This window comes from Mustela putorius, unplaced genomic scaffold, assembly GCF_011764305.1.
Source record: "Mustela putorius furo isolate JIRA1106 unplaced genomic scaffold, ASM1176430v1.1 tig00000487_pilon_pilon_pilon, whole genome shotgun sequence".
Classification (NCBI taxonomy): Eukaryota; Metazoa; Chordata; class Mammalia; order Carnivora; family Mustelidae; genus Mustela; species Mustela putorius.
The window spans coordinates 7,345,478-7,802,462 of record NW_025421399.1 but is presented as its reverse complement, the minus strand read 5'-3'; the positions used below and the strand labels follow the sequence as shown (position 1 = coordinate 7,802,462).

The following is a 456,985-nucleotide window of genomic DNA, read 5'->3' as shown; positions in this document are numbered from 1 at the left end:
AATGCTTGCGAAACTCTGTTCACTACTAAATGTTGTTTAAGGGTTCTGACATTACAAGAATGCATGGGCATTAAAGCACCCCTCTTCGGGGGCCTAGGTCCATCCTTAAGGTTCTGCTCCCCTCCAGACCCTATGACAACTTGTCCCTCTGCACTGCCTTTCCTTCCAGGAACCTGGGGTTGCTGACCAGAGCCCTGCCCCCGGGGAGCACAAAAAAAAAAAAAAAAAAAAAAAAAAAAATCCACCAGGCAATTGTCCCTGCGGACTGAAGGAGTAAAGTGAGGTGTAGACTCATTAAGGGATTGGCCCGGGGTTAGCTTTGAGGGAGGGAACAAGGTAATGAGTCACTCCTAGCCAGCACAGAACTAGGCGTGCTGGGGAGGGACCTCCCTTGAGTCACCCTGCACTTGGGAAACCCGGAGCCTGCAGCCAGGTTCTTAGCTTCCAGCACATGCAGCCACGCAGAACCTGTGCACTAGAGGGAGAGGACTCAGAGGACCCTCTGCTGCTGCCCCCTGAAACATGGGCTGCTCCTCCCATCTAAAGAAGGTTCCAAAGTGTCCTTTTCACAGGGCATCCTAGTTGTTCATTTCCCCGTTCTCCTTGTGCACTGGCGACGCCCTTATATACTTATGTAATGGTTGCTCTGTCCTTACAGGGCATTTTAGGTGTGTGGTCTCAGTTGTCTGTAGTTACCCACTGAATGGCGGGCAGGCTCAAGCGACCAAGAACTAGGCCTCCCCAAGGGTTCTTTAGTACATACGTTTTCTTGCCTCGCAGAGGCCTTGACCCAGAGTTCACACTGTGTAACTGCCGGCCCATTCATCTCCTCCAGGGTGCCTTCTGGTCCATCCTTGTCCAAGACACGACCCGTTGCCTGAACTAGGTGCCCTCCTCACTCTTCTCCCTGCTTCTGCTCTGCCCCCTGCAATCCATTCTCCCTCTGACCAACCCCCTGGCGTGTCTGAAATGTTAATGCTTAACCCCATCAGAGGTGGCCCATTCACAGCTGGAAGAAGATCCAAATCCCTCACTGTGGCCTACACACTCCTGTGTAAGGAGAGGGGGAGGTCCGGCCCCCCTCCCTCCCTCGCCATGATCTAGCACGCTGGCCCTGTCTTCCCCTGCAGCACCCCAAACTTCCTTCCAGTGAGAACCTGGTCGCCCTGCATCTCACAAGCATCATCTTTCCAGCTCCCAGCTCAAGGTCACCTCCTCCAAGAGGACTTTCCTGATCCTCTTAACCAAAAGAGGTCACTCACTGTTCTCTTACCCTCATTAGAAATGATCATGTCTGTCTGTTGTGGGTTCCAACCCCATTAGAGTATAAGCTAAGCTGCCCAAGGACACAGGCCTCATCTGGCTTGTCCCCTCAATGTCTAGACAAGGGCCTGACACATATATAAGATGTTGAATGAATGACAACACATTTTTTTAAAGATTTTTTTTTCTTCTTTAAGTAACCTCTGCCCCCATCATGGGGCTCAAACTCATGACCCCAAGATCCGGAGTCACACCCTACCAACTGAGCCAGTCAGGTACCCCTGAATGAGCAGACATTTATCAGAGCAGGGCAGTGGTGGTGAAAGTGCTGGAGCATGGAATGAGGGGCTGAGGGCCCTGCCTTCCATCTTTTGAGGCCATTCTGACCTCCTAATGGTGCTCCATTGTGATTCTGATCTGATAAACACACTGCCCCACCTTAAGTCCCTAACCACTCCCCCACCCCTTCCTCTGCATCCCTCTTACTGGCCAACCCCTCATTTCAACCCCGAGAGTATCCTTAGAGCTCTCTCCAGCTACACTCCCTTGACCCCCCCCATCTCTCGGTCATAAGGCTTTAAATACCATTTTTACCCTGAAGTAGGACTTTAAACCTACTTCAGATCTCTGCCTCCCCACTTGGATCTCTCAGAAACATCTTACCCGACAAATACGCTCCATCACGGTCTTCCCCAGCTCCATTCTTGGCAAGTCCATCCTAGAAACTACTCAGGCCGCAGTCCCTCCTGTCTTTCAGACTCCCCCATCAATCCATCTGCAAATCCTGCTTTGCCTTCAAAACATATCCTGAATCCTGCCTGGTCTCATCATCACCACCTCGCTGCCACTCTGGTCCACGCCACAGTCATCTTCCTTTTCCTACCTTCCAGTGCATTCTCAGGGAAGCTGCCACACCTGGTCCGGATAAAATGCAAATCAAACCTTTTCTCTCCTGTGCACATGACCCTCTGAGTTCCATGCCTCTCATTCAGAAGAAAAGCCAGAGTCCCACACGATCGGCCTCCTCTCCTTTCTTTGACCTAGTCCCACACCTTTCTCACCCTTGCTCTGCCTTTGCCTGGATGGCCTCCTTTTTGAGCGTTCCCTCCTTCCCTGATACATCCACCTGGCTGATTCCCGCACCTCCTTCAAGGCTTTGCTCACCCCAGGGAGTCCTTTTCTCACTGTCCTACTTCAAATTTCAATATTCCTCGAACACACACTCTCTATTTCTTTCCCCGCTTTTCTTCCATGGCATTCATCACCACCTAATACGATAGGTAATTTGCTTAGTTACTCAGTTTCTTGTCTATTTCTCTCCGTGGGAGGAGTCAGCTTGCTGATCACTGAAGACATAGGTTTCCTGCTGAGAACCACATTTCCCAGCCATGCCCTTGAAGTTGACTGTGGCCTTGTGACTCCATCTTGCAGATGAACTCCGAGCAAAAGGATGACTGTGGAAACCGGCAAGATCAAAAATACATGCATCATGGGGCACCTGGGTGGCTCGGTCAGTTAAGCATCTGACACTTGGTTTCAGCTCCGGTCATGATCTCAGGATCTTGGGATCAAGCCCCGCATCAGGCTCTCTGCTCAGTGGGGAGCCTACTTCTCTCTCTCTACCTACCACTCTGCCTACTTGTGCCTGCGTGCTGTCTTTCTCTCTCGATCAAATAAATAAATAAAATATTTAGGGGCACCTGGGTGTCTCAGTCATTCAGCATCCGCCTTCAGCTCAGGTCATGATCCCAGTGTCTTGGGATAGAGCCCCATATCCGGTTTCTGGGAGCCTGCTCCCTCTCCAGTTCCCCCATGCTTGTGTTCCCTCTCTCACTATCTCTGTCATAAATAAAATATTTTAAAATAAATAAATACATACATACACATACATAAACTATTTTTAAAAAATAAAATAAAAAGGGGCACCTGGGTGACTCAGTCGTTAATCATCTGCCATCTGCTCAGGTCGTGATCCCAGGGTTCTGGGATGGAGCCCCACATCACATCAGGAATTTCTGCTCAGCAGGGAGTCTGCTTCTCCCTCTCCCTCTGCCCTTCCCCTGCTTGTTCTCTTTCTCTCTCTCTCTCTCTCTCTCTCTCAAATAAATAAATACAATGTTTGTAAAAAATTAAGAAAATAAAAAGATTCTCCCTCTGCCCCACCCGTGTCTTGCTCACTCGCACTCTCATACTCTCTCTCTAAAAATAATAATAACAATAAATACACGCATCTGACACTAAGCCGAACAGACACTAGACCTTTATTCCATTAATCCTCTAGCATCCATAGCTGAGCCATACCATCTAGCATGTTAATGACTACACCGTGGTTACTCTAGCCCACTAGCATGCAAGTTCAATGAAGGAAAGCATTTTTATATGTTTCGTTCATTTGTATGTTTATTCCTCATGCCCACAAGAATTAGCATACAGTAAGTACTTAATAAGTACTTGTTGAGTGAATGAATTCCTTTTTCCACAACCCATCATGAAAATTAGCAGATGATTGACAAAGAAAGGACAATAGGAAAGACATTTTAGCTTGTTTTGACTAAAGAAGCAGAAACTGTGGGTTGCGAGAGAACCATTGGCTACAAGGCGTGGATAAAACCACGAGGAGTGGGACGCCTGGGTGGCTCAGTGGGTTGGACGACTGCCTTCGGCTCAGGTCATGATCCTGGAGTTCCGGGATTGAGTCCCACATCAGGCTCCCAGCTCCATGGGGAGTCTGCTTCTCCCTCTGACCTTCTCCTCGCTCATGCTCTCTCTCACTGTCTCTCTCTTAAATAAATAAATAAAATCTTTAAAAAAAAACAAAACAAAAATACCACGAGGAGTTCCCGTTCATTTTGTTCCCTGTTTTCACCTTTTTCTTCTTCTTTTCTTCCTCCTACTTTTCTTTTTTTTTTTTAAAGATTTTATTTATTTTTTTGACAGAGAGAGATCACAAGTAGGCAGAGAGGCAGGCAGAGAGAGAGGAGGAAGCAGGCTCCCTGCTGAGCAGAGAGCCCGATGAGGGACTGGATCCCGGGACCCTGAAATCATGACCTGATGCCGAAGGCAGCAGCTTAACCCACTGAGCCACGCAGGCGCCCTCTTACTCCTACTTTTCCACCCTCATCCATCTCTACTCTCTCCTCTACTCTTCCCAAGTCCTCCCTCATTCTCTCCCTCCCTTTCTCTTTCATGAATGGTCTTTTATTTCTTCCCACAGAATCTGGCAAGAATTTCCTGCCTATTCTGAAACCTTAAAAGTCGTAGAAGAGAGCATAGGCAGTAATGTCTTTGACATCAGCCATAGCAAAACTTTTCTAGATGTGAATTCTTTTTTTTTTTTTTAAGATTTTATTTATTTATTTGACAGAGAGAAATCACAAGTAAGCAGAGAGGCAGGCAGAGAGAGGAGGAAGCAGGCTTCTCGCGGAGCAGAGAGCCTGATGCGGGGCTCGATCCCAGGACCCTGGGATCATGACCTGAGCCGAAGGCAAAGGCTTTAACCCACTGAGCCACCCAGGTGCCCCTAGATGTGAATTCTGATGCAAGGGAAATAGAAGCAAAAATAAACTATCGGGACTATATCAAAATACAAAGCTTCTGCACAGTAATGGAAACAACAAAACTAAAAGACAACTTACTGAACAGGAGATAATACTTTAAATGACATAGCAGATGAAGGGATACTATCTAAAATTTAAAAAGAACTGATAAAACTCAATACCAAAATTAATCCAATTTTAAAATGGCACAAGTGGGGTGCTTCAGTGGCTTGGTCGGTTAAGCATCGGACTCTTGATTTTGGTCATGGTCTCAGGATCGTGGGATCAAGCCCCACTTTGGGCTCCAAGCTTTGCAGGGAGTTTGCTGGAGGTTCTCTCTGCCTCCCTCTGCCCCTCCTCCCACTCTCTCTCTCTCTCTCTCTCTCAAATAAATAAATCTTAAAAAACAAATGGGCAGGGCGCCTGGGTGGCTCAGTGGGTTAAAGCCTCTGCCTTTGACTCAGGTCATGATCTCAGGGTCCTGGGATGGAGTCCCGCATCAGGCTCTCTGCTCAGCGGGGGAGCCTGCTTCCCCCTCTCTCTGCCTGCCTCTCGGCCTATTTGTGATCTCTCCTCTCTCTGTCTAATTAATTAATTAATTAATTTTTTTAAATGGGCAGAAGATAGGAACAGAAGTTTCTCCAAAGAAGACATACAGGTGGCTAAGAAACATGTGAAAAGATGGTCAGCCTCATTCATCATCAGGAAAATGCAAATCGCAACCACAATAAGATATTACTTCACACCTGTGAATGACTAAAAAAAAAACAAAAACCCAAGAAACAAGTGTTGGGGAGGATGTGGGAAAAAAGGAACCCTTGTGTTCTGTTGGTGAGAATGCAAACTGGTACAGCCACTCTGGAGAACAGTATAGAGGTTCCCCCCAAAAATAGTCCTACTGGGTATTTACCCAAAAATTATGAAAACGGGGTTACCTGGGTGGCTCAATTGGTTAAACGTCTGCCTTTGGCTCAGGCCATGATCCCGGGGTCCTGGGATCGAGCCCCGCATCAGACTCCCTGCTCAGGCTTCTCTCTCTGCCTGCCACTCCCCCTGCTTGTGTTCTCTCTCTCTCTGACAAGTAAATAAAAGCTTTAAAGAAAATTAAAAATGGATTCAAAGGGATATGTTTATTGCAGCCTCATTTACAATAGCCAAATTATGAAGCAGCCCAAGCATCTGTCGATAGATAAATGTAGAAAGAAGAGATGATATGTAGATGCAGTGGAATATTATTAGCCATTAAAAAAAAATGAAGTCTTGCCGTTTGCAACCACACGGGTAGAGCTAGAGAGTAGAGTGCTAAGCAAAATAAGTCAGACAAAGACAAATACCTTGTGCATTCAGTCATCTGTGGAATTTAGGAAACAAAACAAAGTAAAAATAGACCAACCAAGAAACAGACTCAACTATAGAGAACACACGGATGGTTACCAGAGGGGAAGTGGGTGGGGAATGTGATGTGGATTAAGAGTCCACTTCTGAGCCCTGCGTGATGTATAGAATTGCCGAATCACTACATTGTACACCTGAAACTTATTTAATATTGTATGTTTAACTATACTGAAGTGAAAATTTAAAACTTAATTCAAAAAAAAATAATAATTTACTGCCTTTTGATTTGACCAGTGAGCACTCAGTTTAGGATGTCTGTCACCCAAAATATACATGTGGGAGGGGCACCTGTGTGGCTCAGTCTGTTAAGCATCCAACTCGATCTGGTCCTGATCTCAGGGTTGGGAGATCAAGCCCCAAGTCGGGCTCCACAGGCACCGCAGAGTCTGCTTAAGATGCTCCCTCTCCCTCTGCCCCTCCCCCCCCCCAAATAAAATGAATCTTTATAAATAAATATGGATGGGCGCCTGGGTGGCTCAGTGGGTTGAGCCGCTGCCTTCGGCTCAGGTCATGATCTCAGGGTCCTGGGATCGAGTCCTACATCGGGCTCTCTGCTCAGCAGGGAGCCTGCTTCCCTCTCTCTCTCTGCCTGCCTCTCCATCTACTTGTGATTTCTCTCTGTCAAATAAATAAATAAAATCTTTAAAAAATTAAATAAATAAATAAATAAATAAATATGGAGAGAGAGAAGTGGGAGGTAACATGGAGTAAAAAAATGACTAGTAAATCCAGGCGCCTGGGTGGCTCATTCGATTGAGCGACTGACTTGATTTCAGCTCAAGTCATGACCTCGGGGTCCTGGGTTTGAGCCCTGTGTCAGGCTCTACAGTCAGCAGAGTCTGCAGAAGGCTTCTCTGTCCCTCCCCTCCCCACCAGCCCCACTCATGCTCTCTCTCTAAAATAAATATATACATCTTTAAAAAAAAAAAAAAGTAAATTCTTGGAATCTTGCTGTCTGCTTCTGCCCTCCATTGAGGACAACCCAAACAAAATGGACAATACATAAAAACATCTACTTGAACACATCTGGAAGGTTGACAAAAGTGGAAAACACCAGGGTAGACAGAAAAAGGAAGTAATTCTGAAATTTAGAGTTGTTGTATGCTACAGCCCTTTCCTTTTGGCAACTCTTTGAGTCAAGGGTATCACCTCAAACCCCTTAGGATAGCTATTATCAAAAAATACACATACAGGGCCCCCTGGGTGGCCCAGTTGGTTAAGCGTCTGTGTCAGCTCACGTCATGATCTCAGGATCCTGGGATAGAGCCCTGAGCCAGGCTCCTTGCTTGGCAGGGAGTCTGCTTCTCCCTCTCCTTCTCTGCCTGCTGCCCCCCACCTTGCTAGTGCTCTCTCTCTCTCTCTGCCAAATAAATAAAGAAAATCCTAAAAATATATATTAAAATATATATATGCATATATGTGTGTGTGTGTGTATATATATATATATATATATATATATATCTCAAGTATAGAAAGAAGGGTTGCATGACTGCCTCAGTCAGTGAAGCATATGACTTTTTTCTTAAGATTTTATTTATTTAGAGAGCAGGGGAGGGGCAGAGCATAGAACCCCATTTGGGCTCAATCTCACAACCCCAAGATCACTACCAGAGCTGAAACCAAAACATGGACACACAACTGATGAGCCACCCAGGTGCCCCGAGCATGTGACTCTTCATCTCTGGGTTGTGAGTTCAAGCCCCACATTGGGCAGAGAAATTACTTTAAAAAAAATCACAAGTGTAGGAGAAAATGTAGAGAAATGAGGAACCATGTGCTTTGCTTTGCTAATGGGAATGTAAAATGGTGCCGCCTCTATGGAAAACACCATAGCAGTTCCTCAAAAAACTAAACAATTATCATATGACCCAGCAATCCCACTACCAGGTATATACCCAAAGCAAAAAGCAAGAACAAAAACAGCTTTTTTGCTCTTACTATCATCTGCAAGTAGGCTCCACACCCAACATGGAGCCCAGTGTTGGGTTTGAACTCAAAACTCTGAGATCAAGACTGAGATGCTTAAATGACTGAACCACCCAAATGCCCCTCAAACAGGTATTTCTACACCCATGTTCACACAAGAATTATTCTCAAGAGCCAAAACAGTGAAGCATTCCAAGTGTCTGTCAACATATGAATGGATAGGGGTGCCTGAGGGGCTCAGTGGGTTAAGCCGCTGCCTTCGGCTCAGATCATGATCTCAGGGTCCTGGGATCGAGCCCCATATTGGGTTTTCTGATCAGTGGAGAGACTGCTCCCCGCCCCCGCCTGCCTCTCTGCCTACTTGTGATCTCTTTCTATCTGTCAAATAAATAAATGAAATCTTAAAAAAAAAAAAAAAAAGTCATCTCTACACCCAATGCGAGGCTCAAACTAACAACCCTGAGATTAAGTGTCACTTTCTCTACCAACTGACGGAGCCACCCAGGTGCCCTAAGACAGGAAATTGTATGTTAGGTATATTTTACCACAATTTTTTAAATAAAAACAAATTTAAGGGGCAACTGATGCTCAGATGGTTAAGCATCTGCCTTTGGCTCAGGTCATGATCCCAGGGTCGTGGGATCGAGTCCTGCACCAGCTCTGCTCAGTAGGGAGTCTTCTTCTCCCTCTCCCCCTAGCTTGTCCTTTCTCTCTCTTTCTCTCTCAAATAAATACATAAAAGCTTTTAAAATAAATAAATAACAAATTTAAAAAGACGAACCATGCAAAAACGTGCCAAAAGAAAGCAGGCTTTATGGCAAAAAGCATTACTAGAAATCTTCATGAGGAACAACGCATAATGATAACATGTTTAATTCACCAAGGAGATATAACAGTTATAGATTTCTGTGAGCCTAATACACATATCATCAAAATATATAAAGCAAAAGCATAGACAGAATTGTGAGAAAATACTACAATTCTAGCAGAAGATACGTGTATGAGCAACTGTTAGAACATACAGATGAAAAGTAGTAAGACATAGATTTGGACAACTGGATAAGCAAACTTCACCTAACAGATACATAGAGGATACTGCACTCACAACTGCAGATCACAAATTCTTTTTAAGTGAACATGGAATGTTTATGAAAATGCCAGGCAATATAGCAAGTCTCAACATATTTCAAATGCTCTAAATCATACAAAGTACATTCTCAGACAATGATGCAATTAAGCTACAAAATGAGAAGAAAAAAGGTAAGTTAAAAAAAAAGGTACAGAGTTGAAAACTATATGTTCCTAAATAACTTGTAGATTTTTTTTTTTTAATCATAATGGGGGTGGGGGCCTGGGTGGCTCAGTGAGTTAAGCCTCTGTCTTTGGCTCAGGTCAGGGGCTGCTCAGTGGGGAGCCTGCTTCCCGCCCTCTCTCTGCCTGCCTCTCTGCCTACTTGTGATTTCACTCTCTGTCAAATAAATAAATAAAATCTTTTTTTTTTTAAAAATCACAATGGGAATTAGAAAATATCTTAAACTGAAATGTTTTTGAACTACTACATCCTGAAATTAAGACATAGTGAAAGCCATGCTAACGTGGAAAGTTATATTTTTTAATGCATGTAATGGAAAATAAGACAAGAATAAGCAGTATTCGTCATGAGAAATTGGAAAAAGAACAGCTAATTAAACACAATGAAAGTGCAAATAAATGAAAACATGGTCAAAAGTTAATTCTTTGGAAAGACTAATAAAATTAATAAACCCCTGGTGAGACTAATTTTAAAAAGCCCAAATAATGTCAAGAAATGTAAAAGGGAACATTTCTACAGATTTTTCAATCATTAAAAGATAATGAGACAATACCATAAGCGGCTTTATGCCAATAAATCTAAAAATTTGATTAAAATAGACAAATTACTTAAAGATACAGTTTACCAAACTGGCACAATAAGAATTCATAAAAGCTGGGGTGCCTGGGTGGCTTAGTAGGTTAAAGCCTCTGCCTTCAGCTCAGATCATGATCCCAGGGTCCTGGGATGGAGCCCCACATCGGGCTCTCTGCTCAGCGTGGAGCCTGCTCCCTCCTCTCTCTCTGCCTACTTGTGATCTCTGTCTGTCAAATAAATAAATAAAATCTTTTTAAAAAATAAATAAAATAAAAGGGAAGAATCCTATGATCACCTTAATAGATGTAATGAATACATTCAACACCTATTATGACTTTTTAAAAATATATGTACTAGCAAAGTAGGAATAGAAAAGAGTTTTCTCAACTTGACCTAAGCTTATACAAAACCTCCCAGTGTAGGTGTACGAAACCTATAAGCATTATACCAAGCAGTGAAATGTTGTAAGAGTTCCCTTTGAATTCGGAACAAGGATGACGGCTTTGACCACTTCTATTTTTTTTTTTTTTAAAGTAAGCTCTACACCCGACGTGGCACTTGAACTCAAAACCCCAAGACCACGGGGTGTGTGTGCTCCATCAACTGAGCCAGCCAGGTGTCTCTGCTTTGACCACTCCTGTCCAGCATCATAATGAAAGACAAAGTCAGGGGCAGGGAGTACTAAAAGAAAAAAGTAAAAGTTGGAAGTCTGAAAAGGAAGAACTATGCTTTTTCACCAGGTAACCTGATTATGTATGTAGAAAAACTCGCAAACACAGAATTAGAATTAATAAGTGAGTTTAGGAAGGTGGCTTATATTAACATTTAATTGCATTTCTACATAATAGTATAGATCATTTAAAGCAATAATCGGGGGCGCCTGGGTGGCTCAGTGGGTTAAGCCGCTGCCTTCGGCTCAGGTCATGATCTCAGGGTCCTGGGATCGAGTCCCGCATCGGGCTCTCTGCTCAGCGGGGAGTCTGCTTCCCTCTCTCTCTCTCTGCCTGCCTCTCCGACTACTTGTGATTTCTCTCTGTCAAATAAATAAATAAAATCTTTAAAAAAAAAAATAAAAATAAAGCAATAATCGGGGGAAGTATATAAAGCTTAAAAAGATATCACGTGGGCCCCTGGGTGACTCAGTTAGTTAAGGGTCTGCCTTCGGCTCAGGTCCTGATCCCAGGGTCCTGGTATCCAGTCCCACATCGGGCTCCCTGCTCAGTGGGGAGCCTGCTTCTCCCTCTCCCTCTGCCCCTACCAACCCATGCTCCCTCTTACACATGCTCTCTCTCTCAAATATATTAACAAATTAAAAAAATTTCTTAATTGGGGCGCCTGGGTGGCTCAGTGGGTTAAGCCACTGCTTTCGGCTCAGGTCATGATCTCAGGGTCCTGGGATCGAGTCCCGCATCGGGCTCTCTGCTCAGCAGGGAGCCTGCTTCCTCCTCTCTCTCTCTCTCTCTGCCTGCCTCTCTGCCTACTTGTGATCTCTCTCTGTCAAATAAATAAATAGGGGCGCCTGGGTGGCTCAGTGGGTTAAGCCGCTGCCTTCGGCACAGGTCATGATCTCAGGGTCATGGGATCGAGTCCCGCATCGGGCTCTCTGCTCAGCAGGGAGCCTGCTTCCTTCTCTCTCTCTCTCTGCCTGCCTCTCAGTGTACTTGTAATTTCTCTCTGTCAAATAAATAAATAAAATCTTTAAAAAATAAATAAATAAATAAATAAAATCTTTTAAAAAAAATTTCTTAATAAACTTTTTAAAAAGACTTTATTTATTTGGCAGAGAGAGACACAGCAATAGAGGGAACACAAGCAGGGGGAGTGGGAGAGGGAGAAGCAGGCTCCCGCTGAGCAGGGAGCCCAATGCTGGGCTCTAACCCAGGACCCTGGGATCATAATCTGAGCCAACGGCAGACGTTTAACGACTCAGCCACCCAGGCGCCCCATAAATAAAATCTTTAAAAATAAGATTAAAAGATACCACTGTGTCATATTATACCAAGTACCTAGGAACAGATCTAATGAAAAACATGCCAGAGCTCTATGTAAAACTAACCATTATTGAAAGAAATAAAGGAAAGCCTAAATAAATTGGAGTACACGATGTGTGGCGGACATGGAAAAGTCACCCAGACGCCCTCAGGAAGGAACTTTCTGCTCAGCCATGCAGATGCGATCCACACAAACCCTCCAGCTTCCAGCTCCTTCAGGATCTGTCTCAGAGGCACAGCTGCCTCGCCTCAGGGCACACACGGGTCCCAGAACAGCACACATCCAGTGACTGAATGAGACAGGAACATAAAAGCGCCATTAAGACCTCACACAGGACACTCCAAAGTCCTTGGGGGCTGAAGGCAACTCCCGGCCGCATTACTGACTGAAGCTTTGTTGGGTTGGTATCGCTCGTCAGAGCCCTTCCTCTGCCTGATTTTGTTGCCTCCCCTTCCTTCCACAAGAATCAATCCCTATAAACATCTCATACCCCATACTCTGACCCTGCCTCTGCTTCCCAAGAATCTGACCCATGACAGCAGACACCCATGGTTTTCGAGGGCAGGCGACAAGACGGATTGGGAACCTGCCGGCGAGGAGGTCCCCATCATGGGTGTGAAGTTGGTGGGTCTCAAGACTGCCCTTGGCACGAGCTGCTGGTTCAGTGGCTCACGGCCTTCATATTGGTACCTGAGGAGAAGTGTGTCCAGGTCGAAGTGAAAGCACTAGCAGGAGGTATCTCAGGCACTTGAGACTTCCAGAGGAGATGGTTGCTAGAGAGAAAACAGATCTGGATGCCGACTCACAAGCATCGTGAAAGTTCCACAAGAAGACGACGACCAGCAGAAGGTAAGAGGCAATGGAAAGCCCGGTGTGGAAACCAGCCCCCTGGGTTGCATGCAAGGAAACTCTCATTGAGGCGTCAAGGCAGAGAAAGCCAAGGACCAAGCCACAGAACATTAAACACACAACAAAGGCCAAGTCTGTTATGTCAAGATACTAGTGGAGATGAAGACATCCAGACAATGGCTCTGAGGATTTCGACCTATGAACCTTCTGTGAACCTTCTGATCCTGCCAAAGTGAACCTTCTGATCCTGTGAACCTTCTGATCCTGCCAAAGTGGCCAGTCATGCCCAACAACCCCCCTGGAAGAGCTAGCACTCCTGCTTGCTGGAACACCACAGTAGAAGCCCCTCTGAAAACCGCGCCTCCTCAGCCATGTTGCGCGTAACTAGCTTACCACAGCCGAGGCCAGCCAGGGACACGCAAAGGGACTGCACCCCACAAGTGGGTGGCAAGACCTCACCAGGAGTCGCTGGCTGCATTCAAGGAGTGCTTGATCAAAGGGACCAGAAATACAAAATTGGGTGAAGAGGAGTCTATTGACTTGAGAGTGCCTCTGCTGAGACACAGGATGGAATGTTCTGGTAAGGATCCAGAACTGCCAAGATAGAAGGTGAAGTGAATTGAAAGGTTGAGGGTAGTAGGAACACTGAAGAGCTACACTCACCAGAAAGGCTCACAAGACGCACTGTCTACCAGGCCTTAAGGAATGTGCAAGTCAGAAGGACACCAGCTCCACCAAGAAGTTCAATGGAGCAGATTGATAGAGAACAAAGAGACAGATTTTTTTTTCTTCATTTTTTAAAAATTTTAATTAAGTCTCATATCGATAGTCACAAATGGCTACCATATCAGACAATTCAGAATCAGAAGATAACCCCCCAAACTCCCTCTACAACCCAAGGATAAGAAGAGCTTCTTCAACAGGACACAAACACAAAAAAACACTAACCAAAAGGAAAACACTGACTTTAGCTAATTAAAATTAAGAATTATGTACACTTTTTTAAATGTGTATTTTTTTTTAAAAGATTTTATTTATTTTTTTGACAGACAGAGATCACAAGTAGTCAGAGAGACAGGTAGAGAGAGAGAAGGAAGCAGGCTCCCTGCTGAGCAGAGAGCCTGATATGGGGCTTGATCAGAGGACCCTGGGATCATGACCTGAGCCGAAGGCAGAGGCTTTAACCCACTGAGTCACCCAGCGCCCCTAAAATGTGTATTTTTTTAAATTTTTTAAAAAGATTTTATTTATTTATTTGACAGAGAGAGATCACAAGTAGGCAGAGAGTCAGGTGGGGGGCAGTGGGGGGGGTGCAGGCCCCCTGCTGAGCAGAGAGCCCAATGTGGGGCTCGATCCCAGCACCTTGGGATCATGACCTGAGCTGAAGAAGGAGGCTTTAACCCACTGAGCCACCCAGGTGCCCCCTAAAATGTGTATTTTTTAAAGATTTTTATTTGTTTGAGAGGTGCCTGGGTGGCTCAGTGGGTTGGGCTGCTGCCTTCCGCTCAGGTAATGGTCTCAGGGTCCTGGGATCAAGCCCCGCATCGGGCTCTCTGCTCGGCAGGGAGCCTGCTTCGCCCTCTCTCTCTGCCTGTCTCTCTGCTTACTTGTGATCTCTCTCTCTTTCTGTCAAATTTAAAAAAAAAAAAAAAAGATTTTATTTGAGAGAAAGAGCATGAGTAGTGGTGGGGTGGGAGGGGGGAGGCAGAGGGAGAAGCAGGCTCCCCGCTGAGCAGGGAACCCCATGTGGGGCTCCATCCCAGGATGACCTGAGCCAAAGGCAGAGGCTTAACTGACTGAGCCACACAGGCATCCCTAGAATTTATGTACATTTAAAGATGTCATTTAAAAAGCACAGAGGCAGGGTGTCTGGGTGGCTCAAAGGGTTAAGCCTCTGCCTTCAGGTCAGGTCATTGTCTTGGTCTTGGGGTCCTGGGATGGAGTCCTGAATCTAGCTCCCTACTCAGCAGGAAGCCTGCTTCTCCTGCCCCCTCTTCCCCCTGCTTGTGTTCCCTCTTTCGTGTTCCCTCTCTTGCTGCCTCTCTCTCTGTCAAATAAATGAATAAAATCTTAAAAAAAAAAAGAGCTAATTTCCAGAATATACAAAAAAACATAGATCAATAAGAAAAACACAAACAACCCAAAAGAAAAGTAAATAAAAGACTTCAACATGCAGTTCACCAAAAAGGATGTTCAAGTGACCAATAAACATGTTTAAAAGTGTTTGGGGGGGCGCCTGGGTGGCTCAGTGGGTTAAGCCTCTGCCTTCGGCTCAGGTCACGATCCCAGGATCCTGGGATGGAGCCCCATATTGGGCTATCTGCTCAGCAGGGAGCCTGCTTCCCTCCTCTCTCTGCCTGCCTCTCTGCCTACTTGTGACCTCTGTCTGTCAAATAAATAAATACAATCTTTAAAAAAAAAGTGTTCAGCCACTGGGTTCCTGGCTGGCTCAGTCGAAAGAGCATGAGACTCTTGATACTGAAGTCGGGAGTTCAAGTCCCAGCATGGGTGTAGAAATTACTAAAAATAAATAAATAAACTTAAAAAAAAACTGTTGGAGAACCTCCACACTCAATACAGAGTCTGCTTTCCCCTCTCCCTCTGCTCTTCATCCTGCTTGTTCTTGATCTCAAATAAATAAAATCTTTTTTAAAAAAGTGTTTTAACCTCATTCTTTTTTTTTTTAAGATTTTATTTATTTATTTGACAGAGAGATTACAAGTAGGCAGAGAGGTAGGCAGAGAGAGAGAGGAGGAAGCAGGCTCCCTGCTGAGCAGAGAGCCCGATGTGGGACTCCATCCCAGGACCCTGAGATCATGACCTGAGCCAAAGGCAGCAGCTTAACCCACTGAGCCACCCAGGCACCCTTAATCTCATTCTCGTCAGGGACATGCAAATGAAAATCGTAATGAGACATCATCACACACCCAGACATATGTCTAAAATCTAAAAAATCGTTAGTGCACACAGCAGTGAGAATGGGGGACAGGCTCTCAGACACAATTGGGTGGGAGTTTAATTGGTATGACCACATTGAAAAATTGACAGTATCTGCTAGAGTTGAATCTAACTCAATAACCCAGCAATCTCACTTCAGGAGTACCCCCCTGCAGAGATAAGTGAACTGGGGTGTCTGGGTGGCTTAGTCGTTAAGCATCTGCCCTGGGGTCAGGTCACAATCCCAGCGTCCTCACTGGGATTGTTCCCCATATCAGGATCCCTGCTCCGTGGGAAGCCTGCTTCTCCCTCTCCCACTTCCCCCACTTGTGTTCCCTCTCTCACTGTCTCTCTCTCTCAAATAAATAAATAAAAATCTTTAAAAAAAAAAAAAAAAAAGAAAAAGAAAAGAAAAGAAAGAAAGACGTGACCTAATGTGTCTTTATTATTAAAGACCATATGTTTTGGGACGCCTGGGTGGCTCAGTTGGTTAAGCAGCTGCCTTCGGCTGGGGTCATGATCCCGGCGTCCTGGGATCAGTCCCACATAGGGCTCCTTGCTCGGCGGGGAGCCTGCTTCTCCCTCTGCTCTGCCTGCCATTCTGTCTGCCTGTGCTCGCACTCTCTCCCTCTCTCTCTCTCTGATAAATAAATAAAATCTTAAAAAAAAAAAAGACCATATGTTTTTATCAAAAGACTTAAGACATATGCAAGAGTGTTCATAGCAGCCTTATTTGTAATAGCCAAAAGTTGGACAAAACCAGTAAGCTGGCTCAGTCAGTAGAAGACGTAACTCTTGATCTTGGGGTTGTAAATTAAAGCCCCACAGTGGGTGTACAGATTATTTAAAAATAAAATCTTGGGGCATCTGGGAGGCTCAGTCGTTAAGTGTCTGCCTTCCACCAAGATCCTGGGATCAAGCCTCACATCCGGGTCCCTGCTCTGCGGGAAGCCTGCTTCTTCCTCTCCCACTTCCCTGCTTGTGTTCCTCTCTCGCTCTGTCAAATAAATAAATAAAATTGAAAAATATAAAATAAAATCTTTAGGAGCGACTGTGTGGCTCAGTACTTTATGTGTCTGCTTTCCGCTCAGGTCGAGATCTCTGGGTCTTGGGTTGAGCCCCAAGTCAGGCTCCCTGCTCAGCAGAGAGCTCTCTTTCTGCTGCTCCCCCCTGCTTGTGCTCTCTCTCTCTCATTCTCTCTCTCTCGAATGAATAAATAGAATCTTGGGGTACCTGCTGGCTCAGTCGGTTAAGCGTCTGCCTTCAGCTCAGGTCATGTAGCAGGGTCCTGGGATAGAGCCCTGCATCACATTGGGCTCCCTGCTCCACGGGGAGTCTGTTTCTCCCTCTCCCTCTTCCCCTACCCCTGCTTCTTCTCGCTCTCTTTCACCCTCTCTGTCTCTCTCTCAAATAAATAAATCTTTGAAAAAATTGTTTTTCTTTTTTTAAGGATCTTATTTATTTATTTGACAGAGATCACAAGTAGGCAGAGAGGCAGGCAGAGAGAGAGAGGGGGAAGCAGCCTCCCTGCTGAGCAGAGAGCCCGATGCGGGATTCCATTCCAAGACTCCGGGATCATGACCTGAGCCAAAGGCAGAGGCTTTAAACCACTGAGCCACCCAGGTGCCCCAATAAATCTTTGAAAAATTAAAAATAAATAAAGCCTGGTGGGTTTTTTTTTTTAAGTTAGGAAAAAATAAAATATTTTAACCAAATATTTGGGGCACCTGGGAGGTTCAGTGGGTTAAACAGCCTACTCTTGGTTTTGGCGTGGGTCCTGATATCTGGGTCATGGATTAAACCCCATGTCAGGATCCGCTCTCAGCTGGGAGTGTGCTTGAGATCCTCTCCCTCGCTCTGCCTGTCCCCCTGCTTGTGTTCTCGCTCGCTCTCTCTCTAAAATAAATAATCTTACAAATAAAGAAACAAATATTTTAAAATGGTTAATCTTATGTCAATTTTATCCTAATTTTTAAATAAGTAAAAAATGTAAAACTCAGTGGACATACTTAACAAACAAGCAAAAGATCGTATTTTTCCTTTGGAATAAAGACAGAACTTTCTAAAAGGAAATAAATAGACTTTTCAAGTTTCTGGCAACCCTTGGCTGGCTCAGTCGGTGCTTGACCTCAGGGTCATGAGTTTGAGCCCCACATTGGGTGGTAAGGATCACTTACACATAAAATCTTAAACAAATAATCAATCAATCAATAAAATTAAAGTTTCTGGCATCCCTAAACCTACCAATTTGCTTTTTTTTTTTTTAAAGGCTGTATAAGGTGATTTTTTTTTAAGTGTGCACTGTGTTGATTTAATATATGTATACATTGTGACATGAATATCATAATCAAGTTAACTAATACTCTACCACCTTACATAGTTACCATTTTTTTTTTGGAAGGGCAATGGTGGTGAGAACACTTAAGATACACTCTGTTAGCAAATTTCTCTTTTTTTTATTTATTTGACAGAGAGAGAGAGATCACAAGTAGGCAGAGAGGCAAGCATAGAGAAGATGGGAAGCAGGCTCCCTGTTGAGCAGAGAGCCCGATGTGGGGCTCGATCCCACGACCCTGAGACCATGACCTGAGCCAAAGGCAGAAGCTTAACCCACTGAGCCACCCAGGTGCCCCGCAAATTTCAAATAACACTTTGTAGTCTTAGTTACTATAGCCACCACGCCATCCATCAGATCCCGGGGGCTTAGTCATCTTAAGAAACTTGCAAAAGTTTATGCCCTTTGACAAATATCTCCCCCCTTCCCCCACCCTGCCTACAGTCCCTGGCAAGCACCATTCCACTCTGGTTCTAGGAGTCTAGCATTTTTTTAAATTCCACATATGAGCGAGCTCACACAGGATCTATCTTTCTGTGTCTGGCTTATTTCACCTACCGTAACGCCCTCCAGGTTCTCCCATGTTGCTTTTGCTTTTCAGTCCTGCTTCCAGCACCTTCCCTTCTCTCTGCCAGTCAGGTATGTTCCATGAGTTAGTGTATGGCTATGCACAGGCTCCTCTGTGGGGCCGCCTTTGCCTTGAGTTCTCTGACCTTTGGCAGGCTCTCCCTGCGGTGAGCCCCGCTTTGCTGAGTCTGCATTTCTGCAGGCAGTCCTCAAACTGATCAGGACAGGAAGCGAGGCTTCCTGGGGTCCTGAATCAGCAGAGCAGGAAGGAAATAAAGGCCACAGAACTGTCAGAGACTAAGAAGACAACTTGAAAGCAGAATCCACACCTCCTAGGACAGGGCAGAAAAGAGTGAACTTTGCTATGCTTGGGTCCCATCATCTGTGGATAGAGGCACAGACTCCAGAGCAAGACCCCAGCAGTGCCATTTCCTATGATCAAATGACACTGGCTGGGCAAGCCCTTAGCCTCTCTCCGCTGTAGTTAACCCATCTGTAAAATGGGAATGATGAAGTAGCCTTTCCCATTGATGGCCGTGAGTATAATAGGCATCTCAATCCATAAGGCTGATTAGAGTAAGTCTGTATGTAACAGGGTTACCTCTTATTACTTTTAAAGGTTTCATTTTCATTCTTTCTTTCTTTCTTTTTTTTAAAGATTTGTTTATTTATTTATTTATTTTGGGGAGGGGGAGAGAGAGAGAGAGAGTCTGTGCCTGAGTTAGCACAATGAGGGGGAGGAACAGAGGGAGAAGCAGGCTCCCCGCTGAGCAGGGAGCCCAATGTGGGACTCAATCCCAGGAGGCTGGGATCATGGCCTGAGATGAAGGCAGACGCTTAACCGACTGAGCCCCCCCCCAGGCGCCCCTCAAAGGTTTCATTTTGAAAGTAGGGAATTCGAAAATACCCATTTATTTTCTTCCTGCCTTCCTCACTCCTGTTCCAGTTAATAATTAATATCAAGTGAGCAAACAAACGAAGCAAACCAGAAAAACCCTGTTGGCCTACTTTTGGCATTTGCGATGGAACCAAGATTCCTTCCATAGGGAAAGGGCACCCGGATACGGTGAGGTCTGAGGACATTTTCATCCGAGCCTGTTGCAACTGGAATTGAGGGTCACAAGCCCAAGTCCCATATTCTAGTAGTTGGATGTTCAGAGTGGAGTCTGTCCTTCAGCTGACATGGCAAGAAATGTACAGTTCAGGGGTACCTGGGGGTGGAGGGAGCTCAGTGGATTAAGCAACTGCCTTCGGCTCAGGTCATGATCTCAGGGTCCTGGGATCGAGCCCCACATAGGCTTTCTGCTCAGTGGGGAGCCTGCTTCTCCCTCTCCCTCTGCCCCCTACTCATGCTCACACACTTTCTGTCTCAAATAAATAAATAAAATATTTAAAAATAGAAAGATAACTGTGGAGGATTTGGGGGTAGGAAAAGAATAAGTGAAACAAGATGGGATCAGGAGGGAGACAAACCATAAGAGACTCTTAATCTCACAAAAGAAACTGAGGGTTGCCGGGGGGGAGGTGGGTAGGGAGAAGGTGGTGGGGTTATGAACATTGGGGAAGATATGTGCTTTGAAGTGTGCAAACCTGGCGATTCACAGACCTATACCCCTGGGGCTAATAATACATTGTATGTTAATAAAAAATAAAAAAATTAGAAAAATTTAAAAATACAAAGATAAAGAAAGAATGTACAGTTCAGGGATGAATCCTTATGGAGCAAGCCTGGTCTTTAGAAGTGTAAGGAGGGCCTGGGAAAAGTGCCCACTCAGAGATGGATGGCTTAGGTCTGGAGAAGCCATGAGACCTTGGACTGATTACTCATTTCCCTGGGCCTTCCTGACTATCAAGTTGAGGTGTTGGAGGGAGGCCTGCCTCCTTCAGTCGGGGGACCATGTGACACTTGATCTCAGGGTTGTGAGTTCAAGCCCCACATGTGGTGTGGAGTTTACTTAAAATTTTTTTAAAAAATTTTTTAATAAGGGGGCGCCTGGGTGGCTCAGTGGGTTAAGCCTCTGCCTCAGGCTCAGGTCATGATCTCAGGGTCCTGGGATCGAACCCCGCATCCGGCTCTCTGCTCAGCAGGGAGCCTACTTCCTCCTCTCTCTCTGCCTGCCTCTCTGCCTACTTGTGATTTCTCTCTCCCTCAAATAAATAAATAAAATCTTTAAAAAAAGGAAAAAAAATGTTAATAAGGGTGTTGGACTAATTGATCTTTAGGTCAAAGAATAAGGATCGCACTCCTCTAATTCCATCACCAAAAAAAAAAAAAAAAAAAAGGAAGGTAGTCATGAGGGTTTTGTCTAAGAACCAGCTGGGAAAAAAATAAATAAAAAGCCCCTCAAGTCCTTTTAAAAAAACAAAACAAAAAACACAGTGTGTTTTAATTATAAGTCAAACTTCGCTTCAAGGGAAAAAAACAACCTTTAGGCTTTTTCTGTTCTACTTAATTGTAATCTTTCTCTCCAGCAGGTAACTCTTCAGAAGAAAGGTCCAAGGTTCCTCAAACTTTTTATCTAAGGCCAGTTATCAAGAGAAGGCTTGCTGGGAGCTGATTTCCCATTTTCACATAAAGCCACTGCAAAGAAAGAAAGCTCCCCATTCAAACATCTTGAGTAAATTTCTTCTGCCATTGCTGATGGCAATGAGTTAATCCAGTACGAGGAGAGTGACAAAGTGCAGAGATTTTTTTTTTTTTTTTTTTTTTTATGGATTCCACATTCATAACCAAGTACTTGGCAACCTGCCCTCTCCTATATTGCGAAACAAAAATGTGTTGCCTTCAGTGTGTTTTTAATAGGCCAAGCAGTTTATTTGATGACAATGCTTGGGTCTGGACTCAGAGACACCAGAACTTTCCCACTGTGTTGTCATTGCTTTGGTTAGTATCTTGCTTTGCTTCTGCCTTTCTAAAGAACCATCTGGGGGACTCAGGAGAGTGAGTTCCTGAGGCCCTTGACCATGACCGAAACCCTTCAAAGGAATTCGCATCCCGCCCTGCAAAATATTTTGCAAAACTTGCAAGAATTCACCAGTTTTAGATTTTGAAATTACTGGCACAGGCACGTGTCTGCAATCGTGAAATTCTCATGAGAGGGATAGAGTAAATTTCTATCAACAAAGCAAACTCCCATCTCTGCAGCACCCCCTCTCTTTTGTTTCCCCCTGCAGCCTTCTGTAGAAATATTTAGACCCAAAGAAAAGGGTCCCTTTCAGCTCTGGGATGGTATAATGTAAACATTTACTATAAATGAAGTGTTCTGTGAACACACTTGCCCATTCCCTCGGAAACTTCAAGAACCTAATTTTACCTCAATGCCTCTTTTTGCTCCATAGGTTGGGTATCATATCCCTTGTGATTCTTCTCACAAGAAAGGAGCTACATCGATATTGGATGTAAGGCAGTTTTTGTTTTTGTTTTTGTTTTTAAGGGAACTTTAAAAATAAAATAAAATAAAATAAAAAAACACTTCTGGACCCAAAATCTTATAACCAGCTTTCATGGTACTCAGCCAGCCTCCAAGGAGCCACAACCATGGAACCTACCATAATATACAGCCCTGGGGCTGAGCAGCCGGGCCACAGGTTGATTTCTCAGTCGTTATTAAAATACCTACTAGCACACAGTTAGATTTCTTTTCGGTGTGGTCTAGTTTTTTTAGTTTTTTTGTTTTTTTGTTTTTTTTCTGATCCTTGTGTCAAGTCTGCTCACCTGATGGTGGTTCACAGCACCAGATAAAGCCACAGCCCCAGAGACCAAGGAGCCAGCCTCAGGCCAACTAGAACAGCTGAACTTTCTCCCTTGTCACTCCTGACGTCTCTCCCTTGCTTGGCGGCTGTCATCCCTTCTCGCCTGCCTCTCCCCTCTTCTTGCCTTCCTTCTCCCCCTTCCTCCCTGTGCGGCTGGAGTCTTACTTATACCACCACTCCTAACCAGAGGTCTGAACTGTCCTCCGTCCTGCTCTCCAGAACATCCTAAGGATTGCTCCCATTTCTTTCTCCTCTTTCCAAACATCTCCTGTCACCCTTTACATGTCCGAGTCCACCCGCTCCCAAATCTAGTGTCCCTAATGCCACCAGGGAGTCCCTAGACGACCCCTTGAGTCTGGGTTGTCGGATATTCCTTACGGATTACTTTCTCCTTGCTTTGGAATGCAGGCTTATCACACGCCCCAATATCCATTCTCCTCCTCCTGAAATTTGGATGGAACATGCAGGCTCAGAGGCCAATTCACAGCCTCTCTTGTGGCTGGAAGTTGCCCTGAACAAAGAGGTGGAACCAGAACGGCTGTGTGGAATGTCTACAAAACATTCCTCAAAGGGTGGCATGGGGCACCCTTCTTTGCTCCTTCCTGGTTCCTACTGACTAGAATATGGATGTGTTTTCTGGAGCCTGAGTAGCCATAGGTTGGATCATGAAGCTGATCACCAAGCATCAGAGCAGTAAGACTGGAGGTTTGGTGGGGGAGGGTCTTTGGTCTCTGTTGCTTGGGGGAGCCTCCATTCTAGCCCTGGACTGATGGCCGAGGGAGAAGCTAAACTTCTATCATATTTAAGTCACTATTATTTTTCAAAGATATGTGTAGCCAAATGTACATTCTAACATATGGGATTTTTTTTTAAGATTTTATTTTTCGGGGCACCTGGGTGGTTCAGTCAGTTAAGCGGCTGCCTTTGGCTCGGGTCATGATCCCAGGGTCCTGGGATCGAGCCCCACATCTGGCTCCCTGCTTGGGGGGAGAGCCTGCTTCTACCTCTCCCTTTGCCTGCCGCTCTGCCTACTTGTGCTCTCCCTCTCTCTCTCTTTGTCAAATAAAACTTAAAAAAAAAAAAAAAAGATTTTATTCTTTCATTTGACAGAGAAAGAGAGAGAGAGAGCAGGAACACAAGCAGGGGGAGTGGGAGAAGGAGAAGCAGGCCTCCCGCCGAGCAGGGAGCCCGATGTGGGGCTCCATTCCAGGACCCTGGGATCATGACCTGAGCCAAAGGCAGACGCTTCATGTCTGGCCACCCAGGCGCCCCTAACATATGGAATTTATAAAGTCATGTTGCATATAAATCAAATGTATGTAGACCCATGCAAAAGGATGGGCCTTGCGGGGAGAACAAATATAAAGGTGAGAAATTCTAATGACTCAAAATTCTTTTCACCAGTTTTCATAGGTTTATCAGATGCCCTCAGTGTCACAAATGAAGTGCAATAATATGGCCTTTATGTCCAGAGTAGAAGATATTTTAACGTTCTGTAACCTTTTTGGGGCAGGGTTTGGGGGTGCATAATTGCAGGCATAGCAACAAATTGCAAGAGTAGTACCAGGAGGGGCCCCCGGCTGGCTCTGTCAGTGGAGCAAGCGACTCTTGAGTTCAAGGTCACGAGTTTATTTATTTATTTTAAGATTTTACTTATTTATTTGACAGAGAAGAGAGCACAAGCAGGGGAAGTGGGAGAGAGAAAAGCATGCTCCCCAAGGAACAGGGAGCCCGACCTGACCGGGATCATGACCTGAGCCAAAGGCACTTAACCAACTGAGCCACCCAGGCACCTCCTGGGGTCATGAGTTTAAGCCCCACATTATAAATAAATAAACAAACAAGTACAAGGAACTATCATACAACCTTCACCCACATTCCTCAAATGTTAACGTTAAAAAAAAAAAAAAGAAGCAGCAGCAGCTAACCTTTTACTACATTCACTTTATCATTCTCTGGATGTCAATTTTTTTCCTGAAATATCCGAGAGTAAGTTACAGACACGCTGTCCCTTTACCAGTAAGTACTTTAAGTTGTATCTCCTAAAAATAGGGCTTACGGGACAACATAACCACAGTAAGATCAAAAGCAAAACATTAACACTTGTGCAACACTATTACGTAACCAATAGACTTTTCTCAGTTTCTACCAGTTGCCCAGGTAAAGTCTTTTATGACAAAAGATAATCCCAAATCCCATGTTGCGTCTGCTGCGTGTCTTTCTATTCCGCTTTAATCTGGAAAAAAATCTGTCCTACCGTGTCTTCCATAGCCTTGACATTTTTGAGGAGTTGGTTATTTTGTGACATGTCCCTCTGGTTGAGAACATCCAATGCTTTTCTATGATTAGGTTCATAGACCTAATGTTCTATTATTCTCAGCACATCACATCAGGAGTCACATGGTAGCAATTGTCCTGTCACCCGTAATGTGAACATGGACCCCTGGTTAGTTTTATGTCCACCGGGTTTCCCCACCACAAAGTTATTATTTTCTCTTTGAAAAATTAATAAATATCTCATGGAAAGATACTTTGGGACTAAATAGACTAAATATCCTGCTAATTCTCCAGCTTTTCCCCACTAAGTTTAGCATCCACTGATGGTTCTTTTTTTTTGATGGTTCTTATATGAATCAGTTATTACTCTGATGGTTGCCCAACAGTAATTTCATAAGTTTTTCTTTTCCAAGAACAATCAAAAAAAAATTTTTTTAATTTTTATTTATTTGCTTTCGAACCCACTTGACTTATGTACAAGAATTGAAATTAAAAAAAAAAAAAAAGAGAGAGAGAGAGAATTGAAATTTAGGGACACCTGGGTGGCTCAGTGGGTTAAAGCCTGGGCCTTCTGCTCAGGTTGTGATCCCAGGGTCCTAGGATAGAGCCCTTCCTCCTGCTCTCTGCTCAGCGGGGAGCCTGCTTCCTCCTATCTCTCTACCTGCCTCTCTGCCTACTTGTGATCTCTGTCTGTCCAATAAACAAATAAAAACTTTTTTAAAAAATAGTTTTACAATCCACATTTTTCTTTCTTTCTTTCTTTCTTTCTTTTTTAAAGGATTTTATTTAATTATTGAACAGACAGAGATCACAAGTAGGCAGAGAGGCAGGCAGAGAGAGAGGGGGAAGCAGGCTCCCTGCTGAGGAGAGAGCGGGATGTGGGGCTCGATCCCAGGACCCTGGGATTGTGACCTGAGCCGAAGGCAGAAGCTTTAACCCACTGAGCCACCCAGGCGCCCCTAAATAAATAAAATCTTTAAAAAAAAAAAAAAAGAAAAAAAAGAAAAGAAAGAATTGAAATTTAGAACATGAAAGCAAAAATCCGGGCAAATAGTGACCGTCTCCACGAACACTGTAAATTAAAATAACTTACCCCGGGGGCAAGACTGCAGGAGAGAACTACAGAAGACTTAGCTAAGATCTCACTTTAAGGAAAGAAAGAAGTGAAAACAAACGAATATATAAAAATAAAAATGAAAGAAAGAACTGGCTGGTAGTCAGTCTCCCTATCCCAAGACCTTCATGGTCCCAGCACCTACCTGGGAGGTCTCCCTCGGCATTGTGCCCAATGGGAAATACACCCACTTCCCATAATTACATCAATTGATACATATTTACATTAGCATTACGTGAGTTGGTTTTCATGGGTTCGTTGGCATTGGCATATTTTGTCAGCATTAGATTTTCAGTAAGTTTTTACAGTTTAAAGCCAATCCTTTTGTTTTAGCTCTCAAATCTTTTTGTAGGTTCTTAGACAGCTCATAGGAGTGAGGGTCAGCCCCTGAACTACCTAATGATTTTTTTTTTAATTTTATTTATTTGTTTGACAGAGATCACAAGTAGGCAGACAGGCAGGCAGAAAGAGAGGAGGAAGCAGGCTCCCCGCAGAGCATAGAGCCCGATGTGGGGCTCAATCCCAGGATCCTGAAATCATGACCTGAGCCGAAGGCAGAGGCTTTAACCCACTGAGCCACCCAGGTGCCCCCCTAATGAATTTTTTAAGCTACAAGAAGTCTTATTTACTTTATCTTAGAGACAAATGTCCTTGAACAGATCAAACTTACTTCTTCAAAAAAAAATATAGTCTTATTGAGATCTACTTTACATACCATGAAATTTACCCATTCAAAGTGTACAATTCGATGATCTTATGGACATGTACAGGGTTGTGCAACCATCAGCACTATCTAATTTTAGAACATTTCATCACTTCAGAAAGAAACCTTGTGCCCACTGAAAGCCCCTCCCCATCCTTCCCCTAATCCCTGGCAACCACATAACTATTTTCGGTCTCTATAGATTTGCCTTTTCTGGACATTTCCTATAAATGGAATCATATAATAATACATGGTCTTGGTGACTAGCTTCTTTCAACTTAGCCTAATGTTTTTGAGGTTTATCCGTATTGTAGCAAGTGACAGCATTTCATTCTTTTTTTTTTTTTTTTTTTAAGATGTTATTTGTTTATTTGACAGAGAGAGACAGCGAGAGAGGGAACACAAGCAGGGGGAGTGGGAGGGGGAGAAGCAGGCTTCTCACCCAGCAGGAACCCGATACAGGGCTCGATCCCAGGACCCTGGGATCATGACCTGAACCAAAGGCAGACGTTTAATGACTGAGCCACCCAGGTGCCCCATTTCATTCATTTTTATTACCGATTAGTATTACAGAGGACGGATAGAACACACTTTCTTTGCCTATTCATCAGTTGCTGGGCAGTTGGGTCATGCCACTCTTTGCCTATTGTGAGCGATCTGCCGTGAACATTTTGTGCAAGTCTCTGTGTGCATATATATTTTTATTTGTCTAGGAATGGAATCGCTGGGTCATGTGCGAACATTTAGAGAAACTGCCAAACTGTTTCCCACAGTGATTGCGCCATTCCTGCCAGCAGTGAATGAGGGTTCCACTTTCTCTATGTCCTTACCCACACTTGTTCTCTATTTTATTCCAGCCATCCTCGTGGGTATAAAGTGGTAGTTCATTGTGGTTTTAATCTGCATCTCCCTAATGACTAATGATGTTGAACATCTTTTCATATGCTTTTGGTCATTTGTGTATCTTCTTTGAGAAAGATTTATTCAAATCCTTTGCCCATTTTTTAAAAAGATTGTATTTATTTATTTGACAAGATCATAAGACAGAGATCACAAGAGAGGCAGGCGGAGAGAGACAGGAGGAAGCAGGCTCCCCACTAAGCAGAAAGTCCGATGTGGGGCTCAATACCAGGACCCTGAGATCATGACTTGAGCCAAAGGCAGAGGCTTAGCCCACTGAGCCACCCAGGCTCAGTTTTTTAAAATATTTTATTTTTGAGTACACTCTACACCCAATGTGGGGCTCAAACTCACAACCTCAAGATCACCAGTCACTTGCTCCACTGACTGAGCCAGCCAAGCCCCCCTGAACTCTTCCTTTTATTGTTTGTACTTTTGGTGTCATAGCTAAGAAGCCATTGCCTCCACAGGATGGTGAAAATTTATTCCTATGTTTTATTCTAAGAGTTTTATCATTTTGCCTTTCACATTTAGGCTTATAATCCAGTTTGAGTTAATGTTTGTGTGGAGTCCTAGATATGAGTTCAACTTAATTCTTGTACATGTAGATATTCAGTTGTCCTGGCAACATTTGTTGAAAAGACAATTCATTCCCCCAAGACTTGTTCAGGCACCTGAATCTTACAGGGGTCGTAAAAGTCAAATCTAATGGCAGGATCTGAACATTAGGACAAAGTGGTTGTTTCCAGGAATGATGTCACTGCTGATGCATTTGAACACCTGTCCTGCAGAGCTTGCAGACAGTAAGCCTGCATCTTGCAGGAAGGGTAGTGGCTTTCCACTTCCCAAGGCGACCACAAAGATTTCTGGGTTTTTTTCCGAGCACCAGTGGTATTCCATTTTTTCTTGGCATTGTGCGTGTTGGTTTCCAGTTCCATCATCACCTCAACAGTAATCATCGTGATGGACTCTAAGAATTACCCACAGAGCAGCGTGGTGTATAACCGTCAGGACCTGGAACCATTAGGTCCAAGCTCAGGGAGCCACCACGGCCACCAGGGACCACCACTGGTTTGTGTATGTGTCTAAGCACCCCGGCATTTCCTGAAGCGATTTTGCAAAAGTCAGGGAGGCTACTGTAACAGGTTGAAAAAGCATGGGTGAAAAAGTGAGAGCTCAGAGCAGCTAAAATTGGGGCACTTATTTAATGATTCCCTACGTACTTTGAGTATGTGTACAGTGTGCAGTGGGGTCCCCGTACACTCTTCCTGGTGAGGCAACCTGTCACGACCTAGGATACAAACAGGGGAGGAAAACAGCTGGATACACCAGGGTCAGGAATTTGAGCAGGAACTTGAGGCCAAAAGAGCATAGATGGGCCAAAGCCAAACCCAGGAGTGAAACAAAGGTATCTATCAGGAGCGAAATGTCGGGATCCAGGAAGGCAGGGCACAACAGGGACATTGAGTGTAGACAAGAGCACAGTAAGAAAGAGACACTTGAGACAGAAACCAAGGATAACATTGTGACAGGGAGTCTCGGTGATCTCGTAGTAGGATATAGAGGAAAACTGGGTGATTTTCCCGCTGACCAGCCTTTTAGAAAACAGCAGAGAGATACTCGGTTCTGCATTCCAGAAAAGTGGGCTCCTGGCACAGCCGGGCTGAAAATTGGTGCTGGCCACAGCTGCTAACACAAGGCACATGTGTGGCAAGTGCCATTACCTCACACCGCACAACGGAAACTTGGAGGGAGCAACTACTGTCATGGGGTAAGACAGATTCTGCTCTCAGGAAGCTAAGAAGACCACTGGCTTAGACTATTTCAGGGGTGAGAGCACCTGGCAGGCTCATTCAACAGAGCATGTGATGCTTGATCATGAGTTCAAGCCCCATGTTGGGTGTAGAGTTTACTTATCTGTTTGTTTGTTTGTTTGTTTGTTTGTTTGTTTGTTTTTAAGATTTTATTTATTTGAGGGCACCTGGGGTGGCTCAGTTAAGCAACTGGCTTCGGCTCAGGTCATGATCAAGTCCCACATCAGGCTCCCTGCTCAGTAGGGAGTCTGTTTCTCCCTTTGACCTCCCCATCTTGTGCTCTCTCTTTCTCTCTCTCTCAAATAAATAAATAAATAAAAGCTTTAAAAAAAGAGTTTAGGGGGGTGCCTGGGTGGCTTAGTGGGTTAAAGCCTCCATCTTTGGCTCAGGTCATGATCCCAGGGTCCTGGGATCGAGCTCCACATCAGGCTCTCTGCTGAGCGAAGACCCTGCTTCCCCTTCTTTCTCTCTGCCTGCCACTGCCTACTTGTGATCTTTGTCTATCAATCAATAAATAAAATCTCTAAAAAAATAAATTAAAATTAATAATAGAAATAAAAAACTATAATAAAATAAAGAATATTTTCAGGGTGGACACAGGTCCTGGGGGTGTGAAATCTCCATTCAGATTAACCACAATGGCAATCAATGTGACCAGCCTTAATTCACAGAAACATGGGGTGCCTGGGTGACTCAGAGGGTTAAGCTTCTGCCTTAGGCTCAGGTTATGGCCTTAAGGTCGTGGGATCAGGCCCTGCATTGGGTTCTCTGCTCAGTGGGGAGCCTGCTTCCTCCTCTCTCTCTGCCTGCCTCTACCTACTTGTGATCTCTCTGTGTCAAATAAATAAATAAAATCTTTCTTTTTTTTTTTTTTAAAGATTTTATTTATTTATTTGACACACACAGAAAGATCACAAATGGGCAGAGAGGCAGGCAGAGGGGTTACAGAAGCAGGCTCCCTGCCAAGCAGAGAGCCCAAAGGGGGGCTCGATCCCGGACCCAGGGATCCCGACCTAAGCCAAAGTCAGAGGCTTTAACCCACTGGACCACCCAAGTGCCCCAATAAAATCTTTCAAAAAAAAAAAAAATTCACAGACATGCCCAAGTCAACACAGCTAATAAAAGAAAGAGCTAGGATTAAAATGTAAGTTTCTTGAGGCACCTAGGTGGCTCAGTGGGTTAAGCCGCTGCCTTCGGCTCAGGTCATGATCTCAGGGTCCTGGGATCGAGTCCCACATCGGGCTCTCTGCTCAGTGGGGAGCCTGCTTCCTTTCCTCTCTCTCTGCCTGCCTCTCTGCCTAATTGTGATCTCTCTCTGTCCAATAAATAAATAAAATCTTAAAAAAATAATAAAATAAAATGTAAGTTTCTTTATCCACATATGGGGCTTTCCTTCTACACCATGGAAGACTCAGAGGGACAGTAGAAGAGAGAATGAGAAGGACTGAAACTTGATTATTCTGTATGAAAGAATGATGAAGAAGAAAGGGAAAAGAGAAGAGTTAGTGTGAGGAGAGGGTCAAGAGGAATGGAAACAATGAGAGAGATGGGGGTACTAGGGAGCGTATTAGTCACGGATCTGCAGAGAGACAAAATCAGTGGATGATACGCAGAGGGGTGTGTGGTCATGTGTATATTATAATATGTAACATACACAGTACAGACACACACACCCCATATACATATTTATAATGAGATTTGTTATAAGAAATTGACTCAAAAAACTTGAGAGGCTGAGAAAACTCAAGATCTGTAATCAGCACGATGGAGATCCCACAGATCCAAGACTACTGCACCAGTCCAAGCTGCAAGTCCTGAGAACCCGACAGCTGATGGTGCAAGCTTTAGTCCCAGCGCAGGAGAGGACCTGTTTCCTGCTCATGCAGTCAGGCCATCCTCTTTCATACTCAGCCTCTTTGTTCTATTCAGATCCTCAACAGATTGGATGAGTCCCACCCACTTTAGGGAGGACAATCTGCTTTACTCAATCTACTAGTTAAAGTGTGACCCTCCTCCAGAAACATTCTCACAGATAGGCCCAGAGTAATGTTTGACCGCACATCTAAGTATCCTGTGGCCAGTCCAACTGACACATAAAACCAACTCTTGGGGGCGCCTGGGTGGCTCAGTGGGTTAAAGCCTCTGCCTGCGGCTCAGGATCCCAGGGTCCTGGGATGAGCCCCACATCAGGCTTTCTCCTCAGCGGGGAGCCTGCTTCCCTTCCTCTCTCCCCTCCTCTCCCTCTGCCTACTTGTGATCTCTGTCTGTCAAATAAATACATAAATCTTAAAAAACAAAAAACAAAAAACCTCTTACCAAGAACAAGGAAATATCAATATATCACTTTCCAGAGGGTCCCAAAGACCCAGGCAACTGGCCACACTCCACATTGAGGACCTTTGTAGGTAGAAAAGAGATTCTCTAAGAGGATGGTACTGCTCCCCATGAGACTTTTGAAATCTGTAGGGAGATTTTTTATTTTCATTATCAGTGGGGAATGGTTGGAAAATCACTTAATGATTGGAAACCAGGGATGGTAGACATCCCGCAATATGCATGGTAACATGGGATTTTCAATTACCCCACTGGATATTCATAGAGGCAAAAATGATCATGTAGGTATTAGTTATGTAGTTCTCTATCTCAGCCTAGAACCTGACTGCTTTACATTATAATCTCAGGGTATCTTACCTTATTTTCATTAAACATAAAGGTTTTGGGGAATCCAGCTGTCTTATAAATTCAGGGACAACAGTGCTTCGTCTTGTACAAGCGTGTTAGTCCATCTGGGCTGCTATAACAAAATACCGTAGGGGTGCCTGGCTGGCTCGGTCAGCAGAGCATGTGATTCTTGATCTCAGAGTTGTGAGTTCAAGGCCCACATTGGGCACAGAGTTTACTTTTAAAAATTACCATAGGGGGGCACCTGGGTGGCTCAGTGGGTTAAAGCCTCTACCTTCGACTCTGGCCAGGGTCCCAGGGTCCTGGGATCGAGCCCCGCATCGGGCTCCCCGCTCAGCAGGGAGCCTGCTTCCTCCTCTCTGCCTACTTGTAACCTGTCTTTCAAACAAATAAATAAAATTAAAAAAAAAAAAATTTACCATAGGGCTCCTGTGTGGCTCAGTGGGTTGAGCCTCTGCCTTGGGCTCAGGTCATGATCTCAGGGTCCTGGGATGGAGCCCCACATGGGGCTCTCTGCTCAGCAGGGAGCCTACTTTCCCACCTCTCACTGCCTGCCTCTCTGCCTACTTGTGATCTCTGTCTGTCAAATAAATAAATAAAATCTTTTAAAAATAAATAAATAAAATAATAAAATAAAAAATTACCATAAACTGAATGGTTTATAAACAACAGAAATTTCTTTCTCACAGTTTTGAAGTCTGGAAGTCCAAGATCAAGACACCTGCGTGGTTGGGTTCTGGTGAAGGCTGTCTCTCAGGTTGCAGACTGTCAGCTTCTCCTTCCTCTTCTCCTAATACCATCGCCTTGGGCATTTGGTCTTCAACGGATTCCAACTTACAACCCCAAGATCAAGAGTTGCATGCTCTACTGACAGAGCCAGCCAAGAGCCGCCATTGGTATTATTTTATTGTAAATTACTTATCATTTAATTCTCCTTTATATTAGGGCTTTATATTGTGGGGTTCTGTTCTGGGAGTTCTGTATGTAAGTATGTTGTTTTATGTATGAATTTCATTTCAGGAGAACAGAAGGCATTACAAAAGATTTGGTTAAAAGGAAGGCACTGGGTCTGATCCAGTTGATAATGACTAAGCCAGAGAAGGATATGGTTCCCAACTACCCACCTTTCCCACTCAGGGGGACTTTGGGTGTGTTCCTAAACCCTTCCCAAAATGGTGCTCGTACCCTAAATAGCACTGAATATGTATTTGGTTTACAGAAGGGCCAGCAAAGTTACCCAGAGCAGGCAAAGGGTAGCTCCTTTGTCTAAGATCCCCTCCAGTTATCAGCAACCCCATCTTCAGGGATCATTAGCAGCAAAGAGCACCCCTACCCCCAAGGGTGAGCACACAACCGGGAAGACCTGCCCAATCACCAGCTCCACAATGAACCGCTAGAGTGCTAGAGTCACCACTAGCACAGCCTGGAGGGGGCTGGGGTCCATGAATGCAAAGAGACTTTGCCCCTCCCCCTTCTCCCTGAGAAGTATCCTTCATTCTTTGGGGCTGCCATTCAGGTTTTCCAAGAGCCACCGCAAGTCCTAGTGTCCACAGTCCTCATGCTGATTCTTACCACTTCTGTCCATTCCTCTTCATCCAATTTCTCACCTATGTAGATTTTCTCTGACATCTTCCCGATCTCTTTCCCCCCAGCCTCATCTTCTTGCCAACCAGGCCGGCCAACTCACCCCTTCAAATCCTGGCTTAGGGTGTGATTTTAAGTTTTAAGTCCAAACTCGCTTCCTACTTCATTCTTTCTCAAGACCCAACACCCGTTCCCCTTTGCACCAGGAGCCAGAGAATGGGCCTGACCCGCCCCTGCCCAGGACCCAGCTTCACTCTTGTTCCTTTGCCCTCTAACTGCTGACTGAAGACGCCCTCCCCCACCCAGCCCTGCCTCCCAAGCTCCTGGCCTGGGCCATAATCCAGGGCTCAATTTGTCAGGAAGAGAAAGGTGGCCAGTGTCCTCACCTTTGCCTTTGCCGAGATCTGAGCCACTGACCTCCACCATCTGTCCCCTAGGTGCTCTTCTCTCAGAGGTGAGGATGGTCTCTCCCACCACCACCATGTTTTTTCTGCCTTTGCAAAGGAAATTAAGAACAACTCCTGTCTATACCCAGTCCTTACTGAAGAAGCCTAAATCAGCTACTCATACTGCCAAGTTCTCCTCACTCTTTCTCTTAGGGCAGTTCTGGGGTTTGTGATGAACCAAGAATTCCTGAGGCTTGCTAGATAATGCAAGATTATACCCGGGATTCATGCAGATTACCCCTCCTTCCTTACACCTCCAACCCCTAATCATGAACACCTAGCCATTTGCTGCATGTGAAGTCAGTTAGAACCCTGAATATAATTCAGTTTCTTTCTTTCTTTTTTTTTTTTTTTTCTCTTTTGGTAATTCAGAAATTGCCTCTGAAGTACTCTGTGATGGGAGTAGAAAATTCTTTTCTTGCAAATCTTCCCCTTTTCTCTCTTCCGGCAGCCCTTGCCCTGAAACCTCCTCCCCTCTCCGAGCCCTCCCCCCCCCCTTCCCCCATCCATCACCCTTCCTCCCAGAAACGCTCAAGCCTCCCTGGACTCCTTCTCTCTCTCTGTGTCTTGCAAATTTCACCAGCCTCCGGTGTCAAAAGATGCTGATGGCCTCTCCTCCTGGACCCAGTCCCTCCTGCCCGTGCGGAGCTGCGGGAGGGCTCCAGGAACTCAGTCCTGGCTGGCTTTCCCAGGGAGACGGGAAGAGCGGGCTCTGGTTTCAAAGATGGGGGCAGATTTCTCTTGGAGCTGCAGCCCGTTTCTCCTTCTGGATTCAAAAGCAAACACCTCTTGCCTTGATGAGGATTAATTTTCTCCCCAAACCTTCTCCTGTCTGGACGACCTAAGAAATTTGTATTCCTTCTATTAACACAGCTTTGGCTGTTTCCAGTGAATTAATCCGTTAAGCCCCAAGCTTCGAGAGCACGCACATTCTGCTAGCCCACAGTTGCATGACAAAGCATCCCACCTCCGCGGACGGTGATTGCAGACAGGCCCAAATTGCTAGGAAGTTTCTCCCTCCTGGCCACAGGTCTGGCGCCTTGGGGCTGTTGGGCAAGATAGAAGTTCAGATTGCCTGGCCTCATTACAATTACAATTGTAACCCAGGCGGCTGCTCACCCCCTCCCCCCACCCCACCCCCACCGTGCCCCACCCCCGCCCCCAGCCACCCGGCTGGGAGAGGCCGCGAGCGAAACCACTGTTTGCAAATTCTTTGAAAACTGAGTCAGCAAATGTCTGACCTAAATAGTAAATCTCTAATAAATAGAACTCCATCGACAAAAACCACACTGATAAAACAACAACGAATCTATATTTCCAGGCTACATGATGTGATTACCTAGGTTAAGCCAGATAACCAAATTTACTCCGCAAATGTTCCTGTGTTGCCTTTGGGATACAGACACACTGTAAACACCCTCTCCTTCCCCTTTCCAGTTCTCTTTCTTTTTTAAAAAAATTTTTAAGTAAGCTTCCCACCCAATGTGGGACTTGAACTCACAACCTTGAGTCCACGCTCTACTCCGGATGCCCCTCCCACGTTCTCACTTTCTTTCTTCTTCTTCTTTTTTTTTTTAAGATTTTATTTATTTATTTGACAGAGAGTGAGAAAGGCAGCACAAGCTGGGGGGCTGGGAGAGGGAGATGCAGGCTCTCGGACAAGCAGGGAACCTGATGCGGGGCTCGATACCAGAACCCTGGGATCCTGACCTGAACTGAAGGCAGTTGCTTAATGACGGAGCCACCCGGGCACCCCCAGGTCCTCAACCGAAATCAGAACCCCTATCATGAAAGCCCATGACTGGCCTTTTGATAGTTTTGGTAAAACTGAGCGAAGTATATCCTAACAGAGATAGTTAATCATGCAGCCTGCTAGGCCATTTTAACTAAAAGAAATCACAACTCTTTATTTTGGGGTTATGAATCCCAGCCCCACCTTAGGTGTAGAGATTACATTTAAAAATTTTTTAAATAGAGAAATCATATGAAACTGTATCTACAAACCCAAAATTTTCAAGGTCATGAAATCTTTCCATTTGGCGATTTCTTCAGCTTATGACATTTAGTAATTGTACTGACTTTTTTTTTTTTTTTAAAGATTTTATTTATTTATTTTTCATAGAGAGAGAAGTGAGAGCAAGCACAGGCAGACAGAGTGGCAGGCAGAGGCAGAGGGAGAAGCAGGCTCCCGCCAAGCAAGGAGCCCGATGTGGGACTCGATCCCAGGACGCTGGGATCATGACCTGAGCCGAAAGCAGCCGCTCAACCAACTGAGCCACCCAGGCGTCCCTGTACTGACGTTTATTTATTTATTTATTCATGCCAGTAATCTCTACACCCAACATGGGGCTCAAACTCAGGACCCCATGATCAAGAGCCGCCCGCTCTACAGACTGAGCCAGCCAGGTACCCCAATCAATTGTATTTTTGTGTCAGGTGTCAGTTAGCTGGTGCCCAATCCTATCCCTGGATGTACAAAATCACCAATAAACATTGGCTTTATCATTAAAAAAAAAAAAAAATTCATTGGAGGGAAATGGTAATCTATAGGGCAATCAGAATTGTGAGTCATGTGGCCTGGATTTATTTGGGGGTTTTTTGGTCTTTGGGTTTTTGTTTTGTTTTGTTTCAGAATCCAATCCCAAACCCAATGTGCAAACAACACATAAAAAGACTGTCTTTAGGGACGCCAATGTGGCTCAGTGGGTTAAAGCCTCTGCATTTGGCTTAGGTCATGATCCCAGGGTCCTGGGTTCAAGCCCCACATTGGGCTCTCTGCTCAGCGGGGAGCCTGTTTCCTTTCCCCCTTTCTCTCTCTGCCTGCCTCTCTGCCTACTTGTGATCTCTGTCAAATAAATAAATAAATAAAATCTTAAAAAAAAAGACTATCTTTAAGGGGTCTCTTGCTTCTTGCTTTTTCCTACAGAAACTACAACCAAAGTCAAAGATGCAAGAAATGGCCCGGAAACCCAGATTCTCCAGGAAAAATAGCTTGGTACACCTGCCTCGATTATAAAATGCCTTATCCACACTTCCCACCAACCCTCATTGCTCCCCTCCACCGACCACAGAACCTTTTAACTAAAAGCCTGGCAAAGAAATTAAACTACATCACAAGAAGTCTGTTCAACAAAACTACAACTGAGTAAAAAAAAAAAAAATTTTTTTTTAAGACTGATTCACTCATTTGTCAGAAATAGAGAATCAGTACAAGCAGGGGGAGCCGCAGGTAGAGGGAGAAGCAGGCTCCCCGCTGAGCAGGGAGTCCAAGGCTAGACTCGATCCCAAGACCCTGGAATCATGACCTGAGCCAAAGGCAAGCACTTAACCCACTGATCCACCCAGGCACCCCAGCTTCACAATTTTAAGTTGGCCATTCTCTTCATTGCCTTTCTAAAGCTCCGGTCTTGGAAAAATCATTTGGCAGTTAGCAGCTGTGAACGTGCATTTTAAGTTTCAAGAGAATACAATACACCCAAGAGATTATTATGATTATTATAAGCAGGATAATTTCCAACATTTGAAGTATATTTCGCAGCCATGGTCTCCAAGATCCAAACCAACCAAAATTAAATAAGTCAGGTAAATGTCAGCCTTCGGCTCAGGTCATGATTCCAGTATCCTGGGATCAAGCCCTGCGTCAGGCTCCCTGCTCAGCGAGGAGCCTGCTTCTCCCTCTGCCTGCTCCTTCCCTTGCTGGTGCTCTCTTTCTCTCTGACCAATTAATAAAATCTTAAAAAAAAAAAAAATTTTTAAGCAAGTCAAAGAAAGACCATGCTGAAGAAGTCATCTTAAAAAAAAAAAAAAAAAAGATTTTATTTTTAGTACTCTCTACCCCCAACATGGGGCTCAAACTTACAACCCCAAGATCAAGAGTCACATGCCTTCCGACTAAGCCAGCCAGGCATGCCAAGAAGTCCTCTTGTAAGCCTAGTGGTTTGCCCCGTGATCTTATGTAACTGAGTTCCCCCCCACCCCGCAGTGTTCATTCAGGTCCAGCCGGCTATGTTGGCCAGTGCACAGACACCTCCTTGCACAGCTCAAAGATGCTCAAAGTCTAGCCTCCGACAGAGAAGGACTCCGTCTAAGAGTTTGGGCTGGGCTGCTATCATCTCAGCAACAGAGTCTGCAACATCTCCAAGAGTTAAGGAGGTTTCTGATCCTCTTCTCATTGATTCCTAATCAGAAAAAGTGGCCCTGCCAAAGGAAGGGAATTTTGAGTCACAAATGCCTGCTGGTATAATTCCTCTCTGACTCAACAATGTAAATTCAGGGGCATTGAGCAGGGAGATGTTTTAGTTTATTTGTGGAAAGTTGAGGGCAGCTGCGCCCCAGCTACTGAGGCATTCACAGGCACAAGGAGAATGGCAAACACCACCAAGATAAACCCTGTGGGATACCAATCGCATTCACTTAGAGGGCATCATTAATGGATCCAGGGGCACAGACTGCTGCATTTGCCTGTTCAAGCCAGGGGTCAGTTTCCCCCCAGTTTGAAATAAAAAGCTATGCTTGGGGCGCCTCAGTGGCTCAGTCATTAAGCGTCTGCCTTTGGCTTAGGTCACAGTCTCAGGGTCCCGGGATCGACTCCCTGCTCAGCGAGAAGCCTGCTTCTCCCTCTCCCACTCCCCCTGCTTGTGCTTCCTCTCTCACTGTCTCTCTCTCTCTGTGTCAAATAAATAAATAAAATCTTTAAAAAAATAAAAAGCTATTCTTAAAAACAAACACACCAACAAACAAAACACCTGTTCTAAATTCCAGAGGTTACCCCGCCTTCGCCAGGGCCTGGGAGATCCAGATGATGGTATTATCTTCCCAGGCCAGTGCCAGGGTAAGGAAAGCAGGAGAAGAAAGGGTTTCATGTGTGGTTTACGTATGAAGTCTTGGGGAAAAGCCATCTACCTCGGTGTTAGCCACTTCTCTCCCAGGACAATTGGATTTGGATTTGGATTTGGATTTGGATTTCTAGGTCTCCAGTGTTTGTCCAGGACCACATATCAGGCAGAGACTTCTTCAGCTGTGAGAAAGATACTCAAGCTTCAACTCTCTGAACTTTGGCTGCCATCTGAGTAGTGGGGAGGACCTGGCATAGTCCTTTCTGAGGAGATTCAAAGGCAGTCTTTGTTCTAAGTGACTCCAGACCAGAGGGTGGGAGAAAATTGGACATGTTAGTTTGATGAGTCACGACCAGATATTTGAGGAAACTGAAAGAATTCAAGTTACAGGTACGTAACAACATCACAAAGGCAATTAGGATTAGAATCTAACATCTACAAAAGCGCCAACGTCAGATTCCTTTCTCAACTACTCTCATTTTTTTTATGAAAGACAGTCAGAGTAGCGGCGCCTGGGGGGCTCCGTGTGTTGTACATCCAGCTCTTATTTATCTTTTTTTAATTAATGATTTTATTTATTTATTTATTTATTTGTCAGAGAGCGGGAGCTGGCACAAGTAGTGGGGAGCAGCAGGCAGAGGAAGAAGAGGAGGCGGGGTCTCTGCTGAGCAAGGAGCCCAAGGCAGGACTCAATCCCAGGACTCTGGGATCATGACCAGAACCAAAGGCAGATACTTAACTGACTGAGCCACCCAGGTGCCACAGCATCCAACTCTTGATTTCGGCTCAGATTACAACCTCAGGGTCCTGGGACTGGTCCCTGAAACCTCGCTCCCATGCCCACCGGCTCAGCAGGGGGTCTGCCTGAAGCTTCCCTCTCCCTTTCCCTCAGACTCTCCCCTCTGCTTGAGTGCACCCTTGCACACTCTCTCTAAAATAAATAAATAAATAAATCCTTTTAAAAATGAGTCTTAAAATAAACAAATAAATAAATAAAGACCGAAGGTAGTCCCAGTAAAACCACTTTGCTTACATTAAACATGACCTGTTTATTTATATAAGGGCAAAAAAAAAAAAAAAGTGATGATTGATCATATAAGCTCTTTTTCTTTTTTAAAGATTTTATTTATTTATTTGACAGAGAGAGAAAGAGATCACAAGTAGGCAGAGCAGCAGGCAGAGGGAGAGGGAGAAAAAAGCAGTCTCTTCGTTGAGCAGGGAGCCTGGGGCAGAACTCGATCCCAGGACCCTGGGATCATGACGGGAGCCAAAGGCTGCTGCTCAACCAACTAAGCCACCCAGGTGCACCCATACAAGCTTTTTTTAACATTGCTTTGCTGAGGGTAGGGGGTTGGGTATAGATTGTTTTGCTGGAACCTTGTAAGCAAGATACCAGGCCAATTTTTCCATGGGTCCTGTAGGAGTCAACCTTAGCTCCTTAAAACTGTCTGGTCCTATCTAAGTCTATACACATCTCTCTCAAATATGACTTATTTTAGTCAAAGCTTCGGTGATATAAACAATATTTCCATTTCCGTCTTATCACAAGGAGATTCTTTTTTGAATTTATGTGAATAATTAATTATATTGTTATGAAAAGAATAGTTTTGTTTTATTTTATTTTTTAATATTTTATTAATTTATTTGACAGAGAGAGAGATCACAAACAGGCAGAGAGAGGGGAGGAAGCAGGCTCCCTGCTGAGCAGAGAGCCCGATGCAGGGCTCAATCCCAGGGTCCAGGATTATGACCTGAGCCGAAGGCAGAGGCTTAACCCACTGAGCCACCCAGGAGCCCCAAAAGAATATTTTAAAAAATATGTATTTAAGAGTTTCTGAATTTGGGGGGTGCCTGGGCGTCTCAGCCATTAAGCATGGCTTAAACCTCAGCCTTCGGCTCAGGTCATGATCGCATGGTCCCGGTATCGAGCCCTGCATGGAGCTCCTTGCTCAGCAGCAAGCCTGCTTCTCCTTCTCCCACTTCCCCTATTTGGGTTCCCTCTCTCCCTGTTTGCTGTGTCTCTCTGTCAAATAAATAAATAAAATCTTTAGGGGAAAAAAAAGAGTTTCTGAATTTCGGGAGCACCCGGGTGGCTCAGTCCGCTGCCGTCTGACACTTGATTTTGGCTGCGGTTGTGATCTCGGAGTTGTGGGATCAAGCCCCGTGTGGGGCTCTGAGAATCTGCTTGAGATTCTGTCTCTTTCTCCCTCTGCCCCTCTTGCTTGTGCTCTCTCTCAATCAAACAAATAAATTAAAAAATTTAAAAAAATTTTTATTTATTTATTTGAGAGAGAGACAGTGAGAGAGAGCATGAGAGGCAAGAAGGTCAGAGGGAGAAGCAGACTCCCCAGGGAGCTGGGAGCCCAATGCGGGACTCGATCCCAAGATTCTGGGACCGTGACCTGAGCCAAAGGCAGTTGCTTAACCAACTGAGCCACCCAGGCGCCCCAAATTAAATTTTTTAAATAAAAAGTCACATGCTCTACCAACTGAGCCAGCCCCGCAGCCCAAAAGTTCATTTACTTTTATGTCAAATACACTTCAGTTAAAAAAAAAAAAAATGAATTCTGGGGCACCTGGGTGGCTCAGTGGGTTAAAGCCTCAGCCTTCAGCTCAGGTCATGATCCCAGAGTCCTGGGATTGAGCCCTGCATCGGGTTCTCTGCTCAGCAGGGGGCCTGCTTCTCTTCCTTTCTCTCTATCTGCCTGCCTCTGCCTACTTATGATCTGTCTGTCAAATAAATAAATAAAATCTTTTAAAAAAATCAACTCATTTACTTAATTAAATTCATTCCAATCTTAACCACACATAAAATTCTTTCTTTTACTATTTTAGTACTTTTAATTAAAAACATTATAATTTTTAACCCTGAGAAGCTTTTAGTTTCTAGTGAAATTTAAGAAGCAAACAATTATGAACTATCTTTTACATTAGCATTCTATGGATTGGCACCCATAAAAATATTTTTTATAATTTCTAGAAATTTATTATTTTTCATAGACAATTTCTTAGCATGCATAAAACATGTTTACTAATAGACCTAAATAGCCTCAGTTTCTCGGTAGAAGGAAATGAAACATAGATAAACCTAGCAATTAATGGTTCAGTATTTTATCTTTTTTGGACATGATCTGGATATTTATGAATTTAACTTGACTCATCATTTCATTTAAACGGACAAAACTTTAAGGTTTCAGGTTACCAAAAAGATTTGGGAAACTATCTTAAAAGTTCACCTAAAAAATTTATAACCCAAAATAAATAAATAAATAAAATGTAACATTAAATTAAATTAAAAAATAAAAAAGGGGCGCCTGGGTGGGTCAGTCCGTTAAGAGTCGGCCTTCGGCTCAGGTCATGATCTCAGAGTCCTGGGAATTGAGCCCCCAGTGCTTGGGATGGGAAACCCGGCTCAGTGGGGAGTCTGCTTCTCCTTCTTCCTCTTCCTCTGTCCCTCCCCACTCCTTAAATGTTTTCTCTCTCTTTCTACTAAATAAATAAATAAATAAATACACTCTTAATCTTACTTCTATTTTATTTACTTGTTCTTAACAATTATATTTATGTCTTTTTTTTTAAATTATTTATTTATTTATTTATTTATTTGTCAGGGAGACTTCACAAGTAGGCAGAGAGGCAGGCAGAGAGAGAGAGAGAGAGGAGGAAGTAGGCTCCCTGCTGAGCAGAAAGCCTGATGCGGGACTCGATCCCAGGACCCTGAGATTATGACCTGAGCCAAAAGCAGAGGCTTAACCCACTGAGCCACCCAGGCGCCCATATTTATGTCTTTTTTTTTTTTTTTTTTTTTAATTTAGCAGAGAGAGAGAGGGGAAGAGAGCGAGGACAGGCAGACAGAATGGCAGGCCAGAGGCAGAGGGAGAAGCAGGCTCCCTGCTGAGCAAGGAGCCCAATTTGGGACTCGATCCCAGGACGCTGGGATCATGACCTGAGCCGAAGGCAGCCGCTTAACCAACTGAGCCACCCAGGCGTCCCTCTTTTATGAAAATTTTATCAAAACAATTAATTTTTCTTACTCCCAAATTTGGTATCAGAGATAGCATGAACTTATTTGATTAATAAACCCATGTAGGATAAAAGTTGCATTACATTATTATATATTGTTATATAATAATATTATATATGTTCTATATTTTATATATGCATTATATTCAATGTTGATAACTCTAAAAAAATGCCTATAGTTAATCAGCCTCCCAAATTAAATTAGATTTAATAATGGATATTGTCCCAGATCATGTGAATCTGAAAAGCATTTGGGTCAGTTTTTATTACATTTTTGAGAATTTTTGTGAATACTCAATTTATATGTGCTTGTTTGTTGAAGCCAATTAAATATACCTCTTTTACAAATTAATGTTAGTAATACCATCCAGAGGGAGCAAATACATGCATACATATATAGATATAGATAAATCTATATGTATTTATATATCATACCGATGGTCAGAAACAGAGATTTCACAGCTTCAGTACACTTAAGCTTTCCCATTAGGCCAAGTTCTAAATGACCTACTGCAATCCCTGCCTTTTTTTTTTTTCTGCTGAGAATGACCTCCCTAAAGCTTTTACTTTAATATTTACACCTCAAAGGCACAGGGAAGAAGGCAAGTTATAAGACTTGTAGTAAGATAGGGGCATCTGGGTGACTCGGTCAGTTAAGCCTTTTCCTTGGGCTCAGGTCCTAATTCCAGAGACCTGGGTTCAAACCCCTCATAGGGTTCTTGTTCAGTGAGGCACCTGCTTCTCCTTATCGCCTTGCCCCTCCCCCTGCATGAGCTTTCTCTCTCTCTCCAATAAATACATAAAATCTTAAAAAAAAAAAAAAAGTCTTGTAGTAAGATAAATAGGGGAAATTTGGGGATTGGTGAAAAATGAATATGTAACCTTTGACCTGTCTCTAGATCTGTATTTTTAGTTTTGCAAAGAAATATAAGTTACGATAGTTGTTCTCAATTCCTTGAAGGGCTAGGGTTGCAACTGAAATGACACGGTAAATTGATTCACCCATAAATCCTTTTACAATGGCTGCAGAAAACTTTCCTTTCTCTCTGGGTTCCTAATTTTATTTTAACTTAAGAGTGCCTAAGAAGAATTTTGTCAGGCTCCTGCAATTCGGCCAATCCCTGACCACAGGACGCCACTGTACTTTTCAGTTGGGAAAACAGTAAATATTCCTGGTGGTATCAAATACCCCCTCAGACTCCAGAGGCGTCTCCGAGGAAGGTGCAGAAGCTATTTTATTTTGCCCTTCTTCCCATCCGCTACACACAAAGGTCTGGAAGAGAGACTCTGGCAAGAATTCTCACCCTTAGCCAGCTTCTGCCAGCTTTCCAGGATCCCATCTGTAGCTCTGGTATTTACCAGAGTTTGGCAAGTGTTTCCACTATTTTTAATTTTAGTTTTCCCTTGCTTGTTTAAGAGAGTAACACAGAAGCTTACCAGAAAATCCTTCAGAGTCCCAGCAGCTTTGGGAGGGGCCTGTAAGTGGGGGCCTTCTTCTAGGGAGGGTCATTAGCGGCAGACTTCTGTTTACAGTCATCTAAGGGCAATTCAGACAGGATTACTGGAATGAGTAGTCACATAAAGGGGGAGCAGGGAAAGTTACCTCAAACTTACTGCCTCTTGGTTTTTAGGTTCCACTCTGTCTTTAATTTCTCATTAGTCTTTTGCAACAAATCTCTCTTATTTTATTTATTTTGGTCTGGGTGGCTCAGATGGTTAAGCGTCTGCCTTTGGCTCAGGTCATGATCTCTAGGTCATTGGATGGAGCCCCATGTCCGGCTCCCAGCTCAGCGGGGCGTCTGCTTCTCCCTCTCTTTCTGCCTCTCCCCCTGCTTGTGCTCGGTCTCTGTATCTCTCTCAAATGAATTAAAAAACAAAACAAAACACTTTAATTTTTTTTAAATTATTTTTTTCAAGATTTTATTGAGAGAACGAGCAGAGAGAGAGAGAGCAGAAGCAGGGGAGCGGCAGGCAGAGGGAGGGGCAGGCTTCCCATTGTGCAAGGAGCCCTGTGCAGGACTCCATCTGAGGACCCTGGGCTTGACACTGGAGCAGAAGACACTTTTTTTTTTTTAAGAGTTTATTTATTTAGGGGCGCCTGGGTGGTTCAGTGGGTTAAGCCTCTGCCTTCAGCTCGGGTCATGATCTCAGGGTCCTGGGATCGAGTCCCGCCTCGGGCTCTCTGCTCAGCGGGGAGCCTGCTTCCTCCTCTCTCTCTGCATGCCTCTCTGCCTACTTGTGATCGCTGTCTGTCAAATAAATAAATAAAATCTTTTAAAAAATTAAAAAAAAAAGAGTTTATTTATTTATTTGACAGACAGCGATCACAAGTAGGCAGAGAGGCAGGCACAGAGAGAGGGGGAATCAGGCCCCCCGCTAAGCAGCCCCACAGTGGGGCTCCATCCCAGGACCCTGATATCATAACCTGAGCCAAAAGCAGAGGCTTAACCTACTGAGCCACCCAGGCACCTTACTTAGGCTTTGCTTTTAAATGCGCTTCTTCACTGATCTTACCCAGTAGGACCATTCCTCATTCTGGAGGCTGTAATTCTAGGTTGTAATTCCCCTGAGGACGGCCGCAGTTTGGGAGGACCCCAGCGGCATAAGAAATTGAGTTCACATTTTCTGTCCAGCTGTATCTAGTCACGGCCACCTACAGGTGACCAAGCCACACTCTCAGGACACAAAACAAGCGTAGTAAGATGTTGTTATCTTTGTGCATACTTAGAGCTTCCGGGGCCAAAGTTCTTGGCCATAAAATAAGAAGGTGTGCCAGAAGGTGGCGTGTTTGACTCTATAGATTTGAAAAATCTTGTTTCTATATTTTTTCAGCTAAGCCTTGGGGTGTCTTGGAGGCAGAATAACACCTACGGGGGATCTGCTCCCGGTTGGGGGATTGGATGACAGTGGTCCTGAAGTTGGCGGGTGACCCAGTGTCAGTCTAACGCACTCCGTCAGCAGCTTACTCTAGCCTGGGAGTCTTTGAGTGATGGGCAAACAGTCTAATAGATTTTAAGTGCTTGACCCATGACCACCAATTTTTGCAGCTTTTTGGCCTCTGAGATCTCCATTAGCAACAGCGTTTATCTACACAAAACAAGACAGACAAACATGTGCACCTTTGGATACCAGCGGCAACCAAAAGGCGTTACTGTGGACAGGCCAAGAGAAGGGTGTGGGCCCTACCAGCAGCTCCCCTAGTCTGGATTTGGTCTGCAGACTCCAGGGGCCCCCAGACGGCTCAGTCTGCTAAGCATCTGCCCTCGGCTCAGGTCATGGAATCAAGCCCCACGCCGGCCTCCCTGCTGGGTAGGCCTCTTCCCTCTGCCTCATGCTCTCTCTTTCTCAAAGAAATAAATAATATCTTTAAAAAAAAAACTCTGGGTGGGGGGCGCCTGCATGACTCAGTGGGTTAAGCCTCTGTCTTAAGCTTAGGTCATGATCTCAGGGTCCTGGGATCGAGCCCCAAGTCGGGCTCTCTGCTTGCCAGGGAGCCTGCCCCCCCCCCCCGCCCCCCACTGCCTGCCTCTCTGCCTACTTGTGATCTCTGTCTGTCAAATAAATCTGTCGACTCCGGTACATAGAGATCGCAGTCTAGAACTGGGGAAAGGACAAAACCACCAACTCCCAGTAAGTGAGAACTGGAGGTTGGAATTCGGAAAAGATCCTGCAAACCACAGGGGAATTTTGCACTGAACCAAGAGTTCTGAATGGAACCATCGGCCAGCTCAAGCTAACATGCTAAGCCCCGGGACTGGAAAGCCAATTAGACTAGGAGCTCAGTGCAAAGAAAGCAGAACTCAGAATGGAGGGGAGCTCACCCACCACCCTCGGAAGGACGAGAAAGGCGGTGAGCTCTGAAGTGCCTGCAGGGTACCTTGTCTGTGTTTCTTACTGTTCCCCAAGTCCTTGGAAGTCTCCCTTTGTTCCCAGTCAATGACACTAAATCTGCTAAATAACAAAAATTCAGTTTAGAATCTTTGAAGATCAAACAGGCAACAATTCTGCAACAATTCAGCAACAATTCAGCAACAATTGCTGAATCCAGGAGTATCCCATCTAGCCCTGGAAGGCAGCTCCCCTGAGTTGCAGAAAAGGAAAGGATTTTTATTTACTTTATTATTTTTTTTAGAGAGTGGGTGCGGAGGGGCAGAGGCAGAAAGAGAATCCTAACTAGGCACCACCACACCCAGCGTGGAGCCCAACACTGGGCTCTATTCCACAGCCCTGAAATCATCACTTACCAGAGTTGAAATCAAGAGTCGGACCCTTAACCGACTGAGTCACCCGAGTGCCACACTCCTCTTTTTTTTTTTTTTTTTTTTCTTTTAAGAGGAAAGGTTTTTAGAGGTGGAGGAGAGGTCAGAAAAGGAAATGCAAAGACTGCATTCTTTCAGGCAAGGTTGCCTTCCTGGGGGAATGGGAGGGGTTCTCAAGTGGATTAGCCCTCGGCTGCTGACCAGGTACTCTGTGTTGACTGTGAAGGGGACATTCCTTGGGGGCTGAAGCTGCAATTAGGTTAGGTATTAAGTCTTGGTTTGCTGATGTGGGGTTGAGCACAGGTGACTCCATTTGGGGACCTTTTTAAAAAGTCGATTGTTTCATTTGCTGAGTTTATACCTTAAGTATTAAGGAAACCTGCATAGTGGATTCCAAATTCACATCACGTTCTCCCCCAACAACAAAACAGTTGGGCCTCATTCTTGCAATGCACTGAACTTTTTCTACAGTCAAGCTGAGACCTAGATATAACAAGGATTCCAGGCTAACGCAGTGGATTCCTGCCTTTTCCCCTGCTTTCCTGCATGCGAGGTGACAATGGCATTCCCATGCTCCCATGCGGGCTTGCTTGCTGCTTCTCCAACAGGCCCAACTGCCCCAGTGCTCCAGCCCAAGCACCTCCCCCCACAGCCTTCCCTGCCGCAGGACTCCCAATTCCAGAGAAGCTAAAAATGCCAAGACTTGCTTCTCACCCTCCTTAGGGCTAGACGACGGGCATGTGACCTGATCCTGGCCAACAGGACCTGTAAGAAAGCTTCTGGGCCAGGTTTCCCCTACTGCAGAGATTCATGGGAGGAAATGCCTTTCTTGGCGTGAGGTCTGCATGTCTGCAATGCCTGGAACTCCTTGACCATCTGTCTGTCGAGCACGAGGAAGGGATGCTGCTAAAAGCTGCGCGTGGCCAAATGGAAAGTTGGAAATTTAGAAAGCTCCCTGGGTCCTCAACGTCATGGTTGACATACTGTCTCTACCCCAGATCCCACCAGTTTGCCTTCGAACCTCCTGTTATGTGAGATAACAATATCTTAATTGGCTAAGCTAGAGGTTCTCAAACTTCTAGCCTCAGGACCCCTTCCAGCTCTTAAAAACTATTGACCACCCCAAAGAGCTTCCTTTATGTGTGCAATGCTTCAAGATTTACTGCCTTGGAAACCGAAAGAGAGAAGTTTAAATATTTGTGTATTAGCTTATTGTCAAACAACAATAATAAACCCATTTCATGTTAATACAAACAACATGGTTTCATGAGAAAACTGTATTTTCAGGGCTCCTGGGTGGTGCAGTCAGTTAGGCGTCCTGCTCTTGGTTTCGGCTTGGGTCATGATCTCATGAACGGACTCAGGGCAGTGGGACTCAGACCCCCACAGGGCTCTGCGCTCAGCCAGAGTCTGCTTAGGATTCCCTCTGCGCACCACCCCCTTTCCCTCTAAAATACAAATAAATCTTTAAAAAATATATATTTAAAAAATTATGTTTTCCACAAAGAAAAAATCAGTAAAAAGAGCAGTAGCTCCACCCTTTCACAAACCTCTTTAATGTCTGAATTAACAAGAGAGAGCTGGATTCTGATACCTGCTTCTGGACCCGATCTGTTGTGATATCACAGACCACATAAGCACTGGCACGCTCCCACTTTGCACTCATGAAATGATGAGGGCAGTCTTGGTGTTATCATGAAAATGCTTCTTTAATTCCACGGACACCGTGAAAGGGTCTTAGAAATTTCCCGGGGTTCTCCAGATCTTTGAGAAAGGGTGCTCTAAGCTCTAAGCCATTCTTAAACTTTTTTTTTTTTTTTTTTTTTTTAAGATTTATTTATATAGGGGCACCTGGGTGGCTCAGTTGGTGAAGCAGCTGCCTTCAGCTCAGGTCATGATCTCAGGGTCCTGGGATCTGATGCCTTGCATCGGGCTCTCTGCTCATCGGGGAGCCTGCTTCTCCGTCTCTCTCTCTCTCTCTCTGCCTGCCTCTCTGCCTACTTGTGATCTCTGTCCATCAAATAAATAATAAAATTAAAAACAAAAAAAAGTTATGTGTGCTTAGTTCCACAGAACTCTACACTTAAAGAGGGTAAAAATGATGAGTTTTATGTTAAGTATATTTTATCATAATACAAGAATCAGTTATTTGTAAACCTTGGTACCTTAGCTATGCTATGGAACAAGTCACCTACAACACATTCACATCTGAGGAAGCAGGGTTTTTCCTAAAACATTGATTATTTTCGGGGCCCCTGGGGGGCTCAGTCCTTTGAGAGTTCTAGTCCTGGTTTGCGCTCAGGGGGTGAGCTCAGCCAGGATTGTAGGATTGAATCCTGGGTCCGTCCTTCGTGAGGACGGACCTGCTTCTTTCTTTCTGCACACCAACCAATAAATAAATAAATAAATAAAAGCTAATTATTTTCATCCACAAAGCTCTGGTCCAGCTGTAGGTTTAATTGCTTTGTAAGAAAATTTTCATTCAATGCCACTTACTTTTCCTTCCCACTGAGTCAGCTGGGGAGGGCTAGATCGTGCTCCTGCACGAAAGCAGCCGAGAAACAGCGCGGGGCTATGCACAGAAGCTGTTTCCTAGTATCGCAGAAATAAAATCACAGGTCGGGACTCTCTCTCTCTCTCTCTCTCACACACACACACACACACACACACACACACACGCAGTATCAGGAAACGCCTGTCTGTTTTGGCTTTGGAAGCAGGGATTTTGGTTTCCTTGGCTTCAGAGCTGTGCTTGGAGCCGGGCCATCCAGGGAAACTGAGCAAGTCCACGGGTCCATCGAACTTGGGCTGAATCCATCAAGGACACAAAAAACAGACTATCCAGCCCTCTCCCCCAAGTGGAGCAGACAAAAGTGTCGTTGATGCCGAGGCTGTGGAAAGCTTCAGAAGGGCCCCGTGGGAGGCAGCTTGGCATGATCAGGCCAGCAGCTCGGCCTGACCCTGGAAGGGAGCACCGGGCTGGGGGAAGAACCAGGGCCCCTGCTTGGCCCCCACCGGCCGACACCCTGTGCTTTCTCAGGGAGCGAAAGAGGGAGGCAGCCGGTCCCTGCAGGCTCCTCCCGGGTCCCTTGCCCTGATGTCTGCAGAATTCTCGCCAAAGGACGCCACCCATGGAAAAATGCTTAGATATAACATTAAATGGAAAAAGCAAGATAAAAGAGATGATGCACATGTAACATATGTGTGAACGTAATCCAAGTAGACATTGTGTCTTTGTTTAAACAAATGTTTAAAGCGTCATTGAAAAACAAGACTGGGGGGGTGCCTGGCTGGCTCAGTGGGAAGGGCACACAACTCTTGACCTTGGGGTTATCAGTTCAAGCCCCATGTGGGGGGGAATATATATATATATATTTTTTTTTTAATTAAAAAAGAAAGCAAGAGAAACAAACAGGAGGAAATACATTACAACCCTATCAGTGATGTTCTCTGGGTGGTTGGAGATACCAAGTAATTGTTTATCTCTCTTTTTCGAGATTTTATTTATTTATTTGAGAATGGGAGAGAGAGAGAGAAAGAGCATGAGTCGGGGGAGGGGCAGCAGGAGAGGGAGAAGCAGATTCCCCTCTGAGCAAGGAGCCCCATGCGGACTCGATCTCTAGACTGAGCTGAAGGCAGACCGTTAACCAACTGAGCCGCCCAGGCGCCCTGTTTATCTCTTATTTACATTTTTCTGTGGTTTTAAATTTTTCTGCAACTAGAGTGTGTTATTTAAATGGCAATAAACACGTTTTGAACTCTACCAACCCAACAGCCCCTGGGCATGGGGGACGGTGTGGGCTGTGGAAAATTGGGTGGGGAACACTCTTGGCAAGATCTGGCAGTGGCAGGGAGCTTGTTCCCCAGGGGGAAGAGTGGAAACGTCTGGAAGGGTAGAGGTAGAGCACACCCCTGGCTTTTTTGCTTTACAGCGTTTCTCAGAGTTAATCCAGTCCTGCAGACCAAGCCACACCATAGCAGACGCGATCGTCCCTGGGGAAGGTAGACCCAACTCCTGGAGCAGAATCAGCTTCTGGCCTCTGCTCCCCCCTCCCCCCTCACCTGACATTCCAGAAACCCTTTCTGCAAAGTGTTCTCCTTTGCACGGTCCTCAGACATCCACGTTCGGACACTTCTGAGAATATGACCGACATGCCTGGCAGGGGCTGGTTGTTTCCCCAGCCCCATGCTCCTTGGGCTTCGATCTAAACCATCCCTCCTGCCTCCTCAGCCATGTTGGGACCACGTTGCTAACACCAGCCGCAGCTGTGGAAAATGACATAGACAGTTTGTCCTTTGGAAACACTTGGCTTGTTCCTTGGAAGGAAAAACTTAGCTCATCCCAAGGAGAAGGAGAGAGCCAGGGATGGTACAGTAATCTCTGGATTCTGCAGAAATCTAGTGCTTGGCCCTCTTTTTTTCTTCTTCTTCTGACTGTCAGTAGATTTTTGCAGAGGCTCTCGTTGCAGAATGGATTTTCTTCACATCCACACCACAGTGACGCTAGATCACAACCTCCCCAGCCTAGCGCAATCAGGCAAGTCGCTTTCTCAGAGTCCACGCGGTATGGTCGGGTGGGCTGGATGGAGCCTTAGAATACAGCCTGGAGAATGTTCCAGTTGCTTTGGGAGATGGTCTAATAGTTAAAAATACCGGGAGGAGACACGGGGACGTCTGGCGCTGGGCGAGCGCTGGAGACGGGCCCTGGCTTGAGAGACGTGTTCGGTGAGGAGGTGAGGAGAGCTCTCGAAAGTTCCTCCGGCCCTGCAGCTGTCGCTAGCTCCAGGTGTAACACACACACACACACACACACACACACACACATCACAGCAGATGGGAAGAGACGGCGTCTGCAGACCACCGTGCTGGGGACTGCCCTCCTGCGAGGGTCTCATAAAGTGTAGCCCTCCCGGGAAGCAATGAAGGAACACAGGAGGAGCGGGACGGGTTTCAGTATTAAAGTGGGTCCTGGATCCTCTGCCCTCCTATCAGGTCAAGGTCCTCTACTCAGCTTCCTGGGCAGTACAAGTGACCCTTTCTCAGTGAGTTCCCTTGGACCAAACTGGACTCTGAGTAGGGTTCCCACTCTCGGGAACCCCCCCACTACGTGAAGGGGCTACACCTCAGGTGGGTGAGGCTGAGAGAGGCATCCCGTTCGCCACCCTGGGGATCAGACAGTCACTGCAGCTGGAGAGTGTGTGTGTGTATCTGCACAGCCGCCCCTTGTCCCCCACCATCCCCGTGCAGTGCAGGGGCAGGAATGGAGTGAGAGCCCCAGCCCTACCCGCCCGCAGCCCAGCACAGCTGACTGCCCCCCTGCCCCCTTCCCCCCCACTCACACCATTAGTACCTTCGAGGTTCTCCCTGGTCTTCCCACCCGGATCTTCAAATGAGACCCCTACCTTCCCTCTCCCCTCCTCACCTCTGTCATCCCAGCAGGGGAGAATATGCAATCTCAAGTGGTCTCTTTAGGTGTCCTTGACATTGAAGAGAACTGAGCCCAGTGAGTCACAGTGTACTGTGAGCTACGCTGTGTCCCCAGTGTCCCTACAACAAAGGCCTAACCTCTAGTCCCTCAGTAAGGAAGCAGATTTGGAGAGGAGCCTTGAAAGAGGTGAGGAGGTTAGAATGGAGCTGTTGGGGGGCAGGGCGGGCTGGTGCAATGCACCTGGTGTCCTTGAAAGAAGACGATGGGTCTCTAAGGGTTGGTGCCAGATCAGGACCATATGGACAGGCAGTGAGAGGGCCACCCTCTACACGCCAAGGACAGAGACCTCAGAGGAAACCAACCTGTCCACACCTGGATCTTGGATTTCCGGCCTCCCACCCCGTCCGTGGTATTTTGTTACCAAAGTCTGAGCAAGGGAATATGGTCCTTGGCAGACCCTGTGGTCTCTGGACTCCGTCTGGGGGAGACACGCACACATTCACACACGGACGGTGTGGTGGTGTTCTCCTCCCCTGGACTGGCCAGGCAGGGGTTTGGAGGTGGAGGTGGAGGTGGAGGGGCTCAGAAAAGACCCATGGAAGGAGCTTCACCACATGAGTTGGGTCCCCTCTGCTTCCTTCCTTAGAGGGAAAGAGCGGGACAACCACCCCGCCCTGTGGGCAACCCCCCCCCCTTGTGGGTGATGGGAAAGAGGGAGAGGACACCTGTCCCTCCTTGTCACCAAGGAAAATCCCCAAGAGCTCAGCCCTTGTGCCTCCCGAAGCCCCCACTCATTCTTGAGGCTGCGGGCAATGGATGGACACCAAGGCCCCGGCAACGCCACGCCCTGATCACCCGGGCCACCGGCTGCCACCAAAAGGAGACAGCATCAGTCTCCTGCTGTCGTTTGAGAGACCCGAGAGTGTGCCCGGCACATGCTCTGCCCTTCCTTGGCGGAGACCAGGAGTGGGAAGGGAGTGGAAGGGGTTTCAGATCTTCCTTGCACCATTTACAACCCCCCTGCCGCCCCCCGCCACCACCCAGCAGCTGAACAGAGCTGCCCCCTAGTGGCCACTAAGGGCCACGCAGGCTTTTCCAGGAAGTAGTGCACTGGAATTAGTTCTTTAAAAAAAAAAAAAAAAAAAAATTAAATTAAATGTTGGAAGGAGCACTTATTTCCCTCTTTTCCCCTGTATCTCTGAGAAAGGGAGGAAGGAGACAGAAAAGGAGAGAAAGGAGCAAGGTGGGAGGGGTGCAGGAAGGATTGAGGGAATTTTTTACGTGTTTAATAAATGTGAGGCAAAGTTGAATATTTCCCTAAAAGCACCATGAGGCCATTTGCTCTTTGCCATCCCAAGCCTGGTTCCTTTTAGCAAACTAGCTCAGAATCCAGCCTAGTAATGGTGCCGAATCTTTCCTGGGGAGAGTTAAATTTATTTAATCCTTACACAACCCTCGGAAGCACCATCATCTCAATCTCTATTATCATCATCATCCCCATACAAATAGGACGACTAAAGTACCCAGAGGGTACGTGACCTACACAGGGGTTACAGAGTTATTGAATAAGGAAGTCTGGAGTCTGGGTTGGTGTTTGGGCTCCAGCAAGAGGATCGAATATTAACCCCTATGCTGAGCCAGACCAGCACCAAGGTCAAGGGTTCTCGGAAAATTCCAGCAGGCTGAACTCATCAAACATTTGGTCTTTTGTGTCTCACGTTCCTCCTCCAAGCTCTGACACTCCAAGCCCCTGAGATATGGAGGGGAGACACAGGATGTTTCTTCCTTCGCACAGTCCTATAAGCTCTTCGGTGACCCTGACCCTCTGAGCAAAAAAAAAATAATAATAATTGTAGGAGTGCTGGCTGGCTCAGTAGGTAGAGCACGTGATTCTTGAGTTTGAGCTAAGGTTGGGTGGAGATATTGCTGAAATGAATTAAAAAATATATATAAAAGTAATGAAAGAAAAGCCAGGGAAATATATCTCTTAATGGGCAAAAAAAAAAAAAAAAAAAAAGGCGCCAATCAGTTCCAAAGATTGCAAACCACCCTCTGACCTCTTTTATCCAAAGTCTTTTAAACAACCTGCTGAAGGGAAAAGATGACAATGCTACCACACACCATTCATTCATTCAACAAATACGTATTTCATATCCAAAAGTATGAGTTTCTATTGGGTTCTAGGCTAGGTTCTATTTTAAATTCCTGGGATGTAGCAGGGAACCAGACAAGAGCTACCATCCTGGGTCAAGGAGTCTAGGAGACAGAGACCATCAGTACTTGCACAAAGGGATAAGGAAAGAGGACAGTAAATGACAAGGTAATTTTAGGAAGTGATAAGCAACTTGGTCAAATAAACCTGGATAATAGGGAGGATCTGAGGACCAGACCCACTTTAACCACTGCACTTTAACCAGATGTCAGGAAAGTCCTCTTGGAGAACTGACACTTGAGCTGAGACCCAAGTAATAAGAAAGAGCCCAAGAAGAGCCAGTCATCAAGGTCTAGAGAAGAGTGTTGGGAAATTAGCATGGAAAGAGAAGGAACCCCAAAAAAGCTCAACATGTTAGTGTGTCAGAAAAGAAGAGGGAAGGGGCGCCTGGGTGGCTCAGTGGGCTAAGCTTCTGCCTTAGGCTCAGGTCATGGTCTCAGGGTCCTGGGATTGAGCCCTGCATCGGGCTCTCTGCTCAGCGGGGAGCCTGCTTCCCCCACCGCCACCCTGCCTACTTCTCTGCCTACTTGAGATCTCTCTCTCTGTGTCAAATAAATAAATACAATCTTTAAAAAAAAGAAAGAAAGAAAGAAAGAAAGAAAGAAAGAAAAGAAGAGGGAAAAGAGAATCCAGATATGTGATCAGAAAGGTCAGCCAGGGGGGCGCCTGGGTGGCTCAGTGGGTTAAGCCACTGCCTTCGGCTCGGGTCATGATCTCAGGGTCCTGGGATCGAGTCCCGCCTCGGGCTCTCTGCTCAGCGGGGAGCCTGCTTCCTCCTCTCTCTGCCTGCCTCTCTGCCTACTTGTGATCTCTCTCTGTCAAATAAATAAATAAAATCTTTAAAAAAAAAAAAAAAAGAAAGAAAGGTCAGCCAGGGACAGATCAGGTAGGGGCTGGTGATCTTTATCCTCACAAGGAATGTTGGTGGAAGATTTTTTTTTTTTTCTTAGCAGGAATGAGATACAATCAGATTTAAGTTTTACAAAAACCAGTCTGGGGGCACCTGGGTGGCTCAGTGGGTTAAAGCCTCTGCTTTCCGCTCAGGTCATGGGATCGAGTCCCGCATCGGGCTCTCTGCTCAGCAGGGAGCCTGCTTCCCTCTCTCTCTCTCTCTGCCTGCCTCTCTGCCTACTTGTGATCTCTGTCTGTCAAATAAATTTAAAAAAATTAAAAAACAAAAAAACAGTCTGGTAGCCTTTGGCGGTAGTCCAGACTTGATACAACAGCGGCTTGGGTCACGTGGTAGCCGTGGAGGTGCTGACAAGTGGCTGGACTGGGGATGAACTAGGAAGACTCAGGACTTGCTAATGGGTAAGAGGAGGGGCGAGAACAAAAGGATGTGATCTGAGTTTTTTGGCCTGAGCTACTGTATGGTGTCCTTTCCTGAAATGTGGAAGAACAGAGGGAAGCAGGTCGACGGCAAAGTCAGTTCTGCTGTGACTCTGTTACATTTCAGTTGCCTTTAAGACATCCGAGTAGATCCAAGTGGATAGTTGGAGTCTGAGGTCCGAGAGGAAAGCAAGGGTAGAAAATACTAAGGTGGAAGTCATCAGCCTAGAGATACATCGAAAGCCATGGGATTGGATGAGATTGTCTGGGGAGAGAACACAGCTGGAAAAGAGAAGGCTGAGGAGAGCCCATGGCCCTCTTCGATGGCCAGGGGGTCTGGAGGCACCGAAGGAGGAACAGCCATCAAGGTAGGGTGCGGTGGCAACTTCATCAGGGCAGCTGAAAGAAGAAAATGTTTCTTTCTTTCTTTCTTTCTTTTTTTTAAAGATTTTATTTATTTATTTGACAGAGAGAGACACAGTAAGAGAGGGAACACAAGCAGGGGGAGTGGGAGGGGAAAAGTAGGCTTCCCACTGAGCAGGGAGCCCCAGTGCTGGGCTCGATCCCATGACTCTGGGATCATGACCTGAGCCAAAAGCAGACCCTTAACGACTGAGCCACGGAGGCCCCACAAGAAACTGTTTCAATAAGGCTGTGGTTAACTGAGCCAAATGCTGCTGAGAGATCATGTACGATGCCAACAGAATATCAGACCTTTGGCTGTGTGACACGATGGTGGGCACTGGTGTCTTCGAAAGGGCCATTTCAGAAGAGGAGAGAGCTGAAAGCTCATTGCCGTGCGCTGACGAGAGAACGCAGACCTGTGAGTAAAGCGGTGGCAAATGTTTCTGTCAGAGTCGCTGCCTTTTCTTGGACTCCTCTATACTCTTACTCCTCTCATACGCAGAAGAGTAAAGAGCAGTTTTGCATTTGTTATATATCGTATCTCACAATCCCAAGAGCTCGGGATCCTATTCCAACGCTGATCACTAGAAAGATTTACAGATGGCTTCATTTAAAGCCAGTATAATCACGTGGGAAATACCAACTGTCTTAGCCTGGATTCCCCAGAAAGCAGAGCCTGAAACGAGAAAGCTTCGGTGCTACTCATGTACTAGGGGATGCAGTTTCAGAGGGCAGGAGCGGGCTGGGGTGGGGGGGTTGGGGGGGGCTGGGGGATGAGGAGAAGTACCACGAGGAAGATGCATTATTAAAGTGACCCCTGCTGAATGTGGCTGAGCGCGTCCTCCTGGGGGACTTGTCCTCTGAGAAGTTATATAACCTGCACTTAGGATAGTCCAGTGGGCAGAAACTGGAAAGAAGCAACCCCCCACCTCCCTTCTCCCCTTGATCAAAGATTTACCCCATGGGATGTTAACCCCCTGCTTTTTTTCAGTGGTGAGAGTTGGGGTTCCGTCAATAGGGAAGCCCTAGAGCAGAAGGAGAGGAGGAGAGTAGGGCAGACCCAAGGCAAGACATGGTGTGGCTGGACCAGCTTGAAATCATTTTTGTCCACGAAGGAGCGATCGCTGCGTTGGTGGCTGGAAACGTGATCGGAAGTGATGCGTGAGAGAAGTCTGAAATGTCACCTGAATAATGATACGAACGGTTACTTTAGAGAATATAATAATCAGAAATGTCAGTAAGACTGTATGTCTTGAGGAGAACTGAACCAAGATGGGTTTTCAAGGGTGTTTACCGCAGCACTGTTTGTGATGGTTGGGGGGAGGTGGTTACTCAAAATCCCAAATGAAAACAGAGGGGAGGGGCGCCTGGGTGGCTCAGTGGGTTCAAGCCTCTGCCTTTGGCTCAGGTCATGATCCCAGGATCCTGGGATCGAGCCCCGCATGGGGCTTTCTCCTTAGCAGGAAGCCTGCTTCCTCCTCTCTCTCTGCCTGCCTCTCTGCCTACTTGTGATCTCTGCCTGTCAAATAAATAAATAAGAACTAAAAAAAAAAAAAAAAAATGAGAGGGGTTCTTGGCTGGCTCAGTCCGTAGAGCCTGTGACTCCTGATCTCTGAGTGAGTTCGAGCCTCACGTTGGGGATAGAGTTTAGTTTAAAATAAAATCTTGGGGCGCCTGGGTGGCTCAGTGGGTTCAAGCCTCTGCCTTTGGCTCGGGTCATGATCCCAGGATCCTGGGATCCAGCCCCACGTCAGGCTCTCTTCTCCACAGGGAGCCTGATTCCTCCTCTATCTCTCTCTGCCTGCCACTTGTGATTTCTCTCTCTCTGTCAAATAAAATCTTTAAAAAAAAAAAAAAATATAAAATAAAATAAAATCTTAGGGCATGTGGTGCTGTCGGTTAAGGGTCCACCTCTTGGTTTCAGCTCAGGTCTGATCTCAGGGTTGTGAGATTGAGTCCCGCATCAGGCCCCGTGTTTGTCTGCTTGGGTTTCTCTCTCCCTCTGCCTCTGCCCCGACCCCCACCCCACGTGCTCATGCACTCTCTCTGTCTGAAAATACGTAAAATCTTAAAAAAGAACAAAAACTGGGAAAACCATTCAAACAATGGGAGCTTGTTAGTAAATTATATTTAACAAAATAAAAATCTATACCTTTATTGAAAGGAGGGATAAGGGGCAACAGGAGAGGGAGAGGGACAAGGGGGCGCCTGGGTGGCTCAGTCTCTTAAGTGTCTGCCTTCAGCTTAGGTTGTGATCTCAGGGTCCTGGGACGGAGCCGCAAGCCTGGCTCCTTGCTCAGGAGAGTCTGAGAGCCTGCTTCTCCCTCTGCCTCTGCTCCTTCTCCCTGCTTGTGCTTTCTCACTCTCTCTGTCTGAAATAAATAAAATAAAGTCTTTTTTTAATAAAAGATTTTATTTACTTATTTGATAGAGAGAGACACAGTGAGAGAGGGAGCACAGGCAGGGGGAATGGGAGGGGGAGAAGCAGGCTTCCCGCTGAGCAGGGAGCCCGATGCAGGACCCAATCCCAAAACCCTGGGATCATGATCTGAGCCAAAGGCAGACGCTTAACGACTGAGCCACCCAGGTGCCCCACTAAAATAAAATCTTAAACAATTTTAATTAAGGGGCACCTTGGGGGTTCAGTGGATTAAGCTTCTGCCTCCTGCTTAGGTCATGATCCCAGGGTCCTGGGATTGAGCCCCGCTTTGGGCTCTCTGCTCAGCGGGAAGCCTGCTTCCCTTTCTCTCTCTCTGCCTGCTTGTGTTCTCTGTCTGTCAAATGAATAAATAAAATCTTTAAAAAAAAAAAAAAAGAAAGAAGGACCAGGAAGAGCCACCAGGAAAGTTGTGGGGAGACAGGGACAAGATGTTCACTATCTCCATATTGGTGAGCGTTTCATGGGTATACACATATGTAAAAACTGATAGAAGTGTAGTGTGCCCTTTAAATATGTGATGTTTGTTGTATGTCCATTATACCTCAATACAACTATTAAAAATAACAGAGGGTGGGGAAAATGGGGAGATGTTGGTCCAAGAGTACAAACATTCAGTTATAAGATGATTAAGTTCTGGGGGTGCCTGGCTGGCTTAGCTGGTGAAGCATGCAACTCTTGATCTCGTGGTTGTGAGTTCAAGGCCCACATGAGGTGTAGAGATTACATTAAAAAAAAAAAAGATGAGGGGCATCTGTGTGGCTCAGTCAGTTGGGCGGCTGCCTTCGGCTCAAGTCACCAACCTAGGTCTTGAGATTGAGGCCCGCGTCGGGCTCCCTGCTCAGGGGAGGCTGCTTCTCCTTCTCCCTGACACTCCACCAGCTTGTACTCACTCTCTTTGTTAAATAAACAAATAAACTCTTTTAAGAAAATAAAATAAAGGGGCGCCTGGGTGGCTCAGTGGGTTAAAGCCTCTGCCTTCGGCTCAAGTCATGATCCCAGGGTCCTGGGATCGAGCCCCACATCGGGCTCTCTGCTCAGCAGGGAGCCTGCTTCCTCCTCTCTCTGCCTGCCTCTCTGCCTACTTGTGATCTCTGTTTGTCAAATAAATAAATAAATAAAATCTAAAAAAAAATACATTTATTAAAAAATTTAAAAAAACAAATAAATTCTAGAGACCTAATATACGGCAAAGGGACTACAGTTAATGATAATGTATCATAAACTTGAAATTTCTCGAGAGAGTACTTACTAAATGTTTTCACTGCAAATCAGAAAGGTAACTGTAAGGTGGTGACTGTATGTTAATTAGCATTTCATAATATATCGAAACATCATGTTGTACACCTTATTTTTTGGTTTAAAGATTTTATTTTATTTCTTTATTTACTTTTTAAAGATTTTATTTACTTATTTGTCAGAGAGAGCACAAGCAGAGGGAAAAGCAGGATCCCCGAGAAGCAGGGAGCCCAACAAGGGGCTTGATCCCAGGACCCTGGGATCATGACCTGAGCTGAAAGCAGAGGCTTAACCGACTGAGCCACCCAGGCATCTTAATTAATTAATTAATTAATGATTTTTTATTAAAAAAATTTTTTTAAGATTATATTTATTTAGGGCACCTGAGTGGCTCAGTGGGTTAAGCTACTGCCTTTGGCTCAGGTCATGTTCTCAGTCCTGGGATCAAGTCCGAATTGGGCTCTCTGCTCAGGGGGGAGCCTGCTTCCCTCTCTCTCTCTGCCTGCCTCTCTGCCTACTTGTGATCTCTCTCTGTCAAATAAATAAATAAAATCTTTAAAAAAATATTTAATTTATTTATTTGACAGACAAAGATCACAAGTAGGCAGAGAGAGAGAGAGAGGAGGAAGCAGTCTGCCTGCCGAGCAGAGAGTCCGATGCGGGGCTGGATCCCAGGACCCTGAGATCATGACCTGAGCCAAAGGCAGAGGCTTTAACCCACTGAGCCACCCAGGCGTCCCTATTTATGATTTTTTTAAAAGTGATCTCGGGGCTCCTGGGTGGCTCAGTGTCTTAAAGCCTCCACTTTCAGCTCAGGTCGTGATCCCAGGGTTCTGGGATCCAGCCCCGCATCGGACTCTCTGCTTAGCAGGGAGCCTGCTTTCTCCTCTCTCTCTCTCTGCCTGCCTCTCTGCCTACTTGTGATCTCTGTCTGCCAAATAAATAAATAAAATATTTTTTAAAAAAATCTTTAAAAAAACAAAAAGTGATCTCTACATGCAACATGGGGCTCAAACTCACAACCACACGATCAGGGTCTGGCTGAGCCAGCCAAACATTCCATCATGTTGGACACTTTAAGTAAAATACAATGTTTATTGGCCACTCAGTCCTCAGTAAAGTTAGGGAGGAGAAAAAGAAAAAAATACTAAAAACTGAAAATTTAAAAACCCGAAAGCAACCATTCAATGAATTGGGGACTGGTTAATAAGTGATGGTTTTTAATATATTAAAAATCCGTGCATCTACTGGAAAACAAGAAGGTAGACCTGTACCAGGAAATCTGGAAACATCCCCAAGATATATGAAAAATATATAAATGAGAAAAAGCAACGTTCAGAGCAGTGTGTCTAGTATAGCTTCTTTTGTGTACATTTTTGGAACGATTAGCAAAGGCAGGTAACATTTTCTCTTCTCTTATACCAGAAGCGGCTTAGGTTTCAGGCAAGGTGTAATCAACCCTCTTCCTCTCTTCTCCTGCCAGCACCGGTCCATGCACATCGGCCTCCCTGAACAAAGTGTTCATTCCTCCGATGAATCCAGGGACAAAGGAGAGAGCATGCCCTTAACTTGTCTTCTCCGTCCACACCACACAGCCCTTTAAGAGAGGGTGATGGGCCCTAGAAACGTAAAGGCTTCCTGGGTGGAAAGAGGGAGAAGTGCCTCTTGTGTGTTTCTGAGTTTCTTCCAGCAGCAGTGGAAACACCCCACGATGAACTCCACCCATGATCTCCATGTTTGTAAATGGCAGAGAGGGTCCTGGCAGGGACACCTGGGTGGCTCAGTGGTTAAACTTCTGCCTTCAACTCAGGTCATGATCCAAGGATCATGGGATCGAGCCCTGAATGGGGCTCCCTGCTCAACGGGAAGCCTGCTTCTCTCTCTCTCCCACTCCCCCCTGCTTGTGTTCCTTCACTGTCTCTGTCAAATAAGTAAAATCTTAAATAAAGAAGAGAGACAGAGAGGGTCCCGGGGACCCAGTTCTCTGTGCCTTGAAATTTAATGTTTAACCATTGACACATTTCTCTGGTTTTTGAGATCCATATCATATTGTTAAAATAAGTTTGTTAGACTCGAATAGCTATTGAATGTCTGCTGACAGATTTGAGCAAACTATCTGCTACTTGAAGTCATTCTAACTATACCCCGTTGTCCGGGAGGACTTGCACGGGACCCAAGTGAATGAGGTACATTCCTGTCTCTGCAAGGAAGTTCTCCTCCTTCCCACGAGATAACTAGCGCGCATTTCCTTTCTGGGTTGTGTGAATTCCCAGGCTGTTTGTGCGTGTTCGCGAAAGGTTTTCTGTTGAGGAAAACATTGACCAGTTATTACGTTCAAGTGCCCTTTCTCTGAAAAGCATTTTCAAACCCCTTGTTAGTCGTGGTCGTTACACTCCAACTTGGCAAAGCTGTGCTACGCCATCTGCAGAGGCAGTGGGCTGAGACGGGCTTTTCCTGCAAGGCGTGAACTGTCAGAACAGCGTCCCTGGAATCCTGGGGTTTGTAACACCATCGTCCAGGTCTGCGGCTCCAAGTGAACTTGTACCAGGAGAACGATGAAGAGCTCCTTTCCTTTCCTTTCCCCTGGCCCACCTGGAAGCCCAGAGCCACTAGTCGCTTTCAGAATTTACGTCTTACAGGGTTTCCCATCCCTTTGGGGCAAGAAAACATCTGGAGCCCGCTCAGGCAAATTTGACCAAGATAAGAAAAGGGCTCTTGGGGCGCATGGGTGGCCCGGTGGGCTAAGCGTCTGCCTTCAGCTCAGGTCATGATCTCGGGGTCGGTCTTGGGATAGTGTCACCAAGTGTGGCTCTTGCTCAGCAGGGCGTCTGCTCCTCCCTCTCCCCCTGTCTCTCCCCCGGACTTGTGCTCTCTCTCTCAAATAAAGAAATAAAAATTTTTTAAAAAGGAAAGAAAAGGGGCACTGGGTGGCTCAGTGGGTTAAAGCCTCTGCCTTCAGCTCGGGTCTCGATCTCAGGGTCCTGGGATCGAGACTCCACCAGGCTCTCTGCTCAGGAAGCCTGTTTCCCTTCCTTTCTCCCCTCCTCTCTCTCTGCCTACTTGTGATCTCTGTCTGTCAAATAAATAAATATAATCTTAAAAACAAAACAAAACAAAAAACAAAAAACAAAAAACAAAAAAAAGGAAAGAAATGAACTCTCTCTCTCTTTGGGGAGAGGACAAAAAACTGTCTCTCCAGGAAGACTTGACTGGATCACCGTCATCTCGGTGAGTTTTCTACAGGCCAGGTCAAGCCTCCAGCCCTATAGGCACAGAAGCTCAGTGTTTCCAGGTCAAAGAGCAGATCATCTTTCAGAGATGGAGGCACATTATTCATCCATAGTATTACAGGTACATAAAACCAGAATGACCATTTACTCCCTACCGAGAAGAAATGTAATAGTCATCCAAGAAAATACACAATCAACCCTCCCTCCTGGTTTGAAGACATATATGATGTCAGAAAACATATTTAAAACTTGGAAATGGGGTGAAAAAACCCTTGGAAATGAGTAAAAGATTTGAGATCACTGGGGTTTCTTTCAGTGCAGTGCTGAGCATGACTTTTTATCGTCGGGGCTATTTAAAAGTTTTGTAGAAGCAGAGATTAATTTACAGACTTTTGTCTGCTAAAGATGCAAGTAATACCCACCTGGCAAAAAATAGCCTCAACACTTTACAGTGTGTGACCCTGTCAGATGTCAACCAATTTTGTATCATTCGTAATTTTATTTTATTTTTTTTGAGAAGGAGAGAGCAGGCATGGGTTGAGGAAGGGCAGAGGGAGAAAGAGAATCTTCTCTCTGGAGCTTGATGAAGGACTGGATCTCACAACCCTGAGATCATGACCTGAGTGAAAATCAAGAATCAGATGCTCCGGGTGCCTGGGTGGCTCAGTGGTTTAAGCCTCTGCCTTCAGCTCAGGTCATGATCTCAGGGTCCTGGGATTGAGCCCCGCATCGGGCTCTCTGCTCAGCAGGGAACCTGCTTCTCCCCTCTCTCTGCCTGCCTCTGTGCCTGCTTGTGATCTCTCTCTATCAAATAAATAAAATCTTAAAAAAAAAAAAAGAAGTTTGCTTATTGGGGCGCCTGGGTGGCTCAGTGTCATAATCCCGAGGTCCTGGAATGGAGCCCTGTCCCTCAACAGGGAGCCTTCTCCCTCTCCCATTCCCTGCTTGTGCTCCCTCTCCCGCTGTGTCTCTGTATGTCGAATAAATAAATAAAATCTTTTCTTAAAAAGATTTTATTTATTTTCTTTTCTTAAAAAGATTTTATTTAGTTGACAGAGAGAGACCACAAGTAAGGGGGGGGGAGGGAGCAGGCTCCCTGCTGAGCAGAGAGCCTGATGCAGGGCTCCATCCCAGGACCCTGAGATCATGACCTGAGCCGAAGGCAGAGGCTTAACCCACTGAGCCACCCAGGCGCCCCTAAATAAATAAAATCTTATTTTAAAAAAGTTCACTTATTGAGAATGGGGTCAGATCAAGGTGAGGCTCTTCTATGATTTATCATTGTTATGATAAATTTATCATTATTATTTATAATAATAAATAATAATTCATCAGTATTATTTTTTTAATTTCTTTTTTTAAAGATTTTATTTATTTGACAGAGAGAGAGAAATCACAAGTAGGCAGAGAGGCAGGCAGAGAGAGAGAGGGGAGGAAGCAGGCTCCCAGCGGAGCAGAGAGTCCGACATGGGGCTCGATCCCAGGATCCTGGGATCACGACCCGACCGAAGGCAGAGGTTTGAACCCACTGAGCCACCCAGGCGCCCCTATTATTATTATTATTATTATTATTATGAGAGAGAGGGAGAAAGAATGGTTCGGGGAGGGGCAGAGGGAGAGGGGAAATCTAGCCGACTCCCTGCTGAGCATGGAGGGATGCAGGGCTTGATCTGTTAAGCCTGAGATCATAGCCGGAGCCCAGATCAAGAGCTGGATGCTTCAACGACTGAGCCACCCAGGTGCCCTGCTCCTTATAGGATTTTAGACCATTTTTGCATGCTGCCTCAATTTCCTGAGAGAAAGGTTCCCAGCAAGGGGATCACAGGGCTTCAGATGCATTTCCTGGGTCCCTTTCCTGGGTTAGGATGGTCTTGACCATAAGCCCAGAGAACACTTGGATTCAGCTTGCTAAGGATCCTTCTCCCCCTCCCATTGGGGCTTCTGGGCTCTCTTCCCCTACCTTTCATGGCTAAGTCTGTGATCAACACATTCTTTCTTCAGTTATGTATCTCAGAGCTAGTCAAGTTAGTTATCTGGTCATTTTTCTTTTTTTTTTTTTTTTTAAAGATTTTATTTATTCATTTGACAGAGAGAGATCACAAGCAGGCAGAGAGGCAGGCAGAGAGAGAGAGGGAAGCAGGTTCCCCGCCGAGCAGAGCGCCCGATGTGGGACTTGATCCCAGGACCCTGAGATCATGACCTGAGCCGAAGGCAGTGGCTTAACCCACTGAGCCACCCAGGTGCCCCTATCTGGTCATTTTTCAAAGTCCATACATTTTGTAACTATATGCAGGGCACAAATTCCAGATGTTGGGAAATTTAGTTGTCAGCTAACAAGCTGCCTGCCAGACACCTACCTTCTGGAAGTCAGATCTGGCGAGTCAGGGAGCCGTTAAGTGTCTGCTTATCCGCTCTGGCCCAGAATGTGCTATTATAATCTAAATCTTAGAGGAAGAACTTATTTCCAAACTCTTACTGTAAGCCCTAAGTACTGACAGCAGGGAGAAAATCACATAATCCTTCTCTTTCAAGATTTGCATTCTAAAAGGTAAAGGAAACCTGGTTTCATAGAATGTTTCCATTAAGTGGGGACATTTTGAATAAAATATCTGCCTTGCATTCCAGACACAATGGAAATCAGTGTGGAAGCATCAGGAAACCAGCTGGTTAGTATTCTGCAGTGAGGCATTTTGCTGTGCGTTCAGCAGCAGAAGACATGATATGCATCTTAAGAAACGTCTTATTTCTTTCCAGCATTATCTTTGCTCTTTCTTGAAGGTTAGCTTTTTCAAAGTTACCTAATTCTTCAAATCCTGAAAACTTTTAAATGAACAGAATGCTAACATCTTGATGAAGTCAAATTAGATTACATCATATCACTTTTTACTTTCATAACCTTTTTATTTTCTGCACTTGCAAGAGAAACTTAGGCATTGAAAAAAAAAAAGTGTTACGAAACCAGAAAGTATTCTTTTGCAGTTCAGGGAAAATTTCCAAAGTCCAAATTAAGATATGAAATTGAACGGGGTACTAAATTTAGAAATATTAAATTCTTGAAGATGATTTTTAGGGCAGAGTTGATGCTCATTACATATTAAATAAGAAGGCTGTGTAGGGCAATACAGAAAAAATAAGAAAAAACAATGTGGCAGAGAGAGAGAGAGAGAGAGGAGGAAGCAGGCTCCCTGCTGAGTAGAGAGCCTGATGCGGGGCTCGATGTGGGGCTCGATCCAAGGACTCTGGGATCATGACCTGAGAAGAAGGCAGAGGCTTTAACCCGCTGAGCCACCCAGGGGCCCCTTATTTGGCTATTTTTTTTTTTTTTTGGCTATTTTTAAAAAAAGATAGGCACCCTGTCCAACATGGGGCTTGAACTCAAGACACTGAGATCAAGAGTCACATGCTCTGACCTAGGTAGGTGCCTCTGTTGAGCTACTTTTGATTCATGCCCAGTAATTCTCTTTTTGTCCCAGTGATACCAAATGTTTAGACTTCCTGGTACTGAAACCTAAAAAGTTCTTAAGGGTTTCAGATAAAGGAGTACTTGCTACGGAGACAAGAGCGCCTTATTTCATGCTAATTGCTCTCCTGAGATATGCATGAGATACAGGCTCCAAACGCCTGAAACTTGCTCTGACAACTCCATCCCAATAAGTTATTCCACGACTCAGGTCTCTCTTGACAGTGGTACAAGAGAGTAAGAACCCTTGCAGAATTTCTTTCCGGTGAGTGGGGTAAGATTTAACATAGTAACAGCTTTGTCAGGAATTGGGCCCTCTCTGGCCGTCTACATCATTCCTTTGTACATGAATATATTTTTGGTTTTAAAAGCTAATGTGGAGGGGCGCCTGGGTAGCTCAGTGGGTTAAGCCTCTGCCTTCGGCTCAGGTCATGATCTCAGGGTCCTGGGATCGAGCCCCGCATCAGGCTCTCTGCTCAGCGGGGAACCTGCTTCCTCCTCTCTCCCTGCCTGCCTCTCTGCCTACTTGTGATCTCTCTCTCTCTCTCTCAAATAAATAAATAAATAATCAAAAAAAAAAAAAAAAAGCTAATGTGCGGGACACCTGGCTCGCTCGGTCAGTGGAGCATGCGTCTCTTGATCTCAAGGTTGTGAGTTCAAGCCCCACACTGGGTGTGGAGTGTACTTTGAAGTAAAAAAATCTTTGGGGTGAGGGGCACCTGAGTTGCTCTGTCGGTGACTCAATTTCATTTCAGGTCGTGATCTCAGGGTCTGGGATCGAGTCCCATGTTGGGTTCTGTGCTAAGTGGGGAATTTGCTTGAGGATTCTCTCTCCCTCTCTCTCTTCCCCCACTCACACACTCTCTCTAAAATAAATAATTTAAAAAGTATATCTAATAAAAATTTTAAAAATGAAAATCTTTGGGGCGCCAAGCTGGCTCAGTCAGAAGAGCATGCGACTCTTGATCCTCATGAGGGTTTGTGAGTTTGAGCTCCACATTATGTGCAGAAATTATTAAAATAAAAACTTCTCAAAAATAAAAGAACATGAGCAATCTGAGTAAAAAGTACTCTGCACAATTGTTAGTTTCCTCTAAATTATTTTAAAACTATTTTATTTATTTGACAGAAAGAGAGTGAGCACAAGCAGAGGGAGCAGCAGGCAGAGGAAGAGGGAGAAGCAAGCTCCCTGATGAGCAGAGAGCCCAATGCAGGGCTGGAGCCTAGGTCCCTGGGACCATGACCCAAGCTGAGGGCAGATGCTCAACCAAGCCACCCAGGCACCCCAGATCTTTTTATTTTGTAAAAGCCAACATACAGTTACTCCTAGAACAACCGAAAACAGGACTTCAGACACTCATGCACCCATATTTATAGCAGCACTAGTCACAAGAAGCAAACGGTGGATACCCAAGTGACCACTGAGAGATGAACAAACGGACTGTGGTATATCCATACACTGGAATGCTATTCAGCCACAGAAGAAACAAAGTTCTGATATATGCTACACGGATGAAGCTTGGAAACATTACGCTAAATGAAATAAGCCAGACACAGGACAAAAATACTGTATAACTCCACTTCTATGAAGTATCTTATGCAGGCAAATTCATAGAAACACAAAGTAGACTAGGAGCTACCAAGAGACTAGGGAAGAGGTAGGGGGATGGTGAATTACTGCCTAATGGTTAACTGAGCTTCTGGTTGGGATAAAATTTTGGAAATAGGGGTGCCAGGTTGGCAGAGTCAGTAAAGGATTTTTTTTTTTTAACTATTTGAAAGAGAGAGAACACATGAGCAGGGAAAGGGTTAGAGAGGGAGAAGCAGGTTCCCCACTGAGCAGAAGCTTGATGCAGGGCTCCATCCCAGGACCCTGCGATCATGACCTGAGCTGAAGACCGAAGCTTAACCAACTGAGCTACTCAGGAGTCCCAAGCATGTGACTCGATTCTGGGGTTGTGAGTTTGAGCCCCATATTGCGTGCAGAACTTACTAAATATATATATATATATATATATTTTTTTTTTTTTTTTAAGAAAACATATTATTTATTTATTTGACAGGCAGAGATTACAAGTAGGCAGAGAGGCAGGCAGAGAGAGAGAGAGAGAGAGGAGGAAGCAGGCTCCCTGCTGAGCAGAGAGCCCAATGTGGGACTCACAGATCCCAGGACGCTGGGATCATGACCTGGGCCGAAGGCAGAGGCTTTAACCCACTAGTCACCCAGGCGCCCCACTAAATATATTTTTTTAATGACTGAAAAAAAGTTTTGGAAATAGTATTAGTAATGGTTGTACATTGTGAATATAATTAATGCCACTGACTTTTACCCTTATAGGTAATATAAAGTTGGACCTGAGGATGAAAACAAAATCCCAGAAAGGTATAGGAAGGATTTTAAAAAAATTGGTTAAGAAACAATTTAACTCAATAAGCATTTACATTTCTACTATGTAACAGAAATGATGGATACCAAGATAAACATAGTTTCCAATCTCATAAAGAAACAGACAGCAAGATGATGAGATTTTTCCCAATCTTCAATTCCTTCAACATGGTAAATATTGAGAGACAGTGCTTTACATCCACTCAGAAAGCAAGAACACTTCTCTACATGTCAGCAAGCAAGATAAAACCAGACCTCGGATCACGAGACCGGAAACAAAGCACACAGAGTCGGTATCTGGCTTACTCCTCACCGTACCGATGTTCGCATCCATGCAGTATTTTCAGCGACATCTGCAACCCCTGCGGACTTGCTAGAAATGAAAATTCGTGGGCCCTACCCCAGACCTCCTGGATCAGAAACTCTGGGGGTAGGACCCAAGCATCTGTTGGAGCGTGCCCTGCTGGTGAGTCTGCCATGGGCTACGTTGGAGAACCATGGCTCACGAGCCAGGAAGGCATAGCCTGTCACTGAATTCAGATCAGAATGAACCCGGGGGAAAAATACCAACCAGCTGGCTTTTGAAACAAACATGCACAATGTTTTCCCACCGCTGAGAAAAGATTTATGGAGAGAGCCTGACTTTGAAAGAATGAAAAACCTATGGCTTTCTGTTTTAAACATCAAGAGAATTGAAAAAAGAAGTGATCTTTACAAGTATGAGTTTATTCTACAGGTTTTTACACACCCACAAATTAGTGCTTTTATTGCAGCTCTATTCAGGAGCCAAAAACAATGTGAATTATGTACTTATATCATACATGTAACATGTAGAAGAGAGAGAAGGAAACAGTATGGATTTTAAAGATTAGTTTTCCAATGATTACTGAGCATATGGAAATTGAAGGTAATTACAAGAAGTAGCTACTGAACTCTAAAATAAAAACATAAATTATATAAAAAATAAAAGGGTAAAAAACATTTAAAAAATGAAAACAAAAAACAGTGGCTTGTCACCTGTTAGTAACCTAATGAAACCGAAAACGAGTCAAGTACTATCTTTTCCCTATTTAAAACAAAGTAGTTCTATGCTTTTCATAACCAGCTAGCTTTAGGTCTGAAATGGAAGCTGGGATTTTGGGTTCTGAACATCTCAAATATTTTACTGCCCTGTGTTAATGGATTCTTCTTTGTAACACTAAGAAATTTAAGTTTGCTTGGAGGCGAAAAAAAACCAGAGCTGGATGAGCAGTTAAACCAAATGGGATTCAGTTACTGGGACAGTTACAAATGGTACCAAATCAGAACACACAAAGAGCTTGGTTTGAGGGCAAGCATGTTAAATAAAGACCAAAGAAGGCCATTTGAGATCTTTACAGCAACCAAGTATTTGGCCAAATAGCCTCGGTCTGGCAAGTGCGAGGGTTATGAGTTAGGGAGTTAATGAGAAGCTAGATTCAAATTAGCTCCAACTTGATTTACAAATTAACAATACAAAATGATTTTATTTTCTATCCTTTTCATTCAGAAGAAAATTTAAACCATATTCCTACTGCTAGTGTGAACTTCTGATGTTCCTTGTCATATTTTTGGTTAGATTTTTAAAGATAAGTGGTAGCAGATGTTTATGTTATTAATGTGACCGATACATTAAATTTCCAAAGAACAGAATTAGACTTAATACTAGGTTATTACTCACAATGACTCAGCATAAATAGCAGAGATCCCACAATTGTCCCCAGCCCTGGCATCACGGAGTAGGACAATTTAATGATCATTAAATGAAAATGAATTATGAAAAATGCTATTTCCAGAATGTCTTTTTCTCCCACTCCCTTCATTTGGATTTTTTAAAAGTAGACCTCATACTTTCTTTGTTTAAACACCATTTTAAATAAGCTTCTAACATTGTTTCATTGTCTCATTCTTCAGTTTTCCTTGAAATAAATCAAAATTTTAAAAACTTCCAAAATTTGCTATTAATTGATTTCAGATGTTTCTTTTGACAGTAAAACTACTTGTTAACCTCTGCCAAAAAAAAAAAAAAAAGTCAATACTATGCCATTTGCTAAGAGGGTGGCTGAGTCTTTTTGGTTGTTGTCATTTTTTGAAACATTTTAGGTTACAATCCAGTGTTCATATACTGGAACTAAAGCTCCTATAAGAAGATAATGAATTTGGAACATTAATAATGTAATTAGACCCTTAAGTGAAAGCCACAAAGAAATCTTATAAAAATGACTGTGTGTATTAAACTGTGTCAACACAATGTCACTTGATTTCGTTCAGCAACTGGTCAAGTCAGGGAAAGGGAATGAAAATAATCAAGCTACTCTGATGGAAATCAGTATGACTCAAGGGGGAAAAAAGTTATGTCTATGTTCTCTTCAGCCTACCAGATCACGCTACATACACTCGGACTAGAGGCTTTCTGCCACAATTTAAAATACAAATTCTTCACAAATCACAACTCTACCCCAAATGTTCTTGTATGTCCTATGTTGTTTTTTAAAATTCTACCAAATAATTGATAGCTTTACAACAGAATTTCTTTTATTTAAAAAATACTTAAATCACTATCCCACAAAATGTTCAGAAACACAGGTAACTATAGAAAGTCAATGTGCATACACTGCTTTTGTTATTATAATTATGGTTGTTAGCTGAATGAGAACAAATAATAGCTAAAAAGTTTTCAAATGACAGAAAAACACACTTGGGTAAGTTATGACACAATTTTTTGAGTACATAGACGATAGAAATGTCTTTTTTTTTTGCACCAATTGCAAATGCAAAATTAATGATAAAATCAGGGAACTGAGAGGTCAAAGGGGGCCTTAAACATATTCACTATCTTGTACATTTTAGACAAAGGAGCTGAGAATAGAAAAACAAAACAAAACAAAAAACAAAAACCCCAACATATACACCAGAACAGTCCTTTTTTTTGACTTCCACTTTCAACTCTTTTCTAAAAGCACTAGGGGCGCTGAGACCCTTATTGTAGATTATGTATCATCTCCTCTTTGGCTATGAGGTGTGTAGTTTTGTTAACTAGAGACATCAGTGAGTTCAGTTTCTGAGACCAGTCATTTAATAAATTATTTGGATCCTTGGGTCTCTGGAAGTTGATAATTCCTGCCAACCTGTCTACTTTAGCAAAGATGGTCTTGTTAACCACTAGATTCGAAAGAAAAGCTTCTGACTCCTGCAAGAGAGAGAGACAACTTTGATTAAGACAGGGTAAATACAGACAATAAATAAAATACAAGGAAAATAGAACTCTTGACTTAAGAATATGCAGAGCTAAAATTCACTCTTCATTGCTAGCAACTGCTGACTTCCTGTAATAATACACTTATTTTATGTGTACGAAGGAACAAAAAGACTCTGAGTCTACTGGGGATCAGGGTGAATTTGAACCCGCCTTCCTGCAAACTCAACACTGCTGGTGCAGCACCAGCCAGCCTGCTGCCGACAGCAGCTTGGTCCACTCTTGGTCTACATGTTTCCCCGTAACCATTATAAAGATAACTTGTTTCCAGAAATGCTGGGTTACAACATATGCTCTGCCACTGGCAACTATGTAGCCAAGGACAAGACACTTCACTTCTAAGGACTCTCAGACCCTTGTCGGGAAATGTGAGGAGGTGATGAGGCAACCGAGGATCACACCTCGGCCTCTAACCTCCGTGATTCTTCTTTTTTAGCTAAACTGAAAAACTCTGGTGACAGAAGTGGCTTCTGGATCACCTCATTTGACCCCCACCTCCATGGTGGCGGACATGTCACCAACAGAAACCCATACGTGAACCCAGCGCTCCTCTAATGTGACCTGGGACCTCTCTCTGCAAGGGAAGCGAAGTCAAGTCTCCCTGACATTTTCTGTGGTTCGTTTCTGGAAGCCCAGACGTATTCATTATGGAAACGTATACCCTGGGCCGCAGAGGAATCGATGTAAAACTACCATACTTAAGTGAAGATTTTAACGGGGACACATAATATTAATGTAACTATAAACTTGATACTTAGGCTATTTTTTGGTATTCAAGATAGCCTGGAGAAACTGCGCCACCTAAACTTAAATAATAAAACAAAATTGATTTTCTCATTCAATTTTTACATGTCCGTTGACACGTATTCAAAATGACTGGCTACAAACAACTCAAACTACTTACGTCAACAGACAGATCAAGAAGCTGAGCCATCCTCTTCATTGTTATCCTTGTGTAATACTTGGCCATTATTCTAATATTCTGGGGAGAGGACAGAGGGCAAGAAGGACACCCAACAGTCATCAGTAAAGCTAAAAACCCACTTGTTTTCATACTCACATAGGTCTATTTTATTTTTCTTATATCCAAATAGGTTTAGTTAAAATGTCCAATTCAGAGCTTTTCTCTATAGCCCACACTGGAATGAAGCCGGTTCTAAACTTCAGTAACAAAGCAAAATTTAGATATTTTGGCTTCTGCAGTTACTTTTAAGTTATTCTGAATACTCTCCACAACTCTTTTTAGAAATATATAGTCAGGAGTGCCTGAGTGGCCCAGTCAGTTTAGCATTTGCCTTGGGCTCAGGTCCTGATGCCAGGGGCCTGGGATGCTGCCCCGCCGGCTCTCTGCTCAGCGGGGAGCCTGCTTCTCCCTCTTTGTCTTCCTCTCTGTCAAATAATAAAATCTTAAAAACACCCACAGAAACATACTAAAAAGTTTTTGCTAAATGCAAAAAAGGCTAAATGCTAGAATACTAAATGCAAGAATCTAAAGTTAAACTTTAATAATTATGACACAAATATTTAAAAGGTTCAGATTCCAAAAATGATTGAGAGCATCTTAAAACACCATATTACCATCATTGTAACTAAAGGTAACCTGAAATTAAATTTCCTAATTTTCACTGGAAATGGTTCCTGTTACTATTCTTTAAAAAAAAAAAAAAAGATTTATTAATTTATTTTAGAGAGAGAGAGTGTGCTGGGGCTAGGGGTCAAGGGAAAGGGAGAGAGAATTCCCACCAGACTCCTTGTTGAGCTTGGAGCCTAAAGGGAGCTCGATTCTACGACCCTGTGATCATGACCTGAGCCAAAATCAAGAGTAGGATGTTTGACCAACTGAGCCACTGCTCCCTCCCTTTATTATTATCTATGTTATTAACAAAACAATGGCATTCACAGAAAAAATGGGGAACAGTGGGGAGAGAAAAGTAACTGATCTTTGAAGAAACGGTCCCTCCTCCTGTCTCTAATAGGGTCCATGGCAACACCAAATTCTTAGGAAGGACAATCATTCTAGACCCCCTTTCCTTCATCCCTAAAATGTAATCAATGATGACCAAATTCTACTGATTTTCCTTCTTAAAATAGTTCCATCCAATCCATTCTTCAATCCCGCAGCTACTACACCTTGCTGAAGCCCACACGGGGCCTTGACTTAGCCTTCTCAGCCCTATTCCTGTCTCTCCCCCAAATCTATTCTCCACACTTACTGCCAGAATGGTCTGTGTAAGATCACTGTCCCCTCAACTCCAAGTTTCCATTACTGCGGTGTATAAACTTTGGTAAGTTCCAGACCCTTCCCGTATCTCTGACTTTCTTCCTCACTGAGCCCCATCTCGAGGCATTTGTTTCCCCTGCTCAGACTATTGCGTCTGCCTACATACCAGGTACTCTTCTTACAAATCTTATCTCTTGTGTCAATTACTGCAGATCTAGCCTGATCTTTCTTTTTTCTTTTTCTTTTTAAAGATTTTAAGTAACCTCCACACCCAACCCAGGGCTTAGACTCACAACCCCGAGATCAAGAGTCCCATGCTCTACCAACTGGGCCAGCCAGGTGCCCCCTTTCAGGTAGAATCAATCAACTCTCCACTTACATTCCACTCCACATGACAACCATTTGTGCCCTGATATCTAGAATACTTTTATTTATAAATGCATCTTTTCCTATAACTTATTTTTTTTCCCTAGACAAGGGACCATGTCTTACTTTCCCACATGTCCCAACAACTTTGTACAGTGTCTGGCAAAGAGAAGGCTCACAATAATGTTTGTTATGTGAATGAATACTGAGATAATTCAATTTACAGTGACACCAAGAATATCAAAGATTAGGTTTAAGACTTGCTACCTGTTCCCAAAACTACCAAGCAAGTATCAAAAAAGAACTTTCACTCACAAGCATCCCCTGCATTCTTCAGAAATTCTTTCTCATTTATAGGCTATAAAAAATTTGGATTTTTAAAAAATATTTTATTTATAAGTAATCTCTATAACCCAATGTGAGGCTCAACCTTAGAACCCCAAGATCAAGAGTCACATGCTTTACTGACTGAGCAAGCTAGGTGTCCCTAAAATTTTGGACACTTGACAGTCCCTTCAAAATAAGCATGCTAGGGCGCCTGGGTGGCTCAGTGGGTTAAGCCGCTGCCTTCGGCTCAGGTCATGATCTCAGGGTCCTGGGATCGAGTCCCGCATCGGGCTCTCTGCTCAGCAGGGAGCCTGCTTCCTCCTCTCTCTCTGCCTTCCTCTCTGCCTACTTGTGATCTCTCTCTGTCGAATAAATAAATAAAATCTTTAAAAAAAAAAAAAAAAAAAAATAAGCATGCTAAAAGACAGGTGTTTTTTTTGTTGTTGTTTTCTCCTGAAAAGCCAAAAATGGGGGAATACGGCAGGGGGAAATAAGAGGGAGGAGATAAATTTGGATATGGTTTTGGAAATACACAATAAACATTCCAACAACAAATTTATATCACTACCACATTGGGCATAGCAAAAATACCCAAAAAACAAAAATCCTAGGGCAAAGACTTAAAGACATAACCTCCAAAAAGCCACATCTGACTATCAAAAACTTGAAAAATAAAAGTTTGTGCTCAAATGTGACAAAGTTTACTTTCAGAATGGCATCTCTACCATGCCAGGTTCTTACATGTTCAACAACTCTGTTCTTCAAGTCTTTCCACCTTCTTTCACCTTCCTCTGTAGAACCAAAAACATCAGTTGCTGGACTCTCAAGAGATCCTTTTCTTAATTCCATTCCGTAGTCTTCAACAAGTGTGGACCAACGCATCAGCTCCATTGTGGTAAAAAGTTTTAAAAGATCCCTGTAAATCGTATAAAACTTAATATTCCAAATCTGTAACAATGTTATTTCATGTACTATAATAGCAAATGTTTAAATACAAATTTTTACTTGTAAAACAAAACGTTAAGTTGATTATTATTTATTTTACCTACTTTCCTACCATTTCTTCCGCAGTAATTCTGAATGGAGCATTCCCCTTTTTAATATCCTGCTCCCTCCTGCAATATATTTGCCAGTCTCTGGACTAAGTAAGGTAAACTTACCAATGAGACAGATAAAGGAAAGACAGCTTTTAATAAATAAAAGCCCACTGTGCACAGGAAGCGCAGGTCTGCTCTATATGGTACACACTACTGAAAGTCACAGAACGCCACACTAGGAAGACTGAATTCTATCAAATGATTAATTAACCAAAAGCTGCTAAAGGGAGCTTGATATTTGATGAATGGCTTATTTCTTTCTTTCTTTCTTTTTTTTAATTTGACAGAGATCACACGCAGGCAGAGAGAGAGGAGGAAGCAGACTCCCCGCTGAGCAGAGAGCCTGATGCGGGGCTCGATCCTGGGACCCTGGGATCATGACCTGAGCCGAAGGCAGAGGCTTTAACCCACTGAGCCACCCAGGCGCCCCTTCTTTCTTTATTTTTAAAGCAGGCTCCACACCCGGCCTGGAGACCAGCCTGAGGCCTGAACTCACAACCCCAAGATGAAGACCTGAGCTGAGACCAAGAGTCAGACACTTAACTGACTGAGCCTCCTAGGCGCCCTTGGTAATTGATTTAGAATGAAGCATGTTATTAGCTCATTAATTCCTAATGCAGTGTGGAAGAAACACTTCACTACTTTATGAACTCTATTTTTATTCACCAATACACTCTCTATCGGCAACCAAATTCAGCAGGTGTACACATAGGTTAACCTATTTTCTTTCAAAATAGTGTTTCTGCTGAGAGGTACTGCACTAGCTAAAAAAGTACTTACTTGTATTTAGGGATTTCTTCTAACTTCTTGTCACCACTTATTCGGTGAACCAAATCGGACTGTTCGTTGTCAAAAGGAGCCAAGATCACATAGAGGACAACACTTTTCAGAGCCTAAAAATGTTGTACAACACAATGGATTATAAATAAGCTTAGAAACAAAGCGGAACCTCTGGCAGGAACCAAAAAATCATGGGAGAATTGTCATATATGTATTCATGTTTCGTATTCTACTCGAAAGTCTTAGGGAATAAGCATCCTGCCAAGCTGCCCTTTACTGTGGCTTCTTGTCATATGTTTCTCCGAAACAATTACAGTGAATCTATGCTAACTTGAATTACTACTTGGTGCCAGATGTATATGGAAAAAATTATTGTAACAAATTAGCAGCACAAACATGGAATATACATTTAAACTATTTGTAACAGTTTTGTGAAATAATTTTCCAAAGTAATGCTAGGTCTTTTACCTATAACCTTTGTTAGCAAGTGACCTGCTATACATACATTATTTTATTTCGTTTTTGTTTTTGTTTTTAAAAAGTCATCTCTACATCCAGCCAACTCATGAGCCCAAGGATCAAGCGTCACCTGCTCTGACTGAGCCAGCCAGGCGCGCCTGATATAATTTTTTTTTTTTTTAAGAAGATTTTTATTTACTTGACAGAGAGAGACATAGCGAGGGAGGGAACACAAGCAGGGGGTGTGGGAGAGGGAGGAGAAGGCTTCCCAATGAGCAGAGAGCCCGATGCGGGGCTCGATCCCAGGACCCCAGGATCATGACCTGAGCTGAAGGCAGACGCTTAACGACTAAGCCATCCAGGCACCCCTAAATTTTATCAAAAAGATTTTATTTATTTACTTGAGAGAGAATGAGAGGGGGGAGGATCAAAGGGAGAAGCAGACTTCCTGCTGAGCAGGGAGTCCGATCTGGGACTCGATCCCGAGACCCCAGGATCATGACCCGAGCCAAAGGCAGTTGCTTAACCAACTGAGCCAACCCAGGCACCCTGCCTTTTTTTCTTTTAAAAGTTTTTTGTGGGGGGTGCCTGGGTGGCTCAGTTAAACATCTGCCTTCAGCTCAGGTCACGGTCCCAGGGTCCCAGGACTGAGTCCGGCATCGGGCTCCCTACTCAGCAGAGAGTCTGCTTCTCCTTCGGCCCCCACCCTCTGCTCATGTTCTCTCTCTCAAATAAATAAATAAAATCTTTAAAAATATATATATAAAAAAAAATTTTTTTTTAAATTTATTTGACAGAGAGAGAGAGAGAGAGAGAGAGTATGAGCAGGGGGAACAGGAGGAGAGGGAGAAGCAGGTTCCTCACTAAGCAAGGAGCCCAAAGCAGGGCTCGACCCCAGGACCACCAAATCATGGCTTGAGATGAAGGCAGATGCTCAACAGACTGAATTGCCCAGGTATCCCTATGTTTTAAAAGATTTTATTTATCTATCTATTTATTTATTCAAAACATGCTTGCGCATGGGTGAGCAGGAGAGTGGGGAGGGGAAGAGGGAAAGAAAGAATCTGATGTGGGGCTTGATCTCACAACCCTGAAATCATGACTTGAGCCAAAATCAAGAGCAGGATGCTTACCCGACTGAGCTACCTAGGTGTCCCCCCCTTTAAACAGTAAGGCCACATTCTTCAAAAGTGGTAATGTAGAATACTGCCACAATTTGTTTGGATCAGTATAGATAAACTGAATTATCAACACACAGAACAGAAAGTAGCACCACATGACTGCATATAATTACTGAAGTTAAAACCATTTCAAAATAAAAAATGCAATTCCTCCTAGTAAGTATCAACCAAGTATAAGAATACGTTCTCACCTGTTGCCACTTTTCGCTTTCTGCCTGTATACAAGGAGTATCATATATGGCTCTGTAGTGCTTACAAATAGACAAATAGGACCCCTCATGCTGATCAAGCTGAATCATTAAATTATAATATTTCAACTTTAATTTCTGGGAAAAAAAAAAAGGTTGATAAAATAAATTGGGGTGTATAGGTTTTTTTCCGAACACTTCTAAAGTAAACTTGCAGTAAGAGACACGCTTACCTCTGTATTTTCTTCCTGAAAAAATTTGGTGTTAATTTTCTTGCTGATGATTTGTGTGCGAATGTAATCCTTCACAGCTAGGCAGAGCCTCATTTGCTCCAAAATAAACTCCACTCTCTCCTTCTTTTCCATTGACCCGTAGGTTTCCACCTAACAAAGTAAGACCCCAAATAAGTTTATACTTGATAATTTCTAAAAATTACATAATTAAATGTATGGAAATATTCACACCTGTCAAACAGTAAGAAGCTTCTCACACACTGAGAGAATGCTGATGATATAAAAAGCTAGTTTCCTCCAAGAATTTACAATTAAAAAAATTATATAGGAAAATGTATTTTTTTTTCTTCTGGTATAAAAAGTTCTGTGAGTTTTAACATACGTATAGACTTGTGTAATCACAATCAAGATACAGAATAGTTCTGTATAGTTCCCAAACTCCCTCATCTGCCCCTTTATAGGCACATACTTCCCCCACTCGGAAGGATCTGTTCTCCATCAGTACAGCTATGTCTTTTCAAGAATATCAAGAACGCCTAGGTGAATATTCAAGGGCACCTGGGTGGCTCAGTGTTAGGTTAAAGCCTCTGCCTTCAGCTCAGGTCATGATCCCAGGGTCCTGGGATCAAGCCCCGCATTGGGCTCTCTGCTCAGCAGGGAGCCAGCTTCCCCCTCTCTCTCTGCCTGCCTCTCTGCCTACCTGTGATCTTTGTCTGTCAAATAAATAAATAAAATCTTGGGAAAAAAAAAAAAGAATATAAAAAACAGAATGCAACCTCTTAGGACTATGTTTTTGTTCATTCAGCACAATGCTTAGAATACTAAGATTCATTTAATTAGTTGTTGTGTATCATCAATAGTTCATTAATTTTTTAAAAAGATTTTATTTATTTATGTGAGAGAGAGAGAGAGAAATAGAGTGAGCACAAGCCAGGCAGAGGGAGAAGGAGAAGCAGACTCCTCACTGAGCAAGGAGCCTGACATGGGGTGCGACTCCAGGACCCTGGGACCATGATATGGGCTGAAGGCAGATGCTTAACCCACTGAGCCACCCAGGAGTCCAAGAAATGATGATTCTAAACACAAAAATAGATGCCACTTCCAGGCTGATGAACAACAAAAAAATTACAGAAAAAAAGAGGTCCTAGACTTTTAAAAATTCAGATAACAACAAGGTTGATATGACTCCTAATGGATGTAGAAGGTAGAGTTACAGTAAATATACAATTACAATATAGAAAATAAAATATGTTGAATACTACGAAAAACATTTTTAATATTTGGCATAGACATACTGCAAGTCAATTTATAAAATGTAGAACAGCAAAGTGGACTGAAGTAAGGCTATTTCATTATTATTATTATTAGATCTGAGAAAGGTTTTTATTTCATGGTTTTCTTTGTAATTTTTTGTTAGGGAAAATAAAAACTGATACGATGAGCCATCAATGTTTCACTTATATGTCTTCACCCACTCTCCATGTGTCAATTACTTTGAAGCAAATTTCAGACAACCTATCATAGATTTCAGTATGTGTCTCTAAAAGATAAACTCTGAAAAAAGTTATCTAAAAATTCCTTATATCACCAAATATCTAATCAATCCCCAATTATCTCTCTCATTTATTTTAATTAAATCAGAATCCAAATAAGGCTTGTACTTTGCAGTTGGTAGATACATTTCTTATGGCTCTTTTTTCCTTGACATTTGTTGACAAAATCAAGCCAATCATCTTATAGTTTCCGAGAGTCTAAATTATGCTGATTGCATCCCTGTGGTATCATTTAAGAGGCTCCTTTGCCCCTAGTATATCCTGTAAACTGGTAGTTAAACCTAGAAGCTTTTTGTAATTGACGTGACTTTTTTTGGGCAAGAATATCTCAGAGGATATTGAATCATGAGGCACACAGTCCTCCTGGTTCAAAACAGAGTCTGAAGGCAAAGCTATGCAGACAGCAGAAAGATCAGTGGTTGCCAGGGTTGGGATGGGGAGGAGGGAGGAATAGGTAGACCACAAAGAATTTTTAGGGCAGTAAAAATTACTTTATATGATACTACACTGATGAACACAGGTTATTATACGTTTGTCAAAATCTGCAGAACACAGGGTGCCTGGGTGGCTCAGTGGGTTAAGCCGCTGCCTTCGGCTTGGGTCATGATCTCAGGATCCTGGGATCGAGCCCCACGTCGGGCTCTCTGCTCAGTGGGGAGCCTGCTTCCCTCTCTCTCTCTCTCTCTGCCTGCCTCTCTGCCTACTTGTGATCTCTGTCAAATAAAAAAAAATAGTAAAACTTAAAAAAAAAAAAAATCTGCAGAACATACAACACCAAGAGTGAACCTTAATGCAAACTATAGGCTTTGGGTGACCATGTGTCAATGTACGTTTATCAACTATAACTAATGTTCCACTCTGGTCGGGGATGTTGGTAGAAGGGAAAGTTGGGCATGTGTGTGGGTATTGTGGGGGGGGGGTGGCATAGGGGAGCATATAGGAACTTTCTGTACTTGCCACTCGACTTTGTTATAAACCTAAAATTGCTCTAAAAAACAAAGTCTTTTAATTCAGAAGAAGAAAAAAAGCCTGAACCCAAACAGAACTAGTATGAATCTGAACTTTACCACTTCTTGGCAATGACTTTAGACACATTACTTAATCCCTTTCAGTTTCAGTTTCCTTAGCAGAAAAATGGGGATAAAAATAGTATTGTGGGGGCACCTGGGTGGCTCAGTGAATTAAAGCCTCTGCCTTCGGCTCAGGTCATGATCCCAGGGTCCTGGGATCGAGCCCCACATTGGGCTCTCTGCTCAGTGGGGAGCCTGCTTCCTCCTCCTTCTGCCTGCTTCTCTGCCTACTTGTGATCTCTGTCTATCAAATAAATAAGTAAAATCTTTAAAAAAAAATTTTTTCAGAAAACTATTAAAAAAAAAAAAGATCTCTTAAAAATTTGTCCTGAAATACGGCAAATTATGAGGCAATTTTTCTTTGCTAAAATAATTTAGCCTAGAAATTGACCATCCATCAAATATTCATTCAGAATAAAGTTAATGATTATTAGCAAATCCCCAAGGCATACACAGTACATGAATTACTAATTTTATTTAAGTTCTAAGAGAATGAAAATTTTCAAATAGCACAAAATCAAGACTAATGCATTGATTCTAACTTTTCTTCAAAACTTTTTTAACAGTTAAATTTAACCAGGACCCTAATTACATAATTTTCAGGTACCCGAATAAACCTCATGCTCCACAGCTTGCTCTTAGTCTTGGTAGTCTTGGTAGTTTTGAATAAGTGATAAGGTGTCAAAATAAGCTACTTCCACAAGAAATACTGCTGACTAAATATAAAGATTCTCACATCCTTACCTGTAACTCCTGTAAAATGGAGGCTGCCTCCTTCACATCACCGTTTTGTTCTTTTATAGTTGCTAATGTTTTTGTCAGCCGAGCACGCTCAATTTCAACATAAATCTACAAATATAAGAAATCTATATTATCAAAATTGCCATGGAAATGTATTAACATTTTAAAGATAGAGTTATTCAAACTAAGCCCAAGAGTATTTAACCCGCAGTTACTGTGCACTTTATCCTCCATGTACAAATACAGCTGTTATTATGTTAATATCATGTTATTAAAAAGGGATCAAAGAAATACAAATGGATTCTGGCAAGACAGTGAAATTTTGAAAATTAAACTTACACTGTGAATATGCTATTCCTTTTTTTTTAAAAGTAAGCTCTACACCCAATATGGGGCGCAAACTCAAACTCCAAGATCAAGAGTCAACTTGCTCTACGAACTGAGCCAGACAGGCTCCCCAGTACTCTTTATTATTTTAAATAGTATTATTTTAAATAGTAGAGTGAAACCTTAGCCATCTCAAGATCAGGCTAGGGTGAAGAATTAGCTTTATCTTTGATTCATTATTACCACATGTAAACTTGGGGTAAGATCACTAATTCCTAGAAAAACCTGGATATATCAAGACTGCCACTATTTAAATATTTTCATTTGGGGGTGCCTGGATGGCTCATTTGGAAGAACATCTGACTCTTGATCTCCAGGTCATTTGTCGAGCCCCATGATGGGTGAAGAGATTACTTAAAAACAAAATCTTTGAAATATATATATAAAAATAAATAAATATATTCATTTGTATATGGGAAGATACCAGAAGGAAATGTACAAAGACAATGGTTCAATCAAGGTGATGATCTATTTTGTGATCTTAAAAAATATATATAATTGAGGAGGGTATGTGCTATGGTGAGTGCTACGAAATGTGTAAGCCTGATGATTCACAGATCTGTACCCCTGGGGCAAATAATATGTTATATGTTAATAAAAATAATAAAAAAAATACATACCTATTGATATAATGTCTATATAACAATCTCTGAAAATAGAAAAGACAGGACTTTCCACTGTGAGTTAAACCAATGGAGAACTTACCTTTCCTTCTGTAACCATTCGTAGAGTATCAATTAATCGAAGTTTGATTGGAAGGTCTGTGATTTCCTCAACATAAGTACAACACTGTTGAACCATTTTTGCAACAGCCTAAAATAATAAAAACTATTCATAAGTAAGAGTCATTCCTTATATAGTTAAAAAGAAAGTATTTCATTGATGGAAGAGCTATGTTCAAATCTGGTCTTCCCAAGCAATCCTAGAAATGGAAATGCCTATCAAAAAAACATATGGAGTGCCTGGCTGGCTTAGTTTGTAGAGCATGCAACTCTTGATCTCAGAGTTATAAGTTCAAGCCCCATGTTGGGTGTAGAGCTTGTGTTTAAAAAATTCATGGGGCACCTGGGTGGCTAAATTCGTTAAGCGACTGCGTTCAGCTCAGGTCGTGATCCCAGGGTCCGGGATCAAGCCCCGCCTTGGGCTCCCTGCTGCAGGAAGTCTTGCTTCTCCCTCTCCCGCTGCTTGTGCTGTCAAATAAATAAAATCTTTAAAAAAAATGTAAAATGCCTCCGATAGGAGGCACCTGGGTGGCTTAGTCAGTTAGTTGACTTCAGCTCAGGTCATGCTCCCAGGGTCCAAGGATAGAGCCCCGCATTGGGCTCCCTGCCGCTCACTGCTCAAAAAGGTTAGGAAAACCTCAGATGAAAGACTCTACCCTCTCCACTACAAACAGTGAACTGATGACACAAAGGGGTATCTGAAGATGTCTATTAGAAGGCTTCCTAGGGGTGCCTGTGTGGCTCAGTGGGTTAAAGCCTCTGCCTTCAGCTCAGGTCATGAGCCTGCCTGCCTCTCCGCCTACTTGTGATATCTCTGTCAAATAAATAAAATCTTAAAAAAAAAAAAAAAAAAGGCGGCTTCCTAGATGGGGTGGGTGCCTGGGCAGTTCAGCTGGTTAGGCATCTGCCTTCGGCTCAATTATGATCTCAGGGTCTTGAGATCGAGCCCTCCATTGGGCTCCTTCTTCACCTCTCCGCTTACGTTCTCTGTCTCTCTCAAATAAATAAGTAAAATCTAAAAAAGACTTCCTAAATAGCTTTTTTTTTTTTTTGAGACCTAGCAAAATGCACAGAAGTAGCTGTAAAATATGAAAGGGGAGAGAAAGAGAAGAGAAAAGCAGAGTTCAACAGTGGGGTGAACACAATGGAGTCACAGCCAACAGATACTGCGACTGAAGAAAAGAATCAGGGGCAGAGCAGAAGGTTAAATAGTTCTACCTCTGGGCAGGGAGAAGAAGCCATGGTCACCCACAGTCCCCTCAATAAAATATGACATTGACGGTCACGTACCCCCACCTCAGGTTCCTCACAGATAATATAAATGGGTTGGACTACATTACCTCTAGTTCTAACATTCTATCACCTAGGTCAGAGGTCAGCAAAACATTTCGGTAAATTTCACTAAGTATTTACATAGTAAATATTTTAAACTCTGTGGGCCATAGGGTCTCTGTGGTAAATATTCACCTCTGCCTTTGTAACTACAAAGCTGCCCATGAGTAACAAATGGGTGGCTCTTTAAAAAACCTAATTTATTACAGGGGGCGCCTGGTGGCTCAGTGGGTTGAGGCATCTGCCTTCGGCTCAGGGCCCTGGGATCAAGCCCAGCATCGGGCTCTCTGCTCAGCAGAGGGCCTGCTTCCTACTCTCTCTCTGCCTGACTCTGCCTTTCTGCCTACTTGTGATCTATGTCTGTCAAATAAATAAATAAAATCTTAAAAAAAAAAAACACACAAAAAAACCTTTATTACAGAGCCAGCAGATGTGACCTGGTCCGTGGCCTATAGTTTGCAACCTCTAATACAGATTCTAAACAGCATTATCAATTATCATAATAATTGAGAATAGTAACTAGGACTCTCTGTCATCAAGGAAATGCATATTTCATTTAAGACAGCAGAAAAATAAACAATACCTTCTGTCAGCTATACATCAACCATGCTTAAAAAAAAAAAAAAAAAAAATCCCATGGTCTATCCTGTGAAGATTTCCTTGAAAAACAATATTCATGTAGCTTGGGTTGAACTTCTAATTATCTGAAAAACTGGCTGTTCAGACACACAGGAGTTCCAGAAAGTGAAGGTTTTATTACAAAATAGAACTCTTTCAATAAGTGCAAGGCTCTGGGACACCTTGTATCTCAAAAAATGACCCCTGTAACACTAATTATAACCATGATTTCTAGAAGGGCATACGACTTAGTAATTCTAAAAGCTGTGCAAAAACTACATTAACAGAAATCAGATGGGGTACAAGAAAAACAAAACAAACAATTATATCAATATTCTAATGATAAGTGAACATCCTGCTGTTCCTGGAAAAAAATACAAGTCATTAGGTAAGTCATGGTTGGAGTGAGGCTTACCCCCTGGGCTCAAGTGACAGACAGTGAATTAGAAACCATTAATTTTAAGCAATCTAGAAAAGGTTATTTTAAGAAAATCATTACTTTCTACGTCTGGTCAAGCAAAAAGAAAAGTTTTAGGTAAAGAGTAATTATGGGAAAAGGAGAGGCACATTTTGAGTCCTTAAGCACTTTCCGGAGATAAGACGACACGTGTCACAGCGAAAAGAAGAGCCCCACTGCAGCTGTGGTCACTCCATCAGCCAGCTGCGAGACTGGCTCAAACTCTCTTCCCTCCAGGAAGCGTCCCTGACAACCTCATCAAAACCCTCTCCCCCTCCTTTCAGGTCTCCTAGTGCCACTCACTGTTCCATGTCATTCATTCTAGACTGCTGTGTGAGTGTGTAACTTTTATTTTTTTTGCGATCTTATTTATTTGAGAGAGAGTGTGCAAGAGAGCAAGCTGGGGGAGGAGCAGAGGGAAAGGGACAAGCAGAGTCAGAGCTGAGTGCAGAGCCTGATGCAGGGCTCCATCCCACGACTCTGAGATCATGACCTGAGCTGAAATCTAGAGTCAGCTGCTCAACCCACTGTGCCGCCCAGGTGCCCCATGTGTCTAACTTTTACAAAACAAATCATCCTGCTAAAGATGTACCAATGTCACTTGTGATTTACATTGTGCACTGAACTAGAGGTTACCTGGCTTACATACAAATGTCTTACATAAAAATGTCAGTTTCTCAATCAGAAAAGCAACAGAGTTTAACAGTCCTTTCTACTAGCTCTGAAATGTTATGGCTCTATTAATAATCCATGTTTTTGGATATGTGCTTTGAATGGCACTAGTACTATAATAAACACATATTTTTGTTTACTTTAACCCAGGGTGCCTCCAGACAAATAAATAAGCAGCCCTTTCCAAACTGTCCTATAGAAAGCAAACCTGTTAGCACTGGGGGGGGTATGTGTTATGGTGAGTGCTGTGAATTGTGTAAGACTGATGAATCACAGAACTGTATGCCTGAAACAAATAATACATTATATGTTAATAAAAAATATAATAAAGTACTTATCTCCTGCAATAGGGGAAAAAAAAAAAGCAAGTATCTTAGCAAATCAGAGGGAGGGGTGGTGCCTGGGTGGCTCAGTTGGTTAAGTGACTGCCTTCAGCTCAGGTCATGATCCTGGAGTCCCGGGATCGAGTCCAGCATCGGGCTCCCAGCTCTGCAGGGAGTTTGCTTCTCCCTCTGACCCTCTCCCCTCTCATGCTCTCTCTCAAGTAAATAAATAAAATCTTAAAAAAAAAAAAGAAAGAAAGAAAGAAAGAAAGAAAATCAGAGGAAGACAATGGTTCATCTACGCCAGTTTCTCAGCTGACTCTATGATAGTCTCTCACACCACAGACTTGAGCAGTAAAAGACACATTTAAATGAATTTCATTCATATATACTAGACTGCCTCAAATCTGTATTAATTTTAGATCTTATTTTTAAGTAGTCTCTACACCCAACGTGGAGCTCAAATTCACAACCCAGAGATTAAGAGTCATGCACTTTACCAACTGAGCCAGCCAGACACCCCTCCATGTTAATTCTTTTTTTCTTTTTTTTTTAAGATTTTATTTATTTATTTGACAGAGAGATCACAAGTAAGCAGAGAGGCAGGCAGAGAGAGAGGGGAAGCAGAGAGCCCGATGTGGGGCTGGATCCCAGGATCCTGAGATCATGATCTGAGCCGAAGGCAGAGGCTTATTAACCCACTGAGCCACCCAGGCGGCCCCCTGCTGCATGTTAATTCTTGACAACAAATTATATGCATGCAAACTTACCTAAAAAACACATACACAATTCATTTTTTGCAAAAAATAATTTATCCCACACTAACACTAAGTTCACTCTAGCAGTAAACTAATTAATAAAACAAGAGACTTCAACAAGAATACCGTATTTCTGTTTTTCCTTCCACTACTACCCTGTTTTACAATGTTAATACCTTTATTTGAAAGCAAAAAACAGGGGCGCCTTGGCTCAGTCAGTTGAGTTTCCGGCTCCTGATTTTGGCTCAGGTCATGATCTCAGGGTTGTGAGACCTGCCAGGCTCTGCTCAGTGGCAAGCCTGTTGAGATTCTTTCTTTTCCTCTCCCACTCCCCACACCACATGCTTGGGCATGTGTGGACAATCTCTCTCAAAAAAATAAATAAAATAATAAACACAAAGACATGGAGCCACATGGAAATAGAACAAAGCTGCACCAACACTCTGCACAATTTGTAAAAATATGCAAATATATAAAAACTAGAAGAAAAACATAAAAACAGCTGACATAAAAATATGGACAGAATTTTTATAAACTGTCTAGAATGTAATGCTGACTTAACAGTAAATTTAAAAGCAGATTCATAGAACGGTTTTCTAAAGTCCTTATTTAAATGCAAATGTAGTCATGAACTCACTTGTTTTAACTGACTCCGTCTTTTTGACAAAAGCATAATATTTTCATTAAGTAAATCCCATTCTTTAGCCTCATAGCACATCTTCACTACTGCAACTAAGATACGGGATGTAGACACCATATCAGAAGCCTGTAAGAATGAAAATATATTGAAATTAATGGAGCACTATTAAGTGAAATTAATGATAACTGAGGTTTTTTACTCTCATCTACTCACAGTGCGGGTCTGTTTCTCCAAAGAGAGAAGGGTTTCAATGACTTCTTGAAGTCTTCCTTCCTAAAACAAAAAATAAAGATGAACAATGAAAACACTACCTCCAACACCAAAACAAATAAACCAGTCTAAAATGAGATGTTTCTGACACAGAAAAGAAACAAAAATTCCATTTTAGTACATGTGCTGCCGAAGCAAGCACCAAAAGTTTCATTGTAGAGGAAAAAGGCCGCCCCTACTACTACTATTGGTTGCTTTTTCTCCTCTTGGTAGTGCTTGCTTTTCCTGTGGACTACCTACCTAAGTCAGGGGTTCTCAAAGTAGGACCTATAAGCTGTTTTTAGTATTTCAAAATGCCCAAGAGAAACTGAATAAAAGAACAATGATTTAACACCTGAAAAAAAGTCAAGTCTTTGTTTTGGATTCTAATTGATCAACTCGGTGTGGTAACCAGATTATCTGGTTCTGAACTGAGAATCTAAGTGACATTCACACATACCTTCGAAGAATAAAAATGGAAAAAATGAATGATTTATGAAATCACCATAACAAACACTTTAAAACATGAAGTCTTGGGGCATCTGGGTGGCTCAGTCATTAAGTGACTATCTTCAGCTCAGGTCATGATTCCAGGGCCCTGGGATAGAGCCCTGCATTGGGCTTCCTGCTCAGCGGGAAAACTGCTTTCCCTCTCCCAATCTCCCTGCTTGTGTTCCTGCTCTGGCTGTCTCTTTCTGTCAAATAAATAAATAAAATCTTAAAAAACCCAAACAAACAAACCATGAAGTTTTGAGGAAAAACAAAAAGGATATTTAGTGGTGAAAAGACAAGAAACCCTGGCTTAATTTTTTAATGCCTTTTTTTTCTGAGGCACATGTCAGGAAACGGGAAAAACAAAATTTAAATGACATAAACCAAATGATAATATATCAGGACTAAAATAAGCTATCCTATTAAGAACCACATATTCTGAGTGGCTCAGCTGAGTGTCTGCCTGTGGCTCCGTCACAGTCTAAGGGTTCTGGGATCGTTCTCTTGCTCTTGGTCCTCTCAAACAAATAAATAAAATCTGAGAAAGAAAGAAAGGAAAAAAAAAAACCTAAAACACAACACATTGTGATAAAAACAAAACCAGCTCCCAACAAAAAAAACAGCAAGTACTTAAGTTACTAATGTTAATAATAGTGAATGAATTAGAAGTGATGAGGGTTTTATTTTGAAATTGCTTTTCTAACTATAAATGAAATTTATTATATTTTTATTTATGTTTTTTTTGTTTGTTTTTAAATTTTTTTTTTTTTATTTTTTAAGATTTTATTTATTTATTTGACAGAGAGAAATCACAAGTAGATGGAGAGGCAGGCAGAGAGAGAGAGAGAGAGAGGGAAGCAGGCTTCCTGCCGAGCAGAGAGCCCGATGCGGGACTCGATCCCAGGACCCTGAGATCATGACCTGAGCCGAAGGCAGCGGCCTAACCCACTGAGCCACCCAGGCGCCCCTATTTATGTTTTTAAAATGATTTTTTTTTCAAGGTGCACCTGGGTGGCTCAGTGGGTTAAAGTCTCTGCCTTTGGCTCAGGTGATGATCTCAGGGTCCTGGGATCAAGCCCCGCATCAGGTGCTCTGCTCAGTGGGGAACCTGCTTCCCCCTTCTCTCTCTCTGCCTGCCTCTCTGCCTACTTGTGATCTCTGTCTGTCAAATAAATAAATAAAATCTTTTTTTTTTAATATTTTAAAAAAAGATTTTATTTATTTATTTGAGAGAGAGAGAGAGAGAGGGCATGAGAGGGGAAAAGGTCAGACAGAGAAGCAGACTCACCGTTGAGCTGGAAGCCCAATGCGGGACTCGATCCAGGGACTCTAGGATCATGACCTGAGCCAAAGGCAGTTGCTTAACCAACTGAGCCACTCAGGCACCCCTAAAAGATTTCATTAAGTAATCTCTATATCCAATGTGGGGATCAAACTCACAACCCCATGATTAAGAGCCATATGTACCACCGAGCCAGCCAGATGCTCTGAAACTTATTTTAATGACATGTATAGATGGTACATGAGTATTACTTTAAAAAAAAAAAAAAAGATTTTGTTTATCTATTTATTTGACAGACAGAGATCACAAGTAGGCAGAGAGGCAGAGAGAGAGGAGGAACCAGGCTCCCTGCTGAGCAGAGAGCCGGATGTGGGGCTCAATCCCAGGACCCTGGGATCATGACCTGAGCTGAAGGCAGAGGCTTTAACCCACTGAGCCACCCAGGTGTCCCTGAGTATTACTCTTATTGATGAGAGAAACAAATAGTTTTTGAATTAAGGACACAAATAGTGTTTGGACTTTTCAAAATACTCTTTCCATATTTTCCATTTCCAAAACTCCATGAATTGTCTATGGAGCACAGAGTATGTACTGTGCAGCCATTATTTGAACTTTAACTCTGAAATCTGTATGACTACTGTAATTAAATCTGAAACATGTATGATTACTAGCACTGTAACAAGGCAAAGTGGGAACATCAGTTCTGCATACTCTCTAGATTCATGTGTATGATAAATGCTGACTAAATGTCCATCAGAGGAAAAAAACAAAGAACAAATCCACAAATTCTTCAAAGTTAAAGACTAATAAATCATAAAAGATCAAAGAATCGGGGTGTCTGGGTGGCTGAGTCATTAAGCGTCTGCCTTTGGCTCGGGTCATGATCCCAGGGTCCTGGGATGGAGCCCCACATCGGGCTCCCTGCTCAGCGGGAAGCCTGCTTCTCCCTCTCCCACCCCCCCTTGCTTGTGTTCCCTCTCTTGCTGTGTCTGTGTCAAATAAATAAAATCTTTAGAAAAAAAAAAATCAAAGAATCTTAGAACTATAAAGACTGCTTCAGATTATTTAATCTGATCATCTCATTTTAGAGTATAAAGACTAAGGACTAAACAGCTCAGCCACAAAACTTATCAGCAGAATCAAAACCCAGGGCTCTTGCCTCCTGGTCCAGTGTTCCCTCCACAACACCAAACCGTAACTAGTTTAAATCACACCTTTGCTTCCATCAAAGTAATTTCCATTCCAGGAAATGGTTACTATCTGGCAACAAATGAAGTGCAAAAATAGTTAAAATGCAAAATACTGTTAATGGTTACCTGTCACTTTTGCAATTACTATTAGTCATGTGACTATAATCGACAAAGTATAGTTTATGGTATTTTAATTCAGAAGTATTTTTTCTGAAGATTTTATTTGAGAGAGAAAGTGAGAGAGATTAGAGTTCGAGAAAGAAACAGAAACAGACTTACTGCTGAGTGGAGGGCCCAATGCGGGCTCAATCCCAGAACCCCAGGATCATGACCTGGGCCAAAGACAAACACTTAACTGACTAAGCCACTCAGGCATACCCAGAGTTTGGGTTTTAAAGAAGGGCCCTCTGCATGTGAAGGAATCACATACCAGTCTAGAGCCCTGGGCTATAAGGTACCAACAAAACATCAGCCATCACCTTCTCAGGAAAGCATTCTTAAATAACTCCCCATAGTCAGTATTTAGCACTTCCTTCTTTTACTCACAAGTCCACTGACTTTCTGCTTTGTAATGACTCCAAACTCTGCTCTATTTTAACACTGTCTTCCTTATCTCATTAGGATGTAAATTCTGTTAAGAGCAGGGACTACACTATACTGTTCCCACTGCAACTCAGTGCTCCGTCCCTGCCAAAGCACATCATGTTGCTTCTGTAGAGATTATGGGACATCCCTTTATCCCTTGCACCAGCTATTAATACGCATGTTGCGCCTCCTAAGTAGCCTATAATTTCCTCCAGGTCTGGACCATATTTGATCGTTCCCCATGCACCAACTTGTACAAAGTATGCACTGAAGATGACCAGAACTATAGATGACATTAATGGCTTAGAATTCCTGATTTTACTGTCACACTAAGTAGGATGTGACAAGTTACATGGCTGGCAACTCAGTGCTAGTTGAGGGACACTACCATCAACTTCTTTAAATACAACTCCCTATTTTCTCATCATGCCACTTTTTTCTCTCATTTTTCCATGTCCAATGCTATGGCTAACCATCTTCCTTTCTCTCATACTTCTTTAAATTCCTCCTCCTTGATCTTGCTTTTCAACTCAGAGGAGTGAGATGGTCAGAGCTATCAAAACCAACTCGTTAGGGGTGCCTGGGTGGCTCAGTGGGTTAAAGTCTCTGCCTTTGGCTTGGGTCGTGATCCCAGGGTCCTGGGATCCGGCTTTCTGCTTAGCAGGGGAGCCTGCTTCCCCCCCTCTCTCTTCCTGCCTCTCTGCATACTTGTGATCTCTGTCAAATAAATAAAATCTTAAAAAAACAAAAAACAACTCATTGGAGCGGTATCTCATTTTGTCTCATTGTGCCTCATTTTCCCCATTAAAATCATCTATGTAAATGAGGTAAATGACTAAAGAGTTTGTTTAACATCAATACATGTTGGGTATCTGTGAGTCCTGTACATTTGTGTCCTTTAACTCTTAAATGGATCCAATCTTTTAATGATCCAATTTTTCGGATCATTAAATCAATGGATTTAATCAACTGGATTTAATGATCCAATCTTTTAATCTTTTGTTAAACAACAAAAATAAGTAAGAAAAAGGCCAAGACCTGAAACTTAATGCCAATCCAATGGTTTCACATGACCTATTTCTTTCTTTCTTTCTTTTTTTTTTAAGATTTTCTTTATTTATTTGACAGATCACAAACAGGCAGAGAGGCAGGCAGAGAGGGTGGGGGAGATGCAGGCTCCCCACTAAGCAGAGAGCTTGACCCAGGACCCTGAGATCATGACCTGAGCCGAAGGCAGAGGGCTAACCCACTGAGCCACCCAGGTGCCCCACCTGACCTATTTCATAAAGGGATCTTTCTGTCCAAGCTGTTAACTGTTTTACACTTCACCTCCTCTTTATTTTTTACATTAACCTTGAGAAGAGGCTGTAGCTAACCAAATGGAAAGACATGAAGGAGAACCAAAGGATATATTCAATTCAAGAATGTAAAATAATCCCCAAATATCCACATACCAAAAAACCATAATCAAGAAGGTGGTCGTGATCCTCCTGTGTATTAAGAACTGCTAAGTACTACACAGTTACAGTTCAGAAAAGGCCTTCTTTAAATTAATACAAGGGTGAAGCACTAACCGTTACCAGGATGAAGCAGTAACCATGAACTAGTTACCATGAACTAGTATCACTCTTATTATACTACCAACCTCAAGTAACAATCACAGAGGCGTCAGAATGTAATGGTTAAAAACACAGGCTCTGGGACGCCTGGGTGGCTCAGTTGGTTGAGCGGCTGCCGTCGACTCGGGTCATGATCCCAGCGTCCTGGGATGGAGTCCCACATCAGGCTCCTTGCTTGGCGGGGAGCCTGCTTCTCCCTCTGCCTCTGCCTGCCACTCTGTCTGCCTGTGCTTGCTCTTGCTTCTCTCTCTATGACAAATAGATAAATAAAATCTTAAAAAAAACCCCAAAAAACCACACAGGCTCTATAGCCAGACTGTTTGGGTCTAAATGTCGTATCTACCACTGTGTTACCTTGGGCAAGACAATTACCCTTTCTGACTCTTAATTTTCTTTTCAGTGAATTGAGCATAATAATAATTCCTGCCCCACAGAGTTGCTGTAAGGATTAAAGCAACACCTATGAAGATATGCCTGGAATATATTATCATCATCACAACAGCTAACATTACATAGAAAGTACACGGCAGGGGTGCCTGGGTGACTCAGTCAGTTAAGCATCTGCCTTCAGGGGCGCCTGGGTGGCTCAGTGGGTTAAGCCGCTGCCTTCGGCTCAGGTCATGATCCCAGGGTCCTGGGATCGAGCCCCGCATCGGGCTCTCTGCTCAGCAGGGAGCCTGCTTCCTCCTCTCTCTCTGCCTGCTTGTGATCTCTGTCAAATAAATAAATAAAATCTTTAAAAAAAAAAAAAAGCATCTGCCTTCAGTTCAGGTTATGATCCCAGGGTCCTCAGATCAAGCCCTGCATCCAGCTTGCTGCTCAGTGGGGAGTCTGCTTCCCTCTCTCCCTCTGCCCCTTGCCCTGCTTGTGTGCATTCTCTCTCCCAAATAAACAAGTATTTTTAAAAAATATATGTACACTGGGGCACCTGGGTGGCTCAGTGGGTTAAAAAAAAATAAAATAAAAAAAAATGTTTTAAGGTAATTAAGTACAAAGGTAAGTCTCGTAAAGAGATTGTAGGATGTAGCATAAAAAACACTACCTGCTGCCAGGAGACCTGAGCCTGATCTGGCTTGGCTGCAGACCTTGGATAAACCACTTAAGCTGCAAGAACCTTAGTTTTCAAACAAGTAAAGTAGAAACAGTAAAATTTTCTTTAGTTTTATTGATAGGCTCAAAGTACAAAACTGAAGAACGTATGCTGAAGTGTTCTACATGGGCCCCTGGGTGGCTCAGTTGGTTAGGCATCTGCCTTCAGCTCAGGTCATGATCCCAGGGTCCTGGGATTGAGCCCCGCCTCGGGCTCTCTGCTCGGGGGAGCCTGCTTCTCCCGCTCCCGCTGCCTGCCACTCTCCCTGCTTGTGAGCCTGCACTCACAAACGCGCTTTCACTCTTTGTCAAATAAATAAATAAATAAAACCTTTTAAAAAAATAAAAGACAAAACAAAGAAACAAATCTTAAAAAAATATATTAAATAGATAGTAAGATAACCATCTAATCCAAAACCTGAAAATTGTGGTTTGCATTCATTAAAAAATAAAAACACTTATACCCTGCCATCCAAGCCCTCCACCTGCCTCCTTCACAAAAATAATCCATAACTGTGCCTTGTTTTGGCTTTAAATGGCTTAAAAAAAAAATCCAATGGCTTTAATTTTACCTAGTTTTGTTGTTTTTTTTTTTTTTAAGATTTTATTTATTTATTTGACAGAGATCACAAGTAGGCAGAGAGGCAGGCAGAGAGAGAGGAGGAAGCAGGCTCCCCGCTGAGCAGAGAGCCCGATGCGGGGCTTGATCCCAGGACCCTGAGATCATGACCTGAGCTGAAGGCAGAGGCTTAACCCACTGAACCACCCAGGCGCCCCTTATCTAGTTTAAGAGGCCCCAACACTCCCTGTTCTAAACGTTTCTGTTACCAATCTAACACCTAAGAAGGCATCTGAGTTTGTAAGTCTTTTCAACCATCCTGAACTAACCACAATGTCTTACATAAATGCCATACATACGATTACTACAACTGTAACAGTGAATTTTTTTTTCCTTACAGGCCGATAAGCTGAGGGCAAGAGCTTTGTCTAATGATAATCTTTACAGTCCCCACCTACCATGTCTAGCACTGACTACAGACAGTAGGCTATCAGAAGAAATCAGTTAAGGCAAGATTTTTTTCTCCCAGGTTTGTTTTAGAAATAGTTATCCTTCTTTAAAGCAAATGGTTTCTTCCTTTGGACACTAGCAATCTATGACTTCCAAAGTGGTGGTTCAGGGGGTGACTTTGGCCTGTACGTATGTTTTGTTTAATCTATGTGGTATTGGCTCAAATGTGTTTTAAAACAGATTTGTGTCCAGTTTAAATATTGAAGCAATTCATATAAAAAACTCCATATTCCTCATTTCTTCCTCAAATTAGAAGAGTTGACAGGCTTGGCCTTCATCCCCAATAGGCAAAGATTAACTGGCCCCCTTTCCCTAGACAGGTGCTCAGAAATTCAGGTTTTCATTACACTTGGCTCACTAGGCAGGAAAGCATGGTGGGAGCACAAGCTCCAAAATCAGTCCGCTTGGTTTGCATCCTGGCCCCACCACTTTACTAGCTGTAAGACCTCGGAGCACGTGACTCAACTTCTCTTAAACTGTTTTCACGTCAGTAAAATAAGAAGAACAGTACCTATCATGTGGGGCTAAGGCGAGCACTCAGAAGAGTGGCACTGTAGAAAGAACTCACTTAATGCCAGTGATTGTTATCTGTCTGGCACTACAGGTGTTTCCCAACCCTTATATACATGATGTTTCTTCACACTAGCTGCCAGTAAGTACAGAGATGAATTTATGGCACCCCTCCAACAAGTGTACTGAAGTTAAGAAATTCAGATGTATCATCTTTCCCTATCCCTGTCTTTTGTAAAGCTCTATTAAATCCTTTATCAGAGGGGCGCCTGGGTGGCTCAGTGGGTTAAAGCCTCTGCCTTTGGCTCGGGTCATGATCCCAGAGTCCTGGGATGGAGCCCCGCATCAGGCTCTCTGCTCAGCGGGGAGCCTGCTTCCTCCTCTCTCTCTGCCTGCCTCTCTGCCTACTTGTGATCTCTGTCTGTCAAATAAATAAAAATCTTTTTAAAAAAATCCTTTATCAGAAAAAAGGGAAGTACTGAAAAGGTTTCTAGGAAACATTACTGTGAAATACTTGATGCTCCTCCTGTCCCTGAATTTATTATTTATTTATTTTTTAAAAGATTTTATTTATTTAACAGAGAGAGATCACAAGTAGGCAGAGAGGCAGAGAGAGAGGAGGAAGCAGGCTCCCTGCTGAGCAAAGAGCCCGATGCGGGGCTCGATCCCAGGACCCTGGGATCATTGACCTGAGCCAAAGGCAGAGGCTTTAACCCACCGAGCCACCCAGGTGCCCCTGTCCCTGAATTTAGTATACTTAAGTACATTTATGCAGTAAGTATCTTAAGGGACAAAAACAACTCTACTAGTACATGCATCCCAGGTGAATAGCAGTAAATATTTGTGGCTGGATTGATCAAGAAATTTAATGAGGTCTGAGCGTAAGGATTCTTGGCAACAGCCCATGATGGGAGTTGATTTAACAACCATCCAAACCCTAGTCAGACAAACCTAGTTTTGAACCCCCCGTGATATTACTAACCATAACATTCCACAAGAATCTCCCCACCTTGGTTTCTCTCTATGTAAAATGATACATAAATTTCCCTGGCACATGGTGGGGGAAATAGGATCAAGTAAAATTTCTGTTCCAGGGGAGATAAGCAGTTGGGCTAAACCACGGTTCATGACCTCCCCTAATGAGGTTATTCTGCACTTCTGTGACTGTCTTTACTTCTGCAGTTCCCGTTCCTGGGACGATTCCTCCCTATCCCAATCTTCTTGAGGGCCCAATAAAACATCAACTTCTCTGTAAAACCTTGCCCTATCCCACCAGTAAGAAAGAACAGCTTCCTTCTCTGTGTTCTAATGGCACGCTTACACCTGTGTGACACTCATCACCCTGCCTGACTCGACTAATTCGTGATGTATACGAACTTCTTAATGGCAGGACTCCTGAGCTAATCACCCTCGTCCTATCATTTTACTACCCCTTCTCCTGGCCAAAAGCCAGGAACATCCCATGATCCATAAAGAACTTAACACAAATTTGATTCAGCAAGAGCATCAGAACTCAACTCTCTCATCTAGCCTGAGCGCTAAAGCGGCCTGAAAGCCTGGGAAACTACTAAAATAAACGTTACAGAGTACCAAGAAAAAGCAAAAAGTACTATGGGGCCCCAACTCCTCCGGGAAGTGGCCATCTCTCCTGGGGAGGGTTTGGGAAGCTGTATGCACTAGCATACTCCCGCTGCGGCGCGGACCTGGGATCTGCTACTCAAGCAGGCCCAACTCGGGCTCGGCAGGCAGTGGGGGACGCGCCCTCCAACCAGCAGGCCCCCTGAGGCCTAAGCAAGCTCCGCGCCGTGACTCAGCCCTTGGCGCCCGCCAACAGCCAGCCGGCCTCCCCTCACCTTGGCCAGCTTCTCGCACTCCGGCAGTCGCTGATCCACCGTGGCGCTGTAGTCCACCTCCATCTTGACGATGCGCCCATCAGCCCGCTCCGAGCCGCCGTCCGCCATGGTCCCTGCCTGAACGTCCCTAGATGTCCCCCTGCTCCGGCCACCACTCGTCATCCACACCGGAAGCCGCCTGCGCACCCGCTCAGGCAGCGCGTCGGGAGCCCGCGCGAAGGACCCCACGAGGCCCCCTGCGCTGGCCGCCAGTCGGGCACTGCCGCGGGCAGCCCTGGGAGGCGGGGTTAGGGGCGGGGTTGGGGCGGGGGCTCACCCTCGCCGCTGCTGCTGCTCACGTCCGGTTTTGTCTCGGTGAGTTTTTGTCCCAGATTTGCGGTGAGGAAAACTAGTGTCACAGAATAGATCGCCCCGTACAGTCTTACATTCCTGCTTTGAAATATTATTTCTCAGAACTGTAGTCAAGTTGCTTAACTTTTGTTGGATCTCACTGTTCTCATCTCTGCATGGGCAGGCTGAAATAAACCCTAAAGAGAGAAGTTCTAAAGTTTCATCTGGTTGAAAGTCTTGGTGGTTTAATCTGTGGCACCTCTCAGACCTCAGAGAGAAGGTATGACAGCCGTTCGGTGATAAAACAAGTATTTTTTGTTTGTTTGTTTATTTTCATTTTTACTATAATCCGCTATGTGAATAAGAAGAGTCTTTAGAAAGACATGTTATTGGCTTTCTCTGTAGGACTCTGGTGAGCATCAAGCGAGATCATGTATATGCGAGGTTATTTCAATTTTTAAGGACCGTCCAAGTTAGCACCATCTGGGTCCGTATTAAAAAGTTTAGGGTGAAGGGGCACCTGGGTGGCTCAGTGGGTTAAAGCCTCTGCCTCTGGCTCAGGGCATGATCTCAGGGTCCCCAGATCGAGCCCCACATCGGGCTCTCTGCTCAGCAGGGAGCCTGCTTCCCCTTCTCTCTCTCTCTGCCTGCCTCTCTGCCTACTTGTGATCTCTGTCAAATAAATAAATAAAATCTTAAAAAAAAAAAAGTTGAGGATGTTTGAAAGTGAGGTCAAACTGTCAGCAGTAGCCTCCCATGCGAATGGGAAATCTTGGAACGGTCTACCTGTTAGTGAATTTAATCAGCACCAGCATCCCTTTCCAAATGCTGAATAGACCTTGTTTTGTGGTGGTGGTGGTGGTTTGTTTTTACTGTCCTGTAATCAAAGTCATGGATGCTATAACCCATCTGCACACATAATTAAAAACAAGAACAAAACATCCTAGCTGTGATGTTGTGATGTGAAGGAGAAGCACTGCAAAATAGCAGAAGAACATGCATGTGAAAATACAAAGGTAAGGAGTGCCTAGCTGGCGCAGTCCAAGGAGCGTGCAACTCTTGATCTCAGGGTAGTGAGTTCCATTCCCACCTCGAGTGTAGAGATTACTTAAGTAAATAAATAAATAAAACTTCAAAATATAAAGGCTAAATTTGTCTACCATAGGAGATAACAAAAAGTAGTCATTTGCTTATACATGTATATAACAACAAAGCAAAATCTGCAATAGGTATGTTTTCATTGGTTCCCCATGCATCATAAGGGCTCACTGTGGGTGGCATGATTTTTCCAAACTGGTGTACAACTTCTTAGTAAAGTTCTGTCTATATGAAAGTACAGTCTTCCATTGTTTCTCACATAGGAGAATTCTTAGAAATTTTTGGTGCTGGGGTGCCTTGGGGGTGCAGTTGTTTGAGTGTCCCACTTTTTATTTATTTATTTGTTTGACAGATAGGGAGGAAGCAGGCTCCCTGCCGAGCAGATGTGGGGCTCGATCCCAGGACCCTGGGACCATGACCTGAGCCAAAGGCAGAGGCTTTAACCCACTGAGCCACCCAGGCGCCCCTGAGCGTCCCACTTTTGATTTCTGTTCCAGTCATGATCTTGGGGTCGTGAGATCCAGCACCAGGTTGGGCTCCATGCTAAGTGGGAAGTCTACTTGAGATTCTCTCCCTCTGCCCCTTCTACACGCCTCTCACACACGTGTGCTTTCTCTCTCAGATAAATGAATCTTTAAAAAAAAATTTTAATGTATATTAAAACATCAGAAAAGAGCTTAGCATATGTGAAATGGAGTTAGAGGGGCACCTGCTTCCTCCTCTCTCTCTGCCTGCCTCTCTGCCTACTTGTGATCTCTGTCTGTCAAATAAATAAATAAAATCTTAAAAAAAAAAAGAAAAAAGAAATGGAGTTAGAGTCTAGGCCTCAGACACATAAATAAGTGTCTGGCAGGATGTGAAAAGTCAGGTGGAATGCGGGACAATATTTTACTGTGCAGGTTTGCTGCATTATTGTTGTCCAGCATCCCAGTTACAGACTGATAACTCCCTTTCCCCCCAATGATTGTGACAATCTGAAATGCCCACAGAAATTTCTAGAACACACGCTAGGAACCAGAACTGCTGAGACACACACTAGGCTAAGATGTTTCCGGGCTCTATATTCAAGTGTGCACTTGCTTTGATAGATACCAGGTTTTTGGAGGTCTACATTTTGGGTGAAGAGTGCAAAAAGACAAAAAGGAACCAAGGTGTAATGGAGTAAATGGATTAGTGGTTTCCAGGACTCAAAAAATAAGAGAGGGTTTAAGAAAGAGGCTAATAGGTAGAAGAAAACTCTGGTTGGCTGTCAACACCAAACTGAAGCCCTTCCTCACTGGGCTTAGAGGTAACAGAAAATGAAAGCACATTGAAATCTAAGGAAAAGCTTGCAAAGGAAAGAAACAAAAAAAGTGAAGTAAAGAAGAATCTCAGTAAAAGTCTGGACAACGGTTATAGAAAATAGATAAGGTACTGTTATGTAGGTAGATTCTTTATAAAATCCTTTATTTAGGGGATTCTGACATTGTAAGCAAGAATTTAGTTTCAGAAGAGAAAATTAGCAAAGAATAAGGAAACTGGGGGCACCTGCCTTCAGCTCCGGTCATGATCCCAGAGTCCTGGAATCGAGCCCCGCATCAAGCTCTCTGCTCATTGGGGAGCCTGCTTCCTCCTCTCTCTCTCTGCCTGCCTCTCTGCCTACTTGTGATCTCTGTCTGACAAATAAATAAATAAAATCTTTTAAAAAAAAAAAAAAGAAGAAGAAGGAATCTGAAAGGTAGAAACGAAACCTTTATAGAAACATAAAGATAGATGGAAGTTAAGAGGGACACACTCTTTGGGTCATCTGGCTGGCTCAGTCCCCAGTCCGCAGTCCTCAGTCGAGGTCCAGAGTTCAAGCCCCATGTTGGGCTGAGAGATATAAAAAATAAAAAAGATTGGGGTCACGAGTTCAAGCCTCACTTGGACAGTAGAGATGACTTAAAAATGAGTAACAATGAAATAAAAGAAGAAAAGATGGACATGCTTTTTAAACTGAATGAATTTTTTTCTTCCTCATTCTTGAAGCCTCCTCCTCCCCTTCCCCTTCATTTGTCTTTCTGTAGAATCCTTTGTTCCAGGAATTCCTTACCAGTATTGACATCCTGCTGACCTCAATGTATACTTAGTAACAGACTCATGGCCAGTGCCAGCGCTGGTCATGAGACCACCTTGAAGACGTGACCTACCCAGCTGGCAGCATGGACCAGATTCCTATCAAAACCGCCCCGATCCTGTATTTTCCTATAAAACCCCTCAGCCTTTATACCCCAGGCAGGCTTGCAGTCTTTGGAGCCATTAGTCGGCTGCAGCCTCCATTGCCAGGCAAAGTAATAAACTCTTCCTTCTGTAAGCCCAAACTCTGTCTTCGAGTTACTGCTCCAGAGCACAGAGGTCTGTTCTCCACAACAGAGAGAAATACTGATTGAAAAAAGATGGTAATGTATATCATGATGCTAATTATTTGAACTCGTGGGTCTCTCTCTATTTTTTTTTTTTTGAAGATTTTATTTATTTGTCAGAGAGAGCGAGCGAGAGCGAGCACAGGCAGACAGAGTGGAAGGCAGAGTCAGACGGAGAAGCAGGCTCCCTGCGGAGCAAGGAGCCCAATATGGGACTCGATCCCAGGACGCTGGGATCATGACCTGAGCCGAAGGCAGCTGCTTAACCAACTGAGCCACCCAGGCGTCCCTATATATTTTTTTAAATATTTTATTTATTTATTTGACAGAGACAGATCACAAGTAGGCAGAGAGGCAGGCAGAGAGAGAGAGGAAGAAGCAGGCTCCCCGCTGAGCAGAGAGCCCAATGTGGGACTCGATCCCAGGACTCTGAGATCATGACCTGAGCCGAAGGCAGAGGCTTTAACCCACTGAGCCACCCAGGTGCCCCCGTGGGTCTCTATATTAAAAACTATGTTTGTTTTCATATTTGGCATGTCCGACATGTTCAACTTATTGACCATGCACACATTGGACCCAAAGTTCCCACCTTTGTGAACATTCGAATGGGGGTTCGGGAGGTGGCAGAAAATAAACTTGTAAATAGGGAGCTGGGGTGATGGGGAGTGGGATGTGATCAGGGAAGGCCGACTAGTGAGCCAAGACCTGCAGTAAATAAGAGGATTTTTTTTTTCCCTATGTAATCTCTACCCCCAGCCTGGGGCTCGAACTCCCAACCCTGAGACCAAGCATGACATGCTTCACAGTCTGAGCAAGACTCCAGGAACGGAGTCTTGCAGATTGGGGAAGAAGATTGCTGGTGGAGGCGAGAGCACGAACCCTAAGGTGAGAGCAATCAGATCACCCCAGCTTGTCTGAAGGCCAGAATGAGTGAGGGCAAGAGTTGCAGGAGATGAAGTTTTGACCGTTATAAAGGCTTGGTTTTTAATCTGAATAAAATAGGAAGCCAGTAGGGGTTTTAGGCAAAGGAGCAGCATGAGCTGACTTACACAGTGGATCATTCTGGCTGCTGTGTGGTGACTAGGTTGAACAGAAGCTGGGAAGTTATTGCAAGAATTTAGGAGGAAAATGATGGGGGCTTGGACGAAGGTACGAGAAAGGGCTAGATCCTGGAGATAACCTGAAGATAGAGCCAAGATCAGATTTGCTATTGACCGTGGGGGTAGAGAGAGGTCAAATATGTCCACAAGATTTTTGGCTGAGTGTCTGGAAAGATGGGGTTGCCACTGACCAAGAAGGAGCAGTTTAGGGATAAGCAAATTGGACAGAACAGGACAGAAAACCAGTTTTGGCTATGTTAAGTTCGAGGGCCCTACTGGGTATCCAGTGACAATACTGAAAAGGCAAATGCATATACAGGCGTCAAATTAAGAGGAGTCCTTTGGGCTAGAGGTTTGAATTTAGGAGTCCTTAACATATTGATTGCATCGAAAGCCAAGAGGCTTACATTACAGAAATGTTCCTGAAATGTGTGTGAAACACTTGTTTTTATAAATGGCTTCTTTTAAAGGCCGTGAGAGGGGCCCTGGCTGGCTGTGGGAGGGGAATTCCACTCTTGATCTTGGAGTCATGAGTTTGAGCCCCAGGGTCAGCGTGCAGATACTTAAATAAATAAAAACGTAAAAAGAAAATAAAGGCAGGGCGTCTCGGTGGCTCAGTAGGGTTAAGCCTCTGCCTTCGGCTCAGGTCATGATCTCAGGATCCTGGGATTGAGCCCCGCATCCGGCTCTCTGCTCAGCAGGGAGTCGGCTTCCTCCTCTCTCTCTCGGCCTGCCTCTCTGCCTGCTTGTGATCTCTCTTCCTGTTAAATAAATAAGTAAAATCTTTAAAAAAAAAAAAAAAAGAAAGAAAGAAAAAAAAGAAAATGAAGGCAATGGGAGAACTTGGTATTTTCAAGTCTGTTGTAAATCATTTACAAAGAAAATTATATGTATTTTATCTTTTGAGTAGATCATGGACTTGTGTTAGAATTATTTCAGATCAGGTACCATTATATCAAGTGAATAAAAAGAATCATGGCGTTCATCTTCTCTTGCTGCTGTCAAAAATAATCATGTACTTAGTGGCTCAAAACTGCAGAGGTTGATTCTCTCCCAATCTGGAGCCCAGAAGTCTGACGTTGGTATTACTGGGCGGAAATCCAGGTATGGCAGGGAGTCTCTAGGGGACAATCCCTTCCTTATCTCTTCCAGCTTCCAGTGCTTGTGAGTGTTCCTTGGTTCATAGCTTCATCAAGCCAATCTCTGCCTTCACGGTCACAATGCTTTCTCCTCTTCTGTGTGTATCAGTCTTCCTTTGCCTTTCTCTTATGTACACTAATGATTGTATTTTGGGCCCATCCAGATAATCCAGATTAATTTTCTCTTTTCAAAGTCCTCAATTTTTTTTTTTTAAGATTTTATTTATTTATTTGACAGAGATCACAAGTAGGCAGAGAAGCAGGCAGAGAGAGAGGAGGAAGCAGGCTCCCTGCTGAGCAGAGAGCCCGAAGCGGGGCTCGATCCCAGGACCCTGGGATCATGACCTGAGCCCAAGGCAGAGGCTTTAGCTCACTGAGCCACCCAGGCACTCCTCAAAGTCTTTAATTTTTTAAAAAAAGATTTTATTTATTCATTTGAGAGAGAGAGAGAGGCAGAGAGAGCACAGGCAGGGGAAGAGGCTGAGGTAGAGGCAGGAGCAGACTTCCCGCTGAGCTGGGTGCCGGACATGGGGCTCAATCCCAGGACCTGGAGACCATGACCGAAGCTGAAGGCAAACGCTTAACCATCTGAGCCACCCAGGTGCCCCTCAAAGTCTTTAACTTCATCATATCATATCTTTGTTTGTTTGTTTTTCTTTCTTTTTATTCTTAAGTAATCTCTATAGTTAACGTGAGGCTTGAACTCACAACCCAAACAAGATCAAGAGTCACGTGCCCTACTGGCCGAGCCAGTTAGGCAACCCCCCCAAAGATCCATTTTCTAATAAGATAACATTTTCAGTTTCTGGGGTTTAGGACCTGATACCTCTGGGGGCCATTAGTTAGCCTAATTACAATCACCTAAGCAATTGTTAAACAGGGTTTTTGATATAAATGACTACATATTCTTTGTGTGTGTGTGTGTGTGTGTGGACCTTAATGATTTTATAGAAAATTAAAGACACACAAATCAGTTCTTCCATTATTAGTACATACTTTTTTTTTTTTAAAGATTTTATTTATTTATTCGAGAAAGCGAGAAAGAGCAGTGGGGAGGAGCAGAAGGAGAGGAAAAGAGGGAGAAGCAGATTCCCTGCTGAGCAGGGAGCCCATCCTGGGACTCAATCCCAAGACCCAGAGATGAAAACCTGAGGGGAAGGCAGCCGCTTAATCAACGAAGCCACCCAGGTGCCCCACTACATAAGCTTACTAGCAAACATAACTCCCTTTTTTCTCTCTGGTAATACTTAAAATAGCCCACAAAAAGTCAAATATCATGCTATCTCTACGGTACAGCATAGCTAAGAAATACTATTTCCCGGGGAACCCAGTGGGCTCAGTCAGGAGGGTATGAGACTCTTGATCTTGGGGTTGTTGCCTTGAGCCCCACATTGGCGGTAGAGATAACTTAAAAATAAAATGTTTTAAAACCCCCCACTATTTCCAGATCTGTGTTATCATTTGTTGATAATAGGTCAAATATGCTTTGGCATTAAGTAGCTATAATCAGTTATCATTGCACAGGTGCCTCCTTTTATTTATTTATTTGTAAATACTTCTGTATTTATTTGTCAGAGAGAGAGAGCACGCACAAACGGGGCAGCAGCTGGGCGGAAGGAGCAGACTCCCTGCTGAGCAGAGAACCCTATGCTGGACTCCATCCCAGGACCCTGGGATCATGACCCTGGCTGAAGGCATATGATTAATTAACTGAGCCACCCAGATGTCCCCCCCCTTTTTTTTAGGTGCCTCCTTTTAAAGGACACTCAGGATCAAGGACAGTGTCTTCTTTCATCACTAAAACTTGTTTCCAGTGAGTATAGGTTACGTATGGTCTCCTAATTTATCTCAGAATATTCTAGTGTTTTGCCAATTTCTATAAAAACAGAAAATACAATAAAACTTTGATAAATTTATTAGTAGCTTATTTGTTTAAAAAAAAAAAGACAAAGCTAGACCTTTGGTCACAGAACTTCCAAGTTTTTTTTCTGTGTGAAGCAATTTATACCACATCATTGTCAATTAATTTTTATTTTATGAGCTCACAAGCAATTATATATTAAAGGCATTCTTTGTATTTAATAGAGTCTTGATAAATGGGTCTACACATAAGAATTGCCTTGGGACTTTCTGTTTGTTGTTGCATTAAGAATGAATATGTCATTTGCTTAGTACCTAACAAGGTCAGACACCCAGGGGTTTAAAACACACACACACACACACACACACACACAGACTTTGCTGGAATTAAATAATATTTAATAAAAGTTAATTTCAAAGGATCACATTTGGTTTTCAAAAAATAACCCTTAAAAGGGGAGCATTGACATGGTCACCCGAAGAAACCTGCAAAAGCTTCCAGTGTCCAAAGCCGGAACAATTTGAGCAACAAAACTAACAGAGTATTGACTTGTTATTCAAAGTGTAATAAATATGTGTGAGTCCAACAGATATAAATAAATAACTGAATGAATAAATAAATGAGGGAGAAGAGGACAATCTCACAGAATTCCGTATTACATATGTAGATACTCTCTCCTCAGGAGGCAGGCTGAATTCCCTTCCCTCGATTGTGGGCTGGACATAATGACCCACTTCCGAAGAAAAGAGAATAGAAAAGTAAAAAAACTTCCTTTGTGAAAAAGTTGGCAGACATGACCTTCACCAAGTGATCAAGGTTACAGTCAAGCCTTCAACAGGGGCTACTTTGGTCATGGAAGGCAGATCATGGGAATGAGAAGGCACATCTTTATATCACTGTGATGTAATAGTTTTATCCTTCTCTCCTTAGACCTAATTTTGATGAGTTGGAAGTCAGTGTCTTCTTGGAGTAACTAAACATTTAGATAAGTAATGAATGTTACAGTAATACAGTGGTTCTCCACTGTAGGAGTTCATCCCTCCCTATGCACCCCCAGATTCGGCAGTGTATGTGTCTGTGTGGGGGGGGGTGCTGATATTTAGTGGGTAGAGACCAGGAATGCTGCTAAACATAGTACAGTGACCACAAGTGAATTATCTGGCACAGAGTGTTAGTAGCTCTGAGACTGAGAACCTGAAACTAATTATATACATACACCTAACAGATGTTTATTGGGTACCTACACTACCCCTATACCAGGATACATTTTCCCGATGATACAGAGAGGACATGGTCTGTCTTCTCTGGAAGCTTAAAATCATGTCTACAATTAGAAAACAGGGGGACTATTTTAGCACCATATACCACATTTTCTAAATAAAGGTCACACTTGCATGCAAACAGGAACCAGAATGAGTAGTCCAGATAAGTGTTCCAGGTTGTCTAGAAAGGTAAAGAGTTGTCTAGAACAGCTCTGTGTAAGAGTTGGGACTTTCGGTGGCCTTTGATAAATCCACAGGCCTTATACACAGTGAGCAGGAAAGAGGAAGATGGAAAGAACTGTAATATTTTAGAGATTCCAGGGATATTCTAGGAATGAAACAGGATCTGAATAGTCACCAAGACTGTTGGTACACGCTTCTTTCAGATGCTACTCACAGAGTGGGTCATAGTTTTTTCACACAAACGGAGAAGAGGTTTCAGTGTGGGGGGATGGGTGCATCATCAGAATCCAGGTGAAACCGATGGATAGAAAAAGCTCCTTAGATGATTGATTTTGAAGGGGACCTCCCCCATCTCGCCTTCTGAGAATCCTTGCCTTCACAGATCGTCACTTATCTGGCGGTATCGGCTGTCACAGACGTGTGTAGGCTAATACTCTTTTCCTTCTGCTCAGATCATTCCTCACTGATAACTACTTTTTCCAAACTTTTTGCCCTTTGCGCCCCACGCCCATTTTTAAAATATGTGGTGATCAGTAGCTGGATTATATCATTGTTAATGGATCATTACTACTCTTCTTTTTTTTTTTTTAAGATTTTATTTATTTATTTGACAGAGAGATCACAAGTAGGCAGAGAGGCAGGCAGAGAGAGAGGAAGGTAAGCAGGCTCCCTGCTGAGCAGAGACCCCCCCGATGTGGGGATGCGGGACTCGATCCCGGGACCCTGAAATCATGACCTGAGCCGAAAGCAGAGGCCTTAACCCACTGAACCACCCAGGCGCCCCCATTACTACTCTTCTTAATGATGAATAGCAGCACCTTCAAAGCTCTTTGGAAGTAGGTATTGGAGATTCCACTGGTTGAAAAGAAACAATTCTTGCCAGACTCTGGCTGAAGGGGGGGGGGGGGACTTCAAACACTTTAAGCCACGCATCCGACCAGTAGATGGCGCACTCTCCCCTTTGTGTGAATGAGTTATGAATGAATAAGCTCTCCCTTTGCCCTCCCCTCCCCCAAGCGTTGTTGTAGTGAAAACCAATCTGTCCTCAAGTCCTTACCGAATCTTTAAAAAATTCATCGTCTTTTCTTTCGGGGCAGTTTAATGCAGACCCTCCCCATCTGTCTTCTATGGTCTTCTAATACTCCTGCTTCTGGTATCCTTCTGTCCTCTCCCTTCCAACACTGCCATCAGAAATCACTTTTCCAAAACAGATTGCTGAAAAAATGGTGTCCTGGGGGAATGGAGCGAGGGAGGCAATGGCGGGAGAAGGGTCAAGGGTAAAGTGGAAACCTTCTCCCGCCAACAGATTGGTCTCACCTGGTTGCAGTGAGGGTGGGGGAGGACAGGTAACCGACTAGCAGGGGAAAGGTACATTCAGAGTCTTGCTCTCCCTGCCAAGGAATTTTGACTGGCTCGGTAGGCCACAGAGAGTGAGTGTGAGGTTCTAAAGGTGGCAGGATTAGAGCTGTGCTTGAACAAGATTAATGTGACCAGGCACGCGGATGGGCTCAGTGAAAAGGAAGTTTAGGCAGCCTCGCAGAGTCAAGAGAGAAGCACATAGAGCCTGATTTGCCATCTGGGAAATGAGGAGAGGTAGTTCCTCAACCACAATAAGAATTTCAGTAAACACAGTTACAGAATCAACCTCGGGAAACATCTAGGAAGCTAGGAATATATCTACAGGGCTCTGCTGTCCTGTGCGTGTGTATGTGTGGCTTAGCCAGTGCATTGCCTAGCTGCCTTTGCGGAGGATCGGGCGCCAGAAAGCGAAACCACTACACTTGTTTTCAAGTAAGAAGTAGGGAAAAAAGGAAAAACAGCTTGAGCTTCTTTCCGTATCACAGGCTTTCAATGTGTTATTATTCACCACTACAGTGTCAGATTTAGATTTTTCCACCTCGAGGAATTCGGTTTAGCTTTAATTAGTTGCTGTGAATATTTCTGAGCCAACTCTGGGAAGCATTTATCTAGAGAATAGTTTTCCCTAAAATATAAGCTGGATATAGGGAGTTGTTTTTCTGTAAGGCTTTGTATCATGTTCACACAGTTATAAATTCTCTCCAGCCATCTGCGTGATTTTCGCCACGGCCCACCAGAGTTCCACTGGTTATTTCTTTATTAATCATAATTTTAAATACTATAATATGGAGACCATCTGGAGCACCATCCAAGCTCCATGAGTAGCTGCAGGGCTGCACCGCACACATATTTTTCTGAGAAAAGATGATGTTTGCAGGTTATTCTGCATAGAGGCAAACGAGGCATTTTTCATCCAGCAACTTTTCAGAAAAACAAGCTTAAAAATACCAGACAAATGAAAAACAGACTTCAGCAGTTACTTGCAGCTTCCTGAGTAACTGAAGAATGTGCCTCTTGTGGTTAAAATGAGGGATCTGTTTAATATGGATGAAGTACCAACACTCCAGGCATTTTCATTGACATTTCACTGTGACTTTTTGAACTTAGGAGTGCGGACAGGAAAACGTCCTTTTACTGCCCCGAGAAGCCTGCGGTCGGACAGCAGAGCAGGCCAGGAGAGCTGGAAAGGCGACCTCCGCCTCACGTTCCCTCTGGTCCGGGGGGGCTTCCTTTTCTTCCACGCTGTGGCACTTCCCAGTTATCCAGGATTCGCTCTCCGAAACCGGTCAGGAAACCAGGCAAGAGTTGGGTCTCAGGCACCCAAAACCCATCGCCTCTCCAGCACTGGGTGTGCTCCCCGGACCAAAGTGAAAACGCTCTGTAAAGACCTTCTCCAAAGGTCAAGAAACAAGGATGCACCTGGAAACCAGAAGCTACGCGGGCGGGGGGGGGGGCGGGCAGAGCACCCTTGGCACCCAGGGAACGTCTAGAGAACAGATTCCGAGGGTAAAGGAGCCAGGGAAGCCCCCTTTCCCGATCCTCGTCGCCAGGGCCGGCCGGGCTCGGCTCCGGGGCAGCCCTGCCGTCTGGCAGGAGCCGGGGAGAGACATGCTGTTTTGTTTAAATCCTCCACATTCTTTGCCATTTCCCCATTGGCCGGATGGGGCTACCCTCCCCACCGCGGCCGCTGCTGATGTCAGCCTCGCTGGCGCTCGCTCCTCCCGCACCCACCTCCCCGGCCCGAGGCACACTGCAGCTCCGCGCGGACTCTCCGGCCCCGGCGCGGTGGCTGCAAACTCGCGGGCACGCACGGCGCGCGGGGAGCCGAGGGACTCGGGGGAGGGGACGTGCGCGGAAGGCGCCAGCTTCCTATCGCCCGCCCCTCGCCGCCGCGAGCTCAGGTTGGAGGAACCCCGGGCCCTAGCCCGACTGAGCCGGGCGGCGGCAGCGGCGGCGGCTTCCTTTTTCTCCCGCTGCGAGCCCTGGAGCGCCTCGGGGACCGGCCCTAAAAAGAGCAGGAAATCTTGTTTACCGCCCGGGGAGAGGAGTCGATCAAGCCTTTGTCTGGAAAGTCAGCATCTCCAGCTCCGGCTGCAATGTGTTCCTGGTGACATTAGCATTGGCAGACCCGCCGGAGAAGGGGGGGGGGGGTCGTCAGGTTCATGTCTGCTTTCGGAGGCGGATCGAGCGGGTGACTTTTGTGCATTCATTTTAATTTTCGGAAATCTCTCTTTTTATCTCCCCGGCCCGCCAGCGGGCATGTCCTGATCCGGCGGCCGCTCCTACCGCCCGGGGCTACCGATCTGAGCGGTTCCCAGCGGGTCTCCCTCCTCCCTCCCTGGTCCCTCCCAGACTTTCCAACACCGCGTTCCGGGAGGACCGAGCTCGGCGAGGAAGAAGGCGGGGGAGCCCCGAACACCAGGACCCGAACCTTGACATGCTCTCCGGCGGAGGGGAGGAAAACAGGAGCTGAGCGCACCGCCGGGGCTGCTTCGCCGGCCGGCTCCGAGCGCAGGGCTCCGGGCGCCCTGCCCTGCGCCTGGGCGGCAGCTTTGTTGGTTTGGGGGGCGCCCCCCCGCTTCCCGCCCCAGGGGCGCGCGGCCGGCAGGACCATGCTGCTGAAGGAATACCGGATCTGCATGCCGCTCACCGTGGACGAGGTAAGCGCCGCGCCGGGCCCGGCCTCGCCCGCTCCCGGCCCCCAGCCTCAGGGCGCCGCATACCCCGCTGCCGCCTCCAGGTCGGCGGGTCCTCTGCGGGCGGCAGGGAAACCCTGCTGGAGCATTACCTCCCAAGCCAGAAGGCTGGAGGGAAGGAAAGAGGGGAGTTGCTGTTTCCACTTGTCACCCCAGCGGGGGAGGGCGGCGTTGGGTGGGGCGGTAGACTCTAGGTGGAGTCTTGGGGGGTCGCCCAGAGCCCTTATTCCTGGGGATCCGGATGCACCAAAGGGAATTGGCGCGCCCCTCCCTCCAATTAATAAAATGAATAAGGCAAACCCAGGCGCCCCAAGCGTGTACTGGTAGCTTGGGGGTGGGGGACAGAGGCACCCCGTCCTGGCTTGGGCCCTGGCTCCGCTCCCGCGTTTTGCTGTAAGGTCTGGGTACGGGAGAAGCCTTTGCCCTCAGGATCTCCAGGCCCCGAGCCCCGCTGGGGGGCACCTCGGAGCCCTAAGGGAGTCCTCCTGGGCCCGGACTTCTCGCGGTCGTCGCCAGCCTGGGCGCCGCTCCCGCCACGCCCGCGCATAGAGGCTCCCAGACCTGGCCTCGACCTTTCGCAAACCGCCTGGCTAGGAAACTTTCTGCGTCTCTTGTTTCTTTAGCGGCGGGGAGCGTGGTCTGCGGGCGAGCCGGGAGCAGCGGGGGCTGCGGCGCGGCCACAGGAGGGCGCTCCAGCACGTGGGTGCGGGCCCGGCGCGGGCTCCGGGTGCTCCCGCTGCAGCGCGGGCGCGGGGTGGGGGGTGGGGGTGAGGGGCGGGGGCTCGTCCTCCACCCGCTGCTCCGGTTCCCCTCTCCAGATCCCCCGAAGCAGCAAGCTCCATCACTCAGGAAATGATGACTCAGTGAGGACTATCCAGGCCCCGGCTTCCCCTTCTTCCCCCTCTCCTCCCTACCTTTTCGGTGCTTTCACAATGGTTTAGCGCCTGTCCAGGGACAGCAAGGAAGCGTGAAGCCAATCAGGGAAATTTGAAACTTACTAGTGTGGTTTAGTGTGCCAAGGAAGCCGGCGAGCCAAACAGTGTTTATGCTTAAATACAGAGCATTTAATCTATCGGGTATGGTATTGAGTCATTACCTTATGGAAGGGGATAGGTGCTTTGGGGGGGGTTATTTAACCGATAAAGTGACTGTGCTCCCCCCGAGGGGGGGGGTTGTCTTACCTGGATCATGTGTTAAGGCAATCCAAGGCAAGATCAGAGTAGTTCCGAGTTGACAAAACATCCATCCCAGGAACACTGACTACGGAAGAGAAAGGTCAACCCCCTCCAGAATGGTCACCTTAGGGTTCCTGCTTGTTCAGCGTTTGAGGAGGTGACGCTGGAGTAGAGTCTTGAAGGATGGATTCCATGTGGATGGCGTTAAGGTTTGGGGGGTGCACCCCGACCATGTGAATCAAGTGGAGGAGGGGCACGCAGCTGTGTAGGGCAGTGGGGGAGGCACATGAGTGACCCCGGTTAACCAGAGTACTTGCGGGAAAGGTTGAGCTCTTCCGACCCTCCCCGGGCAGCGGGCAGCTGAGCCCGAGCTGTTCAGCCTGGAGGTGTGTGCGCTTCGGCTCTCCCCAGTGACTTTATTTGTTGAGAGGAGTTTGGGATCCAGGAGTAATGTTGGTATTGCAGGAAACGCCCCCAAACGGAGATGAGAGTCAAGAAAAGAACGAGTTCTAGAATCTTCTTACTAGGTTCGAAATATTTTGCTTCTCTTTCTCCTAGTTGGTTTTCTTCGCAGACTTTTCCTGAACATTCAGGCACAGGTCTTAAGCAATGTATGTATTTATTTATTTATTTATCTATGCTGCCAAAATACCCACCACTTCAGGGTGAAGTAATCACTTTCGAATGTGCAGGTGGAGGACCCCCGCCCCCCCTTTCTTAATTGGCAAATGAAATCAGGCTCTGCATGTAATAGAATGTATAATTATGATTTAATTAATGTGTAATTCATTTGGACTAAAAGCATGATTCAGTTTCTTTTTTCTTAAGATTTTATTTGTTTTATTTGACAGACAAAGATCACAAGTAAGCAGAGGGGGTTAGGCTCCCCGCTGAGTAGAGAGCTTATGCTGGGCTGGATCCCAGGACCCTGAGATCATGACCCCAGCCGAAGGCAGAGGCTTAACGCACTGAACCACCCAGGTGCTCCCATGATTCAGTTTCTTAAAAAGTTATGTTTTGAAGTTAGTTTTCCACATGGTTAGGGAAGCAGGGGTCAGTTTAGATTGATAGAGGTTCCAAACTGATAGGATTTCAGATTTTCCAAGCCAGGTGATAGGTGAGGAACTTGACCCCGTGCACTAGAGGTTGGATTCCTGGAGTCTGACTGGTAGTAAATCCCCTGTGTCCACCATCCCCCCCCTTAAGCTGTGTCCTGCTGCGCTTAACATTATTTTTTTTAACAGATTTTATTTATTTGAGAGACAGAGTGTTAGAGCAAGCGTACACACGCACACAGATGGAGAGGGAGAAGCAGGCTCCCTACTGAGCAGGGAGCTTGAAGTGAGTCTCTATCCCAGGAACTGTGGGATCATGACCTGAGCCAAAGGCAGATAGACACTTAACCAACTGAGCCACCCAGGCGCCCCTATCCTTAACATTAAAAACTGGGAAGGAACTTGACAGTGTCTTCAAAGAAGACGGTTACCGTCAATTTAGGCAGACTTCTTGGAAACCTCGCTTTTGCTTCAAGGCATTATTTGCTTCGGCTCTGATTCTGTCTACACAGTACTTCAGGAATTTTTTTCTGTCAAACCCCCATGGTTAGTCAGGATTGCCCACATTTTTGAAAATGAAGAGGGTTAGTGAGAGAGCCAACACTGTGTCCATTCTTCTTCCCTGGCCTTATTTTGTTTAACTCCTGGTGGGGGGGAGCGTAAGGAGAACTCATGCACTGTTATCCACATTTTGCAGATGTGTAAACTGAGTCAGAAGGGTTAAGTCATGTGCACCAGGTCACAGAACTAATTAGTAGCCCAGCCACAACCAGAGCCATGGTAAAAACACATTGGTTTTCTTCCTACTGGTCCTTGCCTGTCACTGGTATTATTTAATACAGAAAAAGGAAAAAACCGTTCTGGAAAATAAAGTCAACACTATCAACTTAATGAAAAATCAAAGATCTTTTCAATTGTTGTAGAGGGTACTGGATTCTACTATTTCTCTAGGCCTTATTTTAACTCATAAAATGTTCCCTAGTTCCAGGAAAGAGGAGCAGTGTTGGGGCATAAAGAAAATAAAGCTCAACCACGGTCTAGATCAGTCTAGATCAGAGTGTTGGTGTTCTGTTTTGTTCTGTTTTTTTTTTTTTTTTTAGACAATTTCCGAATGAAGAATTTTAAGAGGTAACATCTCACGGATTAATTTTAATAAAAAACTTCATTGGAACTGTTTCTTCATTTATGTTCAGTGTCCTCTCTGAACTGAATATAGGCCCATTCATTGGGAAGTTCTAAACAGTAAAGGTTCCTGGGGGATGATAGTTGGTTCTAAAGAGACGGTTGTTACCATCTGCATTTGGAACATTTGGACATGTAGGTTTTTTCACTTTAGAATTGGAAGAGCTAGTGGAGGTCTTCTGTAGTTGAGCCATTTCGTTTTGTGAAGGAGACTGTGGTCATGGAAGATCCAGTTCGTTGTCCATCTCAAAGCCAAGGTCAAGGTCTAGGCCAGAGCCTGGGTCTTCTGATTTCTGGTGCAGAGCTGTTTTATATTGTAGGCCAGGCTTTCTCCCACTTTTCCTCCTCTGGGGAGTTTCCTTGCTGGAAGGAAATACTTATCCCTAAGCCCTCTATGCAAAGCCGGGACACTAAGCATCCCAAGTAGTCTCTAGCTGAAGGTGGCTTGGGGACCTTCCATCTACTTAGGGGACATCTGGTCAGCTGACCAGAGGGAAGGCTGGGGGCTCTATCTGAAGCTGCTCCTGTATAACAAGTCTACTGGTTTTCCTTGGATTGTGTATTTATTTGGGGCGGCTTCTTTTGGATGCATGGCTCCAAGATTACCGTGACGTTCAAGGCCGATTTGACCCAAACCTCTCTTTGGTGCTGCCTCTTGGTGCTGCCAGCATCCCAGACCTCACCCACGTTCAGGACTCCGTTCAGGACTCCGAGGAACAGTCTGAAGATGACCCCACCCCATCCAGTCCTTATCAGTAAGATCAGCAGTTTCAAGAGCTAAGCACATCCTAATATTTAGGCAGAAATCCTTTTGTTTTCATTACTTGCTTTGGTGTCTTAACAGTTCCTGTTCTGACTGCATTAACGTTAATGGGCATACTTTTAGGGATTTATTTGCGGTCCTCAGGGATTCGTGGCACAATGAAAAATAGAAACAATTCCCTCCCCTCCAAGAAAAGAAGAGACAGAAAGAAAGGAAAGGAAAGAAAAACAACTTTTTAATACAGAATATTATTTTGTTCTTTGCCCTGGCTGGGAGCCAGTACACTTTATCCTGGCTCCCCTGGGTCCCGGGAGAATTTTCTTGCGCACATTTCTGAGAACAGATTTGGGATTGGGATGGTGCCAACTCTGGAATGACCTAAATGGAGATTCCAGAATGCCCAATAATGCTGCTTATTCCATTTCAAACAATTTTCATGAAATGCGCCTGCAAATATTGGGGCAGAAATTCTTTCGGGTAAGAGAGTTTAAGTTTGATACTGGCATTGCCACTGATTTTTGTACGAAGTGATACTCTCAGATATAAAGAATAAAGGTTCCCTGGGTTAATCTCACATACGTCCCCCAGGGTTCCTCAGGAACATAATTTTGAGAATGTTTTTTAAGAACAAGTACTCTTGGGGTGTCTGGGTGGCTCAGTAGGTTAAGGCCTCTGCCTTCAGCTCAGGTCATGATCCCAGAGTGCTGGGATCGAGTCCTGCATCGGGCTCTCTGCTCAGCCGGAAGTCGGCTTCCCTTCCTTTCTCTCTGCCTGCCTCTCTGCCTACTTGTGATCTCTGTCTGTCAAATAAATAAATAAAATCTTAAAAAAAAAAAAAAAGAAAAGAACAAGTACTCTTTTGACTTTTTTTTTTTCCCCCTGACTCCTAGCCTAGCTGGGAGGGACCGAGGCCAAGGTCATGAGTTTGATTTCTTGGATGATCCTGGTAGCTTCCTTTGCCTGTCCGACAGTCAGAACCACGTTCTTCAAGCCCAGTTATCTTGCACAGTTCCCTTGCTGGTCAGGAGGGCCACGTGGGCGGGTTAATGGGTAAGTGCAAAGCTTTCTCCCCTTAATGGAACGGACAACAGGGAGCAGATGCTGCGCTGGCAGGCCAGTCAGTGAAATTGACTTTGTGTGTGAAGGACACTGCCTACCTCCCCCTCCCCCCAAACCCTAATCCCGTGATTTGGGTGAGAATGTCTGCCAGTGAGGGGAAACAGATTCTGGGCCTTGAAAAAAATGGACGTTATTGTTAATGAAATCTTAGTTAAAAGTGGGTGGTAATTAACTTTTGCTTCTTTAGAGACTGAGTCCCTGAGGCACTTAAAAACCAACTTAAAAACCTTGTGTCTGGTTAAGTGAGTAATACTTCTTTTCAGAAAAGCTCTCATTTCAGGTGAACAGAGAATACTGTTTTTTTGTAAGCAGGTTTTAAAAAATTAATAGTGTTTCATCAGTCCCTTTACAATCTGCTGTACCCCCACCCCTTGCCCCAGAGTGTCAGTTTGGAAAGTGTGTGTATAGGGGGAGGGGTTCACAAAGTTCTTTTTTTTTTTTTTTTACTATAAAAGTGTGCACAGTGACAGGCAGTAAACGTGTTTTTCAGGGGCAGTGATTACTGGAAAAGTACGTCGAGGTTCATTGCTTTAGCCGCCTGAGTGAGGGCACAGGTGCCACTGGTTGGCCTGTGTGGGCTTTGGCCTGCTTTCTGTTGCCTAGAGGTTTATATGGTCAAATAACTCGGGGAAACTTTTTTGGAAACTAGCTAACACTTCTGCCCCTGTTTGGAAAAAAAGACAGGTATAGACATCAGCTGATTTGTACCAAGAAGTCAGGAAGGTGTTTTTTTTTTTTTTTTTAAGATTTTATTTATTTATTTGACAGAGAGAGGTCACAAGTAGGCAGGGAGGCAGGCAGAGAAAGAGGGGGAAGCAGGCTCCCCACTGAGCAGAGAGCCACATCTGGGGCTCCATCCCAGGACCCTGAGACTAGGACCTGAGCCGAAGACAGAGGCTTAACCTTAATACTGAGCCACCCAGGCGCTCCATCAGGAAGTTTTTACATATCTTTTGTAAATTCAGCCTGCTGTAGGAGCAAAAGGAGAATTTCAGATTGTAGATTGCCAACTGCCCCCCCTCCCTGTCTCTTGCTGGCAATTGGGAATTTTATGGTATTCCCAAGTGGAGACTTTTTTTTTTTCCTCCTGGGTAGGCGCCATGGGAGATGAAGTGCAACTATGTTACCGATAGTAAAACTGGAGAACAAATTGTATCTGGAAAATGTCAAGTCCTTTGAAAAAGACATTATCTTGGATGCTTGACTTTTCATACTGTATACACCTCCAACTTAAAAACAATTCATCCTTATAGACAGGGTCTCAGGGCTGCACACCTCTAGTGGGCACTGTTTACCTGGAACCTAAGTGGGAGTAGTACAATGTGAGAGGGTCCTGCAGCTGGCCAAGGGTCTGGGTTAGCCCTCTGAAGCTTCCAGCCGCTGCTGCTGTCATGTGTTAAAACTTGAATGTTTATAGCAAACTTGTGGGTTTATAAGTGGAAATGGCACCTCTTGTGACGTCATTCCTGACCACTCCATCTAAAGTAGTTTTCTTCTATTCTTTATCTCTGCACTTAACTTATTTCCATCGGAGCATTTCTCATAATCTGTACTTACTTGTTTGCTTGCTTGTATGTCATTCATTCCGGTCATTATCTTTTCAACCTATAACCCACGTAGGAAAATACCACATAGTTTAACTTATTTTTCTTTCATACTAAGTCTTTGAGATCCATTGTGTTATTTTCCAGTTGTAGCACATTTCAGTGCCCACTAGAAACTTTGCAGTGCTCAAGGGCCACGGGTGGCTGGTGGCTGCCATACTGGACGGGGCAACTCAGAGGCTTTAACCTGGTCTGGCACATAGTAGATGCTTAATGAATGGTTGGGCGGAAGCTGGTAAAAACAGGAGCATTTCTAGAAAGCTGAGCCCAGTTTCTCCCTTCATACTGTTTGTTTTTTTCACTTAGGTTTTACACTTTTTTTTTTTTTCCACTTAGGTTTTACCTGATATTTTTCAAGCTAGAGATTCTTTTATATTACAAACATCTTCATTTTTTAACAAAAAAGATTTTATTTATTTATTTGACAGAGATCACAAGTAGGCAGAGAGGCAGGCAGAAACAGAGGGGAAGAAACAGGCTCCCCGCTGAGCAGAGAGCCCTTTGCGGGGCTCGATTCCAGAACCCTGAGATCATGACCTGAGCGGAAGGCAGAGGCTTTAACCCACTGAGCCACTCAGTCGCCCCCAAACATCTTCATTTTAAAGTTGCTCAACCATACCCCCTGAGAAGCTCGAGGCCAGTCTTTTGTGGGAGTTAATGTAATCATTCTGCTTTCATCCTAACTTCTGTAGGAATGTATTTGGTTTCTATTACTCTGTAACAAACTATCACAAACTTAGTGGCTTAAAACAATACCCCTTTATTATTTCACAGTCTCTGTAGGCCAGAAGTCTTGGGATGGCTTGGCTGGATGGTGTGGCTGTTCAGGGCCTCTCAAAGTTGAAATCAAGGTGTTAGCTGGCCTGCACTAACTTCTGGAGCTTGGAGTCTCTTCAAAGCTTGTGTGGCTCTTGACTTCAGTTTGTACCCCCTTTCTTGCCAGCCATCAGCTAGGGGCCAGCTCCTAGAGGCTACCTGCTGTTTCCTGCAATGTGACCCTGCCCACGACAGGGCAGTTTGCCCCTACAGGTCCAGTAGAAAAACAGCACCTGCCACTTTGAACTCTCTGACGTGTTATCTTTGACCTTCAGACTCTTTTTCGAAAAGATTGGCCTGATTAGGTCAGGCCCACCCACATTCAAGAGGAAAGAATTACAGATAAACACAGTGTGCCTGCCAGGGAGCTGGAATCTTGGGTGCCTTTTTGCCTTGACAGTTTATCTTGAAGTAATTATTTCTTGTATCGAGGTTAGCATTCAGGGGAGCACGGATGTGTTCAGATCACAAATGTTTGTTGGACTCCCAACTGTGTGCTAGATGTTAGGCCAAGCACTAGGGATGGAGCGGCAAACAAGACAGGCATAATTCCTGCTCTCCTAGCGCTTATAGTCCAGAGGCCACTAGAGAAGTTTCACTGCCATTTTATTTTTTAATTTTTAAATTTTATTTCATTTTCTTTCTTTTTTTTTTTTTTTTAAAGATTTTTATTTATTTATTTGACAGATAGATCACAAGTAGGCAGAGAGGTAGGCAGAGAGAGAGGAGAAAGCAGGGTCCCCACTGAGCAGAGAGCCCCATGCGGGGCTCGATCCCAGGACCCTGGGATCATGACCTGAGCCGAAGGCAGAGGCTTTAACCCACTGAGCCACCCAGGTGCCCCCTTATTTCATTTTCTAAAGATTTTATTTATTCCTTTGAGAGCGAGAGAGAATGAGCCAGGGGAAAGGGCAGAGGCAGAGGGAGAAGCACACCCCCTACTGAGCAGGGAGCCCAATGCAGACTTGATCCCAGGACCCTGAGATCATGACCTGAGCTGAAGGCAGATGCTTAGCTGACTGAGCCACCCAGGTGCCCCTCACTGCCATTTTAAAATAGATGACAGGGGTACCTGGGTGGCTCAATTGGTTAAGCATTCAATTCATGATTTTGGCTCAGGTTGTGACCTCATGGTCATTATATTGAACCCTGCCTCAGGCTCCACACTCAGCACGGAGTCTGCTTTTGAGTTTCTCTCTCTGTCCCCCACCCCTGCCCCATGTACACACTTGCTCCCTCTCTCTCAAATAAATCTTTTAAAAATTTGAGTTGGTACGTAAAATACATCTCAGTAAAACTGTTTAAAATATAGAGGTGGCTGTGGATAAACATGGACATCTATGTTTAGAGACAGAGCCATTGACAGAAAGTGCTGAATTTGAATTATGAGTCCACTGCAAAGTTGTGATCCCCGTCCTCAAGGAGATGGCTCTAGTTGTCCTGATTTTTAGACAGCTTTCCGAAGGAGGTGGTTCTCTTCTGCAGCAGTGTGGGAAGAAAAATCTGCCAGATTTGGATCAGAATGGCCACAATTTAGGTCAGAGCTTGATACTTAGGGGAAAGAAGCAATCACAGCTTGAACAGCTGCCCTGAGGCCCACTGTAGGGTTTCAGGGTACTGGGAGGCCATCACCCCTCCTTCCCACCCCAAGGGGACAGAGGCCGGTGGCCACTGTGAGTGGAAGGAACAGTACCTGGCGACCTTCCTGGCTGTGGCTTCAAGTACATGTTTCTGCTTTCTATGTGCATTGAAGGAGAAATTGTGTTAGCCAGATGAGTCCTAGAAAACACATTCTGGAGGAGATGGTTCTGCATGGGAGTTGAACCTTCTGCCTGATTCATCTCAGACAGATGTCCTGAAGATGTGCCATCATTGGCTTTATTGCAAAGGAGACTGATGGGCTATTTAAACTCTATCCCAGCAGTCTCTGTGTAGGATGGCAAGATTGTACTACACTAGGCTGGGCAGATCTCCCTGGATGACAGACCCAGAGAAGGGAGCCTCACTGCATAGGACACACTGTCTTGGCCACCGGTTTTACCCATGTCACAGGAAGGAGGCTAGGGTCCCCCCACCGCTTTCTGGCAGACTGCCTGAACGGCGTTACCCACTGCTGTTTGTTAATTTAGAAACACGAAAGCTGGCCCTCACCAAGATTTTGATATCAAGTATTACAGTGACTCATTCTTTCATTTCCCTGCCCTCAGACAAAAGGGGCCTGCTCTTAAAATTCCTTTTTGGACTTCAGTGGAAGTCGACTCATAATCTAAACAAGTAGCTAACATAGGTTCTTGATCAAGTTTATCTAATGACTCTTCACTTTTTTTTATGTCTCTCTCTTTTTTTTTCCCCCTCCTTTTAAATTTGAGTAAAGCATGACCTTCTAGATTCCTCTTGTTCCTGAGCAAAGAAAAAAAAGTCACCCTTAAATCCTTTGGATGATATCTGACAATCTTTAGGGTGTTGTTTCTTTCCCAGAATGAATCACCTAAAGAAGTAGGATTGGCCCAACAAATGTAATTTGATGACAGCCTATAATAATGTTGTTTAACTACCTAATCTAAGAAGCTAATCTCCAAAGACTGGTCCCCGCCCCTCCTCTACAGGGCACACACGCACATGTGCATCATTGAAGTCATTATATTTGCTGCATTAAGGCCAGATCCAGGTGTTTCTGAGCACTAATTTGTGTATTTTTGCACCCCAAAATAATCTGTATATTAGAAGAAAACTTTGGGGTGCCTGGCTGGCTTAGTCAGTGGACCGTGCATGTCTTGATCTTGGGGCTGTGAGTTTGAGCTCCATGTTGGGTACAGAGATCACCTAAAGGTAAAAAATAAAAAGAAAATTTACCGAGTGAGGGAGTAAGAAGTCACCACTTGGATATAATTAAGTTGTCGAAAACCTCAAATGCTTTGGCTCTTATTTGCTGGATTGTTTGTATTCTGCACTAGTCTCCCCTATTTTGTACTTGTAGCGATTGTAGTGGGATTTATTTATTCTCTTTTTTAAAGAGTTTATTTATTTATTTGAGAGAGGGAGAGAGTACACAACTAGGGGGAGGAGCAGAGGGAGAGGGAGAAGCCAACTTCCCACTGAGCAGTGAGCCTGATGTGGGGCTCAATCCCTGGACCCTGAGATCATGACCTGAGCCGAAGGCAGATGCTTAAGGGACTGAGCCACCCATGTCCCCCTATATTTTTGTTTGTGGTTTTTTTGGCAGGGGATTTATTTATTGTTAAAATGGCAAAGTTTCACGTATCACTGTGTCTGCCGAAATGTTTCCACCTTGTATGGACAGTTTATAGAGACCGTGCTATCTGCTTATCTGCACCATCTCCATCTTTGTGTTTTACATAAATTGTGGCATTTCCTTGCCCTGCCTCTCCTGATCATAGCATCCCAGAGCTAGGCAGTTACCCTGTGTCACAAGGTCTTGGCTGACTGCGGTCTTGCAATAGCCTTGTTTTTACCTACATAATACAAGAGCCAGCACTATCTGCCTCAGCAGGCCATCCTATGAAACGTGCTGTTTGGAAAGTAAGTGTTTTAAAATGTGGTTTCTGGTTTGGTTTTTAAAAATTCTTTAAAAGATTTTATTTACATGTTAATTTGCAAGAGAGTGCATGCATATATGGCCGGTGGAGGGACAGAGAGAGAGAATTTTCAAGCCGACTTATGCTGAGTGCAGAGTCCATTATGGGGCTTGATCTCTCCACTCTGAGGTAATGACCCGAGCTGAAATTAGGAGTCAGATGCTCAACAGACTGAGACACCCAGGCACCCCTGATTTCTGTTTTTGTAGCTTGGACTGGTAGCAGGTAAATTTCACATGCAAAGGACAGAGAGAAATTACATCTGTGGAGTGCCTTTTGGTTCAGTCCTCAGAACAGTCCTATGAGTTGGATATTATCCCACTTTCTCAGTGTGGATCATCGGTGCTTGCATGGCTGGTCAATGGTAGACCTCCATCCATACCTCCAGCCACACCTCCATCCATACCTCTGTCCATACCTAGGCTGGTCAGACTGCAGAGACCACGCTCTTTGCTCTGCCCTGCTCTGCCTTCTGTTGAATCTGAAAGTTGGAAGGGGATCCAGATCTATCACGTGGCCACACAGATAAATAAAAATCTCCAAGATCAGAGAACTTGTTCAGGGTTATCAAAGCAAATAATTGGGGGAAAGTAGTTCCTCCGTTCCAGTTAAGCTAAGAGAGCGGACCATGAGTTTTATCTTCCATTGAACCATCCATTTCACCCAAGTATTCAACCAAGTGACATTCCTCTGTTTAACTTTGATAAGTGAATCATGTTCCTTTGAAAATAACTTCTGTAGTTCATGCTCTAAAAAGAGAACCACCCCTACACGTTTGAAATTATTCCTTTTAATGGCAGTAAGAACCTTTGGCTTTCATACACATCAGCAGCAGAGGTGTTCGCTGATGAACACCTGGTGACTTTCTCAAAATTAGTATCAGGAATAACAATGGGAACAGACAAGTGACGCCATGTTTTTGGCACATTTAGTTGAAAACTTAAAAGACTCTTCACATGCATGTAAGCAAATTAGAGCATATGAAAATCATCAAAATGTACTATTCAAAGTTGTATGTTTACCCTTCCTGCTGAGTTAGCTGCTCCTTGGAAACTTCTGGCTCCCCTGGACTAGCATTGCCTCCAAAGCAGCTTACCACCCACACTCTTACAATTTACAGCCCACACTCACTATTCCACAATCACAAATATTGTTCTTTTAGAGTCACACCTCACACGGACTAAATAAACATTTTATTTTTTTTATTTTTTATTTTATTTTATTTTTTTTAAGATTTTATTTATTTATTTGACAAACAGATCACAGTAGGCAGAGAGGCAGAGAGAGAGAGAGGGAGAAGCAGGCTCCCTGCTGAGCAGAGATCCTGATGCGGGGCTCGATCCCAGGACCCTGAGAGCATGATCTGAGCTGAAGGCAGAGGCTTTAACCCACTGAGCCACCCAGGTGTCCCCTAAATAAACATTTTAAACTTGATAATTGGGACGCCTGGGTGGCTCAGTTGGTTAAGCGGCTGCCTTCGGCTCAGGTCATGGTCCCAGCGTCCTGGGATCGAGTCCCACATCGGGCTCCTTGCTCCGCAGGGAGCCTGCTTCTCCCTCTGACTCTGCCTGCCACTCTGTCTGCCTGTGCTTCCTGTCTCTCTCTCTGACAAATAAATAAATAAAATCTTTAAAAAAAATAAACTTGATAATTATTTTAAAAATGGAGAAATGGAGTCATCAGGTATTATTTTTTCCCTAAATTAAAAATGATCCTCAAGACACATTTGCCATGATCAGAAATGGTAAAGATAATGAAGAAACCCACCACACCTGCCCTCCTAAGTTTCATGGTGGAGAGTCAGAGATGTTCTGCTGTGTCAGCTCTATTCAGCTACCCAGGTACATACTCTCCTAAATCTTCCTAAAATGAACTGTTTGGGGGAAAAAAAAATGTCCTGTTTGAAGGAGACCACACACGGCTGGATGTGTAGGTTCTGGTCAGGTTTTTAAAGAATAATTTTTAAAAAACTGGTAACACACATGTAACACACATACATGTAACATACATACACACATAACATGCATGTAACACAACATTTGCCATCTCAGCCATTTTTATTATTTATTTATTTATTTTAAAAATATTTTATTTATTTATTTGACAAAGAGAGAGATCACAAGTAGGCAGAGAGGCAGGCAGAGAGAGAGGAGGAAGCAGGCTCCCCGCTGAGCAGAGAGCCCCATGCGGGGCTCGATTCCAGGACCCCGAGATCATGACCTGAGCCGAAGGCAGAGGCTTAACCCACTGAGCCACCCAGGCGCCCCTTAGCCATTTAAAAATATCTAAAAAAGATTTTATTTATTTATTTGACAGAGAGAGAGCACAACAGGGGGAGGAGCAGGCAGAGGCAGAGGGAGAAACAGGATCCTGCTTCCCCCTCAATGTGGGGCTCGATCCCTGGACCCTAGGATCAGGACCTCGGCCAAAGACAGCCATTTAGCTGACTGAGCCACTCAGGCACCCCCATCTTAACCATTTTTAAGTGTCTGTTCAGTGGCATTGAGTACATTCACGTTGAGCAACCATCAACGCCATGAAACCACAGAACTCTCTTTGTCTTGCAAAACTGAAACTCTATACCCATTAAAGAAGAGAAATCCCCGCTGCACCTGCCCGCATCCCTTGGCAACCGCTGGTCCACCTTCTGTCCGTTGGCCTTTACTCCTCCAGGTCTCTGGTCAGTTGTGTTTTGTTTTGAAAGTGTTGCTTTCATTACTTTCTCATTAAACTCCTACACCGTTTCCCAAAACAAACCTAATACAACTTACATTCATGGGATCTAATGAAATAGAATTTTTTCCTGAATTTTGCCTTCTTTTCAAGAAAGGAAAACGACAAAAATGGGCTCATATCTGTGCTTGGGGGGACACTAATGACTCAGTAACGTATGCCTTTGTAGCAACAGATGAAGTACTTGGCAACTCAAACTCAGGAGTACTTCTGTCGTCATTTGACAGAAAAAGTGCATTTAAAAAATAAAGATTTTAGGGGCACCTGGGTGGCTCAGTGGGTTAAAGCCTCTGCCTTCCGCTCGGGTCATGGTCTCAGGGTCCTGGGATCGAGCCCCACATCGGGCTCTCTGCTCAGCCAGGAGCCTGCTTCCTTTTCTTTCTCTCTCTGCCTGCCTCTCTGCCTCCTTGTGATCTCTCTGTCAAATAAATAAATAAAATATTTAAAAAAAATAAAAAATAAAGATTTTATTTATTTATTTATTTATTGTCGGGGAGAGATCACAAGCAGGCAGAGAGTGAGGGAGAAACAGGCTCCCTGCTGAGCAGAGATCCTGATGCGGGGCTCGATCCCAGGACCCTGAGATCATGATCTGAGCCGAAGGCAGAGGCTTAACCCACTGAGCCACCCAGGATCCTGAAAAAGTACATTTTGTTCAGAGTCCTCCCTAAGGCAGAAAAAAAGGACCAGTGCATTTTGGAAGCATTTCAAACAAATGGGATTGGCATGGACAAATGTTCTTCTGTGAAAGCAAAAGATAAAATATTTGATTAATGAGAGTGCTTTATTCCTATACTAGGTAGAAATAGACATTAATTGGATCCTTTCTCTGAAGAAGTGGAGTTATAATGTTGGCTTTTTAAAAATTTTTATAAAATGTTTGATCATGTTTGATGCAGGAGAAAAAATAATTTGTCAGTATGATGGCTTATTGATGAATAAACTTTGTAACATTTTCATTCTTGTCAATTCTCCTAGTGATGTCTTCAGATAGTTTTCAACTGACCAGCCAACAGCTTGGATTTCATTAGATTTTATAGGACGATGGTTTTGTCACTCTCAAGGAGGAGTCAGTTCTATGCTCTCCAGGAAAGCAGTGGGATCTAATAAAATGTTGGTCCTCAATTTCTATCGGGTCTGAGAAGCATGTGCCCCAACACCTTACAGGCATATTTAGCCTCTAATGCACCTGAACTATGAAGCCTCAGAAGACAGCACTCGTTAAATCAGTAATTGGCAATTAAAACATGGTCCTCCATCCAGAACATTCTGCAAGTTTGTCCTGATCTAAAATAACAACAATGCTGATGCTGATGAAAAAAAAAAAAAGTCCAAAAAACCAAAAACGAATATGACCCTTGATATCCCGGCATAGGGGTCATCATTGTGGAGTAGTTCAAGCCTCCATAAAAGCAATGCGGCGGGTGGAAGTGGTTTTCTTCATACTTAGAAAGTGCTATGAAAGTAGACTCTTCTTTTGCTCAATGAGACACAGGCTTAAAGATATGAAATGGAGTTATTTAATCCTCCCTCCTCAAAGTGCAAAGAGTTCGAGAACTAGAATTGCATTTAATCATCGGGGTACAGATTGTATAGTGCCTGCTGGAGACCCAAAACCTGTTCTGGGGAAGGCCATGATGAATGCTGGGTTTTTTTGTTTTGTTTTTTGGTATGATGTTTTTGCGGCATCGTGTCCAAAGTGGGGGGAAAAAAAATAAACCTTTAGAGTCAAGATTTAATAGCTTACCTCTTTTGGATTGTGGTTGATGGAAACTTGGACACAGCTGAGTGTAATTATGTTTTTCAGCGGCGTGACTTACGGTGCCGCAGATGGGGGTGCACTTTGAGATTCCTTGCCAAGATCTGGCTGAAAAGGAGCTTGGTGGTGGTTTAAAAAAAAAAATAGTAATTAGGCTATTAGTTGTCCAAATGGAATAATCCCCTTAAGCCTTTTCAAGAAAAACATTTCCAAAAGGGTCAGGTGTATTTGAAATTAGCCATTATTTACATGGGTGCACTGCCTTTAACCCGGGCTTCCAAAGGTGTTGGTTCTTTTTTTAAAAAGATGTTGGTTATGTGTGTCAGAAATCATCTTATTTATTTATTTTTTTAAGGGGCTCAGTACTTGTTCTCAGATCAAAAGCAGCCAAGACCCTGGTGTCCCAGAAGCCTCCTTGTAGATTCATATATATTTCATTTGCCCTCACGGCTGCTCTCCAGGTTGTTCTGGCCTTCAGACTGGCTCTTCTGTGGATCTGCAGAAGGATCTGCCTGAGGGCCCTCCTGGCCTCTGTTTTGGAGGAGAGCTAAGAACAAAGTAAAAAGAGGCTGGGGGAGCTGGTGGCCAGGGATAATGGACTGTGGTTCAGCGCTGGAGTCCAGGCCTCTGTTGTAGACCCGCGAGCTCAGGATCCACCCCAGGCCAGAAAGTGCAGTAGTTGATGCCAGACTATCCACCCCGATCCTCCCTGTGGCACACCTTTTGGGTGTGTCTCCTCTTTAAGCTGGATGATCAGCTTTCTTTCTGCCTTTGTTGGAGCTTTTTGAATTGCAAATCAGTCACGCCTCACACTGTTCACGTTTTAAGTCCTGATAATTGCTCCCCCTCCCATAGGGATACTGTCCCTGAAAAAGGCGTAATTACTTTCAAACGTGACTTTCCTTTCATTTTTCTCTACCCTTTCATTTATTGAGACACCTTGGCATTTTATCTCCTTGAACCAAAATGCCTAGGTTGCCCTATGTTGGGGTTTCTGGTATAGGGTAGTGCCATGTGGGGAGGAGTATGAACGTGACCTTAGAAGAAGGAGCTGAGTCTTTGCTGTGTGATAGCTATGAACTGATGGAGGAAGACTCATTTTCCGGTGCCTCAGCTTCCCCAACTGTTCGGTGACTCTCTTTAAATGCTTCCGTTAGGGGCTGATCACAGGTTATGGGGAGCTCACTTGGCAAATGTGAGGGGTGATAATTGTCCACCCATCGGTGCTACGTGAACTCTTGGTGATTGTACATTCCCCGAGCTATGCAGAAAATGATACTGTCTTACATTTTATTTTATTTTATTTTATTTCTTAAAATGATTTTATTTATTTATTTCACAGGCAGAGATCACAAGTAAGCAGAGAGGAGAGGGAAGCAGGCTCCCTGCTGAGCAGAGAGCCTGATGCGGGTCTTTATCCCAGGACCTGGGGACCATGACCCGAGCTGAAAACAGAGGCTTTAACCCCCTGAGCCACCCAGGCGCCCCCTGTCTTACATTTTAAATACCTTTATATTAGGAGGACCAGCTTGTACAACAGACATTTTGGAGTCTCCTTTCCAAATGGCCCGTGGGAACGGAATCCTGAGGTATCCACTGGATCTGAGTTTGGCCAGTGGAAATGTTATGTCATAGTTATAGATGCTGTGGGATTTATTTCCAAGTCTGCATGGGGCTATAAATTGCTTCTTAAAATTTTATTCTCCAACACCATGGTGTTTATGTTGCTATGGTGGTATGTCTCTTGCTTGGGTGTCAAGATTGCCGTTGAAAATAGACAGGCCAAAATAACAGCTTAACAGGTGGCTGTGCTTTGTGATGTTGTTTGTAAAGCTATTTTGCAAAGAGGTCCAGTGCAAGTAAATCATACAACTGTGTCCTTTACTATATTTTATATCTTAGCCATGCTATTTTTTTTAACATATTGCTTCCCTTTCTATTTTATATATAGATTTTCCTTCTTTCCAGCAGTGCTATACCAATTTCCTATAGTAACACAAGGAAAAATTTCAGCTTATTTTATTTAGTGGTGGATGTTCTTTCCTTATTTGTGTAATTTGAGCCCTCCTCCTAAAAATAACCCTTCTTTTCTTAATGTGATTCTTTTTATAGCTGGTGTACTCTTTATTTAAATGGGAGACCTCTCTTGAATGTGCCATTTACATACACATATGTATGTATTATGTATTATATCCATGCAAACCAAGTATAGATCTGTTTCCTTGTAGGGTATAATCCGTAGTGAATTTGGAAATTGTTTCTATTGACCTGTCCTTAAGTTTTCACCTGCTATTAAATGATCATTTTCTTTCTTTTGAGATAAATTCGTAAAAAGAACCCTACCATTAAAACAGTTCAGCTTCCTGTCCACTGTAAGAATCTTTCCTAGAATAATCTTACATGGTGATCATCTTGCCTTTTAGCTTAAATACCAGCATGGCAGGATCCTCCGTCTTTTGGGGGGTGACCTGTGATTGTCCACCTCAGTGTTTTAGAAGGTCCTGTCTTATGTTTCGTTGCTGTCTGCCTCCCTGAACTTTTCACGGCTGTTACCCATTTCCCCCCTCTACAGTGACACAAATACCAGCCACTTCCACATGCTGGCTCTCTAAATATTTAAAGAAACCTGTAATGTTGTCCCTTGGTTTTCTCTTCTACTGGCCTAACGTCCATAATTCTTTCAGTGACTCACCTTAGGAAATGGTTTCTGGATTCCTTATCATTCCCATGGTTCTCCTTGGTTACTGCCATTTAAAAAATACTGAACATTGGGGCGCCTGGGTGGCTCAGTGGGTTAAGCCGCTGCCTTCGGCTCAGGTCATGATCTCAGAGTCCTGGGATCGAGTCCCACATCGGGCTCTCTGCTCAGCAGGGAGCCTGCTTCCTCCTCTCTCTCTCTGCCTGCCTCTCTGCCTACTTGTGATCTCTCTCTGTCAAATAAATAAATAAAATCTTAAAAAAAAATACTGAACATCATGGTCTAACTTTCAGTAAAGGGTCCGTCTTGCAGGCCATCCTGTCCCTATCCCAACCACTCACCTCTAGCCTATAAGACAAAAGGCAGGCAAAGACAGTTCTGTGAATAAATAGGCATCGCTCTCTTCTGATAACGTTTTATTTATGGGTACTGACATGTGAATTTCATACAATTTTCACACGTGACATGACATTATTCTAATTTTGATTTATTTCAAGCACTGAAACATGCAAAACCCATCTGTAGCTCGAAGAACATACAGTAACAGGCCTGGGCCGGGTTTGGCCCAAGATGTTGGAGGACAGGCAGCACCTGAGGCTGTGCTGATCCTCTAGCACGAGCCCATGAGCCATTTTCAGAAGCTGCATCAAGCTGCCGGCTGCTTCTGACAAGGTGATCAGTTCCCTTCAATCTCAGTCTCTGTACCGGGTGTGTGTATGAGATCTATAAAAACAAGCAGCCTTATAGCAACAACAGTGATTACCACAGGACTTTGAAATGTAAATGTGATGAATGACATCTGCTGATTTCAAGTTGGACAAAATGTTTCTGATTCTTGCTTCTGTTATTTACCGTGTTCGTGAATTCTCTTAGCTTGGTGACAGATGTAATAAGCATGCCTTTCCGTCTTTATCCCCCAACTTTTTGGTGACACCTGAATCACAAAATAGAGGTCATAACCCCTTAGCCCGGTGGCAGAAACCACAGGCATTTGGGCATAGACATGAAGCCCCCAATTCTATTTTCCTAAGCTTAAGAATGGATCATTCTCTACTTCCTCATTAGTTTTCATTTTTAAAAACGGGTTCTCATTAGATGTTTTGTGAAACTGTTTAACTGAGATCATAATTTAGATGCAGAGGAGAAAATTTAGTAAATGGGGAAGCCAATTTTTTTCTTTTTTTAGTGTATAAACATTTAATTAAAATTATATATTTGTTTATGTGGGCATTTACTTAGCAAGGCTTTGCTTTCACAGGGGAAGGGAAAACACAGTGGGCCAACGTTTGTGGAACATTCTAGTGTGCCAGAGCCATTATGTTAATTATCTCATTTCATCCTCACAGTCATCATCTAAGGTGGATCCTATTATCTTCATTTTACAGATGTGGAAATTGAGGCTCACAGGATTTGTGAAGTCACCGAGAGAGTCAGTGGGAGAGCTGGATTCAAACTCAGGACTCTACCACAAATTCTGTTTCCTCCAATAGCACCATTGCTTTCTATAGCTGGAGAAGTTGACATTTGCTCATTAGCAAGTTAGTTTTATCATTATATAGACCATTAATCCTAAAATGGAAACATATTTCTGAATTATTTCCTGGAATGATACATTTTGCAGTGTATATCCCAGAAACTGTGATACAGCATGAGAATATTGACCTTCTTGGGAAGAGAGTTAAAGATCAAGTTAAAAATCTATTGGCTTTTGCCATTCTTTGGTAAAACTGGAAACATAGATACAATTTTAGATTATCTTAAAGCTATTATAAATCTTAAGGGAAATCTTGATTGTTTTTAGAAAGCTTCTATATTTATCTAGACTGTATCTAGCAACAAGGCACTTTAAGATGTCATTACATGAATATTCAAAAACTAATAGAGCCTAGATAAGAATGCCTGATAATCTAAAGATACCGTTTAAAACAGGGCTTTAAAAATACATTACTTCAAGTGAAAAAGGAAGTCTTGTAAACAAGTTTATTATAATTCACTACGCATTCTAATTCCACTTATCTCCCGAGTCTTCAAAAGCAGATTTATAAAAGGGAGATGAAACAAATTTTCAGAAAAAAACTCTGAAGCCCAGGAAGTAAGATGTACCTAAGTATTTTAATTGTGTGAAATGGATTCCTTCATCATAGCCAGTGCTGGGAGTGACAAAACCTTGGCTGAGATTATTCTATGATGGAGAAATGAGGCTGTGGCTTTCGGAAGCTGGTGGCCACTCATGCTTAGATTATGAGCTCCTCCGCGGGTCAGGATTATCCTTTCTTAACTCCCTGCTGGTCACTTTTCTTTCTTTTCTTTTTTAAAATATTTACTTATTGTTTGAAAGAGAGTGTGTGAGCAAAGTGGGGAGGGGCAGCGGGAGAGGGAGGGAGAAATCCATGCAGACTCTACACTGGGCAGGGAGCCCAATGCAGGGTTTGATCTCATGACCTTGAGATTATAACCTGAGCCAAAACCAAGAGTCAGATGCTTGACTGACTGCACCACCCAGGTGCCCACCTGCCCGTCATTTATGGTGCTTTACACACCATGCTTGCTTAGTGGAGCTTAGCTACCAGCTTATGGTCATTTAAATTCAGATCCAATTTTTTGTGTTGTGATTTGGAAAACAGGAACAAATCAATTTCTCTTTTAAAGTTTTCATTATATATTGAATATTGACTAGGTATGAAGCAACACAGACATGAACCCATTGCCCAGCTTACTAAGTACAATGGTGCAAGTTCGTTGGACAACCTACCTGTTCTCCTTGATCCCATGCTCTCTCTGCACATGGTATCACGGAGGAAGTCATTTTCAACGGCTTGCCATTATTTTCTATTAATTGATTCTTTATTTTGAGCTTTAATTCTTATATCATAAAATTTAATTTTTCATATATATTTATTAATGTATTTGCTGGAGAGCACGAGCCAGAGGGGCAGAGGGAGAAGGAGAGAGAATCCCAAGGAGGCTCCATACCAAGTGTAGAGCCTGATGTCAGGTTTGATCTCAAAACCTTGAGATCATGACCTGAGTCAGATGCTCAATGAACTAAGCCACCAGGTACTCCAAAAATCACTTTTTTTTTTTAATTAAAGATTTTATTTATTTGACACAGAGAGACATCAAAAATAGGCACAGGCAGGCAGAGAGAGAGGGGGGAAGCAGGCTCCCTGCTGAGCAGACATCCCGATGCGAGGCTCTATCCTCGATCCCAGGACGCTGAGATCATGACCTGAGCCGAAGGCAGAGGCTTATTAACACTGAGCCATCTAGGCACCCCTCAAAATTCACTTTTTTTTTTTAAAAGATTTTATTTATTTATTTGAGAGAGAGACAGTGAGAGAGAGCATGAGTGAGGAGAAGGTCAGAGGGAGAAACAGACTCCCCATGGAGCTGGGAGCCCGATGTGGGACTCGATCCCGGGACTCCGGGATCATGACCTGAGCCGAAGGCAGTCGTCCAACCAACTGAGCCACCCAGGCGTCCCAAAATTCACTTTTTAAAAAAGAGTTTATTTATCCGTTTTAGAGCAAGAGAGAGCGTGCATAAGTTAAAGGAAGGGAGGAAGAGGGAGGGAGAGGGAGAGAATCTCAAGCAGACTCCAAGCTGAGCATGGAGCCCATCACGGGACTTAGTCCCACAACCCTGAGATCATACCCAAGCCAGAGCCAAGAGTCGGATTCTTAAATGACTGAGCCACCCAAGAGCCCCCAAATTCACTTTTTTAAAGAAAAGATTTTATTTATTTATTTGACAGAGATCACAAGTAGGCAGAGAGGCAGGCAGAGAAAGAGGGGGAAGCAGGCTCCCTGCTGAGCAGAGAGCCCTATGTAGGGCTTGATCCCAGGACCCTGAGATCATGACCTGAGGCAAAGGCAGACACTTAACTGACTGATCCACCCAGGCGCCTCTACTTTCTTTTTCTTTTTCTTTTCTTTTCAAAGATTTTATGTATTTACTTATTTGAGATGGAGAGAGTCATCAAAATGGGGGGAGGGGCAGAGTGAGAAGGATGGGTTGTGTGTGGAGCTCAATGCAGGGCTTGATCTTGTGACCCTGAGATCATGACCTGAGCCAAAACCAAGAATCAGACTGGCTCAACCTACTGAGCCACCCAGGCACCCCAACATCTACTTTCTATCTTTATGAATGTGTATTTCCTGGGTATTTCATATAAATGGCATCATATAATGTGCAGCCTTCTGTGCCTGGCATCTTTCCCTTAGCATAATGTTCTCCAGGTTTATCCATGTTATAGCATGAATCAGTACTTCATTCCTTTTTATGGCTCAATAATATTTCCTTGTATGGATATACCACATGTTCACATGTTGTTTATCTAGTCATCAGTTGATAGTGTTGTGAATAATGCTGCTATAAACATTCATGCACAGGCTCTTGTTTGAAAACCGATTTTCAGATCTTGCCGATACATACCTCGAGTTGGAATTGTTGGTCATATGGAAATTCTGTTTAACTTATCAAGGAGCCGCCAAACTGTTTCCCACAGTTGATGCACTTTTTACGTTTTCACGAGCAGTTGTATGAGGACTCCCGTTTCTCCACCTCCTCACTAACACTTTTTATTTTCTGTCTTTTTAATTCTAGCCATCCTAGAGGGTGTGAAGTAGTATCTCATTGTGGTTTCGATTTGTATTTCCTTAATGACTAAGGCTCTGCACATCCTTTCACATACTTGCTGGTTATTTGCAAATCTTGGGGAGAAATTTCTATTCAAGTTACTCGTGTCTTTCTATCTTTGGGTGGAAGAGTTCTTTTTTTTTTTTTAAGATTTTATTTATTTATTTGACAGAGAGAGATCACAAGTAGGCAGAGAGTCAGGCAGAGAGAGAGAGGGAAGCAGGTTCCCTGCTGAGTAGAGAGCCCGAAGCGGGGCTGGGTCCCAGGACCCTGAGGCCATGACCTGAGCTGAAGGCAGCGGCTTAACCCATTGAGCCACCCAGGAGCCCCATATTCTGCGTGTTTTAGACCCTTATCAGTTACATGATTTGCAAATCTCTCCTCCCATTCTGCGGGTTGTCTTTTCACTTTCTTGATGTCCTTTGAAGCACAGACATTTTAAATTTTGATGAAGACCAGTGTATCTATTTTTGCTTTGATTGCCTGTGCTTTTTTTTTTTTTTTTTTTTTTTTTTTTTTTTTTTTTTTGGTGTCATGTCTAAGAAACCATTCCTTAATCCAAGGTCACGGAGATTTACACTTAAGTTTTCTTCTAAGAGTTTTATAGTTGAAGTTCTTACATTTAGGTCTTTGGTCCATTTTGAGTTGATATTGTCTATGGCATAAGGTAGTGATCGAAATCCATTCAGTTGCCTGTGGCTTTCCATTTGTCCCGGCACGATTTGTTGAAAGATTGTTTTTTCCTATAGTATTGCCGAGCTGCTCTTTTCTCCTTCAACATTTGACCCTGAAAGTGATGCATATAACCATAGTTCAATCATTTGTATGGGTGTATAGTATCCTTTTTAATTTTTTTTTAAGGTTTTAAAAATTTATTTGACAGAGAGAGAGAGATCATAAGTAGGCAGAGGCAGGCAGGGAGAGCGGGGAGCCTGATGCAGGGCTCCATTCCAGGACCCTGAGATCATGACCTGGGCCAAAGGCAGACACTCAACCATCTGATACACCCAGGCACCCCTATAATATCCTTTTTTTAGTTTAAGTATTTATTTATGTATTTAAGCAATCTCTACACCCAGTGGAGGGCTCAAACTCATGACCCAAAGATCAAGACCCTTAGCCGGCCAGGTACCCATTACGGGCTGTATAGTAACTTTTATGTGAATCTGCCAAAATGTAGTTATCTTTTCTTTGATCCATGCACACTGGGTTGTTCCTAGAATTTTGCTTTTATGAACACTGGTGCTGAGAGCATACTAAGAATTCTTTCTTAGCTACCCATGTGAGAGAGTGTCTAGGGTACGTGCCTAGGAGTATAGAGTTATGGATATGTTTTCCAAGGTGATGGTACTAGTTTATGCTCCTATCAGCATATGGGTAAGAGTTACATTTGGGAAAACTCCCTTTTTTAAACATTCTGTTTGTTTAGTGTCTCTCTGAAAACAAGTCATTACCGGAAGGAACATTGTAGTATTTGCCGGTGAAATCTGCCTTTTACACTTCTGATATTTGATTAGTAAGAATTATTTGGAATCATTGAAAGGTCAAAAACCAGAGAACCCAGTCTGTGATTAGTATCTCTTTAATTTGTAAATATTAGTGTGAGGGGGCGCCTGGGTGGCTCAGTGGGTTAAGCCTCTGCCTTTGGCTCAGGTCATGATCCCAGGGTGCTGGGATGGAACCCTGTATCGGGCTCTCTGCTCAGCGGGGAGCCTGCTTCCCTTCCTCTCTCTCTCTGCCTGCCTCTCTGCCTACTTGTGGTCTCTGTCTGTCAAATGGATAGATAAAATCTTAAAAAAATAAATCAGTGTGAGGCTTAAACAGATCTTGGGGTATCTGAGGTGCTGAAAGTTTTTGCTAATAGCAAACGAGCACCTGTGCCACGTCACGGACGGCCTCCTGTTGCTCCGCTCCCCGGCACGGAATCTGGAGCAAGTTTGATACAGCAGCTGGCAGAATCAGGGTACGGAGGGGTACGAGGATGCTTCCCTTTCTTGTATCCACGTGTTCGTCGTACACAGTGGTTAGGCCGAGACAAAATGGCATCCACGGTGATGAGAGACATGCGTTCTCTTACCCTGTAGTATCATGTGAAATTGTTGACTGTTGACAAAGTTGAACCCATGGTGCTTGGAACCTTGAAGGAGAAGGAAATGCCTCCTTGGGTGGGACACATGCGTGGGAGTCGCCCCTGGGAAGTGCAGCATGCTTGTGCCAGACCACCAGTGTGGCCCAGGCAGGTGGGTGTCAGGAGGGATGGCCGTCAGGAGGTGGCCAGAAGCCTCTGGAAGGCAGGTGGACAGAGCACGTGGGCCTCCTGCATGGCATCATTGGAGGAACATGTGGGCCGGGGCTCCAGCTCAGGGTGGGGCGCAGTGACAGGATGCCAGTTACGAAGCAGGGGTGAGGGTGGGGACAAGGGTGGTTGGCACAATGCTTCCCAGCCCTCGGGGCTCTTGAGTAGGTCGTCAACCCTGTATTAAAGAAACTGGAACTAGAATTGTCCCTAAGGAGGCAACTTGGCTTCAGGAATTAGTTGATGTTATGCCCAGTGCTATAGACGGAACCTTTATGCCCCCACCCCCGCCCCACCCAATTCATATGTTGAAACCCAATCCCCAATGTGGTGGTGCCTTTTTGGAGGTAGGACCTTTGAGATCCCTCATGAATGGGATTCGTGTTTTTATAAAGCAGACCCCAGAGGGCCCGCACTACTCTTCCTCCATGTGAGGACATAGAACATAGCTGTGTATGAACCAGGAAGCAGACCCTCACCAGATGCTGAATCTGCTGGTGCCTTGTTCTTGGACTTTTTAGCCTCCAGAACTGTGAGAAATGAATTTATTACCACCCCCCCCCACTTTTTTTTTTTTTACGTAGTCTCCACACCCATTGTGGGGCTTGAACTCACAGCCCTGAGATCAGGAGTTGCGTGCTCCACCGACTGAGCCAGCCGGCATCCCTTTTCTTTTCTTTCTTTCTTTCTTTCTTTTTTTTTTTTTTAAAGATTTTATTATTTATTTGACAGACAGAGATCACAAGTAGGCAGAGAGGTAGGCAGAGAGAGAGAGGAGGAAGCAGGCTCCCCGTCGGCAGAGAGCCCGATGCGGGGCTCGATCCCAGGACCCTGAGATCATGACCTGGGCCAGAGGCAGAGGCTTTAACCCACTGATCACCCAGGCGCCCTTCCCTTCCCTTTTCTTATATTGTTTCTCATTTGCAGATTTCTTTTTAGTTCTGCCCTATGGTTTCTCCATTACGGTATTTCTCTGTAATTAGTTGGTTACTGGATATAATTTCAGTGTATTTGAGAATATGAGAATGACGGAAGAGAAGTGGAAAGCATAGAAACAGAAGAGATGATAGTGCAGAATTAAATGTACTGTTCCTCTTTCTCAGTATGAAATCAAAACCGGAGGTTAGATCATTCCGAATGAGAGCATTCAGTGTTTTCCAAACTGCTTGTGAGACTGACTTGGTAGTATGACCTGATTTAGTACTCCTGAGGTGAGAATAAAGAATTCAGATTTTTAGCAAACACTTGCCATGACTATAATAACCAAATATGGAAATCAAACGTAAACCATCTTTATATAAAGTCCCAAGGTAGCCCCCAGCTAAAGAATTACTGAATATTTTTAGTGTTCACACACACACACACACACACACACACACACACTTTATAATACTTAACTTTTTTTTTTTTAAGTTATTTAAGCAATCTCTACCCCCAATATGGGGCTTGAACTCACAACCCTGAGATCAGGAGTTGCATACTCTACCAACTGAGCCAACCAGGTGCCCTTAAAATTTTTTTATTCTTGTAGAAATCATGAAAGAATTGTGTGAGGATCCCCATGCACCCTGACTCAGCCTCCCTAGTTGTCAGTCCGTGGTCAGGTATGGCAGTATTTTTGAAAGAGAACAGAAAAGTTACTAGATAGTAAAGGCAAGAATTAAAATCATCTGTGTCTGCTTTACCTATAGCACTTAAAACTGGAAACAGCCAGACATCCATCCACAGGCAAATGTATGAACAAATCGTGGTATGTCCATTCAGTAGAATACCACTCAGCAATAAAAAGACCAAACTATACATATAGCACGGGAGAATTGCAAAATAATTATGCTGCATGAAAAAGTCAGACAAAGAGGAGTATATATTTAAAATTTGCCATCCCCTGGTTTAGACGAAGACATAGACAATAACTAATAGGGTATAAGGGACACCTTATTCAGTCGTTAAGCATCTGCCTTTGGCTCAGGTTGTGATCCCAGGGTCCTGGGATCGAGCCCCGCATTGGGCTCTCTGCTTGGCAGGAAACCTGCTTCTCTCCCACTCCCACGGCTTTTGTTCCCTTTCTCACTATGTCTCTCTCTCTCAAATTAAAAAAAAAAATAAAACAAATCTTAAAAGAATAAAAGGAAATAAGTACAAATAGGGATCATGACAAATCCGGATTAGTGCTGGGGCACCTCGGTGGTACAGCTGGTTAAGCAGCCAACTCTTGGTTTCAGCTCAGTTCATGATCTCAGGGTCGTGAGATTGAGCCCTGCGATGGGCTCCCTGCTGAGCGTGGAGTCTATTTAAGACTCTCAGGGTGCCTAGGTGGGTCAGTCGTTTAAGCTTCTGCCTTAGGCTCAGGTCATGATCCTGGGACCCTGGAATCGAGCCCCACATGGGGCTCCCTGCTTGGTGGGGAGCCTGCTTCCCCCTCTCCCTCTGCTGACCAGTCCCTCTGCTTGTGCTCTTTCCCTGTCAAATAAATAAATAAAATCTTAAACAACAACAACAACAACAACAACCCTCAAACATCTTCCTTTGTCCCTCCTCCCCGTACTCTCTTTCTCTGCAAAATAAACAAATCTTTTTTTTTTTTTTTAAGATTTATTTATTTATTTGACTGAGATCACAAGTAGGCAGAAAGGCAGGCAGGGAGAGAGGAGGAAGCAGGCTCCCCGCTGAGCAGAGAGCCCATGTGGGACTCGATCCCAGGACCCTGGGATCATGACCTGAGCTGAAGACAGAGGCTTTAAACCACTGAGCCACTCAGGTGCCCAATAAACAAATCTTAAGAAAAAAAAATCACGATTAGCACTATGGCAGTAGTAGTAGGGGCAAAGGGACCCTCTTTCTGTAGGGTGCTTCCTATGCGTCATAATCTGCAGTTGAATTGAATTCCATTTCCCAAGTATATTCTATGGTTTTCTGCTTCCCTGTCTTTGCACGCTGTCTCCATCTGTTAGGCTCTTTTGCTGCCTTGCATTACTGTCAAATTCTACCTACTCCTTAGCTCCCACTTAAATGCTACATGCTCAGGGAAAGTTCTGCCATCTCTCCAGTAGTAATTCAGTTCTCTCCTGCCTTTTTTTTTTTTTTTTTTTGGAAGTAAACTCTGCCCCCAATAAGGGGCTCAAACTCATGACCCCAAAATCAAGACTCACATGCTTTACGCCGGGTGTCCCTCTCTTTAGCTTTCTTTAGCTCACGAAACCCCCTGGGTTCCATTAGATGGTAAGATTCCTAATCACAAGACCCAAGTCCCATTCTTCTAATCCCGTGGGTCAGCGCAGCCTCTTATAATATGAGTCTATGTCCATTTAAAGTCCTTTTGGGCAGACTTCTCCTGACCTTAGCCTCTGCCCCTCCCTTGCATCCTGGGCTAATAAAATGTTGGCTGTTACAGTTACAAGGACACGGTTATATAATGTCCTTAATAAATGAAATCTAAAATGGTACATCTTTTTGAACCCAGAAGTTCACCCTGGGTTCAAGCTTTATTCTGTCTGAAGTCTTATAACATTTCCTGAAGTTCACGTTACATTCCTCTTTCTTCTGGATGATTTGCAAGGGGCTTTGGTCGAAAGTGGTCAAGTCCTGCCTGAGATGTGGTCACTCGGCTGTAGTCCCATCTTTCAGAATGAAAACGTTGACTTTTATCATGCTTGCCTGAAAAACACACCTGAATACTTTCTATATTTATTATATGTGTAAAAAGGTACTGTCCCTTTTTTTTTTTTTTTTGCTTTCATTTGCTTGTAGGAAGGCACAGCAATATCAGTGTATCAGTGTTATGTATGGAATAATATGGAAAAAAAGCATTTTTTTTTTTCCCCTCACAGTCCTGGCTCTGACTGGAGTCTTAGGAACACATGTACCAACTCTGAAAATTCACTTAACTTTCCAAATAAGGCTTTGTCCTTTTTTGTACATAAATGTACGCCTCCTTTTCTTCTTCTTTTTTTAAAAGACTTTATTTTTAAGTCATCTCTACACTCCGTGTGGCCGTGAACTCACAACCTCTCAGGGAGTCTCATGCTGTCCTGACGGGAGCCAGCTGGGTGCCCCTGTACCCCCTCTCTGTCGTTCATATGTGATGCTGTTTGATTTACACTGGAGTTTTGCATAATTTCACCCACTGTAAGATTAGCTTACATTGTATAAAAATATACAGATGTCTAAACCTAGGAAAACAAGGTGGTCCTGGGGAGCTGTGGCAGAGGGAGTACATTTCTGCCTGGATTCCTTGCCCCCTTCGCGCACCGCCCCCCCGCCCCCCCCCCCCGCCCCGTCAGGGTTCCTAGGTGCAGGGATGCTGAGGTATCTGGGTGGGGTCCTTGTCATATTTGAGAAATTCCATGTTTCCGGCATCACATTCCTTTCTCACTTAATGTGGCATCTCCATCGCCGTTCAGGGAAAATGTCTATCAGTGATCTAAGCTGCCCTTAACAAGGATGTTGTCCCAACCAGGACCCTCCTGGTTCTGGAGCCCAGTGTGGTATCAGCAACGAAGGCAGAGGCACAGTTAACTTGACATCTCATCTCTTGGTTGCCAGCCTTTCCAGGTCTCCTGAGGCCCACTGTTCCACAAACCTAGAGCTTTTAAAGCCCCAAATCTCTTCCTTTTTTTTCTATAAAATTCTGGATTCCTTTGCTGTGGGTCATATTTATACTTGCATACTTTTTTTTTTATACTTGCATACTTTTAAAATAACTGGTCATCAGCTGTCCTGCTGATAGCCCACCTTTGGGGTCATTACCATTGCAAATATCTCCCTGATATCCTGCAGACGTGGAGTTTTCACCACTTAGTCGCTGAAGCGACACATTGGAGTATCCTTTCCTTGGGAAGTGTATGTCATAAATCTTCTCACGCACAGATGATTTGGGTCTTCAGTCTTCTGGGCACATGACTTCATCATCAGGAGATGATTAGGCAGTAGGGGAAGGTCTGTTTATTGCCTAGCAGACTATACAAAGCCTCCCGAATACCTTTTTTTTTTTTTTAAAGATTTATTTATTTGACAAAGAGGGAGCGAGAGATCACGAGTAGGCAGAGAAGCAGGCAGAGAGAGGGGGAAGCAGGCCCTCCGCTGAGCAGAGAGCCCAATGTGGGGCTCGATCCCAGGACTCTGAGGCCATTACCTGAGCCAAAGGTAAAGGCTTAACCCACTGAGTCACACAGGCGCCCCAGAATACCCATTTTTATTAGAGACTAAATTTCTAACTTGCCTACTTGGTTTGTTTATGGCAGTGCTGCTCTGCTGGTCCTGGGAGAAGACAATTTTACATTTAAATGGGATATTCTAACTTTGCTTAGTAAGTAGTGACCTAAAAATTATAGAGCATGGAGATAGAATTTCAGTGTTTCATGCAAGAAGTCCTATCACAAGAGAATCCCATTTTTCATTCTTTGGCTAGGTAGACAGATGTCTCTACATGGTGCATGAAACACTTTTGCTGGAGGGGGAGGAAACAAGAAATTAGCAACCAAGTATAGGGTCATTTTAGGAATCCTGCTTATTATTAGCATCATCATGATGAAAACAAATGTCCTTGACCACAGGGCTTGGACTCAGGGGATCGCTTGGGTTGTTGTTGAGGATTAGATCAGAGTTACAAAGTAACTAGTTCTTTCTATGCCTGCTGAGCTGGTAAGGGGCAGAGCATCTTCTGGCCCAGATTCAACACTGGATTGCGATTTGGTAAAATTAAGCAGGGATTGTGGCTTGCAACCGCAGAAGAGCTTGTTTAGGGAGAGAACAATTGTGAAAGCAGAAAGAGAGATGGCCATGTGAGGTCGGAAAAAACAGGCAGGTGTAGCAGCCGAGGGGGGAGAATAGGTACATATGGCGGAGAAATGGAAGCCTCAGTTGCATCTCATTGGCACCGATTGTAGAAGTTTCCTATTTCCCCGGGGCCGAACATATATACAGTGCATTTCCTAGGAAGGCGGATTCCTATCCAGCATGCAGCATCTCAGATTGCCGTGCCAGACCCATGGATCTTTTTCTGTGTCCTTGCTTCAAGTTTGTGGGTTCCGTACTCGCTTCAGATCTTAAGAGCTGGCCAGACTTTTCCTACCTGCTGGGACACTTTCTAGTTTTTATCTTAAATATGAGACCAGGAAAATTCTGAGGAAAGGAAGACCCTCTTTTTCCTGAATTACACAGTCAGTTGACTCATGAAACAACAGGAACAAAAAACCCCGTTTTGTTCCAGAATGATCCACGTGTGACTGCCCTTAAGGCACAGAGTTATGAGAGACAAGTCACGCTTTCATTTTGCTTTGTGCTCATGGGCCTGACATCAGTCTGTCTTTGATCCTTGAGGGGGTGGCAGGAAAACAATGCTTTTCAGATTGGAGCTAAAAAAAGGCAGTCTGTAGAAGGGAGTATATTTTATTGATCAATGATTAGTGAGTCTTTTTATGACATGCTTGGTATTAAATATGATTTGAAAACCTTTAGAGGAAGGTTCTTGGGAATTACTAAATCAGGGCCTGTCGGCATGCCCCTGAACACAGACACCTTGGAGCAAAAATCTCTGCGTGCAGCCAAGTTTCTAAATCCCTGGGGGGCGTACAGAGATGAAGCAGTTCAGTTTCCTACTTGTGTTTTTATTTATGTGGCATTTCCTGACATTTCATATATTTTCTCATCCTAGAAGCACTTAAGTGTCTCAGTACTGAGGCTTATTTTCCAGTATTTCTTTAGATCAGACCATTCGTCGTTTACTTGTGTCTGTATGTAGTGGAAAGAAAATCAGGAATGCCTCATGGGGGTCCTAATTCGTAATGAAGCTAGTTAGAGTCTCATCAGCCATGAGAAATATATGATCCACAATGTCCCCTAGGACATACTCGGCTCCAGTTTCTGGTGGGCTCTGTAGGGTCCTTGTGGGGGAGACTTCTGCCCGTCCCTCTCTGACTGCCTCCCACATGGGCTGGGAGAAGGCTTGCTTCATTGTAGCAGGTGGGATGAGAATTGTTAGTTTCCTACCCTGCGTTGGACTCATCCACACAAACAGCCCATATCTAGAATGTATGTCTTTTATCTGGGTGCCAGGGACTTGAAACAGAGGATGGTAACTTCTGGAACCCGTTTATGTTGTTTCAAAACCCTTGTGCATAGTGTGGTGTTGAGAGAGAGGCAGGTTGCTCTGCCACAGAGCCCTCACCCGTATGACTGTCCTTAAATCACTGTGCCTCAGGCCTCGTCTTGCAGGCCTGAGTGAAGTTCTTTTGTTTATTTTTTTCTTTTGTATTTAAATTCTAGGTAGTTTTGTTTGTTGTTGTTGTTTTTAAGATTTTATTTATTTAGTTGATGCAGAGAGAGAGAACAAGCAGGGAGAGAGGGAGGCAGACGAGAGGGAGAAATGGGCTCCTGCTGAGCAGGGAGCCCCAGTCTGGGGCTCTATCCCTGGACCTTAAGATCATGACCTGGGCCAAAGACAGCTGTGTAACCAACTGAGCCACCCAGGTGCCCCTAAATTCTAAGTAGTTAACATACAGTATAATATTGGTTTCAGGAGTAGAATTCAGTGATTCATCACTCACATACAACACCCAGTGCCCATCACAAGTGCCTTCCCCTAAACCTGTAACAGCCCATCCCCCACCTACCTCCCTTCTTTAGCCCTCCATTTGTTCTCTGTTATTAAGTGTCTCTTATGGTCTGCTTCCCTGTCTCTCTTTTTTTCCTCCCCTTCCCATACGTTCACTTGCTTTGTTTCTTAAATTCCAAACGTGAGTGAAATCATATGGTATTTGTCTTTCTCTGATTGACATATTTCCCTTAGCATAATACACTCTAGTTCCATCCACGGGGTTGCAAATGGCAAGAGTTCATCCTTTTTGATGGCTGCGTAATATTCCATTGTAGATATATGCCATATCCTTCTTATCTGTGCGTCAGTCAGTGGACATTTGGGCTTCTTCCATAGTTTGGCTCTTGTCGATAACGCATCCGGGTGCTTGTGCCATTACGAATCTGTGTTTTTTGTGTCCTTATAAATACCTAGTAGTGTGATTGCTGTGTTGTAGGGTAGCTCTACTTTTAACTTTTCGAGGATCCTCCATGCAGTTTTCCAGAGTGGCTGCACCAGTTTGCATTCCCACTGACAGAGTTAAGAGGGGCGAAGTTACTTTCATCTTAAAATGTGGCAAAGATACAGTGTAGTGACTAGGTGATTACTACCATCTAGTAAATATCGAGTTCTGGGAATACAGTGGTGAATGAGCCAGCAAATCCTTCCTTGACGGGGCTCACTGTCTCGTAGGGTCAAGGCAATTATAGAGACCTTCCAGAAATAGTATTGAGAGGCAAATTCCACATGTAGGTGATACATGAGGGTAACAGGAAATGACCTCAGATTGAAGCTAAGATTCACAGTATGAGAGCTGAGCCAAGACTCTGTGAACCCTGAGAACCCAGCAAGTGAGCCGGTAGAATTTGCAGGAAGTATGACTCAATTGTGACTGTAATGAAGAAGGCTTAAGCCAAGTCATCTGAAGAAACGACATGCTAGCATATGCTTCGAAAGAATAAAGGGAGAGACAGAGAAGAACAAAACAGCGTGTTCTCAGGCCTCTCCCAGGAAGAGAGGGGGTCAGAGACCTTTGACATTGTCTAACTACTGTTGTGTAGAGCCGGTAGGGGGGGTTGGGGAGGGTGGTGGGAGGTAGGTACAAAACAGGGCTTTGGAGCCAGACTAAGTCTGAATCCCAATTCTGCCAATTCTTATTAAGTGTTTGACCTTGAGAGGCACCTGGGTGGCTCAGTGAGCTAAAGCCTCTGCCTTCAGCTCAGGTCATGATCCCGGAGTCCTGGGATCGAGCCCCATGTCGGGCTCTCTGCTCTGCAGGGAGCCTGCTTCCTCTCTCTCTGCCTACTTGTGATCTCTGTCTGTCACATAAATAAATAAAATCTAAAAAAAAAAAAAAGTGTTTGACCTTGAACAAATAAGTCACTTTAACTCCCTAAGCTTCAATTTGCTCCTTCTTAAAAGTGGGCTGAAAAGTGGCGGTTGTGTGTATGTACCTAAATGTAATACACATTTAGTAGGTGTTAGCACTGCCATCGGGGTTGGAGCTCAGATTTGACCCCAGCTATGTCTTGGTGCTGTGACTCCCAAGACTTCATCATACTTGCCTTTTTAAAAATTATTATTATGGAAAAAACTATAAGGAAGAGCTGCATTTTAATCGTATTACTGTTCAGTTGCCCACTGTTTTGATAGGTTGAACAAAGTCCATTGATTCTTCATGGAGGAGTGCTTGCTAGAGAGTGTGAGTCAGGCATCTGCATTATTAACTTGTCCAGAAGCTTTTTGTGGCAGATTGATTTAAAAAGCCCCCAACAAAACAGAGGATTTTATTTAATAGAAATATTGTCAAGATGGCACTGAGACGTGGGTTTGGCTTTCAAATCATGTGTTACAAGTCAATTAAAGGTCTTTTCCCCTGACAGATGAGACACATGATATATTGAAAATTCTGTTGTCTCCAGAGTTCTTGCATGGGGGGTGATAGTCACCTGCAGCATCCTTGTGTCCCTGTTCGGCAGGTGTGGCTTTCTCTCTAAGGGTGAGGACAGGCGCTTGGATTACAGAGTAGGGGTAATCTGGTGGCTAGGATTTTCAGCCTACAAGGGTGTGTTGTCTACCTGTGTTTGAGGATGGGTGTGCGCCCAGGGGTGTGTCTGTGGGTTTCCGTCCAAAGGCAAAGGACAAATAGAAGAAAGTTGCTAGAAGAAAGTGGAGAGCTTCAAAAGCGGACTCTGGAGGCACCTGGGTGGCTCAGTGGGTTAAGCCTCTGCCTTCGGTTTAGGTCATGATCTCAGGGTCCTAGGATCGAGCCCCTCATCAGGCTCCCGGCTCAAGTGGAGAGCGTGCTTCTCCATCCCCCTCCCCTGCCTGCCTCTATGCCTACTTGGGGTCTCTCTCTCTCTCTGTCAAATAAATCAGTAAATAAAATCTTAACACACACACACACATACACACACACACACACACACACACACAAAAGCAAACTCTGGATTTGTATCCAGCCTGGAAGGAATATGCAGCCCAGTTCTACCTGCAGAGAGTTGCAATACTTTTTTTTTCCTTTCCTGAAAGATTTTATTTATTTATTTGAGAGAGCACTCAAGCAAGAGAGAACATGAACAGGGTGATGGGCAGAGGCAGAGGGAGAAGAAGATTCCCCAGTGAGCCTGATGCAGGGCTCCATCCAGGAACTCCAGGATCATGACCCGAGCTAAAAAGGCAGACATCCAACCAACTAAGCCAATCAGGCGCCCCTGCGGTGTTGCTTTTTGGGTATCTTTATCTTTGCTTAGATTCCATACTGAAACATCCAGATTGGTGTGTTACAGGAGGGGTTTTGAGTAGATTCCTTGCAACCCTGAAACTCACACTTCTCTGAAATTGGTTTAACACCAATCCAAACTCCACTGGTGTTCCTGTTACATTTTACAGCTATTCACATGTGTCCCTTAATAAATGACCTCTGTAGAGGAAGAAGAATCACCTGTTCGTCATATGGAAGGAGGAAGCCCTCAGAAATAGCCAGAGTTTATCCAAGATATGCCACCCGTTACGGAGGCACGTTGCATCTGCAGAAATCTTTGCTATAGGCAGACTTTCTCTTAAAGGGTCAGCGAGTAACTATTTTTGGCTCCGTAGACCATAACGTGTCTGGGCATAGTCGTTCATCTCTGCTGTTGTACCTCAGAAACAGCCATAGACAGTGGTTTAGTGGAATGAATGACTGTGTTTCAATAAAACTTTATTTAACCAGATATGCCGCTAAGCCTGTAATCCCTGGTGTGCTGACACCTGTGTGGATTATCATAAACTTCCTGGACCCCTGTGAGAATGAAAAACGGAACCTGGGAGTAAGAAGCTCCTTTGAATATAATTGAGAAAGAGAGTTTCCATATTTATGTGTCACAGTGTTTTCTTTTTTTTAATTTAAAGATTTTATTTATTTATTTGTTTATGTGAGAGAGAGAGAGAAAGAGAGAGGGAGAGCAAGCAGCGGGAGGAGCAAAGGGAGCGGGACAAGTAGACCACTGAGTTTAGAGCCCGACCTGGGGCTCTATCCCATAACCCTGAGATCATGACCTGAGCCGAAATGCGGAGTCTGCTGGTTAACTGACTGAGCCACTCAGGACCCCCCATCAGAGTGAGTGTTTTCCAACAAATAATGATTTTTTAATGATTTATTTATTTATTTGACAGACAGAGATCACAAGCAGGCAGAGAGGCAGGCAGAGAGAGAGAGGGGAGGAAGCAGGCTCCCTGCTGAGTAGAGAGCCCGTTGTGGGGCTCCATCCCAGGACCCTGGGATCATGACCTGAGCCAAAGGGAGAGGCTCTAACCCAGTGAGCCACCCAGGTGCCCCATCCAAGAAGTAATTTCATTTTTATATAAGTGGTCCGCATTTATTCCCCAGAAACTGGATCCTTCATGAAAGCTTGGTTACGTGTGTCCTTGTTTGATAAGAAACAAATTAATTGATGGCTGAATTCTTCTTACTCACTTTGAAGTTAATTTTCATACGCCAGCAAGGTTCTCAGTAGCGTATTTCATGCATTTCTCCTCTATAGCAGACGCAAGCGTGAGATCTCCCGCACTCCTTACGTCACCCCAGGTGACTCCTAATCCTGATTGAGTCTCCCATGATTCCCGTGGGAGAAGTTCTCCAGGTTGTCTGGGATGAGACCACACAAGTATGGAGGGCTTCGTGAGGTTGTGAGACCCTGGCAACTCTCTCCCACAATTTATGCTTTCTCAATACTGAAACCTCCACTGACCCCACCGCTCTCACAAGAAGAGCGCAGGCTGGATTTGCCATATTTTCAAAGTCATCCTTCATTGCACATGAACATTGGCTGCACCCCGAGCTTGGCTGTGAACTGATTATTCTCACCAGGACCTGTTAACACAAGTTCCATCACTCCCAAGGCTAAAAATAAACCATATTTAACACTTGGAAACAAAATTCCAGGCGAATATATAATCGGATTTGATTGAATCTTCGTTGAAAATGTTAATGGGAGAATCAGATGCTTACCTCTGAGATAGAAGGTTGCATTTTTTCTGCGAGTGGGTGGATAGAAATCGGTTGCACCTATCTGTTGATGTAATCAGAGATTGATGGATGCCTCAGTGTCTGAAATGACATTAGTTTGTTTGAGGGCATCTCCCCACTCCTCTGCCATGCCATGGAGGGACAGTCTTTTATTTATTTATTTAAAAGAGATTTTATTTATTTATTTGACAGAGAGAGAAACAGAGATCACAAGTAGGCAGAGAGGCAGGCAGAGAGAGAGAGAGGAGGAAGCAGGCTCCCTGCTGAGCAGAGTGCCCGATTCGGGGCTCGATCCCAGGACCCTGAGATCATGACTTGAGCCGAAGGCAGAGGCTTAACCCACTGAGCCACCCAGGTGCCCAAGAACATTATTCTATTTAAATCCTATTGCTACGCTATAGATTGAGGGATATTTAGCATTTGCCTGTCCAGCTTATTCCTGCTACGACAGAGAACCAGACTGCCTGGGAGATTCATATATTAATGATAGTCATTTGTGAGTAATGGGATTATAGATAACTTCTGTTATTTTCCTGTGCTTTACAAATGTTCAATAATGAATATATATCACTCAAGAAAAACCGTGCTGAGGCTTTCGAAATTTGTTTGACCATGACCCACAGGAAGAAGCACATTTTACAGCCTGATCCAGGACAAACCTGCATGTATGTATTTATAAAATTAAAACAAGAGTTTCATAAAATATTAGTTAACCTTTTTGCTACCTGTCCTTACCTCTGATGGTTTTTTCCTCCTTGTCTATTCTCTTCTATCGAAGGCAGAAAAAGAAAGGAGAGGGTGGGGGTCATCGACCAACTAAGATGATTTCATTGAGCTACTGATGGGTAAATTGAAAAATACTGATTATGGTGCAGTGGTGCCAGTCTTTTATTTCATGGGTCAGTAAAATTTCAGAAGAAATTTCGGTGATTGATGTAAGATCATCCACTTACGATGTTGCAGAAAAAGGATATTCTAAGACTTATATCATGATTCTTCCATTAATTTTTCATGTTCGTTTTCATGGGTTGGTGGAAATTTTCATGTCAAAATGTCCTTTCTTTTATGAAAGAACATTTCAACATGAAACGTGGAAAAGGGTACAGTTGAGGGACTTCAGTAGTGAATAAGTTCAGCTTATTCACTGCCCTCGCTTTGTGACAATAGACTGCCCTCGCTTTGTGTTTTTTTTCTCCCCCTCTGGCAATGAACCTGTACAAACTTGGCGATACAATAGCATTTAGGAATCATCAAGGAGCCATCAGTGTTGCCAAAAGAGCATCACTTTGGAACAGTGCAATTTCAGGAACCGGTTCTGAGTCCCAGCGACTTGGGGCACATCCCTCAACTTTTCTGAGTCTCATTCTGCCCATCTGCAAAGGGGACTCCTTTCTTTGGTATAGAGAGAAGATTTATAAAGAGTTTAAGACAGTTTTGGATACAGAAGAGTTGATGAATGTTAACCTCTCAGGATCATTCCCTCCCTCTGCTGCTTTTGTGATATGAAAACTTGGAACGCTGAAAGAAGTCGGTTAACGTGTTTCTTCTGTGTGCTGATGTTCTATCCCATTAAGGATCCTTAACGTGAAAAACACTTGTGTGTCTGTTTCCTGTCCTGTCTTACCCCCAAGTTTCCCCCGCCAGCTTTCACCTCCTGTCAGCCTCTTTCTACAGCAGCATTTGTGACAGCATCACCGCTCACTGACAACACTTTGGTGTTAGGGAACGATTAGAAAAATTCCTTGACAGTACAGTGAGGTTGCAGTTTTTATTTTTATTTTTTAAAATGTATTTTTATTATTTATTTTTTTAGAGATTATTTATTTATTTGAGAGACAGTGATAGAGGGAACACAAGCAGGGGGAGTGGGAGAGGGAGAGCCTCATGCGGGGCTTGATCTTAGGACCCTGGGATCACGAGGCAGAGGCAGATGCTTAACGACTGAGCTACCCAGGCACCCAGGTTGCAGGGTTTTTTTTTTGTTTTTGTTTTTGTTTTTTTCCAGGTTGCAGTTTTTAAACTCCAGTTTTTCAGCTGCGGTTTTGGCTGGTGAGGACTTAGAAGTTGAGCGGAAAACTAAGACTAGAGAAAGGATGTGCTTAAAATAGATGTCATGTGCCCCCTGTTTAATTACATGGTAACTTGTCAAACAGACTGGGTTCTGTGGCCTTGACGGCTGATAGAGGTCTGTCCCCCGCCACAACTCCTTCAGAGCAGGAGCACACAGAGTTCACACATCTCCACATTTTGTGTGCAAGGTCTCAATGCTGATTGTTTATTCTAAAGTCATGCCTTTCTTGATTGTTTATTTCAGCAGCAACACCTTTATTTTTTTTTTTAAGATTTTTTATTCATTCATTTGACTGAGAGAGAGAAATCACAAGTAGGCAGAGCAGCAGTCAGGGTGGGGGGTGGGGAGCAGGTTCCCCGCCAAGCATAGAGCCCGATGTGGGACTCCCAGGACTCTGAGATCATGACCTGAGCCAAAGGCAGAGGCTTAACTTGCTATACCCCAACACCTTTATTTAAAGTCTCCCTTGGTGCCTGAGTGGCTTAGTAAGTTAGACTCTTGGTAAGTTAGACTCTTAGTAAGTTAGACTCTTGGGTTTGGCTTGGTCATGATCTCAGGGCGGTGGGAACGAATCCCACCTTGCGATCTGTGCTCAGTGGGGAGTCTGCTTAGGATTCTCTCTCTCCCTTTCACCCTCCCTTTCTGAAAATAATAAATAAAGAGAGTCTCCTCTCTGGCAGATAGCTTTATCAGGTATTTTCAGTTTTGTCCAGAAACCGACCACACCCACACTGCCTCCTCTTTCTTTCCCCAGTGGATACGCTCTGCAGGAAAGCTCCAACCATCTGAAACTCTCAGGAAATGAGCTGGGTGTTCCTGGTAAGGAAGGTTTACCCAGACCGTGTAAATGTTTCTAGAATGTTTCCTGAAGTCAGAGCTATTGTTTCTTTGGGCTTGCTGTATTCCAGAAACTCTGTTACCGCATTTAGGAACATTATCCTGTTTAACCCTAAGAAAAAAATAAATAACTTCCCTGCTTTGACTTTTTTTTTTTTTTTAAAGATTTTATTTATTTATTTGACAGACCGAGATCACAAGTAGGCAGAGAGGCAGGCAGAGAGAGAGAGAGAGGAGGAAGCAGGCTCCCTGCTGAGCAGAGAGCCCCATGCGGGACTCAATCCCAGGACCCTGGGATCATGACTTGAGCCAAAGGCAGAGGCTTTAACCCACTGAGCCACCCAGGTGTCCCCCTGCTTTGACTTCTTGAGAGATCTTTGTAAATGTCAGCTGTCATAGTGGTTGTGCCTACCAGTATCAGGTGCGTGGGGACTGTTGTTCTCTCGCAGCTTACCGCTGTTTATTAAATGATTATTACTTGCCAGGCACTACTCTCAGCACTAAAGATGTGAAGCAGTGACTAAAACAAGAGAGATCAGGCAATAACATATAAACGTACAAAACATACAAATACAATGTCAGGGAGGGATTAAAAAAAAACAAGCAGAGTCAAGGGACAGAGAGTAGGCATGGGCGGAGGGGCGATGGGAGAAGGTCTTTGACTTTTTCTTTTTAAGATTTTATTTATTTGGGCACCTGGGTGGCTCAGTGGGTTAAGCCGCTGCCTTCGGCTCAGGTCATGATCTCAGGGTCCTGGGATCGAGTCCCGCATCGGGCTCTCTGCTCGGCAGGGAGCCTGCTTCCTTCTCTCTCTCTGCCTGCCTCTCTGTCTACTGTGATCTCTCTCTGTCAAATAAATAAATAAAATCTTAAAAAAAAAGATTTTATTTATTTATTTGACAGAGAGAGAGAACATAAGCTGGGGGAGGGGCAGAGGGAGAGGAAGAAGCAGACTCCTTGCTGAGCACAGAGCCTGATGCAGGACTGGATCCCAGGACCCCCGGATCATGACCTGAACGGAAGGCAGTCACTTAACCAACTGAGCCATCCAGACGCCCGATGAGATGACATTTGAAGAGAGACCCCAGTGAATCACAGAATAGGACTTGCAGATGTGTGGCAAAAGGGCCATTTGCTCCTATGCTAAATAGTTCTCCTTCTTCTGCTTTTTTTAAAAAAAAAAAATTTATTTATTTATTTGATAGAGAGAGAGCCAGGAGCAGAGGGAGGAGCAGAGGGAGAGGGAGAACCAGACTCCCTGCTGAGCAGGGAGCTCGAGGCTCCGGGCTAGGTTCCAGGGCCTTGAGATTAAGACCTGAGCTGAAGACAAGAGGCTCGACTGGCTGAGGCACTCAGGCCTTCCCTCCTTCTGCTTTTGATCCCTTTCTTGTCTTCTCCTTGGCATTACGGTCAGATGTGGGCTTAGTGGAGGCAGACTGAGGGAAGCCAGCTCTAGAAAGGAGAGAGAGCTACAAGGCATCAGCTGGCAAGTGGCATTGCTTAGAACAGAACCCAGCGCTCTGGGAGATGGAGCCGAGCAAGGCAGGGGCCCAGAAGCAGAAGTTCTGTCTGGTTTAAGATCCTTGATGACAGTTTTTTTTTTTTTTAAACGAATTTATTTATTTATTTGACAGAGATCACAAGTCAGCAGAGAGGCGGGCAGAGAGAGAGGAGGAAGCAGGCTCCCTGCTGAGCAGAGACCCCCCCCCTCACCCCCACCCCGTGCGGGGCTTGATCCCAGGACCCTGAGATCATGACCTGAGCCGAAAGCAGAGGCTTAATTCACTGAGCCACCCTGGCACCCCTTCATTACAGTTTTTAAGCAGGCAAGAGCTCAGGGCTTAGGACCAGGCGGGAGCTCGGTGCTCAGGATGAGGCTGCAGGTTGGAAATGAGTTTTGCAGCTGCGGGACTTCATGCTGATACTACAGACTTGGAGTCAGAGTCTAGCGTCCCCTCCCCATGTTTACAGAGGATGAGCAGAAACTCCTTTCCATCTCCGTTGGATGCAGTCTGCTTTCTGCCACACTCACACTCTCTGACCATTTGCACCCCGTTGATTGCCTCCTCTGCCGGAGAGCTCAGCAGCAGAAGGAAGTCCCACCTTCACTCAGGAGGAGTGTCCTTATCCAGCCCGCGCAGGCCTATTATATCATGGGTAGATGCCCCTTGGCAAAGTGCTGTAATCTTTGTTAGGGAAGCAGGCGGAGGTGCAGAGGCCAATAGCACAGGGTCAAGAGTCAGATCTCCTGGTGTGAATCCAGCCTTCCCTTGGGCAAGTTTCCTCCCGATCTTGGTAACTTCATCTGTAAAACAGGAATAATAACAGTACCTACCTGATAGGATTGTTGCAAGATAAAATCCACGGAACAGTTCTGGCCTCAGAAGTGTTAGTACTTTTTATGTTTCTGTGTCCCCTCCCTAAACTGTGACACCCTCAGGGGGCTGATACTCTGTTGCAGGACATGGACTGTAAATTAGCAAACGTGGAAATCAATAAGATGTTTTTAAATGGTATTGCATGCTGTAAAGAAAAATTAAATTAGGGTAACACAGTCAAGAGTGACCTAAGGCGTGTGCATATTTGGGGGTGGGGATGGGGAACATGTGTTATTTCGTTGTATTTTTATTTTTATTTATTTTTAATTAAAAAAAAAGATTTTATGTATTTATTTGACAGAAAGAGAAAGAGCACAAGGAGGGGGAGAGGCAGGCAGAGGGAGAAGAAGAAGCAGGCTCCCAGCTGAGCAGGGAGCCCAGTTGGGGAGGGGGGCTGATCCCAGGACCCCTGAGATTGTGACCTGGACTGGACTGAAGGCGGACACTTAACCAACTGAGCCACCCAGGGGCCCCACATGTGTTATTTTAAACAGGGTGAGTGGAGAAGGCTTTTCGGAGGATTTGACATTTGGACAACAGTCTGATCCGTGGGACAGTCGGGAGGACAGCCGTCCAGACGGAGGGATCAGCGAGTATGGGAATGACCTTGGTGTGTTTGGGCAAGGAAGCGAATAAAGGGAAAGCTGGGGGCACGAGGAGGAGACCAGAAAGTGGGATCGTGGTGGGGGGGGTGCGGGGATGAAGGAACGTTGGGAGGTGCACTTAGGGCAGACAGTGTAGGGCTTTGAAGGGTGCCCAGGAGTTTGGGAAATGTCCTCTTGGAGTGGGAACCACTGAGATTTGTAAGCAGGGGAGTGATACAATTTGCTTGTATTCAATATATAATGTATATATTTAGCTATGTATAATTATATATATATATTCTGTTTTCTGGGTGGAAAGTTGAGCTAAGAGTGGGAGCAGGGGTAAAAGTCAGGGGTGCTAGAGATTCTAGGACTTTCATGGATCCTGAGGTGAAGGGGATTTTCCTGACAGCTTTTTCTGGGAAGATGGGCAATCAGTAGTGGGTTGAATAGTGTCCCTTCAAACTTCACCTCCACCTGGAACTGGAGACTGAGACCTTATTTGGAAATAGGGTCTGTGTAGATATAATTAGTTAAGGACCTTGATGAAATCATCCTGGGTTGAAATCCAATGACTGGTGTCCCTCTCAGAGGAGAGGACACAGAGAGGCACGGAAGATGCCACATGGGAAGACCCAGTCAGAGAGATGGGAGGGTTGTGGCCACACGTGCAGGGACGCCAGAGGCCACCAGAAGCTGGAGGAGGAGAGGGAGCATTTCTTCCCTGGAGCCTTCAGGGAGAACGTGGCCCTGCTGACACCTGGACTGTGGGCTTCTAGCTTCCAGAACTGTGGGAGAGTAAATTTCTGTGGCTTCAAGCCCTGTAGTTAATAGTATTCTGTTAGACTGATACATTTCCTAAGGGTCTTTGGTCTCAGGAGATCTGTACTGGGGTGGGGATGGGGGGTATGGTCTTATCAGGAGCGAGGGCAGACCTCCCTTAAAGTCAGGGAGGGTGGCATTACTTGGAACTTCAAGGAGCCCTGGGAGCCCGAGGAGGCTTCTGGTGAATATGGTGGAATGACTGATTGAATGAATGAATGAATGAATGGGTGAGTAGGCCCGAGACTGAGTGAGACTGGGCCGTTAGATGTGATATCGTAAGTGGCCATCCACAGGGTGTGGGCTCTGCAATTCAGCGCAGGCACCACCCCTTCTGCTGTGTGTCCTCTAAACTCCTGTAGGTTGAGAAGCCAGATGAAGGTCTTTGTGAGAGAATTCGGGTGCAGAGGACAGAGCGACGGCCTAAGTGACTTTCTAATGCATGGTTCCTGTGGGTTTTAGAATCTGGACTTTTAACATCGATTTTCTGAGCCCGGTGGTAATTTCTCCTTCCTCCCTTTTAAATGTTCATTAGCTAGGTCAGCTTAAGGGAACCTGGAGGAGCAATCCGGAAGCGCCCTCCTCTGCCCCAGCAGCCAAGAGCCGTCCTGCCAGGGGCGTGTTGCTCCTGTTCTTTTTTGGGTTACGCTGAAAGTGCTGAAAAGGGGCAGGAAGCTCCAGGCCACAAAAATGTCATTTTATTGTCATCCTGCCCAAGGTCCAGCCCCTCTGCTCCTATACATTCTCTTGGCCTGTCTTACAGAAAATGTATATGGGCTAAGATCAAACCCAATTTTTTTTTTTAAATTAAACTAATGGATTGCATTCTTCTGTGAAACACAGTTCCAAACGGTGATGTCCTGGAAACCTGGCCCTTAGTCTTGGCGATTCGAATTCCTGGCTCTGTCTGGACACACAGTGGGTGCTGAATGAATGCTTCTTTTATTGAAATCAGGGCTGAAATGGCAAACCTGGTTAGGGACGTGTACCTGGATAGAGTCCGTTTCTGTGTCAGTTTCTTTCCTGTGTCTCATTGATGAGCGTCCTAATGTTGATTTAAAAAAAAAAAAAAAAAGTGAAACACCGTATTTAGTGAATTAAAAAAAAAAAAAACCCAAGAACCCACAGAATACAAATCGAAACAGCTGTGTTTGCTGTTGGCGTGGCCATTCCCCTCCTCATCCTGGAGTCTGTCATATAACAGTACCACGTTTGTAGAAACAAAAGTTTAGAAATGAAAAGGATGACTTTTCTCCCTGCAGTTACCAGTGACAACCCACAGCGTCAGCTCAGAGCATTTATTTAATTTTGTGTCTGGTAATGGGGCTAGAAGATAATTTTGTGAAGCAGATGTGTGAAGATCTGATCATGACGGGAGCTCATTTCTTATAAAAAAATAAATGTATTCTCCAGCCTTGGGCAGGGGGCGCGACATTCCTCTTGGGCGCGTGGAGATATTCATGGGCTGCCAAAAAGTTTTTGCAGCCATTTTCCCATTTATCACTTTTTAGCACCTTGCTTGCTGGGAAGTGTCCCGGCCAGAGATGAATAAAAAAGGAGGGTAAAGGAAAAGACAAAAGGCAACAACAATGACAACAACAAACAAAGGAAGCAAAGCAGCAAATTAAAAACTGAAAACAAACACCTCTTCCCCGGAGGCAGGAGGAAAGTGAAAAGTCAAACAGGAAGGAGAACCGAAGCTTCTTTCAGGTGATCATAGGTCACTCGCCGCCAGGAGCAGAGCCAAACCCGGGGCGAGGCCACTGGGACATGCCTCTTGGGCACCAAAAACTCATAAAGAGTATTTACTAATATAAGATGCTTTTAAAAATTCATAATTAGCACAAATACTTCACGATGAGCAAAATGTTAAAAAAGATCCAAGGCAGGATTTCCCTCTGTGCTGGCAAACTCGACCTCATGGACCTCCCTCTAAGCAAAAGTGAGGTCATCAAGAGCTTGAAAGGAAGTTTCTCATTCCTCTAAGCCTGGCTTTGCTCCGGGTTTGAACTCTAGCTTGGGCCAGACCAGCTCTGTGACCTCAGGCAAATGACTTAACCTCTCTGAGCGTTTTCTTGTAAAATGAAGAGAACACACTTTCCATTCACAGGGCTTTTGGGTGATTTAAGAATTCTGCTGGTGCAGCTCTGGGTGCAGAGTAGACTCTCTGCCTTTAAGCCACACTCATTATTATTCACAGAGAATTAAGCTCTCCAGGAGACCCAAGCAGGTACCATCTAAGCGCACAAGCCTTTTACATAGCTGTCAGGGTTAACGCAGCTTTGTTTTCTAGCTCGTATCAGAGGAGAGCCCCGTGCTTGTGCTTTGAACACTCATACATCCGTTCGACTGCTAAGTAACCCATTTCCTGTTTAGTCATAGCTTCTTGCCTGGGCCTCACCACGGGCCCCAAGTTGTCATCTGTGTACCTCCCTTTCAGAGCCACTGAGCCTTCTGAAGCCATCTAGAAGTTGGGTTTCGTAACGGCTTTTGTTTATGAAGGTCTCCCTGGTCATCGTCTGTCTCTCCTGAGCCAATTTCTACACCTGGTGATTCATCTGGGTGACGACACCCCCCCCCCCCATTGTCCCTTGAACTGTCCACAGTCCTGAGCTGGCCTTCGATTCGCTCCACGGAGATGGAGCAAATGTTCTTATCGCGTAAGGCTTGAAGCTAACGGGAGCAGAGTGGAAATCAGGGAAGGAGGCGCCGTGGGAACGCGGTTAATATTTGATACGGAGAGCTGTCAGGCAGCTCACTTATCTCTCCCAGTTGTACGGGGGTGGGGTGGGGGCTGCAGACAAAATTTTGTCAGCCTTTCTTCTAATCTGATTTGGAGCTGCAGGGACTAGAAGCCGAGCCCTTACTTTAATTACTCTCCTTCTTGGTCCCAAGGATTCAACAGGAGGACGGCAGGGGAACGTCGCTCCCATACCTTACTAGACTTCGGGGGTCTTTAGTGATCACTCGTGGTTTGCGTGTGTTCAGTGTTCGTGAGTGTGCCCTGTGCCTCGTTGAGGGAGGCAGTGTGAAGGAGGAACCACACATTTCTGGTTTCAGTCATGTGTGCGGTTGGATTTAAGCTCCTCTTGTCCACTGAATGAGGAATTTTACTGAGTTGGCTGCAGAATGATCCAAGGCGAGGTGAATGGGATTTTTGCCCCTGAAGCATTTAGGCTGTAGTTGGGTAGAATAAATTCTGCTCCCCTGGGCTCACAGTCCTTCCTGTGATTCCACTTCTCTCCTCTGTGCCCTGGAAATGTTGCTTGAGTCTGGCCTTAACTCTTTTCACCCTCTGGGCATTTGCTCTTGCTTGTTAGGGCAGCCCCTCCGCATTTACTGCCCGCTCTGTGGAGAGCCCCTGCTGAGCCACATCCCAGCCCCGGGGGTGGGGGGAGGGCCAAGAAAGCCGAGTGTCCCTCTGTGCACTTATCAAAATATCCTCCCATATTGTGAACTGAGTGGGAAAAGTTAATAAAAGCTCTACAATATTAAAAAAAAAAACCAACCACCCAATATATATAAAGTGGCATGTTGTTCCGTCTGCTCCCCTGTCACTGTCAGCGCTCTTAGGCTCACCCAGTGGAGTGGGGGTGGCGGATGGGGAGGTGGGGGGGGGGGACGTTTTCACGGCCAGTTGCATAATAAGCCAGGGTTGTAAAACAAACAGCAACAGCCTGTCTTTATTTACAATTTAGATTTTTTTTTAAAGATTTTATTTATTTATTAGGGAGAGAGAGCACTGAGCAAGAGCCCAAGAACAGGGGGAGGGAGGAGCAGAGTCCCCTCTGAGCAGGGAGCCCGGTGAGGGGCTTGATCCCTGGACTCTGGGATCAGGACCTGAGCATGACCCGAGCTGAAGGCAAGGCAGATGCTTAACCGACGGAGCCACCCGGGCAACCCTGGATTTTTTTTTTGTAATTGTGGGTTTTTCTTGCATTAATTTCAATATTAAGAAAATATTGCGTTAAAGTAATATTTATCTGGATTGCTGAGCTTTCTGGCACCCCCTCGACTTTGTACCTCCCTCGTTCATCCTAATCCTGGCTCTGGTCTGCTGCGAGAGCCCACTCCCAGCTGGCATATACACAGCTACCCGCTCCCTTCCTAATAGACCAATGGTGATTATGTCACTTGCATGTAGGCTCCTGATTGCCTAAGAGGTGAAATCCAACCCCCTTGGCTTGGCTTCAAGCCCTGTCAACAGCCCGGCCCCCACTTGCCTCCCCAGGGCATCTGCCCCACCTGGCCGGGTTCCTTCCTCACCTAGCCTCTGCAAGACTGCCCCTTTGCCCCTGCCTGAGTGGGGACTCTGCTCCCAAAGGCCTTGACCTAAAATATCCCTACCTGGCTCTTTAGCACACCCCCCCCCCCGTACCATCTCCTGGCTGGACTGCATTTTGGAGGCTCCTCACACCTGCTTCATTGCTGTTTCCCCTACAGAAAACTGCTTCCACTCGGATTCCTATCTCGTCGGTTGCACTCACTTTTCCACTGTGATTTATCTGTTTACCTGTGTCCCCAGTTACACTGCCTGCTCCGTGAGGAGAGCAGCCGTGCTTTCATGTCAAATGAATAATGAATACAATTTTGGATACAGTGAAAAAAGCAGGAACAGCAACTATGAAATAATCCATTAAAAACAAGAGCAGGCAGGGAGGGCACCTGTCTTCAAATACGGAGTCGAATCTTGGCTCTGTCGCTGGTGGGCTTTGTAACGCTGGATATTTTTTGAGTTTTACGGCGGAAACTTGCAAACAGAAGCAAAAAGTAGGGAACCTTGTGATGAAGTCACACGTCCCCACCCCCAGCTCCAACAGTCCTCTGACGGCCAGTCCAGTTTCTTGTACCACCAGCCCTGGATGGCCTTGAAGCTGATCCCAGACAACCTATTTTTCCGCATATAATCGTTTCAGTAAGGACATTAAGCTTTTAATTGATTGCAAAAACTCGATATGAACCATGTGCAAAGAAGAGCTCCCGATGGGTTGGAATCACCCGGGAGGCTTCAGGAAGCAAGTCCTGAAGGATGGATATGGGTTTTGGCAAAGGAGGCTGGTAAGCGGGAAGCTGTGAAGTCATGTGCGCCCCACGTGGTCCGAAGACTGGATTAGCCTACATGGGGCAGGGTGGGGAGTGGTGAGTGGGAAGGAAACCCAGCTGTGGAGCAGAGGGGCTGCCAGGGCGCCCCCACCCACCATTCTCTAGAGGCAGCCTTTTAGAGGGGTGGGGATATGCTGGGAAACTTCGCGTGGGTGGTTCTTTTTAAAAAAATTTTATATTTATTTATTTGTTCATTCATTCATTCATTTTTTTTTCTCAAGATTTTATTTATTTGACAAACAGAGATCACAAGTAGGCAGAGAGGCAGGCAGGCAGAGAGAGAGGGGGAAGCAGGCTCCCCGCTGAGCAAAGGACCCTGGGATTGTGACCTGAGCCTAAGGCAGAGCGTTTAACCCACTGAACCACCCAGGCGCCCCTCATTCTTTTTTTTTTTTTTTTTTAAATAAGTTCTAGGCCCAACTTGGGGCCTGAACCCAGGACCCCAAGATCAAGAGCCCCGCGTTCTACCGGCTGAGCCAGCCAGGTGGCCCTGTTTCTGGTTTATGTTACTTCGGTTTATGTTTTCAGTTATGTTACCTTGAAGGGCTGCCCTCCCCGATGTGACAGGGTGCTGAAGACCGAGGTAGTATTTACGTAGCCCCCTCCAGCTCAGTCTCTGGAAGCACTTTCCTTGTTAACTCATTTCTCCTCTAACAGCGAGAGGTGCTGGCAGGAGCTGCTGCCTGTACCAACCCATCCGGCTTTCGTGGGGGAGAAGTGAGGGCCCTACACTAAGGTGACCTGGCAGCTGCGGATTTTATCCCACTGGGTTTAATCCTTACTATGAATAACAGAGCAAAGCTTTGTTATTCATGGGGGTGGATTTCTGCTGGGGAGAGAATTAGCTGCAGTCTTATTCCGAAGGTGCCTTCTGATGCCTTGAGGTCTTTTGAACTGTGCATAAATAGAGGCCATTGTTGAGGTGTTTGGAACTGTAAGGCTTAAATGGCTCTGGAAGTTCCACTCCGTATCTTTGTTTGGTCCCTCTCCACACCCCACCCCTCCAAAGTAATAGATTTCTCCACATTGCTTTAGGACCTGCCTCTTCAGCACTTTCTAAAACTAGGGCACAGCCAACCCTTTTCCCAGAGCCTTTTCTACCAAGAGAGGGAAGAAACTCCTCTGGGTCCGAGTGGGGGAAAAATAATAATGGAAAGTAAAAGTAGGTGCAAGCTGAGTCAGGATATCACACAGAATTTAGGAATATGGCAAAGAGGATTATGATAAAGAAATAATTTTATTCCTGCTTAAGATCTTTTGAAAACCTAAGGAGAAACCAAAGGACAGTGCGGAGTGAGCTTGTTAATTTATTGCTCCCTGGCATCTCTTAGGACAAGACAAGTAAGACTCTCTAATGGAAGGGCTGATTGTTTATACAAGGCTCAAAGCTTGCACACCCCAACTCCCCAGCACACTGTGCCTTTCTGGGTTCTGGGAACTGCTATCTGAAGCTGACTTTGTCTTTGAAACCACAGAGAGAAGCCCCTTTCTTTGAAGGTGTTGATCTTCTAAAGTTTTTACCTGGAATCTTAGCTAACACATCACCGTTTTGTTGTGGTGGTCGTGGTGGTTGTTTCTTATTATTTTTTTTTCCTTCTACTGAGAATTTTTAAGATCTACTCTCTTAGCGACTTTCAAATACTCAGTATTGTTAACTGGGGTCACCGTGTACCCTACATCCCTAGGACTTAAACTTATGACATTGCTTTGCTTGAAAGGCTTATTATTATTATTTTTTTAAGATTTTATTTATTTATTTGAGAGTGAGAGAGAGTGAGAACAAGTGTTAGAGGGGAGAAGGTCAGAGGGAGAAGCAGACTCCCCGCGAGACTGGGAGCCCGAAGCGGGACTCGATCCCAAGGACTCCAGGATCATGACTGGAGCTGAAGGCAGTCGCCCAACCCACTGAGCCACCTAGGTACCCTTGAAAGGCTTATTGAAAATGATCTGTGGGGGCACCTGGGTGGCTCAGTGGGTTCGCCCTCTGTCTTCGGCTCAGGTCATTGTCTCAGGGTCCTGGGATCCAGCCCTGCATCGGGCTCTCTGCTTAGTAGGGAGCCTGCTTCCACGCAACCCCCCCCCCCACTTCTGTGTCTGCTTATGATCTCTGTCTGTCAAATAAATAAATAAAATCATAAAACAAAAAAAGAAAATGATCTTAATATGGGTGTCCCCCTGCCTTTGGTCCCCGCAGTCGGCTTGTGTCTCTCTGTACGGCTCGCCTGTGCGTCTTCTACCTAGAGTAAAGGTGATTTTCTCATCTGGGACCAGGTATACTCAGAACCGGGTTAGTTCTCCCTGACATAGAGGACAGGGCACAAGGCTTCTTCAGGTCCCAGAAAGCTGCCCTTCGTAGCTGCTTCCCGGGTATTTTATTTGGGTTTCTGCTTTCATCATCTTACCTCTCTTTCTCCCTTCACTGTCGAGAACCACCACCAAGCCTTTCTCCTCTCTCTTTCCTGGCCCTGTGATTCTAGTCCTTCTCAAAGGTCTTTCTCATCATCCGCGGTCAAAATCACCGTGAGGCCACCTTGACTGAACCGCCAGGGCAAGTTCATCCCTGGGACTCCTTATTCTCTGCTCCTTCAAGTGCTCACATTTGTATCTCTTTGCTCTTCCTCCTTGTCCCCTCTGCATTGAGATCCAGGCAATTAAAAGCACTTGGTTGTACTAATTTAATTGGCGCTGACCTGCCGAGGGATGTCTGCAGCGTCTCTTCCGTGTTTGAATTTGGAAAGGGTTGGTGTTTGGAAGAAGTTCAAAGTGACCCCGAGAGTTTGCTGTGGATGGTGTGGATACACACTCCTTTTGAAGCCTGACCGTGGGTACTGTTCATTTAATTTGGAGCCTAACAGCTTATGCATTCTACTTACCCATTGGAAACCTTGCTGAGGACCCAAGATTATTTGTTAAACCGCCCTTGGAATAAGCGTGACACTGTTCGTTAAAGGGAGAAGGACTTTTATAAAAAAGTAATAAGCAGGGGCGCCTGGGTGGCTCAATGGGTTAAAGCCTCTGCCTTCGGCTCAGGTCATGATCTCAGGGTCCTGGGATTGAGCCCCACATCGGGCTTTCTGCTCAGCAGGGAGCCTGCTTCCTCCTCTCCCTCTGCCTGCTTCTCTGCCTACTTGTGATCTCTATCTGTCAAATAAATAAATAAAATCTTTAAAAAAAATGTAATAAGCATACTTCTATATTTTCTTTTTTTTCTTTTTTATTTTTTATTATTATTATTTTTTTTAAAGATTTTATTTATTTATTTGTCATAGAGAGAGAAGCGAGAGCAAGCACAGGTAGACAGAGTGGCAGGCAGAGGCAGAGGGAGAAGCAGGCTCCCCGCCAAGCAAGGAGCCCGATGTGGGACTCGATCCCAGGACGCTGGGATCATGACCTGAGCCGAAGGCAGCCGCTTAACCAACTGAGCCACCCAGGCGTCCCAATATATTTTCTTTTTTTTAAAAGACTTTATTTATTCAGAGAGAGAGAGAGATCATGTTGGGTTTTGGTTGCATGAGATGTCTGCATTATAATCTGGAAATCTTGGAAAACTGAAAGCGAACAACTTTCTCTGTTTGGGGGTGGGGAAAGGGACAATGAATAAGTAATACACAGCTTGTTGCCAAAATAGGCAAATATGAAAGCTAATTCATCTCATTTTCAAAGGTTAATCCTTTGATGTGTGAATCACAATTGGTGCTAAGAGGAAAGGGCTAGAAACAAAACTTTTTGCTAGGTTAGGTTTTGAATATTTTAAGTACTTAACTGTTTATCTTTCTGGCGGAAAGGGTAACACATTAGCCAGTGATTACCAACAATTAAAATAACATGACATCTACAACAACACTTAACACCCAACTGAAATCACACTTCATTTTTGCTTTCATGATGCAGAAGTAAATTTAGAATCAGTTTCATGATTGTTCTGGTATTTTCCAAATTAAGGACTGAGACATTTGGACACTGAGCTGTGTGAATGCTGAATGAATGTGTTTTTACTCTTGTTATTAATTAGATACTTAAGAACTTAACTAATAAAGAAATAGCTACCTAAAAGTGGGTCAGAGGCCGCAGTCTCGTATCCCGACTCCTCAGATGGAATACTGCACAGGGGACTTTTTAAAAATTTGTGGTCAGGGGCACCTGGGTGGCTCAGTCGGTTAAGCGTCTGCCTTCAGCGCAGGTCGTGATTCTTGAGTCCTGGAATTGAGCCCCGCATCGGGCTCCCTGCTCTGCGGGGAGTCTGCTTCTCCCTCTGCCTGCTGCTCCCCCTGCTTGTGCTCTCTCTCCCTCTCAAATAAATAAATATTTTCCTTTCTTTTTTAAAGATCTTTTTTAAAAAATTTCTTTGACAGAGAGAGAATGAGAGGGCACAAGCAGGCACAAGCATACACACATACACACGTGTGCGCGCGCACGCGCACACACACACACACACTCAAAAGAAAGGTAAAATTTACCACTGTAACTTTATTTTTATTATTTTTTTAAAATTTTTTTTAAAGCTTTTATTTATTAATTTGACAGAGAGAAATCACAAGTAGACGGAGAGGCAGCCAGAGAGAGAGAGAGAGATAGGGAAGCAGGCTCCCTGCTGAGCAGAGAACCTGATGCGGGGCTCAATCCCAGGACCCTGAGATCATGACCTGAGCCGAAGGCAGCGGCTTAACCCACTGAGCCACCCAGGTGCCCCGGTAACTTTTTTTAAAGTGTACAGTTCGGTGGTATTAAATACATTCAAAATGTTGTGTAACCACTTGCCACCATGCATTTCGAGAACTTTTTCATTGTCCCAACAAAAACCCTGTCCCCGTTAAACACTAACACCCCCATTCGTCCTCTCCGCATCCCCTGTCAGTCACTCTTCTGCTTTCTGTCTCTATGAATTTGACAGTTTTATTTTAGGTACCGCATATGGGTGGAACCATACAGTGTTTTCCTTTTGTGTCTGGATTATCGCACTGAGCGTCATGCTTCCTAGGTTCCATGTTACAGCGTGTGTCAGCATTTCTTTCCTTAAGGCTGAAGAATTACTCTGTTGTATGTATGTACCTTATTCTCTGCATCCATTCATCAGTTGAGGAATGAACAAGAGACCTTTGTTTATTTACTTACTTATTTAATTTTTAAAAAAGGTTTATTTATTTATTTGAGCAATCTCTACACCCAATATAGGGCTCAAACTTACCACCCCAAGGTCGAGAGTTGTGTACTCTGCCTACCAAGCCAGCCAGGTGCCCTGTCAAGAGGCTTTTTAAAACTCAGAGTTTTGCGGGGTGACCGCGTGGCTCAGTTGGTTAAGCAGCTTCCTTCAGCTCAGGTCATGATCCCCAGGTCCTGGGTTCGAGCCCCGCATGGGGCTCCCTGCTCAGCGGGGAGTCTGCTTAGAAAAGCCACGATTTTTGCTCATCTGATGTACACACACAGATGCAGAAGGTAACTGTGTGAGGTGATATGTTAATCAGCTTTACTGTAGTGATCATTTCAGTATATATACCACGTCCTCATATTGTACACCTTTCGTATATGCAGTTTTTCTTTATTTTCTTTGTTTTTCAATTTTATTTATTTATTTGTCAGAGAAAGAGAGAGAGGGTGAGTGAGAGAGAGCCCGAGCAGCAGGAATGGCATAGGGAGAGGGAGACAGAGAAGCAGACTCCCCGCTGAGCAGCAAGCCCAATGCGGGGCTCCAGCCCAGGACCCCGAGATCATGATCTAAGCCAAAGGCACAGGTTTAACCGACTGAGCCACCCACGCATCTCATATGTGATTTAAAAAAAAAAAAAGTAAAATTGGGGTGGCTGAGTGGCTTAGTCTGTTAAGTGTCTGATTCTTGACTTTGGCTTGGGTCGTGATCTCGGGGTCATGGAATTCGCACCCCCCCCATCACGTGCTGCACTCAGTGTGGAGTCTGCTGGAGGTTCTCTCCCTCTCCCTCCCCCGGCTCTCTCTTTATCTCTCTCTCTCAAATAAATAAAATCTTTAAAGAAATTTTAAAAAATAATGTTTAACATTTTATTTTTCATATGCCCCACTTGGAAGTCTTTCTTCCTTTTAATTCCAATTCTCTTTAGGGGTCATTTCTTGAGCCCCTGCACAATGCTAGGTGTTGAAAACACGGTGGTGAACAGCCTGTAGCTTGCGTTCAGAGAACTTTTTGTCTGTCAAGCTGCACAGACAGGTAAACACCCAAGCAGCAGGCAGAGGGGAGGTGAGAGAGGTTTTACCATCAAAAACGCCTCTGTCTTAAAACAGGAGAGCACAACTTGAACTCAGAGGGCCCTTCAGTAGGCAGGAGGTTGTGGGTATGATATGACCAACTTTTAAGCAATATTATCATACGTCGTACAACACTTAAAATGTCAAAATCTGTTCTGTGCATTATATTCTCATTTGTACCTGCAAAGAATATAATTAACTTGTCTGTGATAGAAGAGAGTGTTGAATTTGGATCTTCTGGCATTGAGTCCACTGTTTTTTTTTTTTTTTTGTCTACGATTCTTAATATCCTGTATGTTTGAAATGTTTTGGCCGCTCTGTGTCCGCTATTGTTGGGCATTGGGAAGGTTCAGGAAGGTAAGTCTCCAGGGTACTGATCTGCATAGGATATTGCTGAAAGCATCGTAGAACTGTTGTGCATTTGGGTGGTTGTGGGTGAGCTGAGGGCATCGTGTGGAATCTCACTCGTGTAGTTCTGATCCTGAAAGAGCAGACTAATGCCCACATTAGCAATATGAGAGTTTCAAAGTCCACTAAAGCATGCACCTCACGTTCTACACACAATATATATTTTTTAAAGAGTTTATTTATTTGAGAGAGAACGAGAGCAAGCATGAGTGGGAAGGAAGGGCAGGGGGAGGGAGAGGAGCAGGTTCCCCGTAAACTGGGAGCCCGGGGTGGGGCTCAGTCCCCCATGATCTCATGGTCCCCCTTGATTCTACCCCCAGATCATGACCTGAGTTGAAGACAGACACCTACGTGACTGAGCCACCCAGGCACCCCAGCACCTGGCCTTTTAGATACCAGATCTGTACCTCTGTTATGTTCTGCCTGTTATGCTCTCCAGAGTTGCGTAGGGCAGAGGGAGAGGGAGAGTCAGACACCACACTGAGCAGGGAGCCTGATGCTGGGCTCGATCCCAGGACCTTGGGATCATGACCTGAGCCAAAGGCAGACGCTTAACCAACGGAACCACCCAGGTGCCCTCCCCCCCAAATAAATAATTAAAAAAATAATAATAAAACAGCTTTATTGTGGTATAATCTGTATCCCATTAACTATGCACCCATAGTCAGTGTCCCAAAGAGTTCTAGTAAGTATATACATTTGTGCAACCATCACTGCAATCCAGTTCTATTACTTTCCGTCATCCCCCAAATTTCCCTTGTGCTTGTTCGTGGTCAGTCCTTGTACTCACCCCAATCCCAGGCAACCAGCAATGAGCTTTCTGACTCTCTAGTTTTGTCTTTTCTAGAAATTTCACATAAAAATCATACAATGGGGGCGCCTGGGTGGCTCAGTGGGTTAAATCCTCTGCCTTCAGCTCAGGTCATGATCCCAGGGTCCTGGGATCAAGCCTTGCATCGGTCTCTCTGCTCAGCAGGGAGCCAGCTTCCCTCACACTCTCTCTCTCTGCCTGCCTCTCTGCCTTCTTCTGATCTGTCAAATAAATAAATAAATAAAATCTTAAAAAAAAGAAAAAGATCATACAATGTATGGTCTTTTGAGACTGGCTCCTTTCATTCAGCTTCCTGTTTTTTGAGGTCTTCCATATTGTTGAGTGGATCAACAGTTGGTTCCTTTCTGATGGCTGAGTTGAGTTCTGTTGTATGGCTACACCACATTTTGTTTACCCAGCTACCGGCTGATGGGTGTGTGGGTAGTTTCAAGAAGGGGCTATTAAGAAAATACTGCTACCATCATTAGTATACAAGTCTCGGTGTGGATACATGTTTCCATTCCTCTGTGCAGATACACAGTAGAATTCTGGGTCAGCTATTAAGTGTATGTTTAACTTTTGAAGAAGCTGCCAGACTGTCTTCCAGAATGGCTGTTGGGTTTTATAGGGTGACCAGCATTGTAGAACGTTTAGGTTTCTCCAACTCTTTGCCAATACTTGATATTATCTGTCCTTTTGCTTATAGCTGTTGTAATGGCTGTGTGGCCGTATCTCACCATAGTTTTGATTTGCATTTCCTGTGGGCTTTTAAAACTGCTTTCTACTGTAGAATGTATGTGTTGTATTGACGTTTATTTCCTAATCTGTGAGCTGATCCATCCACCTAGCCCAGGGCCATTGGGCAGGTACCTGGTAAATACTTAACAGTTGTTGAAGAGGTGAGTGAACAAACTCGTACCTAGTGTGGGTGGCCAATCCTTTGTTATTTTAGGTAACAGAAAACACTGTTAACTCCTGAGATGGTATAAAAGTCAAGTCTCTTCCGCTGAACAAATTTTTTGCCAGTTTCTAAGAAGCAACACCTGGAGTGAACTCAGTTTTTCTTTTTCTTTTTTTCCTTTTCTTTTCTCTCTTCTCTTCTTTTTCTTTTTTCATCCCTTGGTGGGACTTAAAACATATAGACCTAGCAAGAGAAGGAGGAAAGAAACTCAATCTCTAATGGCTAAGAGTTTGTGGAAGAGCTTGGGAAAGAGAACCATTTGGGTCATTGGTTACTCCGAGTTCCAAGAGGGGTGGATTTCCCTCAGTGCTGGGGCTGCCTGCCAATTCTCCACTTTTCTCTCAATTTGAGTGGAGGTCTGCTGACATTTTCTGTAAAGGGTCAGATACTACATATTTTAGGCTTGGTGGGCCAAGAAACAGTACCAAGGATATTGCGTAGGTGCTAATATAATGAGAGACAAAACAAATTTATGTGAATTTTTAATTGATGAAATTAAAAACATAATAATTGGGTACAATTATTTGTAATGCAGATTTACTAATGAGAAGAATAGAATTGTGGCAGGGGAGAATAACATTTTGCTTCATTGGATTCAAAGTTAGAGTTTCCTATCATCATGGTAGAATCGGGGCCTCATTATCCAACAAAGCTTCCCTGAAAACACCATGGTCTTCCAGCCTGAGAACTCATGTGCTGGCTGTGTTAGCTCTGATAGGTCGGAAAACTTCACAGGGGAAGCAGATGAAGAGCATAGTCTCTGCGGTAAGTCTTCTTGGGTTTGAGTGGCAGGACGAAGACTTAATAACTATCAGATCTTTGACTATTTACATACCGATCTAGAAGCTTCTGTTCCCTCATCTATAAAATGAGTCTCAATCGTACCTCCTTCGCAGGGATGTTGTAAAGATTAAATACAGAGATTTAGAAAGATATATTGTATATATTATTCCTCTTTTGATTTTCAGCCATTGAAAAATGTAAAACCATTATTAACTCACAGGCAGGACAAAAAATGTTGGCAGGCTGGATTTGACCTGCAGGACAGTTTATGGACCCCTGCGGTAACGTGTAAACTGGAATTATTGCCACTCATTTTAGAAATAATGATTACTTTTTTCTAATTGCAAAGCACCATATGCTCACTGCAGAAAACATGGAAAAAAAAATGGAAAAGCACAATAAAACAAAAGTCATCCAAAGATGTTATATTGGTAGCATGTCATTGTATATCCCATAGTGTACGTATATCCCATTGTATAGCCCATAGTGTACGTATGTGTGCACACACACACACTCACAGCTTTTTTTTTTTTAAGAGGTGGGGAGGGGCAGAGGGAGAGGGAGACAGCATCTTAAGCAGGCTCCACACCGAGCGTGGAGACAGACATGTGATCATGACCTGAGCCAGAATCAAGAGTCACACACTTGACCAAATGAACCACCCAGGCACCCCTGTACACATGTTTGTTTGTTTTTTTAATAAAAATAAGCTCATACCATGTTTAATGCTTTGTATATCTTTTTCACTTATTAGTGTATAATACTTGCCATTAATATTCTTCTGTAACCTGAATCTTAATGACTACATACTGTTCTGTTATATAGATGCACCAAAATTTACTAAAGTACTTCCTAACTACATTGAAGCTGTTCTGAATTTTTCAGTTAGACATGACAGCTATAAACTAGTATATGTTTGTACACATCTCTGATTAATTCCTTGAGATAAATTACAAGGTTTTAATCACTGGATTAAGGGATATCTACTTTTTTATTTTGTAAGAAGAGCGAGAGCATAAGTGGGGGGAGGGAGAGGGAGAAGCAGACTCTCCACCTAGCAGGGAACCCAATGCAGGGCTTGATCCCAAGTTGAAGGCAGATGCTTAACCAGCTGAGCCACTCAGGTGCCCCAGGATATCCACACTTTTAAAATTTTTATTTATTTTTAAAGGTCTTTTTTTTTTTTTTTTTTAACGATTTTGTTTGTTTATTTGACAGACAGAGATCACAAGTAGGCAGAGAGGCAGGCAGAGAGGCAGGTGGGGGAAGCAGGCTCCCTGCTGAGCAGAGAGGACTTCTGGGATCATGACCCAAGTCGAAGGCAGAGGCTTACTCCAGTGAGCCACCCAGGTGCCCTGATGTCCACATTTTTAAAGCTTTGTTGTGTCTTACAAAGTTGTTTTCTAAGAAAGCTGTCTAGTTTCCATTCTGCCAAGTGGTATGTGGGAACATTGTCATTCACTGTGGTCTTATATTTTTACTTATATTGGGTTTCTGGACTTAAAACATTTTTATTTTTAAAATGATTCAAATAGATAAAAATGAGCAGAAAATAGTGAAACTCCTACCTGTGCAACCACCAGAAAGATTAAATAGACATTAATATTTTGCTGTATCTGATCACATTAGGAAAAACATGTTACAGACTTAAAAATAGTCTATTTTGTCATCCCCTTCTACAGAAGCAGATGGGATCTCATCTCATGGATATCAGTCAATTTCCAAAAGGTTAAGTAATTGTCTAACTGGTAAGAACCAATAAGTGAGCAATCCTTTCTTTCTTCCCCCAGTTTTAAAAAATTTTTAATATTTTATTTGTCAGAGATGGAGAATGAGAGCGAGCACAAGCAGGGGTTGGAGGACATGCAGAGGGAGAAGCAGGAGCAGGGAGCCTGATGTGGGGCTCTAGGACTCTGGGATCATGACCTGAAACCAAGGCAGATGCTTAACCAGCTGAGCAACCCAGGCGTCCCTAAGTGTGCAGTCCTATTGACCATTTTGCTTTAGCCTGTTTTGATGATATTCATATAGTTATTTCAGCCTTTCCCTGACTTTATGGCTACCATTTGGCATATGTTTTCTAATACCATTACTTTTCATATTCCTTTGTTGTTATATTTTAGATGTACTTCTTATAAACACCATCTAACTACATTTTTAAGAAACAATCCAGTCTTGGGGTACCTGGGTGGCTCAGTGGGTTAAAGCCTCTGTCTTTGGCTCAGGTCATGATCCCAGGGTCCTGGGATTGAGCCCCGCATCAGGCTCTCTGCTTAGCAGGGAGCCTGCTTCCTCCTCTCTCTCTGTCTACCTGTGATCTCTACCGGTCAAGTAGATAGGTAAGATCTTTAAAAAAAAAAAAAAAAAAAAAATCCAGTGTTGTGTTTTTTAACCATCAACTTTTGTTTGTTTACATTTATAGTAATTATTGCTATATTTTAGGTTATTTCTCTTTTCCATGCTTTTGCTTTTCTAACACTTTTTCTTTCCTTTTTATTCTCCTTTCCTATCTCTAACTGAATTGAATTTTATCAGTTCCTCTCTTTTCTTTCTCTATTAGTTTTGTTGTCCTTAAATGTTTAGTGTGAACTCACAGCCTGAAATCAGTTCCAATAATGCCTCTGCCTGGTTTCTTTTCTTTTTATTTGGTATACAGTTTCTCCCTCTTTTTGGTATTTTATAGTCTTTGGATCAAGGATTCCTCAGCAGTGAGGCCAAAACTTTCTTAAAGCTATGCTTCATTCTGAATCTCATCCTCTCCAGCACACCTTCTTCCTCTCTCTCCTTTAGAAGTTAGGCCTGCATCATGGTCTGAATGTCCTCCTCACCTACTCCTGTTTTCTCTAACATCCTTCCTTGGCATCTGCTTTTTGGAGGACCCAAATGAATACAATCTCTATTTTTGTCACCTGGATCTAGCATTCAGTGCACATGGACTCTCTGTTTCTGTGTCTCTGTCTTTGACATAGGGACCTTCTCATTGTTTATGTTACCATTGTCCCTATTCTTTCATGTCCCTTTCATGTCTCTGATGCCTGTTGGTAATTTCCTCACACCGGTCTTCTCTTTTACTTAATTCTCTCTTCATTTGTGTCTAATCTGTTATTTCACTTTTCTGCTGACTTTTTAATACCAGCAATTATAATATTCATTTGTAGTTCTATTTGGCTTACTTTAAAATCTGACTGTTGCCTTTTCCATATTTTTTTTTCCTCAGGGGTTTATTTCCTCCTTTATGTTTTTAGTAGTATTAAAAACTCTTTTTAATATTTTAAACATACTTATTTTGTATTCTGTTTCAAATGGTAATTTTATCATCCCTAGTTCCTGGATTTATTTGTTGTGTTTGCTGTTTTCTGTTCATGGTATATTGTCATTTTAAATTTTCTTATAAGAAGATCTTTAGTAGGGACTATTTTTTCCTGTGAGGATCTCATGTGGCCTGATCGTGGGGCTCTTGCAGAACAATATGTATTATTCTAGAGATCCCGGGAGTATCCCCGGCTTAGGATCAACATTTCCGCTAATTTCTTACTTTGGAATTTTTTTGATCACTAAGCTCGAGGCTCAGATACGGGATATCCATTTTTCAGGGGAGAGTTTTGTTTTTTTGTTTTTATTTATTTATTTTTTTTGTCTTTTTCCCATTTAGAGTCCAGGGATGTATGAAATTGTCTTCTTGGACCCCTTTCCTAGGGGAAGTTTTTCTCCTTAATCTTTCCTAAGGAAGCAGCCCTTTGAGGATCCTCCCTCGAGGATGTTAGCTCAGCTCCCACTCTGCCTAATGGCCACTCAAGGTTTTTACCTCCTTTGTCCACTTGGGTTTTAGAATCCAAGTCTATAAGCTACCAAAGCAGCCTTAGGATCAGCTCACATGCTTTTATTTAGTTTTTCCCTTTCCTTTTCAGGTCAGATTTACCTGCATTCCTATGTGTTTATAGTGGGAGATGTGTGTGTGTGTGTGTGTGTCCCCGCCCCCGCCGTGCCTTAGCCTGTCACCATATTGTCGAACCAGAAGTTCTCTTTGCCACATTCATTTCTGTGCTTCACGCCTTCTCCAGGCACTGGTTTCTAAGCAGTGTCATTCGTGAAACCCATAAACTCCCCCACGATCAGAAAGCCCAAGTGTTTAATCCTGTCGAGTCTGTAGATATATCGTACATCCAGAGGGGTTGGGAAAGAAAGAAAACTGCCTTTGTCTTCCACTCCATGGTAACTTCATCAGTAAATCCATCAAACGCCTTAAGATTTTATAGATGGAACTGACACCATTAGAAAAGAATGACGTTGTTTTATTATTGTTATTACTTCTCTTACTGCGCTGGCCCAGTAATGGAGCTCTCTGTTTTCCTCCCTTCTCTCTCCCAGCTTTGCTACCATCCTTCTCAATTTGTCCTTTGTCAACAGGACAGAAGAGAGAGGTAGAAGTGATGTATGGGTATAATCCACTGTGCACTGCTAAAAAGATAAACTTAAATGAAGTGATTTATTACCTGTGGCAGGTATTCTGCACCCGGAATTGTCTGTCAGAGTTAGTACGCATTGATTTTCCATACTTTCGCTGTCAGCCTCCGGCTTGCCATTGTTCATTAGAGGTGAACAAACAGTTTAAGATGGCAGGGTTTGCTCTCAGTCTGGGCACTTGGCTGCAGGGGTTAGCCTATATCTGTATTCTGGGGCTCAGAGCTTTTGCCTTCTCCTGCCTTAAGCCGCGTGTATGAAAAGAGTAAATTCCAGTGGTGTCAGGGATTATACAAATTAGAAGTAAAACATAATCTATACTCCTATTTTGGAAAGGCTTCTAGAATGTTCCTACTTGAGTCAAATAAATAATAGGTTCAGTGGAACAGCACAGGATAAACGTATAGTTGTAGGAGCAGTTCGCAAGTAGGGCTGGTTTGTGTTAGTAGATGACACTGAACTTTTTGTGGGAACTCAAGAAATAGGGAGTCTCCTTTCATTTAAGGGAACCACATGCATATCACACAGGACGTGCTTTCCTGTTTTTCTCCAAACCCATCCTATTGTGTTGGAGAGTGACGAAGCAAAATCTTTCCAGCAACCACTGTTCAGCTTCAGGAGTCGGGTTCAGTGTCACCGATTCTCAGCAATGGCTAGATATTGAAGTGGTTGTCCTTAAAATCGTAGAATTTTGAACTGGCATGGATCTTCGATCTTTCAGTTTACCGTTCTAACTTTATAAACAAGGAATCAGAAACCTGAAAGTATTCAGTAGCTTGTCCATTGTCCCTGAACTAGTTAGTTACACCACCAGGATAACTACCCGTCCCTGGGATTTCTGCCAGCACCCTTCCTGGGAGGGCTGCGCTCCCACTTCTTTCCTGGGTAAAGTTCCGTTCGCTTTTAGAACACACTTCTTGAATGTAAAAACTGTGCTGTTGTAGCTCTCATCTCTGAAGTTCATTTGCTTTCATCAGGAGGAGAGTTCTGGATTTTTTTGGGGTTAGGAGGAGGGGGTTTAGCAGGGGGGTTCTTTTCTTTCTTCTCTCATGTTCCTGATACATAGCAATCTGTAGGTTAAGCTGTAGTGACCTCCTGCCACATAATAGACACTTTTGAAAAACATACTTTGCTGGAAAAAAGACTGTTTTTATACAAATGGGATGGTACAAGGGAAATAATAATTTTTTCTTTTTTAAAGATTTTATTTATTTATTTGACAGACAGAAATCACAAGTAGGCAGAGAGGCAGAGAGAGAGAGGGGGAAGCAGGCTCCCTACTGAGCAGAAAGCCTGATGCTGGCCTCAATCCCAGGACCCTGAGATCATGACCCGAGCCGAAGGCAGAGGCTTTAAACCCCTGAGCCACCCAGGTGCCCTGTAATGACATTTCTTAATTGGCAGATTTCCGGGAAGGAAAAATCCTAGTTCAGTCACTGAATAATTCCATTTGACCCTCTGAGAATTGCAGGAGTTAGGGACACAGATGGACCACCCCCCATCCTGGGCAATTGAAAATCTACATATAACTTCTGACTCCCCCAAAACTTACCTTCTAATAGCCCACTGTTGACAGGAAGCCTTACTGTAAAATACGATCGATTAACACATCTTTTGTATGTATTATATGCATTACATACTGTATTCTTACAGTAGAGTAAGCGAGAGGAAAGAAAATACTATTAAAGTCGTAAGGAAAATACTAATCTGCATGTAAGTGCAGTTGCACAGTTCAAATATCTGTTTTTTTTTTTTAAGTTTTTTTTTTTTTAAGACTTTATTTATTTGACAGAGAGAGATCAGTAGGCATAGAGGCAGGCAGAGAGAGAGAGAGGAGGAAGCAGGCTCCCCGCTGAGCAGAGAGCCCGATGCGGGACTCGATCCCAGGACCCTGAGATCATGACCTGAGCCGAAGGCAGCGGCTTAACCCACTGAGCCACCCAGGTGCCCCATCAAATATCTGTTTTTTGAGGCTCAGTTATATAGACAAATACATAGATTGTGTTTATATATACACACGGGTATATATAGTAATATACTAATGATATTTAGCATTTGTAATTTTAAGAATGATAAGCATCCTGTAATAATTCAGACTTATAAATACTGTTGCAAAGCTAGTAACAGTTTAGAATAGCAGGAGGGAGGTAATACTGGTGGGCAGTAGTTTTCTCTTTGTACCTCTGAATGACAGGTAGAGGGAGTTGAAAGTGTGATTTGTGTTAGTTTTTTCTTTTTCTTTTGTTAAGATTTTTAAATAAAATTTTATTTTTTAGAGGATTTTATTTATTTATTTGACAGAGAGAGAGAGAGGGATCACAAGTAGGTAGAGCAGCAAGGAAAGGGAGAAGGAGAAGCAAGCTCCCTGCTGAGCAGAGAGCCCTAAGCAGGGTTGGATCCCAGAACCCTGGGATCATGACCTGAGCCAAAGGCAGACACTTAATGGATTGAACCATCCTGGTGCCCTAAGATTTGATTTGATTTGATTTGATTTTTTAAAAAGATTTTATTTATTTATTTGACAGATCACAAGTAGGCAGAGAGGCAGTCAGAGAGAGAGAGAGGAGGAGCAAGCAGGCTCCCCGCTGAGCAGAGAGCCCAATGCGGGGCTCTATCCCAGGGCCCTGGGATCATGATCTGAGCCAAAGGCAGAGGCTTTAACCCACTGAGCCACCCAGGTGCCCCTAAGATTTTATTTTTAAGTCATCTGTACACCTGGTGTGGGGCTCAAACCTACAACCCTGAGATCAAGAGTTGTGTGCTCTACTGACTGAGCCAGCCAGGCGCCCCAAGTTTTCTTTTCTCAATATGTATTTGCAATACTGCTAATCAATTTCTTAACTAAATTTGTGACATCTATTTCCATAATATGCATTTGTTTCAACATTGATTCAGTTTCTCCTGAGCCCAAACGATCAGTTCTTACAGATTAAGCAGAATGTTGTGTTCGTGCTGTGATTACTTTTTACCTCACATAGTTCACTGGAGGTCTGAGGAAGCAAAATCAGTTTCCAGAAGTCCCTAACTTAGGGTCAAGAAGCCTCACAGATATTAGGGGAAGCTACCTGGATAGGTATATGGTGGCGAAAATGAAGAGATAACTTATGTGTTCATATAAGCGGAGAAAAAAACTTGTGTAGACCTGTCTTAGGTGCGTTTTCTCCTCCACCCCCCACTCCCCCATGTTCCTTAGTGGTCTGATTATTCATGTGGCCAAGATGTAAAATCTTTTGAGCTTCTAACATAATAGTTATTCATAAAGGCATTTAGGCTGATGGCTTTCTCAGAACGTCCTGCTGTTCAGGATGGATTTCATTTATATTTCAATGAATTTCTAAATGGGGGATAACAGAACATTTTTCCTTTGATTAATTCATTGGGTTTTTAGTCCTCAAGGACTCATATACTGGTGACTCCAAAAGGAAGTCAGTAAAGGGAGAATGGTAAATTGGAATTGGAACTGTGGAACTTGCTCCATAAAAATCTTTGAACGCTGTTCTAAATTCACCATCTGAAATATAACGGACTAGGCAAAGATTTATGAAAGCTAATTTAAAAAGCTAATTTAAAATTGTACCAAAGAAGCACCGTCTTAGGAGGTGTATGACGTTGTTAGGCTGTCTTAGACCACTTTTTTTACAATTATCGGGGTTTTAAGCTTCTTGGCCCAAGAATCAAGTACTCTAACGAGGGTTACTGTCAGTTAGGTCACAGAGGCATGCTTTGCATTCTTGGGCTAGACACTGTGAGTGCGCCCTCTGGGGCTAGGATTTTAAGGTTTTATGTTATCGAATGTACATCTGCCTTAGAGTGGTCTCCAGAGGCCAACTTAAGATGAAGACTTGGGGAAGTCATCCTGAGGTGCCCCAGGAGAGGTGAGAAAGAGCAAGGGAAGGTCACAGAGTGTGTGTAAAGGATGAGATTTCTGACTGATCCAGTGTATAGGAAACAGTCTTCAAAGGCACTAAAGTAAAGATCCAGTATATAGGAACGAGTCTTCAAAGGCCTAGCGCCATTGTGAAATCCTGTTAAGAACCTTGTCGAAGAAGACTCGATGGCTGGCATAACCCATTTTGCCTTCTAAGTGATCAGTGAGATTGGATTCGCCCATGTTGAGTTTTTCCCAGCTCGGATACCAGGTGGCCAAGAACTAGCAAAATCAGCCTTTCATTACAGAATCTGTTTAGGAGATAGGTCATCCCAGGGATGGCAGAGCCCTTTCTCTTGATGTTCTTTCTCCAATCCAAATAAGAAAGAACCTGGAAGTGCTGGTGTTTGGGGCATCACCTGGGCTAAGGTCTAAGTCCTTTCTTTCTGGTTCTCGAGGGAGTGCTGGAGTCCTTGGACTGGACTTTCTCCTCTTGGATCTACCCTATACTCCCAAGACTTCATGGAAGCTTAAGTCCTAGAGTCTTACTGGGGTCAGGTTCCGTAGAAGTCCTGCTATTCCGTGGAGGGGATGGATGACATGGGGGTCAGGTAGGGAGGATGGCGGAACAGATGTGGGAGAGCTGAGGTTCAGCCGGGCTCTTGGGATGCTCAGGAGCATGACTTGCCCTCCAAAGCTAGTCTCTCCCCACCCAGGGGTCAGCCATTGATCAGTTGAGGGCCCCCTTCAGGGCAGGGGTAACCTCCCAGCAGGAGTGGCTTCCATAGGCAAAAGGGACCAGGTTGCGGATAGGGCCCCCTCAGCAGCCAGGACTCACAGCAACCTTCCTCGGTAAACGGGTCCAGGCAGGGACCCTCCAGCATCACCCAGCCAGGAGACCAGGGCCAGGCTTTAACCTTTTTCTTTCTCATCCTCTTTTTAACATAGTTTACCTGTCCCCTGACTGTCCCTCTTCAAAGTGCTCCCTTGCCCTTCAAATTGAGTGTCCTTGGCCCCCTGTCTTGAAAAACTGTACTTGTGGACCCAGTGGAAAGAAAAATCAGTTGCCTATGTCTTCTGCACCTGCAGCTTGAGCTGGGTCCCACTGGGGGTTCGCTGACTTGAGGAGGAGTGGTGGGCCTTGGCTGTGGGTAGGAGAAGATGGATGCTTTACTCATGATCTGTCTTTCTACCTCTCTCTCCCGGAGTCAACTGAACAGGCATCAGAAGGGTGTATTCATTTTCTGCCCCAAACAACCCAGCAACTAATCTACTTTTATTAAAAAATAAGTATTTTCCTCCTAGGAACAGGGTTTTGACCCTATGTTTTGCAAGAGAATACCCTGGCATTCTTGTCCCCAGGACCATTTGAGTCCTTCCTGAAGGAATCAGGAAGCTGTTGTTCCCACTCTAGCTGAAAAGGGCTCCGAGGCATCCAGGAGAATCCCCCCCCCCCCCCGCCCCCTGCCCCGCCCTGTCCCCCAACTCCAGTTTCTTTTCCTGATTGGAGACTGGAAGAGGAAGGTGAGGAATGGAGAGAGAGGTTTCAGTGGTACATTTTTCATCTTCACTCCGACACAGAGTGAGTGGGGTAGGAACTTAATGGATGATGTCATTGAGGCCCTTGAGGTGCTCTGTGACCGAACGGCCGTTTCAAAGTTCTGAATTTTGGAAGCCGATATTTTTCTCTTGCCATACCCGCAAGTCCCTTTAGGGGTCTAATAAGTTTGCTTTGCCTGCACCCAAAACAGATTTGCTCGACGAGTTATGGTCACGATGGATAAACACCAAGCTCTGCATCTTGATGGAAACCTCAAAACCCGCGATGCTTGGGTGGCTCAGTGGGTTAAGCCTCTGCCTTCTGCTCTGGTCATAATCCCAGGGCCCTGGGATTGAGCCCCGCATTGGGCTCTCTGCTCAGTGCGGCCTGCCTCCCCCCGCCCCCCGCCTGCCTCTCTGCCTACTTGTGATCTCTGTCAAATACATAAATAAAATCTTTAAAAAATAGAGAGAAACCTCAAAATCTTTTAAAAAAAAAAAAGAAAAAAAAAGAAGCAAAGCCATCTACCAGCTACACCTGGGTGCATGTTGCTTTTGGGTCTTGTGTCCAAATATCTCCATAACCTTCGAATATAACCCCCTGAAGATGTCAGCCTGACATTCTAGAAAGCTGTCCTTGGGACAAACTCTAGCTATTAGAAGCCATTGGAAGCAGCCCACAATTCCCTTTAATTAAGCTCTACCTCCCCTAGGGAGGGGGATCAAAGAAAGGTTGTCCGGGTACGCTGAAACCACCACAGTTTTAAATTAATACTTTCTGAGAGATGCTTTGACGCACTGCAAGTATCCTGTGTCTCCATCAGGGGCTCTTTCCTACAGCTACAATTACCGTAACATGGTACTAGTGATTTTTTTTTTCTCTCTCTCTCCTTCCTTCCGTGGTTGTTACTTGGAATTCTTCTGTAAGGAAGGTTTGTCCCTTCTCTTCCATTTATTTATTTACTTACCCATCCGGTCATTTGTTTATATCAGTAAGGACTCACGGATATCGATCGCATTCTTTGAGTGAGAGATTCTTTCTTTTTAAAAAAAGATTTTATTTTTAAGCAATCTCGGCATCCATTGTGGGGCTCGAACTCATGGCCCTGAGATAAGTCACATGCTCTACCAACTTGAGTCAGTCACACGCCCAGAAAGATGTTTTTGACATAGGAAAACAGTCTCTCTGAATCAGGCGGAGGGAGGCGGCGAGAGCGTGGACGCTGAGGAAGTCTGGATAGGGGCGATGTTCCCGAGAAGGTCAGTCACCATGAGGTTCAGAGGGGAGGCCTTGATGACAATGAGGGGACACTCTGTTCTCAAAAACAGGGGCCAGGAAAGACGGGGGACGGCCAATTTTGACGTCAGGAGGGAGTTCCCATTAATTAGCTTTTGTCTTCTCAGTCAAGTGGGAAATTGACTTTAGGAATGCAAATTTTCTTGGCCCCCATTCTTGGCTCCCGAGCAGGGTTTCTCCCCTGCACCACTGCTGACAGTTGGACGGTTTGGGGGGGCTGTGCTGTGCACTGTAGCACTGTAGCGTGTTCAGCACCCTCTCTGTCCTCTCCCTGCCAGGTGCCAGCAGCATCCTTCCTTCTTCCCCCAGTGTGACCATCACAATGTCTTCAGTGCCACCAAATGTCCCCTGGATAGCACAGTTGCCCCAGGCTGAGAACCACAGATGTAAAAGAATTTCTGTGTAATTCTGGCAATCCACAGGATTCCTGAGCAGTACCTTTGAATGACTAAGACAAAGCATTCACCTAAACTCCAGCAGAGAGAACTAAGCCGGCTCAGTTTGAACACCGGCCCTGTTGCAGCTGATAAAGGAGGACCCTGTTTTCTGGGGAAGAGCTGACATGCTGAGCCCAGGAGCCCAGTATATCACACGGGGAAGTGGAGTTCTGCTTCTCAGAGGGTCTTTGAAAAGAGTTGCTGTGGTTACGGCTTTGCTTGATGGTGGAAGCTTGTTTGCTTTCTCTGTGGTTTCTCTGTGGGCCGGGAGGAGCAACTTTGTTGTTATGTCACTTGGGGACGCAGAAGTGGTTTCACAGGTGAGTTTCTGAAAGCCCATTTGTTCTAACACCAACCTGACACTTACCTAGCTGGGTGTGTGTTGGTTGCTGGTAAAGTTGTTTCCTAAGGGAGCTGGGGAGGTCAGGGCCTCTTACTCCTTTATGGAATTTTTCGTTATCCAAAGATGCTTGCATTTTGACCTAATTTTTTTCACCTTCAGTAAGTGTTTAGCAAGACACTGCATTTCCAACAGCAAACATGACAGAGGAAGGAACAAAGCCAAGGCTGGGGCTCCAACGACCTTGTGCGACCGCTGATGCCATCTGTTGGCGGCTGGCAGAACTGATGCCCTTTGGAGTTTTGTTTATTGCACAGAAAGTGGAAAGTTGGCTGCAGAGCACTTTCCGTGCACCCTGGAGCTCTGGATTAGAGGGATAGAACCGGAGCGGAAAGGAAGGGAACATGGGTTTGCTTTGTAGGTCCTGCATCGGTCATTCATTGGTGCCAGGAGTCCATATTTGAAAGATTTTTTTAGGAAAGATTTTATTTATTTATTTGACAGAGAGAGAGAGAGAAAGGGAGAGAGCACAAGCAGGAGGAGCAGCAGAGGGAGAGGGAGAAGCAGGCTCCCCACTGAGCAAGGAGCCCATGCGGGGCTCGATCCCAGGACTCTGGGATCAAGACCTGAGCTGAAGGCAGACGATGAACTAACTGAGCCACCCAGGTGCCCATATTGGAAAGAGTTTTAGAAGGACTTTTTTTAAAAAAGCATTTTATTTATTTATTCATTTATGTACTTACTTCTTTTAGAGAGAGAACGCGCAAGAGCATGAGCAGAGGGGAGGGGCTGAGAGAAGGGGAAAGAATCTCAAGCAGACTCCCCACTGAGTGCAGAGCCGGACATGGGGCTTGATCCCATGACCCATAAGATCATGACCTGAACTGAAACCAAGAATCCGACAATTTACTGGCTGAGCTTCCCAGGTGCCCCTTTAGGAGGACTTGAGAGATACTAGCTGGGATCCTGTTGGGACCTAAAATCCACTTAGGAGTCATTTGTCATTTAAGAAAGTTAGAACCCCAAGGCATTGGGCTTGGGGGGGGTGGTTAATAGAACAGCAGGGAGGTCCCTAACTGACTGTTTCTTCTAGAGAGTTAGCGGGCAGCCGGTCGTTGTGGAATTGGATTAGTCAGGGACCCTAATGACTCCTCACTTTAATGAGAGAAGAAGCTAACACATGATCATGTAAAATACTATCCTTTTTTATCTTTCTGCAGTGTGCTTTCTGTGTATTTGTTTCTATATCAGTCCATTTGGGCAGCAACCCCTTTTCTGATATAAAACTGAGATTCTCAGACACTAAGTTTCCTGGGGCCACATCTCTAATTTATAATGAGAGCAGAAGGAGTCCAGCCCGTGGGTTCCCAGCGCTGACCAGACAGAAGAATCACCTGGGAAACTTAAAAAAAATCCCTGAGGTTGGCCCTGCTGCCGTGGACACTTGATTTCATTTCCCTGGAGAAGGTCTGGGGGATGGGTTTTTCCTTTTGGGAACTCCGGGGGGATCTTCGTGCCTTCACCGAACGGCTGCTCCCCAGCGCGTGGCCAGCATTTGGAAGCCTGTGAGAAATGCAGACTCTCAAGCCCCACCCAGGACCTTCAGAGTCAAATCTACACCAGAACAAGATGCCCAGGTGATTCCTGGGCACGGTGGAGGTTGGCAACGCTAAGTGTGCCTCCGAGAGAGGATTGACTGAGCCTCCCGTGGGTGTCTCCCCCGAGGACACCTGTTTTTATTTCATATTTCCCATCCAGAAAGCATTCAAGGTTTGGTTGGCCTCCGTTGAGGGCCCCCACTTCTGCCTGATCTGCGGGTTCCATGCACCTCCCAGACTGTAGCCACAAGAAAACCCGGGGGCTCTCCTGCTATTCCTCCCCGAAGTCTTGCTCAACACGAGTTTTCATAGCAGCCAATGACTGGGTGCGTCATGGTGCTGTCACCAAGTGTCCCAGGGTGGGTTGCCTCCAGCTCCTCCTTGGACAGTGATGGCCTTTCTGCCTGGTGAACCCATGCTAAGTTCACCCTGTGCCGCTCCTGGGCTCTCCCTCTAGCTTGGAAGCTGCTTTTGCAGGGAAAGGAGGGAGGCAGTGCCTCTTTTTACTTTGCTGTTTTTCTGCATGTAAATGTTTGTGTTTGAATACTTGAAAGCACTGAAGACTGGGTGGGGAGGGGCGTCTGGGAGCACCTGACGGTGGTGGACAGGCTTCATCCCGGCCCGACTCTGGGTTTTGGGTGAGGGGCCTCTGGACCAGGCAGCCCTCTGAGTCAGCAAATCCATCTTTTCTTTTTTAGATTTTATTTATTTATTTGACAGACAAAGATCACAAGTAGGCAGAGAGGCAGGCAGAGAGAGAGGGAAGCAGGCTCCCTGCTGAGCAGAGAGTCCTGAAGCAGGGCTCGATCCCAGGACCCTGGGATCATGACCTGAGCCAAAGGCAGAGGCTTTAACCTCCTGAGCCACCCAAGCACCCCCATCCGTTGTCTTTCTAAAAGAGATCTTTTTTAGGTTCTTTTCTTAAACTCCAATGCTATAGGAGAGATCTTTTTCTAAATCTGTAGTTTCATTTTGGGGAGTGCCTGAAAGAGACACTGGAGTCCCTGTTCAGCCTTTTTCGGGAAACTGAGAGCCTTGGTTTCTTTCCGCCCCTCCTCTGTCTTCTTTAACAACAAGCCGTCTTTGATGAAGGGCCATTCGAAGACGGACAGGGCTGTTTCTCTCCTTCTCCCAGCTTCCCCCCAGCTCCTGTACCTCCTCCAACCTTCTTCGCCAGAGGAACAAAACCACCATGACAGACCAAACTTGGAGAAACAAGGGAGGCTTGTCCTTGTCTGTGAAGTCCCTTGAAAGGGTGTCCCTGAATGAGGGTCCAGAGACCTGCGGAGGGTGTCTGTGGCCCTCTTTTTCTGGAAGCTTTGGTGGGGTCCCCATGGACTGATCTGGAGAGACTGAAGTGCTGATTTATGCACAGAAGCCATTCATTGCTCGCCACTCGCCAGAAGACCTTGCTAGTTGCTTGCCATCCCTCTGAATTCAGAACATTTGAAAGGACCCCACACTGGGCTTGGGGCTTTTCTTCCGTCTTCCTCCTCCCCTCCTGTCCCTCTCCCCTCCCTAGTGTTTCTCTTCTGTTGCCCGCAGCAACCCCAGCAGTTGGTACTGGAGTGGAGGGAGCAGGCCAGGTTACCTCGGAGGCAAGCTGTGGTTGCTGAGCAATTCACTGGAGCCACACAAAGGAATAGGTTTCTGTGAAAATCTCCTGGTTCGAGGGCCCCCGCTCCGCCCCACCCCCTGCCAGCAGCTCCCCCCACCTCACCTCCCCTGAGGGGCCTTTTTCTTCTGGTACCTGAGAAGCCAGTGACAGAGCCCCCCTGCCTCCCCCCCCCCCCCCAATCAGACATCTGTTTACCAACAGTGCTTCGTAAAACTCTTTTAACACATTTGCTTTGTGTTCACACGCTTCCTCCCTGGTGTCTTCTGCAGCAGAGACGGTACTGAGTCTCAGGTCGCTCTGATTGAGGCGACAGACAGACCGGGGGGGGGGGGGGGGGGGATTAGCCAAGAGCCACCCATGTGGCTGTGGGGCTGTGAGCTTTTTTCTCTTTTGCTCTTTACCACAAGAAAGCGCGTCGTCAAAAGGAAGTGCCAAAGTCGTCATGGAAATAAGTGATCAGGCCGTGGCAGCCAGATTCATAGAGCCATCCTGAGCTGGAAGGCGGTGGGGAGCTCTCCCATTAATATATTTAAATCCCAGTTTACAAAATAGCACAGGAGGACTTGATAGTTGATACTTACTTACTCTTGTGATTCTTTTGAACCTCCGATGAGTCAACTTTCTTCCCTTCTGAATACCGTGGGACTCCCCCAAACCGAGCAGGTAGAATGCAGAGAGACCAGACCCAAGACGGTGATTTTTCTGAAGGAGAGGGGGGAAAGTATAAATTTGGAAACAGAAGTAGTGCTCACCATTTAGGTCTTGCCTTCTGATTCCTCAGGGTGCCGGTTCCTTTAAATCCCAAGGACCGGTAGGTTCTCTGAGATATTTGTCAATGACAAGTGAGTATGCTTTGAGTAAAGGCATTTTCTTCTGCAGTGTTCATTTCTATTTCAGTGGTTTGCTCCAGTACTTTTCTTTAATTAATACTGTTTATGCTCACTGATGAATAATTCAGAGTCATACAAGCAACAGATGTCAGACGCTTCAAAAATGACTTTCCCTGAATTATTTATTATTTCTAAAAAAGTAACAGGTTTGTTGAACAAGTAATTGGCAACACAGATGTAGATCAAGGTTTGTCAGCGGGAAACCGGGTCGACTACAGCTTTCCCTTTTGATCACCTCGAGTTAGGGGAGTTTGGCTGATATCACTGTGTAGGGGTCGTGGATTCGTCCTGGGTGCCAACTGGGGAGCTGGAACCGTTTTGGTTTCCCAGTTGTCTGTGGATGACAAAACATGAATGGGAATTCATCCAAAACATTCATCCAAAGTTATAATTAATGAATATAGCCTTGCAAATACCTCTCAGACATAACTTAATATAGGTACCCAGAAAGAGGAAACAGCTTTGTTTACAAAGATGTGTTAAGAATAGAGACCTGGGGTGGGGGTGGGGAGAACCTGACAGATAGGTTAAAGTTTATGTATAATAATGTTCTCTGCAATGTTGTTAATACCAGAATTTTTCAATTAATTAATTAATTAAAGATCTTTATTTATCTATCAGAGAGAGCACAAGCAGGGGGAGTGGAGGCAGAGGGAGAAGCAGGCTCCCCACTGAGCAGGGAGCCTGACTTGGAGCTTGATCCCAGGCGCCGGACTGAACCACCCAGGTGCCCTTATGGATTTTATTTCTTCATTTGAGAGAGAGAAAGAGAGAGTGGCTGAGAGAGGCAGAGGGAGAGAGAATCTTAAGCAGATTCCATGCTGAGCAGGGAACCTATGGAGCAGGGAGCCTGATGTGGGGCTTGATCTCACCTTCCTGAGCCAAAACCAAAAGTTGGGCACTTAATCGACTGAGCCACCCAGGCACCCCTAGAAAAATATCAGTATATTAAGTAGAAGATGATATTCAGTGAGAGAGACTATAAACGTATATGGTTTCATTTTTGTAAGAAAACGTGTATCTGGGTTTTTTGTTTTTTTTTTGTTTGTTTGTTTGTTTTTTTTTTTGTTTTTTTTTTTTGTTTTTTTGGTAAATAAAGCAAAGTCTGGAAAGAACCCTAATTGTTAGTAGTTATTTAGGTGTGGTAGGATCCAGGGTGACTTTTTTTCTGATTCTCATCTTTTTTCATTCTTTTGAGTATAATTTGCATGTATTAGTTACAGTGAAAAGCCAAGCTGCTGAGAGATCCCCAATATCTCTCTCATTTAACAGCACGAGGGTAGATATATGTTCCTGGTGGCTCTGTTCCATTTAGATATTGGTAGACCCAGGTTCCTTTCATCCTGCTTCTCTTGTGTGCCTCAGGGCCTTTTCATATCTTCTACCTGGTCAAGGCTAGGTACTATCACAAAGAGGAAGAGGGGGCAGGGAGAGTAGCCAGATCCTTTCAGCTCAGCCCCTTAGCAGGGACATAGTCACATGGCTAACCCCAGCCGGCACCTGCTGTGGGAATGCAGGGATGGCAGGGAACCAGATGTGACCAGCTACAACACTATACGATGGGGAAGGGAAAAATGAATTTTGCTGGATAGCTTTCCATCTCTGCTATGTATATTACCTGTGAAAAATAAAAAATAAGAAATTTTAAAGGGAGTAGAATTTTCATGAGTTATCTTGGGAGGGGCACTTCCTTTAGGAATTAGCCATACAGAGGAGGTATACAATTTGGGTACTGCCTTTAAGGGATTTACAGACTGATAGAGGAACTGGACCAATATCAATTCAAGGTCATATATACAAAGGGCCAAAAAAGTGGCCAGATCAACACAGAGGAATAAATTGGCTAGGATCACGGAACAAAGCTTAGGGGAATTGAAAAGCTGGCTGGTTCTACTTCACTGGGTTACCAGGATTACTTGTATCTTTGGAAGAAGTAAAAATATTTGTGTTTTGTGAATTTTAGGATAGCCTTACCTTCTTCACAATAGGATCAAATTTTGCTATCTTTGGCTCGCATCAGATTTTTCAAGTCTGTAGAGTTTCAGCGAATAAACCCGAAAGACCATCTGGTTTTATATGTAAAACCTCTGAAAGTCAAATGGTAGGTTGGGGTCCATTCTTTAACCCACCCCAAATATGGTCCCTAAACCCCTCTGAAATCCAAATCCCTGTGATTTGGTATTTCTCTGACAGTCTATGAGATACAAGAAAGTAATTGAAGGAAGATAGTAAGAACCATTTTGTGCTTTGGTTGGGAATGAGATGAAGTAGGAGTTGAGGGTGCCATCTTTATTTTTTTTTCTTTTAAAATTTTATTTATTTATTTGAGAGAGAGTTAGTGAGACCATGAGCAGGGGCTAGGGACAGAGAGAGAGGGAGAAGCAGATTCCCTGCTGAGCAGGGAATGGGACACAGGGCTTGATCCCAGGACCCTGAGATCATGACCTGAGCCAAAGGTAGACACTTACCCGACTGAGCCACTCAGGCGCCCTAGGGCGCCATCTTTGATCCCAGCTTCTCCTACCCCTTCTTGGGTGCCTTGCCAGCCCACCATCTACCCACTACATTATGTTATTGCTGTTGTTTTTACGTAAGCTCTACACCCAACATGGGGCTTGAACTCACAACCCCAAGAGTTGCATGATCTACCGACTAAGCTCACGAGATGCCCCTAGAGATAAACTTTTTGATTCATATGAATTATAAGCCCATTTGGGGCAGACATGGGACTTGTGGCCATAGTGTAAGGAAGTCTTCTACAGTCAAACCATCTCTAAAGTATTTCAGGCTTTCTCCTTTTTACACCCTTACTCAGAGCTCTGAGAGTTGGAAATCTCATAGTGACAAGAAAAATAAAATATTTCCTTCTGATTTCAAAGTGGTCAACGAACTGAAAATACCATCTTTTAAAAGAATTCTCTTAGCCTTTTTTGATCAACATTAAGACGAATTGTCTCTCTGGGGACATGATTTCGGTTTAATCATAAGAAATGTTTGGGAGGATGTTTTATGACCTCGTTTTATTGATTTCAAAGACGATGACTCCATCTGTCCATCTATCCACCATCCACCACCCACCCACCCATCCGAGAGCAGAATGGGAGAATGAGAAGTTTTCATTCAGAGAAGTACCAACAGCTTGGATTGGTAGGTAGCCTGACGGGACTTTGTACTTACATTGCGCTTTTTCTTATTTATTTATTTCAAAAAAAGATTTTTTTAAATTTATTTGACAGACAGAGGTCACAAGTAGGCAGAGAGGCAGGCAGAGAGAGAGAGAGGAGGAAGCAGGCTCCCCGTGGAGCAGAGAGCCCAATGCAGGGCTCCATCCCAGGACCCTGGGATTATGACCTGAACCAAAGGCAGAGACTTTAACCCATTGAGCCACCCAGGCGCCCCATATTGTGCTTTTTCTACTTGAAAAGCACATTGATCTTAATTTCCAAAACACAGCTTTGTTTATACCCGAAGAAGAGGAAGTTTTATAATGTAGCTGATGCTGTTGGTTGTCATGGAATAGCCATTCTGTCTTCATCTCTATTAACCTGTTTCTTTACCCTGTTCCCTTGCCTGCTGTGGGCATGATGCCGACCTCGGAAAGTTGTTGTCAGAGTGCCTATGTGATGGATACTTATGCTAGTTCCTACTCTCTCCCTTAGCCTAATTAGATTTCTCTTAGTCCTGAGGTAATTTATAGCCAACTTTTCCCAGATTAAAAACAGAAGCCTCTGTTGAAATGTTTTGTTATTCTAAATTGGGGCCATCCTGACTTTATACCAAAGAATTCATCATTAGTTCAGTTACCACATAAACTGGTATAATTCTCCAGGGGCTGCTGTCATTAGTAATTTACATCTGACCTGGTTCTGGAAAAAAGTATTTAAGGCAGCAGAACCCTAATTTAGGACTTGCTGTTTCTTGCTTTGTCAGTTAGTCTGGACCTTTTTTTTAAAAAAATGTTATTTATGTAAATAATCTCTATCGACCCCTAGCATGCGGCTTGAACTCCCAACCCCGAGATCAAGAGTCATACACTCAAGCGACTGAGCTGGCCAGGCACCCCCAGACCCATAAACATATTGGAACAATTCTGTAAGAAATGAGGCTAAAGATTTTATTTAAAACTTCAGATGTCATCCTAAGTATTGGGATTTCTTTTGACTGTTGGTCATTGTGTCAGTGAAGGTGATTAAAACTAGTCATCCCGTCTTACAAATAGGGAAGTAGAGACTCAGAGAAATGCAGTGACTTACCTAAGGTTGGTAGTGTCCTCACAGGATTCTTACTCCCCAAGCCCTTGGTTAGACTGTGTGTGTGTGTGTGTGTGTGTGTGTGTGTGTGTGTGAGTTTCCTGGTGGGTCATGCTACCGGGAGCATTTGTTGTGGGCACAGCGGGAAAGGTGTGGTGCCCATTGAAAATTGTCTAGATTTTCACCTGGATTTGTGGATTTTGTAATAGGGTATCTGATCGATTGTGTGCTTGGGTATCTGCAATACCCCAGCTGAGGGGCATTTCTCTAGGAGAAGAACGGATGTGCCAAGTCCGTCTGGAACATCAGGAGTTGAAAGACATTGGAACGACGAAAAAAAAAACATTATTAAAGATGACTCTTAAGATGTCAAGAGGGAAAAAAATGACTTCTTAGGTCAGAAAAGCGAAAGCTATCACGCTGTGCGAGCCACGAGCTGAGGGATGGCTTCTCAAGGGCGGCTTAAATGCATTAGATTAGTCTGCCATGTGGATTAAGGGACTGTGGGATTTAATAACTTGTGTATTAAAGAACGGCCCTGCAAATGTTCCACTGTCATAAAAATGTAACCCTCCTAATTGAATTTAGAAGAAATATTAAAATTATTCTTTTGGTGATGCTTCCTAATGTATTAAATAAAATATCAGAAGTCGCAATTGATGAAGCTGAAACTTTGACATGCGAAAGCTGTAATGCACAGAATTCTGTTGCTAGAGGTTACTCTATTTTCTTCTGAAATGTACTAAGGAATTTCTCCCTTTACATAATTTATGGTCACTCTTGCTGTTTCAGCATGCCAGGAAATGTTCTCGGGGTCTTGGCAGTGTTTTGGAATAGAGTATATTATCTTAGTGTTGGGCTGTGTATCATGAACACTCACTGTGTATTGATGTTGGGGTTTCATGGGCTGAATTTTCTCTTATGGGCAAAGGAAGGGACAGGCTGTTAACTTATATATGGTGCTTGGCATACCTTTAAGGAAATAACGGTGGAAGACACCCCTTTCCTCCCTCCTCCTGTGGCAGTATATTGTTTTGCTAACCTTATGTCTGTGTCCAAAGACCTAATGAGAAAATGACTTTGATGTGGGATGGTATCAGTGTGCCCCTGAGATACTGCTGTCCACGAACTTGGTGGACCGGTTCATGGTTCTAGAGTTCCACGGACTCCACAGAACCTTGTGGTTGGAAACTATGAAGCTTGAATGGCAGTTGTGAGCGAAGAGTTCTCCTTTCCATCCAAGGACAGTCAGATGGGGTGAACGCAAGCATAGGGAGGTGTGCATGTGGCCTATGGGGGGGGCGGCGCGTGTAACATTATGAGGACCATAGTTGACTGAATGATTTCTATGCTTTTGGAGCAACGGGTGGTAGTAAGGAGCCAGAAACCCCTCACTCTTCAGGATGTCTTCTAGAGTTCCCCAAAGTGGTGAATTCTATATGAAAGAGTATTGTGGCGTGTTTTCCTAAATACCTATTTGGGGAAAAAAAAAATACATGTGCGTCAGTTCGAACGTAGCACACATGAGTCATACCATTTAAGGTAGATTTCCTTTCGCCTCCATGAACAGGAACCTCTCCCCTCTTCTGCGATGGCTCAAAATTAGAGAAATTTATTTTATTGTGCAAAACGTTATGCCAAAGAAACAAATGAGTGTTTTTCCTAAGTCTATCTGAGCTCAGTAGAAGGGTGTCCAAGGACTTAATCCAACTCCTATTGAATGATTGGCTTCTGGCAGAACTGTTAATTTGCAAACTCTTAAGAAAGGGGAAAGTTGACATTTTTCCAGCTGCCAAACTTTGGGCTTAATGGTGAATCATCAGGACAGACTTTCTCGGCCAAGTGTGAGAGCTGCTCTGGGGCCACTGGTTTATTTCGATGCCTGGCCAGAGCTCAGTCACATGTGCGTGGTGACCGGCCTCTAGGGCTCCCATGATTTCCCCTAGAAAACATCTTCACGTGTCATCCCTTGTGTAGGATCATTGGAGACTGCTGATGGAAAGAGTGATTTAGGACCACTGGCAGAGAGGACCTGCCCTATTTTTCCTTCTGGGTCTGTTTCAGGGCTCTTGTAAAGGAAACCCCTCACTCGCTTGAAAGCTTTGGGTTATTGACCAGGTCTGAGCAGTTACTGGAGGAATTTTCTCCTTGCTGGAGTCTTTCTTTGCCCCTAGAATCCTGAGCAGAAAGGGAGGAAAAGATGGAAGATAAGCCCCTCTTTCAAAATAGGTTTGAGTCAGCCCATCAAAGAGAAAACTTGAGATTTCTCAGCTCATACATAAGTGACATTAGTGCACTTGGGAATTAAGAAAAGACTCTGTATGAAGTTATTTTGGAATTAATCACTGGTTGGCTCAGCCCAGACATGGAGCCCATCGGAATTCACCTCCCGTTGTTTGGAAGCTAGCAGCCTGCTTGTTACATAACATGAAATGCAGGGCCTGCCAGGCGGGCCTCCGGTACCCCAGGGGAGTTGTGAGGCTCTGTAACTCTTACTTGAGTCAGCCAGGCCTTCCAGATAGACTCCAGGGCCTGGGGTTTGTTGGGCACAGACCACTGGCTTCATGGTTTTAACAGATGACACGTCTGCCTTTGGGATTTTGTCCTCCGTAATTGCCATGAACATCAGAGAAAAGTACGTGAAGGACATGCATTGGACTCCTTTTTTTTTTTTTTTAATTTTTGAAATTGTGTTAAAATATACATAACACAGTATGTTACCTTGATTATCTTTAAATGTACAGTTCAGGGGTATTAAGTACATTCATATTATTGTGCTACTGTTGCTACCCTCCATCCTCAGGAATCTCTTCATATTGCCAAACTATAATCCCCCCCCCCTTTTTTTAAAGAGATCGGGGAGAAAGGAAGGGACAGAAGGAGAGGGAGGGTGAATTTTTTTTTTTGAGCAATAAAATTCAGATATTATTTCTATTATTATTATTTTTTAAAGATTTTAAAGATTTAATTTAATTTATTTATTTGACAGACAGAGATCACAAGTAGGCAGAGAGGTAGGCAGAGAGGGGAGGAAGCAAGCTCCCCGCTGAGCTGAGAGCTCGATGCGGGGCTCGATCCTAGGATCATGACCTGAGCCAAAGGCAGAGGCTTAACCCCCTGAGCCACCCAGGCACCCAAAATTCAGATATTATTAATATTTGTCTAATCCAAGATTTTTTAGATTATTAGCATATGTACATTATTTGCTTCAGGGGTACAGGTCTGTGAATCATCATCTTACACAGTTCACAGCCCTCACCATAGCACGTACCCTCCCCAGTGTCCATCACCCCGCCACCCCGTCCCTCCCACATACCTTCCCCAGTGTCCATCACCCCGCCACCCCGTCCCTCCCTCCTCCCTCTTCTCCGGTAACGCTTGGTTTGTTTCCGGAGATTAAGAGGCTCTTATGGTTTGTCTCTCTTTCAGGTTTCTTGTTTCATTTTTTCCCCTCTCTTCCTCTATGATCCTCTGCCTTTTTTCTAAAATTCCAAGTATCAGTGAGCTCATGTGATAATTGTCTTTCTCAGATTGTCTCGTTTCATCCAGCATAATACCCTCTCATTCTATCCACGTCATTGCATATGGCAAGATTTCATTTTTGATGGCTGCATAATATTCCATGGTGTGTGTGTGTGTGTGTGTGTGTGTGTGTGTGTGTGTTACACATACACACCACATCTTCTTTATCCATTCATCTGCTGATAGATCTGGGCTCTTTCCATAGTTTGGCTATTGTGGACATTGCTGCTATAAACATTGGGGTGCGCATGCCCCTTCATATCACTACATTTGTATCTTTGGGGTAAATACCCAGTAGTGCAATTGCTGGGTTGTAGGGAAGCTTTATTTTCAGCTCTATGAGGACCCTCCATGCTGTTTTCCGGAGTGGCTGCACCAGCTTGCATTCCCGCCAACAGTGTAGGAGAGGAGAGAGAGAATCTTCAGGCTTCATGCCCAGCATGGAGCCCAATGTGAGGCTCAGTCTCACAACCCTGAGATCATGACCTGAGCTGAAATTAAGAGTCAGGAACTTAACTGACTGAGCCACCCAGGCGCCCTTCCAAACTAGAATTCTGTACCCATTAAACATTAACTTCTCACTCTCCCTCTTCCCAGACTCCAGCAACCACCACGCTACTTTCTGTCTCCAAGCATTTGACATACTAACTATCTTACATAAGTGGGATCCTGCAGTAATGGTCCTTTGTGACTGGCGTATTGCATTTAGCATCATGTCTTCAAGATTTATCCATGCTGCAGCCTGTGACACCTTTCCTTTTCCAGGCCAAATAATATTCCATTATATAGATAAACAGTATTTTGTTGATCCATTCGCCAGTTGATGGGTGGATGGATTGCTTCCACCTTTTGATTATTGTGAATAATGTTGCTGTAAACATGGGCTGGTACAGATATCTGAGTCCCTGCTTTCCACACTTGGATATGCACCCAGAAGTGAAATTGCTGAATCGTATATAATGGACTCCTTGAAAGAAAGAGAGAGAGAGAGAAAGAAAAAAAAAAAGGAGGAAGGGAGGAAGGAAAGATAGTGACGCTGTGTAACTACCTGAAGAGGACAGGACTTGACCGCTTGCTCTGTTTCCTGCTTTCCTTAACTGGAGCCCACGTGCCTAGGTGGTCAGAGGCTTGTTCGGGAAAGCTGGCCTTGTCCTAGGCTGAGATCGCCAGTGTTGACCTTCTCAGTTTGATCCTGTATCTGATTACCGCGCTAAAGCACCCCGTGACATTAACAAGTAAATGACTGACAACGTGAATTGCAAATAATTCCTCCCGCCTCCTTTTATTTGTCTTTTCTTCCAAAAACTATAGTTTTGGTGTCTGCACATCTGTTTTGGCCTGAATGCCAGTAAGTCTATGGAGTTGTACGTTTGCTGCCCTTTGGAGTCCCCGAGCTGTTACTGACAGCTACACCCCCCCACCTCCCCGCCGCCCCCTTCCAGAGATTCTGATTCCATTGGTTTGAGGCCTGGCCTAGCCATGGGGATTTTGGAAAACCTGCAGGCAAGGCTCCTGTGCACTTAGGGAAATGACTGAACAGAAATGAATGTGCTCCCCCCACCCCTTGGTACCTTCTTCTTCTTCTTCTTTTTTTTTTTTTTTTTAAGATTTTATTTATTTATTTGACAGAGAGAGATCACAAGTAGGCAGAGAGGCAGGCAGAGAGAGAGAGAGAGAGAGAGAGAGAGAGAGGAGGAAACAGGCTCCCTGCTGAGCAGAGAGCCCGACGCGGGACTCGATCCCAGGATCCTGAGATCATGACCTGAGCCGAAGGCAGCGGCTCAACCCACCAAGCCACCCAGGCGCCCGATATCTTCTTTTTTGGTTATTTCTTAAGGACATACTCAGATTTGTAAATCTTGGCCCAAACTTTAAAGACTTGTAATGGACTTTTTTTGCTTTCTTTAAATTAATGAGGCTGCCTGATGTCATTTTAAAACCAAGAATGAGGAGACCTGGATCCTGCTCTTGTGTATGTCATTATCTGACCAGGGATGATGAATGATTTCACTTTGTCCGGATCACAGCCTCTGTGTGTGTCTGTGTGTATGTGTGTGTGTGTGTTCTAATCCTGTCTTCAAAAATTAGAGTATGGATCAGCAAACCTGTTAAAGGATGAAATTAATGATTTAAAAGAAAAAAGTCCCCTCCAACTCTAACATACTCTGCATGAGCAGGTGGGGTTGATGTTCGTGGTTCCATGAATGAGGATTGTGTCTTGTTCCAGTAATAATGAGGAGGAGCATAAAGAACGTTTGCACAGGGCGCCGCTGGGAGATCTGGTGCCCTAGAAGCAGCCTTCGGGGCAGTTCTGATCCATAGATAAAAGGACACAGAATAAAGATCTTGCAGGATATACAGCTAAGAAGAAAACAGGAATGTGGGATGCTGGCCCCATGGAAGAGAGTGCCAGAGACCCCCGTCTCCACGAACATTGTCACCTCCTTGTCCCCATCCTCCTGTTGGCCACGAGCTATTGAAATCCCGTTTCTTCATGGGAATTCTTTCGAAGTTTCTACTCTAGAAAGTCAAATCTGTTTCTCTCCCCCACTCTGAGCCCGTTCGGGGGATATGAAGGGCTCAGGATTTTGCGTGCGATTTCCTCTCCTCTCCGGATGAACACGGCTAATGCAGTTGAGTTACGGTGTCAGGAACTATTAGGATAAAAAAACAGAGAATACAGTTCTCCCCTGGACACCTCTGGGCATGGGATTTTACCTTCACGGTGACTTCTTAGGCCCACGGGAAAGTAGTAGCAGGAGGCTTCTTGCGGGGGTGGGGGGTGGGGGGGGCGGGGCTGGCTCCGTCTCTGGAACTGCCCCCTATGGCCATCAGGATGACGCAGGGAGGCGTGTGAATGCAGCCGGCGGCTCCAGCTGGTGTACTTGACTCTGGGCAGTATGTTCCCAGGAACCCGCAGGACACTGAGGACCGTGAGTGATGTAACCCAGATCTACCAGATATGGGAGCCAGCGTGAGTCACGCTGGACAATTCATTAAGAAACGTTTTCTGGGTCATCTCGGTGAGGAGCACTGGCTCCTTTCCCTGCCATCTGGGGTTGGAGGCACAAGTCCACACACCAGGAATCCCCAAGTTTGCTAACATCTGTCTAAAATTACAGCCTGGTTCTCCGAGCTGACATGGGGCAGAGCCCAGACTCTTGGATGGTCCCTGCCTTGTAATTTGTTAAAGGATGTCATCACTTTGGGCAGTAGAGGGTGGGGACCCTCAATTAATAAAGACATGCATGTGAGTTGCCGTGAGGTTTCTGTACATTTTTTTTTAAAGATTTTATTTATTTATTTGACAGATAGAGATCACAAGTAGGCAGAGAGGCAGGTAGAGAGAGAGGAGGGGGGGAAGCAGGCTCCCTGCTGAACAGAGAGCCCGATGCGGGGCTTGATCCCAGGACCCTGAGATCATGACCTGAGCCGAAGGCAGAGGCTTTAACCCACTGAGCCACCTAGGCACCCCGATTTCTGTACATTTTTTAACATCAGAAGCGGGGGATGGGATATTGTGAAAACATCAAACTCTTTAGGCGTTGTGACCAGTGAAATAAATGCCAGGAAGCATCTTTTTTTTTTTTTTTTTTTTTGCTAGATGTGTGCAAGATGGCTCATGGTAAACAACAGATGTATATCTAAAAGGGTAATAAGCTGACTTTAAAAAAATCCCCTATAGTTAGAAACCTACAACTAGGGCAGTGTCTGTGGGCATCGCTGGCTATAGTTTCAAACCTGGGTAACTATAGTGGGTTGAATAGTGGCCCCCCCAAAACTGTTATCCCTGGAAACCTATAAATATGACCTTATTTGGAAGGAGGTCTTGGACATATCATTAGGGACCTCAAGCTGAGATCATCCTGGATTCAGGTGGTCCCTCAGTCAAATGGCTAGAGTCCTTATAAGAGACAGAAGAGAAGACACAGACATGGAGAAGGCCACATGCAGACCGAGGCAGAGAAGGGGGAGCATCAGCCACAAGGGACAGCTGGAGCCCCCAGTAGCTGGAAAAGGCAAGAAGTAGATTGTCCCCTAGAGCTTTCAGGGGGAAGCTGGCCCTGCAGCAAACTTGATTTCTGACTTCAGGCTTCCAGAATGGGGAGAGGATACATTTCTGTTGTGTGAAGCAATCAGGTTTGTAGTCATTTGATATGGAAACTAAAGTAATAACCCAAAACCCAGATCAAGAAGCAGAACGTTGGGGCGCCTGGGTGGCTCAGTGGGTTAAAGCCTTTGCCTTTGGCTCAGGTCATGATCCCAGGATCCTGGGATCGAGCCCCGCATCGGGCTCTCTGCTCAGCAGGGATCCTGCTGCCCTTCCTCTCTCTCTGCCTGCCTCTCTGCCTACTTGTGATCTCTGTCAAATAAATAAATAAAATCTTAAAAAAAAAAAAAAAAGAAAAGAAAGAGAACGTTACCCAGAAACTGACCTCATGCCTTATCCCCTGCCTTTACGCCACCCCCAGGATAACCACTCTCCGACTTCTCACATCACAGTTTTTATGTTCTTGGAACTTAATTAAATAGAGTCAAATAGTATGTAGCCTTCCGTATCAGGCTTCTTCTGTTCAGCACTGTATTTGTGTCTGTATTGTTGTTGTTGTTGTTTTTTTGCTGTCCAATGTTCCATGATATGAATATGCCACAATTTATTTATTCTTCTCCTTTTGGGGCCATTTGACTCGCTTCCTGTTCGGCGCTATTCCAATCAGTGCTGTTAGGGATCCTGTTCCGTGTGTTTTTTGATGAACATGTGCACATTTTTGTTGGTTGTATTCTCAAGAGTTGAATTGTTGGGTCATAGACTATTTGTGTGTTTGGCTTTGGTAGACACTGCCAAGCAGTTTCTGAATTAGTTTTTAAAATAGTCAATCACATTTGGAATTTTTTCGTTCAATGGAGACTCCCATACTGAAGTTAATAACCAGTATGGTGGATATTGTATAAGAACCAAGTGTTAGGCATGGGCTTTCTTTAATTTAAAGAGGAGCAAGGCCCCCCTCTTTAGATAGGAACTGTGTATTCGCAATGAGGAGTACTCTGTGTCCCAAGAACCCAGTAGAAAACTGGGCAAGTGTTCGAGCACTCCACTTTCTGGGAGTCAGAGAGGCTAGGCTGCTGACTGTGAAATTTTATCTTATTTTTGGATTTTATTTATTTGAGAGAGAGACAGAGAGTGAGAGTGCATGAGTGGGCTGGAGAGGGAGAAGGAGGCTCCGCACCGAGCAGGGAGCCCAATGTGGGGCTTGATCCCAGAACCCTGGGATCCTTGACCTGAGCTGAAGACGTTTAGCCAACTGGGCCACCCAGACACCCCCCCTGCCCCCCCCATGAATTTTAAATATACTTAACCCATCACTGGAAAGAAGAACAGCACAGCTGCTGCATCTTCTAATCTCGAATCTCATAAATAAGTTTGCCGTCTTAGAAGAGCCCCAGTTTTAACTCCCCTTTCTAGCCTTCAAGTCGGTGTGTTCTAACCCAGGAAGCCACCAAATGATATGAAATGGCGGATAGACAAGTGGTTTCCGGTAGTGATAAAAGTTGAAGTTGAGATGACAGTAAAGTGGGGTCATGTGATTGTGTGGAGTGGGACTGTTCCCAAGCTTTTTTGGCCTGGGAACCCCTTTTCACTTTGGGAAATGTTGTTTTTTTCTTTTTGGTAAGGTTTTATTTATTTTGGGGGACGGGTAGGGGCAGAGGGAGAGAACCTCAAGCAGACTCCACACTGAACACAGAGCCCAGGGTGGGACCCATCCTTTGCCCCTGAGATCATGACCCAAGCTGAAACCAAGAGGTGGTTGATCAACTGACTGAGCCCCCCAGATGCCCTGGTAAATGTTGCGTTTGATGGCTAACTGTCATTTTGTGAATTCTGTTCTTTCCTCTTTGGTTTGCTGTTAGTTTTACTAGTCCTAGGTATATTAAAAATAACCGTATCTTGGTTCTCTGCTGTTTTACTACTACAGTGCTGATTCTTCTAGTCTCCAATAACAAGGCATCTGGCTGAAGTCAGACTCAGAGCTGGTGGCCATTATCAGATGAGTTAAGATAGCAAATGTCGGAGCCCTCGCTATATTCCTCTGTCCTCACCGCTGTGACACATTGTCCTGACTGCTGACCTCCAGCTCCCGCCTTTCCTCGCTTGAGGATTTTCCTGGCCTGTAGGTCACCTTGCTGCCCATGAACCGGTGCTTCCTGGGAGCACCCCAACCAATGACTGACCAGAGCTGGTGTATAACCCCAGCCCCCTCCGCTGCCAGGATGGGTAAATCTGAAGGGTGTGTGTCTACATGGATTTCGCAGGTTTCGCCAGTGAGATTACGTTCAGTTGGCCAGAGTGGTAATCAGCACGAAATATGCCATTTATTGCCTGTTTCTCCTTCCCTATAGTACTTCCCTGTTCCCTTCACCTCCCAAATAAATTGCTTGTGTTTGAGTTCTTTTCTCAGAGTCTGCACAAGCCAATGTCAGAATCAAATCTGTGATCTTGCATTTCACTCCCAGTGATATACTCAAATAGATACCTGCTCCTGTCCCTGAGCTGCTCAGGACAGATGAAAAAAGAGAAAACAATCTGATGACCTATATCTACAGAACTCTTGCAGCATGAGGGGAAAAAATCCACTCAGCTCTAGAATGAGGGCTGTCCTGACCAGTGAATTGGGCAATAGTGCATCACATGCTTAATCAAGAATTTTAATGCAAGTTAGCAGTTTGTAACTCTATATTAGACAACATAAACTCTGCTTTAAGAAAACCAGAATGCTGGAGCACCTGGGCGGCTCAGTGGGTTGGGTTCCGACTCTTGGTTTTGGCTCGGATCTAGCCCCACATCTGGTCTGTGATCAGTGTGGACTTTGCTCGAGATTCCCTCCTCTCCTACTCCCTCCCCCAGCTTGTACATACACGCCCTTGAGACATTTCTCTTGCTTGGCATCTCGTTATCCCAAAATAATGAGGTAACATAGAAAAATGTGAAGGTTGATGTTCATTAATGCACTGGGCCCTCATAAATGGTCATATTAGTCTGTGAAAAATTAAAATATCGAAAGTTTATTTTTTCCTTCCTAAGCGTCAGGAAATGCTCACAGAAGGTAGAATGGTTTATGGATTGGGACTGTAGTCTTCAACTTGTAAGGACAATCCTGGGGGGGGGGGTTAAAGGGTTTCTTTTTTCTTTCTTTCTTTCTTTTTTTTTTTTTTGAGACTTTATTTATTTATTTGACAGAGAGAAATCACAAGTAGGCAGAGCGAGGGGGGGAAGCGGACTCCCCGCTGAGCAGAGAGCCCAATGCGGGGCTCAATCCCAAGACCCTGAGATCATGATCTGAGCTGAAAGCAAAGCCACCCAGGTGCCCCTAAAGGGTTTCTTAACCTGGAGGCTGCTGACCTGAGTATTGCCAGCCAGAGGGAATTCCAGAATAGTATATCCATTTTGACAGTAAAATCACATTTTAAAAGCCCAGTCCATTTCATTTATTTATTTCTATTTAAGTTTAATTAGCCAACTTCTAGGACATCATTAGTTTCAGATGTAGCGTCCAATGACTTACCAGTTTCGTGTACCACCCAGCGTTCATCACATCATGTGCCTGCCTTAATGCCCATCACCCAGTTACCCCATCCCCATTCCCCTCCCCTCCAGCAACCCTCAGTTTGTTTCCTGTGGTTTAAGCATCTCTCATGGTTTTTCTCCCTCTCAGACAACTTCCCATTCTGTCCCAGTCCCTTCTATAGTCTCCTGTCCAGTGGTTTTGGAAAGCTCTTTGTTCCTGCCTGTTGCCAATTTTCAGATATTTGTGGTCCTCCCTTACTGGGCACAGGAGGGCACGGTGCTCCTGGTCCCTTGGCGGCTGGTTGAGGCCATGCGTGTGACTAAGTTCTGGCCCCTGAGTTGTATGGAGAACAGCAGAATGTCACACTCAGCATTCGCTCACTGGTTGGAGCCTCTCCAGAGTTCCCTCTTCTTTTTTTGTGTGGTGAGACCACAAAGTCCTAGATGGCGACTTCTCCGGCAGCCCAGGTCTAGAAGGATTGGAGCATCCCTGATGACGTGAATGAGCAAGAAGTAAACTTTGACAGTTTGGAGCCTTGGGGATCTTGGGGTCTGCTGTTGCCTCAATATACCTGGCTAGTCCCAGCTCATACATAGCTACTGATATCACATACCCAACAGCTCACAGGGAGGGAACTTGAGCTGACTCTTGTGTTGTCGCAGTGGCATTAATAGAGAGGTTTGTGTTTGAAAGTAAAGACATAGAACAGTGTTTACAAGGTACCGTCGCAATAAATGTCTTTGGCTGTGGGACAGTTTATAGTAGACCATCTTTTATTTGATTTTTTTTTTCTTTCCATCCCTTATGCTTAGGATTTTGGAAATTCTGAAATGCAAATGAATTTTTGGTGTTGCCGGGAGTTGACTATCAAGAAGAAAATGTTGCGGGAGTGATAGCCAGCACGTTTGGAGTAATGCCAAGCGTAATAGGTGTCCTTACAGGACAAAATGCCAGAAAGCAGAACTTGAATTGCAAGGTGGGGGAGGACCATAATTTCAACATAACCCCCCACTCCTCTAACAAACACTTCCGCAAGGGAGACACTTCCCCTTCCCTGTTATTTTCCTTCTCCGTTTCTTCCTCTCAACGGCAGATACTTGTACGCAGTAATTCCCCCATGTAAATTACATGAAAAATATTTTCGGTTTTCCAGCAACGTAAGCAAATGTGCAGCTTTTTAAGTTGCTCCAAAGGCATCCGAGGCTCTCTTCGAGTCCTTTGCTGTAAAGGTTATTGCTTTTCTCTGTAACAACCAAGTTGGATTGAGTCCGTCTGAGCGGGGAATTGAGTCCCAGTCCCCTGTATTCACTGTGAGGTTATTGGGTCTGAATTTGAATTACCTTCTGCACAGGAAGCACTAAACCGTTCCCTCTGGTTGAGCCCTCCAGAGAGGATGAGATGCCATTTGTTCTAGAAGGCATGGTTTCAGTGCTGGCAGTCCTCTGGAATGGTTTTAGCCCAGACTTATTCATGGTTTTTGAAAGAGTTAATGTTACCATAGAAGGTTAGGAGAATTATTCCTGTTTCGAATAGAGAAGATGAAGGGCGATCATTTTCAACAATCTTACCCTGCCTTTCTCCGCAGAGCTCACTACAGTTTCAGATCTTATTCTGTACATTTGCAAATAGAAGATTAAAACATACTTGGGTGTTTTTTTTTTTTAAACATAAATGCCCACACAAGACACATTATTATAAGCTTGCTTTTTTAAAACTTAATTTATAATGGGAGTCTCTCTGTGCAGGTAACACTTATATCTATCATACTCTTTTGAACATCAGCTCATTAAATAGATGAACAAAAATGTAACTGTTGCCTTAATGATAAACATTTAGGAAGTTTCCATTCTTGCTGTTACAAATAAGATAAACCTGTCTCCAGAAACTCGTCTGTTGCTTGTTTATGTTGTCTTGCATGTGTCTGTATTTTCCCAGGATGGATTCCTAAAGTGGGATTGCTGGTCCAGAATGCCCGTATCTTCCTTTCTGATAGACCATCTTGCTTTTCCAAAGCCATCCCACTTCATGGTCCTACCAACATTGAACAGGGACCTGATTCTCCACATTTTCTCCAGTGCTGTCATTTTGTATTTCATTTTAATTTTTGCTAATCTGTTGGTTAAAAATGTCAGGGATGATTTAATTTGCATTTCCCTGATGCCTAATGAGGTTGAGCTTCTTATCTTATGTTAATGATCCATGTGTATATCCTCTTCGGTAACTTGCCTTCTCATATCTTTTGCTCACTGTTTTTTTAATCAGGTTGTATCTTTTTGATTGATTTTAGGAACTCTTTACATATTAGGACTGTTAATCTTCAGTATTTGGTTATAAATATTTTCTCCCAGACTATTGTTACTGCTTATGGGACTGTGTCTTGTGTTTTTATTTATTTATGTTTTTAGAAACACGGAGAGAGTATAAATGATCATGGGGGGGGGTAAAGGTGGGGAGGAGCAGAGGGAGAGGGAGAGAATTTTTTTTAAAAATTTTTAAAAATTTATTTGAGAGAGAGAGAAAGACAGAGTGAGAGAGCATGAGAGGGGAGGTCAGAGGCAGGAGCAGAGTCCCCATGGAGCTGGGAGCCTGATGTGGTGGGACTCGATCCCAGGACTCTGGGATCATGACCCGAGCTGAAGGCAGTCACCTAACCAACTGAACCACCCAGGCACCCGGAGAGAGAGAATCTTAAGCAGGTTCCACATACAGCTTGAAGCTTGTTGTCACAGGGCTAGACCTTTCAACCCTAAGATCATGACCTGAACCGAAATCAAGAGTCCGGCGCTTAACTGACTGAGCCACGCAGGCACCCCATATGTCTTTTACTGGAGAGGAATTTTAAAATTGTTTCATAGTCATTCTATCAGTCTTCTTCTCTCTTTGGCTTCTGGATTTCATGTCTTGCTTTGAAGTGCCTTCTGTATCCTAAGACTATAAAAATACTCTCCTCTCTTTTCTTGTTAGTAAATTTAGAATCTGACCATATATAAGAATATAATTCCCAAGGTTTTCACCTATTCCAGCTCTTTATTTTGAATGTTTTTCAGTAAAATTGTATTTCTCTTTTCATATAGGTCTTGGAGATGTTTTGTTGTTGTTGTTCAGTGTAGTCCAAGGATTTTATGGTTTGGATTGATACTGTGAATGGGATCATTTCCAGAAAAGTCTGAGTTTTTGATTATTTGCCCAGCTTCATTTGGCAAACAAATGAGGACTATACATTTTTTGCTGGTGTCTTGCCGATGCAGCTGCTTAAATGGAATGGTGACAATCTCACCTCCCCTTCTCTGGGCTTTGGTTGGGGACGAATGGTAGATGGTTGGATTGGTGATGGTGGTAATGGTGGATAGTGAGGAACGCCCCCAGCAGAACCTTGGCTTTGCATGCCTGATGACATGACCTGTCCACGACTCCCCTTCACTCTGTTTAACAGCACATGCTTCCAGCAGGAGACAAGGTTGCTCAGTAACGGTAACTCTGTGAGGTCAATAAGGAATGTCCGGTGGGTTTATCTCCATTTTTGAATGCTCTATTGTTTGTTTGTTTGTTTCTCAGTTACTTCTCTTTCCTTCTCTTCCACCATATTTATTGGGTATCTATAGAGTCGTCAGATGAAATACAGAATACCCAGTTAAGTTTGAGTTTCAGATGAGCAACAAGGAATAATTTTTTTAGTATAAATATGTCCCATGAACTATTTGGGACATACTTATACTTTAAAAAAAATCATTCATTGTTTAACTGAAATTCAGGGTTAACTGGGTGTCCTATATTTTTATTGATTCTGACAACGCTGGCTTATCTAATACCAGAGACAAGGCCTATCCCCCTCAAGGAACTTACCTTCCAGTGATGGAGAAAGATTTGGGAAACTGGCTGTGTTTTCCTTACTGCTACCTGGGGGGTTTTTTCTGACCAGATCACAGGCTCTCTTTAAAGAAGGTGAGCCTTCTCATTCCCGGTCTGCCCCTCTGTTGGTGCTGGCTTATTTCTGCACTAACAGTCGTGACCCCGTCAGTCTGGCACATCCTTTTGTCTCTTCTTGTTTTTAAACTGTGGTTAAAACAAAACAAAACAACGGGGCACCTGGGTGGCTCAGTGGGTTAAGCCGCTGCCTTCGGCTCAGGTCATGATCTCAGGGTCCTGGGATCGAGTCCCGCATCGGGCTCTCTGCTCAGCAGGGAGCCTGCTTCCTTCTCTCTCTCTCTGCCTGCCTCTCAGTGTACTTGTAATTTCTCTCTGTCAAATAAATAAATAAAATCTTTAAAAAAATAAAAATAAAAATAAAAAAACAAAACAAAACAAAAACCACTTAGCATCAGTTTACCCTCTTAACAGTGTTTCCCTGTTTTTTTATCAATTACATCTTTTCTGTTTTTATTTTCCTGGAGTTACTACTTATCTCTCTCTCTCTCCATTTTTAAAAGATTTTATTTATTTGTTTTTGGGAGAGATACAGAGAGTCGCGCACACGTGAGAGCATGAGGGGGGTGGGCGAAGGGAGAAGCAGACTCCCCACTCACTGAGCAGAGAGTCTGATGCAGGACTCGATCCCAGGACCCTGGGATCATGACCTGAGCCGAAGGCAGACGCTTAACCGACTGAGCCACCCAGATGCCCCACCTTTCTCTTTTCATAGGAACAACAACAAAAAACCTTTCATCATCTAGTGCAATTACCGTGCTCTTGGTCCCATGACGTTCCCTTACTTCACAGGGCTACTGTCCTCTTGTCCTACCCCAGCACGCACCAACCCTGCCCTTTAAGTGGCTCAGCATGTTCTTGATGAGCTTATATTTTTCTGTTTGGTTTTATTCCCTTCATTGGAAGCCTTTTCCATGGGTCTCCTTCTTGGAACTCACGCATAAGAAAAAGTATGGGAGAGCTAAACTTCGTGAGCCTGAACATGTCTCCATTTTTGTCTGCTGTGTGCCTGTGCCTCAGCTGCCTCGTCTGTACAATGGGGCGGGGATCATAATCGCACCCGCTTCTTAGAGTTATTAGTGAAGATTAAATGTGTTAATGTGTGAAAAGCTGTTAGACGGTCTTTGGTACATAATAAATTTGTTCAGTAAACAATAGCCATTAATGTTGTAATTGAAACACATTAGATGCACGGGAGCATTCAGCACTCTTGAGAAAACATTGTGGACTAACAGCAAAGCAGTCAGGTGGAAGTTTATGTGACGAAGGGAACAATCCTATTTCCATAGTGGCACCATAGGCTTATGAATTATTTCTTAGTGTTTTTCTTCTCTCCTTTCATAAAGTCGCAATCAGTGTTTTAGGATTTACTTGTACGTTTTTTTTTTTAAGTTCACTAGGCTGTGTGCAGCTCTCTGGGTTTTTAGTAAAGCACAGTCATTTCCAGGAAATGGATTTCAATTGTAATGCAAAATTGGTTTAGATGTATGAAAGCAGTTTTGGAGAGTATCAATGCAAGCTACTTAAGGAGCATGGAAAATTTAGGATATTAAAGATTTAAGGAATAGGTTGGCTCAAGTACGGAAGCAGAAAAGCCTAAAACCGTCAGTCAGCTCGATCTATATATAGGGGCTATGTGGAAGGCTGTGGTGAAGAGGATTTCTAGGTGGCATTTAGACTGTTGAGGGTTGGGCACCTGGGTGGCTCAGTGGGTTAAGAAACAGCCTTCAGCTCAGGTCGTGATCTCAGGGTCCTGGGATCGAGCCCCACATCAGGCTCTCCTGCGCTGCAGGGAGCCTGCTTCCCCCTCTCTCTCTCTGCCTGCCTCTCTGCCGACTTGTGATCTCTGTCTGTCAAATACATTTTTAAAAATCTTAAAAAAAATAGACTGTTGAGCGTCAGTGATGGCTGCCATGGGTAGTGGCATTTGTCACGTGGCACAAAGTCTCCTTGGAGGACGGGAGTTCCGTGTATCTGAGGTACAAAACTTGGAAGGAGAGGAGGGATAGGCTTGAGCTGGAGGAGGAGGTGCCCATTCGGGGTATCCATGGAGGGTCCTGTTGGAGGACTTTATTCCTCCAGCAGGAGGGCTTTATTCCAAGAGCAGTTGAAGGGATTATCTTGGGACATGGCAAAAACAGATTCAGTAAGAAGGAAACCAAGGGGCAAGAACGCTTCAGACAGACTTCTTTGGGAGCTCCTACAGGGTCCAGAGGAATGTGGGATGAAGCAGAGTCCGTGTAGGTGATAGTTAGTGAGAAATCAGTCCACGGAATGTGCTGGAGTGGGGGTCCAGGGTGGGGGCGTGGGAAGGAGACAGGAAAGTATCAAGAATGCCGGCTCCGGGACTTCCCACGTGGAGACCTGGGTGACGGGTGGTAGGAATTGGGAGAAATAGTACCACTTACCGAACCTCTTCCTCTCACATATGAGGGGTCTAATGTCCAGCAAAAGGTCAGGGTCTCTGGTTCACAGAACTGGCAGTGGAATCTTGGTGGCTGGCTCTGTCTTGAAGGGAAAAGGGGGTCACGTTGCCCAGTCACATTCTGGGTAACTTGTTTGCAGCGTTGGTATTTTCTGCAACTTTCCTAAAGTCTGAGGAGCATTCTTCTCTAAAGGAGTACAGCACTTGACCATTCTGTTGAATAGAAATTGTTTTCATTTTCTTTTGTATCTGCTTTGAAGTCTGAAGCAAATGAAAATACGACCACACTGTATAAACACAACACAAGAACGCTACTCGGATCTTCCTGTTTTCTTAGGTGGGCACAAAACAGGGCTCCTATGAAGCTGCTGAAAAGGCACAGAAGCAGTAATTGCCTTGCTATTCCAGGAACAGGCGGCCAAATGTGCAAAACTGTTGAAGAGCAACTTTTTAACCTTCTGCTGAAAAGCTATGGAGGGATGGCTAAGACCTTTCTAGAACCCATTCCTCCCTGTGGGCAAAGAGAAGACCCGGAAAATGTATTTTAACAAAGCATGCCAATGATACATATTTTTTTAGGCTATTTTTTACTTAAAGATTTTATTTATTCATTTGACAGACAGAGATCACAAGTAGGCAGAAAGGTAGGTGGTGGGTGGAGGGGAAGCAGGCTCCCTGCCGAGCAGAGAGCCGGATGTAGGGCTCGATCCCAGGACCCTGGGATCATGACCTGAGCTGAAGGCAGAGCCTTAATCCACTGAGCCACCCAGGTGTCCTGCCAGTGATACTTGTAATTGGAATCATCTCTCTTTTTGTCCTTGGTCATTGTAACTAGAGGTTGTCAATTTCATTGATCTTTCCAAAGCACCAATTTTTGGTTTCATTGGTTGTTTCTGTTGTTTTTCTATTCTCTATTTTGATTTGAGAACTCCCTTCCTTTTCACTGAATTCATTTACAGCTACTCATCTCTCTTTATAAATGCTTTAGCTGCATCCCTTAAGTTTCGGTATGGTGTGTCTTTTTGTTCTTTTTGTTCATCGAAAAGTACTCACTGGGCATCTGGGTGGTTCAGTTGGTTAAATGGTTAAGCATCTGACTCTTGATCTCAGCTCAGGTCTTGATCTCAGGATTGTGAGTTCAAGCCCCTCTACACTACTTTGGCGCCTCTTTGAAGAGAAAAAAAGAAAGAAAGAAAAGTATTTACTAATTTCTCTTGTGATTTCTTCTTTGACCCATTAGTTGTTTAAGAGTGAGTTAACTTCTACATATTTGTGAATTTCTCAAATTTTTAACTTTATTCCGTGTTGTCAGAGAACGTGCTTTGTATGAATTCAGTCCTTTTAAATTTATTGAAGTTTGTTTTATGGTCTGGGATGTGGTCCATCCTGGAGACTGTCCCATGTGCACTGAATAGACCATATTCTGTTGTGTTTTATGGAGTGTTCTATGGGTGTGTCAGGTCTGGTTGGTTTATAGTGTTGTTCAAGCCTTTTGTTTTCATGTTGATCTTTTGTACAACTATTCCAGCTTTCTTATGGTTATCATTTGTATATTTTTTTTGTGTGTTACTTTCAGTCTGTTTGTAACTTTGAATCCAAACTCTTTTATAAGCAGCATATAGTTGGATCTTGCTTTTCAATCACACTTGATCATTTCTGCTTTTTTATTGGGTTGGTTTATCAACTCACATGTAATATTATTTTTTTAAAGAGTTTTATTTATTTATCAGAGAGAGAGAGGGGGGGAGAGAGCGAGCACAGGCAGACAGAATGGCAGGCAGAGGCAGAGGGAGAAGCAGGCTCCCTGCTGAGCAAGAAGCCCAATGTGGGACTCAATCCCAGGACGCTGAGATCATGACCTGAGCCGAAGGCAGCTGCTTAACCAACTGAGCCACCCAGGCATCCCTCACATGTAATATTATTGATATAGTTGGATGTACATCTGCTGTGTTACTTCTTGCTTTCTAAATGTATCTCGTGTCTTCTTTGTTCCTCTGATCTCCATATACTGCCTTCTTTTGCATTATGTGGAATATTTTCTAGTGCAGTATTTATATCATTTTAAAGATTTTTAGAACTTTTTAAAAGTTATTTTCTTAGAAGTTGCTCTTAGTCTTAATATATACACTATAACTTATCAGAATGTATATCAGATTGATAGTAACTTAATTCTGGTGAGATATAGAAACTTGAGTCCTATATAGGTCTCTTCCCCCCTTCCCTTTTTGGGCCTTTTGTTAAACATATCACATCTGTGTTTGTTACACACCAAATAATATATTGTTGTAATTGTTACTTTACACAATTTGAAACCTTTTGAAGTAGCTGAGAGAAGAAAAGGGAATACATATGTACAGAGTTGGTTATATTAACCTTATTTACTGTTTCTGGCTCTCTCCATTTGTGTCTGTGGCTAGGAGTTACCATCTGGTACCATTTCTTTACCCTAATACAGCTTTGTTCACAATGATCTCCTTGGGGGCAAATTGTCAAATATTTCATTTGACAAATATGTTATTGTCAAATACGTTACATTTCTATGTGTTATGGGGCCAATAATACGGTGATATACATATTGTCTTACACTATGCTAAAAATCAGTTGAGACAGAAAAGGAGAAGAAATATATATATATTTTTATATTCTCTCCCACCTATTCGTTTTTAAAACACAAAACAAAATAAAACAACACACAACCACAACCACAAAGGGAATTCACCTCAGCCCTTCTGTGTTTGCCCCACCGATTCTAGAATGTGAATGCCGCTGTGTGAGGCTGTTCACTTTATTTTTTTTTAAAAGATTTTATTTTATTTATTTGATGAGAGAGAGAGAGATCACAAGCAGGCAGAGAGGCAGGCAGAGAGAGAGAGGGAGAAGCAGGCTTCCCGGTGAGCAGAGAGCCCAATGCGGAGCTCGATCCCAGGACCCTGAGACCATGATCTGAGCCGAAGGCAGAGGCTTAACCCACTGAGCCACCAGGTGCCCCGAGTTCACTTTAAAACAGAGCCATCACCATGCCACCCTTGGTTGCTCACATGTCTGGATACTTGATTTTCCCCCGAAAGAGACGACATTGGTTCAAAGTTGTCCGCCAGTGCATGGTCCCTGACTTCCAGGCGGAAGACCAGAGGACAGAACTGTGCTGAAACATGGTAAAAACAGGCTTGTAAGAACCATCGCCAGGCTAGAGCTTAAAAGTCAAAGCAAAGGAGAGAATTTTAATTGCCTTCATCATCTTGGCAAGATGGTGTTTTGTTTTGTTTTGTTCCTATCCTTATGACTATAAATTATGTTTTGTTGTGCTTTTGTTTAATCTTGTTCTAATTATAAAAGTGCTACAGGCTCATTGAGATATTTAGGAAATTCAGAAGAAAATAGAAATTCTGTAACCCAGAGATTACTATTAATATTTTGGAGTCGTGTGTGTGTGTGTGTGTGTGTGTGTGTGTGTGTGTGTGTAGGTTTATATGTACTTACAATATTTAAATGGCATCTGAATTTGGATTTAGTTTGCTTTAAGCCTACGAGTTATATAATAGGCATGTTCCCATCTGCTTATCTTATCTCTAAATACAGCTTTGCCTTTGTCACCTAAGATTTAATATTCAGTGCTCCCATCATTATTTCCTAATTTTTAATTTCGTTTAACTGTAGTTTCCATTTTTACCACGACCAAAAGCTTATTGAAAAGTTCTTTTAAACTTCCAAGTGTTGGGGTTTGATTTATTTAGACTTCTGATATTTTTGGTGGAGTATTTTGGAGACGAAGGAGGGTATCATGTGACAGTGAATCCTGTGTAGTTTGTTCTTAGAATTTATTTAGGTTTTTATGTTGGTTTATGACATGATTAATTTTTATAAGTGTTGCATTAACCCATAAAAAGAAATTATGGCTTCTATTATCATGAATTAAAGGCACTTCTTTTCATTTGTTGTCCGCTCAGTCTTTGATCATCCTTTTATTGTGACGACTTCTGTCTCATTCTGTTTTAGTACTGCTGCTTGTAAGCAAAAAGTCACTGGGTTTTATTTTACAAGCCTATATGAAAGTTATTTCCTTTTAATAGGGAAGTGTGACTTCTTTTTACTATGACAACTAATGGTACAATCTTATTTCATCTCATTTTATCTTTATTTTTATATTTGTTAAAGTCTGCTGTTTTCTGTATGGGCTTTATCTTCTCTAGCAATATGCAAATCCATGTCCTGTTATTAATTTGGGTTGTTACCTTTAGGTTTTGCAAGAGCATTCCTCAACCTTTCCCTTTTTGGGATTATCAAGGTCAAGGTAATCAGTACTTGGAGGAGTACTTTTTAATCTCTCTGCCTTGTCCTGTTTCATGAACTTGCAGGCTGCCTCCACCCATAATAATAAGTGGAACTCAGAATGCTATTAATGTTTTTTTGCATTGTATATTATGTTTCAGTTTCTATTTATTTATTTATTTATTTTTAAAAAAGATTTTATTTATTTATTTGACAGACAGAGATCACAAGCAGGTGGAGAGGGAGGCAGAGAGAGAGGGAAACATGCTCCCTGCTAAGCAGAGAGCCCAATGCGGGGCTCGATCCCAGGACCCTGGGATCATGACCTGAGCTGAAGGCAGAGGTTTTAACCCACTGAGCCACTCAGGTGCCCCTATGTTTAAGTTTTTAAATTGCCTGTCATTATTATGTCATATTTGCCATGATTATTTTTTTAAAAAGATTTTATTCATTTATTTGAGAGAGAGCGTGGGCACGAGCATGTATGAGCAGGAAGGAGCAGAGGGCGGGGGGGAAGGACAGGCACACCCTGCGGTGAGTGCAGCGCCCTGGGCTGGATCCAGGCTGGACTCTGAGATGAGGAGCTGAGCAGAAACCAAGAGCCAGGTTCTAAAATGACTGGGCCACCCACCCGGGCGCCCTCAAGTGATTATTTAGATGTAACTGTTCTGCTGTTTTCAGTGTACACTGCTAGATCTTTAATCCTTCATGTACCCTATCTTGAGCTCTTACTTTAAAAAAAAAAAAAAAGATTTTATTATATATTTATTTTAGAAAGGGAGAGTGAGTGGGGCAGGGGGGAGGGGAGGGACGAGCGAGAGGGAGAGAACCTCAAGCAGATTCTCCGCTGCTGTGTGCAGAGCCGGGCAAGAGATGAGCGGAGGACCCTGAGATCGTGACCTGAGCCAAAATCAAGTTGGGCACCTAATGGACTGAGCCACTCAGGCATCCCTTGAGCTCCTCATTTTTATACTTTGTAGGCATCTAGGAGAGATCTTCAAGCAGTTGTTTTGGGAACACCTATAGGGGTTGTGGGTGAGCCCTTTCACACGAATGGCAGTTGGGTCCTGTGTAAAATTTTGGAGTCACTCTCTTTTCCTCCCCAAATCCATTCATTGATATTTATTTATTTATTTACTCATTCATTCATTCATTTTTTGCCTTCTGACCTCCCACACTTGCTTCTACCTCTTTACATAAATCGCACCGGAGCTCGCCATGGTGGCTTTCGACTGCATGCCTTGCCCAGTGGCTGGTCCTCTGTTAAAAGTCCCGCTTTGGAGCCCCTTTCCTGCCCTCACGGGTACTGAGATCATGACCTCCGATCTCAGTCCCCTTCCATTCTTTTCCACTGTCTCCCCTTCCTCCCTCAAATCATCCTGCTTGGCGATAAAACTGTGTGGCAGGTGGAAATTAATTAGTGATACTGAGAGTTCACCTCATTGTGGGCAAGACCATAAATCATCTTTAACGAAATTGTACCAACTGGGAAGATGTCAGTACATTTTAACGTGAAGAGAAAATACTGAAGAAAAGAGAAACAAAGGTGGTGTAGGCTTTTACACCAACGTTCAGATTAGACGATACTAAAGATCTGTAGAAGTTTCCTGAATATACCATCTCCTTATAGACATTCTTTGTTTTTCCCTTTTTTTTTTTTGTTTCAAATTTTATTTAAATTCTAGTTAGTTAACATATAGTGTAGTATTGGTTTCAGTAGAATTCAGTGATTCATCACTTCCATACAACACCCAGTTCTCATCACAGGTGCCCTCTTTAATACCCCTCCCCCACTGAGACCATCCCCCCCATCCATTTCCCATCAACCCTCAGTTTGTTCTCTGTAGTTAAGAGTCTCCATTCTTGGGGCGCCTGGGTGGCTCAGTGGGTTAGGCTTCTGCCTTCGGCTCAGGTCATGATCCCAGAGTCCTGTGATCGAGCCCCGCATCGGGCTCTCTGCTCAGCGGGGAGCCTGCTTCCCCTTCTCTCTCTCTCTCTCTCTCTGCCTGCCTCTCTGCCTACTTGTGATCTCTGTCTGTCAAGTGGATAAATAAAATCTTTAAAAAAAAAAAAAAGAGTCTCCATTCTTTGTTTTTTGCTAAACCACTGCTTTCACCATGGATTTCAGTCTTTGGAGAAGATGGAGTGATCCTCATAGTCTGGGGAAAGCAGTCGTTTCATCAGATTTAATTGGGTGTTAGGACCGAAGCTTACAAATTCTGCAAATATGTGTGTATCACATAAGATGAATTTTTTTCCATTTAAATTTTTTTCCATTTAAATCACCTGAATGATAAAGTCAATTCAGGACAGGTTGTGGCTGTTGCTGTTGTCTTACACCGATAATAATTCAGTTCAACAAACATCTTCTGAATACTTAGTGGGTGGAATGTACTGGAATAAATGAAAAATTTAAAAATTCTTATTCAGTAATTGGACATTGATTGAATTATGCCCATATGAGAGGATGTCTTATGCAACTGTTAGTAAGTTTTGAAGAGCGGCGCCTGGGTAACACGGTTGGTCAAGTGTCCGATTCTTTGCTTTGGTTCAGGTCATGGTCTCTGGGTTGTAGGATCAAGCCCGGTGTCAGGCTCCATGGTCAGTGCAGTGTCTGTCTGGAGTTTCTCTCTCTCCCCCTGCCCCTCCCCCTTCAAATAAATTAATGAATCTTAAAAAAGAAATAAGTTTTGAAGAATATTTAAGAATATAGAAAATGCCAATAATAGAATCAGTTTAAAAAAAGCACTTTACAGAATGATACATTCAGTATAATTTCCAATTTATCTAAAAAATTTTTTTGAAAAACTAAAGAGAATATGTACCTAAATGTTAATATTATGATGCTATTTCTGGATGAGTATGAAAAAACACATGAAGCCTTTTCCATATTCTGATTTTGCTATCATGCAAAAAATGGATTTTATAGCCAGATGATAGTATGATTTTGTTTTTCTGATGTCTTTTAAGGACATCTGCCTGCTCTGTCGAATTATAGGGAATGGGCATGTTTACCCACACTTCAGGGATCTATTTTGACCTCTCAGAAAAGGTGGGATCAGCACTGGTCCTTGAAGGGAGATCAACCCTTAATAAGCGCATAGTCAGAAAGAACAACACATACACCAAGCAGAAGAGCCTCATTAAGAAAATGTGCAGAATCACAGCAGATGAATCACGGCAGGTGGGGTGAGTAGGAGGAGCGGCAGGGCTGAGTTGGGGAGAGCACTGGCAATGTTGGTAAGGAGTTCAGATTTTGCTCTGAACACTGGAGAAAACCACTCAAGGTTTTAGATGTGGGGTGAGAGAATCAGGTCAGGAGTAGGTCTGTGTTTTAGGCAGATGTCTCTGGAAGGAGTGATCGCAAGCCTGAGAACCAGAGGCAGAGAAACCCTTCCAATGTGTGCTCCTGGGTTCTTTTCTGTTCCTCGAGCTGCTCCTTTTCCAGATTGATCACGCTTTCCCCTCCTTTAATTGTTGGGTCTTCCTGAGATCTGCGTGCAATCCCCTCCATTCCACCACTACACTACCCTTGGGAATGCTGTCCCTTTCCACATGGAGCGCCAGCCTGGATCTCTTTCCCTGGCTCGCAACCAGTATGTGTTTAATTACGTCCAGTTTCCCTTTCCCTGCTCTCTGATGCTCCAGCTTTCCAGAAACGCCTGTCTTTCTTCCAGAGTCTGCTTCTCCTTCTCTGTCTAGACCCTGAGGACAGTCTCCATTGCCCCATCCTACCGGTTTCTCAAACCCAGAACTTGAATGTCCTCACAAAAGATACAGAAGGACAAATACTGTCCTTCTTATATATGTTATATGTATATATAATATGTATTATATATATATAGAATATGTATAGAATATGTATATATAATATATGTATTATATATATATATATATTCTACTTATACAAATTCTCTAGAACAGTCAAATTCATAGACACAGAAAGTAGAACAGTAGTTGCCAGGGTTTAGTGGAAGGAGCATGGGGAGTTGGGGTTTCACGCGGACAGAGTTTCTCTTTGGGGATGATAAAAAACATTTGCACAACATTGTGATGGTAATTAATGCCACTGAGTGGTACACTTAAAAATGGTTAAAATGGCAAATGTTATGTTGTGTATATGTTACCATCATTAAATAACTAAAAAAATAATAATGCCTGTTCAGTTTGGGTTGAACTAGTTTCTCCCAGACTTGTTTGACTATGGAACCCTCTATCAGAAGAAAAAAGTATAATATATATTCACATCATTTCGATGTTAAAGGAAACCCTTGGGGGATTAAGGGTTGCTCATTGCCTCCCGTGCCCTGTTGGAACTCAGTGCTTTTATATTAAAAAGGGTGGTTGGGCTTTTATTTATTTATTTATTTATTTATTTATTTATTTATTTTTAAGATTTATTTATTTATTTGACAGAGAGATTACAAGTAGGCAGAGAGGCAGGCAGAGAGAGAGGAGGAAGCAGGCTCCCTGCTGAGCAGAGAGCCCGATGCGGGACTCGATCCCAGGACCCTGAGATCATGACCTGAGCCGAAGGCAGCGGCCCAACCCACTGAGCCACCCAGGCGCCCCTGGTTGGGCTTTTATTTAGGGGAATTATGGGTCGGCTAGTTTCTAGGCTGACTTAATGACGTTATTTCTATGGGAGAGGGTATTTGGAGATTTAAAACGCTTTAGCCTGAAAAGGAAATTCTAGAACGTAATTCACTCAAATCGGAGACAGATTTACTTCCACAAGTTTAAGCACACAATCTGCTCCCTTTTTGCAGAGGTTTGCAAATTATTTTGAAGGCTAGGAGGTTCCGCCTGTTTTGGGTAACTTCCAGGCTGTGGTCACTATAGCCGGTCTCAATGTGTCGAAACTCCAGGCTGACCGTAGGACAGGGAATTCTGTGAGAAGAGGTAGTGAAAATGCGCTGCTTTCAGCATTGCATTTCTTCCTCTTTCCGCCAGTCCCAGGACCTAGACCAATCTGGGTCTGAGGCAGCAAGTGCTTTAGAGGCTCAACCCACTTGGAGGCTTCATGTCTTAAACCTATCTGCACGGGCACCCGGCCAGCTCAGTGCAACTCTTTTATCTCAGGGTTGTGAGTTCGAGTCCCACATTAGGTGTAGAGATTACTTAAAAATTAAATCTTTAAAAAAAATAGATCTCTAGATTGAGAATCAGAGCCACACTCAGGGTCCTCTGGCCAGGATTGCCCACTATCAGGATCACCCTGACCTTACCTTATCATTGACCCCTGTACCCTGAAATGTTCAAAATTGACCTGCGCCCTCTCTTCTTATCTCTGAGTCCTTTTCTGGTAATAGCCCTCCTGTCTTGCTTAGATGTTCAGGCTTTTGCTTTGGTTGCCTTTCTGGATGTCTGTTTCAGGAGTCCATCTCGTGCCCCCAGCCTGCACAACTCAAGAGGGTGCCCTTTTGCAAGGCACAATCTCTGTGGCTGCCCACGTCCATAAAGACTCCCAGGTCCCTTCCTTGTTCCGTCCACCCTCCTGCCCAGGACCTGGAATCCTGCCCTGAGATGTCAGCATGCCAGTTTATTTCTTTACTTGGAAAGTACATTCTCCTTGTAAAAACTTCCCGCCTTATAGAAGTACATTTCCCGCAATCCTCTCTTAGGTAATTGCAATTAAAAACTGGCGTGTGTGTGTGTGTGTGTGTGTGTGTGTGTGTATGTATATATACATATACATATTTTTTTCTTAGACCCCCCCCCAGTTCATATATTAGTACACCTGTGCACTCCCCCCCCCCACCTGAGTACACTTTACTGAAATTCCTAATATCCTACTGTTTTGCAACTCATTTTTTCACTTAACTATGCATCTGGGTCATCCTTCCATTTTGGCAAGTAGAGATCTCTTTCATGATTTAATGGCTGTATTGTATTTCATGATTTAGATGTACCTGGATTTATCGAACTCGTCCCACTGATAGACGATTGGAGATTTTCTAGCTTTTTGCTACTGCATATAATGCAGCCCTGAATAATCTTACGCATATAAATCTTTGCACCGTTGCGAAAGACTTTCTGTAGAAGGAATTCCTAGGTAGAGTAGCCAGGTTCAATGTAGAAACATCTTGAACTGTAATGGCCAAATCAGCTTAACAGGTCTAACCACTTTGCTCTCCCCCCACAGTGTGGGCAACGGTTTGTACTCTTCGCCTCACCAGCCCTGTTTAGCCTTTCAAATCTTGACTAATCTGATCGGTGAAAGATGTTTTGGTTTGCGTTAGATTTTTTTTTTCCCACTTGTTCTCTCATTGCAAAGCTGAGGGGATACTGATGACCTGAGGTTGAAGGTTTTTTGTTTTTCATTTGTTTATGGGCCGTCTTATTTCAGTAGGTTCCTGCCCAGGCTTCTACTGATCGTGCACTTTCATTCCTCATTTCTTTCTTTCTTTCTTTCTTCTTTCCTTTCTTTCTTTCTTTCTTTTTTTAAGATTTTATTTATTCATTTGACAGAGAGATCACAAGTAGGCAGAGAGGCAGGCAGAGAGAGAGAGGAAGGGAAGCAGGATCCCGGATGATCAGAGAGCCGGATGCGGGGCTCGATCCCAGGACGCTGGGATCATGACCTGAGCTGAAGGCAGAGGCTTTAACCCACTGAGGCACCCAGGAGCCCCTCATTCCTCATTTTATTCCATTCCCTCCTTCAGAACCCTGTGCCGTCTGCCACTTCCTGCCTCTAAGCTGCAGGGCGATGTCCAGCCCAAGACTTTTGGGGGGAAAGAGCAGAGTTGACTCCCTGCTGCCCCGCACATGGTGTAACTTCTCTTGCCCACCCCGCCCCATGCCCCATTTCCTCATTTGAAAACTGAGATGGTAATTTGGCTTTCAGGATTAAATGGGATAATTTTTATGTAAAGCACTTAGCCCTTGCCTCTTACAGTGTAAATGTTCAGGAACTACTAATTACTGTTATTATTGCTATAATAAGTTATGCCCTTTGTTTTCTAAGGTATGCTTTCTTTTTTTTTTTTTTTAAGATTTTATTTTTATTTATTTATTTGACAGAGATCACAAGTAGGCAGAGAGGCAGGAGGAAGCAAGCTCCGCGCTGAGCAGAGAGCCCGATGCGGGACTCAATCCCACAACCCTGGGATCATGACCTAAGCTGCAGGCAGAGGCTTAACCCACTGAGCCAGCCAGGCACCGCCTCTAACATCTGCTTTCTGACCAGTACCAACATTGAGATGGCAAAGGATATGGGGAGACTCTTTGAAAACGGGGCTGTACTCAGGCATGGACGGACTTTTTATTTTTTTATTAATTTTTAAATTTTTTTTATAAACATATAATGTATTTTTATCCCCAGGGGTACAGGTCTGTGAATTGTCAGGTTTACACACTTCACAGCACTCAGCACAGCACATACCCTCCCCAACGTCCATAACACCACCACCCTCTCCTGACACCCCCTGCCCCCAGCAACCCTGTTTATTTTGTGAGATTAAGAGTTACTTATGGTTTATCTCCCTCCCGATCCCATCTTGTTTCATTTATTCTTTTCCTATTCCCCAAACCCCCCATGTTGCATCTCCACTTCCTCATATCAGGGAGATCATAGGATAGTTGCCTTTCTCTGATTGACTTACTTCGCTAAGCATAATGCCCTCTAGTGCCATCCACATCGATAGACGGACTTTTTAGATCTTCTCTATTCCCTGCGAGTGTCCTGAGGCTCAAGGATGAATGATGTGGCTTGGCTCTGTATCTCACACTTTGCCGCATGATTCTGATGCTGCCCCTCTGTTCTCTCTCTTTATTGTAACTGAGTCACATGGGATCGGAGGTTAGAACTATATGGCTAAATGTAGCTCACCAGTTTCTTTCTTTCTTTCCTTTTTTTTTTTTCTTTAAAGATTTTATTTATTTATTTGACAGAGAGAGAGATCACAAGTAGGCAGAGAGAGCAGAAGAAGCAGGCTCCCCGCTGAGCAGAGAGCCCAATGTGGGGCTCAATCCCAGGACCCTGAGATCATGACCTGAGCCGAAGGCAGAGGCTTTAACCCACTGAGCCACCCAGATACCCCGCCAACCAGTTTCTTATGTTTATTCAGAGTGTTGTGAGTTTTTTCTTCAATTAAAGTCAATGTTTAGAAGTTAGGACAGTAACATAAATATCTAGATTTCTAGGCTTTCTTGAGAACTAGGAAATGTTGACAGGTCTCCACCAGAGCTGGGTCACTGCTGCCCCCTGTACAGATTTCCAGGCCACCCCGACATCTGTCCTCTCCATCACGCAGCTGGGTGTCCTCTGTAACCTGTTACCACGGTGCCCTCTTGCTTTCCTAACAGTAGAGGAATATTTCTTGGTACGCGTGTACCAAGGCAAAAATGCTAAAGCAAGCATATTTCTGTGTATAAGTGAAGGATATTCTCTTGTGTTTAATTTGCCAAGGAATTACATCATTTTAGCCATTGGCTTCACTCACTCACTGGACCTGCCAAGGCCAGGGAGATACAGGGGACTCAGGTATGAATCAGTGCTCACAGCCTGCCCCTAGGGGGCGCTGCGGGCATCTCTCTCTTGCCCCCCTTTACTGCAGTGGTTCTCAATCTTAAACTGGGAGTTTTAAAAAAATACTCAGACCTGGGTGTTGGGGTGTTCTACCTGCTGCCTCATTGCTTTCCCAAAGAGCAGGAGAACCGTTTCGGATGGATTGAGAAGAAGGTTTATTGGACTTGCATCTATCTAGGAGTGTCATCTGTCTTCCGTGGCATTCTGTCTCTTCCGAGCTCCAGGATCCCCCACAAAACTGAGGGTTATAAGGTTTGGGGTTCTCAGCCTTTCAGGCTGCCCTGCCTGGAAGGCCAGGTAGGTAGATGAGCCCAGCTATGCCCTGGTTCTCAGGAGGAGAGAAGCACTTCCATTCTTTCTTTCTTGCATTCTTTTCTCTGGACGCATCCTTTGGTCTCAAAGCAACAACACAAGGGCCAGGTTCTGGCTATAGACTTGGGGACAGAGCAGACGTACCACTTGGCTCTAGACCGTGGGACAGCTGTCCTTGAGCGAAAGGGGTCTACCAGCTGCCTGCAGTGGAGTCCCACTGGCCCGGACTTGGGATTCACATTGGGGTTGAAGCCAGAGCCTTACCTGCTGGTATGAGCAGTGTCTCAACTAGAGCTGCCTCTTGGCCAGTTTCCCACCAAAACGTGGCTTACCGTGGTCAGTCAAGGACTTGGGTGTTGCGGCCCTGGCAGTGGGTCCCACCATCAAATCAGCATCACAGTACTGACTTCTCCTGGTTTCCTGCCAGCTCAGACAGAATGAAATACTCCACCCGTGCTCCCAGGCAGCCTGCCCTTCCTTTTAAAGTATTTATTTTTTATGGTCATTTTTTATTTGCCTGTCTGTTTCCCTTCCTAGAATCTAAGCTCCTTGATGGTGTTACCACATTAATATTGTTGGTGCCCAGGACATAACTGGTGTTTGAGACGTACTTTCTCATGGATTTAATTCTTTAAAAAATTTTATGGACTCTTTTTCTATATGAAAAGCTGTTTTCGGGGCACCTGGGTGGCTCAGTGGGTTGGGCCTCTGCCTTCAGCTCAGGTCGTGATCCCAGGGTCCTGGGATCGAGCCCCGCATCGTGCTCTCTGCTCGGCAGGGAGCCTGCTTCCCTCTTTCTCTCTCTGCCTGCCTCTCTGCCTGCTTGTGATCTATGTCTGTCAAATAAATAAATAAAATCTTAAAAAAAAAAAAAAGCTGTTTTCTAGGTGGAAACTTTTTGTCTTCCCTAGGAGACAAAAGTTCAAAATGTAGTTTATATTCTGAAGGAGCTCCTTACCAGTGCTCAGTCGTTCCATTTTTCATTCAGTTACTCAACATTCCTGTATTTCTAAGGTCTGGTCACCTTGGCCCTGGGGATGCAGAGATACCAAGGGTGTATACCCCACTGTCAAGGGCTTCCTGTCTACTAGGGGAGACAGCTGTAAAATGGTATAAAGCAAGCACAATGTAATGTAACACGAGCAATGACAAAATTTCTAGTAAGTGTTAAAAATATAGAGTAAAATATAAACAGCTCAGAACTAACCACAAAGCAGTACGTGGCTTGGTGGTTGTCAAGGGAAGGTAAAGCTCAGCTTTCCTTGCAGAAACTCAGGGGACACCGAGAAGGGTCTCCACGGTGCCCTCGGTGATTCATGGCACATGTCAGTACAGCAAAGGCCCAGAGAAGGCCTACATTTAAAAAAAAAAAAACAAACCCAAAACCTAACTGTTTGATTTATTGTTTCCCCACGTATTGGGCTGTGGAGCTCTTTTTCCCTCACCATTTCATATCCTGTGGAACTGTCTTTCCTTAAAATCATTTGAGGGAAATGCTGTTGTAGGCACATCTGTGTCTACGCAGATAAGCTAAGCTGGTGGCTCTCAACGTTTTGGGGGACATGGACCCTTTGAGAAATTAATGGGGGTGGGGAGCAGATTGTACACAATTTGTGCATTCCTTGAAGCCCGTCCAGGACCCCTTTCCATGGTCAGGGAAAGAAAAGGGAGCCGTAGGAGGGATGTGTGTGGGCCAGGACAAAAGAGGCAGGAAAAGATGGAGCTTGGTCAGCGCCAGGCACTTGGGCTGGGGGTGGGGAGACATCGTGCAGGCAGAGGGGACATCGGTGGCGTCGGGGAGGCCAACTGTAGAAGGACTGAAATGCCAGACTCAGAATTCAGCAGTCCTTAATGACCAACTTGACTGTGAAGGTCGAGGGAGCTAGGAGACCAAAGAGGACTTGACTAACAGAGACTCGAGTCCTAGTAGGATTATTTACAGAAACACCAAAAGTCGTGCAGCTAAAACTCCCTTCAACCTGTCAAAACCTATGTTAGTATCATGGTGAAATGCCTCAACTTGCCTTTATTAACCAGTGCTGAATCTCTCACGTGGAAATTCGCTTTCCGAATTGAAGTTGCCATGTAACTGGGCATCCTACCTTGAACAGTTAAAAATCAGATTGGTCTGACTTCTAATTTTAGAAGGAATCAGGCTGACCTTCATTGCGCTGTTGCTAACTGGGGCCGGTTACCTGGGTGACTAGATTTACAATATATCAGTATGCAAATACCATCTGCCCAAGAGGAGGAAGGAAGAAAGGCCTTCCTCCTCTGGGGCTTGTCAGCAGTCCTGGAAATGTCTTCCTCTGGGAATGGGGCGGAGGGCAGAGAACAAGAGAAGAGAACCAAAAACCAGGGAAGATGTGATTTTTCAGGGATGTTGTGCTCTGCCTTCTGGACGGTCCCATCACATCATTAGGGCACATCATTAGGGGGAATATACAGGTGGAGTGGAGATGATGCTACATTGCTTGTAGTTCTGCATTGTATCACAAAAACTTGGATTCAGATCATTGCAGTGGTTTAATGAAGCCTTTGAATACAGGGTTCTTTTTTTTTTTTTAATAAAGATTTTATTTATTTATTTGACAGATCACAAGTAGGCAGAGAGGCAGGCAGAGAGCGGGGTAGGAAGCAGGCTCCCTGCTGAGCAGAGAACCCGATGCAGGCCTCGATCCCAGGACCCTGAGATCATGACACCTGAGCTGAAAGCAGAGGCTTAACCCACTGAGCCACCCAGGCACCCATGAATACAGGATTCTTGCTTCCACACTGCCATTAGAAATCTAATTTCCAGTTGGTTAAGAGTCTGCACTAGAAGGGCGAACTAGAAGTGGATATTCCGTCTCATTTCCCTCCACGACAGGTTGACTGGGGAAGCTGACGGGATTTTCTGCCACAGAATCTCTTTATTCAGCTCTTGTCCTGAGTATTGTTTCGGGCTGGGATTTAGAATCACATTTGGAAACATTCACATCCGAAGGCAGGGAGCTTCTACTCCTTTTCATGACATAACTGTCACATCAGCCGTCAGCTGCAGGAATTTCTTCCACCCACGGATTTTGTGAGTCCAAATTAGATGGACTCATTAATTTTAATTTTTACTTTAAAAATCTCGGGGACGTCTGTGAGTGGGTATGTTTCCTTTAATTGCCACATGGCATGATTTGTGTAGGAGGAAGACTTTCCAGGAGCAGGGCCGAGAACCTTGGGCTCCTGGCTTCTAATTTTGTCCCCACTGGTAACTTCCTCTGTGACCTCTTCTCTCCTTTGGCACCGCTGTCTCCCACCTCTTTAAAAAACTCCTCCTAGTATCACTGTGGAACTGTCAGCAGCATGGGAGAGTTAGGAAGGCCACTTAACTTATCAAGGGACTTTCCCCAGCTTTATAAATAAGTAGCCTTTTATCAGGATGCCAGGCAAGTGGCTGAGGAGATTATGCCAGAGACAGGGGAGAGTGAATCCCAGAGCCATACTGCCGGGGTTCAAATCCCAACTCTACCACTTCCTAGCCTGGTGACTTTGGGCAAGGCATGCAGCCTATCGGGGCACCAGTTTCCTTATTCGTAAAATAGGGACAAAAATACTTACCTACCTTGGCGTGCCTGACTGGTCTCGTCGGAAGAGCGTGCGACTCTCGATCTCGGGGTCGTGAGTTCGAGCTCCGTGTGGGGTGTAGAGATTACTTAAAATAAAATCTTAAAAACAACAACAACAACAAAAATACTTCCCTAACTCAGAGGGTCATTGTGAGGGTTAAAGAAGTGTAAACACTTGAGAACCATGCTGTCCTAAGGGCACCTGGGTGGCTCAGTCAGTTAAGCGACCCATTCTGGATTTTGGCTTAGGTCATCATCTCAGAGTCATGAGATCGAGCCCCACATTGTGCTCCATGCCCAGTGTGGAGCCCACTTAAGATTCTCACTCTCTCCCCTCTGCCCACTCACACATGCCTGCTCACTCTCTCTCTCTCTCAAAAAAATCCCCCAAAACAAACAAAAAAGAACCGTGCTGACCTAGGGAAGTTAGAACGGGGTGGCAGCTCTTATTAATATTTCTGTTGTGTAGCCTCAGGGGTCCTGGGAAATAGTGACATTTTGCTGTGAGCAAGAAAAACGTCTAGGATTTGTTTGTAGCCGTGACATCCCCCTTCCTTCTTGGTAAGCGCGTGCCGTCTACGTGCAGGTCAAGCCCTATTTTGTGTGTGACGCCCTCCTGGACAAGGAGAGCCCCGCCATCCCATTCCCCTCACTCCTCGCACATGTTTAGTCTGTGCCGTTAAACAGTTAAACAGTTAGTACGTTTGGATGTCGCTACTCTAGCGTCTGATCTCCTGTTGTGTCAAGTGTAGTTCTTTGCTGGCCCTGGAGGGTAATGAAGAGATGCCCTGTGACTGGAGAGTTGCCCATGCTACTTGTCCATTGGCTGTGCCCAAGTGTAAAATATGGGGCCAGAAGCCAAACAAGCCCACACTTATCCCAGAGCTTACTCTCGGCTTTGGAAGTCCCTTGGTTGACTTTCTCCTAATATAAGTAAACAAAAACTATCAAACGTAAATATGGCACCTTACTGGTCGGGATGTAAAATGGCGCGGCTGCTGTGGAGAGGTGGACGGTTCCTCAAAAGGTTAAACGCAGGGTTACCTGTAGCCTAGTAGTTCCTCCCCTAGGTATCTACCCAAGAGAACTGAAAACATACGTCTACACAAAGGCTTGTACACATATTTTATAGAAGCATTATTTATACTGGCCAAAAAATAGAAACAACCCAAATGTCCAACTGATGGGTGAATGAATAAAATGTGGTATATCCATACAATGGAACATTCTTTGGTTAAAAAAAAAAAAAGGATGGAACTATTGATACATGCTACAACATGGAGGAATGTTAAAAACATGATTCTAGGGGTGTCTGGGTGGCTCAGTGGGTTAAATCCTCTGCCTTCAGCTCAGGTCATGGTCTCAGGGTCCTGGGATTGAGCCCCACATCAGGCTCTCTGCTCAGCAGGGAGCCTGCTTCCTGTCCTCTCTCTCTGCCTGCCTTTCTGCTTACTTGTGATCTCTGTCTGTCGAATAAATAAATAAAATCTCTTAAAAAAACAAACATGATTCTAAATGAAAGAAGTCAGTCACAAAAAGCCACATACTGAATGATTCCATCTGCATAAAATGTCAAAATAGACACAACCGTAGACAGAACATACATTAGTGGGTTGATAGGGGCTAGGTGCGGGGAGATGGCCAGTGACTGCTAATGGGGCTGGAGTTTCTTTTGGGGATGATGAGAATGTTCTGGAGCTAGGTGGTGGTGATGGTTGTACAACCTTGTGGATACACTAAAAACCACCAAAGTAATTACTCAAAAAAAGAAAGAAAAAGAAAAAGAAAAAAGAAAATCCATATAGTCTACTGCAGAGTTTAAAATCATTTCCAGGGTTACTTTTTCAAGAGTCGTTGTCAGCTAAAATAGAATAAAAAGTAACTTAATTTACAAGGAATAAAAGAAAAATGCAAATTACCAAGAATGGCTTTTTCACCCCAAACCTTTGCATGTAAATCCTACACGTGTGGTTCTAAGTCAGTTCTCAGGACTGCTGGCTGCCTTCTTGGTTGTGATTCTATAATTTACTACATTCCTGGTTGGACCATCAAAAGAATACTGAATATAGCTCCTGTCACAGAAATAGAGGTGCCTCTACAGGTCGTGCCCACCACCAGGCTCCCTGAGTAATAACTGCCTCTTTGTGGCTCGTTTACAAAGAGTTGCAAGCGTTCGTGAATGTGTCGGGGCCTTTGTGACTTAAATGAGTTTATTGCATTGAGTTTATCTTATGTTTGCAACCGGAGCATTTCCAAAGGACACTTTCCACCACCCTAAATCATTCCCACCATCTCAGTCCATCTGTGTTCCACCGGAAGTGTCTACCGATGAACATTTCTGGTTTAAATAAATCATATGGTTGACATCTCTCCCAGGGTTGTCTCGGTACTTATTTGGAAGAAGAGTCTGAAAGGCCCATACACCACCTAAAATGAGCTGTGAAAGAGTGAGAGATTCAGGAAAGAACTTGGAGTTGACCGAGTAATTCCACTTCTAGGTATTAACTCAAAAGACTTGGAAGCGGGGACTCAACAATTCTTGTACTCCAGTGTTCGTCACAGTTACTCAGAGTTACAGCCGAAGGGTGGAAACCACCCAGATATCCCTCTGCAGATGAATGTGTCAACGAAACGTGGTGTGTCTGCACAGTGGAATATTACTCGCCCTTCAAAAGGAAGGGCATTCTGACACATGCACGACAGGGATAAGCCTTGAGGACATCATGCCAAGTGAAGTAAGCCAGACACAGAAGGACACACACATATTATACGAGTCCACTTACCTAAGTACCTACAGTAGCCTAATCTGGAGATTTGGAGATAAGAGGTCATTGACTGGGGTGGGGGGTAATGGGAGGGATTGGAAGTTGTCCAACAGTGGGGAGCGCCTTGGTGGTTCAGTGGGTTAAAGCCTCTGCCTTCAACTCAGGTGATGATCCCAGGATTCTGGGATTGAGTCCCTCATCGGGCTCTCTGCTCCGCGGGGAGCTTGCTTTCCTCTCTCTCTCTCTGCTTGCCTCTCTGCCTGCTTGTGATCTGTCTCTCTCTCACTGTCAAATAAACAAATAAAATCTTTAAAAAAAAAAAAAAAGTCGTCTAATGGGTACAGAGTGTCATTTGGAGATGATGAAAAAGATGAAAAAGTCTGGCAATGGGTTGTGGTCATGGTCAAACAACACTGGGAACGTACTTAACATCTCCGAATCGTACATTTAAAAAGAGTTCCAATGGTTGATTTTCTTATGCATATTTTACCACAGTTAAAAAAAAAAATTAAAAATCCTCAGAAAAGCAACACTTCATGTTCCTCCTTTTGTCTGCTACATTCTCTTTTCTCCCAACCCTTTGAAAACACCATTGCCTCTGGGACTTGTCCCCGTCTTCCCTGAGGAGGGTACACAGAGTCAGCTGGGCTGCCAGCTGTAGACGCGGGGAAGAGAGGGCCACCACTCGGCTTTCAAAGTAGCAGTTGATAAAATCTCTCTCCAGGTCATTAGAGTAAGTCCAGAATGTAAGAGGAGCTCAGCAGATAGATTTGTTAATGTTGTAAGTTCTGCTGTTCTACCCAGTTTACTCTGTTTTGCCTATTTTCATTAACAGTCTCAGGAGAGCAGGAGTTGACGACGATTTGCTTTTCTCAATCCATTGTCTGCTGCATTTTACCGGGGACAGAAGAGCCTTAGGCTGCCATTGCTGTAAGAGAAGGGTCCCCTCCTGTCTTGCAGCCAGCCAGAGGCGCCATAGATTCTGGCTACCTATGGATTTATAGGTATCATGTGCGTAAAACCTGGGGCCTCCGCTCCAACGTGGGGTGAAGAAAGGTACTGGAACGTTTCCAACTTAGATCCCCAGATAGAACCTGGTCACGACTCTCAGCATTGCTGGATAGCTCGCTGAGCCGGCTAGCACTTAAGCAAGCAAAGGAGTTCAGTGACCTTCTAATGTTATTCTAGGCATGAAGTGGCTTGAATAACTCTTTCAAAACAGTGAAAACTCCCATTGTTCAAGTGTATATGAAGCAGCAAGTGCTTCTCTCTGCGTTCAGTTGCCCTTCTGTTCTCAAAAGGTCTGGAAGATACTAAAACTAATTGCTATCATTCCTGCAAGTGTATTTCTACTTTCGGCCAATATTACAGCTTTCCCGGATGCTGATGGTCATTTCCCTAAAAGATTGATAGGCATGGGGATAGGCTTCACAAACAGGAAGGACCCTTAATCTGGAAAGCCCCTGCTGCCTGCGGTGTAGGGTGCAGAATGACCTCTCCCTTGAAGACATCTTTGGTTAGTATGAGGTCAAGGTTAAGGAGAGGAACACCGACAAGGGGGCAGCAAGGAGATGATGCAGGATACTTTTCCCAGGAAAGCTCGGCCTCCGTTTTTTGGTCTTGTGGGTTTGTGTTCTGTAGTCAACACAAGTGCCTTGATTGCTTTCTAAAGGTCAGACCTGTCACCAAACCTCTCCATTTACTTGAGTTGCAGTCGGTTTCACCTTTCTTGGCAAATGGTTTGATAGCTCAGACAGAGGCCCAGGCTCCTTGTAGCTTGTAGCCTTATGTCTTTACGGCGGAACGTCTATGAAAAGCCCTCTCCTTCCCCGGAGACCAGGTCTGTCTTGCCCATAGTTCTGCTTCCAGTGTCTGCTGGGGCTGACACACCCTGAATGCTTGTTCAGCTTCCAGACCAGAACAGACGAGGTTCTCCAGAGCCAAGACTGTCCTCACAACCACTGTCTGGAGAAATCTCACATTCTTCCGTGAAGGCCAACTGCCCCCTGTAGCCTTGAGTTGAGTTCTAGCCTTTCCTGTCTTTGCTCTCTCGGTGGCTCTAACTGGCACACCATAAAGGCTAATTCGTTCAGCTTCTTATTTATAAGTACACAGGGATGACACCTGCTCTAGCTGATGCTTATAACGTAGCTGATGTCTGCCGCATCTTATCAGTTGGGCTGTTCAGTATTGGCATCAAATGAATTGTTGGGGTAGAATACCTCCTCCCCCCGAGCCTTCCACCCTGGAGGGAGCCAGTGTTGGAAGGAGCAGATCAAATGTGCACTCTGACTTCTTCACTGTGTTGTCTCACCTTCCTGTACTGGGGCAGGTAAATGACACCGGGTGTCCTGGAAACGATTTGCAGAGTTGTGACAGCCAGGGGACAGCTAAGCTTGCACCAGCATGAAGCCTATCCTGAGTGCTACACTGCTCTATTTTTTCTTTTCAGTTCAGTCTAAAACTTAGGATGGGGGGAAGCATCGTTGGATGATGCTGTTTATATGAGTTTTTCACAAAAGGTTTTTTTTTTTTTTTTTGAATTAAATGTCCATAACCCAGCTCCTTCTTAAATCTTTTTTTATCAGCTCTTTCATTCCTGTACCCGGGCAAAATGACACGGGTATTACGTAAACAAGACACCTCAGAGGGCTGCTTATAAAAATCCAGGAGAAAAGATAAATATGTGATGATACAGTGATATCTTGAAAATATGAGCTGCAGGTTTGTATCTTCTTTATGGGATCGGATATTGGTTTTCGTGGTTTATTGACCTGGCAGGGAGAGATCTGACGAAACACCCGAGAACCTTACACCTTTTTTTTTTTTTTGAAACCTCCTTGTCTGCATGGAGAAATCTGGACATCGAATCAGAGAGCCAGAAAGGCTAAGAGGTTAGGAGTTGTGTCCTTGCAGAACCCAAATTAGATCCAGCCCTTGGAAGTAAAAACACACATTGCCTTCCCCAAAGAAATAGGACTTGGTCTTCCCACAGCGCTGCAGAATGCCGGGCTGACGAGCAAATGGAGGGGCAAGGTCGTGAAATGTGATGGTCAAGTTCCGAAAGGAGCTGGTGTTTTTGTTGTCTTGTGTTGAGGATGGTGGAATCAGCGGTCAGCGTGCATTTGTATTCAGTTAATCATTCTTTCCCTTCTGCTAGGGTCTTTGCAAGGGGACATAGTCAAAACCAGGTTACTGGGCACCTGGGTGGTTGGTTAAGCAACTGCCTTCGTCCCAGGTCATAAGCCCAGGTTCATGGGATCGTGGAATCGAGAGCTGGAGGGCTTGAGTCCTGCATCAGGCTCCTTTCTCAGTGGGGAGTCTGCTTCTCCCTCTCTGTCTGTGCCCCGCCCCCCTTGTGCACCCTCTCAAGTAAATAAATAAAATCTTCAAAAAAAAAAGTTACTTGGGAGCAGCAGCACTGGGAATGTTCCAGAACGCTGATACTAATTAAAGACATTTCACTTTAGGGCACCACGAGCCAGACAACTAACGGGCTGGTGGCAGGAATCACGGCAGTCTTGCAACATTGTCTCAGAGGGAAGTCCCTTTGTTGTTCTCCTATAGGCTCAGCTCTACACCATCAAGTTAACTTTTAAACCAAAGATCCATTAAATGTAACTGTCCCTGTTCTTTTTTTTTTTTAAACAATTTATTTATTTATTTGAGAGAGATCGAGAGAGAGAGAGAGAGAGAGAGAGAGAAAGAGGATGTGAGAGAGAGAACTAGCATGAGACATGGGAGGGTCAGAGGGAGAAGCAGGCTCCCCACTGAGCAGGGAGCCCGATGCGGGACTTGATCCCGGAACCCTGGGATCATGAGCTGAGCTGAAAGCAGTTGCTTAACCAACTGAGCCACCCAGGCACCCAAACGTCCCTGTTTTTTAAAAAATTTTTTCATAACGGGAAAAAAAATTTTTTTTTCACATGATAAAAAGAGAATCACTGATAGATGGCTAGCTTGAGGTACAACGCAGGTGAGCCACGCTCCCGGGAGGATGACCAGTTTGCAGGCTTTTTTAAGAATTGTGATGAGGGTAGGGCGCCTGGGTGGCTCAGTGGGTTAAGCCTCTGTCTTCGGCTCAGATCATGATTCCAAGGTCCTGGGATCGAGTCCCGCATCGGGCTCTCTGCTCAGCGGGGAGCCTGCTTCCCTCTCTCTCTGCCTGCCTCTCTGCCTACTTGTGATCTCTGTCTGTCAAATAAATAGATAAATAAATCTTTTAAAAAAAAAGAATTGTGATGAGGGTGAGGAACTGGGTAAATTGGTGATGGGGACAAAGGCATGCACCTGCCGTGGTGAGCACGCCGGGTGTCCTTAGGAAGTTTTGAGTCACTATACTGTACACCTGAAACAGTACACTGGATGTTAACTCTACTGGATTTTAAATAGAAGCATAAAAAAAAAATAATGGAGCTGAATCAGACGTCACATAAAATTGATCATCTTAACCATTTTTAAGGGTACAGTTCGGTGGCTTTGAGTGCATTCATGGTGTTGGACAACTGTCACCACCATCTGTCTCCAGAACATTTTCATCTTCCTGTTACACACTAACCGCTCCCCTCCTCCAGCAACCACCATTCTTTTTTCTATATCCTTGAACTTGACTACTCTAAGTACCTCATGTAAGTGGAGGTTCCCAGACATTTTTACGTTCGGGAAGTGTTAAGTCTGATGACCATCTATTCAGATTCTCACAGAAGGAAAAGTTCTTGGGCGCATGGTCCACTGTTCTTTGGTGTTTGCGTTGCACAGGTGTGTGGCAATGCCTGGTTCTGGCGTCCCTTGCGGAACTGTGGCGTTACAGGGAGATGAGCAAAACAGAGCTCAAGACCCAGGCCGCTCGTCGACCCACAGAAGGAGTAATGGCCGTGGCGGCTTGTGTACAATTTTACATTTTACAAAGCATTTTAATTTGTAAGTTGTTTCCCACTTGATTCTCACCTGTCCTGTGAGGTATTTTGTTAGTCCCATTTTAATGATCAGAAACTGTGGCTTGGATAAAATAAATTGTCTAAGGTTACAGAACTAATCAAAGGCCACATCAGGACTTTGGCTCCAGGTTTCGATTTTTAAAACCCCGGTGCTTTCCACCACAGCACGCTGGGAGCAATTATCACCTCTCCAGAGCCCTGGTAATCGCCAGTCCTCAGAAGAGGAAAGCTTCTCCAAATGCATTCCTAATTGTCAGTGCCCCACCTCGCTAGCCTGGACACACATGGAAACCCTTGCCTGACCAGCCGGCCTCCGAAGTCTTGCTGTGGCATCGTGGCCTCTCAGTCCCCCTTGGCCCAGATGAGGGTCTGGACCAGCACTGGGAGAAACATGGGAGGCACAAATGGATGCCACATAGGTAATTCAGGATTTTCTAGAAGCCCCATTAAAGTAAGAAGAAACAGGTGTGGTTAATTTTTTTTTTAAGATTTTATTTGTTGATTTATTTGAGTGAGAAAGAGAGAGAGCATGCGTGGGGGAGGGTCAGAGGGAGAAGCAGACTCCCCGCCAAGCAGGGAGCCTGATGTGGGACTCAGTCCCGGGACTCCAAGATCATGACCTGAGCCAAAGGCAGACTGCTTAACCAACTCAGACACTCAAGCTCCCTGAAGTTAATTTTTTAAAAAAGATTTTATTTATTTATTTGACAGAAACAGAGATCACAAGTAGGCAGAGAGGCAGGCAGAGGAGGAAGTAGGCTCCCTGCTGAGCAGAGAGTCCTATTTGGGGCTCGATCTCAGGACCTCGAGATCATGACCTGAGCCAAAGGCAGAGGCTTTAACCCACTGAGCCACCGAGGTGCCCCTGAAGTTAATTTTTTAAAAGATTTTATTTATTCATTTGAGAGTTAGAGAGCACAAGCAGGGGAAGGGGCAGAGGGAGAGGCAGGCTCCCTGCCAAGCAGAACCACCTCTGATTGGGGATCTGGAGGCAGATGTTTAACTAACTGGGGCACCAGGTGAGGTTCGTTTTAAGAATAGATTTCAGTTACCCATTATGTCTAGAATACTATGCTTTCAATATGTAATAAACATATGGATTATGTATAAAAACGTGTTTTGTTGTGGTTGTTACTAAGCCTTCAAAATCCAGTGTGCATTTTACACCTAGGGCAATCCCAAGTCAGGTCCTAAATTTTCATTGGAGGCATCTGATCTGAGTTTACCCTCGATGAGAATTTCTAGCTGAAAAGGTAGATTCACATACCCAAGGTGTTTCAACTCTTGTGTAAAAGTTTTCTAAGCAGCTGCATCAAGTGTCAGTTTTAAAATTTAAATTCATTAAAATGAAAGAAAATTTAAAGTTTCAGCCCCTCCACAGCACAGGCCATGTTTCAGATGTCCACTAGCCATGTGGCTACCACGCCAGAGAGCACAGGTCTCGGCGAACAGCTAAGGCTGGCCCAGACCGGAGTAAGCACCAGGTACCTAGAACAGGAGGCAGCAGACTTTCCCTGTGACGAAGGATCAGCTAGTAAACGTTTTTAACTTTTCAGGCCATATAGTCTACACGCTTTAAAAAACAAGCATCAACCCATGTAGCTGGCCAGCCACTGGACCAGAACATTTGTCCTGGTGCCTTGGCTGGGCTGTGGGTTACGGAAAACAGCCCGCTCTAGCCCCTAGCATTCTGAGAGGAGGTTGTTAAAGGCTAGACTCGTTGTATCTCCTTCCCTGTGTGTAGTTACAATGTAGGCCCCACAATGCACCTGAAGATAAAACGTTTCGGGCTCTCTTTGCAGTGTGCATTTTGTGCATCGTGAGGCCATTGTTCAGGTGGGCTTTGAGAGTGGGGAAAGCTGGAAGAGCTTTGACAAAAGCGTGACTAGTGGCGTGAATAATGTGGCAAACTTCCAAGAACGCCAAATTGTGTCACCTCCTGCTTGTTCCTCCATCCACAAAGCCGGAGAGAGACGGGCAGGAATCACGCCCATCTCACAGATGGAAAAATACATGGTGCTGTGTTTAAGTCAGAGGGCCAGATGTCGCTCCGTGATTACCAGGTCGTGTGGCATCCATCCGTTTTGAAGGCAAAAGCAAAAGTAGATGTACATTTTAATTCCTGGGACAGGGCTGTGGATGTCCTGAGTCCTGTCTTTAGGGAATAGCGCCATCCAGAGTTGGTAACATGTATTACAGCCCTTACCTCCACTTTTGAGACCTGATGTTTAGAAATGGTATCGGGACCAATGGAGACAGAGAAAGGGGACAGGAAGGGAGAACACAGGGATTGATTGGAGGGAAGATGACAGCCCCTCCCCCCAACCTTGGTTCTTTAGGATGGGGAAATATGAGAGTCGGACCTCACAGAGATCTCTGAGGCTCAACACTTGGGAAGGGGCAGTGAAGTAGAAACCAGTCATAGCTTGGGGTGCTGTTGAGCCTAAAACTTTGGGTCCAATACTTGTGGCAAGTTTTTGGTGACACTCGATCAATCATCTGTATACTCAGGAGTTATGGCTTAGAGCCACCTTCTCTAAAACAAGGTTGGAGGGCGCCTGGGTGTCTCAGTGGGTTAAAGCCTCTGCCTTCGGCTCAGGTCGTGATCTCAAGGTCCTGGAATTGAGCCCCGCATCAAGCTCTCTGCTTGGCGGGGAGCCTGCTTCCCGCCCCCTCTGCCTGCCTCTCTGACTATTGTGATCTCTGTCAAGTAAATAAATAAAATCTTTAAAAAAAATAATAAAATCAAGGTTTGAGGTTGAACTGTATTTTTTTTTTTTAAGATTACTGATTGATTTGAGAGAGAGAGCAGGAGTGGGGGGGTGGGGGGTGTAGGGCCAGAGGGAGAGAGAGAATCTCAAACGGACTGCCCGCTGAGCGTGGCGCCCAGTTACAGGGCTTGGACCTCATGACTCCGAGAGCTGGAATCAAGAGTCGGATGCTTAACCGTCGGAGCCCCCCAGGTGCCTGTCAGGTTGAACTGTACTGAGTAACTCGATTGCGTCTGGTCATAGAGTTTGCAGTCATTATCGACTGATGAAAACGCTCGGCTTCCCCGGGCACATTTATGCGACTGTGCCTTCCTTCCAGTTTTGCGGCTCTGTGAAACATGCAGCCCTGTGTGCAAGTGGGGAGGACCTGAACCCCCATGATGTTTTTTGACTGCGGAGATCATCATTCGGGGTAGCTGTTCTGATGACGGCTCACGCGGGGCTCAGCCTTGCAGCACGGAGCTGTCGCTGATCGTGATTGCCTCTAGTGATGATTACCTAAACTCTGGAATTATAACAATTGATTTTACAAAGTTAGAGCATAATTGCTCCCTTCTTCCACGTGTGGGCACAGTTTAAACAACTTCGATCTTTCACACGCTCTCAGGCTCAGGTCGTTCAGCTTCTGAAATAGCCAAGTTCAGAGGCAGTGGCTCCCAGCTATCCCCTTTTTCAAAATCATGGTGAGGCCTAGACTTGTGAAAGCCATTCACCTGTCAGAGAAATAAGGGCCGAACTTGGGTAGAGAGGAAACAGGACGGAGCCCATGATGTTCAAATCCCAGCTCTGCCATGTGGCCTGGAGAAAGTCACTCCCGTATGAGAGACTCAAGTCTCCCGGTCACCAGATTGTTATCCATTCTCTGGCTTCAAAGTCTTTCCTTTTTTTTTTTTTTTTTTTTTTTAAAGATTTTATTTATTTATCTGAGAGAGAGAGAGAGTTTGTGCACGAGTAGGGCGAGCGGCAGAGGAAGAAACAGACTTCCCGCTGAGCAGGGAGCCTGACACGGGACTCGATCCCAGGACCCTGGGACCGTGACCTGTGCCAAAGGCAGATGCTAAACTCACTGAGCCCCCCAAGCGCCCCTCTGGCTTCAAAGTCTAAAGAGCCCTGTGGAACCTTTGGATTCAGCAGCCTTCCTTTGCCGTATGAGTTTGCTTGGAGACAGTGATGAGGAATGTGGTATTTTCACTAAACGAGAGATAGAGCTTTGCAAAAAAACCTGAGAATTCAAGAGGAAAGAAAAGGCGTGTGCCCTAAAGATGGAACATTTTGGCTTAGTAGTTGCTGATGACTGTCTTTGCTGCCTTGGCCCCGGTCGCTTTTCGGCATCTAGCGTGTGTGCCAGCCAGAACCCCAATGTCCCGCTCCCTCCCAAGAGTCTGCACGTAAAAGTGCTGGGTTGGCCCGGGATCCAATATTTGGAGGAGTCTCCCTGGTGATTTGGAGATAGATGGTTCAAGGACTATCTCTGTCCTGCCCTCCACCCTGTCACCGAGAAACTGCTTACTGCATGTGTCTGTTGTGAGTTAATTTGTGGTTTAAAAGCAAGACCCAAACCTCTGCTTCTGGATGGCCCCGCTCCCAGCAGAGCAGGCCTGATGTGCTGGGGAGGGAACGAAGTGACAGCTGCCGAGCCCTTGACCATCACCGTGTCTGGCCTTGAGTGTCCTGCCACCCCCACTCATGTCACCTGCGTTACCGCATCCAGTGTCTGTCGGTCGCCCCCAGACTGACGTGATCACAGTGAGCTAAGGCTGGCGTCTGCCCGGCACTGGCTCATTCGGGAGCCACTGGAATGATCAATGAGGCTGAGCGGCCGGGCCCTTCCCTGGCCGCTGGTGAATCAGCTGCCGGCCGCCTCGGCCCCATCCCTTCTCTACAGAGCAGGAAGCACCTGAGCCAGCGCTGACGCGCGTCTGGCTAATGGCCCTTCTGGGTCGTGTGTTGTCCTTGATGACCTACGTCTTTCATACGTGAGTGGGCTGCGGCTCCGAAAGACGGTGCGGCGGTGGGGGGTCTCTTCCTTCTGCCCCCCGCCCCCAAAGCCCTTGATGGGCTTTGGTTTTAGGCGGATCTGCGTCAGAAGTAGAGTCAACACTTAAAAAAAAAAATTTTGAGCTGAAAAATCACATCCCATAAAATTCATCATGTTGAGGTCAGGTCGGTGGCACCTGGTACGTTCCCAGTGTTGTACAACTACTGCTCTGTCCAGAACCAGAACACTTTGATCCCTTCCAGAGGAAACCCTGGCCCGTTGTATTGGTTGGCTAAGGCCACCATAACAGCACACCGCAGGCTGAGTGATTGAACCACCCGAATTTGATAGCTTCATGGTTGTGGATGCTGGAAGGCTGGGATCAGGATGCCAAGAGGGCAGGGTTGGTTCCTCCTGAAGGCCGCAAGGGACAGAGCTAGTCCATCAGTCCTTGGCTTAGAGATGATGTCTTCTCCCTGTGTCACATCGTGCTGTCTTCCTTCGCTCTGTCTCTGTGTCCAACTTGCCCTGTGGGTAAGGAAACCAGTCCTGGGGCACCTGGGTGGCTCAGTGGGTTAAGCCTCTACCTTCAGCTCAAGTCATGATCTCAGGGCCCTGGGATCGAGTCCTGCATCGGGCTTTCTGCTCAGCAGGGAACCAGCCTCCCCCTGTCCCCCCTTCCTGCCTCTCTGCCTACTTGTGATCTCTGTCTGTCAAATAAGTAAGTAAAATCTTAAAAAAAAAAAAAAAAAAAAAAAAGGACACCAGTCCTATTGATTAGAGCCCTCCCTAATGACTTCGTTTTAACTTGATGACCTTTGTAAAGACTCCGTCTCCAAGCAAGGTCACCCTTAGAGGTCCTGGGACTTCGATGTAGGATTCTGGGGAAACAGAGTTCAAGCCATGATACCCATTAAGCTGTATCAGTATGGGTACTTCATTCCTTTTGATGGCTCAATAATATTCCGTGGTAGGCAAACCCTTGTTTTTTGAACACCAAGTACAAAGCAGCTGTCAGTGTGGTCGCCAGCCCCTGGGCAGCTGGGGCACCCTTCCTGTGAGAGGCTGGTGTGCCCGTGTGTGTAAGGGGGAGTGTGACGTCACAGGTGTATCTCAAGAATCCCCAATCTGTAAACTTTTTCTTACTGTCTTCCTTCTTTATTATTATTATTATTATTATTTTTAGGAGACAGTGTGAGTGAGGGAGGGGCAGAGGGCGAGGGAGAATCTCAAGCAGGCTCCATGCATGGTGCAGATCCCAACGTGGGGCTCGATTTCAGGACCCCGGGATCATCCCCTGAGCCAAAACCAAGAGTCAGTCACTTAACTACCCGAGCCACCCACGTGGCCTGCTCCTTCCTGAAAGGAGTCCTAGTTAGTTTTTATAGGGCGACGTAGGAGCCAGACTTACTCAAGGGGAACCAGGTCAAGCTTCTAATTGAAAATAAATTCAAAGATAGATTTTTATCTTTGCTTTCTCTCCCTTTCTTGCTCTTATCCTCAGCACTCCCTCTTCCCCAGAGTGTGCGCAGCAAGTACGCACAGACGCGCGCATGTACACACTCACGTTAGAGGCATTTTAAAGTGCAGATCATTCTGGAAACGGGTGTGGGACAGGCGGCACTGCCCGGGGAGAAGACCCAGCCTGCTGCTCTCCGTTATGTTGGTTATGTCATGGTTACTGGGCCTGGGCTCTAGGGCTGCCCCCAGACCGGAGGCCCTCAGATTTTCTTTACAGTCTTCACCTTGCACCTCCCAATGAAACAGGGCCCTTTGGAGGTGTGTGTCCTCTCAGTCTTAGGGCTCTCTGCGCTGTCGATTTGTCCATTTCACTGCCCCCTCTCTCACCCTCTTTCTCTCTCTCAAAAATAAAATAAAATAACATAAAATCGATTTCTGTCTCTGATGCACAGACAGGAGACCTACATCCCAGCTGGCCTGGGCTCTCTGGGGAACAACCCAGAACAGCCCACCATTATTTTGTTGCAGATTCAGGCCGCTTATCCCCTTCCCAGGAGCCTTGACGATGTGATGCAGTGTGTGCGTGTTCCTTCACACCGAACCTTCGGGAAGGACCACAGCTGGGGGGGGCGTCATCGTGCCTCCTGACTCTGAGCAGACGTCCCTCTTGTAAAAGTCATTTTACTCCCTCTGTCCTCTCTTGTGCCTCTCTCTTTTCTCCAACCAATTAGTTTTGCCACCTTGAGAGTTCACTGGGGGAAGGCACGCCTGTGGGCCCTGGGGTTTTCAGAGAGGCAGGAGGGGGAGTAGAACAGCTTAAAAACGCAGACAAGACAGAGAGTGTGCACGGTCTCTGTTGCTCCCTGTTACCATTTTCCTGTAAGTACATGTGGCTTCTGGGACCTCGAGCTGGAAGGCTCTACACTGTGGGTGGAATTGGACAAAAAGGAGTTAAAGATGCCTTAGGCTTCCGTCATTGTGGATCAGTCTGTGAATACGGGTTCCATTCATGGTGGGCCCTGGCCAGCTGGAGTCTGTTAAAGCTTCCAGGGGAATCTCACGTCCAGCCACCCTTGAGAACGGCTGTTCTAGGGGACAGAGAACTTGAGGACACTTGGAGAGTCGGAGCGGGGTGCCAGAAGAGTTAGGTGACTTCTAGTCCCCATGTGCCCACCCGTGTAATTAATGAGTAAGAAAAGGGGTAGAAATAACATATCCTGGCCTGTTTGTTGCCACGCAAAATAGGATGTTTGCACCATTTAACCCCGTAGGGCCAGAGTGGAATTGTGGGGGGGGGAGGCTCCAGGGCTGCATTCTGCCTGCTGCTGCCTGTGGGTTGGGGGGCTGCCAGCCCTGAGTCCGTCAGCCACCCCGGCAGGCATCACCCAGGAGGTGGAAACTGTTCACAGGAACACGCCGTATCTCCACTCGACTCACAACTGATTCTCCTCCTGGCTCCGGAGGGAAAATAACACCAGGCCCGTGTGTCTGCCTTCTTTCACTGGCAGCAAGTGCCGACTGTCCGTTGCTTGCCAAACCATTGACGAGGGCGGGGGGGGGGGGTCTGTTTCCGAAGGAGGCCGTGGGGCTGACTGACCTCTCTGTCACTGTGTGTTTTGTAGTACAAAATCGGACAGCTGTACATGATCAGCAAGCACAGCCATGAACAGAGCGACCGCGGAGAAGGGGTGGAGGTCGTCCAGAATGAACCCTTTGAGGATCCTCACCATGGCAACGGGCAGTTCACCGAGAAGCGGGTGTATCTCAACAGGTGAGTCACGGCAGCTGGCCATCCGCCTCTGGGCTGTCCGACCTCACGGGAGCCTCCTGGCCCACCCCTGCGGCTGCGTGTCTGGGACAAAAAGGTGACTTGGAAGTCAGTACAGCTGCCCCTCTCCATCCACAAGTCTAGCTGCTTCTAAAACCAGAACTCCCGCCTTCTGCAATATCGTCTTCAATGGCGTTTGCAGTAGGCGGACCTTTCCTCTTACCTTTCCTACCCTTTGGATGACATGTGAAGATGAAATCGGGTCTTAAGGAATACAGCTCTTTGTCTTCTCCCTCTGGCTCAGTGTTCACAGTGGGAAAGGGATGGCTTCGCCTGTTGGTTGTAGAAAAGCGACAATGATGGTGGTGTGCCATGGGGGTCTTAACTTGGTAGCCGTTCCCCTGACCGCCGAATGCGCACTCGGGTGTTCACAACGGGAACCGACACCATGCGGGGCCACCCGGGACCAAAGTGATAGGCAGTGCTTAAGGGGACCCAGCCTTCCCAAGGTAGAGGTTGTCATTGCTCCTTCGGAAGGGTAAGGAACCCAGGGACATAAACCCAGCACTCGTCAGGACCGCCATTGGCTTTGCAAAGTATATCCTTTACTCTCTTGCTGTTTTCTTATCATTAATGGCGGAGTTGGTTACTGGAGCGTGTCTGACCTTCTCCCCACCCTCGACCCCCTTCCCGCCCATCTTCTTCGGTTCCTCTGTCCTAGGTCAGGACATTGGTGTAGTCACATGAAATACATTCTGTTGAAATGAACTGTCTGCCCCAGTGAGCTAGTGTGTGACTGCTTCTGTCTCTGCCGTCATCTCTGTGAATACTTTTTACCCTCACCCATGGCTTCTCCTCTTGGCCCATACATGATCTTTTTAGAACACATTTCCGACAGAATAACTGGGCAGTGTGTCCGTTTACTCACTGATACTCGTGGCTGTTTATCCATTCTCTATGCCTCGACCATGAGACATTTCTGAGAGGAGCTGTACTGGGATTCTGCCGTGGGCATGAGGACTTCACCAGCCAGCAGGCTGAACTGGACTATTCCTTCCTTTTTTTCTTTAAGATTTTCTTTATTTTTTTTATTTGACACAGAAAGAGAGAGAGAGCGATCACAAGTAGGCAGAGCAGCACAGAGAGAGAGAGGGGGAGGGGAAGAAGGCTCCCTGCTGAGCAGAGAGCCCGATGCGGGGCTCGATCCCAGGACCCTGAGATCATGACCTGAGCCGAAGGCAGAGGCTCAACCCACTGAGCCACCCAGGCGCCCCTGGACTATTCCTTCTTGATGGGAGCATTTGGGTCTTGTCACTGGGTGTATGGAAATCTCTCAGGCAGATATCCTGACGTTGAAGGCCTTGGGCTAATTACACCAACTTGTTTAAATCTACCCAGGGATGCAATATCAGGGAATTCCTGAGTCACGATGAAATGCAAATGAGATTGATCTTGTTCATCTATTAGGAGCTGTGAATTCACAGGATTTGGAACCAGTTCAGCCTCCAGCCAGCTGCTGATTTGCCAGAGTAGCTGAGCCCTGGGACTGTCCTGAGGATGACTTCCTTGCAGAGAGACCCGTTTCTCAAGATGCTGCTTTGCCATCCTTAGCGTGGAGGGTGAAAATACTGAACCGAATCGCCTCCTTAGAGCAAACAGTAGTGAGGGTGATGTGAGAAAATAGAGACCTACGGGAAATTCCATTTTTTGGGCGGATGATTGCCTTTTCCCAAATTGTTGCTGAGGGAATGTTCCATATGTACCAGATTCAAAAAAAAATTTTTTTTAAGAAAATTTTGCATCTTTTATTTTTATCCTGAAACAGAGCAAGAAGTGTCCAGCTGTCCCTGTCATGTCTGTTTTCTCTATCAAAATATATGATGTTTATTTTAAAGGAGAATAATAAACATTGGTAAGAGGGAAATTTGTTATAAATAGAATATCTGGACTTCCAGTAATAGAAACTAAAAAGATTAATGTGGACCCTCCCACCCCCCCACCTCCTATGACAAACACAGGATGAAATATAACAATATAAAGTTGAGCTCCAAACAAAGAAAGGGAAATCCTTAGGTACGAGAAGTAAAGAGGAAACACAAACCAGAATGGAAAGCAGATGAGCTCAGGCTCAGGAAGCTGGGATATGTCAGGGCTGACATGTAGGGGGATGTCATGGCTTCAGAGGGACAGGAAGTGTGGCTTTGGGCCCCTATGAAAGTGGGGCGCTGGGAGCTGAGAGGCGTGCACCAAAATCCTTCTTGACAATGGAGTACCGAGAGAGGATGCCACTCAGAGGCACGTGTTGACAGAACTCCTGAAGGTGGTACTTGAAGTAAAAGGAAACTGAACCCAAGAAGGAGGGAAGGCACAAGAGGTAGCGAGAAACAAGGAAGTGGGAGGGGCATGTGCGTGGCTCTGTGCATTAAGCATCTTGAACTTGGTTGGGACAGAGGCTTGTCAGCGGGGAGCCTGCTTCTCCCTCTCCCGCTGCCCCTCCCCTCCACTCCTGCTCTCTTCCTTTCTCAAATAAAGAAAATCTTTTTTTTTGAAAAACTGACAAACATGGACAACTATGAATGAGCATAAGATGTTTTAAAAATACTAATAATGGGGGCGCCTGGGTGGCTCAGTGGGTTAAGCCTCTGCCTTCGGCTCAGGTCATGATCTCAGGGTCCTGGGATCGAGCCCCATATCGGGCTCTCTGCTCAGCAGGGAGCCTGCTTACCCTTCTCTCTCTGCCTACTTGTGATCTCTGTCTGTCAAATAAATAAATAAGTCTCTAAAAAAAATACTAATAATGGGTAAGTGGGGGTATATTCGTAGAATTTTGCTTGTTTATTTGTTTATTTAAAGATTTTATTTATTTGAGAGAGAGAGAGTGAAAGAGCACAAGCAGGGGGAGGGCCAGAGGGAGAAGCAGGCTCTCTGCTGAGCAAGAAGCCAGACGTCGGGCTCCATCCCGGGACCCTGAGATCATGACTTGAGCTGAAGGCAGATGCTTAACTCACTGAGCCACCCAGGTGCCCCTATTTGTAGAATTTAAATAATGGACAATAATTCACCTGTACATGTGTTCGTGCGCTCTCTCTTTTAAAAACGAAATAAAAGGGCGCCTGGGTGGCTCAGTGGGTTTAAGCCTCTGCCTTCAGCTTAGGTCAAGATGTTTACGTGACATACTATAAAATAATAAGGCAGATTTCCATAATCATAAAAGAAAACCAAATCCATTCCTTTGATAACTCATAAACTGGAGCCACTTTGCATCTGTGACGTCCTGCGTGCACAGGGCTTGGGACTCCCATGTTGGCAAGGCTGCTTCGTCATTGAAATTCATGAAATGGGTATTTATTGAACCTTACATTGTATAACAAATTGTTCTTGTATTAGGGGGACTCCCTTAATAAATAAGACATGGTCCTTGTCTTCTGATCAGAGTAGGGTCTGGGCTGACTGGTTCTAGCATTTGTGAATCCATCTGTCCACCTCATGTGTGGTGTCAGGGAAGAAAAGCCTTCCCTCAGCCCACTTAGGTTCTGTCAGTGGGGCCTGCAAACTAAACTGAAGCCGACAGATGAATGGGAGAAAAGACCAAATTTGATTCATCGATGTACATGGGAGCACCCAGAAATATGAGACTCAGGTAGGCAAATAGAATTTAGGGCTTATATACCATTCTAATAGGGGCAGAGGAGAAAAGGCACTTCTGGAAAAACAAATGGCTTTTATGAAAAATAAACAAGAGCTTTAGGAGCATGGAGAGGAGACAGTGTCTGTTTAGGCAATTTCTTGGTGCTTCCTTCCCATCTCCAGTGAGAGGAGTCAATCTTCTTTGGTTGTGAAACTCCTGGGGAGGGTATTTATGACTGTTGAATTCTTTCAGGAAGCTCTGCTTTTATGCAGATAAGCAGAGTTCAGTAGAATCATCTTCCTGTAACTGTTGATTCTCAAATGTCTTCAACTCCAGGGAATCCTTCTGCCTCTGTGCGTGGCATCTTGTCTACCCCTTTACTGGCCACCAGGAGGTAGGTTCTGAGAGTTGAACTGTCATTAGCTAAGTTCTCCTAGTGCCCATGTACTAATTTATGCCAAGAAATGTCATTGTCCTGTGAACCTGAATTCATGAGCTGGCAAAAAGTGAGCGGAATTTCTTCCTCACATCAACCTATTTGGGAAGCCAAATCACATTTAGAGATTGGTTTATCACTCTACTACCCAAAGCATCTGTTAGAGACTGGAGTAGGCAGAGCCTACTCTCTGTGTAGGCAGAGCCTTCTCTCTGAGTCTGACTTGAGCAGAAAGGACATTTCTTGGAAGGGTGTGAGTGGCCTACAGAATTATGTGCAGGCTGGAGAAGGGGCAGCCTCAGGGCAGCTCCGATGGACCAAGGGCATCAAACAGACCATTTCATCCCTCCACCGTCACTACAGCTGCCATGGATCGGTCCAGATTGTCCCTTTTTTTCCTTTCTACCACTTATTCCAAAATCCCAACCATAAAGCATTCCACTGATGGCTCCAGTCCAGGCTCCAGCTTCCCATGAGCAGGGAGAGGGACTTCCAGACTATTTTCCAAAGCGGCTGCATTTTGCATTCCCTCCAGCAGTGTGTGAAGATTCCAGTCTCTCCACATGCTCCCTGACCCTTGCTATTGTCTGTCTTTTTGATTCTTGCCATCCTCGTGGGTGTGAAGTGGCATCTCGTTTTCGGTTGGTATTTCCCTCTTGACTAATGAGTGTGGAGCACTCTTGCGCGCATTGGCCGTTCCTGTGTTGTCTTTGGAGACATGTCTACTGGGATCTTTGCCCATTTTTGAAGTGGGCATCATGCCTTTCTAAAACACCACTCATCCTTTTGTTGCCTCCCCTCACGTCCCAGGGACCATGGGGATGCTCCGTGCTCAGGGCCTTCCTTCGGCATCTGAGACGCAGCTGGGTGCACAGGACATCTTGGCGGCTGCCTGATACGCTTGGAACGTCCCATCAGTTCTAAGACGTTCGTGCATTTGGTCGTTGTCCTTGGGCTCTTGATCCAGCTCAGTTAACCAAATAACTGGTATTTCTTGGCTTGTCTTCAAAAATCCCAGTTCCAACTGGCATCCAGGGAAAGGAGGCAAGGTACCGATCCATCTCTGGGATGGCGATTCTAAATAAAACCCGTCGCCCAGAATCGCGGGAGGATGGGCTGCTTCTGTCCCCTGGCGTTTTCTCTTCATCCTCAGCATCTCTCCCCATGCCTTCCCAGGAAGCTCGTGCGGGGGGAGGGAAGCAGGGGTGAGGGTGGAGGGGCATTGGAGAAAAGATGGAGCCTATTTTTAGGCTTGTTTTTCAGTCATGAAGTGTCATGTTCTTCCCCACGACGGCTGCTGGATTAATTAGGCTCTGCTGGCAGCTGCCACTCAGGGAGGGTTGCCAACTTCTAACGGTGATTCCGCCTAATGCCGGAATCGATTTCCGTGAAAAAGACAACATTTCTCCTGTCACGTGGCTCCTGCCTTCCAGGACCACCTCTCCTGGCCTCTGGGTCCCTGGGCAGGAGGGAGTCCAGGTTCTCTAAGCTCCGCATGGGGGTTTGGCTGGACAAGCCAAGCTCTGTGCCTGCATTTGGGTCCTTCTCTCACGTTTCCTCTTTCTCTTCTCCCAGATCTGCCAAGCAAGTTAATCTCTTTTCTTAGATCTTGCCCAGAGTAAAGAGCTCAGTGCCCAGAGCTTGTGTGGCATCAGGAGAGCCCACTGCCCAGGCCACAGGTCGCAGAGAAATTGTCAAAGATTCTGACCTCGAGAGCTTATTCCCTGGGTCTTTTGAAAGGATCTTACAGTCACTACTGAATATCCAGAGCCGGCTATTGTTCGTTCAGGAAATACCAATTGTTGCCTGCTGTGTACCGGGCACCGTTGTAGGTGCCGGGCATGCAGCAGTGCGCAGGACAGAGATCCCCGTCCTGGGGGAGCTTACCTTCTAGGGGGGAGGGACCATGCACAGGAGCCGTAATGTATACGAATATCAAATAGGTTAGAATATCTAGTCTTCCAGGGGCGCCTGGGTGGCTCAGTCAGTTAAGTGTCCAACTCTTGATTTCCGCTCAAGTCATGATCTCAGGGTTGTGAGATCCGGTCCCGTGTCTGGCTCCTTGCTGGGCGGGGAGTTTGCGGCCTCCTTAGTCCTCTTTCTCCCTTTTTCCTCTACCCCCCCCTTTCTCCCCTGTCCCCCCTCATGTGTGCTTTCTCTCTCTTTAAAAAAAAAAAAAGGAATATTTAGTCTTAGATATTCCGTGTGAATATGTATTTAATATGTAAATATTGAATATAATATTAAATACATGAAATGGATTAATTTACAGTATTTTATGTATTGGAGGAGTAGAGCATGTAAGGGACTTCTTCCCAGCGTACCTTTCAGTCTGTGCTATTCTGTTCTGTTCCCCTCTCAATCCTTAAGAACATGCCAGAAGTTCTTCTGCTGCCAGGATCCCTCCTTTCTGCTCCCTCATTCACCTTCTCCCATGGGGACTCGCAGGGACAGAATGTACACCTCGCGGCTGGATCTTACAGAGCCCAGAGCATCCAGTCAGGCACGAGCCACCTTGGTCCCGCCTTACTCCTGACCAACGCTGTTGACACATGTGGCCTGCCCCCTCCCTGGTGCTTCCCAGCATGTGAGCCGTGTTACCATCATGCTGTCCAAGCAGAGCCTTCCAAGAACCAACCCGGAGGAGGCCCTCCTTTCCTGGAAGCCAAATGCAGACCGCTCTTCTAAGTAGGGGGAGTAGGGTAGGGTCCAAGTTCAAGGAACTCCCCGCAGGCGAAGACCCAGGGGTCCTGCTTCTCACAGGTGATGCCTCTAGTCTGGAAATTCTGCCATGTAAGGAATGACATCAAGAGTTGAACTAGAAGAGCAGCCAGAAAAGCCATTAAGAATAGTAAGCAAATAAATCACAGCCACTGGAGAAGAAAAGTAAAAACCTCACAGGTCACTGGGTAGATACAATTGATTATCATCAAATAATCGTCAAATGCCAGGTGTGAAACCAAAGGTCAGAATATCCCCCATGGACCCGTGGAAAATGAGGTCTACTAAGAGGTAGCTTAGTCCTTTTTTAAAAGTCACGTTAAGTGAACTGACAGTATTTGAACAAAATCACAGCACAGACGGCGGCACCTTTCAGGGACCCCGCGGAGGAGAAAAGCCTGAGTGATGGGGGGCTCGGAGGGGCTGTCTTTCTGCTGGGAATGTTTTAAGTCCAAAAGATAATTGATTATAGTGCTGCATATCCTGCATGAGTTGGCGGATAGAATAGCTAAGATCAAGATGCTAGTGGAGACCATCATAATTCTGATCCCTGTTGAGAAAATGAAATTAGACTCCATTTAGACCACATTTGGCCTAATGATGTTCAGTACTTCCCAGGGCCAAAAAATATTCCCAAATGAGCATAAATTGCAGAGAGAGTTTAGATATCAGGGTGAATCTGGTGATAATCTGGATAGTAAAGTGCCAGAAGCTTCTAATGGAGGGATGGTTTAGGTTTCCGTTCCGGACGCTCTTTAGGGAGTCAGTAAACACTCTTAACCTGAGACCAGTTCAAATTCTGCCTGATGGGGCCTCCTTATCCAGGCCGGTTGTAATTGAGGGAGGCCTAGGGGACACGTGAGGAGGTTGCCGTGACTATATCCACCTACGTCCGGGGCCAGGTTTCCCAATCTTGGCACTGTTAGTATTTGGAATCAGATAATTCTTTGCTGCGAAGGGCGGCGGGGGGGGGGGGGGGCTTCCTGAGCATTGTAGGATCTTGAACAGCCTCTCCCCAATGGATGCCAGCAGCTTCCCTGCCCCTCTTCCACGACCTCATAGTGTGACAAACAAAAGTATTTCCAGACTTGCCCGTGTCCTCTCTTGGGGGCAGAACTCGGCCTCTGCCCCATTGAGAACCACTGCTCTAGGTTGACCAGCATCTGGGTTTGCCCAGGACTGAGGAATTTTTTTAACACATGGAGGGACTTTTCAGTGCTGCAGGTAGGACAGTCCCAAGGAGACAGGGGCGAGGTGGTCACCTGGCTGTGTCATTGACGTGTTCTCTGTCGTACTGAAGTTTCCAAAGTGAAAAACCTGACATTTTGAAACATCTGTCTCTGGGGGTACTGACAAAAGCTTTTGGGAAACTATCATTCCGCATCAGCACGTTTTCCAATTCTGTAGCCTTCGGAGTTCTGTCCACCTTTTTCCTCGGTGTCTGTAAAGCCTGAGCAGCGGTGACGAAGGCCATCGAGAGGTCTGGTCCCGGGCAGTGGACCAAGAGGACGTGATTCACACGGGGCCGCCATTCTGGAAGAGAGATTCTTGTCTGACACCTGGTAGTGAGTTTGAGTGACAGACTTCTCCTCAGAACTGTAGGCTGTGTGACAATATACATCATGAAAGTGACAGCAACAGTGGGGACTCATTTAATTCCATTTTCCTTTGCAGGCCTGATAAATCGTTGCCACAGGGAAAAATAAATTTTACTTCCTCAGACAAAAACGATTTGAATAATGGTGTGCTCTAGGCAGAGTGGGGCCTGAGAGAAAGTCTGTTCATGGGCTTGAATCGTGTCCTGGAACTTGTTGCCGACGCCTCCTGCTCCTGGCCTAGTGGATGGCTTATCCTGGGAGGGTCCCCTTCCCGGATACCCCCAGAAGAATCACATAAAATGGTTATCAGCCATCTTGACCGAATGGTGTGTGTTTTTTAGGGCGTCTCTTTGGAAAACGTAATTGATTGTGGGGCTGCATATCCTGTAAGGACTTGGGGGATTAGCCACGCAGAAGATTCTGGAGACGGGGGTCCTGACCGTGGACAAGCAGGAATAAAGTCTCAACATGAATGGAAAATTGCCACTGTTTCTCATCCTCCTTCCAGAAAATGCTTGTTGCCTAGGAATGTGGTTCTTCTGGGAGGCTTTTTAAGTGATAGAGGGAGTGGTTTCTTGAGGGAGGGGGCCTGGGCCCCCAGAGCTCTATGCAGGAGGAGCCTACTACATCTGCGGAGGGGTGCAGTGGAGGTGGGACCCATCCCCCAGTGTGGACCGTGGGGGATGGGTCCTGATGCCTGTAGGGAGACATCACACTTAATCTAAGCTAAGAGATGCAGAGCTTTCTTTGGGGGGAGATGCTGCAATTCTGGTTCAGTCCCCTAACAGCACAAGGGGCCCACTTGCCTGTGAGCTGAAGCCACGTCTTCCTACACTTCCCACGGCCCAACATCGCCCTGGGCTCGGGGGGCAGAAAGAAGGGAGCCCAGGAGAAGATGCTCTCATGGCCGTTTCCCGCAAGCAAGCCCCACGCGATCTTCCCACTCCAGATGTCAACCCTGGTTGCTGTCCAGCTCCAGCGACCGAAAGAATAAATCAAAGGGAAAAGCGATAAAAACCCCTTTCAGGAAACAGCACCTTCCTTTCGAGCCATGGGAGCACTAGGTCAACGAGCAGTTCCCGCCACCGAGGTGATTTTCCAGGGGTGAGATGTTCTGCCTTAGGGCCACAAGGATTGTTCTGTGGGTCATAAACCTGCTCCCTGCTCCATGGCCCGAGAGCCATGGCCTCGTCTGACACTCACCCTGCTTCCCGGGCGCTTCGAGTCCCCATTTGATTTAACCCTGATAAACGGCCCAGAGCTTTGAGTTAGGTCTGGCCAGCTGTTGGAAGCACAGATTTGTCTTTTTAAAAGCAGGTCCTGGACACTGTCAGAAGTAATAGAAACAATCCGAGAAGACGTACAAGATACACAGTCATTTTTCTGGCTCTGGTTCTCATTGAAGTTCCCTGTGCGAGACGGGTTAGGGAATTTGGGGTTCTAGTAGCGCGATGTCCCCGGTTCCTAGTGCTTGCGGCTGGGAACTCAGAAGTGCTCTGTGATGTGATTCATTGTGGACCAGCCGCCTCCAGGAGCCGAGCCTGCGTCGTCATCAGAGGGCCGCCTGGAGCGCTGCTAGGCCTCGGAGGCCCAGAGTCCGCTGCAGGCACTAAAAGAGGAAAGAAGTACCTTAGTAGCCTCCAGAAAGACACAACCCACCCCAGGCTTAGCGCTGGGGCGGGGGGGGGGGGGCCGTAAAATCATACAGGCATATTTAAAGAATCTATGATCCTATGTATTTAAACGTGTTAGGGAATTCTCTGGGCCTGTACTATGCTGTAGGGTTTGTCTCTGAAGGAAAACAGAACAAAAGGGAACAAGATTTCATTAGTCTTTAGTTTCCAGACCTGCACCCCTGGGGGTTTTCTTTGTTTTAAGAATCGGTTTTCTCCCACTGGCTGCCCAGGTTCCTGCTCTGCTGCCCCAGCAAATGCTCCCAAGGCTGGATGGGAGATGGGGGGTGGGATTGGAGAGTGTGGAGGGGTAGCTCAAGACCACACAGTGTGTCCTCTCTCAGCCCTGGACACCAGAAATCTGAAATCCTCTCGGGGACTCAGAGAGAGAGGCCGGCCGTGCCTGCGCTCCCCCATTCTGGGCTTGGGGAGTCTGCGGCATCCTTGGTGTTCCTTCGCAGAGTCTGACTCTGTCTTCTCGTGGCTTCCCCACCACCTCTGTGTGTCCCTGTCCCCAGATCTCCCTCTTTGCTCTCCCGGGAGGACACCAGTCCCTGGAGTGAAGGCCTACACCCTAAACCCAAGGGGATTCCCCCTTTAGTCCCTAATGACATCCTCACGAGTCCTGCTGCTCAAATAAGAGTAAATTCGCAGGTGCGGGGGTGGGGGGGGGACGACAGGGTAGGACATGGATAGATCTTTGATGAGGGGGACACAAGTCAACGGGCTGCAATCGTCAGGGGGCTAAATTTTGTTATTCTTCACATCTCTACAATTCTTACTGTCTGTGTCTTTAGATCATTTTTAACACCTCACTCTTGTGGATGGTTAAGCAGATGCCTGGTTCTACCCTTTGCCTCTGTCCCCCTCCGTATTGGGGCTTAAACATCGCGTCCTAGCACGTCTGCCATATGACTCCTAGGAGACCAAGGCCAGGCTGGCCAAATCCTCCCAGCAGGGCACCTGCCACGCGCTGAAAGCTCATGTCCTTGTAAATCAAATCAAAGAGGAAAAGCTAACAGTCTGTGGAAATCCCCTCCCCCAACCACCGGGCTGCTGTCACCTGCCTTCCCACATTTTACGAGCATATGAAAAATGCACAGAGAATGGTGAACCCTGGCGAAGACCAGGGGCTTCTGGAAGGGGTGACTTGTGGAGAGAGAGGCACCTAGGAGCGCCTCTGCTTTCTCTTTAACAGTTGATCCATGAGGCTCTAGGCAAAATTTTTTCTAATGGTGTTTTTTTTTTTTTTTCCCTCTTTCTCTCTTTCTTTCCTCTTAGCAAACTGCCTAGCTGGGCTAGAGCTGTTGTTCCCAAAATCTTTTATGTTACAGAAAAGGCTTGGAATTATTATCCCTACACAATCACAGGTAAGTCCTTTTTATAACTTGTGTGTCACATGTAGCCGTAGGACCTCGGGGTAGCCAGATTTCACTGATTTAGGATTTATTATCCAAGTAGGGACTTGGGAGAGCCCTGTTGTATGTGCCCATCACCCTTTTCCTTCATCCTTTTAGGGCGATGCTCTTCCTAGCAGGCAGGAATTAAGATAAACCATTCCACCTTCCTTTTTAAAGGGATTGTGGTAAATAGCTTACAAAGAAGGAAGATGAAACTCCTCTGAGTGATAATGTGAAACAAGTTGTTTATTTTGATTTGACAGCCCCTCCCCCCCAAGAGCCCCACCCCTACTCCCCCAAACCTTGACTTATAATTTATGTAAAATGTTTTATTGGGCCTCTCTGCCCCGAACTCCTTCCTTTGCGTTGGGATAATCTGATCATTTTTAGTTCACCTCCCCTCTCACATGTAATAGGATGGTGATAAACTCCTCGTTGATACTGATCTAGAAACTTGGGCCCCCAAATCTAGAAGGTTTGGTTTTTGCCCTCAAACATGAAAATTCAAGATTGCACTTGAATGTCATCATAACAAGCTCTTCTTACTGGTTATCAAAGCTGCTTTTCCACTTAAAAGATTTCCTTTGTGGTTAATGAAATGCTCCAGTGGAATTATTAGTCTTTAATTTTGCCTTTATAATGCCAACTCTTTGGTTTTTAATTACCCGCAAACCTATAGGCTAATTGAATCTTGTCTACAGTCCTTGTCTGCCCAACCACAGAAGTATCTGCTGAAAAGGTTTCAAGAGCAGATATTTATGAAAGTTCAGTTTTTGGAATATTTCCTTCACATATTTATAACATAATTCACCAGTATTTGTTAGCTCTGTGGTTTGATACTGTACATAAGCATGATCTAAATCATCATTTTGTCTCTTTTTTTCTTTTCTCTCCTGTCCACATGAACATCTGGGACCAGAATACACAGTAAGTCTCATTTAATCATTTTTAAATGTTCCGTGAAAGATGAGTGGAGTAATTGGAACTTCCCGGATACTTCTCATTTTATCCGTGTAATAAAAAAAAAAAAAAATAGAGGAATAACTCAGAATCAGAAATATTTAAATGTAGGCCATAACATAGTTATATATAATGCACTCACTGGCGTGTTCTCATTTGTTCAAGACTATGAATGTTAATTTAAAATGCCTTGATAGTCACTTTACATAATTAACTTTTGCTTGTATTTTTAAATAGCTTGACTGCTCTACTTGTGGTGGTTTACTGTAATAGAACAGTTTCTAGAAACATGGTTTTATTAAAGTGATGATAGTAGCTCCTGATGGAAGGCAGAGCTTAGGCCTATAGGCTGTGACCTGATCATTTATCAGAGAGCCTTGTGACTAGAAAGATGTTCATTCAGATCTTTTAAAAAATTTTTTTTTAATTTAAATAATCTCTACACCCTGTGTGGGGCTCAGACTCACAAACCCAGGATCAAGCATTGCATGCTGTGTTGACTGAGCTAGTCAGACGCCCCTCATTGAGATTATTTTCCTCTGAGCTCTGGATTGGGAAGTCTTGGTGACGTGATAAAAATCATTTAATTTCTTCCTGTCCTAAGGACCTCTAGAGTCAATACTTAACACTAGAAAAAGGGATCCCAGAGTAGCATTGCGTTGTAGTATTTTGATGTGGATCGTTTTCCTCAATGGCGACCAGGTCAAGTTGTCATAACAAGAAAATGGTTAACTGAGCTGTAATGGGAGTTGAGTTTTTGGTCTTAATCAGACCAGCCAAAGGGAAGAGAGGTGGTGAGAGAGAAAGGGAGGAAAGTGATGTGTTGTGTCCTTGGCATGAATCTGGCGCCCTGCACCTAGTAGGTGCTCAATAAAGAGTTCTTGAATGGCAGAAGGAATGCCTGAGGCTAAGACAGATCATCTCAACAGAAGGGTCACTGGCTTTGGAGTCAGATAGGACTGAGTGTCCTCTGGTTCTAGCTCTTACTGCCCAAAGTTCTTAAGCAAGAACTTTGGGCAATACCACCTCCTCCACACCCATTGCCAGCTCTTGAACTCATGCTAGTGCGTGACCACGTTCTCACCTGTCCTTTGCAAAATGAGGGAAATAGGAATAGTATCCCAAGTTGTGCATGAAACTAAATTTATTTCACTTAAAGTTTCCTTTAAGGAGAATAAATTACCTCCCTCATTTGTGGGTATTAAAACGTCTTTTCTTTTATAAAATGAGAGGAATATATATATAGCATTTTCTTCCCAATGTCCATAACTTTGAAAAAAAAAAAAAAGGCAATTTTATGGCAAAATAACCCCTGAGGTACACAACTACTAGCGTGTTACCTGTCTATGTCAGGCAACACCATCCCCAGTTCTGTGGCTTCTAGTAATTGCACAGTGTCTACAATGAACACGTTGGTATCTTTTGAATCTTGTTTCTATTAGCAGTTGTGCAAATTACCTCCCCGTAAACCTCTACTTCATCATCTGTAAGTGGGGAAGTGTAGTAACTATCTCATAAGGGTGACGTGAAGATTATATAAGTAATCTACGTGAAATCTTAGCCTCGTCCTTGGTGCATGGTAAATGCTCAGTAAACGTTCATTGTGATTATTTATTGTGCAATGCTGGAAGCTTCCGTCATTACATTGGGAGTTCTGTGGGCAAATAAATGGGAATATATCTTGGTGTCCTTCAATGCAGACTGGGCTCCAGTTATTAGAGTGGATGGCACTAATTATCTAGGATATGATTTGATTTGATTGATATCCGATGTTATCGCCAGTTCCTGCTTCTCTGAAAGCAGGAGTTTTTGTTTGAAATGTAATCAGTAGTTACAGGGACAAGAGAATTCACGGCCCTACAACTATGCAAAGGTGGTTGTTTGCCCGATGAGGCTCAGAATTAGGTCACCTTGACTTGATCCAAGACGGGTGGCACTTATTCCCCATAAGCCAGTGACGGTACCATGGAACGTGGGGGTGATTAACAGAGAAATGAAGTCTGAACAATGTTTGACGTTATGTTCATTTTTTTAAGAATATGTATTACAGTACTGACATTCTGAAAACCAAAAGAAAGCCCTAGCTCCTGACAAAGCCATCCCCACCGGGACGCCCCTCCCAAGGCAGCCCTCCTGTGGGAGGCTTTCTGGCCTGCCTCTGTTACCCTGAGCTTGGTCTCCTGTGCCCATCTCTGTGCAGGCGATGAGGGGTTTCTCAGGGGCCATGGCCTCTCCTCCTGTCTAGCCTCTGCCCCACAGGACTCCTGGAGTTCTAATCATACCACTTGGGACTTTTTAATTTCTGTTTGAGAAAACGTTGGGACAGAACATAAAGAAGTTAGCTATGGTAGTATTGTCTCGTGCTCACCCCTTCTGTTGGACTCCCAAGGATTCCTCGGTCTCTTCTAGGTCCTTATTCTTCCTGTTTTTGTGTTTTGTCAGTTCCTCCCTAATGCAGTCCCGGGGTCGTGGACTACTTGGAGGAAACAAAGTGCCGCCCGATGACAGGAGTCCATTTTCTCCCAGTTCTGGAAGCTTGGAAGTCTGAGTCTGTCATTGGCGGGGCCGTGCTCCCCCTGGAGCCTGTAGGGGCAGGAAAGCTTTGCCTCTTCCAGGCTTCTGGTGGCCCTCGGTGTTTGTCACTGCGTCACTGTAATCTCTGTCCTCACAGGGCGTACTCCTTGCCGGGTCTCTTACAGGGACATCAGTCCTATCAGATTAAGGACGTTCCCGACTCCAGTATGGCCTCATCTTAATGTAAACAATTCCACCTGCAGCAACCTTAGTTCCAAATCACATCACATTCTGAGGAACCGGGGTTAGGACTTCAATGTCTATCTGGACATTGGGGGAGGTGGGGGAGGGGCACACACCGAATCCAACCCATACCATTGTCCTTCAGTTTTAGGTTGACAGCCATTTCTTAAGCACAGACCGTATAACACATCCTGGGAGTAGGTTGCCTTGAGTTAACAACCCCTGCCCTTTGGGGAGTCACAGTCTTGTGCGACACAGGTAGACACTCCAGTGGCAGCTACCAGCGAGGCATAAGGTTTTCTGGAGACAAGACGGGACAGGCCATCATCATTCAGCCCAGATGGCGGGCTGGCTCCAGACCTGCCCACAGAGCTGGATGAGCTCTGAGTGGGGCTGACAGCAGAAATCCATAGCAGTGGGCAGAATGCATGGCCCTGGGGCCTCCAGCCAGACAAGCAATTGCAATGTGACAAGAAGGGCCCTGGTGTCTGGACCGCGGCCCTGAGCTTCTAGGTCTCAGGAAGGTGTCCCCGTAAGATTGGGACACAGGTGTCTTTCACAGGTAACTTGGTGATGAGATTCGGGAGTAATAAAGTTGCCAGCTTTAGCAAGTAAAAATACCGAACATCCTGTTAAACTTGAATTTTCAGACTGATAGCAGATAGTTTTTCAGAGTTCCCAAATATTGTACAGAATGTACTTCTATTGAAAGATTATTCATTTTCTGATTTTTTTCCTGGCAGCCCTTGGGGAGGAGGAGTAGCGGGGGTGGGGGCAGAACTGGTCTCAGAGAGTCAAGTACAACAATCAGGGTTTTATTTATTTATTAATTTGACAGATCACAAGTAGGCAGAGAGGTAGGGGAAGAGGCAGTGGGGGGGAAGCAGGCTCCCCGCTGAGCAGAGAGCCTGATTCAGGGCTCGATCCCAGGACCCTGGGATCATGACCTGGCCGAAGGTAGAGGCTTTAACCCACTGAGCCACCCAGGCGCCCCAACAAGCAGGGTTTAAGAACAGGGGCACATTGCTGGGCCAAAGAGAAGGGAAGAGAGGGAGTTGTATAACCGGGAACTTGTCCTGACATGAACGTGCCGTGTTCTCACTGAGGCGAATCCAATGACCTGTCAGGACAGCACGCGTACTTCCTGCCCCAGATGGGTTTGGCTCAGGGAGTGAAGTAGACTAAAGAGGGCGGAGCTGGGGAAGATTCCCTGAGAGCAGATGAATTCCTAACTGTCCGTATGAATTCCTAACTGTCAGTATTTCCGGAAAGATCTGTGCTAAGGGCTGTGGAGGAAGCCCAGAGTGTTGTAGAGAAGAGACTGAAATTCTCCCTAGAAGAACTAGGGAAGATTTCCTGGAGAAGATGGAATTTGAGCGGGACCTGAGGGTTAGAACTGCAGACACCTGCTGTGTCTTCATTCGGGCTGTAACATAAAAGACCATGCACAGGGTTGGCTTAAACAACAGACATTGACTTCTCACAGCTCTGGAGGTGGGGAAGTCCAAGTTCAAGGATATCCTCTGATTAGGTTCCTGGAGAAAGCCTTCCTCCTTCTGTGTCCTTCTAGAACTAGGAGAAACAGAAACTCTTTGGTGTCTTCTCCTAAAGGCACTCATCCCGTTCTGAGGGCTCCACCCTTGGGCCGGCATCTAAACCCACTCAACCCCCCAAGGCCCCACCTCCCAAGACCTTCCCATTGGGGGGTGGGGCTTCAAGGGCTCTATATGGGGTGAGGACACAGGTTCGTCCGGAGCCTGCTTTCTCCAGGCCAAGTGGGCCAGTGCTGTAGCTGGATCCTGGACCCTGCAAGCTCAAGTCCTGGTGGCTTTGAATGTCAAGCAAGTAAGGTGTGTGTTTCATTCTCCATAAGGAAGCAACATTGTTCCCAGCTAGTTCACTTTGATTTTCCATCCTAAACATAGCACAGTTTTTCTTTCTGCCTTCGCAATGCCTGGGAGTCTGGGTTGGTCCCTCAAGTTACAGGGGCTCTCCGTCAGGCCTTCAGGGGTCACTCTGAAGCCGCCCCCCCTTCCCTTGCATTGGACTCGGCCAAGTTCTCACGCTCTCTACCCACGACAGCTTGGGTGGAAGAGCCCACTCTTCTCTCTAACTACAGGGTCGGCTCCCTGGATTTATGACAGATGCTTTCAGTGGTCTTCCTCTTTTTTCCCCCTGTTTGAAATGCTTTTCCGTTGCCCTCTGTCTACCCCCAGTCCTTTAATACGAAAGACCTCTTCTTGATGTCATTTCAAGCCTGTATTTCCTGTCTGTGCCCAAAGTTTTGCCCAAAGCAAAACTTCTCCAGTGCCTGACTCTCCACTGGGGTCACCACACCCTTGGCCACCCTTCAGGGAGGCAGAGGGCTTCTCAAGACTCTAGACAGCTGTCTCTTGTCACAGGATTAGCCCAGAGCAGTGTTCGTCTATTCCTAGGATCCCCTTGGTCTTAGATGTGACTGTCCAGCCTATTACTGAGAACTCATGTCATGATTGTGACAAAACCCAGACAACAGAACTTTCTGTTTACGGTCATCGAGGGCTTTAACATGATCACAGTTACCAGAACGTAAAAGCTTTTTCATCACTGCGTATGACTGTGTGGTTCGAATTATGTGGAAATGCCATTTGCCCAGGAAGTGGAAAAAATATCTTTAGCTTGACTGTAGGAAAAAAAAAAGTCTTAATTACAGAGTCAACAAAGAATCACACGATGACAGTTTTCCAGAGGACAGACTACCTCGCCAGTTCTTCAAAACCTGCCGGTTCTTCTGTTTGTAAAGTCACAAAGGAAGGTGCCCGAAGAGGCTGGCTGCCTTCCAGAATCACTAATTTTGTTTTTCTGGAGCTAAAAAAAGGCAACACCAGATTAGGGACACAGCTCAAGAGCATCAGCTCAGCCTTGGGAGTGATAAAGGGGAAAAAACGTTTTTTTCTTATTTGTAAGAGTTTGGAAACAAGTTATCAGAAGTTGATGGCAGTGACCTAGATATACGGTTCCTCTGTTATATTTGGGGGCCGTGACCATCCCACTCCCACTCCACCAAAATATTCTTTCTTTTTTTCTTTTTTTTTTTAAAGTCCTCTCTACACCCGGTGTGGGGCTTGAACTCACAGCGCCGAGATCCAGAATCACATGTGCTACCCACTGAACCAGCCAGCCCCTCCATCAAAATATCTTTTAATAAGAATCGCAGAAGGAACAATGACAAAGGGGAAGCACCTTTGTGTTCATGAGAATAGCTGCAGTTACCCAGGGAGCAGAGGTAGTCATGGGCTGTCCCGTGTTCCCCGACAGTATAATTATTTTGTTGAAAGAGGCAGAGAAGACGATGGTAACAGAGCAGGGAGAGGGAGAGGGCTCTTGTCTGAGTACCTCGAATGGTGCTGAGCCACCGGGACAGATGGGGTTGTTCAGGGTCGGTTCAGCCCGGCCAGGGAAAAGAATCAAGCCTGCTCACCATTGAGAATGTCTCATCAGCCAGGGTGAACTCGGGTCATCTTCCCAGGAGTGGCAACAGGGACATTGAGGTATATTTCTGAAAGCAACTGATGGTTCTGGATAGGAATGTCACTTGAAATCGGGGCCTCATCAGGTCCCCGATAATGGAAAGAGCTGGGTGCTGTGTGGGCAGACATTGACCTCCGTGCCTGTCCAGCTTTCTTGGGATCCCCTTCCTCACCTTCCACTGAGTCCTAGCCAAGGTTAGTAGAAGCCACTGAATTGCATAACAAGGAAAAGGTGCAAGTACAGAGAAAATACACTCATACCCAAACTCGAGGATTGATCTTGTTTCAATGGAAATCAGAGAGGACAATGGAGCCATCTCAACTACTTATGCAAGCTCAGGGAAGGATGGTCCCCAAGTATTCCTTCTTTGGAGTCCTGGAGACAGGGGTAGGGATCTGAGTTAGGTAGGAAATGACTTCTATCTCTGCATCACAATCAGCCCTGAATATCCAGGGCAGAACATAATTGTGGGTGGTAGGTGGTGGGCAGGGCAGTGCCCTTTAGAAATGAGGCCATGTGAACTGGGACCTGGTAGGGACCAGGTCAAAGAAACAGTCTTCTTGTTGGGGGTGTGCTGAGGAGCAAGGCAGCAATTAGCCATAGGCCAGAGGAGCAAGGCAGCAATTAGCCACAGGCCACAGGCCCTCCCAGAGAAAGATAGTTGAAGTCAGAGGAGACTGAGGTCATGGTGATGAAGTTCTAGAACCTAGGTGAGGTCTGCTCCCTCATCAATGGCATTAGGCTGGCGTCATAAATAAAGTCAGAATTGCCAAGTTTAGAAAATCTTCACGGGTCAAGCGACTTTAGATGGAGACAGTCTAAAATCATTTATACCTACCATTAAATGGTACATAGCCAGTTAAACAGGAAGCACTGGGTTATGCAGAGCTACACAGATTTTTGTTATTGCAGGACTTCTCAGAGCCTTTACGATTTTGCCATACACCGTGAACATTCAAAAAGGGAGCAGCAGCACTTCCCACACTTACTTGTCCTTGGGACCCTGGTTTTTGCAAGGACAGCCTTCTAAAACTTAGGGGAATACCAGAAGCTTCTCTCCGGGTTAGAGCCATTATGCACCCACAAAATAGGTCAGTGGGTCAGTTCTATTTCGGGAAATGTCATTTGCTGTAAAATTTCAGTGGGTTAATACATTGCATAATGATTACTCTTACTTAAATTCCATTGGTTTGAAGGGCTCCCAACAGTCATAACCTGTAAATGTCTTTTCAAAGTCAGTGCTGTGAGCCCACACGGCAAAGATAGCCATCTACCGAGATGACAGTGAAATCATGCATCAGATTTGTTTCCATTTAGGAAATGAACTGGTCGGCTGGGGGGACCAGTTGCAAAGCAGCTTATTCACAGGTGTGCCATAGTTCTTGTGCGGGACTAGAACTTGTCTTCTCATCCCAGCAACCCAGTCTGTAGGTGCCTGTAAAGCGAGAGGCCTGGAAGGAGCAGGGTTCTCCGTCTGCTGTGTCCCTTTTACATTTCCTCTAGCTGTTCCCAGGCTCGTCTTTGTACTTCAAAGAGAATTAATTCAGCCATCTTGCGGGGAGAGGGCAGGAGATGGAATGGGTTTCACCACCATAACATTAGCATTTGGAAATTGTCTGCATTTTTTTAAAACATCACCCTGAATGACTTTACAGAGGGCAGCCGTCAGAGGGGGAAAAAAAATACTTGTTTAATGGAACCTTCCTTTCTTTGTTTTCTGTTTAGCATTTACAGCACTGAACATTGGTTTTCTCTCCTTCAGTTCATTAATACCTTTGAAATCATGTTCCGTTTACGTTGGGGAGATAAGAATAATACAACCACACAGATTTTGTGGGGCAGATTCCATTCTGTAAAAATACCAGAAATTGCCTATAACTATGGGTGTAATGAAATAGTAAATTTCAGTGATGAAGTAAAATCGCTGCAAAATTGCCCCCGTGTGCTTGACCTTGTCATCTCTGTGATGGTCTGAACTATGTGTTAACGACAAGGATGTAACGGTCTTTCCAGCTCAGAATTTTAACATTGCTCTTATCTTTAAGGGTGGGTTTTTGTTTGTTTGTTTGTTTGTTTTTTTAATGTATTTTTAGGGGAACCTGGGTGGCTTAGTTGTTTAGCGTCTACCTTGGGCTCAGGTCATGATCCCAGGGTCCTGGGATCAAGCCCCACATCAGGGTCCCTGCTCCGCAGGAAGCCTGCTTCTCGCTCTCCCATCCCCCTGCTTGTGTTCCCTCTCTCGCTGTCTCTCTCTCTTTCTCTCTGTCAAAGACATAAATACAATCTTTAAAAAAAAAAAATAGAAAGTAAATGTATTTTTAGATAAGGAATTTGCCCAGTTTGGTTCAGAGGGGTGCTGCTGGCAGTTTTTAACTGAGAAGGCTTGTAATCTGACAATTTCCTACCCGGTTCTTTGCCGGCCTGTATATTTGGGGCATCCTTCTGATGCATTCCCCTCTCTGTTATTTAACATGTGATTCTTTTTCATTTGATGCGCTCTGCCTGTCTCTTTAAATCCCTGCCCTGCCTTCACTCTGCGGTGGCTATTAGTATTCACAGGCACCCTCTGCTTGTTTATCCTTGAAAGGTCCAGCTTTAGATTGCAGGAGCCCGAATGTAGTTTCCCCGCTCAGTGTTCAGAGAGGCACCAGCCGCAAACCATGCCCCATTGAGAAAACATATTTTCATTCATGTCTTTGTTGCCTCTCCTTCCTGGCCTTGCTTCTCCTGTGAGACGCTGTTACTCAGCTTGTCAGAGGACGGAAGAGGCTCCAGCAATGAATGAACTAATGAATGAACAGAGCCTCAGTGTAGGGCGCAGGCTGCCGGGGAGCCTGGGAGAGGCTGACATTCATTTCCTCGGTGTGGGCTGGGACGCAGGCACACGTTTTCCTGCTGCGTCTCCAGGCTCCGCCGCCACACGCTCCCTTCCTTTCCAACCCCCACCGTACTTCTCTCTTTCAGGTTGCACTGCTCTTTTTGGCCACCTTTTTCTTCCTATGCAGCATATTATCAGGGAAGTCATTCTGATTCATCCTCATTCCTATTACTTTTTTTTAAAGATTTTATTTACTTATTTGACAGAGATTACAAGCAGACAGAGAGGCAGGCAGAGAGGAGGAAGCAGGCTCCCTGCCGAGCAGAGAGCCTGATGCGGGACTCGATCCCAGGACCCTGAGATCATGACCTGAGCCGAAGGCAGCGGCTTAACCCACTGAGCCACCCAGGCACCCCTCATTCCTATTATTTACATGAAATCCCTTTCTCCTTCTCTTTGCTTTAAGATAGTAATAATAATAATAATAAGAGTAATTATTATTATTATTATTATTATTCCTCCTCTTCTCCTCCTCTTGCTTGTCCCCCCCCCCCCTTCTCCTCTTCCTCCTCCCTCCCCCACCACCTTGGAACCCAAGAACCCAGTGGAACCTAAAATCTCCCCTTACTTCCTAGGTAGCTTTCCCTGCATGATGACTAAGATTCTGAGTCAGTGGGAGGGACAGCTAGACATACACCTTCTTCAAATTGGTGTGTGTGTGTTGGGGTGGGGGCGCTTGGGTAGCCCAGTTGGTTAAGCATCTCCCTTTGGCTCAGGTCATGATCCCCTGAGTCCCGGATCAAGCCCGTGTTGAGCTCCTCAATGGGGAGTCTGCTTCTCCCTCGCCAACCCCCCCCCCCAATAAATGTCTGTCATTCGGGAGGATGAAACATCCTGATGAAGAATAAAGGAAGTTGGAAGGTACTTTAAGGTCTAGATGTCTCCTAACTGCCTTTACATACAGGTTGACCTCCACCCCCATAGTCTACTCTTTTACAAATAGCACAGTTTGTAGCCCCAGAGTCCAAAAAGATAGTAAATCCCAAATCCTAGACTTGATCGCACTAGCCCTGTGGAACATTCTGGATGTAAGTCTCCTGCTGGTGAAAGTTGGAAACATTTGCAAGTTCATTTTTATTAATGATCCCAGCTCAAGCTGAAATACCCTGTATGGCCTTGGAGTACATTTAATATGATAATATAGACTATAGTACCAGAGAATCAATGTCTTCAGGGGAATTCCATTAGAGAGAAGGTCAAGTCTATATCGGGTTTAATGTTCGTTGATAGCAGAGGACACGTGTGCATGGAGACAGAACAAGATGGCCAGAGGGGAATGCACTGAGTTCTAGATAAAAAGCTAAAAGAAAATGATCTTCAGAAAGTCTGTAAACACTTCGTGTACCCCAAGCCAGTTTCTCAACTGTTCCGTTTAACATTCTTCTTTCCAAGCCTCCTTGGAAAGTTTGTCCTCGGACATGGAAGGATTCTGCCTGATGACCAGGAATAAAATGTTAAGTTATTGAGGTCAATCATTGGTTTTTTCAAACATGGCTTGTCTCAGTCCGGGAGGTTCCATGGATATGCCTCAGCAGCCATCATGTCCCTATATAATGGTTTATTTATAGAAGGACCTCCAGTGCCATTTCAAAAGCAGTTTGAGCTATAAAACCCCATCCCCTCTCAGATCCTTCCTCATCCTGGAACTCTGTGAACAAGTGTGAGGGATGAGACAGGAACCACTTGAAAAAGCTATTTCCCAAACTTCCCACACTTGCACCTCCTCCATTTTCTCAACCATGCTCTTTATAATATGTTCCCCTTTCCGTTAAAGTGGACTCAAGAGAATTTTTTAGAATGCCTGTGACTTCCATTAGATCCCATATAGTTACTTGGGGAGCTCACAGATGTGTTCATTTACTTTTTTATTGGATTTGAATTTTTTCCCTGCTTACTGAAAAAGTAGATGTTTATTATAAAATACAAGCATTATAAAAATGTATATCATGGGAAATGAAAGGACCTCATGATTTCTACTGCTGTCCTCCATGAGAATATTTTGGTGTCTTTCTGCATGTTTTCTGCGCATATACTAATGTGCTTTTTTTAATCATGCTTTTCTTTCCTTTTTATAAAACTGGATCCTCCTCTTTTACTCTTCGCTTTTTTTTTTTAAAGATTTTATTTTATTATTATTTTTTAAGCTTTAATTTATTTATTTGGAGAGAGAGAGAACCCCAAGCTGGGGTGGGGGCCACAGGGAGAGAGAATCTTCAGTAGATTCCCCACTGCATGAGGAACCTGATGTGGGACTTGATCTCATGACCCTGAGATGATGACCTGAGCCAGAACCAAGAGTCCTAACGCTCAACCAACTGAGCCACACCGGTGCCCCTTTAAGATTTTATTGTTAGTAATCTCTATACCCAGGGTGGGCCTCAAATTCACAACCGGGAAATCAAGAGTCACACGCTCCACTGACTGAGCCAACCAGGTGCCCCATAATTTGGTTTTTAATGGCTTTGGAGTTCTCCACAATGTCCTTAACCAGCCCTCTACTGGCAGACTTGGGTTGCTTCTGTGTCTTTCATAGGACCAATAGTACAGCGATGAATATTTTTTCATACGTAATATTTTTTACACCTGAGAATTTATGCCCTTCCTTGAATCCTGAGCAGGATTTTGAATGCACTTCACAGCAGGAATTAACTTAAGCCATCATATTTAAAATCAATTTTTGAAAATGATTGTATTTGAAGGGTACTAGGATATTTTGGCATTTAAAGGAATACCACTGTGAATTTCTTAAATGAATAATTATTTCCCCAGTGTGTCTTTTGAGTAAATGGTTCTTTTTCTTCCTCAGGCTCGTTTGAAGCAGGGCATAACTGTCATTTGGCAGGTGTACACAGCCATATTTGCTTTGCTCTCAGTGGCCACAGGACCCACCGAGAAGCAAACCCTATGCCTTTGTCACCATCACCCCTGACTGAGCCCTCAGCTCCACTAGAAACACTTGTGTGATTTCCTAACACTCAAGAGGCAGCAAGTCGTAGGGTCATGAGCTTGAACTTCCAAGCCAGACAGCTTGGGCTGCGTCTCAGCTCCATCACGTAAATGGGATGTGATTTGGGCCGATGACATCTTACCTGTGAGACAAGGGTGATAGTCGTACATCCCTCCTAGAGCCATGTGAGGGTTAAGAGTTGAGAAAAAATTACTGTTTATCCAATACTTGGAATGGTGCCGTACTGCTGTCATCGTTATCTCAGTGTTACGTCATGTCTGTCTCAGACTGGACATGAGGAATGTTGACTGTGGTTACCTTGCAACATCATTTTGACCCAAAGATAATACCAAAACTTCCCTGGGTTAAGAAACATCATCATTTTGACCCAAAGACATATCAAGACTTCTCTGTGGTTACCTTGCATCATCATTTTTGACCCAAAGGTAATACCAAAACTTCCCTGGGTTAAGAAACACCTGGGTGGGTCTGTCAATTAAGCATCCAGCTCTTGAACTCTGCCCAGGTCTTGACTTAGGGTCGTGAGTTCAAGCCCCGCCTTAGGCTCCGTGATGGGTGTTGACAAACCTGTGTAAAACCTAGAACCTGCCTACCCTGCTGGTGAGAATGTGAAATGCTGTTGTCAGTTTGGAAAACCACCTTGCTCTTCCTCAGAAGGTTAAACATAAAGTTACCATATGGCCTAGCATTCTTACTCTGGGTGTATACCCTACAGAAATGGAAACATGTGTCTCTACAAAAACTTGGCAAGAACGATCATGGCACATTCTTAGTAATAGCGGGAAAGTAGAAACAAATGTCCGTCAGCTGATGAGTGGATAAAGTTTAAGATGGTATGTCCATGTAATGGAGTACTGCTCTGCCATGAAAAGGATGCTAAATCAGAGAATCCAGACACAAAATACCACACATGATGTGACTTCATTGGTATGAAATGTTCAGAGGATACAGATCGGAGAGTGAAAAAGTTAGATTAGGGGTTGCTTAGGGCCTGGGGGATGGGGAGGTGGGAATGGGGAGTGACTGCTCAGAGTATGGGGCTTTTTCTTGGGGGTAAAGAAATTATTCTAAAATCACATTGTGTTAACGGTTACACAGCTCCGTGAATATACTAAGAACCACTGCCTGAAGACTTGAAATGGTCAATAATATGCGATATGAATAAAGCTATTTAAAAAAGAAAAAAAACAGGGGGGCCTGGGTGGCTCAGTCAGTGAAGCATCTGCCTCTGGCTCAGGTCGTGATCCCAGGATCCTGGGATCGAGCCTCATGTCAGGCTGCCTGCTCAGCGGGGAGCCTGCGTTCCCCTCTCCCTCTGCCTCTCCCCCTGCTCATGCTCTTTCTTGCTCGCTCTTAGATAAAAAGTAAAATCTTTACAAAAAAAAAAAAATGGAAAAATCAAGTCCTGGCTTCAGGGGTGGGCTCTGGGGGCGCCACTGACTTTGCGAGAGCACATCATGAGTCCAGGGGCCTGGAGTCCATTTTTAACAGACGCACCATGAGGCGTCATTCAGAAAGTTCTAGAAATCTACTGTGAGAGGAAGCAAAGGGGATTTTTACTTTACTTTGTAAACTGATGTAGGGCAGGATCAATACGCTTTTAGCTCATGGTTTTCATCAAGCTCCGGGAGCTGAGGGAGGACAGCATGACCATAATGGTGTTCCTTGTCGTGGACGGTGCTCATTTCTTCCAGAAGTCTGGCCCCTGCCACGCCTGGAAGGTGCAGGCCACCCCCTGGAGAGCCTCAGACTGGACTCCCCAGGTCCGGTCTCTACCGCCCCCATCCCCTCTGCCCGTGCACGTGCGCGGCCTGCAGAATGGGCTTCCAGCACCCGCCGCCGGAAACTATGAAATTCCCACGGGCTTGCCCCTTTCTCTTTAAGACTTGCTTCCATCTAGTTTTCTTCTCATAAGTGTTTCTTATTGCCATGGCAACCCTAATCAATCACCGGGCTAAAAATAGCTCTTTCATGTTTCCGAAACATGTCTGTAGTGAATTGAAAATCCAGCCCCGCCGTGCTGGTTGCCCCGGCCGCTCCCCTTTCCCGACACTGGCCCCGGGAGTGCTGGGTCTGGAAATGACTGTTGCAGCGGGCCAGGTACTCCACTGGTTTTTCCTGGTGTTCTCCTTCCCCAGAGTCTCTCATCACTTCCCAGAGACACAAGCCCGCGCTCTCCCGTGTTCCGCAGAGACCCCCTCGCTTTCCTGCGCACTTGGCTTCGGGTGCTGGGAGTTTCCCAAGTGCGCGGTAATGGCCGTGGCCACCATTGCCGGTGGAGGCGAAGCTGCGTGCGTGGCTGCTGGGTCCAGAAGAAGCTGCTTGTAGCAGGAGCCGATGCTAGCGGCCCTCGTGAGACTTTTCTGGCTCTGGAGGATCTAAGCGAGAAAATCAAAGAGGAGATGACAGGAGAGCTTTGCCTCGTGTCTCTCTTGTCCCCGTGACACTGCTACTATTTTTAGGGCGTTAGGGGGCAAAACAAACCCTGCATGGAATAAAGTGAGTATCAGGGGCAATTCTCCTGGCCGAGCTGCTTTTCTAGTCAAGAAGAGAGAGGGGGGGAAAAAAGATTCTTCATGAGAAAGAAGATTCCAGATCTTGAATGGGCCCAGGGGAGGAAGGCAAGCAGGGAGGGGCTGACGTGACTCATGAGGTCCCCCGGGCTCCAGGGGATTCGGGCACGTTACTGCCTCTCTCCCTTCTTCATCTTCCTGCTCTAGAGTCACTGGCCTGGTCTTCCGCCTGAAGCAGGGTCATCTCAGGGGACCCCTGGGGCTCCCAGATGCTGGTGGTTTTTTTTTTTTTTTTTTTTTTTTTGGATGCTATTTCTCAACTTGTCTGAGCCTCGGTTTTTGTAATAAGGCTGAGTGAACGAGAAGGAATAAAGCCTTTTACGTCTAGGAAAGAAGGGAGTCCACAGGGATCCTGGTCGTGTTCTTGTTGCCTGGCCTGAAGTTGGCAGGGGGTCGTAGAAAGCAGAAAAGAGGTCGGGGGAGCAAGCCCTGCCCACAGAAGCAGGAGCTGCTTCAGGCCGTTAGGAAGGACAAAGACAGGGAGAAGACATCCCACACGTCCTCAACAGCACAGCAGGGGCAGGAGGCAGAGTGAGGCCAGGACAGCGTAAATCTGCTCTGTGGTGTGTGGTGTGGCCACCACATCTTGGGAAGGACCCGTCGCCAGGTGTCCTCTTGTTGCCACCACCCCTCCAAGTCCACAGTCTCCCCGCGTGACCGTGCATGTGTGCAGGGAAGATCTCCCCACCCCAGCCTTTTCCTTCCCACAGAGCCCGTGGGATCCCACGGGCAGGGGTGCAGTGGGCTGGGTACCCGTCCCACCAGCCACTGCCTGGCCCTTTGCTCGATCATTCCACCTTCACACCACAGTGATGCGGTTGGTACCGTGTCCATTTTGTGGAGGAGAAGACTGAGGCTCAGAGGGATCAAGGAATTTCCTCGGAGTCATGGAGTTTGTGAGGAAAGCAGCTGAGCTTTGAACTAACGTCTGTTTCACTCCAAAGCCTGTGCTCTTTCTACCGGATTCCTGCTTCCTGTGGGCGAGGCGGGTCCTGCCCCATTGGGACACCTGCCCGTGGCAAGCTCAGTGCCATCGGTTACTGGCAGACGTCACCCTGGGCCATAAGCAGTGTCATCGACAAACCCGCCGACTTCCGCAGCCGGAGCTACTAAGTTAGACGAGCACAAATCCCCTGTTTTCCTGAGACCTTTGCAGACTGCCACGGAGTGATTTTTTTACGCAGATGAAAGCCAAACGGGTGATTCTTGAGGTTAGGTATTCTTACTGGTTTTCCTGTCGCTGCACAACAAATTCCCCACAAACTTAGCCACTTCAGACACAAATGTATTATCTCAGAGTGTCTGCCGGGCCCAGGTTAGCTAGGTCGTGGCTCAGAGTCTCACTAGGCTGGGCCCCAGTCTCATCTGAGGCCCAGGGTCCTTTTTTAGGCCCCCTGGTTGGCGGGTTTCAGTTTGTTGCTGTTAATAGGACCGAAGTCCAGTTTTCTAGTTGGCTGGCCTCCAGGGGTCTTTCGCAGCATCTGGAAACTTCCCTGGCGCTAGCCCCATGGCCATCTCCCCACATGGCCACTTACTTCTTCCAGAGCAGCCAGAATCTCAGCTTCTTCAAAAAAGAATTTATATAATGTACTATCATCTGATTGCCTTGGTAATCTAATCAAAGGGCACTATCCCATTATTCTCAGAGGTCTTACCCACACTTTGGGGGGAGGGATTGGGCTAGGTGTATATCCCAAGGGCTGAGAGTCTTTTTTTTTTTTTTTACTTTTTTAAAGATTCTATTTATTCATTTGACAGACAGAGATAACAAGTAGAGAGAGAGGAAGGGAAGCGGGCTCCCTGCTAAGCAGAGAGCCTGACACGGGGCTCGATCCCAGGACCCTGAGATCATGACCTGAGCCCAAGGCAGAGGCATTAACCCACTGAGCCACCCAGGCACCCCCCAAGGGCTGAGAGTCTTGGGGGCCACCTGAGAATTCTGCCTGCCATGAGTATTTTAGTCTTTCTATGAGCCAAACGGGACTAAAAGCATTCAGTGCTCCCAAGTAACTGTGCCATAGAGAGCACAGGAATCTTCTGAATCCCTTGACGCCTTCCAGTTGTACCAGTGGATGAAACTCCTAGTGTCTCCCTTCAGAAGAGACACATTCCAGTTGGTTGTGTCAAGGTTCCCAATTCTGTCTTCTGCTCCCACACTCCTGATGATGGTTCCTTCAGTGGCATGGAATCCCCCTCTTTGGTGTAAATGTGTCCGAATCTTCAGGGGATAGGACATGTTTGTTTGGAGGAAGTCCAAGGTTGGAAGGTGGGGTTCCCTTGAGATAGCTGAGGGTGCCCAGGTGAGATGGTATATTCCTGGCTAGAACAAAGCCCTTAGTCACAGAAAGCAGAACTGAAACAGAAGCTTTCAGACTGGAATGTCTGGGGACTTGTGGCAGTGACGGCAGGGAGTAGGGAAGAATCCCCCTGAGGGAAAGGTTGCAGCTTATCTTCTGACGGGTGAGCCAGACACCGAGCCAGCTGTGGAGATAGAAAAGGAGATAAGTGTGTGACAAAGGTACAAACAGAATGCTCCCTGTGCGCAGGGGAATCATCATTCTGACGTGGGATGTGAGATGGTCTGGGGGTGAGATTTAGGAAGGAGGCTTCAGGCTGAAAATGCTGTGGGCAGCAAAAAAAACATGGCGGTCAGATGTGTTCCAGGGACTGGCGAGTGGTCTTCTGGGACTGGCTGGGAGGAATATAGGGCAGAGCCATGAAGAAAATTAGGGTATCAACAGAGGATTCTGTTGATACAGAGGTTTTGCTTTTAAGGAGGGAAGCTGACCCAGCAGGATTTGGGCTTTCATTGGATGTGATGGGTGAGTGTAGTGGGTTCAATGGTGTCCCCTCAAAATTCATGCCCACTGGAACTTTTGAGTGTGACCTTTTGGAAATAGGGTCTTTGCAGATGTAATTAGCTTCAGACCTTGAGATCCAAGATGAAATCACACTAGGAATAGGATGGGCCTAAATCCAGTAACTGGTAGCTTATAAAAAGAGGACACCCAGGGAAAAGAAGGTGATCTGAAGGCGCAGGAAGAGGTTGGAGCAGCCACAAACCAAGGGACACCTGGGGCCACCAGAAGCTGGAAGAGACAGGGAAGGGTTCTCCCTGGACCCTTCAAAGGGAGCAGTACGTTGTCAACACCTTGATTTTAGACTTCTGGCTTCTAGAACTAAGGGTGATAAGCCACACCGCTCATAGCCGTTTGTTATGGTGGCCCTCGGGTGATCGTGGGGGGCAGGAGAACATTTGAACTCAGTGTGGACCTTCCAGTTTGGATGCTGCAGGACCCTTGTTGGGGATGGCCGGTGGGTAGCTGGACATGGGAGAAGAGCAGGTGGCATTAGAGAGATCAGCCTGAATGTGGTCGCAGCAAAGTGACGGGCAGGTGAGATCACCAAGGGAGGGGGTTCAGAGCAAGAAAATAGGGCCGAGGCCAGACCCTAGGAGACCCCTCCATTGAAGGTGGCATTCTTGGCTCATGTTAAACAGTGTAGAGAGTTCCTCAGGGTGTGGACAGGGAAGCGGTGCTGGTTTGAAAATTCTTGGACCCTCGGTCATTTCCATACCCTGCTGCTCTGGTTGAGAAGAGGGAGAGGTGAGAAAGGGCAGACCGGAGGCCTGGGCTACTCTTTTCCTTGTTTTGTTTTTTAAAGATTGCATTTATTTACTTGACAGAGATAGCGAGAGAAATCATGCACAAGAGGGGGAGTAGGAGGCAGAGGGAGAGGTAGACTCCCCGCTGAGCAAGGAGCCCAATGCAGGACTATATCCCAGGACCCTGGGATCATAACCTGAGCCGAAGGCAGATGCTTAACCTGCTGAGCCACCCAGGCACCCCATGTGCTACTCTTTTCATAGAGTTAGATTGTGGACACAAGGAGACATGCCTTTAATTGTAGATGAAGGAAGGAACATCCGTGAAGGAACTTGATACCCATATTTTAGGAATATGACACTTTTCATGATGTTTTTTAGTCTGCAGGAAGGAAGCCAGGAGAAATTGCAAATAATCGATGAAACACGTTTCCAGAGAAGAGACTTACAAATATTTTTTTGTTGTGCATCTGCTATGCGCCAGGCCCTGTGCTGGGGTTTGCCAGAATGATGTTACGGATCTTCTCAACACTCCTATGGAGTAGAGAAGGGTGGACCCCGTTCTGTCGCGGGGAAACTGAGGCTGGGAATGCCACAATAATTGGCTCAAGTCCAGATTTGAGCCCTGGTCTGTTGCTCTCTGTCTCAGTTCTCGTTAACATGATTTTCCACTGGAATGCAGAAAGCAGCGTCTTTCTCTGATTCACAAAGAAGAAGCAGCAGCATAAAGAAATGAGCAGATCTGCAGTGGAAGAGAGAGAAGTTCTGGGTGTTTCTGTCACATGGTCTTACCAAACTATGAGTTAAAATTATCTGCTGTAAGAGAGGAAGAAGGAAGCCCAGGGGGTCTAGAGAAGGGAAGGGATTCAGGATAACCTCAGAAGCCAGCCAGGAGGCATGAAAAACCTTGGGTAATCGCTAAGACTCTACTAGGATTAGTGGACTGGGTTTTTAGGGCAGCTAACGTGTGTCGGGTGAGCAGAACCAGATCTCAAGATGGACTTCTAGCCAGAAAGATTTTAGTGACAGCTCTGAAAATGCTCCAGGCCAGATGTCGTCCTGATTTTAACACCACACCTCCACGGCTTGGAGAACCAGCCACTGGATATCCCAAGGCAATGATCAGTCCCAAACCCCTGCTCCACGAAAAGACCCTGACCAGCCTAGAGTGGACCTGTCCCATCCGTGTATCCGTGTATCCCCTTACAGCCCCCCAACCCCGCCCCCTAGCCAAACCAGGTGTACTCCCAGCCTCTGGCAGGGTTACCATTTCTGATATGAAAATAACCTAAGTCCTTGACTCAAAAAAATAACAGCATCTGGTAATTTGCATACGAGTTTTGCATTTCATATTTGGGCTTAATATCCAAATGCAAAAATTCATTTTGTTCGACCTTAGTTAAGTGGTTTAGGGTTCAACCGATAAAAACTCCTCGTGGAGTGCTCCATTCTGATGCAGTCAGACTCAGCTCCCCGCCCAGGACGACTGTCCTCTTGCCATCTGGCACTGTCCCCGCCCTGCACTGATCCTCCTGTGAATTATGGGTTAAAAAGGACCAATCAGTTTGCCGGAAGGCTTGATATTTTTAAAAGGGTCTCAGGAGGTGCACCTGCCCAAGTTCCCATGTCAAGCAAGAGCTTCTGCTGTGGGCCTCTGAGCCCCTCCGATTCCTCCAATGTCTTGATTCGTGTTGATCAGCCCTGCCTTGGACATCCCCTGGACTGCGTGTGTGTGTGTGAGGGCAGCAGCTGTGAAGTGAGGGTTTTGAGAGGACACAGCAGAGAAGGTGTTAATAATCACAGAGCTTCATTCTCCTTAAAGACAATTACTGGGATTGATTGTTTCTGTGTTTCCTTAGTCACGGTTCAGCTTGCTTGTTTGACTTGGATTAAGACAGATGAATGCCGAGTGCACACAGTCACGTGATGTCAGAATTATCAATGGCACGTCCAAGGCCTCTGCTTCCTCCTACACATGCTGCTAGGGTTCTCCGCTGCGCTGAAGGGGGATCCTGGACTAGGGGGCGATGAAGCACATGGGGCGAAGTATCGTAGACTTCTGAATTTTAGCTAATGCACACTGTTTTCTTCCCATGTGCGGGGTAATGAGATGGTTTTCCAGTGAAAGCTGGCACCTACATCCCCCTGGAAGGCTTGCCAAACACAGATGCCTGGGGTGGGGCAGGGGGCGCCTGGTGGTAAGCGTCAACTTCTTGACTTCGGTTTATGTCTTGATTGGCTTAGGTCATGCTATTAGGGTTGTGAGATCGAGCCCCATGTCAGGCTCTGTGCTCAGTAGGGAGTGTGATCGAGGATTCTCTTTGTGCACCACCCCCCCGTTTCTAATAAATAAATAAATCTTTAAACACACACATACATACACACAGATGCCTGAGCCCTTTCCCTAGACCTTCTGACCCAGTGAGTACAGGGTTGGGCCCAAGAATTTGCATTTCTCGCTGGTTCTAGAACGCTGCTGCTGTAGCGGTTTTGAACACCCCACTTTGAGAACCAGCGGGATAGTGATGAACAGCATGGACATGGGGACCAAGGCCACCAGCCTTATAATCTGGACATGACTGTTTACGAGCTATGTGATTGTGGGCCATTTACTCAACCTCTCTGTGTCCCTGTTCCCTCATCTTGAAAGCAGGGATCATCCTGGTATACCTACTCCATGGCATGTTTATGAGGAATAAATGAACGAGAACTTGAACGCGCTTAGACCAGCGCCTGGTATATGGAATACGTGTTCCATGTGTGTTGGATACATCAGTAAAGGAGCCAGACTCAAGATTGTGGGCGTATCAGCCAGTCTCATTTCTCTGACACCTGCAGCTCCCGGTGGAGTTGCTGGGTCATTTTCGCCATTAGCCTCCAATCCCGTCTCTTGTGGCCAGGAAAGTGAATGCCCAGCAGGAGGAGGTTACATCAACAGCCGTCAGAATCCTCTTCTCAGGCTACCTTAACCCTTAACATCTACTTAATACACAGACGGTGACTCATGGAGCCTGGACGACGGTAGGGCAGTGTGCTTTTGGGGTTTCTCTCCCCTGTGCTGCCGAAAAGAGGGGATGCCCTTTATGTCAAGCTCAGCTACAGCCTCATTCTGATGGCTCTCCTATGTTGAACACGTCCCCTGTGCCTAGCAGTTACGTGTTTTACACATATGATTTGATTGAACCCTCAAAACGTTACTATATGCAATAATTATTACCCCCATTTCCATGCTGCCAGGGTTCAGAAAATGTAAATGATGTGACTCCCGGTCACAGAGCTGCCAGGTGATAAACTCAAAACCAAAATCCGGGTGTGTCCAACGTCAATAATGTGTTATCTTCAAGTTCTCCTACCGTATACCACCGCCCTAGCTGTCTATGCACATTGATATGAAGGTTAAGGCTGGGTCCCCAGATATCCAGCAGCAGGCAGTAAGCACCCCAGCATTGGAACTGCCTGTTTCAGGGGTTTGCTTTTCAAAAGCCTGTCATAGGACTCAGAGAACGTACTCCTTTTGGAAATGGACAACTCTGGCCTGACTTCTGGGTACAAGTGTGTTCATGTTGCCAAAGGCGGCTTTCTTCCTGAATTTGGATATTGACCTAGTATCTTCACATTACTGATCGGGAGTAGTGCACCCAGCACGATGGTCAGGAGAGGGTCCAGAGATGTACGGTGAATGTGAAGAGAGGAAAAAATGGTATGCTAATGGAACTTTACTTTTTTCCCCCCATAGTGTTCCTTTCTGCCGAAATTCTCCATTCATATAGAAACCAAGTACGAAGACAACAAAGGAAGCAACGACCGCGTGAGTAGTGCGCCCCCCCCCAACCCCCACCACCCTGGTTCCGTACTGTGCCCTCAGCCTCTGGGCTCCGAGAGTTAATGACAGTTTCTTGGCCCCATGGGTGCTGAGGGCCAGCGGCAGGATCTGTGCCTGGGACCTTGGAGAAGGTCTGGCATTTGCTTTCTGGGGCGATTTCCCTATTATTTCTCCCTGGAATTTCTTGGTGGCCCAGCTTTCTTTCCAGCTTTGTGTCCTCTCTGCAGGCCTCTGTGCAGAAATCTTGGTGACCCAGAATGGTTGTCATTGGTGTATCAGGGGGAGGTGGGGACCTCGAACTCCAGGATTTGCTTTCTGATCACTGGATTGAGCGTACATCTTCTCAGTGACTGTTAACATTTACTTGGAAAAATGATTATGGGGCGCCTGGGTGGCTCAGTCAGTTAAGTGTCTGCCTTTGCCTCAAGTCGTGATCCCGGGGTCCCGGGATCGAGCTCCATGTTGGGCTCCCCGCTCAGCGGGGAGTCTCCTTCTCCCTCTGGCCCTCCCCCTGCTCATGCTCTCTCAAATAAATGAAACCTTAAAAAAAGAAAAGAAAAGAAAAATGAACACTATCAAATATCTGTGTACATCCTGTATGGATTTTCTGGACTATGCTTATGTTCACATAAGTACACTAATAGATATCCCACATTAAAATCAGCGTACCTGTCCTGCAAAGTACTTACCTTATGGGACAAGCCAATTCTTTCTAGATTTCAGCCCCATACCTTATTAATATTGGTGAGAATCCATCTTCTGACCTGGCTTTTACCCCAGCCTCTTTCTGTTGGGGCCATGTCATTGGGAGTTGCCTTCTCTTTGGGAGTGGATGTTTTGATGATTCAAGAGCCTCACCCCAAGATTGGGCTCTGGGTTCCATCAGGACCCACTGAGGGAAGAGCCTGGCTCTAGAGGCTACAGAGCTTTACCTATTCATCTCTCCTCCATTTACGTGTTCTGCGTTTGTGGAGATTGATGAAGATGGAGACTGTGTCATAACGGTCAAGAGAGCCTTTCCTGGGCGCCTGGGTGGCTCAGTGGGTTGAGCCGCTGCCTTCGGCTCGGGTCATGATCTCAGGGTCCTGGGGTCGAGTCCCGCATCGGGCTCTCTGCTCGGCAGGGAGCCTGCTTCCTCCTCTCTCTCTCTCTGCTTGCCTCTCTACCTACTTGTGATCTCTATCTGTCAAATAAGTAAATAAAATCTTTAAAAAAAAAAAGAGAGCCTTTCCTGACAAGGTGACCTCTTTGGAGCCTTCCCAGAGCCCAGGGAATGCAGACCAGGATGCAGGAGGACGTCGTGGGGGCACCTAAGTGCCACGAGGCAAGAGCTATAAGGACTCACAAACATCATCTACTTGAACTCGTTTTTCCAGGTGAAAACAGTCCCTGAAAAGAACTAAGAAACCCTTTAGAAAGAACCGTTTTTGGCCAGGCCTACATTATGGTTCTTTGTGTCAACATCTTCTAGAAATCTCTTCTAGAAAGTTCCTGCCTGGGATGCCTGGGTAGCTCAGTTGGTTAATCACCTGCCTTCAGTTCAGGTCATGATTCCAGGGTCCTGAGATCCAGTCCCGCATCAGGCTCCTTGCTTGGTGGGGAGCCTGCTTCCCCCTCTCCCTCTGCTTCTCTGATAAGTAAATAAAGAAAGAAAATGTTAAAGAAAGAAAAAAAGAACAGGAACAAATCCTTCTGGAAGGTACAGGTATATTTGTGGGGGAACACAGGTTGTTTTTTTCAAAGTGGAGTCTACCTGGACAGAGCTGGAGTGGCTCCCAGGGGGCGTCACTCAAGAACTCGGTTTCACACCAGCTCGGTGTGGGAGGACACTCATTCCTTCGCCGTTCCCAGCAAGGGCGTGTCAAGCACCTTCTCTGTTGAGTATTGAGTGTGTATCACGTCTCATACATGGTATTAAAAATGTAGACTCATTCCTCAAACTTCAGGTAATCGTAGCTTAGCTGGAGGAAAAACCAACATAATAAATAAAGACATAGGGCACCTGGGTGGCTCAGTTGTTAAGCATCTGCCTTTGGCTCAGGTCCTGATCTCAGGGTCCTGGGATCGAGTCCCGAGTCGGGCTCCCTGCTCGGTGGGAAGCCTGCCTCTCTCTCTCTCCACATTGCCTGCTTGTGTTCCCTCTCTTGCTGTGTCTCTCTATGTCAAATGAATAAATAAAATCTTTTAGAAAGAAAGAAAAGAAAGACAGACATAAGCACAATAGTGGGCTTCCCTCCGTTCAGCATAGAGTCGCCACTGCTAATCCCTCACATGGAAAAAGCTTAAAAAGCAACATTCAGTTATGTAGTCCCCCCTTCCCTGTGGGGGACACATTCCAAGACCCCCAGTGGATGCCTGAAACCACAGATAATACCAAACCGCCCATACACCTGTTTCTGCTTACATACCCATACCTGTTATAAAGTTTAATTTATAAGTTGGGCACAGATAAAAGATTAACAGCAACAGCAATCAAACAGAGGAATTAGAACAAAATTCTAATATAGGAATAGGATCTCTCTCACTCTCTCAGAGCATCTCACTGCACCATATTCTTCTTGTGACGATGTGAGGTGATGAAATGCCCACGTGATGAGATGACAGTGGATGACATAGGCAGAGTGTTGTACTGTCAGGGCTGCTGTTGACCTTCTGATGATAGGTCAGAAGGAGGTTCATCTGCTTCCAGACCACAGTTGACCACACGTAACTGAATCCATGGAAAGTGAAATGCGGATAAGGGAGTTTTGACTGTATTTGCAGGGACTGACTTGGCTGGTACCTGGTCGCTTCCTCTTCTTGAACTAAGTTAAGAAACCTGGAGGTTTTCCGGGGTCTGCACACTACTTTTTTTGTAAATCAAGTTTTGATAGAACACAGCCACACTCATTTGTGTGTGATCGAAGGTGTTTTCCTGCTGTAACAGCAGAGATGCCTTCTTGCAACCGAGCTCATATGGCCCCTTAATCCTAAACTGTTTATTGCCTGAAAAAAGTTTGCTGACCCCGGGTTGGAGAGACTCAAGTCAAAACAGCACCCCACAGGTCTCAGAATTTGACCCAATCAATAGATGTCACCCACTGTCCTAGCCGAATACCTTCTCCAGAATTCCCGAACTTTCCAGGGGAGAGAAGAATGCAACTGGCTGGGGTACTGGCCTTGGTCAGTTTAGGTTCCCCAACCATTAGCATCCCTGAGTGGTTGATAACCTCGAGGGAAAAGTTGAGGACCACCTCCTCGTCAGCAGCCTGAAATAAGAGGTGCGTTGGTGGCCAAGCACATCAAAACCTCAATGTCTAAAGGAATGTTACATCACCCTTAAACTTGAGCCCTTGTAAAAGGACTTTACTGATTGGAAAATTAACACACGGTTATTAAAACTTGGGAAATGCAAAAGAGCACCACTCCCCCCGCAAAAGAAAAGAAAATCCAATAGTTTTTCTGTAATTCAGAGATTACTGCTGATGGCACTTCATGGTACAGATCACTATAAGTTTTTTTAGACAATTGCCCCAAAACTGAATCACACAGAAATGCCATTTTTAACATACCCTGAAGTATCCTTCCCTGTATGATTTTATTTTATTATTTTTTTAAGATTTTACTTATTTATTTATTTGACAGAGAGATCACAAGTAGGCAGAGAGGCAGGCGGGAAGCAGGTTCCCCACTGAGCAGAGAGCTGGATACGGGGCTCGATCCCAGGACCCTGGGATCATGACCTGAGCCGAAGGCAGAGGCTTTAACCCACTGAGCCACCCAGGCACCCCTCTGTGTATGATTTTAAATGGCTGCACTGTATTCCATACTTAAGTGTACTCGCCAGACACTGGATACTGAAATGGGCTTGACCCTTTTAACGTTTTGATGTGGCTGAGGACCATCAAGGAAAGGCTGATACAGAGCAGACGTCCCTGAATTACGTTAACCGGCGCAGTCTGAAAACACAGCATGGGGAACGTTTTCAAATGTCTTTTAGTCTTTATAAACACATTCCCTTGCTTTCTGTTTTTCCCTGGGCTTCTGACCTCACGAGTAGGTAAAACCTGCCCCATTGCAGAGGTGTGAGGACATGTGCAGGCTCACCAAGATCCTTATAGGTGGATAGGACTAGCGTGATCTTCTGGTATATTCTCTGCTCAGTTCAGCTGGTCCAGAAAAATGGACATGGTTGTCATTTCATTATCCTGTACCCCTTTGCGGTGCGTGCTAAGTTCTTTTCACTACTCTGGTAGGACCTTAAAATCCCAGGTTAGCCACCTGAAAGCCAGGATCCGTGGTTGGCATCAACGTCCTCCGTCCACATCCTCTGTCCGTGCTCTCGGAGATTTAATCCGGCCCATAAAAGAAGCGCGGAGCCCCTGGGTGCTGGTAGGCGGTCCTTGTCAAGACAGTTTGCTTCCTCTGGGAGAAATGCCAGCCCTTGTCCCCTGTGTTGCCTCCTCCTCCCCAGTTTACTGACTCTGAGACCACTCAGGGGCCCCACACCACATGGCACCCAATTTGCCCACTTTCCCATCCGAGCCTCTGCCTGGCTCCACTCCACAGAACCCCAGGTCTTGCTTCAGAGGCCGCAGGGTCAGACAGACCAGCCCTGGCTTGATCTGACTTCTTGGCCCATTCTCCTTCCTCCAATTACCATATCCAAAAGCAGCTGTTGGGTCACCCACCTGCTTCGAGGTTGGTCCCAGGGAGGCGGAAAAGGAAGACTTCACTGGTTTTCGTTCACACTTGTTAATGCTTCAAAACCAGAGCATGGCAAATATGTATTTACGTAATAATGCTTTCGTTGTTAAAAGCCAACTTTGTCCAGGGGTTCAAAGCTAGAGCCTCAAGCAGATGGTGTGTGCTGGCACACTCTTTTTCTGTCCAGGGAGGAGTCCAGAGTTGCTGGTGGGAAGCAGAATGGCTAGAGAATGTTGTGAAGTAGCGGGTATTTCTCTGGTCTCATCGCTTTGCCAAATTATTTAATAAACTCAGTTTATTTCTTTGCATTTTCTGGGAGTATAGTCTTATCATTCAGCTAGCATCCTTCATACCGTTATCTGCATCCTGTTTCCTCCCCTACCTGCCAAAAACTTAATGAAACTGATGACGGACGATAAGAAGCAACAATTAAATTGAAAGACGCTAGTGATAATCATATTGATTAGTGATTGAAGAGAGTACATGTTGTTATCCCATTATCAATCACTGTACAAGTCATTTTTTTACATGACCCCATATCTAGTTTAAAAAAAAAAATAGTAGTGGGATGACTAGCTATAAATATCTTCTCCTCGTTAAAATAAAACTCATATTTATGATTGTGAAAACCTGTAAGTTGTGATTACATTAACCAGGACACAGTGGGAAAGTTGTCTTAAATTGAAGCCCATTTATTTTGTGCACATAATAATGAGAATTATTTAGGTTTTAATTAGCACTGGGGAAGACGGCACCATGCCAAGGTAGGGTTCTGTTGTTTGTCCGAGGCCATAAATCTAGATCTGGGAGAGAAGGTGTTTTGCACACGTGTGACAGCTGCTGCCGGGTTACTGTGGCTCCGTGGGGTTAATGGGGAGCAGACTCGCCTTTATTTCCTCTTCCAAACAACGTCAGCACCGTTTAAAGCAGTGGCTCTCAACCTCGGCTGCACATTGGAGTTACCTGAGAAATTTGAACAACAGCTCCTGGCTGAGTTCCATTCCTCTGGGATTCTGATTTCATTGGTCCTGGTTGCAGACTGGTCTCAACCAGCCAGCACACAAGAAGGATAGAACATCGTCCCTCTAGGAATGCTGAATTCTCCAGTTGGAAGTGTCTGGAGCTTTACAGAGCCCATCCTCCAGTTAAAGGAGGGGAGATAGAAACCACCACCCCGGTTACTCCCATTCAGGGATCTAGACGGATGATTCTCGATGGCGGCCACATAGTAAAGTCACCGGGAAGCTTTGGCTCTCATTGATATCACTGTCCCGATCCCTGGGGTCCTGATTTCATCGGTCAGGGGTGGGGTCCAGGCAGTGGGATTTGTAAAGCTCCCCCAGGTGAGTCTTAGAGATGTCAAGGCAGACAAGGATAGATTTAAAAGCAAATTAAGTGCTCCTTAAACCGACTGTGAAGACTTAGGAAATCAGGGTCTCCTAATTTCTTCACTTCTTCATACCCCTGGAAACAGACTGGTTTACAGAAAGCATGTTTATATAACCACGAGCACCACACACACACACACACACACAGTAGAAGAGCCTTAGGGCACCGTATTTATTCTTGTTTGGCCATTATTCCTCAGCAACAAAACTCCTCAGAGCAGATGGAAAGAATGCCCGGCTTAGTTCCTGGAAATGTGAGTCTGGGTCCTTCACAAAGCTCTCCTCCGAGGCTCCCTGACAGTGATACGTGGATCTGTTCAGTTTCTAATTGTAATCAAAGAACACAAAGTCGTTCTCTGTGAGACAGAAAGATCCGTATTGAGGTCCCAGCTGCGTGACCTTAGGCAGTGGTTTCTTTATCAAGAAAAGAGAGTAAATAATGCTTGCGTCATGGTTTGGAGGATTCGGACAGGTTCATTTACCTGGAAGCCCTTCATGAACTGTAAAGTACCATGAAAATATTAGGTGCTGCTGCTTTTACGGTCATACCTGGGAATTTACTGTACTGGTGATTTCCGGACGAGACTCTCCTTTCGTCTGAATTGCCGGTAAGCCATTTCTTGTTCCACACATGTTGAGAGTGCTGGTGGGCCAGGCATTACAAGAAGCAGTGAGGATATGTAAATAAGACAGAGAAGGCCTCCACTACCCCTGGAGTGGGGGAAAGCAGATAATAAGCAAGTCAACAATTCCAACTATAAATGCAAAGCAGGCAAGAAATAGGGTGGCAGGGTGCTTGGCTTGAAGCCAAGTGGTCAGGAAATGCCTCTCAGAGGAAGTGACAGGTCCAGCTGAGACGTGAGCTTGAAAGAAGCCAACCATCTTCGGGGTTGTCCAGGAAAGGAGAGTGTTAGGGATTGAGTTGTGTCCTCTCAGAATCCCGACACCGAAGTACCTCAGAATGTCACTGTGTTTGGAGATCAGACTTTGAGGAGGTGATTAAGTTAAATGAGGCCACTGGAGTGGGCCCAAATCCAACCTGGTTCACATTTCACCAGATTTTACCACTGTTCTAGAATCCAGTTCCAGAGGCCACGTTACTTTACATCATTTATGTGTTTAAATGTTTGCTCTGGCCTTAAAGAAGAGGAAACTTGGACACACAAAACTCAGGGCGCATGAGTCCAGAGTGAGAGGACTGTGTGAGAAGCACAGCAAAAAGATGGCTACCTACAGTCTGAAGGAAGATGTCTCGGAAGGAACTAAACCAACACTTTGATTGTGGACTTTTAGCCTCCAGAACTGTGAGAAAATAGGATTAGGTTTTTTAAGCCACTCAATCTCTTATATTTTGTTATGATGGCCCTAGCAAGCTAATATAGGCACAATAAAGGCCAAGGCCTCAGCCTCTGACATGGCCTGGAACATTCCAAAAAACCAGTGGCCAGGCCATTAGCTGGTAGGAAATGAGTTTTGTGGGTTTTTCTTTTTCTTCTTCTTTTTTTTTTCTTTTAAGTATCAGGGGCGCCTGGCTGGCTCAGTAGGAAGACCTTGTGACTCTTGATCTCAGGGTCGTGAGTTCGAGCCCTACACTGGGATTACTTAAGTAAACAGACTAAAAAAAAAAAAAAAAAACGTATTGGGAGCCAGATGATGTAAGACCTATGAGCCCATGGCAAGGAGTTTGGATTTTAGTGCAGTGGGAAGTTATGCAAGGATTTTAAACAAAGGCAAAGCACGATATTTATGGAGTTTTGAAATAAACTTTTTGGTTTAGAATAATCTTAAATATACACTAAAGTTGCAAAGGTGGTACACAGAGTTCGTCTAGGCCCTTTACCCAGCTTTCCCTAGTGTTGACATCATATGTGACCCTGTTAACATTTCTCAAAACCGCGGACCTGGTTCACATTTCACCAGATTTTCCCACTGTTCTAGAATCCAGTTCAAGAGACCACTTTACTTTACATCATTTATGTGTTTAAATGTTTGCTCTGGCCGTTCTATGGGGAATGGAGGTGAAGAGAGCAAGACAGGAAGCAGGGAGTCTAGTTGGCAAGTGATTGCAATCATTCAGACCAAAGATAATGTGGCTTGGGCTGTAGAGCTGACAGTGGACAAAGAGAGCTAGGATAGATGTATTTTGGATACAGACTGACTTTCTATTAGACTTGATGCACCTAGAGAGGGGGCAAAATAGGTATGACCTCAGGATATCCAGCTTTGTCTACTGACCTTGATTGGCATAGTGGGGGAACACTGTCGGAAATCAAGAGTTCCACTTGAGACACAATCAATTTGAGGTGCCATTGAGACTTACAAGTGAAAACAGCAGGTAAGGAGTTGAATGTATGAATCTAGGGTTCAGAGAGAGGTGTAGGCCATGATTCAGAGAATGAAATGAGACAGGTTATCTAGGGAGAGAAGTGACAGCAAAAAAGAAAGCTCTGGTGCTCCAGGGTGGAGAACAGCACCCTGGCCCTGAGAAAGGTCCCTTTCCTTCCCATGGCCTTGAGGTCCAGCTTCTGGCTATTATCTTTTCGAAGACTCATTTTCGAATAAGGCAGTTGGCTGGCTTGGTCGGTGGGAGCAAGCAACTCTTGGTCTCGGGTGGTGAGTTCGATCCCCACGTTGCGTGCAGAGATTACTTTTAAAAATCTTAAAAAAAAAAAAAATCTAAAAAAAAGACTTACTTTCAGTCACTAAATTGGGTTCAGTTCTAGGGAGTTAGATTATCTCATTGAGTCAACTGAGAAATCTAGTTTCGTCTCTTGGGTGGGTGCCTTCTTTGGATGAATTCAGTAAGCATTTCGATTCTTTGACTTCTCCTGACTTGCGTTGCCTTGGGGAATTGGCCAGAAAAGTTCTCCTCTTGACCACAAATAGCTTCCACCGGTAGTTACCTAAACTGACAAAGAGAGAATTTTATTGCAAAAACTCCAGTTATTGAGGCTGTAATTGTAGCAGTCATCATGAAGTTTATTTCATTATCAGTATTTTGTATTTTTAACATCAAGAGGGAAGCGTGGATGGATGTAAGGTAAAATAATTTATTTACAGATTTCAGAGTTTGCTCAGGTTAATTTGTACAGTGGGATGGCGGTGAGAACTCTAGAATCTGTTTTTACAGGTCTCTGAAGCTGATTAGCTTTTCCTCAAATGGCTTCTCGTTGAAGCTTACAGAAAGAAAAAAGCATTCGCTTTATTTTTAGATGTGATCTCTGATGTCTTCAACTTTTATGGTTCTGTTTTTAACCTTATATTATTATAACCAGCCACCTACAAAGTCTGCAATTTTCTCTAATAAATCAGTACTTGCTAAAAAGAAGGTTGCACAAAACACCCCCATTTGCAGTTTCGAAGGATTATTATCCACTTTGGTCCATGAAGTGGAAAGTCCATGTCCTTGCTCACTCGGTGTCTAATAGTATCATTTTGAGGACAATGGGAAACAGATCATGTTTGATTTCTTAAGACGGTGCCTTTGCTATTTGTGGCGCAATTTGTGATCTGAGAGGCTGGAAGTAAAAGACATGTGAGCAAAGGCAGGATCTATGCAACCAGCTTTCTGAGTCTCAAAGTTAAAGTCAGAATAGTCAGGCTATATTAATAGATAGAGCTTAAAGCATTATTTGCTTTCTGTCTACGCTTGCTTCCCTGACGCTCTGGTAAATGCAAAAAGGCTTGGCTATTAGTGCTAAGGGTTAGGAAGACAGTTTACCGAACAGGGCAGGAGCAGCATAATCGAAGGAACAAGGCTGAATCATGGTTCGGGAAACCAGAAATCAGGGCTAGGAAAGCAAGGCCAACTATCAAGGTCTAGGTGACCATTTTATAGCTATTACAGTAATAATTGGCTCAAGCAGGAGTCACTAATGGATGCTAAAACCATTGAATGAAACAGTATTGAGGAGCAAGAATTCACAAAGTCTCCAAGTATCACCCCAGAGATTATGTATTAATTACAAACAGTGGAGGAGTCTAGTGGGTACCATCAGTTTTGCATCACCAGTAATAGGCCACACTGATGTAACGTGCCCCTCATTGTGACACACTGAGAACACAGCATCCCAGTGGATTATCCTTGCCAAAAGTATTTAACCTGAATGAATCAATCAGGAGGAAACAATCAGACAAATCCAAATTGAAAGACATCCTGCAAAACAACTGGACAAAACTTTTTAAAAGAACATGTCATGAAGCTAGGAAACTGCCCCAGATTAAAGACTATAGTAATTCAACTACTACATTTAAGGCCCAAGGCCATGATTAGATTCTGAATTAAGTGGGGATGGGCCAATGCACAGGACAAGAGAAGATATTCTTGGGACCTTTGGGGAAACTGAAGTCTAGACATATATTAGGCCATATGGTACAGTATTGAGGCAATATTAAATTTCTTGCCTGTGGTCTTAACATTGTGTGCATATAGAATGTCTTTGACCCTGGTAGATATATGCTGACATATTCAAGAATGAAGACTTGTACAATGTATCTTACTCTCACTTGGCATAGCTCATAGCTAAAACCAAATTTTTATTTATATATGCTTTTTCTTCTTTAAAAAAATCTTATTAAAATTCAGGAACTAGGGGCGCCTGGGTGGCTCAGTTGGTTGAGTGACTGCCTTCAGCTCAGGTCATGATCCTGGAGTCCCCGAATCGAATCCCCCATCAGGCTCTCTACTCACCAGGGAGTCTGCTTCTCCCCTTGATCTCTTTCCTCTCGTGCTCTCTCTCTCTCTCTCATTCTCTCTCTCAAATAAATGAATAAAATCTTTAAAATAAAATGAAAAAAAAATTGAGGAACTATGCATAGGTTGTAATGAGATGTCAAATAACCTACTCAAGGTCACCCAATAAGTCTTTTTTCTTTTTTTGGAGCCAGGAAGCAGAAGTTTTTAATCCTCTTTCTTTCCAGTGATATCCCTTTTTTTTTTTTTTTAGATTTTTTTAAATTTTTATTTTATCATTTGAGAGAGAGAGTGCAAGTGTGAGCAGGGGGAGGGGCAGAGAGCCTGACCTGGGCTAAAGGCAGATGCTTAACCGACTAAGCCACCCAGTCACCCCATTTTCCAATGACATCCTGATTTCATTAATGAAACAGCAAAAAATTAGCCTACTCATAACTATTATGAACATCAACATTGATTCTGTTCACTCAAATTGTTTATAAATTGGAGATCCTTTTGAACTGTAGAAACCCTAGGCTTTTTCTGAGCAATTTCACGCAAGGGGTTATCTCCTGAAGTTTTGAAGAGGAAGCTGGAGATGACTGAGATCAGCCTTCTAAGTGTGCCCTTCTGCTAAGGGTTAGAGCCAGGCTGTGTGCCTTTCTAGATGTTTGTATACGACCATACTCGTGCCTCCTTCCCTATAGCCCTTGTCAGGCTATATAGTAATTCCTCGTTTGATCATCTGTCTCACCCAATGCATTTAAAGCTCATATGAGGTCAGATAGCATGATTAATCCCAAGATACCTTTAAGGTACCTAGGAACAATTTAACTTTTATAGACCAAGAGGAGCATAACAAAGACCTGAATATGTAATAAATACTCCATGTTCCTGGGTGGGAAAACTACAATGAGGAATTAGCCATTTTCTAAATTAATTTCCAAATTAGATGTAATTCCATTCAAAATCCCAACTAGATTGTCATAAATTGATTATAAAATTAAAATGAAGAATAAAAGTCTAAAAATGGCCAGAACGGATTTTGAACAAAGAACAAGGAGAGGAGGAGGGGTGCCTGAATGGTTCAGTCAGTAAAGCATCTGAGTCTTGATTTTGGCTCAGGTTGTGATTTCCGGGTTCTAAGATCGAGCCCCGTGTCCGGCTCCACACTGGGCATGGAGCCTGCTTAAGATTCTCTCTCTCCCTCTCCCTCTCTGCGCCATCTCCTCCCACCTCCCTGCCCATGACACACTAGAGCACGCTCTCTCTCTCGCTCTTAAAAAAAATAAAAGCAAGGACAGGAAATTATTCCCACCAGATAATAAAACCATATAAAAAGAGTGTGGTATCGACATAAAGACAGAGTCGATCTAAACTGATAATGGGAGTTTGATACAAAGTAGATATGGCATCTCAAATTAATAGGACATTGGGTGATTTTCTCAGAAAATACCGTTTGAGTCAATTGACATTTCAAATGGAAAAATAAAATGTTAGATCCCTACCTCACTCCATAATAAAAAGTTAGCTCCAGAAGAAGTTTAGAAACCTAAATGTGGGGTAACCATTAAAATCATTTAAATGTGGGGCGCCTGGGTGCCTCAGTGGGTTAAGCCTCTGCCTTAGGTCAGGTCATGATCTCAGGGTCCTGGGATAGAGCCCCTCATCCGGCTCTTTGCTCAGCGGAAGGCCTGCTTTCCCTTCTCTCTCTGCCTGCCTCTCTGCCTACTTGTGATCTCTGTCTGTCAAATAAATAAATAAATAATCTTAAAAAAAAAAATATGGACCAGGTTCACAACAAATTTGTAATAGCTGCCAGCCAGGAGTAGAAGAGGAAGGGATTTCAACTTTATTTTATTTTATTTTATTTTATTTTAAAGATTTTATTTATTTATTTGACAGAGATTACAAGTAGGCAGAGAGGCAGGCAGAGAGAAGGAGAGGAGGAAGCAGGCTCCCTGCTGAGCAGAGAGCCCAATGCGGGGCTCGGTCCCAGGACCCTGAGATCATGACCTGAGCCGAAGGCAGAGGCTTTAACCCACTGAGCCAGCCAGGCGCCCCGGGATTTCAACTTTAAATGGGAAAATTTCTTTAATGGAGGGGCAGAATCAGAATCAAATGTGACAAAATGTTTACATGTGTTCATTTTGAATGGCAGGTAGTAGCCGTTTGTCGTATGCTCCTCAGTATCCACCTGGATGTTGGTATCTTGAGTTTTGAAAAAAAATACTCATCTGACTCTTGTGTTCCGTGAAACACTTCTCCTTCTTCTCTCCTATTTCCTGTGATCTAAGTTCCTGTCACTTTGCAGTTGTTTCCACATATTCGCTGAGGTACCTTGGTGAATGGGTTGCTTACAACTGATGGTGGCCAGCAACCTTTGGGTCTTGGAACATCTTAGATGCGGACGCTTTAGAAATCTGCCCAAAGCTACCAGCTGGCCCGGAGCGTTTAGCAGGATGACGTACTAGATTCCGAGAACTCGGCAGCCTTGAACCAAGCAGGGTTCAAAGCAGGGCTCAGGCCACTCAATGGTAATGGGGCTCCATTGTTCTTCCCCAGCTGTGAAAAGGGGGACACGACACCCACTTGAGGAGGTTATTGGGAGGATTTGGTGAGAGAATGCGTGTCAGAGGTTCTTTCCTTCTCTTTCACTTCAGCTACGCTTAACCAAGACCATGTCAGAGTGAGACTCTCGGAGATCTGCCAGCAGAGAAGTTAGTTGAGTTTTTTCGGAGGAAAGATGCTTGTTTTCATATTTTCTTTTTTTTTTTAAGATTTTATTTACTTATTTGTCAGACAGAGATCACAAGTAGGCAGAGGCAGGCAGAGAGAGAGGGGAAGGCAGGCTCCCCGCTGAGCAGAGAGCCCGATGAGGGGCTCGATCCCAGGACCCTGGGATCATGACCTGAGCCGAAGGCAGAGGCTTTAACCCACTGAGCCAGCCAGGTGCCCCATCCTGGAAGATTTTAAGTTCACTTTTCCAGGATGGTGGTCCAGGCTAGAGTTCTGGACCCTCTGTCTAGAGGCCGCCTGGCTGGAGTTTGGGAATTCTGGTCTCAGAACCAGTCCTAACCTTGGCTGTCACTCACCTGTAAGGGATTCTTTTTTTTTTTTTTTTTTTTTTTTAAGATTTTATTTATCTATTTGACAGAGAGACAGAGAGAGAGGGAACACAAGCAGGGGAAGTGGGAGAGGGAGAAGCAGGCAGGCTTCCCATTAAGCAGAGAGCCCGATATGGGGCTCCATCCCAGAACCCTGGGATCATGACCTGAGCCACCCTGGCACCCCGGGGGGATCTTGACTGGCACACCTTGGCAGCTTCAAGAGGTGACAGATACCTGTCCTGTTGTTCCAAATTAGTCATCAGCAGGACGGCTGCAGAATGGTGGAGAATTGCAGGCTTCATGCACTGGAGTCAGACCAGTTGAGTTTGATTCCTGGCTCAGCTGTTTTGCTGGTTAAAGCATGTTACTTCACCTCTTTGTGACCCACAAATGGGTTTAACAATAGTTCCTCCCAATTGGGTTACTTGTGAAGATTCAGTGTGTTAATCACGAAAAGGGCTAAGAGGAGTGCTTGGTCCACATAGTAGGTTCTCAACATGTTCACTGTAACTGGCATTTCTGTATCTTATCAGGTCTAAGGCAGCCATTGATTTTTTACTTTTTATCAACCCTAAAGATGAAATGTATGTTGGAGTTGATGACATCGTGCAATTCTAAGTGGTAGCTTTTTGGCGTGTGTGTGTGTGTGTGTGTGTGTGTGTGTGTGTGTGTCTGTGAATGGTAATGTCTTAGACTCACTGTGGATTCAGCACGTGTCTCCCTGTACAGGATGTCAAGGTGTTGGAATAGTGAATTTAAGCTCCGAGTAGCGTCTGCATGTCCAGTGTGAACACTGAACTGGTTTTTGCCAAAGAGCCATCATTGATTCACAAGCTCTTTGGTGGTTCAGCCTGGAAGGTGATGCGTTAACTGTTACCAGGGCTCCGCCCGGCTCCCATGCCCAGCGAATGACTTGCTAGAGCTCTGCAAAGGGAACAGGTGAATCTTCTCCACTCACGGGTTCAGAGCCATCATCCTTGTGAAATGAATTTCTCTCTAACATCCCTGGATGTCCTCTTGCTGGTAGATACCGGCAAGGACAAAGTCTCTGCTAGTATTTTAGTCTTTAAAAAAAGGGGGGGGGGCAAGGGGATAACAGGGGCTGACCTTATGGAAAAGAAATTAATGATTTCCAGTGCACGCGGTTGAAAAGCTGTTTGTTCCCTTTGATGCATTGGGAGCGCCATCTCCACAGGTTCCTCTCCTTGCACGCAGATTGTGGGGTTTTTTTGTTTTTGTTTTAAGATTTTATTTATTTATTTGACAGACAGAGATCACAAGTAGGCAGAGAGGGGGGTGGAAAGCAGGTTCCTCGCTGAGCAGAGAGCCCAATGCGGGGCTCGATCCCAGGACCCTGGGATCATGACCTGAGCCAAAGGCAGAAGCTTTAACCCACTGAGCCACCCAGGTGCCCCCACAGATTGTGTTTTCGCCCAGCAGCAGGTCAGCTGTTGCACACCAAACTCTGTACTTGATCTTCTGAGACTAATAGCGATTCTGACTAATACTAAGCTGTTAAATCATATTTAAATCGTATTTCCGCACTAATAGTTACTGAAGGCCTGTTTATAGCCCATCAGACTTTACAGCCATTTGGCACATGAACTTATTAAATATAAACTTCATGGAGCTGCATCGGAAACTCTTCCGTCTTGTTTCCAGCCCTTTAAAGAGACAGTCGCAAATCCTTGTGGAATATGCCGGCCATGATGAAGAGTAATTTTGATTCTCTTTAGCTCTGCCAATTAGACGATTAATAAATAGATGTTGAAAAGCGTGAACGAAATGCCGTCACGGAGCAGAGACTCGGGGGTGAAACCAGATAATTGACCATTTGGTGCTGAAATGTTTTATTATCACTCATACTTAGGTTCAGAGGAAATCAAAAATCTGTCATTAGTTTGAGTTTGTTATTAAACTCGAATTCACCTTGGCTGGCACGTCAAAGCTGCGGTGAAACATTGAAATGAAATATGAAACATACCAAGGAAGGTCCTCAGGAATGAAGGACGCTGGAAAGATTGATTTTTCTCGTAACTTAATTTTGATTTATGTATGAAGCCTTGTTTTCAACACCCAGCTAAATTTGCTTAGAACCATCTGGGCCTCTGGAAATAGCTGATGTTAAACCAGATCCACTAGTTGCACACATGATATGCCTTTGTTGAGGGGTTTTGTAACTGTTAGAAATAGAAAACAATTTTGCTTTAAAAAAAAACAAAAAAAAAACAAAACAGGGGCTCCTGGTTGGCTCAGTGGGTTAAAGCCTCTGGCTTCAGCTCAGGTCATGATCTCAGGGTCCTGGGATTGAGCCCCACATCGGGCTCTCTGCTCAGCAGGGAGCCTGCTTCCCTTCCTTTTTCTCTGCCTACTTGTGATCTGTCTGTCAAATAAATAAATAAATAAAATCTTTAAAACAAAACAAAACAAAACAAAAAACAAAAAAAAGTAGGGGTGCCTGGGTGGCTCAGTGGGTTAAAGCTTCTGTATTCAGCTCAGGTCATGGTCCCAGGATCCTGGGATCGAGCCCCGCTTCGGGCAGAGCGGGGAGCCTGCTTTCCTCTCTCTCTCTGCCTGCCTCTCTGCCTACTTGTGATCTCTGTCTGTCAAATAAATAAATACAATCTTAACAACAACAACAACAACAAAAAGTAGTCATGGGATATCTAGCAATGGCCTGATACTCTGCTTTGGTTATGAGTTCATGTAACTGCATATTGTTTCCTCTTCCTAAGATTTGTTCTTACTATTTGAAAAATCTTAACTATTGTGGGAAAATATCCTCTCGTGCAGTTCAGGATAAAAATTATTTAGTGACTTCCTCTGGGTACAGATTTTGGGAAGTTGTGTTTTTTTGTGAGGTTGGTTCTCCCGCTGCCCTGAAGGTTGAATCTTCTGGTGCCCACTTTGTAAGTCTGTATGTACCTTGGAGTGCTGGGGAACAGAATGTACAGTGGGTCAAAATGATCATTATGTACTTGTACAAATAGGAACGTCCAGTATAGAGGACTTTTTAAACTCTATATGTTTTCTCTTATAACAAGCCAGTGCCCCTCAGATAAGAAGTGTTTGGTTACATTGGACAAAGTCAAGAAGTGGTTCTGTCGGGCAGAACCTTCAGGGACTTGAACAAGTTTCTCCTGCTGCAAAGTTGGGGTCATGTACTTGAAGAGTCCTACCTTGTCTCAAGGGCAGTCAGCACCAGCCTCGAAAGCTAGAGGAGCCAGAGCTGTTCCAACAGACCTTGATTTGCTTTAATAAGTAAAGTTGGGTCCTTCCCAACTGTTATTACTCTAAACTGGCAAGAATGTAAAGTCTTCTGGTTGAAGGACTGTTTGTTCTGTCTTCCCTAGGAGTGTAGTAAATTCATATATTATGAAGTTTCTTCCCCCTGGATTTTCCTTACCACCTTGGATTGGTTTATTTGTTTGTTTGTTTTATTTTGTTTTTATCTGACAGAGAGATTACAAGTAGGCAGAGAGGCAGGCAGGGGGGCAGGGTGGGGCGGGGAGCAGGCTCCCTGCTGAGCAGAGAGCCTGATGCGGGGCTCAGTCCCAGGACCCTGGGATCATGACCTGAGCAGAAGGCAGAGGGTTAACCCACTGAGCCACCCAGGCACCCCTTCGATCGGTTTTTTAAATGATAGTGAATGTTCTGAACCAAATAACTGATAAAGCGACCTAGATCACATTTCCTACAGTTGATTGATGTTTAGTAAATACCAACGGTCTTCCTCCGTCCCTTTGTCTTAACTTCTCCGTGGGAATCTGGGGAGTTTTTTATTTTGAACTGAAAGGAGATTAGTTCACTGCATGAGAAACGTGTGTTGAGCATCTCTTTGGTACCAGGAATTGTCAGTGTGGGGAGGCACGCGCTGTCATGGCAGCATAACGTCGTAGGGGCTACAGGAGGGATGATGGGACTGGGCAGGAAGGCGGGACTGTAATGCCGGGAGAGGCTCGTTGAGAAAACAGGAGATTTGCGGTAGATCAGAGGTGAAGGAACACAGGCCAAATCTTAAGGAAAGCAGTGACAGCAGAAATAGGAAACTGGGGAATGAGGAAGAGGAAGAGGGAGAGAGAGGTGCCCTGAATTAAATTTGAGAATGGGGTGGGAAGACTGGCTCAGGGGCCTGAGATAATTCAGGTTTTTGCCTTGGAAAAGTGGAAAGTAAATCCAGACCTAGTCCCACTGTAATGAAACTCCAGAGTATCGAAAGTTTTGTTTTGTTTTTTAAGCCATTAAAAGCCGCCCCGGAGGGAAGACACATCAACACATGAAGGGACCAACAATAGCCCTGACTGGGGACTTGTGATGAGCAAGTGCTGATGAAGAAGTTCATGAAAGGGGGGGGGGGTGGTTTTAAAAAGTGGACCCAAGGAAAGGCATGGGATACCAAACACAAATGATGTGGGCCCATCGGCTAATAGAATGTTGTAGATTCACCCTGGCCTGTGAAATACTGAGTAGAAGGAGTCAGCCGGTGGGTGAGATTTTGTAAGTAGGAGAAAAAGAGCATGCTCCCAGAAGTCAGAGGGAATGGTTGTCTTGAACCTAATGAGAGAGGGGGAAAGGGCAGAGGGCAAGGTTCCTTCTACAGGGGGAGGAAAGAGGGCCAGAGAGTCAGTGGTCTCATGCCTGCTGGCCTCTTGCTTTCCAGGAATGTGAGAAGAAAGGTCATCTACTGAAAAGGAAGGACATAGAAAAAAGGGCTTACGGACGAGCCTATATGGGAAATAATGAGGGAACCAACTCCAGAAGAGGAAGAGGATATCTGGAAAGATTTGGCAGTCTGGTGATTTGAGAAATTTTGAATGACTTAGTGCCACCAGCCCAAGTAATTGAGTCATTTTCCCAGCTGTGCTTTGCAGCCTGCATCCAGGAACAGAGGAAATGGTTGAATTGATTCAGGATTTGCTCTCGGGCTGGGGTTCAGCAGGGTATGGAAAAATCGAGTGAAGGCCCTAATGAGCCTTGATTCCACTGGAAGCTCTTGGGGAGTGGAGGACTAGACAAGGTCAAGGGGAAGGTGTCTGGGAGTGAGAGTGGGGGAATGGAGGTTGAGTTGGAAGACAAAGCAAGTAGAGGTCTCAGATTTCAGAAGTGGAATAATTTCCAGGAGATGCAAGACCAGGGTGGGGGCTTGGAAGCAAGTGGGTAGGAAGGAGACCGGAAGTGAAGTCTCGAAAAGCGGGGCAGAAAGGGAATTAGGCTCTGGAATCGGGTGGGTTGTCCATCTGGATACTGAAATCCCAAGTTGTGGGCATGAGTTGGAGTAAAGCAGAACCTTGAGCGTGGTTCCTTGGAGCTTGTTCAGTGAATTGAGGGGCCGGGGTTTTCCAGGTCGGTGGTCTGTAAGTAACACCCGTTGGCAGTGAGGCATGTGGCTAGACAGCATGAGCCTGGCAGGAGGAACGCCAGTCACTCCATCAGTGACCACTAACCTCTAGGAATTGTCTCCCAACGAGTCTTTATAATCCTTCTCTGGAAATGGATTGATTAGTGATGCCATACATGCTTCCTGTCCACCGCTGAGCTCTCTGTTGCGAGGGAGCCCACCTCCGCTCCTTCACACCAGCAGTCCCGCTTCTCCCACTCGGTGCCAGACTCCGGGCAGGGGTGGGGGCAAGGGGAGGGGTGCTGTGGGCTTTGCTGCATGGCAGACCTTGAGCCACCTCTTAACCGCAGCCAGTGGGATCTTTTGTTCAATCTGAGCAGTAATCACAGAATTCAATAGTTCTCTCACACCTTTTCCCCAGGTTCCCAAGTCCAGAATCTGAGCCCCTTGCTGACTTGGGCCATGAAGGCAGGGCCCCATCTAATGGCCCTTTTGCAAAGTACAGGAGGAGCCAGCAGGCTCTCCTGTGCCCCTCTTGTCGGGGAAAGGGAGGCGCAAGGGTAGAGAGGGTAAACCAGCTGGCCCCCGCTAGGAAGTAACTTCTTCGAGAGTGGGGAAGTAATAGTGGAGCCAGTCACATGGATATTGGCAGCAATCGTTACTGAGCACGAGCCCAGCATCCTGCCAGCCTATCTATAGCCATGATCTTACTAAATGCTCTCAACTATTATTATCCCCATTCTACAGCTAAGAACTGAGTCTTAATGAGACCGAGCGGTCTGCACATGATCCCAGCTAGCGTCAGTCCTGGGACTTGATTCTAGGTCACGCTGGCCTTGGAGCATAAGCTCTCAGATAACCAATAAGCTATATTGGGCTCTAAAAATTGAATTCTAAGTCCGTATGTGGAATCTGCTACCTGAGTTTTTAAAGCCGGATTGAGGGTTTAAATTTGCATAGTAAGGCAAGGGAAGAAGTCCCTCCCATGTTTCAGAAGCCATGTCCCAAAAGAAAAAAAAAAACCCACACACACAAAAACCAGCACTTTTTCCTCCTTCCAAGTTTTAGAGGGCAGCAAATATTCCTGAAAGGAATTGTGGTCGTAATGATATCCTTTATGATCTGTTTTTTTCAAAAACTTTTTATTCGTAGGCATTTTCTCAGAGGTTTAGTGCCTTACAAAGCATGTTGATCAGCTGGCAGAGTTGGGAAAATAGCATTCCAAACGTGTCTGCGGTTTTTATACAGATTCACGTCCAGGTGAAGGACGGCTGGGTCATCTTGAGTCCGCCGCAAATCAGATACCCGGAGATAGAGGGAGTTAGGTAAGCTGGTGGCACATGCCAAGGGGGGTGAAAATGATCGGATTCTGAGAAAACAAGGATCTAGGTGGAAACACCATGATAGGAAAGAGAGACTGGCCCCAGAGACCCAAAGGCAAAGGAAATAAGTTAAAAATAAAACAGGGCTAATGATAAGCCTAAGGGCTCCTTGACAGGAGCAAAGTTGAAATGACTCTATTCCTAGAGCCCAGTGTCTAAGCCACTTATTTTTCCTACCTTTGAGTCCCCGTGCGCCTCCCTCCGCTGAGATCCAGTGCCAAAGGACATCTCAAAATATCCACAGCCAAAACCACTCAGCACATCTCACCATGTGGAGGGAAGGACAGCTCTGCAAAAGTCTTTGTCCTGAACTGTTTATGGATTTTCCATAGTCTGTGCAAGACTGTGGACACATGCTGCGTGCCAGCTGGCAGCTGCCACCCAGCCTGGGGTTGACCTTGCCCCTGATGCAGGAAGAGTCCTCCCCGGATGTAGCGTGACTTTCCCCAGAATTGTATATTCACCCCGAAAGCCTCGTGACCTTTTCTCAATGAAGAGTTTAGCTGGGAGAAATTGCATCAATGGCTCATGTATTTCTGTCATCCTTCTAAGTGAGCGCTGTGGACGGGGCGCCTGGCTGGTTCAGTCGGTAGAGCACACGGCTCTTGCTAGCGGGGTCGTGAGTTCAAGTCCCACGTTGGGTGCAGAGGTGACCCAAATGATGTCGGTGGTACGTAAAGGCCACCCAGTAAGTCCTTGTATTTGGGGTGGGCTGTGCCTGGGAGCCAGAATGGAGAGTAAAATAATAAGGAATGGGCAGGAAGACAGCTCTGGAAATCAATGTGGGAAAACTCCAACAGTGCCAGACAGAGAAAGGCCACCTGCAGTTATCCAAAAATCAGATGAATTCAGGAGGCACTCATGGCGCGCCAAAGGGGGTATTGCCAAACACTGAAAGTTAGGAGAGCATCGTGTTACATATTATCTCAGTTAACATTCACAACATCTTCAGGTGGGTACTGTTTGTGCTCAGTTGGTAGACGAGGGCACGCCTCTTGAAAGATAATTTAAATAAATTGCCCGCGTCTGCATGATTAATAACGGACAAAACTCAGGGCCCCGGTGTTGTGATTCTGTGTCCTTTGATCTTTCCACATTCTACCTCAGCTGCCAAGAAACAGATCCCGTGGTCAGAGTGCACCTCAGTGGGAAGCGTCAAGAGGGGGAAGATTTTCTGCCCTAAACCGGCTATCTGTGAATTCTTGGAACAATGGGCCAGGGGTGATAAATGGAAGAATTATTTAGTAGTTTGGTTGAAAAAGTCTTCAGTATGTAAACAAGTCTTACATAAGTCGTGAGAAATGAGGTTGAGAGAAATGAGACAGGAGAGTAAAGAGACAAAAATATTTTCTGTATCAAGCCTTGAGGGAAAACACTCTTTTCAAATACCCAATGTGGCATTTCTCCTTAAAGAAAAAAAAAAGGGGGGCGCCTGGGTGGCTCCGTGGGTTAAGCCTCTGCCTTCTGCTCAGGTCACGATCTCGGAGTCCTGGGATCAAGTCCCGCATCGGGCTCTGTGCTCAGCGGGGAGCCTGCTACCTCCTCTCTCTCTGCCTGTCTCCTTGCCTACTTGTGATTTCTCTCTGTGTGTGTCAAATAAATTAAAAAATCTTAAAAAAAAAAAACTAAGACCAGAGACCCATTTTTTTTTTTTTAACCCCAAACCCAAATTCAGATGTCTTCCAAGAGCTGTTTCAAGAAGGAAGCTTCTCTAGGAAAATCAGCTTTTCCAAAAAAGCCCTCCGGGAGCTCCCATCCAGCCGAGAGTCTATAAATGCAGGCTGGAGCCCGGAGGACCACACGTGGATGACCAGGCATGGACCGAGGGCCCTCTGCCTGGAAGACTGTGTGTCCCTCTCAGAAACAGATTTAAAGCTGTGCCTCATAATGGAAATGCTGACACAACCTGCTATCAGCAGCCACGTTATTAAACAGGCACAGAGCCAACAGCGGTGGCTGGGAGCCAGAGAGGAGAGATTAACATCACAAGTAAGAGATTTTAGGCTCCAGGCCAGGAGAGTAGGCTTTTTTTTTCTTCTCTCTCTTTCTTTTCATTAAAAAATAATAATAAAAAGGAAGAGAGAAAGAAGGGGAGGGGAGAAAAAGGTGCAAGAGAATTCTTGTGTAGCTCCCCCCACTCTTTAGACTGTTCTCCTCGGGTATCCAGATAAGCAGAGAAACAAACCTCTGGCAAATGGAAGTGGTCTTCTAAGGAGCCTTTCCAGCTGGCCCCACTCTGCTGTCCTTGGCTGGCCCAGGTGCAGAGGAACAAGAAGGGTCAGCTAGGCCCGTTTTTCCACGTGGAGTTGGAGGAAATATGTTTGAGCAAAAATTCAGGTTGCTGCCTCCTTGCAGAGCTCTGGGGAAGAAGGGCATGGTGGTCAGAAGCCTGGGGTACCCCCGCCCTAACGGAGGTTCGTTGTTACAAGGTCAATGAGACCGCCTGCAAGGCGGCACTTTTCTAACAAGCTCCCTTTAGGGTGCAGCCTTCTGAGATTTTGAAAGAGGTAGTCAGCCCCGGGGTGCAACAGTGGCCTCGGCAGCATTGTCTCAGAGAACCTGAGGGCCACCCGCCCGCTATCTCAGGACACGTGGCCCTGACTGCCCAGAGTCTGACCGGTCCCCTGTTGCCAATAACTCTCAAGACTCGACGATGTGCCCGGTTTTCCTGATCAGCAAACCATTTCTTGTGACCTTCTTTTTAACTTTCTATTTAAAACTTTTCCAAACCTAGGGGCGCCTGGGTGGCTCAGTGGGTTAAAGCCTCTGCCTTCGGCTCAGGTCATGATCTCAGGGTCCTGGGATCAAGGCCCACATCGGGCTCTCTGCTCGGTAGGGAGCCTGCTTCCTCCTCTCTCTGACTGCCTCTCTGCTTGCCTGCAATCTCTGTCTGTCAAATAAATAAATAAAATCTTTAATTAAAAAAAAAAAAAAACTTTTCCAAACCTACAGAGCAATGGCGGGAATAACAGTGATTCTAGATTCACCAGTTGTTAATGTTTTTCCACATCTGCTTTGTCTGTCTCTCTCTCTCTCCCTCTCTCCATAAATATTAACAGTTTATGTTTTTTCCAGAACCCTCTGAGAGTAAGTTGCAGATCTCATGACCCCTCACCCTTAAATATGGAAGGGTGTGTGTCTCAAGAACAGGGACTCTCCCTGGGGAGCCTGACTGGCTCAGTCAGTGGAGCACATGACTCTTGATCTCAGGGTTGTGAGTTCAAGCCCCACCTTAGGTGTAGAAATTACTTAGAAATAAAATCTTAAAAAGAAAAAGAAAAAAGACAAGGACTTTTCCCATACGTAACCATAATGCTGTGATTGAATTCTGGAAACTTAACACTGATGCAATGTTCTTTTCTGATGTAGAGTCCTATTTCCATTTTGCCAGTTGTCCCAATAATAACTTATATAGTGAACAACAATTAAAAAAAAAACAACAGAAAAACCTTCGTGGTTCATGGCTCAACACAGGCACACATGTTACCTAGATTTGCTACGTTCTTTGGTCTCCTGGAGTCCAGAGGACTTTTCTCAGCTTTCTTTGTCTTTCGTTACAATGACGTTTTGAAAAAGAAGCGTAGACCGTGTTTTGCGGATGTCTCTCGTTCTCGGGTTTTCCTGACTGTGCCCTCCTGATGAGATTCAGACCACGCGTCTCTGGCAGGAGTTCTGTGGTAGCTGTGCTGGGTCTTTGTGGACTATCGGAATCTCCTTTCCCCAATGTGTATGGCTTCCCTATGTTTTGTTTTCTGGCCTTTGAGAAGACTTTCGCCTCCTTCCATTTTCCAAGCTGGGTTCGTCACAGAGCTGGTGCTGTGTGTGTGAGGGGTGGGTGTCGGCCGAGGCTCAGGCTGCCGTGTTCTTCTGGCGCTGGAGAAGGCCTGAGGGCCGCCCGCTCTGGAAGGTCACCCTGAGAGAGCGCAGGAAGGACCTGAAGGCAGGGGCAACAATGGACTCCTGACCTGGCCTCTAGCTGGTGCACACTAGGGATGAATCCCTAACAGGCCCATTCAGAGCAGAAGCAGGCCGGACTGAATTAGGGTAAAGAGGGCAAAGTGAGTTATCGAGCTTGGAAACTCCATTTGGATGGTTTTACCTTCTAACTGTTACATCCATCTTGATTTTCTCCATTCCAACGACTGTCACTCTAGTGGAAGTCTGTATCTCTTTTCTAGAACAATCTCTCCCTAAGCCTACCTCCCATAGAGCTGCCTGAGGGGATCCCTGCAGACCCCACATCAGAACATTTCACAGTGGCTTCCATTGCCAGAATGGGATTCCTTCTGACCACAAGTTTCCTCGGTTTTCTTTATTCTGTACTCTCTGCCTCGACGTAAATCCCCTATATCTCAGATATCTATGGGAACTTCAGCATCATCATTACCTGGGAGGTTATTAGCATGTCAAGTACTACCCCAGGCCCACTGAACCAGAACCTGCATTTTAGCAAGATCCTCCAGATTTTGTGCCAGTGAAAGAGTAGGAGGGACTATCTAGAAAATGCTGAAAGGGCCCCCTCCTCCCTGTATGAGATCTTAAGTTGCCCCTCAGGCTCTTGCTGTCCTTGGTACTGAGACGGCAGTACCATCAGGATCAATGGAGGCAGCCCCTCAAGTTAAATGGTGCAGTTATTTTTTTTTTTTCTAATTTGCCAAAAGAAGGACATTTCACAGATGGGCTTTATCTCAGTTTTTCCTTTTTTTCTCTCACCATTTTTCTCCAAACCTTTGACATCCACTACTACTTGTTGGCTAACAAAATGTCCTCTGCTGGCAGACAACAAACCGAGTGAACCAGCAGCTAACAAATGCTAGTGTTAAAACTCAGAGTTGATGGTCATTATAGTCCAAGGGTTCAGCACAACATTAGGTTGGATTCTGGGTGGGACATGAAAAGTCAGAGGGATGCAGAGGTGAAGGGGAAGCATCCATTGTGTGGCACGGGCCCCCCCACCCTGGAGCCTCACGTGCTCCTGGCACAGGCGCACGCTGTGGGAACTAGGCAGGGACCACCTTTTTACTGGGGCCATTGAGATGCTGCAAGTCCCGATTTGCAGAGTTCAGTGAATTGAAAAACTTTTGCTGTCACCTGTCAAGTTGATTTCATCTTCCATGGCCATCAGCTCTCCAGACTAACACAACCAGGACATTTGCTCTGCGTCCTCCAGTTTGATAGATAAGGAGCTTTTAAAACAAAAATCACAGTGTGCCTGTTGCCACTTCTTAGATTCGACTTCAGTTGAAGAGACGTCAAAGGCCTGGAGATGAAAGATGGTTGTTCAACGCTTCCTTGAGCGTTAATGATTTATGAGTTCTAATTTAACAAAATAGCAACAGCTGAGACACAGTACCGCAGTCCAGGTCGTGTTCCCCTGGGAATTTCATCAGGGACCTATGTGTTGGGTTCTCTGGAAGGCCAAGAATTGAACCATAACCAAGTGTGTCCCCTCCACCATCTCCCCACCAAAATGAATTCATTACTCACTGTATGTATCATTGCTTTAGTAACAGAAAGGCTGGGCAGAGGCCATGACCTCGAAAGATGAGTTGATCACAGATGAGCCAGGTAGGAAGGACGGGGAAGAGCCTTCATGACACAATAAGGAGGAAGAACCAGGGCGTGGAAGGTTGAAATGGTGAATTAGAAAAGCCCGATGCTCTTTGTGGGGTAAGACATGCATTGCGGAGCCATGATGAGAGGAAGGACAGTCCACAGGGTGGGAGTTGACAGGTGGACACAGGTGTACTCATTCCATACATTTTGTGCAACATTTTGGAGCTTGAGAAACACCTTCATATCCATTCTCTCACCTGGTTCTGATGGCTCCGTCAGGGGACAGGACACCCGAGTGCTCATCTCCAGATGATGCAATGGAGGCCCTGAGGAGTTTCTCAGATCAGTTCCTAAGCCATGGAGCCAGCATTAGAACCACATGTTTTGACCCTTGAACTGTGATGAAGAAACCATTCTAGCCTATTGGGAAGAAAACACGGTGAATGTGTGGTTGGATGGATAGATATGTAGGGGCAGAAAATATTTCCCTTCTTGTGAGTTCTCAGTTCTTTGGCTGACCTGATAATTAATTGACAGAACATGGATTAATAGAAAAGAAATTAATTTCGTATGTGTCGGAACACTAAAAATATGGGACGCCAAGAAGTGACCAGCACAGGAAGCTTGTATACCTTTTAGACAAAGAGACAGTAAATTTGTGAAGAAGTGACAAGATAAAGTGGTTTGGGCTTGGAGCAGTTAATTAGTGAAGAAGTAACAAGGTTTGTTTATATAGCCTCTCAGCTCTAAATTCCCTATTTCTAGCGGAAAGGATGCCATCTACCCTCCTCGTACAAGGAAGGTACCCTTCACATGAGAGATTTATCTCCTGCTTTTAGGGGTTAAAGGAAGGTCACAGTGTCCTTGAACCAGCTGTCTCTCCAGTAACTTTAATTCAAAATAATTAGTAGGAATATTCTACTCCCCTTCACATAGATAGGATGATGGATGGTTGGATGGTTGGATGGACAAATGGTTGAATGGATTGTGGAAACCAGAATCTCAAAGGGAATTTGGGGGCTCTTGGCTGGCTCAGTTGGTAGAGCATGTGACTTGATCTCGGAGTTGTGAGTTTGAGCCCCACGTTGAGAATAGAGCTTATTTTTAAAAAAAGAAAAGAAGGGGCACCTGGGTGACTCAGTGGGTTGAACCTTTGCCTTTGGCTCAGGTCATGATCTTAGGGTCTTGGGATCGAGCCCCGCATCAGGCTCTCTGCTCAGCAGGGAGCCTGCTTCCCCATCCCTCACCTGCCCCTCTGCCCACTTGTGACCTCTGTCTGTCAAATAAATAAATAATATTTAAAAAAAAAAAAAAGGAAAGGAAAAGACAGGAAGGAAGTTAGAGGTCCTGCCTTCATCCAACTGAATAGAGAATAGAAGGTCTGTCAAGGAGATGGATTCGTGAAATACAGAAGCAGTGGAATTAATAAAACTCAGTGCCTGAGCAGATGCAAGAATGAGAAATAAATAAGAACTTAGAACGACACCCGAGTTTCTACTCTGGATGATTGAAAGACCACAAGAGGAGGAGCAGGCTCAAACCCTAGAACCAAGAAGTAGGGTTGGGGATGATGAATGTAGTTTTTCGTATGTTAATTTTGAGTAAAGCCAGAGACTGGTGTCCAATAATCAGTTGGTCTCCAAAGGTCTGGAATTCAAGAGGACTGTCTGAGATATAGAGAAGATTTGTTAGGTCATTAGCAATCAAAGATTAACATTTGGGGGCACCTGGCTGGCTCGGTCTGTAGAGCACGTAACTCTTGATCTCAGCGTTGCGGGTTCGAGCCTCTGGTTGGGTGCAGAGATTACTAAAAAGTAAAATCTTAAAATTGTTCGAAAAAAAAAAAAAAACAAAGACCAGCATTTCATTGCAGGTGTTCACTGTAGTATTATAAACAGTGTGGAAAAGGAGGCAGAAAGCGGGGGGAGCGGAATGATTTTAGACAGTTGACCGTGGGAAGACAGGTGCATTTATGTTATGAGTGGGACAGTCCCAAGTTGACCCCCAAGCTGGCCTGTCAAAAGCAGGAAAGCCACAGCAGGGGGAACGCAGAAGCAACAGGCCCCGGTGGGGGTTCAAGCCTCATCACACAGCACCTCAGGAAGAGCTTGGGAAGCGAATCCACTCCCATCTGCTGGGCCACCTCTGTCTTATCCATGCCTGGAGCCATCCTTCTGGAACCTTCCTTTCGGCTGCCTGGGGTGGGTCAGCAGAGTTCCTCCAGGAGGCCTCGCCGTGTTCCCCAACTTTGCCTTGAGCGGTGTTAAGAACCAATCCCACAGAAGGGAAAACCAAACCAAACACAACGTACCAGGCAAATGTAACCATTTGCTCCTTGATTTTGTTTTTTCTGACAGTAGATGCAATCTATCGTCATTCTGAAGTGGTTTTGGGCTGGTGCCCATGACATTGTTTTGCCCAGAGAGGCACGCCAGGAATGAGCTGGAAGGAGACACAAGGGCCTGACGTACCTCAGGACGCTTGTGTGGCAAACAAGAGGCAGAGAGTCTCTGGCCTCTGGAGGGAAGCTGCCGGCAGCCCTCTCGCAGCTCTCCCGCAGCCTCCTGCCTCCCCGGCGTGGCCGCCCCAGCGCGCAGGCCTCAGCGGGCCATCTGTCCCCGCCGTTCACTGCCTTCCCTCAAGGCCCAGCCAGTAGCTTCTCAGGGAGAAGCAGGTACTAGTCATTTTTCTCTGCCAGGAGCTCTGCCGGTTTGTGCAGAGGATTCATGGCTGAGGCTCAGAAAAGGTTTAGCGAAGGATGGGGGCTGCGGGAGATCAGAGTCACCTTGATGTGCCAAGTCCCAGAGGGCCAGGCTCCGAAGCGAGCCCCTGACGGCTTCCAGGCCGGACGCCCGCGCGGCCGCTTCAGAGAAAACCATGGGCTCTCGTTCCCGGAGACCACCCTGTGAACTGAAATAGGAAGGAACTGGGAGAAATTGCAACTATTTTAAGCTCCGCTTCTGAGACTTATTTTAGGAAGCATTATTGATCATCCCGCGGGGACACCATCCAGCGCCTCGGGGGCCCGTGTCCCCGCGTGCCCGTGCGCACGGCCTGGGCCCGAGCGCACGGCCTGGGCCCGAGCTCATGGCAGCCTGGGTGTCCGAAGGGGGCCGTGGCCCAGAGGAAGAATTCAGATGAGGCCGCTCTGTGCCGAAATTAGCCCAAGTTTATGAAAAGAGCCTTGTTCCAGCTGCCCTGGGAACCGCAACTTAGAAGCGGTTTTTTTTTTTTTTTTTTTTTTTTTTTTTTTTGTGCTACTGAAGCCTTTTTAGCAAATGAATTGTGTCGGAGCATTTGTGACCTTTTTTTCTGCATTGCTTGAATGTTCTTCCCTGTCCTTTTCTTAATTAGTTGCCATGACCCGGAGTACCTTATCAGAACATTGTTTTTCCAGTCAGAATCTTTTTGCTCACCGGTCCCTGTGTCACGTTGATTATTGTCTCTTGAACCTTCTTCCTTCCCTTGTCCTCTCATCCAGATGAGCTGGGGTTCAGCGCCGCTCCCTGGGTCACGGCTCCAAGTGGTTCCCAACCCTCCACCAGAGGTTGTGCCAGAGCTGTTTCTAGACATACCCTGGACTAGAAAGAAGTGTCCTTCCCCTCAGAGGGGTCACACTATGGAGTCATTTCCACTTCGTTAGGCTCTTTCCCCCCTTAGATCTCCACCCTGCCCCGCGCCCAGGGACCCTTTCCTCTGTCGTCCTCAGTCCCCAGGTGTGCTTACCAGCAGCTTTTTATTTTCACCTTCACCGGTTTTTGGGTTTCTGTCGCTGTTGAGTTGTCTGTCACCTTTGAGGCAGGGGGAGGAAGGAGAAGGACAAATCTCCTCCATGGGCCAGTGTTGAAGGAAAAATTATCTGTGGCACTTGTTAAAGGTGGTGAGGCCTGCCTCATTCAGGGAGACTAACACAACAGGTGTTTGTCATTGGAGAGAGGGGTGGGCTCACCTCTGAGCCCAAGAAGGACTGACTAGCGGAGATCGATAGCTGAGGCACAGGGTGAGGGTCAGTGGATAGAGGGGGATTCTGACTGACTTGACAGGATTTTTTTTTTTTTAGAGAGAAAGAGCAACCAAGCAGGGGGAGGGGCAAATGGAGAGGGAGAACCAGACTCGCCGCTGGGCATGGAGCCCTACACGGGCTCTGTCCCTTGACCCTGAGATCATGACCTAAACCTAAATCAAGAGCTGGTCACTTAACTGACTGAGCCAGACCCAGACACCCTTGACCTGAGAGGATTCTTGCTGAAGGCGAGCCAGGGTGATAGCAAGAGTGGGAGATTTCTCCCTACATGTACCTCGACAGGATTCTTGCTAAACATGGATGAAGCCAGCCAAGGACGGAGCCCAAGGGGGAGGCTTGGTCAAAAAGAGGTGAAAGTTCACCCACAAGTGAAAGTTTTGTCTAGGGGAGAATCTTCATCACCAGCCTGAAGTCCACACTTCATGTGGTCAAGTTTGCTTTTCATCTTCTAACCTCTTTCTTCCGACTGTGCACATTGAATAACGAACAAAGAAGGCCTGGTTGCCTACATGCATGGAAATTCAGAGCAGTGTGGCCTCTTGGAAAGCCAGCTTTGTTGACTCCAGGGAGTTTCATCTTGAGTTTGAGAAAGAAGGGGGGTCTCCCCTGCCAAAAAAAAAAAGTAGAGACTTATATTAGTGTCCTCGGGTAGACATAACCAGTTACCACAAATGGCATGGCTTCAAACAGCAGAAATGTAATCCCTCAGAGCTGGAGGCCAGAAGTCCAAAATCAAGGTGATGGCCATGGCTGTGCTCCTTGCAGAGGTTCTGGGAAAGAATCTCTCCTTGCTTCTTCCAGCTTCTAGTGGCTCCAGACATCGCTTGGCTTGTAACAGTGTCACTCCAGAGTGTCACTCTGCCTGATGTTATATGATCTCCTTGTGTGTCTCTCTGTGTCTCTTTCTCAAGAGGACAGTCACTGGTCATGAGACTTAGGGGCCACACTAAATCCAGGATGATTTTGGTTCCACAGAGTAGGAGGTCTATAACAACAGAAGTTTATTTCACTGTCTGGAGGCAGGAGGTCCGAGATCAAGGTGGCAGCATTGTTGGGTTCTGAGTTACAATTTGCCAACTTCTTCCAGTATCCTCACGGGATCTCTGTGGGGTCTTTTCTGCAGAGCGCTAATGCCATTCATGAGGGCTCATGACCTCATCTCCCCAAAGCCCACCATCTCCTAACACCATCCCATTGGGCACTGGGTTTCAACGTAGGGATTTGGAGGCATCACAAATATCAGTCCGTAGCAATCTGTAACGAATTAGATTGGCACAGACTCTGTTTCCAAATAAGGTCACATTCTGAGGTTCCTGGTGGGTATGAATTGAAGGAAGACATTATCCAATCCACCACGGGAGTATTGCTCCTTCTGCTTATAAAGAAGAATCAATATCCATCTTACCTCCCTGTAGGCCACTTGTGGGTATGGACCCCAGGGAATGGGAAACTTGTCTTCTTACAAAAGCCTGTCCACAAGTGCGTTTAGCAGCTCGGTTCGTCATGGCCCCACGCTAGAAACAGGGGAATGGATGAACAGATTGGGGTGCTTCCACACTGTGGAATAGGACTTAGCAAGAAAAAGGAGTGAACCCTTGATTTACATAACAACAGGGTGAATCTCAAAGGCATTCTGTGTGGGACAGCTGCCAGTCTCACTGGGCTAAAATCTGTATGATTCTATTTGTATGACCTTTTTTTTTTTTTAAAGATTTTATTTATTTATTTGACAGACAGATCACAAGTAGGCAGAGAGGCAGGCAGAGAGAGGGAGGGAAGCAGGCTCCCTGCTGAGCAGAGCCTGATGTGGGACTCGATCCCAGAACCCTGGGATCATGACCTGAGCCGAAAGCAGAGGCTTTAACCCACTGAGCCACCCAGACGCCCCTGTATGACCTTTTTTTTTTTTTTATTTTAAGTAGGCTCCGTGTCCAGTGTGGAGCCCAATGCGGGGCTTGAACTCATGACCCTGAGATCGCTACCAGAGCTGAAATCAAGAGTTGGGTGCTTAACCGACTGAGCCACCCAGGCACCCCCCTGTATGACATTCTTAAAAAGAAAAAAAACCTCTTTTCTGCATCTGGGTGGCTCAGTCAGTTAAACATTCTACTCTTGATTTCAGCTCAGGTCCTGATCTCAGGGTCCTGAGATCGAGCCCCTTATTGGGCTCCATGCTCCATGAGGAATCTGCTTGCTTGTCCCTCCCCCTCTGCCCCTCCCCTGCTCACCCTCTATCTCTCTATCCAATAAACAAAATCTTTTTCTAAAAAAAAGAAAAGAACTATAAGGATGGAGAACAAATCAGTGGATATGGGGGTTTGGGGCATTACAAAGGGTGTGCCTGACTATAAATTAGTTTTTTAGGTAATGAAACTGTTCTGTACCTTAACTGTAGTGGTGGTTCCAGATCCTTGTGTTAAAATTTATAGACCTGTGCACCCCGCAAAAAAATCATTTTTAAAAAAGTTTGTTTCAGGGGCAGGGTCTCTAAATAAAAAACAAGGATCAACATACCTTACTATGGTATTGAGTTGTCCTTTATTTTTTGTGATTGACAAAATGGTTCTAGATTTTTGTCTTAAGTTTTTTTTTTTTAAGATTTATTTATTTATTTGTTTGATAGAGAGAGAGAGAAAGCACAAGTAGGAGGAGCGACAAGCAGAGGGAGAAGCAGGCTCCCTGCTGAGCAGAGAGCTCCGTGCAGGGCTTGATCCCAGGACCCCGAGACCACAACCTGAGTCAACGGCAGATACTTAACCCAGGCGCCCCTAAAATTGGTTCTTAAAAATCATATCTGTCCCATACTAGAAGGATGAGAGGAGTAAGATACATATAACCTTTATGAGTGGTTGCTCATTTCTTCTTTGTACTTGGTTCTTCTAATTAAAAACAACTACTTCCTGAGAAACAGTTTTGTTGTTGTTGTTTTTTTTAAAGAGAAGAAAAGCAAAACCCTGGAGGGTATGGTGTGCCTTCTGTGCTAGCTCAGCCATGAAGGGGCCAGATCGAGCAATTTGGGAGTCTTCCCAGTTGTTTCTGTGTGCTCACTCTGGGGATGACCATTCCATTGAACTTTCCCAAAGCACCTATCTTGGAAGCCTTTTTGGCAGAGAGTTCTGTTTAGGAGTTTAATTAATTTGAACTAATATAGAGAAACATTATTCAATGACTCGTGTAAGACATAGGCAAGCGTTTGTTGCTGACACCATGAATGCCCCACTTTTGGGAATCTGCTCCCTCAAGATGGCTCACCATGGGGCGTTCTTTTATATTCCTGCTTCCTGGCCTCCCAAGGACCCCCACTGCCATGCTTATCCTTCTGCCAAGTTAGGAGTAGTCTTCCCAGTGTAGAAGCTCTCCATCCATCTTGGGAGCCCTGGCCTTCCCCACGTGTGTGCCAGCTTCCCTTGGTTACTATCCAGAGACCTGTAGACCAAGAGAAGCCAACTTACTCCACCACCCGTCTCCGTCTCTGATCTGGGCTGTCTCCCACCACCCGGAGCTGTACTTGTCCGCATCCTACCCTCCCCTAACCCAGGTCCTCCCCTGCTCCCCGGGTGCCATCTAAGACGCTGTAGACTTGCTGGGTCATAACAAAATTCTCCCCAGTTTACTTTCTCACCTCTCACTCCTTCAACCCTTTCTCTTCAGGGAGGTGTCCCCAGGGTGCCAGCTCATGTCGGTGAGAGCTTTGCCCCATACCTTGTACACACTCTAAGGATGGGGAACTAGAACACCTGGAAATCTAACATAAGTCCAAAGCAGCTTTCTAAGGAGAAGATTCCTTCGGAGTCCATTTCTCCCTTTGTCTACGTAGAGCCCGATACACTCAAACTCAAACCCAATAAAACTCAAACACAGTACACTGGAAGGCAAGTGAGCTGGCAGTCAAAGGAGAGGGGACCGTATCAGGAAAACAAAACAGCGCATTGAGAACATTCCACCAAAATTCACAGAGGCCTTCTTTGGAGCGCCCGGGCCCCATCCCTCACCCCCTCCATCCCTCCAGCAGCTCCATGTGGCTGTCATTACCCCCTCATTGAAGACGGAATTTTCTCAGACACTTGTGGGTGGAAACCTTTGCCTTCAGTTGCTTTGCTGCTCCCACTGGCTTTGGGAAAACGGTTTTCCATTCTGCACTGAAAGCCTAAGGATACTGTCCACCAGGGAGCATTCTCCGGGGAAGCACTGAAGTTTACCCAGCAGCTAAGACAAACTGGCTTAACCCTGACAGATGAGTTTCCTGTGCTCCGCCTTAATATCCCCTAAATCCAATGGCCAATGGAGCATTTAATGAGGATTAAGTCAAAGCAGTTCATGTCCCGTCCTATTACCAGATGGGGCTCTAATTCAGCTCCAAAACCAAGGTCCAGTCAGGAGCGGGTCTGCCCCCCCCCCCCCGACAAAAACCCTCAGGCTCCGGTGTCTGAGAACCACACCGTGCAGGCATATGGTGGGGCTCCTTTCCACACGACACCAAATGGCCAATCTTTTGAACCACCCCTGCTGGTGAAATAATGGTCCTGAGCCCAGGCTACGATGGGCCATTGCTGAGTTTCCTCCTTGCTGAATTTAGACTGGAATACTCTTAATCTGAAGCATACCTTTTAGTACTCAGTACTTTAGGAACATACAGATTACATTTTGTACGATGGTATTGATTCAGTCGCACGTTCAATCTAGTCTTCTGTCCATAATTGTAAGCCTCCTTGTGCTCAAACAGGGGATGAAGTTTGAAGTCTTGGTGTTGAACACACAGTAGAAGGTTCATAATTGTTTGCTGATTTTTTTTTTGATTGCTACGCGTCTAATTCCTTCTTCTTTGCAGACCACTGTCTTTGAGTAACTGCACCTACAGAATAAATAACTTCCCCAGCTCTGTATTCTCTCTAGGTGGGGGAGTGGGAAGAGGAGAAATGTTTAATCAAAAGACCAAAGGAGATCATCCTTTTTTTTAAAATCTCTGTCTTAATGGCCATTGGAAGACAAGTTGCATGCTCTTGGGTTAGATCATAGAGCCTACGTATTTACAGAACAGTCACCATTGAACCGTGTAGATGTGAAAATGTTCTTGGTGAGAATACCAGTAAAGATGGGGTAACAAAATGATGGTTTGCCTTGTCAATAACTTGGACTATTTTTCATCCCATCCATTAGTGCATTTCAGTCTCTGCCCACCAGGTCTGCTGCTGATAGGTAACCATTGATCAACCATGAACCAAACTCTAGCCCCATATGCCTAATGTGTTAACCCAGCGACCATCATCGCCTGCCCTCCACCAAACCAATGGCCACTTTGCAAATCTAGAGCATTAAAATGAAAGTATTCTTAAAACAGTCGTTGTGCTTCCAAGGTTCCTTCTTGATGAACCTGTTCTTCCTTGGTGTGCCTTGGTCAGTTCCTTCCCCTGAGACCTCCCAAGGGCAGCAAAATGAAATTAGAGGAGAACAGTGGCTTAGCTGAGATTTTTTGCCCTTTAATCATATAGGAAGCATAAAGCAGGATGACTGGTAGATTTCTCCCAATCCCTACTAATCACTCACCCCTACCTTTATCCTTTGTAGCTTGGGCAGATGGCAGGAAGATAAATAAACATAGCTACTAAGTGAGGATCTTTTTTAACCCTTCAATTATAAATAGATAGATAGATAGATAGATATAGATATATATTTTTTTTATTTTTTTTTAGAGAGTTTTAGGTTTACAGAAAAATTGTGCTGAACGTACAGATAATTCCAATCAAAACGTGAATCTTTTTTTTTTTTAAGATTTTTTTTATTTATTTGAGAGAGAGAACATGAGCAAGGAGAAGGTCAGAGGGAGAAGCAGACTCCCCATGGAGCTGGGAGCCTGATGCGGGACTCGATCCTGGGACTCCAGGATCATGACCTGAGCTGAAGGCAGTCATCCAACCAACTGAGCCACCCAGGCGCCCCTCAAAACTTGAGGGTGTCTGGCTGGCTCAGTGAGTTCAAGGCCCATGTTGGGCATGGAGCCTACTTTAAAAATAAATACATAGGGGCACCTGGGTGTCTCAGTGGGTTAAAGCCTCTGCCTTCTGCTCAGGTCATGATCCTAGGGTCCTGGGATTGAGTCCCACATCGGGCTCTCTGCTCTGTGATCTCTGTCAAATAAATAAATAAATCCTTAAAAAAAAAATGTGAAACAATAAATAAATAAATAAATAAGCTTGACTCGGCCACAAAAGTAACCATGATAGAGAATAAGGACATAGAATCCATGATTCTCAGAATTACAGATTTCTGGAAAGCCAATGTACTCAGTGCTCTCCCTCCCTGGACTGTAACAAGCGAGATTTCATAGTTGAGAAGGACATCCCTGTTCAAGGAAGAAATCTAGTGCATTGTTAAAACACATTCCAGGGGCGCCTGGGTGGCTCAGTGGTTAAGCCGCTGCCTTCGGCTCAGGTCATGATCTCAGGGTCCTGGGATCGAGTCCCGCATCGGGCTCTCTGCTCAGCGGGGAGCCTGCTTCCTCCTCTCTCTCTCTCTCTGCCTGCCTCTCTGCCTACTTGTGATTTCTCTCTGTCAAATAAATAAATAAAATCTAAAAAAAAAAAAACATTCCATATTTATCAATGGACCTTTGCCTTCTGAGCTATGACCACATGACTCATGTTGAATATGGGGTATCTCAGGGCACCTGTCTGGCTTAGTCAGTGCATCATGCAAACTCTTGATCTTGGAGTTGTAAGTTTGAGCCCTGTGTTGGCTATAGAGATTGCTTAAAAACAAAATCTGGGGCGCCTGCATAGCTCAGTGGGTTAAAGCCTCTGCCTTCGGCTCAGGTCATGATCCCGGGGTCCTGGGATAGAGTCCTCCATCAGGCTCTCTGCTCAGTGGGGAACCTGCTTCCTCCTCTCTCTGTGCCTGCCTCTCTGCCTACTTGTGATCTCTGTCTGTCAAATAAATAAATAAAATCTTATTTTAAATAAATAAATAATTTTTTTAAATCTAAAAAAAATATGGGGTATCTCCCCTTCTCCATCCCACCCACCCCCATGTATACTTTCCTGGGAAAATCATTTTTAAGAATGGAGTGGTTAGTGGCTACTACATAGTAGTGCATCCAATGGATTTATTGTACTTTACATGGCTGTTCTCCCATACTGGGATATTTAAACTGTTTGCTTCCTTTCTCTCTGTCTTTTTTTCCTTGCCATTAAAATAATGTCAGGGTGAAAATCTTTGTGCATAAATCTTTTCCTTTATTTAAGATTCTTGAGATAAATTCTCAAAGCTTAAGCTTAGTAGGTCAAAGTACATTAAGATCTTAAAGGTGCGTGCTTAATGTTCTTAATGCTTTACAAAAAAGGGAAGATTACTCTCTTTTTATTTGGAATCTTTAAGATAATATTTACTCAGGAGATCGCCTTCTCCTTGTCATGTTGCTCAGTTCATATCAAAAGGAGTTTGTTTATTGCGTTCTCGTGGCCATGGGGGGAGGTCAGGAGAGTCAACCAGATTGGCACCGAAATCCACGGCAGATCATCCATGGGTGGACGTGTCCCAAAGATGGGAGCATTATTCTAGGGGACCTAGGGAGAGTACCGCAATTAACTCCCAAACCCAACTCCCATCTCAGATGGGAGCAGCTTCTGCCCAGGGAGTTCCCAAGAAGGTCAAGGTGCACAGAACCTGTGTCAGATGCAGTCCTGGTGGAGTTTTGACTTGACGTTTCAACAGGAGGCACCTCATCATAAAGTTGTCCCAGCAGATCTCGTATTCCAGCTCAAAGAGCCAGTGGTTTGACCAGATCTCCGGCAGCTCCTGCCATTGCTGCTGGAGAAGCCCCCCAGTGAGTATGGGGGGAATAACTACTCTTGCTCTTTTTTTCTGGGGCCTGACTTAGCCTCACTTAGCAACACTGTTGGCTTAATTGTAGATCATGCCCTTATACTAAGCATGAAAATTCTACTGTTTCACCCTGGATAAGGGCTTCGATTATGCTTTGTCATGACCACCACCCCTGTTTGTTTCTCTGCTGCAGCCCCACTGTGCACCTCCCAGATCAGCTGGCTGTGGGGTGAAGGCGTAGAGAAGGAACGAGCCAAAAAGCAAGATGCAGGTGACCAGCATGACCCATAGGTCGGTCACTCAACATCAGACATATTGACTGGAAAGAATTGTAGTGGTCATCTGGGTCTCTTGAGCACAACCTCACTGGGGCCACAGATCTCTTGGATAATTAGATGAAAAAGGGCTTGAACCCTTGCTCCAGAAAACTACACCTCCCCAGATTTGGGGTACAATTCTAGGATGTTTCACAACTTCCTGGTACCCATCCATGTAGGCAAAGCCTTTTATCTTCAGGTGAGAATATGGAGACCGCAAGGAGGTGCAGAGTTCTTGCCCAGAGATCAATTAGTAAGTCCTATTCCTGCCCTAGATTCCTCTCTGGAAAGTAAAAGCTAATCCCGCCCATTAATTCAATAGGCACTTCTTGAGCATCTAAGAGCATCTCCCGAAAATCTCTTAACCACTGAGACATTAATTATTTATTGAAAATTAGAACTCTTATAATCTCAAGCCGGAAGAGATTTTTAAATCTCAAGCCTCAAAGTGATTTTTCTGTGGCTTTGTTCAAGTGCTGGGAGCCCTGCCCTGAAATGGGTCACAGAGAGGCAGTTCACCTTCAATGCAAATGACGTGTCATGTTAAGGAAGGAGACCAGAATCCGAGCTGAAGGGCCCCTGCGTAGATTGTCCCACTAGTATCTCTACTACTTCTGCTATTCAACAAAGCAGAAAGGTTTCCAGGTCTGGGGGGGCAGTTCCCCAACTCAGCGACTCAGATCATACATTTTATTAGTAGCAGGGAGAGAACCAGATTCCAAGTTCATCTTTCTGGAAAGAAGCAGGAAGCACTTCTGACTGGTATTTATCTTCCTGGTTGGGTACCAAGAGGCAGCTTTTTGTCACAGGAGGAGGCTGGCTGTGAAGGCTGGAGACTTGCCCTGAAGCTGAACTTCTCTGCTGACTCTCTCCTGCGACCTCAGGCAAAACTCTTTACGTCTTTGAGCCTTGGTTTTCTCATCTGAAAAATGAGAACTTTCTCAGCTTGGTTTTCTGTCAGGGTCCTGATGATGTTGTACTTGTGGACTCCGCGGAGGTATCTCCTCTCCCTGGCTTTTCTAGTCTCTTCTTTCTTTGTAGCAAATCCTTCATTCTGCATCAGGGCCCAATCAGGAGGCATAAAAGCACACAATAATTTGAATAAGGGAGAGCGTAGTATAAGGAATTATTCAACTTTGATAGGAGTAACTATAAAGAAGTAACAAGAACTCCAAAGGGTACCTAAGGCTGAGGGAGAAGACACAAGGAGGAACAAACTTGGGAAGGCCCTGTCCGTGGCTGGGGCAGATACTTCACAGGAGAGGTTATGGTCATAGCCCACCGGTTGTTGGAGAAGTTGACTAGGTCTCCTGGACCAGAGCTGGTTCTCAGTTGCTAGGCAGTAGCAAACAGCCCTCTGGGCGCTGGTGAGATGAGACTGGCGGGCAGGTGTGTAGAGTCAGAGTGCCACGGCCACTGTGAACCCTCAAGCCCATGGTGGTCCATGTGGAAGGTCACAGTAAAGGCCAGAGCTGCAAGGCCACCAGGCCATGATGTGCTCAGGGCCTGCAGTTGAGACAGAACCACACAGTGTCCCCACTGAGAGACTCTGCAGCAGGAGAAGGTCCAAAACCAGGAAGAGAAACCCCCTTCTTCATGCAGGGTCCCTTCGGTAATGGCTTCATGTCCTACTTGCTGTGAAGAAGTGCCTCCAGGGTCCAGTCCGTTAGCTCCGAGCAGAGACTAACGGGTGACTCGGCAGCAGAGAGGCAATAATATGATAACCAGTATAATAGGTGATCAAAAATGCTTGAATTCAATTAGGAAAAGCCACACAATCTGTCAGTAACTCCTTAACCCCTCTTTATTTCCCCTTCTTCCAGTACCATAAATTTTACCACCAATAAATGAATGTCACATCTCTCCAACTTCTTTTGTAATTTACTCTCGAAGCTCATTTCCCTCTGAGGTGTTTCATTTTGTTTTGTTTTGTTAACGAGGCATACGTCTTTCTTCTCTTGGAAGAGAGAAGAGTGGGTAGATTGGGGGTGGGAGAGGGGGAGAGAGAGACTCAAGCAAACAACCTGAGACCCAGTATTTCATTTTACGATTTAGTTCTCCACTCAAACTTGAACTCGTGTCCCTGCAGTCACCCTGTTTCATTTCAAAGCCATCCACCTGTCCTTCCTAATACTCTAGGAGTATTGACTTGACTTCAAGTGGCAGTGGAAGGAGCCAGAGGTGATCCGAGAACCTGTCCTTCTCTCCCTTTAAGGAAAACGCAGTGGCCCCCCTCAGGGGAGACTGCACAGTCCGTCTCCTTGGACAAGGCTGAAGAGTCCAGTCTCTGGCCATTTGAGAAGAAAATAGGCAACGCATCAGACTTGAAGCGTAAATACCAACGCAAATATTATTCAGGAAGTGTTTGGGAAGGACGAGTAGTTTCAGGTGGAGAATCAGACCAAGGAGAGTGTGGCATTGTAAAGGGCGTGACACGTGCTGTCCTGTGGGAGATCATGTTATTAACAGGCACCGAATTTGTGTCAAGAGAATGTTCTTAAGCATCAACCACCCTGTGCTTCCAAAATATTTCATTCTCTACCGAAGAATCAGATTTAATCAGTGTTCACGGTTGATTCTCCTGCAGGAATTAGCCAAACAGTGCGGTAGGGACACAGCTAAGATGACTACCAAGGATGAAATGGTTTTGAAAATAATCTGTTTTCCACCCTTCAGGGGGGCTGGGAGGATCATACCTGTAGTTCAGAAAAATGGCAATAGGAAAAACTAGAACTTAATATTTCCACCAAAAATATTTATGTATGTATGTATATGGCTGTCTTATATATTTCTTTGCAAGTGATAAATATCCTGGGACCAGTGGAACCTAGAGTAGTCAGGCAGAAAGCGGCCTCAGTTTCTCCCCAACCTCTACCTTCTTAGTCTGGCACGTCCCAAGGAAATCGTGTTCTTTTTTTTTTTTTTTTTTTTTTAAGATTTTATTTATTTATTTGACAGACAGAGATCACAAGTAAGCAGAGAGGCAGGCAGAGAGAGAGGAAGGGAAGTAGGCTCCCCGCTGAGCAGAGAGCCCAATGTGGGGCTCGATCCCAGAACCTTGGGATCATGACTTGAGCCAAAGGCAGAGGCTTTAACCCACTGAGCCACCCAGGTGCCCTGGAAATCATATTCTTAAATGATCAAGAGTAATAGGTGTGTTTATTCCTGAGTAATGAGGTTGTGGACCATCTTTATTTTCTTTCCATTTATCTGTCTTTCCTGCAAGAGCCTGTGTTGTTTGTGAAGTTATATATAAAAATGTTAATGGAAAAAAAAAAGAGAACCCACATTTCTCTTCCATAAATCTTGGGCTGCATTACTGCTCGTTGTCTCCTCGGCAGCCAGACCCTTTGTAGCCTCTCCACTCCCCCTGTTCAGATTCACTGCCAACAATCAGCAGACCTCGTTTTTTGGGAGACACTTTTGGAAGAGATTTATTTCTCCGCTTTTGGACTTCTAAAAACAGACCACTTTTCCTTCTGCCCCTCACCAAGCGGTGATGGATATTGTACCTGCCTCTGATGTGACAAAACGTAAGCGATGAATCAACGCCTTTCATGATCCGTGCACATTCTGAGGCAGGCAGAGAGCACCCGCCGGAGCACCAAGCCATGTGAAGATGCTCTGCGGGGTGTTATTCCATGGTCCTGCCAACCGCGGGCACCTTGAGGATACTAACCTTTGATCTGTCGCTCTGCTCTTTCAGATTTTTGACAATGAAGCCAAAGACCTAGAGAGAGAAGTTTGCTTTATTGATATCGCCTGCGACGAGATTCCAGAACGTTACTACAAAGAATCGGAGGTAAGCCATAAATGGGATGACAGATGGGAGAGAGTCACTCGCTCATTCAGCCGATATTTATGAAGTGAGTCTTAACCTGGGAGACTTTCATCCATCTCCGTGTTGATTCAATTCGGCCTCACATCTTGCTGGATTATTTAATGCGAGTCTCAAAATTAAGTTCCTACTCCTCGGGGCCCTGGCTGCCACTCCATTTCCATTCCATTTGTCTCCCCCGCTCTGCCATCCTTCTGGGCAGCAGAACATGCACCAGGTTGAACCATCCAGCATCCGGGCCTCTGTCGAGCAGCAGCCATCTCGGACTTCCTGTTTTGCCAGGACCTGTGCGACCTGCCTCCCCGCCTGCCATGTCTAGGGTTGGGGGAGGGTGGCCAGGGCTGGGTTTTATGTGTTTCTCTAAGTGTAACCCAAAGAAAATGTTCGCTCCATCCTCTGAGTGAATATTGAAACTCCCAACAGCTCATCTTGCCACAGAAACTTTCTATCAAAACAGGAAGTGCCTTTGAGAGGGTTTTCTCCTTTTTTTCATTCTTAGCTGGGAAGAAACCGAAGAGCCTCTTTTTTTTCTGTAGCTCCCACCCTACCGCGATCCATGGTTTGCCTCAGCCCAACCTTGTTATTTTACTGTTGGTACAAGTCACCCTTGATATCCTACTAGCACTTTATGAACGGCTGCTGGTGGGATGTGGGTGACCGTCCTCTTGTAAGTGACATCCCCGCCCTGAATGAGGGTTGTTTAGCAACAGGACAGCCAATCACAATATGTGTGGACTCGGGGCCCCAGACTCATCCTGGAGCGGTAACACATGGACCTTGACACTCTTCTCCTGGATTCATTAAGGCTGATTTAAGACATAATTAATAAACCTGTTGAAAATGAATTCCACTGTTCTTACCAACTGGGCTCCCAATGTGGTTCAGTTTTGTGGGGTTTTTTTTTTCTTGCCCCCTCCCCTCCACATTTTGGGATTCTAACCTGGTCTTAGCAAATGCTTAGCTGCTTAATTGCAGGCATGTGCTGTGCAGCTGCTGTCCCTTCTTCAAAAGACTGGGAGAGGCTGATGTGAATTACTCTCGGTTTGACTCAAAGGCTGAGCGTCGTAACGTCCTCCGTTGACACCGCGCTCCGCAGCCAACCGCACTCATGAATTTTTAGAAAAACCAAGTGAAATGCTCCGCATAACTGAGCCTGCAGACGAGGAGGGGAAACGTGGCCTCCCCTTGTCTCATTCTATGGAGGAGATACTTCTGTGGTTTCATAGCAGGTCCACCAGGGCTCTCATGGTGCATCAGAGCGTGACACATGGCTTGAGCAGTGCCCCATCACTTCCTCGGCTCCTTCAGCCTACGTGGGGGCTGCTGTCCTTCCTGGGCATCTTGACCTCTTTAGGAGCGTGGGTCTCCCAGGAAGAACACTGAACTAATTTCAGCTCTTCCTCTTGGATTGCTTTGGTGTGATCTGCCCGGGACTCAGGGAGTTCCCTCCTGACTTGGTGGAAAGTCTTAGGATAAATATGGAATACTAATGGCAAAATCAACAAGTCTCATTTCTAGTCAGCGGGTGCCTGATTCATCTCCCTGTGCTTCGTGCTCCCAGGAACCAGCTCCGGAAAGCTTCTTTTCATGTACACAGACAAGCGAGGAGCTCTTAGTTCATTCTTCATAGTCCTTCATTTTTCTTGGTCATCAAGTATTCTTTTCAGGGATGCAGGAGGTGACTGGTCATTCATCCAATAAGTATTTGCTGAATACTCGTTGAGTGTCAAGACGGTGACATGGGAATGAATAGAATAGCCAACTGAGGGTCCCTTCTTCCCTCTCCTTCCAGTCTGGCAGGGAGCCAACAATAGAAAATCACATGAGGACAGAGGGACCTGAGAGTCACCAGTGCCATAAGGAAGCATGCATGATGGGAAAACTGAATTTAAGAGCATGGGATCGCAGGTTGCCTGGGTGGCTCAATTGGTTAAACGGCTGCCTTCAGCTTGGGTCATGATCCTGGGGTCCTAAGATCGAGTCCCACATCAGTCTCCTTGCTTGGCCGGGAGCCTGCTTCTCCCTCTGCCCACTCTGCCTGCTGTTCCCCTTGCTTGTGCTCTCTGTCTCTGTTAAATAAATAACTTTAAAAAAAAAAAATCTTAAAAAAAAAAAAGAGAATGGGATCAGGAAAGATGTTCCAGAAGGAATGACATACCGAGGCCCACAGGATAAAAAGAGCTGGGGGACAGTGCTCCAGGTGAAGGTAATATAGCATGTGTGGCACCACATGTGTGACACACATGAGGAAGCGGAGGAAGACCAACATGGCGGCGGCAGCAGCAATGAAAGGATGAACGGCACCAAGGAGGTTGGGGCCATGTTAAGACACTTAGATCTTATTCAGGTGCAGTGGCATGCCTTTGCAGAAACGAAAGCTGAGTGTCATATAGTCTGATTTGTGCTTATAAAAGATTGTTCTGGATGGAGAAGGGGCTGGAAAGAAGCAGCGTGGACGTCAGGAAGTCATGGAGGTCGTTGGAGTTTTCTGCATTATTGGTTTTTCACGTTGTGTAGTGGCTTGGACTGGAGGGTTGAGAACAGATGGTTTTGAGGTATGTTTTGAAGAAAGAACTGACAGGGAGTGGTCAGGGCCTGGATATGAAGACGAGAGAAAAGCAGGTATCAGGATGACTGAAGGTTTAATGGCTCGACCAGCAGATAGACAGGGATGAGAAAGATGGATGGGTTTTGTGATGCCAACGAGACATCCAAAACAAGTAGAAGTAAGTCTAGAACATAGATGAGAGATCTAAGATGATGACTCATGTGGTAGGAATTGGAAAACAGAAGATACTGACAGGGCTGGAGATGAATGAGAGGGAGAAAGCATAAAGTATAAGCAGGAAATGGGGTTCAGGTCTGAGCATGAAGGGATGGGAGCATTTGGAGATCAGGAAGAGGAATGGGAGGCCCCAGGAATCTACGGGGAACCCAGCAGAGAGTTGGAGGAAAACAAAGAGGGTGTACCAAGGGAGCGCAAGGTTCAAGAGGAAGCACGTAATCCGTTGGACTGAGCACTGCTGCGAGGTCCAGCAAGACCAGAATGCAAAACCATCCTCTGGAAACAGTGGTTCTCAATGCGGGGGCAGTCTCACTCCATAAGAATGCTTCCAGTGTCTGGAGACATCGTTGGTTGTCACAACTTGGGGGTGTACCGGCAACCAAGGATGGTAGTACTAAACATACCACATTGGGCAGGACAGCACCCCCGCCCCCACCAGAGAATTATCTGGCCCCTAATGTCCCCCATTGCTAAGGCTAGTGACACCCTGGGGAAGCCCTGCCCTGGAGGAAAATCTCACCAGAGATTAATGGAACTTGGGATTCAGCTCTTCCATTCAGAGCTGCCCCTGCCTGTCCTGGAGTCTCAGGGTTTCTTGGCAGCTGTGGAAGAAAGGGGCCCCAGAGGGCTCTGCCCTGTACACTCTCTTTCAAGTACTGCCTCCCAGAGGATCACGGGCCTGGGCTGCGGGTGCAATTCTTCCTCATCTGCCCCAGCAGTTAGACCACAAGGGAATCGCATAATTGGGAGCGTGCTGCCTAGGACTCCCTTGTGCCCCAACCTCCTATCGTTCGGCTTCCAGAATCCAGACTGCATAGCAACCCACCTGGAGCGGGGGAAGGGAGAGAAGAGTTTTCTAGGCTGTTCTGGTTGTGTGTCATCAGCCAGGCCCTGAGAACAAGGGAAACAACCGATGCAGAAGCGAACCATTTCCAAATAAATTTCTACCCGGCACGCTATATAGGTAATGAATATCCCCTTCCCCACCACAAGGGTTTTCTTGTAAAATGACTGACCTGATCATTTTCTGCTGTAAACTACCCTCACGGGCTGGGAGGAAGCCCAGTCCCTGAGCAGGGCCCTCTGCCCTTGCCACTCCCTGGTCCTCCTCACCTCTGTGTGCCTTTTAGCTGGGGTTCTTCCCCTCTGGGGCCTTTCCTGGGCCCCCCACTAACCCATCGACCATCAGCAGAGCCTGCTACTCAAACGATCTCACAGGTCTGTCCTGAGCCCCGTGAAAACAAGAGCTGTCTAATCCATGACCCTTCCTCCCCAGCTAGAACAGCACCAGCACAGAGCAGATGCTTACCAAACGGTTGTTGAATGAATAAGTGAAAGCCGGGGGCCTTGTTTTTTTTTTCCTTCCCGCAGCAGCAATTTCAGAGCAAGTGCTATCAAAGAAAATGAATTTGTTACCATTAAGCTAACAGTTGTGAATCAGAGTTCTTTTTTTTTTTTTTTTTTTAATCTGAGGCATACAGCTTTGCAGGCGTTTTATTCCAAATCCATCTTTGTAAGTTGACTATGTCAGCATCATAAATGGGAACACGTTTTCCACGAAGGAAGCTGAGGCACTGGTGGGCTGACTCTGGTCTGAGATTTCTGATGCTTATGCATTCAGATCGGGGCTATCTGGGTCAGTCGTGTCTCCTCCCGGCTCCCGTCACACGCACGCTGCTGTCCGGGCTGAGGCAGGGGACCGAAGGGCTTGCTTTTCTCCTTCCCTTTCTCCCTGGAAACCTCCGAGCCACACAGGAGGCAAGCATGCCTTTCTCGTTAAGGTGACTGGAGCTGGGAATTTTCCGCTGGGTGCCCTCTGCCCGACGGAGCCTTGTGCCACCACGAACCAGAGATGCAGAAGGACACTCTGGAGAGGCGGGATCAGGTGACAACCCGGCACTCTCCTCGTTCTCATTTTGCAGGGATGCTGTTTCCCATCCACAGCCAGGGCCTGAGCACCAACTCCCAAGAGCCTGTCAGCTTCGGGTTCTGTTCTCATAACCATTGCAGGAGTCGGCGGGGCCGCGCCTCTGTTACATAGAAGGAAAAAAAGAAGGGTGTGATTTCTCAGAAACAGAGAGCCCCTCCGTTAACCTCAACACGGCCCCATCAAGGCCCTGCCCCCATCAGTCACAAAGCGCCCTGTGCCTGGTGACATTAGCACCCCATAGCAGGAAAGAGGAAGCAAAGCCAAAAATCTGAGCAGGGCTGTACAGTTGATACCAGGCTTCTGTCCTCTGCCAAGAGCCCCATCCCGACCCTTTCATGCTCTGCCAAGGCTTCAAGATGAAGATCCCAGCTCAGGAATGAGGAAACCCTGTACAATAGGTCGCAGGGCGTCTGCAGAGGACACACACCGTGAGCTCGTCCCTGCAAAGCTGAGTTGGCAGTTTGGGGGCAGAGGAACAAATCCCAATGCCCAGCCCATAGGACCAGCCAAGCCAGGACAATTCCAAAGGTCAGGTGTGGAGAGCTCTACCTGGGAGGCTGGAGGTGTGGGCTGAGTATAAAGTCCAGCACCCTGCCTCCTTGACTGACCAGAGACAGTGGTAGCATTGGTGGCCTCCTAGGGGCAGCCGTCCACAGCCCTCCCCCAGGGACACGTGGGGGGCCGGGCATGTGCTTCTAAATGTTCAGACATGCCTCCGCTGGAAAGCAGGGCTGGTGAGGCAGAGGTGGGGAGGGGGAGGTGATCACTCGGCGGAGGGAGTTGAGAAGGAGAGGGCTTTTTGGTGCTCTGTTGTGTCTTCCTTCGTGTTGTTGTTGTTGTTGTTGTTGTTTTATAGATTTTATTTATTTATTTGACAGAGAGAGATCACAAGTAGGCAGAGAGGCAGGCAGAGAGAGATAGAGGAGGAAGCAGGCTCCCTGCCGAGCAGAGAGCCCGATGCGGGACTCGATCCTGGGACGCGAGATCATGACCTGAGCCGAAGGCAGCGGCCCAACCCACTGAGCCACCCAGGTGCCCCTTCCTTCGTGTTTTAATCTTCATCGATTTATATAAAGCAAAGGGGAGTCTCTAGACCCTGGGTTCTCACCTGCGGGCAGTTTTTCCTGCCAGGGGACATCTGGCAGGTGTCTGGGGATATCTTTGATCGCCACCACTAGCAGGGGAGGGAGGGACTTCTGGCGTCTTGTGGGTGGAGAGGCCCAAGCTGCTGCTAAGCGTCCTATAAGGCACAGGGTGGCCCCACAACAGAGAATGATGTAGCCCTGGCCGCCGGCAGTGACTAGGTCAAGAAACCCTGCTGTAGATCAGTCCATGGGAAGGAGATTTAGTAAAACCTGTTGGGAGCAAGACTCCTTTGTGGATCTGGAGTTTGCATTTACTAAGGGTCTACCATGTGCCAGGTGCTGCCAGGCACAGAGGCTGGGGAGGCCATGATTGTGTCTCGTCTCTACTACCCTTTGAGCTTGGTCTTCTTTATAAGATGATAGAAATTCCTCCTTCCCTTCACTTTGGGGGATGCAAAAGAAGTCTCCCTCTTCCCAGTGATAAATAGAGCATAATCATGTTACTGGGGAAATTTACAATGTTTTGAACTCGGAGACGAAGGGAAAGACTAATGTGAGGTGGTCTTAGAAGCATGGACCCCTGATGTGGTCTGCTTGAGTTAGGATAGGACAGGTTTTAGACAGAACCTGATGTAGACCATTCCCCCAGAGTTGGATGCCAAAGGAACTCAGTCTCTGGGCCCCTGTGTTCTAGAGTCTTCCGGACCAGCAGCCAATTCATTGGTTACACAGATCTAAACATCCATGGAATTCTCTCTTCAGGGAGAAGGAACAGAACAGAGGAACCTTTGACATTTCCAGTAACCACCAAGGATGAGAGATTAAATGCTGTTTGCCAAGGACGATGGGCCCCAGAAAGGGAACAGAGAGACCAAATCAGTAAATATTGTCACGCTCTGTACTCTTTGGTACAAAGTAGTTCCCCCAAACTATGCCGCTCCCTCCAATTAAAATATCCTCATTTTGGTCTTCACGTTGGCGTCGGAGGGTGGTAAAAATTTTCAGCGATCTCCAAGTGGCCAGACTGAACCCAGCTGCCTCGTGCTGGGGCATGCCGTCAAGTTGAATTTGCTGTTGTGTTGTGACTGTCATATCCCACGTTTCCCTGGGTCCATCTGTTTCTTTCTGAGAGTAACGCAGCTGACTTGTGACGGGTTCCAACGCTGGGGCCAGGCGTCTCTGGGTAGTTGAAGGACTGACTGGGTCGTTGCCATGGAGAGGGGGAGGGACCCTCGGCTGCCCAAGGGCTCCCTGGTCCTAGACCCTAACATCGTCAGCTGTTGCCTCTCACACCCCTGAGCCCTCCTCCTTGGGGAGGTCTCTGTGACACCCCTGCTTTAGAGAGGGAAGCACTTAGGGTAGGGGGATGCTCTGGAAGTAGCCGGAGCAGCAGACGAAAAGGGAAAAAGTGGGACACCCTCACCTTCAAGAAGCCTGTGATCCAGTTGAGATGAGAAGGTCTCACAGGGAAAAGGGCTAAGGACTAGCCCAAGGCAGCAGGCGAGATGGTTTCACCACCAAGTGAGATTCCCCGCCCCCCCCACTCCCGAAACACTGCTCACTCCTCGCGACACGATGGTCAGGGCCAACTGAATCGAGTGGAGGGATCTGAGTTGGGCCTTTACGAAATGATAAGCTTTGCTCTTTGCTCACAAAGTAATATGTGGGCCTTGTAAAGAATTCCAACATATAAATAGGTAACATTGGAAAAAAAAAAAAAAAGATGTCCTAGGACGCTTTATCACAGAGGTAGCCGTTGTTCCGATGTTTAAACTTCAACGTGATGCGTAAGTGACGTCATTTTATAAAGATAAGCCCACACTCTGCAGCTAGACCACGCTGTGCCACTTTGCAATGTGCCTTTTCTCACTAACCCTGTAAGCTTGCCATCTTCTCGTGGCCGCACGCGTGTCTCCAGATTTTGGAGACATGATGGCTGCGTGATGTGCCGTCGCACGGTTATGTCATATTTGTGCCATTCCTCATCTGGTGGACAGGTAGAGGGTTTCCATACTCTTGCTATTATCGTACAGTGTAGTATCTCATACGATGTCTTACACTATAGTATAGTATGGTCTATAGTAGAGTATAGCATCTCCTGTGATATCTTTGCTGTGTTGTTCTAATGTTTCCGTCGATCACATTCTAAAAGTGAACATGTGGGGTCAACGGGCATGTGGATTTCAATCTTGCTAGATAGAGGCAAGTGGTCCCCACTCCAAAAGTATGTGAAATCACCTTCTGCACTGGTATGGGAGCAAACTGGGTTTTGAAGATCAGGGAGACTGAAGAGCAGTGTAGCGAGGGCGGAGGGAACAGGAATCCCAGTGCATATGCAAGGATCAATAATGCAAGGGTCAAATAACTAACTGTCTAACCGGGATGGAAGGCCTTGAATGCCAGGCTCAGGAATTTGGATTTTATTCTGCAAGTAGCAACCGGCTTTCAAAGCAGAGGTCACCCGCCACCAGGCAAGGGGACTCTATTCATGACCGCATCAGAAAGGCTAACCCAGGGGATGGTGAGGGCAGGTTTCTGGATGCCAAGAGGTTGGGGATCCTCCCACTCCATCATTCTGCTTCTTTCCCTCTCGCTCTACCCCTTTCATGAACAAGTAGCCTTCAACCATCTCGCCAGCAGTATTTTGTTAATGGCAGAAACTTCTGGAAGTCAAAAGGTATTAAACAGCAGTCCAGTCCTCAATAATCCTGGCCACCTCATTTTTGGACCAATAATTGACAGCTCACTTCCCCAGGAACAAATAGTAGTCTCTTTAGATCTCATTTCTTCCAAACGAAAGAAAGCTAGGTCACCAAGTCTTACCAAAGTACCTTGCCTAGTGCTGATTCTTAAAAGGACTGTTACTCTTTTGGCCTTAATTATGTGGAGCTACTGCAATGTTTTAAGCAAAGCCGAATTTACTAGGAAAACAGGAGTGCCCAACTCCATCCTAGAGGAAGGGTTTTTAATTTTTCAAGGGAAAAAAAAAAAACCTGCCACAGTAATTTGCATGAATGAGGTCCCCTGGAGCTCAGTGCCTAGCGTAGTAGTTGCAAATCTTACCAACTGAATCTGATAGTGAAAGGCCAGACCAAGTAGGTCAAACAAAATTGAGGAAATTAATTCCTAATGCCAGACAAAACCAGAGATTCTAAGTCTCTGCCAGGATGGAGCTGCTGATTGTAGCATGGGGTCATTGACTCAATAGGAAAAGTCCTCAGGGAAATAGCTCCATGTCCCAACAGGGAGGACTCACACAAGCAAAACAGCCATAACAGGGAGGAACAACTGGGCTTGTTGTAGAGGGGTCTGTGCAAGAGGTAACCTCTAGAGCCTGTGCCTGGGGATCCCACCCATGCTTTCCGTGTGAAAATGACTTGACCCCAAGGTAATAAGGTGCCCTTGGCTCTGTGACGCCTCCTAGGGGGTTACAGTCATTGCCCTGCATCGCCATCAAGTACTGGATCTTGTGTCTCTTCCTTCCTTCAGATGAGTGGATGGAGAGATGATGGAATGGGGTGAGGTGATGTGCTGTGAAAGGCAAGGCATTTAAACGACTAGCACAGTCCCTGGCACACAGTAAGCATTTCATAAATGTTCCCTTCGCCTTGCTTGGACTCTGGCGTTGAGGTCTGCAGATATGTTGCTGGGATGACTGCTCAGGAGGAACCATGTGTCGCCAGAAAGTGGCTGTTGTGAATGGTACTTTGGGAATCTGTTTACATTTTGCTTTTTACTTGTCGGCATGACTGAATGAAGAAGGGAAACAGAGAGTTCGTTCCAGTGACTCTAGTGCCCAAGATCACAGAATCCTCTGCAGGTACAGCGAGCTCTTTCAGAAACTACAGCCATTTTTATTACTGAGATTGTTTTTTTTTTTTTAATGGGTTGTTATTTCTTCTGTTACTGGGTTACCGGAATTCAGAACAACATGTGTCTCTGATACTTCATCTCTAAGAAACTTAGAAGTTACATTTACTGTTTGTTGTGCTAACTTCAGACTGTCTGTGGCACAAGAGTCCCAAGGTGGTGCCCAGGGCTGTTTGGGCAGCCTGTCACCATCCAAGGTTCTTACTGGGTATATTTTAGAAGAATATCATTTAAGACTTTAAAAAGAAGAAAGTAGGGGCCAAAAGGCCCAAGAGTTTCAGCCAAAAGTGAACAGATGCAACCAAGTTCTATCTCATGGAGAATCTCCCTCCATACTTTCTTTTTTTTTAACTTTTTTTTTTAAGATTTTATTTATTTATTTGACAGACAGAGATCACAAGTAGGCAGAGAGGCAGAGAGAGGAGGAAGCAGGCTCCCTACTGAGCAGAGAGCCCAATGTGGGGCTCGATCCCAGGACCCTGGGATCATGACCCGAGCCGAAGGCAGAGGCTTTAACCCACTGAGCCACCCAGGCGTCCCTCCCTTCATACTTTCAAGAAAACAGGCTTTAAATCCACCACTTGCTCAGGACTTGGACCAGTGACATTGGCCTCTGCTATTTTTAGTATTATTAAATGAAAACATCAGAACTTCTTAGCCCTTAGAGCTGAGTTCCCAAATCAGGCCAGACTCACCTTGGCAGCTTTAAAAAAATGGAGATATCTGGACCCTACCCTAGACCTACCAAACCAGATGCAGGAAGATAGGCTCCAAGGACCTATATGTCATTGCACCAGGCTTGGGGAAGTGGCCTCAGAGCAGAGCTTCCCAACCTCTTTCATGCCATAACCCATGTGGACAATGGTTGGGCTTAATTGGCATATCAGGGAGGAGCTCCTGGTCAGAGATGACCCACCCTCGGAGTCAGGTGACCCAGTGTGTTTCCCCCATGGCCAAGAGGAGCAAAATCTTGTCACCTCTCTTATTCAAGGGAAGGCAGCTCTGCCTAAGAGAGCTCCATTTCCTGTGTTCCAGTTTTTATACCATTTTACTGTTATTTAATTTTGTGAGAGAAAAGGAAATAGGAAGGTAAGCAGGAAGACCGCCTCTTCCCTACTGAGAGGAGGGGTCTACGCCTTTGACTTTCATTCCACCTGTTGAAATCTGATACCACCTGGGGAGTCACATCAACGTCTTCTTTGCCAGCCAGAGTTGTTAATTATAATATACATTTGCTCAGTTTCTTCCTAAATTGCTTCTGAGGTAGGGACTGGCTTCAGATTGACCCTGATCTACGTTAATTTCCTCCAGTCTAAGACTGATTGGTGTCCAGCAGGTCCTTCGGCTCAATCTTGTCTAAGACTTTTCCTGACCTGCTCTCCAAGGATCTGTGGCTTCAAGTCTGATGATGGAGGTTGTATTTTTCCTCTTGAGACACAAGACCTGACCCAGCGATTCTCTCCTCCTATTTATTCAGATTCCAAGTACAACTGTTCAGTTTCTGCTCCAAAAATATCCAGGAAAGAATAGGTACTATTAAATTGCCTGTCTCCATCTTGTATTGTTAAGGGGCCCAGAGAAAGGCATACAATTACTAGCTCATTAACTTGGGTCTTAGAACTTTCAACAGATCATTCACAGAATTGCTAAACCCAGACAGAGAGGGGCAAGAACAAACTTTTGAGGGGCTCCTGGGTGGCTCAGTTGGTTAGGCATCTGCCTTCCACTCAGGTCATGATCTTGGGGTCCTAGGATTGAGCCCCATATCAAGCTCCTTGCTCAGCGGGGAGTCTGCTTCTCCCCCTCCTGCAGCCCCTCAGCTCATGCTGTCTCTCAAATAAATAAATAAAATCTTAAAAAAAAAAAAAAACTAGCTTTTGAGAACAATAAAAGTCATTGCTGAGTTGTTTTATTGTTTATCCTGACAATCCAATAGAATAGATATTGCCTCCATTTTATAAATAAGGAAACTGAGGCTCAGATAATTTTTTTTTTTTAAAGATTTTATTTATTTGAAAGGGAGAGAGCACAGAGAGATGGAGCAGAGAGAGAGGGACAAGCAGACTCCATGCCAAGCACAGAGCCCGACACAGGGCTTGGTCCCGTGACCCAACCCAAAACCAAGAGTAGGACACCCAAGTGCCTAAGCCACCAGGCACCCCAAGGCTCAGAGAATCTTAAGTAACTTGCTAGAAGTTTTAGGAAGCTTCAGTTCAGATCCCAAAGTATCCATCCCTAAAGAGTGAGGTGTCCCCCCTACCCTCAAGCTGGCTCCTTCCAGTAGAGCTGGAGGTACAAACAACTATTGTCTATCTTTGAAAAACCCTCCATTTGTTCCCTCCCTAAATGTACCTCATTAACACCAAGTCTCACAGATCATTTGAATGGAGAATTTTGGAGAAAGACAGGGTAAATAGGAGAAAGGGTCTTTCTGGTCCCTCAGCCCCCCATAGGCTTAAGGATCTGCTGGAACTCCATTCCCCCATGTTTGGGGAAAAACTTCCTCTTTGCAGCTATTCCAGAAATGAGTGTGCTGGACAAAACAAACCTAGTCTGGAAAAAAACCAACAAAACAAAAAACTGGCCTTCCTAAACCAAGTAATGCAGGAACCCATTAAAGAAAAAATTTTCTCATAGCCCCCAAAGAGACACCCTCAAACCCCAGTTTGGGAAACATTCCTTTTCCCGTGCTATCATCATCCCCACAACAGTCTTGGAGTTAAATAACCCGCCCAAATTGACACAGGGCATACATAGTTGCTACAGCAGACATTTGAATGCAGGGGTATCTCATTCCAAGCCTTTTCTGTTGCTTCCTCAGTTCTGCTCCAGAGAACCTTGAACCCCACAGAGGTGCTTCTGGGCCCTTTAAACAATGAAATACATTGTATCAAACAACAAAGGTTGCTCTACATCTATAGGGATCCACTTGTCACTTTTACCTGCCTTATACATGCATTGGGAGTCCCAATAATATTATATTTGGGAAATTGAAATGGGTTCTAAAGCTAAAATAAGTTTGACATCTACCCTTTAAAAATGGAAATCCTTTAGTGCCTTCAGATTACAAATTGATTGGCTGAGTGAACATCTCTAGCCCGTTGGAGGTCCAGGTTTCCCAAAATAATACAGTACATGAGAGGCAAGCTAGATTTAGGGACAGTTAATCCAGTGCTGATCGCCGTTGCCATGTTGCAACTCATCAAGAATAGTTGTTAGTCTGTTACAAGCTTTTGATTTATCCAGCTATCTGGGGGCCAAACTGTACATCCTCCGTGTGGATCAAGGCTGTTCATGCTTCGTTGGCTCTGTCCGAACAGCACTGCGAAAAGGAGAGTGAGCGGGAGCAATCCACGGCAAGCAGCCCCAATTGAGAAGCTGCAAACGGAGCAAAATCTGAACCCCCACCCCCACCCCCTGCATGGGGAGAATGCGGCACGCTGGCTTCTGAGAGAGCCGGTGTCTCACTGTCAGCCCCTGGTGCTCTCCAGAGCGCCCTTGAGTGACCGTACCGGTTTTGATTAGGCGATCTTAAAAATACCGAGTCATATGTGTTCGTGCGGAAAGGAACAGGTTAGTGTTACATAACAGGATTTTAGAAAGCCGTCTCTTATTGCTCTAGAATTGGGAGGCAGACCCAAAGCTGGGGACAAAGGGGCTATGACTCCGCATTCCACAGGCATCTGCTAGTCACCGAGGCCAGGTTCTGCCCAGGGCTGACAGAGGGGGCCCAGCTGGCCCTCCCCAGCTCCTAGTCTGTATGTGGAGATGGGGAGGGGACTTCTCAGAGTCATTTTAGGGGTACGATTCTTGCCTACCCCAAAGCCATGTGAAGGGTGGATTCCAAGAAAAGTCATTACACAAACTGGAACATCTGCAAAAAAAAGCTGACTCTTTGGGGCACCTGGGTGGCTCAGTGGGTTAAGACTCTGCCTTTTGGCTCAGGTCATGGTCCCAGGGTCCTGGGATCAAGCCCCGCATCGGGCTCTCTGCTCCGCGGGGAGCCTGCTTCCTCCTCTCTCTGTGCCTGCCTCTCTACCTACTTGTGATCTCTGTCAAATAAATAAATAAAATCTTAAAAAAAAAGAAAAAGAAAAAGCCAACTCTTTGCCAAGCTACCAACCAGCAGCATTGCCGCCCTCTGGGACGTGGACAGGACTGAAAAGTGTCCCCAGAAGTTTGCAGGGGAGCATAGAGATGGATGCCTACTGCCTGTCTGGAGATTTCTGAAGGAGGGGGCTTGTGGAAAGAGCCGATGGCAGGAGCTGGGGTAGAAATAGGGGCGAGGCCATCCAGGAATAGGACACAGGCATTCCCTTGGGCATCACAGGAAGTGAAGATAATGTCCGGCTTTTGAGGTTTGTTGTGAGAATTCTGGGATGTTTGACCTGAGACCAACCACTCCCTCAGGTCTGACACTACCTGGAGTTAGTGTCAGATGCCACACGTTCAAGGGCTCTGCCCCATAAGACCTCCCCCATCTTAGACACCAGTCACAGATCCAGGACCACCTCTTCAAGTTCGGTGTGGGGGGTTCCCACAACCTCTGCCTCAGGTTGGAGAATTTGCCAGGAACGCTCACAGGACTCAGGAACACACTCTACTGAATGTTTCCTAGTTTATTACAAAGACTACAACTCAGGAACAGCAAAGCGGAAGATGGAAGATGCGTTGGGCGAGGTGGGGGGTGCAGTGGGGAAAGTTTCCAAAACGTCCCCAGACGTGCCACACCCCCCACCCACCTGGCAGCTCTCCAGACCTTGTCAAAAGTTTTCATGGTTCCATCTCCAGCCCTGCTCTGGCCCTCCCCAGAGGTCAGTGGGTGGAGCTGAGCATTCCTACCCTCTGAGTGGCTTGAGCTTTCTGGTACCAGTTCCATGCTGAGGCTACCTGGGGTCCCCACCCTAAATCACCTCAATCAGGTCTCTTATTATGCAAATATTAAATGACAGCATATCTAAAGTGCTTGACTGCAGGCTCTGGTGCCCAGGGAGCATCTGATATACATTAGGCAAGTATGTTCCTTTTCCTTCCATCCGTTTCTTTCTTCTGATCAGCTCTAGGGACTCTCTTTCGACTTAGTATCTCCCACCATCCTCACAGGCATGACAGTGGTCACCCTCGTGGCTAGGGGCTATTAAATTATTTTGTGGTTTATGCATAAAATTTCCATTCTTATGGCCTCTCCTTCAAATAGAGAGTTTTGGGGGGTTTTCTGGCACTGAGTTGTAACTGAGAAGGGCTCAGGACACGCACCAAAACACCTCCCCAAGGCATGCCCCTTTTCTGTGCCTTTCTACCTGTCAGTTTCACTTTATGAGTCAAGTTCCTTTAAGGCACTTTGCAGAGGAATAGCACAAATCGCTCAGTGTTTGTGGTACACTCCAGTGCCAAGAGCAAATGCTTTAAAAATAACACTTTAGGTATTAACTGCTAACAAAGCAAGAATTGGCTGCTTGTGCTACAATTTGCATTTGGGTTGTTTTTTGGTGTTGTGGGGGTTTTTTTGGTGGTTGTTTTTTGTTTTTTAAGCTTACGCATACCAGCTGACCTTTTAAGTCAAGTTTTAGGTCAGTTCTCAAACACTCTGAAAGCTTCTTAGTTTTGTTTTGTCTTATTTCGGCAGCTTTATTTTTTTTTTTTTTTTTTTAAAGATTTTATTTATATATTCGACAGAGAGAGATCACAAGTAGGCAGAGAGGCAGGCAGAGAGAGAGAGGAGGAAGCAGGCTCCCTGCTGAGCAGAGAGCCCGATGCGGGACTCGATCCCAGGACCCTGAGATCATGACCTGAGCCGAAGGCAGTGGCTTAACCCACTGAGCCACCCAGGCGCCCCTTTCGGCAGCTTTATTAAGAAAGAGTTCACATACCGTACAGTCCCCCATTTCAAGTAGAGAATTTGATGGATTTTTTTGTTTTCACAGATGCGGGCACCATCACAACACTCAAATTTAGAACATGCTCATCACCTCAAAAAGAAACCGTGTATGCTTTGGCTATCACTCCTCTCCTTTTTTTTAAACCCCCAATCCCACCCCAGCTGTAGGAAACCACTCATCTTTTTTCTCTGTAAATGTCCCAGTTTGGGATATTTCATATGAATGGGTTCCTTTAATACATGGTCTGTTGTGACTAGCGTCTTTGAAAGCTCCATACTTTTTATGTGCATTCCTTTTAGGATTCAAGTTCAGGAAATCTGGGTCCAAATTCAGAGCTAAATTTTACCTGGTTGAAATGCCATTCATTGATGGGGAGTGCGAATATCTACATCCCTCTGGAGTCTTGAAGACTCCAAGAACGCAGGGGGAAAAAACCTGATAAGTGTTGTTAGTTCATTCCTATTTTAGGACCGAGTATTATAGTTACATAATGTAACATTTCTAGCCAGTTACTGCTTAGCCCTATTTCATTTAACATTTATCAGAAACTTCTAATTTCAATTAACAGGGCAAGCCCCTATTGGATTTAGTCCTTTGTGGTTCAGATTGAAAGAATAATTAATCACGGAGACTTTATGTCTCGGTGAACATTGACTAATCGTATTGCCTCTGAGATGCCAACTGAGCTCCAGCCAGGCCAAGACCTCCTGGAGGTTTCTTCGTGCACCTCCCAGGGGTGAGACTGATTCTAGCAAACGCAGGGACACAGTTTCGCCAGGGCTGCACTGAGTAAGAAGCCCCTTAACTTCACCTTTGTTCTGTTTTGTCCAAGTGCAAGATGGATGAAGCCTGGATGTGTCACTGGCTCTGAGGAGGGGAAGCCTTCCAAAAAAGATGTGCCTGCATGGAAGGGGAGGCCGATGTTGGGGCCAAGGGCAGGCTGTTCCAAATGGGCCACGTTGGCCTTTGATTATTTGAAATAGAAATTACTTAAGAATGGGATAACTGGGGGGTGGACATTACGGAGGACACGTGATGTAACGGGCACTGAGTGTTACATAAGACTGATGAGTCACCAAACTCTACCTTTGAAACTAATAATACCTTACAGGTTAATTAATTGAATTTAAATTAAAATGTATTGAAGTGGGGGAAAAAAGTTACTTAAGAGGTTAGCTGTGCAAGAAGATCGCTCTGGGGCACATGGCTAGCTTAATTTACTTAGATTACTTAAAAAACAAAATCTTTAAAAAAAAAAAAAAAGAACACTCAGATCCTCCTCTGTCTTCCTGAAGGCAGGAAATAAATCTCCCTTGTGAAAGGTCCCCACCCTGTATCGAGAGATAGAGAAACATCCTTATCACCAGAGATGAGAAATTCAGGGTGCAGACGCCTCTATAAGCAACCCAGCCCCCGCCCCTTTTTTTAAGATTTTATTTATTTATTTGACAGAGACACAGTGAGAGAGAGAGAGCACACACAAGCAGGGAGAGTGGGAGAGGGAGAAGCAGGCTTCCTGCCGAGCAGAGAGCCCCATGTGGGGCTTGATCCCAGGACCCTGGAATGATGACCTTACCCAAAGGCAGATGCTTTGCAGACTGAGCCACCCAGGTGCCCCCTCCAGTTCCATTTTTACCAGTTTACTACTCCAGCCCAAATTCTGTTTAGAATGCCTTCCTCACGGAAGCTCCCAGAGTGAAGTTTTCTTTGTCATGTCACTTCCTTATAGGTTTATTGTCTCTTCATCTAAAAAGTATGAAAACAACCAACCTTGTCCATTTCCAGGTCTCAATATCATTATTGGCCCTCTGTGCATGGATAATAAAATTTGGGAATTTTTTCTTTTGTTAGGTTAACCCATCCATCTCATCTAAATTTAATTCTTAGTCCAGCCGGAAGACCCTGAAAGGTAGAGGAAGAATTTTTCCTTCCCTTCACTGGTTTGGTCTGCCTGGACTGGGAGACAGCCCTGGCACCCGCTTACTTCCCTCCATGCAGATGGGCTTTAACTAACTACAAGAGTCCAGTTTGCCATCTGCCAAGCCTGGGCGGGGGTGGTTGCGATGGGGATGGGTACCAACAGGGTCTGGAGCCAGAGCTGTCACTATAGATGAATCTAGAATCCTCCAGCCAGCTTCTGGGCTCTGGGAGCTATCCATGGGGCAGCCTGGAGGCAAGAGATTTCATCACCCAGTGGGTCCACCAGCAGCCAGGGTGAGGTCCAGGGCTTGGTGACTCACTGTGTGTGCAGGCTATAAAAGAATTGGTTACCGGGGACCCTGTAAGATTTGCCTTGTGAAAATGATGACCCACTGTTACAGGTTGAATTGTATCTCTCCCTCCCCCATCCCCCACCAAAGATATGTTAAAGTCCCAACCCCCAGTACCTGAGAGTGTAACCTTATTTAGAAATAGTGTCTTTACCAAAGGAATTGAGTTAAAATGAGGTTGAATGGGCCCTAATCTGATGGGATTGGTGTCCTTATTAAAAAAAAAAAAAAAAAAAAAAGCAAAATGTGGGCAAGTGTGGAATTCATGATATTGGAGATGAAGATGGAGGTTTACCAGCTTCGTTTGAAAATAGAGAAATGAAAGTTTAAAACCTAAAAACAATCCCGGTCTTTTATAAAGAATGATGTAAATCATGTAACAGAGTTTGAATCAGGACCAAAATAGTACAGAAGCTGTAGAAACACAAACCACAAATGTATTTAAAAATGTAAAAGGTCAGATGAAAGGTCAGCTCATGTGTGAATGCAGCAATTTAGATATTTAGGTTCACAGACTCAAGCGAGAAAAGCGAGAATGGAAGAAAATGATTTCAAGTGGAATGGATACGGGGAGAGGGGGTTAGGGGTATGAGTGGGGAAGGATAGAAGGGAATGGGGAACAAGATTTGCAGTGACCGGAATATTTCAGTTAAGACCCAGTGGTTTGATTTTTTTTTTTTCATCTTCTCATAAAAGCATTCAGCTGGATGTTCATTTCTGATCTTGAGTTTTGATTAAAGGAGTCCTCTGGTAAATCCTCTCCCATACCTCCCTCCCTCTCTTGGCAAGTATATCCCTAATTATAGGCCATGTATAAGATTTACTAGATGAAATCAGCAGCTATAGATAGGACACCAGACTTGCAAAAAATCAACCCACTGTTACCATAAAAAGCCCGATTGTTAATTGCTTCTTTGGCATCTGGCTGTAACAAAAACACCCTTTGCTATTTAAGATTAAAAGTAAATAGAGTAGAAAGAACATTAACCTAGAATTAGGGGAGCCTGGGATTCTAGTCCCCTCCCTGTTACCTTAGGGCTTCTGTGATGTGATCAGGACCCACACATAGATCTCAGCATCTGCATTGTTTTTGCTGTGCAGACATGACTTTTCCAGTCTTATTCAGAGCTGATGTTTGCTGTGAGGCCCCATCATTCTTCAACTGGTTTAGAAATGCAGGCCACCAGCGCTCAGTATTGCTGTCTTGTTTTCTTTCTTTCTTTTTTTTTTTTTTTTTTCCTTTTTAAAGGTTTTATTCGTGGAATGCCTGGGTGGCTCAGTGGGTTGAACCTCTGCCTTCGGCTCAGGTCATGATCTCAGGGTCCTGGGATTGAGCCCCGCATCGGGCTCTTTGCTCAGCAGGGAGCCTGCTTCCCCCCTCTCTCTGCCTACTTGTGATCTCTGTCTGTCAAATAAATGAATCAAATCTTATTTGACACAGAGAGAGACAGTGAGAGAGGGAACACGAGTAGGGGGAGTGGGAGAGGGAGAAGCAGGCTTCCCGCCAAGCAGGGAGCCCGCCCGAGGCAGACGCTTAATGACTGAGCCACCCAGGTGCCTCTCTTGTTTGATTCTTTGAGAATCCTGAACCTGGAATGGATATGAAGATTCCAGAATAGGTGCCAGACTAAGGCTAGTCCATGAACTGGGGTGGGGTGCAGCTAGATGGCCCAGAGGCATGAAGGCAGGCTAGACCGTGGCTTTTACTTCTTTGCTCACTTCCATGCCTGGCCCCTTGCTGTTTGTCAGCTCCTTTGTCTGCTACACGTCTGGGTTACCAGGAGTTTTGCCCTCCTGCTTTCCTCTACTTGCTGGCTCTAGAACGGTCCTTTGTTTACCTACTCGCTAACTCAGAAAGACGATCACCTCTCAGGATCTCAAGGGTTTGCCCATCCGTATTCTAGCCTGCCAGAACATGGCAGCCATGTCTTTTGAGGCTCCAGATCATTACTGTTCATGTGCTGGGGATTGGTCTCCTCATCTGCCTTTTTGTTGGAAAGTCAGTAAGCAGATGGGGAAAGAAACCAACCTTCCCTGTTCAGCTCCAGGCCCTACATTTTAACTCCCATGAACCACTTGGCAGCTATGAATTTCCTCCTTTGGGGCTTTCAGACGTGTGGTTTATGGTATGAACCTCTGGTGTGTTCTGTGAAAAGACAAAGCAGCATTCATTCTTTTCATCGGTGGTGAACCCAGTGTTTGCACCTGTTCTGTAATCCACATGATGCGTCTAGTTTGTGATCTCTTGCTAAGGAACCATCCACTCCAGAATTGAGCGGCTTAAACAATGACAGGGCATTACTTCTCACAACTCTGCAACTTCAACTAGGCTTAGCTGGGCAGATCTTCTGTTCCTCGTGGCATATGTTTGGACTGAAATATCAGGTTTGACTTGTTCACTTACGTGCCTGGCTTCTCAGCCGGGGTGGGTGAGCACCTCTCCCCAAGGCTAGCGGGGGCTTCCTCCCAACATGGCGGTCTCAGGGTAATCAAACCAGACTTTTTACATTGTGTCCCGCTTCTGGTTTCTAGCTTCCTGTAGAGGCCTGGACTGACACAGTATCTTTTCTGCCATTTGCAACTGGTCAAAGCAAGTTCTAGGTCACGTTAGGTTATAAGTGAGGGAAGACTGCCTCCACCTCTCGGTGAGAGGAACAGCATACTGGTGCAGGAAGGAAGAGAAATGATGGAGACCGTCCTTGGAGATTTTCTACTGTTGTCTCCCTGGTGATACTTCTTGATTTATTGGTCTCCCTGGTGATACTTCTTGATTTATTGGTCTTCTCTTTTTACTCCCGATGGCATATTACAGGTTATAGGAACATGGGGTAGGCAGGAATTAGTCCCATGGCCTTGAACTGTCTAATCTTTTACCAGCCACTCCAGAGTGCTTTGGAAAGGTATTAGTGTCTCTGTCCCGGGCTGCAGGATTGCTTGTGTTAACTCGGATGCTTCTGTGACTGCCTTACAAAGTACAATAGTCAACATCACCCAAGTACTCGCCATGAGCCAGACCCTGTGCTGGTGCCTTTTTCATGTATCATGTTATTACATTAACATAATCTTTCCAAACCTGTACGTGCAATGTCAGTGGCACTTTCTGGGTTGGTCCAGGTGCTAAAAATACAGCATGACAACATTGGTACCAAAGATTCGAAAATGCTACCCATACTCAAATTGCCAGCCCCTCCCTTCACAGAGCATTTATTCCCATGGAATACCTAGGATGCATTCTCTTTTCCTTCTTGTCTTTCAGAATCTCTTCTGTCAGTTTGGTATTCCATTAATTATCTGTTTGTCTCACTCTGGTCTTTTCTACCCCCAGGTCCAATGTCTTCTACTGCAGCCACTGCAAATGAGGGACCCCAGGGGAAGGTCAGGGAATGGAAATCATTGAAGTAGAGCAGAGTTCATTCTGAGTGGAAGGGCTCTATGACCACACATAGACCACACCTTCCAGGCCACGCTTGTGCACACACCCGTGCGTGTGCACACACACACACACACACACACAGTGGCTGCCCTCCCACACCCCTCGGGGCGAAGAAACCAGGTCAAGGGAGAGCATAATGTAATACCTGGTTCTCTGCTGTGCCCACATTGTGCACTCAGTAAACGTACTTAGGATAATGACTGTTACAATACTGTTTTATGCAGGCATATCAGCCAACTCAAAACCAGTGCGCACCCTGAAAAATCTTACCAAGGTGTCGCATATTGTTGTGGGGTTTTTTTAAGATTTTTTTTTTTTTATTTTATTTGACAGACAGAGATCACAAGTAGGCAGAGAAGCAGGCAGAGAGAGAAGGGGAAGCAGAGCAGAGCGCGCAATGCGGGGCTCCATCATGACCTGAGCCAAAGGCATCGGGTTTAACCCACTGAGCCACCCAGGCGCCCCGCGTAGTGTGTTTTTATATTGCGTTTTTGTATTTCTCACAGCTTTAGTGATATATAATTTACATAACATAGAGTTTACCCATTTAAGGTGTACAAAATTAAATGGTTTTTAGCATATTTACAGACTTGTAAGCCATCACTTTATATCTAATTTTAGAGTATTTTCATCACCCCCACATAGCAGTCATTCCCCTTACCATCCTACTCCCCAGCCTTGGGCCACTACTCTACTTTCTTTCTCTGTAGACAGGTCTACTCTAAATATTTTATATAAATGGAATTCTAGAATGTGGCTTTTGATGACCGGCCTCTTTCATTCAGCATAATGTTTTTTGAAGTTCATCTGTGCTAGATCAAGTCTTAAGAAGTTTTAAAGAGAGAAAAGAAGAGTCAGTCAAAATGGAGGAGTTGGCTGGGGAGAAGGAATTTCAGGAAGAACTAACACTTGCCTAGAAGGTTCTAGAACTTTGGAGCATGGGGATGCAGGAGCTTTGTAAGGCACAAGGGAAAGATTGTGGCTTTCCCAATGGATAGCGGTCCAGAAGAGATCTTAGAAAGGTAGCACAGTAGCTGTCCACACGGCAGTCATTGAAAAAATCTTAAATGGTTAAATGTTCAAAAAAATTTTAACCTTATTTCATTTTTTAAGTATAATATAACACAAATCTTATGTCTAAAACCCAATGAACTGGGTCGCCTGTGTGGCTCCAGTCTGTTGAGCATCTGCCTTAAGATCAGGTCATCATCACAAGGTCCTGGGATCAAGCCCAGCGTCGGGCTACTTGCTCGGCAAGGAGCCTGCTTCTCCCTCTGCCTGCTCTGCCTGCTGCTTCCTCTGCTTGTGCTCTCTCTCTCTCTCTGACAAATAAATAAAATAAAATCTCTAAAATTTTTTTAAAAAATAAAAATAAACTGGGGTGCCTGAGTGGCTCAGTGGGTTAAGCCGCTGCCTTCAGCTCAGGTCATGATCTCAGGGTCCTGGGATCAAGTCCCACATCAGGCTCTCTGCTCAGCAGGGAGCCTGCTTCCCTCTATCTCTCTCTCTGCCTGCCTCTCTGTCTACTTGTGATCTCTCTCTGTCAAATAAATAAATAAAATCTTTTTTAAAAAATAAATAAATAATTAAAAATAAAAATAAACAAAACTCCGTGAACTTTTTTTTACTTTCATTTTTATTTTACTTGCAAGTAAACTCTGTACCCAGCATGGGGCTTGAACTCACATCCCCAACACCAAGAGTCACACGCTTTTCCGAATGAGCCAGCCAGATGCCCCTAGAGCTCAGTGAACTTTTACATATAGTCATCCAGATCGACAGTCAGCCTAGACATTTCCCTTGTATTTCTTCATATCCACCCTCCCTTCCAAAAGGTTACCTCCGTTATTCCAACTTTAAATACCATAGAGAACCTTGAGCTTCGGTTGGAATCATGCTCTGTACACTGCTGTGTCTGGCTACTTTTGCTCAGCGTACTGTCTGTGAGTGTCATAGGTGGTCTTGTGTGGATCAGGGCTTTGCTCTTTTTCATTGCTGTATCGTACTCCATCGGGGGAATAACCCACTATTTGCCTGTTTTCCTGTTGATGAACATTTGAGCTATTTCCAGTTTTTGCCTGTTATGTTTAAAGCTGTTGTGAATGTTCTAGTACACCCTTTGGTGGCCGGAGGTATCCATTTCACGCAGAACGTGAATTGTCAGATCACAGATAGGCACATGCTGAGCTCTGCCTGGGTGGCTCAGTGGGTTAAAGCCTCTGCCTTCAGCTCAGGTCATGATCCCGGGGTTCTGGGATCAAGCCCCGCATGGGGCTCTGCCTGCTTCCTTCTCTCTCTCTCCCTGCCTTTCTGCCTACTTGTGACGTCTGTCTGCCAAATAGATGAATGGAATCTTTTAAAAAACAATAATAATAAAAAAGTAAAACAAAATCTTTAAAAAATAAATAAATAGGTCATGTTTTTGACATGTGAGTAGGCAAGCTATCGTTTTGGCCTTTCTTTACATTGCAAGTCCCTTTCTGATTGAGATGTCCATAATTCACCCTTTTAATTAAGTGTATAATTCAGGGTTTTTTAGTATATTCACAAAAGCGATACAGCTCCCACCACCATCTAATTCCAGGATATTTTCATCACCCCAACAGGAACCCCTTTTATCCATTAGTAGTCACTCCTCCCCTGGCAGCCACTGATCTTGCTGTCTGTGTGGATTTGCCTATTCGAGACATTTCCTCCAAATGATGGTTAAACTTTTACGTTCCTTTCTTTGATTTCTTTTTCTCCCCCCAGGATCCCAAGCATTTCAAGTCCGAGAAGACAGGACGAGGACAATTAAGGGAAGGCTGGAGAGATAGTCATCAACCCATCATGTGTTCCTACAAGCTGGTGACCGTGAAGTTCGAGGTCTGGGGGCTTCAGACCAGAGTGGAGCAATTTGTACACAAGGTAAGTGAGTAAATGGCAATTCCTGGGCTGTGGACACACTGACTGTCTTTACCGTAAGCTGGAGTGCACGACGCCCAACACACGCCCGGTGCTGAGCCAATACGACATCACTGTATCTGGAAAACGCTGTTTTTGTGAAAATCCACTTTACATACAGGTTGAATTTGATGCTTTGCACTTCATTGCTGATTCTGTGACCTCCATGTCTGTTGGATGAGTAGATCCAGAAGTTGGGTTTTCAGTACTGAATACTTCTTCCCTTTGGCATCAGGCTAATCTAGTTGCAGGCAGAAGTACTTGTACTTCATACTCTGGTACTTGGGTTCCAGGCAGAGGCACAGGGCTGATGTGTGTGTTTGGCCGTCAGATAATTCTCACTCAAAAGATCCTGTAAGGGGTGCCTGGGTGGCTCAGTGGGTTAAAGCCTCTGCCTTCGGCTCAGGTCATGATCCCAGGGTCCTGGGATCGAGCCCCACATCGGGCTCTCTGCTCAGCGGGGAGCCTGCTTACTCCTCTCTCTGCCTGCTCTCTGCCTACTTGTGATCTCTGTCTGTCAGATAAATAAATAAAATCTTTAAAAAAATAAAAATAAAAAAGATCCTGTAAATATAGGGGAACGTGAGTGGCTCAGTCAGTTAAGCATCTGATTCTGGATTTTGGCTCAGGTCATGATCTCGGGGCTATGAGATCAAGTCCCACATCAGGCTCCATGCTGGGCATGAGCCTGCGTAAGATTCTCTCTCTTCCTCTGCCTGCCTCTCCTTCCCCAGTCATGTGCTTATGTGCTTCCTCTCTCTCTCTCTCTTAAAAAAAAAAAAAAAATCCTGCAAATATAGCCACCTAAAGCAAGACACCCTATGAAATCCCAGTGGCCCTTTAGATCGTGCACCTCAGTATTTCTGGTCATTTAATAATTCTGTTACCTTGGGCGCCTGGGTGGCTCAGTGGGTTAAGCCTCTGCCTTGGGCTCAGGTCATGATCTCAGGATCCTGGGATCGAATTCCGCATGGGGCTCTCTGCTCAGCAGGGATCCTGCTTCCTCCTCTCTCTCTCTGCCTGCCTGTTTGTGATGTCTCTATCAAATAAATAAATAAAATCTTAAAAAAAAAAAAAACTCAAAACTCAGATTTCAAATATATACCCACATTAGCTAAACATGTCCATTTTGTCGCAGGAACAAGACTTGGTGATGATTTAAGTTTATTAGGAGCTTCGGACATGACTCTTACCTCATGGAAACAAATGGAAAATGCAATGTTGAGCATTGCCCTTTGTAGTGCCTCCTGTTTTCATAAAAATAAATACTCCCCGAGTTGTCTCTACATTCCAGATAGGCTAGATATCTGTTTATTTTTCCACTTAAAAACTGATAAAAGAATAGCTTTCTGAAATTCTTTTGGGGGCCCTGGAATTTAGCCGTAATGCACTGAGCTTTGTGTACTCAGATGCATTCGTCTACTGAGATTGCTGACCAGTTGGCAATAAAATGTATGACGTTTTGAGGTCCAAGGAATAGATGGAACTTGGGTTCATGATAATAGCAAACTCGAGAACATATTTGAGAGCTTTGGTGTTTTCTTTCTTTCTTCCTTTCTCTCTCTCTCTCTCTTTCTTTCTTTTTTTGATTTTATTTATTTGACAGAGATTACTAGTAGGCAGAGGTGGGTGGGAAGCAGGCTCCCTGCTGAGCAGAGAGCCCCATATGGGGCTCAATCCCAGGACCCTGAGATCATGACCTGAGCCAAAGGCAGAGGCTTAACCCACTGAGCCAGCCAGGCACCCGCTTTGGTGTTTTCTTTTCTTTCTTTCTTTCTTTTTTTTTTTTTTTTTAAGATTTTATTTATTTATTTGACAGAGAGAGAGATCACAAGTAGGCAGAGAGGCAGGCAGAGAGAGAGGAGGGGGAAGCAGGCTCCCTGCTGAGTAGAGAGCCTGATGCAAGGCTGGATCCCAGGACCCTGAAACCGTGACCTGAGCCGAAGGCAGAGGCCTAATCCACTGAGCCACCCAGGCGCCCCAACTTTGGTGTTTTCTTAAACAGAGAAGTGTGTCCATCTGCTCTTTTGCTGCACTCCAGAGCCCACTCTGCTCTGGGAAATGGAAATCAAGTTTGGGGAGGCCACCTGTTTCCCTGCTGTGTCCTAAGTTATTAAGCAGAGGATGCTCCCACAGTAAATATCTTCCAGCTTCAGCTCTGGGTCCGCCTTAAGCTGTATCTTCTTCAACTTCCTGTAACATCTCCCCCACCCCCTGTATTTTTTTTTAAGGATTTTATTTATTTATTTGACAGACAGATTACAAGTAGGCAGAGAGGCAGGCAGAGAGAGAGAGAGAGAGGAGGAAGCAGGCTCCCTGCTGAGCAGAGAGCCCCATGTGGAATTCGATCCCAGGACCCTGGGATCATGACCTGAGCCGAAGGCAGAGGCTTTAACCCACTGAGCCACCAGGCGCACCCCACTGTATTTTTTTTTAAAGATTTTATTTGTTTATTTGAGAGAGAGAGAGAAGAAGGGGAGGCAGAGGGAGAAAGAATCCCAAGCAGATTCCACACTGAGCATAGAGCCTGCCATGGGGCTTGATCCCATGACCCTGAGATCATGGCTTGAGCCAAAACCAAAAGTAAGATGCTTAACCAGCTGAGCCACCCAGATGCCCCACTCCCCCTCCCCTTATTTTTTAACCCAAAATGCTCTCTTACTAGACCCCATATAGTGTACTTAGCGCATGCACCTTTCATAAAGCCTGTTTGGATTGCCGTAGGGCTCACTGTGTTTCTTTTCTCACAGTCGACTTGACTACTTTTGAGATTCTGTTTCTTTAAAATACCTGTAGGAATTCCACTCTAGGAAAAGGCCTTCCTGTTACCCATTTCCAAATATAAGGAAGTGTTACCAACGCCCCAGAACACACCTGCTCTGGCACACGAGTTGCTAATGAGTATTTGAGGCTAGTATTTGCATGGTTTTAAAGCACCAGGGACGCCTTTCTCTGAACACCTTTGTTTTTTAAGAATCTATTCACAGTTAAGAGGGGAAAAAAATGTTCGAAAGCGAACCATTAGCACATTATTGAATTCTCGTTTCCAGCAGACAGCTGTGTTGTGCTTAATGTAATAGGGTATATTTTACTGATGCCCCAATGCTGTTCTTTTCATTTCCATGCATTTGACACAGTCAGCACTCAAGTGGGTATGGTTTCATGTTGTTTCTTATTTTCATGACATATTTCCTCCTTCCGCATCCTAAAAGCTTCGCTAGATATCCAGAAGCTCGGAGAAATAAACACATCATTATAAATGCTTCCTTTGCTTCTGCAAATTCACCAGATTAAAATCTTTCACTTATTGAAACGTGCCTGAACCTTTCTTGAGAGGTTTTTGACAATTGCTGGATTTGTTTGGCAGGAAGAAAGGAATGTTGAAGGGAACACGTGAGTATCCAAGAAACATAAAACAGCATATTTATAGAGGACACCAAGAATACCATAAAATTAAGGCACATGAACAGCACTACACACACACACACACACACACACACACACACGCAGGCAAGCACAAACTATGTATCCTTCTTAGTCTCCTAGGGCTATGATGTGTCACCATAAGAAACAATTTTATTCCTTTTGTCTCTAACCAAGCTTGTCATTCCCGTTACGTTCTATTCTAGTCAAGGTCTCTTTATTTTATCTCTGTCAATAACAGTTGATTACACTGCCTTTTCCCCCTCTTCCACTACATGAAAGTCACATCCAAAAAGGTGTTTTCTTATCTCGTATTCCACACTTTCAAATATAAAAATAAAAAACTGGAGCAATTTTTAGGATATTTCATCAGAGAATAAGTACCTTTGCTGCAAAGTCACTTGCTACCCAAAAAAGCATTCTTGATTTCCAACGTTCATGATCTCTTAGTGCCAGTGAGAGACACCTACTGAAATTGAACCTATTTCAGGTATAAATAAATGAAGAGGAAAAAATAAATAAATAAATGAAGAGGGGCGCCTGGGTGGCTCAGTCGGTTAAGTGCCTGCCTTCGGTTCAGGTCACGATCCCGGGATCCTGGGATCGAGTCCTGCTTTGGGCTCCCTGCTCAGTGGGAAGCCTATTTCTCCTTCTCCCTCTTCCTCTGCCCCTCCCCGTGTTCGTGCGCTCTCTCTCTCAAATAAATAAATTTTTTTAAAAGATTTTATTTATTTATTTGACAGACAGATCATAAGTAGGCAGAGAGGCAGGCAGAGAGAGGGAGAATTAGACTCCCTGCTGAGCAGAGAGCCCGATGTGGGACTCGATCCCAGGACCCTGGGATCATGACCACCCAGGTGCCCCTCAAATAAATAAATTTTTTAAAAAAGATAAACGAAGAGGAAAACTCAAGGTGATTAGCCTAGAGATTCATTCCGGTCATTGCCATGTGCTGCCAACCTGTTGTCCCTACTGTGTCCCTAGTCCAACTTTCAGTTAAGATGAAGAGATTATTTTACAGCACAGATAGCCTCGGAAGGGCTGAGCAGGTGAGCAAGCCCATGACTTGTGTATGTGAGACAGTGTATGTGTATGTGTATATATTTGCTATCACATGGACAGAGGGATGGGGAAATGTGTAATTGTCAGGATTCCTAGAATTGGGAACAATCTATTTTCCTGGTAGTTTTAATCAAACATGGTATTATTTCAACGTCTTTCTTTTACTTTTGTAGGTGGTCCGGGATATTCTGCTGATTGGACATAGACAGGCTTTTGCATGGGTTGATGAATGGTATGGTAAGTCAACTTCCCCAAAATAACTTCCAGAACAACTTCATAACCTGTTGATTTGGGCTGCAGTCCATCTGGCTTCATATGTTACCTAGAAGGACAACAAAGGCAGGACTGTTGCCCCCTGAAGTGGAAATAGCACTGTCCATGGCACATAACGGCACAGAATGTAATCATAGAAGCTTGGTCTAGAATAACCACGATAAAGCTGACCCTTGAACAACACGGGGTTGAGCTACGTGAATCCACTTACGTGCAGATTTTTTTTCAGTAAGTATAGTACCATAAATGTGTTTCCCTTATGATTTTCTTTTTTTTTCTCTTCCTTGTGATCTTCTTAATAACATTTTCTTTTCTCTAGCTTACTTTGTTGTAATAATATAGAATTGATTGCATAGAACATACAAAATATGTGTTAATCTGTGGCTTATGTTATCAGTAAGGCTTGAAGGACAACAGTAGGCTATTAGGAGTTAAGTTTTGGGGCATGGATTTTCAAGCAGATGGGAAAGAGGGTGTGTGTTGCCACCCCTAACGCTCTCATTGTTCAAGGGTCAACCGTACTTAGTTATTGGCTAATACATAGGACCCCTGTAGGTTTGATGCTGACATACTTCATAACACAGGGCTCCATAATTCTCCTTTGGATGGATTTCAAACCCATCCTGATTTATCCCAAACTTTGATTCAAGATCAAAACTCTCTGAACCATTGCATCAAGTAAAAGCAGTCGTTTGATTCAGAGAACCCTTGAAACACTCCCTTGCCAAAAACATAAGGATTCTGAAAGAATTCAAAGGCAGGGGCATAGGTGTTCCTTCATCCTAATGGAGACTATTGTGGCTTCTCTCTCTCTCTCTCTCTCTTCCTTTCCTTCCTTCCTTCCTTTCTTTTTTTCATGGTTTTGGGAGGAATGAAACAAGTTCTGCACATTCCCAGTAAATGAAAGTCAGGATCGCTTCATCCCTTGGTGGATGGACCACCCTTTCCAGATCCTGGGCACTGTTGTTTAGTCCACACGAATCCTCCGCGTGCCCAGAATCGGTCATGAGAGGCTAGTGTCCTTGACTATAAACAGAAACAAACACACCCAGTTGGTGACTTGGGTGAGATCTGATCGTCTAATGAAATGCCCTCCTCCTCAGCCTCTTCCTAAGCCACACTGAATTTGTTCTGAGGGTAACCTCGATTGCGTTTTGGTGCTTTTTATCCCTGTTCTACCAATCCCTCCCTCTTCTTAGCAGAAGGCATCCCCTTTAAAGTGAAAAGCTACATGGAGCTGAACAACGATGTTGTTAGCTGTTTCTGGGCCACCTTGAAAAGATGTGGTTCTGGGGGGTTGTTTTGGTTTTGTTTCGGTTTTGCATTTTTCCCAGATCCATATCTTCTGAAGAGCCCATGCGTCAGGGTTTGTCCAAAGGCAGACCTCTAGAAGAGATTTCTTTTGAAAGGTCATCATTTGCTCTTTCTTACCCATACCACACATACCCCCGCCCCGCCCCCGCAGGACGCTGCTCATAGGACATGTCCCTGAGACCTATTTGTAGTTGTCTCTGTGAGGCAGGTAGAGGGAGAGTCTGCTATGATGACTTCCCCTGATTATGAAACAAAGCTTTTTGGTTGTTTTTGTTTGTTTGTTTTTTCCTCTGGGGAACTTTCCTCAGATTTTTAGAAAGGGAGCAAGAGATAGAAAAACCCTTAAGAACTGCTGACCTCTCCCAACCCGGGCTCCTCTAAGCTCATTGTTGTCTTTGCCACCCACACTAAGGGATTATCAAAAGGATATTCAAAGCCTAAATTGGCAAATGAATGGGGTCCTCAGGGCCAAGAGATGGGGCACTTTGATAGATTTCTCAGTAGTGCCAGAATGCCATAGAGGACCTTCCAGAAAAGGCAGCATCAGAGAGGGTTGCTGATTCCTGATGAAGAGGACAAAACACTGCAGGCCTGTTGATCAGAAAAGAGGGTTTGAGCAGAGGCAGGGTATAGACCAAAAAAAAAAAAAAAAAAAAGTGGGTGGATAACCAGTAAGTGAACATCTCAGTACAGTAAATGGAGACCGACTCTTTTCTCTCACACCAGGGGCAATGAAGACCTAAAGACTTTTAGTCCGGGGTGGCAGGGCGGGGTGGGGGTGGGGATCCTCAGACTATTACAGGGGCCCAAAGCTAGACTAATGCATCAGAGGAAAATAGAGGCCTCCGGTCCTGAAGAGCTCTCAGAGGAGAACTACCTATTTACTCAGGATGGCTTAGGTGGACACATTAACAACTCAAGGAGACTATCGACAAAAAGCCTTTCTGTATCTGAGTGCAGGAAAATCGTGTGTGGTTAGTGGATCTAGACCACGGGGGAGCCCTGTATTCCCCAGAGAAGGTCTCCACTCCCCACCACCCTGCCGTGTACACAATCTTAGCTCCAACCAAAACAAGCAGCCTTTTCACTGAGCAAGGGGTCTAAGAACCATGCCATCAATTTCATGTAAATTCCTTGCCCCCAGCTGAGCTCCTTGCCAGGGAAACAGGAGGCTCCTTCCTTATACAGATGCAGACACTCAGTCAATCAAATGGATGGAAATAACCTGCCCACCAACCGCCTTCTCAGCCCCTTATGGGAGGTCATGTGAGGGACTGGGGGCCTTTCAGGGAAATGGGTGTGTCACTGTTCGCCTACAGTTCTGCCTACCTGAAGTGGCGTATTTTTCTTTGGTCTGTATGGGCTCAGTGAGGCTCTCGCATTCGTAAACATGGGAAAGATCCAAAGTTAAAAAGAGAAAACAAAACAAAAACCTTTGCCTGTAGCTTACAGCGCTGGTGCAAAGTGAGGTCCCCAGGCCAGTAGCATCAGCTCCCACTTGGGTATTTGTTAGAAATTCAAATTCCCAGGATCCACTCCAAACCTACTGAATCAGGAACTCTGGGGTTCTAGCCTACCAATGTGTTTTGTTTTGCTTTTTAAGATTTTATTTATTTATTTGACAGAGAGATCACAAGTAGGCAGAGAGGCAGGCGGTGGGGGGGGGGAGCAGGCTCCTGGATGAGCAGAGAGCCCGATGCGGGGGCCGATCCCACTGAGCCACCCAGGCGCCCCTCAATGTGTGTGTGTGTGTGTGTGTGTGTGTGTGTGTTTTAAGATTTTATTTATTTATTTGACAAAGAGAAATCACAAGTAGATGGAGAGGCAGGCAGAGAGAGAGAAAGGGAAGCAGGCTCCCTGCCGAGCAGAGAGCCCAATGCGGGACTCGATCCCAGGGATCATGACCTGAGCCGAAGGCAGCGGCTTAACCCACTGAGCCACCCAGGCGCCCCACAATGTGTGTGTTTTAACAGTGTGTTTTTACAAGTCCTCCAGATGATTCTGGCTAAAGTTTAAGAACAACTTTAAATCAGATTAGATTGTATGGACACTTGAATAAATTCAGTCCAGACAGATTAAAGAATGGTAGATGTCTTCTGGGCCAACTGGTAAGCCCTGGTGCCCTGTCAGAATCAGGAAGACATCCCTCGGGGCAGATTCAGGCTGCACTCTTGGCTTAGGGCTGAATTTTAGTCCCAGTGACATCCTGGCTGTGTGTTTGTATGGTATACAACCTCACCATGCTTAGAGGCACCCCTGGAAGTCTTTCTCCCTAATTAAGCTAGCCACCTCCAGTGCTTAATTAAGAAGAAGCAGGGGGAAGGGGGGGCATTGTAGATGGTGGTTGATCTTCTCTTACCCAAGAATTAATTTGTGGCATTTCTGAGTTTGAGCATATGGCTGTCACAGAACTAATTCCCTAAACAAATTTTATTCTGCTCATGTTCCTTATAAAGTATAACCATGTCCATTGTTGGAAAAGTTGAGGTTTTTTTGCTTTCTTTTTTTTTTTCTTTTCCCCAAAGCCTTGATTGGTCTTTATCCATGAGCCTTGGGTCTCTCCTGCATGACTGGAACACTAATCAGAGAAGAAACAACACATTTCAGAAGATGGGGTGATAAGGGGCAGATAAAAATAGGCAGCCCAGCTTCACAAAAGCATAGTTTTGCTTCACAAATCTGACAGTATTTTGAGAGAGGAACAAAGGATTGCCAGAGGGAGGCTGTGATTGAGTGGAACCTCATGAATGTCTTTGAAATCCAGACCCTTCCAAAAAAAGTATAGGGGCAGTTCTGGCGGGTATAGATGAAAGTCCCTCTTGAAAGTGGCTTAGAAATTATTCTAGAGTCCCTAGAGCAGGCCTAATAACAAACGAAGTGAGCTCAAGATGGGGAAAGAAGCTTACTTAAGGACTAGCATTAGCTGGTTGAGTTCACCAGGCCACCATTTTCCAATGGCTCTGATTTCCTGAAATAGGAATTTCAGTGCCATGGCTCTTAGGCAACATTTAATGTGTGTGTGCTTAATGTTCATTTTTCTGGGGAGAGAACGTGTAGCTTCTCATCAGAGTTTTAAAGGGATCTGTGACTCTCCTCTACCTCCCCGAATTAAGAACTATGAAAAGGGGCACCTGGGTGGCTCAGTGGGTTAAAGCCTCTGCCTTCGGCTTGTGTCATGATCCCATAGTCCTGGGATCGAGCCCCACATCGGGCTCTCTGCTCAGCAGGGAACCTGCTTACCCCTCTCTCTCTGTCTGCCTCTCTGCCTACTTGTGATCTCTCTCTGTCAAATAAATAAATAAAATCTTAAAAAAAAAAAAGAACTATGAAAAAAATCATAACTGTACATTGCACTTCTACATCTTACTGGCTTAAATTACATGGAGAGGGTATTCACCAAGACTTGAGGATTGGCTACTTTCACTACAAAAAAGTGGAGCCACCCCTAAGCTATTTATAGCAGTCATGTATTGAATTTATAATCATTATAAAGAGTTTAAAGGAAAAAAAGGCACATTCCAAAGGATGACTTCCATATTTTTCAGAGCCAAAGGAGTATCAAATCTCATTCATGGTGGCCAGAGCCTTCCCCCGCCCCAACCCAACTGCTTGCTCAAGACTTCCATTTTGACTTAGTATAAGGAAAAATTACTTCTGTTTAGGCTGAGGATCCTAGAAGTGGAGAGAAAATGTTTGTAGAAGGAAGTGACGTGTGGCATGGGGCAGGTCATTGCTGTAGTTATGTAATACAATGAAGGAACATTCTTTTTTTTTTTTTTTTTTTAAAGATTTTATTTATTTATTTGACAGAGAAATCACAAGTAGATGGAGAGGCAGACAGAGAGAGAGAGAGGGAAGCAGGCTCCCCGCTGAGCAGAGAGCCCGATGCGGGACTCGATCCCAGGACCCGGAGATCATGACCTGAGCCGAAGGCAGCGGCTTAACCCACTGAGCCACCCAGGCGCCCTGAAGGAACATTCTTGCTTGCAGACCCTGTGTCATGCCATCTGTAGTTTCTCTGTATGTCCTACTGACCTCTGTCCTTGCAAATATATGATCTTGTCTCCACAGACTGTGAAATCAACCTGCCTTCTTTTTTTTTTTTTGTAAGATTTTATTTATTTATTTGACAGAGAGAGATCACTAGTAGGCAGAGAGGCAGGCAGAGAGTGAGGAGGAAGCAGACTCCCCGCTGAGCAGAGAGCTCAATGCAGGGCTCGATCCCAGGACCCTGAGATCATGACCCGAGCCGAAGGCAGCGACTTAACCCACTGAGCCACCCAGGCGCCCGACCTGCCTTCTTTTAAAAAATGAAGTGATTGAAAGAAAATTGCCACAAATTTGACAATTAGAAATTGTCAATTAGAATAGACAATTTGACAATTAGAATAGACAAATTTGAAAGACTAAGACAATATCTTTGTAACATAGGTAGCCAATAGACAATGAATATCTATAATGTATAAAGAGGTCCTATATATTTAAAAAAAAAAAAAATCCGGCAACTCAATAGGAAAGACGATAGAGAACATAAATAGGTAAACATAGAAAAACCACAAATGCCTAATAACCTTGGTACTAATCCCAAGAAATATAATGAAAATGATACGTGACTTTGTTCATCTGATAGCAAAAATTTAAGATGGTGATAATATCCAGTTTTGGATAAGGTGGGAGAACAAAAAAACAGTTCCTATAAAAAGGATAAACACATGGGGCATCTGGGTGGCTCAGTGGGTTAAAGCCTCTGCCTTCGGCTCAGGTCATGATCCCAGGGTCCTGGGATCGAATTCCACATGGAGCTCTCTGTTCAGCAGAGAGCCTGCTTCTCCATCTCTCTCTGCCTACTTGCGATTTCTGTCAAATAAAAAAAAAATAAAAACTTTAAAAAAAACAAGAATAAGGTAGTTCTAGGGGCACCCCGCTGGCTCAGTCAGTAGAGCATGTGAGTCTTGATCTAAGGGTCGTGAGTTCAAGCCCCACGTTAAGTAGAGATTACTTAAATAAAACTTCAAAAATATATTTTAAATCTGAGAAATAAAAAATAAAAAAAGACATATAATATATAATAATATAATACATATAATAGTAAAAATGGGTTAGTATACCATAGTATGGTTCCATAAATTTAAAAATAAATGAGACGGTATGTGTATGCAATTATATACATGTAAATTCATAGAAAATAAATCTGGCAGTCTGTAAATCAAACTCTTAACAGTGGTTACATCCAGAAAGAATAGGATTAGTAGGAGACGTTGAAAGGAATTAAACTTTCTTCTCAGTAAATATGAGTACTATTTGAATTCTTTCTCTGGAACATAATGTATGCATTAACTTGAGGGAGTCAATAAATAATCACTGAAACCTGTATTTTATTTAAAAAAAAAAATGCAGCAAATGGGAGAAGCCGACCAAGACTCACAGAGTGGAAGTATATTTTGTTCTTAAATGAAAGCTTTTAGGGATGCCTGAGTGGCTCAGTCCTCTTAAGCATCTGCCTTTGGCTTTACGTTATGATGCTGGGGTCCTGGGATCGAGTCCTGCATTGGGCTCGTTGCTCAGCAGGGAGCTTGCTTCTCCCTCTGCCTGCTTCTCCCCCTGCTTGTGCACTCTCTCTCTGATAAATAGGTAGATGCATAGATAGATAGGAAGGAAGGAAGGGAAAGGAAAGAAAAAGAAAAGAACTTTTAGTTCATGGTTGAGGAAATCAAATCAAAGCAGATTCCTCAACAAATCCCCCAGGGACTCTTGGACAAGGCTGGACTGGTAATAGACATGGAGGTGCCCATCTCAGCCCAGTCACCTGTCCAAGGAGGGGCTTCTCAGGTCACGTGACCTGCACTTGGCTGGAGCAGGAGAAATGAACTCTCGCCTCATCTGAAGGAGGGTAAGAAAGAGAAGGAAAGAAAAACGGGCTCACAAGAGGGTAAAGAAGAGCAGTCTTGTGCCACTAAAATGTAATGAGGAGGGCATCCCTGCCCCCAGCATATTTTCCAGTGCTGAGCATGTTGGTAATAGATACAGAAATAAAGATACAGTAGCCTCCAACAGCCCAGTGTCAAAGATCCTGTGATGTAGACCTATCATACTAGTTACAATGTTCTCTTAAATCAGCGAATTTGCCCAGAGTTCCTTGTTTAAAAGCTTTTATCTGAGAAACCTTTCTGAAAGGTAAATTATGACCTTTCAAATCTGTATACTAAGGGATGATTATTTATTAGTTTCTTTGCAAAATAATGGACGTAAGTTTCCTTGAAGAGTTTCTTTGATGGCACATAAGTAGTCGTTTGCTAGGAGCAGAGAGGTCTGGACCAAAACTGTCAGAAGTCACTCTCTGGTCATAGAAAATCAATCCATAATGAAGATGAATCATCTCTGAAAGTATAGTCTGTCATTGGGCAGTGCAATTGAATTTACTAAAAAATTGGTTCCTGTATGGATTTCAGGTAATACACTTTGCAGAAGCAAGACATAATGTGTCTTACTTGATCATCTGAACAGGAATATTTTCACTTGATTAAGCTTTCCATGAATTACTAAGAAATATTGGAAATATTTACATCATTTCCATAAGCATGCATGATACATGGGGAGAACTGAGGATTCAGATCAACATCGTTTCCTTCCTTAGTAGGGACCAGATTATCACCATCTTTTAGAGAATCAGCTTACTAGAAATGTTCATTCTTATGTGGTCTAATTGGGAGATTTTTTCTTTTAGATGTAAATTTCTGAAACTTTGTTTCATAACTCTTACATTTTAACCCAAAAAAAAAGTCATGTTTCTGGAATGAGCCAAGATTCTAGAAAACTGTATTTTCTCTTTACCAATTCCAAACTGTTGTTATTGTACCCCAAATAATAGATTTTTGTAAGGACTTTTTTAAAAGATTTTATTTATTTATTTGACAGAGAGAGAGAGATCACAAATAGACAGAGAGGCAGAGAGAGAGAGGAGGAAGCAGGCTCCCCGCTGAGCAGAGAGCCAGATGTGGGGCTCGATTCCAGGACCCTGAGACCGTGACCTGAGCCGAAGGCAGAGGCTTAACCCACTGAGCCACCCAGGCGCCCCAAATAATAGATTTTTTTTTAAAGATTTGTTTTATTTATTTGACAGACAGAGATCACAAGTAGGCAGAGAGGCAGGCAGAGAGAGAGGAGGAAGCAGGCTCCCTGCCAAGCAGAGAGCCCAATGGGATGTGGGGCTCGATCCCAGGACCCTGGGATCATGACCCAAGCCGAAGGCAGAGGCTTTAACCCACTGAGCCAGCCAGGCACCCCCCAAATAGTAGATTTTTAAATAAGGTTGGTTTTTTTTTTTCATTCTTAAACAAGTACAACATATTTGATGTAGAAAACACAAAAGGAAGAAAATGAGAATTATCTATATTTCCAACTCCTCAAAATAATCACTGTTAATATTTTACAGTGTATCCTTTTAGTCTTTTTAAAATGTATAAAATTATTTTCTGGCAGAGGTGGTTTCGTATAATGTGTATGATTGTTTTACCTCCTATTTTTAATAATATGCCAAGCACATTTCTCTGTAGTGTTAAGTATTCTTCTATATTTTTTTTTAATGATTTCTTAGTACTGTCCGTCTCCTGGTTCTTTCCTATTTCTCACTGTTCTGAACAAGGCAGCAATGACTATCTTTGTTGGTAAACCCTTCTTCACATTTACAAAATTGAGACGTCTTTGAAAGCACGCCGCCACACAGTTTAAGCCCTTCTCTTAACATTGAGCTAATTAAAGATAAAGAATGATTTCTGTTGGGATTCACTAGAACAAAGAAACTAAAATGCCTTTGTTTTCATTTTCTAAATTATTGTCATGCCAGTGGGGGGGGGGGGCAGGGGAGAGAGAAACAGAGAGGGAGAAAGTATCTAATGAACATATAGAGAGAGAAATTTCTCTGGTTCTTAAACTTTGGGCTTAAAAATGACCTCAGTATTCTTTCCAGGTGTATTTGTGTTTAGGAAATTTTGATAACCAGCCTTTGGAATTAAAGTGATTGCATTGAATGAATCTGCTCTTATTGTTAACTAAGATACATTTATCTTAATTACAAAGCAGCATGTGTTTGTTGCTTCCCAGTTACCTTGACAAAAAGCATGCTCTTTGCTTGGCTAGACCACTGCTTAGCACCCTTGATACTTACATTGCTTATGGACAACGTTTGTGATCAATGGTTTGGGGGATTCAGGGGTGGGGAGGGGGAGATGATCAGCTAAATAAAATAGACCAGGTCTGGATTTAGAGCCACCCTCCTTCTTGGCCTCAGACCACACTGCACTGAGTCATCAAGTTCTGGCTTGTGTGCCCTGTAGAAGTGAAGAGACGCTCACATGACATACATAGATTGGTATAAAAAGACACCAAACCACATGACGCTGGAAATACCTAAGGAAAAATTTCCAGCTGTGAAATACCCGCTCTAAATCCCCGCCAAGCTAATTCGCGATCAGGGTGGTCAAATAACCAATTATTCAAGCATCCCTTCCTTGTAGAGAGGCATGACCTTTAATTCTGCCATGACCACAACAGAGGAATGCCTGTCTGGGAAGATTGCGGATAGAATGTTGTAAATAACCAAAGGGCGGGTGGGGAGTGGAGGATAAATCGGCAGACGTAGTTCATGGGAGAATCATTATTATTCGTATGCATTTCGTATCCTGAAGATGGGTGGGTTCTTTGTTGAACTCAGTTTTTCATCAGTTGGGTTTAGACAGGGTTTCTCAACCTTGGCACCCTTGACATTTTGGACCCGCTGCTTCCCTGTTGAGAATGGGCATAGGTAGGTTATTCCAAGGCTTCACAGGACCCCTACCTACTGGATGCCAGGAGCTCTACCATGCCAGTGGTGTCACAAAATAGTCCCCTGTTGGGAACCACTGGATGAAGACATCCTTATCCCGAAATGCTGAAAAACTACAGACTCAACGCCCAAAATCATAATGTCATGTGCCATTTTATTTATAGATCAGTGTGGGTGGAAGGAGTGCCAGCCATCTCCAAGCTGTTAGACTAGACTTGAAGTTCCATATAGACCCGCACTCTCTGACACTAGAATCCTGTGCAGAAATCCATCTCCGTGTGAGCTTTGCAACCAAATATCCCTTGTACCGGTAAACGTCACAGGTCTACCTTCTGTCTTGTCTCAAGTACTAGCAATGAAAGTGTCCTTTCTCTTGTTGAGTGCATTGGTTTAAAGAATCTCCAGATCTATTTTGAAAGGTATCTGGAAGGTAAGTATGAAAAACAAACCTGACCCTGTACCCGTCGGGATCTTCTAAGAATGTTTTAGGAGATCTCGGGCTATGGCACTGCCCACGTGCTAATACTCTCCATCCATCTAGCTCACGTTACAAGCCCCACGCCTAAATAATTTCCAATCTTCGCTGTTCCGAGACTGTTTCAACTCAACTTCCTTGCACTCACTCCCCCCTTTGGCTGGTTTAGCTAACTTTATGACGTCCTCTTCATAAAGTTAGTGTAATTCCCTGCTTTTTGAAACCTCTCTGGCTTCTGCTACCGTCTTTCCCTAAAGTCTCCCTGTTGAAATTTTGCGTTTAATAACAGTAGTTGCCAACGTCTTGACCTTTTTGCAGATATGACAATGGATGATGTTCGGGAATACGAGAAAAACATGCATGAACAAACCAACATAAAAGTTTGCAATCAGCATTCCTCCACTGTGGATGACATAGAGAGCCATGCCCAAACAAGTGTATGTAGAATTTTTAAAACATGTTGCCCGCCCTTTACCAAGCGTACACTTAAAACTGATCTTTGAAATACTGCAAACGTTCATTTCTCAACATGCCACACAAAATCATGTCGTCACTCAGGGGCTGTTGGTGAAGAGCCTGAGCTAGGTCTAAACGGGACAGTGCCACCTCTTGCTTCTAGATTTTTCGATTCTTAAAGGAGCCGCTTGATTTCAGGGTTGGTTTTTCTGCTCATAAAACCCAAGAACGTGGAGAGTGGAAACATTTGTGGCTGGTGAGTGGCCTGCACCGGGAAAGAAGAGAGGAGGAGCCAAAACAGGTGTCATCTGAAAACTAGTTATTGTGACCATAACTTTAAAAATACAGTTAAGGCTCGAGTTGTTCATTCAAGGGACAGCTTGTGGCTCATCTGGTGTTTTAGATTTCTTTACATTTGCTTTGAAATGCTTTCTATGGCTCTTTATAGCTGTTCTAGCCAGTCTGATCCTTTTTGCTTTGGTTAATCTCAAGACAGGGCTGCAGCCCATGGATGCGCTGAGTGGCTGAGCAGTGAGGGGGCGGTGAGCTGCGAATGTGCTGGGCCACGTAGCATCTCCAGCCTGAGACTCAGCAAGAGACTGAGAGAGCCACGGGTTATGTAGTGACACGTTGGAAATTGAGAGCTGACTGTATGGTGCATGCCAGCATTTTAAATATAGTTATCTCTCAATCATTCATGCCAGTGAAGAGGAACTAAGATAGATGAGGCATCAAGTCATTTGTATGTGTCTCTGGCCAGTGCTCTGGCCTCTTTGGGTATCAGCTTGAGCCCGCATGTCCTGCTAGCCCACATCCCAGAACAGAACCTATTAGATTTTTAAGAAGCTGGTAATGTAGGTAAAGACGATTGAGCAAGGGCTATGGTTGTAAATGGGGGCTTTAGAATTGTGACCATCTTTTTGGTTGTACTTTGGAAGTTTTTGGTTCGGTTTTTAGAGCATGTATTGTGGAGTGTGCCCTGCAAGGCTCAAGTGCATGTGGCTTACTTACCCTCGAGGCTCATATGGCCCTGACGTTTCCTCCCCGTGTGCATGTAGTGATTGGAATTGCGGAAAGCTATAGAGTCAACTTACCTGGGGTGTTGTTTCTCTCTGTGCACTGGCTCGTGCCAAAAGGACTTCCCTTCTCCCTCTATCCCTGCTCTAATGTTAGAAATGCTCCCTAAGGAAACTGTCCTTGGAAGTCCATCATTTTCAATTCCCTTTCTTTGTGGAATATTAGACTCTAGTTCTCCGTCAGCCGCCCTCTGAAAGCTGCTTGCTTAGAAATGTGATCAGACAAAGGAAGCCCAAGGAAAGGGGGAGATGCCACATTCCAAAAGATTCTAAGTGCCCAGCTTTTCTCATGCTAAGCTCTTATGGTTTTTAGCTTCGGGCTCTTTGTTTGGTTTTTCTCCTGCCATTATTACCATTAGAAAGTCAATTTACCATGTAGACAGTGTTACCTAGAGTGGTTCTCCCACGGGAAAGCCCCATGCATTCTCTGGCTGCAATTCACTGTCGTTCCCATGACTTCAGTGTAAGAGATGCCTATCTCTTTAGAAGTTACACAAAGTGGTTATTTTGAGTGCTTACGACATTTCCCTTATTCTCTGGAATTCCATCAAATTGGAGATCATTTATTTTTCCATTGTCTTTCTTCGCTATCGTAACGAAAAACAGTTGGAATCAGGAGGCTGCTGTCCATCACAAATGCAAACTGCGTGGGTGTTCAATAAAATTTCAATCCTCAACCTGAGTAGGGACACACTAGATTGAAATTATGCAACATTAACACCCATGAACAGTAGTAAGAAAGTAAGTCTCCTTTTCCATTGAGCAGTTTCCATGCCTTCAAGGAAGGGAAACTTCTAAGAGACTCCGGGAATGTAAAATCGAAATTCTGTATTTTGGATGATTTCTGCCCCCTGCTGGATATGTGGAGTAGAGCACTATACTCTGCCACTTGCGTAGAAAGTCTAATTTTTCAAAGATGTTTATTTATATATAGCAGAAACATACCCCATTCACTGAAATTTTTGAGAGTCTCAATTTTGCTTTAAAGTGCATACTTCTTTTTTAAAATCCTAATTTCATTTCTTAGCTTGTTGAGAGTCTTAGTATTTTTAAAGTGGCAAATTTATAGGTGCAATTTTTCTTGTCACATTCTAAATTGTATATGATATCAGTACGATCATATTTTATTTCCTTCATAAGAAAAATTTTTTCTCTCATAAAATTTTAACAATTGCTCCAAGAAATCCTCTTAAGGATTTTATTTTTTGAAAATATTTCTGACAGATGAACATCAGGGAAGGGAAGGAAAAATAAATTAAGGTGAAAACAGAGAAGGGAGGCAAAGCGTAAGAGACTCTTAACTACAGGGACCAAACCAAGGGTCGCTAGAGGGAAAATGGGGGGGTGGTGTAACTGGGTGTTGGGCATTAAGGAAGGTACTTGATGTAATGAACACTGAGTTTTATAGCAACTGATGAATCACTAAATTCTACCCCTGAAACTAATAAAACATTATATGTTAACTAAATTGAATTTTAATTGAAAAGTTAAAAAAAGAAAAATATATCTGGCTTGCTTATGTTATAATATGACCTTATAGGTATATATATATGTCCTAATGATTAAAATCATGTTATGAATATTCATTCCATAGTTAATATTTCCAAAGTGGATATATTGTTTCGTGTTAGCTTCTGCAATATCATCTCATGAAGGTTCCACCACTAGGTTCGTGGGAGAGGACGAGAATGAAAAATGGGTCTGTGGGAAGCTAAAATTCATGTAGAAAATCCTTGGACAGCAGATGTCCCCTTTTACTCAAGGACAAGCCCTTGGGCTTTCACTGAGTGCTTTTTCCAATAAGCCCAGTTACCTGTTTTCTCTGTTACCAGTACATAAAAATGGCAAAGGATACTAGGGTTAGCCAGAGAGTGATTAAGAACCATAACAATAGTAAGGACAATCACAGTAATAGAGTTTCTGAGAATGAGAGAAGAGATCTCAAACTATAAAAAAAACAAATACGCCCTGGTAAAGGAGTCATTGCAGTGTTAATATATTTTCAGTATATTACGTCTAAAGGGTAGCAAGTGTATATAGTAACATTCAATATATTAGAGGGGCTCCTTGCTGGTTCAGTTGGAAGAGGGCGAGACTCTTGATCTTGGGGTCATGAGTTCAAGCCCCACGTGGGGTATAGACATTACTTAAAAATAAAATCTTTTTTAAAAATAAAGAAGTTAGGGAAAGATTTGTATTTTTAAAAGTGTCTATTTTTTGCTTGCTCACTTAATAAAAACATTTTTAGATATTTAGAAAATCTACATCACCTGACAATTTCTCTTAATGAGGCACCACTGAATTTGTTTCGGGAATGCCAAATAATGGTTTTTAGGGGTTTTTTTAATGTTTCTTTAAAAAGATGGTTTTATTTTTCTTGGCTTTGGGATAATTTGCAGGGTTGGTGGTTGTTGTCATTATCTTCTTTGTTTTTTAAGCTGAATTAATTAAAATACAACATTTAAACAATCTCAGGGTAGATACACAGTCAGGAAACCAGTAACCCCCCCAAATACAAAAAATGTATTTACTGAATAAGAAGAAATTCTGATGATTTGCCTATTTCCTGTCTTAAGGTTTACTTGTACTTGCATACCCTGAAGGAGGTAATAATATGTATCATTTCTGGGCCATCAATTGCTTGAACTAGCCTCCCTTTATGGAAAATATGACTAGTTCTAATAAATAGCTCCGTATATCACCATCCCACAGCTCACTCACAAACACACACACACACACGCACATCCCTGGTCTGGTTCTATACTCTCCTGACCCATCCTAATTCGGAATACTTACACTACTCCCCAAAGAGTGCTTTGGAAAATCTTGGATGGATATTCATAAAAGGAAAAAGTTTTTTTCCCCAGAAGTGTATGCCTTTAAAAAAAAAAAAAAAACTTCAGGGTTTAGCATTTCATTGATAATTTGGGTTTCTAGTCTGGACAGGCCTCTTTATGATAGGATTCCCGTAGTTCCCTTAAAATCAGGCATGGAGGTATATCCATTTGCATCCCTCCTAAATAACTGGTCATTTTTCTTTCTATTTTTTTTTTTCTTTGAAGACATGACAATGGATGAAGTCCGAGAATTTGAACGAGCCACTCAGGAAGCCACCAACAGGAAAATTGGCATTTTCCCACCTGCGATTTCGATCTCGAGTATCCCCCTGCTGCCTTCCTCGGTCCGCAGCGCCCCTTCTAGTGCCCCATCCACACCTCTCTCCACCGACGCCCCAGACTTTCTGTCCGTGCCCAAAGATCGACCCCGGAAAAAGTCAGCCCCAGAAACTCTCACACTTCCAGACCCTGAGAAAAGAGCCACCCTGAATTTACCTGGCACACACTCTTCAGAAAAGCCATGTCGGCCCAAATTAGAGTAACTTCCTATGAATATTTCATGGGGTTTTATATTTTCATTTAGGTTTTTTTGTTTTGTTTTGTTTTGTTTTTTTAAAGAAACTTCTGATAGAGAAAAAGACTGCTTTGTCCCTCAAACATGTTCCTTCGATCTCTGAGTGTGCATGTGGTTAAGTACCTTCCCATATAGGATTCCCCAAGGATGCCCTTGCATCCTGCTAGATGTAAATTTTAAGACTTGCAAAGGACAGAAGAAATCTTAGTAGCCGCAGCTGGAAACCAGGGAGGAAGCCTTGTTGAGCGTTTGATGAGGTCGGTGTGGAAGTCAAGAGTACATAAGTGAAAATGTTGTGCCCCTGTGTTAGAAGGTGTGGTAAAATAGCGAAGTCAATCTCTTCTCATCAAACCTGATATTCTCAAAAGACTCTCAGGCGTAACATAAGTAATTGTTAAATTTCAAACTGTTCATCACCAATACTTGAATACTAGTAGTTAATTGAGATTCCTATTTTGGTTAGTCTGACTCAGGATTTGGGGCCTAATTAACTCTTTAAATTTTTTGAGAATTTTAATTATCAACCTATAGTGGCTCCAAGTGCAATTAACAGTAACTGATTTATACCTTTCACAGAATTTAATAAAGATTCCACTTGTTTCTGTCTTTTAATAACTTTCCCCCTTGTGCCCTTGTGGCCTAAGAAATCTTCCAGAATTGCACAGATGAATGTGACCACGACTGACTGATTTGGGGATGGTTTGGTTTAGGAACCAAGAGGCCCAGGTGAGGCAAACATCATCCATTAAGATTCTCGGTATTTGCAATTGAGTATTTGCCCATTCAAAGACGTTCAAGGGTAGACTAAGCTCACAGGACTTTTAACACTGTCAGATTTCTGGTTTGGGAACCCTGAAAAAGAGAACTGTCTCCCATCCCCCTCCTGCTTTTACTTTCAATAACATCCAGATTTCCCTGGTACAGAGTGCCCCATCACTGGACCTTAAAAAAGACTGTCATTCTCTTGCCCTTACTTGAACCCCAAATATTGGGAATGTCGCGGAAGCGGAGTAAAGACTGTTGAGCAGGAGGAGAGAAGGAGCAAAACTGCTGACTCCTATTTGTAGAGTAAGAAGGAGGAGCCGGAAGAGATGCCAAGATGAGAATCCAGGTTGACGGGAAGTAAGATTATTCAACCTAAGTGGCAGAAAACGAACTCTCCTTTGATCTAAAGAGAAAACTGCCACCGTCGCGCCTCACTGCCTTTAAACGCAGAAGGAAGGGCAAGCAGAATCTGGCATTTACTCTCTGTCCTCCAAGAGAGGAAGACAGCAAGGTAGTTGGGCAACTCCAAGGCCCCAGCTAACCTTCCTGACCATAACCTCCAACCTCAGGAAAGGGACCTTCCCAAAACACAGATTCCAAAGGAAACAACATAAACCAAGGAGTATGTCCTCCTTCCCACACAGCCTCTCGGCCAGTGGACCCTGCCTGCTTCTCTCTCTCAGTGCTCAGCACATGCTACATAGTGTCTTTGAAATTGATAAACTCTCCCGTGGTGCAAGCGCTGGTCCCACGAACCCAGCACCGAGTATTCTAAGTCATAACGTCAGACTGTCAAGATCATTTCTTTATCTACAGGTTGACATGTCGCTTCATAAATAAATCAATCCAGAACTCAAAGGAAACCAGTTGCAAAGAGATCGACAGTGCATCTCTCTTCCCTAAGAACGCCGGCTCTACAGTAAGCGATTTTTGCATGGAATAGTAGCATGATCTCTGCTTGTGGGAAATCTTCATCTTCTCAGACCCCTTGGACTTCTCAATGGTCCCCTCCCCACACAGTAGTACTTAATGAGAATGTTGGGCTTTAGAAGACGAAATTTTCCTTTCAGAAGACACTGATATAGTATGCATCTTTGCTTACCATTTGCCCGCTGAAATCAGGGTGGGGTTGGATTGTTATTTTTTGCATAGAACAGATTTATTTTGTGCAGGTTGTAAACACATCTGGCACCTAGTTTTCCCATTAAACACCATTGCCGTTTTTCTTTTTTGTAAAGTAGCTTCTGCTGTCGAGGTCAATGATGCTGTATGCTTTTGAAAGCTAATTTCTGATTTCCTTCTGTGAGTTTTCTTTCTCTTGTAGCCAGTTCAATACCACAGATATCAATTTCAAAGCTGCCAATGATAGTGTGATTCTTAGCCAACAAATGTGTGTACTCTTAAAGTATGTTCAGTTTTTCCTGTCTACACGTGGTTGTGTGCATTTAAATGGGGCGGGGGGTGTGCAAATATTCCTTTAGCTGCTTTGAATATTTAATCCAGTCATCACAAGGCATAAATGACTTCGATATTTTATCTGTCTTGATTTTCAAGTCTCTTTTCATATTCTCCATACATGAGTTTGTTTATTGTGGGATAGAAGCCTGCGATGAATGTGTATGTAGAACATTAATAATTCCCATAAGGATGGAAATTAAATGGTTGCATGATGGAAACTTAGAAGAAAAAAAAAGAGCAGAAAATTGAATTCATTAAGCATGTTGGGGGAAAGAAATAGAAACTTTAACTCAGTGCCTCTGTCTGCAATGTGGAAACTTACAACTTTGTTCACCAAAATTGTATTATACCTGTATATATATATAAATATAGTGAATCAGATGCCACCAGTTTTGAGTTTCTGGTAGCCAAATTAAAATAAATAATCCATAGAATAACACATACATTCATCCCATCTTCATCTCTGGTGTAAGTGGAGACCATCAAAGTGACCGTAGATGTCATTACTTTGGATGGATTTCAAATTACGAAATGGCCCCATGTTTTTCATTTGAGTGTAATACAGCGTCGTTACTTTGGCTGTGTGCTTTCCCAGGATAAGGAGGTCTTGGTGTTTTTACTGCATAAACTTTATCAGAGGTGAGCTCTGGAGGCCATTTCATTTTCCTGCTATTGGACTGAAATAAAACAAAGCAAAGGAAAAGCATGACAACCAAGGAGCCTGTGACACTTTTTTCAGTTACCACTGTAATAACCAAAACAATAGGCGTTCATTGGCGAACTCATTTATAAACCCTTCTGCTTTGGGTTTGCGTCCATGTGTGGAGGGAACATGGTTTTAATTTGGGAGTATTAGGCATGTTTTGGACTGAAAATAAATTTCTAAAGAGTACAGTAGTGGGTGGATAATGAACACAGACACTTAAAAAACATGAGACGCCCAAAGGAAAGATGTGATTTTCTTTCAAGACACTGTAATAAATGGTGACCTAAGTGAAAAGATTCTGATACTTCTCAGAAGTCATTTTTCCGTGAAAATGTCAAGGCTAATAATGTATGTATGTGGATTTTTCAATTTTGCTTTATTTAGCATCTCGTCGTGGCTCAGAAACAGCAAGGTCACTGGCTGGCTTCAATCAGGAGGAATTTTACTTTTCCCAAGGGCCAGAGTATAAATTAGTCCCATACAATGTGTACTCAAATAATCCGATAGAGAAAAATAGTCTGAATAGTTTTAGTCCCTTTCTGATCATCTGACTCAGCAGACTAGGTGACGGACAACCTGCCATCGGAGCCATAATTCTTGAAATTTAAAAAAAGAGAAAAAAAGTCTGTTTAGTGACTGCAATTGATCATAAATAGATCATTTAAAACCATTCATTCTTGCTGAAACTGAAATGTAACAAGAGCACAGAGCTGACATGCGGAGGCAACACATACCGGGTTCTTCTGTGTTCTACCTTCAAAACAATCTGTTTGCATTTGAAATAGAAGTGTTTGAGCTTTTTAGGAGTTAGTGCAATAAGAGAATGTGAATATGCTAAGAACTCTTCAGATGCCGTTACTAATTATACTTTTGTTGTTAACAAGTGCTTTAGGATAAACCCCAGTGTTTTTGCTTCAAGTTGAAAGCATGTCTGTTGAATTGCAAGTCTCCCTTCAGTTTCTGTGTATCACCAAGAAGAGGTTTTTTGAGTTGTTCATGCCTATACCGCTTAAATGTAGCTTCAAAGTGTCACTTTTAGGGTTTACATTTCAAGCTGGGATCTTGATTAGTTACATATATTGAGTCAAAATAACACTGCCACTGCAGAAGGACCAAGTTTTGGAATGCACAGTGTTACCGACTACGAGCAAACAAGAGTTGATCCTCACACATGCCATCCTTCTGTGTCATTTTATGGCTTTTCTGTGTTTTTTTTTTCCCCCAGTTATTTATTATTGTTAATAACTTACTTTTTCTTACATTCTGGTGTAAATAAACTACAAAGCAATCTTCTTTCCAAGCGTAGCTTCCTTCTCTCTCTCAGCCATTCTCAAGGGAATGTTGGCAATTGGGAACTTGCGGGTTGATGGGAAAGAAAGTGTCAAGGAAGAAGAAAGAAGCTAATGGCTAACCGCAGGTCTAGGGGTCTTGTACTCAAAGAAGGCTGGCCTGCTAATAGGCCTTTGGTGCCTTCAGGGCCCGGGTCATGGACAGGAAAAGCCTGGGTCTAACTGTCCAGCCAAAAGATACCCAAGGAGAATCTGTAACCTGAAAGGTCCCCCAATAATGGGTCCGTGATTAAAGGAGCGAGACTGATACAAAGCGAAAGTCAAGCAAAGCTTTATTTCGTGCCAAGCATGGAGAATCAAGCCAAACATTTGGGGCCGTGCCTCTTACAGAGAGGGCGACCCCTCTCTGCTTTACAGACTAGCTTTTAAGGGCAAAGGCCATGTGATTGGGCCTGGCCACGCACAGGTGGCCAATGAAATTGTAACACACAGAGAAAGCTGCACAGTCATGCTAGGTCACACACAGGTGTGTGACCAATTGAACTACAATTTACTGTAGTACATACTTGAACTAGCCTATCACCTTGGTCAGAATTGGCGCCCAAAAGGCGGGAACCACACTCTTTGGTGGCTAGGGAGACGTTATGTGTCCCCACTGATTGGATACCTCCACCTGGCCTGACCCACCCTTGTATTTGGGCTTTGTTACCTGGGACTGGTTTTCCCAGGCTTGCTTTTAAGTGAGTCCCTGAGGCAGGGCAGGGTCAGTTTAAGTTTTACCGCATAAACAACAAGATCACTGTTTCACCCAAGATGAAATCCCTCTGGCTAAATAGGCCCTTCCGAACCCAATGGGAGACACGGGTGGATTCATCTATCCATTAACAGATGTTTGATTCCCCCTCATCAAATGTGAGGCTACAGTCTGAATGACAACCAAGAAAAATTTCCCCGAAGGAAACCATAGGGACAGCACCCAGTGGGACACTAAATTCTATTCATTGTAAGATGACCCAGTCCAAGAGGAACTGCAGTCATTCTGATCTGGTTTCTCCATCTCCAGAAGCTCCTGTTGTTCACAGAAGGGTCTTCTGAGGGTGGGTGGAGTGAGGACAGCAATTGCCCCTTCTCCCGAAGTCTTCTGCTGGACCCCTCCCACTTGATGTTCTCTTCAAACCTGAAACTCATGTCAACTTCCATACCCCTGTGCATTCATCTCTGATTCATGTAACTTTGCACCATAAGGAAGCTTTCTACACTGAAAACCTTCCTGAAATTGTGTAACTGAGCCAGTGAACTAAAATATGCTTGCTTGTGTAGCTCTGACTTCGCCAGGACCACCCCCCACCCCGCCTTATAATTCTCTTCCAAACACACGACCTTCACACGAGTAGTCACGGGGTGACTTGGAGCCAGCAAGCTCAGGTACAGCCAGGCTGGCTGTCTATTCCTGGGGCCAAACTAGATAGTGGTTAAACGTTTGGATGCTTAATGGTGAGTATATAGATGTTGGTAGTTTACCAGTGTACTCGTAATGTTTTTAATCCCAGCATTTCTCGTTTGAGTATTACTCTCGGGCTTCCAAACGCCCACATTCTTTTCTAAAATTCCCTGTTGCCTTGAGTATATTCCACTTGGGGTTTTTTGCCTCCAACCTCCAACTGTTCCTTGACTTTTCAAGTTTGGGATAAATCACGTATCCATCCTCCAAGCCCTGCTCTGAAATATCCCTCTATGAAAATGTTCCTCTCAAACCTGAAGCTTTGATGGCTTTGGAACAACAATCAACCTGTGTGCAGACGTGTGTGTGTGTGTGTGTGTGTGTGTGTGTGTGTGTGTGTGTTTAACTCCATGTGGTTGACCCAAGCAAGCCTTGGTTTCACGTTTGTTGTATTGACTTTCTCCACTTAATTTTTAGCCCTCTGTTCCTCCTTTCTATAACATGCAACTTTGTAGGAGGTCCTGTTCAAGTCCAGACCTTTAACTACTTCGGCTCCAGGGAAGATTGGAAACAGTCTAGTACTTTGCCTTAATGCCCTGGCTCTGGTCCCAGCGGGGAGGAGTCAAGGTAAGATATAGCCATACTTTCAAATCCTACCAAATGTGGCTGTTCAGTGCAGCAACATTACTGAGCTGAATTAAACACCTGGAATTTAGAGGATGATTATATTTAGCTAGAATTACCACCCATCTGCTCTGAAGGCAGACACAAAAGACTAGATCATCATTTCCCCTCCTTTAGCTTACAGAAGGAAGTGGCCACTCTGTCACTGGAGGGTATTAAGGGCAGCCGAATCTGGACCTTTGTGATTTTTAAAAAAAAATCTTAATCTTCCAAAATAACTCCTGCTCCTAAGGGAGTCTACATGCAAGATGCTGGCAGTCTGCTCCTTGGTAGAAACCCTTGAGAATCATTTTGTGATCTTAAGCACACTGGTGATTACATCTAGAGCATTCCAAAGATAACGTGCTGTCCTCTATGTGCAATCATTAAAATCCAGTCATCAGTCTTAATGTGTGCAATCCCTCTTCTCAGGACAGAACTTGAAAATTGAGAAATATTTCTATAAATCTGATTTTCCCGCACTTATTATAAATTTATTCTACTTACTTGCATTTTGTTAAAATCTGTTCTGTACACCCAAGGATGTGAATTTTCTTTCCACCTGCGTCAACTACTTTAGAATTCGCACTTTCTTCTGCAGAAGATAATTCATAAATGCATATCTTTCCTCAAAGTGCTTTGAGGGTTTTGAATTGTTTTATAACCTCCTTTATATATGGTACATAGCAAGTTTATCAGTTTTTGTAGCTATGTAATATTCCCTTGGGTTGGAAATCCATAATTAAACATTCCTTTATTATTTGACTTTGAGGTTATTTTCTGGATTTTGTTATCATATAGAGTGTTGTTAGGAACATCTTTATAATATAGTCTATGCCATCTTTCTAACTATTTGTTTTGGGTAAATTCCCAGAAATTCAATGACTGGGTCAACAGATAGGAATATTTTTATGACTTGGAGTTCTACTGCCAATGTCCCTCCAAAGAAAATTGTACCAATTTACAATTCCACTGACAACATAGGAGTGAGAACATTCATCTTTTTGAACAAGTATTTACAGGTTTTTAAGATTTTATTTATTTATTTGACAGATCACAAGTAGGCAGAGAGGCAGGCAGAGAGAGAGGAAGGGAAGCAGGCTCCCTGCTGAGCAGGGAGCCTGATATGGGGCAGCAGGCTGTCCACCAAGCAGAGAGCTCCCCGCTGAGCAGAGAGCCCGATGCAGGGCTCCATCCCAGGACCCCGGAATCATGACCTGAGCTGAAGGCAGAGGCTTTAACCCATTGAGCCACCCAGGTGCCCCAAGTATTTACAGTTTTAAAAGTTTATTATTATTCTCAACTTGTTAAGCAATTGCCAGCATCCAATTCCCATGTCAGTTCTTTGCTCCTTTAAGGTATTAATACTCTTCTTTTTGAGTGTCCGTGGGATGAAGGGCAAACTTAGAGAAGTTTTCTGATTTATTTAGATGTTCAGTGCCTTCGCTAGTCTACTGCTGCAGAAACGTTGGCCAGCTCCCGCAGGAACCACAACATAAGGAATTACATTTAAGTGAACAAACCAACATCATTTCTCCATCATTTTGTTTTCACGCTTTCAATGATAGCAAACACAGAATGCATCCTTCCTTGAGGACTTCTTGAAAACTGCCATGTACATAACAACAAGATTTTTCAGGGTTTCTTTTTGTTTTTAACCAAGACAGAATGAAAGTAAAAACCCAAGCTCCCTGTTATTTTACAATCAATGTTTTCCTAATTCTAACAGAAACCTTGGTGAGGACAGAGCAGAATCGTTCTTAAATCTTTCATGCAACTTCTTGGAAAGAATGTGATGACAAATTGCATATGTGCTCCAAAAAAGGACCGTAATAGTCTGTGCGTCATTCTCTCTTACTGAAGCCACGTGAGAGCCATTCCTGGAGAACAGAGAATTCTCAGGGAGAGTGGTCATTCCTCGCGCATTATAAGGACACGGTATAAAATTACCCTCAAGTTAGTTTCCCATCTGATGGCGGTCTTTACTTTTTGGTTGTTGGTGTTGTGTATTTGTGTCAACTTTTTATTTTGAAATAATTATGGATCCACAGGAAGTTACAAAGAAATGTGTACGGATGTCCTGGTATACCCTTAACCCGGCCCCTCTGATAACAGCTCATATAGTATCCTTCAATATGACAACCAAAAAATTGATACAAACCATAAAGCTGATTCAAATTTCACCAATTCTGCATGCACTAGTGTGTGTGCGTGTGTGCACATGCGTTGTGTTTTTAAGATTCCTTTAAATTGGGGCGCCTGGGTGGCTCAGTGGGTTAAAGCCTCTGCCTTCGGCTCAGGTCATGGTCCCAGGGTCCTGGGATCGAGCCCCACATCGGGCTCTCTGCTCAGCGGGAAGCCTGCTTCCTCCTCTCTCTGCCTGCCTCTCTGCCTCCTTGGGATCTCTGTCTGTCAAATAAATAAATAAATTTAAAAAAAAAAAAAAAAAAAAAAAGATTCCTTTAAATTTTTATTTATTTGAGAGAGAGAGAGAGCACACACATGAGCTAGGAGGAGGGGCAGAGGGAGAAGCAGAATCTCTGCCTGAGCAGGGAGCCCTACAACGAAGAGGCGAGGCTCGATCCCAGGATCCTGAGATCATGACCTGAGCCAAAGGCAGGCACTTAACCAACTGAGCCACCCAGGCATCCCTGTGTGTGTGTAGTTCTATGTAATTTTTGTCACCTGGGCAGCTTCATGCAATTACCACCATCTTCAAGCTACAGAACTGCTCCATCACCAGAGGACCCTCTCATACTGCCCCCTTCATAGACACAGCCTCTGGCTCTGCCTCCAAAAAAACTTTTATTTTTAAAAACAAAGTATTGGGGCGCTTGGGTGACTCAGTTGGTGAAGTGTCTGCCTTTGGCTCAGTTCATGGTCCCGAGATCCTGAGATTAAGCCTCGCATCGGGCTCCCTGCTTAGTAGGGAGTTGGCTTCTCCCTCTCCCTCTGCCCTCCCCCTCCTCATGTTCTCTCTCTCGCTCTTGTGCTTTCTGTCTCTCAAAATAAATAAATAAATAAATAGATAAATAAATAAATAAAATCTTTAAAAAAAATAAAAATAAAAACAAAGTATTTCACTAAGGCAACGAGCTATATCATTTTATTTTCCGCTCTAACATACTCATCACTGCTCTCAAACATGTTTTGGCTATTTTTAAATTGTGGCAAAATACACATAACATAAAATTTACCATTTTAGCCATTTTTTTAAGTTTAGTTCTTTATTCTAGCTCAACTTACATCACTTTTTTTTTTTAAGTTTTTAAATTTATTTATTTGACAGAGATCACAAATAGGCAGAGAGGCAGATGGGGGGGGGTGCGGTGGCGCCGGGTAGGCAGGCTCCCCGCTGAGCAGAGAGCCCTGTGTGAGGCTCCATCCCAGGACCCTGGGATCATGACCTGAGCCGAAAGCAGAAGCTTTAATCCACTGAGCCACCCAGGTGGGCCCCCCCTTTTTTTTTTCATTTTAACCATTTTTAAGTGTACAGTTCAGTGGTGGTAAGTATATTCAAAGTGTACTTATGAATGCAACAATCACCACTGTTCGTTTCCAGAACTTTTTTCATCATCCCAAACAGTAACTCGACCCATTAAGGGGTAATCCCGATCCTTTGCTCCTACCAGGTCCTAGTAGCCTTTCGTCTCCTTTTCAGCCTCTATGACTGCCTGTTCTGGTCACTTCATAGAAATGGAATCATACAATATTTGTCCCTTTTGTGTCTGGCTTATATCACTTAGCATAATTTTTTCCAGGTCCATTTATGTTAATATCAGACATTTTTAAAGGCTTAATTTATGGTAGAAAAATCTGATAAGCTGATCACCATAGACACAAATGTCTTCTGATGCTGTGTGATGTTGGGCAACTCATTTTATCTTTCCCAGTCTTATTTCTCCAAATTTAACAACACCAGTAATATCAGGTGACATATATTCTATTTCAATAGCAAGTATGTAAAAATAAGATGGCCAGGTGGTGGTGGTAGCTGCTGCTGAAGAATCATTAAAAAAAAACAAAAGGTGGCGGGGGCGCCTGGGTGGCTCAGCCTCTGCCTTCAGCTCAGGTCATGATCCCAGGGTCCTGGGATCAAGCCCCACATCGGGCTCTCTGCTCAGCAGGGAGCCTGCTTCCCCTTCTCTCTCTCTCTGACTGCCTCTCCGCCTACTTGTGATCTCTCTCTCCGTCAAATAAATAAATAAAATCCTTTAAAATAAGAGGGTAGAGGCAAATTGAAACAGAATGTCCGTGATGACCAGCAGGTAGCTCATGAGAAAAACTGAGAGCATGACCAGGCCCTCCAACTCCGTGATGACTAAAGCTCCTTTCATTTTGAATGAGTCTCTTCCTTTTAGACCCAGTAGGTAACTAAAAGCAGTTCAAAGTACATTAAAATGTCCTTTCTAGAAACAAGTTTGCCAGAGGAAACAGAAGAAATGCAACTTTTCAATCCCTTCCTAGGACTCCAACAAATACTAATAATAGCCCAAGTAGAGGGCGCCCGGGGGGCTCAGTGGGTTAAAACCTCTGCCTTCATCTCAGATCATGATCCCGGGGTCCTGAGATCGAGCCCCACATCAGACTCTCCACTCCTTGGGGAGCCTGCTTCCTCCTCTCTCTCTCTGCCTGCCTCTCTGCCTACTTGTGATCTCTGTCAAAAATAAATAAAAATCTTAAAAATAATAATAAAAATATCCCAAGTAGAAATAATGTCTCAAGAATAATGTGAAATATGTTTTTGCTGGAAAAGAACCACAGAGACAAAGTCAGACCTGCAAAACCTACTCTATTTTTATTCATGCAGGTTATAAAATAATGATGTTTTGCTCATATAAAGATGATTAAATGAGGATGCTTGAGTCATTTAAAAAAAAAATGGCTAATTCATATTATCCAGGGGTCAAGAGTATGTATATCCAGATTCTTTTGATCAACATGACCTTGTTGTCAGAATATAAAAATGTCAAGGGATGCCTGGGTGGCTCAGTTGGTTAAGCAGCTGCCTTCGGCTCCTGATCCCAGCGTCCTGGGATCGAGTCCCACATCGGGCTCCTTGCTCGGCAGGGAGTCTGCTTCTCCCTCTGCCTCTGCCTGCCATTCTGTCTGCCTGTGTTCGCGCTCTCTCTCTCTGACAAATAAATTAAAAAATCTTTAAAAATATATATATATATATATAAATGTCAAAAACTTTTCTTTTTTCCTGATACACTGTCTCATTGACATCTAAATGAGAAAGCTTCTTTGCATTAAAAGGCTCCCTCCCCAACCTGATGAATGGCTTTTGAGACAGATCTGATTAATACACAGACGTTTGACTAGAAAAACCAACATTTTGTTAATTGGATTTGCTAAGCAATACCACTGCCTCAGCTGAAACTCTTCAGCGATTCCTTTTAAGTAAAATTAAAACAAGTGTTCTCAAAGAAGCGCACATATCTTACGCATGAACCTCTTCAGATCTGGATCCAAATATGAATCAATTATTTTAAGTGTTTTTGGTGAGCTCCTCTTTCCCTCACCCCACCAAATCTTTCTTGATGCTTCAGATGAACACCAAACAATGGTGGATTTAAAAGACTATCTCGGGGGTGCTTGGGTGGCTCAGTGGGTTAAAGCCTCTGCCTTCGGCTCAGGTCATGATCCCAGGGTCCTGGGATGATCCCGAATGGGGCTCTCTGCTCAGCAGGGAGCCTGCTTCCCTTCCTCTCTCTGCCTGCCTCTCTGCCTACTTGTGATCTGTCTATCAAATAAATAAATAAGCTCTTAAAAAAAAAAGTAGACCATCTCAAAGTCTCCTGAGGAGACAATCTGAGAGTCTCTCTCTTCAGAGGGAGCAATAGAACCAAAAATTTCACGGGATATTCTCTTCTCTTCTCTTCCATTCTGAAGCATTTGTTAATTTACTTTTCTCTACAAGGGGGTGGCAGCTCAAACATCTGAGTTATCAATGACCTGTACACACAAAGGCTCCTCAACCCCAGACCCAGCCACCATAATGCCTGCCACTGGGTCCCCAACACCTCCCCTGAAGTTCACCTCCCTTACCCGCCCCCATGAAGATGGTGAATGCCACCTCCCAGCTTATCTTGGTTCCAGCAGATAAAAATGTCTTCCTGACATCATGTGCTGGAACTCTAAAATGTTTCCTTTTGAACCTTGGCTGCTGGCATTTCCAACGCTAACGTCAAGAGAGATTCGTGGTCCTTCAGCTGCACTAAGTAGGTTCCCTGGACCAAGAGAGAACCTTGTTTTCCTACACAGCATGAAGAAACACGGTCTGAGTTCATAACAACCGACTCCCAAATTCGCCTTTTCCAGATTTGGGGGATTCCTTCTGTGTGTATATTTTTTTTAATTACACTTATAGATATGAATTTGATGTACTTCAGGGAAGAAGTTAATTTTTTTAATAATGAATTTAATTCTATTGGAATTAAATCTAGTTTAATTCCATAAAAAACAATTTCTTGATAATGAAAACAGTTTAACATACAACGTTCTAAACATAAGTTGCCATTCTCCTTATGTCCAAATAAAATTCCAAACTAAAATTTAGATTTAGAAAGCTAGGTATAGGGGCACCTGGGTGGCTCAGTGGATTAAGCCTCTGCCTTCAGCTCAGGTGATGGTCTCAGGGTCCTGGGATCGAGCCCTGCATCGGGCTCTCTGCTCAGCGGGGAGTCGGCTTGCCCTTCTCTTTCTGCCTGCCTCTCTGTCTACTTGTGATCTCTCTCTCTCTCTCTGTAAAATAAATAAATAAATAAATAAATCTTTTTAAAAAATAATGAAGAAAATAAAAAGCTAGGTATAGCTAACATTTGCCATGAAGACAACCAATAAATAAATAAATAAATAAATGATTTAGCAAAGAAATAGAGATGTTCATATCAATGGCACAAACTGTCTTCCTTCCTTCCTATTCTGTAACTAAGAAAAAACTTAAACAATTTATAGATCTATATTTATTCCCCCCAAATTAGTCTAACTAGACATTTAGGTTAAGAATAGAATGAATTGGGACACCTGGGTGGCTCAGTCAGTTGGGCATCTGCCTTCTGCTCAAGTCATGATCCCAGTCTCCTGGGATCAAATAAATAAATAAAATCTTAAAAAAAAAAAAAGGATAGAACCAATTTATTTGGAGAACTGATTGAGAAAGAGGGACTTAGTTTACTGCTTGTCTTTAGTCTACACACACCTTTATACTTACTCATGCTAAGCTTACAAAGAAAGAAGTCGGGGACTTCAGAGAGGAACATCCCCACAGAGTTGAACAGGGTCTTAGCCCAGACCCACTTGACCTTTCCCTTGAGGCCATAATTAAACAAAGAAGCTCACCTGTACCTACAACCATGCTGCCCCATTTGCCAGACCTAATTGAGTTTCAGGGTAGAATATGTTTTGGGTTTTTGGGTTTTGTTTTTTTTTTTAAGATTTTATTTTATTTTTAGAGAGAGAGAACACACAAGTGGGGAGGGGCAGAGGGAGCAGGAGAGGGAGAGAGAGAGAGAGAGAGAGAGAGAATCCCAAGCAGGCTCCATGCTCAGGGAGGGGCCTGACCTGGGGCTCAATCCTACAACCTGAGATCATGACTTGAGCTGAAATCAAGTCCAACGTTTAACCCACTGAGCCACCCAGGCACCCCTAAAGGTAGAATATGTTTAAGCAGCCTTGAACCTCATCCTCAGTCCCAAAATATTGGGACAAAATAGTGTCACCTTCTTCCCAGGCTGATGTGGGTATTTTATTGTGACCCTGGATCACTTTCATGCCCTCCCTGTGAGCTAGTTCATAGGCCCAATCTCCGCTTGAATCTTCATTCCTCACACTGGTCCTGATATCATTTATTCTATAATCTAGTACTATCTTTCATCTTTTTCCCCTCCCTTCTTTCCTTCCTTCTTCTTTTACCTCCTTTCTTTTCTCTCTTCACAGTACCTACCATGTACCAGACGCTACAAGATGCACAGAGGACCCAAGAGTGAGCAAAAATAAATCCGGTCTCTCACCTTATAGTTTATTGGAAAAGATACATGATATTTACATAGTCATGCAAATAAATGTGTAATTGAAGTCTGACATAGGATCAATGAAGGAAAATTACGTCATGCTAGGAGAGTACAGAACACAAGGAAAAGAAGGCTGTTTGTTGGACACTGAGATCTAAAATTTTTTTTTTTTTTTTAAAGATTTTATTTATTTATTTGACAGAGAGAAATCACAAGTAGATGGAGAGGCAGGCAGAGAGAGAGAGGGAAGCAGGCTCTCCGCTGAGCAGAGAGCCCGATGCGGGACTCGATCCCAGGACTCTGAGATCATGACCTGAGCCGAAGGCAGCGGCTTAACCCACTGAGCCACCCAGGCGCCCTGAGATCTAAAATTTGAATCACAGTCAGTTAATTCAAGAGGAGCTAAAAGTATTCCCAGCAAAGGAAACGGCATGTGCAAAGGCCTGGCATGGGAGAGGCCACAGCCTGTTCCACGTTCTGAAGAAAAAGACTATGGCTTAAGTCAGAGAACAAGGGATATCTGATGAGACATGAGCCAGGAGAGAGTGGTAGGGGCCAAATCTTGCCAAGCCCTTGTGGGTAGGTCGCCAGATTTAGCAAATAAAAGTACAAGATGCCAGGTTGAATTTAATTGAAGGTAAGTGATGATATTCATACTAAAAATGGTTATCTGAAGTTCTAATTTAACTGGGCATCCTGTATTTTCTCTGGCAACCCTCTTGGTGGGTCAGGTAAGGATTTGATTTTGTTCATCCTGAGAACAAAGTATTAAAGGGGTTTAAACTGGGAGTGACATAATCTGATTAAATTTTGAACAGATCACACAGGCTACCAATTAAAAGGGAGAAAATAGAGAAGCGGGGAGACAGGAAGAAATCACAAAGGTCCAGGGAAGAGCAGCGGATTGGGCTTGAGAGGCGGTAGTGGAGGAGAGGGGTAGGCAAGCTAAGCGAGGTTTAGAAGATCCGATCGACGCACTTGGTATCCCATCGCTTTAGGTACCGTCTGCTTGTCCGTGGTGCTCACATCTGGGATTTCAACCTGAACTTCTGCCAGGAACCCCAGGTTGTGGGTTTTTTAGGCACAGCCAAAATAAACCCTTTCCAAACCACTGCCTAAAAATGTCCCCTCTCCTGTGCCGACCTCCCATGTTAGTAAAGAACACCCCAATCCATCTGGTCGCTCATGGCAGAAGTTGAGGACTGGCCCTTGATTCCTTTCCCCCTCTCCCGGCCACACGCCATCACCTTGACCCCCCCATATCCTATCCTGAATCAGTCTACCTTTTTCTATTTCCTTTATTACCACCGACCACAAGCCACCATCTATTACATCCAGATGAACGCTGGTGCATCAAGATTGGTCTTTCTTTTTCTACTCTTTCTCACCTTTAACTCATTCTTCCCCTTGGGAGCGAGGGTGATCTTTTCAGACCTTAGCTTAAAACCCCTCCGTCTCTTCTTACTGCTTTTAGAACACGCCAACTCCTCACCCTGGCTGACAGAGGGTCCTACGAGATCAAGGTAGCTGCCTTTCTCAGCTTCTTCACTGTCCACTGTCCCCCTCATCTGACCCCTTTGTGGTTCTCCAAATCCCAGTGGGAAGGTCCCATCTTCAGAGAGACTTTTCTTGAGCAGACTGTCTCCCCCACTTCCCATGGGGTTCAGAACTGTCTCATTCTCTGCCAAATTCACAACTCCGAGGCACTCATTGATATTTGTGAGAAAAACGAATGCATAGCAATAGTTTGGATCTGGGAGACAAGGGAGAGAAAGTATCAGTGATTTCTGGCCACATCTAATCCTCAGCCCGGCAACTGGAAACCACTTCTGGTGCTGGTTGTTCATTTGTGCACCTGCCAGTTCTTACTTTTCCATAGCTCTGGACACTGCTCTGACTTCTGCTTGGACCCTTGGTGACAACAAGTTGCCCAAACTCTTCCTGAAGATTGTTGGGTTCTGTGGGCACAGTGCTCTGCCCACCTGCCTGGCCGGCTGAGTCCATGGACTATGCGACCCTTGATCTCAGGGTTGTGAGTTCAAGCCCTATGTTGGGTATAGAGATTACTTAAAAATAAAATTAAAAATTAAAACAAAAACCTCCTCAGTCCAAGATTTTTCTCTCACTTCCCCATCCCATTAAATTAAGTCACAAGTGTTTGCTTGACCTCAAATTCCAGATACACGGGCACTTGGGTGGCTCAGTCATTAAGCCTCTGCCTTCCTAGAGTCCTGGGATCAAGGCCCTCACTGGGCTCTCTGCTCAACGGGGAGTCTGCTTCTCCCTCTGCCACTCCCTCTGCTTGTGTTCCCTCTCTCACTGTGCCTCTCTGTCAGATAAATAAATAAAATCCTAAATAAAAATTCCAAATACACTTATTGAGTTTGGACATTCACTGGCAGAGCACTAGTGTTAGATTCAAATGTGTGCCCTAAATTACAACAAAAGAACTTAGATCCTTTATCTCTGGTATTTACTGGGAAACATCTTCAGAGGTGTCTGAGTTTCAGTAATATTTTTCAATTCATTGTGGTTTTCTCAATATTTTCCTCAAAGGTATTTGGGATTCTAACACCAGAAAACATATCTCAGAGCATCTTAGACCCTATTTAAGAACCATCACAACTTCCATATAATATGGAGATTTGGTGAAATCTCCATCTATCCTCTTTACCATCTATCCTCTTTACAGAATGGTTCTTCTAGAAATGTTCCTTTGGCAAAGCTCTTACTATATCCCACTCATGCCATGTGCATACCACCAACTGTCAACCTTCCATGAAAAACCCATAATGGGTAACATCCTCCCTTTTGAATATGGGCAGGCATTCCTTCCTACCCGTTATATAATTAGACTTGTTCATTGTATATTTATCACCTAATTCTATTCTAGGAATTGAATGTGAGAGGCGATATCTTCCCCCAGTCTTCACAGCTAGGCAGCCAAGCAGTATAAACATGACAAACAATTCAGACGGAACATCCCCAGCTCACAGTAAAATGTACAGGGTCACAGCTGCCTTTGAAGACTGGCCCTCACGTGTTTCTAGCTGTCGATGGATATCCAGGCTCTGTTTTTTTTTTTTTTTTTAATTTATTTATTTGAGAAAGAGAGAACATGAGAGAGAGAGCACAAGAGGAGGGACGTCAAAGGGAGAAGCAGACGCCCTCCTGAGCAGGGAGCCTGATGTGGGACTGGATCCCAGGACTCCAGGATCATGACCTGAGCTGAAGGCAGTCACTCAGCCGAGGCACCCAGGCACCCCAGGCTCTGTTCTTGTTCATCAACCTTGACTGATGCATCTTGGAAGTGGAACACTTTGGCCCGCTCTTATCTCAAGCCAGCTTGCTGAAGACTCCTAGTTCCCTTGTTACAGCTGGTATCCTTCCAGAAAGGATTGCAATCTCCTTTAATAGTTTACCAAACTTGGACTCAAATTTATAAAGGAACATGCAAGTGTGGTTTCAGCTTCCTCAACCAGTAAGTCTTACTTTCTTTATCCTAATGGATCAGGCCCATATCCCACTTATTACAGTGGCTTGCCATGTAAGTCTTATCTATTCAACAAACATACATTAAACTTTTTTTTTTTTTAACAAAGTGGGGCTTAAACTCACAGCCCTGAAATGAAGACCCGAGCTAAGATCAAGAGTTGGATACATGACTTACTGTGCCACTCAGACACCCCTAAACAATTTTTTGAATTTTTATTGATTTATTTATTCTCAAGATTTTATTTATTTATTTATTTATTTATTTATTTATTTATTTATTTATTTATTTATTTTTGACCCCCCCGAGATCAAGAGTCACATGCTCTACTGACTGAGCCAGTCAGGCGTCTCTGTATGGATCAGATATGCTGGCACCAGGAATATAAAGTGATTGATTCATTCACTCAAATGGCACATTTTTACTGAGTGCCTACTAAGTGCTAGGAAATGAGGAACTGTACATGAACATGACAGACAGGGACACCTACCCTCAAGAAGTTTACAATGTAGTTAGTGAGCCTAGTTGGCTGAGCAAATACATTTTTTAAAAAATATTTTATTTATTTATTTGACAGAGAGTAAGAGCAAGTGCTAATGAACCTCCCTGCTTGTGGCGCAGGACATTTGCACTTGCTGCTGAAAATACTCTTGTCTCAGCTAACTCCGTAATTAGCGCCCTCTCCTCCTTCACATCATTTACTCAAAGGCATCCTCTCAGAACAGCTTTCTATGGTCTCATCCTGACTAAAATTTCACATATACATGCATATCATTTGTCCCCTCCCTTCCTTTTCATTTCCCCCTTCTAAGCTTTTTTTCCCTCCTTGCCATTTATAATAATTTAAGTGATGAAACATGATATGTATGTAATAAAACATATATTCCTGAACCCACCAGCCAACCTAAGAAGTAGAATGTTATCAATATCTACTCTATAGATGACTGCATATTTCACGAAATCCCAAAACTATAAAAAAAAATCAATGACCAGTTATGGAAGAGTAAAAACGAATGAGAAATTTCTTTGTGCACTGATAAGGAATGACTCACAAGACATATTACTTAAGTGAAAAAAGCAAAGGGCAGAACACTGGAAACACCATGCCATCATTTATGTAAAAGTGGGAGAAAAGGAGAAAACATGCATACATACATGATTTGTGTCTGTAGAAAATCTATCTGAAATGGTACATAAGAGTTGTTCACATTGATCATCTCTGGGAAGGAGACCAAGGTAGCTGGAGATAGGGAGGGGAGACTTTCTATACTCTATACCCTTTTTATGTTTGGAATTCTGTGAACATGAAACCTATTGTCTTCATTTACAAGGGCTACCACAACAAAGTACCACAGAGTGGGTGATTTAAACATCAGAAATTTATTTTCTTGCAATGGATCCTAGAAATCTGAGATCAAGGTGTTATCAGGGTTGGTTTCTTCTGGCCTCTCTCCTTGGCTTGTCGATGGCCAACTTCTCCCCATGTCTTCACATGACCTCCTCTCTGTGGGTCTATGTCCTAATCTCTTCTTCTTCCCCCTCCCCCTCCTTCTTCACCTACTCCTTCTTCTTCTAAATCTCCCCTTCTTAAAATAAAACCAGTCATATTGGATCAGGACCCACCTTAGTGACCTAATTTTACCTTAATGACCCCTTTCAAGGCCCCATCTCCAAATACAGTCACATTCTAAGGGACTGGAGGCTGGGTCTTCAACATACTGATTTGGTTGGGGTTGAGGGATGGTTCAGCCCATAACACCTATCAAAAGAAAAAAAAGAAAATTTAAAATCTATCTCTGGGGGCACCTGGGTGGCTCAGTTGGTTATGTGACTACCTTCAGCTCAGGTCATGATCCGAGGGACCTGGGATTGAGTCCCCCATGTCTGGCTCCCTGCTCAGTGGGGAGTCTGCTTCTCCCTCTCCACTGCCTCTCCCTCTCCTTGTGCGCTCGCTCTCTCTCTCTCTCGCAATCTCTTAAATAAATAAATAAATAAATAACAAATCTACAATGGGGCAAATATATGCGTAACTAGGCCATCCCAGTACTGGATAACACATGTTACAATAACCTGGGAGCACTGAATCATTTAATCCAATCCCAGAGAGTTAGGGAAGACTTCCTGGAGGAGGAGGAAATGTATAGGCTGGTATCAAACCGCAGGCAACATGTACCAAACAACTTTCAGTTAGAGAGGCTGATTCATCGTCCTGGGAGGAAAAGGAAGGTTTCACAGAGGCCAAGATGGGCTGAATCTCAGTGTTTCTTTTCTAACCAAGAAAGGGGCCACAAATTCAGAGTCAAAATTCTTTGGCAACTCTGAAAAGTAACAGACGTGTTAGCCTTATTAAAACATACAGTATCCTCGTGCCTAGGTGGCTCCGTCACTAAGCGTCTGCCTTGGGCTTGGGTCCTGATCCCAGCGCCCTGGGATGGAGCCCTACATCAGGCTCCCTGCTCAGCAGGATGTCTGTTCTCCCTCTTCCACTCCTCTTGCTTGTTGTGTTTCCTCTCTCGCTGTCTTTCTCTGTCAAAAAATTAAAATCTTTAAAAAAGCAAAACAAAACAAAAAACATACAGTGTTGGGGCACCTGGGCAGCTCAGCTGGTTAAGCCACTGCCTTCAGCTCCGGTCATGATTCTGGAGTTCTGGGATCGAGTCCCACATAGGGCTCCCTGCTCAGCAGGGGGTCTGCTTCTCCCTCTGACCCTGCCCCTCTCATGCTCTCTCTCATTCTCTTTCTCAAATACACAAAATCCTATTTTTTAAATTTTATTTTCTTATGACAGAAAGAGAGAGAGCGAGAGAGGAAACACAGGCAGGGAGAGCAGCTGGCAGAGGGAGAAGCAGGCTTCCCGCTGAGCAGGGAGCGGACATGGGGCTCCGGCCCACAATGTTGAGATCATGACCTGAGCCAAAGGCAGACGCTTAAGGACTGAGCCACGGAGGTGCCCCCAAATAAACAAAATCTTAAAAAATTTAAAAAATGAACAAAAAACTCCATACAGTATTTGGCACACCTGGGTGGTTCAGTGAGTTAAGTGTCTGACTCTTCATCCCGGGTCTTGATCTCACGGTTGTGAGTTCAAGCCCGGTGTTGGGCTCCACGCTGGTTGTGGTGCCTACTTAAAAAAAAAAAAAAAAAAAAAAAAAAATATATATATATATATATATATATATATATATATATATATATATGGCATTTGATTTCTTTTCAGTAACTATATTCTTTTTTCCAGTGTTGTAGCCATAAAGAATCTCCACACACAACGGGATCCGATCTGTGTGGATTGCCACGTGATGTAACACAGGGTACAGGTTTGTTTCCTAATTGCCTGTTTAGATGGTTTCTCCCTAAGAACATGAACTATTCATCTTTTAAAAAGTTTTTACATTACAAGTGCAAATCAATCACGTTAAGTTAGAAATCTCTCCCGGGGCGCCTGGGTGGTGCAGTGGATTAAAGCCTCTGCCTTCGGCTCAGGTCATGATCCCAGGGTCCTGGGATCGAGCCTCACATGGGGCTCCCTGCTCAGCGGGGAGCCTGCTTCCCTTCCTCTCTCTCTCTGCCTGCCTGCCTGTCTACTTGTGATCTCTGTCTGTCAAATAAATAAATAAATAATCTTAAAAAAAAAAAAAAAGAAAAGAAAGAAAGAAAGAAAAAAAATCTCTCCCAGCGGGGGGGGGGGGCGCGGAATCTCTCCCAAAAATGCTGTCTCGCTAAAAATTGCCTGAGGCGAGGGGGGGGGCCCTGGGTGGCTCAGTGGGTTAAGCCGCTGCCTTCGGCTCAGGTCATGATCTCAGGGTCCTGGGATCGAGTCCCGCATCGGGCTCTCTGCTCAGCAGGGAGCCTGCTTTCCCCTCTCTCTCCGCCTGCCTCTCTGCCTACTTGTGATCTCTCTCTGTCAAATAAACAAATAAAATCTTTAACAAAAAATTAAAATAAAATAAAAATTGCCTGAGGGGACCGCTCAGGGACCGACACTTGGACTTCACCTTCCACCTGACAAGTTCTGATCCCGGGGAGAGCGCTTTGCCCTCGGGCTCGGGGAACAAAAGGAGCCCGAGACAAGCGGGGAGGTCCGAAAGGCCACGGATTCTGGAGCTCGACGGAAGGTTCTGAGAAGCAGGGGGATGAGGCTTGTCACTTAAGAACAGCACTTTATCAAGAGTTTATCTGGAGACGGACATTTCTTTTCTTTAGCTCAGTGTTTCTTGAGGCCGTGGCAAGAATTCCCGAAGAGTTCACTTAGAGTGACAAAATAGAACAAAACAAAAAGGAGCTTATTTATATTTGCCTGCTTGCCACGCCCACCCTTCAGCCTCTCAAATCCTGGCCTGAAAAGGGCGCCGCGGCCGAAGCGACTGCAAGTGACAGGTAAGACATTCCCAGGCCCGCCCTTCCCGTCTCCGGAGGAGTACATCCGGGACTCCGAGGGGCGTGGCTAGGAGGAGGAGTCTAGAGGCAACGTCCCGGCTCCGCTCACCCGGCGGTGCCCACCGCCAGGCACACGGGCCGCGCCAGCCACGCCCGCCAGAGGTCGCCCGCTCAGCAAACAGGGTTCTTATTTGGCAAGTGTCTGCCCTGTCGGGCTCCTAGTTCTCGCGAGAGAAAGCGCAAAGCCTGCCGGGAGGAATGAGCTGCAGTCAGTAGGTTTGCCCAAAATGGCAGCCTTGGAGGAGGGGTTCACGTTGTCTGCGGTACCCTTGGGTGCCGGGCCTCACGGACTCCTAGGCGTGGAGCAGAGCGACAAAGCAGACCAGTTTTTAGTGACGGACGGCGGCAGGACCGTCATCCTCTATAAGGTGAGGGTGATGTGGTCGGAGAGCGCCCCTTTCTGAGCACAGAGCCAGAGCTGCAGGTTTCTCACAGCTTCAGAGAGAGATCGTCGAGCGGCTTATTGGAGAGCTGGCTTGGCCTCTCCGGGACGCTGAATGAGGTCTAGTGTAGGACTCGGTTGTTTTTCTGGAGAGAGAGAGAGACATCTTTCCGACTTCCAGGCGGCGGAGCGTCTGAGTGCACGTGGGTTAGACTCAGAAAGGAAAGGAAAACCTGGGCTTTCGCTTCGCATCTCCCGGTGATGGCCTTAAGATCCCCTCCCGGGTTTTCAGTTACTCTCGCTGCCCGCAGAAGGCTTGAACGGAGATCGGGCGGGAGAGACTGACTGGCAGCGTGGGAACAGTGGTTTAACTTTGTGCCCATACACTTTCCCCCTCTCTTTGGGGGGACAGTTTTGCGCATTGTTTTGCTCGTTTGATTTCTTAGTAGCTTGGTGCAATCCTGATTCCGAGTGAGCTGTCAGTTGCCAACTAACTATCCGCTGTAAATCCTGGAGTTGAGTCCTGGGCAGGCTCTGTAGGTCCCGCCCCCTTTTTATCCAAACTGTTCACTCAAGACTCCTGAGCAGTTTTGCTTTTAGTAATCTCGTAGAAAGTAATTATTTTTATCTGGACTGCTGAACATAGTTTCCCGTGTCTTTAAGAAGCTAGGTATCTACTCTGAAGTTTTGGGAGCAGGTTGCCAACATTCCCTGTAGCGTTTGCTGGTCTTGACTCTTTCTGATGACACTGTTGGTTTTTACCTCCACCGTCAGGTGGACTTAAAATTTCGCAGTTCCTACATACAAATACAGTGACTGGAATTGGCATGATCCCGGGTATAGCTGCTCAGTTTCCCATGCCCCGTTCAAAGGCACAGTGGAATCCCATTTTTTAAAATGTACTAATTACAAAAAAGTGTTGTTAATTTACTTTTTTCTTTTAGTAACTTAGTTACATTTTCATTTTAATTAATTTTTTAAAGTTTTTTTTTTTAATTTTTTAAAGAATATTTGAGAAAGAGGGAGAAGCAGACTGCTGTTGAGCTGGGAGGCTGATGGGGGGAGTTGGCGGGTCATCCCGGGACTCAGATCATGACCCTAGCCAAAGACAGAGGCTTAACCAATTGAGCCACCCAGGCACCCCAAGTTTTTTGTCGTGTGTGTGTGTTTTTAAAATATTTTATTTTTTTTTTTTAAGATTTTATTTATTTATTTGAAATAGGGAGAGAGATCACAAGTAGGCAGAGAGGCAGGCAGAGAGAGGGAGAAGTGGACTCCCTGCTGAGCAGAGAGCCCGATTCGGGCCTTGATCCCAGGACCCTGAGATCATGACCTGAGCCGAAGGCAGAGGCTTAACCCACTGAGCCACCCAGGCGCCCTAAAATATTTTATTTATTTGATGTCTGAGAGAGAGACAGTGAGAGAGGGAACACAAACAGGGAAGTGGGAGAGGGAGGAAACAGGCTTCCCGCTGAGCAAGCCTGATGCAGGGCTTGGATCCCAGGGTCCTGGGATCATGACCAGAGGCGGAAGGCAGACTCTTAACCACTGAGCCAACCAGGCACCCTGGCACCTCCAGCTTTTTATGTTTGTAGTAAAATACAACATGCAGTTTACTGTTAACTATATTTTGAATATAGTGTACAGTATATTAAGTATGTTTATGTTGTGCAGCCATCACACCATCCATTTCCCAAACTCTTCATCTTGAAAAACTGAAATAAGCAGTAACTCCCCATTTCCCCGGCCCCGGACACCACCATTCTACTTTCCGTCTTAAGTGAAATCGTACAGTGTTTGCCTTTTTTGTGATTACTTACCTTTTTACTTTAGGAAATTTATTAAATGTTATTATTTTAATTATTATTTTCTTTGTCTTTACTGTAAATTTAGTTGCTCTAATATCTGAAATTGACTTTCTGAATATTGTACGTTGCCTTGATTTTGCTAGGTTTCTGATCAGAAACCCTTGGGAAGCTGGTCAGTGAAACAAGGTCAAATTATAACATGTCCAGCTGTATGCAACTTTCAAACTGGAGAGTATATTGTTGTACATGATAATAAGGTGAGTTTTAAAACTTCTTATATAATATATGCAACAAATCAAATGTCGATTTATTAACTACTTGTGTTAAGTGTAAGTGGAAATTGAAATGCTTTTTTAACTTGTGTGTATTGATTTAAGGTTTTGAGAATATGGAGTAATGAAGACGTAAACCTGGATAAAGTATTTAAAGCTACAGTAAGTCTTTGGATTTTTTTTTTTTTTTAAGATTTTTATTTATTTGAGAGAAAGAAAGAGAGCACAAGTGGGAAGAAGGAGAAGCAGCTCCCAGCTGAGCAGGGAGTCTGATGCAGGGCTCAGTCCTAGGACCCCACAGTCGTGACCTGAGCTGAAAGGAGAGACTTAACTAACTGACCCACCCAGGCTCACATATTATTCTTTGGATTTACTAGTGTGTCTATTAGCTTATTGGTGAGATGGAATAATTTGTAATGCAGTATTTTGTTTATCTTAGTATATCTGTGAGTGAGCATAAAAGTTATATCAGCTTTTCATTCTAGTTACTTTATAGTGTATCTTGGAACACATCTTAGTTCATTAATGTGTTAGAAAATAGAAACTTTATTATTACATGAGATTAAGGATTTAAATAATTCCTGAATGGTACATTTTCAGTTACTTCCATGAGTTTAGATGTTTATGATGTGTCCCTTGTGAGAAATTCACTGTGCCCTTTCTTAAAATAGGTAGAACAGACCCTGCTGATTTTATTATATATCTTAAGAGTGTGCAGAATACAGTAACAAAGAACCTTGAGTATCTGTGCCTTTTCTACTAATGACCTAAAGTGTGTGTGTGTGTGTGTGTTTGTGTTTAAAGATCTGTTTATTTATTTGAGAGAGAAAGAGCACGTGCAAGTGGTTGGGGGTGGTAGAAGGGAGAAAGAGAATCTCAAGCAGACCCCTGTGAGCATGGAGCCAGAGACAGGGCTGGATTTCACAACCCTGAGATCATGGCTTGAGCTGAAATCAAGAGTCATAAGCTTAACAGATCAAGCCTCCCAAGCACCCCTAACCTAAAGTGTGTTAATTAACTTTTCTTACTTAAAAATGAGAGTCTCAAACTAGGGTGACCTTGAAAGTTCTTTCCAGTTCTGAATGTCTAACTAAATATAATTGGCAGATTTTAGAAGTGGCGCGTGATAGAACTGATTGAGATGTAATGACAGTTACCACTTGGATCCTTGAAACTTCTAGCTAGCTAACTGTGTTGTCTCCTGGCCCTAGTCTTTTTATTCACCTTGCAGTAACATGATCCTTAATTTTACAGTGGAGTTAACTTCTTTTCTCGGGCTTAGAGGCTGTACTTGTAATTATGGCATCAGTCTTTATCTAGCCCCAGAACTGCTTAAAACTGCATTAGTGGTGTCATTTATGCCTCTCCCCACCTTCAGGTTTTGAGAGCCAGGTTATACCTCCCTCCAGTAGTCAAAATAAAAGAACAAACCAAAATTCATAAAAATGATGATTTACGGTTGGTTCAGTCAGTTAAGTGTCAGACTCTTGATTTAGGCCCATGTCATGATTTCAGGGTTGTAAGATCAAGCCCCACATTGGACTCTGCGCTCAGTACAGAGCCTGCTTGATTTCTCTTTCCCTCTCCCTGTGCCCCTCCCTCTGCTCACCCATGTTCTCTCTAAATAAATAAACAAAATCTTCAAATAAATAAATAAATATAAAGTGGCGACTTAAGGGTAGAGCAGGGGACAGGGTAAATGGTATAGGAGCAAAAGGCTTCTGTATCTACTTTATGTTGTACATTTGACTATGGAACCACATAAAGCTGAATCAAAATGAAAACAAGTCAGTTCTTAAAAATAAGCTTTCTGTAAATGTCCTTATTCTCTTAGGTAACAATTGTTTTAGAATAAAAACTAATGCATTCTTACTTTCTTCTAGTTGTCTGCTGAGATATATAGGATACATTCAATACAAGGGGCAGAACCCTTAGTGCTATTCAAGGAAGGTGCTGTTCGTGGCTTAGAGGCCTTGCTTGCAGAGCCCCAGCAGAAAATTGAAACTGTTATCTCTGATGAAGAAGTGATTAAGTAAGTTCCAATACTTGTAAGTGAATTTTTTCCAAAATAAAAATGTACTGTCCTTATTTTTTATACCATTCTTTGCTTTGTTCAAAAGTATTTTGGTTATAAATACAGGAAAAGCTTAATTAAAAACCATTTATATGCCGTTGACCAAATTAGCATCCTCCAAAAACCTCTGGAGTGATAGGTGATTGGGGAGACTTCATAGGCATGTGAGTTCTGTTTTGATGACAGAAGACTGTGTAGGAGTTATTTGAAGATGACGTGGGTAGTGCCATGAGCCCAAGATCTCTCCCTGTTACATTGTCCTAACTGCCAAGGTCAGGACCCTTACCCCTGAGGACAAGTATAGTTTGTTGTTAGTGACATGATGATATGCTTTGAGCACCCTGCTTTCCCAGATCCTGGTGTCAAACTGGGAAAATGACTCTCAAATGATAGAAGGAAATTTCATGATTTTACATTTCTCCAGTCCCCTCCCCCCCCTTTTTTTTAATATTTTATTTATTTGTCAGAGAGAGAGATTTTGTACAAACAAGGGAATGGCAGGCAGAGGGAGAAGCAGACCCTCACCAAGCAGGGAGCCTGATTCGGGGCTCGATCCCCGGACCCTGGGATCATGACTTGAGGCGAAGGTAGACACCTAACTGACTGAGCCACTCCGGTGCCCCTCCAGTCCCCATTATTTTATCACATTCCCTATTTAGTTAACTTGCTGCCTCTCCTGGTCCACTTGATGCAAGCTAAATTTCTAAAAGTCAGAAGGAAGCCTTGTACTTAGTGAACAATGTAGACAATGACCAGGTGTATCTTGGACTGCTCTGTTGAATGGCTCTAATGTGTGAGCAGCCGTGTTTGGAGGAAATCTTCAGGAAAAAGGGGTATAGGTAGAGGATGTGAGTTCTAGTGGCCACCTTGCCGGAATTTGGCTATGTAGCCTCAGTTACAAGCCCTTTATCTTCCCTGTGCCTCCTCTCCAGGCAGGTGAGATCCTAACGTTTTCCTCAGAGCACTAGTCCTAAAAGTGACTGAAAGGAAGGGGAAGGGGAAGAGTCAAATAAGTTGAATAACACTGCCTACTGTCACACACCCACCCTTTTGGAGCTTTACAGTTCACATTGTCTTTAAAGCTCCGGGAAGTTAAGCAACTTGCATTTAATCCAGAGATTCATTTGGCAGAGAAATACCTACTAATTCTCTGTGAAATGTATTTTGAAATACTGAATTAAGGTCTCTGGCATCTCTTTGACCCAAAAAAATAATAGAAGATATTGTCTGAAATTTAGCTTGATAGGTTTCTCTCAGCTGGTGATTTGGCATTTTATAAATTTTCTTCCTATTTTTTTAGGTGGACAAAGATTTTCATGGTATTTAAGCATCCTGTTCTAATTTTTATTACTGAAAAAGTAAGTGGTATCTTTAATTCCTGGCCTATTTTGTGACATTTCAAATTCACATATATTATTTTTAAACTAAAATGGGCTTTAGTATTTCTCAGAAGATTTTCTTTATTGTGTATCTTTTTTAATACTAAAAAAATCTTCTAGTTACAAAGAAATATTTTGTAGAACAATTTTACTTTAATTGGACATGAGGTTTTTAAGCACTCATTAAAGTAATTAGGAGGGTGACATCTGGCTTTAACATTTAAATATAATTGGTTGAAATGGGAATATTTTTAAACAAAATAACCTTTTTATGTGCAGCATGGAAATTACTTTGCTTACATACAAAAGTTCAACTCACATACCTTAAGCAAATACACGCTCGTACTTGGACAAGAAGAAAAATCTGTTATACAGAGTTTCACTGCATCTGTGGATCGGAAATTCATCTCTTTGATGTCATTAAGTAAGTATTTTTCTTCAAACTTACAGAGATTATAAATAAAGCATGGTGGGTTTTCTGAGTTAGCATCTGAGGTTTTTTTGCAGTTTTCTATTGTAGCACTTCACTTCCCGTGCTTCCTTCCAAGCATTTGTGTCTTCACTTTTTGTACTTTGCCTTATCTGTCATGCATTACGTCACTGGTTCTCTGCAGCTAATTTTTATATCTTAAGATTTATCGGGGCACGTGAGTGCTTGGTCCATTAAGTGTCTGCCTTCAGTTCAGGTCATGATCCTGAGGTCCTGGGACCTCCCAGTCCTGGGCTCCCTCCTCAGCAGAGTCTGCTCCTCCCTTTCTCCCTCTTCCTCTCCCCCTATGTTTGCCATCTCGCTCTTTTAAATAAATAAAATATGCTAAAAAGAAAAAAAAGTATATATGTGTGTGTGTGTATATATATAAAAAGCAGTAGTAACATAATACCAATAAAAAAGGGAAAAATCTTTTTTTTATCTTTATCATCATAAGGCTAGGTTCTTTGATACTGTAAGTATGAAGCATAAAGTAACTAAGGCGGCCCTAGTTGGCTTAGTCCGTTAAGTGTGTGTCTTCAGCTCAGGTTGTGGTCCTAGGGACCTGGGATCGCATCCCACATTGTGATCTATGCTCACCTGCTTCTCCCTCTCCCTGCTGCTCTGTCTACTTATGCTCACACATACATGCACACACTCTCTATGTCAAATAAATAAATAAAAACTTTACAAATAAGTAAATAAATAATAAAATAACGAAGGTTGGTATTGAGTGACCCTTCAAGTTCTCTTTTCTAGCCTTAAGATTTAGGGTACCCTTCTTTGAACGATGGTGGAGGCAGGTGAATTAACGGAATCTAACAAAGCATTCGTGGCCTATGCCAGCCAGCATTTTATAGATTTGTTGACCCCTTGTAGATTATCTATCTATACCTAATGGTCTAAAGTATAACCCTAATCTTAGGTGACGAGGAAAAAGAAAAATGCCTTTGTGGTGTCCTCTTTATCCTGCCCTTTATAGCTCCTCTTGAAGTTGTTCTGAGAGAATTAAGGGAGGAAGGAACAAGAACAATATTTTCATAGTATGACAGTTTAAAAATCTTAATATCTTTTTTTTTATTGGTTCCAGAGGTAGAATTTAGTGATGCGTCAGTGGCATATAACACCCAGGGCTCATTACATCAAGTGCCCTCCTTACTGCCCGTCATCGAATTATCCTTTCCTCCCACCCCAATTAAAAAATCTGTGAGATTTTTTAATGTGCAGATGTTTGCAATGGCTATTAAGAAAAAGTTCCCATCATTTATTTTATCTAGAAGGTCTTCGGAATTCACTTAATGCCTTTGCTTAAGAGGGACTGGTTTTCTTATAGTTTAATCTGTAAGATATACTTAGTGATGTGGTTTGGTTTGGTTTGGTTTAGTTTTGTTTTTTTAAGTAGGCTTCATGCCCAGCATGGGGCTTGACTTCACAACGGAGATTAAGAGTTGCATACTCTACAGACTGAGCCAGCCAGCTGCCCCAGATGCACTTATTGCTGAGTGAAAGTTTATGAGTGAAGTTTTAGCTTACTGAATGAATACTGTAATAAGGGAGTCTGAAGCAAAGGCCATAAAATCTTCCTGTAGCATAACTAAAACCACAGTAAAATTGCCAAAATTCAATTGACATGCCAAAAAACAGCAATTTCATATGGTTTTCAGGGTGACACAGTAATGAGAAAAGTCATGTATAGACCAGAAGCTAATTGATGTTGAATGTGAGGTATATCCTTTTAGTGACTAGATTGTTGGTATTTCTGCAGTTCCCTCACATAGTGTCAGTTATTATGAGTATTTAGCTGTTGTGACATTTCTTACTGAGAGATTTAATAATAATATTCCTCCCTCATGTTTACGTTTGTAGTACAATTTAAGGGAAAGCATAGAGTGGTATGATTTTGAATCTGTTTATTTTTCTAGTTGTATCCTATATGAAATTGATACAACTTATAAACAACCTAGTACCTTGAACTGTAACAGATACAGAGCTGTCCTTTATCTGATAATAGCAAATACTTGTTTCCAACAGGCTCTGATGGATGTATATATGAAACCTTGGTACCAATACATCCAAGTGACCCAGAGAAAGATCAGAGGGTGGTTAGATCACTGTTGCTCAAGACTGTGGTGTCTGATGATGCTCGAAATGGTGTTGCACTCACCGTCCTGGATCAAGATCATGTAGCTGTCCTAGGACCACCGCTGCCATCTTCCAAGGGTGACTGAAATCTGATCCATTAATAAGTCCTTTGGATTTTTCCTTCAAAGTATACCTTTTAGTCTTTTTCTTTTTTATTTATTATCACCCATTAATTTTCTTTAGCATCATAATCAAATTATTTTTGTAGCTTCCTAACTCTCCTTGAATAGGTCTTTGATTTCATCTTACATTAGTTACTTTTTTTAAGTTTATTTTATTTATTTGTGTATTTACTTATTTACCTATTTATTTATTTTTACTTATTTCTACACCCAACACTCAAACCCCTGAGATCAAGAGTCACATACTCTGTTGACTGAGCCAGCCAGGTGCCCTGTCTTTTAGAAATATTCCTTCTATCACTACCTTGCCTGTGACTGATGTCTTAAAGGAATAAAAACTGCCAATATCTGTGCCAGCCCAGAGGCATTTGATCATCAGTAAGCCTTGTGGTAGGGATTCGAATTCATAGCCTTTCAGCAGAAAGGAAATCCACTAGACTTGGACAACCTGATATTCAGGGACTGCTAATAGGCTTTTTCATCTCTGACATAAGAGCATTCATTCTCATTTCCACCTCACCTTGCCCCCAGATAACCCCTCCACACACACACACAAACACAGACTTACTGTCTATCACAAAAAATACATTTGTTCTGGCAGGTGTGAGATTAGGGTCTTTCAGGCAACACTATGAAACTCAGAATATTTTGTCTAGTATTCAGGTCTCTCCATAGTCTAGACCTCATCCACTCTTTCCAGTCTCTTTTCTCAGTTTCTGAGCAAGAATCCTTTGATTTATTCATCCCAGGCTTCCTACTGACTGTACTCTTAACCTGGCCATCCTAGTCCGTGTACTTTGTTATTAAGTTTCTCCCTCTTAAGATAGGAGCTACTAGTTACAGCATAGCTATCCTGTGCAGGGCATTTTAGGTTTATTACCTTGTTTGTATCATTTAATCTTTCAGCAACACTGGGAAAGAAAGTAGTTACTAACAGCAGTCCTGTTTTACAAGTCAGCAGACAGGTATTGGATAACTAAGTAGGGTGACCCTTTTTACCCAGACCACAGACCTTACTGATCTCCAGTCCCGGCACTGTCACTTTACCGTGCTGTGCTTCTCTCGCCCCTACCGTCATCCCTCTTCTGGGTCATGCTCTAACCACCAAAGCCCGGTAACTACTGTTAGAGCTTCCTGTGTCTCTTTCTAGACATGGGTACAAGCACATGCGTACAAGCAAATACTACTACATATTTTTCTTTCCTCTTCTCTTTACACGTATAGTAGCATACCATTCACACTTGTGCACCTTATCAACTTACTGAGGGATCGTAGAGCCCTTTCCATATCAACATTTATTACTAATTTATTATTGTTATTATTAACACTTTATTTTTTTAGAGCAGTTTAAGGTTCACAGCAAAATTGAGGGGAAGGTATGTAGATCCCATAAGCCCACTGTCTTCACCCATCTCATTTCCTTGAGTTTCTGCGGCAATCACGGTCTTCATTACTCATTTTATACCTAATAAAACAAGACTTACGTGTTTAACTGTGAGTGTCCCTAATCTCCTCACTTCCTTCCCCATCACCCTCAGCATCACATGTTTATATGTGGTACAACTCTGAATTTGTTTGTCTTATTTTGTAGAATGCATCTCCATATGGAATACAAAATTTCAAACACTACAGACTTCCAAAGAGCTATCACAGGGGACCAGCGGTCAAGTAAGTTTTTGGTTTGGGGGATTTTCAAATTTAGGTACTTTTGTGCATGATAAATACAGTATAAAGGAAGAGACTTCATATTTTAATAATTTGGCAGTTTTTGATTAAATTGAGAAAATAATTTTTACTTGCAAGATTATATTTAATTTGGTTATTGTTTCAATTTTTGTTAAGTTTGTCACTTTCAATTATAGGCAATTTTATTTTATTTTTTTTTAAGATTTTGTTTATTTATTTGACAGACAGAGATCGCAAGTAGGCAGAGAAGCAGACAGAGAGAGAGGAGGAAGCAGGCTCCCTGCTGAGCAGAGAGCCCGATGCAGAGCTCCATCCCAGGACCCTGGGATCATGACCTGAGCCGAAGGCAGAGGCTTTAACCCACTGAGCCACCCAGGCGCCCCTATAGGCAATTTTAGATCAAGGAAGAACAATGAGCAAATAAAACGTAGCTGCTCTTTGGTTTGAAGTTTTTCTTTTGTATTTCTTATAAATATTTCTGTTTTTTATTACTATTATTATTATTATTATTTAAAGATTTTATTTTTTTGTTTGTTGGAGGGAGAGATCACAAGTAGGGAGAGAGGCAGGCCGGTAGAGGGGGAAGCAGGCTCCCCTGGCTGAGCAGAGATCCTGATATGGGGCTCAATCCCATGAGCCTGAGATAATGACCTGAGTTGAGGGCAGAGGCTTAACCTACTGAGCCATCCAGGTGCCCCTTTATTATTACTATTTTTAAGTATTCTCTATCTCCATTGTGGGGCTTGAACTCACAACTTCGAGACCGAGAGTCACATGCTCTCCTGACTAAGCCAGGCAGGAGCCCCATTCCAGTTCCACTTGTATTTTGAACCATACACCAGGGCTGTTACTTTTCTTAAGAAATTAGTCTTTTAGGTTACATGGTAAACATTATCATGGAGTTACATAAGGATTTTTTTTTTAAGATTTATTTCTGTATTTATTTGAGAGACAAAGACAAAGAGAAGGAGGGCAGGCACGAGCATGGGGAGGGGCAAAGGGAGAGGAGAGAGTGAATCTCAAGTAGACTCCCCGCTGAGTGCAGAGGCCGCTATGGGGCTGCATCCCAGGATCCTGAGATCATGACCTGAGCTGAAATAGAAGAGTTGGATGCTTAACTGACTGAGACACTCAGGCGCTGCTTACATAAGAATTATTGAAGAGTTTAAATGTTAGCCAGCCAGACCAAACTTCTGAGGCAGGGGTCCTTGTCTGTTTTGTTATCCATTTTTTCTTCAGTGTCTATCAAAGGTGCCCATAAAGATTGGTTGTTTAGTGAATGCATGTTCATACATAAATAAAATGTAATCAAGGTAATGTGATGTTAAGAGAGTTGTAATTAGAGCATAAGGAGACTAAATTTCACAGCATATAATATGATTTTATATTGAAACAAATAATAACAAAATTAACCACTTACAGTTCTACCACTCTAACAAACTTGTTTGATTTCCATGTTCCTTTAAGCTTTTTGTTCATATATCCATCTTACATTTTACCATTTTAAAGAGTGGAGTGATAAGATAGAAACAATGTTAGCAGCAGCCCTTTCTCCCCATGGGTCCTGTCCCCGTGCTTTAATAAAAATCACCTTTCTGCACCAAAACCAAAACAAAAACATTAAATTCTGCTTTTATCACCTAGCACGTCATTAACAGAGTACCCTGTTACAGTACCCTTGGTAATTATTACATTAATAGGTGTATAACAGTGGCAGTGTTACTTTTAAGTAATTATTTTAAATGCATATGTTGGTCAGATTTTTAGGAGTAAAGAGTGTCCTTCAAATTATGCTTTATTCAGATGTGGGCAAAAGTAAGAGCTGTGTAAACCTACCCAGTTAGTAGATTGTACATGTGAGATTATTCTGGAAAGTTGCTTAACTTTGTTTTGTCAATTTTTTTTGTTGTTATATTAAGATTTCTCATACCGTAAGTTATTGTTATAAATGCAGCTCAGATCTTAAAAGTGGGGGAAAAAATTGCTTACTCTTTTTCTTTTTAAAAAGATTTTATTTATTTATTTGACAGAGATAGAGAGAAACAGTGAGAGAGGGGATACAAGCAGGGGAAGTGGGAGCGGGAGAAGCAGGCTTCCTGATGAGCAGGGAGCCTGATACGGGGCTCAATCCCAGACCCTGGGATCATGACCTGAGCCAAAGGCAGATGTTTAATGACTGAGCCACCCAGGTGCCCCTGCTTACATTTTTTATAACGTTTTTTTTGTAGCTCTGGTATTATGGGGAAAATTTATTTGTGCTACATGGAAAATTTCTTATGGTGATTCCATACAAGTGTGAAGTATCTTCATTAGCAGGTGCTCTTGGAAAACTCAAGCACAGTCAAGATCCAGGTAGGAACTTCTGTTTGTGGTTTGTTTTTTTAAGTAACCTCTATATCCATTGTGGGTCTTGAACCTGAGATCAAGAGTTGCATGCTCTACTGACTGAGCCAGCCAGGTGCCCCCGGACTTTCTGTTTTTTTACTAAGATAAACCATTTTATTAACATCCAGTTTGATGTAGATTTCTACAACCATCAGTTTGCAGAACCTGTTTTTGATGTTGAAATTTGCCACGATTATTGAAGTTTCCTTGACCCAGGTGTCTACCTTGGGAACAGTCTCCATTGCAGATGCTGCTGCAGACTGAAGATCTAGACTGATGTCAGCCTGGTTCTGACATCAGGGGCAGTGCGAGAGTCCAGACAAAATGATTAATAGTTTCAACCTTCCAGGCTTATCAGTGGTCTCCTCTCTTGGCTTAATGTTACTGGCACGTAGCTTTATACTGTATTATGACGTACTGATCTGGGGTTCTCAGGGGAATTCAGTGGTCTTTAATGCTTCTCTTAAACTGTGCACAAATGGTCATTTTTTTGTTGTTCTTTGATTGGTTGGCAAAATACAGTAGGTCAAAAAATTCCAGAAATTGTATGCTTTGTGTTTTCTTAGGCACTCAGACTGTGCCTCACTTTGTAAACTGGGAAACATCTCGGGGACATAGACTTGGATCCCAGAACTCAGAGCAGTCGAAGAGAATTGTAAGTTTAGTAGTTGAAATAGAAATGTTAATGCAAATGTGGTGGGGGGGGAGAAAAAAAAGAAAAGGTTGAATTACCTTAATGATTCACATCTGTATAATGCTTATAGCTTTGATATTTCTTTTTTTTTTTTAATTTTTATTTATTTGACAGACAGATCACAAGTAGGCAGAGAGGCAGGCAGAGAGAGATGGGGAAGCAGGCTCCCTGCTGAGCAGAGAGCCTGATGCTGGCCTCAATCCCAGTACCCCAAGACCATCACCTGAGCTGAAAGCAGAGGCTTAACCCACTGAGCTACCCAGGCTCCCCCCCTTTGATCTTTCTTACCTTTTTTTAAAAGATGTTATTTATTTATTTATCTGACAGAGAGATCACAAGTAGGCAGAGAGGCAGCTAGAGAAGGCGAAGCAGGCTCCCTGCTGAGCAGAGAACCCAATGTGGGGCTTGATCCCAGGACCCCAAGATCATGACCTGAGCCTTAGGCAGAGGCTTAACCCACTGAGTCACCCAGGTGCCCTTGATCTTTTTTAAAAAAGATTTTATTGAGAGAGAGAGCATGCATGCATGTGCATGTGACCCATGGGAGGGGGCTGTGGGAGAGGGAGAAGCAAACTCCCCACTGAACAGGGAGCCCAATGTAGGACTTAATCCCAGGACCCTGAGATCTTGGCCTGAGCTGAAGGCAGACACTCAACGACTGAGCCACCCAGGCACCCCTATATTTATCTTAATGACAGAGCTATTTGAATCTTGAACCCACGAACCTGACATCTGTTATCCAGAAATGACATGTGTAGTGTAGTAGTTAATTTTTATGGGCATATATATGTTTAAGACACAGATAGGAAAATGGGCAGTTTGCAATTAGTAATAATGCCTTCCTGAGAGTAGAGATTTTGTGTTTAAGAAACAAATACATTAAAAGTCTTAAAGGTATTTAAATTAGTTGCAATAAATCCACTTTTCACTATAACCAAATTAAGATAGTTTAAAAAGTTTTTGATTAGAGCATACGTATGCTATTCTAGACTCTTTAGGACACCTTATAGTCTCTTAAATATATTTTGGATCTTTGGCATTGTTTTGAGAACCTCATTAATTTACTTGATTCCAGTTAAGGAGAAGAAAAACTGAAGTGAATGTACAGAATCCAGCATCCAAACAACTTCTGTCTGCTATAAAGGTAAATATAGTATTAAAAATACCAAAAATAAGCTCAAGTGGTTAAATCCCATCTACTTTCATTCATTCTTATTTTTATGATTTTTTTTTTGTATCTGTAGCTAACAGTTGTGTAGTACATTAAGGTGGTCAGAGCTATCTAGTACTTTGGCTTATTTGACTTTTACTAAGTATTTTGTGAGGTCACTGTGATGGTGGCAGCCTCATCACTATCTCTTTCCCTTTGCATTGAATATGTTTGTAACTTAGCCTCTTAAAGAATTTTATTTCTAAACTCTGGCATTGTGTTTTGTTTTGTGTTTTGTAGTTTTGTCTTTGGGCAGTGAATTGCAGCATCAACTCTAGGTTCACAGGATTGCATGAATACTGTTAATGATTTAAGAAAATGTTGAGCCAGCAACTTTTTTTTCTTTTTTTTAAAGATTTTATTTATTTATTTGACAGAGAGAGAGAGAGACATCACAAGTAGGCAGAGAGGCAGGCAGAGAGAGGAAGGGGAGCAGGCTCCCTGCTGAGCAGAGAGCCCGATGCGGGGCTCAATCCCAGGACCCTGAGATCATGACCTGAGCCGAAGGCAGAGGCTTAACCCACTGAGCCACCCAGGCACCCCAAGCCAGCAACTTTAAAGTTCAGAGTGACTTTAATGTACCGGACTGAACTGTCTTCTGCCCTTTCAGAAAGATTCAGAAAAACACATTGAAGAAGAACTATGTAAATTTTTGGCCATTAAGCCAACACCTGACTTTAATACTATTATTGGAGACATAGTATCAGAACTCCTGGGAAGACACAAAGCAGAACCATCATTTTATCCCCGGAACTCTTTGATGCAGCTTATCCAAACACATGTGCTTTCTCATAGGTAAGTGTTTCTGTATACCAAACTTGACATGCAATAACTTCTTTGACCTTGATTTTTACTAATTTTCATACTCTGAAAAAGCTTATACAGTATTTGCACTTAAGATTTTTTTTAATACACCAGAATGATTCATGATTTTTTTGTCTTAGCTTATGCCCTGGCTTGATGGAGGCTGCCTTAGAAAAGGCAGATGTACAGGTGTTACAGCTCTGTCTACAACAGTTCCCTGACATTCCCGAAACAGTCACCTGTGCGTGCTTAAAAATTTTCTTGAGGTAAGTTAGAAGCTGAGGGTCCTTTTTCATTACTGCATTTTTAATCTTTTACATTACTTGATTTCTGAAACTTTGAATGCCTACAAAATGAACATTTGTCCAGTGAGATCATGCAGTGATTAGAATTCATTTCTCGCTTTCAATTAACACGATAGCATTAGTGATGGCAGTCTTCAAGAAGCAGAAATCAATATGGAATCAGTTTCTGACTATAGTGATTCTGTGCAAGAGGAGAAAATGGAAGAGCAAACGGAAGTTCTTCACAATGGCTTCAATGCTGAAGAAGAAAACTGTGGTAACTGTGATCGGGAGTTAAACAAAAAGCCTCAGGATGCAGCAGAGGAGACCATGTCGTGCCCTGTAATACCAAAGAGAGCAGCTCTGCTGTATCCTTTGAAATAATTTCTCCCGCATTGTCTCTTTCCCTACACTCAAGTGCTGAGCAGCAACGAGGGAGTAAATAGATCATTTCGGTTATTTTGTTTTCCAGTTTTTTTCAGTTTCTGCTGGAAAATGGAATACAGTCAGTGCTCTCTGCAAACAGCTTTCTTAAACCTGATTTAAGAAGCTTTGTGAGGGCAGAAACTTTATTGATTCTAAAAATTAATATTCTGGATAAATGCCAATTACAGGAGTGAAGTATCCCAAATCCCCTCCGGTATTTATGAGGAAGTTCAGTGATAGAACTCTTTGAGAATAGTAAAACTTCTTATACATTTAGAAGAGATATCACTGGGGAAAGGAGTTACTCATAATTTCAGTGGAAAAGCCTTTATTTATTGAAACAAGGTTTTCCTTTAGTCCTAAGTAGAAATGCAATTCTTCATTCGGCTTACAGCGAAATGTTTCTTCTGCCTCACTTGAAAGACATTCCAGCACAACATGTCACTGTAAGTGTTCTTAGCATCCTATACAATTTTATTTCTGCTTTATTGATTTTTTAAAAGACTTTATTTATTTGAGAGACAGAGAGCGTGCATCAGATGGGGAAGGGTCAGAGGGAGAAGCAAACTCTCCACTGTCTGGGGAGCTTCGTGGGGCAGGTGGAGGCGGGGGGAGGCTTGATCCTTGGGCCCTAGGATCATGACCTGAGCTGAAGGCAGACACTTAACTGACTGAGCCACCCAGGTGCCCCTTATTTCTGGTGTACATTTTCCTGCTTAACTCTAACCAGCTTTAGGGCATTTTTGGAAAGGTTATCAGGTTCTTTCATGTGAATAAGAGGTTTCCCAGCCCCATCCTGAAAAATAGTGTCTAGGAGACGAGTAACTTTTGGTTGGCAGATCTTAGCGTATTCCTGGTGCCAAGCCTGAAGGCCAGGTTAATCCATCTAAGTTAAAAGCCAGTGTCTGGCTGGTGGGGGTAGAGCATGTGACGCTTGATCTCGGGGTTATGAGTTCGAGCCCATGTTAGGTGTAGAGATTACTTTAAAAATACATATATACATACATACATAGATACATACACGTTTTGGGTGTTTAGTTGTTGTTGTTGTTGTTTTTCTTTAAGTAGAAACTAAAAGTTGCTGAGAGATGGATTTTCTTTTCTATTTACTACTTAAAAACAGAATAAGCTCCCCAGCCACCTCTCCCAAACCAGGTGAATTCCTCATTGATGGCAACAACTACATTTTATTCATTTCTGTCTCCCCAGGTGTCTAGCATATTTGTTTGATGTATAACTAAACTCAGTGCCTTCTTAATTTTTTTTTGTCTCTTTGTTAGCTTGATATAGAGAGAACATTTTCCTATCAAGGTGATAAATTGTCCTTTTTTCCCTACCCAGCTATTTCTCCAGTATTTGTATTTCCTTTATCTGAAGTGTAGTGAAAATGCTACTATGACTCTTCCTGGGCTACACCCTCCAACCCTGAACCAAGTAAGATCATCTTTTTTTCAATTTATTGTTTTACTTTTTATTTTAATTCAAATATAGATAACATACAGTATTATACTAGTTTCAAGTATACAGTACAGTGATTCAGCCCTTCCTTAAAACATCCAGTGCTTACCACGATCAGTGAACTCTCTTACTCCTCTTCGCCTGTTCGCCCTATCCCTCCACCTGCCTACCCTCTGGTAATCGACAGTTGTTCTAATTAAGAGGCAGTTTTATTGGTTTGTCTCTTTTTTCTTTGTTCATATGTTTTGTAAATTCCCTACATGGGTGAAGTCATGTGAAAAAGATTGAGTTATGCCCGTGAAATAAGTGTAAATCGAAGAAGAGTGTTTTTTTATGCTGGTTAGAAATTACTCTGTTTCTAAACTTAAATGTTTAGATTTTAGTAAAAACGACCAATTTTTATAACTGATGTAATTCTGGACTTTGTAAAATGAATTAAGCTGAAATTAAATTTAAAATCTTAATTTTCCTTTTCCTGTTTGTCTTCAGATTATGGATTGGATATGTCTCCTTCTGGATGCTAACTTTACTGTTGTTGTAATGATACCAGAAGCAAAAAGTCTACTGTTGAGTCTTTACAAGTTTGTGAAATCCCAGGTGTGTGATTATTTGATATATGCTGAGTTTCATAGTACCTGAGTTATCACTTAAATTATAATTTATTCTTAAAATTTTTATCTTGGAATAGTTATAAGTGGTCATGGAGGATTTGTACTTGTGAAAGTTATGGTAAAAGTTACTCTGAAACTTTTTTCTTTAGATTTGCATTTGTTCCGAGCTCAACAAGATTGAAGTAAGCTTTCGTGAGCTGCAGAAATTAAATCAAGAAAAGAACAATAGAGAATTATATTCGATTGAAGTCCTGGAACTCTTCTGATATAACCAGTTCTCCTTCACGGACGTTTTATGAGCCTCTTTTATCTGATTTCTTCCTGCTCATCCAGGCAAGGGATGTGTTTTGTTTGTGACTCTTGCTGTCAGTGACAAGAGAAATGTGTCAGCTAGTACCTGGTCCGTCACTTACGGATGATCCTGGTTGGACTGTAGGTTTCATGTGAACCTATTTTACTTTATAGACATTGGTGGGGAGAGGTTCCGAAGCTTTTTTTAAATATGTAACTGAGCTGATTTTAAGTAAACTTATTTGTGTATTGATAAAAATCTAATTTCTTACCATGTTTTTTGATTAGTTCTTCATTTAGTTAAAGAAAAAAAAATCACCATAGAAACGGTGATTTTAACAAGAATGTAGTTTTATTAGAGTCAGAAGCTGTCCCAGTGCGTCTAAGCTCTTGGGTCACAAAGGAGGTGAATTCTGGAAGCAGGGTGGGACATATGTTCATACAGACATAGGTTTCTCTTCTGCCACTTTCTTCTGTCCTTTACCTTCTTTACATGCTCAGGGGTTGAACAATACCTCTTTCTATTTATTGTCTCTCAGATTATCTTCGTGATTAGTGGGTAATTTAGGTTTCTCTTCTGAAAATAGTTTTTTATAGGTTGACTGACCATAGAGTTTCCCGTTTTAATTCTTTGGATTTAGGGCAAGTGAGGGACTTTATGTAGACAAAATGGTATTTTGTTTCTTGAAAAGAAACTCAAATTTATCTTTGGTAAAAGTGAAATAATTCTTTCAGGTGTTGAATAAGATCTCTATAAATAACTTAAAACACGTCTGAGCTGTGCAAGTCTCTGTTAAGTAAATCATTTTGAGACCTGTTTTAACTTGAAGGGTTAGAATATGTTAAAAACAAATATTCCTGTTAAACTCTAGTGCAGAAATGCAAGTTCAAGTGTGATTATAGAGATCAGAGTTACAGAATCCTAGCTACTTAACATAATTTGCATCAGAAAAAGGCTTCATTTTAGGCTGGCACTCTCTGTAAACTGTAGTTAGAACTACGGCGGGTAACAGACAGCAGCTGCTTAATCTGTCTTTAAGCCTGAGAGAAAAGATTACAAGGGTAACCCCGTATATTAATTGTCATTTCACTTCGTGTCATAGGACTTCTTGCTCAGTTTAAAGTGATTACAGTTACTTCTCAGCAGAAGTAAAAAATGCAGGCTTTCATAGTCGTTTCTGTATATGTCCTTATAAAAATAAATACTGGTTCTTTTACAGTCTTTATTGTGAAGTTTAGTAATTTGGTTATAAATATAGAAACATTGCCGATGCTCAATATAAGTACAAAATTAGGTTGCCTATGGTCTGAGTCACTAAATTTAGAAATAAGGATTTTAGGGGCGCCTGGGTGGCTCAGTGGGTTAAAGCCTCTGCCTTCGGCTCAGGCCATGATCCCAGGGTCCTGGGATCGAGCCCCGCATCGGGCTCTCTGCTCTGCAGAGAGCCTGCTTCCTCCCCTCTCTCTCTGCCTGCCTCTCTGCCTGCTTGTGATCTCTGTCTGTCAAATAAATAAATAAAATCTTTAAAAAAAAGAAAAAAAGAAATAAGGATTTTATAAGGACATACAGAAAACTTTTTTATTGAAGTACAATTGACAGCAGACTCTTATAGGCTGAGTCCTTCAAACCAAGGATTGTGTCTTACCCTTTCTGCACTCTAAACACAGGACCACAGGCACATGATTAGTGTTCAGTAAATGGTTATTGAATAATGGATCTTATCTGTCCAGCTAGAGGGTAACAATTCTGAGGGTTTGCAGTAATCTTTCTAGAAAATAAATCTATCTGTGTTCACTACCCATAGGCAGTTTACCTTTTTCCTCTATCCTTTATTCTATTTATTTATTTATTTATTTTTAAGATTTTATTTGTTTGAGAGAGAGAGCAAGCATGGGGGATGGGGCAGAGGGAGAAGCAGACTCCTTGCTCAGCAGGGAGCCTGATGTGGGGCTCTGTCCCAGTACCCTGGGATCATGTCCTGAGCTGACACTTAAAACTGACTGCGCCACTCAGGCACCCCAGATAGAGTTGTGGTTTTTGTGTATTAGATATTTTATTTCTTTTTTTTTTTTTAAGATTTTTTTTTTATTAATTTATTTGACAGAGATCACAAGTAGGCAGAGAGGCAGGCAGAGAGATAGGAGGGGGAAGCAGGCTCCCTGCTGAGCAGAGAGCCTGATATGGGGCTCGATCCCAGCACCTTGGATCATGACCTGAGCCAAAGGCAGAGGCTTTAACTCACTGAGCCACCCAGGCGCCCCTAGATATTTCATTTCTAATACAATTCAGATCCCAGTTGTTCCACTACTTTATGCTCATTTTCATACTTAGGATACTGTAATTTGGTGTTTCATCTTAGGACTATAACCCCAAATTACTATATAATTTTGTGTAGGAAAATTTTGTTTGTGTAAGACCTGCTTCACAGTAGTCCTTCTTGGGATGTAGTTTATAGGAACACCTCGTGACAATAAATGGGTTCCATCCGTATAATCCTCAAAAGACTCTCTGATAGATTCCACTTGAGATTCTCTTTCTCCCTCTACCCCTCCTGCTCGCACTCTGTCACTTGCTTTCTCGAAGATAAATAAATCTTCCAAAAAAATGCCTGGGTAGCTTAGTCAGTTAAGCATCCAACTTGACTTTGGCTCAGGTCATGATCTCAGGATCGTGAAATTGAGCCCTGTGTCTGTCTTGCCCTTCAGGTGGAGCCTGCTTAAGATTCTCTTTCCCTCTGCCTCCCCCCAAAAAAGTTCTCTCTCACCTAATAGAGAAGCTGAGAGATTTCTTCTTAATTTTTTAAAATAATTTATTTTTTTAAAGATTTTGTTCATTTGAGAGAGAACTAGCAAGCATGAGCGAGAGAGAAAAGCAGACTCCCTGCTGAGCAGGGAGCCCAATGAGGAGCTGGATCCTAGGACCCTGAGATCATGACCTGAGCTAAAGGTAGACGCTTACCCGACTGAGCCCCCCAGGTACCCCACAATTTATTTTTTCAATACAATTTAAGTAAGCCCTATGCCTAATGTGGGGCCTGAACTCATGACCCCAAGATTAAGAGTCGCATGGTCTGCCAGCTGAGCTAGCCGGGCACCCCAAGAAGCTGAGAGATTTGCTCAAGATTGCTTACTACTCAGTGGCAGTGTTTGGGCTCAAACTCAAGCTCTTTTTAAAAATAAGTACTGGAGGCAACGACTGGATGGCTCAGTGGGTTAAGCATCTGTATTTCGCTCAGGTCATGGTCCCAGGGTCTTGGGATTGGGTCTCACATCAGGCTCCTTGTTCTGCAGGGAACCTGCTTCTCTGCCTGCTGCTCCCGCTCTGTGTGCTCTCTTTCTCTCTCTGACAACTAAATAAATACAGTATTTTAGAAAATTGGGTGCAGAGCCTACTTTTACAAAAACAACTTAAAATTTCTTATTAAAAATAAAAGTAAGTATTAGTATTTTAAATTTTGTGCAAATACACTAAAACCCTCAGGAAAACATCACTTAGGACCATAGGTATTAGGCTAACACACTTAAGCCTTTCTTGCTGAAACCCTGTGCCAGGGAAGATTATACTGTGGTTCGAGAAGAGGCAAGGACTCAAGCTCTGTTAGGAGCTGTTAGCAGATGAAATTTGAAGATTAAATATGATTAAATAATTACTGAATGGCAATTAGTAAGACAGCCCGGGTGGCAAATAACTACAAGATGAAGGAAAGTTCCTACAAATATGAAGCTAATAAGGAAGCAAGGGATTGGTTAGACACAGAAGCAGAATTCCTGCCTTTTACGTGCTTATTCCTGTCTAGAAGAGGAGACAACAAAACAAAATCAATAGCGATACAAGCTCATCTTTCCATGCCCAATGAGTCTGACAGTTAAGTCTTCTGGAGTGCTCCATAAAGAAGAATCTATAGCAGTGTTTCCTGAACTTTTAGGATCATAGATGAGTACAGTTTCCAAAAGATTCTGGGTTCTGACATAAGGTTACCAAGGCTTTGTTTTGCTAATTAACATCTTTTTTATTTTTTTAAGATTTTATTTATTTACTTGACAGAGAAATCACAAGTAGGCAGAGAGGCAGGCAGAGAGAAGGGGGAAGCAGGCTCCCTGCTAAGCAAAGAGCTCCATTCGGAGCTCAATCCCAGGACCCTGAGATCATGACCTGAGCTGAAGGCAGAGGCTTCGGGTGCCCGTGAGCCACCCAGGTGCCCCTGTTTTGCTAATGAACCTCTAAAATGTACTCTATTTTGCCCTAATTTTTCTCAAATCACCTCCTGCGTGTGCTAACAGCCACCAGGCATCAACCCATGGACTTCTGTTTGGAGCCACAGGTCTAGAGTATGGTCAGAGGAAGGTTAGACCTAGGCTTTCAGTAGACAAGATTTATATAGGCAGAAGTAAGCACCAAAAATAATTCAGAACTACAGTCAAGAAAATTGAAATTAGCATCTTTAATTTTGCTGTGATGAATTACATTTTTCTGAAATTAATTTGCTGCTTACAAGATGAATATGATACTGCTATGAGTGTAATCTACTGAAAGTCACGTGATGATTCACGTCTCCTACCATTTTTCTCATTGAACTGTCAAAGAACTTTTCATTTCCGTAGTTGGCCATGACAACATTTTCCCTTTATTTTGCACAAAAGCTTTTCTGTCAGCGTATGCAAGTTTTAAATATTCAGTTCCTAGAAGGGTCATCTAGTTTGGAGGTTGGGAAACCATAAGCTATGGGACGTACCTATCAGACTGCAGTTTCTGTCTGGCTCGCAAACTAAGGATGACTTTATGTATATATATATATATTTTAAAGATTTTATTTATTTATTTGACAGAGAGAGATCACAAGTAGGCAGAGAGGCAGGCAGAGAGAGAGAGGAAGGGAAGCAGGCCCCCTGCTGAGCAGAGAGCCCGATGCGGGACTCGATCTCAGGACCCTGAGATCATGACCCGAGCCGAAGGCAGCAGCTTAACCCACTGAGCCACCCAGGCGCCTGGCTTTATATTTTTTAATGGTCAGGAAAGAAAATCAAAAGAGCAGTAATAATTCTTGACACATAAAAATTATATGGAATTTAGATTTTGGTGTCTGTAATATACCTGGTGGCTGGTGGGTTGGGCATGTATCACGTTGTAGGGTGAGGCCCTGTAAGGAGAACCCGTGCCTAAGGGACCACAGCATGAACTAGCAAGTGAAAGGCACCTGACAGGTTGAGAGAGAGACACTGCAGAAGAAAGGAAAATGGTTTGTCTCTATTACCTTTAGTGACACTTCTCACCTGCTTTTGAGCGAGGAGCCCCACATTTTCAGTTTGGCCTAGACTTTGAAAATGATGTAACTGGCCCTGCCTGTACTTTCCTTATTCAGAGGGAGGACAATAACACCTGCCTTCTGAGATTGCTGTGGAAATGAAATAAAATACCTTAAGATGAAAGATCACATTCTGCCTAGACTGGCTTTTGTACAGCACTTGAGAGTTTACATGTAATTTCTAGTATGATGACTCCATTGCTGTGTACGGAAAGGTGAGATGGGCCGTGTAGACATGGCTGAGAAGAGCAGAGCCCAGGAAGGCTACAGAGACGAACCCAGATGCAGGTAGTACAAGTAGTGCCAGGATTCTGTTCAGAGGTTTCATTTTGCCAGCAGAATCCACAGCTTGATGAGGGCATTGTGACACCAGTGCAGGTAGTTTTCTATGGGATCATCATGAAACAGGACGAGCTTGTAAATTATGCTAGGTTACCCAGGAGCCTATGACTTTAAGTAACCCACGTGGGTAGTGCCCAGTATATAGATGAATAAAATGCTGTCCCCATCTTCAAGTGTCTCCCAGTCCTATGGGGAGTCCTACAATGTTTCCAAGAAACATTGTAAGCAGAACATTAAATGTCCTAAGTGCTGGGGGAGTTTTGAGGAGGGTGAAGCTTGCTCCCAGTTAGGGAATCATGGAAGGCTTTGTGGAGGAGGTGGCATTTGAAGTCCATTTTATAAGATGAGTGAAGACTGGAAATACAGAATTGAGAGAGGACACTTCTAACAGAAGAGTCAAAAGCAAGATCACTGGGTGCCTGATTGGCTCTGTCAGTGGAGCATGTGACTCTTGCTCTAGGGGCCTGAATTCAAGCCGCACGTTGGGTGTAGAGCTTACTTTAAAAACAAATGGGTGCGGGGCACCTGGGTGGCTCAGTGGGTTGAAGTCTCTGCCTTCGGCTCGAGTTGTGATCCCAGGGTCCTGGGATCGAGCCCCACATCACCTTCTCTGCTCAGTGGGGAGCCTGCTTCCTCTTCTCTCTCTGCCTGCCTCTCTGCCTACTCATGATCTCTGTCTGTCAAATAAATAAAATCTTGAAGAAAAAAAAAAAACATAAAAAACAAATGGGTGTCCAGCTGGCTCAGTTGGTTGAGCATGAGACTCTTGGTCTTGGGGTTGTGAGTTCAAGCCCAGCATTGGGTGTAGAGATTACTTAGAAATAAATTTTTTTAAAGATTTTATTTATTATTAGACAGAGATCACAAGTAGGCAGAGAGGCAGGCAGAGATGGGCAGGGGGAAGCAGGCTCCCTGCTGAGCCGAGAGCCCTATGTGGGGCTCGATCCCAGGACCCTGAGATCATGACCTGAGCCAAAGGCAGAGGCTTAACCCACTGAGCCACCCAGGTCCCCTGCCTTCTTTTTTATTTTTCAAGATTTTATTTATTTATTTGACAGAGAGGGAACCCAAGCAAGGGGAGTGGGAGAAGGAGAAGCAGGCTTCCTGCCGAGCAGCCCCATGTGGGGCTCGATCCCAGAACCCTGGGATCCTGACCTGAGCCAAGCAGACGCTTAACGACTAAACCACCCAGATGCCCCAAAAGTATTGCTTTTTTTAAAAAAATTGTGATAAAATACACTTACCATGAAGCTAAGCATCTTAACTACTGTTAAGTGTGCAGTTCAGTAATGTTAGGTCTATTCACATTGTTGTACAACCCATCTCCAGAGCTTTTTCATCTTGCAAAACTGAAACTGTACCCATTAAACAACTTCCCTTCCCCCCCTCTCCGCCCCCTGCCTCTGGCAACCATTCTATTTTCTGTCTCTGAGTTTGACTTTTCTAGATAACTCACGTCTGTGAAATCATACAATATTTGTTTTTTTGTGACTGGCTTCTTTCACTTGGCACAATATCTCTAAATTTCATCCGTGCTGTAGCCTGTGTCGAACTGCCCTTTTTTTAAGGTCAGATAATATTCCACTGCAGGTACGTACCACGTTTTGTTTATCCATTCTGTCGCCGTCACACTTGTGTTGCTTTCGTGCTTGGCTCTTGGGACTAATGCTACTATTGTAAGAGAGGAACAACTTAACTTTCTTCCTCTGCCCCGTAAGGTTCTCTGGCTGGGGCCCTGCAAATCGGACAGACTCAGGATCGATGAATAGGAGAGAAATGGTTTCTTCACGAGTGTGTACACACAGGAGAACTCCGTGATGAGGGACTCGGGGTGATTAGAAGCATCTTAACTAAAGAACAGTAAATTTTATAGAGCAGCAATAAGACAAAGCACCAGGACTGTGTGCTTCTAGAGGCAGCAAAGTATGGGAAGGTTACCATCTGGGGGGAAGCATTGGAAGATAAGGGCTCCTTAGTAGTGTTTGGTACGTGGAGTCATGGAGTCCTCTGGTACTGTTCCTGAGCTGGAGTCTAGCATTGTCTCTGATGACGAAGAATTGCCCACCGTCCTGACTGTAGAGGTGGGGAGGGCAGGCAGTTTGTCCTGTGTCTTCTATTTTCCCTTTTTCAGTTGCCTTCACGCCAGGGTCTCCTGGCAGGCTCAGTTGGTGGAGCCTGTCACCCTTGATCTCAGGGTTTTGAGTTCAAGCCCCGTGTTGGGTGTAGACATTACTAAAAATAAATAAACAATAAAAACTCTTGTGCCAGGGAAGCACATTATACACTGTGTACTCTGTACCCCTTCACTGTGAACATCAATGTACAAATATTTCTTCAAGACCCTGCTTTCGGTTCAGATTTATACCCCAAAATGGAATTGCTAGAGCGTATGGTAATTCTACCTTTTTTTTTTTTAAGGTTTTATTTATTTATTTGACACAGAGAGAGATCACAAGTAGGCGGAGAGGCAGGCAGAGAGATGGGGGAAGCAGGCTCCCTGCTGAGCAGAGAGCCCGGTGCGGGGCTCAATCCCAGGACCGTGGGATCATGACCCGAGCCGAAGGCAGAGGCGCCACCCAGGCGCCCCAGTAATTCTACTTTTAATATCTTGAAGGACTGCCACGCTGTGTTACGTTCCTACCAGCAGGACACAAGGGGCCAGTTTCCCCACGTCTTGCCAGCTCTTGTTGTTTTCTGAGTTGGGTTGGGTTTGGGGTTTTGATGGTAGCCATTCTGAGAGGTACAAGGTGATGGCTCATTGTGGGTTCGATCTGAAAGGCATGGCTGTTTGAGCTCTCACCCCGGGGCAGCTCCCCCACCAGCCCCTATGACAGTGCTCCCTCGGTCAGATCACTACAGAAGCCTCCTACACAGCCCTCAGCTTCTGTCCTCGTCCCCTGCAATCCGCTCCCCACGTAGCAGATGGAGCAATCCTACTACACACACACACACACACACACACACACACAGACAAATCAGTCTTTTCAAACATGCGTCCATGTATCACTTCCCTTCTCCCCATCACCGACTGCGCCCCCGCCCTGTCTTGCTCCTGCAATCGTATCCATCAGTCTTTCTTCCTGGAGACTTTCCTTCCTCATCTTCTTGGGATTTGTCCTCAGATGTCACCTCAGCGAAGCCTTCCCTGTCCTCCCCGCTTCTCCCCTTCTGTGCCCACAGTGGCACGGAATGGCACTCTCCTACCTTTCTCATTCACTTCCCTCTAGAAGACTGTTCACTCTCCAACAATCTGCCCTAGATTTTACTTATTCATCTGTTGGGGAGGGGGATGGCTGTCTATCCACGGGACAGAAAACTTGTTCTCTGCTTTCCTCCAAGCGCTGGGTCAGCGCCTGGCACAGGGCAGGCATTTATCTGTCGAATGAGTGAGGAGAGCAGCCAAGGCCACTAGATGGAGAAACGAATGCCCTCAGCCCTGACATTGCGGACAGTGAGCCGCCAGGGCGCCCTCTCGAGGCGATCTCATCTGTAAGCAGCCTGGCCGGACGGAGGGTGCCCCTGCGAGCTAAAGGGAGGAGAACTTTTTCTGATGTTGAGAGTTCAAGTACACGTCCTCCTGAACCTGCACCTGGGCTTTACAGCGGTTGACGTAAACATGGGAGGCAACAGAAGGAAAACAATTGCGGGAAGTCCTGTGCTGCCCTCCCAGAGGCTGGGGTGGGGCCGAGTCGCTGCTATTTGAGCCACAGTGGACCCCCTTGGGCAGGGGTTTGGTTGTAAGACTTCTCCCAGAGACTTTTTGTCAGCAGTTAGGTTCACCACCCACCTGGGAGTGTGGCTTGGCCAGGGAGGTTCCAACCACTTGAAAACATAACCATGCGGACGCGCTGTATGAATTCGGTTGGCCCTTGAACAACATGAGGGTAGGGTGCCAAACTCCCTTGCAGTTGGAAATCCATGTATCAGTTTTGACTCCCCCCAGACTTTACTAATAGCCTACTGTTGACCGGAAGCTTTACTGATAACATGAACCATCAGTTAATATTCTTTGTGTGTTGTGTGTTATATATTGTATTCTTACAATAGTAAGCTAGAGAAAAGAAAATGTTACTAAAATCATAAGGGGCGCCTGGGTGGCTCAGTTGGTTGAGTGTCTGCCTTTGGCTCAGGTCACAATCTCAGGGTTCTGGGATCGAGCCCCGTGTTGGGCTCTCTGCTCAGTGGGGAGCCTGCATCACCTTGTCGCCATCCCTCTGCTTTCCACCTCTGTCTTGCATTCAATACAATCTTGAAAAAAAGAAAAAATGAGGCACCTGGCTGGCTTAGTCAGTAGAGCATGCGACTTTTTTTTTTTTTTTTTTAAGTAAGGTCTAGGCCCAACATGGGACTTAAAATTATCACCCTGAGATCAAGAGTTGGAGCATGTGACTCAAGATCAGTAGGTCGGGAGTTTGAGCCTCATGTTGGGCATAGAGCTTACTCAAAAACAAAACCTTAAAAAAAAAAAAAAAAAGGAAGAGAAAATACATTCTAAGTATTCTGCTGTATTTATCGCAAAAAACCCCACATACAGGTGGACCTGCGCAGTTTAGACCTCTCTTGTTCAGGTTCAACTGTTCTGTGTCTCCCTTCCATTAGACAGAAGTGAAAGAACAATTTGATTTCTTCGGTTTAAGTGACCTTGATGAACAAAGCAGTCATTGTCTACTCAAGCCAAGACACTGATCGCACTTGGTTGGTTTTCTTATTGAAAGGCTAGAATCTTTCCACTTAACACCCTCAGTGAGTTACTGGTGGTTGGGGCTGGCTGACAGGAGAGGCAAGAGAAATGGAAAGACGGGGTGCCTGGATGGCTAGTCGGGTGGGCGTCTGCCTTGGGCTTAGGTCATGATCTCGGGGTCCTGGGATCGAACCCCTCATCGGGCTCCCCGCTCAGCAGGGAGTCTGCTTCTCCCTCTGCCTCTCCCCCACTCATGCTCTCTCTCTGTATCTCTCTCCCTCAAATGAATAAATAAAATCTTAAAAAAAAAAAAAAATCCCTCCCAAAAGACCCAAAACTACTGGACTGGCTCAGTCAGTAGAGTGTGTGACTCTTGAACACAGGGGTGTAAGTTCGAGCCCCACATTGGGTGTAGAGATTGCCTTTTAAAAAAAAAGAGAGAGAGAGAAGCGTGTATTGATGTGCTAACGCATGTCACAATGCAAAGGAACCTCAGAAACATTATGTTGAGTGAAGGAAGCTCGTCACAAAAGGCCAGTTAGTATATGATCCCATTTATATGAAACGTCCAGAGCAGATCAGTAGTTGCCAAAGGCCAGGGGCAGGACCAGTGGAGGGAGGGATAGTAGTACATGGTGCAGTGGTGAATTTTATGTTATGTGAATTTGACCACAGTGTTTTTAAAAAAGCTTGCAGTCGGGGAGGCAGTAGAGTCAGTAGGGCCGTGTATGTGACTCTTGACCTTGGGGGTCATGAGTTAAAGCCCCACCTTGGGCATAGAGCTTACTAAAAATAAATTAAATTAAAAAGCTTGGTCAGTAGAGCATACAGTTCTTGATCTCGAGGTCATGAGTCTGAGCCCTACATTGGGCATAGAGCTTAGAATTTAAAAAAAAAAATGTATATCATAATCCTTGCTACCAGAGTCCAGCCCCCTGCAGGCTCGCCCTACACAACCTGGCCAGCCCACCTCCAGCCCTTGTTCAGGCTGTCCCCTCTGCCTGCTGTTCTGTCTCCAGCCCTACCACTTGGCTTCTTACCAATGGTTGGCTTCTTACTAGTCTAGGGGACGTCTTTCCTGACTATTCTGGCTCTACATTGGCTCCTCACTTCTTCCCAGCACTGATCGCCAGCATTATTCCCTTACTTGTTTGCTTGGGTTTTCTGTTGTCCCCGTTAGACTCTGAGGGCAAGACCCAGTCTTGCCAGAATCTAGACAGCCCCTGGTAGTCCAGATGGGCCTCAAAATGTATGGAATGAGGGATGCCCGACTGGCTCCATTGGAGGAGAGCATGGGACCCTTGACCCCAGGGTCGTGAGTTCAGGCCCTATGTTAGGTGGAGAGCCTCCTTAAAAGAAAATAATAATAATAATAATAAATCTTTTGAATGTTATGGAAAGAGACAAGATGTTCTTACCATGAGATAACCGAATTGACTAGAAGTATTTCACCAAAGAAACTGGGCCTTGTTACTAGCAGAGCACCTGGGTCTGTGCCGAGCCAGCTCCTTTCTGACCTTCTGAACTTATTTTTGGATAGTGCTCTAGTTCCTCATGCGACTGTCCGTGCATTAGCTCATCTTTTCTTTGGATGAAGTTCTTCAGGTGGGTATTTCTGTTATTTCTCCTTTGGAGCTATGGGAACTGGGACTCAGAGAGGCCAAATGACTTGGCTGGAGTCACAGCTCAGCCACTCTAGAGCCAACTGTGTTCATCCTCCCGCTTTGAGCAAGGGACATGGCCTCACCAGACTCCCTTTCCTGTGTTCCTCCAGTGCTTTCCCCTCTACCCGGGGAAATTACAGTGAGAATCAGGAATGCAGGGACCATGCCTGGCTGTGGTCATAGCCTTTAATCAAGTTGTGTTATTGTCATTCTTCCATGTTGACATGACCCTGGAGGGGTGGGCCTCTTCTCTCTGCTTCACCTATAAGTTTCCTGAAAGGCTGGGGCTCCGGGCGCTGGAGCCTCGAGCTGGGATCTCAGGGTCCGGAAAGCCACAAGCCTGGGTCCTCCCAGCCTCTCCCTACACGCTCTTCATACCGCACACGAGCGCACACACACAGATGCTCAGTGCAGTGGAATTTCCAGCTTGGACAGGGAGAAAGGAATGTATATCGAGGCCCACAATAGCCAGAAAAATAATTCAGCCTGGCCCCATTCCCAGGGCCGGGCGTCCCTCGTGTCGTCCAGACCAGAGTCCACACCCAGTCACTTCTGACCAAGCGCCCAGCCCAGCTGCTCTGCTGCTCTCCCGGAACCACCCTCTCAGGGTGGGGTGTGCATTGGCAAGACTCAGAGGGCAAAGGGTGAAAGGGCCCAGAGAGGAGCTGAGGGAAAGAAGGCCCTTCCCTCCCCGCCCCCTCCCCCGCCCCCATCCCCACCAGCTAATCCCGCCTCCCCCCCCCCCCCAGCACAGTGCTTCAGCCAAGGCCCTTTAGGGGCAGAAACTCAGCTCATTCTACTCTTGCAAAGGATAGTGGGAAATATAAGCAATTATGGAGATAAAAGCTGTCCCTTAAACTCCTCTTTACATTGTAGGTGAACGAGGATTATCTCTGTGCCTACTTGGCGCAGCCATAGCAACCAGGTATCTTTAAACTTTCATGTTTCTGGAAGCCTGGAGCCCCTTAATGAGGAGCAGCTGATCTTTATGCACTTTCAAGCTCTTATCCCAGCAGAACAGTTGCTGCCCCGTGCCCCAGGTGTTTGCGCTTGCAGTAACGAAATACCGAGTTCTTTCACCTAAAATGTGCTCAGTGACTTTATTCTTCCTTCTAGAGACCACGAATGAAAGGAGTAGCTCTAGAGTTGAGATTGCTTAAAAACTGGTTTATTAAATTTAAAAACTATCTTAAATAGGTACGCCTATGTACCTTAATATTACAATGTGATGCTGTCTTTTAACTGATTACCATCTTGTGAATGAATCCGTGTTGGACTACCAAAGGGAGAGAGTAAGTATATGATTGTCTTCTAATTGATACTGTTTTTCTTTAAGATCAATGTATGATCTCACAACTTTCAATTTAGAATCTTTAAAATACAATAGGTTTTCTAATACAAAACAAATTGCAAGAGTATAATAAAAAGGGGAAGGGTAACCTATACATTTAAAGAGACTTAGGGGTGCCTGGGTGGCTCAGTGGGTTAAGCCTCTGCCTTCGGCTCAAGTCATGATCTCAGGGTCCTGGGATCCAGCCCCACATCAGGCTCTCTGCTCAGTGGGGAGCCTGCTTCCCCACCCCCCTGCCTCTCTGTCTACTTGTGATCTTTCTCTCTCTGTCAAATAAATAAATAAAATCTTTAAAAAAAAATAAAGAGACTTAAAAGACATCAGTCGATTGCAATATGGGAACCTTATTTGGATCTCAGTTTGAATGAATCTAAAAAATGCATACGAAGTATGAACAAACGGGGTGGGTTTCTGATTAGATTAGATCCCTGGTGGTAAGAAGAATTTTTAAATTTTCATTTTAGCTGTTTTATATTTCTCAAGAGGAAGTCCCTCTTTCAGAGATATATACGAAAATATATAAGAAAGTATGTCATTTCTAGTACTTGCTTCAAAATAATATAGAGAGGGGGGAAGAGGAGGCTTAGATGAAATGTCCTTAGCCATGAGTTTGATGGTTGTTACTTCTACAAATAAGTTCATGCGATTCATTGTATTAGTCTCTACATTTGTTTACATTTGAAATTAATTTTCCACAATGATTTAAAGAAGAAATTAAATATACTCATACACATACATAGTCAATCAATATAAAATACATCCTACTTGCATTTTTTTTAAATAGGCTCTTCGCCCATCATGGGGCTTGAACTTAGGACCCTGAGATCGAGAGTTGCATGCCCTACAGACTGAGCCAGCCAGGAGCCCCAAAATACTCTCTAAATATTTGGTGTTTTTAGCTCATTCTAGTCTACTTCTAAAGTGTGTTAGGGTGTCTGGGTGGCTCAGTCATTAAGCATCTGCCTTCAGCCTTCAGGCTCAGAGAACTGAATAAATAAGAATAAATTAGTAAATAAATAAAATACTTTTTAAAAAATTAGTAAAAGGATATGTCTGTAGGAAATGGACACAGGTTGTACCCCAGGGAGCGTGTGTGTACAGGAAGGCATTATGGGATGCCCTAGCCTTTCTTTGCAAAGCCCAGTTCCTAGTCTCTGTGGAACTTTAGGAACTTAACCTTTAAGAGCTGGTTTGCACATCTAGAAAGTGGGATAACAAGACTTGCCTTGCAGGTTGCTTTGGAGCCATCTAGTGAATGAGTTCCCAGGGCGCTGTGGGCTCTATGAGAGGGCCAGCTGTCACCATGGATGTGGTGTTTGGAATTTAGACCACAGCCAATGTTTTAAACAGCAGTTTTGACCCCAGGCTCTTTCTCGTTTAACAAGTATTATGTCAATGCCTGCTTGTGCCAGGCATAGTTCTGGGTTCAAGGGATACAACCATTGAACAAAACAGATGTGGGCCCTGGCTCACACACAGCTTACAGACGAGAGATCCACCCCCCAGAAGCTTACATATCACAAGAGCCCCTGAAATAGAGTATTTTTTTTTTAAGATTTTATTTATTTATTTGACAGAAAGAGAGACCATGAGAGAGGGAACACAAGCAGGGGGAGTGGGAGAGGTAGAAGCAGCCTTTCCGCAGAACAGGGAGCCTGTTGTGGGGCTCGAACCCAGGACCCTGGGATCATGACCGGGGCCCAACTCAGACACTTAATGACTGAGCCACCCAGGTGCCCCTGAAATAGAGTATTGATAGGATAGAAGTGTTAGCTCATTTCTCCCTTGTCTTCATAGTTGTGTGAGAATATTCAGGGCCCATTCCTACTTCTGTGACATGACCATCTCTCACCTCACCTTGTACTCCTGGGGCTGTCTCTTGGCTCCTGTGAAGGTGGGATGGTCAGGAGATCCATGGAAGACTTAGGACAAGTAGAGGGTGTCAGAATCAGGGCAAAGGAAGTTGGATGTGGCACATTAGGCAGATTGGTAGATACTCCTATGTTGAATAGTTGGAAGGGACTTGGTTTGGGAAAGAATCCTCCATCTTGAAAACAGGCTCACCCCCACGTGGCGAGTGGGTGGGTCAGAGGTAAAACCAAGATAGTCACATTTCACAGTTCTCAAGGAATCAGAGAGAGCGGTGATCCCTTGAACCATTGTCCTTGGAATGTCCTTAGAATTATTCTAGGTGTCATTCCTGTCATCGGTGAGACCCAGAGGGTGATTGGCAATGTCATCAATGGATATCAGCTGTCACAAAGGTGTCATATGTACTGGGGAGCCCACTGGCATGTCCCGGCCCTCTCTCAGTTCTGCTTCTCCCCAGGTCCTCCCAGGTGGTCCTGGAGCTCCCGGAGATATTCCACACAGGGTTTTCTTTCCTAGGCACACAGGACAATCTTAGTGAACTGCTGGTGGAATTAAGGATCAAGTGGTCCTGAAGTGTTCGGCATGGAGTACTCCCCTGGGGGCCTTCACCCCCCCCGACTCTTAGACTGGAAGGAATCATGGAACACATGATAAGGAGTCTCTGAAAGGAACCATTATTTTTGCTGGAGTTACTTTCCTCTTGGAAATATACTTCCTTCTCATTGCCAACTACTCCGGCTTTCATGGAGTAGGAAAAGCTGGAGGTTGGGCCACAGGAAAGGATCTGCAGGTGTAACTGATGTAGGTGAGGACTTAAAGCAGGTCCAGGTAGATGCTCAGAGGATACTCAATGTGAAGGAGCTGAGCTAGGCCAAGGACTGGGACAGGAATGAGGGCAAGACCGTTGTAGCTCTTAAAGGAAGACACAATTTTGTGTTCTCAAAACTATGGTTGAAAACCAGGGAATCAGCCTAGATGTAAAGGTCAGGACCAAGATGGAGTCAGATGCAAGGAAGAAGGAACCTTGGAAGGTAAGGTGCATCTAAAGGACTAATGGGGCAGGGGTGGGGGTGGCTCAGTTGGTTAAACATCCAGCTCTTGGTTTCTGCTCAGGTCATGATCTCATGGGTCGTGAGATCAAGCCCCGTGTCAGGCTCTTCGCTCAGCGCGGCGTCTGCTTGAGATTCTCTCCTAGCCATTTTGTTTTTGATTTTTTCTTTTTTGCCTCTCCCTCCCACCCTAGCCCTTTTTTTGGTGTTGGCATTTTCATATGCTGTGGTTGTATAGTCTTTCTGGAAGGCAGTTTATCAATATGCATCAAAAACCTTACATTGCATTGGGGCACCTGGGTGATGCAGTTGGTTAAGCATCTGATTCTTGGTTTTAGCTCAGGTTGTGATCTCAGGGTCATGAGATCGAGCGCCATGTTGAGACTCTCTCTCTCCCTCTACCCTTCATGCTCATTCTCTCTCTCTCTCTCTCTCTCAAAAGAAATAAATAAAGCTTAAAAAAAAAAAAAAGCTTATAATGTGCATAACCGTTAATCCAACAGTTATATTCCTAGGACTTTATCATAGATATGTACAAAGACCTGTGAAAAGTTCATCATAATGCTACTTACATAGCAAAAAGTATAAGCAAGCTTAGTAGCCAATAATAAAGGTGTCATTAAGTAATTTATAAGAAATTATATGCGACCAGGTCTCTGGGTGGCTCAGTTGGTTGAGTTTCTCCATGACTTTGGCTCAGGTCGTGACCTTGGGGTTGTGCATCAGACTCCCTGCTTGGCAGGGAGTCCGCTTGTCCCACTCCCTCTGCCTCCTTCCCCCCACCTCTGCTCGTGCTCTCTCAAATAAGTAAAATCCTAAAAAAAAAAAAAAAAAAAAAAGTTCTATGCAACCATTAAAAAGCACATCTTATAAGAATATTACTTAGGGGGAAAAAAGAATATTTCTTAACACAGAAAAATACACGCAATATATTGAGTAAAAATAAATAGACTTCAAACAGTTTATGGAGGGTGATACTATTTATACAAAGAAAAACTGCATATGCATGGAAAAATAATGATTATCTTTGATAGGTAGGATTATGGGTGGTTTTCTTTGTGCTTTCCTCTTTTCTACGTGTTATACAGTGAGCAGCTGTTTCCTATTATAATTAAGAAAACAACTATTTTTGGGGCCCCCCAGCTGGCTCAGTTGGTGGAGCCTGTGACTGGTGATCTTAGGGTTGTGAGTTCAAGCCCCACGTTGGGTGTAGAGATTACTTAAAAACAAAATCTTAAAAGAAAAGAAAAGAACTCTTCTCTTTTAAAAATGTAAAAGGTCCAGCATTCAACACTCTCGGAGACTCCTGTTAGCTGTTGACATACCATCCTGTACTCCTCCTATCTCTATTTTCACTTTTCTTGACTCAACATTTTCCTTTTGTCCCTAAATGACTGAGTGTAACCCTAAAGCTAGGTCACACCCTTCTGCACTTCAAACCCAAAACTAACTCCCTCATCAATTTCATATACTGCCATAATTTCTAACACCACCCATATGTACAAGACTTCCAAATCCAGATACTGAGTCTGGGTCCTCTTCTCAGATTCACACTCTAAACAAACTGGACACCTCTAATGGATGTCAAACTTAACAAACAAAAATTCAGGTTTATCACCTTCTTTTTCTCAATGTCATTTCTTATAATGGTGGTATCACTCTCACTGTAGGCTCAAATTCTTAAGAATTACCTTTAAGTTGTTTTTCCTCTCTATATTCACAAATTAAATCTTGTCGACTGTTTTCGTGAAGTCTTCAGTCACATGCTTTACAGCCAAGTTCAAACTTCCTATCTCTCATATCTGAAGTAACTCTATGGCCCCAAAACTGGCTTTCCTGTATCTCCTATGTCTGCTAAGTAATAAAACAAAAATACCACTTTAAACATGAAACTTCTCTTCCCCTAACACTCCACAAATACACAGTCACACATACCTTCAATGCTTTGTCACCTGTCATTCTAAAATCAGATTTTATCAACCTTGCCAACTTCATTTTCTATTATTTTCCTCAAAGTCTCCACTAACTCAAATGGCTTACCAACTCTTTCTTAAATACATAAAGCATATTCCAGCTTCCTCTTTTGTACCTGTTGTTTCTTGAGCCTATACTACCTTCCTCCTTTATTCATGTTTTTTTGGGGGGTGGGGTTGTTTCCTTTCCCTCAAGAATCAGTTCATGCCTCCTAAGCGTCTCAAAGTCTTTCATTTCTGCCCTGGCTCTCGTTTTTCCTGCTCCTAATTTCAACACTGCTACCTTTTACCATTCAGTCTGCTTTTAGCATATACCACTGCATATTACTTCTATGCACTATCTTTGATTTTTTTAAATTTTTAAAAAATTTTTTATAAACATATATTGTATTTTTATCCCCAGGAGTACAGGCCTGTGAATCGCGATTATCTTTAATTTTAATGAATAGTCTCTCCTCAATTAGAACAGAAGCTTTTAGGAAGCAAATACTGTGTCTTATACCACCTTTCTGTTCTAGGAACTTAACCTTGTGCCTACACTTAGTAGGAATTAAGGAATAATCACAAAAAACAGATATGATGTTGAGAGGTTTTGAAGTAATAAGACAAAAAGAAAATGAGCAACCAAGGACACTAACTACTAAATGGCTAAAATGGGAAATAAGAGGGAAAATAAGTAACCTAACACAAGAGCCGAGAACACGGGCAAAGACAATCAAAGAATGAGGCAATAACCACCTAAAAATAGCAAAATCTTATAATGGTCATCATCTAATGACTCAGGTTTTCCTGTTTTATAGGCACTTCACTCAAACAAGCAATGCTCAAAATAAATAGGTAAAACACTGAAAAAAAAAAAAAATAAAAATAAAAATAAAAATAAAAATGTAAAAGGTGAGGGGAAGGAGTGTAATTTACAAGGAAAACTATTCCATTCATATGGGAAACAAAAGAAAATGATGAAATGTCCCCTTAGGGTAGTTTGTCAATTTCCTGCCATTATTTAGATATGGTGATGTTGCTGTGGGTTGAATTGTGTCCCCAAAAAGATTTATTGAAACCTTAGCCTCCAGTACCTGTGAATGTTACCTTATTTGGCATAAAGGTTTTTGCAGGTGTAATCAGGTGAAGATGAGGTCATATTGCATTAGAGTGGGTCCTAAGTCCACAGGTGTCCTCATAAGAAGAGATGTAGGCACAGACATTCACTGAGAGGCCAAGTGAAGATAGAGGCAGATTCAGAGTGACACGTCTACAAGCCAAGGATTACCAGCCACCAGTAGGTGCTGGGAAAAGCCAGGAAGGATCTTCTCTGGCACATTCAGAGACATCATAGACCTGTCAGCACCTTGACTTCAGACTTCTGGCCCCCAGAATTGTGAGAGAATACGTTTCTGTTGTTTTAAGCCCCCAGTTTGTGGTACTTTGATATGGCAACCCTAGGAAACCACTAGAACTGATGAGGGAGCAGGAGGCTGGCTGAGGACAAAGCAAAAGCTGGCGCCTTGCACCCCCCCCTTCATCCGCTCCCCTCCATAGGTGTAGCATTCATCAGGCACCCTTGACTGCCATGAACAATAAGCAAATAGTTAACTTGCAGAGCTCACAATCCTGCTAGACAGGAGTCTCCTTTAGTCGTCGGCTCCGAACCTCCTCACCCCACCGAACCTGACTTAGGTTCTGGGACTTCATCAGAACCATGTACTGAAGGAGAATAAAATCCTCTTCCATTATCCAATTTTCCCAGTAGGATGTACAGTTGAGAATCACTTGGTCTATGGACTAGAAGAAAACCTCTTGACTCTGCGATCTTCATGTTGATGAGTTTAGACCTCATCTTCACAAAGACTGGTTGGAAGGTCAGATCCAGGCAAGTCCAAGTAGGCTTGGGCTTACCAAACTCTGGGCTCTAGATGGAGGGAGGGGGCACATCTGAGGGAGCCTAAGGGATTCAGGGTCTTGGGAATACCACCCTTTCCTCCTCAAGACCACTTTCTGAGGAGCCCTTGCCTCTACATTGTTCATCAGTTCTTAGCCAACACGGACAGTTCAACTTCCCTAAACCCACAGCTGCTCCCAAAGGCAACCCAAGGTCAGAGGAAGCCCAATGGGCATGGGTTTGGCATTGGAAAAAAGACCTGGAGCCCTGGGAGGTCACTATTAACAGCTTTTGTCAAATGGCTCGTATACAAAAGAGACAAGGCAGAGCTAGGTTTGACTTTCATCTCTGCCACTTGCTACCTGTCTATTTGGAGAAACAGCTTACCCCTTCCCTCACTCCCCATGTCCAGTTCTCCAGCAAGGCCTGGTGGCCCTCCTCCACAGTATATCTCAAATCCATCACCACCGTGGTCCAAGCCACCATGACCTCTCTCCTGGACAACTGCAAAGGCATCCATGTCAGAACCGACTAGAAGTATCCAAAAGCCCTATCACAGGGGTGCCCAGCTGGCTCATTCAGTAGAGCATGCAACTCTTGATCTCGAGGTTGTGAGTTCAAGCCCCGTGTTAGGTGTGGAGATTACTTAAAATCTTTAAAAACAAACAAATAGGGGCACCGGGGTGGCTCAGTTGGTTAAGCATCTGCCTTCGACTGAGGTCATGATCCCAGGGTTCTGGGATGGAGCTCCAAGTCCAGGTCCCGTTCAGCGGGGAGTCTGCCTCTCCCACTTCCTCTGCCCCTCTCCCCTGCTTTTGTGCTCTCTTTTTCTCTCTCAAGTAAATAAATCTTAAAAACAAAACAAAACCAAAAAAAAAAAAAAAAAAAACCAGGCAAAACCTATCATAGAAGATTAAATATGGAAAGGGTATTTTACTAATGTGACAATAATTATGGAAAAAAGGGGCCCAGGGTTATCTTCCTGTTCCGTAATCTGCAGTGTGTCACCGGATAGCGGCTTGGCTATGAGAGCCACATCTGTGCTCCAAAGGAAGGAAAGGGAAGGCAAAGCACGGGTCAAGGGTAAAAGCCTTCTCGCTTGGGCTTTGTCTCTTTATTCTGGGAGGAAAGCCCTTCCCCAAGTATGTGTCACATGACATGGCCGCACCCTGCTGCAAGGGAGCCTGGGGAAGGGCGGTTTGGCTCTCCCGCCTGAACGGCAAGGGAAGACAAAGGAGAAGTGGTTGAGGAAGCCAGCCTCTAGAATCTCCCACATGACCCTTCCTGCCTCTCTGGGGCCACACTTGTTTCCACCAAAGCATATACCACCATCGTTTTAAACGTCAAATCAGACTGCATTGAGAGTAGAGTTGGTGGCTCACAAAACTGAATGATCTACCTCCAACTTCATTGCATTTCTCTCACCATCCCACAGTGCTCTGAGCATCCAGGTCTTCTTTCAGCCCCTGGAACCTATCAAGCTTTTTCCCACCACAGGGCATTTGCACAAAGCACTTCCCTCTGCCTGAACATGACTGGCTCCTTCTTCTCTTTCAGATCTCAGCTTGGCTTTCACCTCCTCAGAAAAGCTTGTCCTAACCACCTTATTATTATTTCTTCGTCTTCTTCTTCGCTATATCCAACGTAGGGCTTAAAATCACAATCCCCAGATCAAGAGTCTCGCCCTTCGTGGACTGAGCCAGCCAGGTATGCCTTGACCTCCTTCTGTTGGTAGGGTTGGTTTTTTTCTTTTTCTTTTCTTTTTTTTTTTTTTTTTAAAGATTTTATTTATTTGACAGACACAGATCACAAGTAGGCAGAGAGGCAGGCGGGGGTGGGGGGGAGAAGCAGGCTTCCTGCTGAGCAGAGAGCCCGATGCGGGGCTCGATCCCAGGACCCTGGGATCATGACCTGAGCTGAAGGCAGAGGCTTTAACCCACTGAGCCACCCAGGCGCCCCGGTAGGGTTGGTTTGCCCTTCCTCACCTTATATTTTGTCACTTCAACATCATCTTCAATTCTCTTTCTGCTATGCATTGCTATTTACCATTTTTTAAGTTTGTTTAAGCAACCTACACCCAATGTGGGGCTCAAACTCATAACCTCAAGATCAAGAGCCACATGCTCTACCAGCTGAGCCAGCCAGGTGCCCCAACGATTTACTATTATTTATTCGCTTCATTGGGTAGCAATAATATCAACATGAAAGGTATTTTTAGTGCCTGACACAATACCCAGTGCCTAGTAAGAGCTCAGTAAATATTAGCTAAATTCTTTTTTTTTTTTTTAAGATTTTATTTATTTAACAGACAGAGATCACAGGTAGGCAGAGAGGCAGGCAGAGAGAGAAGAGGAAGCAGGCTCCCTGCTGAGCCCGATGTGGGGCTCGATCCCAGGACCCTGGGATCACGACCCGAGCCAAAGGCAGAGGCTTTAACCCACTGAGCCACCCAGGCGTCCCTATTAGCTAAATTCTTAATGAATGAATGAATGAGGAATGGTGGCTATCGCATCCACAGCCACAGGGGTCCAAGAAACATCCTAATGATATTCTTTAAATCCAATCGACTTAAATCCTACTTCGAGTCCTTATTTCAACAGACTTATAGGAAATTCAGTCTCAGTCATGACTGGGTTTCCCTCACCTTCCATAGCTACTAGAGAGTTTATATGATGCCAAAGATGGGGGGATGGTCAGGGGCACCTGAGTGGCTCAGTCTGTTAAGCCGTTAATCTTGGGGTCCTGGGATCGAGCCCTGTATAAGGCATCTCGCTCACCAGGGAGTCTGCTTCTCCCCTCTACCTTTCTTTCTGCTCATTCTCTCTACCTCCCAAATAAATAAAATCTTAAAAAAAAAAAAAAAGATACATGCTAGACATAAATAAAAAATTTGTTGGTAAAAAAAATAAAATAAAAAAGATATGGGGGTTAGTCAGTCCACCACGGTTTTTGTCCAAAACCCTGAGGTCCCCTGAAGTCTGGCAGATCTCTGGTTTTTTGTGCCATGTCTGGAATCCAGGAATTCTCACCACAGTCGGGGTGGGGACCCTGAGCCCAGGATCGAGACTCCTGGGGACACTAGTGGGCCATTCCTCTCTGAACATTTGTCGTTTCCCCAAAGCATGCCAAAGTATAAGCTTGGGGGTCCCTACCCTTGGGACCAAAGTTCTCTCTCCTTCCCTATGTCTCTCTTTGCTGTCCTCAAAGTCACTCTCCATTCGTTCCTCCTCCTTTTAAAACCGAAGTGGTGGAGACAGCTAACTTCTGTGGCCTTCAGTGTGCCACAGGAACGCATCTTCCGTATTATAGAATTCGCTCTGTTTCAAGTTCTTTTTTCTCGTGGCCAGCCAGCAAAGACAAACGCATTTGGATTCATTAATGAACATCTTCCTCTACATGGCATATACTGTGGGGAGAGACCAGGGGCTAGTCAGCATTTCTGGAAGTGGAGTGGATTGGGAGAAAAACAATAACTTGAAGATATAGGCTACTCCTTTCAGCGCCATCACTAAGTCTACAGACTTGGGCAATTCACGTCTCTGTGCCTTGATTTTCCATCTTTGGAGTGAGCGAAACCATTCTTATTTCGTTCATGGGACTGTTGTGATCAGCAGAGGTGGTAACTTGCCAGCCAGTGCCTTATATGTAGTGTCCACTGCTGCACATAGGCAAGGTTTTATTTTTACTTCTCTCAGTAACTCATTTCATCAGACTTCTTTTTAACACAGCAGAGTGCATGTAGAAGACACTTAGCTGTCTGCAACCATGTGACAAGTGATCTAGGTAGAGAAGGAGTAAGGTTTGAAGCAGAGGACATCAATTGGTCACAATGCTTGGGTGTATGCGTGGGAGCTTGTGTCCAGGGATCCCAAGCAGAGGAGAAGGAGTTGGGCAGCAGAGACCTAACAGGACTGTTAAAATTGGGAGTTTGGGGACATTTCTGGTGGTCATTAAGAGCAGTAACGTTCTAGTAAGGAAGTCAAAACAAGGGACAAGTCTTGAAGGTAGAGGCCAGGACGTCGAAGGTGGGGGTAACAAAGTTGTAGAATCTCAGACCCAGAGGACCTGGTTCATGAGAGCCAGAATCCCCCACAGTTGGCTCCCACGGTCAGGAGCCTGCAGGTCAGGTCCAGAGAGAGGGACTCCGTGGTGAAGATCAAATGCCAGGGACGGAATGACTGCTGAGCGCAGGTAATAGCAACTATCCTGCTCCACATTTTACATGCATCATCTCCAGTATAGACGACAGCCCTGTGAAGACAGCACGCCATCTCACATCCAAGGGAACAGAGGGGTTTTAGAGATGCGGTCACTCTGTCTCTCCAATACCAGAGGAAATGGGCATCAGAGATGGAGAGGGGGAGGGGGTACAGAGGGAGAAGCTGCAAAGTGATGCTGAATCTCGCCCCTGCCACCTCTTTCCGAAAAGAGGCTCATGGAGGAGAGTCCTTGCTCACACATGGACAGGACTGACTCCCACAGAGCCAGACAGTTCCTGACACAAGAAACCACTTAGAACAAATCCCAACTCAGACAATCGTTTTGGCACCTTTCCAGCGGTGCTTAGGAAGTCAGCTGCAGGAAAATGCCAGTAAGCTGGAAATTTCTATAAGCAAAGGCTATTTTGCAAGAGGACTGGGTCACAAGATGGAGAAACGATTATGACCCAACGTTAGGAAAATCAGCACATAGGATTACTATTTGATGCAGATGTGCAGAGAGAAGTGTATAGGAAAGGTAATCAGTTGTTAGGTGCCACCTGGGGGGATATTTTGGGGATATTTTTCCAAATTCCATTCCCAAATCCCATTCCAAAATGGGATATTTTTCCAAATTCGATTTCAAAATTTTTATAATGTATTCTACTTTTTAAATAATTATGAAAAAAATCATGAAGGTTATATGAAAATGTGAATCATATTTATGAATCAGTTATGAGCCTGTTATCTTTAGCAGAATATATAATGGAGTCAGGATGGTTGTAATTAAGGACACCATGCAGCATGACGTCTATACAGTACTTGGTACACAGTATATGCTTGATCCATAAGTAATGGGAGGGAAGTGTGACTATGGAAACGGTGCTGAGGTTGTGGAGTTAGGGATGTTTTCTTTGTTTGAAACTTGCCTTTTTTTTTTTTAAAGATTTTATTTATTTATTTGACAGAGAGAGATCACAAGTAGGCAGAGAGGCAGGCAGAGAGAGAGGAAGGGAAGCAGGCTCCCTGCTTAACAGAGAGTCCGATGCGGGACTCCATCCCAGGACCCTGAGATCATGACCTGAGCTGAAGGCAGCAGCTTAACCCATTGAGCCACCCAGGCGCCCTGCCTTTTTTTTTTTTTTTTTTTTTTTAAGATTTTATTTATTGGGGCACCTGGGTGACTTAATCCATGAAGCATCTGCCTTCAGCTCAGGTCATGATCTCTTGGTCCAGGGATCAAGCCCTGTGTTTGGCTTCCTGCTTAGCAGAGAGTCTACTTCTCTCTCTGCCCCACCCCCCACTCATTTTTTCTCTCCTTCTGTCTCTCTCTCAAATAAAATCTTAAAAAAATATTTTATGTATTGATTTGAGAGACAGAGGGAGTGAGTGAGCAGGAGTTGGGGGTAGGGGTGGAGTGGCAGAGGCAGAGGGAGAAGCAGGCTCCCTGCTTAGCAGGGATGTAGAGCTCGATCCCAGGACCTGGGATCATGACCTGGAGCCAAAGGCAGACACTTAGCTGACTGGGCCAACCAGGCGCCCTGAAATTTGCTTTACTGGTACACTGGCTTCCAAAACCATAAAGAAACCACAAGACCCCTACTACGGGCCAATTCGCTAGGATTCTTAATCCATTCGCCTCTTAAAACGAGATTCTTAGCTGAAAATATAAGCCGATGGGGGATTCATGTCTTCTCTTCATCCATAAAAAAGCTACACCAACACATCTTTTCAGAAACACGGGCATCCATATTGGAAGGTGCAGTTAGGCCTCCGTTTTTCTCTCAGATATGCTCTATATCCAAGCAGAAGCTTCTCTAACATGCGGGGTCAGGAAAAGAGCCTGGAGCGATCATCTTTTCTTGGAGCGAGAGCTGATGGAGCTTCTGGGGTCGGGCCCCAGAGTCCTGGCCTTGTTACTGAGACACTTTGGACTGGGTTCTGGAGGAGACAGGGGGTCTCAAGGGAGACTGGGGCCTTCCTGGAATCAGAGGACCCCCGGGCAGAGAGTAGGCCTGGGCTGGGCTGTGTGGCCCTATGTGGAGGCCCCACAGACCCTCAGCATTTTGGAGGCAGCCCTGGTCCCAGGAAAGGGGACATACAAAATGGTGTCAGACAAGCTGGGGTCAACCGAGGGGCAGTATGCAGGGCGGAGTCGGTGTCCTGAGAGGGTCTGGCCACGGTGGAGTCCCCAGCCGGGCCGGGTGGTGTCTGACAGATAAGACAAGACTTGCTAGCACCGTTCACATCTCTGAGCAGCCGCAGCCCCAAGGGAGGGCCTTGAGGGAGATTTGAATCCCCACCCAAATCTCTTGAGTCCTCCCAGCACACCCCAAGTAAACCCCATGACTTCTCCCAGATGAGTTTCAAGACAAGCTAGCCTCCAGCCCCTTCGAATCCATTTGCTGTTCCCAAATCCCTGATAAATGGATGTTTCAGAGCATCTCTGGCCCCAGAGAAAGCTCTGGAAAAAATAAGTTCTTGGGGTACCTGGGTGACTCAGTCAGGTAAGTGTCTGCCTTCAACGCAGGTCATGATCCTGGGGTCCTGGGTTGGGGCCCTGCATCGGGCTCCCTGCTTAGTAGGGAGCTTGCTTCTCCCTCTCCCTCTGTCTGCTGCTCCCCCTACTTATGCTCTCTCCATGCCGAATAAAGAAATAAAATCTGGAAGAAAGAAAGAATGAAAGAGAAAGAAAGAAAAGAAAAGAAGAAAAAAAGGAAAGAAAGTTCCTGTTGGACTAAAATTTTACATTTGGGAAGTTACTTACTCTCTCTTAGCCTCACTTTTCTCACTGGTACATGGAGATAGTACCTATAGTACCTATATTTTTTAGAGTTACCGAGAGAAACGAGTAAAAGGACTATATCACTGAGTCTAAGACACTTTCTCATATATTATCTCTGAAATTGGGATGTGCTTTATCATCCATCCGTGGCGTCTTACACATACATATATGTATGAAACCAACCCTTTTCTTTTAGTTCCCCGACTTCTCCACCTTAGAAGGGCCAGCAGCACCCCCTGCTGCCCCCACGGACACACTCCACCATGCCCCCCCCACCCCGTTTCCAGAGCCATCTGTGACTCTACAGTCTACAGCAGACTGGCGCTCACACTCCTCTCACCTGAACTCATGGAACAAAGAAGACACAACCCCACAGGAACACCAGGGAAGATGAACTGCTGGTTGGTCCCCGTGGAAGCCCACGATAGCGTCCATCCATGCTGGTACCACAAGAACCTCAGTGGGGGGCACTCCTTACCCTGGCTCTGACGTTCCATTATGGCAGTTGCCTCCCCCTTGAACCCATGGACCTCCCCATGGGCCTACAGATATTCTGGACATATCTGCTAACCTGATTTTGTACTTCGAATGTCTTGCTTATCAAGCCCGTGGATCATTTCTCTGCAAGCTCAGTGTGTGTCTGTCCTAGTTCCCGATCTCCTGATAATCGTTGCCCCTTCCAGCTGCCCATACAGCCGAAAGCAACTCAAGACTCTGACCCTTGGGTACAACCAGCCTTCTTCCAGATGCCCCACTTCTAGCCCTAATGCCCCTGCTCCCCTCACCTGGTTGAGCCTCTTCTGCTCTCCGGGCTTTCCACAAGTTCTCCACTCTTCAGCACTCTTTCTTGGTTTGCAAAACGTTTAATATTCTTGGCCTCTGCCCCCCAAATGCCGACGACGCCCCTAAGTCATGGAGACAAGCCAAGAAAAGCCCCCTCATTTGCATTTCCTTTGCCCTCTAAGGGAACACTACTGCCCCTGCTTGAGAATTGCTAGAACGAGGAGAAACTCTAAATAGAGTGTAAGACTAAGAAACATCTTCCAGAGAGGAGACAGATACAGCTAAGTTCAGTATTCCACGGTAACCTGTGTAGGCCAGACAGATTTCTCTGCCCTTCCAGATAATTCTCCGTCATTCTCTATCTGCCTTTCCAACTAGAGGCTGACCTATATGGATCCCATAAAGGGCCCCTCGTATCCCTAGCTTCTGGTTGGGAGGAGCCCAGGCAAGACACCAGAGAAAGAAGGAAAGTGAGCTTCCTTCTTGAGGTTAGACTCTGGCTCTCCCGCCACTGACAGGTCCTTGCAAGGCAAACTTCTGTACTCTGTTTCCAGTTCTGGGAATCCATCCCTCCTCTTGGCCATTTAGCCCAGGAGAAGTAACAGTTGGGCTGTTACCAGCCCCAGAAGTACTGGACTGTCTCTCTCTCTGGTATCCTTATACCATGCCTGCCCTTGAGTGAATACCCTGTTTGTCTACACCGTCCCCCACCCCCGGCATGATCATAAACTTGAGTATGCCATCTGCTTCCTGCTGGAACTCAAGCCCTGTGTTTCTCTGCACCACATTCTTCTGGAACTACAAATGGGGTCACATGAGGATTAACTATGTTATTTGGGCTCCCACTTACATCTGTTGATGAAGCAGGACCTCCAGCCACCTCCAAGTCTTCCCAAGATATGTCTGAACATGTTCACCGATAACACGTCTGACTTCTTCCTGGAGGCATCTGCTGTTTCTCCTACCCGGGCTTTTCTCAGTGATACTCGCTAACCGTGGAGAAGGTGTGGGATCTCATCTTGGCATATTGTCTGACAACCACAGTCAGGACAATGTCACATAGGCTTGGCCATGTTTTAAAATTCTTTTCCTCATTTATTTGAGAGAGAAGGTGACAGAGAGAGAGAGAGCATGAGTTGGGGGAGGAGCAGGGAAGCCAGATGCAGGACTCGATCCTGAAACTCTGGGATTATGACCTGAGCCACCCAGGCTCAGATAAAGGCATTGCCATTATCACAAAATGCTTCACTCCCACCTTTCTGGGGCGCTGCCGTGTGCATGATATCCCCATCAAGCTTCTACCAGAGAAGCAGTACCAGTAAGGTAGATGCATGGATAGATGGACAGATGGATAGATTTTTAAAGATTTGTTGTTGGGAGGGGCACCTGGGTGGCTCAGTGGGTTAAAGCCTCTGCCTTTGGCTCAGGTCATGATCTCAGGGTCCTAGGATCGAGCCCCACATTGGGCTCTCTGCTCAGCAGAGAGCTTGCTTCCTTCCTCTCTGTCTGCCTCTCTGCCTACTTGTGATCTCCGTCTGTCAAATAAATAAATAAGTAAATAAATCTTAAAAAAAAAAAAAGATTTATTTTCGGGGCGCCTGGCTGGCTCAGTCGAAAGAGCATGTGACTCTTGATCTTGGGGTCAAGAGTTTGAGTCCCACGTTGAGTGTGGAGATTACTTAAAAAAGAAAAAATGAAAAAGATTTATTGCAAGGAATTGGTTTATGGCATTGTGTGGGCTGGCAAGTCTGAAACTTCTAGGGTAGACCAGGCTGGAAACTCTTTCTTTTTCTTTTCTTTTTTTTTTTTTTTTTAAACATTTCATCTCTTATTAGGGCAAGTTTGTGAAAAAAACATAGGCTGGAAATTCTCGAGCAAGAAATTTTATGGCTGATGCTATAATCCATAGGCAAATTTCTTCTTCCTCAGGCAAATCTCAATTCTGTTCTTAAGGCCTTTTGGTGGATTGAATAAAACCCACTCAGATTATCAAGGATAATCTCTTTACTTAAACTCAGTTGATTGTAGGTATTAATCGCATCTCCAAGATACCTTCACTGCAACACTGATTTGTATTTGATTGAATCACTGGATGTTATAGCTTAGCCAAGTTGAAGAGCCGGAGGCAAAGCTGTCTCATGCTCTCTGGCAAATTCAGGGGTGCTGTCTTCTGTGACACATCCGTGGAGAAGTGGGGAGCAAGGCCACTCTCCCTTTACCAACGTACTTTGTCACGTGGACAGAATGAAGGGGAACATCATTCCTCTGGTCCTGTATAGACTTGGTACTGGAAAGAGCTCTTCCGGATTTAGCTTACATGTGTAACCTAGAGACCGAGACAGCTTGGACCACGGATGCTGGTTCTGGTTGGCTGGGTTGGGGATGAGACAACTAAGACTGACAAACACCCCTTCCACCTTGTTACCCGAGGCTTATTCTGGAGGCCAGGTTTATCTGTCTGAATGAAGCTGCTTTCCCTCAGGATGCATTCTTCCCCAGGAGATAACTCAAGGCACCTAGACTTATGGCAGGACTTCCTGCTCACATTCCAAGACCGCAGGGGTGTGCACACCCCTTTGGAGCCCCAGTAAGGGGGCTTCCCAGTAAGGGAAGGGAAGCTGAGAAGGAACTCCCAATGAAAGCATCTCAAAAATGGAAAGACTTGTAAAAAAAAAAAAAAAGCATTAACCAGAGTATTTTTTTTTAAGTACTATCTTTTTTTTTTTAAGATTTTATTTATTTATTTGACAGACAGAGATCACAAGTAGGCAGAGAGGCAGGCAGAGAGAGAGAGAGAGGGAAGCAGGCTTCCTGCGGAGCAGAGAGCCCGATGCGGGGCTCGATCCCAGGACCCTGAGATCATGACCCGAGCCGAAGGCAGCAGCCCAAACCACTGAGCCACCCAGGCGCCCCTAACCAGAGTATTTTTAATCAGAAAAGAAATACTAAGGATGACAAGAGAGGCTACGCAACAATCTAGAAAGAATTTCTTGACAAAATCCAAATGTGAAAAAGAGGACCTAAAACTCATAGCTAGAAGGAAAGAGCAGAATTCTTGCAAAATCGTCCATGAATCAATAGTGTTAACCCATTCAAAGGTCCTCCTGGCTCAAGCAGGGTCCTCTTGGGATAGGCCCCTCCTCCCCGTCCCACCCCCCAAGCATCCCACCTCTCATAAGGTGAATGCGTTCTCTCCCATCTGCTTCCTGGCTGAAGAGGCTAGATACCCTCGTACCTGGCATCCTCTGGTAACTGCTGAGCAGTAGAATCATTACACTTAAAGACAAATGAAAAAGGAAGTATGATTAAGAACTTGTGCCTGTGGGGTGCCTGGGTGGCTCAGTGGGTTAAAGCCTCTGCCTTTGGCTCAGGTCATGATCCCAGGGTCCTGGGATCGAGCCCTGCATCGGGCTCTCTGCTCAGTGGGGAGCCTTCTTCCTCCTCTCTCTCTGCCTGCCTCTCTACCTTCTTGTGATCTCTGTCTGTCAGATAAATAAAATATTAAAAAAAAAAAAAAAGAACTTGTGCCTACACACACACTCACATCACATTCTCACATATACAATGATTTGCTTTTCTGGAAGGATGCTCAAGAAATCATTTGCTTTTAGGGAGAAGGACAGATGGGAAGGAAGAAAGACTTTCACTTAGCTATATTTCTGTAGACTTAGCTATATTATCTGTAGACTTTGAATTTTCACTTAGCTATATTATCTGTAGACTTTGTTTCCCTTAGCTATATTATCTGTACACTTTGAATTTTCAAACCTGTACATATATCGAATTTCTCAAAGTGCAAAACCAAGATACCCTAACATAATATAGTTTAATTAATGTACCTGACACAATTTAGTTTAGGAGTCACTAGATGGGAAACGCTTGTCATAATTCTCTAAGAAGGAAAAGTACGATACATAAGAATTGAGAAGAAAGGAGTACGTGTGTCACTTTGGGCAGTCCAGATGTTTATGTGTAGGAAAATCATCCCAAACACTAACGGAATTCGGTAGTGGGTTCAGTAAGATTTTAGGTTGTAAGACTCCATGCTGGGAAAACCGCTGGAATATTCAGTGGGGAGGAAAACGTCCCATAAACAACAGTAAATGCAAATCAATCGGAAAATGTTTAGGAATTAATTTCACTTTGGACATATAAATTTTCTCAAATTTAGCCATTATAAACCAACATTGGTTGGGGAGATAGGTCATATGACTATGACCCTAATTCTTCCCTTTTTTTTTTAAGATTTTATTTATTTACTTATTTGTGAGAGAAAGCGTGTGAGCAGAGGGGGAGGAGCAGACGAGGGGGACAAGCAGATTCTGCGCTGAGCGTGGAGCCTAATGCAGGGCTTGATCCCATGATCCTGAGATCATTACCTGAGCCAACATCAAGAATCAGATGCTCAATGGACTGAGCCATCCCGGCACCCCACTGTGACCCTAACTCTTGAAATAATATGGAGCCACGGGGGCGCCTGGGTGGCTCAGTTGCTAAGCGTCTGCCTTCAGCTCAGGTCATGATCCCAGGATCCTGGGATCGAGCCCCACATTGGGCTCCCTGCCCAGCAAGAAGCCTGCTTCTTCCTCTCCCACTCCCCCTGCTTATGTTCCCTTTCTCACTGTGTCTCTCTCTGTCAAATAAATAAAATCTCTAAAACATAATAATATGGAGCCACTTTATTTTCACAATTTTTTTCAAATGTCAGGAACTTGTTTCATATGAGGTCCTTCATATTCAGAAGGTTTATATATAAGACAGTGTCCATGTAATATAAGAGTGAGCTTTCCTTGGACACAGAGTGACCTTAAAACATCTTTGTGGAACACTGGTTAAAAGCTAGCAATAAATATTATTGGACATATTTGACCTCCTATTCATGGGGCTTTAAAGCTGCACTGAGATTAAACTGAAAAGGTCAGATCTACCATCAGTCCCATTTACCTTTGCAGTTTTATAGCAAAGGCAAAGCCAAAACTTTTTAGAGTTTTATTTCAATTGTAATAATGCACTCTTTTCCATCATCCTCTGGAGCATCTTGCTTTATTTACTTTTTTAATGTAATCTCTACACCCAATGTGGGGCTCAAACTCAATACCCCAAGATCAAGCACCACATGCTCTACCAACTGAGTCAGCCAGGCGCCCCTCTCTGATGCATCTACAATGCACAGTGCTCAGGAGACACAAGTCTATGCTGATGGCATTGAGAGTCTGACTTTGGCCTGGATCATAATCCCATGGTCCTGGGATCGACTCCCACATCAGTCTCCTTGAGCAAGGAGCCCGCATTGGGCTCTCCCTCTGCCTGCTTGTGCACTCTCTTTGACATATAAAAAAAATCTTAAAAAAAAAAAAGAAGTGGCTAGTCTACCGCAAAACTTACCCTGTTTGCACAAAGATTCTCCGTAGTGCTTGGCTGGCTCAGTCAATAGAACATGTGACTCTTGATCTTGGGTCTGTGAGTTCAAAGCCCCCATTGGGAGTAGAGATTACTTAAAAAAAAAAAGAAATAAAGAAAAGAAATTCCCTTAGTGGGTAACAGGAAAAGGACACATAATAAGAGAACTTCAAAGCCCTCCAAGAAAAATCATGGGGACTTAGCACAGTGTTGTGAAGGTTCCCAGTCCTCTGCCTTCTGAAAAATCAACACAACCAGTGTCATAGGGAAAATACTGAGACAAAGGTTTTATTTACAACAAATATAACTAATCAGAAATAATTATCACTCATGCTATGTGAAAATTGGCACAAATGTAGCAAATAGACACAAAACTGGTAGTAACCTCAACTAACTCTGAAACTGAACTCTGATCTTTTTCCCTAACCTGTTCTGCCCCAGCCTTCCCCACATCAGCTAATGGCAACTCTCCTAGTTGTTCAGGTCAAAACTTTAGAGCCATCCATTTGTATTTTTTTTTTTTAGGAGACTTTTGTTCTTTTTTTTTTTTTTAAGCAGGCTCCTTGCCCAATGTGGAACCCAACACAGGGCTTGAACCCACAGCCCTGAGATCAAGAGTCAGATACTTAACTGGGTGAGCCACCTGGGAACCTCTTGGAGTTAACCTTGAAGACTCCCTTTCTCTTTGTCCCTGTGTCTTATCCACCTGCAAACCTGTCTTCTTTATCTTCTTTATCTAGACTCTGACTCCACTCCTGGCAGCCTGTTCCAAACTGTCACCATCCTTTTCCAGTTGGATTACTAAGCAGCTTCCTAGCTCAGCTCTCTGCTTTTGCCAGAGGGGCGCCCTTAAAACGTGCCATCTCAGGCCCCTCCGTGGCTCAAAACCCTCCAGTGGCTCCCATCTTTTTTTTTTTTTTTTAAAGATTTTATTTACTTATTTGACAGAGAGAGAGAAAGAGATCACAAGTAGGCAGAGGGACAGGCAGAGAGAGAGGGAAGCAGGCTCCCCACTGAGCAGAGAGCCCAATGTGGGGCTCAATCCCAGGACCCTGAGATCATGACCTGAGTCAAAGGCAGAGGCTTAGCCCACTGAGCCACCCAGGCGCCCGTCCAGTGGCTCCCATCTTATTCCGAGCAAAATCCAAAGCGTTACTAAGAAGGCCATCAAGGTCCCGTATGATCCGGCCCCAGCCCTCGCCCTTGCCTTGGCTTCTCCCGCCACTCGCTCAGCTCCAAGCGACCTGGAGGTCAGTGTGTCTAGGTCTGTTCCTTCCTTAGTGTCTTCGTGTTTGCATCTCCCTCTGCCTGGAGCACCTTTCTCCCGGATAACCACGAGGTTCATTTCCTTCCCTTATTCAGGTGTGTTCTTGAATGTTGCCTTCTCAGCAATGGCTTTGTCAGAACATTCTCTTTCAAATTCCATCTCTCCCCATTACTCTGTTATTTCCTTTCCCGGCTTTATTTCCCTCCGCTACCTGAACCACCTAGATTTCCCTTATTTAATTAGTCTCTTTAGAAGGTAAGCTCCAGGGGCGCCTGGATGGCTCAGTGTGTAGGGCATGTGGCTCTTGATTTCAGGGTTCTGAATTCAAGTCCCACATTGGGCATGGAGCCTATTTTATTTATTTATTTTTTTAAAGATTTTATTTATTTATTTGACAGACAGAGATCACAAGTAGGCAGAGAGGCAGGCAGAGAGAGAGAGAGAGGGAAGCAGGCTTCCCGCGGAGCAGAGAGCCCAATGCGGGGCTCGATCCCAGGACCCTGAGATCATGACCCGAGCCGAAGGCAGCGGCTTAACCCACTGAGCCACCCAGGCGCCCCTGGAGCCTATTTTAAAAAAAGAAAAATGAAGGGGCGCCTGGGTGGCTCAGTGGGTTAAAGCCTCTGCCTTCGGCTCAGGTCATGATCCCAGGGTCCTGGAATCGAGCCCCGCATGGGTCTCTCTACTCAGCGGGGAGCCTGCTTCCTCCTCTCTCTCTGCCTGCCTCTCTGCCTGCTTGTGATCTCTCTCTGTCGAATAAATTTAAAAAAAAAAAAGTGAAAGAGGAAATGAATGTAACCTCCATAAGAGCAATCAGGAGTTTTATCTGGTTTCTTTGCTGCTCTATTCCAGGTGCCAGGCCAGTGTCTGGCATAGTCAAGGTGCTCAGTAATAATAATAATAATAAAACAGCATCTTTTAAAAATGTATTTATTGATTTATTTGAGAAAGAGAGAGAAGGAGCGGTAGGGGGAAGGGAAGAAACAAAGAGAGGCTATGGCTCCCCGCTGAGCAGGGAGTCCAGCGTGGGACTCCATGCCATGTTGCTGGGACCATGACCTGAGCTGAAGGCAGACACATAACTTACTGAATTGTCCAGGTGCCCCCAAAACAGCATCTTTTTTTTTTTTTTTTAAGATTTATTTATTTATTTATTTATGTGACAGACAGAGATCACAAGTAGACAGAGAGGCAGACAGAGAGAGAGGAGGAAACAGGCTCCCCGCTGAGCAGAGAGCCCGATGCGGGGCTCCATCCCAGGACCCTGGGATCACGACCCAAGCCGAAGGCAGAGGCCTTAACCCACTGAGCCACCTAGGTGCCCGGTAAAACAGCATCTTTATGTCGAAAAGACCTTATTTATTTGAGAGAGAGAAAGAACAAGAGAGAGCACAAGTGGGGAGAGAGGCAGAGGGAGAAGCAACCTCCCCACTGAGCAGGAAGCCCAATGTGGGGTTCGATCCCAGGACTCTGGGATCATGACCTGAACTAAAGGGAGATGCTTAACCAACTGAGCCTCCCAGAAGCTCCCCAAAACAGCATCTTAATGCATGCTTCTTCTTCTTTTTTAAAAATATTTTACTTATTTATTTATTTGACAGAGAGAGACAGTGAGAGACGGTGAGAGAGGGAACACAAGCAGGGGGGAGAGAGAGAACAGGCTTCCTATGGAGCAGGGAGCCTGATGTGGGGCTCAATTCCATGACCCTGGGATCATGACCTGAGCCAAAGGCAGATGCTTAATGACTGAACCCCCCAGGGGTCCCCCCAAACAGCATCTTAATGCATGCTTCTTGAAGCTAGTTATTGTTCTGATCATTCTATATGCATTACCTCAACCAATCCTCATAAAAAAAACCTCATAGGGGAATTAAAAAACAAAACAGAACAAACCAACAACCAAACTTGCAAGGTAGGTGTTATCTGTGTTTCTGAGATGAAGAGGAGGTTAATGTTTTCGCTAAGGTTACATAGCTGGGAAGTACGTAGACCAGATTTTGGACCCAGGAAGTCTGGCCTCAGGGCCTCTGCTCTCAAACCTTGGGCTATACTAACTCTCATAATAAGAAATAGATTTCTGTTGAGAGAATAAAGGCATTCCTCCTACAACCATCCACATAAGCCTTTGTGTACATTTCTATGTGATGAATGTGACCAATAACAGGTCACCCTTCAAAATATATAAGGAAGGTAAGACTCATAAAACTGCTTTTATCCAGACTTACAGAGTCAATATATTTAACATATGGTTAGAAGAGATAAACCCAAGAAACACAGCATGTAAACTGTGAAAAAAAAAAAAAAAAGACTCCGCTCATCCGGCAATAAAACATTTGAATACAACAACATTAAGGTTCACTTAAAAACTGTAAGTTATAAAAAGAAAAGTTGGGTAGGGCGCCTGGGTGGCTCAGTTGGTTGGATGACTGCCTTCAGCTCAGGTCATGATCCTGGAGTCCCGCATCGGGCTCCCAGCTCCATGGGGAGTCTGCTTCTCTCTCTGACCTTCTCCTCATTCACACTCTCTCTCACTGTCTCTCTATCAAATAAATTAATTTAAAAAAAAAAGAAAAGAAAAGTTGGGGAAACAAGCAGCCCTACACGAAGGCTAGGATGTTTTAGAGAACATTCTAGAAATATTTTTCAAGCATTATTAAATCTTTTTACGCCTCGACCTATGTATTATTAGTCACTCCTTTGGCTGTAGGTGACCGAAACTCGATGTAGACTGGCTCAAGCAAAGGGAATTTATCCAGAAGAGTTGACCTGGATCCAAGAGCTCAAAGCTCTCAGGGATCTGAGCTCCTTGGTTCTCTCTGCCCCCAGCTTTGGTTTTCCAGCAGACTTCTCCCTTACTCTGCTGGAAAGAAGACCTTCCACCCCATGTTAGCAAGAGCTGCGTAGCTCTCGTCCTTGGACTCCGGATCGAAAGCAATCCCCCAGAATGACTCTGATAGACCTATCTAGGCCATATGCCCATTATCGAGCAGTCTCATGTTCAAATATGGAGTACTCTAATTGGCAAAGACAATACTGTGTGTTGACCACTGTTTCATTTCTTCCTGGTACAGAAGACTATACTTCTCATGTGCTCTCACATCTAGTAGAAGCATGTGACTAATTCTGGCCAAAGAAATATGGTGGAAGTAAGTGAGATGCACAGCGTCAGAGCTGGCTCCTAAAGTGTCCTGCCTCCCAGTCTTCCTACTCTCTGCTCATTAATGGTTGACACACGTATAGGTCTAATGGAAGGGCCCCAATGACGCCCTATAGAATACTGGAAACACTAAAAGGAAGGAGCCTATATTTGAATTTCTACTTATAAAAGGGCCACCCCATGTCTACTTATAAAAGGGCCTCCCCAAAACCTTTACCACTGAGACTTGTGGTTTGTTGTTACTAATCTACGATGAACACATTGCCTCAAACACTAACCCTTGGTACAGGGCAGGTGAGGACTTCTGCTTGAAAGCACATCAGAACCATAAAGTGGAGAGGAATGTTCCCAGTGGGAAGGGATGTGCATCAGACAAGTAATACCTCAAACCAATTATCTTTTGGTTGCAAATTAGTCCCACGAAATAAAAAAAGGAAACTGAAGTAATTTGAATAAGGATGCTCATTGCAGAGATATTTATAATAGCGATAGATTGGCAATGTCCCAAAAGCTTAAAACATAGATGCAAAAAAGCAAAATATGGTCTATCAATAGAATGGACCCATTGACACATGGAACTGTGTATAGGAAATAATGTAAAATGACAAATATCAGAGTTTCTGGCTGGCTTAACTGGTAGGGCATGTGACTTTTGATCTAGGGGTTTTGAGTTGGAGCCCCATGTTGGGTTTAGAGATTACTTAAAAATAAAATCTTGCGGGGGGTGCCTGGGTAGTTCAGTGGGTTAAAGCCTCTGCCTTTGGCTCAGATCATGATCCCAGGGTCCTGGGATTGAGCCCTGCATCAGGCTCTCTGCTCTGTGGGGAGTCTGCTTCCTCCTCTCTCTCTCTCCCTTCCTCTCTCTCTGCTTGCCTCTCTGCCTACCTGTGATCTCTGTCAAGTAATAAATAAATAAATAAATAAATAAAATCTTTAAAATGACAAATGTCCAGCACAAGAGGATTTAATTCTCTCCACATTCCTTACAGGGGTGCTGGGCTTGGATCTTCCCTGGCCCCAGATAACAGGATAGAGTCCTCAGAACTGGTAGCTTGAATCAAGGAGCCCTCACTGAAGCAGGAGGGGGAGGAGGAGCCAAAAATTCTACAGGAGGACTGGGGTTCGCATTTGTGAGAAGACGCTTAGGAAGGAACACGGGCTCAAGGTTCCAGACTAGGAAGAGGAAAGAAAAGTTGGAACAGATGAGGCTCAAGCTGGGGAAGTGGGGGCAGGCATCCTGTAGATGTCAGAGGATCAGGGCTGCCCTTGGGGTGAATGGGTAGCCGAGTCAAGGGCCAGAACCGAGGCAGTGACCAGACCCTTCCAAGTCCCCTAGGCAGGGCATGGCATCTCTTCACTTGCTCGGTAGAATGTCTTAACTTCTTCAGACAAGTTCTTGACCAGGAGATGGGAGCCAAGAATCTACCAACTCATAGCCTTTTGTTAGCACCAAATGTTGGAGTTGGTCCCCAGGCCAGTGGGGATTCAGTGTTTCCTGTACCCCAGGTCACACTTGCCCCTTCTGACTTGTCCAGACTGGTTGTGGGGGTGCAGAGGTTAGTCTGGAGGCAGTGGGGAGCAATGGAGAGCAATGCCATGGCTTTGCAAGACCTGATATATCCATTTCCATCGAGGCTGGGGAGCAGATATATCTATCAGGAATCACAGTACTTCCCTTACTCGGAGAGCCACCTCCACGTGGGGCAGAGCCGGTGGGAGGCAGAACAATGGCTCCCAGAGATGTCTGCGTCTGTGATTATGCCACAGTGCAGAGCCAGGGAGAATGAAATTTGCATGCCACGTTGCAGAGCCAGGAGAATGAAAGTTGCAAATGGAAACAAGGTTGCTAGTCAGATGCCCTTAAAACAAAGCCGCATGCTGGATGATCTGGATGGGCTCCGTGGAATCACAAGGGGTCTCTCCATGTGAAAGAGGGGGGCAGAAACATCAGAGTCAGGGAGAGATCCGAAGGTGCTCTGCTATTGGCTTTGAAGGTGGAGGAAGTCCCTGTGAGTCCAGACAACGCCGGCGGCCTCTAGAAGCCAGAAAGGGCAAGGAAACTGATTCTCTAGAGTCTCCGGAAGGAAGCCGCCTTGCCAACACCTTGAGTTTAATTCGGTGAGACCCATTTCTGACTCTGGACCTCAGAACCGGAAGGTGGTAGAAGTGTGGGACTGTAAACCACGTTCGTGACATCTTGATCTAGCAGCCACAGGAGCCTCCTCTCCAGCCTTCCAGATAAGTGTTGTGTAGCCCCTCGGCATGCCCTGAAACTCACGAGCCGTCAGAGCCCCCTGGGGTGGCCATCAGAATCATCAGGAGACATTCATTGATTTATTTGTTAATTAATGTCTTTATTATGGAATATGTTCATAACAGAAATATGACAGACGTATAACAAACATTCATGTATGTTTGCCACTGGCAATTTAATTTACTGTTCCTGTGGCCTCAGAAAAACTGAAAAAAAAAGAAAAAAATGGCATGGCAATGATGGAAAAACCCACCGCAAGAGTCTATAACGTACATTTTACTCTTTGTTTTATTGCACAAGTGTTCATCCGTCTGCCCATGTCTCCATCCTTCAACCCACCTCATTTTTCAAGCATTTCTAAGTAAATTACACCAGCCCTGAGTCCAGGCCAGCAGTTTGCTGAAGCGGTTCGTTTCAAGCAGGAGCCTGAAGACGTGTCTTTCTAGGGGCCCCTGGCTGGTTCAGTCAGTAAGTCGTGCAACTCTTGGTCTCTAGGGGTCGTGAGCTCAGGGCAGCCCCACACTGGGTGGAGCTGACTTAAAAGAAAGCAAACAAAAGACAAAGCTCCCATGAGCATTTCTGTGCAACGTTACGTACGTTTTCATTTCTCTTGGGTGACTACACAGGAAATGATGTGCTGGGTCATAAGGAAGGTGTATGTTTAATTTTATGAGGAACTATCACACATTTTCCCAAAGTTTGCCATTCCTTTTCTTTCCTTCTTTTTTTAAAAGATTTTATTTATTCACTTGAGAGAGCAAGCGAGCAAGTAAGAGAGAGAGAGAGAGCGAGAGCAGGGAGAAGGGGTAGAGGGAGAAGCAGGCTCCACTCGGAGCAGGGAGCCAGATATGGGGCTCGATCCCTGGACTCTAGGATCATGAGCTGAGTCAAAGGTAGACGCTTAACTGACAGAGCCACCAAGGTGCCCCCAAGCTATGCCATTTCTAAAAAATAAAAAATAAAAAGATTGATTGATTGATTGATCGATTTCAGATAATCTCTACATCCAATGTGGGGCTCAAATTCATGACTCTAAGATCAATAGTCACATGCTCTTCCGACTGAGCCTGCCAAGTGTGTTGTGCCATTTTAAACGTTTGCCCAAACCCTTCAACGTTCGGTATTTTCAGTCTTGAATTTTAGCCATTTTGGTGGCAGGGCAGAAGTATTTCACTGAGATTTCAGCTTGCATGTCCCTGATGACCCAGTGATGGAGATGGTGTTCCCATAGGCATGTTGACTATCCATCTGTCTCTGTGAAGCGTCTTTTCAAATCCCTTGCCTGTTTTAAAAATGGGATTGTTTTCATTATTGAGTTTTAAGAATGCTTTTTATATCCTGGATGCCTTTCCTTTGTCAGATACTATATTTTGAGAATACTTTTACTCAGCCCGTGGCTCATGGATTCATTTCCTTACTTTCTCTCCTCCCTCCCCCAACCCCATCTGTCTGTCTGTCTGTCTGTCTTTCTCTCTTCCTTCCTTCCTTCCTTTCTTGGATTTTATTTATTTACTTGAGAGAGAGCAAGAACGCACTTGTGAGGGGAGGGGAGAGGGAGAAGCAGACTCCCCGCAGAGTCGTGGAGCCCAACAGGGAACTCAATCCCAGGACCCTGAGACCACGACCTGAATTAAAGGCAGATGCTTAACCCACTGCACAACCCAGGTGCCCTCCATCTATTTATTTTCTTAATGATGTCTTTTTGATAAGCAAAAGTTTTTAATTTTGATTAAGTCCAATTTATTAATTCTTTCTTTTATGGTTCTTTCTTTGTGTCCTAGAAACCTTTACCTATATCTGAGTGATGAATATAAGTCTATGTTTTCTTCTTTTTTTTATGATTTTGTTTATTTATTTGAGAGAAAGAGAGAGAGCACAAGCAGGAGGAGTGGAAGAGGGAGAGGGAAAAGCAGATTCCCTGTTGAGCAGGGAGCCTGATGCAGTGCTCAATCCCAGGACCCTGGGATCATGACCTGAGCCAAAGGCAGACGCTTAACCCACTGAGCCACCCAGGTACCCCTCTATATTTTCTTCTAAAAACTTTAAAAGTTTTAGCTTTTTTTTTTTTTTAAGATTTTATTTATTTATTTGACAGACAGAGATCACAAGAGACAGGCAGAGAGAAAGGAGGAAGCAGGCTCCCCATGAAGCAGAGAGCCTGATGTGGGACTCGATCTCAGGACCCTGGGATCATGACCTGAGCCAAAGACAGAGGCCTCATATCCACTGAGTCACCCAGGCACCCCTTTTTCTTTTTTTAAGAAAAGATTTATTTATTTATTGGGGCACCTGGGTGGCTCAGTGGGTTAAAGCCTCTGCCTTTGGCTCAGGTCATGATCTCAGGGCACTGGGATGGAGCCCCACGTTGGGCTCTCTGCTCAGTGGGGAGCCTGCTTCCCCCTCTCTCTCTGGAGCCTGCTTCCCCCTGTCTCTCTGCCTACTTGTGATCTCTCTCTGTGTGTCAAATAAATAAATAAATAATTTTAAAAGATTTATTTATTTATTTGAGAGAGAGATAACACACGCATATGGGGCGGGAGGAGCAGAGGAAGATGGAGAATCTCGAGTTAACTCCCCACTGAACGTGGACCCCAACATGCGGCTCAATTCCATGACCCTAAGATCACAACCTGAGCAGAAACCAAGAGTCAGACACTTAATTGATGAAGCTGCTTTTCTATTTAGGTCTAGGGTCCATTGTGGATTGATGTTTATACATGATGTGAGGTAAAGAGGTTGGGGTTTGTTTCCTTACCTCCATATGGATATCCAGTTTCCAAGCAATATTTGCTGAAGGCACTTTCCTCTTCCCACTGGTTTGCTTTCACACCATTGTTGAAAACCAATACACAGTATAAGTGTCTCTTTCTGGTGGGACCTCTGTTTTTTAAAAGCTCCTCAAGTGATTCTGGTGCACGTCCTTAGGGTACAGGTCCTTGGGGTCCTGGCCATTTGCAGGTGAGGTGGTTGGTGATTTAACAGGTTGTATGTGTCAGTGGACACAGGAATGTAGTGGACTGTATGCAAATTTTGCAGAGGTAAGGTGGGTGGTGCAACTGTGTCCTGGTGAGCAGGGAGCAGCAGAGAGAGTTCTCTGGAGCTTGATTGAGGTGTTCCACCAGGAATCTGGCAGTAAGGTCCAGTGTAGAGGGTGAACAGTGCCACCTTAGTCAACATACCGGCTTCCCACCATGACGACATGACGGCCATGGGCATCAAGGTGGCCATTAATCCTTAGGAGCATCGACAGGGTTCTTGTGACTCAAGGGCTGATGGACTTAAGGGGCAGTTTCCAGACCACAGGGTCACCAAAACTCCCCTTGAACTATAACGTTCAGGATTTTGAATGATCTTCCATGACACACCCAGTGATGCTGTGTCTGATCTCAACACTGGTTTGCAGTATCAAGCTGCCAGGGAATGGATGACTGTTCAGGGGGAATTGGATCCTGTTCATTCCTTGCCTTTGGGCAGACACGAATTTCTGGTAACTCGGTGATGGTCTGGCAACTCGGTGATGGTCTTGCAGAATTGCTTAGACCAGCAGCAACAAAGCTGGCATGACTGCAAAGTTCTCAGGCCATGGGGCTTTGGAGAGGGGGGCTCTCCTGCCATCCCTCAGCTAATGTGACAGTCTATCTGCTGGACACTTTGGGCTGCTTAACTGGCAAAAGTGAATATCCTGTTCTTGGAAGACTGTGAGCAGGTGGGAGCTGAACCAAGTGCGCTCCAGGCACTGCTGGCTGTCAGGTAATGGGAACTCCCCTCCCTGCAAACCATCTACCTCGGTAGCAACATCTCCCCTCCGCCCCAAAGTCACATACATTATCCATCACAGGTTTTTTTCACATAGTGTCACAGCAGACGTCACTTAGTCTGGGGACTTCCTGAAACACGCTGGAAGAGCTGGCTTTAAGGAAGTAAGTTAGAGGACGGATTTGGAAGAAGGTCAAGGACAAATTAGGAATAAAGAGTAATCCCTGAACGAAAACACACAGTGAAGCTGGTACAGGAAAAGTCCCATCTCTTTTCTGGGGTCAACTGGGGTGAATCAAGGTGGGAAAGTAGGGCATGGACTGATCATATTCTTGATCCCTAAGAAACCCCATTCTAGAATTGCCTGGATTAAGGTGTTCCTAACCCAGGAGCCCAGACCCTTTGTCCTTCATTTGCAGATACACACTGCCTGGGATGAACGTGTCCAGAATATCCGTCTGGCTCACAAAACTACACTTCTTAGGATTGGCCTGGAGGTGGCGCCCCTGCTGTTGGTCTGGAGCCACTGGACCCAAGACTCAGGCGGGTCTGGCAGAGATGAGGTTCTTACCCAGTTGAAGAAGCCCAGAAGGTTAGTCCTTTTCTTTCTCTTTCTCTTTCTTTCTTTCCCTCCTTTCTTTCTTTCTTTCTTTCTTTCTTTCTTTCTTTCTTTCTTTCTTCTTCTTATTTTAGAGAAGAGAGAAGGGGGGTTGGGGGCTGTAGAGGGGGAGAGGCACAAAGGGAGAGAGAATATCCCAAGTGGTCCATGGCAGCTGGGCTCCATCTCATGACCCTGATATCATTACCTGAGCCAAAGTCAAGAGTCCCATGCTTAACTGATTGGACATCCGGGCTTTCCAAGGCTGGTGACTTTCATCATCTCCTGGAAAGAACACGGGCATTGCCCAAGCCTAAGAGCACTGTCATATCTTCCAACCGCTCAAGACTAAACTTGAAATCTGTTTTTAAATCCCACCCCCTCTGATTCCAGAGGGATCTAGGTTTTAAATACTACAACCCAATTTCTTTGTAAACCATTTCAAATCTAGCCTAACGACGAATCCTTCCATGACACACCTTAAAAATTCTGATCAAGGGGCGACTGGCCAGCTTAGTTGGAAGAACATGTGACTCTTGATTGGGGGTCGTGAGTTCAAGTCCCACATCAGGTATAGAGATACTTAAATAAATATAACTTAAAGACAAAAAAAAATTCTCCTGACCAAAACGCACTCTGAATGTTTAAAGAGCAAAGATACACAAGACCTCCTTAAGAAAAGGATTGCAAGCAGGGCTAGACTGAGAAGCCAGTAACAGCCTGGCCAACCCCTTCCTCAATTATGTTGAGCCCAGGCTTCCCTAGCAGAGGGGTCAGGAAGGAGGCAGAGCTACAGGAAGTCGAGGCCCCTTGCTAGACGGGGTTCACTTTCTTCAGCTCTGGGTCCCTATTCTGGCCAAGGGATCCGATCTCTGCAAACAGGCTGAGGCATGTCTGTAAGACTGCTTTCCATTCCTTACCTCTGTGATCTGCTTCTAGTTTCTGAACAGGACGCAGAGTGGAGAATCAGCAAAGCAAGGCACGGTCCTGAGTGGTGACTGCTTTTAGACGACCGTAGTCCCGGCTGAGGGTAGAGCCTATGAAATGAGGTCCATGGGGGCCAGGAGTGTAACTGCCCTCAGGGCAATCCAGTGTATGTGCGCATGCGCGTGTGCATTCCCAGGGCAGGGCAAAGCAGTCTTTCTTTCCACTCTCAATCCGTGGATACACCATCCAGCCGAGGTGCGGGAAGCTTTCCAGAAACCTTATTTATTCTATGCCTTCAGCATCAGCTGACAAACGAAGCCCATGTTTCATTTACCACTTCCTTTCCCCTAAAAAAAAAAAAAAAAGTCATTCGTTTTATAATGAATAACATATAGTTACTTTTGAGTAAAACAAATAACTGTTTAATAAAATTTGGAATCTCCTAAGACATTGGCCCGACAGCTTCCTGGCTGAGAAAAGCGGTATTTGTACGAGTGAGGAGATAATGAAGACTACAGCAACTCGGAGTGGGCTTTGGACGGTCAGGAAATAGAACTATTCTGTCCTGGTCTGTCACAGTGAAAATGACCAGTTAGAAGGAACCCCTGGGGCTTTGCCATAGTGTTCTTGCTTCACTTCCTATTTGCCAGCACTTCCCAGGGAGCAGTGATGGCCAAAAGTGGCTCCTGGGTGGCTCAGTGAGTTAGAGCCTCTGACTTTGGCTCAGGTTATGATCTCAGGGTCTTGGGATCGAACCCCGCCTAGGGCTCTCTGCTCAGCGGGGAGCCTGCTTCCCCTCTCTCTGTCTCTGCCTGCCTCTCTGTGTACTTGTGATCTCTGTCTATCAAATAAATAAATAAAATCTTAAAAAAAAAAAAGTGCATGAGGAAACCCTGTTCAGAAAATAAGCTTGTGTGTAACTGTCCCCTTGAAACGAAATTTGTTCTCTGCTGCCAGGCCAGCAGGGACTGTGAATTCTTGAATGGTGGCCTGGGCCGGGAAGGATAGGAGACCACTCTGTCACTGTCCGGACAAGCTGCGAAGAATGGCACCAGGTGTGGCTGGAGGCTGGCAGCTGGCTCCTCCAGGACGGTGTTCCCGGTGTCTTTGGAGGACTCAGGAATGAGGGAACAGAAACCACCATGAACAGTTGGGAGCCTAAAGACTATTTCCAGGCAAAGCCTAGAGCTTGAAATGTGTGTCTCTTCCCAGTTTGTTTCATTCTTGCCCTTTGGATTATTATTATTTTTTTTTCTAATCTTTTCATTCCCTTCCCTCAGAATGAGGTAGGTAATTGATTTCCTTATCAAGATGCCGGGAGATACATTTTTCATGGCTTTCAGAGCGCCCTGCGAATCTAAAACCATTGTCTGGCCGCCTCGCTTTCAGCCGCCATCGTTTTTATCACCAAGGTAAACCTGCTGGCATCTGTTTTTTCAAATTTTATTCAGAAGCGTTGTCTTTTACCGGTCAAAGAAATGGTAACAGTCTTCACTTTGTGATTCCATTATCCAAAAATAAAAGAGGATTTTTAACAATGATCAAAATTAAACTGGTTAGATCATTTCTAATGGTAATGAGTTGGTTCCCGAAGATTTGATTAAAGACAAAACTAGGTCGATTTAAGCCAGGTCCAAAGGAGTCTGGAAGAAAGCCCATGGGTGGGGCAGGGGTGGGGCGGGGTGGGGATGGTGGGGGTGTGGGGGTGGGAGGAAGTCATGGAATCATAGACAGTAAAAGAAAAAAATTGAAAAGTATGAAAATCACAAAGAAAAATCCACAAATCACCTTGCATATTTTTCATCTGTCTCTCTATGTCTGTGTTTGTCTCTAAATGTTAGAAAAGGGCCTAGAAACCTTACTACTGGATAATAATAGAATCATGGGTGCCTAGCTGGCTTAGAAGAGCATGTGATTCTTGATCTCTGGGTAGTAACTTCAAGCCCCAAGTTGGGGGTAGAGAAAAAAGAAAGAAAGAAAAAAAAAAAAAGAAAGAAACCCCCCAAATAAAATGACTATCTAATAAAATAACTTTCATTTATTTTTTTCAAAAAGATTTTATTTATTTAACAGAGAGAGATCACAAGTAGGCAGAGAGGCAGGCAGAGAGAGGGGGAGCCGGCTCCCTGCTGAGCAGAGAGTCTGATGTGGGGCTCGATCCCAGGACCCTGAGATCATGACCTGAGCTGAAGACAGACACTTAACGGACTGAGCCACCCAGGCGCCCCCAAGGGTAACTTTATTGCTGAAAGGGTGAGACAAACTGAATAAGGAAGGCTGAAGGCATGGTGACTAGCTGACTCAGTGAGCAGAGCGCACAACCCTTGATCTCAGTTTTAAGTTTGAGTCCTACTCTGGATATAGAGGCCACTCAAAAATGCAGTACAGATACTAATAAATAAAAAATTTAAAAAAGAAGTGTTATGGTATATTTATAATTTTTTTCATTCCTTATACCACTTATGTATTTCTTACTCATTTTTATTGATATGATTTGCATACCATGAAATTCACCCTTTTAATTAAGTGTACAAGTTAGTGGGTTTGCATGTAGTCACAAGGGTATGCAACCATCACTGCTCTCTGGTTCCAGAACATTTTTCAGCACCGCAAAAAGAAGCCTCGTGACCACTAGCAGTCACTCCCCATTCTCCCCGCTCTTATTTCCTGGCAACCACTAATCTGCTTTCTGTTTCCGTGAATTTGCCTATTGTGGACATTTCATATAAATACAATCATGTCATATGTGGCTTTTTGTGATTGGCTCCTTTCACTAAGCATAAGTTTTTTAATTGTGGAAAAATATTCACAACATAAAATCCATATACCATTTTAGAAATTTTATTTACTTTTCAAGAGTTATTTATTTGTGAGAGAGAGGGAGAGAGAGAGAAAGAGACCATAGTGGGGGAGAAGCAGAGAGAGGAGAGAGAGAGAATCTCAAGCAGACTCCCCTCAGAGCACAGAGCCTGACTCGGGGCTTGGCCCTGAGATCATGATCTGAGCCAAAATCAAGAGCTGGATGCCTAAGCAACTAAGCCACCCAGGCACTCACCTCCCCGTCCCCATCCCACAACCCCCCCTCGCCCCGCCCCGGCCATTTTAGGCATTTTAAAGTGTCTAGTTCAGGGGCGCCTGGGTGGCTCAGAGGGTTAAGCCTCTGCCTTCGGCTCCAGTCATGATCTCAGGGTCCTGGGATCGCGTCCCGCATCGGGCTCTCTGCTCAGCAGGGAGCCTGTTTCCTCCTCTCTCTCTCTCTGCCTGCCTCTCTACCTGCTTGTGATCTCTGTCTGTCAAATAAATAAATAAAATCTTAAAAAAAAATAAAGTGTCTAGTTCAGCAGCACCTGGCTGGCTCAGTTAGTGGAGCAAGTGACTCTTGATCTCAGGTCATCGAGTTCGAGCCCCACGTTGGGGATAGAGATTACTTAAAAATAAAATCATTAAAAAAAAAAAGTGTACAGTTTAGTGGCATTCAGTACATTCATTGTGGTGCAAGCATCACCACCATCCGTCTCCAGAACTTTTTCATCTTCCACAACTGAAACCCTGTACCCATTTAAAAACTAGCTCTCCATTATCCCCTCCCCCAGCCCCTGACAACCACCCCTCTACTTCCTGTCTCTATAAATTTGACTACTACTAGGGATGTCATATAAACAGAATCATACAGTATTTGTCCTTTTGTGTCTGCTCATTTCACTTGGCATGATGTCTTCAAGGTCTGTCCATGCTGTAGCCTATGTCATAATTTCCTTTTTTTTTAAAGACTGAATAATATTGCATTTTATGAATATATTACATTTAAGCTGTCCATTCATCAGTTGATGCGCATGGGGTGGTTCTCATTTGCTGGTGATTGTAACGCTACCTTGAACATCTGTGTACAAGTTTTTGCATGAACATATATTTTCAGTTCTCTTGGCTGTGTACCTAGGAGAAGAATTGCTGCATCATTTGGTAAGTCATGTTCTTTTAGAAAATTGCCGAAGTGTCTTCAGCAGTGCTGCACCGTTTTATACAAAAATGTGTAAGGGTTCCAGTTTCCCTGTATTTACCAATACTTTTTATCCCGCCCCTCCTTTTTCCTTTTTTCTTTTAGGTTTTTATTTATTTATTTGAAAGAGAGAGAACAGTCAGGGCAAGGGGCAGAAGGAGAAGCAAACTCCCCACTGATCAGGGAGCCCGAAGCAGGGCTCAAACCCAGGACCCTGAGATCACAGTCTGCGCCAAAGTTAGATACTAACCGACTAACCCACCCAGGCATTCTTTAACCCTTTGGGGGGGGGGGGTGCTGGGGTGTTTTGTTTTGTTTTCAGATTTATTTGAGAGAGAGAGCAAGTGGGGGGAGGCACAGGGAGAGAAGGAGAGAAGCAGAATCCCTGCAGAGCACAAAGCGGGCATGATCTCGGGACCCTGAGATTCTGACCTGAGCCAGAATTAAGAGCTGGTTGCTTAACGAACTGAACCACCCAAGCCCTGGGGCCTGAGTATCAACATTGGGCTATTTTGTGTTACTTTCCACACACTTCTCAGTGTTCTCCTATTAGAAAATCATAAGCAATAATAAAATCATGACCGTGTTGTTATCACTATTAAGTGTCAGCTAAGTTTCAGATACTGTACTGAGCTCCTTCTGTGCATTCTTTTATTTAATACTCATAACAGCCCAATGAGGTGGGTACTATAATCTTTCCCATTTCACACATGATGAAACAGAGGTCAAGAAACCTGCCCAAAACCACAGAATTGCCCCCCAATACACTTAGTCTTCTTCTTATTTCCCAAATATGCTGGGTCCACTATGTCCAGAATATTCTTTCCCAGATCTTCACCTAGAGGGTTTCTGTAATGTTCAGATTTGGGCTAGAATGTCACCTCTTCACAGAAGTCTTCCCTCCTCACCCTATCCAAAGTAGCGTTGTAGGTATTACCTGTATACAGTAGGTGCTTAATAAATATCCACTGAATAAGTGAAGGTACCCCAAGGATATTCCCAGCCCCCCGAGTTTGCTTCCCCCATTCCCAGAGGCCAGGATAGCTTGCCTGCATAGCAAGTCCTTCCCCCCAGTGGTACCTCCTTCTCTGAGCACGTACAAAACTGGCAGCCCTCACGCATCAAGCGGTTCCAGGCCCTTCAACCCTGAAATAGTCCTTCCCTTCACTCCCAAGTGACCAGCTGATGTCTCCTTGTGCACATTCCACAAGAAGTCTCCCTTAGTCTCTCTCCTCCATCATGCTAGAAGTGCTGGAAGGGGACCAGTGACATGCAGTTCTACCCTCAAGGAGCTTTCTCTACTTGGAGGCAGAACAGATGTGTGAACAAGCAAATACAACACAGTGGGAAAATTGCAGAACAGAAGCGCTGCTTTGGACTAGGTAGTATTTTCCCAAGGTAGAAACGAGATCTCAGAGGTTACATAATGTGCATGGAGCCAGGATTTGAAACCAGCAGCACCCTATGTATTTTATTTTATTATTATTTTTAAAAAGATTTTATTTATTTATTTGGCAGAGAGAGACACAGTGAGAGACGAAACACAAGCAGGGCGAGTGGGAGAGGGAGAAGCTGGCTTCCCACCGAGCAGGAAGCCCAATGTGGGGCCCGATCTCAGGACCCTGGGATCATGACCTGAGCCGAAGGCAGATGCCCAATGACTGCGCCACCCGGGCACCCCTACCCTATGTATTTTAAAACATGTTGATGGTGATGGTAATCAAAAATAAGGAGATTCAGGGAGCCTGGGTGGCTCAGTTAGTTAAGCGTCTTGACTCTCAATTTCGGCTCAGGCAATGATCTCAGGGTCAGAGGATCCAGCCCTGCATCAGACACCGTGCTGAGCATGGAGCCTGCTTAAGATTCTCTCTCCTCCTTTCCATCTGTCCCCTTCCCCACCCCCTGCTCATGCTCTCTCTCTCAAAAATAAAATAAAATAAAGAGATGCAAATGCAAGGCTTGCGGGAGGCTGAGTAGAGCCAATGTAGGCAAGAAGTATGCGGCTTTGAGCAAATGAAAGTTCACTGTCAACATGTTTTAAAATACCTAGGGTGCTGCTGTTTTCAAATCCTGGCTCCATGCACTAGCTAGGTGAACTTGGCAAATTATGTAATCTCTGGGACCTCGTTTCTACCTTGGGAAAATAATACCTAGTCCAGAGCAGTGCTGTGAGGATTAAATGAGATAACATTTCATAATGTACCCATTTAATCAGTGATACTTTTAAATTACTGCTGATAAACATTTTAATTTGTTTTTTATGTGACTCTACCCCCAAAGTGGAGCTCAAACTCATGACCTAGAGATCAAGAGTTGCATGGTCTACCAACTGAGCCAGCCAGCTGCCCCAATAAATATTTTTTTTAAAGATTTATTTATTTATTTATTTGACAGAGATCACAAGTAGGCAGAGAGACAGGCAGAGAGAGAGGAGGAAGCAGACTCCCCGCTGAGCAGAGAGCCCAATGCGGGGCTCGATCCCAGGACCCAGGGACCATGACCCAAGCCGAAGGCAGAGGCTTAACCCACTGAGCCCCCCAAGTGTCCCCCCAATAAACATTTTAAATACAGGGGAAAAGGCTTTTAGCATGGGGGCACCTAGATGGGTCAGTTGGTTAAGCGTCTGCCTTTCGCTTGGCTCTTGAACCCGGGGTCTTGGGATCGACCATATGGGGCTCCCTGCCCAGTGGGGATTCTGCTTCTCTCTGCCCCTCTGCCCCTCTCCCTGCTCATGATCTCTCTCTCTCCAAAAAATAAATAAAATCTTTTAAAAAATCCTTTTAGTACAAAGTTGTTCGTGAAGTGCTGTTGATCGCAGGAAAAATTTTGAAGTGAGCAAAATCTTCTTGATGGAAGATTCTGTGACCATTAACTTGAGAGCATGTATTGTAGAGTCATAGATAAGGGACAAAATGCTGTATATGGTGTCATCTTGGCTATGTAACTACATCCCTAAAGTCCCTGGGCCTCTCCAGCCTGTGGGTTTACATGAGGCTACATTCACCTTTTATTCAAATTTCTCCACCTCAGTGCCCCCACCTGCTCCTGCAGACCTCTGCAAAGGCCCTAGGGGCCCTAGGGAGTAGCTAGAACATATTTGCTCCTTGTCCCACCACTGCAGTATTCAAAATGTAGGTTCTTGGTAGGCATCGCTACTCTTTTTCCAAGTCTTTGCCCCTGCCAGCCTCACAAGGACACCTTCCTCTAGGGGGCGAACTATCTGGTTTGCCTGCACCTGAGACGTTCCCTGGAGTGCCAGTCTTTTAGTGCCCAAACTGGGAAAGTCCTTACAACTGGGATAGATTGGCCACCCTAGCTCACTGGGCAGGGGACTTCAAAAGTTGCGAAGTCTTTAGGTCCCCAAATGGGGTTTGTTTTCTCAGCAGGATCCAGGCTCTGTTCCCCCCAAGATAAAGACAGATGGATTGCAGAGAATGGGGTGAGCAGAATATTCAGGCTTGAATTCAGGGGACTTTTATCCCTGGTCCCAGGGAAGTGAGACAACTAATCAAAAGGTTGCTTCAGGGGGATGCCTGGGTGCCTCAGTTGGTTGGACGACTGCCTTCGGCTCAGGTCATGATCCCGGAGTCCCGGGATCGAGTCCCGCATTGGTCTCCCAGCTCCACGGGGAGTCTGCTTCTCTCTCTGACCTTCTCCTTGCTCATGTTCTCTCTCACTGTCTCTCTCTCAAATAAATAAATAAAATCTTTAAAAAAAAAAAAAAAAGGTTGCTTCAGGGGCGCCTGGGTGGCTCAGTGGGTTAAGCCACTGCCTTCGGCTCAGGTCATGATCCTGGGATTGAGCCCCACATCGGGCTCTACGCTCAGCAGGGAGCCTGCTTCCCTCTCTCTCTCTGCCTGCTGATCTGCCTACCTATGGTCTCTCTCTCACTCTGTCAAATAAATAAATAAGAATCTTTAAAAAAAAAAAAGTTGCTTGAGAAACAAGTGATCAGAGTGCAGGTCTGGACAAGAAATGCTGGTCTAGGGAACATGAACTCATGGTGGCAGCTGAGGTCACGGGAGGAACTAGAGGATCCAGGAGATTTGTTAAGTAGGACAAAAACTTGAAAATCACGACATCTGAGCCAATAGGTAGAGGGACACAAGTCCACGAAAGAAATGAGGCAAGTGGCTAAAGAGAGAGGAAGAAAAGTAGGATTCGAGGTTTCCAGCTTTGGGGCGCAGTTTCCACCATCAGTCCTTGGTTTCCATTTGACTGTGCCTTCCCCCCGAGCCAGGGTGAGTACTGTCTGATCTTTCCCTAGACTTCTCTTCCTTTTCTTCCAGTTCCTGAAGTGGAAGTGATTCCCCAAATTCCGTATGGGGTACTCTTTTCTCTCTGCACTCTCTTCCATGACAGTTTTCTCCTTTTTTTTTTTTTTTTTGAGGTTTATTTATTTGTTTTAGAGAGAGAGCGAGAGAGCACAAGTGAGCTGGGGGAGGGCAGAGGGAGAGCGAGAATCCTGAAGCTGATTGTGTGCTGACTCGGGGCTCGATCCCAGCACCCTAAGATCATAACCCGAGCCAGAACCAAGAGTCGGCCACTTAACCGACTGCGCCACTCGGGTACCGCTCCTTCCACAACAGTATAATTCGTCCACGTAGTACCCACTTTCCTCTCAAAGAGGCTGGTTCTCAGATTGTTCCTCTAGCATCAATTTCTCCAGAGCTTGTCCACATTTCAAACTGTCTTCTGGACATTTCCACTTCATTTCCCCACCAACAAGCCGAATTCAGCCTGCCCAAGAGGAAACAGGGCGGGATCATAATCATAGACATGAGCCTTGGAAGGAACCAGAGAGGTGACTTAATCTAGACCTGCCAAACCAGAGAGCCTGGCATGCACTAGTGCACAGTGAATGAGATCTGGGTGGGTGCGGACGGTCATCCTCCCAGCCCTCAGAGTGGCTGGGGACTCTGGCCCTTTTACGTCTGTCCACTACGGCCTCCTCCTCTGATGGCCCTATGAGAGTGGGGTCTGATAGTAAGCGGAAGGCCGCCATTGGCAGTTGGCTCCAGGGCACGTCACTGCCTGTGTAGAGATGCTGGTGGACTTTGTGTCCCAGGTGGCCAAGGGACAAGAGGAGCAATTAAGTGGAGAGGGAGAGATGAGTGAGTGTATGTGTGTTTGGATGGGGGTTGGGGGGTGGGGGGGGGTTCTGGTGCAGGCTGCTCAGAAACTCAGTCTTTGCATATTTAATATTAGAAAATTTTGTCTGTGACTGGTGTGCCACAAATGATGTCTAAGAA

At 44.7% G+C, this 456,985-nt stretch overlaps 3 protein-coding genes and 1 long non-coding RNA gene across 6 annotated transcripts; 3 read left to right on the top strand and 1 right to left on the bottom strand.

Moving 5' to 3' along the window:
• Positions 1-69,909: 69,909 nt before the first annotated feature.
• PSMD12 (proteasome 26S subunit, non-ATPase 12) lies at positions 69,910-98,740 on the bottom strand. The gene is made up of 11 exons (XM_004749124.3): positions 98,542-98,740; positions 88,817-88,876; positions 88,601-88,729; positions 83,787-83,894; positions 82,698-82,802; positions 79,331-79,480; positions 79,101-79,235; positions 77,270-77,382; positions 76,134-76,308; positions 73,383-73,460; positions 69,910-72,412 (listed from the first exon to the last, which is right to left on the bottom strand). The coding sequence occupies exons 1-11, from the start codon at positions 98,701-98,703 to the stop codon at positions 72,203-72,205; spliced, it is 1,425 nt and encodes a 474-aa protein (XP_004749181.1). The 5' UTR covers positions 98,704-98,740; the 3' UTR covers positions 69,910-72,202.
• Positions 98,741-98,826: 86 nt separating this feature from the next.
• On the top strand, positions 98,827-106,505 carry LOC106005492. Its single transcript, XR_001178885.1, has 4 exons — positions 98,827-98,895; positions 99,056-99,151; positions 103,107-103,235; positions 106,165-106,505. It is a non-coding gene; the product is annotated as an uncharacterized LOC106005492 (long non-coding RNA).
• A 4,416-nt stretch (positions 106,506-110,921) lies between these two features.
• Positions 110,922-365,954, top strand: PITPNC1 (phosphatidylinositol transfer protein cytoplasmic 1). 3 transcript variants are annotated; one of them, XM_004749129.3, is made up of 10 exons: positions 110,924-111,914; positions 240,423-240,571; positions 251,906-251,994; positions 252,944-252,951; positions 275,011-275,082; positions 317,095-317,190; positions 341,230-341,385; positions 346,080-346,143; positions 357,108-357,226; positions 361,384-361,522. In XM_004749129.3, exons 1-10 carry the CDS (start codon positions 111,867-111,869, stop codon positions 361,387-361,389), a joined length of 807 nt encoding a protein of 268 aa, XP_004749186.1. In that variant the 5' UTR covers positions 110,924-111,866; the 3' UTR covers positions 361,390-361,522. The 3 variants fall into 3 exon arrangements, with proteins under 3 accessions (XP_004749183.1, XP_004749186.1, XP_004749185.1); XM_004749126.3 differs by lacking the exon at positions 357,108-357,226 and having other exon boundaries at positions 110,922-111,914; positions 361,384-365,954; XM_004749128.3 differs by lacking the exons at positions 110,924-111,914; positions 357,108-357,226 and adding an exon at positions 181,419-181,569 and having other exon boundaries at positions 361,384-365,954.
• Positions 365,955-384,174: 18,220 nt separating this feature from the next.
• Positions 384,175-402,772, top strand: NOL11 (nucleolar protein 11). The gene is made up of 18 exons (XM_004749131.3): positions 384,175-384,367; positions 386,333-386,446; positions 386,567-386,623; positions 388,345-388,493; positions 389,836-389,893; positions 390,194-390,338; positions 392,415-392,603; positions 394,239-394,315; positions 396,562-396,685; positions 397,285-397,373; positions 398,488-398,556; positions 399,233-399,417; positions 399,567-399,692; positions 399,848-400,078; positions 400,504-400,582; positions 401,478-401,570; positions 402,084-402,191; positions 402,355-402,772. Exons 1-18 carry the CDS (start codon positions 384,227-384,229, stop codon positions 402,469-402,471), a joined length of 2,151 nt encoding a protein of 716 aa, XP_004749188.1. The 5' UTR covers positions 384,175-384,226; the 3' UTR covers positions 402,472-402,772.
• The last annotated feature ends 54,213 nt before the right edge of the window (positions 402,773-456,985 follow it).

Coding starts and splice junctions, on each gene's coding strand:
- PSMD12 (XM_004749124.3), bottom strand. CDS start 98,703: ATGACGAGTGGTGGCCGGAGCAGGGGGACATCTAGGGACGTTCAGGCA. Junction 82,803..83,786: donor GAATGGTTACAGAAGGAAAG/GTAAGTTCTCCA, acceptor TTATATTTGTAG/ATTTATGTTGAAATTGAGCG. Junction 76,309..77,269: donor GAAGAAATCCCTAAATACAA/GTAAGTACTTTT, acceptor TACGATTTACAG/GGATCTTTTAAAACTTTTTA.
- PITPNC1 (XM_004749126.3), top strand. CDS start 111,867: ATGCTGCTGAAGGAATACCGGATCTGCATGCCGCTCACCGTGGACGAG. Junction 111,915..240,422: donor TGCCGCTCACCGTGGACGAG/GTAAGCGCCGCG, acceptor TGTGTTTTGTAG/TACAAAATCGGACAGCTGTA. Junction 341,386..346,079: donor TGGAGCAATTTGTACACAAG/GTAAGTGAGTAA, acceptor TTACTTTTGTAG/GTGGTCCGGGATATTCTGCT.
- NOL11 (XM_004749131.3), top strand. CDS start 384,227: ATGGCAGCCTTGGAGGAGGGGTTCACGTTGTCTGCGGTACCCTTGGGT. Junction 392,604..394,238: donor ACCGCTGCCATCTTCCAAGG/GTGACTGAAATC, acceptor CTTATTTTGTAG/AATGCATCTCCATATGGAAT. Junction 399,418..399,566: donor ACACATGTGCTTTCTCATAG/GTAAGTGTTTCT, acceptor TTTTTGTCTTAG/CTTATGCCCTGGCTTGATGG.